At 43.9% G+C, this 470,106-nt stretch overlaps 7 protein-coding genes across 10 annotated transcripts; 2 read left to right on the top strand and 5 right to left on the bottom strand.

Annotated features, from left to right (window-relative positions):
* Positions 1–7,310: 7,310 nt before the first annotated feature.
* Positions 7,311–30,692, bottom strand: dhrs13b.2 (dehydrogenase/reductase (SDR family) member 13b.2). Its single transcript, XM_080210508.1, has 9 exons — positions 30,519–30,692; positions 25,380–25,559; positions 21,472–21,753; positions 20,003–20,341; positions 18,315–18,641; positions 14,259–14,351; positions 11,607–11,623; positions 9,575–9,630; positions 7,311–8,699 (listed from the first exon to the last, which is right to left on the bottom strand). The coding sequence occupies exons 1-8, from the start codon at positions 30,562–30,564 to the stop codon at positions 9,616–9,618; spliced, it is 1,299 nt and encodes a 432-aa protein (XP_080066634.1). The 5' UTR covers positions 30,565–30,692; the 3' UTR covers positions 7,311–8,699; positions 9,575–9,615.
* Positions 30,693–36,009: 5,317 nt separating this feature from the next.
* Positions 36,010–54,646, bottom strand: exo5 (exonuclease 5). 3 transcript variants are annotated; one of them, XM_080210409.1, is made up of 6 exons: positions 50,278–50,399; positions 47,764–47,872; positions 46,822–47,087; positions 44,755–44,859; positions 43,232–43,404; positions 36,010–37,797 (listed from the first exon to the last, which is right to left on the bottom strand). In XM_080210409.1, the coding sequence occupies exons 1-6, from the start codon at positions 50,366–50,368 to the stop codon at positions 37,330–37,332; spliced, it is 1,212 nt and encodes a 403-aa protein (XP_080066535.1). In that variant the 5' UTR covers positions 50,369–50,399; the 3' UTR covers positions 36,010–37,329. The 3 variants fall into 3 exon arrangements, with proteins under 3 accessions (XP_080066535.1, XP_080066536.1, XP_080066537.1); XM_080210410.1 differs by lacking the exons at positions 47,764–47,872; positions 50,278–50,399 and adding an exon at positions 54,439–54,646; XM_080210411.1 differs by lacking the exon at positions 44,755–44,859.
* Positions 50,947–60,614, top strand: LOC145357245 (uncharacterized). The gene is made up of 2 exons (XM_080210412.1): positions 50,947–51,674; positions 55,471–60,614. Exons 1-2 carry the CDS (start codon positions 51,497–51,499, stop codon positions 55,911–55,913), a joined length of 621 nt encoding a protein of 206 aa, XP_080066538.1. The 5' UTR covers positions 50,947–51,496; the 3' UTR covers positions 55,914–60,614.
* Positions 60,615–64,993: 4,379 nt separating this feature from the next.
* On the bottom strand, positions 64,994–90,464 carry rflnb (refilin B). The gene is made up of 3 exons (XM_080210526.1): positions 89,889–90,464; positions 67,964–68,073; positions 64,994–66,525 (listed from the first exon to the last, which is right to left on the bottom strand). The coding sequence occupies exons 1-3, from the start codon at positions 90,108–90,110 to the stop codon at positions 66,198–66,200; spliced, it is 660 nt and encodes a 219-aa protein (XP_080066652.1). The 5' UTR covers positions 90,111–90,464; the 3' UTR covers positions 64,994–66,197.
* A 20,234-nt stretch (positions 90,465–110,698) lies between these two features.
* On the bottom strand, positions 110,699–387,333 carry vps53 (VPS53 subunit of GARP complex). Its single transcript, XM_080210682.1, has 22 exons — positions 387,204–387,333; positions 382,033–382,113; positions 379,769–379,818; positions 357,936–358,002; positions 310,685–310,771; positions 309,115–309,230; positions 306,239–306,358; positions 288,410–288,488; positions 285,543–285,686; positions 283,703–283,845; positions 281,540–281,681; positions 267,756–267,851; positions 239,344–239,438; positions 220,738–220,980; positions 217,549–217,696; positions 202,232–202,314; positions 196,545–196,623; positions 195,358–195,506; positions 159,738–159,807; positions 135,150–135,287; positions 114,051–114,155; positions 110,699–111,444 (listed from the first exon to the last, which is right to left on the bottom strand). The coding sequence occupies exons 1-22, from the start codon at positions 387,297–387,299 to the stop codon at positions 111,274–111,276; spliced, it is 2,502 nt and encodes an 833-aa protein (XP_080066808.1). The 5' UTR covers positions 387,300–387,333; the 3' UTR covers positions 110,699–111,273.
* A 25,367-nt stretch (positions 387,334–412,700) lies between these two features.
* On the top strand, positions 412,701–428,773 carry LOC145357459 (ceramide synthase-like). The gene is made up of 5 exons (XM_080210812.1): positions 412,701–412,878; positions 420,261–420,344; positions 423,753–423,969; positions 427,872–427,967; positions 428,072–428,773. The coding sequence occupies exons 1-5, from the start codon at positions 412,757–412,759 to the stop codon at positions 428,321–428,323; spliced, it is 771 nt and encodes a 256-aa protein (XP_080066938.1). The 5' UTR covers positions 412,701–412,756; the 3' UTR covers positions 428,324–428,773.
* A 7,510-nt stretch (positions 428,774–436,283) lies between these two features.
* Positions 436,284–446,228, bottom strand: gemin4 (gem (nuclear organelle) associated protein 4). 2 transcript variants are annotated; one of them, XM_080210791.1, is made up of 3 exons: positions 446,193–446,228; positions 443,965–444,064; positions 436,284–440,293 (listed from the first exon to the last, which is right to left on the bottom strand). In XM_080210791.1, exons 2-3 carry the CDS (start codon positions 443,972–443,974, stop codon positions 437,025–437,027), a joined length of 3,279 nt encoding a protein of 1,092 aa, XP_080066917.1. In that variant the 5' UTR covers positions 443,975–444,064; positions 446,193–446,228; the 3' UTR covers positions 436,284–437,024. The 2 variants fall into 2 exon arrangements, with proteins under 2 accessions (XP_080066917.1, XP_080066916.1); XM_080210790.1 differs by lacking the exon at positions 446,193–446,228 and adding an exon at positions 446,110–446,184.
* Between the last annotated feature and the right edge of the window lie 23,878 nt (positions 446,229–470,106).

Here is a 470,106-nt window from a genome sequence, read left to right on the forward strand (position 1 = left end):
CACGCAGACATGGGAGAACATGCAAATTCCGCACAGTCACCCAAAGCTGGAACTGAACCTGTATCCTTGGCGCTGTGAGGCAGCAGTGCTAACCACTGTGCCACTAGGCCACCCAAGAGAAAGAGACCAAAACTGCACACAATATTGCAAGAACATTCAAGATATATTTCAAGGTTGGCATGTTAGTTCACTCAGTATAATCTCCCTTTTTAATCAGGACAGGGTCATTTTATCTGCTATATATGTGTAAAATGCTGCAAATCTGAAATAAAACCATGTACATACACAGGATGGGTGCCCAAATGTACTAAAGAGCTTGCATCCATACAATACCTGGTCGCCAACTCAGGCTTAATGTTCGGTAAATTGCTCTTGAGGTGTGACCAGTGTCATAGACTGATGAAACACAGCAGGATCCCATAAAGAGGAACTGGGACCCAGTTTCTGGGGCCCTAAGTTCTATATTTCCCTCCCTAAATCTAATTGTTTCTCTCATTCCCTTTGTCCCTTTAAGCTGCACCTTAATGACCATCTCTTTAACTAAGCTTCTGGCCAGCTCCCTGCTCCTATGCTTTTTCTACTTGGAGGGGGGGAGGTTGGTGAATGGGATCAAAGGTTATCTCAGCCTTTTAGCTAAGATCAAGTGTAGTATCGACATGCTGGCCTTGGTTGAAGTCATTAGGTTACATTTTAGCTTCACTTGAAGCAATTTTTAAAGGCAGCATCTCGGCCATTTGGCTAAGATGCAATTGAGATCAAGCCTTGGAGGAGGAGCTACACCTACTCCAATCAGCTTGGATCATGTAGATCAAGCCCAGGAGAGGAGGTGAGAGCCCTGTCTTGTCAGCTTGGATCAGGAATGTCCCAACTTGTTGGGACTCTGAATTGGACTTGAATTAGAATTTTAAAAAATCAAAGGTTATGGGGAGAAAACAGGCTTAGAGAATTGAATCGGCTGATCAGCCACGATTGTAATGAATAGCAGAGCAGGCTCGAAGGGCCAAATGGCCTTCTCCAGCTCCAATCTTGTATGTTTTCTAAATCTCATTATGATAAAAGCTCTGGTGATCACAGACCTGAAACATTAGCCAAAATCTTACCGTAACAGAAATTTCCGTTGGCCTCCAGCAGGATTTTACAATTTCGAGAGAGGCCATATACTCATAGAATCCTACAGTGCAGAAGGAGGCCATTTGGCCCATCAAGTCTGCACCGTCCACAATCCCACCCAGACCCTATCCCCACGCACTTACCCTAACTAATCCCCCTAACACTAAGGATTAATTTTAGCATGACCAATGCACCTAACCTGCACATCTTTGGACTGAGGGAGGAAACCAGAGCACCCAAAGGAAACCCACGCAGACATGGGGAGAACGTGCAAACTCCACACAGAGAGTGACCCAAGCCAGGAATCGAACCCAGGCCCCTGGCGCCTTGGCGTGGGTTCAATCCCCGTGCTGGCTAAAGGCAATTATTTGTATGGGGTGGCAGAGTGACACTGCGCTTAGCACTGCTGCCTCACAGTGCGAGGGACCTGGACTCGATTCCTGGCTTGGGTCACTGTCTGTGCAAAGTCTGCACATTCTCCCTGTGCCTATGTGGGTTTCCTCTGGGTCTTCCGGTTTCCTCCCACAGTGTAGACGATGTGCTGGTTAGGTGCATTGGCCGTTCCAAATTCTCCCTCAGTGTACCCAAACAGGCTTTGGAGTGTGGCGACTAGGGGATTTTCACAGTTACTTCATTGCAGTGTTAATGTAAGCCTACTTATGACGTTGGGCCGAAGGGCCTGTTTCCCGTGCTATGTTGTTCTTTGTTCTAATAAATGAACCTTAAACAAGGGAAATTGATGGCGCAACTAGCATTGTCATTCAGCTAATCCTCGAGAGACTGGGTTCAAATCCCACTGCTCCAACAATGAATAACTCTGGAACTGAAAACCCAGTCTCAGTAATGATGACCATGAAACTATCATATTTTGTCATTACTAGCATTCTTTAGGGAAGGAAATCTGCCATCCTCACCTGGAATGACCGACATGTGACTCCAGAGTCATAGCAATGACTCTTAACAGCCCACTAAAATAGAGTAATAAACCACACAGTTTTGGGCAACAAATGCTGGCCATGTTGCACTGTACATCCTGTGAAAAGAATGAAGGAAAAAAAACGTAACCTTTCCACTTCACGGTGCCAGTGTTATCACCGAGTACTCACAGTCTGGGTAAGGTGAAAGCTCCACTTCCTCAAATTGACTCCAATTTCAGCGCCTACCTCAGAAGCCCGCCCCCTAGTGCACCACTGTGGAAATTCCCCATTTCCTTCATCAGTCCATCCTGTGGATCCCCTGTTATGAAGAAGGAACTTGCATTTATATAGCATCTTTCAGAATACCCCTATGTATTTTGCAATTATTCGCTATTTTTGAGAAGTGTAGTCACTGTTAAAACTCAGGTGAATTCAGCAGCCAATTTTCACAAAGTTTTTTTTAATCATTTGTGGGATATGGGTTTCACTGGCTGGGCCAGTATTTATTGCCCATCCCTAGTTGCCCTTGAGAAGGTGGTGGTGCGCTGCCTTCTTGAATCGCTGCTGTGGGTTGACCCACAATGCCGTTCAACTGCGAAGGAAGGGCGATATATTTCCAAGTCAGGATGGTGAATGGCTTGGAGGGGAACTTGCAAATGGTGGAGTTCCTTGGTACCTGCAGATACAAAGTGAGGTCCCACAAACAACACTGAGGTAAGTAAAACCAATTCACCTGTTTCAATTATCTGTTTCAAAAATGTGGAACGGCATCCTGGGGCAAACTCCTCTATCCTTCTTTAAATACATGGGATGTATTAGACCCACCCAAAATATAAGGTCTCATCTCAAAAGCTGAAACCTCCAACAGTGCAGCACTCCGACAGCCCAACACTGAAGTGTCAACTGGCAAGAACAGCAATTTAAAAAATGATATTGATGACAAATAATTGTTCATTAAGAGTTAAACGATTAGAGACTTGATCATTCTAACATAGAATCCCTACAGTGTAGGAGGCCATTCAGCCCATCGAGTCTGCAACAACAACGATCTCACCTAAGCCATATACTTGTAACCCCATCCTACTAACCCTGCTGACCCTGGGGTCAGTTTAGCATGGTCAATGCACCTAACCCGGACATCTTTGGAGTGTGGAAGGAAACCGGAGGAAACCCGCGCAGAATGGGGGAAAACGTGCAAAACTTCACACAGATAATGACCAGAGGCCGGAATCGAACCCAGGTCCTTAGTGCTTTGCGGCAGCAGGGCGGCATGGTGGCACAGTGGTTAGCACGGCTGCCTCATAGAGGCAGGAACCCGAATTTGATTTCCAGCTTGGGTCACTGTTTGAATGGAGTTTGCACATTCTCCCCATATCTGCGTGGGTTTCCTCCGGGTGCTCCGGTTTCCTCCCGGAGGAACCAAAGATGTGTGGGTTAGGTGCATTGGCCATGCATTGATCCTTAATGTCCCAGGGTGCATAGGTTAGAGGGATTAGCAGGGTAAATATTTGTGGTTATGGGGATAGGATCTGATTGGGATTGTAAAGAGTGTGGGCTTGATGGACTGAATAGCCTCCTTCTGCGCTGTAGGGATTCTATGATTCTCAACCATTGTGCCAGCCTTTACTTTCATATCATTGCTAAATCTGGGGCATCACAGAACCAGTGCATTCAACCCGTGAAACCCAGGAAATAAGAATTAAAAGAGTGTGCATAGCCCATGACGCTTACGAAGTCAATAAAAAACAAGATATCATTTAACCCATTACATCAGAGAATGGCTAAAGCTCTCTTTACCACTGATACATTCCCTTTGGGACAAGTTGTAGTTGTGTCAGAATGAGCAGCATACACATGGAAGCAAATGGCTTTAACTAAGAATGTGAAAGATTTTCCATTGGAGGCAGCAGAATAGCGAGAAAGTGCAGAAAATCTTCCCTAAAAGTCATCACATCTGCACAAGAATGGGAAAAGCTGTGAGAGCTTGTAAAGCCCACCCCCTGCTGGTCCCCTGCTGTATTGCAGCTAGGTTCCCTGTCACAAAAGGTACCCATTCCAAGTCGAGTTTCCAGTCAAACAATTGTCACTAATTATTATGGACGTACTTATTGAGGTAAGACGCAGAAGAAGCACAAAGTAGGCTTCTTAACTTGAACATTGGGGAGTGCACATTGGCTAGCATAGCTGCCTCACAGTGCCAATAACTACAGTCCAACAATGTACACGGAGCTTTTTGCAATTCAGGGCGAATTTTAAGTTGATATTGTGGGAGTATTTTCATGGATTTTTATTAGGGCGGCACAAGTGGTCAGCACTGCTGCCTCACAGCTCCAGGGACCCAAGTTCAATTCTCGGCTTGGGTCACTGTCTGCGTGGAGTCTGTACATTGTCTGCGTGGGTTTCCTCCCACATTTTGAAAGACGTGCTGTTTTGATGCATTGACCGTGCTAACTTCTCCTTCAGTGTATCCAGACAGGTGCCAGAGTGTGGGGGCTGGGGGATTTTCACAGTTGCAGTGTTAATGCAAGCCTACTTGTGACACTAATAATAAACACTGTCCCACAATCAACACCTAGACTGCTTAATTAGGGTCCACTATGGGAGGGGCTAGCCACTACTCAGAGGTTATAGGAAGAAAGGAGCAGGGGGAGGCCATTCGGCCCATCGAGCCTGCTCTGCTATTCATTACGATCATGGCTGATCATCCAACTCAGCAGCCTAATCCTGCTTTCTTCCCATACCCCTTGATCCCAATAGCCCCAAGTTCTTGCAGCCCCTTAGAGGGCAGCACACACCTCAACATCCCCCCTCGCCTCACAACATATATATAGAATCTCTACAGTACAGAAAGAGGCCATTTGGCCCATCGAGTCTGCACCGACCACAATCCCACCCAGGCCCTACCCCCACACCCCTACATATTTACCCGCTAACCTACACATCCCAGGACACTAAGGGCAATTTTAGCATGGCCAATCAACCTATCCGGCACATCTTTGGACTGTGGGAGGAAACCGGAGCACCCAGAGGAAACCCACACAGACGTGAGGAGGATGTGCAGACTCCACACAGAGAGTAACCCAAGCCAGGAATCGAACCCAGGTCCCTGGAGCTGTGAAGCAGCAGTGCTAACCACTGTGCTACTGCGCCGCCCATAACATCAATGACCTGGGTTCAGGACTCTGGTGCAAAATGCTCGAGCTTTGCAGATGATGCCAAGCTGGAAGGAGTCAATTGCAGTCTAGGCAGGCAGCTCAGAAAAGACAACATGTGAGAATGGGCAGTGAGCTTTAATACTGAATAGTGCAAAGTACAACACAGAGTGAACCTCAGTCCATTAATGATGTCAAAGTGGCTAAAGATGAACGTTAACAGGAGCTGGGAGTCCCGGTAGATTTAAAACCCAGCAGAGCCAACCAGCAAAGCCAATAAAATGTTGGACTTTCACTGTCAGAGGAAGTGGTGACCGAGGGAGAATCACAGAATCCCTACAGAGCAGAAGGAGGCCATTCAGCCCATCCAGTCTGCACCGACTCTCTGACAGAGCATCTTACTAAGTCCCTCTCTCCCGTCCTATCCCCATTACCCCACACATTTACCATGAATAATTACTACTCGGAACACTAAAGGGGCAATTTAGCATGGCCAATCCACCTAACCTGCACACATCTCTGGAGTGTTAAAGTTTATTTACTAGTCACAAGTAAGGCTTACATTAACGCTGCAATGAAGTTACTATGAAATTCCCCTAGCCGCCACCTGATCAGGCCTGCGTGAGGAAAGCGGAGCGCCTGGAGGAAACCCGGGCAGACCATTCAAACAGTCACCCGAGGCCGGAATCGAACCCATGCCCCTGGAGCTGTGAGACAGCAGTGCCAGCCACTGTGCCACTGTAGACAGAAAAATGTTGTCGCATGGCCACAATTAATCCAGGTGGGCATCTGTCAAACACTCTCATTTTTCGGCAGGATGTGCAAGCAGTAACCAGGAGCATCGGGTTAATATACCAGCAGTGATGTGCAAAAACCCCTGTGTGAAAAAATCCGCTGCAAAAAAAATACAAAATATCCCAAATTCCAACAAAATTCCACCTGATCAACACCATGAAGGCTGGGAGGTAGGTCTGAGTACGAAAGCTCAGGCTGTAGCAGACTCCGATGGGGCCATGAAGCCAATCACCATCTTTATCTAAAATACCCGACTGAGTGAGAAATAGAACGGAGAGGATCACAGACTAGGAATGGATCCCACTGGATTATCCGTCTGTTGAAAGAATGGAAGGTGTGGCCAAACAGGCCACCTAAGATGGTGGTTTGCAAGGGAATGCTGGGATAATTGGACAAGCACTGAAACAGACAGACTGCAGCTGCAAAGGGAATTGGACAGAGATAGACAGGCTGCAGCTGCAGGAGCTGGAATACACAGGATATCTGTCATCTCCAGGACAAAGGCAACCTTCTGGTCAAACTGGGTTATTTATCAGACATAGGGGGCACCTAACCCCTTATCTGGAAGGAAGGTATGTGACCTACCTACGTGCCTCCAGCACCTGCAAGTATGGCCACTGGGGACGCACCCAGAGATTGGTGTGGCAGCACCCGATTGGACTTTATCGATCAGGGTGATCAAGTCCTGATCGATTGATTGGCAATGGCCAAATGGGGTGCGAAACCCAACACAGTGTAAACAGTGCAGCACAGCCAAGAATCTCTCTCTCTCTCTGACTCCACAAACAAGCTACAACAATGGTGAGCATTGCCAGCGACAACCAGCACAAGAGAGCCACCACACCCGAGAAGGAAGGAAGATCACAGAGTTCCAGACCAGGACAAAAGGACCAGACAGCTACGCAGAGGGCTATAGAGACCAGCGCACAGAAAAAGGCCAATATCTGCTTGGGTACTTGCTAGTCACGCAAAAGTTAAATCAAGGTCTGATATTGCACTTGAACTTTAGTATTCTGAAGGATAACTTATTGTTGATTGGGAGGTTGATGATTAATTGTGCGTAAATAAATATTGTTGTACTAACAAGAAGTCCACTGTATTAGGATTAAAACAAACTGTGCGGCAGGTACAACAAAGGAAACCCAACAGGGTTGGGTTCCAGTTTACCATCTAATCTTATGCCTTTCCAGCACACCCTTGCGGTAATAGACGACAATCCCACCCCCTCCTCCCCACACCACCCCCCCCAATCAAACTGGGTCTCACATGCACCCCTACAGTTTACACCTGGGGGCCAACTGAATCCAGAAACCATGGAACTGGAGGATAAAACTGGATGGAGACCTTTGAAAATGTGGAGAGTTTTTATTTTACAGAGACACACATTAGCAGCACGCGTCTCCTAACCCAACAGCCACAATTTCACTCCTATGCCATTCCAAGGAGCCCAAGCGAATCCCCGGTTCATACCCACCACCTGCATAAAATTATAGCACGCATTTAATATGTTCCTGATGTCCCCTTGTTCTGGAAGGGGGCATGACCTTAAGAGGATGTAAGGATTTAGTTTGTTTGGAAGGGAAAGAAATGAAGATGGACGATGTAACAAGTTTGTCAGGGTGTAAAATGCTGGTTTAACTCTGCCATTTGAAACAGTCCAGACACACTGAGCACAAAAAGGTACAGCAGGCAGTAAAGAAGGCAAATGGTATACTGACCTTCATAGTGAGAGGATTTGACTATAGGAATAGGGATGTTTTACTGCAATTGTATAGGGTGTTGGTGAGGCCACACATGGAGTATTGTGTGCAGTTTTGCTGTGCGCATCTGAGGAAGGGTGTCCTTGCTACAGAGGGAGCACAGCGAAGGTTTACCAGGCTGATTCCTGGGGTGGCAGGTCTGTCGTATGAGGAGAGACTAAACCGGTTAGGATTATATTCACTGGAGTTTAGAAGAGTGAGAGGGGATCTCATAGAAACTTATAAAATTCTAACAGGGTTGGACCGGGTAGATTCAGAAACAATGATCCTGGTGGTGGGGGAATCCAGAACTAGGAGTCATAGTTTGAGGATAAGCGGTAAACCTTTTAGAAATGAAGTGAGGAGAAATTTCTTCATCCAGACGGTGGTGAACGTGTGGAATTCGCTCCCACAGAATGTAGTTGAGGCCAAAAACATTTTGTGATTTCAAGAAGAAATTAGACATAGCTCTAGGGGCTAAAGAGATCAAGGGATATGAGGGGAAGGCGGGATGAGAGTCATGATTCTGATGATCAGCCATGACCACAACGAAGGGCGGAGCAGGCTCGAAGGGCCGAATGGCCTACTCCTGCTTCCAGTTTCTATGCCTTAACTCGACAGTCCCTGAGAAGGCAGCCAGCTCTGTGTCATACACAACCTCCAATCCCAAATACTCTCACTGGGTGACCGTCAACATAATCAGCCACCGGATGAAAAGCTAAGGGCCGGATTCGCCGACCTCGCCCACCCCCAGTTGGGATTGTCCAGTCCCGCTGCAGCCAACTGAGATTTGACGGACTGCCAAACTCTCCACTCTTGCTGGCAGCAGCGAGGAGGCATGAACGGCCGGAGAATTCCAACCGGTATCTTTCACGGTCTGATCTTGGTTTCTAATGACTGGAGTCAAAATATCTTCAAGGGAGGCCAATAAATAACGCAGTAAGTAATGTCCCTTCATCTGGTTCAGTCTCCTTCCATAGGAAATCCTGGCAGAAGGAAAAGGAGAATTAACTGCACTGGTCTTATTTACATCCAGTCAATGATTCAATAACCACTCACTTTAATTCACGTGACACAGTATGAGTAGGTCTTATTGTATTCTTTATACATCTAGTCAACCAATAGTGGCCAAAGCTGAAATATCTGTAAGTCTTTACTTTGTGTTATCATTCTTAATACTGAGTGAGAAAGACCCCCCCGCTGCAGAGAGAGAAATTATAGAAACCCTAAAATGCATAGGAAGGCCATTCAGCCCATCGAGTCTGCACCGATGACTTTCCCATCCCAGGCCCTATCCCCACAACCCCACACATTTACCCCGCTAATCCCTCTAACCCGGCAAACTAAGGACTAATTTATCATGGCCAATCAACCTAACCAGCACATCTTTCGGACAGTGGGTGAAAAGCGGAGTACCCGGAGGAAACTCACACAGCCACGGGGAGAATGTGCAAACTCCCCACAGACAGTGACCCAAGCCGGGAATCGAACCCAGCTCCCTGGCACTGTGAGGCAGCAGTGCTAACCACTGCGCCACCAGAGTGTCAACCTACATGGCCTAGGTTGACACTCAGTGCAGTGCTGAAGGAGTGCCGCCTTGTACGGATGGGGTGGGAGGGGGAATTCTCCAGCTGTTCATCCAGGCAGGATCCTCTGGTCCCACTGGCACGTGCATCTCTCCCACCATCAACATTACAAACAGATTAATTACTCATATGTCCTTTGTGGGATCTTGCTGTGCGTAATTTCCTGCTGTACTTGTCTACAGTCACTGCATTTCAAAGTAATTCATTGGTGGTGAAGCACCTTGGGATGCTCCAAAACATGTTAATAGCCTCTATAAATGCAAGTTCTTACTTACCTTCCTTATCAGTAACTACACTGAATCCTCTTTTCCAATCTTCAGTAGGGCTTCTTCTGTGGAAGAGATAAAGGGAAGGACATTAAATACTACATCAGAAGATAACAGTGTGTGTTCATTCTAATGGTTGTAGGGCTATTTCCAAAAACAAATTTAGAAAGATAAGAGTTTTAAAAAAAAGTTATGAAGTCATATTAATTTTGCCAGCTTACTTTAATTTGTTAATTCCTCCTGAGCTAAACATCAAATTCCACATATTAGCCGGGGTTCTCCGACTTCATTCATCCCAAGAATGGAGAATTTGGCACTCGGCCAAAATACCATTCATAGAATCATAGAATCCCTACAGTACAGAAGGAGGCCATTTGGCCCATCGAGTCTGTACCGACCACAATCCCACCCAGGCCCTATTCCCGTGAACCCACATATTTACCCTGCTAATCCCCCTGACACTAAGGGCCAATTTATCACGGCCAATCAACCTAACCCACGCACCTTTGAACTGTGGGAGGAAACCGGAGCACCCGGAGGAAAACCACGCACACGGGGAGAAAATGCAAACTCCACACAGACAGTGACCCAAGACTGGGATTGAACCTGGGTCCCTGGTGCTGTGAGGCAGCAGTGCTAACCACTGTGCCACCATTCACAGCAGCGGGACCGGAGAATCCCAGTCACCGGAGAACTCCGGCCATTATCTATCAATGAAACTCCTGTCTGCATGCCAACATCTCCTGTTTCTACCCCAGCCTCAACCCAACCATGCTGGAAACCTTAGCCACTCCAGACTCAAATTCTCAGGAGTGCTTCTCACTGGGTTGTCTCTATGTCACAAGTTCCACTATCTACGTTTTGGCTTGTATTAAGTCTCTTGCACCAATCATCTCCACCTTCACTAACTCTAATGGGTTTTGGACTCTCAGAGCTTTGATTTTGAAAACTCCGCAACCAATAGTAGACACCATGGAATCAGCAGGCTGCAATAAACTCCATTCCCACATCCTGTCACAGTCTATTTAGGCTACTGATTCTGGCCTCCTTCCTCTGTCCCATCAGCTGTGGCAGACCCATCAGCCATCTAGCTCCTACTTCCCAAACACCCTCTCCATTTTCAATCCATATTTTCTAGTCATTAAAAGCCTTCTCAAACCCCATGAGCAAGAACCAAGTATTTTTTTCTTGGCAAAGAGAAAGGGAATAATTTCAGGGAAAGTACGAAAATATCTTAAAGTGCAAAATGTACAATATCTTTGTTCTAATGGAAATAGGATAAAGGAAATAAAAATGAGGATCAAATATTCATTTGATACAGAACTTGAGTACTGCTGAAGAAAGATGTTTTGTCAAAGATTTCATCTGGCATTCCATAGAATTCCTACCGTGCAGAAGGAAACCATTCAGCCCATCAAGTCTACATCAACTCTCTGAAAGAGCATCTTACTCAGCCCTTCCCCACCCCCACTCTATCCTTGTGCATTTGGCATGACTAATCCACTAAACCCACCCATCCCTGGACACTAAGGGGCTATTTAGCATGGCCAATCCACCGAACCCACACACCCCTGGACACTAAGGGGCTATTTAGCATGGCCAATCCACCTAACCTGCACATCTCTGGACTGCAGGAATATGTGCAATGGCCCTGCCTCCATTGCCCTCTGAGGAAGAGAATTCCAAACATTAAATGACCCTCTGAGAGAAAAAATTCCTCCTCCCCTCCATCTTAAATGAGAGATCCCTTATTTCTAGGCTCCTCCATGAGGGGAAGCATCCTCTAACCAGTCATGTTCCCTCAGAATCTGATATGTTTTAACGCGATTGCTTGTCCTCCTTCTAAACTGCAACGAGTATAAGCCCAACCTGAACAACCTTTCCTTATAGTCTGACAGAGGGGAAGAAAATACAGTTACACTGCCAACATAGTCAGTGATCCATAGGCATTACATCTAACTAAAATCACCTTTATCACTTTCTTATAGATTCTCTGTGCAAGACTGTGATATTAATAAAATTCAAATTACACTGCTCTTACCTTGTTTCTTTCTGTAACTGTAAAGGAAAGGATAAAAAGTCATTAAAAACTCACAATCACATTGCGCGGTGAACAGATAGCAGATCAGAGCTGACTCACACAAAAAATGGTAAGCTGCTTTGAGGAGAGAAACTATAAAGTTCTGATGCTGTAGGTCTTTCATTTAACCGCTGCACTTAGGCTTGAGAATAAATTGAACATGATTGGGCAGCTGGTCGAGGCATCGAGGGGCGAGCATCAAATCGCAAATCAAATAAAATCCATCGACAAGGCTGCCCATTTCAATCAAACTACAAAGGGTCGTGAATGTAGCCCAATCCATCACGCAAACCAGCCTCCCATCCATTCCCGCTGCCTTGGAAAAGCAGCCAGCAAATTCAAGGACCCCGGACATTCTCTCTTTCACCTTCTTCCGTTGGGAAAAAGATACAAAAATCTGATGATATGTACCAACCGATTCAAGAGCAGCTTCTTCCCTGCTGCTGTCAGAGTTTTGAATGGACCTATATATATTAAGCTGATCTTTCCCTATATGCTAGCTGTAATTTAACACTACATCCTCCACCCTCTCCTTTCCTTCTCTCCTATGTACTCCATGAACAGTATGTTGTTTCTGTATAGCATGCAAGAAACAATACTTTATCCCAGTACATGTGACAATAATAAATCAAATCAAATGTAATAATATCTTCTTCAATCACTATCTCCAAGGATGTTCAAACTCTCACCCATGTCTTTGTCCTTTCCTTGCTTCACTTTTCAGTACTTTTGAGGTCCTGAGCCCCTTTGCCAACATCCCCTGATTTCCAAATCTTTGTTGACAAAACATTCCCCAATTCTGTCTCGTTCTGCATCTACAAATTCCTCCAGCCCATCTCACATCCTGCATCCTTCCCACACTGATCCATGATATTCCCCAATTCCCTCTATCCAGGAATTGGTGGCAGAGCCTTCAGCCATCACAGCTCAACCACTTCCTAAACTCTTAAGTCTTGCTGCATCACTCCACACCTTAAAAAGTCCCAGAAAACATATCCCTTCATCTTCACTTTCCCCGTTTCCCAAACTGCACTGTGTCCTTCCATCCTTAACTGTGAGGTGCCTTTTAGGTAGTTCATTGCAGTTGTTGATGATATTTAACTTTCTGGGTTTCTCACTCACCAGTCCACCATGTAGCAAGGCTAAAATGACCCTCTTGTCATACCATCCTGGAAACCTCCATTATCATTCTATCGGGAAAATCCCAGACAAAGTTACTCTAGCACAATCACATCGCCATTAGGCCCTTTTGCACTTCCTGTTGCAACCTCCTCTTAAGCAATCAACCCTTTAGCAACCACAAGTGGGTTCAGTAAAAGACAAACACTGATACAGCATTCCAATAAAACTGAGCATTGCTCTTTCAAACATACCGTTCAATGTTCTGACGGGTCTTATTTTACAAACAAACAGAACATCCTGTTTTAGTAAATCTACTATTTTTTGGTGTTTTTTTTAATAATTCATTTGTGGGACATGGGTGTCACTGGCTGCGCCAGCATTTATTGCCCATCCCTAATTGCCCTTGGATGGCAGTTGAGAGTCAACCACATTGCTGTGGCTCTGGACTCACATGTAGGCCAAGCCTTCCTAAAGGAACATTAGTGACCTAGATGGGTTTTTACGACAATGTTTTCATGGTCATCAATAGATTCTTAATTCATTTGTAAAGATAAACTGCATCATTACCAATTAAAGAACTAAAAATTCATTTGACCTTGACAAAACAGTTATTTAAATAGCGAGAAGCCTAATCGTGACCTGGCTGTCCAACTAGATCTATAAATCTTATGAAACTCTATTTCATAACATGCCTGCCAAAATCTTGTTCAAAGTTGTAAGCCGTTAATGTTTATAAATCAATATTGATTTCGCTCATGGCCACTTTCTCAATCCAGTTGGGAGCTGTATTATCCCTCAATATCCCTGACATAACAGAGCTTTAGATGCTTTTAAAAGGAAATTAAATGAAATCAGATGAGAGAAAAGGTCTGAGAGAAAGATAAAGAAAGACAAAGCAAGCGGAACATACAATCCCTACAGTGAAGGAGGCCATTTGGCCCATCGAGTCTGCACTAACTCTTATCCATGTCCTCTCCCCCACCCTTATCCTGTAACGCCACACATTTACCATGGTTAATACATCTAACCTACACATCTTTGGACACTTAGGGGCAATTTAGCATGGCCAATCAACCTAAGCCACCCATCTTTGGACTGTGGGAGAAAACCGGAGCACCCAGAGGTAACCCTCACAGACAAGGGGTGAACGCCACACAGATCACCACCCCAGGTCAGAATTGAACCTGGGTCCCTGGAGCTGTGAGGCAGCAGTGCTAACCACTGTGCCACCATGCTGCCCAGGAACAGGAGGAGTTGTGTAGAACGTAAACACCATCAGAAACATTTCCGGCCAACTGTCCTGTTTCTGTGCTGCATACACAGTGCGATTTGGTGAAAAAAATCCCCTCTGGTGTGAGCTTCCAGACAAAATTGTTCTTGCAAGTTGTTTATACAAAGATTGGCCAATTGCGACAGTGATTACTGTGGAAGTCTGGACACTGCATCAGAAAATGCTGACTAAGGGCAGAGAATTTGTAAACAAGAACTTACTATTTTTTATCCAAATCAGCAGCATGACCAGGAAAGTGCAGAAAACCAGAATCGTAACCAACGTTAAGATGAACAGAAATATCTGAGGCTGTGCTGTGGAAGTAAAACAAAAGATCTTCAATGTCAGCATTTTGAGAATTGTTGCTGTGTACATTGCAAAGAGGAGCTCCACTCAAAGGAGAATCAGGAGAGCCCTGGTTAACATTTATCCTTTCAACTAAAAGTTTATTTATTAGTCAAAAGTAAGGCTTACATTAACACTGCAATGAAGTTACTGTGAAATTCCCCTAGTAGCCACACTTTGGCACCTGTTCGGGTCAATGCACCTAACCAGCATGTCTTTCAGACTGGGGGGAGGAAACCGGAGCACCCGGAGGAAACCCACGCAGACATGGGGAGAACGTGCAAACTCCATTCAGATGGTGACCCAAGCCAGGAATTGAATCCAGGTCTCTAGTGCTGTGAGGCAGCAGTGTTAACCACTGTGCCACCCCAACATTTAACACCAAAAACCAAAAAGCATTTTTATTTTTTATTTATTAGTGTCACAAGTAGGCTTACATTAACACAGCAATGAAGTTATTGTGAAAATCCCCTAATCACCACGCTCCAGGTACACTGAGGGAGAATTTAGCATGGCCAATGCACCTAACCAACATATCTTTCGGATTGTGGGAGGAAACTGGAGCACCCGGAGGAACTTCACACAGACACGGGGAGACTCCGCACAGACAGTGACCCAAGCTGGGACTCAAACCCGGGTCCCTGGTGCACCGAGAGGCACTAAAGATTCGCATTCTAATCAGTAATCTGTAAACTGTCTGTGCTTTATATACTCTGTCTGAGGCCAGAACTCTCCATTCACCTGACGAAGGGGCTAACCCGAAAGCTAGTGAGTTTACTATCAAATAAATCGGTTGGACTAAAACCTGGTGTTGTCAGACTTTTTACTGTGTTTACCCCAGTCCAACGCCGGCACATCCACTTCAGCACTGAGAGGCAACAGTGTGAATCACTGCGTCGCCATGCCACCCCATTTCCCACTCCATATATTATATGTTACATTTGGCAGAGTTAAATATAAACTATTTGTCTGCCTAATTGCAAAGATGATTTAAATACTTCTTCAAAGAATTGACCGTATGTTTTGTCCTTTCTTCTCTGCTTTGGAATTATTTGATCAATGAAGAAGCTGACAGAGAATTTCTGCTTCTAAAGGTCATTTACGTTGACACAAAGCAAGGTTACAAGGACGGAACACTGAGATACTCCATTCATCATCCCCACCCCTGCTTACACTATACATTTTACATTCTTTATTCCCTACTATTCACTCATGCCCAGTCTCCAGGTGTTGCCCTCAATTCTCCTGCTTTTTGTTTTGTTATAAATCTTTCTTGTTGAAACAACTGTTTGAAAATCCAGTTAAATTATGTCACAAAGAATTCTACTGTTTTTGTTTTAGTGTCCCAGAAAAAATTAGACCTCATGGCAGCTCCTGATCCCATTAATTACTCTTGGGACAAAACAGCTGAACTCAGAGTGAGATGAAAGTGACTGCCTCTGAGTGGTAGAGCAAAGTGTGCACAGGATAGTGAAAATCTGCAGAGGGATATATAGATAGTCTAAGTGAGTGGGCGAGGGTCTGGCAGATGGAGTACAATGTCGGTCAATGTGAGGTCATCCATTTTGGTAAAATGGACAATGATTTAAATCGTAAAGAATTGCAGGACAGTGCTGTGCAGAGGGACCTGGGTGTCCTTGTGCATGAATCACAAAAAGTTGGTTTGCAGGTGCAGCAGGTAATTCAGAAGGCAAATGGAATTTTGCCCTTCATTGCTAGAGGGATGGAGTTTAAAAGCAGGAAGGTTATATTACAGCTGTACGAGGTGTTGGTGAGACCACACCTGGAGTACTGTGTACAGTTTTGGTCTCCTTACTTGAGAAAGGATATACTAGCATGGGGGGAGGTGGTGGGGGGGGGGGGGGGGGGGGGGGGGGGGGGGGGAGGTACACTAGGTTGATTCCAGAGTTGGGGGGATTAGCTTATGAGGAGAAATTGAGAGATTGGGGCTACACTCACTGTATTTTAGAAGAATGAGGGGGGATCTTATAGAAACATATGAAATTATGAAGGGATTCGATAAGATAGAAGCAGGGAGGTTGTTTCCACTGGCAGGTGAAACTAGAACTAGGGTGCATTGCTTCAAAATAAGGGGGGAGAAGATTTAGGACTGAATTGAGGAGGGACTTCTTCACCCAAAGGGTTGCGAATCTGTGGAATTCCCTGCCCAGTGAAGCAGTTGAATGTTTTTAAGGCAAGGATAGATAAATGTTTGAACAGTAAAGGAATTAAGGGTTATGGTAAGCGGGTGGGTAGGTGGAGCTGAATCCACGAAAAGATCAGCCATGATCTTATTGAATGGCGGGGCAGGCTCGAGGGACCAGGTGGCCTACTCCTGCTCCTAGTTCCTATGTTCTTCTCAAGGCAGCATTTGACCAGAGTGTGGCATCAAGGAAATCAATGAGCTTGAGGGGGAGAACTCGCTCCTGGTTAGAGCCATATCGAGCACAAAGGAAGACGGCTGTGGTCTTGGAGGACAATCATTTCAGTCTCAGTACATCGCTGCAGGAGTTCCTCAGGGTGGTGACCAGTCGCTAACAAGCCTATTCTCTTCCGGATGTGAGTACATCCTGTCCCTAAGAATCTTTCCCCACCACTGACGTAAGGCTCACACAGGCCTGAATGTTACTCGTCACGTGTCACCCCAACCTTCTTCAGCTGCTTCAGCAATGACCTTCTCTCACAACATCAGAAGTGGGCATGTTCACTGCACAACATTCAGCACCATTTGCAACTCTCAGATACTGAAGCAGTCCATGCCCAAATGCTGCGAATCTGGACAACATTCAGGCTTGGGGTGACACATAACATTCAGGTGGGGAAATTATTTGTGAAGATTCTTAGGGACTGGATGTACTCACATCTGGGAGAGAATAGGCTTATTAGTGATAGGCAGCATGGTTTTGTGAAGAGGAAGTTGCGTCTCACAAACTTGATTGAGTTCTTTGAGGAAGTGACAAGAAAAGTTGACCAGAGCGGGGCAGTGGATGTTGTTTACATGGACTTTGAGTAAAGCCTTCGATAAGGTTCCTCATGGCAGGCTGATATAGAAGGTGAAGTCATTTGGGGACCCGAGGTGAGCTGGTAAGATGGATACAAAATTGACTTGTGCATACAGACTGGCAGTGGAAGGGTATTTTTCTAACTGGAGGTCTGTGACGAGTGGTGCTCCCTAAGGATCAGCGCTGGGACCTCTGTTGTTTGTAATATATATATATAAATGATTTAGAGGAAAATTTAGGTGGTCTGATTAGTGAATTTGCAGATGATACAAAATTTGGGGGAGTAGCGGACAGTGAGGAGGATTGTCAGAGGATACAGCAGGATATAAATCAGCTGGAGATCTGGGCCAAAAGATGGCAGATGGAATATGACCTGGACAAATGTAAAGTGATGTGATTTGGAAGGTCTACTGCAGAAGGAAAGTATGCAGTAACAGATGTGGAAAATGTACCATCTACAGTAGCAAGTCATTGCACAGACCTTTCTCACTACCATTTTTACATTCCCCAGAGTATTTGCAAAGAACTTTGCAAATTCTCCAAATTGGAAACTATGGAAAGTAAGTGACAAGCCGTCTCTGTTCCACTGAGATTGGAGCGAAACGTGGCACATATGTACAGAATTTGAGTCAGTTCAGCTCCTTTCTCCTGGTTGAAGCAGGTGATGAGAAAATAAAAGCCTTGGCAGGCAGGAAATATATATGAAAGGTCAACCTTTGGGCCATTTTAATCTGAGGAACCAGGTTGGTTGCAAAATGGTTGCAACATTAGGTGAATTAATGGACATTCTCACCGAATTGGCATTGCTTCAATATCAAGACAGGGAGTTGCGACATGAACATCTATCATAGCATCGGATTCCCACGCATGTTGACTTCATGAAACACAATTTCAAGCAAACGGCATCACTGGACTCTCCTCATCGCTTACCCTCCACTTTTACTTGGATGTAGCGTTTGATCGGTTTCTCCAAGCTGACATGCTCAACTCGACAGGTGTAGGTGGCGCCATTGTCCCTGAGGGAGGCGACGAACCTTAAGAAACTGCTCATGTTGTAGGTGCCGTCTGTGTTCCGCCTGTGGGGCGAGAAGATGACGTTGGGCATGTAAACGGGCAGCATGTGCCCCCCGCCCTGCTCCCGCAGCCACTTCACCGTCACGTCCAGCGGATAGTAGCGGCCTGTCTCACACATCAGCTTCTGCTCATCCCCCTCCTTCACGGAGAGGGAATCAGGGCTCACTGAGACAATGGGCGACTCTGCAAAGGAAGCACCATATGCACAATAAATCACAACCAACCCGGACATACATTCACGTTTTATAGGCTCGCTAACACTCAAGGATTTCCCCACCCCCACGGCACGATTTCCAGCAGCGGAAACAGTTCATCATTGGCCAACAGGATGATGTGGTCCCACTAAAGTCCAGTCGCGATTTGCGTTGCTCTCCCACCGTGCCACCTGGGAATGCGCCACTGGAGTTCGCCTCCAGTGGGATCGGAAGATTCTGCCAGCGGGAAGGGCTGGAAAATCCCGCCCTAGGAAGCTTTCAATCTCTTCAAATGGAATGAAATTGGAAGAATAATCTTCCAATGCGAACATGACTCTGCAGTAACAAGTAAGGGGACCTACCAATTAAAAAAAAATTAAAACAGCTTTTGAAAATAAGCCTTTACGGTTTTCCTTAATTGCATGGTGATATTTTCACAATCATTATGTTACGCACACGCTTAAAAACGCTGGTGAAAAAAAGCATATGTTTAATGTATCTGCAAGGACCATGTTTGAGAGTGACCGGATTCAGACTGTAATACCTATCTATGGGCGACACGCTGGTTAGCACTGCTGACTCACAGTGCACGGGACCCAGGTTCCCCCCTCTGTCTGTGGGTTTCTTCCAGGTGCTCCAGTTTCCTTCCACAGTCCTGAAAGATGTGCTGGTTAGATGTACTGGCCACCATGCTAAGTTCTCCCTCAGTGTAGCCAAACAGGTTCCAGAGTGTGGTGACTAGGGGGTTTTCAGGGTAATTTCATTGCAAAAGTGAAACAAAAGAAAAAGTAAAACTTATTTATTAGTCACAAGTAGACTTACATTAACACTGCAATGAAGTTACTGTGAAAATCCCCTAGTTGCCACACTCCGGCACCTGTTCGGGTACACTGAGGGAGTATTTAGCGTGGCCAATGCACCTAACCAGCAGATCTTTCAGATGAAGCATAAGGGACAGCATTTGGAACTTATTATTAAATGTGCTATCTTTTCATTTTTATTTTATTATTATTGTCACAGGTAGGTTTACATTAACACTGCAATGAAGTTACTGTGAAAATCCCCCTGTCGCCACACTCCAGCACCTGTTTGGGTGCATTGAGGGAGAATTTAGCACAGCCAATGCACCTAACCAGCATGTCTTTGGACTGTGGGAGGAAACCGGAGCACCCAGAGGAAACCCACGCAGACATGGAGAGAACGTGCAGACTCCACACAGTGACAGTGCTAATGTAAGCCGCCAATGTTCTGTTCAACACTGTTCTGTCATCCCAAATGGATTCAAACTGTCATTTCTCCTGGCCCGTTCATTTACAAACGTTGACCAATTTATCAGATTCGGAATCTTACCCATGATTTCCACCTCGATGGTGTGTGTTCCAAAGAGTGGAGGGACATACACAGAACAGATGTAGGATCCCTCATTATTAATGCCGATATTTTTAATGCGGATGGAAGCATTTCCGTTCTTGATTTGATCCATAAATACTTCAACTCCTTTCTCAAAGTGTTCAACCCGCTCATGTCGTCCATTGTAGGAGAACAGTTTCCTCTTTGTCCCTTTGTGTTGGTATCTCCAGTCAATGTTAAAGTCAGTACTGTGATCAATCTTGTAGCCGCAGTCCAGAACCAGGTCTTGCCTGAGTTTGGTTCGAATCAGTGGGGTGCTGGTGTGCACAATGTAGCTCACTAGCATGCAAAAAGAAAAGGCTATTTATCTTGCATTTTGCAACAATTAATTCTTATTTGTACCCAAGATAAAACCACTTAAAATCCTACTTTCCTCATAGAACAGAATCATAGAATCCCTACAGTGCAGAAGGAGGCCATTTGGCCTATTGAGCCTGTACTGACAACAATCCCATCCTATCCCCGTGACTCCATATATTTACCCTACTAATCCCCCTGAGAGTAAGGGACAATTTAGCACGGCCAATCAATCTAACCAGCATGTCTTTCGGACTGTGGGAGGAAACCAGAGCACCCGGAGGAAACCCACACTGACACGGGGAGAAAGTGCGGTCTCCACACAGACAGTCACCCAACACTGACTGTGCCATCCATCATTTCATAAATCCAGTCACATGTGGCACAGTGGTTAGAACTGCTGCCTCATAGTGCCAAGGTCCCGGGTTCAATTCCGACCTCAGGTGACTGTCGGTGTGGAGTCTGCACATTCTCCCCATGTCTGTGTGGGTTTCCTCCAGGTGCTCCAGTTTCCTCCCACACTCCAAAGATGTGCTGGTTAGATGGATTGGCCATGCTAAATTCTCCCTTAATGTCCCAAGATGTGTAGATTAGATGGATTAATCATAGTAAATGTGTGGGGTTACAGGGAAAGGGTGTTGGAAAGGGCCTGGGTAAGATACGCAGTAAGAGAGAGTCAATGCTGATGCAATGGGCCAAAAGGCCTCCTTCTGCACTGTAGGGATTCTATGATTCATTATGTTACATGGTTACTTACTTTGTTCACCCACATGAATACTGATGCTTTTTAACGCTCCCATGGAAGGCAGACATTATCCATCACGCATGCACATATGCACGCACACGTGCATTCACATACATGCACACACACGTGCATGCACATATGCACATATGTGCACACATACACATATGCACGCACACATACATATACACACTCACACATGCATGCGCACACACACGCACACACCAACACATGCATATACACGCATGCACAAACACACGTGTGCGCACACACAATGCACACACATATACACATACACACACATGCGCACATTTTTTTTTGCAGCACTCTCTCTGAAATTATCCCGGGTTGGTTTGCATTTGAACATTACCTTGAACTAACAGAATGTCGGCATCACCAATGGGTGAATTTTCGTCAGCCACTTTTGCTTCACTGTGCTGGCTGTCAGGTGCTTCTATCTGCCTCACAAAGCTGGTCGCAGTGAACCTGCTGTTTAAATGCTTTATCGTCACCGTGAACCATATGTCCATAATGGCCTCCTTGCCCTGCTGTGGCCAGGGCACGTGGATTCCGTGAGTGGAGTACCTACGAATTTCACATTCCAATTTGTCAGGCTGCTCACCCACATATTGGATGATATCTAGTGAAGACTCTGTAAATAAGGAGAAAGGGTCACGTAATAATTAAACAGTAGGTTCATAGGAAATGATGCAAACCATTCATAGGTTCATAAGATATAGGAGCAGAATTAGGCCATTTGGCCCATCGAGTCTGCTCCACCATTTGATCATGGCTGATATGCTCCTCATCCCCATTTACCTCCCTTCTCGCCATAACCCTTCAACCCATTCCCAATTAAAAATCTGTCTAACTCCTCTTTAAATTTACTCGCTGCCCCAGCATTCACTGCACTTTGGCGTAACAAATTCCACAGGTTCACAACTCTTTGGGAGAAGTAGTTTCTCCTCAACTCTGTTTTAAATTTGCTACCCCTTATCCCAGGACTATGTATGACCTCTCGTCCGTGAATGCCCCACAAGAGGGTGCATCCGCTCCATGTCTACTTTATCCATACCTTTTTTCACAGAAAGATGAGTCCCAGCATTAAACACACACATTTCTCTAATCCTCTCAAGTTGTAAGATTCTGCAGATCTTTCCGCCGTCACTTGTGATCGGGAAACAACCAGACAGAGTGTTCATGTATTTAAATATTACTCTTAAATCCCAAGTTGTCTTTGTTTACACCGAAAATCTATCTCTCCAAATCAATACAATGAACACTACCAATTTCATTTGACCAGGTATTTTGAAATGACTGACTTGGGGAGTCAATGGCCTGGTCCTCGGCAACTCCCTCTGTGACTGGACCCTGAACTTCCTAACTTACAGACCACAATCAGTAAGGATAGGCAACAACACCTCCACATCATCCTTAATACCAGTACCCCACAAGGCTGTGTTCTCAGCCCCCTACTATACTCCTTGTACGGCTATGACTGTATGGCCAAATTCCCCTCCAATTCGATTTTCAAGTTTGCTGATGACACCACCGTAGTGATGCACCATAGAAAGCATTCTTTCTGATTGTATTACAGCTTAGTGTGACTCCTGTTATGCCCAAGATCACAAGGATCTACAAAACATCATAGATATAGCCCAATCCGCCACGCAAACCAGCTCCCCATCTGTTGACTCTGTCTACACTTCCTACTGCCTTGGCAAAGCAGCCAGCATAATTAAGGACCCCATGCACCCCAGACATTCTCTGTTCCCCTTCTTCTGTCAGAGAGAAGGTACAAAAGTCTGAGGACATAAACCAACCGACTCAAGAACAGCTTCTTCCCTGCTGCCATCAGATTTTTGAATGGAGTTGATTTTTGCGTTAATTTGATCTTCTTCACACCCTAGCTATGACTACAACACTACATTCTGCACTCTCTCCTTTCCTTCTCTATGAATGGTATGCTTTGTCTGTATAGCATGCAAGAAACAATACTTTTCACTGTATGTTAATACATGTGACAATAATAAATCAAATCAATTCAAATCAATGAATACCACTTCTCCCGAAAGATTTTTTCAGACTAATTATTGGCAATTGCATCCAATTTCTGTTTGAAACATGTCATTCTTACTGAGTAAGCTAAAGGTAAATTCACCGTAGTCCCAGACACTTGGCATTGACTGGTAGTGATTTTATTTGAGGGTCACCATACCTCAGGTAAGGGGCAAGGTTGAGAAGGCAGTGACCTTCATGAATAACTCAGCTGCGTATGGGAATTGAACCTGCCTTGCTGGCCTCACTAACCAGCTGTCCAGCCAAACTGAGCTAACATGCGCAGAGTCAGTGCACGCACAGCACATGCTTTCTCCAGAGGGACGGTGACAGTTCAACAGCTTAATCGCAGTTGAGTGAGTTTCGGGCCCGATGTTACAGGTACAAATGCATTTGGGCGGGTAAATGATTTCACGATAAAAAGGGTCGTGAATTATATCATAGAATCACACAATCCCTACAGTGCAGAAAGAGACCATTCGGCCCATCAAGTCTGCACTGACCACAATCTTATCCAGGCCCTCCTCCTGTAACCCGCACATTTTTACCCTGCTAATCCCCGCTAAGGGGCCAATCAACCTGACCTGCACATCTTTGGACTGTGGGAGGAAACCGGAGCATCTGGAGGAAGCCCATGCAGACACGAGGAGAACGTGCAAACTCCACACAGACAGTGACCCAAGGCAGGGATTGAACCCCGGTCCCTGGCGTTGTGAGGCAGCAGTGCTAACCACTGGCCCACCGTGCCGCCCCACGGGAGTTTACTGTAATGATAATCAGTTTCGTGTCACCCCATCTGGCACTCTTCGATAAAGTACTATGGCCTCTCTTCCATCCACCTGAAGGTAGGCTGAGCCTCACTTCATCATCGAGACAATATCAGGCACTGTATACTCCTTAGCAGTGAACAGAGGGGTCATGCTGTAGCGCGAATCTCCAACACGGGACTTAAAACCACAATCTTCTAACTCAGAGGTACGAGTGCTACTCACTGGCTCATAGCAGATATGCACAGCTAACAGAAGCTGTGATAGTCTGTACTTCACAGGATCATCACAGAATCCCTACAGTACAGAAGGAGGCCATTCAGCCCATTAAAGTTTATTTATTAGTGTCACGAGTAAGGCTTACATTAATACTGCAATGAAGTTACTGTGAAAATTCACTAGTTGCCACACTCTGGCACCTGTTTGGGTACACTGAGGAAGAATCAAGCATGGCCAGTGCACCTAACCACCACGTCTCTCAGACTATGGGAGGAAACCGGAGCACCCGGAGGGAACTCAGGCAGACATGAGGAGGATGTGCAGACTCCATACAGACATGACCCAAGCCAGGAATCGAACCCAGGTCCCTGGCCCTGGGAGGCAGCAGTGCTAACCACTGTGGTACCGTGCCACCGCAGGGTATCTAGAACTAGGGGTCACTGTTTAAAAATAAGGGGGAATGCCCATTTAAAACAGAGATGAGGCAAAATGTTTTCTTTCAGAGAGTCGTGAGTCTTTTGAACTCTCTGGAAGCAGACTCTTTGAATATTTTGAAGGCGGAGGTGGATAGAGTCTTGATAAGCAAGGGGGGTGAAAGGTTATTGGAGGTAGGCAGGATGCATACTTGAGATTGAGATCAGATCAACCCTAACCTTATTAAATGGCAGGGCAGGCTTGAGGGGCTGAATGGCCTACTCCTGCTCCTTGTTCGTCTGCTAGTATAATAAAATAAAGAAGATAGGACTTTCTATTATGAGTATGAAGAGGCAAAGGTCTAATGGTATTTTTGCGAGATTATTAATCCAAAAACTCAGCTAATGTTCTGGGACCCGGGTTCAAATCCTATCATGGCAGATGGTGGAATCTGAATTCAATAAAATATATCCGGAATTAAGAATCTAATGATAACCACGAACCCATTGTCGATTGTTGAAAAAACTCATCTGGTTCAGTAATATCCTTAAGGGAAGAATATCTGCCATCTTTACCTGGTCTGGCCTACGTGTCATTCCAGAGCCATAGCAATGTGGCTGATTCTCAACTGCCCTCCAAGAGCGACTCGGGATGGGCAATGAATGCTGGCCAGCCAGCAGGATGCCCATGTCCCACGTATGAGCACAAAAAAAATTAATTGTAGGGGAATAGAAAAGATTTCCCAAACTATTGCAAACAATTACCCTAAATGTAGGAGGTGCCCTCCAGAGAAAGTAAATTGCTGATCAAAGCACAATACCTTGAAGTTTGAAAATAATGGCCTTCTCATTTCCACTCAGATCACCGGACAGAAGCAGGGCCTTCCTCTTAATGGCTGTTGGCCCAAGTGCTTGTAGCTCTTCATTTTGCTTCTCCTCCACAAACATGCAGTCCAGCTTTCTGTTTGGGACCGTGTGTCTACTCTGTGCCTGCACAATAGCTTGAGAAATAAATAGAGGAGTTTAAAAGAAAAATTTCAACACCAACTGCATACTGTCACTCCGCACGTTGCACAGATACCGCACTGAATACCAAGAAGTTGGATTACTTGTCATCTCTACGTTGGGGATGATTGCTCTGCTTTCAAGTGCATCTTTTTCATTAACCTCTTAAGTGTGGCTCAGTCACAAGCTTTTGTGCCTTGGTGCCATTATGAGTTCAAGCCTTGCCCCAAGAACCCGAGCACGTAATCCAGGCAATACTACTGCGCTCACTCAGTATTGCACTGCAGTACCATGGTTTGGAACCAAAATGGGTGCACAGAGCTAAGGTACAGATCAATCAAAGTTTCACTGAAATGTGGAACTGGCTTGAAGGGCTGAATGGCCTACTCCTATCCTCATGTTTCCCAACCCGGTGCAATTGGTTTCTGTATTGGACTAAGCATCATTACAGAATTGCTTCACATTGCAGAGAGGTTATAAACACTGCAGACCATTCCCCACTTATTTTCATCTGCACCATTGCTACTACATTCAAGCAGTCTACATTCAACTATTCAAACCAACACCTCTATCCATGTCTCCCTCTACAAAGATTATAAAAAGGCTTAAATAAAAGCAGAACAATGCGGACGCTGGAAATCTGAAATAAAAGCAGATATTGCTGAATAAACTCAGCAGGTCTGGCAGCATCTATGGAGAGAGAACCAAGAGTTTTGCTTCTATTGAGCACTGACCTTCTACTAACACATTCTGCTGTCCTCCCTTTTTAATTTTTTGAACTCCATCCTTAAAGTTATAAAGTCAATGCTCAGAGTGGACCGGGCAAAATCCAAATCTAATCCTTCCTTGCCCCAGAAACCAAATTCAAAATCTAATTGAATCCAATTCATGGTCCCCACAAGAGAGACAAACAAGATCCAAGATGACAAGATGAGGCATTGCATCCCCATCTTGGGCTGGAATCTGACACTTGATCTTAGCCAAAAGGCTGACAAACCTTACCTTTATGCCACTATTAGCACTTCTTCAGTCCTCAAAGGCACCATTAACACTCCCTTTGTCTTGTGTCCATGACATCTTTGTCAATCTTTCCTGAGCTCCAACCTATCCCTCTCCTTCCACTCGCCTCCCCACCACTATATAATCAATGACATTTCTATCCCTCTTCAATTCTGCAGAATTGTCAGACAGATCCGAAACGTTAACTATGATTCTCTCTTCACAGATGCTGCCATTCCTGCTAAGTTTACCCAGCATTTTCTGGTTCTTTTTGTTATCAAAAGACTTTATTGGTCTACAACATTTTTGACGCACAGAACACTATTAAAACTCAAGTCTTTCAAGCAACGTATTCTCCGGTTCCTGCAATGGACCAGTGTTGTGATTGCGACACTGAAGGCCTTATCTGCTGGGCATTTCTTGTGAAATTGTAAATGCATTTCCTTAAAGTGTTTATAAATTGAATAAGCAAAAAACACTGCCTTTATATTACACAATATAGAATGACAAAGTAATCTACTTATGCCAAAATTGGTAAGGGGATTGATGGTATATTAGGGAGAACTCCCTCTTTAAAATTACCATGGAATTTTTAACAGCTTTAAATGGGGTAAGCTTTCATTTATCATGGAAAATGACTGTTGACAGACCAGCACTCCTGCAGTACTGCAATCTAGTGTCAGTGCCCTGTGAACTCACAGAGGGATAGTCCAACCTCACTGATGCAAGCTGATCTAAAGGTACCAGGGTGAATCTTCACAAAGACGTTTCCAAGGTCATAACACATAACTGGATCAAGGAATGCTTATCCCATTGGCCCATTACAGGTGTGATTTACAATGTTTGTGGGCTGCTAACCATTGTGGGGTCCTAAAAGCCATTATATTCTCCTGTCATTGACACAATGAGCCAATGGTTTTCTGATTTGTCTTAGAACCATTGAATCCCTGCAGTGCAGAAAGAGGCCATCCAAAGAGCATTCCACCCAGGCACCCCCTCCTCCACACTATCCGTGTAGCCCCTGCGCATTTACCATGACTAATTCACTCAACCTATACATCTTTGGACACTCAGGGGCAATTTAACATAGCTGATCTATATAAACTTCACATTTTGGACACCAAGGGGCAATTTACCATGGCCAATGCACCTAACCTAAATATCTTTGGACTGTATGGGGCAATTTAGCATGGCCAATCCACCAAACCTAAATATCTTTGGACTGTATGGGGCAATTTAGCATGGCCAATCCACCTAACCTACACATCTTTGGACAATAAATGGCAATTTAGCATGGCCAATCCACCTAACCTGCACACCTTTGGACTGAATGGGGCAATTTAACATGGCCAAACCACCTAATCTTCACATCTTTGGATGCTAAGGGGCAATTTAGCATGGCAAATTGACATAAGAAAATTAAAGCACACGGGATTGGGGGAAGTGTATTGAGATGGATACAAAACTGGTTGGCAGAGAGGAAACAAAGAGTAGGAATTCACTGGTACTTTTCAAAGTGGCAGGCAGTAACTAGTGGAGTGCCACAGGGATCAGTGCCCAGACCCCAGATATTCACAATGTACATTAATGATTTGGATGAGGGAACAAAATGTAACATCTCAAAGTTTGCAGCTGATACCAAGTTGGTTGGGAGGGTGAACTGTGACGAGGATGCAGAGATCCTTCAGAATGATCTGGACAGGTTGGATATGTGGGCTAATCAATGGCAGATGCAATATAATTTGGATAAGTGTGAGGTTATTCATTCTGGAAGGAGGCAGATTACTACCTGAATGGGTAAATCGGGAGAGGGGAATGTGCAGCAGGACCTGGATGTTCTTGTGCACCAGTCGCTGAAGGTAAGCATGCAGGTGCAGCAGGTGGTAAAGAAGGCAAATGGCATGTTGGCCTTCTTTGCGAGGGGTTTCGAGTACAGGAGCAGGAGTGTGTTGTTGCAATTATACAGGGCCTTGGTGAGGCCACATGTAGAATATTGTGCACAGTTTTCTGAGGAAGGATGTTCTTGCTCTCGAGAGAGTGCGGCTAAGGTTTACCAGGCTGATTCCGGGGATGGCTGAACTGATGTATGAGGAGATTGATTAGATTAGGAGTTCAGGCGAATAAGGGGGAATCTCTGTATGAGATTCTAACAGGACTATGCAGGATAGATGCAGGGAGGTTATTCCCACTGGTGGGGGAGTCCATGAACCAAGGGTCACAGTTTGAGGATTCAGTGTAGGCCATTTAGGACAGAGATGAGAAGCCATTTCCTCACCAAAGAGTGGTGAGCCTGTGGAATTCATTACCACAGGAAGTAGTTGATGTCAAAACATTGAATGTATTCAAAGGGCAGCTGGATATAGCACGTTCTATCAGAAAAAAGATACAAACGTCTAAGAACACATATCAACCGACTCAAGAATAGCTTCTTCCCTGCTGCCATCAGATTTTTGAATGGACTTACCTTGTATTAAGGTGCTATTTCTATACACCCTAGCTATGACTGTAACACTCTGCACTCTCTCCTTTTCTTCCCTATATACAGTATGCTTTGTCTGTATTGTGTGCAAGAGACAGTACTTTTCGCTTTATGTGACAATAATAAATCAAGTCAAATCACTTCAAGCTCGAGTACAAGAATGAATGATATTAGTTTCTCAAATATCGCTCAAACTTCTGTCACAATAATAATCAAAACAGTGTGTAGGTCAGCAGGAATACCTGGGTTCCTTTCTTTCATTTAATATGAACAAATACTTTTGAAATATTCTTGAAATTGTTTATGCATAGATAAATATATCGAAAGAGGTTCCCACCAAATATAATGTATACCACCAGCTCCATTATCTTGGTATGTATTTTGTCTAGCAAATGCATTCTAATGACCATAATTGCTGGGTTGATCATTTCTATTTAAGTTTCATCTTTCCCTTTGCAATGCTATGAATCTCATGTAAGCACCAGCTGTTGTATCAGTTCATTGCTTAGTATTCTTTGATTTATTCTGCTCTGCTGCACTTGAAAAGACCAAATTTAACCTCTGCAGAGCAAGACTGTCATCATTTGTATACAACAGTATAATGAAATTATCATCTACATACAACTTCAACCTCCATTTAATTAGCAAAGAAAATAGAGATAAGTGGTCAAGCAAATATGATGAAATTGGTCATGTTGGTTCAGATCAAAGGTTACAGGGAAAAAGCAGGATTAGGCTACTGAGGTGGACAATCAGCCATGGCCATGCTGAATAGCACAGCAGGCTTGAAGGGCCGAATGGCCTCCTCCAGCTCCTATCTCCTGTCTTTCTATAACCTACACATCTTTAGACACTAAAAGGGGAAATTAAGCACGGCCAATCCACCTAACCTGTACATCTTTGGGCTGTGGGAGGAAACCCACGCAGACACAAGGAGAACATGCAGACTCTACACAGTCACCCAAGGCTGGCGCTGTGAGGCACTGGATAAAAGCAAATTTTTTTTGCTGGAATCTAAAAGATTCCAAAAGAGAAAACGCTGGACAATCTCAGCAGGTCTGGCAGCATCTGTAAGGAGAGAAAAGAGCTGATGTTTTGAGTCCGGATGACCTTTTGTCAAAGCTTTTGACTCAAAACGTCAGCTCGTTTCCTCTCCTTACAGATGCTGCCGGACCCGCTGGGATTTTCCAGCATTTTCTCTTCTGTTGCTGTGAGGCAGCAGTTGGAACCACTGTGCCGCCCCCTTTCCTTGCGCGCTGACAGTGTTGTTATATTCAGTGTGGCTCTTTCGGCTGCTACTCCCAGTTACTTTAACCCTGCCATTTTCTCTTGTGCTTGCACTGTCAGGATCCCCCGAGCATTTGTTAGTTTCACATTAGAAACCTCGCTTTCCGCGGCCAGCTTCCAACACCGACACAATCATTACATTAGACTCGGCTGTCTGCGGACTCGGCTCGGCGCTGTCTGATGTTCTTACCGGCAGCAAGAATGGAAAAGTGTAGAAGGAATATTTTCCAATACATGGCGGGGCCTCTGTTCGCGCTGCTGCTGCTGTTGTCTATCAGGCGGCTGCCTCACACTTTCGCTTTCAATTCATACAAGGAAATCCCTAAAGGCAGTTCGAAGGGACATCAGTTTCGTTTCTGGGAGATTGGGAGATGGGGATCTGGTGGTGGGGGAGGGAGAGATTGGGGTGGGTGGGTGGGGTGGGTGGGGGAGGGAGAGATTGGGTGGGGTGGGGAGGGAGAGATTGGGTGGGTGGGTGGGTGGGTGGGGGAGGGAGAGATTGGGTGGGTGGGTGGGGGAGGGAGAGATGGGTGGGTGGGTGGGGGAGGAGAGATTGGGTGGGTGGGTGGGTGGGGGAGGGAGAGATTGGGTGGGGGGTGGGTGGGGGAGGGAGAGATTGGGTGGGTGGGTGGGGGAGGGAGAGATTGGTGGTAATTGGGTGGGTGGGTGGGGAGAGAGTGGGTGGGTGGGTGGGGGAGGGAGAGATTGGGTGGGTGGGTGGGTGGGGAGGGAGAGATTGGGTGGGTGGGTGATGGGGTGGGGGAGGGAGAGATTGGGTGGGTGGGGGGGGAAGAATGGGGGGATTGGGGTGGGTGGGGGAGGGAGAGATTGGGGGGTGGGGGGGTTGGGTGGGGGGGTGTGGGGGGAGAGTGGGTGGGTGGGTGGGGGAGGGGGGTGGGTGGGGGAGGGAGAGATTGGGTGGGTGGGGGAGGGAGAGATTGGGTGGGTGGGGGAGGGAGAGATTGGGTGGGTGGGTGGGGGAGGGAGAGATTGGGTGGGTGGGGGAGGGAGAGATTGGGTGGGGGAGGGAGAGATTGGGTGGGTGGGTGGGTGGGTGGGTGGGGGAGGGAGAGATTGGGTGGGTGGGTGGGTGGGGGAGGGAGAGATTGGGTGGGTGGGTGGGTGGGGGAGGGAGAGATTGGGTGGGTGGGTGGGTGGGGGAGGGAGAGATTGGGTGGGTGGGTGGGTGGGGGAGGGAGAGATTGGGTGGGTGGGTGGGTGGGGGAGGGAGAGATTGGGTGGGTGGGTGGGTGGGGGAGGGAGAGATTGGGTGGGTGGGTGGGTGGGGGAGGGAGAGATTGGGTGGGTGGGTGGGTGGGGGAGGGAGAGATTGGGTGGGTGGGTGGGTGGGGGAGGGAGAGATTGGGTGGGTGGGTGGGGGAGGGAGAGATTGGGTGGGTGGGTGGGTGGGGGAGGGAGAGATTGGGTGGGTGGGTGGGTGGGGGAGGGAGAGATTGGGTGGGTGGGTGGGTGGGGGAGGGAGAGATTGGGTGGGTGGGTGGGTGGGTGGGGGAGGGAGAGATTGGGTGGGTGGGGGAGGGAGAGATTGGGTGGGTGGGGGAGGGAGAGATTGGGTGGGTGGGTGGGTGGGGGAGGGAGAGATTGGGTGGGTGGGTGGGTGGGTGGGGGAGGGAGAGATTGGGTGGGTGGGTGGGGGAGGGAGAGATTGGGTGGGTGGGTGGGGGAGGGGAGAGATTGGGTGGGTGGGTGGGGGAGGGAGAGATTGGGTGGGTGGGTGGGGGAGGGAGAGATTGGGTGGGTGGGTGGGTGGGTGGGGGAGGGAGAGATTGGGTGGGTGGGTGGGTGGGGGAGGGAGAGATTGGGTGGGGGAGGGAGAGATATGGGGGGAGGGAGAGATTGGGTGGGTGGGTGGGTGGGGGAGGGAGAGATTGGGTGGGGGAGGGAGAGATATGGGGGGAGGGAGAGATTGGGGTGAAAGAAATTGGGCAGAGAGGGAGAGATCTGGGGGAGAGGGAGAGATTGGGGGAATGGAAGAGGGAGAGATTGGGGTAGGGGGAGATTTGAGGAGGGCAAGGAGGGGAGATTCGAGGGGAGAGATTTGGGGTTGGGACAGGAGGGAGCTAAAGAGGAGAAGTGGAGGGAAGGAAGATTAGGGATGGTTCTGAGGTTGCGCTGGACGATGGTGTGAAGCTTGGTGGGAATAATGGGGCGAATGGGGAGCAGAGGAGGGGGAGGTGCTGGAGACTGAAGGGAAGACGGGAGGGAAATCATGATCAAGGTAGATTGAGACAGACAGAAATAAAAATATAAAACTGGCAGCATCTGACGTGATTATTTCCAGCATTGTCTATTTTATTGAGTGATTTCAGATTCCCAGCACCCGAGTATTTTGATAGGGGAGGGGGTCAGAAACAAGAGGAGATTTGCATGGGGAAGTTTTTCACACAGAGTGGTGGGTGCCTGGAACACACTGCCAGAGGAGGTGGTGGAAGCAGGCACATTAGCAACATTTAAGAGCCATCTAGATGGGTACATGAATAGGGAGGGAATAGAGGGATACGAACTGAGTAAGGGCAGAAGGATTTTTTTAGTTAGTTCGGGCATCATAATTGGCACGGGCTTGGAGGGCCTGTTCCTCTGCTGTACTTTTCTTTGTTCTTTGGAGGGGTGAGGGGAGATGGAAGAGAAAACTTTGCAGGTTGAAGAAGTTGTCAGTAAACCAGACTAACAATTCCTGGGGGCCCCTCCACAGTTTCTCCATACATTAAAATACAAAATATAAAAGTATTTGTGCAGAGAGAGAGGGCTTATGAAAATGCTGTCTTTATATCCTAACCATCTGCCAACTCTGCCCCCAATCCTCTGACACTTATTTAATTACTACAATATTCTGATCCATTGATTGTATTTTTCTGCAGTATGCCACACTTGGCTGGGACTCCCAGACATAGACCTGTGAATTAATCCACCCCTTGTGATACGAATTATAAGATAGTAAAACTTCAGTCCAAATCAATTTCTAATTTGAAATAAAAGTTTCAAATACTGCATTATCATAGGAATTCATCTAATTCCTGGGCCAAGTTATATGATTGGAGGGTGGGTTCTTTTAGATTTGATTTTATTTGAGTTATTATCACGTATTAATATACAATAAAAAGTATTGTTTCTTGCGCGTTATACGGACATCAAGGAGACGACATTGCAGAATGTAGTGTTACAGTCATAGCTAGGGTGTACAGAAAGAACAACGTAGTGTGAGACAGGCAGCAGGGAAGCTGTTCTCGAGTCGGTTGGTACGTGACCTCTGACTTTTGTATCTTTCTCCCAACAGAAGAAGGTATGCCGGGGGCATATGGAATCCCTAATTATGCTGGCTGCTTTTCCAAGGCAGCAGGAAGCGTAGATAGTGTGAATGGTGGGAGGCTGGTTTGCGTGTTGGACTGGGCTTCATTCACAACCCTTTGTAGTTTCTTGCAGTCTTGGGCAGAGCAGGAGCCATACCAAGCTGTGATACAACCAGAAAGAATGCTTTCTATGGTGCATCTGTAAAAGTTGGTGTGAGTTGTAGCTGATATGCCAAATTTCCTTAGTCTTCTGAGAAAGTAGTCTGAGTGTTGCTGTTATCTGACCAGTTAGTGGCAATACAGTAGCTTTAAATCTGTCAAAGCAGCAGCTCAGCAATATTATATCCACTATTTATCACAAGTATACTTTTTATTTCCGTATATAGTAATACTCATCCACACGATTCTAGATGTTTTATTGAGTGGGATGGCGAGTTGGACACATCTCTCCAGCAGCTACCTGCATTGCAGAAAGGTTGCCTTTGCTGCCCTTTGTGTATTAATCTTGGAATTAAACAGGATGAGATTGTTCTGTGCAACATCTTGCATTACCGCAACTCTATAAAGTTCTACTGCCATCAATATGTGCATTTGAAAGGAGTTAATTCCTCAGTAAGATAGCCAACAATAGAAATCCACAAATGCTACAAGTTTCTCTATTTCAAACATTTATTCCAAAGAAAAAACATAAACTGCATACTTAGCTATGTCAGTCACATTAATGTACACAGACATAAAGAGAGACAAATAATGTCTGTAATAAGCATATCGTCCATGCTAATACTACTAAAAACCACAGTTATGTTAAGGAATAAAAATGTGACATACAAGGTCAGATACGTCATAAATACATGAATCTTCTGAATACATTGACACTTTAGATAGGAAAAAGGACATTTCATTTTTAAGTACAAGGGACACAAAGTGTTCATTATTTTTGATTACACAAAAACAAGTGAAGATTAAGCCATACAATATACCATTAAAATTCTCTGAACTAAAGAAACAAGAGAGGAATGGACACAAAACATTACAATATTAGCAGAGACTGCTTAGAGAATTAAACCGTGAAAAAAGTATCAGCGCAATTTGTGTAAGTAGTGCATTGAGCTGTACAGCAAGAACCATGGAGCTTATTTTCTTAAATATATTGTAAAATCTAGCTTATTAAGTATAGATCAATCCTTGAATTACATTATGGGATGCTACTTGAGGTTTTCCTATGAAATTCCTCTCCTGCCATTTAAAATAAATAGTTGTATTGGAATATTGGAGAAATGAATTTTGCACATGCTAATGTTGCATGGTGTAACTATAAAGCCTCAACCTTTCCTTCAAGATAGATCAACCATGTTGCTCTCAAAGAGCTTTCCCTTCATTCAGCCACCACCCCACCCCACCCCCTGCCAGTTTTACTTCTGTTCATAATTCTACAGTCTGCATTATCTTCCGGAGGTGGGCAGATGATCTCCTCCTAGAACTTTCTTTGCTGATCTCCTGCCACCCACTTAAAGATGTCCTCTAGCAGCCATGGGGCAACACTTTTTCCAATTCTTCCGACCCTTTTGAGATAGCCGTTGATGGAAACTCAATCACGAAAATTTGTATATCATAGAATCCTGCAGTACAGGAGGCGGCCATTGAGCCCATGGAATCACTCCCACCCAGGCCCTATCCCCATAACCCATGCACTTACCCTAGCTAGTCCCCCAACACTAAGGGGAAATTTAGCATGACCAATCCACCTAACCCACACATCTTTGCACCGTACGAGGAAACCAGAGCATCCAGAGGAAACCCATGCAGGCACAGGGACAACATACAGACTCCATTCATACATTCATCCACCCAAACCGGTAATTGAATTTGGTTCCCTGGTGCTGTGAGGCAGCAGTGCTAACCACTCTGCCACCATGCTGCCCTGTAAAATAACTCTGTGGAGATGCTGGGGATTGAACTCAGGGCCTTGTAGTATGGCATCACAGTCTGGTGCACAACACATGGTGGAACAGAGCACAACTTAAAAAGGATTGTCTGACCAGATACAATAGAAATCTGCTGAGTCGAGCTCCATATTGAACTAGCATTGACTGAGAGGTTAAATGAGACCAATGGGTATTCCTCAAGCATTTTGCCTTCAAGGTCATTTTCTAGAATGGCTCAAGGAGTTTAAACACGTTAGGAAAACCCCAAATTCAATTCTCCAGAGTGTGTGCAGTTCACTTACTGACTTTATCCAGAGGGAAGCTACAGCTGAATACAGATGAGACTGAAAGGGCTGAATTTATTAAGGTTTTGACCATCTGCTGACCCCAGTAAGTAGATATTGAGTGGCAAAAAGCAGAGATCACATGTGACACCCCCCCCCCCCCCCCCACCAACCCCACTCCAATGTCACAGCTCACATGTGAATCATGGCTACTTAGATGAGCTATCCAGAGCCAAGCCGTACCAAGTAGTCAATTCCTTCAAAAGAGGGAAGGGAAAGGGGGCAAGGGAGGATGAAGAGTGGGATGACAGGTTAAAAAAGCCCTCTCCTTGCAGCTTCTAATTATGGTTTTTTTAATATCAAAAGATAATCTGGATAATATTAAGAAGGCTTATGTGGTACATAATTCTGTTAAAGACAGTAAAGAGTTTCATAAAGAGGAATTTGGCAAGCTTTGTAGTGTATCATCGAGTATAATCAGTATATCACAAAATTATATCTCACTTTATAACAGTCACCATACATCAAAATACATCACTGCTGTAAAGCACATTCACCGCTGTAGGACAGCCAAAGGCATTGGAGACACACAAGTCCATTTTAAAATCATAGAATGCATACAGTGCAAAATGAGACCATTTGGCCCATTGAGTCTGCACCAACTCTCCCAAAGAGCTCCCACCCAGTCCCTCCTGATTTTCACAGTAACTTCATTGTAGTGTTAATATAAGCCTACTTGTGACACTAATAAATAAACTTTAAACTCTACCCTACACTTATAACCCCCACACGTTTACCATGGCTTATCTACCTAACCTACACATTTTAAGACACTTAGGGGAAAACTTAGCATGGCTAACCCACCTAACCTGCACATCTTTTTGGACTGTGGGAGGAAACATTTGCAGACATGGGGAGAATGTGCAGACTCCACACAGACAGTCACCCAAGGTTGGATTCGAACCCAGGTCCCTGGTGCTCAGGCAGCAGTGCTACCCACTGTGCCACCCACCATTCTCTTTTAATATCAACTAATTAAGGTCAGGGGATTTGGACAAAGTATGAATGGCAAGATTTTCATTCCAGAATAAATGGCCAAATTTCAACAGATACTGCAGGAGAGACTGGCTTGGTATAAACCTCATCTGCTAGCAATCACATCTGTCTGAATTGCCACAAAATTTACCAGTCAGTATCAGTAAAATTAGACATTTCATGTCCAAAAATACATTGATTCAATGCAACCAGAAACTGCTCTCCAGGACAGTGAGGCAATAGAACGCCATTAAAACAAATCCTCTCCGCAGCAAGATTTCTTGTACCGTATTTGTGAGTCACACTGCAGTTGGCACACTGCCAATATTCAGAGGCATTTGGGTATTACTGTGTTTACAATCTAGTGTGGGTCCCTGCCTGTACCATGCTTTCAGTCACCAGGAGTATTTGATGGTCCCTGTTTAAAATCCACCAGTTAATTACAGTCCTTATTTGCTTTGATTTGCTCGATTCTTCTGTGTGGCTTCTTCAGCTTTACTTTGTCTCCACTCACAAATGTCTGCAAAGTCACAGTACCGACATTTCCACGCCTCCTCGATATCCACGCCCCTGGCCTCCCTCTGGCCCTTCCAGAAGGAGCAATAATGCTGCAGCTCGCTTTTAACCCACTCCTCCTCAAAGGGCACCACTTCTGTTCCGATCACAGAGGCATCTGCTTGGTAACAGTATTCGATCTTCAGGGCGTCGACGGTGGGGATCTCCACGTACATCAGGTTTAGCACCACTAAATCCAGAAGATCGCCAAATGTGCTTACCGTATATCCCACACTCTGAGCGTGCACGAGCACCTCTGACCCAAACGGCTGCTCTGTCCGTAAGCAGAGGTGGTGAGTAATGGTGTCCTTCTTCAGCTGGCCTTTGATCATCGCCTCAAAGAGAAGTTTGTATATGCTAACCTGGTAATAAAAGGGATTTGATCTTATTAAACGAAACAGCGCAGAAACAAGTCACCCCGACATCTGTTTGCTATTCATTTCACATTCAAGGACATCACAAGTTCCCTGGTTTGTGGCATAGATTGTGCCTGGACTACAAAGCAAGAAAAGTTACAGCAGCAACTCATAACTTCTCCCCAAGTGGACTGCAGTAAGATCATTTGCCAAGACATTGTGTCATTTAATGTGCCTGAATTGATTTAAACAGAACACAGCAGCACCAAGAAATAAATACTACTGTTTAAATAACAAGTTCTGGCATTGAAACATCTCCAAGGACAACATTTTATAAAGTGCTAGGACTGTGAGGTAGAGAGGAACAGAGTCATTCTGCAGTTGCACTGTTCCAAACATTAATGGGGAAATTGTTTGAGGGAGGAATACTAATAAAGTGTATCAAAAATGAAGCAGTATTTCAATCAGATACATTCAGGAACACAACTGACATTCCTACAGGCTTAGAAAGAAACAAAGTCACCTATTTCAAATACATGTGCAATGCAAAATCATAGCATCATTATGGTACAGAAGGAGGCCATTCAGCCCACTGAGTCCACACCGACCAGAATCACAGCCAGACCCTATTCCCATAACCCCACATATTTACCCTGCTAATCCTCTGACACTAGGGTCAATTTAACATGACCAATCAACCAAATCTACACACCTTTGCACTGCAGACACAGGGAGAACATGCAGACTCCGCACAGACAGTCGCCCGAGACCAGAATTGAACCCAGGTCCCTAGTGCTGTGAGGCAGCAGTGTCAACCACTGTGCCATCATGCCACCCTGATTCAGTTATATGTGTAATAGATAATTATTTTCAAATTAACGTATCATTTAAATCCAACAAGTTCTAAGAAAACGCTTGATGAATAACAATCAATCCTGAGTGGTGTTTAATCGTAGAATCATAGAATCCCTACAGTGCAGAAGGAGGCCATTCAGTCCATCAAATTTGCACCAACAACAATCCCACCCAGGCCCTATCTCTGTGACCCTGCGTATTTACCCTGCTCGTCCCCCAACACTAAGGGGCAATTTAGCATGGCCAGTCCACCTAACACACACACACACACATTTGGAATCAAACCCAGATCCCTGGCGCTGAGAGGCAGCAATACAGACAACTGTGCCACTGTGCTGCCCAGAGACGGCTAGCTAACAGGAAATAGTTGGCAGAAGTGGGCGATTTTCTGGTTGGCAAGATGTAACAAGGGGTGCGCCAGAGGGATCAGTGCTGGGGTCTCAACATCTTACAATCTATAGAAGTGACTTGGATGATGGGACTGAAGGTATGGTGCAGATTGGTAGGAAAGCAAGATGTGATGAGGACATCAGGAGGTTACAGAAGGATATAGATAGGTTAAGTGAATGGGCTAAGATCTAGCAAATGGAGTATAGAATCATAGAATCCCTACAATGCACAAACAGGCCATTCGGCCCATGAAACCTGTATCAACAATCACAATGTGAATATGCCGGCGTTGGACTGGGATAAACACAGTAAAAAGTCTGACAACACCAGGTTTCAGTCCAACCGATTTATTTGATAGTAAATAATGGTAGTGAATTTACTATCAAATAAATCGGTTGGACTGAAACCTGGTGTTGTCCAACAATCACACCCAGGCCCTATCCCTGTAACCCTGCATATTTACCCTGTCTGTCCTCCTGACACTAAGGGGAAATGTTGTCATTTAATGTGACTGAATGTGATTTAAACAGAACACAACAGCACCAAGAAATAATTTATATTGTTTAAACAGCGAGTTCTGTCATTAAAACATCTGAGAGGACAACCTTTTGTAAAGTGCTAGAACGGCACGGTAGAGGGGTACACAGTCATTCTGCAGCTGCAGTGTCCCAATTCATCAACAGCACCAACCACGAAAATCCCCTCCAGCTCTCCAAACACCAGCAATTCTCACACATGCTTTGCTGTACAATGCACAACCACATCACTTCTCTAGACATACCATACAGCTGAATGGTCAGTCGCAACATCATACTAAAGCAGGTAGTTAGAGAGTTTAGCATGGCCAATCCACCTAACCCACACATTTTATCAAACTGAATGGAATTTATATACAAAGATAGAATACAGGTAGAGGTTAGAAAGAAAGAACTGTATATTTAAAGGTTATCTGTAAAAGAATACTTCATAACATAGATATTTTCATAATTTTCCTTTCAAGGGTTTAAATAATAATATTTTCTTAATATGTTATGCTAAAGAATGTTGTAGAATGGCCTGATCAGAGAATTTATCAAACAATTAAGAAATCTAAAATGGAGTCTGAGATGATGCCATTTTTGAAGAATGATCTAGTGGAAGCAATAGGATACTTTCTAGTCATTAAATTAATAAAGTTCTGAATTTATGGACACTTAAAACAACTTCTCAGCCTTTTGCATGCTCATTTACATTCCCTTGTCCTATTCCACCACCCCCCCTACCCTCAGTAGAAATCTCTGCTGACTCTTTCCTCTCAGCTCTGACGAAGGGTCATCCACCCTCAAAAGGTTGGCGCTATTCTCTCTCCACAGATGCTGTCAGACCAGCTGAGATTTTTCAGCAATTTTCTGTTTTTGTTCCAGATTCCAGCATCCACAGTATTTTGTCTTTATATTGTATAGAGTTCTTCTGTTTGTTATCTGGAGGACATTACTGAACATTTATTTAAATAAGTGAAGACACTTTCAAGGGTGCAGGAAGTTGGGAATCACCACACACTGATCTAACATGGTAGATATCAAGCTGGGGTCTAGTAGATTCCAGAGAATCTGCAAGAAAGCAAATAAGAGGCAGCCAGAGGGAAGCTTGGAGACTGGAGTGGAGCAGTGGCCACCTGTGCCATGCACGGAGGGCTGGTTGTCTCACCTAGGAACGAGCATGCATGGAGGAACACAGAGAGTAGCAACAAGTTCACAAGGTAGACATGTAGAAACCAAAGCTGCTGGGAGGCATCAGCCTTGTTCAAGAGAGGGGAACATATTAAAATATTTGAGTAGGAACAGCTAGCTCACTGACATCCACAAGCAAGATGTCCGAGGCCCCAACCATCTTTGGCTACTTTATCAAGTACTAGTTATCTTTAACAAGTGAGAATTTAACCAGCATCCCTAGACATTCAATTACATTACCATTGCTGAATCCACCACTATCAACATCGTAGGAATTATCATTGGCCAGAAATTAAACTGGATCGGCCATATAAATACTATGGCTACAAGAGCAGGCCAGAGGCAATGAATCCTGTGGTGAGTTACTCACCTCCTGACTCCCCAAAGCCTGCCCAATATCTACACGGTATCATCAGGAGTGTGACGGAATACTCTCCATTTACCTGGATGACTGCAGCTCCAAAAACACAAAAAACTCAACATCAACTTGGACAAGCCAACTCACTTGATTGACACCCTAGCCACAAACATTCACTTCCTCCACCACTGATGAACAGTGGCAAGTGTGCATCACCTACAAGATGCACTGCAGGAACTCATCAAGACTCCTTAAGTAACACCTTCCAAATCCATGACACCTACCATCTAAAAAGGACAAGGGCAGCAGATACAGGGGATCACCACCAGCTGAAAGTTTCCCTCCAAGTCACTCACCACTTTGACTTGGAAACATATCATTGTTATTTCACTGGTCAAAATCCTGGAACTCCCTGCTCAACAGCACAGCAGGTGTACCTATACCTCAGGGACTGTACTGGTTCATGAAGGCAGCTCACCACCACCTCCTCAAAGGCAACTGGGGATGGAAAATAAACACCAGCCTAGCCAGCGACAGCCACATCCCATAAATTAATTTTTTTTAAATCCTGCTTTCTTTAAAAGATTTTAAAATATTCTACATGCACAACTTGTATAATAATTTTATAATTTAGATGGTAGGCCATAACTATCTATACATTTGAAAAGGGGTCCTCCAACCAAAAGGTTTGAAAATTAGAGGTCATATCAACAGGCTTTGGGCAACACAGTGCTTAACATTGTTGCCTCACATTGCCAGGGATTCAGGTTCAATTCCAGCCTCAGGACACTGCCTGTGTGGAGTTTACACATTCTCCCCATGTCTGCATGCGTTTCCTCCCACAGTCCAAAGATGTGCAGGTTAAGTTGACTGGTCATGCTAAATTGACCCTAGTGTCAGGGGAACTATCGATGCAAATGTGTGGGGTTACAGGAATAGAGCCTGGGTGGGATTGTGGTTGGTGAAGACTCAATGGGCCGAATAGCCTCCTTCTGCACTGCAGGGTTTCTATGATTCAAAACCAGAAGGAGAATAGATTGGAACCAAAAGCAGCAATAAACGTAGAGACCTTTGTTTTGAAGGTAGCTCCAAGAGTTTCAATATCCAAATGAACTACTGGCCTTGGCAGATAGCACTTCTTTTGACATCTCATCTGATGCTACCTACAGTAACACAGAAAGCTGTGTGCTGGACCTATCTGTGGATTTGACTTGTGATGGGGAAGCACACTTTCTGACCCAGAGGTGAGAGAGCTGCCAAATAAGCCAGAGAGAAAAGTCTGTGAAAATACTCCCACAACATCAACTTAAAATCCACCCTGAAATGCAACCGATTCAAAAACAGCTTCTCCCCTGCTGCCATTAGAGTTTTAAATAGAACTATCTCATATTAAGTTGATCTTTCTCTACACCCTAGCTGTAACTATATCACTATGTTCTGCACTTTCTCCTTTCCTTCTTAATGAACAGTATGCTTTGTCTGTATGGCACGCAAGAAACAATACTTTTCACTGTATACTGGATAGGGTAATTGCAGGAAGTTTGTTCCTGATGGTGGGAAAGTCCAGAACCAGGGGTCATAGCCTGAGGATTTAGGACAGATATGAGGAGACATTTCTCATGGTGAGCCTGTGGAATTCATTACCACAGGAAGTAGTTGGTGCCAAAACACTGAATGTGTTCAACAGACAGCTAAATGTAGTACCTGGGGCAAATGAGATCAAAGGTTATGGGGAGGAAGCAGGATTAGGCTATTGAGTTGGTCGATCAGTCATGATGCTGATAAGTGGCGGAGCAGGCTCAAAGGGCCTCCTCCTGCTCCAATCTTCTATGTTTCTATATTAATACATGTGACAATAATAAACCAAATTAAATCAAAGGGCTCCATGAACACTGTTGGACTATTGAGTCAGTGTTGCGTCCGTATGATCGTACCGTGCAGAGGTACTAAATGTGGTATACACGTTACCAATGCAACAGACTATGTTCATCCATTGAGGTTTGAGAATGATCAGTCATTTTTCTTCCAAATGATAGGGAAATATTTTGCAACAGTTTAATGTCAATATTTTAAAAAGTCAGTCATTGAAAACTGATTCATTTCAAATGATTCTTTTCCAGGCACTTACTTGTAAGTGATGACTTTTTCTTTGGGCTGCACTGGGATATGTTCGATTGCCACGAGTTTTTAGTTCACGCAATTCCAGTTCTCCTTTGGAATTATAGCAGAGTTCATCAACAACACCAACCACGAAAATCCCCTCCAGCTCTCCAAACACTGGAAACTCCCGTACACGCTCTCCTGTACAACACACAACCATGTCACTTCTTCAGACACACCGTACAGCTGAATGGTCAATCACAATGTCATTCACTACTAAAGCAGGCATCTGCCCCCACTACTCAAATCCAAATGCCTTTCAGTTAAATTCAGACTGCTCTGACCTGGACCATGGCAAAGCTCACCACATTCTGAAAAAGCCAACACGACAACTTAAAAACAAAATCACTCTCCATCCAGTAAGTCAGGCAAATTGAAATGATACCAAACTTGGAAGCATTATAAACTGTGAGGAGAACTGTACAGAGCTTCAACAGGGCATAGACAGGTTAGTGGAGCGTACAGATAGGTGGCAGAGGTTTGATGCAGAAAAGTATGAGGTAATGCATTTTGGGAGGAAGAACATGGAGAGGCAATCTTGTTAGGAATGGGTTAACAGTTACTTTCCACTTAAGTTCTAGATTGGATGTTAATCATTTAATAGAAGTCACTAGGATATATAACGAGGTTAGAGGTGGCATTGGGAAGAATTGTATGTGGAGTTGACTCAGAAATAAAGGTAGTTTATGAAGAAGCGGAACTTGTGTCTCCTTTACTGAACTGCAACTGAGAGACTCTAACAATTACAAAATAAGTGGTACAATTCTTTGGGGGAGGTGTATTAATAGGGGCATTCAGTACAAGAGCAAGGAGGTTACGCTGGACTTATACAAGACACTAGTTAGAGCTCAGCTGGAGTATTGTGTACAGTTCTGAGTGCCAGCACTAGAGGAAGGATGTGAATGCATTGAAGAGAATGCTGAAAAAATTCACAAGGATGGTTCTAGGGATAAGAAACTTCAGTTATAGGGATAGAATGGACAGGTTCTCCTTGGAGAGCAGAAGGCTGAGAGGAGATTTGGTAGAGATGTTCAAAATTGTAAACGGAGGTTGCTGGACGGAGTAGATAGGGAGAAACTGTTCCAGCTCATAAAAGTATCAAGAATAAGGGGGTACAGATTTAAAATGATTTGCAAAAGAAGCAAATGCACTGAGGGAAAAAATATTTTCACGCTGTGAGTGGTCGAGGTCTGGAGTGCATTGCCTGGATGTGTGGTGGAGGCAGGTTCAATCAAGGTATTTAAGAGGGCATTAGAAACACGACGTGCAAGGTTACAGGGAAAAGGCAGGCAAATGGCAGTAAGTCATAATGCTCATTTAGAGAGCTGATGCAGATATGGTGGGCCAAACAGCCTTCTTCTGCACCATAACGATCCTGCTGTGCTACAAAGCAAATCTCCTAGCTGGAGGAGTCCAAGATGCTTTGTGGCAAAAAAAAAAGAAAATGCGGAACATGGAATATTTTATGACCTGCCCGTGCCTTTTACATACCTGCTTGCAGGAACTGGATCATTGAGAGAAGATTAAGCATCTTTACGGCCCAGTTATCTTCCCGGCTCTCTACATTTATTGGGACAATGTCTTGGACCTCCAACTCTAAAACAGTAGAGGCATAAATACATTTTAATCAAAATGCGCCCCCAACACTGTGTACACACTATGTAACAGAACAGCCAGTGCCATGTGAATTAAACTGGATAGATATGGGAGACTTTAAGCCGAGTGCTAGGAGTTGAAAAATAACTACTTTAAAGGCAGGGATTTTAATCCTAGCCCACTTCGTTCAGCAATGAAGCACTGCTGGTTCTTAAACTATTGTCAGGTTCAGGTAAGCCTCAGCAGCAGCTGTGTGCTTCCAAGCCATCAGTTAAAAGATAGTAAAATGAAAGTGAGTAAATGCATAGTTAGATTGCTGGCAAAACAAGCTGGAAAATAGGCACAAGTAGACAGCATTGGATTTAGCTGGGTTGTAACTCACAAGCCAATACTAACCATTAAGGCTTGGAAACAAACTGGCACTCTCAACATGCTAGTGCCTCCAAAAGCACAGAAAAAAGAGGAAACCCCATGTATGAGCTGTGTACCTAGGAAAACCACTGGGAGGACAAGGGAACATATGAGGAACACTCTTGACTTTAATTTAAATCTAATGGGGGTATTCAGTCAATGCTTCAGTAGCCTTTGAACTTGGTGTTAACACCAATTAGCACAAGCTCAAAGATTAAGAACCTCTGGTGATGGCCGAACACACTTTCTGAACTCAGAATTGGGAATTAAAAGTGACACTTGCAAATCTGGAGAGCATATTTGTGGAGCTTGATTTTTTTTTAAAACACAACATAATGGTGCTGGTAAAAGTTGGCAATTTATTGATGCTGGAGTCCAGGAACACATTTTCTCTCCTTCCCACTCTAATTTTTAAAGTGATTTTACTGCTTTACTGACTCTCTCAGTGACACCAGCTAGCTCTTGTCTAGATGGGAAATTACAGGCAATGGAGTGCTCTAGGACTGGCTTTTAGGAGCTGAGCATGAATTTCATAGCGTCCCAACAGTGCAAAAAAGGCCACTCCGGCCCATCAGGTCTGCACCAACCACAATCCCACCCAGGCCCTCTTCCCGCAAGCCCATATATTTACCCTGCTAATCCCTCTGACACTAGGGTCAATCTAACATAACCAATCAACCTAACCCGCACATTTTTGGACTGTGGGAGGAAACTGGAGCACCCGGAGAAAACCCATTTGCTCCAATTAGATTTTTATTTCCTTGTGGAACGCACTGGTTTCCCAAAGGAGCTGTGATCTAAAAAGCACAGAACAGCATTACAGCGAACGTACAGCACAACAGTCCATGTGGGTGTTTATATTCCACTCCAGCCTCCTCCCAAATTTCTTCATCAAAATCCTCTAATCATTTTTCCTTCATGTGCTTAGCCTCCCCTTAAATGCATCTATACTGTACAGGTCAACTATTCACTAAAATTTATTTATTCGTCACAAGTAAGACTTACATTAATATTGCAATGAAGTTACTGTGAAAATCCCTAGTCGCCACACTATGGCACCTGTTTGGACCAATCCATCCTAACCAGCACATCTTTCAGACTGTGGGAGGAAACCGGAGATTCCGAATGAAACACACAGACACAGGGAGAACGTGCAAACTCCACACAGACAGTGACCCAAGTCGGGAATCAAACCCGGGTTCCTGGCGCTGTGAGGCAGCAATGCTAATCACTGCGCTGCCCTATGATATTGAGTTCTACATGCCCATCGCACTTTGGGTAAAAGAAATTTTGTCTAAACTCCCCAGTGGATTTCTTGGTGACTCTCACATTCATGGCCTCTGGTTATACACATTCCCACAAGAAGAAACATTATGTCTGTATCCACTCGACAAAAACCATTCATAAATTTGAAGGTCATACTTTAACCTTCTTCCCGCTCAGAGTGTGAAACTGTTGATACAGATCTGTATCTTGGTGCCTTGTGGTGTCTGGCTATTTCACCATGTTGCTGGACCACAAGCAACGTTTCACTCTGGTGTAGTAAGTTACCTCTTGCCAGATGTAGACAGCTACCAGCTTTCACAACTGGAATGTCTTCTCGTAGTTCTTTAATATGTGGTAGTTCCGCCCCATAAACCACCTGCTGCTCGCACCAAGCCTGCCGACTCAGGTCAGTGACGGTCAGGTACTTCCATCCAAACCGCTCCAGTGGGATCCTTCCATCCTGCTTTCTCCTTTTGGTGCTGCTGCCCTCACAGAGTGGGTCATCTCCCTGCTCCGCGGTGTTCGGCTGATTTGGGGATTGCTCATTTCCACTGGGGGAGAAAAAACGTTGTTTACCCGATTTACTTTCCAATTAAGCAAAGAACAGCGCAGCACCAATTTCTCCTTTTAATGGTAAAACAGGAAATGCCTGTAATGAATTACCAACTGTCACGACCAGGGCAGCCTGTGGCTCTGAAGCATGCAATTACACTGAATGGATCTTATATAGTGCTTTTTTCCTCCAAAATAGTAATTTCACTCCAGAAACATAAAAGGATCTCACAAGACTTCTAATTCTCAGGTTATGTTTAACCTTCATCAATAATATTTTCAAAAAGTTGCTGCAACAGTCTGACGGATAGATGGATTGCATGGTGAAATATTCAGTAATAAAAACCACAGAATCCACATCTCCGAACCAATGCTTTGTTCTTTATTACTACCATTACCACTTTATTTGCATTTCGTTAAATGCATCAATTTACCCGACCCTCAACACATCCCTGACCTTTCTTTGTTCTTCAACTGAACCCTTTTCACTGTATTAAACCCATCGCCTCTTTTCAGTTCCAGAGTCGTACAGACTCGAAACGTTAACGCTGTTTCTCCTCCACACATGCTGCCTGACCTGCTGAGTATTTTCTGCACTTTGTTTTGAGGTTCAGACCTCCAGATTAAGGATTAGCCACAATGATATTATAAATAGTATTGAGTATTTAAAATTACCTACAAGTGGCTTCGGCTGTTTCTTGGTCTGTACAACAAGGTTCAGTGGTACTGCTTGAGGCATGGCCATCGCTTCCTTCACACGGTTTAGGCTTTTCTATGAATTCAACTATTAGGCAACAGATCATTAAATATAGTTCCGTGAACTTCCCTCGCTACATTCTCTTTGCAAATTAATTTAAAATTGTAGTTGTTCTAAAATTGACAACTGACAATCCCCAGCATCCAGCAGACTACAAAACAAATTACAACACGGCATCACATCTCTGACATTATAATCTCATCCATACATGCAAATAAAGACATTTGTTTCGTTGTGCTTCAAAGCCAACTGCACTGTCATTCAAGAGCACAACTGCCCGAAATCTCTACACTACAGGAGGCCATTCAACCCATCAAGTCTGCACTAATTCTATGACAGTAACTTACCCAGGGCTTATCCCCATCTATTTACCCCACTAATCCTCCTAACTGTGGGACACTTGGAGGCAATTTACCATGATCAATGCCCCCAACCTACATATTGCAGTGATTGCATGGGTTTCCTCCCACAGTCCGAAAGACATGCTTGTTGGGTGCACTGGCCATGCTAAATTCTCCCTCAGTGTATCCAGACAGGAGCCGGACTGTGGCAACTAAGGGATTTTCATGGTAACTTCATTGCAATGTTATTGTAAGTCTACTTGTGACAATAATAAAACAAACTAAACTTGACCTGTGACTTTTTGAATTGTAGTTATTGTTGTTTAGTAGATAAATGTTGTAACAAATTTGGGCACAACAAACCCCAATACGGCAATGGTTAGCACTTGGTGCCATTCCTGATTGAACGTGAAATGGTGGTGGTGAATTGCCTTCTCGAATTGCTAAAATTCGTGTGGTGCAGGTACACCCACTGCGCTGTCAGGGAGGGAGTTCCTGGAATTTGACCCAACATCAGTGAAGGAACAACAATATAATTCCATGTCAAGATTGCATAGTTTGGAGGGGAACTTGGAGGTGGCTTTTCCATGCCACTAAAAATTAGAAAAGGTCAGAAATCCGAAATAAGAGCAGAAAATGCTGAGAAATGTTTGGCATCATCTAAGGGCAGCACAGTGGCTAGCGCTGCAGCCTGACAGCATCAGGGACCCAGGTTCGATTCCCAGCTTGGGCCACTGTCTGTGCAGAATCTGTATGTCAGAATTGATGGGCTGAACAGCCTCCTTCTGCATTGTAGGGATTCTATGGTTCTAACATTTGGGATCTGTAACCTTTCATTAGAATTGAATCAGACTTGAAATTTTAATTAGCTCCTTTTTCTACAAATGCTGCCAGACCTGTTGAGTATTTCGCACATTTTCTTTAGGCCATTTTCTGTTCTGGTGATTAGTTGCAAAGAGAAAGTTGGTCAGGTTACTGAGAATTTGCCTATTCTTAAAATAAAAGACTGACATGTAGATGGCATCTTCAACAACCTCAGGACATGGTAAAGCACTTTACAGCCAATGAAACAGAGTAGCTACTATTGTAACACAGCAACAGCCAATTTGCTTTTTTTTGTGTTACAAGTAGGCTTCCATTAACATTGCAATGAAGTTACTGTGAAAATCCCCTAGTTGCCACACTCCAGCACCTGTTCGGGTACACTGAGGGAGAATTTAGCATGACCAATGCACCTAACCTGACAGCTCTCATGAGCAGCAATGTGACAACGGCTGGATAATCTACATGAGCTGGCTGATAGATGAACATTGGCTAGTGCATATGTGATAATTCCCCTGCTCTTCTTCAAAATAGTGCTGTACGATCTTTGACATCCACCTGAAAGGAGAAACAGGGCCTTGGTATAATATCTCATTCCACAACAGAGCACCGCCCCAACAGTACAACACCCCCACAGTGCCCAAACTGGGAGATCTGGGGTTCTGTAGAAGTCCTATCAGACTCAAAACATTAACTCATATCATAGAATCCCTATAGCGCAGGATTTGACCTGCACCAACATCAATCATACCCAGGCTCAATTCCACATATTTACCCTGCTAATCCCCCTGACGCTAAGGGGGCAATTTAGCACAGCCAACTAACTGAACCCGCACAACTTTGGGCCTTTAATATTATTCCTAAGGTTTTCCTAAAGCCCGCCTATCACACCATTCAAAAAAGGACACCGTGGGAATTAGGACAACCTCGTTATCTAAAGTAGCAGTAAAATCTGGTAGATGTAGGTAGCCATGGTCACCTCGGCTACTGGCTGTGCGCCCGGAGGGGGCCCACTTTTCTCCACGCTTTTGCTGCCAGACACGCTTCGCCTTTCCAGAAAGTTTTTATTTATTTATTTATTATTAGTGTCACGAGCAAGCTTACATTAACACTGCACAGAAGTTACTGTGACAACCCCCTATTTCACTGCACCGGGGGAGGGAGGGGGGGCTGACAGCCTGAATTCTTGTGCTCAAGTCTGAGGGCGGGACTCGAACCCAGCACCGAGACACTGCTGCCTAGGATGGTCCATGATGACTAGTCGTTTACCACAGTCGGTGGGAAACAAGTCCAGGTCCAGGGCCAGCAGCTCCTCATCGCTCAGCTCCCGCTGCACCACCCCAGTGAGATCCGTCCCCATCCTCGGCCCTCCTGTGACTTCCGGCCGAGCGTTGGGGGTCCGTCCCCATCAGCCGTCCCCCGGTGACTTCCGGCCGAGGGTTGGAGTCCATCTCCATTAACGGACCGCCCCGGCGACATAAGCGCTCACGCTCAGAAATCCGTTCCGGGTTAAAGTCCCGCCGCACAAAAAATGAATTGGTACATTCCAACGCCCATGGTCCTGCCTAACTCCTTCTCCCAACCCGCCCGCCGATATCATGAACCCAAAGACCTGGCATGGGAAGCAGAAATCCGCATTTTGAAGCCTCCGCCGCGGTGAGGGGATGAGTGGGCTCAGCCGCGGATTGATACATGAATCAAGCTGAAGTAGGGATTCGAAAGAGAAATGGAGTCAGGAGCGAAACCGTTTGGGGCTTGGTTAACTAACACAATCACCGAGAGTCCTTGACAATTTTTATTTTTCAATCGGCTGCTCGCTTTCGTGTATTTTGTAGCGGAACTATGTTCTGAGGCGGATGTGTCGCTGTCTGCGGAGGGGAGGGGAAGAGGCGTCTCCATGACAACGCGTCACTGGGAGGCCAAGGTGACTAAAAGGAGGGATGCATGAGGGAGCAGGAGAGACAGAGCTTGTGGGGGGCTGGAGACAGGGCTTAATAGCTTAAAACATATAGAGAGAGAAAGGAAAATATAATTCAGACTGGGAAAAGAATAAGAAAAAAGTAATCGACTAAAGAAGAGGCAATCTGGAATAACCATGGGGTACAAGATGGCCAGTCTGCTATAGGTGAGAGCAAATTGCTCCAAAGCACACAGAGAAAAAGACAAAACAAGGATATATTATGTATGAATAGTACTCCATAACCTTAAAGAAATTAGGAGGAAAGACCACAGATCCGTATCCAGGGCAGTTGGAGAAGAAAAAGCATTTAAATTTGTCAGTACTCCCTCCTTTGAAACCTGTTGTGGACTGCCCTGGAGAAGCAGCGACTCGCAGTGGGGTATTAGTGCATCCAAATATTCTTTACCTTTTGGAAAACGTTTAACATACTGTGAAAATGAAACCAAAGTATCAATTTTAAAGAAAAGGGGGGGATTTGTAAAAATCGGATGGAAAAATTACAGGTTAAGGAAGTTCAATAGTTGATTAATGATGGAGGACAAAACACCAACCAGCAAACATAAGACGGCCTCAGCCCCAAATCTAACTGTTGGCTCAGCAGAAAAGAAGAAAGTTAAGAAAACGAAAGGCAAGGAGAAGAAGAAATCTTCTAAGGTGGGAAGAAATTCTTCAAGTACACCATCGACTTCAGAAGAGACTGTTTCGGGTAGGGCAATTTTAAAATTTGTATCTGGATTATTAAAAACAAAACACATGAAATACACACTCTACAATTATACATAATCTTTAAAACAGCCAACTACAGAAAGCTGCAATGCAAACAGATTGGTCTGTCAGCACCTGTGATGAAGGAGACAACATTTTGGACTTGTGCACTTTAGGAATGTAGAAGTCTATTATTGGCATCAAAAGGGGGCGAAGGGAGAGAAACAATATTTTAAAAAATGGGTACCACCCAGGTGAAATTCTAATGGAGTGATTGGTTGGAAGTTATCTTTAAAGAAGCATTAAAAAAAATTAAAAACATAAAGTACAGGTAAATAGCTCAGTGGTGGGAAGCCTGAAGAGAAAGGTGAGAAAAATTTGGAAAAGGCTTGGAATGAAACTAGTGGGTCACCTACCCCGAAACTCATATAGAACAGGTCACCAGGGAAGTACAGCCTCCCTACTCATTAGCGCTCTGATCATGGAGCTGCATTCAGCCAAAATACCAACACATCTCCCATCCCATCAGGCACCAATCCACAAACACATTTGTTTAAGTTTTGTTTTCAATTTTGCTTTTATTTCACCAATGTCGATTTTTCCTCAACTTCCATTTTTCCTGGTAATGTATGAATAGCCTAAACAGAAACTCTAGAGGGCACAGCTGTACTCTTCAACTGGGGGAGGTCCTAGATCATAGAATCACGGAGTAGTACAGCACAGAAGGATATCTTCCTGCTCATTTAGCCTTTGCCAGCAAGGGCACTAGGGATGGGCAATAATTGCTGGCCAGCTGGCGATGTCCATGTCCCACGAATGAATTTAAAAAAAAAGCTATCTATTTAAACCCACTTTCCTGCTGTTTCTCCACGACAAGTTTTTTTTCTCCCAGTCTTTGTGCACATTAGAAGGGGTGACGTCCTCTCCCCCCCATACCATGCGTGCTGAGGCTGATGGGCCCTTCATTTCAAGTCGAGATCCCGAGGCATAGGCGCTGGTGTGCACAACGTGCTACTTTGGAATTATAAATGAGAGTTGCAGAGTTATGGCAGACTAGCCCTGTTTGTGAACACAAGTCCCACTCACCTGGTGAAGGGGCAATACTCCGAAAGCTTGTGCTACCAAATAAACCTGTTGGACTTTAGCCTGATATTGTGAGACTTCTTACTGTGCTTATCCCAGTCCAATGCTGGCATCTCCACGTCACATCCCTTTTGACATGGATGTGTAGCTTGGCAGGAGATCAAGAGCACTAGATCTCACAAACATTTCCTGTGTTCCCCACTTTTTGAACACTGTCGAATCCATTTCCACCACTCGATCAGGTAGTATGTTCCCAATCCTGACCAAGCATTGCATATAAAATCCTTTTCCCTGCGTTGCCTCTGGTTCAATCACTTGTGCTGCGGTTATCGTCCCTTCAGCCATATGAAACAGTTTCTCTTTGTTTACACTATCTGAATCTTTCATGAATCTTAACGCCTTTTTCAAATCTTTTCTTCACTTGTTCAACTCCAAGAAGGACAATCCCAGTTTCTCCAGTCTAACCACATAATTGCAATCCCTCATCTTCTGCAACTCGTTGGAAGCCTTCACACCTGGGGTAGCTGCAGTCAGCTTCCCAGTAAATCACATTTTCTGGCACTGCAGCAATAAGCCTATCTGAATTCTATATCACATTGCAAACACATGGATAACTGTAAATCCCATTACTTATTTGCATTAAGATGCTAGGCAAAAGAATAATTCAAACTAGTTTCCAAACAGCTCCACGTTTTTTTATTTAAAGGTAATATACCTCCCTGAGTACTGCACAGCTTTCCACAAAGAACTGGGGTAATGACAGTAAACCATTGAATCCCTACAGTACAGGAGGAAGCTATTTGGCCAAATGATTCTGCACCCACCACACTCCCACCCAGGCCCCATCCTCACAACCCCACATATTTACTCTACTAGTCCCCCTGATACTAAGTGGCAATTTATCATGGCCAATGCACCTAACCTGCACATCTTTGGACAGTGGGAGGAAACCAGAGCACCCAGAGGAAACCCACACAGACACAAGGAGAACATGTAAACTCCACACAGACAGTGACCCAAGTTGGGAATTGATCCCAGGTCCTTGGCACTGTGAGGCAGCAATGCTAACCATAGTGCCACCGTGCACCCTTAAATGTGATATCAACTTATTCGTATGTGAACAACTTTTCCCATTTTGGCCGAGAGCTGGAATTTTGATGTGGAAAGCCCCACAGAACTCGGATGCATTCTGTTCAGTGCAAACTCCTTAATCAAATTTTAATCTCTTGTTCCTGAATAATGAAAAGCTGCATCACTTAGATGGCAAATAGGAATGAATACAGCCAAATTCTCATGAAAGGGATTATTTTACTGCAGTTTGAATGGATTCCAGTAGATGGCATCCTGTGACTACAAACTAACAAGAGCAAGAACTAGCGTTCTGATGCCTGGGATAGAATTGCCCAATCCTGATGTAAATGCTGTGACATTCCCCTTACTATGTTACAGAACAAATGGGGGCGACAATGGCCTAGTCATATCATCACTAGCCTACTAATCTAGTAACTTAGCCAATGTTCAGGAGACCCAGGTTCAAATCCCGCCACGGCAGATGGTGGACTTTGAATTCAGTTTTAAAAATCTGGAATTAATCTACTGATGACCATGAAACCATTGTCGATTGTTGGAAAAACCCATCTGTTCACTGATGCCCTGTAGGAAGGAAAATCTGCCATCCTTACCTGATCTGACTGGCATGTGACTCCATAGCCACAGCAATGTGGGTGACTCTTAACTGCCCCCTCAAATGGCCTAGTAAGCCATATGGGCAATAAATGCTGGCCATCCAGTGATGCCCATGTCCCACGAATGATTAAAAAAAATTAAATACATACCTGGAAATAATTTACAGAACCACAGGGTTTGTGTGGCATCACGGGCCATGTTTGTAAATGGCAGCTGATCCACAAGACTGAATTTTAATTTAATTTACTCCCAATCTTATTTGAATATAATATACATAAGTTAGCTGCATTATGTACATTATGAATTCCAGCCTTGCACAGAAAATAATTACGATATCAGTCACCCCTGCAGTTTTCTCATTGTGGTAAATTGATGATTTAAGTAGGACAAACTGGGGACATGATCAGTTGCCGGTGAAGGAGGTGGAATTACCATTTTTCAGTACTTTATTTCAAACATTCTGGAGTGTCATTAGCAGATATCTCAGGAAGGTTGCTTGTGTACCTTCTCCCCTGGTTATGGAACAAATATTTTATAACCGGGAGAGAAATCGGGGGATGATGGCAGTAAAAGAGTTAAAAATGATAGTACAATAATGCAGCCTCAGAAAATACACTGTTAAGTAGTTGAACAATGTGGTTAGATGCAATTCATCAAGGTTTTCTCCACATGCCTGTTCCCTGATCTCAGTGAGATGAGAGCCATGTACAGATTCACTGAACAAAAGCTAACAAGTATAAAATGTTGAGCAGATACAACACTACATATAGTCATATAAATGGAACAGTCTCCCGCCTGCCTGATGCAGAGCAAATAAAGGGATAGTGACATTGCAATAAAATCCTCATTCTTTTAATGGTAATGAATTTTGACCCTAAAACCAACAGGGTTTCCTTAATCACAGTAATCTGAATTACTGGTACCTGCTTCTACTAATTCACCTAACAAAATGACCGAACTCTTCAAATCTGCTGTCTCTTTATCATCAGTCATTGCTGCCCAACTCCTAACATTTCCTGTCTCTCTAGCTCATAAACATGGGAAAAGCAGCAAATGCCTTTCACATTCTGCATCTCCAAACATTGAAATGCCGGCTAGCCAAGGGGATACCAAGAAAAGTCCCAAGCCTACAGATACCAGCAAGAAAGCCAACGAAAATCAGGATATGGACAGTGGTGCCTTTCATTCTGCAGATCTCCTTGCTACCTCAATAAACGAGACTCTGCGGTGGGATGGAGTTCTTGAAGATCCCGTGGCAGAAGAGGAAAGGATCAAGCTTTACAAACTAAAACGGCAGCTGAGGTACCTGGCTGCCCAGAAGAGTGCATGCAAGGATGCCCAATTTTGCAAACAGGAGCTTTCTAATATTCAGTCTCAAAAAGAGAATCCATATGTCATCAGCAGTAAAATATTACAGAAGCTAACCACAAAGGATCACTCCAACTCTTATCTTGTGGGCCAAAGATCCTAACTCCAAATTTCAAAGTTGCCTGAGCCAGAATCCCAGTCCATACTCTTCCAATCCCAAAATGTTCCTTGCAGTTATAAACTTACAAACATAAGCACGAATGTGGTTTGAATTCCCCTTTCTACGTGGTTCCTTAAACACTCGAAAAGAAAACCTTTAACCAACCAGGCCAATATGTTTCAAACCACATCTTTTTTATTGTTTCAGAATGTTGACCAGTGCACTTTTTAATAATTTGAGACAATCTAGTTAGGCACTGGCACTCCAACACTCTGTAAGCAAAATATATTCTGATCTGAGTGAAGAAAACTATAAGGGATTTGAATCTGAGTGTGTTTCCTTTTTTGGAGGAAAATAACCGAGATCTTTGCATCTGAAATGGCTATATATTCCGTTATCATCAACTGGTAAAATACAATTGGCATTAAAGCCTATAATTTCTCAGGGTAATGGGTTTTTTTTCGTGCAAGTTCAGACCAAACCATACTTGTTGAGCTGCTTGAACATGTTCTGTATGTATAATTTATAACCCTTTGGAGGCCGAAATAAACCTGAAAATCATTAGACATGGGAGCTGAATTAGGTCATTCGGCCCATCACGTCTGCTCTGCCATTCAATCATGGCTGATATTTTTCTCCTTTCCATTTTCCTGCCTTTTCCCCATAAACCCTGATCCCCTTATCAATCAAGAATCGCTCTATCTCTATCTTAAAGACACTCAGTGACCTGGCCTCCAAAGCCTTCTGTGGCAAAGAGTTCCACAGATTCACCACTCTGACTGAAGAAATTCTTCCTCATCTCTGTTTTCAAGGATTGTTCCTTTAGTCTGAGGTTGTGCCCTCTGGTTCTAGTTTTTCCTACTAGTGGAAACATGCTCTCCATGTCCACTCTATCCATGCCTCATATCCTGTAAATTTCAATAACATCCCCCCCCCCTCCATAGCCTTCTAAACTATAGTCTCAGAGTCCTTAACCATTCCTCATACAACAAGCTCTTCGTTCCAGGGATCATTCTTGTAAACCTCCTCTGGACCCTTTCCAAGGCTAGCACATATTTCCTTAGAAAGGGCCCAAAATTGCTCACAATACTCCAAATGGGTCTGACCAGAGCCTTATACAGCCTCAGAAGTACATCCCTGCTCTTGTATTCTAGCCCTCTTGACATGAACGCTGACATTGCATTTGCCTTCCTAACTGCCGACTGTCCACTTTCTGGCTTTGAAGTTTTGCTGTCTGGTGAGTGCAAGTGTAAAATGGTGAAATTTGATTTTATGGTGGAGTAAAGTGCGGTGACTCCTGCAATTTCTCTTAAATTGGGTGGGGATGAGGGCGAGGTTCAGCAATGGCTCCAGGACCACAGCAGTGAAAAATCATACAGTAAGCCATCTCTGGCCACACATATTTTTCTAGCCGTTCCAGGTATCGCACTGGCAATACGCTGAACTGGGTCACCCTTCACTGCTCTCTCAGATAGCCGGTGATTGATTGATTAAATGTGTGAAATTATGACCACTTTTATTAAGACACTTTAGCAACTGAAAAATCCACCAGCTAGCGAAGTGGCCCCAAAGATGCAAAGAACTTATTCTGTGATATTGCACTGACGCACAGAGCACGTTTAGCAGACCAAAATCACCATTTTGCACTCTAGTGAGTTAAAAAGGATTGGAAAACGTAACTTTTCTTTTTAAACATGGTTAAGAACTGACTGCAAATGATTGTATGATTTTGCTTAGGTGAGTGAAATAATGTTGTGCTCCCAGCAGAAATCGTTCAACTCATTGAAGATGCTGCCAGATTGCACATGCATTTCTTTTTTAGATTCAGTTTCACTCATCTTTGCCAAATATCCACATTCAAAATGCTTCCTATATCTCAATTGACTTGAGAACGGGCTACAGGGTTCTGAGAGAAGATAGACACTATTTTCAAATGTAAACATGTTTCATTAACAAAAAATCAGCATTGAAAAGATATTAAATTGTGTGCTAAAAATTTAAAAATTGTCAATATCAACATTGCTATGTGTGCATTTAAACTTACCGCAAATTTCAAATGATTGTACATTCATGTTTATTTATGCAGGTGTTTGTCTCTCTCAAGTTACTTTACTAGAAAATGCTGTCAGCTGCAGTTTTTTTTAAACCATTCTTTACATCACAATTCCTGATTTTACTTTTCTCAGATAATCAAAAACTCAATCTGTAGTTTCATTGCTCAGTTGGACTGGACTTCCCTCTGCAGACACAGCAGTGGCATTGATTCAGGAGGATGCTGTTAGATGATCCTTTAAAAACACATGTGAGCTATGCAACTAATTAAAGGATACTACAAGAAGATGGACCCCATTTCCCTGCCAACCCAATCAACTACAGCACACCCCTTTTAACAAAAGAAAGCAAAGAATTCTCAAAATTATCCTCACCATCAAAGGACAAATGAAAGGGCATTATTTGTCTTGGAAGGGCTTTTTATGTAGATATAGATAGTGTATTGAATCTCATCCTATTTGACCCTCAGCTGAGCTTTCTACCCCATTTCCTCGATTCCATTTCTATAAGATTGCCCATTTCTGCCTTTCCTGGCTAATCAGCTGCTGAAACTTTATTTTATTACTTTCAGTAATTACTTTGTGCCCCCCAGCTGGCCTTCCAACTTCCACAAATTCTAGGTCATCCAAAACTCTCATTAGAATTCTAATATGGGCCAATTCCCCCCATCACCCCTTATGCTCACTGACCTACATTACCTTGTTGGTTCAGTAACTCAACATTAACATTCTCATGCTCATGTTCAAATCCTCGATGGATTTTCCCCTCCCTTTCTCTGCAACCTCTTCCAGCCCTTCAATCATCCAAAAACTCTGCATTTGTCTAACGTTAGCTGCCCCGTGCACTTCTCTTTGCCACACAATTGATCACTGTCCCTTCAGTGTCTAGGCTCTAAACTCTGATCATTCTTACCACCTTTCCCCTTCTTTAAGAGTTACCTCTTTGACCTAATTTTTAGTCACCTGTCCGTAACATTTCCTGCTTTATCTCCGCGTCAGTCACCTTTGAACATTTTCCCCACATCAAGTGTGCGATATAGACAGATGTTGCTGTATTGTCATTGGATGATTGGACAGACCAGCAAGAGGTGGTTCAATCCAAGTTCATAGAGTAAGTCAAGCCAGATCAGAAATCACCTTGATTAAACTGAGACAGCAAGATCTGTAACTGCTCTTTATGTAGCTGGTATTTATTTAATTCTGTTTTCTTCTGATCAACTCCCTTAGGGTTCTCTTGCACAGCGACTAACAACTAGCCTCAAAGAGAATTGGTAGAAGCCTGACCAAGTTACTTACAATTGGCCATAGATTATGCAGAGTAGACATACACAGTTGGGAAAAATGGGGAAAGATTCCCCTAATGAATTGAGTATAACATGCATACATTTATATTTTATAACATTTTCATTCAAAAAAAAAGAGAAAACATGAATAATTGTGTTAGTGGCGAAGTAAATGATGGGGTACCTCAATTCTAAGTATGAAGTGCTTCAAAGTACTACCAAAGGTTATATATTTATGTAGATAGTTTCAACTACAATTTAACCAATTTTATTTGTTCTTTAGTGACACTGAAGCGTTAGAAAAAAGTGCCAGGGAGATCATTAGATGGCTTACATTGTAAATGAGGCTAGGTCATCAAGATAGACGAGGACTCTACACGTCACGAAAGTGTACTTTTAGGGGAATCAGGTTCAGGTTTCTGAAGGAAACATAGTGCTCCAATTGGCAGTTTTTCCAAATAAATAGGTTAGGGAGGATCAGGGTTGGATGAGGCCTGATCTAGATTAGATATCAGGGATTCTTTTCCCAGCGAATTCCAAACCCCTGGCATCTTATGCAGTAATGCCAATTAGCTGAATTACTTCAAGTGCGAGCAAGTCCTGTTTCTGATTGAAGCAGAGATCACTCACAAAGAGTAGGTATTTCAGGGCCAGCGTGATCTCCTGCACCAATTTTCCCTGGTTGCTCTGCCCCACCACAAAACAGCCTGGGTTTAACCTGGCTTTTTGCCTCTCCCAGGACGTTACGTGGTTTTTAAGTGCAGCAAGGGTTGTATAGTATTGCAAGGTATTGCAATTGTGAGGAATAGATCAGATGGACCCAGGGTTCTGTACTTCAGTCATTGTTCTTAGGTTTTTGTGGTCCATTTAATCATAAAACATAGCACATGCAAAATTCTGCATTTTCTGTGAATTTATAGTTAGTTAGTGAACATGAATTCTTGTGTCAAATATGGGCAGAGATCTGTAACAAGACGCCATAAATCAGAGGAAGATTATGTCCTGTTTTGAGTTACTGGCCAGTATCAGGGTTCCCCCTCCACAAAGAACTTTGCACAATGTGTGTGTGTGTGTGCCTTCAATTTCCATAGAAATCTGTAACAGATAATGAAAAGGCCATTGTTTACATAAGTACAAAGATGGCACACATTATCCCTCAGATTTCAAATTAAATTTAGCCTTTTATCTTTTTGCGACTTTGTCCACAAATACACATTGACTTGAACCTTGTTTACAATAGCAAACTACATATTGAACTCATTGCTTCATTGTAACAGTTTATGAAATGAGCCTCAGGAATTCTCTTTGCTGTTCCATTGTATACAGAACTTATTGGACTGAATGTTAAATCATTAAAGGAATTTTTTCCCTAAAAAGTTCTGTTTGGCTCTTTTCTCTGATGCTAAAGTCCTTGCAGTCAACTAGTTAGTCTGCCCAAATGGAAGGTTTTGCAGCGTGCTGCAATTTCACTGGATTTTAGTGAGGTAATACAAGACCAATCCTGTTTTACTACAAGCGCTCCCAAGTCGATGTGGCTCAATGAAATGGTTGAAGCAATGTCGTTGGACTAGCTCAAAAGCAGGGGGTTGAATGGCATTGCTAATGAAGATGGAACTGTAACCGACAGTCTAAACGCATGTTCAACTCAATTAGTATCCTTTTCTCACATTTTATTCACTCATTTCCTCAAGCCCCTTTGGATAGCAGCACTTTTTTGCTGACTTCTGGGATAGCAAGAGTGGTGTCAAGCTAGGTTTCTTGGCGTTACTCCCTTTGCAGTCATCAGATCTCTATTGGCACAACCAATATTTGGAATAGTCTGCACAGTGTTGCAGATCCCAGCCCACACTGTGGCACAGTTTATTATCAGTACACCACCCCAACAGACATCCATTTCAGTAAAAAGTACACCAAAGTCAATGGCAATTACTTGTTAATATAACATTCCAGCACATTAATACATCAAAATGCAAACATTCATAGTGTAAGCCATTTTGGGTTTTTTTATTCATAATTTACACCTTTTTCAAATCACAAAGTTCTCTTTGAAGAAATACAAAACTATTTTTTTAAAGCCTTTCATCCATCCATGTCAGGCCATACAATGTTCTGATATACAAGAGTAAAGCTGAGACAAATCACTGAACAAAGTATTATAGCAAATGAGTTTTGAGGGGTAAATATCAGGAACATCTCACCTCCCAATACAATCTAAGAACAGGGCTGTAGTGTTTTAGATATATAGTCAACTCTTTAACATTTAGGATTAAGTAAAAATGGAGTTAGAAAAATGCAGTAAGTCTTTACCAAGCCACTCAGCCTTTTTCTTAAATTCCTCTTGCTCTGGAATGCTATTCCTGGCACATGGCTCTCATGGTATTTGCACTTCAATCCAAACCATAATACAATGAAGCCATTCTATAATGTTTGTAGATGGGGTGTGTAGCACACTTTCAAATCTCCACCTATAAAGTGCATCGGATTGGGCGAAACTGGAGAAAAAGGACCGGCATGATTCTTAGCGATTCCAAAGAGACAAGTGTGGATTTTGCATTATCATATTTACTCACTTCACATTCCCCTGCCACTTTGACCAGCGCACTGCAGCAAGATTAGGCCCATTGTCAGCGAGATTTGGGTTACTGCAAATCATTTCACTGAGGCATGGTACTACATCTGAAGGAAGGAAAGTCTGATCATAGAATCCCTGTTGTACAGGAGGCCATTCGGCCCATTGAGCCTGCACCGACAACAATCCCAGCCAAACCCTATCCCCCACAAGCCCACATATTTCCCCTGCTAATCCCCCTCACAGTAGGGGGCAATTTAGCAAGGCCAATGTAACCTGCACATCTTTGGAGTGTGGGAGAAAACCAGAGCACCCAGTGGAAACCCACACGGACACAGGTAGAATGTGAAAACTCCACACAGTCACCCAAGGCCAGAGTTGAACCTGGGTCCCTAGCACTGAGAAGTAGCAGTGCCAACCACAGTGCCACCGTGTGGAAGTGTAGCTTTTAGGCAAGCGTATAACAACATGGAAGATAGCCAGCCAGTTTGTACAGCACCCCAATGCATCCCATTTCCCAGCAAAGAGGTCATAAAAGTCAACAGAACAGGAGGCTATGCAGTCCATTGAGTCCAGGTCAGCTCTCAAGAGCAATCCAGTCAGTCCAACTACCTCACCTCGTAGCTGTGCAAGGTTATTTCCCTCAAGTGCCCACTCAATTTCATTCGGAAATCGATTGTCTCCGGTTCCACCAGCCTCATCAGCAGCAAGTTCCAAGTCATTAGTACTCACTATTAAATTCTCCCTCGCATTCCTCCTGCATCTCATACTTAAAAGCCTAAATCTGTGACCTCTGTACCATCAGACAAAGGGGAAAGCCTCCCCCCTCCCCCATCTACCCAATCCAAACCAGTCAGTCAACAACATCCTATTCACCTCCAACTCTGCTCCAACACACAAATAATTCTGTAGAGAAGACAAAATGGACAGAACTAGACAATATCATACCATCTCCTGTGTGTTCTGAACTAGAATTCACTCATCTGATAGAAAGAAACGTGCACTTTGGACTCTCTGCAGCCTACGTAGCCTCTCTGATGAATTGGAGACATATTGGTCACTTTTCACTCTGAAACCACTCCAACTACACTGAATTGGAAAGTTTTTGACATAGTCATGAGGTACAGATTGTGAAATGGTATTTCCATTACCCAGAATATTAAAATCCACACATTTAGCACAGAATCCCAAATAATTACCTGTCTTTTAAAAAGCAGTAGATTCAGTAGTCAAGAAACATTTGAAGCATTCCATTATGCTAATACATATACCATTACATATGTAGTAGGAAATAAGTCCCAAAATAATTCACTTTCATCGATAAGACCGTGTCTCCAAAATGTATACTCCACGTACACTGGGGTTCGAGTATAAACCTTGGGGAACTTCCTTGTGTCATGCTGGTCTGGAATTGGTGTGGACTTCCACTGCTCCAAAATCCAATTAAAATCATTTTTTTTTTAAACTGGTTTTAATGCTAAAATAATGGTTTATCCAAATTTTTTTTGAATAAAATAATATCTGTTCCCAATTTTGAACGTGGAAGAGACACCGACTTCAACTCAAACAGCCATGCCCTTTTAAGACTGGAGCGGGCAATGTAGTCAGTCAATTTCAATTACCAAACATACATCAGCAAAGCTGATCTGTTTCACGGATTATCTGGACTATTTCAGGACAAGTGTCACATTTCCCAAAGATGCTCGTCTTCCTCCACCCACTTAAATCACTGCTGCAAAGCCTAGTCAGGTGTCAGGTATTCAGAATGCAACACCACATTTGTCAAGCGTGCGTGCAAACTTGAAGCACTCGCATTTGCAGCGCACATCTTAACACATGCCCTTCAACTGGGTTAAATTTCCCCTTTTCAGTGCCAGCTTGGAGCAATATCAAGTACAACTACAATTCTGAATAGTTGCCTTTTAAAGCAACAAAGGCCCAAAATCAATGACAATCTGCTAAAACAAAAGACTAACCTCAATAATCACACTAAAGATACAATATATTAAAATATTCCACATTTATTGAGCCAGTTATATATAAAAATGGATGCAAGACCATTGCAGTGTGTTTTTTCTTTCCAAAAACTGCTTGGGCTGAACTGGGGTATTTGTGCAAATATTTGTTGAACCACATCCTAAAAAGTGTGTAAGAGAAACCTTCCTCCTTTGGTCTTTTTAAACACTCAAAGCAAGAGGAAAAAAATTAGGAAGCAATCTCGTGAGTACCCTTCCAAATATTATAAGTGCTTGAGCAGTTTTAAAGTGAACCTTCCACATCAACCCTTCTTTCTCCTCCCCCCACCCCTGCCATCCCCCAAAGAAGCTGGCTGTGAAATGTAGCAAATATCGTACCTGCCAACAGGAGCTGGTACAACCTGATGTTGCTAACTTGCTTTGCCCTCAATGCCAATGCCCAATATGTCTAACAGGAGCAGTCCATCCTCAGGCTGAAAACTAGCCCTCCTTCGTGCACAGTCTGCCCCTCTCATTCCAGCAGCAATTGCTGGTGTCATTAGATTTGCTGACTCCATGTTAAAGATCAGCCATAATTGAACTACAGCCTCATTAAGAGCAACCTTTGACCAACCGCGCCAAATAATTAATGACATTACCTTTAAAGCTGCACAATTTCTGTTGTCGTAGATGGGTTACTCTGCAAAATGGAGCATAATTTGACTAATTTTTATACACCACGAGGACAAAATCACAACTCTAGGACAAGTGGACAGTGCTCGATTATAGAACCCCTACAGTATAGAAGGAGGCCATTTGTCCCATCGAGCCTCACCAACAACAATCCCACCCTATCCCTGTAACCCCACATATTTACCCTAATTTCCCCCCCTCCCCCAAAAACTAGGGTCAATTTAACATGGCCAATCAACTTAACCCGCACATCTTTGGAGCGTGGGAGGAAACTAGAGCACTGGGAGGAAACCCATGCAGACACAGGGAGAATGTGCAAACCCCACACACAGACAGTGACCCAAGCTGGGAATTGAACCAGGGCCCCGGCGCTGTAAGGCAGCAATGCTGACCACTATGCCGCCCAAATGATGCTGGAGAAATGTAAAGGCCAACAGGTCTTGTTGTTCACGATATAGTGAACGATGTGGGTCAAACAGTGCGGGCAAGACTCATCTGAGGGATAACTGGGTATCTTGATTTTGGCGGGGGGGGGGGGGGGGCGGCACAGTGGGGAGAGGAGAGATGATGACCTTTCTCGTCTGCATCAGTCCACTCAATTCTGTCAGGAGAATAGCTTCTCTAGTCACTACGGCATTGACGCTGTTTTCACAACTGCAAAGAGTTGGCTTTGGTGGAAATAACTGAGGTGGCTCTATGACCAGCCATCTCCAAAGAAAAAAAATCCCTCCCTCCCACTTATAATAAAAGGCAAAATTAAACTGACTTCAATGTAAGCAAACATGCGGTACTGTTAGCTTTAACCAGGCGAATGGCACATTTGGAAACCAAGTCTCACTGCACTTTAATTCAGTAGAGCTTTATGGAATTGTCCTTCATTAAGAGCCAAGACCCACAGTAATATTTCAACAAGTATGTGGTTATATATACACGTACATCTATCTGAGCTCTTAGGGAAAATGTTAAGAAATTCCACATTAAAATTCAACTGTGACTGCTTTATCATGATGGAGAAATCCACACCAACAAACTTCGGGTTTGCCGATTCCTGACTCTCCGCTGCTAATTGTACTTCAGATGAATTATTTTGTGTTTCAAACACAGCACTGTCACCATTATTCACCTATGGAAATATTTCCTGTGCATTTAGTAGCTGTAATAATTAGGGGGAAATGCAGTGAGATTTCCTCAGTCATGTTTTGAGCCTTTTTTTTGTCTTGCCGCCCCAGCCCTGTATCCAAACTGAACACAAAAAGCATTCAGCCAGACCCATCTCCAGTCTCAGGGTAGGATGTTCACAACCTAGATTGGCAATTTATTCCGAGTGTCCTTCCCGACACCATACTTGAGTTTCGGGTTCAATGCATCCATCCATTCCAACGGGGACTAAAACCCAAACTCCCGGCGACAAGACACCTCGCCACCCATTTCCATGTTAAAACAATTTTAAAAATCGCAACTGGTTCCGTGTTTTGCTTCCTTAATCTATTCCTGCCTTATACATGTTAACGGCAATAAAATCTCTAAGAAAATTCCTAAACTTTATTGTGAGATTAAAAAAAAGGGAAACACGATAAAGGCTACGTGGCAAGGAGCAAAAGAAATGCAGTATTGAAGAGGTTCAGAAGCCACCACGATTTAGAAGCAAGTATGGACAATCTAAAGAATGACTGGATTCAATAAAAAAAATCCTCGTTGAACAGAAAAAAAAAGCAGGCAGCATTGGTTATTTTAAGTCACTGGCCATCTAAGTGCGCCATTTCACTGTAATCTGTGGCTTCAAGTTCCACACTGGACAAAAATTTGCGTGCCGCTTTTCTGCAGTTGTAATCCACGGTGGTCGTATAGACTGTTTTTGCGTACTTCGGGTACACGATGACAGTGCTTCGGAATCGTCGCGGCTTGTGCTGCGGCTCAAATTTCAGCTCCGTCTTGTAATTCCGCCATGTGCAGTTGGGAACGCAGATCACCGTCTGGCTGCAGGACCCAACGCCCAGCGTGTGCTGCAGGAGCACTTTGTTGACGTAGTGCCGGTCCGAATCATACTTCACAGAGGAGGTGTACCTGGGAGAGCACAGACAAAGGAGGGAGGAGGAAAAGGAGAGAAGGTCAATTCGGAAATGCTCATTTATCCTTCACAAGGCAATGCGCCAAAAGGTCCAACTCTGGACTCTAGCCTAGAGGAAGTGGCTAGGCTGTTCATTCATGTCTGGAAACTCAATCACTGGCCCATCAAATCCACTCCCCGCCCATGTGGCACAAAGTTGTCCAAGGATCTCTCAATGGGGGAATATTTCAATGCATTGGCCCTCCAATAGTATGTCTATCTAAAATTTGGAGGATAAATCAGATAAAAATCCATTTGTGACAGTTTAGAACAAGTGGCTTGCCAAACCATTTCAGGGAGACCTGCTAAAAGTCAACTGCGTTTCACGTTTGGGGTTTCTCAGTATGACATATTAAAAATTTAACTCACTGGTCAACACTTGTTCCCTGAGCAACAGTGCTGAAAAACAGATTAGAGTTTGTAAAAAGCACCTATTCATTGCAAGACAATGGAAATAATTAGCATCGCGGCAAATAATCCCTTTGGATGTTGGAATGCTCCCTCCATGAGTTGAGCAGTGGTTAGTCTCCAGGGAGTTCACACTCCGCAAGGGTGCAGCAGCCATTTTGCCAGTCCTCTTCGGCCAACACCCCAGAGGAGGTAGAAGGTTAGAGGTCAAATTGTTGGCTGACTGACCAGCTAAGGAACAAAAAGAGGGACCACCTGGTCCAAGTCAGTTGCTAATAACTGGGGAACATAGCAAGAAAACTATTACTCCATTATGGTATGGTGTTACAGTTAGCACTTTTGCCTCACAGACCCAGGTTCAATTCCAGCCTCGGGTAACTGCGGAGTTTGCACATTCTCCCCGTGTCCGTGTGGGTTTCCTCCGGGTACTCTGGTTCATCCCACAGTCCAAAGATGTCCGGTTCATTTGACTGGCCATGCTAAATTAGTCCTAGTGTCAGGGGATTAGCAGAGTAAATACTTGGGGTTACAGGGAAAGGGCCTGGGTGGGATTGATGTCAGTGCAGGCACGATGGGATTAATGACCTCCTTTTGTACAGTTAGGATTCTATGATTTTTGAAATAAAGCAAACCAGAACCATTCTATCCGTAACAGTTACGCTTAGGCACTGTTAACAGGGATGGCATGACATGACATTCCATTACAGGGTCCAAGCAATAAAGTCCTAATTGTAAAGAACACAGAGTCCACTTTTGAGAGAAAATAGCCAGAATTTGGGATACACAATTTCATTGATTTAGCCTGCCAGACCCATGTGGGCTTTCATTGCAGCCCAATACATCCCAACACGAATTGTTTTATAAAGCAGAAAGTGGGCAAAATTTTATTCTTTAATCACAAAACCTCTTCCCATTTCAGTACTGTAGAAGACCCCCCCAGAAACATCTTGCAGCGTTCATCAATGCATCAGGTGCCGTATTATTTACCTAATCTCCTTTGGTGGCAAAGGGTCCACTTCAACTCCTTCTCCAAATGATAACGGATGCAGCCTTGGCCCAAAGCCCGTGACTGGAAAAGGGGAAATAATCAGCGTGTCCTGCAACAAAAAAACAATAGACGAAGATGTAATAGTTTAGTGTGGACAGTGTAAGCTCCCTACCACCCGCCCTCCGCACCGATCCACAGCTCCAGTGGCAACCCTGAACTGGTTTCAGTCAAGCCAATTACTTACTGCGTATTTGAAAAAGCAGCAAGTCCCAATTCAGGGGGAAAAACCCCTCAAAATTCAGTGAACCTTGATTCCTGATTTGGAGCACAAGGTAATGCAGTAGATTAGTTGGAGCAGCAGCTTTTTTTAAATCAGGCATCTCTCTTCCGAGGCAAACAGATCTTTTCTTTTTCCAGCCCGTTCACAGCATGAAAACACAATTTGCTGTTTCAGTGCTGAGAACGTATTTCGAGCTTGAGAGGGACGACTTGATTGAGGTGTTCAAGATTGAGGGGCCATGGACAGCGTGAATAGAGAGCAGCTGTTCCCCTTAGTTGAAGGGTCAGTTACGAGGGGACACAAGTGAAAAGTGAGGGGTGGGAGGGTGTGGAAATGAGAGGGAAAACATCTTTACCCAGAGGGTGGTGACAGTCTGGAATTCACTGCCTGGAAAGGTGGCGGAGGCGGGATGCCTCACATTCTTTAAAAAAGTACCTGGATGAGAACTTGGCATGTCACAACGGTCAAGGTTATGGGCCAAGTGCTGGCAAGTGGGATTGGGTGGGCAGGTCAGGGCCTTTCATACATTGGTGCAGACTTGATGGGCTGAAGGGCCTCTTCTGCACTGTAGGATTCTGTGATTGTGAATTTTGCCTTCTTCAAAGAACAGCAACAGTGCGGCCAGTCAGCATGACCAGCCTTCTAAAATGGACAATCCATTAACTATTAGTAGAGGAGAATGGTTCAATAAAGTGCAGCTCCGTAACTCGTCAGCTGAATATCTTATTCAGCAGTCAAATGCATTTTAAATGCTCAAAATATCCTAATTCTCCTGCAACAGTGTGATATTCCAACATGGAACAGAATCTCAATAAAAAAAAATCTAAAGCCTCAGGACAGAAGATGAGCTAGCCATTGGTCAGAGATAAACAAATGTTGCTGTGACCATGTAAAATGTTCATCAGCAAAAAAAAAAGCACACAAAATATGGGAAAACTGATATCCGAACACTCAGCAGGTCAGACAGCAGTGGCGGAGAAAGGAAGAAAAGTTAATGTTTTGGTTGATAACCTATCAGAAGTAGTTGGCCAAGTATTAACTGATGTGTTTTATTCAGCTATCCTGGGATGCAAATAAATTTTGCAGAGTCATTAGCCAGAGAGTGTCCAGCACTGCTAAGTCTAGCCACAGAGTTCCTTTCCTTTGCCTTCACATTCTTAGGATATTAAGCACACAAAACCTGCTCCAACTATGACTAGCTTCACTGGGAGTTATCATAAAGCAGAGAGGCCCTTTGAATCTGCACCAACACGAGAAACGTCAGACTGTGTTCTTAATCAGAGGCTCCAAGCACCATAGTGTCAGAGTCATAACAGGCCCTTCAATCCACCATCAAATACCAATCTGTACTAATCCTATTTACCAGGCCTTGGATCACAGCCTACTATGCCCTGGTGATTTAAGTGCTCACCCAGATGCTTTTTAAATGTTGCAAGAGTACCTGCCCCCACCACCCTCTCAAGCAGCACATTCCGTATTTCCACCACATTCTGGATGGAAAAAAATTTCCTCAGATCCTCTCTAAACCGGATGAACAGTACGACAGCACTAACGCCGGGGTCTCATTCACGATTGTCCAAGGCTTGTTACCTTTCACCTGGTTTAGATTGGGAACTAATAACAATTTATTCCAGAGAGCAGACAGATTTTCAATACCGAGACAGCTGATCACAGGACTGAAAATGTACCTGGCTGCACTCTGTTCTGCAGGAGGGGCAGGGGGGGAACCTGCGCTTAGCACAGGATTATAAACGTACCTAGCTGCATTCTGTTCTGCTGGATGAGATACACCCTTGCAGCAGCTTTAGGATTGGGCTCCACCCAAAGAGAGAGAAAAAAAAACTTACATGATGGCACCGTAACTGTGTGTTGAGTTTGCACGTTCTCCCCGTGCCTGCGTCAGTTTCCTCCGGGTGCTCTGATTTCCTCCCACAGTCCAAAGATATGCGGGTTAGGTGGACTGGCCTTGTTAAATGGCCCCATAGTGTCTGAACTTGTGTAGGTAAGGTAAATTAGGGGTTACAGGGATCGGGCAGGGGATGTGTGGGCCTGGGTAAGATGCTGAGTCAGTGCAGGCTCGATGAGCTGAATGGCCTCCTTCTGCACTGTAGGCATTCTATGATTCTATATTATAGCCCCTTTTACAATCTGAGGAAGCTCTAAAGCCCTTTACAGACAGTTTTGAAATGCAGTCACTGTTGTAATGTAGGAAACACGAAAGCCAATTTGCACACAGCTTCCTGTGACAATGACCAGATAATCTGCTTCTGTGAAGATAACGGGAGGGATAAACATTGGTCAGCAAACCAGAGAGAACAACACTGCTCGTCTTCGAAACAGTAACATGGGATCTTTCATCACCCAAGGGCAGGCTGTGCCTCAATTTCAACATCTGACCCAAAGGCGATGCTTCCAACAGTGTACTGCACTGGAGGGTCAGCCTTAATGTTTGTGTTCAGTCACTCTAGTGGGACTCAAACCCACACACAGGAGATGGAAGTGCAGCCAGCTGAGCCACGGCCGACAATGATTCAAAGCCACAAGTCAGCAAGCAGACTGTACCCCACCCCTACAGTTTTCCAGCCTAAAATTTTTACAGGCTGGAGACTGACATTTTCAAATGCCCAGGAGTACATTGAGGGCAGGAAACCTACAGGGCGATGTCTTGGATGCGTACAGGGCAGCAGACCTTTTCTGAGTATAGGTGGTCCTGCCTTTCGCGAGATACCCACAAAAGTAGGGATGTGCATTTATGGAGCTTTCGGTTTCCCCCGTTTACCGAAAGATCACCCCCTCCCTCCTGCTTCGAGTATCCAGACCCACATTTCCAACAGCATCACTGACAGGTAACTAAACAAGTGTGTCGAATCCACAATGGGCAGATTATATTGATCTATCAAACAAGGAAGTCTGATGTGCCAAACAGTCTCTCCTTGTTTCACTTCCTTTGCCTGCCATTCTGTTGTATTGTAGGAGATTGAGCAAATTAGTACCAAAAACTCATTTTTAGCCATTCTAATTCTCTCAGGCTGTAAAAACATTATGTGCACCCTCAACCGTAAATCGGTTGTACGCGGCAGGTTTACCATTTAAGGACTGTCTAGCTGTGAAAAGAATGAGTGCACCAGACAATTGCCGGTCTATGTCATTTTCCACCCTCCCTCTATATTCACTCCATCAACAATACAATTATCTTTAATTCGAAAGCTGACGCGCAAAAAAAAAAGGACAGCTATCCTCAAGTTCCCCTTAATTATTATGCCGTGGTATTTAGGTAGCTGCAGAGCTGTCAATCCAGCTCCGCAGGAACTCATGGAAGCCACTTCAGCGCTGACTTCTAGAGTCAGCCATTGGAGGTAGGAAAGTGCTTACCCCCATGCCAGCTCCCCCCTACCCTTCAAACAAGAAATGGGTTTTGATCTCACCATCTTTTGGGTCAAACAAGAAAGCCAGCCAAAGCTTCTGCTCTTAATCCCACTTCGTGAAACTCATTAAATGACCCAAGTTAGAGAGAAACAGAATATGCACACATATAAATATAAAATCAGGCTCATGTGATGCCTTCCCGTAGTCATTTGTACTTTATTAAAAGGTGCCAACCTGAAATAAGTGACTATAAAGAGAGAAACAGAATTAATATTTCCAATCTGTATGACTAAAGGAGATTCTCTCTGTTTCTCTCTCCACAGATACTACCAAAGCCCACAGCATTTTCTGTTTCTATTTCAGATTTCCAGCATCCACAGTATTTTGCTTTTACCGAAAAGGTGATTAACTGGGCAAAGAGCAGCCATTTAAGTACATCCCAACACGCGCTCAAACCTTGTTTTGGAGGGGTGATGCAGAGGAAAGAGAAGGGAACATAGCTGGAACAGGCCATTCAGCCCAATGGCCTGCTCAGCCATTCAAGATGATCATGGCTGTTCTAACCATGGTCTCAACTCCACCTTCCTGTCCATCCCCATCATCCTCGACTCTCTTAATCACACTTAGTCTTAAAAATATTCAACAATCCAGACCCCACTTCTTCCGAGGGAAGCAAATTCCATAGACTAATGACCCTCAGGAAAAAAAAAGGTCCTCGCCTCTATTAAACCTAGACCACTTATCTTTAAACCATGACCCCTGAGTTCTAGTCTCTCCCACAAGAGGAAACACATTCACTTGGGATTCACCCTAGCCACCAACTGAAATAAAATACTTTTGAACGTAAACAGGACGGAACCTCTTTGCTGGAAGGGCTTGCAGTTTTCGGTACATGTTTACTTCGGCAGGATAGTTAGAAAATCATGGAGATGTAAGTGGTTAAGAGGAGTTTTGATAGGTGTTCAAACTCACGAGGGGATGGGGATAGTAAACAGGGAGAAACTGTTCCCGCACATAAAAAGGATCGAGAACGAGGGGATCACAGATTTAAAATCATTTGCAAAAGAAGCAAATGTGATGCAGGAGAAAACTTTTTCACAAAGCATGAAGATGGGGTCTGGAATACACTGCCTGGAAGTGCGGTGGAGGCAGGCTCAATCGAGGCATTCAAGGCGGCAGTAAATGATTATATGAATAGCAACAGTATGCAAGGGGAAAAGACAGGAGAATGGCACTAAGTCATAATGGTCATTTGGAGAGTCTGTGCAGACGCCATGGGCCGAATGGCCCCCTTCTGCATTGTAACAATTCTGTGATTCTGATTGCAAGATCAAATGCATCATTGCCAATGGTGCAGTCCCCAATAAAGCATACTGCATATTTATAGACTTCTCATTTCGGCACTTGCGCGTCTACACAAAAGGAGAAATCGGAGATATTCAGACTCTTCAATTATGAAAGGAGGTGGTAGAGCGGGTGTATTGTTTATAGGAAAGCCAAAACGGAATAGTAAAAGATAAATCCAGAGGACTACTTCAAAGTAAGCCTTAAATAGTAGGAGAGAGGAAGGATGCAAGGAAATATTCAAGTCAGTGAATGGAAATTTTTAGGATTGATGTTGGAAAGTCCTTTATAGACTGTCTGTAGTTGGAAAGGAGACTGGGTTGGATGCTCGAGTCTAAATCCTTGTGACCATTCAATGCCGTGAACGGGGTGGAGAAGGCAGTACAGACAGGGAGGTATCGGCTTTCCAACAGGAAAGATATCAGAAAACTGTACATCATCTCTCCCATAACCACAATCGCACACAATAAATCTCTGTTCACATCACAATTAATGGCGTGTGGCCATTTTAGACACACACTGATTGAACCTCCCCATGATGCTACAGAATATATTGCTGTAGAAGGCTTGGTTTTAAAAACCATGTCCTGTTCCCAACTGATGTCTTCCTGAAACCAGTCATCCGATGCGCTACCCAGGACGACTGGCCGTCTGCCGTTGCTTCCCCGTAGAAGAAGCTACATCTAGTCTCTGCCGAAAGCCCTATGGGGCAATTATCGTAGTGAGAATCAGAGTCCAGAAGATGCTCCCATATTGTACAACTCCATGGCACAATACAGTAGGTGTCTATTCACTATACCATCTGTGTACAGCATTTCACAATTTATATTGTTGTCCTATAAATATGCTATTAGTATTCTTGAAGGAAGGTGAGAGGATTATCAGTTGGAAACGTCGTGGCTCAGGAGGTTGGATGAATAATACATGATGTGGAGATGCCAGCATTGGACTGGGTAGGCACAGTAAGAAGTCTCACAACACCAAGTTAAAATCCAACAAATTTATTTGGTAGTACGAGCTTTAGGAGCACTGCTGACCTGATGGTGTTGTGAGACTTCTTACTATGAATAATACAAGCATGAGAAAACAGTTTGCATTTCCCCAATACTCAAGTGACCTCCCACACACAGTCATTATAAAACACACCCTTATACAGTGCTTTATGAATGCCAAATGTCTTAGACAACTTAATATAATAAATTCCTTTTTGGAGTACAGTGACGTGCTCAGTACTGGCAGTGTCCCAGAAGCAAAGAGGAGAGGAACAGCTAATCCTGCTTTGTTAGTATTGTATGAGGATGGACTGTTTCAGAGATCTTAGTACATGATCGGAAGTAGGTCCCGCTTTCAAAAGTGAATAAAAAGTCAAAGAATATGATAGGTTGAGGGAGCTCGGTCTTTTCTCCCTGGAGAGACGAAGGATGAGAGGTGACCCGATAGAGGTTTATAAGATGTTGAGAGGTATAGATCGGGTGGATTCTCAGAGGCTATTTCCCAGGGCTGAAATGGTCGCTACGAGAGGACACAGGTTTAAAAGGTGCTGGGGAGTAGGTACAGAGGAGATGTCAGGGATAAGTTTTTCACTCAGAGGGTGATGGGTGAGTGGAATCGACTGCCATCAGTGGTGGTGGAGGTGAACTCATTGGGGTCTTTTAAGAGACTTCTGGATGAAGACATGGGATTTAATGGGATTGAAGGTTATAGGTAGGCCCAGTAGGTAGGGATATGATCAGTGCAACTTGTGGGCCGAAGGGTCTGTTTGTGCTGTATTTTTCTATGTTCTAATATTTAAACCAAATTACAAATTCTACATCACACCAACTGCATGTTTACAAAAGGACAACTTTGAAGACTAAGAGAAACCAACTGAAGAGACGGCAGTCAATGTTCTGGACCAAGAAGAAACTGCAGAATCGCCCTGCTCCCAATGAATACGTGAGTGACACAGGCCTGAACACACACTTCACCTCCTATCACTGTACCTTCCACACTGTGGTGACATTGTAGCTCCCCACTCTATATTGCAGCCTTGCCAGGAGTTACATCGTGATAAAAACACACATCGTCCCAAGAAATTCCAGACATGTTTAGTTTCTTTGGGTGGACGTTAAAAATCAAATTCCCAAAGATCGTTCAAGATTTTGATGGTGTATAAAAAAATAAATACCAAGTATGAAAATATATTGGCAGGAGTTACGTACAAAATTCTAGCATGTATGGGGAATGGGCAGCGCCAGATAACGGAATACAGCGCAACACCAGTAGCATAAACTAATATGCAAGTACGCAGAAAGAACTATACTCTTTTCACTTTTACTCTTCAAAGTACATTCAAACATAAATTAAAGTATAAAATAACACCATATACAAGTACTGATTCCAGATTATTTCCTAATTGCTTCTGGTTGATAAAATGATGCATCATGTTAAAGTTTTAAAGTTTATTTATTAGTGTCACAAATAGGCTTACATTAACACTGCAGTGCGGTTACTGTGAAAATCCCCACAGTCGCCACCCTCCGGCGCCTGTTCGGGGAGAATTTAGCATGACCAATGCACCTAATCAGCACGTCTTTCAGATCACTAAAGGATCACTCCAGTGCAGAAGGAGACCAACAATCCTACCCAGGCTCTAACCCTGTAATCCCACGTAGACAGACCAAGTAGACTGGGACTATACTCATTGGAATTCAGAACAATGAGGGGGGGACCTTATAAAAACATAAGATTATGAAGGGAATAGATAAGATAGAAGCAGGGAGGTTGTTTCCACTAGCAGGTGAAACTAGGACTAGGGGGTATAGCCTCAAAATAAAGAGCAGCAGATTTAGGACTGAGTTGAGGAGGGATTTCTTTATCCAAAGGGTTGTGAATCTATGGAATTCCCTGCCCCAGTGAAGCAGTTGGAGGCTACCTCACTGAATGTTTTTAAAGGCAAGGAAAGATACATTTTTGAACAGTGAAGGAATTAAGGGTTATGGTGGGTGGGAGGGTAAGTAGAGTTGAGTCCATGAAAAGATCAGCCATGATCTTATTGAATGGCAGAGCAGGCTCAAAGAGCCAGATGGCCTACTCCTGCTCCTAGTTCTTATGTTCTTATGTATTTACTCTGCTAATCCCCCTGACTCCAAGGGTCAATTTAGCATAGCCAATCAACCTACCCCGCACATTTTTGAACTGTGGGAGGAAACCCGAGCACCCAGAGGGAACCCACGCAGACAGGCGGAGAATGTGCAAACTCCGCACAGACAGTTCACCCAGTTGAACCTTGCCATTGAGAGGCAGCAGTGCTAACCACTGTGCTGCCATCTGTTAGAGAAAGAGACATCAGAAATGACAACTAGAAGAGAATTCTGGTTGGTGGGGTGCTGGATAACAAAGCTAACTGTGTATGTAAACATATCATTTGTAAAAAGCCAGCTATTGCCTGAACAACTGCACAAGAAAACCTAGCAGGAGATCCCTGTTCATATTTCCTGTGTTGGTTAAGGTTTTCGGTTACTGACACCACAGAATAACAGACCCTTAACCGTGACTTTTTATAAAAAGAGTTTTGTACTAATTTTAAATATAAACCGTTGAACAAAAACAAAATGAAAGATAATTCAGTGAACAAAATGTTATGTATGCATTCTTCTGCGAACAGTAAGAGTTATGACTTATCCTTTCCCATCAGCCATCCATCATCTCTCCCCTCTGTGAAATGCTTTGCCTGGATTAAATGGAATATTATCCAGGTTTTACGCTACTTTAAACAAGCCAAAATTCCCAACGTTTAAAGATAAACACTGACCCCCCAACATGACAAGTTAACAGATGTACATTGTGAGACCAGGCGCTTCAACCATCTCCCCTGCCTTCCCGCTGAAAGGTGTCAGCTGCTCTGCACTTTCTGACATCTTTTTATAAATATTACAAAACAAAAATGCACTCAAGGCTGAATACCATAGTTTCATTGCAACAACAAATCATTCCTTGTCAGGACCAAAGACCGTTTGATCAGATTCTCAGGCAAAGCCCCATAGTCCATGCATGTATGTGTAGCCTCTTGCGCCAATACCCTACACATGGTTGGCCAACCTCAAAGGGCAGGGGAGGGTCTCCTCAGGTGTTTCCATTACCCACTACAAACTATACTCCTCAACGTGATCAGAGAAAAAATTAAAAGAAGTTTTGCCTTAAATTTACCAACCCTTATTAATATTTAGAAGACTTTTTATTCGTTCATGGGATATGGACGCTGCTGGCAAGGCCAGTATTTATTGCCCATACCTGAGGGGGTGTAAAAGTCAACTACATTGCTGTGGCTCTGGAGTCACATGTAGGCTAGACCAGATAAGGACTGCAGATTTTCTTTCCCTAAAGAACATTACTGAACCAGATGGGTTTTTATGACAACGATTTCATGGTTATCAGTAAATTTTTAAATCCAGATATCTACTGAATTCAAATTCCACCATCTGCCATGGTGGGATTCGAACCCCAGTCCCCAGAGCATTACCCTGGGTCTCTGGATTACTAATCCAGTGACAATACCACTATGCCACTGCCTCCCCTTCAACTTCAACGCAACCCTACCCAACTGACCCATCCTGAAGGCAGTGTAAAGGGGTATTCGGGCTCAATGCGAAACATTCTCCAAAAACAAGCAAACTGAAGAAAAGGAGGGTTTAAACTGAGGAAAATGTCAAACTTAAAGTGAGTTTACAAAGTAGCTTAGCAAACAAGAATGCTCTCAAATTGGATTCACTGTCTGTACAGAGCTCATGAGCTTTTACCTGGGTAGTTGCTCGAGTAACAAATGGCCTCAGTGCCCCTAAGTTTAGGATGGGTGAAGAACAGTCAAGATTCCCACTTGGATTGCCATTCAATGATTCCTCCTGCCCCCTGTCGACCCTACACTTAGTGGAAATTCAGACACGGGAATGTTGGGTGAGCACTGGTCAGATTCAGCAGGGACACTCTTAACCCACCCCTCAGTGGACTGAAGTGGTTCAACAAGGGCAATTACTCATGTAACTGTACTTTGGATTGAGACAACATCTCAGGAGGAGGGTGTGGGGGGGGGGGGGAATCAGCAGCAAATATTGGCAACAGTAGCTGGTGGGGGGAGGGGAGCAGAAAGGGAAGAACCGCCACAGCAGCAAAAGCCATACGGCTCAGATTTGAACTGTTTCAAGAAGGCTGCTCCTTTCGACTAGGAAAACATGCTACGTAACTCGCAGTCTCCAACTTTAAATCACTGAGGCAACATTTTGTTTCTCCCCCCCCAACACTAAAAGAGTGATGTTGCAATAAGGAGTTCTCTGCGGAGAAATCTACAGCTTTATATACAAGTTTAAGAGTCCAATCTCCCCCAACCCCCTCATCATTTTGCATGTTTCCCCTTCTCATGTTTTACATTCCTCCTCTCTGGAAGGGGGGAGAGAGAGAGAGAGAGAGAGATTTTGCGATTGGGGGTGGGCCAAGGGAAAGAAAGTGTCCTGATTCTGTTGCCTCACCTTTCACGGGTTTACCCAGAGCGTTAGCAGCTTTTTAAAATAAAAAAAAAGTTTCTTTCTTTGAGGATTTTCAACTCTATATTCAGTACAATATGCAACCAATTCCCGGTATTCAGCACAGTACATAACAATCATCACTTCACATACCTACATGGAGTAGGCCAGCAAAGATCAATACAACTAATTCAAAGGATCAGACAGCATAATCCTTGGCTAGCAGCTTTTTAAACCTCATCCGAGGGCCACATGGACACGTTCAGCTTGAATAACTCAGTCCATAATATAAACACCCCATTGCCCTCCCCACATTTCCAATCTTAGTTGCAAAAGCCAATCTTAGCACCCATACATCTAATCTGATTGGAATCAGCACCTTAGTAAAGGCACTGGCTTTTTGAGGACTCTCTATTGACAAATGCTCTCCCTCAATGCAGCAGCAATAGTATCCAAATTGATCCATCTTGCTTCTATGAAGGAACTGTACAGCAAACCACTCGTGAATGGAAGTTCAGAGCAGAAAATGTTGCACAAGGGGAAGTGATCACAACTTAAGTTTATCACAAAAAGGAAATTAGCATTCAGGACACTTCCATAAATATACAGTATTTAATTGGATCACTTTAAAACAAATACAATGAAACATTGGCACAGTGGTTAGCACTGCTGCCTCACAGCGCCAGTGACCTGGGTTCAATTCTGGCCTTGGGTCACTACCTATGTGGAGTTTGCATGTTCTCCTCACGTCTGCGTGGGTTTCCTCCAGGTGCTCCAATTTTCTCCCAGAGTCCAAAGACGTGCAGGTTAGGTGAATTGAGCATGCTAAATTTAAATTGCCTGTGTCGGGGGACTAGCAGGTGTTACAGGGATAGGGCCTGTGTTGTCAGTGCAGGCTTGATGGACTGAATGGTCTCCTTCTGCACTGTAGGGATTCTATGATAATCTGAACATTTAAGAAAGGCGGCTAAAATGAATCCATAGTAGTAGGACCATTTAAGACAAAGTCCATCCCCCGTTTGGACTAAGATAGCTGATCTTAGCTACGGCTTCAATTCTCCAAACATCTCTTGCATATTGGAACAGAGAAAAACGTCAGCAACAGCCAGGTATCCTATTACTAATGGTTTTCCAGTCACCTCCGAAGATTCGCAAATCTATGTTTGTTGCGGACAGAATCAGAGGCAGTGGTCAGGCTCCCTAGCAGCCAGACAGCACATTATAAACATCCCACCCTCCACCCAACCTCTCTCAAGAGCTCTGCCATGCTTTTGACCCACTGCAGGAGGCAATCCACCTCAAGAACAATGCGGGGTCACAATTCTCACTCCAGGAGCCGGTCAGATAAGATCGCACATAAGGAACTTCTGAGTTAGAGCGAGACAGAGCAAGAATCAAAGGCAGACAGAAATCAGTTCCAGATCAGCTAACTCCACGACAGAACCAACACGCACATATCCTATAACCATTTATAAAATAAGCTTGGCATGTGGCCCTTTTTAAAAAACACACGCCCAACATGTAAATTCTCAGTTACTGGAGTAAAATCAAAGAGAAGAGTGTCTGTTGTGCAGCCAATCCCAGAGTACTATTTTGATAAGGTAACCACATAACAAATGAATCCAGTCACTGCCCATGCAAATTCATCAGAAAATAGAAGCTACATTTGAATTTGCCTTGTGAATCATTAAACACCACAGCAGCCTCCAAAACAAATAATCCCCTCTGCAAACTACTATTCCAAATATCATACATCAGAATTAGTAAAACACACAGAAACGGAGAGCTCCCATTAGCTGTACATTCAATCTTTTTACACAAAAACCCATTCCCACTCAGAACGACTGACTGAAGATCTGACGTGGCCCAAATTTAACACTCTGCTTCACAAATACAAGAGGCTTCAATTTATCAGCACAGTGTCAATATCCCTCTCTCCCATGGATCGTTCCCCCCAATCCTTCCGCTTCCAAGTTGCAGGATCCACATGCTATTGCTTTGCCAATTCCCAGTTCAGGGGAGGTCAAGGCGTGAGTTATCAGAACACGTCTACAAGGCCGCTTCAACATCTCTATGTTTTCCAAACCCAAGCACGGTTTGGGTGATCAAACAGCCACTATCTGGTTTTAACGTCAGTGTCAAAACTGTGAACAAGTTGCACATGGGAGCAACTCTCACCAGCCACACAAATATCGTCCAACAGCAAGTACAACTCACTTCTTGTGTGAGTGTATAAAATTCTACCTGTACCTGTTCCATTCAGTCTCAGCGATGTGTAGATATTTGCAGGACTGTCACCTGGCTGTAGGCAAATAGTTCAGCTGAAATTCTTTCCAATTCTCACTGCAACACCCACTGCATTTGTTTCCTTCTCTGGTTCCTCCCCTGAGGAGGCCATGTAAATTCAAGACGCTTTGGAAGGGCGCTTTTGAAAACATGCCGAGAGAAAATGAACACCAGTACAGGCCTCAAGATCAGGTCTAAATACAACTGGGACATTTAGGACCTTTCGTCATCTCGCTGTAGCCACAACTCAAAAAGAAACAACTGTTACCACAAAATCCTACAGTGCAGGAGGAGGCCATCTGGAACCTGCACTGACAATAATCCCACCCAGGCCCTATTCCCATAACCTGCCAATCCCCCTAACACCAAGGGGCAATTTAGCATGGCCTATCAGCCTAACTCGCACATCTTTGGACTGTGGGAGGAAACCAGAGCACCTGGAGGAAACCCATGCAGATACAGGTAGAATGTGCAAACTCCACACAGACAGTGACCCGAGTCTAGAATTGAACCCAGGTCTCTAGTGCTGAGAGGCAGCAGTGCTAATCATTGTGCCACCTGCAACTCCTGTTCGAAATTACCGTCAGTACTGACTTCCCCAAAGACCAGCTAGACTTCCCTCCATCTCACCAGGGTGACGGTGGGGAATTAACTCTGCACTTAATCCTTAATGCCTGGTCCAGCATCCAGCAGACAATCCCACCTTCTCCGGTTCCAGACAAATCAAATCATTAAGAAAAGCAAAATAAAATTTAAAAATTGCTACACTCACTTAAATTTGAAAACGTTCCAGGTGAGGTTTGGAATCGTTTAACAGCTTAGAACTCTCAGCAGCTGCTACCTAAGTGAACCAGTGTGCTGACCTCTGGGGGTTCAAAGGTAGCCATTGTTATTAGAGGAGTATTTCCCAACCAGAATTTGCACTCATCTATCCTTTTAATGTAGAAAAAGCATCCCAATGTGCTTGACTGAGTCAAGACTCATAAGGAGCAGCTACTTGGCGCCTCCTATTGGCTGATGGCAGCTTATTTTAACTATTGCACTTTTCTTGCAAGCTAAGGTGAGGCAAGAGCAGCTAGCTCCTGTTGACCAATTGGAACGCATCATCTCAGTGCATGTTCCAAAGAACAGGACTCTAACCAGATATCAGTGATTGCTCTTTGAAGAGTATTTCATTATTTGTGAAACACAGGTTATAGAAGCAAACACAGCATGCAACTGCACACAAGTTATCATTTTGCTGTTCGTGGGAGCAAGTCCAGAAGATATAGGAGCAGAGTTAGGCCATTTGGCCCATTGAATGGTGGAGCAGAATCAATGGCTGATAAGTTTCTCAACCCCATTCTTTACCCCCTTCGCCAATCAAGAACCTATCTCTGTCTTAAATACACTCAATGACCTGGCCTCCACAGTCTTCTGTGGCAATGAATTCCACAGATTCACCACCCTCTGGCTGAAGAAATTCCTCATCTCGGTTCTAAAGGGTCGTCCCTTTACTCTGAGGCTGCGCCCTCGGATCCTACTCTCGATTTCAAATAGAAACATCTTCCCCACGTACATTCTATCCAGACCTTTCAGTATTCTGTACATTTCAATGAGATCCACCCCTCCATTCTTTTAAACTCCATTGAATACAGACACAGAGTCCTCAAATGCTCCTCATGCATCAAGATGAATGACCAACTTAAATTGTGTTGGCCAGGAAATCGGGTGAGCTCCTCGATTTCCTTTGAGGAGTATTGCAGGATCTTTCACGTCTGTCCAAAGCCCCAGTTTAGCCCCTGATCCAAAAGACTTTGCTCTCAGCACAGGGCATGAGACTGAATCGTGGGCTGAAGTCAGGAGTGGAGCTTAACCTTTCAAGCTTAAATGACTCAGGCGAGTGTACTACCAAGCTGACTCAAGAGGAACTGAAAAGACAAAATAAATAGAGATAATGTTCCACAAACCTAGTCATTTTGTTTGAAAAGGATTTGGCAGCAGCTGGAAGGAGCATGGAGGCGCACCAGAAAAAAGAGAATTGGCCACTTGCTCACTCGAGTAAATAGGTTTATTTTACTGGTCAAGCGAGCTCCATAAAAATGGAATATTAAAAATTTTAGACACAAAGATTCTCTGTATTCCAATCTGCTTGAATGTTCCCAATAGGGTACTGTAGACTGGAATGATACCACTGCCCCTTCCAGCAAAACTGCTTGCAGCTAAGTGACATATTATAACACTAATACAATGACAGCAGTATGGTCAGCACAGAGCAAAGTTACCTCGGTCATTAAGTACTATACAAGCAACTTATTCTTTTCTTGTTTGGGTAACTATTAACTTATTAAATTTGATTAAATCTAATATTTCTAAGCATTCCCTATCCCTGTGTGTCAATGGCCAAAACTGGCGAGATACAACATTCAATTCTTTTCTCTCCCCTGTCTAAAAGAACTGATTCAGATCATATAAAATGACTGCAAAAATACATCGTTCAAATAGCTAACTGGGTGTCACTATGACTTAGCTGGTACCACACTCGCATTCAAGTCAGAAGCTGATGGGTTCAAGTCCCACTTCAGATGCTCGATCACAAAAATCAAGGCTAACGTTCCAGTGAAGAACTGAGGGAGTGCTACACTGTCTGAGGCGCCATCATACAGGTGAGATACAAAAAAATCCCAAGGCACAGAAGAGCAAGAGTGGTTCAATCAACATTGTTAAAAAAAAATTCTGATCATTTATTACTTTGCTGTTTATGGGACCACAAATTAGCTTTCATGTTTTCTATGAAGGGATGCAATGGCCTAGTGGTATTATCGCTAGACTATTAATCCAGAAACACAGCTAATGTTCTGGGGACCCGGGTTCGAATCCCACAATGGCAGATGGTGGAATTTGAAATCAATTAACAATGTCTGGAATTAAGAATCTATTGATGACCACGAAATCATTGTCGATTGTCAGAAAACCCCATCTGGTTCACTAATGTCCTTTAGGAAAGGAAATCTGCCATCCTTACCTGGTTTGGCCTACATGTGGCTCTGGAGCAATGTGGTTGACTCTCAACTGCCGTCAGGCAACTAGGGATGGGCAATAAAGGGTGGCCAACCAGTGACCCCATGTCCCATGTGAAAAAAAAACCACAATTTCAAATGTAATTCATTGTCTACAGACAGAGAGCAGCGTGGATATGGGCTGAATGGCCTCCTTCAATGATTCTACAACTCTACAAAGGACTTTAGCTCTGAGGTTATGGCAGGCATTATATAAATGCAAGTTTTTTTTAATAATTCCTTTCTTTAAACATTCATAGAAAATCTCAACTTCTTTCACCTCAACATGTTCAGAAATTACCCAGACAAGATTGAACGCTGAAATAAAATAGGGCCAAGCTGTTGAAGGTTAAATACAGTTAACCCCCACTGCCACGAATAGACTGGAGCTGTCAGGGAAATATCACTTTCGATCAAGCTGGAATTTCGAAACGGCAAAACATCCCGCCCTCCTTAAATACCTGGGGTGTTTGCATTCCATATCTCAGGGAGTGTTTCCCACATCTTCGAAAAGGTCTCTGCATCATAATCTTTAAAAGCAGTGTGTTTTGCAAGTTCAAGACCAACATTTTCAAGACTCTCGTGGGAGGATTTAAAAGAAAATTAAAAGATACGCAGCGGCACGGTTCCAATGGACAGAAAAGAGACTGTTCCTTAGAGACTGACTTTGAGAAGAACCAGAGGATCCACTGCAGCAAGATTCAAAAGGGCACTTGGTTTGCTGACTGGAGATGGGCCGGTGTGACTTCAGCAGAAACAGAACAAAGTGGGCTGAAACAAGACTGGACTGTACAAGACAGGGCTACTAAATTCTTGACAAAATTACCAGACAAAATATCATCAATGCAGTTTAAATTGCAGCAAGCAACAGCAGGTCAATGGGTTTGTACAAAAGAGGATTTCTCCTCCTCTTTGGTTATTGATCATTCTCGGGCCATTTAACTTGTCTTTATGATCTTATTCCAACCCCCCACTTACCCCGCCCCTGCCCACAATAGCTCATATTTTTATTTCCACATGAAATGAAACATGATTAAAGTCAGAGAGCCCAGGTTTATTTGGAAGGCAGGACAGGGAGGGGAAGATTTCGCCCTAAAAAGGTAAAACAACAAATTAAATTAAAAATAGACTGGGCTGCAACCCAGCGCCCTGCTGGTGACTTGTGGCGTCCAAGTGATACCCAACACTCAGATCACGATCACAAGGGACATCAGGTGCTGGCACAGCCAGCCAGTCCCCAGCTTTGTGGACACTGACTGAACTGATACTGAATCGGCTTCTCTGTCCAGGCCTCAATCACAGAGACCTGAAGCCAATTTGGATCAAATAGGCCAACCATCAGCAAACATCCAAACTCACACTTCCCAACAGCAAGACAAAGAGGACGTTGGTAGAGCTCTGGAAGGATATGACTAAAAGGGAGATTGAACCTTCCCGCTTAGTCATGAAGCTGTGTTTTTATAGCAATGTACTTACTGGCAGTAGTCACTGCCACTGTCAATATTCAACTTCAAATAAACACACCACTATGGATAGGAGTCACAGGTTTTGTTTGCAATTCAACAAACAGGGCTTTCTTCCCTTTGCTTTACCCTGGAGGTAACTCAATAATATACTGCCGACTCAATAAAATACCATAGGTCTCCAAGTTTACCTTCTGTCCAACAGCCTACATCAATTCTGAAAGATGGAATTTCAATTCCTTTTTATAAGTTCACAAGATATAGGAGCAGAATTAAGCCTTTCAGCCCATCGAGTCTGCTCCGCCATTCAATCATGGTTGATATGCTCCTCATCTCCATTTTCCTGCCTTCTCCCCATAACCCTTCAACCCATTACCAATTAAAAATCTGTCAAACTCCTCCTTAAATTTACTCACTGTCCCAGCATTCACTGCACTTTGGGGTTGCGAATTCCACAGATTCACAACCCTTTGGGAGAAGCAGTTTCCCCTCAACTCTGTTTTAAAATTTGCTGTCCCTTATCCTAAGACTATGACCTCTCGTCCTAGAATGTTCCACAAAAGGAAGCATCCGCTCCACGTCTACTTTATCCATACCTTTTATCATCTTGTACATCTCAATTTGATCTCCCCTCATTCCTCTAAATTCCAGACAGTAGAGGCCATAACTGTTCAATCTTTCTTCATATGACAAGCCCCTCATTTCTGGAATCAATCTAGTAAACTTCCTTTCATTTCTGGTCAAACCCAGAGGAAGCACGCTCTAAGCTTTAGGAAAAACCGGCAAATTATTTCACCGGAAGCTGGAGACTGCATTCACCCAATTAAACCTCCTGCCCCATTGAGGTCACTGTATGGGGACAATCCTGGTTTATTAGTAGCGTGCAAAGTGTTGTGCGCTGTTATTTTGAATACAAGAAAGGTGCACAAGTTTCATAGAAATGTATAAAATTTGAACGGGGTTAGACAGAGTAGATTCAGGAAAAATGTTCCCAATGGTGGGGAGAGTCCAGAACTAGGGGGTCATAGTTTGAGGATAAGGGGTAAACTTTTAGAACGGAGATGAGGAGAAATTTCTTCACCCAGAGAATGGCAAATGTGTGGAATTCACTACCACAGAATGTAGTTGAAGCCAAAACAGTGTGACTTCAAGAAGAAATTAAATGTAGCTCTTGGAGCTAAAGGGATCAGGGAATCTTGTGTGGTGGGGGGGGGGGGGGCGGCGCCAGAAATCAGGATATTGAGTTGAGTGATCAGCCATGATCAAAATGAATGGCAGAGCAGGCTCAAAGGGCCTAATGGCCTACTCCTGCTTCTAATTTTTAAGTGCTGCAGAAGTAGCCCAAATTGTGCTTTAATGTGGTATAACGTCCCAAGGTGCTTCACAGGAGTGTTATCAAACTAAGTTTAACACCAGGGCATAGAAGTAGACATTAGGACAGCTTGGTCAAGGGGTTAGATTTTTAAAATGGTGCATCTTAAGATGGAGGCACAGTGGGGACATTTGGGAAGCAAATTCCTCATTTCGAGCCTAAACAGCTGAGGGTCTGGCCACCGATGACAGGGCAACTGAAAAAAAAAATCAGCATTCTACAAGAAAAATCAATTGTATTGGAATAATCAATGGATAAAAGCAGCAAGTTTCGGAGTAGATGGGCTGAATTGCCCTCTTCCATGTTGTAATAACTCTAGGGCCATGACCAGTTAGATTGACCAGAAGCAACAGGTTCAACTTCCAGCAAGTTAGACACTCAGCAAGAACAGTTGTAATTTGCCCATACACCCAGAACTGAGGCAAAAGTGAGTAAGAGAAGAAATAAAAATGCCCAGATTTCTTATTTACTGTCTCTCTCCTGTTGGACAGTGGATTGGGCTCAAGTCATCATGCCCTTAAATGATTCAATTCCATTGATGCTCACTAACCAAAGGATCAACTGAACCAGGCACTCTGGAAGCGCTAACAACTATGGACCATAACACAGCAACAATTAAGGCTTTCAATATTGGGGGGTGGTCAGGTCAAAACTGAAGGGGAGAAATTACTGGTTTACCATTAAGCTCAAAAATTTCGTTTAAAAACTCTTAAATTTACTGATTCAGATTTCAAAAAACATTCGTACATATCATATCCTGACAGTCGCCTACTGGCACCTAAGTAGTAAGCAGGTGTGCTAAAAGGAGCCTTTGTAGACACCAACATCATGTGCCCACCATTTCACCAAAATAGCTCTTAAAACAGAGAGAGGAGGGAGGATCCCTCTGCAGAGAAACCCCAATACATTCCCGAGAGCGCAGCCAAGCTCTGCTCCTGGGTGGTCTTCAGTCAGCCTGAGTGTGAAATGTAAAACACAAGGAATGGAAAAAATGCTCAAGTTCAGTGCAAGATAGATGGACATTTTCTCAAAGTTCCCCCACGACTCCCATTCCCAGATGACGTCTCAGGGTGAAGTAACAGCACGTCAGACAGAAAGAAAAACACAAAAGCATTGACGGTGAAGGGTGTCACTGTCAGGAACTGGAACACTCCCAGGTCGGGTACAACAGCGTTGCCAGACACAGCAAGAAATCAAGTGTTCTATTCTGCGACTGTTGTTGCAGCTTCAGAGGATTACCCTCTAGCTGCTCATTATGAATTCCCCGAGTCTCCACAATCAGTAAGAAATCACGTTTCAAGGGCGCCTGTTTTCTGCAGGTCAGGATCCACCTGGAAATGGGCAAACACCTACACAGAGCGTCCTTGGAAGTGGCAGACAGAGAATTCTCAACCACCAGTCAGAGCTGAATTTACAGCTCCGGAGAACAAGTGGACAGTGCATTTGTTAGTCGCTGCTCTACCTAGATCCCCAAAAAACTGGGATGAACTCCTATACATGTTAGATGAAGGAATATCGATGTGGAGGGAGGGAGAGAGAGAAACACTATTTTGGGCACTCAGATCAGAGACAGCAAGTATTAGGACACAATAAAATTTCCCTCAACACTGATGTGGCATTGCCCACATAAGCCATTCTTATGTTCTCTGGGTAGGATTGTGAATTGAAAGCTGAATAACAGGTAGATTCATAATAATCCCAGTGGGGTGTGAAAGCTACAAGATTGACAGCAACCCTGTGGCAGTAGATGTAGAGAGGACATGAGGAATAACCTTTGTTATACAAAGGATAGTGGATGTCTGCCCAAGTTGGTGGTGAAGAGGGAGACCCTAAACACTTTTAAGAAGTACTTAGATCTGCACCTTAAGTGCTGTAAGCTACAGGGTCATGGGCTAAGTGCAGAAGGTGGAATTAGCAAGGTCATCTGGATGTCCTTTGGCTGGTATGGACAAGATAGGCTGAATGGCCTCTTTCTGTGCTGTAACTTTTGTGTCGTTTGGTTCAGATTATTGGGCAGAGTGGAATGAGAGAGCCTCAAACCATCAACCTCCAGACTTTAAACCCAGGTGTGAACAGACAGCCAGTGAGCCAACCAGTGAGCCAACCAATTGGTGGGGAACTGCAGGAAGAATGTTTTACAGCAATTAAAAGGATGGGGGGGGGGGGGGAAGATGAAGAAACAAAATGAAGCTGAGATTCACGGTGGATGCAGAGACAGCGGTGACATGGTACAACTAACAATTGCCCAAATGGGTCAGGAGCATGAGTGATCAACACAGTATTCAGAATGTGCAATTTAACAACCACCAACGCCTCTATTTCTAAATCACGCTGATTAAACCTGAAGCTCAAGTGCCTTGGCCAAGATCCAGTGGGTGGAGGTGGGGTGGCAGAAGTGACACGTGTGCTGCTGGCGAAGGGAAACGTACCGCGCCCAGCACCCCACCCCGGGCCGGGCCAGCCCAGCCCAGCCAGCAGCACACTCACTGCTTACCAGCAGGTCACTCACAGACACACTGAACTTCACACCACCACCACCACCACCACCTGACTCACACCCACCCCGGACCCGTCCACGGAGCAGCCTCGACAGCTTTTAACCATCTGCAGTCTGGAAGCTCTGCAAGTTTAAAACCATCAAAGCCCCACGGACGGGAATAAGAGAGAAGTTGCCGAGCCGGAGATGAACCGCAAGGAGAAACACTGAAGGCGCGGATCGAAACTGCTGCCCTCTTCCCAAAACACAAACCCACCCTCCATGTATAACTGAGTTACAATTAATCCCAATCATTCTCTACCCTCCACACCGAGTTATAAAAGATTGAAGGGGGGGGGGGTGATTCAAAGGCAAATTCCCAATCCGAAAATAACCCTTAACATTTTTTTGTGAAAATTAAGAGCCAACAATAAATTCATTTATTTAGTTAAGTTCTAATTTTTCATAAATATATACCTATTGATAGACTTAGTTTGGAGAGTTCAGATACATTTATTCATACATTTAGTTTGAGTTCAGAGATATTTACTGTTAACTTAGTTTGAGTTCAGATATATTTTTTTATTGATAGACTTAGTTTGAGAATTCAAAAATATATTTGTCAAAATTATTGGTCTAATCGTGGCAGAGTTGCATCAAAGTTTCTAAATGAGTTAAATCCATTTTAAATCAAAGCAAATTAGATATTTCATTTTACCTGTCCTTGTACAACTGAATCGCCCTCTCCTTCTCCCTTTATAGTTATTACACAAAAAAAAGGTCCAGCTCACTGCTTGTACCCACCGTGTGGGGAGTGTGTCCTCCTCCTCCTCTGGCTGTGAAGACCGGGTCCTCCTGATCCAGCAGCCGGTTCTCGCCTCCTCCCGGGGACGGCAGCCAGGCGCCGGGCGTGGGGCTGGGACTCGGGGGGAGTCCGGAGTCGGGACTGTCCAGGACCCGCTCGCCCAGCCGCTTGGGCTCCACCAGAGGACCAGTCACCTCCTGCAGGTTCAAACTGCCCACCATCGCAGCTTCCAGCGACAATCTAGCCCCGAACCACCTCTGGTGTATATGTGTAAAAATATATATGTGACTTTTTTTAAAAAAAAGACAAGATTGTAAAATAATTGAAAAAAATCCTGGGACTTGTAACTTACAAAAACTTTTTCGCCTTTTACAAAATAACCTCGCTCTGCTGAGGATATAAACCTTGTATTAATTGCTAATCTTATCTCTCACAAAACAGGCAGATCTGAACGCTGGTGTGCTAACACTTGAGGTGGTTTGTGTAACTTGCAGAGTCAAGGCTGCTTCTAGCTCAAGGATTTCATTGTTCCTGTCAAACTCTTGATTATGAAGAGGCTGGAAGTAACGCCTGCCAAAGCTGCAGATTGGCTGCACCAGGGATCATGTGTACGTGCGGGGCGGAAGGGGAGAAAGAGGGGAGGGAGAGGGGGTTGAACACAGCTTAAAGGGGGTAGGGTACACACACACACACATATATATATACATACGACAAACTTCCTCCCCTTCACCAAGTCGGGACTGTCCTATCAATAGACCCACTGTGCGGGCTGCAGGGAACATCCCCTCTCTCCCGCGCCCTCACGTATTTTATGCAGCAGATGCAAGACATTGTAACACTACTTTTAAAAGGCGGAATTTTTATAATTCAGGCGGGCTGTGTACGCGTGGGGATACAGCATATGCCAACGGCAGGAAGATATATGTACACAAACAGCATATTCTTCATTGTATTTTTTTGGGGAGGGTTGAATTTTGAGTTTAATAAGGGAGGGGTTTAGATGTCAGCTGTATTTACTCAAGGTTTTGCACCAAGCAACTTGCACAGAAACTTAAATGCATCTAATTGGTCGTGAACGAAGCCCAGTCCATCAGGCAAACCAGCCTCCCATCCATTGACTTCCCGCTGTTTCAGAAAAGCAGCTAGCATAATCAAGGACCCTACGCATCCCGGATGTTCTCTCTCCCACCTTCTTCCATCAGGAAAAAGATACAAAAGTCTGAGATCACGTACCGACCAATTCAAGAACAACTTCTTCCCCGCTGCCATCAGACTTCAAATGGACCTACCATACATGAAGTTGACCTTTCTCTACACCCTAGTTGTAACTGTAACACCACATTTTGCACCCTCTCCTTTCCTTCTCCCCTATGTAATTATGAACGGTATGTTTTGTATAGCGCATAAGAAACAATACTTCTCACTGTGCCAAAACATGTGACAATAATAACAAAGAAAATTACAGCACAGGAACGGACCCTTCGGCTGCCCGACTGAACTAAAACCCCTACTCTTACTGAGACCAGATCCCTCTGTTCCATCCCATTCATGTATTTGTCCAGATACCCTTTAAAAGTCACTGTCGTATCTGCTTCCACTACCTCCCCCAGCAGCGAGTTCCAGGCATCCACCACCCTCAGTGTAAAAAAACTTGCTCCTCACATCTTAAACCTATACCCCCCAGTAATTAACTCTTCCAACCTGGGAAAAAGCTTCTGACTATTCACTCCGTCCATGCCCCTCATAATCTTGTAGACTTTTATCAATCGCTCTTCAACATCTGTTGTTCCAGTGAGAAAATGTTGTAATGAGTAATGTGTCACTTGTGGATGTAAAGCCTCCCATGTCATCAGTATGACACTCTCATTCCTTGCACCTGCAGACCTTCCGACTGATACTGTTAATTCCATGCTGAGATACTCTTGAGGAAGGATGATCAACCCATCGAGTAATGTCGGATTGAATCCAGATTAAAACGTCAGTGTTTCAACCCACTGTACCTTTTAATTTCATCTAACGTGTCTATATTCACTGGGCTGTCAATACATTCTGAAGAATGTTTAACATTTTAAAGGGGCTAGTGTGGCTTCAGGGTGGAATATTTATAAATGAGGTGGACTATATGGGATGGAGAGAAGGGGACAACACCTCACACAAAACCTTCTTTGATTTCACTGTAGTACAGCATGCACTTGAAGATTAGGTTAAACATTGACAGCCTTTACAACAGTTTTCTTTCAGTTGAAATATAAGAATTAGACTATTTGGCCCCTTGAACCTGCTCATTATTTTAGAAAGATCTTCTACCACCTCAACTCCACATTCCCACCCTCCTCCTCCCCTTACTTCCATCCCTGATCCCCTGAGAGACCAGATGTCCATTTCCCTCAGCCTTAAATGTATCCAACGATGGAGCATCAACAACCCTCTGGGTGAAACTTTCCAGAGATTTACAATCAGTTGAGTGAAGAAATTTCTGCTCATCTCAGTTCTAAATAATCAGCCCTTTACTCTCAGACTGTACCCCTGTTTGTTAGACTACCCAGCCAGTGGAAACAACCTCTCACTGTCTATCCTGTCAGGTCCCTTCAGAAGATTGTATGTTTCAATTAGATCACCTTTCATTATTCAAAAAACATAGGCCCATCTTTCCATAGACATTATTGGTGTTCTTCATTAATGTTATCTCCAATCTATTTACTTTATGATTGTCTTATAATATCAGAGGGACAGTCTGCCAGGGCTCCCATTCTCAGGGCAGCCAAGCATAGATTCATAGAATCCCTACAGTGCAAAAGGAGGCCATTCAGCCCATCAAGCCTGCACCGACAACAATCCCACCCAGGCCTTATTCCCACGTATTTACCCCACTAATTCCTCTGACACTAAGGGGCAATTTAGCATGGCCAGTCCATCTAATCCACACATCTTTGGACTGTGGGAGGAAACCAGAACACCCAGAGGAAACCCGCGCAGACTTGGGGAGAATGTGCAGACTCTGCACAGACAGTGACACAAGCTGGGAATCGAACCCAGGATCTTGGGACTGTGAGGCAGCAGTGCGAACCACTGTGCCACCCACAAGTGGCATGGCAGCAAGCAAGCTGACAATTTTTCATTGCTGATTGTATTTACCTCAGCACTTAAATTTAAAACAATATATATCACAGTGATTTTTTTAGTCACCCTTAATACAGGTACTCACACATTGGGATGTCAAGACTCTTACTTCTAAAAACACAAAGTGTTCCCCCAACACCGGTGCACAATGTCTTTTACTGGCTATTGACATTTGATTGGTAGCCATTTTTAATGCATTTTATTTAATTTCAGAAGCTACTAGGATTGTGCTTGAATAAGTCAATGTATTCAAAACATCTTCAGAAGTGTCAATATTTGACCCTCCCTCCCTCCCTATATCTGTTTCCGTCACACTTCATTTCTTTCCTAAGAAAGGACTTGTGTTTAGACAGCATTTACTCATCCTCAAAGCATCCCACATAATAGATTACTTCTGATAATCACAAGTATTACATAAGCAACCACAGAAACCAATTTACGCACGGTGAGTTTTCACAAACAATGACTAAGAGAAATGACCAGGTAAACCATTTGGGGTAAATGTTAGCCAGAAGAGCACTGCCTTGTTCAACCCCTCTTACACACACACACAGCCTTTTGACTTGAACTAAGACCATTCCCACATTCTTCATGACAGGCAGACGGGGTCTTTGTTTAGTTCTTTTTTCCAAAACATAACATTCTCTGACATCGTGGCACTCTGCATGGTCACGTTCAAATTTCAGCCTACCGTGTGTGCCCAAATCCCGGACTGGAGCTCAGATTCATGTCTTTCAGGCTCAGAAAGAAAGAGTGCCACTACTGAACATTTGAGAGGAATAGGAAATTGACCCTTGTTGGGGCTTGTCCTTGTGTCAGTACCATTCAAGAGTCGGTGTATTGGAGATATTGAGAATGGTGATGAATTGAAATCTTGCCTCTGTTTTTCCAAAATTCACATTGTGTGCTGGAAGCATCTCAGCATTTATCTCCCCAGACCACAACTGGGAAATTAATTATGCAAATAAGAAATTGACAGACAGGAAAAAAGATCATCTGGTCCATCAAGGTTGCCCCACACACCAATAACTTCAGCACAGAATCAGAGGGCAGGATTTTATGGCTCACTCGAACAAGACTGGAAATTCCCATCCGAGGTCAATGTGGGACCCTCACCCTCTCTGATGCCGTGGTGGCCATAGAGTTTTACAGCATGGAAAAAGGCCCTTTGGCCCATAATGTCCACACCAGCCATCAAGCACCTATCTAGTCTAATCCCATTTTCCAGCACTCGGTCCATAGCTTTTGTATGCTATGGTATTTCAACTGCTCAACTAAGCACTTCTTAAACATTGTGACCATTCCTGCCTCTACCACCCTTTCAGGCAGTGAGTTCCAGATTCCTCTGGGTGAAAAGGTTTTGTCTAAACACTCCCTTCCTTCCCCAGCCCCTACCCACTCCAAACTCCAAAAACTCCCCCAAGCCATGCAATCTGGGAGAGACAAAGGAAATCTCAGGGTCAGTAAGAGGAAAAAGTTGGGAAAATTCTCTGACTTCCTCATGTGACCAATGCCAGTTTAGGAGGTGACATGAACCAAACCTTATCTACGAAGACACACAACTTCTACATGCTGTGATCTCAGTTCCAGTCAAGAATTGGTGCAGCTCTGTTTTGAACTCAGTGTGTGTGTGGAGTAGAAGGCATTAATCAGTGTTGCTCTCACTCACATTCCCACCACTGGCATCACTTGGCTGCTGATTCCCTCAGCAGCAGCTTCAAACTATTTAAACCAACACAAGTCTCAGGTTACACAGAGGGTCTTGCAAACAAGACTGTAAAATTTCCACAAATCTATGCCGGGCCACTGGAGACCTCCCACTTTTCCTTCCCCCACATAATCTGGCCACTATCCAGGATCAAACCTATAGGCAAACTTGGTACTCAATCCCAAGAGGTTTTATCTTAGAGGTTTCAGGTTCTTCTTTATTCCATCAGGAGACTATAACATCCTAAACATCAGATTTGTATGTTTACTGGGACTGATTTAAAATATTTTCACAAATGTTGTCAATATCCAAATTGTCATTTGGTGATAGAGGACTCCAGTTTTGCTAAAAAGAAAATCAGGATGGATTTTCAAAGGGAACAACAATTTATACTGCATGACAAGAGATTGCTGATTGTTTGGCAAGTGGACTCTGATCGGCACAGAAGCATTGTCATGGAGAATGCACCAGGGAACAATTAACTGCCAAGCTTTTGTTTAAATTCAGACTAGGCAGGTCAGTGCTGATTGGTGAAGGCATTGCCATGAGGATTGAACTAGGGAATGGCTGTTCCCCCAAGTTTTTGTTTGGTTAAAAAAGGCACAATGTGTGGACATGTTCCTTCTGTCTGCAGAGGACAGGGTCCTGCTTATGAATATATGTCGCTTCTAGCACACTCCGCACTGTAAGCCCAACAATCTTAAATTCAACGTCAGTTTAATTTTTGGCACAGTCAGAATTGTTTAGCAAGCGCTGCCCAATTGCAAAATCACATTTGATGTACGACACAATGGGTGGAATTCTGAGCTCACATCCACCGAAAGCACAAACAGCAATGCGGGTTCAAAACCTGGTGAGAGCCAGGGAACAAAATAAACAAGACTCTTGCTGCGAGATCCTGGTCCTCAATTTCCCTCGTCACTCGCTGGTAAAGTAATGACGGTAGGAAGTTTATTTGAATATATTTGAATACATTTAAATATATTAACATGTCTCCTCCACCATATGATATCCTCTCTCACTGAATATCAAAGTGTTGAGTTTTGCAAACATGGGTTGGTTGTGTATGGTCAATACTTTGTTTCTTGCGAACAGCTGAAGTGGGCCATTGTTTGATATGATCCATCAATCGTCTGGATGTGCGGTTACAAACTGGCATCACAATGGCACTGAAATTCACATAGCACCTTATTTATTTTTGTAATAAGCGGAATGTCTTTTTGGCTTCATGGTAGCTTCCTGTTAGTGCAAATACCACTCATCTTGTTACTGCATAGTAACAGAGTGAAACTGCTGACTTTACCTGTTGCTCAGGTTTTTGAGATAACTTTCAGGGTAATCTGAGGTAGACCGGGCACTTCACAGGGCCAAAAGTGGCAGCCTTGGGCCCATTTATGAGTTTGCGCGATATATAAGCAAGCAATGATCTGATTAGGGTAGCTAGTATTGCGCAAGATGTCTTTGACATGCACTATTTCAACATCAAGCTTACATGGTCAGCAAATGGCTCGGACCTTATGTATGAGGTTACTGATATGGCAAATCTTATAATGCGTAAAACTGTAGGAATATAATCTGTATATTGACCAGTGAGTGTAGCCTTGTAGTGGACAGTAATCAAGAGTCAGATCTCTCAGCTAGTAATGTCGGGGAAAGGGAGCTCGTTTGACTGCTCCATTTCAATGGTGAACTTGAGAGCAGGATGGAACTCATTAAGGAGTGTAAATAAATTCTGACATACAGTGGTGGGTTCAAATATAGCAAACATATCATCTACAAATCACATCTACATATCAAAAATATGAAAGTTGTCAGAAGTTGGATGTCATTCCATCGAAGATGTGTTTCTCATGGAAACCAACAAAGATGTTAGTGACAGCCGGGCCTATGGAGGACATACATGGGGTCATCATTAAAACTGAACTCAACTGCACAAGTCACTGAGTTCATAAGTTCAGTGAATACAGATTTAGCCAATGGCAGCACATCAACTTGCCAACCAATCAACACCCCCTTACAGCCACCCTCTGGAATGAGCTGTCTGGCAGGGTGGTAGAGGCATCCCTTAAAGAGTATCTGGATATGCATTTGCCACGTCATAACTTTCAGGGCCATGGGCCAAGTCTGGTAAATGGGATTAGGTGGATGTTCAGGTGTTTCTTGCATGCCGATGCTGACTCAATGGGCCAAAGGGCCTCTTCTGCACTGTATGATTCTTCTCATGAATATAAATTGTTGTTCCCTTTATAATTGGTGTTCTTACGAATCTGACCTTGTGCGTGCAAGACAAAAAGCTTTGACAGCACATGTTTTTTGCAGCAATACTCAAGTTGTAGATAAGCTTTATCTGGTTTGACAAAATTGTTGACAATTAGATTATAATTACAGTTAAGTACCTTCAGACATTTTGCTATGTCATGGGGAGACATATAAACGAAACTTTGATAGCGATGGGAAGGGAAGGATTCAGTTGTCTGAGAATGATAGTAACCTCCACCCCTTAACAAATGAATTTCATTTCACCTTGCACCTTTTGATTGTCTCACATCACATACAACTGCAAAGTCAAGACAGTTATAGGACTGGCTGTAAAGTGGCTGAAATGCCAACATTTCTCACAATTCCCCTGGGCTGGGAAATGGGAAAAAATATAACCAGCCAGGCTTCTCACTCCTGACTGCTTTCCAGTGGCTAGATGGTGCGGATACATGAATGGCTGGCACATTTGGTGAGAACAATATTAACCAAACTAACACTCACTTGTTGTTCAATAACCCATCAAGGGCATTGGGTGGACTGGAGGGTTGGTGAAGGTCTTCCCAAAAAGGAATCAACCAAGGTGTGAAGCCATTTTAAGATGAGGATTATTTAAATAGCTTATTGCTAGGGCACAGAGAACCATAGGAACTTGATCAAGATGGGGTTGAATTAGAGTGGTACCTTGTGTGAGCAGCCTCACTTTCCCCACAGTGCCCACCAACCCACCCCCTCCCCCTACGCCTCCAGAAGACTATGAAGTGTGGAGGCCAGAGAAACAATCATTCCCTGAGGTTGTATAAAAGCCTGGATTAGTTTTGCTGCTTGCAGTGTTGGAAATGAAGTAGGAATGCAGTCAAACGGAGGGAGAAGAGGGCAATTCTGACAAGAAACTGGAAACAAGATTAAAAACGCAGCTCGGGGGGATGCCACAGTCATTATGCCATCTGCATTCACCTCCAGTCAAGACAGTAGCAGGCACACAAAAAGCCACAAATCTTAATCATTGTTTTTTTAAAAAATTACCATGCCAGCACTTTATGAAATATTTCTGCGAGCGTTTTTGTTGATTTATAATTGCCCAGGGTTAGAAAGAGATTTTCTTCAGGGAAATATTTAAGGAAGAGATAGCAATTTGCTGTTACACAACCCCAAACCAAGCTACTCTTTAAATTAAAGGGGATGGGAGCAGGCACCAAAAAGCAACAACCATGTTTATCCATCTGAGAGTACAGAATGATAATTGGTTTTATCTGGGAAGGCAGGCAATTACAGCTGTGTTCGTCTGACAGGCCAGAACACCTCATTATTGTTCACGAACATTTATCTGCTGTTTTCACAGCCTACTCCTCACCGGGATTCATTTATTTTTCTCCAATGATTCTGTCAGCTGAGAAAATCGGGCACTGCAGACCACATGCTTTGTCAGTTTTGCCACCAGCGCTGCTGGAGGAATAACTAATACTATGTTTATTTTGACACATCGGAACTGGATTCTGGGTGGGGGGAGGGTGGAGGAGTAATAATTTGAGATTTGGCTCTGAAGACAGTGAAGTTAAAAGAATTCAGAATAAACCAAACCCGCAGTATGGATGCTGCCAACTCAACATTCAACTCAATGGCAGCAAACTAACATGAGTGCCTCATGCCCACTTCTGTCCCACAATCAGTTTCTTTCTCTTGAAAAGACTTTGACCTTCATGAGGTTCTGAAAGAAACTCAACCCCGCCCCATAAAGAAAGCAGTGTTTATACTCTCTGTTTAATTGACAGAAGGAAAATCATCAACCATAGGAAAGGGGCTTGCAGCACAGGTCAGATGCATGGCTGTGGGGGATGCGGGTGAGATTGGCTGAGCTCATCCCTCTCTCTCTCTCGCTTGATGGATGATTCCTCTATGTCAGAGAACAAAACTCCAGCTAGGTAGTTGTTAGGTTTTTGTTTAGCTGACCTCTGTATAGAGATGGAAGGGTATTTAATTTCCAGTGAATGACATTGGATAGATTTTGATTGAAATTGTCTATTTGGTTCTGTATTTTTTCTCTTTTACCTGCATCTTGGTATTAAGTCAAAACCTCAAGTATTTTATACCTTCTCATCCTTATTGACATAAATGCGAATGCAAAAAACAGCTATCTAAAAGTTTTCAAAATTTAAAAATTTATTTATTTGTATCACAAGTAGGCTTACGTTAACACTGCAATGAAGTTACTGTGAAAATCCCCTAGTCGCCATACTTTGGCGCCTGTTCGGATACACAGAGAGAATTTGGCATCTAACCAGCATGTCTTTCAGACTGAGGGAAGAAATCGGAGCACCCAGAGGAAACCCACGCAGACATGGGAGAACATGCAGGCTCTGCACACACACTGACCCAAGCTGGGAACTGAGTTCGGCCCTAGCGCTGTGAAGCAGTAGTGCTCACCATTTTGCCACCCTGTTACTGAGACAACAACTGGTGAATTGATGTTCCCATTCAGTTGTAACTCAAGTGATTTCCAACTTTGGCTTCTCCCTCCTTACACAATCAAGAACAGTCTAGAACATTAATTTGGCTGCACTTGGAATATAATGTTCAATTCTGGTCACCACCTACCAAAAGGATGTGGAGGCTTTGGAGAGGTTACAGAAAAGATTTACCAGGATATTGTCTGGTATGGAGGGGAGAGAAGAGGTTGGAGAAACTTGGTTTGTTCTCACTGGAATGGCAGAGGTTGAGAGGTGACCTGATAGAAGTCGACAAGGTTATGAGAGGCATGGACAGAGTGGATAGTCAGAAGCTTTCTCCCAGGGTGGAAAATTCAAATACTGGGGGGCATAGATTTAAGGTGCGAGGGGCAAGGTTTAAAGGAGATGTATGAGGCAGATTTTTTTTATTTAGAGGGTAATGACTCTCGCTGCCGGGGAAGATAGTGGAAGCAGATAACGATAGTGACTTTTAAAGGACGTCTTAACAAATGCATGGATAGGAATGGAATGGAAGGATATGGTCTCCAGAAGGGTAGAGGGTTCAGTCGGTCTGCTTGGTCAGTGCAGGTTTAGAGGGCTGAAGGGCTTGTTTCTGTGCTGTAATTTTCCTTGTTCTTTATAACATATCTCCCACTGCAGTTGAACCCACCGCAATCTTCAGCTTAAGATCTGGGTGTTGTCAGGGAAATTGTCAATAATATTAAACTGTGGCAAAGTTGGAGTAGTTTTAGTGCCATTGAGGCCCTGTTTACCAGAAAGTAGGTCGCCAGAAATATAACTCTGCACAGTTGTTTAACGGTGTGTATACCAGTGCCAGGCTTGCTCTAAGAGCAAGTCTGAAAGCTCCAGTAATGCCAGCACTTTTTTGAAAGGCCATAATGATCTTCTTTGTTGCTTGGAGACATGGCAGGAAAAGTACACTCTAGAGTCAGATAAAATTTCAGTTTTACTACCCCGATATAAGAATCACACTAGTATGATGGAATTTTCATACCATTTTGGAGGGAGTTGGTGGGGGGATGGGGGTAGAGAATGAAAGGTAAGGGAGCTGTGTTAGTTCTAAATCTTCCATAGAATATCTCAGTGATCCTAATGGCTCATTTGGGATGAAGTGCAGGCTAACAGCGGTGCCCAGCTGTTCTCTAACGTAATACATCCCATTATCCAAACTCCTCACATTAGTGTAAGTATTTTTGTGTTTTCTACAATGAGGGTGGGTAGGCCCTGGAAAATTCGACATTGGTACTGTCGCTGGGCGCAGTATAAAGATGAATAATGACCCGGGCAGCATTTTGCCAAACCAGGTGGCACTGGAAAACTGCATTCACCAGACAATGGAGAGCTTCAGGCAGCCCAGTTAGATTGTGGATGCAAACCCAGCCACAACCCCATGAAAACAAATATAGCCCAGCAGAACTCCATTTACATAGATCCTGTTGGGTGAGTCCATTCCAGATTCAACTCGGTGCACTCTGGCACAGTGGTTAGCATTACTGCCTCACAGCACCGGGGACCCAAGTTGATTTTGACTTATGTGACTGTGTGGAGCGTGCACATTCTCCCTTTGTCTGCGTGGGTTTCCTCCGGGTGCCCTGGTTTTCTCCCACAGTGCAAAGATATGCAAGTAGGTTGACTGGCCACATTAACTTGACCCTAGTGTCAAGAGGGGTTAGCAGGGTAAACATGTGGAATTACGGGGATAGGGTCTAATTGGGATTGTGGATAGGTAGATTTGATGGGCCAAATGACCTCTATCTATGCTATAGCACTTCAATGGATTCAACCCAGCATAAACAAAGCAGAAGAGATGAGATCTTTTATGCCCATCACTGGCCTGAATTCAACAACAACTTAAAGTTTATTTATTAGTCACAAGTAGGCTTACATTCACATTGCAATGAAGTTACTATGAAATTCCCCTAGTCACCACACTCCAGCACCTGTTCAGATACACTGAGGCAGAATTTAGCATGGCCAATCCACCTAACCTGCGCATCTTTGGGACTGAGGGACGAAACTGAAATACCCAGAGGGGACCCGTGCAGATACAGGGAGAATGTGCAAACTTCACATAGACAGTGACCCAAGCTGGGAATCGAACTCAGGCCCCTGGCACTGTCAGGCAGCAGTGCTAACTATTGTGCCACTGTGTCACCCCAGTTAGAATGTATTAACTTTAACCTAATTAAATGTCCTACTGTACTTCATAGGAAATTTACCAATGGGAAAACAAAACGGTACTCACGAAGTGTAAATGTTACTTTGCAACTCCACTTGGAGCATTTCATGTTAATCCATTTTAAAAATTAGACCATATTCTATTGCTCAACCTTAATCCAGAAATTGCCTTTGACTGCTGGGTTAAATGTAGCTCTAAGGTGACTGGTTTCTGCCAGATCCAAATTAAAAAGAGTAATTCCTTTCTCAGTTCACAAGCATTCATGTGGTTTCTGGCTGGATGCCTTTGGAAAACCATATTTTCCAGCACCTCTGAAAGTTGGATGGCTGCGTTAAAGTAAATGTTTGTGAAACACACACACACACACAGACACACACACACACACAACACTGTCTGAACTAGCTGCAAGATTAACAGGATTGGATTTTGAGATAATCAGGGGAAAAAAAAACTCTCCAGCACGTTTCTGTGATTCTCATGGCAAAATATAACAGTGCTAGGATCTTCCTTTTCACTTTACATCACACTGAATTATAATAAAAAGCATCTTCCAATTAGATAAGACCTGTGTGGCATCAAGGAAATACGTGCGAGGATTCTTCACTGGCTGGAATCTTATTCCAGCTACCACAATGGATGAATGAACATCGCTCGACAATCACCAGGCAAGACTGTTCCCTTCCTGTTGGCGAACACTTCAGTGGTCACGGGCATTCAGCCTCTGACCTTCGGGTAAGCATTCTCCAAGGCGGCCCTCACGACACACGACAGCGCAGAGTCGCTGAACAGAGACTGATAGCCAAGTTCCGCACACATGAGGACGGTCTCAACAGGGATCTTGGGTTCATGTCGCACTATCTGTAACCCCCGTGACTTGCCTGGGTTTGCAAAACCTCACTTACTGTACTGTCTGGAGACAATACACATCTCTTTAACCTGTGATCAGTGCTCCTTCCACACACATTGTCAGCCACTTCAGGACTTGAACAGCAGGTTAGGTGTAAAGATTCGCATTCTAATCAGTAATCTCTAAATTGTCTGTGCTTTATATGCTCTGTCCGAAGCCAGAACTCTCCATTCACCTGACGAAGGGGCTAACCCGAAAGCTTGTGAGTTTACTATCAAATAAATCGGTTGGACTAAAACCTGGTGCTGTCAGACTTTTCACTGGAATCTTATCTAGCAGAAATGAAGGTGGTGGTTGAAAGCTAATCATCTCTGCCCTAAGATAGTATTTTGGACAGATATATGGCAAGTAACACTCATGCCAAGCAAGTGCTAGGCAATGACCATCTCCAACAAGAATCGCTCTGGAATTCAGCTCCTTTGTCCATGGGTAGAGCCAGGTGGTTCTGCAAGTTCCAAACTAAGCAACTGTGAGCAGGTTAATGGTGAGTAAATGCCACTTTATAGCACTGTTGATGACACCTTTCATCACTTTTCTGACAATTGAGAGTATACTGATGGGTTAGGAACTGCTGGATTGAGCAGGACGTACCTGAGCAATTCGCCAATGTGTTGGGGAGATGCCAGTTGTGTAAATGTACTGGATTAGTTTGCCTTCAGAGGCACAGTTAGTTCTGGGTCTCAACACTTCAGCCAGATGTCATCAGGACCTGTAGCCTATGCTGTGTCCAGTGAGTTCAGCTGTTTCTTGGTAACAAATTATGTTAAGAGTATGAAAGCTAGGATGATGTGTAGTGCGGAGGGAAATTTGGAGCTGGCTATCTCAAGGATACAAATGTAGATGGTTGTTGCCACTTAATGTTTTCGTATGCATACCAACTGGAGAACCAGCCCATCTTTAGCCTATTTTCCAAGGCTCCAATTAAACTCCTATCGTACTGGCAAATGTTATTCAAACTAGCATCACCACCTGTCCAGTTGTGAAGTAGATGGTTTGATTTTCCAGAGGTTTCCAGAGGTTAATCAATAAATTTCTAGACTGAACACAAGACAAATCTGATCTTCAAACTGATAAGTACCTTGTGTGTCAGAGATTTTAATTGACAAAGTGATCTTCAAACATGTATCAGGGAATGTTGCAGACTGAAAATGACGGCACTTGCTGCACCCTGCCACCTCTCAAAATTTCTATCCAATCATTTTGACTGGTGCAGACTTGTGGAGAGCTAGAAACTGAATTCTAGTAGCTGCTTCCAACCAAAGAGGCTTCACTTGTATCAAAATTTTTACAAAAAGACTCACCAGATATCAGATCTCACGCCCTTGTGCCCTTTGCCTGTCTCCAATTTTAGATCTCACAATAAGCAGTAACGAGTGTTCTAACTCACTTGCAGCAGTGTTCAGTCGTCGTTCAGGCCAGAGCCGAGAATTTCACTTTAGAAAAAGGGAAAATTGGAGTGTGCCTCACTGTACAGCTTTGCACTACAGTTAAATATCCACTACAAATGCACTGTATATGAAACAGGAATTAAATTATAAAAAAATGGCTACAATAAAGCACAGAGGGAACGTCAAAATTCTGGTCATGTCTTTTTATTGAAAATGTATTTGACAAGCTTACCAAGACAAAGCCTATTTATAAGGCACACTATTACAGAAGCTTTAGTCTCAGACATTAATCCTTAAGAATGACAATGTAACACCACAGTCCAGATCATTAAATGAAAATAAATACATCATATATTTGTTACTTACACTGTTTGTGTACAAAGTTTAGCCCATTGTAAAAGATGCACCTGTTTTTCTAAAATCCCCTTTTCTTACAGAGGTGTGTAGACTACCACGCAGTAGGTGACAGCACCTCACCCAAGTGGCCATTCTAGGTAGGGAACACTGGAAGAATCCTTGACCAGATGGTATGCCGTTCTGGCTCAGACACCCACACACACAAACACACACTTCTTTCAACATGGCCCAGGATATAGCAAAGGGGAGTATGCACTCTGGTTGACTTTTCTATTCTTTCATACAGGGATGGGACACATGAAGCGGTTAAGTGCTACACACTGCTTGAGTTCAACGAGCACAACGAAGACTTGAAATCTAACGTGTGTCCTTTTTCTGGTGTGGAATGTATGTATGAATGCAGTATGTCCCCAGCAATCAGGAGTATTCATTTTATATTCAAAGTATAAGCTCTAACCCTCAAAAGATCAGGACCACTTTGCAAAGTCATCAAGCACTGTGCGGGGGATGGATGGGTGTAACATACTCTGTACGGCCTTTCTTCATGTTAGAATCACTCGAGTTAACCAATAAAGCACAGTTTGGGCTGCACTAAGGGTTGTTTGCAAACAATTAATAAATAATTCAATGTGGTTTTTAGTCACGTGGAATTGTTTGATTAGATTTTCCCCCAAAGTTCTCTAGCCAAAGAGCTCAGAACAATGAATTTAAAGACCCAGAATCAACAGCCTTGAAGTTATATTGTACTATGGTAGTATACATATGTTTAACCCATTCACAGGACATTCCTTTGCAAGCAATTTTAAGAGACTTTAACAATTAAAATGAACAGATAAGACTACCATTAAAGTAGCAAAGAAGAGAATATAATGCAGAGGGGTCAAGTATTTTACATGCCAAGTATCACATGGCATAATTTCAAGGCGATAGTGTTTTGTACTGTGACAGTATTCTCAATAATAGGTTCCACACACTGAAATCAACGTTTAATTACCTCTTTTCCACCCCCATTGGTTGCTACAATTAATTAAATCAATTATTTATATTTCTGATCAGTTGTTTAGCTTAGCATTAAAATTAGTTCTAATCCGCTAATTAGCACAAGCAGCAATATCACACCGAGACAAATGAGCAGTGACATATGTGATTAATAATATACTCACAGGCCTGCATGACGCAATAAACAGCTCCAACAGCGCATTTATCTACCAGCGGGCATACACAGCTGTATCACTGCAGCATCATACAAGGTTTAACCTGGCGGCATTTTGTAACTCTGACCTGTACATCCATATCCAGAATCGCGGTGAAACTGGACAGTAAAAAGAAGTAACTGAGAAAATTTACATCTTCAAAACAAACACATTGAATGTTCTGACCCAGATTTAAATAAACTTAAAACTATACACATCAGGAAAAATTTTAAAAAAAGGCAATTCCAAACTAAAGTGTGTTATCTTATCAAGTGTTTGTTTCACACTGGAACACAAAAGCAAGATAACGTACACAAATTCTCTTTCCAGTTACAGACAATATTGATGTAACCAAATACCTTTATTTATTATTAGTAGTGTCACAAGTAGGCTTATATTAACACTGCAATGACGTTACTCTGAAAATCCCCTAGTTGCCACACTCCAGCGCCTGTTTGGGTACATCGAAGAAGAATTTAGCATGGTCATTGTACCTAACCAGCACGTCTTTCAGAACTTGGGAGGAGACAAGAGCACCCGGAGGAACCCCATGCAGACACGGGGAGAACGTGCAGACTTCGCACAGTGACCCGAGCCGGGAATTGAACTCAGGTCCCTGGTGCTGTGAGACAGAATGCTAACAACTGTTCCGCCCCTGATGCATTTCACTCTACATTTATAAATTGGTTTAGACAGTTTTTTTTGCCATTTCTGCTCCCTTTCGGTTGTGATTGTAACTTTTAATGCCAACATGTTTTGCTTTAGTGAAAACAAGACTTTAAATCCAATAGCCACATTTTAGATTTTCTAGTTATTAGTCATAGATGTCCCTTCCCTTTGGCAATATGGGATGGTGACAGGTTTCTTCACAAATACTAAATGGTTACCTGTGCTTAACTTGATTGTCTCTTTACTTAAAGAAACACAATCTCTTTATTCTTACACAAAATAACAAAAACACACTACTTGAGCATCGAAGAGAATGTTTGAAAGCGACATTCAAGAAATAGGTGTTCATTGACAAATCAGTAAGGAAATATTTGTATTTATATTACATCTTTTATGATGTCCCAAAGATTCTATAACCATGAAGTAAAAATGCAGTCACTGAGTTTATTTAATTCCAGTTTCTAATGTTGGTAATGTTATTTATTAAAAACTGGAATGTAAACATACAGCTCTGAGGGTTTTCTCCAGAACCCTATGTGACGCTGAATTATGCTGTCCATTCTTGATCCAAATTCAATTCCTGGTGAATTAATTCAGTTCAATGGATCACAATTGGGCAATTAATGATTAGCCACCAGATCTGGGTTGTGACTGAGGAAAGGGGCAAGAGACAGAGACAGTCTCAGGTGGGGCTTCTGCTCCTGACTGCTATCCAAGTTGCCTGTGCTGTTGTAGGTATATATTTCTGGATTAAATCAGAAATGGCTGGGAAAACAGAGCACAGCTCTGAAGAAGAGCCACACGGACCCTAAACGTTAACTCTGTTTCTCTTTGTACACATGCTGCCATCATAAATCGGCCATGATCATCATGAATGATGGAAGAGGCTCAAAGGGCCACATAGCCTCCTCCTGCTCCTATTTTCTATGTTTCTACGCCAGACCTGTCGATGTTTTCCAGCACCCACTGTTCGTATTTTAGATTTCCAGTATCCTCGGTATTTTGCGTTGTTGCACAAACTTCTGGATGTTGTGTGAAGAGAGGATAAGGAGGGGAATAAGCTTGGCTGAACTGGTCCAGGTGGTAGGCCGACCTAGCAACATTTACTGTCACGGACGTGCACGTGAAAGGTTGCAAATGATGAAGACACTGATGGGATGGCTGCATGCGAGTATGAAACTACCTCAGCAAACCTTGGCAGGGAAATTAAAAATTTGTGTAAAAATGGAAGAATATTAACAGCCAATGGGTATATTTGCCTGTGTATGTGCATGAAGATACTGGTAATCATATTTAAGAGTTTAAAATGATGAGTATCGGCACTCTGTTTTTGGTTTGATAATATAGACCTGGATCTTTAAAGTCTGTTGTATGAATTGGCATTGATTGCACAACATGAAGCAGTTTAGCCTGTGTGACCACAAAGCAATTACAGGCTGCTCTATCTACGCACTAGATGATTCAAATTGGATAATTCAGGTTAAGTATGGAATGCAGTGCAAACACATTGAAACCAATTTGAAGAAGTGCAGCCTGAGTGTGTCAATGCCAGTAAAGCTGTTTTGACAATGGGAATGCATTTTTATGAACTCTGTAGGGGTTACCGGAGGATGTTTAACGTTAGTTAAACATGTTTAACTGGTTAGTTTAACGTCTGTGGTAGGTAAAATGTTAGAATCTGTCATTAAGGAGGAAATTGCGAGGCATCTTGAAGGGAATTGCTTGATAGAGCAGACGCAGCACGGTTTTATTAAAGGGAAGTCGTGTCTGACAAATTTACTGGAGTTCTATGAGGATGTGTCTAGGGCGGTGGATAGAGGACAGCCGGTGGATGTGGTCTTTCTAGATTTTCAGAAGGCGTTTGACAAAGTGCCTCACAAGAGGTTATTGCAGAAGGTCGAGGGACATGGAGTTGGGGGTAGGGTGTTAGCGTGGATAGAGGATTGGTTGTCAAATAGGAGGCAGAGAGTGGGGGTCAACGGGTGCTATTCGGATTGGCGGATGGTGACTAGTGGAGTGCCCCAGGGGTCGGTGCTGGGGCCTCAGCTTTTTACCATTTATATAGATGATCTGGAGGAGGGAACCGAGTGTAGAGTGTCGAAATTTGCTGATGACACCAAGATTGGGGGAACGGCAAATTGTGCGGAGGGTGTGGAGAGTCTGCAGAAGGATCTAGATAGGCTGGGCGAATGGGCCAGGAAATGGCAAATGGAATTTAATGTTGGCAAGTGTGAGGTGGTCCACTTTGGTAGGAAGAATGGTAGGAAGGACTATTACTTACGGGGCAAAAAACTGCAGCAGGCGACGGTGCAGAGGGACCTCGGGGTCCTTGTGCATGAGTCGCAAAAACCCAGCTTGCAGGTGCAGCTGGTGGTCAGGAAGGCGAATGGGATGCTGGCCTTCATAGCGAAGGGGATTGAATATAAAAGTAGGGAGGTCTTGCTGCAGCTGTATAGGGCATTGGTGAGGCCGCAGCTGGAGTACTGTGTGCATTTTTGGGCGCCGCACCTGCGCAAAGATATTTTGGCCTTGGAGGGAGTGCAGAGGAGGTTTACTAGGCTGATACTGGAGTTGAGGGGGTTGAGCTATGAGGAGAGGCTGAATAAACTGGGCTTGTACTCGTTAGAGTTTAGAAGAATGAGAGGAGATCTCATTGAGACGTATAAGATGATGAATGGGATGGATAGGATAGAGGTGAAAAGACTCTTCCCGCTCAAAAAAGACAATAGGACTAGGGGGCACAGCCTCAAGATAAAAGGGGGGCGGTTTAGAACGGAGTTGAGGAGGAACTTCTTCACTCAAAGGGTGGTGAATCTCTGGAATTCTCTGCCCGTTGAAGTGGTGGAGGCTGCCTCGCTAAATATTTTTAAGATGCGGGTTGATGGGTTTTTGATAGGAGAGGGGATTAAGGGTTATGGGGAGAGGGCGGGAAAGTGGAACTGAGCAGCGACAGATCAGCCATGATCTTATTGAATGGCGGGGCAGGCTCGAAGGGCTGGATGGCCTACTCCTGCTCCTATTTCTTATGTTCTTATGTTTGCATCCAAAGCCAGAAAATGCTTATATTATGGGGAGAAAAAGGCCACTTTTGAAATAGCTAAATTGCATTCGATTTTGATTTGATCTCAATAATAAATCAAATTCAAATGTAATCTTAGCTATTTCAAAAATGACCCTTTCCCTTCCCCGTAATAGAAAGTTTTGCTCATAAGAGTTTGCGCTGTGGAAGTAGGGAGTGCTCCAGCTCCCAAAGTGAGAAAAATGAATGGCTCATGGAGATTTAAAGTATCCCCACTATTTAAATCTAGTTTCAGCAACTAGGTTTCTCTGCAAGTTAGGTTTACACTATTTCCCTCCAATATGTCTTAACCCTACCTCAAAGCAGCATCCATTCTATACCAATGACAATTTAACTTTTCCTTTTTTTGTTGCCTTTTGATTCTGTTGTGGCCTCCTGCCGATGCAAAACTATTTTGAGATTGCCCAAGTTTATATCACTTTTCCAGCCACGAGGGGCTTTCATCCAAGTGTTACCCAAGATCAGACCCAAGATCCAGAGGCAAAATCAAAGTGCTCTCAATTTTCTTGTTCTTCAGTTCATAGAACATAGAACATAGGACCCTACAGTGCAGAAACAGGCCCTTCGGCCCATCGAGTCTGCACCAACCACAATCCCACCCAGGCCCTATCCCCATATCCCTTAACATTTACCCACTAATCCCGCTAACCTACACATCCCAGGACACTAAGGGGCAATTTTAGCATGGCCAATCAACCTAACCCGCACATCTTTGGACTGTGGGAGGAAACCGGAGCACCCGGAGGAAACACACGCAGACACAAGGAGAATGTGCAAACTCCACACAGACAGTGGCCCGAGCCAGGAATTGAACCTAGGTCCCTGGAGCTGTGAAGCAGTAGTGCTAACCACTGTGGTACCATGCCGCCCTGTTCCTTATGCAACAGCCAATGGTAATGCTGATAGGTGAACTAAATTAACGGAAATGCTTCTTAACTCTTCTCCCAAGAGATTTCACTTACTTTATTAACAAAGGCTCTTAACATTCAATCAAATCAGAGAGAGTTAGCACACAAACTCACGATACTCCACTTGTGAATCAAATTCTCAATTGCTTGAGTTACTGAGCTGCCCTATTTCATTTAAAGAGTAGTCGGATTTAATAAGAATTCAGCATATCTAATGCTTCTTTAATGTTACTTTGCCACACAGACAGTTACTAATAAACGTTAATTACTTCTGCAGATACACCAACACACCTCTGTTGTGAGATCTCTGGGCTCACAAAGTATGTGAGGGCATCGGAAACCATTTTGTGTTCTTCCCTTAGCAAATGGTGACTGGACTCAAAGTCCTGGTAATGCAGAAAATGCACTCCAGGATGTGGCAGAACTTCAGCATGTGAACTGTATAATCTTTCCTTCGCAAAAAGGAAATTGCACCATCGGTCAGCTGAAGAAATTGGGTTGTGTAACCTCAGTGATCAGCAACTAGTGTTTCTTTACAAGTGTGTTGCTATAATGGGATCTTTCCAATTCCAACAGAAGTGTGTTGGCTCCTGAAGAGTTGTGGGCACTGTCATTCCTGTTCCAGCCAGTTGCTAAGAAGGGTTCTCTTACGTGTTTGGAGAATCTGTTGCCTCAACCTCTTGGAAGGCTGTACCTCCATGACTGCATCAGACCTTTAATGTATTATCTTTTTGTGCAACATGCCAGTGACATTAAAACTCGCTAACAGTATTTTTAGATATAGCCAGGTCAATTTAGAGCCTCCCATGGAATGTAAGAATGCAAAATTGCTCAGGCAGCTTAAGACTTCCGACTCCAAACCAGAATAGTAGACCAAGAGTTAGACAATAAGCTCCGAAGGTATCTCTAGGTCTGATTTGCTGGAGGTTTCCTCAGCTGGAAGGATCACTCCGTTGCAATAGTGAATTCACATCTTCAGGAGCAGGAATGAAACAAAGAGGATAGCTGCTGCTCCTGTGACAGAGAAAATGGAAAAAAGGAAGGTGACTGGGAGGTAGGGAGGAGAGAGGAAAAGAAAGGACCTTTGCCAGTTGGCCATTGGATACAGCAGTTATCTCTCACAACCTCATCTATGCCACTTTTGCCCTTCATTTACAGTCTCTTTTTAATTAGTTTCTCCAGTTTACGGATCCTGGAAGATTCCTGTTCAGGGGACGGGGCAGACAGTGAAGTGGTTAAACTGTTCTCTCCGCCTGATGGAGGGGTGGGTAGTCGCTGTCGGAAAAGCTCCAGCATGCTGCTCTGTTCACTCCGCTTTAGACCCTGCAACACAGGAAAGGGACACTTTACCAAAATAATCATTTCTTATAATTCACAGGTACCATATTACTGCTGACATTGGGATTTACCCTGAAGAGAGACCGAGGGGAGCAGCGTGGATACATCAAAGGGGAAGCTAGATAAACATGGCAGAGAGGGTGAGACGAAGAGGGGAGAGAAACACATATGATTAAGAATAGTCAGCATAGCTTTGTCAAAGGCATATCATACCTTACTAGCCTGATTGAATTTTTTGAAGATGTGACTAAACACATTGATGAAGAAAGAGCAGTAGATGTACTCTATATGGTTTTCAGCAAGGCATTTGATAAGGTGCTCCATGCAAGGTTTATTGAGAAAGTGAGGGCGCATGGGATCCAAGGGTACATTGCTTTGTGGATCCAGAACTGGCAACAGTGGCTACAGATGGATCATATTCTGCATGGAGGTCAGTCACCAGTGGAGTGCCTCAGGGATCTGTTCTGGGACCCTTACTCTTTGTGATTTTTATAAATGACCTGGATGAGGAAGTGCAGGGATAAATTTGCTGATGACATAAAGGTTGGAGGTGTTGTGGATAGTGTGGAGTGATGTCAGAAGTTGCAGCGAGACTTTGATAGGATGCAAGACTGGGCAGAGAAGTGGCAGATGGAGTTCAACCCAGATAAGTGTGAAGTGGTTCATTTTGGCAGGTCAAATAGGATGGCAGAATATAATATTAATAGTAGGACTCTTGGCAGTGTGGAAGGAGGATCTTTGGGTCTGAGTTCATAGGATGCTCAAAGCAGCTGTGCAGGTTGAAGCTGTGTTTAAGAAGGCGTACGGTGTACTGGCCTTCATCAATCGAGGAATTGAGTTTAGGAGTCGAGAGATAATGTTGCAGCTATATAGTTCCTTGGTCAGACCCCACTTGGAGTACTGTGCTCAGTTCTGGTCGCCTCATTACAGGAAGGATGTGGAAGCTATAGAAAGGGTGCATAGGAGATTTACAAGGATGTTGCCTGGATTGGGGAGCATGCCTTATGAGGATAGGTTGAGGGAGCTTGGCCTTTTCTCCTTGGAGAGACGAAGGATGAGGGGTGACCTGATAGAGGTGTATAAGATGTTGAGAGGTACTGATTGAGTGGATAGTCAGAGGCTTTTTCCCAGGGCTGAAATGGTTGCCACAAGAGGACACAGGTTCAAGGTGCTGGGGAGTAGATACAGAGGAGATGTCAGGGGTAAGTTTTTCACTCAGAAAATGGTGGGTGCGTGGAATGGGCTTTCGGCAGTGATGTTGGAGGCTTTTAGGTAAGTACATGGAACTTAGTAAGATAGAGGGTTATAGGTAAGCCTAGTAATCTCTTAGGTAGGGACATGTTCGGCCAACTTTGTGGGCCGAAGGGCCTGTGTTGTGCTGTAGTTTTTCTATGTTTCTATGTACAGCGTTAGCACTGGTATAGACAGACCTGTTGGGTCGAATGGCCTGATTTTGTGCTGTATATTCTCTATCATTATTCCACACCTATTTAAGTTACTGGTTAGCTCTGTCTCAGTGACTAAACCTATAAAATCACAGTAACTAACTTAGAGCTACAATTTGGTGTACTAATTAAACGTCTAGATTAATTTGCAGTTGCTTCTGATTTCAGGGTGTCAAAAATTAAGTTCTTAAAATTCCACAAGAACTGATTTTGAGTATGATAGACCCAAAGAGGTGTAATTAAAGAGCAGTGCCCTAATAAACTGCTGCTGAATGACAGAACGGGTACTCTCATTGCTGATTACCCATTTAATGAGTCTGCAATCTTGGATATGGTGGTAGGGTGCTGTGCTGGGACACTGCAGCAGCAAGGTAAATAGCTGCAGAGAGTACGACAGCTTCTGAGAAGCTGTGCTGGGGTATGGCAAACATCCTCATCACCACTGGACAACTATCATCTGTGTTTCCTCAGAAGGGACTCTTCAAAAATGCAGATACGAAAATATAACAAAACTTACTCCAACTTATAAATCAAAGAAAGGGTTTAATAAAGAAACATCATCATTCCAAACCTGGGGCCTCGCCCTGGGCCAATCCCTACAGTTCTATATAGTTTCTTAGTTATAGTGAATCAGCTGACTATTACATCAGTCTGTAATTGGTTCCATGGTTTACTGAGTCAGCTGACCCTTACATCTTGTTCCCATTGGCCAAATTACATCCAATAAAGTTGTCACCAGTTACATTCTAACAATCTAAGCTCCTGTGAGTGTCTCTGCACCGCTTTATCCATCATGCAGGTTAGGCGGATTGGCCACAGTAAATTGTCCCTCAGTGTCCAAGGATTTGCAGGTTAGGTAGATCATGGTAAATGTGTGGAGTTACAGGGATAGGGCAAGAAGTGGGCATGGATAAGATGCTCTATCGGTGAGTCGGTGCAGACTCAGTGGGCTGAATGGCCTTCTTAGGGAAGTAGGGATCTGCAGGGATTTTATGATCTAGCTGAATAGTGGAGCAGGTTTGAAGAATTGAATGGCCTATTCCTGCTCCTATTTCCTATATTCCGACGCTGAAGGTTCAGCTGAACACAATACTGAGGTTTTAATTCGCACCGTCATTTTATCAGATACATCTCTGAAGACCTCACCTTCATGTCAAGAACTTTCTGGAATGTGTCCGTGCTACAATCAGCCAGGAGCTTGATGTAATTATCTACAAACACCACAGACGCTTCATGAGGTGCCATTACTACCTGTAGGATTGAGAAAAAGGAGAGTTAGAATGTACTTAGGGAGAGTTTGACAACTCAGCATTTTGCCAAAAAAAAACTCCTGTTGACATCAGACTTTACCACAACCCACAAAACAATCCATAAACAATATCTCATTCGTGTCATTATCCAGTCCAATATGATGATCATTTATACAGAGCAAGATCCCACAAACCAGAATGGGATTAATGCCCAGTTAATTTGTTGTTGTTGAATGAATAATGGTGGTCCTGATAACATCTGCTCATCTTTGTATAGTGCCAGCTGATCTTTACCAGCCACATGTACTCACGGGACAGATAGGCAGGGCCATGCTTGAATGCTTCACATGGAGCAGATGAAATGCCAATTCTGACTGTTCCTTTAATTCTTCAACTAACACCATGTTCCTCTGAGCCCCATCCCAACCACCTACCGATGCCATTTTCTCCCTTTCAGTATTATTGGCCTCTCTAATCTTGAGGACAACTTATTGATGTACTGGTCAACGGCCCCAGGGACATGCTGCTGATTTTGCCAGTAAAATAACAACTCAGAGGCTGCTGTCCCTTCACCAAATTTAGATTTTTTTTTACATAGTAAGCAACACTCAGACAGGTACTTCCTCATCCCAGTAACCCTGACACTCCACGTTATGTACACATGCGGGGCTCCCTGATTGGACAAGTGGGAGCTTGTATTCTAAGAGGTCCACATCATGGGACTTGTTAAAATCATTATAGTCAGTTGTCTCTTAAAATTATGCAAGTACAGATCATTTTCTTAGTGATTTACATAGAGGGCTGGTTAAGGCAAGCTACCCTTGAGTCTGATCTTTATCCTATTTTCATTTAGCATACATCTCTGCAGCGTAACAAAGGGCTAACCATCTGAAAAACCTTTCAAACCTTAAGTGAAGAAGTCACAATCTCACCCAGAGAGCCCCATGTATCACAGTGCTGTTGTAAAACACTGGCAGGGTTGGTAATTCCAAAAATAATATCTGGCGAAGGAATGAGTCTGAAGCCCGTCTTTTACTTCATGCGAGTTTATTCTCAGAACAGCAGAGTGACAATCTGTTTCTCCACACCCAACTGTTCCAGCTGTGTCCATTTATATTGAGCTAGTGATCATCACCTGTCTTCACAATGCAATTGGCCTAACAATGGAATTGCCAGAGGATACAATTGCTGAAACATTGACAGGGTCATTATCAATCTAGAATACTGGAAATATATCATGGATTCACCTGTACCCGAACAGGTGGAAAAAAACCCCATATTTTCTCTTTTCAGATAGACAGACCTGTTTGTATTTCCAGCATTTTCTATTTGACTCTAACAATTCTTAGCATTTTATTTCTTTGATTTATTATTGTCACATGTATTAGCATACAGTTAAAATTATTGTTTCTTGCGTGCTATACAGGCAAAGCATACCATACATAGAGAAGGAAAGGAGAGGGTGCAGAATGTAGTGTTACAGTCATAGATCGGGTGTAGAGAAAGATCAACTTAATTCAAGGTAGGAAGAGATCGAATTAGAGCATTGCTAGAGAGTTTAAAATGGTTAGGTTAGTTAATAATAAAGTTTTAGAAGCGTAGATCAAGAGTAAAAGATAGAATTAGAGGGTGTGCTGGGCACAGCTTGCAAGAAGTTGCCTCGCTTTGGCGCCATCTTGGTTACAAGTGCATTTCTTTTACGTAGTTACAAACATTTTTAAATGTTTGTCATGTTTATTTAACACAATTGTGCACCTAGAAGTAGTGTTTCACTTTCCTGTACAAAGGTGGCAGCCACAATTCATAAGAAAGTATTGAATGGATCCGTCATTCACTTCATTGTCAGCTGAAGTCTGATACTTTTTCCAGATTTATTTGGTATTCCTAAGGCCTTGCTCTAACTGCAGTGGACACTGTGGCAAACCTTCTTCCAGGCTTCGAGCACAGGATTTTGATTTGATTTGGTTTATTATTGTCACATGTATTGGTATAAAATGAAAAATATTGTTTCTTGTGCTATACAGACAAAGCATACCGTTCATAAAGTACATCCTGGTACAAGGCCAGAAAAGTCCACCTCCCACTGCGACCTATGGTTGCAGGTCGCGATGGGAGAATCCCGGCCATTGTTTCCTGCATGCTGTACAGATAAAGCATAACATTCATAAGGAAGTACATAAGGGAGAAGGAAAGAAGAGAGTGCAGAATATAGTGTTACAGTCATAGCTAAGGTGTAGCAAAAGATCAACTTAGTGCGAGGTAGGTCCAATCAAAAGTCTGACGGGAGCAGAGAAGAAGCTGCTCTTGAGTCGGGTGGTATGTGATCTCAGACTTTTGTACCTTTTCCTCAATGGAAGAGAGAATGACGGGGGTGCATGGGGTTCTTGATTATGCTGGCTGCTTTTCTGAGGCAGCAGGAAGTGTAGACAGTCAGTGGATGAGAGGCTGGTTTACGTGATGGATTGCCCTGGGACAAGTCTTCTTCCCTCCCTGTGCAGAGGGTTGATGTCCAGTACCTTCTCTCAGGAATCTAATGGACTGTAGCAGCAGCCAGTGTGGAATAATGGAAGTTATTTTATAGCTGGGGATTTTTCTAGCTCAACCCTCTTATCAATTGAATGTAAAATGCTCCATCTGAAGAGGCAATGGAGATCCTAAAAACAATTCATAGCTATTGTTTTCAGTTCATCCAGGCAAAACAAAAACCCAGCAGTGAAAAATGTTTCCACACATTCCATTTAAAAGAACAGCACACGTATTAGTGCAAAGAGAAATGCTTCAAAACATTTTTAACGTGAGAATGACAAGTGCACTTCTCTGAAAAAATCTTCAATTGATGCAAATTCATTCACAGGATATAGGTCAATATTTATGAGCCCAATTGCCTGTGAGAAGGAGGAGATGAGCCAGTTCCTTGAATTACAGCAGTACTTGTGTGTAGGTATAACCACAGTGCTGTCAGCGAGTTTCAGGCCAGGAACAATGAAGGAATAGCGATATGTTTTCAAGTCAGGATGGTCATGGCTCGGAGGAACACTTGCAGGTGGTGGCATTTCTGTTCACCTGGTGTCTGGGTGCTTCTAGCTGGTACAGTGCACGTCGCTGGCTTTCCCTTGTGGTTGGCCTGTAGTTGGAATTATAATTTGGCAATAAGAGACAGTTTGTTTAATTGGCTTTCTATTATTCAGAGTTATTGCTCCAGCACGGCAATGTAGGCAAAGCCAAGTAATTCTCAGAATCACAGCAGTATTATGGCACAGAAGGGGCTACTCAGTCCATCATGTCTACATCAGGGTATCCTGGGGGCAACTGGAAATGATGTGGATATGCAGGTGAATGACGAAGGAACTAACCCCGAAAGCTAGTGAGTGTACTATCAAATAAATCGGTTGGACTTAAACCTGGTGTTGTCAGACTTTTTACTGTGGCAACTGGAAAGCCAGAAGGAGCTGTGTCCAATTTCAGTCTTCAGGCCATAGGAACAGGAGTAGGCCATCCAATCCCGTTGAGCCATTGTACCTTAATGGCTGATCTGTGCCTTAACTAGATATACCCGGCTTGGTTCTGTAACCCTTAATACCCTTGTCCAGCAAGAATCTTGAAGAAACTAGCACTAGCTAACTTTATTTCTTTGCAAAAAAATATTTTTATATCTGCAACACAACAAAATATCAGACACAAGAGTTTTCGATTTGCTGGTATATTTCCCCTGACTTTGCTCACAGTATGTATATATGTGTGTATATATATGTATATATATATAGATATATATAGATATATATATGACAAGAATATTACACCATGAAACACACAAGACTTCCATTCTGCTACTCGTGTGGATCTTTAACATACTAACATCCAATTGCCATTGCCAGAGTGAATTACAGGTTGGTAAGTGTTTATTAATTTTGTATTAAATTAATAACAGGCCATCTTTTTCTTCTCTGTATTTATAATAGTCATATCTGGTGTGTTATAAGACCATAAGATAAAGGAGCAGAATTAGGCCATTTGGTCCATCGAGTCTGCTCTGCCATTCATTCATGGCTTATACGGTTCTCATCCCCATTCTTCTACCCGTAACCCTTGATTCCCAATTGATCAAGAGCCTATCTATCTCTGTCTTAAAGATAGATAGGCTATCTCTATCTTTAATGACTCAATGACCTGGCCTCCACAGCCTTCTGCGGCAATGAGTTCCATAGATTCACTACCTTCTGGCTGAAGAAATTTCTCCTCACCTCACTCTTAAAGCAGCTTCCCTTCACTTTAAGGTTTTGCCCTTGAGTTCTAGTCTCTCCCACGAGTGAAAGCATCCTCTCCACGTGCACTCTCTCTAGGCTCCTCAATATCGGAAGTTTCAATTAGATCCTTCCTCATCCTTCTAAACTCCATTGAATTATGTGGCAACATTACAATAGAAAAGTCTACAAACAGGAACAAAGGCCTCATATTTTGACAGCCCAATATTAAACCTTGTTCCACAGTCCTGCAGTGATAAAGTCAGTCTCTATCAGGGAAAATAATCTGATGGAGAGGTGGTGGTGACTGGGTGGGGGAAGACATAATGGGACAGGGATGTAGGGGAAGGCAGCAAATCACAGTGAAGATAAATAGTCAGCTGTACTAAACGATTAATGGTAAACTTGCAATGGATGATTATTTTATTTAGGCTATCATTTCCAAAAGAGGAATAAACTGACAAGCTGATGTTGTTCCTCTTTTCCTGGACTGTCTCACTGGGTAATATTTGGAATTGGCCTGTTCAGTCACATTAAGACGCATGGCAAAAACTCATGACCGAGTTGATGCCATTCTCGAATTGAGGGATAACTGATGATGGTCTTTACATCATCTGCCTCCCTCCTGCAGCACTTCACTTGGCAATCACATAATAGCACCACTTGAAAACTGTAGTAATGGATTTAGAATTTTAAACTCTAAAGACTGATTTTAGGAAAAATGTAAAAAGAATAATTTAAACAGTATGGCTAGCTTGCTGATTCACACAAAGCCTACACACCAGAGAGAGACATAGGTAATCACAGGAACATCTGGAACCCACAAAGGACCTTGTACCGTTCATCATACTCTTACCCTCCCTCATCCCCTACCCCTTCCCTCATCCCCCACCCCCCACCCCCTCTGAACTACTGATAAATTAACAGCAACAGCTATGGCCAATTGCCAGTACGGACAATAAAGGGCTCTTTTACCGTTACCTACTTTTCTGTTTTTTCAAACAGACACAAATATTATAAACACAAAATCCTGCGGATGTTGGAATCCGAAACAAAAGCAGAAAAATGCTGGAAAATCTCAGCAGGTCTGACAGCACCAGTGGAGAGAGAGTAGAACCAGCATTTTGCGTCTAGATGACCCTTCGTTAGACATAAATATTGTTTCCCTTACTTGCATCCCTTCACTTCCCCAGAGCAGGCACCATCATATTATCTGAATTGTCCATGATGCTGGTCAGTTCACCTACCTGAAGTAATGGGAAACTATCTTAAGTCATAAACAGGTTGTGTAGATGTTCTTGACTTAGCATTTAAAATGACATTTGCATGGATAATGTAATTTGGATTCATTACTAGTTAATATTTCTGATGGTTTTGATAAAACTCTGCACATTCACCAAAGCACAGCTTACCATTGTTTGGGTGTGATTTGATGTATAAACAGTATTTGACAGGCACAACTGGGCGAGCATGTGGCAATGAATGACAATGCAACATATTCCACTCCATGTCTGTGGCCTCCATAATGCCGTAAAAAGTCTGACAACACCAGGTTTTAGTCCAACCTATTTATTTGATAATATACTCACAAGCTTTCGAGGGGACTGCCTCTTCGTCAGGTGAATGGAGAGTTCTGGCCTCAGACAGAGCATATAAAGCACAGACAGTTTAGAGATTACTGATTAAAATGCAAATCCTTACACCTAACCTGCTGTTCAAGACCTGAAGTGGCTGATAATGTGAGTGGTAGGAGCACTGATCACAGTTTAAAGAGATGTGTATTGTCTCCAGACAGTACAGCAAGTGAGGTTTTGCAAACCCAGGCAAGTCACGGGGGTTACAGATAGTGCGACATGAACCCAAGATCCCTGTTGAGACCGTCCTCATGTGTGCGGAACTTGGCTATCAGTCTCTGTTCAGCGACTCTGCGCTGTCGTGTGTCGTGAAGGCCGCCTTGGAGAATGCTTACCCGAAGGTCAGAGGCTGAATGCCCGTGACCACTGAAGTGTTCGCCAACAGGAAGGGAACAGTCTTGCCTGGTGACTGTCGAGCGATGTTCATTCATCCGTTGTCGTAGCGTCTGCATGGTCTCCCCAATGTACCATGCTTCGGGACGTCCTCTCTTGCAACGTATCAGGTAGACAATGTTGGCCGAGTTGCAAGAGTATTTACCATGTGCCTGGTGGATGGTATTCTCACGTGTGATGATGGTATCCGTGTCGATGATCCGGCATGTCTTGCAGAGGTTGCTGTGACAGGGTTGTGTGGTATTGTGGTCACTGTTCTCCTGAAGGCTGGGTAGTTTGCTGCGAACAATGGTCTGTTTGAGGTTGTGTGGTTGTCTGAAAGCAAGAAGTGGGGGTGTGGGGATAGCCCTGGCGAGATGTTCGTCTTCATCAATGATATGTTGAAGACTCCGGAGAAGATGTCGTAGCTTCTCCATAATGCAACAGTTTGTATCAAGTCCTCTCCCATTCACTGCTGACTATGGGGGAGGAATCATAATGTGCTTGCATTGTGCTGAAGGAGCTTTGCTGTGCAATGACTGTGATTAATGAAATCTTTGTTTAACTGCTTTGTTGGCTTTTCTCTCAACTTCCAGAAGAACACAGCAGAAAACACAAAAAGAAAAGCACTACTCTGTAACAAAACAGTTAAAATGTTAGGAATTCTTCACCCAAAAAGACAAGTACATTAAATAGTCTACAGGAACCTGGGCAACTCTTAATGTTTATTTAATGGTGTCAGAAGTAGGCGCACATTAACACTGCAATGAAGTTACTGTGAAAATCCCCCAGTTGCCACACTCCAGAGCCAGTTTGGGTACACCAAGGAAGAATTTAGCACGGCCAATGCATCTAACCAACACGTCTTTTGAACTGTGGAAGGAAACCTGAGCACCTGGAGGAAACCCACGCGGACATGGGGAGAACATGCAGACTCCACACAGACAATGACCCAAGCCGGGAATCGAACCTGGGTCCCTGGCGCTGAGGGGCAGCAGTGCTAACCACTGTGCCACCCAAGATTGTAAATGTCTTCCACAAAATTGATACAATTTTATATAATTAATTTTATAATATAAGCTTTTCGGCAGATCAATAGATTTCTTTAAATTGGTTTCAAGGATCCTTATTCAACATTTTATCCTTTTTGAGTACCAGTTTGCTTGAGTTGGGTCAGATTTTGGGCATACATCCAAGGTAACGTGAAAAGGACTGCTGGACGAAGACTGAAGTCCTTTTGGTCTTTCACCCATTCCTCAACCATGAGCACAGGCAGAAAAGTGGTAGCGAGTAGAGACAGCATTTAACATAGGCTGGAGAGAGCCCCACATTGTTTCTTTTAGGGAAGGTCTTCTGTGTTCAGGCACTTAACTGGGCAGCTGCTGACTTCCCCCCCACTGCGGAGATCCTGCCTGCTGGGAGCTGCTGCCTACTGAATGGCAGTGACAACAGGGGGAGGTTGGTACTGCAGCCACCTGAGGCCTAGGATTGTTTCTGGATGCCAGGCCACAGTTAGGTGATTGTACTGAGAGGTTTGTGTGGGTGGGATCACAAGGAGGAGTGGTTCTTCACAGGCCACCCCACCCATCCCACCCCTCTGGCCCTGCTCTCCACCCTCCTCCCCTTACCCTCCGTCTGGCCACCCCTCCCTTCCCCTTCCTCATCCCCTCACACCCCTGCCCCCATGCCAGGTCCCTCAATCTGGCACTGTCTTTAAGAATTTAGAAAGTTATGGGGTGATCTGATGAAAAGTATTTAGGGGAACAGATGTGGTGGATAGAGGAATGATTTCTGCTCTGAAGAAGTCTAGGACTGGGAGACATAGTCTAAAAGGCCTTTCAGGAATGAAATTAGGAAACACTTCTATACAGAAGGAATTGTGGATGTTTGGAACCCCTTCTTGAAAACAAGAATTGACACTAGATCAATTGTTATTTTTAAATCGGAGACAGCAGGACTTTTTTTCAAAGGGAAATAGGAAAAAGGTGGATATCAGGAGTTAGGTCACTGATCAACCATGACCTGATTGAACAGTGGAAGAAGCTAAAAGGGGCTAAATAGCCAACTCCTGTGTTCCTAAGTTTTCAACTGTGGAGATTCACATGGCTTTGCCAGTTCCTCCTCACACACACCCTGTTACTACACAAGCACAATTTCCAACAGTGGGAATAATATTTTTCCTTCCCTAACCTAGATCATTTAAATTAAGCATCCATTCCAATTGCCTCCTGTGATCATCAAATGCAATGCACAGACCAGAGAATTGAGAGCTGGGTTTTTAGGTTTACTGAGGTACACACTCACAGGGGAATCGAGGGGCACTTTTCCCTCCACATCTTGTCATTCTCTTCGTGGAGATGGGGACGCAGAGAAGGAAGGACTGCTGATTACTGCAGTGACCTTCACTACAAACAATTAGTTGGTTTTCCTATGGCGGTCAGTAGATGCAGAGATCAAAGGCAAAGCAAAAGGCACAGACCTGGAATACTGTCAAGTGCAGTGTTGATTTATTTTATTGCATGTCCCTGTTGTGTACACAGTGTAAAAAAAGGTCAGGGTGAAAGTCTGCCAATGTAAACAACAGGGGAAATATCCACAGCCACCACTAGCCAAGCCAGCCCCTGGTCTTTCTCCTGACTGAATTTCTGCAGCCGCTTTGTGGTAAAAGAAAAACGCCAGTGGTTATTTATTTCTTCAACGTGAGGGCAATAACTGTTATTGCAATGGATTTGCAGCGAGCTGAGACAGCCTTTCGCTTTAGCGTGCAGTGGGGGTGCTGGGAGACTGGCAGCAACACTGTTAACATGGTAAACACAGCTGGCTGCAGCACAGCACATCAAAGGTCAGGTCATTCAATACTGAGATTCTCCAGTTCTCTTAACACTGAAGATATTATCATTTGCTTCGAACATCGTTTTGACCTTCGTACACACTGCAACCCAAATCCTTCTGCAGCTGAAACAGACTCAATGTACGGAAATCTTTCACTTCTGATGGCACATTTCGAAGTTCAGATTTCCAATGCTGGCTAACCATTTATGTTATGATGTGGATGTGCCGGCGTTGGACTGGGGTAAACACAGTAAAAAGTCTGACAACACCAGGTTTTAGTCCAACCGATTTATTTGATAGTAAACTCACAAGCTTTCGAGGGGACTCCCTCTTCGTCAGGTGAATGGAGAATTCTCATTTATGTTCCCAGGTCTTTTTCTGCTCCTTACACTGGCTCCTGAAAGCATTGGGATAGACGTTGATTTTTTGTGATCATGCAAATCATGCGTGGCAGTGCGTTTTATATCCTTCTTGATTTCTACAGCAGGATTGATAACTTGCTTTTATTTATATAGTTTTTTTTAAAATTGTGGAACATCCCAAGGCTCCTCACAGGGGCAATTATGAAAAACATTTTTTTAACCCAGAACCACGAAATGAGATGTTAAGATTGATGACAAAAAGCTAAGGACTGTTTTAAAAGGAAGATAGGGAGGTAGAGTCCGTTAGAAAGGGAACACCATACCTTAGGGTCCAGGCAGCTAATAGCATACTCACCAATGATAGAATAATTATCAGTGATGCCTAAAAGACCAGAATTGGAGGAGTCAGCAATCTCAGATGATGGAGATGTCATGAATTTGGGAAGAAAATGAACACCAAAGTAGAGGTTAAGGGGGGGGCAGGGGTGTAGAGAACACCATGGAAAGAGGACAAGGAAATGCTGGTTCAAATCACTGATGCTGCAGAGACTGAGGGAGGGACAGGGTGGAGGATACCTTAGTGAGAAACTTGGGGTAAACTTGGTAGGTGGTAGAAGACAATGATTTTAAAAGAAGTGTGAGAAAGTGGAACAAGCTGAGGTACTGTGTGATGTTAGTGTACCTTTAATTTATGCTCAGAGCTTTAGGTGATAACAGTGTTGAGAAGAAAAAAAAAATATGGGCAGGTCAGGTGACAGGGATTTCATTCTCAGTTTGGAGTTGCAGGTTTGAGTTTTTAGTTTTAGAAGGGACAGCAAACCAAAGGTGTTTTTCCTCTCTCCCTGTTGTTTTGAAAATTCTGTTGGTTAGCTGAAAACAAGATCTTGTTTTCCTGAAGGGAAAACTTGCCGTTGCGGGCTGAACCAGAGTGTCTCTTTTGCTTTGGGAAGCTGTCTTGTCTTTATACTGTTCTGAGTCTCAAGAACATTTGACTGCAGAATTCAACTAATGGCCTCCATCCCAGTACCATATGATCATTAGTCTGTGCTGTGTTAAGCCTATGAAAAGGGTCTTTGTCTATAGGATTGGTTTGATTGGAACATTGTAGAGATCTTTGTTAAGGATTATACATTATCATGATTGTTTATTTCTTGTTTGTAATTGATAAAAGTTCTTGCTAATCTTCTTACTATACATGTTAACTATAGTCTTAAATAAACTTTATGAGATAAAAGCTCCCTAGTAGGTCACTTGAAACATACGTGAAGTGAAACATCTCATGCTTATCTGAGCCAAATTCAGAACTTATGCTTTAGGTGGGTTCCATACAACTCTTTGGAGTTTCTAACCTGGAGTATAACAATTGAAAGGAGCGAATGGTGTCTGAGCAATAGAAGGACAGACCAAAGTGAGATTTTGCAATAAGGGCTAGACCACCATGGTGGTGATTTGGGCAGGAAAGCAGTGGAAGCCAACACGAGGCTTCAGGAAGGGGGTTAAGGCCCCCATGGTAAAAGAGCACCAAGAATTAATTCTATTTATACCTTTCTTAATGTAATCACAATCAACTGTTTCACTGTTTGTCAATGGCTTCTCAATTACTATGCATGAAGGATGAATGGCTTGGTTATTTTAATGTCTAATGCATCTTAGCATAAAATAAAAATGCCAATATATTAATCACAGTGATGTAAAGATTGTGCCTGCAACTGCTAATAAAGAAAGCACAGATAGAAAGTGTGATGACTCCAGCCAGGCTAATAAGGTTGGCTTGCTAGAGTATGAACTGTCTTAACTGACAGTTAAATCAGGGAGCTTCGTGCTCCCTATTTAAAGCAGGTGTGTCAGACTCCCAGCCTGCATTCAGCAGGGAGCAACTGGAGAGCTGGCTGTGTACAGATGTACGGTGTAAATGAAGTAACTTGATGATGGGACTTTTGCCTCCGTGGACTTATCACAGAAAGTCACATTTGTAGAAAGGCAAAGTATCAATGGGTAACTATCCTTAAGGTCTTATTAAAAATTGAAAAAATATGCAAAATATTTGCTGCAGAGACAACTGATTGTCAGCATGGTTTTGGCAAGTTGCATAAGAAAAGGTCATTCATTTTTCCGTAATGGATGTTGTTGCCATCATTATCAATGGCTGCATCTAATGAGCCACTCCTGTTACTAAAATATTAATCACCAGCATAACTATCCATTTGTATCAAAAAATCAATTAGAAGTTCCTTTCTCTCTCCACCCAGAAAATTCCGAACAAGCTAACTCCTTGCTGAGTCAGACTTCACGAGGTGTCAAGTTTCAAAGTGGTTATTCTTAAAGCATCCATTAACAATCAGCACCTGTTGCCTATTCCACCTTTGGTGGCATCGCAGTTATGCTCATTCCTGACCTCATTAAGAATTTCCCACAGGAATCGCAGGGCAATTCACAGGATGAGACACGCTGGCAACACCAGCATTTATTTATTGTCCACCTCTAAGGTGATGGTAAGATGAACCCACTATAGTCCAGGTAGTGAAGGTACTCCCACAGTCCTGTCACTATGTTCCCTTGTCCTTCTGGGTGATAAAGGTTGTGGATTTGGGAAGTGCTTTTGAAGAAACCTTGTTGAGCTGTGGTGCATCTTAAAGATAACAGTCACTGCAGCCACATCGTACTGGTGGTGAAAGGAGTGAATGTTTAAGGAGATGGGATGGGTTTCCAGTCAAAAGGACTGCTTTTTCCTGAATGTTATTGAGCTTCTTAAGTGTTGTCGGAGCTGCACTCAAGCAGGGAAGTGAAGAGTATTCCATCACATTCCTGACCTATGCTTTGTGAGGAGATTTGGGAGTCAACCTTTGACTTACTCTTGTAGCCACAGAATTGATGTGGCTGGTCCAATTAAATTTCTCATCAATGGTGACCCCCAGTCCCGCATGCTGATGGTTCAGCAGTGATAATACCACTGAATCCCAAGGAAAGTGGTTATACATTGTCTTGTTGCAGGTAATCATTGCCTGGCACTTTTGTGGCACAAATAATACCTGTCCCCAATGAGCCCAAGCCTGACTGCCATCCAGGTTTTGCTGCAAGTGGGCACAGACTGCTTCTGAAAAACTGCAAATTGTGTTCAACACTGTGCAATTGTCAGTGAACATCCCCCTATCTGACCTTATGATGAGTGGATGGTCATTGATGAAGCAGTTGAAGATGTTGGGCCTAGGACACCCCTCCCTTGAGGGACTCCTTAGTGATATCTAGCAGAAACCTGACCAATTTTCCCCTTCCTTGCTCAGGCCAATTGCAGTGCATTAATGCCATTCTAAGTGAGTTCAGCTAGCTCAGCCTAAAATAGGGGACCAACTCTAGATCCTTCCTGGATAAACTCACCGAGTTTGGAACACATGTTTAAAGGATAATGATCATTTCCTATACTCTTTAGCTTGGACTAAATTTTACAAATTAAACACTGCTTAAAACAACATGCAAAGTTATCCCTAAGGTCTGATTATCCCAATGACATTACATGAAGAGACTCCCAATCCTGTTTGTCTGTCAGCAGTTAAACTTTTTTACATCTCATTTTTTTCACATTTCTGGCACTAAATTAAAAGGTTATCAGGAGGATGACGGACTGATTGCCATAGGAAGTAATATTAAGTTAAGTTACCCCAAGAAAGAGAGAGTAATGATTATCTTCTCTGCTGCGTATTAACATCTGATGTTTCTTTTCGCTATAATAATGCTACTGTGTGCTTTGGGAAGGATCTACCAGCTGACAATTCCCAAATTAATACAGTAAAAATGGGAAAAGTCAGTGATAATTGGATTGCTCCGTCTATGCAATTCATATGGAAATAATTTCTTCAAAACAAACAAAATGTGAAGTTTCTCTTTACAGAATCATCAGATGTGGTACAGCTACACCAAACAGAATTTGGCCAAAGATCCAGCTGCAGCTGGAGTTTGCTATTTATTCCTTCAGAATTTCAACAAAGGTGAAGCCAGTAAGAAAAAAAAACTTGAATAACTAAATACCATTTCTTCTCCAGACCTCAACATCAACATTTTTGAAATTCTAAGAATTTCCACTTATTTTTCCTTGTGATTTTACAGCACATTTTGTACCTCTCCTCTTCCGGTCTCTCTCCAGTTGCCAACTCCTGAGCCAAAGGGTGGACAACATCCTGTCTTCCGGACACTGCCGAAGCAGCTCGGGAGCCGGTTGCTGGATGGCATTCAAGGAAGTTCTGGGGCAAGCTGTCTGCCAATTCTTTCCCTCCGTGTCCAACAGCGACTCAGTTTCTGCTCACAGCCTCCCCACCTCCTACTGCTTTAGCAATGGTCAGGGCATTGTGTTTTAATCTGTAGGTATAAACTGAGAGCCTGGTGTGACCTGCTCAGGTGGACATTGAAGATCCAATGGGACTATTGAGAGTGCTTCTGCTGACCTTTCTTTTTCCTTCTATTCACCTTACGGGACGTGGGCATCACTGGTTGGATCAGCATTTATCCTCCGCCCCTAACTGTCCCCCGTTCCAGAGGATATTTGAGAATCATTGCTGTGGGTCTGGAGTCACATGTAGGTCAGGCCAGGAAAGGATGACAGATTCCCTTCCCTAAAGGACATGAGTGAACCAGGTGGGTTTTTACAACAATCGTCAATGGTTTCATGGTCATCAGTAGATTCTTAACTCCAGGTTTGTTTTTATTGAACTCAAATTTCACCACTGTTGTGGTGAGATTCGAACCCAGATCCCTGGGTCTTGTCCTGGGTCTCTGAATTACCTGTCCAGTGACAATGCCACTACACCACTGCCTCCCCATCAACCTCTGAGTGTCCAGGCCAGAACTATATTCTTCCTTTAACCAACATCAGAACAACGCTGATTAACTAGTTACTCATCTAAGTAACTGCTAGCTGTGATATTGTGTGCTCAAAATGGTGCTTGCCTTTGATGTGAAACAGTTACACCAATCTAAGGATATTTTGTCAGAAATGTTTCAGTAACTTACTAAGCCATGATATGAATGCATATTTTGTGCCATTCACACAACAGCTTACGGGACACACAGATTGTTTATAACACACTAACTCAAGAAATGAACTGTACTCAAGGTATTAAAATATTGGTCTAATAGACCCTCATGGCCAGGTTAAAGAATTGTGATCAGTTCCTCATCACGCTGATGCTGAGCAGGGTGCTGGCTACCCTCCAAAAACAAAGAAAAGTCTTGACCTTTTCATTTTATTTATTCAGCCACTTCTTTGATGTACATCTGCACGTCAGAGCGTTTGCATTCCGGTTTATACTAATAGCATTCCAACTGCACTTCGAGCCAATGCCCACAAAAGTGCTACAACCTTGTTTAGAAATGGTTACTGCGGAGAATTCTGCTACAGTTTAGCTTAAAGCAGATATTACTACAAGGCTGACACTATTTGGCGTTGGGCCCTCCAGCGATTAGCAGTGATCATGTTGTGTCGAGAAAAAAACTTTCATTGATACAGCTTCAGTAAGTATTTTTTCAAACAAAGTCACTATTGTCAAGAGGACAAACTTGGCAGCCAACTGCCCACAGAAAAGTTCTGCCAACAGCAAGTGAATGGATTACCAGTCAATCTGCTAAACGGTGCTGATAGCTGAAGTGCAACCAGAGCAATCAACGCCTCCCCCCCCCACTCCAAGGTAATAATCCTCCCTGTGAAGCTCCACAAAGGTGCTATAGAAATGCAGACTTGCTCTTTGAGAGTATTGAGGACAAGTTTAAATAAATTCATGTCATAAGTTAATAGAATATGGCTACCTGACCCTTTCAAAGCCAAGTCAAGCAATTAAGAGGAAAAGCAGACAAACCCTTCAAAACGAAAAGTATGATGGCATGTGGGGAAAGACAGCAAGAAAATAGGGTTACGTTAGATACCACTAGCAGAGACATGACGGCCAAAAGGATCTCCTCCTCCATCAAAATTTGCACAAGTCTATGAAAAAGAATATTGTGACAAACGTTATATGTACCGATAGATAAAAAGGACAAAGAGACACATTTATACAACAACTTTCAGAATCTCCAGATGACCCAAAGCATTTTCAAGTTAATAAGGTATTTCTTGAAGCGCTGTCACTGTTGTAATGTCAGAAAAGCGACAGCCAATTTTCACACAGCAAACTTCTACCAAGAGCAAGATGATTATGACCAGATAATCTGTTTGAGTGACGTTTATTGAGGGATAAATATTGGGCAGGGCGTGAGGGATGGCTCCCTTGCTCTTCTTCGGAATTTTGTATTTTGGGATTTTTTAATATCCAGCTGTGCAGGCAGATGGAGCCTTGCTTTAATGTCTAGTCTGAAAGACAGCACCTTTAACGGTGCAGCACTCCATCAGTATACACTGTAGCGTCAGTGTTGATTTCTGTGTTCAAGCCTGAAGTGGGACTTGAACTTGATCCTTGTGACTCAAAGGTAAGAGTCCTACCAGATGAGCCACAGCTGACACTGGATAATACTGGTATTTAGTGACAAAGAATTAGGAGACTGGTCGCTCAGATTTGTAAAAAGCAAGTCATGTCTTACAAATTGAATCAAGTGTGTTGGGAAGAAAGCAGGGTACATTCGTAAAGGCAATAGAGTGGGTATAATGGATAAGGAGTTTTCCAAGATGCTGCATAGGGTGATGGGACTAAACGGATAGCATTCAACTGACTTCCGAGTGGAAAATGGTACCAGACAATTTAGTGGAATTTAAATGATGTGTTCACATTTAATGACTCTCTCGTCAGGAAGTGCAGCTGATCTGTGACAGGATATTCATGTCTTCATCTCTATACAGACTATAAAACTTCTCTATATATAAACACTTGCTACAAAGGATCTACGTGCTGAGGAAGTGGATGGTGAGCAGCCAAAAGGAACTATTCTAACCTCCACTGACCTCCAGGGATTCCGGACTTTACAGTGGTAAACATTACGTCCCTTTTGAACTTGTGCTGAAATGGAATTGTTTTCGTACCAAACACAAATAAAGTATTAAAAATAACGTTAAACTTGACGATTTTTTTCAGTCTTTTTTGAATATAGTCTGAACAATGAATGGCGTCCTCAGAACTGCCTGGGAGCACTTGAAGAGTCCTGAATTGCAAGGGCGCAGAACAGATAGAAGATAAATAGGATCCTCCAGAGCAGGAGGAGGCCATTTGGCTCACTGAGTCCGCACTGACCACAATCCCACCGAGCCCCGATCCTCATATCCCCATGCATTCACAGAGTCATAGAGGGTTACATCATGGAAACAGACCCTTCGGCCCAACTTGTCCATGCCGCCCCTTTTTTGAAATCCCTGAACTAGTCCCAATTGCCCTTGTTTGACCCATATCTCTCTATACCTATCTTACCCATGTAACTGTCTAAATGCTTTTTAAAAGATAACATTGTACCTGCTTCTACTACTACCTCTGGCAACTTGTTCCAGACACTCAGCACCCTCTGTGTGAAATAATTGCCCCTCTGGACCCTTTTGTATCTCTCCCCTCTCACCTTAAACCTATGCCCCCTAGTTTCAGACTCCCCTACCTTTGGGAAAAGATATTGACTATCTAGCTGATCTATGCCCCTCATTATTTTATAGACCTCTATAAGATCACCCCTACGCTCCAGAGAAAATTTACCCTAGCTCGTCCCCCTAACATTAAGGGGCAATTTAACATGGCAATCCACCTAACCTGCACATCTTTGGTCTGTGGGAGAAAACTGGAGCATCCAGAGGAAACCCACGCAGTCACGAGAACGTACGGACTCCTCACAGACAGCAAGCCGAACCAGGAACTGAACCTGGGTCCCTGGCACTGCGAGGCAGGAGTGTTAACCACTATGCCACCCGATCAAATCAAAGCAGACACTTCTGCTGCGTTGTCATGGAATTTGGTAGCTCCCTGTCGGGGAATTGAACCCCGGTCTCCCGCGTGACAGGCGGGGATGCTAACCTCTACACCAATGAGTAAATTGCACACTGAGGAGGGAGTTGCGAGAATGAGCACACAGTTCAAATCGGGTGATTGCTGAAATAACCTGGGCTTAATGGAATGTATCGCTATGAATATTAATTACGATTTATTTCACAGTTTAATGTTTTTATTTGGGAATACCCTCAAACAAATTTGGAAGCTGGTGGTACTGCATGAAGGCAAGTCAGTCAGGGGGAGGAGGGCGGTAGTGAGGGGGCAAAGTAAAAGTGGATAACTACATTAGTAGTAAATTATTACGACATTTAACATTGAAGTTGAGAGCATCAGAAATGTTCCACTTTTTGACACTGTCAGTAAAAGTTTGTAATTGACTTTATTTTTTTAAAAAAATCTGTTTGAACATTCAATGAATCTACTTTTAGCCTGAGCTGGATTTGAATACACTGTACATTCTTTTGCTTGCTAAAGAGGAAGTGTATGTAATACATTATGCATCCCAGCAAGGTGCAGTACAATGATAATGCTCTGTATTCAACCCCTCAGGCTTGTTGTATTTATGTAGATAACAGCAGCAGAGACAAACCCCAGTTCATAAAAGGATGCAAGATCTTCCTGTACAAGCAAACTGAGACACTGAGCCCATAGAAATATCTCACAGAAAAATCCAAAACATGCAACACTGGATGCTCTCATGGGCATGGGAACTGACATAGGTGAAGATAGATTGTCAGATCAGATGCCAAAATAGATGAATTCGTGTTGCTGATATCAGTGAATTAGAATGCACATTTTCCCATACCTTATTCAGTTATGTTTGCAAGCCACTGATTTTAAGTTCTTCAATGAATTTTTAATAGTCTGGCTGGTCTCCCTAAATAGGTCATCTGAAGGGCAGTGTTAAGGCACTTTAATAGAAGTTCAGATCATGAAATAGCAAGATCCATGTATGTTGCAGAAAGGCAAACCAACAGCAGAACTGCAGACCATCAGAAAGGTGGGTTTACAATGCTGCTCTGGAGCAAGGGCTCACTAGTTTAAATGTGGGGAGTCAACACATGGACATGTTTAGATTGAGTTGCAGGAGAGAGCAAGACAAGTGACAAGGAATCATGTTAGAGTGTGTGTGTTCGGTGGGCTGAATTACATCTGGAGCTAGATCATGGATATGGAAAGGGTATATGGAGAAAGTACCAAGACATGTTGGTGGCAGTAGGGGGAAAACATCCGGGCTAAGATCTAGATATTAGATAATATTATTAAAACAATCGAATGGAGGTTCTACCAAGGGGATATTTTGAGTTAGCTCGATTGAGAGATTTACTGCGAATCTGAGACGATACTTAGGGCCCAAGGAACAGCTGGAAAGAAACAATGGAATGCTTTATTGAACAGGTACAATGCAAGATTGAACAAACAGCTGCATTACCCAAAGCATCCTAGTGTCTGGGAGCAAGATTGCCTCACTGAAGCATAAATAAAACCAGACAAAGTTGCAGCATTTCATTATCCCATAAATTGCTGATCAACAGAAGAATATATTTATATCCTGAGGGACAAGTCAGTGTGCTACAAAGGAATTGGATAAAAGAGAAACACTGACCTACTTTTCCCCTTTATAGCTGCTGATAGACTGGCTATGCATTTCAAACGTGCTTTCTTTATTCCAGCATTTGCCTTCCTTTGCTCCTTTTATTTGTAATGGCATTAATGTTACTGGCAATATCCTATTAAAGGCCTAATGCTCTTTGGAAAGTTGATAGTTGCTAAAGTAGACCATTTGCTTTCAATTATAAAAGCTACTTAGTGACATTCTATGTCACAGAATAAATTCCTCCCAGCATGGCGTGAAACGCCTTTATTGTTTTACTCCATTTGGGTGTTTAGGTGATGAGAAATTTTTGCGTTCATCAAATCCCTATAGTGTAGAAGGAGGCCAATCGGCCCATCAAGCCTACACCAACAACAATCCCACCCAGGCCCTATCCTCTTAACCTTACATATTTACCTTGCTAGTCCCCCCAAGGGACACTGAGGGACAATTTAGCTAATCAACCTAACCCGCATATCTTTGGAGTATGGGAGAAAATTGGAGCACCCAGAGGAAACTCCACACAGACAATGACCCAAGCTGGGAATCGAGCTCTGAGTCCCTGGTACTGTGAGGCAGCAGTCCTAACTACTGTGGTGCCCTTCAATTTTGTACTGACTTATTAGAGAAATAATCAGGTGGTTAAAGACAGAAATTTCTTGTCTGTGAGTACCTTAAGTCGCAAACATTTTGGATTTTCTTGTGCCGTTCATCACCTACTAAACTCAATATTTCTGAAGCTTTAAAAGCCTCTTTGATCTTTAGTGAATTCTTTTAGCGTCAGTATTACAACACAGGACGCCGGTTTGCTACAAAATCGTGCCCGAGTTTTCCTTTGGCAAGTTATTTTAAATGGTTACATTTGGAGTAGGCTCTCAGGTATGCTCCACATACAAGGAGCTCTGTTGTGACCTCGAGGCTAATGAATAAAAATCCCCATATAAAGGGGAGGAAAGTAGGAAATTTAATCTGCTGCTGAGAAGGACTTGAGGACAACTGCTGAGGCAACAAGGGGAACAGAAGCTAGACTCCAACCTATCCATTGCCAAGGAAAGCGTGTACAGGCATGGAAAAAATATATATCTGGGTGGGAAAAAGGGGAGAAAAATATTCCTTAATTCAATTTGTCAGATGTTAAAACTTTATAGTCAGTATAAATGGTGCAGAATTGCATTAAACTTTATGTGTCTTCTTCCACCAATATTCTACGTCAGGGTTCAAAGAAAGATGACAAAAGTGCAAACGTTAAGTGATAAGCACATTCAGAACGTCAAGCTTGTTTTCTGTCCAACAACAACAGCTTTCCCCCAGAAAGATCAATTTGGGGTTCATCAGAATGCAAACGGTTGCTCTCCGTTGTTGCAGTGGTATGCCCAGCACTTGGGCTTTGCCATGGACTCGAGAAGTAGCAAAACATTAAAGCTCACAGCATAGATACCCTTGGCCAGCTAAAAACCTGAACAGAATTGTTACCTTAAAATCCATTTCTGAACCAACAGTGCAACATGGAGGAGGGTCTGGAATATTTCAGTTGGCATCATTAATCTATTATCGGAGCGAACTTAGTCGATGAACAGAACATTCCTATCTCCAGGAATGCTCTAAAATTGGGATATTGTCAGAGCAGTGTGCTTGTTAAAGGTAAAAACTGTTGCTGCATTGCTGCACTCTATGTAGCAGAAAACGAGTATTAATTCCTGATAAACAGTCGTAGAGTATTACTTGGCAAGTCTTGTACAAAATGTACCCCAACCGTTAAAAATTCACTAAGTACGTGCTACATTGCACACGTTGCAGAATCATTTTCCGCTGTAATCTCACTTTAGCTTTCAATTGACTGCTCTGATCACTGACCTGTTACCAGATAAAATTACTGCCTGAAAAATCACTGCCAGAGATCCAGCATTTTAAGCTGAGAGATATTAGCCAGCAAGTCTAACATTTGAGGTGCCCAGCTAATGAGAGGTGTGCTGCAGCCTGCTACATCACACTGCTTCACACAATAGAGTCTCCTTACCTTCAGAATCATCTCCGCGCGAGTCATGCCTTTGACGACAATCTTTGTGTAGCTCGCTGGAGCCTTGCGTACAACTTGCGAACCAATAGAAGGAAGGTCAAGCAGAACGGTTTTCAGAGAATGAGTGTCGAGCAGAAGCTGTGAAATAAATATCAACACCGTAAATTGTGTATTTACGTTTGTGGCTTATTCCATTCGAGTCATTTTCTACAATAATCTAAAAATCCTTCTTAATCTTATTTGATTTCTTATTGTCACATGTATCAATTTACAGTGAAAAGTATTGTTTCTTGCATGCTATACAGATAAAGCATACTGCACATGGAGAAAGAAATAAAGAGCAGAATGTGGTGTTACAGTCTCTAGGGTGTAGAGAAAGATCAACTTAATATGAGGTAGATCCATTCTAAAGTCTGATGGCAGCAGGGAAGAAGCTGTTCTCGAGTCGGGTGGTATGTGACCTCAGACTTTTGTACCTTTATCCCGACGGAAGAAGGTGGAAGAGAGAATGTCCGGGGTATGTAGGGTTCTTGATTACGCTGGGTGCTTGTGGTACCAATTTAAAATGGAACAATAAAAACAAGGATTTTTTTTTGGGAAGCAGGGGGTGGGGGGTGGTGTGTGGTGGGAACACCAGTGAATAAGTGTTCTATGATTCTGCACATCTCATTAATTCAATTTCTTTGTACAAAACTGTTGCAGAAAAGCATTGCTGCAAGTATTTTAAGATTAACAATGCACAATTTGAAAGTTCTCACCCCCATTAATACACTGAGATCGTAGCCTCATTCCTCAATAACCAAGAGCACCCTCTCGTTCTCTGCACAAGGCAACTATTCATTACTTACACCACTAACCTAGATTTCTCAAGAGAGTAGACTGGCAAAACAGAACCAGCTTGTGTTGTGAACTTGGATCAGCTTGGCTGGACTAAAGCCAATGGTATCAATCGTCAATGAGAGCTCCTTTGGTCTGTTAACATGAAAGGCAATGTTTGAGCTGTTTTTGCACAGCAATCAAAGCCAAAATAAGTCACAACAAGCTTACAATTCTTTAAAATTGCAGTTGTGTGTGTGGGGGAGAGTTGGTAACATTTTCATGTATATCACCACATTCAGTTATTTGCCTATATAATGCTTAAAGGAAAATCACTGCCTCATGTGGACTGCCTTTCCATTTGATTACACAGATTGTAGAGCACAGCAACTGATCATTTGGCCTGACTCCACACAAGCTTCCTCCCACATTATTTTCTCTAACACTATCAGCACATCCTTCTATTTGTTTCTCCCACACGTACTTATCTAGCTTTCCCTTCGAGGCATCCATGCTATTTTGCTTCAACCATTCCTTGTGATTGCAAATTCCACATCCTAACCACTCGCTGGGCGAATTCTTCAGATGATTTATAGGTGTCGACCGTATATTTATGGTCCTAGTTTCGAATTCTTCACTAAATGGAAACATCTTCTCTACCTGTATTTAATTCCTCCATAATTATAAAGACCTCCATTCAGAATGAATGGAAGGTATGTCAAGCAGGTTCTATTACCAGCTGTTGAAATCATCCTACCTGATTTTCCTCCCTACACTTTGCCCAGACAATGGCTAACATCCAACAATATAGACAAAACTCTATCTCCATTAAGTGTTCAGCCTGGGTTTCTTCTTTAACTTTTAACGTTTATTAGCGTCGCAAGTAGGCTTACATTAACACAGCAATGAAGTTACTGTGAAAGTCCCGTAGTCACCACACTCTGGCACCTGTTCGGATACACTGCAGGAGAATTTAGCATGGCCAATGCACCTAACCAACACGTCTTTCGGACTGTGGAAGGAAACCAGAGCACCCGGAAGAAACCCACGGAGACATGGGGAGAATGTGCAAACTCAGCACAGACAGTGACCAAGGCTGGAATTGAACCCAGTCCCTGGTGCTATAAAGCAGCAGTGTGAACCATTAATTGCAATGGCATCAAGTAATACTTATTGTAGATCCACTTAGTGGATTAACAAATTTATCTGACTTGTACAGGTAGAGTTGTTTAAGTAAATTGGGGAGGCCATGGCACAGAGGTGTGGTCACCACACTAGTAGTCCAGAGATCCAGGATAACGTTCTAGGGTCCTGGGTACAAATCCCACAAAAGCAGATGGTGAAATTTGAATACAATACAAAATATCTGGAATTAAGAATCTACTGATGGCCATGAAACCATTGTCAATTGTTGTAAAAATCCATTTGTTTCACTAGTGTCTGTAAGGGAAGGAAATCTGCCGTCCTTACCTGGTCTGGCCTACATATGATTCCAGAGCCACAGTAATGTGGTTGACTCTCAGCTGCCTCTGAAATGGCCTAGCTAGACACTCAAGGGCAATTAAGGATGGGTAACAAAAGCTGGACCAGCCAGCAATGCCCACATCCCCTGAATGAATAAAAAAAAAAAGTCCTGCTGGCTACTACTGCAACAACCCATTTTGGCCTGTTCAGGTTACACATTCATAACAGGTCTGCATGTCTGAAGGGTCAAAGCAATTTCTACACTAAGGGTGGAATCTTCTAGTCCCACCAGCAGTGGGAAGCTTGGCAGGTGGGGTAACTTAATTTGGTGCGAGGCCAAAAATCAGATTCCTAATGTTGGGATGAACTTTAAGAATTCTGTCCTTGGGAATTTAAAGGTGAATCCAGACTCCCAGTGAACAATGTTGGGAAGGCCTTTTGCGTGCATTAGCACGTGGTGCACGCTCAGTAAAAGGTCACCTGACTGGAGTGAGGTTTCTGCTCCAAAACAAGTTCCCCAGCCAGTCAGAAATTAGAAAGTTTCTTTTATGACTGTATGTAAGTGAGGTGCATCTAGCAAGTTTGATTTCTTCCACAACTTGTGCAAATAGACACAGCTTTGGCCTTCTGCGGGGCCACACAGCTTGACTTATATTGCGTGCCATGGAATATGCTGTGTGAAGGATGGACACAGGAGTCACTGAGCCCAAGGGATCTGCACAATTTCCAGCCACTTGGTGCACTATGATGGAAAGTTCTTAGGAGCGACCTTTCCCCATTGTGCCTCTGCAGAGGTTGTCCCAAGCTCTAGCAGCACATAGTCCTGGGCTTTGGAATGTGCCAGTCTGCAACATTCAATTGAGGACAACTCTTTGCACCGGAAGACCAACAAACTTTGAGTGGGCCAAAAAGCACCTTTCATTGAGTTGATGATCCTCCAGAAGTAATTGATTATAACTCAGATTGAATGTGTGCGGCCTTTATCACATGTATCACAGTTATATTGAAGCATCTCAGAGTGCAATTTGACCTACATAAAAAACTTAAAATACCATTGCAGTATCTGTACTGACCATCTTGAAATGTCTATAATGTTCCTTTTGTTGTATTGAAACACCTCAGAGTGTAACATAATCTGTGTAGAAAACGTGAATATTCTTGTACTCTCTGCAATGACCATTTTGAAATGTTTTGTAACATTCTTTCAGATACTTTAATGAATAAAGTATTTTTTGCAACCAAAAATTGGATGGACACAGAAGGCAGACTAAGGATAAAAGGGGGTAGGATGGAGCTGAGGCTGGTGGAAGGGGTTGGAGGGATGCTATCTGAGGCAGGGAGGGAGGCAACAAAGGAAGTTGAGGGTGCAGGGACATGGGATGGAGGGCAGGGCCTTGCCTATTGGGCCTAAGGGTCATGAGTGGATGGGGGGTGTTTCAGACAAGGATGCCAGTTCTCTAGGAATCAGTGCTGTGAACAGTGGGGCCCTGGGTTGAATTGAGGGTAATGGGCAGTGGACAAATAGTGACAGTGAGATGGGGTGTGGTAGGGTGGCAGGTTCAGGATGATAGTCAAGTAGCTGAAGGTCTCATGAGCACTGGGCATGGAAGCAGATGAGATAGGTAGCTCAGATAATGGGATGGGTCATGGTCAGGGTGGACATGGTGAAGGTTGTGGTGTCAGTTTGGGCCTTTCTGTGCTGGGTCCTGCTACCACCACTCTCTGATGCAACCTCCATTCAGGCTGTTGTGGACAGATGAGAGGGCCTCCTACAGCCATTCTGGGGAAACAAGACCTCCAGTCCTTTTCTGGGTGACATAAGAACATAACATAAGAACATAAGAAATAGGAGCAGGAGTAGGCCATCTGGCCCTTCGAGCCTGCCCCGCCATTCAATAAGATCATGGCTGATCTGTCGTGGCTCAGTTCCACTTTCCCGCCCTCTCCCCATAACCCTTAATCCCCTCTCTTATCAAAAACCCATCAACCCGCTTCTTAAAAATATTTAGCGAGGCAGCCTCCACCACTTCAACGGGCAGAGAATTCCAGAGATTCACCACCCTTTGAGTGAAGAAGTTCCTCCTCAACTCCGTTCTGAACCGCCCCCCCCTTTATCTTGAGGCTGTGCCCCCTAGTCCTACTGTCTTTTTTGAGCGGGAAGAGTCTTTCCACCTCTATCCTATCCATCCCATTCATCATCTTATACGTCTCAATGAGATCTCCCCTCATTCTTCTAAACTCTAACGAGTACAAGCCTAGTTTATTCAGCCTCTCCTCATAGCTCAACCCCCTCAACTCCGGTATCAGCCTAGTAAACCTCCTCTGCACTCCCTCCAAGGCCAAAATATCCTTGCGCAGGTGCGGCGCCCAAAACTGCACACAGTACTCCAGCTGCGGCCTCACCAGTGCCCTATACAGCTGCAGCAAGACCTCCCTACTTTTATATTCAATCCCCCTCGCTATGAAGGCCAGCATCCCATTCGCCTTCCTGACCACCTGCTGCACCTGCAGGCTGGGTTTTTGCGACTCATGCACAAGGACCCCGAGGTCCCTCTGCACCGTCGCCTGCTGCAGTTTTTCGCCACGTAAGTAATAGTCCTTCCTACCATTCTTCCTACCAAAGTGGACCACCTCACACTTGCCAACATTAAATTCCATTTGCCATTTCCTGGCCCATTCGCCCAGCCTATCTAGATCCTTCTGCAGACTCTCCACACCCTCCGCACAATTTGCCTTTCCCCCAATCTTGGTGTCATCAGCAAATTTCGACACCCTACACTCGGTTCCCTCCTCCAGATCATCTATATAAATGGTAAATAGCTGAGGCCCCTTGAGAAGTGTTTCCAGAGAGGCTTCACTGAACAGTGGGACCATGCATTGTTTACTTCTCTGGGGCATGAAAGACAGCCAGACTGAAGCAGTGAATTAATGGCTGTCTAGGTGCCTTTTAAATACGGCGCCCAGAACTTTGACCCCATTAGATAATGGCCAGGAGGGCAATTTCCTGCCTGTCCCCATCACAAGATTTGCCTTGCCCTGCACGGAGGCATGGGTAATAAGTTGTAAGTAGTAAGTTGCCCAGGGCAAGATCGCATGGAGTCAACTGCCACCCATTTATTTGGACTTACGTTTAAATGGAATTGAGACCACAATCAAATCAGCTATGATCTTAGTGAATGGTGCAGCAGGTTCAAAGGGCTGAATGGCCTATTCCTGTTATTAATATTTTGTGCAAATTTTTAAGTTTCAGTCTCATCTGAAGCTTGTCATTTTTCATTCCCAAATCCTTTAATTCTGCAGCTTTATTCCAGGAAAGGAACCTGATTTAAATATTGAGGGACCAGAGATTAGTCCAAAGGTGTGCAGGTTAGGTGGATTGGCTGTGCTAACTTGTCCCTTAATGTTCCACGATGTATAAGTTAGATGGGATTAGCCATTTAATTAGTTACAGGGATAGGGCCTGGGTAAGATACTCTGTCAGAGAGTCGGTAAAGACTTGATGGACCGAATGGCCTCCTTCTGCACTGCACGGATTCTATGATCTAATGACATGGATAATGCAAAAGGCTGGGTCATCCCACTTCACAATTCTCTCTTCTCTCCACAGTGCAGGTTTCTGGGTTTCCTGGCGCGGATGAAAGACAAGGTCCCAAAATCATCAAACTTTATTGAAATTGCATCGAGATCCTACGATTTATTTTGGCTGAAGATTGATCACCAAAAAGGCCACAGCACTTTAAACTTTGATGCACCAAAGAGTTGCACAGGGTTAAATGAATCTGATACATGACACACTTCAATTGTACAGAGACATTAAAGAATGCTCCCGATTAGATGACCCCTTTCCAGATGAGTTTTCATCTGCACCAGGCTGGCTCAGTCAATAGGGGGAGCTGCTGCGTCCACATGTCATCGCAAAATAAACATCTATTTTGTCCTTAAAGTGACATCACTTTGTTTGTGCCGACATTGTGATCCGCACTCCAATAACTTAACCTGGCAACACAGACCTGGTTTTATATTTATCTATGATTCAAGCTAGATTCCTGGCCCTGGCCATTTGACTGCATAACAATGAGTTCAAACGGCCAAATTTCTCCCAGACGAACCCGTGTTCAGTTATTAAAAAGACCCTGTAAAAGCAGCAAGCATGTCCACCCTTGATTCTATTATTTCACACTGCTGCGTCGCTCTTTCTAGAAACTGTACTGGGATGTCAATATTTTAAATATGTTGTAAACAGAAGCGTCTCGGACAGAGACAAAACATTAGACGCTAATCTCCCTTAAGCCTAAGGTGACCTTCACTGTCAGAACATGGTGTAGGTCAGTGGTAAACAACCTCCATGCAATGTTCAGGGACCAACAAACCCATTTCGGACGGGTGGCAGTCTGCTTTTTAACACGATTTTTTTTTAAAATACAAAGGTTTATCGGTGCAGATCCCGGTGTCCATCAGGGCAGTAAATTAAACATGGTGCAGGGGAGAAAGGGGGGAAAGCAAAATTCACAGACTTGTGTCAACAGCAAAAGGAATGCTGGTGAGCAGACTGTTCAATCTACTGGGACTGGTCATGAGGATGAAAAATTGTGGAGCTGGTGCATTCCTGTTCAGGTCAACTGGTATTAGCTGGCCAAGAAGTTGACACCAAATAAATGTGACACCGACAGATAGTTCGCCTGCCAGGCAGTATTTGCCTCAGGCTTGCTAAGTGTACTTGACATTTCACAGGTTCAGTATGCAAAAGCTTTTTTTTATTTATGTGGTTATGATGTTCTAAATCAAATTAAATGCATGAAGTATCATCCAACATACCTTTCCTGTGCTAATTGACAGTAAGCTTTTGTAAAAAGTTTGTTGAGGCATACCTGAAATTCCAGTGCTTCGTAGCACGGAGGTGCACATTCGAGTTATGTGTGGACTCTACCCAAGAACCAAACCTTTTTTTTGCCATTAAATGAATGTGAAATATGCTGGTTAAATGCACACCAGTTCAAAGCGCGTCCCATTTAAAGGCATTGATTTTCACAGCAGCAATTGAGACGCTGACTGTACGGTGTGAAGCTAGGAATTAATCGCCGCAGATGTGTCTGGCTTGTGGTATCAATATGTCCAAGTGACAGTATGTACTGAGAGCAGTTATGAGGCCTTTGGGACTAGTGCTCATGTGGATGCTGGAACACAGGTTGTTTTGAACACACAAGTGTATGGATCCAACAAAAATTAGGCTGGGAGAGGTGGGGAGGGGAAAGAAGAACTCAATAGAGTAACACCAAACCCAGAAAAGGAGGGACGCCCATGCAGCGTTAACCCACGTCAATTATTTCTGATACAGGCAGCACGTGAGCTTCATGCTGTCTGCGAATTAACACGATCGCAGCCAGGGATAACCATGCTGCTGGCTGCACGCTTCAGCAGAGGACCCACAATTGTGAGATAAGCAAACACTAATTAAAGCCAGCCTGTGCTGCTTAAAGCCAACCTGCACCTCTTAAAGGGGACATGCATTGTGGCTGGAACAGGTGCTGGAAGTCATTCCAAAACTGATTCCAACCTGGATAGGTAGATGTTGTGAATGTAGCCCAATCCATCACGCAAACCAGCCTCCCATCCATCGACTCTGTCTACACTTCCCGCTGCCTTGGCAAAGCAGCCAGCATAATTAGGGATCCCACGCACCCCAGATATTCTCTCTTCCACTTTCTTCCATTGGGGAAAAGATACAAAATCTGAGGTCATGTACCAATCGACTCAAGAACAGCTTCTTCTCTGCTGCTTTTGAATGCAGTAAAAAGTCTGACAACACCAGGTTTTGAATGGACATACTTTGCATTCAGTTGATCCTTCTCTACACCCTAACTATGACTATAACACTACATTCTGCACCCTCTCCTTTCCTTCTCTATGAATGGTATACTTTGTCTGCATAATCCACAAGAAACAATACTTTTCACTGTATACTAATACATGTAACAATAATAAATCAAATCAAGAATGGTACTTCCTGGACCAGATACCCAAATGTTTGGGAGGATCAATAATATTTTGTTTAAAGTGGATAAAGTTTGAGATTCAAGACATGCGTTAAGAAAATAATAGAACATAGAACACTACAGCACAAACAGGCCCTTCGGCCCACGAGTTGCGCCGATCACATCAACACCTATCTATAACCCCCAATCCCATAAAACCCCATATACTTATCCAGAAGTCTTTTAAAAGACCCCAGCGAGTTCGCCTCCACCACCACTGACGGTAGCCGATTCCATTCACTCACCACCCTCTGAGTGAAAAACTTACCCCTAACATCACTTCTGCCACAAGATTCTACGGGGTTCGAACAAACAAAAATAAATCTTACTATACAAGGTCAGCAATAAAACAATTTACAACATTCAGGGTTAATATGAGGTATGTGTGAATTAACAGACCCATTAAAGGTGAATAAAGCATACTCCATCCTTCCTTCTTCTTAGGCAGTCCCTTGAGGTTGAGGAGGACTTGCTTCCACACTTGGATGGTGTGTGACTTGGAGGGGAACTTAAAGATGTGCCCATGCATCTGTTGCCCATGTCCCTTCTAGGTGGTAGAAGTCGTGGGTTTGGGGCCTGAGCCCACTTTGATTGCCAGGGCTTCCCCTGAGCCCTCACCACTTAAAGTGTGCCAACCACTGCCCTTTTTCTGCTCCACTTTCTTCTAACTTAACAGGGAACTCTCCCTAGGAGGCACTTCCTTTGGGACCTCTCCTGTTCCCTCCCTGGGACTCTGCATAACTATGACGCTCCGCTCCTGGGTCACATGCCCCTGTTTTCACGCCATTTTCCTTTTGAGCTGGGCCTGTGTCCTTGGCTCGAAGAACCACAAAACACTGGATTGTGCACGCGCTCTGCCCCTGCACGTGTGAAACCCTCAAGGCATGCTGCAAGTTCCACTTCCCAGCCGCCCAATGATGAATTAAGTCTGAGTTTCTTGACATACAACATGGCAGAAAGAGGATTCCAAGATTTTCCGACACTTGTACTGGAGGGCTTTGTTGAGAATGTGCACAGGACGAAAAATGTACTTGATCCACAATGGGCAAGGAGACAAACTGGTGCCTCCAACAAATCCTCAGAAGACAAGGGCACCAGATAGCCATGGCAGCCTTTGCCAAGACTCGCCCAGTAAGTGCACTGCTGCCAAAAAGTTGATGCGGTCAAGATCAGCCAATGCATTTTCAAATGCCATATCCTACCAACTGCACCAATGCCACATCCAATGCTGAACACTTATCTCATCACTCATCTAGCAACAATCTTTATCAATCATGGTTCATGCCAAACATTCACAGCTCCATCTGCAGCTGGCTGGCATGGTGCCACAATGGCTAGCTCTGCTGCCTCATAGCGCCAGGGACCCGGGTTCAATTCTGGTCTCAGGTCACTGTCTGTGTGGAGTATGCACATTCTCCCCATGTTTGCGTGGGTTTCCTCTGGGTATTCCGGTTTCCTCTTAGAGTCCAAAGATGTGCGGGTTAAGTTGATACCCATGCTAAATTGCTCCTTAGTGTTCAGGGATAAACTAGCAGGGTTACAGGAACCTGGGTGAGATTGTTGATGCATGATCAATGGGCTGAATGGCCTTCTGCACTGTAAGGATTCTATGATCTCATATTCACACATGTTACACTGCTACATATCTCATACCAACATAGCACAGCTTGCACACCCAAAACAGCCTAATCACCCAAGCAGATTGTACCACACTCACTGACACCCTTCCCTCTCAGCAGAAATTAACCAAAGCAGGACAGGTATGGCTGCATTTTCTTATCCCCATGGTAGAGACGGTGCTTGCCATTATTGGAATGGCCACAGCCAGGATGGATACATTGAAATACTGCGCTGACTGACTCCAGGCTCTGATCTCTCAAATCACTTTTCAGACTCCAGTAACTTTATATCTGGCCTGATTTGTACTTTCGTTTTCCTTTCTCTTCATATTAAAGGGCTAATCTTGTTGAAGCGAGGAGATCCGTATGACAAACACTGCTTCCTTTAACTGTTGTCATTGATTATACTATTTTAAGGAGACACTTGCATTAGGGGCTAAGAGAGTATCCATCTGTTTGGTGGTAAAGGACAGTTCCAAATGAAAAGACTTGCCTTACATAGAAACATGGAAAATAGGTGCAGGAGTAAGCCATTTGGCCCTTTGAGTCTACAACACCATTCAGAGGGTCATGACTGATCATGCATTTTCAGTATCCCGCTTTCTTGCCATACCCCTTGATCCCTTTAGCCACAAGGGCCATGCTGGCTTTGCCTTGTTTTGTCTCCCATTTTCCTTCTCCAAAGGAGTCTGGTTTGATTGCTACTGCACTTCTCCTCTAGTATGGCCAGTTATAGAATCATAAAATACCTACAGTGCAGAGGAAGCCATTCAGCTCATCGAATCTGCACTGACAACAATCCCACCCAGGCCCTATTCCTGTAACCCCACATCACCTCGCTAATCCCTCTAACCTATGTTCCCCGGGATACGAAGGGGCAATTTAGCATGGCCAATGCACCAAATCCTGCACATCTCTGAACTGTGGTAGGAAACTGGAGCACCTGGAGAAAACCCACGCAGACACGGGGAGAATGTGCAAACTCCACATGACAGTGACTCAAGCTGGGAATTGAACCCAGATCCCTGGCGCTGAGAGGCAGCAGTGCCACCCACTGTGCCGTCCTACCACCTCGTTGTGCTCCTCTCCTGAGGAATCTCTCTGGTTGCATCCCCAGTCTCATACCCATCGTGAAGTCCCTTATCTGGGTTTTTTTCCCCCAAAAAGAGTAAGAAAACTTGACAAACTTCTTTCAAAATTGTTCATAACATTGTTTTCGCATCCCTCTCTATGTTATTATTAAAAAAAAACACACATCTACCGTTCTGCTGCCAAAAGAATACAAATGCCACAAACATTTAACTTCAAATTGTTGGCTTTAATGTTGTGCTATATTTTAGAAGAGATAAAGATTGAATATATTTTCCTTTCTTTGGACACTTCTCAGTCTGCAAGCTGTGCATTTATTAAGTTGATGTGTACTCCTGGAGCCCAAGCAACTAATATAAAGAGAATAAATCTTGCAAATATAGAGCACTTTGCACAATGTCAAAACTTCCTGAAGCACCTTACGACAAAGTATTTTTGAAGCGTTTGTTTGAACGTAGGAAGGCCAGCTGTGACAATGTGATAATAACCAGGTAATTTGCTCTGAGGTGTTGGTTGAGGGGTAAATGTGAATGACACCAGGAATGACGCCTGCTCTGCCCAAAATGGCAAGGAACTACAAAAGGTCATAAACGTGGCCCAATCTATCACGCAAAGCAGCCTCCCATCCATTGACTCTGTCTACACATCCCACCGCCTCGGCAAAGCAGCCAGCATAATTAAGGACCCCATGCACCCCGGACATTCTCTCTTCCATCTTCTTCCGTCGGGAAAAAGATGCAAGAGTCTGAGGTAACATACAAACCGACTTGAGAACAGCTGCTTCCCTGCTGCTGTCAGACTTTTGAACAGACTTACCTGCATTAAGTTGACCTTTTTCTACACCCTGGCAATGACTGTAACACTACATTCTGCACTCTCTCTTTTCCTTCTCTATGAACGATACGCTTTGTCTGTGTAGCACGCAAGAAACAATACTTTTCATTGTATGTTAATACATGTGACAATAATAAAGCAAATCAAATCGAAAGCTCTCTTGCTCTTTTACATCCACCTGAGGGCAGCACACAGACTCTCAGTTTAACCTCACAATGGAGTCTCCCAACGTAACTTTTACAGCACCTTCAACAGTGCAGCACTCCCTCAGAACGGCACTTGGGACGTCAGCCGAGATTCAGTGCTCAAGTCTCTAGATTGGGACTTGAACCCATAACCGTCTGACTCGGAAGCAAGAACAAAGCCAACTGAGCCAAAGTAATAAGATCCTGAGGGGGCTTGACAGGGTAGATGGTGAGATGTTTTCATTAGTGGGAGCATAGCTACAAGATAAAGGGCTGGTCATTTAAAACTGAGGTGTGTAGAAATGTCTTCTCGCAGAGGGTGGTGAATCTCTGGAATGCTCTACCCCCAAGGGTAGTGGAGGCTGGATCATTAAAAGTATTTAAAGTGGAGATAGATAATTATTTGGTAGATCAAGGGAAAGAGGGCTATGGGGAAATGGTACAGAAAAGGAGTGGAGGCCAGCATAGATCAGCCGTGATCTTATTGAATGGCAGGGCAGGCTTGAAGGGCTTGGTGGCCTAATCCTGCTTCTATTTATTTTTTGTGTGAGCCAATATTGATGGTGGTTAGACAAAGGGTAGCTTTTCACTTTCCGTGGATACTACTCTTACTAATAGTGGTGGAAATTGGGCACAGCTGACTGGCACACATTATACACCATGTGCTCCACCTTTCTTTGGAAGTCACCTTGTGAGGGGAACATAACAGTTAGCCACACCGCAAAGGTCCACATGCTTTTAATACCCTAGTGATCAGAGCTGGAAACTCCTTTGTTTCCAATTTGTATAAAATATTTGGACATGCGCACGAATGCAAATTTGCTGATTCCCCTGGTCTCTAATTTGATGGCAAATGTGAGGAAGAATGCAGGAGATTTCCAAAACAGATAGAGATGATAACAGAGCTTAGAAACAGCCACTGAAGTTCAGTATAGTTAAGTGTGAAGTAGCACTTTCTGAGAAAGATAGAAGTGGAAGGAAGCATTCTCTCAATACTAAATCCATGGGTGCATTTTTTACAGATTGTTAAAGATGGAAGTGCAGGTTGAAAAATGTAATTAAAACAATGCAAATATCATTCTGGATTTTATACATGTATTTATAAAAATTAAGTCATGTTGAATTCAAAGCATTGGGCTACAGTAAGAATATTGCATCTATTTCAGTACAGGAAGTACTTGCATTAAGGAATTTGCATTAAACTGATCTTTCTCCAATCCTAGCTATGACTACATTCTCTCAGTTCCTTCTCTATGAATGGTATGCTTTGTATAATGCACAAGAAACAAAATTTTTCACTGTATATTAATACATGTGATAATAATAAATCAAATCAAAAAATCAGAAGGAAGGATACTGGGGCCTTGGAAAACATACAACAAAGATTCACAGGAGTAATACACCATGAATGAGAGATTCCAGTTAAGGAACAGTGTTTTGAAAAATGTGGGTTTTCTCACTGAAACAAAGAAGACAAACAAACAGGTCTGCAAAGTTATGAAATGTTCTGAGGGGATAAGTAAGGGGACAGATTACTTCACGAGTTAGTAACAACCGGGAATCAGCTCAAGGTTAAGAACAGAATGAAATAGAATCATAGAACAGAATCCCTGCAGTACAGAAGACCATTCAGCCCATTGAGCCTGCACTGACATAATTCCACCCAGGCCCTATCCCCATGACCACACGCATTTACCCTGCTAATCCCCCTGAAACTAAGGGTCAATTTATCATGCTCAATCAACCCAACCTGCGTATCTTTGGACTGTGGGAGGAAACTGGAGCATGCGGAGAAAACCCACGCAGACACGGGGAGAACATGCAAACTCCACACCGACAGTGACTGGAATTGAATCTGGGAGCATGGCGCTGTGAGGCAGCAGTTCTAACTACTGTGTGACACCATGCTGCCACAAATGAATATTGATAACATCCTTTCCATGTAAAGTTGTTATTAGAATAGGGAGTGTGTGCAACATGTAAAGCAAGCTGCTGCAGATGCCACAAATCTGGAATAAGAACAGAAAATGCTGCAGACACTCAGCAGGTCTGGCAGCATGTGTAGACAGAGAAACAGCGTTTGAGTTTTGCAGCCTATTGCCAGAACACAGACTTGAAACGTTAACTCTGTTTCTCCCTGTACAGATGCTGCCAGACCTGCTGAGTATTCCCAGCATCTTCTGCTCTTAACTGAGTGCACTATGCATATTTTTTTGAAGCAGATAATCATCCAAAAAGAAAAGGGATAAGTGTTTGAAAAAGAAATGTACAAAAGTCAGTGGGGAAAACAGAATGAGATCCAGTTTGTGCAGATAACTCCTATTAGAGAATAGCATGATGAGAGGATATGTCTTTGATTTCATATTCATAAATTTTAATTACAATGCTGTTAGGGTCATGCTTCACAAAAACTTCCTCATAAACTCTCTGCCGAGTAATTGATCTATAGAATCTGGCAAATGTTAACTTGTTGCTATGTTTGCTTGCTTTGCAGTGTAGGTATTCACCTGGTAATTCTCCAAACGTCTGCTAAAAATTACCTAAAGGAAACAGGTTTGAGATCAAAGTTGGAGGATGGCTAGAAACAGGTTCTGGGAAACTAGCCTTATATCTTTGAACCCAACTGTGATTGATAGCTTTATTCAATTGTTAAAGATTTCTTTTGATGTCCGTTGTCTCAGGGGTTAGGGTGAAGGTTAGTTGGGGTGTGGGGCGGGATGGTTGATTACCCAGCACAGATATTTATTTGGCAGCTTTATGCCAATCCAGCCGTTCTTCCTTTACTCTTATGTTGCAGCCTTTGCAGCGAGATGATCATCCAAAGGTTCTGGAAAGCATTCAACTCAAGTATGAACTTTCTATCATGTTTCTATATGTTGGCCGAAGATCAGCATTTTTAGCAGTGCATTTGTGAAGAATTGCATTTTGTTGTTTTTTGGGCTGGAGAACTCTAGGCTAAGTAAATTTAAACTTCTAAAAACCTGATCTGTAGACTATAGCTCAGGTGGCATGGACTGATAGAATGACTCTTCTTCCTTGCTAATAGCTCTACTGGAAGGCCAAAGGCCAATAATTCACATGATGTTGCCCCATTTACTCCATATGGGCAGCTCAGTGGCACTGCTGTCTCACAGCACCATGGACCTGGGTTCAATTCCCGGTCTGGGTCAGTGTCTGTGCACATTCGCTTTGTGTCTGCAGGGTTTCCTCTGAGTGCTCGGGTTTCCTCTCACAGTCTGGTTAGGTGCATTGGCCATGCTAAGTTCTTCCTCAGTGTACCCGAACAGGTGCTGGAGTGTGGCGACTAGCAGATTTTCACAGTAACTTCATTGCAGTGTCAATGTAAGCTTACTTCTGACACTAATATATAAACTTCAAACATAAAACTATCAGGCCCAGGTTATATCGGTATTAAATAAACTTTAAAACTTATTCTCAGACTAGTTTGCTGCATAGAAAGGACATGTGTACACAACAGGTCCCGGCTGGAATTGAAGGCACAGTCAGACTAGAATTCTTTACTTTACATGGTATATTTTGCCAGTCAGTTTAGTAGAGGAGGAAAGCTCACTGTCGCTGATCACACTATAGATAAACTGCATCTCTCACAACTACAGCGAACCCAGAACTGTGATTCTGTCACTGCACATGGCCAACTGGAAGGTGATTCGCCGCTCCTGATCTAACCTTTCACTCAAACTTTCGCCTCGAACAAGAAAATCATCTTAATCAGAGCTCCCACTGTCCCTTTTAGAGGTAGGAATAATTTGAGCTATCATTGGCCAAAGATGATGAATCAGCAAACTTGCTGGCAGCTCCATCCCATCCACATTAAAATCCAGTCGGAATGAAAGTTGTCCCACTGCTTAATAAAACCTCAGCTTGACTGATATTCTGCAGGTAACTCCAATACATATTACGTGAAGAAAAGCCTCAGCAGAGCAGAAGTTGCAAGTTAATTCATTTAGACTTTTTTTTAAAGGCATTTATTTGACATCTCCATCATAAAATTGAAGCAGCTAATACATTTTTCTAAAGCTTATTGCAAACAGATGATTTGTTCTCTCCAATGTTTTTCCTCCTTGTTCCAACTTTTCCACCTTCTTCCGTCAGGGAAAAGATACAAGAGTCTGAGATTACGGACCAACACGTTCAAGAACAGCTTCTTCCCTGCTATAATCAGACTTTTGAATGGTCCAATTATCTAAAAGGCTGATCTTTCTCTTCATCTTACCTGTAACTGCAACATTATATACTGCACCTTCTCCTTTTCCTTCTTAAAGTTCATTTATTAGTGTCAAAAGGAGGCTTACATTAACACGGCATCCCCAAGTCGCCACATTCTAGCACCCGTTCGGGTACACTGAGGGAGAATTTAGCATGGTCACTGCACCTAAGCAATCCGTCTTTTGGATTGTGGGAGGCAACCGGAGCACCCAGGGGAAACGCATAGTTATGGGGAGAATGTGCAGACTCTGCACAGACAGTGATCCAAGCTGGGAATCGAACCCGGGTCCCTGGCACTGAGAGATAGGAATGCTAACCACTGTGCCACAGTGCTGCCCTCTCTTGTTATATGGTATGCTTTTGTCTGTATAGTTTGCAAGAAACAATACTTCTCACTGTATCACAGTACATGTGACAATAATAAATCAAATCCTTAGCTGAACACCACTAACACCTAATCCAAGTGGCCACTCCGAATGACTGACCCATACACAGGGCACGCCAATCAAGTCTTTTCTGACCCAGCATCATCATCCAGCAATTGGCCAATCAGGGATGGGACCCCAAATTTTCCTCTTCTTAGGCCACGGGTGGTGAGGGGAAACATAGCAGTTCATAGTTAGGGTAATTGAAATCGGTTAACGTGATATTGATCTGATGTGTGGCTGTCATAGATGAGCCTCAATGGCGTTTTTGACAAGGCTACTTTGAAAAACAAAATCCTGTCCTATTAAAAACCATCTACTATTGAGCTCAGCAGAAATAGGCTTTGAAAAGCCCAAGTTCTGAACACAGATACGTAATTCCATAGGCATTATAGCACGGCACGGCAGCACAGTGCCAGGGGCCCGGGTTCGATTCCCAGCTTGGGTCACTATCTCTGTGGAGTTTGCATGTCGTCCCTGTGTCTACGTGGGTTTCCTCTGGGTGCTCCGGTTTCCTCCCATATTTTGAAAGACGTGCTGGTTAGGTGCATTGACCCGTACAGGCACTGGACTGTAGCGACTGGGGCAATTTCACAGTAACTTCATTGCTGTGTTAATGTAAGCCTTACTTGTGACTAATAAATAAACTTTCTTTTTCTTATCTTTTTATTAAAACAAACAGGGAAAAATCAAACTTTCCATTTCTTTGGGGTCTACAAATTCTGAATTAAGACTTACACCTGCGTGAAATCATGCCTTAGGTATCAGTGGCTCATGAAATTAAATCGACAGGATTGTAACGATGTAGTCAGAATTCTCCACTATAAAAACACTAGGAACTGTCCATAAACAGCTGTAGCCATAGTCAACAGCTGAGCTGTTGAAAGCCAATCCCTCCACCACACAGTTCACACAAAGAATGTTGCTGTTACAAGCAAACAGAAAGACCTACAGATATGTAGCGTTATGATAGTCTAAACAGCTGCACCCATAGTCTGTAGGTAGATCTCAAAGCCATTTAGCTTTATTGGTTTATTGTTCTATTTAACTTTGAACGAAGGACTACACTAACATTACTGAGTAAGAACTTTGCACACACATATAATGGAAAAAAATTCAAGTAGATTAATAAAAAATATATAGTTGGGATGTGTATGTTGCCCAGAAAAAGCATTTCTGCTATACTGCAACCAGTATATGTGCAGCCTGATGCAGCAAAAATATTTCTAAAGAACTAATAGATGTCCTGCAGCTCAGGAATATGTTTTCCTATAAATAACAAATTCAGTGGACTTCACTGAGATGGCTTAAATTTATTTCATTTGTGCCTTTTGATTTCCATCCATGACCAAAGGCTTTTAACTCCTTCCGTCGGCTGAATCTGAACCTAAGTCTCACAACTAAGTACAAGAAAACAGGTGGCTCTGCCAGAGAATGGTTGCATTTATGGCAAAAATCAAACCAATATTTATTGTCTACGTGAGCTTAAATTTGGTGGAATATTACAAAGTGCAGCTGCAAGAAAGAAAAGCCGGCTCCAGTGAACTCCACTGAATACATAACAAAGGAAACAAGGGTATGATTGTTCCCATCTCTTATTCACAAATCCAGGAGAAGGAATGGCTACGTACTGTGCTTTGTACACCATGCTCTCCAGTAGCTGCATAATAAAAAACTATTCATGCTGATACAGTCATCTTTTCAAGTTTACACGCTTGGGCCTGAATTTTCCCAAAGCGGGAAGGGTTCCGCCCCCTCAGCCAAACTGGCGCCAGAGTCCAGGTTTCAGAAGTCCCACCCCACAACCTGGCACCCATATTTTACCTAGGGGTGGGGCAAGAAGAAGCGCAACATCCTTACTTTTATGTTCCTTTCCTCTCACAGAGAAGGACACAACTCAAGAAGCTGTATTGACTACATGTAGTACCTGAACACTAACCTTTTGTGACTCATGCATGAGAACACCAGGATCCCTCTGTACCTCAGAATTTTTCAGTCGTTCTCAATTTACGCAAGACTCTGCTTTTTTTTTACTGAAAGTCACTGAAAGTGGCAATGCAGGTAATTAAGAAGGCATATGGCACGCTTGCCTTCATCGGCCGGGGCACTGAGTTTAAAAATTGGCAAGTCATGTTGCGGCTTTATAGAACCTTAGTTAGGCTGCACTTGGAATATAGTGTTCAATTCTGGTTGCCGCACTACCAGAAGGATGTGGAGGTCTTGGAGACGGTACAGAAAAGATTTACCAGGATACTGTGTGATATGGAGGGCATTAGCTATGAGGAAAGATTGGAGAAACTTGAGGGACAACCTGATGGAAATCCCCACAAGATTACGAGGGCACAGACAGAGTGGATAGTCAGAAGCTTTTCCCCAGGGTGGAAGAGTCAATTACTAACAGGCACAGGTTTAAGGTGAGATGTACAAAGCAAGTTTTTGTTTTACACAGAGGGTGGTGGATGCCTGGAACTCACTGCCGGGGAGGTACCAGAAGCAGATATGATAGTGACTTTTAAGGGGCATCTTGACAAATACATGAATAGGATGGGTTAGAGGGATTTGGTCCCAGAAGGGTAGGGGGTTTTAGTTCAGATGGTGCAGGCTTGGAGGATTGAAGTTCCTGATCCTGTGCTGTGATTTTCTCTGTTCTACCTGCCAAAGTGAACAACTTCACATTTTCCCACATTATCTCCACCGACCAGGAGTTTGCCCACTCACACAACCTCTCTCTGTCTGTCTGCAAACTCCTTGTGGCCATGTCGTGCCCAGTGAAGATTGTGGTGGGACAACGCGGGGTGAGAGAATCGTGAGTGAGAGATCCATCATGTTTAATGCTAGTGCAAATCCCTGTTGACATTCCCTCAGCCACCGGGTTCCTGCAGAGTGTGGGCGGGAACCAGATTAGCATGTTTAAATGGTTATCCCTGCTCCTGGGATTCTCTGATTCTTCTTCAGGTGCAGCGGGAGCCCAGCGAGAACCAAATGGACACCAGGTATGATGGCCACGCCAGCAGGCTAGAGACCATTGAAGCCCCGATATGGTGGGGGACATAGCTGGGCAGTGCCCATCGGGCAGTGCCAACCTGGGTGTGCCCACCTGAAACCCTGGCAGTGCCAGGTTGACAGGGCAATGCCAAAGGGGTGGGGCCTAATGGTGATGGGGCATGAAGGAGTCATGAAAGGGGGTCATGTAAGAAGACCCATTGGGAGAACCCCAATGCCAGCGATCTATGTTGGGAGGGTGTTGGGGAAACATACCTCAATAAGGAAGGGTCCTAATGTCCCTGGGGTGAGGGAGGGCATCTTCAATTTGACTTTGAGATTGGGACACCCCTTAAAAATGGTGCTTGATTTCTGTGAAGTCGGGCTTGCCGGCTTGTTTAGGGCTCGTCCTTCTCAGAACTGATGCAAAACTTGTCCTCTCCCAAAAAATCACTGTGTGGGGAGATTACAATATGATTTGCACTGGACATACCAGCACGTCATTAGTGAGTCTCAGATGCTATCGTCCAGGCTCACTTACCTTCTTGCCAATCGAACTGCAGCCTGACAAGAATCACAATTGGTCTCCAGCAACAGCGACCTGACATGATGGCTTCGCCATGGGGATCAGGAGCCATTGATGCCCCTGAGGTTGTCAGGGGCAGGCCCAAGCAGTGCCCATGGGGAGCAAAGGGAGCAATTTTCCAGAAGGGGGACTGGAACAGTGAGCGATCCGTGGGAGTGGGGTGGTTGATGTCCTCGGGGTGGATGGGGGCTGGCAGGAGATCTCATCGGGAGAACGGGGCGTCCCAAATAGCTTGCAGCCAACTTCATCGGCAAATTTAGACCCCCGCCCACCCATTGGCAAGAATCACACCTGGGCCTTTTCTTTGCACTAAATGCCAGACGATTGCTTATCGCAGCTCGCCGAAATAACCAGCGCAATTCTCTCCTGTTTTCTTGTTCGTTCAATCATAAGATTGCGCCCTGTAATTTTTTTTGGTTAAATTCCACCCCTTACATCTTCTTCACATCTATCTTGGTGTTGTGTGCAGATTTAGTTCCCATGTCTTCAGTCCCTTGATCCAAATCATTCGTGAAATAGTAAAATGTTGAAGTGCCAGCACAGACCCTGTGGGACTCCACTGGTCTTATTCCTGCCAATCAGACAAAGACCCCTTTATGCAAACTCTGTTTTCTGCCAGCCAGCGAACCTTCTATCCATGCTAATATGTGACTCCATTCCCACCCTTCCCTCCCCAGGAGCTTTAATTCTTCACAATAATCTTTGTTGTGGCACCTCAACAGATGCCTTCTGGAAATCTAAGTCCAGTATGTCTACAGGCTCTCTTCTATTCACAACACATTAGTCCTTCAAGAAACTCTAATCAATTGGTTAAATATGATTTCCCTTGGACAAACTTTGCTGATTCTTCCTGATAAGTGCCCAGCTATAACCTCCTTAACGATCAATTCAAGCACATTCCCCATGGCTGATGTCAAACTAACTGGCCAATAGTGTCCTAGTTATATTCCTGCTTATATTTGCAACTTTCCAGAACCTCGCGAAATTTAAAAGATTAACACCAACTACTACCCCATTAGCCACCTCTTTTAAGACCCTAGGATGAAGTTCATCAGTACCAGGTGACTTGTCAGCCCACAATGTCATCAGTTTGCTCAGTACTGCTTCCCTTGTGATTGTAATTTCACCAAGTTCCTCTCTCCCTTCCACCTCCTGACTTACAGCTATTTGTGGAATTACTCTGTATCTTCTACAGTGAAGACAGAAGCAAAATATTTGTCCATTTAATCCATCATTTCCTTGTTATCTATTAACTCCCTGTTCTCACTCTCTAAGAGGACCAACACTCACTTTACTTACTCCCTTCCTTTAGAAACTCTTGCTATCCATTTTTACATGCCTAGCTAGCTTCCTCTCATACTCTAATTTCTTTCTTCTGAATAAAATCTGTCATTTTCTGCCATTCTTTATATTCTGATAAATTCTTGAGTGAGTCTAAGATTAATATTTTAAACTTAAATAAGGGCAACAATGTGGGCATGAAAGAAAAAACTATTCTTGATCCTTTCCCCAATTTCTTTAGTTAATCACGGATGGCGATTCTCCATTTAGAAACTTTCTTTATAGCAGAAATATACTTTTTCTGGATATTCTGGAACATACCCTTAAACATCTGCAACTACTTCTCTATTAATCTATCTCCTACCCTTGTATCCCAGTTCATTTCAGATAGCTCAGCTTTCATGCCCACATGAATGCCTTAATTTAAATTTAAAATATTAATCTTAGACCTGCTCTTTCCCTCTCAAATTCAATGTAATAGTAAATTATACTGTGGTTGCTGCTTCCTAGGGGTGCCTGTATTCTAAGGTCATTAATTAATCCTATCACAATACACAATGCTAAGTTTAACTTGTTCTTGGGTTTTTTCCAGGTCTGCTGCTCTAAGAAACTACCTCGAATGCATTCTAGGGACTCCTCATCCAGGCTACCACTGCCAATCTGATTTTTCAGATTAGTCATCTTTGATGCGGGTAGTGAATACACACGTTTATTTTATTACGAAGTAAGTACCTGAAGGAAATATTTGTTGCTATAAAGGATTAAGTACTTGAAATAATTTAATTGTATTAGAGGGTTTTTATCAATACTATAGTAAAGTCTGTAACGAGACTTAGAACTTTATTTTATTCCATTTCACCATGGCTTCTGAGATCTGCCCATGATGGATGCTGGGTGAGTGAATGTGGAGGATGCAAGGGAGAAGGGGGAATGGGTTGGCAATACGTTGGCATTGGTGGAAAAAAGGGCTTTATAAAGAGTAGGGCATAATTTGGCATGGAAGACATTAGTGACCACGTGGGGTGGGTAGGGACATGAGGTGGCATAAGCTGACAAGGACAGGAAATGGGAGTGTAGGGACAACTGAGGGGATGCGGGCTAGATGTCTGTTTTTTTGTTTTACTGTAAATATGTCACAGAGCATCCAGGCAGTCCTCTAAAACAGCTCGCCACACATTGTTTCTGGAGAATCTACCTGCCCAGGCATATTTCTGGAGTGGGGACTTTTCTGTACCTGCCTCAGAAGTGAAAATTTGGCCCTTTCTAGTCATTTCTGTACTATGAAAAAGAAGCAGTCTGCACTTGTCTGCTTTTGGTATGTAGTAGCATCATCAGTCACACAGCAGATCTAATGTGGGGGGAAATTCTCTGGCTGTTCATGCAGCAAGATCCCACTTGGCAGCGCACCTGCCCCTGAGGGTTTCACAGTGATCTGGGGGTGACACTAATGGAGAATCTGGGTGGGAGGTTGGAGTATAGTATTTTGCCCAACATAGCTTAAAAGAATTCTGTCCACTAACAATGCTATGAAGATTTGCATTTCACACATGGTCCATCATTCTGACACAGTTACGTTGTTCTACAACAAACAGGAATTAATTACTATGTAAATATCCATCCCAGAGCGCTTCTGTCACACTGCCAACATATGCCAAGTAACAACGTATCAGTCAATGAGCCACATGGAAAGGTGCAAGAAATGCACTCGATGATGCTCCAGCATTTTGAGTTTGAACTGTGATTATTTCTAACTTACAGGAACTAGAAGACACAACAGACACACTGTAATAACGTCATTTATGTTGAATGAGTTAGGAAAACATCCTTTTCCCTGGGAGAACTGGATTTGCATTGTGATGATACTGTGCCTTTAAGAATGTATTTGTGTCATGTTTCTTGTGCAGGACTTATTTTAGTAGTCAGTTCAATTGACCGGTGCTGCTTTGTTTATAATTGGCAGTGCACAAGTTGATACTGCGGAAGCATAACTGGTCCTAATTACTGGAATGTTTGTTTTAATCTTGGCTAATGCCAAGTCATTTTAGTGTTTTCCCCCGGGGTTTTTCAGAGTGGGACTTGATGAGGTTGATTGACAGGAAAAATCATGTGACTGGATGGGACTAGGCTTACTCAGAGAAACCGTGACAGATACTGTTGGGAATTGTTAAAGAGAAGTAGTTCTCGATGTCTCTGTCTCTCTCTGGATGTGGAGACTGGAATCTACCAGAAAATAAGTCTCTTAATGTTAATTCTTTTGTTATATTTTAACTGTGTTGTTAAATAAAGTTTGTGTTAATAAAAGCTTCCTGGCTGGTCATCAGAATCACACCTGGAGTGAAACATCTTATGCTCACACTCATGCCAAAACCAAAATAAGTTGGGGTCTAGATTAACTTCATAATGTACTTTGGAATTTCTATCTGGTTTCTAACAGCATTGACAACAAGATGGATGGGATACAAGCCTAATCTTCTTGCCAGATAGAATAATCTATTTGAAATATAACTATTCCAGTTTTAATGCCAACTGATATAACAAATTCCTGAACTCAGGCACCCAGTCCAGTTTAAAAGTTGAAGTTTAGTTATCAGTGTCACAAGTAGGCTTACATTAACACTGCAATGAAGTTACTACACTCTGGCATCTGTTCGGATACACTGAGGGAGAATTGAGCATGGCCAATGCCCCTAAACAGGTTGGACTGTGGGAGGAAACCGGAACATCGGGGAGAAATCCTCGCAGATATGGGGAAAACGTGCAGACTCCGCACAGACAGTGCCCCAAACCAGGAATCGAACTTGGCTCCCTGGCTCTGTGAGGCAGCAATGCTAACCACTGTGCCTCTGTGCCAGTGTATTTGATTAGCCAAGGACAGATTGAACCCATCCAACGGAAAGATCCAAATTCAGGATCCAGCTGGGGAGTCCAGCATTCTGATCAGGAGGCAAAATGAATGTTGAAGTCCGTTTGAACTAACCAATGACACAAATATTTACATAAGTTATTTTACTAGGAACATTAATTCTATGGAGACGCTAAAATTCCTACCTGCTCTGCGCCCACCATACTGATTGGCTTGCACCTGAAGAGATGGTTGATAAACTTTGGAATGAAGGAGCTGTGTAATTAAAAAGCGTCAGATGTCACATTCTGAAATAGAAAGTCTGAACAGAAATAAAATACCCACCTCGGCTTTGAAAAAGGGGAAATTTATTTACGGGACCACGTGGGAGCGGCTAAGATGTAATTTCATATCCATGTGTTTTTTTTGTTTGTTTATGGGACATGGACATCGCTGGCTGGACAGCATTTATTGCCCATCCCTAAGCGCCCTTGACCCAAGTGGCTTGCTAGCCCATATCAGAGGGCAGCTGAGAGTCAAGCACATTGCTGTGGCTCTGGAGTCACAAGTAGGCCAGACTGGGTAAGAACGGCAGATTTCCTTCCCCAAAGGGCATTAGTGAACCAGATGTCTTTTTTTCCAGCAATGGTTTCAGGGTCATCAGTAGATTCTGAATTCCAGATTTTTTTTATTGAATTCAAATGCCACCATCTGCCGTGGCAGGATTTGAACCCGGGTGCCCAGAACATTAGCTGAGTTTCTGGATTAATGGTCCAGGCTGTTACCCGAGTTCCTAATGTCAACTATACTGGCATTTAGTCAAGTGCTCCATCCACATCTGTCATTAACACTGCCCACGCCCTACTGCACAGTTGTATGATTAGACAATCACTAAAACAAGGATCAATATCTTTGATGTGCAGTAACAGACTGAAGTAATGGGACCAAGAACCACGACATCAGATTTACAGCAACAATGCATCAGTCCTTGAAACGTTTAAGCAGGTGGCTTGAAGTGACAAGAGTCGAAGGATTGGGAGCAGGATTGCCAGCTGTTTATCCTACAGGGCCAGCAAGTCACGAATGATACTGGGATCTGTAGAAAACTGGAAAGGGAGGAACTATAAAAGAACGTGCAAAAAGAAAGACATTTAAATAAATAAACTAAACTGCACAGTCGAAGCCTTTTAGTACCACACAGATTATAATTAAGAGGTTCAGAAACACTTGCAATTCAACATTAGGTAATCTGATACAGATTATAGGGCGGCACCGTGGTTAGCACTTCTGCCTCACAGTGCTAGGGATCCAGGTTTGATTCCCGGCTCGGGTTACTGTCTGTGCGGAGTCTGCACATTCTCCCCGTGTCTGCGTGGTTTTCCTCTAGGTGCTCCTGTTCCCTCCCACATTCCAAAGATGTGCGGGTTAGGTTGATTGGCCATGCTAAATTGCCCCTTAGTATCGGGGAGTTAGTAGGGTTATAGGGATAAGGGCATGAGCAGGATGTGGTTGATGCAGACTCGATGGGCCAAATGGCTTCCTTCTGCACTGAAGGGATTCTATGATGAACCAAGATATCGTAATTAAGCTAAAGCAAAAATATCAAAGCACATACATGAGAAAGGGCACAGACCTGAAAATTAACTCCGTTTTTCTCTCCACAAATGCTGCCAGACCCACTGAGTCTTTCCAGCATTTTCTGTTTTCATGGAAGCAGATGACTGTCAAAAACCTCTGGTTTCATCGTTGACTGGGATTCTCCTGTCCCTCTGCAGTAATGGAGTTTTGGCTGAGTGCAAATTCTCCATTTTCACTGGCAGCAGGGGTAGGGCGAACCAGACCAGATCATCCCGCCCACCATCCTTTTACCAGGAGGGTCATTTAATTTGGTTCTGATCCATAATTGCTTTCCTGGACCAGAGCGTTGACAGCTAGTAAATCATAAGTTTGTTTTTAAACAGGGATACCAATAAACCACAGCTTTAGACTCAGGATGTAATTGTTAACATCCAATATGAACAGCGCGGTGGGACCAGCCCTTCAGCCAAGCACGCTTAAATGCTGATACAGAGGAACGATTAATCAATATTAAAATTGGAGAAGAAAAGCAAGCCAATAAAGTCAGATTTCTCTACTGCAGAACATAACTTCAGGATAGGAAAAACATGAGGTGGGTTCATAAAATTTATGAGGCAATGAGGACCAGCATGGAGTAACTGCTCGAGGAGGAAGGAGACAGTAATCACTATTCCTTTGTACAAGATCCAGTAGAAAAAAAACCTATAATATTAAAATATTGAAGTAAAAAGGTTGATCATTCCTTCACACTGTTTTTAATTCACTTTTAACTACTGTAAATCATGGCGTATTGTGACAATTCCTTTCATCCAGGCCATGGTTTTGCTGGCATGTGCGTCGACAGACTTCAGCCTCGACATGTATTCTCGAATAAGTAGTTGGCCTTACTGTTTTCACCTCAGAAATGCATGATTTACTTATTAGTGCCTTTCAATTGGGTGCAAAGGCACAGATAGACAATGGGGGCTGTAGGGGCTGTGTTGTGAAGTTACGTGGGGAGCTTAAGACACGCTCATTCTGTGTGTGGATGGTGATGGCATCACCTGCACCCACGACCTGTGGTTCACTTTTATCCTTGGTGATTAAGTCAACCCCTGTTTTTAGGGGGTTTGCTGAGGCTTCAAATGTCCACTTATAAGCCGACACCTACGTCACGCTAGGTGGCTTAAGAGGAAACGGCAATAGCAATAAGAACCTGATTTAATTTGATTCTGACCAGTATGTACTCATCTGGCAGCTACCAAGTCAGGGGATACCAATAAGCCACAGCTTTAGACTCAACTGGCGGGATTTTCCAGTCACACTTGCCCCAAGGCTGGAAATTCCTACTCAAGGTCAACTGACCATTGTACAGTGCACCCCCTGCCCACTACGATTAGGGTGGCAGGTGGGACAGGAAAATTCCACCCAGGATATAATTGTTAACATCCAATGTGAACACCATGGTGGGACCACTCCTTTAAGTACGCTTAAATGGGGATCAGAATCATATCAGCCATGATTGAATGGCGGAACAGACTCGATGGGCTGACTGGCCTAATTCATTTCCTATATCTTATCATTTTGAATGTTGATATAGAGGAACAATGAAGCAAAATAATCAATATTAAAATTGGAGAAGAAAGGTAAGCCAAAAAAGGTCAGATTTCTCTATAGTAGAGCACATTTGAAAGTAAAGAAAGAGCTGGAAAAACTTTATGGGACACTAATGGCTTCAGACATATCTCGCTGTTTGGCACATAGTTTGATGGATCATCACTGTTAAGAACTATATTATTTCCTCATTTAACACATATTAGCCAGAGAAGATAAGTGCAAAAAATTATCAGTGTAGATGACATGGAGAAGCAATCAGTGAATTCCTCATGTCAAGAAGTTCTGTTTCTGGCTAAATGAGATATTGAGGAGAAGAACAATTAAAAGCTTGAAGAGGGCAGAGAATTCAGGGAATCAAATGTCTTCTGGTCTTAGTGCAGGATGAATCAAACTTTTTGATTTGATTTATTATTGTCGCATGTATTAGTATATAGTGAAAGGTATTGTTTCTTGAGCACTATATAAAGCATACCATCCATAGAGAAGGAAAGGAGTGAATGGAGAATGTAGTGTTTCAGTCATAGCTAGGGTGTAGAGAAAGATCAGCATAATGACTTAAAACTCTGCTGGTTTTCTAGAAAGATCCATTAAGTTCCACTGCCCAATGTTCTACAAAAATGTTCTGAAGTTTAAAGTAAGACAACATTAACATCCCAAAAACAACACTGTTTTGCTATTGTAATCCTCAAAACATTAATTAAATATAAAGCAAATGGGCTCAAGGCAAACTAACTGCTTGAGACAGGTGGTCATTGAATCAAATGTTCCCAGAGGGACAGGTTCCACTGTATCTTTCTTTTCAGTTATGGACCATAATATACTAGTGGCAGAGGACCTCAAGGTCAACAGGATTTGTAAATACTGTAAGTAGGAGATTACAGACATAAGACTGGTCTATTTCTGCCACACATTACTCAGTGGTAACACATCTTTAACCCCATTATCACTTTAGCAGCACACATGTATAAGATCACATGTCAAAACAAGTGATTAAAAACATAAGCTTCGTGCATATCATGATTCCATTGTGAACTCCTGTGGCATTGTTCCTCAGACAATTTGCTCCTTGTAACGTTATGAGGAGCATTATGAAGTTTTGGTCAGGTGTTAAGGCTGCGTGTTGCTTCTTAATGTGAAAGGGAATTAATTGGGCGCACTGGGGGCACTAACCTGAGTAAGTGTGGTTTAGGGTCTCTGAAGTTTCTACTTGGAATTTGGCTGATTGTTGTTATGCTTTTTTGGCAACAAAAAGTCTTTGTGAATGTGATTCTTCCTCACAGTGAATGGCCTCATTCAAGAGGCAGAGAGAATGCAAATAGAAAGGAAAAATTGTATTCCCCGTGGAATTTTTGAGTGGGCGGAGGTGGGGTTGTCAGGCTGCAGAGACTTACACGAAAAAAATGAACATTCCTTTACCTTCAACCCCGGCTCAGAAACAAAAAGTGATGGAGGAAACATGAGAGCAACAAATTAAATAGAGGCTGTAGTTATTTAGTCTTTGCACTGGGCTACGAGGGTCACTGTTAATGCAAACAGTGTTTCCAATTACTTCTGCAGTAGAGGGAGCTGCCCATCGCTGAGTCCTGGATCTTCAGTTCAATTAGAACAGGGGACAAGTCACCAGGCCGGTGAACAGCACAAAGCACCAACTCTGCTCATCGCCTTTGTGTGTGTATATTTTCAATTACATCGTTGCAAATGCTGCTCAACACACCTCAAAAGGTTAGACACACTGAAACAGCCAGAGACCAAAACGAGTAGCTTTGTGGACATACCCACATAAACTTATGACCTGGCACGGTGGTTAGTGCTGCTGCCTTCCGGAGCCAGGGATCTGGGTTCAATTCCGGCCTCTGGTGACTGTCTGTGCAGAGTTTGCACATTCTCCCTGTTTCCTCCGGGTGCTCCAGTCCAAAGATGTGCAGGTTAGGTAGATTGGCCATGCTACATTGCCCCTTAGCATGAGGGAGATTAGCAGGGTAAATATTACGGGTTATGAGAATAGGGCCTAGGGTGGGATTGTGGCCAGTGCAGACTCGATAGGCTGAATGGCCTCCTTCTGCATTGCAGGGATTAATAGAACATAGAACATAGAACACTACAGCACAAACAGGCCCTTCGGCCCACAAGTTGCGCCGATCACATCACCTACCAACCTACAGACCTATCTATAACCCTCAATCTCATTAAACCCCATATACTCATCCAGAAGTCTTTTAAAAGACCCCAGCGAGTTCGCCTCCACCATCACTGACGGCAGCCGATTCCATTCACTCACCACCCTCTGAGTGAAAAACTTACCCTAACATCACTTCTGAACCTCCCTCCCCGCACCTTAAATCTGTGTCCTCTCGTAGCGACCATTTCAACCCGGGGAAATAGCCTCTGAGAGTCCACCCTATCCATTCCTCTCAACATTTTGTAAACTTCTATCAGGTCGCCTCTCAACCTTCGTCTCTCCAGGGAAAAGAGTCCCAGCTCCCTCAACCTAACTTCATAAGGCATGCCTCCCAGTCCAGGCAACATCCTTGTAAATCTCCTCTGCACCCTTTCAATAGCTTCTACATCTTTCCTATAGTGAGGCGACCAGAACTGCGCACAATACTCCAAATGAGGCCTGACAAGGGTCTTATAAAGTTCCAGCATTACCTCCCGACTCCTAAACTCAATCCCTCGATTAATGAAGGCCAGTACACCATACGCCTTCTTGACCACCTCCTCCACCTGCGAGGCCGATTTAAGAGTCCTGTGGACCCGGACCCCAAGATCCTTCCGCTCCTCAACACTACTCAGACTTCTGCCCTTGATAGTGTACTCGTTCATCCCGTTGGTTCTGCCAAAATGGACGACTACACATTTATCCGCGTTGAAGTCCATCTGCCACTTCTCCGCCCAGTCCTGCATCCTATCTATGTCCTGCTGCAACTTTTGCCATCCTTCCAGATCATCCACAACACCACCGACCTTCGTGTCATCAGCGAACTTACTTACCCATCCCTCCACTTCCTCATCCAGGTCATTTATGAAAATGACAAACAACAAGGGTCCCAGAACAGATCCTTGAGGCACTCCGCTGGTGACTGACCTCCATTCAGAAAAAAGCCCCATCCACAACCACTCTCTGCCTTCTGCAGGCAAGCCAGTTCTGGATCCACAAGGCCAAAGGCCCTTGGATCCCATGCCCTCTCACCTTCTCAAGAAGTCTTGCATGGGGGACCTTATCAAACGCCTTGCTGAAGTCCATGTACACCATGTCCACGGCACTTCCTTCGTCAATGTGTTCAGTCACGTTATCAAAGAACTCAACTAGGCTTGTAAGGCACGACCTGCCCTTGACAAATCCATGCTGACTATTCCTGATCATGTCAAACCTCTCCAAATGTTCGTAAATCTTGATTCTGTGAACTCAAATGGTTTTCTTGTGTCCGTGCGCGAATTCATCCTTGCGGAGGTCAGGATTATGTCAGTGGGTTATATGGAATCTGAAGCTTATAGTTCAGCTCAAAGCAATGAAGCCAGAAAAGGAATGCAAACCACCTGCTCTGCCCTATTTTACAAGGCATTGTAAAGCATCTACAGCACAGAAAACAAGCAATTTGGCTTAAAAGTCCACAGTTGAACAAACAAAAATATAAAGCCAGTTTTTGAGACTTTCCACTGTCTTTTGATGGGAAAGCTGGTACGCACAGGCAGGGCACGCAGTCACAATGCTTGCCTGCAATTCCCTTTAAAACTGTACAGGAGAGAGGCCTCTGGCTTGGCTCAGGGAGGTGTTATAGTCACTCAGCAGCAGGTCCCTATGAAAAGTTAAAAAATAACAAGGGGTAACAGGGCAGTCAGGCCACTGGCCACAATTTTAGATTCTGTTCTCCCAGTCAATACCAATTTCCCGAAGTGAAAATTGGCCCCCAGGCTTCCAATTAGAAAACTGAGTATGGAACGTAGGGTGATCAAATATCAACTATTACTTAAAACAATTATATAACGGGAAGGCCTTGAATGCAAAAACGAGAGCTGCTAAATAATGGAGAAATCCCAGTTCCAACATTAAAAAAACTGTAGGCTTTGGAAAAAAAACTATACAGTTCTGCCAGTGCAACCACTGAAATGTTACAATTGGCCTTAGGAGTAGAAAGGAATTCCAGACAGAATTCCCACAGCTGCTCATTAACCAAAGGCTCTTGCCTCGGCATAATGTGAATGTCAGAAGCCAGAGTGTGATGCCCTTTTAGTCTAATTCTCTGTTGACATTCAGAGCCCCCCCGCCCCCAGGCCCAAGTGACAGACGAGAGTGTGGGAACCTAAGGTCCACTAATCCTGCACAGCCCAGGGTCACTGGACTTTCCTTGGCCTGTAGATGTTAGGCTGGCCATGCTGATCACGACCTTCTCGTTGTCAATGGAGGTAGACAGTGATTGGACTCCAGGATCTCGGCAAGAGGCGTAAAATTAAGAAGCAGGCCAACCCTCAAACCTCTGGACTATCCTTTGGATCTCTCTTGGGTCCTCTGGTCAGCCTTGGTTAGGAGCAAATCACAGGACCATTTTTTTTGGGAACCCCAGCCAACACGGATTCAGAAAATAAGCTAGAAAGATGATAATGTACTCTTCCACCTAATTCGACTGGCTTACCATTACAGACATAAACCAAGAGGGTCAACAACAACTTTACATTTGCATAGCACCTTTAACATAGTCAAATATCCCAAGGTGCTTTACAAGAGAAAAACCACGCAAAAAAACTGAGATGTACGCGACATTGTGACTGGTGAAGGAAGTAGAATCCATAGAATCCTTACATTGAAGGAGGCAGCCATTTGGCCTATCAAGTCTGCTCTGGCCACAATCCCACCCAGGCCCTATCCCCATAATCCTAGTAAGAAGTCTCACAACACCAGGTTCAAGTCCAACACGTTTATTTGGTAGCACGAGCTTTTGGAGAACTGCCCCTTCATCACCTGATGAAGGGGCAGTGCTCCGAAAGCTTGTGCTACCAAATAAACCTGTTGGACTTGAACCTGGTGTTAGGAGACTTCTTACTGTGCCTACCCAAGTCCAACACCGGCAACTTCAACATCATGCCCATAATCCTATTTATTTTACCCTACTAGCCCCCTGACACTAAGGGGCAATTTAGCATTGCCAATCAACCTAACCCACACATCTTTGTGGGAGAAAACCGGAGCACTGGGAGGAAATCCACACAGACAGGGGGAGAATGTGCAACTTCACACAGACAGTAACCCAAGGCCAGGAATCGAACTCGGGTCCCTGGCGCTGTGAGGCAGTAGTGCGAACCCATATGCCACAGTGCTGCCCATAGGATTTAAGGAAAGTCTTAAAAGAGAAGAAAATGGAGTTTGGGTTTAGGGAAGGAATTACAGAGCTTTGGGATGACTGAAGGCAACATTGCCAATGAAGGGTTGAGAAAAAGTTGTGGCTGCATGAAATGGCCAGAATTGATGGGCCACATGATTCTGAGGATAACAGGGCTGGAGGTGATTCAGAAATATGGAGGGACAAGGCAACGGAGAGATCTAAAATGAGGACAGGAGCCCCAAGATCAAGGTTTTTGTGGACTGGGAATCAGTAAAGATCAGTTAGTGATGGATGGATGATAGGAACTCCGAAAATCCCAGATAAGAGTTAAAGGGGGAGTAATTCCTCAGGGATAAAGAGAATGAAATCAACCAACTATGTTCCCATGTAAGGATAGCTGACATGGTACAGTGCCACCTCAAAAGCTTTGAAAAAGACCCCTTTGCTCAATCCTAAAAAACATCGGGATGAGGAAATACCTGCATTTCTGCATAAATGATTTAAAATAATCCAGATTTCATAAATTAACCGACAAGCCTCAAATGATATTCAGCTATGTGAAGATCAGCCATGATCTTATTGAATGGCGGAGCAGGCTCGAGGGGCCATATGGCCTACCCCTGCTCCTAGTTCTTATTATATTCTTATAAGCCACAAAGTCAAAAGCTCGGAGGCCCGTGATTCTAAGCATTGAGCCAACTCAAAGCCAAATCACAGGGTCAGCAAAGGAGGAAGGTTTCAAGTTACTGACTCTGTGGCCTTGCATCTTTTTTTTAAATTCTCCAATCTTAAACTTCTAAAGCAGTTATTCATACACTGACTTCAGAACACAAAGCCTAGAAACTACTCTTTTAGGAAAGGTAACGCTGATGTTAAGAACTGAGCGGAGAGACAAGAGTAGTGTCGGAAAATCGAAGACAAGAAGCCTGAACGACAGGAGGTAGAACCCGAAAAGCGGCACAAACTCAATGTTACAAACTGGCAAACTGCTTTGTTATTTCAGCTCACTAAAGTCAGTAGACAGCTCACCCCAGGCTAGTTAAGCAGTGGAATTTTCCAGTCCTAGTTCAAGTACATACAGCTTTCTCACATTACTGACATTCAATTTGCTGACTTCCTGCTGTCGCTCTCTGTAAACCCTGCCGAGGATGGGAGGGGGATAGATTACTGCTTTGAAATTTTCCTCAAGATTGTATTAGAAAGCAGCAAAGAAAAACAAGCGGGCCCTGTGGCTGCTCCGTACGACTGATGCGTGTAGTTTGGCTGTGCTTCGCCAACCAGATATACACCTGTATTTAATATGTGGCTAATGGCATATTAAGTGCTAATAAAGTCTGGGAATATCACAAGTCATTATGATTCTGGAGTGCAAATAGGCATCCCTGTGTGTGTTACTGGGGAAGCCTCAAGTATAGAAACAACACAAGTATTTTCTGAACTCTGAACCACGGTAGTTTAAAGCTCCCACATCATAGAATATAACATGTCAAAAAACTCAGTTCTGTGTCCACCACAGTGAAGAATGACATTGTTATCAACTTTTTCAAAATATTCCACTGTGAGCAACAATAGCCAGTATTAAAAGATTTCTACTCACTATAAACTCATGGTCATCCAAATCTCTGCTGCCAGTATCTTGACTCACAACAAGTCTTGTCTAAATTTGACGTTTATTTGTTAGTGTCACAAGCAGGCTTACATTAACACTGCAATGCAGTTACTGTGAAAATCCCCTAGTCGCCACACTCCGCCGCCTGATCAGGTACACAGAGAGAATTTAGCGTCCCCAATGCATTTAACCAACACATCTTTCGGACTGCGGGAGGAAACTGGAGCAACCTGAGGAAACCCATGCAGACACAAAGAGAACGTGCAGACTCTGTACAGACAGTGACCCAAGCTGGGAATTCAACCCAGGTCCCTGGTGCTGTGAGACAGCAGTGCTAACCACTATGCCACCGTGCCATCACATCTACCTATCTACCTGCCTATTACTCCCGGGCTCGCTGGCCTACACTGGGTCCTGGTCAAACAATGTCTTGATTATATAACTCTCATCCTGTTTTAAAATCCCTGCTTGGCCTCCATTCTCTGTAATCCCCTTCAATCCCCAAACCCTCCAAAATATTTGCGCTCATCTAATTCTGGCCTCTCACGTATCCCTAATTTTAATTGCTCCACCACTATTGGTCTTGTCTTTGGCTGCCTGGCCTTAAGCTTTGGAATATTCTCGCTACACCTCTCTCTCAGTTTTCTCCACTAAAACACTTAATATCTACCTCTTTGACTGAGTTTTGGCCATCTGACCTCATTTCTCCCTCTGTCTGACTTTGTTTCATTATGTGCAGCCACCGTGGGATATTTATTATATTGGAGGTGCTATATTCACTTAAACCGTATATGCTCTCGTTTTGCAACTTGCCTCATGCTGCTCCAAGAAAACATGCCAGGAGAGCTGTGCTAAACACTTGCTCATCTCAAGATAAACCACCTGTGGCACAGTGGTTAGCACTGCTACCTCACAGCACTAGGGACCCCGGGTTCGGTCAGTGTCTGTGTGAAATCTGCATGTTCTCCCCATGTCTGTGTGGGTTTCATCTAGGTGCTCCTGTTTCTTCCCACAGTCCAAAGATGGACGGGTTAGGTGGATTGGCCATGCTAAATTGATCCTCAGTGTCAGGGGGACTAGCAGGGTAAATGCATGGGGTTGTGAGTATAGGATTGTAGTTGGTGCAGATTCCAGAAGCTGAATGACCTCCTCCTGCAATGTAGGGATTCTATGAAGTGTGCATGGAAAAATTACGGACACCCCCAATTTTCTGACATGCACGCTAGACATCCAAGGACTTTGCAATTTGTCCATCTTGGCCAAAATCTCTGCCCAATCAGATACCATGGGTGGAACTGTCCTAAAAAATGATATGTCATAAAGGCAAGTAAACTGAAGCGATTGACGCCAGTCTATTTGGCGCTGTCTGGACCGCAATCCTCCCACACTTTGTCATTTTTTGGGAGAGTGGGTGAATTGGGCCCTGGATCTGGGAGGGACAGGGCCTAAAAGCACCAGTGAACCTGGCTGCAACGTGATTAGGCGCCATTTTGAAAAGGTGCCCCCGATCTTTCAGTGCATTGGAAGAACTCTATCCTCCCACACGGAATATCGTGACCACCCCCCGCCCCACCTCCTGCTCATCGGCTGCATGGTTCTCCACCACCCCCTACCTGACAAAGATTGGGGTATAGGAGCCCTCCCTAATGGGTCTCCTTTCATGACCCCAACGTGCGCCATCCCCCTCCACCAACACCCCCCTCCCCTCCCCCCTCCACAGCCACCCTTCATAGCCCCTCCTGCATCGCCGGAAAATCATGGCCCATGTCTTTTCTAACTGCAGTGCAATGCAATGGAAAGAAAAGACTTGCATTGATGTAGAGCCTTTCATTACCTCAGGCCGCACCAAACTGCATGAAAGCTGAGGTGCTTTTTGAAATGTTGCAACGTTGGGAATGTGGCTGCCAGATTATCCATGGCAAAGTTGCACAGACATCAATGTAATAATGACCATTCATTATGAATAATAATTGCTCTTCAGGTCTTTCCCCGAAGGTGTAAATTTAATTTTGCAGCAATCAGGCTACATGTGAAAGATAAGCACTTTCTGACGATCCGATCTGTCTGAGCACGCTGACTTGTGAACCAGAGTTACAATGAGCAAGAGATTGACAAGTCTGTCACTTTCCTTTTCGTTTCCTGCTTGTATCAACTCAGCCGTTTATCTGCAGACCACACGCATAGCGGCTGCATAGAACTGCGTGTGAACCACCTGTTGCTTCAGCTATGCCATTCACTCTGCTGTATGTGTCTCCACACACCCAGTGAGTGCATGGCGCACAATATTTGCACAACTAGAAACAAGGGAACTTAAAAGAAAATGCAGATGGAATTTAGCTCTTAACTCTTTAACAATACTCCTGGGTGTCAGACTGCTGAAACTTCAACTTCAAAGCTCCTGTGATGAACTGGCAGATAAAGTCCTCACCAGGGGGTACTTGTGTGAAACCATATGCGTTCTGCTTTGTTTGCAAACGTATCACTGTCAGCTGGACCAACAGTTCAAACTGCTACATTTTGATGCAGTGACACTGGGATAGAGAGGAGAAAAATCAACTCGACTTTCCACTCGCTTGCTACCCAATTAATCTCATTAGAGTTATAGAATCGTACAGAATGAAGGAGGCCATTGGCCCACAGAGCTTTCACTGACAACAATCCAACGCAGGCATTACCCCATGACCCCGTGCATTTACCCTAGCTAGTCCCCCTGACACTAAGCACAATTTAGTATGGCCAATCCACCCAACCCGCACATCTTTTGACTGTGGCAGGAAACAGGAACACCTGGAGGAAACCCACACAGACACAGGGAGAACGTGCAAACTCCACACAGACAGTGATCCAAGCCAGGAATCGAACCCTGGTCCCTGGAGCTGTGAGGCACCAGTGCTTACCACTTTGCTGCGCCTAATCTGTGAGTACCAGCTGAGAACAGAACTGTGCTCAGCTGAAATGTCCTCCTATGGCTGAACAGTGTGGCAGCATTGAAACAGTGGTTAGTGTGAGGCTAGAGAACTGTATGTATTATTACAGGAAAGATATGATTGCACTGGAGAGTGTAGAGAGGAGATTAATGAGCATGTTTCCAGGGCTGGAGAATTTTAAGAATGGATAGGCCTGGGTTGTTTTCTTTGGAACAGAAGAGGGCGAACGCAGATTTAATTTAAGTCTATAGAATGATGGATCAGATAAAGTGGATAGGAAGAAATTATTTTCCTTAGCAGAGAGGTCAGAAACCAGAAAACACAGATTTAAAGTAATTGGTGGAGGATTAGTTGGGAGTTTAGAAGGATATCTTTCATCCAAAAGGTGGTTATGGTCTGGAACACACCGTTTGAAAGGATGGTAGAGACTGAAACATTTATCACATTTAATAATCGGATATGTTGTTACTTTCAAGACAATTAACCAAGAGCTGGAAAATGGGGTTTTAGGGCTGGCTAGCCCTTTTTCAAACATGGTTGGTCAATTGGCCTCCTTCTGCTCTGTGAATGCTCTTCTTTGACTGTCCGAGCTCAAATTTGAAAAATGATCAGTTTGGTGAGATGTCAGAGAGTCACTAGAATCAGTGGCAGATCACCCCCAACACCCTCAGGATTGAATTAGCAGGCCAGATTAACCAGCCTCCCAGCCACCTGTTTCCCAGCAGTCGAAGGTAGCGCGATGTCCACTGACAGCGAGATTCCCTGGTCCTGCCGCGGTCAATGGGATTTCCCATCAATGTCACACCATGCTGCCATGAAACCCACGGGGGGCGGGGGGGCATTGCTGGTGGAACCGGAATATCCCACTGGTGTGAACAACCGGAGAATTTCAACTAACATCTTCAGCAGAAAAGCAGGGATTTTGCGCTTGGACATCATCTAAAATAGTCATGGAAAGAATATGATTGACACCACACCCAATCTTCATTTTGTGGAGCACGTTATCAGAGGCACCCTTCAAACTTACATCCCTTGACCAGCTCCTCTCCAATGCAGTCACATTCAATTCATTGACTGTAAGCCGTGGAACTGAGATAGCACAGTGATTAGCACTGCTGCCTCACAGTGCCAGGAAACCAGGTTCAATTTCTGGTTTGGGTCACTGTCAGTATGGAGTCAACACATCCACCCCGTGTCTGCGTGGGTTTCCTCCCACAGTCCGAAAGATGTGCATTGGCTATGCTAAATTCTCCCTCAGTGTACCTGAATATGCACAGGAGTGTGGTGACTAGGGAATTTTCACAGTAACTTCATTGCAGCATTAACGTAAACCTGCTTGTAACAATAATAAACTTTTATTCTTTGAAAGCTCAGAGTACCCTTTCAGGCAAGCCAAGGTCAAAAATAAGTGTGATTATTTATTGTGTCATAATGGTGTGATAATACTGTGCTATTGGTATATTCTATGTTTGAAAGTTCAGTGCTTTTTCTCTTCAGGCAGTCGGTGTGTCTGGGAAATGTACAGTTCTGAAGCTGGGAAAACAGGATAATTACTAATTTTAACCATGTAGAGTATATTTAGCAGAAGGCTTAATGCACTATTGTTTACAAAAAGGTCCTCTGGTTTTTTTTATTATGTGAGACTGGGTTAAGGGAAGGAGCCAGGTTTGCAACAGAGAAACAGTTTCTGTTTCAGCTATAATTAATTACTGACTGGAGCTGTTTAAAGAAGAAGTCTGCTCTCTCTCTCTCTGTGCAAAATCTCTGTAGCTTCAGGACTTTCTACATTAATTTAAAACACCAATGCCTGGGTTTGCTAACTTTGATTAAAGTGGTATTTAAGTCTATGTGAAGAGTGTTGCTTACCTGGAACTGAAATAGTGATAAGTTTAAAAATTAGAGCCGTTTCTTCTCAGGTTTGAAGATTATTCAACGGTTAAGAGTTAAATTGCTTTGTTTTGTTAGAATTATACTTAGAATGTGCTAAGGATAAAGCTCGTTTTGACAGAAAGATTCCTAATTTGTCAGTGGAATTACTCCTGGAGCAAAGCATCCTTTCCTCACATTAATGCCAAAATAAAAAAATTGTTATGATCTATCCTGGCTTCATAATATACCTTAAGGTTCTGGTTCAGGATCATAACAAGGGAACTGTAATGTTACGACAGCTCAGAGCTACAGAGCAGATAACTGTTTGGCTAAGGAGCAATAAGGAGTGTCACCCAAAGTTTAAAGTAGCATTTGCTGTATTTTTAAATTAAAGATGGAATAAAAATTATCTAGGTTATTGATCTGCCTTCTGAAGTGTTATAACACGGGATCATACAAATGAACACACTTGTCTTTGTTACAGTTTTAATAAAAACATTCCACCGGTTATCTAGGTTAGGCAATGGAAATTGTGTGTGGGTCGTACATTTGCGAGAGAAAAAGGAATTTTGTTTCAGGTAGTAGTTTCCAATGTCACTTGAGAAGCCAGATTGGATTTAAGAAATGAAAACACTGTCAATTAGAGTGACTGGGATAGGGTTGTTTGCTATTAAAACACTGAAGCTGCTTTTACATTTGTGTTTTCTGGGATCCTATTTTAGGAGAGTCACCTCCAAGCAGTGATCATTCTCCTCTTTGAACACATTCTGTGGACACAATGGCTGGTATTTTACAACCTCGCCCGCCTGAGGTTCGTAAGATTCTGCCCAAGGCCAATGGAGAATTCCGTTCTGCGAGCCTTGCCTGCCCTGATTCGGGGGGTAAAATTCCGGCAACTGGATACATTTGTATAATGCTGAAACTCAAAAGGGCAAATACAGGAGACTCAGTACCAGTTCGTTCACATTACTGAAACAAGCGGTCTTGCCCTAAAAGCACTTTTGTTTGTCATGCTGTCGATTCCCTGAATTTCAGCTAAACAACCCGTAGATTTAAGTTAGTTGACAAATGAGCTGGAGGTAAACTGGGAATTGTTTTGTAATGCAGCAAATTGTGTCCTGCCAGAAAGGGAGATGGAAGACCTCCAGTAGCAACGTCCAGAAGGGATTTGGGTAAATAATGTTATAAAGTTTATTTATTAATATCACAAGTAGGCTTACATTAATACTGCAATGCAACACTGCTATTGTGAAACTCCCCTAGTCGCCACACTCCAGCGCCTGTTCGGATACACTGAGGGAGAATTTAGCATGGCCAATGTGCCTAACCAGCGTGTCTTTAGGGTCTGTGGGAGGAAACCGGAGCACCCGGAGGAAAGCCATGCAGCTACTGGCAGAACGTGCAGACTCTGCACAGACAGTGACCCAAGCCAGAAATTGAACCCAGGTCCCTGGTGCCGTGAGGCAGCAGTGTTAACCCACTGTGCCACACTAATACTTGTTGGGAAGAACACTGCACAGGCACAGGGAAAGAGCCAGGCAATGGGACTAACTGGATAACATTTTCAGAGTTCCAGTACAGCATGATGGGTCAAGTGGCCTCCTTCTGAGCTGAATGATTAGGCAACACAGGTAAGAGAGGAAGAACTTGCACCTAGCCCGACCACACTCCTGTAGTGTAAGAGCATCGTGAGTGGATGTCTGATGTCCTGCAGTCATAAAGAAAAAAAAAATTGGCAGCTGTTCCATTGTGGATTAATACTAATCCCACTGAAAACCATAGAATAGGTTACAATTAATGCAGTCGAGATAATAGAAGCCGCCTCCCTTTCTGCTCAGCCAAAACCCAGTCTTCATAACTTGTGCGGCCATGAACAGGAAAGGAAAATTTAATTAAAAATAAGGCCACAAAAGAAGCTTTGTAATTCTTTCTTTCCCGAAAAGATCTATAGAGCTGGAGGCAACTCCATTTTTTTTTTGAAGTGGCACTTCTCTGTGGCTGGTTTGTATACACAGAGGGATTTCACCAAGACTACCACTGTAAAGAAACCCGCACAGCGTTAGCGTAGCTATATCCAAAATCCAATATAATCGACTAGATCCAGTGGTCAGACTACGATGTGGGCCCAGAACCTGACCCTGACCTCAAAGGCCTTACTCTGTGCGTTCATGCAATGAACCGGTCAGATTTCAGAACCGAGGTGTTACACACAGTCTGTCATTTGCTCAGTGGATTCCATAGCCAGAAGTGAATTCCACAGAGACCGAGAGAAAATATTTTGATGTCTGGACCTGTATTTTCTTTTCGGAAACTTTAGCCTTTTACATTGCTTAAATCTTCTAGCTTTAGACATAACCTAAAATAGTTTCATTGGTTTTTTTTTTAATGTCAGGATGTTTTTTTTTAAGAACTATGTTCGGGTGGGAGGGGAGTGGGGGAACGCTTTTTCTGAATGCAAGTCTTCCCAATCATTAGGCGGCACAGTGGTTAGCATTGCTACCTCGTAGCGTCGGGGACCTGGGTTCGATTCTCAACTTGGATCATTGTCTGTGCTGAGTCTGCACATTCTCCCCACGTCTGCATGGGTTTCCTTCATGTGCTCCATTTTCCTCCCACAGTCTCAAAGACGTGCTGGTTATGTGCACTGGCCGTACTAAATTCTCCCTCAGTGAACCCGAACAGGCACCGGAGCGTGGCGACTAGGGGATTTTCATAGTAACTTCATTGCACTGTTAATATAAGCCTACTTGTGAACTATTATTAAGTAAATAAAATAATCCCGTATTGATGCACACTAGATTTAGCCTATGGTAACTGACAATGATGTGGAGATGCCAGTGTTGGACTGGGGTAAACACAGTAGGAAGTCTCACAAACACTTGGAATCCTCAGCAAGTGTGGCAGACCGAGGGATACGCAGCCAAGATCAACGACCTGAAAGGCTAACTCTGTTTCTTCCTACGCAGGAATTGAACCCGGGTCCCAGGCACTGTGAGGCAGCAGTGCCAACCCCTGTGCTTCCGTGGCGCCTCTTACTGTTGTGTTGATAACAATACTAGAAGCAAAGGCCATTGATTGACCTGTAAAGCAGTCCACCTGCCTCACTGTCAGTTCAGTAAGAAGTCTTACAACACCAGGCGAAAGTCCAACCAGTTTATTTGATAGTAAACCCACAAGCTTTTGAAAATGCTGTTCCTTCGTCAGGTGTGCGGAAGGTTCTGATCAGAGAAGAGCCTTTATGTGGATTTAGTTTGAACACAGGGACCCTTTAAACCATGGAAATAAAAGTGATCACTCAGAAGAAATTCTTAAAAATGAAATTCTAGAGATGCTGGAAATTTGAAAAGAAAAGCAGAAACTGCTGGAAAGACTCAGGTGGTCAGGCTGCCCCTGCGTAGATAGAAACAGAGTTAGCCTTTCAGGCCATTGATCTTGGCTGCAAATCCCTCACTCTGCTGACGCTGCCACATTTGCTGAGGATTCCAGGTGTTTGCTGTGATCACTGAACACCTACATTTTATTTTGCCGCAGTCACTTCTAAACATTCTGGGACCTAACTTTCCCACTGCTGTGTGCCTTGCTTCAGCTGAAAAATAGGAGAGTTGACCATTGAAATTTGATAGAAGAACTATGCACAACTAGGGGATTTTCACAGCAACTTCAGTGCAATGTTAATTGAAGCCTACTTGTGTTAATAGTAAGTCCCACCCAATGTGATTAAGATGGGCCTTGAAATAGCAGCTAGCACTCCTGTGTAAAGCAGGTGGACATACTTAAATATTTCATTCAGCCTCCTAGGCCAACTTAGACCCAAAGTGCAATTTCCACATACAGATATGGAGATTTCTGTGGGGCCAAAAGAAGTACAAGAACTCCTCCACGTCTGTTGTCGGATACTCACTAACTAATCCCATCTCAACCTGGTTGGTTCCGTGAAGAAGCCACTGGCTATACCTTCCCCCAGCAGCAAGCTGGCGGTGTGCAGAACACATTGGACTGAAACATTGAAACATAGAAAATAGGAACTAGAGAATGCCATTTGGCCCTTCAAACCTGCTCCAGCATTCATCACAATCACAGCTGATCTTCCAACTCAATAATCTAATCCTGCTTTCTCCCCATGACCTTTGATCCTGTTCGCCCCAAGTGCTATATCCAGCCATCTCTCGAATACGTTCAATGCAGTGGACCAGACAATAGACCTGGCTATACCGCAGCCATTAGGTAAGTAAATGCCTGTTCACTACTCACTTTTCGGATCCCATCTTCCGATCCAATTACTACCTCCACGGACACACTAGCTGGAAATTCTCCAACCTCATCGGCAGCTGGGATTATCCGGTCCCGGTGCCGTAGCTGGAGATTTGGCTGAGTGCCAAATTCTCCATTTCGGCTGACAACAGTGGTGGGGCATACAACATTGGAGAATTCCAGCCCTATCTGAAGTTTGTGCTCTGTAAAAGCATCATACGGACTTAAAACATTTACTGCTTCCCTCTCCACAGATGCTGCCAGACCTGCTGAGCTTTTCCAGCATTTTTTGTTTCCATATCTGAATTTTGTGCTTTTTTTGTGACCTCTGCGATTCTTCATAAATTAACTAACAAACTATGTTTCATAAATTGACTGTTCTATTATTTATAAAGAATACTTATAACCATTGAATCCCTACGATGCAGAAGGAGGCCATTCAGCCCATTGAGCATGCTTCAATTCCGCCAGGTTCCCCAGCATAGGATGGGCAGGCCACAAGAAGTACCACTGATTTTGGCAGGACAGAAAGATCCCACTGGTGGCCAGGAGCGAGTTGCCTCTGCTGCAAGTTTTGGGGAACTGGAAAGTTCTGGGCACTGTTGCAGTCTCTTCCTGTTAATTCAAATCATCTGGTAATTCACATTACTTTTGTGCAAAAAAAACTGTTTTACTTAAATTGCTCGATTTATCAATTTCTTTAAAAAGAATGTAAAAATGACTTTGAATTACAGAAGGACTTTTTTTTATTCATTCGTGCGACATTGGAGTCTCTGGTTGGCCAGTATTTATTGCCCATCCCCAGGTGGAGGGCAGTTGAGAGTCAACCACATTGCTGTGGTTTTGGAGTCACATGAAGGCCAGAACAGGTAAGGATGGCAGATTTCCTTCCCTAAAGGACGTTAGTGAACCAGATGGGTTTTTCCGACAATGTTTTCATAGTTGTCGGTAAATTCTTAATTCCAGATTTTTTTAGTGAATTCAAATTCTACCATCTGCCATGGTGGGATTCGAACCCGGGTCTCCAGAACATTAGCTGAATTTGTAATTGGTAGTCTAGCAATAATACCACTAGGCCATCCCCTCCCCCATATGCTGCACACATAGGGGATCTCTGATCAGCATGAGCCAGCCTTCTGAAGAACTTGAGGAATAAAGCTTGCTCATTAGCCAGCTAACTGCGTTACCACTTTTGCATTAATGCTCATCCAAATCCATTCTGCACTGATGCAAAGTATCAGTGTATGTGCTTCCTTAGAGCTCAATTCAACACAAACCAGAGGATTAGAAAGGTGAGGGAAGTGCCATACGCTTAAACATGTGGGATGTAAGTATCCAACTTGGTGGATTATGTGAAGAAAATCATTGGCACAGATTTGATGGGCCTGTTTCTTTTCTATACTGCTCTACAAACATCAACTGCATTATTTTGAGAGGGTGAGGGTGGTGTGGTCATTTTATTATGGGATCAACTTGATCTCCTGCAATAATAATTGAATGAATGCAAATGTTTCCCCTCAACCCTTCCCACAAACTCTGCCCCCCCCACACCCAACCCAAAGTATAAAGTGTCTTTAAAGATAAACCTCAGTTATAAAATATACATTTTATGGACTAATTACTGATTAGTCCAAAGATGTAAAGGCTAGGCAGATTGGCCAGGATAAATTGTTTCTTAGTATCCAAAGATGTGTAGGTTAGGTGGATTATTCAGAGTGAATGAGCAGGGCTACCGGGAGGAGATGTACTTTCAGCCAATCAATGTGGACTCAATGGGCCAAATGGCCTCCTTCTGCACGATAGGGATTCTATGGTTCTAAGTACTCTTTATAAATAATAGAACAGTAAATTTATGAAGGACAGTTAATGAGGCAAATATAAGAGTTGCATGAGTCACAAAAACCACATAACTCAGATATAAAAACTGAAAACTCTGGAAAAACTCAGCAGGTCTGGCAGCATCCGTGGAGAGAGAAACGTTTCAAGTCCATATGATGCTTTGTCAGAGCACAAACGTCAGATATCTTCCACTAAATTAACCCACCACAGCCAAGTAAAATTAAAATTAATTTGTGCTCAAACTAACAGGGGGGGGGAGGGGTGTGTGAACAAAACAAAATGATGTATTCAAGTAAGCTGTTTGACCAAGTTAATATTAAACAGTGAAAAATCGCACTACTTTAACCATGCATTAAATAATTCCTGCCTTTTTTCCCCAAACTACTTTCATTTAAAATGTGAACTGAACTAAATGAAAATGTTTTTTCCTCCTGACATGAAGACCATTTCCTCTGAGTGTCGCACTATGAACACAAAGCTACGGTTCAGAAGCGTGAAGTCCAACTCTGACTCACAAACAAGTAAATGTGTAAAAAGCCTCTGAGTGACCCGTGAACATTTCATGTTTCTGGTTAATGTAAAACAACACAAGCACATTCAAAGACTCTCCACATGCTCTTGATCCTGAATGAACTCTATGAACGATTTGGAAACAAAATGGGATTCCAAAATCTCTTTATGAAAACAAGTACACGATGGGATTTTCCAACACACCACCCCCTCTCACCCCCACTGCAAGGCAGCCCGCCTCTGGCAGATCTTCTGGTCCCACTGCTGCCAATCGTTTGCACCCTCTACTGTTGGGGAACCTAGAGCAGGGGTGGTCACCATCGCAGGGCAGGCAGATGCTGCTGGTGGGAACGTCTGGAAAGTTTTGGCTACAGATTTGGCATATGTTGGTATTACCAATGGAACTACAGAATGATACAGCACAGAATGGGGCTATTTATTCCATTGTGCCAGCGTGCTCCAATTATTTCCATTCCCCTGCCCTTTCGCTGTAGCGTTGCAGATTTTTCCAATCCCCCTTTGAAAGTTATTATTAAATGTGACTTCATTTCACTTAATTTTTATTTATTATTAATTGTCACAAGTAGTACATTAACACTGCCATCAAGTTACTGTGAAAATGAAAACTCCATAGTTGACACATCTGTTTGGGTAGAATCATAGAATCCCGACAGTGCAGGTGGCCATTCGTCCCATCAAGTCTGCACCAACCACAATCCCAACCAGGCCTTAGCCCTGTAACCCCATGCATTTGCCCTAGCTGGTTCCCCTGATACCAAGGGGCAATTTAGCATGGCCAATCCACCTAACCCGCACATCTTTTGGGCTGTGGGGGGAAATTGAGCACCCAGAGGAAACCCACGCAGACACGGGGAGAACATGCAGGCTCCGCACAGACAGTGACCCATGAATATTCTGTAATTGCCCAGGTTATCTTCATTTAGGAACAATTATTGACAGCTCAAGTTTCTTTACGTTATTATTCCAGTTCACTTGGTTGGACTTGAAAAATATTCAGTTCTTAATGTGTTAATCTCCATACGATGAAATACATATTCCCCCAACTTTGTAGGGATATTTTTATTGTTGCAATTTTGCACTTCAGAATATATGACAGTGGAATGTGGTCACAGGCACAATAGGTTCTGCAATAAAAATTAATAGACTATCAGAATGCAAAAATTCAGCCCGTTAATCATTCCATAACAGCTGTCACAAGGGGCAATAAGCTTTTGGAATCAGGACTCTATACTGCACACAGCCTTTATCCAGCAAAACTGTTCCCAGAAGGAAAGCAGGCCTTGAAACCAGATTTTAAAAATTAATTGGACATGGCAGGGTATGGGTGGTGCGGAGGCAGTGGTCAGTGTGGGGGAGAAATGGGGGAAATAACGAATGGCTGGGAGTAGGAATCTATACAAATAATGAACCGAGAATTCCGAGTGATCAAACGAGACTGATTACAATCTACAAGTTACGGATACAGGAAAGTGTTTGTGGACAATCATTCTTATTTCCACTTTCCTGCAAGATGTAATCAAACGTAAACATAATCAAGGAAGGAAAGAAGCATCCATTCTTTTTCCAGCAAAGATACAGACTAAACAATAATAAATATTTCAACACAGCAAGATATTTTACAGTTAGTCTGTGGAGGCAGGCTACTAAGTGGTCTGTTAAAAAATTGAGTAATGTCTTGTTGGGGTATCATGGGGTGGCGCAGTGGCTAGCACTGCTGCCTCACAGTGCCAGGGATCAGGATTCAATCCCCGGCTTCGGTCACTGTCTGTGCAGAGTCTGCACATTCTCTCCGTGCCTGCATGGCTTTCCCCCAGGTGCTCTGGTTTCCTCCCACAGTCTGAAAGTTGTGCTGGTTAGGTGCACCAGCCGTGCTAAATTCTCCCTCAGCGCACCCGAAGAGGCGCCAGAGTGTGGTGACTTGGGGATTTTCACAGTAACTTAATTGCCATGTTAATGTAAGCCTGCTTGAGACACTAATGAATAAACATGATATGAACTTTTACTTCAGTTAAGGCAATGACACAAAGTAATCGGCTCCTACAATAAGCAGAGATCTCAAGTTGATCCATTTTCAATTCTGATCTGAACTGGCAAGTCCAGATCTTCATAGACTGATGACAAACATAAAGCCCTAAGAGATCCTAAACTCTTACAGTTTGCATATGGCCTGTTTAAAATCTGGTATTTTATTGCAGCAAGAACTCACAAGTCTGACTTTCCATCCAAATCTCTCAGCTTCCCTCTGGGGAACCCCATGAGACAGAAAGCATCTTGTAATTTCGGGTTTATTGTGCACGCAGAACATTTCTATGGGACAAAGTGGATTGAGTTTCACTCATTTTCCTCTTCCCTTCAACAATGGCTCGTTACAGTTCTGGCCTGCGTCTAGAAACATTTACAGAGAAATGAAACAAGTGCCTGGCCTCTATGCTATAAGGCCATCCAACTGTTCAGGTTTTCTGAAAGACAATTTGGTTTCAGCATAGCGGCTGAACAGGAATTAATTGAAACACTACCGAAGAGATCATAGCTCTCTGTGCTAGAGTGTGGCGATTAGGGGATTTTCACAGTAACTTTATCGCAGTGTTAATGTAAGCCATTCGTGACACTAATAAATGAAGTTTAAAAAAGAAACAGAGGGAGGAGTTTTGTCTTCATGCCCGCCATGGGAATGGTAGTGGGCAGGGGGTGAAACATGCAAAGGTCTGTTGACCTCGGGCAGCATTGTCTGGTTTAGGGGCAAGCGCGGCTGGAAAAACCTGCCCAGGATCTCTGACAACACACCATTCACTTAATACTGTGTGGATAAGTCAGCCTAAATGGAGCTCAAAGTCCTGGCATGGGGGTTCTCCTGTCACTGGAAGTGTTAAGATCTGGTCTACAAACTACCATGTCTTTATTGAAAAAAAAACATTTCAGTAACAGTGTCCACAATTTAAAAGATCCAACTGCTCAAATAGCCAACACATGTACAGATGTGGCACAATAACCCACTGCCATCTGTTAGTGACCAATCTGCACTCATTTCAAGCTGGAGAAAGCAGGCAGTTGCACATTATTCAGGTAGGGAAACTGAGGGGAAGAAAATCTAAAGCTACAATTTCAACTTATGTCAGCTGTGAGGCTGAAGTACAATAACTGACACATGCCTGAGCTGAACCACAAAGTGTCTGGGACAAGCCTGAACCACCTGCCCTTGGAACAAACATGCCAAGCCACATTCCAATATGTAAAACCCTTTGAAAAGAACATAATCCAGGCTATTATTTGGGAAACTTATCTTCAAGAACTTGGCAAGGCAACAACTAAGCTTGTTGAAGAACCATACCGTACGTACATGGTCTGACACCATATCAGTTCCATCTGGCGCATGCTATTTTTAAACAGCTCTGAACTGAAGACTATGCTAAAACTTGTACATAAATTGTCTGCTTTGTGGTACCAGCTGGCAAGCACAAAATGGAAAGAAGTGACTAATGAAGAGCAGTGTTCACAGTTAAATTTTAACTTTTCAGTAAAGATAGAAATTTATGACCTCTTGTGAGCTCGGAGATTAAGTTTCTATCTCACCAAAGGTCCCAGGTTTGATTCCCAAACCATGCAGGATTAAGTTTATCTCAGCTGGGACAGGATTAGGGGTATTAAAATTGGCCTCAATCACTTCAGGTGGAGCTCCTGCGCCTTGGGGACATGAAAGGTCATAAGATGGTCATTGATGAGGAAGGCTCAGCATCGCTCATCGCTCATAATCCTTCTAAACACCAACAACTCCCGACCCCGCTTCCTCCTCACTGTAGCATCCAATTTCTTTTTAAATGATTCCACGATTTGTGCTTCCAAAACTCTTATTGGGAAGTTTATTCTACCTACTGAAAATCAACTCTAACTGGATTAGGCATGGCAATGATTTTCTCTATGGCTGGACACCCTGTCCACTATAATGGAGGCCCAAATGGAAGTGTCTGCACTGTATCTTTTTTAATTTATTAGTGTCACAAGTAGACATACATTAACATTGCAATGAAGCCACTGTGAAAATCCCCTAGTTGCCACACTCCTGTTCAAGTACACTGAGCGAGAATTTAGCACAGCCAATGCACCTAACCAGCATGTCTTTCGGACTGTGGGAGGAAACCAGAGCACTCAGAGAAAACCCATGCAGACACAGGGAGAATGTACAGACTCCCCACAGTTAGTGACCTGAGCCGGGAATCGAACCCGTGTCCCTGGCGCTGTGAGGCAGCAGTGCTAACCACTGTGCCACCGTGCCGCACCATCAAGGAAAGAATGAGATAAATAACTAATAGCAAAAAAATGAGACACTATGGAAAACAAGGAAGTGACAGCGTGTCACTAGTCTGTGGAATTCTCTTCTCCAGAAAGTAGTGGGGACTGGGTCTTAAAATTTATTCGAGCCAGATAAATAAATTTAAACATAAGCTTAAACTATTCCTCGATCATATGCTGAGCTTCACTGGAACAATGCAAAAGAAGGGTCAAAGAAGGAGGAGAATCAAAAGCTTCCAGAAACTCAGTGTCAAACTTAAAATTTAAAGTTTAGTTATTTATTAGTTACAAGCAGGCAATTAACCAGCACATCTTTCATTCTTTTGGGAGGAAACTGGAGCAGTTGGACGAGACCCACGCAGACACGGGGAGCACGTGCAGACTCCTCATGGATAGTGACCCAAGCCAAGAATCAAAATCAGGTCCTTGGTGTGGTGAGGCAGGATGCTACAATTGTGCCACCAGGCTGCGCTTGTAGAATACATGGAGACATTCTGCAAAGCAATCAGCTTATCTGCATTTGATCTCTGTAGTGTAGAGGGGACTGCATCACGAGTTGTCAGCTTAGCATACGAAACTATAAATCACTGTTTGACCTGGAAGGAATATTTGGGGCCCTGGACAGTGGGAGATAAAAGAGTGGGTGTTGCATCTCTTGCATTTGCTCAGGAAAGTACCATGGGAAGGGCTGGGGAGTTGGGGCTGATTGAGGAGTGGACCAGAGTCTCACAAAGGGAACACCCACTTTGAAATGCCGAAAAGTAGCATGAGATGCCTCTATGAGGAGCCGTTGGGTAAACTCGGTTTGTTCTCACTGGAATGATGGAGGTTGAGGAGTGACCTGATAGAGGTTTACAAGATTATGAGTGGCATGAACAGAGTGGATAATCAGATGCTCTTTCCTAGAGATAAGAAGTCAAGTACTAGGGGACATAGGTTTAAGGTACGTGGAGAAATGTTTAGGGAGATGTGCAAGGCAAGTTTATTTTTACACAGAGGGTGGTGAATGTCTGGAACGCACTGCCCGGGGGATGGTGGGAGTGCCCCATCATTGATAGGTATGATAGCAGCATTTAAAGGGCAACTAGAGGATACATGAATAGGATGGCAATGGAACGATACGGACTCCGTAAGTGCGTACAGTTTTAGTTTAGACAGGCATCATGATTGGTGCAGGCTTGGAGGGCCGAAGGGCCTGTTCCTGTGCTGTACTTTCTTTTGTCCTTTGAGATGTTTTTGGCGGTTGCATTACAATGGCGATAGCAGAGGGTGATCCAGAGATAAGTTACAGCATAGAAAAAGACCATTCGGCCCATCTTGTCCATGCCAGCCTGAGGACAACCAAGTGCCCTTTCTACTCCCACCTTCTTGCACCCAGCGCATTGCTTTGTATTTTACAGTGCCGTTGAATTCGGGGGCTGGTAAGGTGGAAGGTGAGGACAAGAAAGGGGCCCAAAAGTGGAAACGTGAGACTGGATGCATGGATGAGCCATAGGTCAAGGGTTGGGGTAGAGGGGACAACCTCATGAGCTACAACACGCAGAGCCAGGCATGGTAAGCACGATTTGATTGGAGCTTGTGGATGCAAGTGTGAGCAAGAGAGGCCAAATGACAGAATTGCTCAAGGACGACACGGTGACACAGTAGTTAGCACTGCTGCCTCACAGCACCAGGGACCCAAGTTCAATTCTGGCCTGGGGTGACTGTTGGAAGTTTGCATATTCTCCCTGTGTCTGTGTGGGCTTCCTGCAGGTGCTCTGGCTTCCTCCAACCCTCCAAAGACGCGCAGGTTAGGTGGAATGGCCATGCTAAATTACCTGTTAGTGTCCCAAGATGTACAGGTTAGGGGGATTAACCATTGTAAAATGCAGGGTTACAGTGATAGGGCGGGGCAATGGACCATTCAGAGAGTTGGTGTAGACTCAATGGTCCGAATGGCCTCCTTCTGCACTGTAGGATTCTACAATTCTACGGAGTGACCCATTCTCTTAAAGGGGCATACCTCCAACCTATGTAACACTCCTGCCCTCTTACTTCAAAACCTCACATGTAACATACATATATAAACACAATTAACTAAATAAACAATTCAACTATATACAAAAACATGAACATCAACTGTGAATGGGAATGTCAATGTCCTTTAAAAAGTCTACTTAAACATAATCAATCTAACTGGAGGATGATGTTAGCTGGACGCCTGTCCCATTGCCACATGGCTTCTTTTGGGTGTCATGTGCAGTCCCTCACTAGCAATGAGGTGGCCCAGGTATTCAATCCAATCCTTAAAGAATCTGCATTTCCCTTTCTTCGTCTGCAGGCTTCTGAGGGTCTTGTCAAGGTTCTTCAGATGTTCTTCCTCGGTGGAGCCTATCGAAATGTCGCCCAGGTAACATTGGGTCTCACTAAGAATTTGGTCCATTGCTCTTTGGAAAAGGGCTGGTGCCGACGTAATGTCGAGGGAAGATGCTTATAACGGAAAAGCCCCCAAAGAGTTATGATTGTCAGAGGTGGTTGGGACAAATCTGCAAGTCCCATTTGAAAATGGGCTTAAGATAATCCATCTTTGAAAATGTATTCTCTCCTGCCAATCCACCAAACAAGTCCTCAATCAGAGGAACTGGGTATGCGTCTGCACACAGTGCTGGGTTTATGGTTACCTTAAAGTCCCCACAGATTATCACTGTGCCATCAGTCTTCAAAATTGGCACAACAGGGGTGGCTCAATCATTGGTTGAGACTGCTTCCAGTGCCTCTACGCTCAACAGATGTTCCAATTTGGCCTCTATCTTCGGCCTAATCACATATGGCACCAGAAGTGCCTGTAAGTTTCTTGAACGAGCCTCTGACTTAAGCTGAATCTTTATCTCAACCCCTTTCATCTCACCTAGGGGTCTCTTTGATTAGATCCTCACATCTCTGTCTGACATCCTGTAACTTCTGAATCCGCAAGTTTGTTGAGCATGCTCTACTTTAATTTTATTTTCTGCAGTCAAGGGTGTCCAAACAGGGCAGACTTGTTACCCACGGCTACGTACAATGGTAGCTCCACACATTGATCCCTTAGTTGCACCTTTACGAACACACATCCTCTCAGTGGCACCTATCCCATGTGTGTTCACACATTTACTATGGCTGATCAAACTAACCTACTCATCTTGGGAGACTAAGGGTTAATTTTGCGTGGTCAATCAACCTAACCTGCACATCTTTGAATTGAGAGTGGAAACCACAGCACCCAGAGGAAACCCATGCAGGCACGAGGCGAATGTGCAAACTCCACACTGTCACCCAAGACCAGAATTAAACCTGGATCCCTGGTGCTGCGAGACAGCAGTGCAAACCACTGTGTCACCGTGCTGCCCTCTCCTCTATGAATGGTATGTTTTGTCTGTGTGGCACGCAAGAAACAACGCTTCTCACTGTATCTCAGTATATATGACAATAACAAAGCAAATCAAATCCTCAGCTGAACACCAATTCCACCTCAAACATCCTATCCAAGTGGCCACTCTGAATGACTGACCCAGACACAGGGCAAGCCAATTAAGTCTTTCCTGACCCAGCATCATTATCCAGCAATTGGCCATCAATCAGGGACCCCAAATTTTCCCCTCCTCAGGCCAGAAGGAGCAAATGTAGCAGCCCATGGTTAATGTAATTGAGATCAGTTAAAGTGATATTGATCTGACATTGAAGTTTGGTAGATGACATGAAGACAGGTAAAATATAATACAAACAACAAAGGAACAGTATACGATTTCAGGGTTTTGTGCCAAGAAGATTCTGATTGATAATTGGGACAGCAGAAAATCAAGGTATAATACATTCCCAAACAGCATTAAAAAGATTTGAACCTCTAAATTTCAGGGGCACTTGCAAATAAAACCAAGAGAGACAATTAAAATAATACAATATCGACCATTAAATGAAAATTGAGTGGGCGGCATGGTGACACAATGGTTAGCACTATTGCCTCATAGCACCAGGGGCCCAGGTTTGATTCCCAGCTCGGGTGATTGTGTGTGTGGAGTTTGCACATTCTCCCCATGTCTGTGTGGATTTCCTCCGGTTTCCTCCCACAGTCTGAAAGGCATGCTGATTTAGGTGCATTGACCTGAACAGGTGCCAGAGCATGGCGGCTGGGGGAGTTTTACAGTAATTTCATTGCATTGTTAATGTAAGCCTTGCTTGTGACTAATAAATTAACTTTAGAGTGATTCAGTGCAGTAGATTAGCCAAGTAGGGTATGTAAACAGAAGGAATACACACATCCCCATGGTAAACACACAGAGCACACATGGGATTGGGGACATATTGGTCTCCAACGGGCTTGTTGCAATTGTCATTTGCTACCAAGTAAGATTATAGTCACAGAACCTTGAACATCACTGAATGTAGCCAAAACTGAGAAAACAGTGTGAATCGATCCAGTTGAATACCGGGTGATCTCTTAAGTATGAAAATATGAAAAATATTTCCGCATTTCCAACCACACATCTGGTATAAAATCAGTTTCACTCTGAACACAGCGCACTGTATACACAGGAGATGCTTAACGTAACAAGTACTTGCTGTTATAAAGCAAGCAGTTTAAACTGGACTGGTCGGCAGCCATAAAATGATTCAAACAGTAGCTACTGGGCAGTTGCTTCAATAGTTCTTTCTTGTTCTTAACAGTTCCCCAGGGAATCTAGTCTTGGCTGGGCCGATCAATTGCTGACAGCTTCAAAACTCGCAACCAGATCATTTCTTTTTGAATCCACTGTAATTCTTCAACAGAGCTTTCTACTTCTAATCTGAGATCCATCTGGTTTAAAAAAACTTTGCTAATTTATATCTTTCCAAAAGATTCCTTTAAATTTTGTCAATCGAAATCAAGATATACAATTCAAGGAATAGAGTCATAGAGTTTTACAGCATAGGAAGAGGCCATTCGGCCCATCGTGTCTACGCCAGTGATCAAGCACCTATCTATTCCAATCCCATTTCCAGCACTTGGTCTGTAGCCTCTTGTGCAATGGTATTTCAAATGCTCTTCTAAATACTTCTTAAATGTCACGAGGGTTCCTGCCTTTACTACCCTTTCAGATAGTGAATTCCACATTCCTACCAGCCTACCACAGCAATGCGATGATGATTAATCTGCTTTTAGTGGTGTTGGTAGAGGGAGAATCACACAATCCCAACACTGTGGAGGGAAGTCATTTAACCCATTGAGTCTGCACTGACTCTCCAAAAGAAACCAGCCCACTAGAACAAACACCCCAGCACTTCTCTAAGGGCAGCACAGTAGCTAGCACTGCTGCCTCACCCAAGGACCTGGGTTCAATTCCCAGCTTGGGTCACTGTCTGAATGGAGTTTGTACATTCTCCCCATGTCAGCATGGGTTTCCTCCCACAGTCTGAAAGATGTGGTGGTTAGGTGAATTAGCCATGCTAAGTTCTCCTTCAGGTGCCAGAGTGTGGCGACTAGAGGCATTTCACTGCAATGTTAATGTAAGCCTACTTGTGACACTAATAAACTTAAACCCTCTGGTGAAAATGCTTTTCGTCAAATCTCCTATAAATTTCCTGCCCCTGGTTACTGATCCCTCTGCTGAAGTAAAAGTTGGTTAAAAAGTTTATTTGTCACAAGTAAGGCTTACATTAACACTCCAATGAAGTTACTTCAGGTGTCACAGTCCGGCACCTGTTTCTATCAATGTACCTAACTTGCACGTCATTCAGAATGTGGGAGAAAACTGGAGCACCTGGGGGAAACCCATGCTGACACGGGGAGAACATGCAAACTCCACAGTCACCCAAACTGGGAATTGAACCCAGGTCTTTGGCGCTGTGAAGCAGCAGTGCTAACCACTGTGCTACCGTGCCGTCCTTTTTTTAGGGGAAAGGTTCCTTCCTATTCACCCTATCTACGTCTCCCTATTTTATACACCTCAATCAGGTCCCCCCTCAGCCTTCTCTGTTCCAAGGAAAACAACCACAGTTTATTCAGTCTCTCTTGATAGTTGAAATGCTCCAGTTCAGGCAACATCCTGGTGAATCTTCTCTGCACCCTCTCCAGTGTAATCACTTCCTTCCTGTAGTGTGGCGACCAGAACTGCACATGGTACTCCAGCTGTAGCCTAACCAGCATTTTATCCAGCTACATCATAACCTTCCTGCTCTTATATACAATGCTTCAGTTAATAAAGACAAGTATCCTTCCTAACCGCCTTATCTACCTGTCCTGCGGTCTTCAGAGATCTATGGACACGCACACCAAGGACTCGCTGATCCTCTGTACTTTGTGTACTGGGGCATGGTGGCACTGGTGCCTGGGACCTGGGTTTGATTCCTGACTTCGGTCACTGTCTGTGTGGAGACTGCACATTCTCCCCCTGTCTGTGTGGGTTTCCTCCGGGTGCTCCAGTTTCCTCCCGCACGCCAAATGATGTGTAGGTTCGGTGGATTAGCCATGGTAATTGTGCGGGGTCAAGGGGATTGAGTGAAGTGATGGGCCTGGGTAAAACACTGTCAGAGAGTCGGTGGAGATTCAGTGGCCTAAATGGCCTTTCTTCTGCACTGTGAGGATTCTATGATTCCCAGGGTCCGACCATTCATTGTATATTCCTTTGGCTTGTTAATCCTCCCAAAAGGTCTTACACTTTTCAAGATTAAATTCCATTTGCCACAATTCTGCCCACCTAACCAGTCTATGTTTGATTTGATTTTGATTTGGTTTGATTTATTATTGTCAGATGTATTAACATACAGTGAAAAGTATTGTTTCTTGTATGCTATACAGACAAAACATACTGTTCATGAAGGAGGAAACAAGAGAGTGCAGAATGTAGTGTTACAGTCAAAGCTAGGATGTAGAGAAAGATCAACTTAATGCAAGGTAAGTCCATTCAAATGTCTGACAATAGCAAAGAAGTTGTTCTTGAGTCAGTTGGTTCATGACCTCAGACTTTTGTATTTTTTTCCAGAAAGAAGGTGGTGGAAGAGAGAATGTTTGGGGTGCGTGGGGTCCTTAATTACGCTGGCTGCTTTGCTGAAGTAGCGGGAAGTGTAGACAGGGTCAATGGATGGGAGGCGTGATGGATTTGGGTTACATTCAAGTCCTTTTGTAGTTCCTTGTGATCTTCGGCAGAGCAGGACCATACCAAGCTGTGATACAACCAAGAAGAATGTTTCCTATGGTGCATCTGTAAAAGTTGATGAGAGTTGTAGCTGACATGCCAAATTTGGTGAGAGTTGTAGCTGATATGCCAAATTTCCTTAGTCTTCTGGGAAAGTAGAGGCATTGGTGGGCCTTCTTAACTATAGTGTCAGCATGGGGGACAACATAAGTTGTCCTGACCATCCTAGAAGAATTCAACACTCCTTGAATTACAACCCAGTTCTCTGCTCATTAGTAGAATTAAATGAAGATGGATTTATGTTGTGTTTCGAAACTCAAAGTGCTTTGTCTGAGTCACTATTATTGAGAAAATGCCGCACACAATGCATAGCAATGGGATGGGATGAATGCAGTAAGAAGTCTCACACCAACAGGTTAAAGTCCAATCAGTTTATTTGATAGTAAGGTTTACCATCAAATAAACTGGTTGGACTTTAACCTGGTGTTGTGGGAATTCTTACTGTGTTTACCCCTGTCTAACGCCGGCATCTCCACATCACAAGATGAATGGCCAGTTAACACATTTTCTGCTGGTAATAAAAACAAAATACCGAGGATGCTGGAGAAACTCAGCAAGTCTGGCAGAATCCATGGAGAGACAGAGTTGAGTCTGTATGATCCCTCTTCAGAGAATTTTCTGGTGGTTTTTAACCAAGAAAACACTGATCTCAAAAGGAAGAGAATTTGCTTTAACAATATAATGTGAACCCTTCCAAAAATACCGCTTCATGTGCTCACTTAGCTGAGTGAAATGTTAAGCTAAAAAAATCTATAAAATAATGAGGGGCGTAGATCAGCTAGACAGTCAACATCTTATCTCAAAGGTAGGAGAGTCTAAAACAGGAGGGCATAGATATAAGGCATGAGGGGAGAGATACAAAAGGGTCCAAAGAGTGGTGAGTGTCTGGAACAAGCTGTCAGAGGTAGTAGTAGAGGTGGGCACAAGTTTATCTTTTAAAAAGCATTTAGACAGTTACATGCACAGGATGGGTATAAAGGGATATGGTCAAACACGGGCAATTGAGACAAGCTTAATGGTTGAAAATAAAAAGGGCAGCATGGATAAGTTGGGCTGAAGGGCCCATTTCCATGCTGAAACCTCTATGACCATAAACACAAGTTATTGAGTTTGAACACCCAATCAGCCCCTCTGAGCAACACTTAAGCAAGCAGACGGGATTTCACAGTGAATGTAATTACCTCACCTTGCCATATATCAGTTTTTGCACTGAATTAACATAACTGTCCTTGATACAATGGTGAAATTAATCTGGGATTAGCTATTTGAATCACTTAAACAGACAGGTGTTTCCTGAACTGTTCAAGATTAATGATGCAGCTACAATTTACCAGCAACTACGACACAACCACCACAAAGTGCTTGCATTAAACACTGCAACTGTGAAGCAAGTGTTGAGTTTCATTACAATTAATAAATGCTGAAATCGCATTATTTTGGTAGAAGAATAAGATACTGAGCGTGAATTATTGTAAAACACACAGTAAGTAAATCTGTTGTTCCTCTTTTCATTTTCATCTCGTACAAATGTATTTCAATTAAATTTCCTTTCTCACACCAGTTATTCCAGAGACATTCTGTATCAAAGGCACTGATTTTCATGGGAATCACATAGCACAGGCTCCCAAAAGCCCTGTAAATTCCCCGAATCCCATGCAATGAAAAAAAGACTTTATTTATTCACTACATTGTAATAAGAAACATAAGAAATAGGAGCAGGAGTAGGCCATCTAGCTCTTCGAGCCTGCCCCGCCATTCAATAAGATCATGGCTGATCTGTCGCGGCTCAGTTCCACCTTCCCGCCCTCTCCCCATAACCCTTAATCCCCTCTCTTATCAAAAACCCATCAACCCGTGTCTTAAAAATATTTAGCGAGGCAGCCTCCACCACTTCAACGGGCAGAGAATTCCAGAGATTCACCACCTTTTGAGTGAAGAAGTTCCTCCTCAACTCCGTTCTAAACCGCACCCCCCCCTTTATCTTGAGGCTGTGCCCCCTAGTCCTACTGTTTTTTTTGAGCGGGAAGAGTCTCTCCACCTCTATCCTATCCATCCCATTCATCATCTTATACGTCTCAATGAGATCTCCCCTCATTCTTCTAAACTCTAACGAGTACAAGCCTAGTTTATTCAGCCTCTCCCCATAGCTCAACCCCCTCAACTCCGGTATCAGCCTAGTAAACCTCCTCTGCACTCCCTCCAAGGCCAAAATATCTTTGCGCAGGTGCGGCGCCCAAAACGGCACACAGTACTCCAGCTGCGGCCTCACCAATGCCCTATACAGCTGCAGCAAGACCTCCCTACTTTTATATTCAAGGGAGGTCTTGCTGCAGCTGTATAGGGCATTGGTGAGGCCGCAGCTGGAGTAGTGTGTGCAGTTTTGGGCGCCGCACCTGCGCAAAGATATTTTGGCCTTGGAGGGAGTGCAGAGGAGGTTTACTAGGCTGATACCGGAGTTGAGGGGGTTAATAGCTCTGCTTAACATAACCTCAAGATTGCCTCTGAGAAAAAACATCTTGCAGCAAAGACCACAAGACATAGGAGCAGAATTAGGCCATTTGGCCCATCGAGTCTGCTCCACCATTCAATCATAGCTGATATGATTCTTATTTCCATTCTCTCACCTTCTCTCCGTAACCCTTGATCCCCTTATTGATCCAAGAACCCGGTCTTAAACACACTCAATGACCTGGCCTCCACAGCCCCCCATGGCAATGAGTTCTACAGATTCACCACCTTTGGCTGAAGATGTGAATATTAACAGCACAATAAGAAAAAAAAGTTATAGCACAGGAATAGGCCCTTCAACCTTCCAAGTATGCAGTGATACTTACTTGACAAATTTGATGCAGAACTGTGTGAAGTACTTGCGAGTTGAAGCAAGGTTTTCTCGGATAATGGGCACATTCTGTTTGATATGGAGGATTATGGATGTGACATAAGGACTCTGATCACCAACATGTTCCACGTTTTGCCACGGCATCTAGGAAGAATGCACTGCATTAATTTCTACAACATTTTAAACAAAACCAAAAGCATAAACAGCTAGATTAACTACTGGAAATATTTGCCTTAATAATTTAGTTAGAATTGCTATTTCATCCATGAGACATTAAATAAAAATGACACTTGCATTTATATAACAGCGCGTTGCTTTGCAAAACAAATTAGTGTACTGGCAGCCAAATTGTGCCAGCAATTTTCAACAGATAAAATGGGATGAATCAATAAAGGATGGCCTAGTGGTTAGCACTGCTATCTCATAGCGCCAGGGACCTGGATTAAATTCTGGCCTTGGATCAGTGGCTGTGTGGAGTTTGTACATTCTTCTCGTGTCTGCGTGGGTTTCCTCTGGGTGCTCCAGTTTCCTCCCAGAGTCCAAAGATGTGCGGGTTAGGTAGATCGCCCATGCTAAATTGACTCTAGTGTCAAGGAATTAGTAGAGTAAATATGTTGGGGTTATCGGAATACGGCCTGGGTGGGATTGTGATTGGTGCTAACTTGATGGGCTGAATGGCCTCCTTTTGCACTGAAGGGATTCTACAACTCTATGAACATTGCCAAAAGAAAAAGAACGGGTTGATTCGCTCATCAGATGCTCCGTGAGGTCACATATCTCAGAAAATTTTAGACTGAACGTCCAAGCTCCACTCAGTTAGTGTAGCTCCTCACTGGAGGCACGGCGATTAGCACTGTTGCATTACAGCTCCAGGGACCCGGGCTTGATTCCCAGCTTGAGTTTCTTCCGGGTGCTCTGGTTTCCTCCCACAGTCTGAAAGACGTGCTGGTTAGGTCCGTTAGCCACGCTAAATTGTCCCTCAGTGTACTCAACCAGGTGCCAGAGTTTGCGACTTGGGGACTTTCACAGTAACTTCATTGCAAGTGTTAATGTAAGCTGACTTATGACACTAATAAATAAACTCTAAAACAGGCCACAGAATCACCGTACGTTGGCTCTTCAGATTTAACAGCATCCAATAAATGTGTGATGGGAACTACAGTGCCAAGATGTTACACTTACTTTACTCATGGCGGTCAGTGCAGGATCACAGGCTGCATCCAAGTCCTGAACTAACAACTGGATACTATTGGAAATCACACTGCGACACAAGATAGGAGAACATCATTAAATACGATGTAGTAACACATAAAACAAACGACTTTCCCTTAAATGGAACATTCTTTAGAAATTAAACCAATCCTGATTAATATAGGTTGTGTGCTTGTTAACATTAGGGCGAATTTTCTCATTCTGCCTGCCACAGGAATTGAAGGGGTGGACCACGGACCTCGGCTGAGATTTTCCGGTTTCAGGGCAGACATGGCCGGAAAATCCCGCTCATAAATTTTCTTTGAAGTTGCAAAAGAACAATTCAGTTATGCATTTATACATGGTTTTAGGGTTATAATTTTCAGCTTCAGATTTCTAAATATTGCGTAAGTAATTTCATTTTACAACTTCCAGCTGTTGGACTTGAAGGAAGCACAATTCCTGAGACCATGAAATTAACCTTACTGTGCTGCGCTCATTGCAATGGACAGCAAAGCTGGGTGAACAGCAGATGGGGAAGCTCCAGTATTGGAGGGGGAGAGGGGGTAATTAGGGCATTGGATAATAGGGTAGCAGTATTGTGGATTATTTGGGTGGAATTCTCCAGCTGTGCTGATCTAAAAGCTGAAAATTCCCCCTCAACTGTCAATGGGGTTTCACTTGTCTGCAACCCACCCGCTAAAATTCCAGTAGCACACAGGATGGGAGAACTCCTGCCTCTATCTTGAACTTGGGGACAAAAATGCCCATGGGATAATGGCGTTTTCAAAGACTAAGGTGTAGGGTGAGGTATTAGGAGGCAGTTAACAGCACAGAAAGAGTTGCTATCGCCCAATCTGCTCCTGTGCTGAAATAAGTAGAGGGTTGATGGAGAAATAACCTCAACAAAGAGTATAAACGCGTGCGCTTCCCTGTTGGCTGCTCTCTGTGATTTTGTCTTGAAATTGTGGGAACTTACTGATGCAAAAATTGTCATCAGATTATTCAAAAAATGCAGAATATCCTACTCAATGGATGGAAGAGAAGATGATTTGCTGTGGTGAGATCATTACGAAACCAAAAGTGTCACATCTGATCCAACGTGGGATTCTTACGATGATGCCATAGCCAAAATGACTCCAGATGAATTTGTTTAACTCATTGCGTCAGTTGCCAAAGATGATGAATGAGTTTTTAAAATGTCACAACTGCAGTTTAAACTATCCTCGTAGAATTATTTCATTAAATAAAACATGACACATTGATTTTATCTGAATTGCTGGTGATTTTCTTTTACATTAAATGGTGACCACCTGCACCAACACTCACAATTTACATTTTATACTTGACATTTACGTTTTGAAGCCATTTTTGGAAGGACTTTTTGAAGTTTCAAAGGTTGACTTATACAATGGCCTGGTGGCACAGTGGTTAGCACTTCTGCCTCACAGCGCCAGGGACCTGGTTTCAATTCCCTGCTTGGGTCACTGTCTGTGCAGAGTCTGCACGTTCTCCCTGTCTCAACATGGCTTTCCTCCATGTGCTCTGGTTCCCTCCTACAGTCCAAAAGACACTCTGGTTAGGTGTACTGGGTCATGCTAAATTCTCCCTCAGTGTACCGAACAGGGGCCGGAGTGTGGCGACTAGGGGATATTCACAGTAGCTTCATTGCGGTGTTAATGTAAGCCTACTTGTGACACTAATAAATAAACTTATACACCACGATGTAGGGTACCCAGATTGATAACTGAGAGAGGATCGCAACAATTTACATTTGACCGGCAGTACTGGAGCATAAACAACAACTCATCTTGATCTAGACAGGCAAGGATTTTACCAACACTTCATAAACAAGTTCGACAAATGAAGGGATGAAAATTAAATTGTTTATTATTTATAGCTAGTTACCAAGTTTGTGGTGCGACTCATTAATGGAATTTGATAAACAACCAACTACTGGTTTATTTTAAGGGTGTAACAGCTTAAGCGAGTTCTAAATGAGTCGTTTGTATTGCAGGAGTCTACGCACGCTACTGTATTTTGTCTGTGTATGTAATGATGTGCAGTCCATTCTTGCTAATCAAATCAAGTACAATATTTTTGTGTCTTTAAATGTAACAACTGTGTATCAGCCCTCTGTTAAAAGAAGACATTTGTGACCAAAACTATTTGGCAAAGCTCAAGGGTCCATTAGATCGGCGCCATATGATTTACTCCCTGAAGAGTAACAGTGAGCAAAATTAACCGTACCTCATAAACTCCAAATGATTGAAATATTTTGGCACATGGACATTCACAACAGACCAACTGATAGAGCTACGCAGGAAATACTTGTGGCTTTGCACCATCTTATTATAATCCGTGGACTTTCCATCCTGACTGAAATAGGCTATGGCTTCATCACAAAGAATGAGCTTGCTCCAGAAGGACAACCGCAAGTAGTCTACTGAAAAATCAGTTGTTTGCTTTAGGGGGCCTCTACCTTTCAGACTGGGGAACGGGGAGAGCCAAAAACAATCCATACATCCATTTCTGATGAGATGGTGTCACTAAGTGACAATGGCATTTCATCGTGCAGTAATATTTGATAATGTGAAGTGGGTCATGATATCAAGCTGCCTTGCCGACAAGCAAACAATTCTGACACTTTCAGAGTACGTCTAAGATGAACAGCTCAGTGAAGCAGAGCCTTATGGCTGTGTGGTCCATAGAGAAGTAAAAAGCCATAGACTGCAGGAAAATGGTCAGATGGGTGAATCCAGAGGCATGAGATAATGTAATTGTGGAGGGTTAAAAGTTTTTATTGTTTATTTATTAGTGTCACAAGTGGGGTTATGTTAACACTGCAAGAAGTTACTGTGCAAATCCCCTACTAGCCACACCTTCGGAGACGCCTGTTTGGGTAGGCAGAATTTAGCATGGCCATGCACCTAACCAGCATGTCTTTTGGACCGTGGGAGGAAACCGGAGCAGACACACGGAGGATGTGCAGAGACCACACAAACAGTGACCCAAGGTGGGAATTGAACCTGGGTCCCTAGCACTATGAGGTAGCAGTGCTAACTACTGAGGCAGCAGCGCTAACCGTGTGCTACCGTGCTGCTCACTGGGGAGAGGGGGGGAGAGGGGTTCCAAATAAGAGAAAAGAATACACGACAAACGGTGGAATATTGACAGTTGTGGTGGAGCAAAAGGATCTTGAAGCATGTGTCCACAGATCCCTGAAGGTAGATCAGCGGGCTGAGACGGCATATAGATACTTTCCTTTATTAGCCGAGGCATGGATTGTAAGAGTAGGAAGGTGGCACAAGAATTGCATTAAACAGTAGTTAGGCCATAGCCAGAATGCTGTATCCAGTTCTGGTCACATTACAGGAAGGATGTGATTGCATTACAAAGGGTGCAGAGGAGATTGATGAGGATGTTAATGGACTGGAAAATATTGCTATGAGGTAAGAGCGGATAGACTGAAGTCATTTACTTTGGAACAGAGGAGGCTGAGGGAGTTTTAACTGACGTATAAAATGATTAAGGGAGATAGAAAGGACCTAGTTCTCTTTGGAGAGAGATCAATAACATGGACATTGGTTTAAAGTAATCACTATAAAGAAGAGGGGAGAGTCATCATAAGACCACAAGAAACAGGAGGAGGAGTAGGCCATTCAACCCACTGAACCTGCTCCGCAATTCAATAGGATAATGGCTGATCTGATTGTGGTGCTGGGTCCATTTCCTGCCTGTCTCCCATAAACCTTGACTCTCATGTTGATCAAGAATCTGTCTAACTCAGTTTTGAATATGCTCAATGACCCTGCTTCCACTGCACTATATGGAAAAGAATTTCAAAGACTAAGTGTCCTCAGGGAATAAACTGCTCCTCACCTGCATCTTGAATAAGAAATCCCTTATTTTTAAACTATGTCCCCAAGATCTACATTCCCCCATGAAGGAAAACGTTCTCTCACCGTCCACTTTGTCAAGCCCCTTCAGAATCTTCTGTGTTTCAACTCATTCTCCTAAACACCAATGAGTGCAGGTCCAAGCTGTTCAACTTTCCCTCATAAGACAAAGACTTAATTCCAGGAATCAATCTTGTGAACATTCCCTGATCGGTTTCCAATATAAATATGTCCTTCCTTAAGTAAGGAGACTAAAACTGTCCACAGTCCTCTAGGTGTGGTCTCACCAATACCTTGTACAATTGTAGCAAACCTCCCCTTGCAATGAAGGTTAACATTCCATTTCCCTACTAATTAGTTGCTGTACCTGCACGCCGACTCTTTGGGCAGGATTTTCCGGCTGCGCTCGCCCTGAAACCGCAAAGACCCGCCCGAGGTCAACAGACCTTTCCATGGTCTGCTCCTCGCTCGCTACGATTCCAGTGGTGAGCAGAAGGGGAAAGTTTGCCCCTTTGTGATTTTTGTACAAAGGGTGCCAAGATCCGTGTAGAATTCTGCTGTCTCTCTCCTTTTAAATAAGATTCTGCTTTTCCTTTCCCCCTGTCAAAGTGGACAACCTCACATTTTCCCACATTAAACTTCATCTGCCAAACTTCTGCCCACTTACCCCATCTCTATCCCTTTGTGGACTTCTCACACCCATCTGATAACTTTCTCTTCTACCTATCCTTGTGTCATCATCCAATGAGCTGGTCACTTCATCTTAGTCATGGAGGATAAATAGTTGAGGCTTCAGCACCAATCCCTGTGGCAATACTAGCCACAGTTTGCCAACTTAAAAAAAGACCCATTGATCTTGATTCTATTTTCCTGTTATTTAGACAATCCTATATTGTTGCTAATATATCACCAACACGATGAGCTCTCACTTTGTGCAGTAATCTTTTATGTGGCATCTAACTAAATGCCTTTTAGAAATACACCACATCTAACAATATGGTTATCCGTCCTTCTTGTTACAGCATTAAATAACCCGAATAATCTGTCAAACACAATTTCCCTTTCACAAAACCATGTTGACTATGCCTGATTGTATTATTGCTTTCTAAACATCCTACAGCCAATGCATCCACTATCCCTGCAGCCACTTCTTTGAAGAGGCTATCAGGTCCAAAGGCGTTTTGTTTCCATTAGTTTTCCCAGCAGATTTTTTCTCATGACCATGATTATTTTAAGTTCCTCCCTCCTGTTTGCTTCCTCAGTTTCTACTGCTCTCGGGATGCTTTTTCTATCTCCTACAATGAAAGCAGATGCAAAATAATTGTTCATAGTCCCTGCCATTTCTTTGTTTCCCATTATTCATTCCCAAATCTCACCCTTTAAAGGAACTAACCATTACTTTAACTAGTCTTTTACTTTTTATATACCTTTAGAAATTTGTAGAGTTGAGGAAAGTTTTTTTTCACCCATCTGTGGTAGAGTCAGGAACTCACTACCTGAAAGACTGATAGAGGCACAGAGCCTCATTACATTTAAAGAAACACTTGGATACTGTGAAGTGCCATAATCTAAGCTGCTACAGTCCCAGGGATTAGGCTGAATAGCACTTTTTCGATCGGCAGTGACAATGATGGCCTCCTTGTATACCTTCAATTTCTATGATTCCAGAGTCAGCTGGCAGCTTATCCTCAGGGTACCTCTGCAATTGTGAAGTATTTATTTTTAAATGGGTGAAGTGGGAAGGGTAAATTCGTCAATCCTCTCATTGCTTGTACTCACGTGCTAAAGGTGTCCATTTCTGACATCAAGTTAATCCTTTCCACTAGACTTACATCCACCTTCTCTTTGAGTTTCTCTTCAAGCTTTCAGAGAAATTAGAAATGTCAATCACACACAGGCAACAATGCAACTTAGAGAATACTTAATGGAAAACAAAACCTCCAAGTTAAATGTAACAACACCACTGCGCGTCTTTGGGCTTTTATTCTACAGGTTTTATCTTCTCTCTTGCGGGTGGCACGGTGGCACAGTGGTCAGCACATTGCTTTGCAAAACAAATTAGTTTTCAAAGTGTACTGACAGTCAAATCGTGCCAGTAATTTGCAACAGGTAGGATGGTATGAATCAATAAAGTGCAGCACAGTGGCTAGCACAACTGCTTCACAGCACCGGGGACCCGGGTTCAATTTCAGCCTGTCTGTGTGGGGTTTTCACGTTCTTTCCCTGTCTACGTGGGTTTCCTCCCACAGTCCAAAGATGTGCAGGTTAGGTTGACCGGCCATGTTAAATTGACCCTTAGTGTCAGGGAGATTAGGAGGGTAAATACGTGGGGTTACGGTGATGGGACCTGGGTGGGGTTGTTGTTGGTACAGGTTGGATGGGCCAAATGGCCTCATTCTGCACTGCAGATTCTGTGATTCTTCAGTAGCTAAAGGCAGTCCTGTCACTGAGCTCTCGATTCCTATGATCCAACACACCGTTACCTGCACAACCTCTATATAACGTGTAGTGTGCCAAGGGATTGAAGACAGACCCCTGTTTTTCGGCCACCATTCATTTCATGCATTATCACAGAACCTACTCTGAATTTGGAATGTAATAACATGGCCACATCTGCCAGACAGATTATACAGTAAATAGGTAAGTCAACACACTGAAGTTTTACAGCAGCTCCACTTGCAATTGCTGCTGTATTATTCAATGATAAGCAGACAAAGCTTAAATCTGTGACACAGCATTTTTCTGCTAGTCTGTCACTGAATCCTCCATCCTATCCACAACATTATGAAAACTTTAGATAGACTGCTCAGCTGCACAAGACAAGTCAATGTCTGTGTTCCAAACTTGAATGGGACAAAGGAAATTTACGTGTTTTTCAACCTCAAATGCAGCTACCAATCTAGTGTGCAATGTAATGAAATAAAATCCACATGTTTGTATTTGAACACATCTATTTCAAATGGATACATCTTTGCAAAACAAAATCTGTTAACGTACACTGAAACAGTTAAGCACTTCATGCGGTTACATTGCTTTGCTTTTATCATGGAGCTTGTTATTGTAATGTGAAAGGATTCTTTTCACTGTAGATAGTTGATATGTGCGTTGTGGACTGCACTCAATTATTTCCCATTTGTGGAACAGATTCATTAAACAACTCTACTCCCACACACACAGCAAAATTTCTACTTATGTATAACAATTTACGGCTGAATTAAGATATAGCTTGTAATGCTTTAACAGAACACAGGCATTAAGTTGGAACAGGACATACTGACTAAATTACCCAGATTATATCTTATAACATAAGAAGGGTTATTTCCTGTAATGATTGAAAAATCCATATGGCAGATTAACCCAATCACCAAATCGTGATTTGAAATCTTGAGAATGTACTTCTATTTGTTTAAACATGATTATTATAGGGGGAAAAAACCTTCTACAGTTACAATAATTTTTAACCATTCTTCAGTCAATTTACTTCCTTGGAACACAGGAACAATAATAGTACACCATTCGGCCCCTTGAGACTGTTCACAGACATTCAATGAGATGGTGGCTGATCTCCAACTTAATTCAGTCCACCTGTCTTGGCTTTTTGTCCTTTTATACGCTTAGAACTAGAACATAGAAAAACCACAGCACAAACAGGCCCTTCGACCCACAACTTGCACCGAATATCTCTACCTACTTGGCTTACCTATAACCCTCAATCCTACTAAGTCCCAAGTACTCATCCAGAAGTCTCTTAAAAGACCTTATCAAATTCGCCTCCACCACCACTGCCGGTAGCTGGTTCCACGCACCAACCATTCTCTGAGTGAAAAACTTACCCTGACATCTTCTCTGTACCTACTCCCCAGCACCTTAAACCTGTGTCCTCTTGCGGCAACCATTTCAGCCCTGGGAAAAAGCCTCTGAGAATCCACCCGGTCAATACCTCTCAACATCTTATACACCTCTATCAGGTCACCTCTCACCCTTCTGTCCAAGGAGAAAAGACCGAGCTCTCTCAACCTCAGATTTTAAATTATTGATTGAGCTAACATTTGCTATTGGCAGGATGGAGCTGTATCTACTTGCAATATTTGATTTGGGAGCCAAATATTGATGCAAGCAAGGCTGGCACTACTGTGTATTACTGAAGGACAGCCATATTTTCAGTAATGCAATTCTATAGAGGAGACATTAAACTGAGGCCTGATCCACAAAAATAATCAAAGCACAGGGAGCTCTCCAAGGGCCCTTGGCAACACACTCTATCACCAATAACTTAACACTGTTGCGTATGGGACATTGCTGTCAATAAAATGGTCACCGTACTTCCTCATATAAAACAATTGTAATTGCAATTCAAAGTAATTCCAAAGTGAGGCGGCACGGTGGCACAGTGGTTAAGCACTGCTGCCTCACAGCGCCAGGGACCCAGGTACAATTCTGGCTTCGGGTCATTGTATGACATTTGCACATTCTCTCTATGTCTGCTCCCCTGGGTGCTCCGGTTTCCTCCTACAGTCCAAAGATGTGTGGGTGAGGTTGATTGGCCATACTAAGTTGACCCTAGTGTCAGGGGATTTAACAGGGTAAATATGTGGGGTTATGGGGATTGGGCCTGGATGGGATTGTTGTCAGTGCAGGCCTGATGGGCTGAATGCTCTCCTTCTGCACTGCAGGATTCCTATGATAATTCATTGAATGATCCTGCCATTCAGACCTCCTCTAGGCAAATCTGTTGTTTCTTCACTTGTCCTAATTTCAATCCTTGTAGCCTTGTACCACGAGTCCCTTTTGCCATTTAATCTCTCCTAGTCACCACTCCATTTCAGACCATCCCTTCTTTCTCCTATCCTCCTTTTTGTTTGCTCAAATTTCTCATTTTTCTAAGTTTGTTGAAAGGGCACAGACCTGCTTCTCTTTCCAAGATGCTGCCAGACCTGCTGAGTATTTCGAGCACTTTCTGCTCTTAATTTCAGATTTTCAGCATCCTTAACGTTTGTCTTTGCTTTCAATTCTTTGGTTTACTTTGGAATATTTCTGAGACATTAAAAATCTCTGATCTTCATCCACGGATCCGGTTCACTGAGTCAGGGGATTACCTGGTTTGGTCAACCTAACCCTTCAAAATGATCGTCCACGGGTAGAGTTTTGGTTGCTGGCGGGGGACTGAAACAAGAAATGGGGTGGACGACCTAAGAATGTATTTGTTGGCAGGGAATTAAATCAATAAAACAAAAAAACCCCTCCAGCCCTTGCCCCCTCCACACACTCCTCTTGAACTATCCATACCAACCTATGCCAACCCATGCCCCCCACATCCCATACCAACTTAGTACCTTCTATGTAGCCCCCATGGCCCCTCACATCTCTATGGTAACAGTGTCCCAACACCCCATGACCCAGTACAGCATGGACAAGTTGGGACAAAAAGCCTATTTCCATGCAGTTAACCTCTATGACCCCTCACATCCCTATGTCATCTTAATTTTCCTCTACTCATCCCAATTCCCTTATAACCCTATGCTAGCTAAGTGCCAACACATGCCCCCCCAACATCTTCACCCTAGTCCCTTCCATGCCAACTCACTTAGTATCTGTGGACAGTTCCTTGACAGCTTTGACACTCCCTGGATGTCTTTGATAGGTTTGACACTTCCTGGCTGAGACAAACGGATTAACATCTGAACCTAAAGATGATACTTCTGACAAAGCAACATATCCCCTGAGTAATGTACTGAAGTGTTAACCTGGACTACAGGCTCAAGTCCTGATCGTGAATTAGGGGGCCCAGAGACTTCAGTCCTGGGCCTGCTAATCATATTTAAAATATATTAAAACCCCCACTTCAGATCTAATGGAGTCCAAAACTGACGATGCCAGAAATCTGGCGCTGGGAGAGGTATTCGGGGCTGGACACCCAGGGTGGATCGCGGGAATCCAGCCCCGCTGAAACCTCCCAGCCCGAGGTTGCGCTAATAAATTAGTGCAGTGGGATAGGAGAGTCACCTCCGTTGTTTTTGACTTAGCCATTTTCAATAGTGCAGTCCAGATTGCATTTGCCCTTTGTGTATGGAAAAATAAAATTTAATCTTTAAGTAGTAATATTCTTTACGTTGTAGTCAGACAGGCTGGTTTATTTCACCGTCTGTTTTATACGCCTTCTTTACTGTATTATTTTTATTATAAAAAATTGCTGAATTCCTGCCCCAAAATGGTAATTATTTTTGATGGCGCAACTTTAAAACTAGTATTGATGATGAGGTTGCTTGTTTAAGGGACATTACCCAGCGGGAAATCAGAGCTTCCAAGAGAACAACCAATATCTTGCCACAGTCTAATGAACACGTTGAATCCAAACAAACAGTGGACGCAAGCACAAAAATCACACAGCCCATTATAATTGCTTGCAATTTCCGTTTTGTGTAGGAGTCATGGTACCGCATTGAAAATGGGCTTATTTTGAGACTGAGGTTCTTGGTATGTTTGTGTGTGTGTGTATATGTGTATGTATACACATACCATACTCCTCCCTTGTCGAGAATTAGGGAGCTACAAAAGCATACAAAACTGAAGCTGTGTTTGTTTTCGCTGCTTGAAGACGGCCAGCCCTGACAACTTCAAAGTTCATTGGAAATCAATACTGCTAATGCAACACATACAAAAACTGTAAGGGTGCACTGGGTTCAGGAAAAGGTTACCCTGTAATGCAAAGGAAAGGAAATGCAATCCCATAGGATCCCTACAATGCAGGAGGAGGCCATTCTGCCCTTCAAGTCTGCACAGACCACAATTCCACTCAGACCCTACTCCCACAACCTCACATATTTACTCTGCTAATCCCCCGACAGTAGGGTCAATTTAACATAGCCAATCGACCTAACCCGCACATCTTTGGACTGTGGGAGGAAACCAGGGCACCCAGAGAGAAACTATGCAGACACAGGAAGAATGTGCAAACTCCGCACAGACAGTGGCCCAAGGCCAGAATTGAATTCAGATCCCTGGCGCTATAAAGGCAGCAGTGCTAACCGCTATGTCACCGTGTTGATTCTTAAAAATTAAAAACCACTTTACGCTTTCAAATAAGTTATCAAATCAAATTTTTTCAGCAAGTTTGAACTAATGAAAAAGACACTAAAACATGTGAAAATCTCTAGCCTGAATAATTTCTGCACGAGGTGGGTTTTCATGGCATCAGCAAGGGCAGCAGACACATGGGAACACCACTATCTGGAAGTTCCCCTCCACATCACTCACCACCCTGGCTTGGAAATACATCGTCATTTCTTCACTGCTGCTGGGGCAAAATCCTGGAATTCCCTCACTAACAGCACTGCAGGTGTACCTACACCACAGAAACTGCTCACCACCACCTGCTCCAGGGGCAATTAGGAATGAGTTACAAATACTGGCCTAGTCTGCGAAGCCCACATCCTGTAAATTAATTTTTAAAGAATCTAGCACCGTACGACAAATTAATTAACAGCACGATACCACCTGTTGGGTAAGGAAGAAACTTGTAACAGCTTTCAAATCAGGCGTGATGCTCAACTTCAGTTAGAAAATCAGCACCAAGAACCGGTCATGACAATATGGAACACCAGGTAACACATCACATTTTCATTCGTTTTCATGTTTGCTGATGGCATACCCCACAACGCAACCATAAAACTACAGAAACAGTTATAAAATCTTGAATTTTACAGGAAATATCTAGGCACAGATGACTATAGCTGCAAGCATTTTGCCAGCACCTAGTGGTGAAACTCACATCAGAGAAACAAAATAGTTAGTGGGGGATATTTTCCCTTCCCGCCTGCCATGGGAATCGTAGCAAGCAGGGAGCCGACCATGCAAAGGTCTGTTGACCTCAGGCGGGATTTTCCAGTTTCGGGGCAAGCGCAGCGAGTAAAAATCCTGTCCATCCCCTGTGATGTCTAGGGATGGGCAATAAATGCTGGCCAGCTGGTGACAGCCATGTCATATACAGTAATAAATATCAGGAAGGTCCCCGACATTCCATTCCAGTTCAACTGACTAAGCTCAACCAGTTGTATGAAACCATGTGAGCTTTGGGGAAACAGCAACTTCCCTCAGTCTGCCAGGTGGAAAGCCAGTTAGAATTCCTGATTATTTAGTGAGTAAACTCCATGGACTGGGTCTAAAGGGACACATTGGTCCATGCCCTGGCTAAAAAGTTGGAGCTGGGGTGGGGGTGCGGGCACATTCCCACAGTGGATGATTGTCCCGAATGATTATTAATTTGTTTGAGGCAGGACTTCTGTGCATCAGCAATAGGACGTCCCACTTCAGAATGCCTGGACCTGAGGCCGACAGCTCTCCTGTGCAGGCAGTGCCACTATGAACTGTGACCGCTGCTGGTATTGCAGTGAGGCCTGCAGGAACATGCTCCACTGGAGCTGGGACCAGAAGTAAGCTTTGTGGTCTCACCAAGGCCAGAATGGAAGGCCCAAGGATCTGGGAGAGAAAAGGTGGGTGGTGAGGGTAAACTGGGGAAGGAGGGGAGGGAGGTTACACCTTGCGGGTGGCCCTCCAATGGCCCAGGGATCCATTAAGAAGGGGCCCGCCTCCGCTGTTCACCATAAGCCCAAACACTCACTGAGAGCTTCCAGGTCTGAAGCCACAGGACATGTCTGTACCAACAATATAGGCAAACTGAAGAATGATGTCTTGCATCAAGGATTCAGGAAGCTAAGCAGTAGTTTAAAATGCAGGTCCTCTAAGGTTGTAACCTCTGGATTACTACCGACGCCATGTGCTAATATAGAAACAGGAAAATAGAACAAATGGATGCATGGCTCAAGAGTTTGTGCAAGAGGAAGGATTCTGACTCAAATTTTTAATTCCTCTTTGGCCACAGGGGAAGTGCTAGAGAACTGGGAGGGCATCTAATATGATTCCACTTTTCAAGAAGGGCAGTAGAGATGAACCAGGGAATTACAGACCAGTGAATCTCACGTCAGCGGTAGGGAAACTATTGGAGAAAATTCTGAAGAAGAGAATTAATCTCCATTTGTAAAGGCATGGGCTGATTAGGGATAGTCAGCATGGCTTTGTCAGAGGGAGGTCATGCCTGAGGAATTTGGATGAGGGAAATGCAACTGGTGTAGTTTATATAGATTGCAGCAGAGCCTTTGTCAAGGTACCAAATGAGAGACTGATTGAAGCACATGGAATTCATGGAAACCTGGGGAGCTGGATTCGAAACTGGCTTAGTAATAGGATACAAAGGGTGGTGGTAGAAAGCTGTCTGAGTGACTGGAGGCCAGTGTCCAGTGACGTACCACAAGGTTCAGTGCTGGGTCACTTATTGTTTGTTATGTACTTAAATGATATAGATGGTAAAATGGGGGGAACGATAAGTAAGTTTGCAGATGACACCAAGATTGGGAGAGTGGTTAATAGTGAAGAAGGCCATAAGTTACAGGAAGATATAGATGGGTTGGTCAGATAAGCAGAGCAGTGGCAGGTGGTATTTAACCCTGATAGGTACAAGCTGATGCACTTTGGAAGAAGTAACAAGACAAGGGAGCATTTAATGAATGGCAGGACACGAGGAAGCTCAGAGTAACAGATGGATCTTGGGGTACCTATTTACAGTTTCCCTGAAGGTGGCAGAGCAGGTGAATAGGGTGGTTAAGAAGGCATATGGGACATTTGGTTTTATCAGTCATGGCACAGAGTATAAGAGCTTATGTTGGTGCTGCACAGAATTTTGGTTAGGCCCCAGCTGGAGTACTGTGAGCAGTTCTGGTCACCTCACTAAAGGAATGATGTGATTGTGCAAGAGGGGATACAGAGGCGATTCACCAGGATGTTGCCTGGGATAGAACATTTGAGCTGTAAGGAGAGACTGGATAGGCTTGAACTTCTTCAGAGCAGATGGGGCATGATTGAGGTGTATAAGATTATGAGGGGTACAGACAGGGTGAATAGGAACCAGTTTGGGCGGGGGGGGGGGGGGGGGGGGGGGAGTCAATCACATGGGGGCATAGTACTAGGGCAAAGGGCAGGAGATTCAAAGGGGATTTAAGAAAAATCTTTTGGGTAATAACGTGGAATGCAATATCTGGGACGGTAGTGGAGGCCAGAAACCTTACAACCTAAAGTACTTGGATGAGTATCTGAAATATCGTAACATTCAGGGATATGGGATAACTACTGAACAATGGGATTAGCATGACTTTAGTGGCAGTTATTGTTGGTGCAGGCTTGATGGGCTGAAGGGCCTTTTCTGCGCTGTACAACTCTATGACTATGACCCTATGGACGCCTGGCATGGGCTTCTCTTGATACTGTTAGATTCAAAATGGGTATTGATTGCCCACTTAAGACTCTCCTTTGACCCTCAGATGTCGGGTTGCCACATGCAACCCCATCCCCCAACTGACCACTCAAGACCACAAAAAACTACAAAAGCTTGTGAATGTAGCCCAATCCATCATGCAAACCAGTCTCCCATCCACTGACTCTGTCTACACTTCCTGTTGCCTCGGCAAAGCAGTCAGCATAATTAAGGACCACATACACCCTGGACATTCTCTCTTCTACCTTCTTCCATCGGGAAAAAGATTCTAAAGTCGGAGGTCACATACAACCAACTCAAGAACAGCTTCTTCCCTGCTGCCATCAGACTTTTGAATGGACCTACCTTGCACTAAGTTGATTTTTCTCTACAACCTAACTTTGACTGTAACACTACATTCGCTCTGTCTCGTTCCCTTCTCTATGAATGTTAAGCTTTTTCTGCATGGGGGACAAGAAACAATACTTTTCACCTGTATACTAAAACATGTGACAATAATAAATCAAATCAAATGGCCAAGTAGGGACAAGAAGGCGGCAAACATGGTGCCCAATGGATTTTATATGTCGTTCCCCCCCACCCTTCAACCTTTAAACCTGCTGGGGAGTTGGGGGGAGGGGGGGGGGAGACATGACATTGAATCCAGTGAAAAATTTGCTGAGCATAGGAGCTGATTTGATTGCCAGTCTCCCTCACAATCAAAACAGCTTGCCAGCATCATCAAGGCTTGTACATAAGAAAATGTCTCCTTGAGCAAAGCGCCAGGGAATCACCTACACTCCTGCCCCTAGCAAGGAATCAATGTCATTGCGGCTGGGATGTGCACACAGCAGAATAAAATAATGACTCAAGTTCCAGACTAAATGCACATTTCACTCCGACAAGCCACATCATGCCTAGTGTGCAAATATTGGAGTGGTCCTCTGATAATGGTGTAAGCTACATTGCTGGGGTAGAAAGGAGCTTTATCTTTCACATTGTTTTGTACAGACCTAGGACTGCTTGATGCCGGCACTGGGTGCATATTGAAAAGTGTTCCTGGTAACAACATCCTTCACTTTGATGAGCACAAAGTTTGTAGTGGAGATACAAGTTTTGTTAAAAAAAAGCACAAACTGCAGCTTGAGGATTATAGTTCAGACTTATCCAACCCATGCCAATTGGAGGCATGGCTAAAGTTTGAACCACCAAAGGTCAATAAGAGTCCTTGGGCCATTTTATTCTCCTCCGCTGACTCCTTTCCTCTCACACCACCTGCTGACAGTCTACAACAATGCACTGCAGCTGTACAAAACTAGATATACCTGAATGAACTGTCGATTTGAAATCAGAGTTCGTATACTTCTAATACTGGGGCATGCTCGTCTACTGGTAGTTAATACTCCCTTTGGCTCAATGTGTGACTGGTAAGTTAGAATTGGCAATGGTTTGATGCGTGTGTACAGCTCTACTCAGTGCTTTCCTTCTGTGTACTTTCCATTAGTTGCAGCATTTTAAGTGTACAATGATGTCCAGTTTCCCAATTGCATACCTTGAGACAATATAGCCTTTCTTAATGTTTTAGCACAGCAACAGAGCAGTCATAGACCATGTGCAACTGTTCCACCAAAACATTTTAGATGTATTCAAGCTGTGCCCTAGTCAAACCATAGAATCCCTCAATGTGCCATTCGGCACATTGAGTCTGCACTGACCACAATCACACTCAGACTCTATCCCCATAACCCCAAGTATTTACCCTACTAGTCCCTCTGAGACTAAGTAGCAATTTAGCACGGCCCATCAACCTTATCCAGTCATCTTGGGGCCTTGAGTCACTGTCTGCATGAAGTCTGCACACTCTCCCCATGTCTGTGTGGGTTTCCTCTGGGTGCTCTGGTTTCCTCCCACATGTGCAGGCTAGGTTAATTGGCCATGCTAAATTGTCCCTTACTGTCAGGGGGGATTAGCAGGGTGAATACATGGGAATAGGGCCGAGATGGGATTGTGGTCAGTGCAGACTCAATGGGCTGAATGGCCTCTTTCTGCACTGTAGGCATTCTATGAATCTATGATCTTTCGATGGTGGGACGAAACCGGAACTCCCAAAGGGAACCCACGCACACATGGGAAAAACATATAAACTCCACACAGTGACCCAAACTGGGAATCGAACCTGGGTCCTTGGCACTGTGAGCAGTGCTAATCACTGTGGCACTGTGCCACCCCAGGTCATCTCAGAGCTAACACCTAGCTCTGTGCAAAATAGAATCATTTGGCTACCGCATGGAACCAGTCTTACACCAAGAAACATAATACACAAACCACTCTCGAACACTATTAATGATCTTCTGTTATAGCAGGCATACCCAGGCTACATCTGCAGAGTTCCTTGCACTGGGAATAGTTACTGCTTCAGACCTCGTACACTAAAATCGCTGTAAAGAAACCCCTTGGGTAGACTTTAGAATAAGTACTCCCTGCTTATATGGAAGTCAGCATTCACAACACAGCAGTCTAATTTTCATAAAGCTATTTTCTCGTACTGAAAAAATGTGATATTATCTGGTATTTTAATTGTGTAGCTTTGAAAGAGCACTGGAAAGAATGTCGTTTCTGCCATTCAGGTTAATCATGGTGGTCACACCGCAAAGCTCCTGGGTGCAATCCTGTCATGTGAAACTCTATGCCAGCTGCACTACTTCATAAAACAACGGTCTGCCACATCACAATCGCTGCTACAAAATCATTTTCTTCTTAGACAGTCCCTCAGCCTTGAGGATGACTCGTTTCCACACTGAAGGCGAGTTCTCAGATGACTGTGGAGTCCAATGGGTGACCTAAAGTCTCTGTCACAGGTGGGGCAGACGGTGGTTGGGGGAGTGAGTGGGTGAGATGCCCATGTTGCCAACCATTCCTTTCACTGTCGCGCTTGGCTTCAGCTTGCTCCTGGTGGTGAAACTCGAGATGTTCAGCTCCTTCCCGGACGCTTTTCCTTCCCTTTGGGCAGCCTTGCTCTAGGGATCTCTAGGTGTCAGTGGGGATGCTGCACTTTTTCAAGGAGGCTTAGAAGTGTCCTTGACGTGTTTTCTTCTGTCCTCCTGAGGTTCGCTTGCCTGTCGAAGCTCCGAGTAGAGCATTTGTTTCAGAAGTCTTGTGTCCAGCATACAGATGATGCAGCCCCGCCCAGTGGAACTGATGGAACGTGGTCAATACTTTGAAGCTAGGGATATCTGCCTGAATGAGAACATTGATATTGGTGCGCCTAACCTGCCAATGGATTTACAGGATCTTGCAGGGGCAGCACTGGTGTTCCTTCTCCAGAGTTTTGAGATGCCTGTTGTACATAATCCACATGTCCGAGCCACAAAGCAGGATGAGTATCAGGACTGCTCTATAGACCAGGAGGTTGATGCCGGGTCTGAGGTGCTCGTCTTCAAACACTCTCTTCCTCGTGGGAGTGGAGGCTGTACTGCCACACTGAAGGCAATGTTGAATCTCATTGTCAATATCTACCCTTGTTGACTGTAGGCTCCCAAGGTATGGAAAGTAATTCACAGTCTTGGATTTTGATAACCAGTGCGAAGCGGCAAGGGCAGGTTGGCAGAGGATCTTTTCTTATGGACACTCTTTTCTCTCTCCTTACAGACGCTGCCAGACCTGCTAAGATTTTCCGACACTTTTGCTTTTGGTTTGTCTTACGGAGATTTAGTGTAAGGCACATGGTCTTGTACCCCTCAGTGAGGATGTTGATGATGGTTTGGAGCTCAGCCTCTGAGCGTGTGCGGACACCAGCTACATGTCAATGACAGAGGATGGGACGACCTTGGATCTGGCCCTGCAGATTCCCGTTTGTTGTGTAGTTTAGCCCCACTCCGGCAGGGAACTTGCTGAGGGTGAGATGGAGCATTTGCAGCAAGGAAGATTGAGAGAAGCGTCAGTGCTTGACCCCAGTCCAAACATGATTTGGGTCTGTGGTGAGTCCATTGGCCAGCATCATGGCTTGTACGTCATCATGGAGCAGGCAGAGGGAGTACGGTGACAAACTTTTGGAAGCAGCTAGAACAGAGAAGGATGCTCCACAATCCCTCACGATTAACAGTATCAACCTTTGCGAGGTCAAAGAAAGCCATGTACAAGGGTTGGCACTGTTCCCTGTATCTCTCTTGTAGTTACCACATGATACGGTGAAGATCGTGCCTGTTGTGCATCTTAGTGGGCAGAATCTGCACTGTGACTCTGGGAGAAGGCACTTCCCTGTGTCGAGAACAGGAAAATTCCTCTGCAGTTACTGCAGTCAGACTTGTCACCCTTCTGCTGATGGTCACGACTGGGGCGTCTCTGAGATCTTCCAGCGTGCTCTTCTCCTTCCAGATAAGGGAAATGAGGTCATGTATTTGCGGCAATCATGTTCCTTTGCCTTGTTTTGATGTTTTGGCAGGGATTCTATCAGTTCCTGTTACACTGTTGTTCTTTAGCTGTTCATTACTTCCTGCTGGGTTACGGTTGTGCTGTGATGGTGGTGGGTAGCATGCTGCAGGGTGGAGTCAAGGAATCATGTCAAGAATAGAGTCTAAGGAGGTCTTTGAAGTGCTCTGTTCAGTAGACACTAGCTGCCTCTATGTTCACGATGAGTCCCTCTCTGTTCTTGGCCAGCAGTTGAGTTGACTCCTGGATACTTGAACTGTGGGTGGTCTCATGTCTCCTGGCTGTTAGCTAAATGCTGGATTTCCTGTGGGTTTCTTCGTTCACCATCTGTTCTTTGGGCCATGGGTTTTTTTCTGGTCCTCAGCCATTTGTCGAGTTAGTTTGTTGTTTCAGGTTCAGGAAAGCCTCGTGCTTATCAACTCCTGGACCACCTGGTCATTCCCAGTTTTGGTGTTTTCTTGGCTGAGTGGCCATGCTTCTCTTCACAGGTGCTGATTATGATTGAGGGCAGACCAGGCTCTGTATGCATTCTGTGTCTCTGGGTCACGGGAGTGATCAGATTGGTAGCAATGGGCTGGCTGGTCAGGATATTTGAGTGTCTGAGCATTGATTTTCCTGTGGCATTGTTTCTGTTGCTATCACTGCTCTGGGGCAACATTGATGTTAATCACAGAGTGGATTAGACAGTGGGATGTCCAGTAGTCATTAGTTCCTATCATAGAGCGGGTGATTGGGATATCCTGATGGCTGGCTCCTCACTCAGATGATGATATAGTTCAGCAGGTGCCAGTGCTTGGAGCGGGGGTGTTGTCATGACTTGTCTCTCTGACAGAACAAGGTATTGGTTATAACGTGGCATTTTGCCAGGAGCAGGGTACCATTAGTGCTGAATTTCCCAGCCCCTTTGTCGATTGCACAGCCCCAGAGGTCTGTGTCAGGTCCACACCTTCATTTTAAGGGGTGGAAGATGCTTGTGCCTGACTCCTTTTAACATGGGGTGCCTGCGCACCACCAGCTTGATGGAGCAAGGCCTTTGCCCCGCTGTATGGGCCTATAACTTATAAACACGTATACTCCAATTTCTCCTTCCCACAGAACCGCTCTCCCTGGGATTCATAAAGTTCAGTGGGGGCTCCATGAGCTCATGAGGATGGCACTGACCCGTGGGTCCATTTTTAAAAATCTGACTCCATTTGGCTTGTGACGGCTCAGTGCTGCTTTATATGGGTCTGCCAATCTCTCCTGCACTGCTCCACACCGGGTTCCCCGCTCTCCTCCTGCGCTGCTCCATACTGGATTCACACACTCCTCCCGCTCTGCTCTCTCCAGCTTTAATACCCCACTGTTCTTGCCAACTCTTCGAGACTGTGCTGTTTTCAAACTCCTGAACTCTCACTACTTTTTAGTCCCCTGGGTTCTTGCCGCCTCCTTCCCTGACAGAATCTATTGTTTTCAGTCACTTATGGGACTTGAGCATCACTGACTGACCAGCATTTATTGCCTTCTCTAATTGCCCAAGGGCAGCTGCTATGGCTCTGGAGTCACATAGAGGTTTACAGCATGGAAACAGGCCCTTCGGGGCAACTTGTCCATGCCACTTTCTTTTTTAAAACCCCTAAGCTAATCCAATTGCCAGCATTTGGCCTATATCCCGCTATAGCCATCGTACCCATGTAACTATCTAAATGTTTTTTAAAAGATAAAATTGTACCCGCCTCCACTACTACCTCTGGCAGCTTATTCAGACACTCACCACTCTGTGTGAAAAAAATTGCCCCTCTGGACACTTCTGTATCTCTCCCCTCTCATCTTAAACCAATGCCCTCTAGTTTTAGTCTCCCCTACCTTTGGGAAAAGGTATTGACTATCTATCTTGTCTATGCCCCTCATTATTTCATAGACCTCTAAAAGGTCATCCCTCAGTCTCCTAAGCTCCAGAGAGAAAAGTCCCAGTCTATTTGGCCTCTCCTTATAACTCATGGAGGCCAGACTGGGAAGGGTGACAGATTTCCTTCCCTAAAGGACATCAATGAACCAAATGGGATTTTCCGACAATTGACAATGGTTTTGTGATTCTTAATTCTACATATTTTTTATTGAATTCAAATTGTACCATCTGCCATGGTAGGATTTGAACTCAAATCCCCAGAACAATAGCTGGATTAACTGTCTAGTGATAATACCACTAGACCATCACCTTCCCCATATTTACAAACATATCCTTTAACTACAGCATGCCTTTTATTTCATGTTTAAGATTACAGGCAGCACAGAGTTATTCTTCAAGCAAAGTAGCTTACCTATTTTCCACTAACAGGCATGCAGCACCTTCCTCTAAATCTGCTGTACGGCACAGGATGCTCACCTGTTGAGTTGTTGCTAAGCAGTACTCTGCTGTGCTGAGAATGCTACAAATGAGGCAGAGCTCCTCCACTGTGAACTTGGCAACCTCGGAGCCTTCCTTCTCCTTTAGTAGGCTGGAAATGGTCAGGCCACCACTGCTACTTGTAGTTCTGAAGAGAAAGAAAATGCTAAAATGACAAGAAAATCGGAGCAGGAGGCCATTCGACCCTTTGCGACAAGAAAACAAAGCAAACAAATATATCGCCGTTCCTGCACAGTCGCTGGGTCAAAATCCTGGAATTCCCTCCCTAACAGCATTGTGGGTCAACCCACAGCACATAGACTGCAGCGATTCAAGAAGGCAGCTCACCAACACCTTCTCAAGGGCAACTAGGGATGGGCAATAAATGCTGGCCCAGCCAGCCACACCCATGTCCCATGAATTAAAAAATCCCCACAACATGTCACATCTCTCCCTCATGTCAAAGGCCCCTGAAAACTTACCCCTTTGACCACAGCTTTGATTGCTTCCCCTAACGCTTGCCCCACCATCTGCACAGCGTCCAATTTTCTGAGCAAAGTTCCTTGGGTTTCCTTTATGTTTCAAGGTGCAATATAACGGTAAGGTGTTATTGCACCCAAACCATTTTTCTCTCATAGTTTGAGGGAACCTGCCCTTCAGCAATAAGTAAAATACATTTCCATCAGAAAATGTACGTTTATTGAAGAGATGATTAAATTCGGATACTCAAGGCTGTTATTGTTGTTTATATATTTGCATTCCTTTCCCCCCCACCTCATGATTGCGGTATACAAGATTACAAGGTGTATACATAGGGTTAATTGAAAGCAGCTGTTCCCCTTGGTTGAGGAGTCAATCACGAGGGGGGCACAGTTTTAGGATGAGGGGCAGGAGGTTCAGGGGGCATTTGAGAAAAAACATTTTCACTCAGAGGGTGGTGAGAATCTGGAAGGTATTACTTCAGAAGGCAGCAGAGGCTGGAAACCTTACAACTTTTAAAATTTCTCGGAGGTGCACTTGAAATATCACAACATTCAGGGATATGGGACGTAGGCTGGAAAATGGGATTAGCATGGCTTTAGTGGTAGTTATTGTCAATGCAGACTCATAAGAACACAAGAAATAGGAGCAGGAGTCGGCCATCTGGCCCCTCGAGCCTGCCCCGCCATTCAACAAGATCATGGCTGATCCGTCGTGGCTCAGTTCCACATTCCCGCCCTCTCCCCATAACCCTTAATCCCCTCTCTTATCAGAAACCCATCAACCCGCGTCTTAAAAATATTTAGCGAGGTAGCCTCCACCACTTCAACGGGCAGAGAATTCCAGAGATTCACCACCCTTTGACTGAAGAAGTTCTTCCTCAACTCTGTTCTAAACCGCCCCCCCTTTATCTTGAGGCTGAAGGCCTTTTCTGTGCTGTACAACTCTATGGCTCACCCAAATGAACATTGTCAAGTAATTTTGTGAGGCATCTGCTGATTCAGGCCTTACAGGAGTGAACACTGGTTTGAGATGCTGTGACCCCAAATACTCTTGCCCTTGCTTGACATTAACATGTATGGAGCCAGCAAGACAGGATTATAATGTTACCCCTTGTTTCAGACGACAGAAATATGACGGACCTGGCACAGATTCAGCATGCCCGTATGCCCCTCTTCAACAAAGCTACGTCTGTGGACATATCTCATTAGCAAGATATTCAGACAGAGCAGCTGAATCAGAAGGCCATTCTTGGCATCCGCATCGTCACTGCACAGTCCATTTGAGGTAGGTCTCCTCAAGCTGCAGAAGCCACGTTGACAACTGCATAAAGTCTTAACTGCAGCCATTATTGCAAAGACCATAACTGAGACATAGGGTGGGATTTTGCAGCTGGAAAACTCCCGCCTGAAGTCAACGGAGATTTCTGTTGTCAGACACTCACCCGTGCTGATTCCATGGCGGGCGAGGTGGTAGAGTTCCAGCCATAGGGTGTAGACATTTCAACTTTGTCATTTACATGTACAGTGTCAAAAATTAGAAAGGCCTCAACGATCCACATGGGAAATCGCAGCTGTGTTGTAATCTTTTTGTCAATTCAAGTGTTTCTATCTGAATTTTCCATATTTTCTTTCCTCTTCTCTGCTTCTGCAGCTTCCTTTCAGCACAAGCCGCAGAGAAGACAAGATGAAACCTGCCCCCACACGTTTCCCCCTCATGCTGCTACTCAGCCAGCTACTGGAAGTGTTTAAGCTGGCGTGGACCAACTGGTCCTCAGTGTTTGCTCCCTCCATGTGGGAGAAGTGTGCCGGCCTCGGTGTTCGCCAAAAGCTGCAGAGTTCAGCTTCAGTGCTCACCATGTGGGGAATTACAATCACATTCCCAACACCACCTGGTACATGCCCAACCCATCAGATTGATGTTCAAACAATTTCCAATTTCACCGTAAGCACAAAGGTGGGGGGCAGGATTTTCCATCTGTCGTACAGGAAGACGATGCATAACTTCAAAATAAAATGTACCCATTGACCATTATTCGGACTTTCGGGTTCACTAAAACTTCTGGTTCCAAGAACAATGTTGAACAGAAAGCTTGCCAAAAATCTGCACGCAACCTGGTGATCTGGATCTGTGCAGCACCATATATGGTGAAAATGATTGCAGTCCATTCCAATTAGGACCAGTTGTTCTTTCTGCTTGCATCCGATTTACTGAGTCTCCCCATGCTGAGCCTATACAAACACTTACGCCAATTGCAGCAAGGGGAAAGTCTGCCCCGTGGCGTTCCCTCAGCACAAAATAGATCAAAAGTTCAAGAATCTTCCCAGTGCACTTTACAAATCAAAATAAACTTCATTAAAGTAAACAAAATGTAAACGAGTGAACTTTAACTTGGAACCTAATCTTGAATAGAGATTAGTTAGGAGTTATTAAAATGGCCCACGTTGGTTTAATCTGAACCCTCTCATCCAAATGACATCTTTTGGCTCTCAAGTTTCCAGCATTCTCTTTTTAACTGGGCTCAGCTTGCCCTGGACATGAGAGACATATAAGCTACACATGGGGATCCTCATTTAGGAACATAGCTAATTGAAGGGGATTACACCGATTTGGGATGTTATTACTGCTGATTTGAAATCAAGTAATCATTTGCTGTTGATTGCAGAGGAAATACTCCGCCTGGTTATTTAAAGATCATTTTGTACTCACTTGGGTAGGTTTCCGGAGAGGATTTTCCACGCATATTCTCGCAGGTATTTCTGGAATATGGTAGTTAAAGCAATCATGGGCTCTCCAGTGCTGAGCTGTGAGCACTGCACCATGCATTTCTTGTAGTAGACAAATAGATCGGCACAGCTAGGGAGCACTGCTCCCCCTTCATCAGTGTTTGGCTTCGGAGGACCCTGGGCTTTGAAATCCGCCACAAACCTGTCAATCAGTTCACTGAGGTTCCTGGCAATGAGAAGGGGAAAAAAGAAAAAAGCAATTGAAATATGGACCAGAGATACAATTAGCACAAGAAAACTTTCCTGTTAAATATGTTTTTTAAGTTTACTTATTAGTGTAACAAGTAGGCTTATATTAACACGGCAATGAAGTTACTGTGAAAATCCCCTAGTTGCCACACTGTTCGGGTACACGGAGGGAGAAATTAGCACATCCAATGCACCTAATCAGCACGTCTTTCAGACTGTGGGAGGAAACCGGGGCGCGCAGAGGAAACCCACACAGACACGACGAGAACATGCAGACTCTGCACAGACAGTAACCCAAGCCAGGAATCGAACCCGGGTCCCTGGCGCTGTGAGGCCACTGCGCCGCCCCTATATATGATGTTGCAGTAGAGAAATTAGCACATGGGAAACGTACCAGTTAAGGCTATGCCTGGAAAACAAGCAGCTTTATAAATCTTATGCTATCAAAGCTCAAATCATCTGATTCAACTGCGGGGAGGTTCATTTTCTTTGCACTACAAGATTCACAGGAAAACATTTATGAAACAAAACCGTCTCTCCTCCCTCAAAAAAATCCAGCTTTGTTTTAGCTCACACGCATCTGTTATATGTGGTATATTGACTCAAGTCAGAGAGGCTATTTTCAATTGTCCAACACATTAGAATGCAAAATAAAGCCCCCTTTCTTCTCACTTTCACTACATCGACTCTCCAATGATTTAAAGGCCAAATGTTTTGAGACTTGCTCTTTTGAATTGTTTGCAGTACAGCTTGGAACTTGCCAAGCTCTTTCAAAAAGCAATGGTATTGGTATGTCCCTGTAACTCTATGTTGTCTACGTGCAGCTCTGCAGATGATAAACATGAGGACATTGGAAAGTGAAATAAATAAACCTAAATTTCACAAAAAAAAGTACACTTTTAACCAGTACAAGATCAACAACAACTTTTAAAAAATATTCTTATACCAAATTAGACTGGTCTCATCTTGTTGGCTAATTGGTGGTCATTACATCTACTTGACCAAAATGCCACACCAGTAATACAGACCGGTGGCTTCAATGTAAAAACACTGGTCACGCAAGAGCTGGAACACCTAGTTTGGTCGGTGTATGTAGCTGCCTTATGAAGTGAGGGGTGACCTTATTCAAACATATAAGATCCTGAGAGTGCTTGACAGGATAGATGGTGAGATGTTTTCATAAGTGGGAGAGTCTGGAACAAGGGAACATAGCTATTAGATAAAGAGTTGGTCATTTATAACTGAGGTGCTTAGGAATTTCTTCTCGCAGAGGGTGGTGAATATCTGGAATTCTCCGCCCCAAAGGGTAGAGGAGGCTGGATCATCAGAAGTATTTAAAGTGGATGCAGATAAATACTTGATAGACTGAGTGATAGAGAACTATGGGGAAATGGTGCAGAAAAGGAGCTGAGGCCAAAATAGATCAACCGTGATTGTATTGATTGGCACCGCATGCTTGAAGGGCCTGGCGGCCTAATCCTGCTTCTATTTCTTGTGTGCACGTGATACTTTTTGTTCCATTTCTGCCAGATGCCCAGAAGGAAAACAGACTGAGGAAGGTGGATACCTTCCTGCTCAAGTATATTTCTTTCAAATCAAGTGTGTTAGTGCCCTTCCTTTCACACAGATGAAAGCAAGGAAAAGTAGAGCGAGTGACATTCAAGATGCACAACACTAAAGTGGTGTTGATGCATATGGCAAAAACATTACAAGACTGATCTTCCAAATTTGATCAGGACTTCAAGGAACTTCAGGATATAGCTACGGGCACCAGAGCAGTCAACCTTTCCAGGCCCCAATGCAAGATACAAGTTTTAATATACAACTTATTCCTTTTTTAAGCGCACTACATGCTCTCAAGCAGCTCGCCAGCTTTCTGTCTCAGGCATTTTTTATCAATTAACCTTGGCTGTCAACAGCATTCTCCCTAGTGTCAGTGGCAGCTCCCTCTCCTGCCCCATTCAGAGACCTGAGCACAATGAACACTCCATTTATTAGAGGGAGGATTGTGCTGTCAGATGTGCTTTTTTTTGATGAGACATCAGTCCGAAGCCCTGTCTGCCCTCTTAAGTCGTGTAAAGGACATTGGAGCACTATTCCAAAAGGAGCAAGGGAGTTCGAGGGTCAACATTTATCTCTCAATTAACTGAAAAACAGACCGTCTGGTCATCATCACATTGCTGTTTGTGGCATCTTGCTATGCTCAAATTGGATTACATTACAACAATGGCTACACTTCAAACCACTTAATTGGCTGTAAAGTACTTTGGAAATCCTGCAGGTCATGAAAGGCAATTTATTACAACCAATCTTCCTCTGTTATTACTTCCTTGCTTTACTTACGCCAGGGATCAGAAGGGAGAACGAGGTGTTGACGAAAAGTTGAATGGCAGTATCTAGCCATAAGCACGACGGGCGATTGCATCTTTTTTAACCCCACTCCTTCCCCCAACCCCAGACACTTTGCAAGGTTATGCAACGTGACTAGCTGAAGCTGCAGAGCAGGTAGCTTCAGGATATTATTCCTGCTGAATGAATCGTTCTCAGTCAGGACAATGATAGAGACACGATCCAGGAGAGGAATACCAACCAGGATTTATGATGTTGATCGCTATTCAGGCACCCCCTGCCTGAAGCGCACTTTTTTTTTGACCATATACAAGAAGAGGATCAGTCCCAACTGTGCTGTCTCCAATGATTAAAAAGGCTGCTGATTCTAGCTCAGGCTCTGATGGATAATGGTTGCTTGAGCAAGATGCAGAAAGGCTCCTGGTGCCTGTGGGACCATACCAAGCAGTGAGCGAACACCTTCAGGAGGAATGAGAACACCAGGAAATTACTAAGAAAAAGCCTTTCTTTCATAAAGGGGTGTATTTTTTCTTTGAAGAAGACATGTCGATAAAATTTAACTCCTTGCTCTGCCTTCAAAATTCATCAGTGCTCCTTTGAAGAGCTCCTTTTAAGATTAAGTTTATTCATTATTGTCACCGGGTAGGATTACATTAACATTGCAATGAAGTTACTGTGAAAATCCCCTAGTCACCACACTCCACGGCCTGTTTGGGTACACTGAAAGAGAATTCAGCATGGCCAATGCATCTAGCCAGCACGTCTTTCGAACTGTGGGAGGAAACTGGAGCACCCGGAGGAAAAACACGCAGAGACGAGGAAAGTGTGTACTCCGCAGCGACAGTGACCCAAGCCAGGAATAGAACCCAAGTCTCTGGTACTGTGGGGCAGCAGTGCTAAACACGGTGCCATGCTACAAAGTACCAAATGGATAGGTTAGTGCAAAGGGAAGATGATCATGGGCAAGCCTAAAATGGTGTAAATAAAGACCCAAAGTTTATGACAAAAGAACAAGTGGGTAGAAAACATCAGAGAAAAGGCTGATCAGAACATTACAAAGGACTTGTGCAGAATCAAGTTTGGTCTAGTTTACTGTATGTATCTGCAGCACAGCTTTTAAGGGTAAGGTTACTACAATCGGAAACACTGGCATCATGCCAACAAGGAGGTTAATAGTGCCCATATGTTGTCCAACCACAGAAATGTTCGAACCCAAGTACCAGTTACTTCTGGGAAATATTCTTAAACGCACATTAGCAATTAGTGCTAAATTGGTCATACTCAGACTATCCCTCCAGGGGCCCATCAGTTACATTTGGGTTTAATCTTGGCAATGAGGATTATTTTACAGCACTGGAAAGGTGCAGCTTCTCAGGATGTTAGATAATGGATAAATATGTTGATTGATGCACAAAAAGTGGAAAGCCTCGAGTCACAAGGGAACGTATCAGATTCTGTAAAAACTGAAGAAACAAAGAAAAAGAAAATAGTGGGAGAAAGCAAAATAATATCCTTCATTTATATGATGCCCTATATTGCAATGTCTCGAAATTGTCCACGCAATTAATTATTCTGCACTGCAGTCAGTTTTGTAATTTGAGAAGAGCTCGCAGAATCATTGCAAATTTCTCCCAAGACACTAATGATTAAAAATGCTTGATTAGAAAAATTGCATCTATAAAATGAACAGAGAGCATGATTTGGGAGAGTTTGTACATTAATAATCGAGATATGGGAAACATAACAAAACTGATTTAAGACCCAATTTCCAAAACAATGGGAAAAGGATGAGGAAAATTTAAACATCCAGGAGCACCGTGGTGAGCACTGCTGCATCTCAGCGCCAGAGACCCAAGTTCAATTCCATCTTCGGGCCGCTGTCTGTGTGGTGTTTGGACATTTTCCCCACGTCTGCGTGAGTTTCCTCCGGGTGCTCCAGTTTCCTCCCACAGTCCAATGATGCGCGGGTTAGGTTGATCGGCCATGCTAAATTGACTCTTGTGTCAGGGGGATCAGCAGGGTAAGTCTGTGGAGTTATGGGAATAGGGCCTGAGCGGGATGCAGTAGGGACAGACTTGATGGGCTGAATAGCCTCCTTCCATACTGCAGGAATTCTACATCTGTCCTATTAGGTTTATGTTAAAAGTATCACATAAATCCTAGAGAACTGTAATAGAAATAATAAACGCTTTCTGGTTTACACAGGAATTCACATCAAATAGTTTGACATATTTCTCTATAGTTGTATCAATAACTTAAAGAAATACATTTTCATAAAGAGCTGAAAAGATGTTTTGGCAATGTGTTTAATCTACTTCTTCTTTTAACTCCTCCCACTTTACTTGGGGTTGTCATAATGCTGGTTGATTGCCTCCTCCCGCCAGTCCTCTTCCTATCCCACTGTGTTTTAAGTTTCTCACCACTGCATCTTTCCCTCTCATCTCAGGTTTTCCTCATCTCCTTCTTCCTGGGAATCCGATCTCCATTACTTGCCTCACCACATTTCCTCTCTTTCTTCACAACAGATGACCATCCCACGTCAATTTCTTCTTGACTATTTTCTTTGATGTTGCCACAATCTTCACTGGCCTTCCCCCACCATGATGTGTTGGTTCCAGATTTTGTCCTTTTGCGTTATTCTGCACATCCATCTCAACATCCGCACCTCATTAGTACCCAGTTGTGGTTCCTCTCTTCTTGATGTTGCTCAAGGTTCTGCACTGTATAACGAGGTCGGTCTCACAACTGTCTGGTCAATTCTCCCTTTCAGTTTCAGTGATACCTTTCTATCACATCACACGCCACTGAACTTCTTCCAACTTCCACAGTGGCATAGTGATTAGCACTGCTGCCTCACAGCACCAGGGACCCAGGTCTGATTAAGGCTTGGGTCACTGTCTATGTGGAGTTTGCACATTCTCCCTGTGTCTGCGTAGGTTTCCTCTGGGTGCTCCAGTTTACTCCCACAGTCTGAAAGACGTGCTGGTTAGGTGGATTGGCCATGCTAAATTTCCCCTCAGTGTACCCCCACAGGCGCCACAATGTGATGACTAGGGGGATTTTCACAGTAACTTCACTACAGCATTAATGTAAGCCATTGATAGCACTAATAAATAAACTTTAAAATTAAACCAACCAGAGCTAATCCTTTGCTTAATTTCAATTTCTATATTTCCATTTTTCTCCCATATTCCAACGATGTGCAGCTTAGGTTGATTGGCCACGTTAAATTGACCCTAGTGTCGGGGGATTGGCAGGGTAAATATATGGGGTTGGGGCCTGGGTGGGATTGTAGTCAGTGCAGACTCAATAGGCCAAATGGCCTCCTTCTGCACCATGGGGATTCTATGATTTTATGATCTTCTGACACCAGTGATCCCAGGTACAGGAAACGACTCACTTTCTCCAAGTCCCCACCCCAGAATCTTTACTTTTCCACTCTGAAATGTGAACAGTACTGAAACTTGTTCATTTTGCTATGCAAATTCAGAGATTAAATAATACATTATAAAAATACAAACTATGAAGGAGAGAAATAAACTACTTATCAAGGAATACTGGCAAAACAAACAAGTGTAGAAACTTAATGGCAAGGTTCATCTTTTCGGATGTTTGAGACAACTAAGCCTCCAGAAAATGCACAAACATAGAAACACAGAACATTACAGCACAGTGCAGGCCCTTTGGCCCTCAATGTTGTGTCGAGCTTTGTTCGAAACCAAGATCAAGCTATACCACTCCCCATCATTCTGGTGTGCTCCCTGTGCCTATCCAATAAAGTTCCTAAAGTGTCCGACTCCACTATCACAGCAGGAAGTGCATTCCACACACCAACCACTCCGAGTAAAGAACCTACCTCAGACATCCCTCCTATATCTCCCATCACAAACCTTATAGTTATGCCCCCTAGTAACAGCTACATCCACCCGAGGAAACACAGTCTCTGACATCCACCCAAGGAAATAGTCTCTGATTCTCACTCATTACGACAAAGTGTGCCCACGTTGTCACATTGATGTAGGCACAAGAGAGAGATCCAAGACCCACACAGGACAGACCAATGCCAATTGAGGCCACCTCCACAATTTGTTTTTATCCTGAGGCACTGACAAAAGAGCAGGTCTATATGGAGTCCTCACAGGCTGAGATTATTGCAAACCGCAGTGATGACTGAGAAACACTCCATGTGATATCAAGAAACAGCTGAAGGCATTGGATACTGCACAGCCTATAGGCCCGCATAACATTCCTGCATAATTGAAGACTTGTGTTCCAGAACTAGCCCTAAGCCAAACCGTTCCACTGCAACTGCAACACTGGCATCTACCCAACAATGTGGAAAGTAGCCCAAAGCAGGAGAAAACCAGGGCAAATCCAACCTGGCCAACTACCAGCCCAATCTACTCATGATCAACAACAAAGTGATCAAAGGTATCGCTGATAGTGCTACACGGCAGCACTGACACAGCAATATCCTGCTCACTGACACTCAGTTGCGAACCTCAAGGGCAACTTAGCTATTGACCTCACTACAGCTTTAATCAAAACATGGACAAAAATGATGAGAGAGAGGATTAAGGGTTATGGGGAGAGGGCGGGAATGTGGAACTGAGCCACGACAGATCAGCCATGATCTTATTGAATGGCAGGGCAGGCTCGAAGGGCTAGATGGCCTACTCCTGCTCCTATTTCTTATGTTCTTATGTAAAAGACCTAAATGAAGAGGCAAGTGTGACTATCCTTGACATCAAGGCAGCATTTGACCAAGTGTGGCATCAAGGTGCCCCACAGAAACTGAAATGAATGGGAATAGGGAGGGCAAATTTCCATTGATTGGAGTCATACCTAGCATAAAGATGGCTGTGCCTGCTGTAAGTGGATCATCTCAGCCCTATGATGCAGGAGTTCCTCAGGGTAGTGTCTGGGCCCTGACATCTTCGTGGGTGGCACAGTGGTTAGCACTGCTGCCTCACAGCTCCAGGATTCAATTCCGGCCTTGATGACTGCCTGTATGGCATTTGCACGTTCTCCCCATGTCTACAGGGGTTTCCTCCGGGTGCTTTGGTTTCCTCCCACACTCCAAAGATCTGCTGGTTAGGTTGTTCAGCCATATTAAATTGCCCCTTACTGTTTGGCGGGGGGGAGAAATTAGCATGGTAAATACATGGGATTACGGGAATAGGACCTGGGTGGGATTGTTGTTGATGCAGGCTCGATGGGCCGAATGGCCTCTTTCTGCACCATAGGAATTCTATGAACTACCTCATGAATGACCTTCCTTTCACTTTAAGGTCAGAAATGAGGATGTTCACTGCACAATGTTTGGCACCATCTTTGTACGACTCCTCTGACACTGAAGCAGTCTGTATCCATGTGCATTAAGATCTGGACAATATTTAGGTTTGGGCTGATAAGAAGCAAATAATATTCACGCCACACCAATACTATGTAATAACCAACAAGCAGAATCTAAACATTGCCTCATGACATTCCCATTACTAAATTCCCCATTATCAACATCCTGGAGATTACCATTGAAACGGACCAGCAGGTCAGAGGCTCAGAATCCTGTGATGAGTAACTCGCCTCTTGAATCTCTAAGGTTTGTCCACCATCTATAGGGTGCAAGACAGGAGTGTGATAGAATACTCTGCACTTGCCAGGATGAGTGCAGCTCCAACAGCACTCAAGAAGCTCAACACCAGCCAGGACAAAGAAATCTGCTTCATTGTTGCCCATTCACAATCTTCGGCATTCAGTCCCCCCACCACCAACACACCATGGCAGCAGTGTGTACCAGCTACGAGATACACTGCAGCAACGCACCAATACTCATTCATCAACACCTTCAAAACCCAAGATCTCTACCACAGAAGGACAAGGCCAGCAGATATGTGGCGACATGACCACTTTCAAGTTCTCCTCCAAGCCACGCAGCATCCTGACTTGGATCCTTCACTGTCACTCGGTCAAAATCCTGGAACTCCCTTCCTTAAAGCACTGTAATTTTCCTACAACTGCAGCAACCCAAGAAAGAGGCTCCCCACCTACTCAAGGGCAATTAGGGACAGGTAATAAATACTGGCCGAGCCAGGAACGCCCATATCCGATGATTGGATAAAAATGTTGTGTTTGAATCCAACAAATTTCTCTTGGAAATGATTCATGATGATCCACGCCATTCTGTCTCTTTTTAAAACGGCCGCTACGCCAGCAGTCCCAGTGATTGTACGTACATCACCAATCCGGAGGTACTCTAGCACACTTGCATTCAGCTGCCTTGATGAGATGGTAATGATACATAGACCATGTGATTCTTTTAAATTAAACCAGATCGTTACTTGCTTAAAACAAAAACAAATCTACAATTCAGGCTAAACCCGACAAAATTTTGATATGATTTATTATTGTCACATTTATCAGTATACAGTGAAAAGTATTGTTCCGTGCGCTATACAGACAAAGCATACCGTTCATAGAGAAGGAAAGGAGAGAGTGGAGAATGTATGTTACAGCGATAGCTAGGATGCAGAGAAAGATCAACTTAATGCAAGGTAGGTCCATTCAAAGCTCTGACAGCAACAGAGAAGAAGCTGTTCTTGAATTGGTTGGTATGTGTCCTCAGACTTTTGTATCTTTTTCCCAAGGTGGAAGAAGATGGAAGAGAGTACGCCTGAGGTGTGTGGGGTCCTTGATCATGCTGGCTGCTTTTCTGAGGCAGCAGGAATTGTAGACAGAAGCACTAGTGCTGGTGACGTGCAATCCTGCTGTGACCCATGCAATCTCTTCCCATTTTGCACAAAAAGGCTCCTCATGTGACACATGGCATCAACATGGTTGCAGCTCCCTGTATCACACCATTGAATGAAGGAGGGGAGGTGACACAGCCAGCTCATAAGGCACAAGTATATCATGAAGTCTTATTGTAAATGTTTATTAATTAAAGTGCGGTGCTACTGAAGTAACTTTGCTGATTAAACAATATCTACTGATTATAGACACTCCATCTTATCTCTGATCAGGAAAAGCATGGATTTTCTCCCAACCAATTTCACCAAGACAACTGACCCAATTTGAAAACTCAAACTGTAAATAAAGAGAAAGGATTGAAAGTGGCAGTAAGGTTGGCAATCAGAGAACACATACTTAAGGTACAGGCAGAACAACCAGAGGCAGCCTGGGGAGACTTCTTTTAAACACGGGGTTGTTGTGATATGGAATATTCTCCTGTAACGATGCAACTGTAACTTTGAGAAGGGAACTGGATAAATAATTGAAGCAAAAATAAATTTTGGGGCTATGGGGAAAGGGCAGGGAAGTGAGATTAATTGGGTGGCTCTGCCAAAGGGTTGGCATGGGTACAATGGCGTACCTCAACTGTATTGGTCTGTGATGTAATGACTACATGTTTTAATGATAACGGTACATTCTAATGGAGGAAAATGGAGAGAAAAAATGGACAATATAAAGAATGGACAAGAAAATAAATTGGACAGAACTCAGCAATTTTGTTCTAGGTCAATGTGATTCCTAAGTACTCATGAGAGAGATCATTTTGGCAACTGCATGCAACTTCTGTGGCTAAATCGTTGTTTAGGTTACAGCAAAAGATTGCATCTACAAGTAACATAAAACCACATGCTGTGCTGCAGATTGTGAGATGGTTGCAGCAATGTCATTAGCTGGTTTTTAACTGCCTTGAATGTACAGTATTTGAAATGTCAAAATGGAACTTCCCCACCCCACCCTCCACCCCACTCCCTCCCACCCTTCACCCTGCACTCCCCACTGCCCTTCAACCCTGCACCCTCCCCTGCCCTTCAACCAGCAAACCCTGCTCTTCGCCCCACACCCTTCACCCAGCAAACCCCGCCCTTCACCCCACACCCTCCCCCGCCCTTCACCCCACACCCCCCAATCCGATCATAGAAATTGACTGATAATTGAGAATCTGCAAAATTTGATCGGATGTGTATACTATAGGTATGGGAACAAGTACAACACTAACAAAGGAAACATTATGCAGTTCCAACAGCTGGGAAAATTCTGGCATATATCTGTGACAATCAGAGCATGGTTAATTTCACTCTGTGATAGGCCAGGGAGTGAAAAGTATTGCTTCTTGCATGTTATACAGAGCATAGTGGACATAGTGAAGGAAAGGAGACAGTGCAGAATGTAGTGTTACAGTCATAGCTAGGGTGTAGAGAAAGATTTTGATTTGATTTATTATTGTCTCATGTATTAGCATACAGTGAAAAGTATTGTTTCTTGCGCACTATACAGACAAAGCATACTGTTCATACAGAAGGAAACGAGAGGGTGCAGTCATAGCTAGGGTGTACAGAAAGATCAGCTTAATGCAAGATCGGTCCATTCAAAAGTCTGACTGCAGCAGGGAAGAAACTGTTCTTGAGTCAGTTGGTACGTGACCTCAGACTTTTGTATCATTTTCCCAACGGAAGAAGGTGGAAGAGAGTATGTCCAGGGTGTATGGGATCCTTAATTATGCTGGCTGCTTTGCCGAAGTAGTGGGAAGTGTGAATAGAATCAATGGATGGGAGGCTGGTTTGCGTGATGGATTGGGCTACATTCATGACTTTTTGTAGCTCCTTGCAGTCTTGGGCAGAGTAGGAGCCACACCAACCTATGATAGGATCAGAAAGAACGCTGAGGGGTGCGGAAATGTCCAGGTCATCTGTAAAAGTTGGTGACAGTCGTAGTTGACATGCCAAATTTCCTTAGTCTTCTGAGAAAGTAGACACGTTGGTGGGCTTTCTTAACTATAGCGTCAGTTAAGAATGGAAGGGCCAGGATAGGTTGTTGGTGATCTGGACACCTAAAAACGTGAAGCTCTCGACCATTTCTACCATTTTGACACTGAAATAAGCAGCAAATTGCATATCACCAACCAATGACCTTAATGAATTGCACACACTTTCAGATAGAATTATTCACTAAAAATAAATGATTTGTTCACCACAGAAACATGTATTCATTTGCCAGTACTATCCGTTTGATAAGAGTTGACCCTGAAATGAGCACCAAATGGACCCTACAGAAATCCAAGACTGCAATCAAAGGATGCTATTATGAGGCTGCACATAAACACGCTGGGTGGAGCTCCTGCCTTACTGTGATCATATATTGTCTGCGCAACTTGGGATATGTTTTAATACATCTGTACTTATTTTAAAACAGACTGTGTAAGGCAGTTGGGTGAGCCCATGTGTGAACGCATTCATTGCCCCCACCCCATGTCCGCGTGGGTTTCCTCCGGGTGCTCCGGTTTCATCCCAGTCCAAAGATGTGCAAGTTAGGTTGACTGGCCATGCTAAATTGCCCCTTAGTATCCCAAGATGTGTAGGTTAGATTAGTTAGCCATGATAAAGGTGTTACCAGGGATAAGGTGGAGAGGAGACTCCTGGCTGGTATGCTCTTTCAAAGTCTGTGCAGACTCAATGGGCTGAATGGCTTTTTTCTGCACTGTAGGGTTTCTATGATTCTTTCTCATGCATTCACTCCCCCTGGGGGTACAATAACACCTTTGCTCTTTCTGTTTCTCAGTGGTCATATATCAGTACACATTTTCATTCCTTTCTTACTTGTTCCTTGAGTGATGCTCAGTGGTCTATTTCAGACTAATTTTGAAGCTTACAGTTACAACATCAATAACTTGCATTTTTACAGCACCTTTAGTGCAAGCGGAAGGATATGAACGCATTGGAGGGGGTGCAGAGGAAATTCACCAGGATGCAGACTGGGATGAAGCATTTAAGTTATGGAGGGAGGTTGGATACGCTTGGGTTGTTTTCATTAGAGCAGAGAGGCATGACCTGTGTACAAGATTATGAGGGACATGGACAGAGTGGATAAGGAGCAGCTGTTCCCCTTAGTTGAAGGGTCAGTCATGAGGGGACATAGGTTCAAGGTGAGGAGCAGAAGTTTAGGGGGGATGTGAGGAAAAACATTTTTACCCAGAGGGTGGTGACAGTATGGAATGTGCTGCCTGGGAGGGTGCTGGAGGTGGGAAGCCTCACATCCTTTAAAAAGTACCTGGATGACCATTTGGTACACCATAACATTCAGGGCTACAGGTCAAGCACTAGCATTTGGGATTAGGTGGGAGCTCAGGTGCTTCTGATGTGTTTGGTGCAGACTCGATGGGCTGAAGGGCCTATTCTGCACTCTATGATTCTTTAATGTCACAAGATATTCCAAGATGTTTCACTGAGGCTTTAGCAAACAAAGGTTGACTCTGAGTCAATTACATTAGGATGCAAAAGGGTAGGTGACAAAAAACTGGGCCTAAGGGGTAGGCATTAAGCGGTGTGTTCAAGGAAGAGAGGGAGAGAGGTAGAGAGGCTGACAGATTTAAGGTGGGAATTCCAGATCCTCAGGTCTGGGCAGCATCGCTTCACGGATGGGACAACGGTGGAGCAATGAAAATTAGGAATTTTTTTAAAAAGTTTTTAAAGTTTATTTATTAGTATCCTAAGTAGGTTTTCATTAACACGGCAATGAAGTTACTGTGAAAATCCCTTAGTCGTCAGAGTCCGGCGCCTGCTCTGGTACACAGGTCAATGCAACCAACCAGCACGTCTTTTAGATTGTGGGAGGAAACCCATACAGACACGGGGAGAACATGCAGATTCCACACAGACAGTGACCCAAACCGGGAATCAAACCCGAGTCCCTGGTGATGTGAGCCATAAAGAGTAGATCATAGAATCATAGAAACCCTACAGTACAGGAAGAGGCCATTTGGCCCTTCGAGTCTGCACCAACCACAATCCCACCCGGGCCCTACCCCAATATTCCTACATATTTACCCACTAATCCCTCTAACCTTTGCATCTCAGGACTCTAACGGGCAATTTTTAGCACGGCCAATCAACCTAACCTGCACATCTTTGGACTGTGGGAGGAAACCGGAACACCCGGAGGAAACCCACGCAGGCACGAGGAGAAATGTGCAAACTCCACACAGACAGTGATCCAAGCCGGGAATCAAACCCAGGTCCCTGGAGTTGTGAAGTAACAGTGCTAATCGCTGTTCTACCGTGCCACCCATAAATTCTAAGGAGTGTCTTCAAGGAAGAGAGGGAGAGGTGGACAGGTTGAAGGTGGGAATTCCAGAATCTCAGGCCTGGCCAGCATTGTTTCATAGATGAGGCAACAGTAGAGCAATGAAAATGAGGGATGCGCAAGAGGCTAGAATTGGAGGAGCAAATAAATCTCAGGAGGGTTGTAAGACCGGGAGAAGTTGCAGAGAAAGGGTGGGATGCATCCATGGAGACTGGGAGAACAAAATGTAGAATTTTAAAATAGAGGTGCTGGACCTGAAGCCAACGCAGATCCGTTAGCAGAGGCAGTGGGGGAACTATACTTGGAGCAAGTTAGGATATGGGTATCAGAGTTATGGATAACATACTGAAGGAATTACCACTGTAGGTCTGTAAAATAGGACACTGAAAAAAATGTGTGCACAATCCTAAAACTACACACAATTACAAGCTACAGACCCAAGAACTGTAATAGAAACTAGGTCTGAAAATGAGCATGGATGCAACATCTTAATAACTGGTGGCAATCAATACACTAAAGATAAAATCAGAGTATTGATGCCAAATGGAGAATTAAAAATGCTACAACCTCACGCATAGGAAATATGATTTGTTTCTAATGGAAGGCATCACCCTACCTTGGGCAGCACAGTGGCTAGAACTGCTGCCTCATATCGCCAGGGACCCAGGTTCGATTCCTGGCTTGGGTCACTGTCTGTGTGGAGTTTGTATATTCTCCCCGTGTCTGCGTGAGTTTCCTCCAGGTGCGCTGATTTCCTCCCACAGTCCAAAGATGTGCGGGTTAGGTGGATTGGCCATGGTTAATTTCCCCTTAGTGTCAGGGAGACAAGCTTGGGGAAATACTTGGGTTTATGGGGTAGGGATTGAGGTTGCTGCAGGCTCGATGGGTTGAATGGCCTTGTTCTGCACTGCAAGATTCTATGATTCGAGCTATGATTCTTATACTGAACCAGCCATAAAGATTTCACTGCTCCAGTAGTTAATCAAAACAAGTTAAGAGGGACTCTTGGCTTCTGGAGCAACTTTTCTAGGTCTGCTGAGTTCCAGGAAAATCCATTTTATGCATTTCTGCCAGATCTGATTTTTACTAGAAGCCTTTTTCTAAAATAAAGCCAGCTTATATGATTAGTGATGGAACTCTGTGTTTCCAAACTCGCTTCACTGCCTCGTGTTTGATCCGCACAATTTAACTTTGGCCATTCTTTAAAAAAAAAAGTTTCACGGCTTTCTCTGGTCAGCACTTGCAGAAGTCACCTTTACAAGAACGTTTACGGGAAAATGAATTATAACATAATTGAGCATTTTTAAGTTCTTTGCCCCAGGCAACGGCAGTTAAACAGTAACTCCTGTTTTGTGATTTTTTTTAATGTTATTTCATATGGGGAGGAATGAAGCAATCAAAAATTAAACCTCATCATGACAACAATTTAGTGGAAACCCGACCGTACATAACATGAAAGAGCAAAACCACTCGTGCAAAGTAGAAAGTTCAGCATTTAGTGCAATGCCTCTTTGAACTCTGTGGAATTATAGTTTTATAGAAGATGAGATCAACATCATAAGGTAACACAGTGGCTAGCACTGCTACCTCATAGCGCCAGGGACCCAGGTTAGGTTCCCGGCTCGGGTCACCGTCAATGTGGAGTTTGCACGTTCTCTCCACGTCTGCGTGGGTTTCCTCCCACACTCCAAAGATCTGCGGGTTAGGTTGGTTGGCCATGTTAAATTGCTCCTTAATGTCAGGAAGATTAGCAGGGTAAGTATGTGGGGTTACGGGGATGGGAAATGGGTGGAATTGTTGTCGGTGCAGGCACAATGGGCTGAATGGCCTCCTTCTGCACCGCTCTATTCCACACTTCAGATTCCATATCTATCACAGGTGAATCCAATTTTCTTTTCCCTAAAAACAATATTCTGGATCTGGAAATTTGAGATGAAAATAGAAAGTGCTGGAAATACTCGACAGCTCTGTGAAAATAGGGTTTCAAGTCGAATGTGACCCTTCTTCCAATCTGAAGGATCATGTATTGAAGAAGTCATATTCAACTCAAAATGTTGATTCGACTTCTGAATACTTTGGGCACTTTCTGCTTTTATTTTGAATTTTTCTGCTATTTTTTGCACTGTGAAAGGTGGGAGTTAGAGACAATTGTTTTTCAACAACTGGATTTTTAACGGCCTTATCCTGTAAAAACATGTCCCTTTCAACCATTCTTTAATTGCACAAATGTATTTAATAATCACACCATCCCTAATTACCCTGGAACTGATGGCTTGCTCAGCCCTTTTTAGAAAGCAGTTAAAAGCAAACCACATTATCAGAGAATCTTACAGTGCAAAAGAGGCCCTTCAGCCCATCGAGTCCTCACTGTCACATTAGAAACAGCTGAACTCCCACCTAATCCCATCTACCAGCACCTGGCCCATAGCCTTGAATGCAATGACGTGCCAAGTGCTTATCCAGGCATTTTTTAAAGGTTGCAAGGCAACTTACCTCTACCACCCTCCCAGACAGCGTATTCCAGACCATCACCATTGTCTGGATAAAAGTTTTTCTTCACATCACCCCCCAAACCTCCCCCCCTCATCTTGAACCTATGTCCCCCTCGTGACTGACCTTTCAACTAAGGGAACCAGCTGTTCCTTAACCACCCTATCCATGCCCCGCATAATCTTGTACACCTCAATCAGGTCGCCCCTCAGTTTTCTCTGCTCCAGTGAAAATAACCCAAGCCTACCCAATCTCTCTTCATAACTTAAATGTTCAATCCCAGGCAGCATCCTGGTGAATCTCCTCTGCATCCCCTCCAGTGCAATCACACTCTTCCTACACTGTGGTGACCAGAACTGCACACACTACTCTAGCTGTGGCCTCACCAAAGTTCTATACGACTCCAAAATTACTTTCCTGCCGTTATAATCTATGCGGCAGGGTGGCACAGTGGTTAGCACAGCGTCAGGGACCTGGGTTCAATTCCAGCCTTGGGTCACCATCAGTGTGGAGTCTGCATGTTCTGCACATGGTCTGCATGGGTTTCCTCCAGGTGCTCCGGACCCCTCCTGCAGTCCAAAAATGTGCAGGTTAGACCATGCTAAATTGCCCCTGAGTATCAGGGGAATAGTAGGGTAAAATAAGTGAGGCTATGAGGATAGGGCCTAGGTGGGGTTGTGGTCGGTGCAGACTCAATGGACCGAATGGGTTTCTTCAGCACTGTAGGGATTCTATGCCCAGAATGACAAAGGCAAGTGTCTCATAAGCCTTTTTCACCACTCTACATGGGTTTCCTCCAGGTGCTCCAGTTTCCTACCACAATCCAAAGATGTGCAGGTTAGATTGACTGGCCATGATAAATTGCCCCTTAGTGTCAGGGGGATTAGGAGGGCAAATATGTGGGGCTACAGGAATAGAACGTGGGTGGGATTGTCGTCAGTGCAGGCTCGATGGGCCAAACAGCCCCCTTCTGCACTGTGATTTCTATGATTCTATCCCCTTCCATTTTCAGAGATCTGTGGACCTGGAGTCACATGCTGTTCAGGCCAGGGAAGGATAGCAGATTTCTTTCCCTTAGCAACATTAGATGGATTTTTAACAACAATCAGCAATGGTTTCACTAACTTTTAATTCCACTATCTGCCATGACAGGACTCGGACCCAGGTCCCCCAGAGAAACACAATGGCTCTCTGGATTACTAGTCCGGTGACAATACCACTACGCCACTACCTCCCTGCGACAATGAAATACTTCTGCTAAGCTGTTCTATTGCAGAACTTGAACATTTATCGTCCATGGCTAAATGAAACAAACGTTAAAGGTGGAACACCTGAGAGATTTATCTACTTGGAAGTGGAATTCTGCTATATACAGTCACACTTTCAATGAGATTATCTCCTTCCTGACTTCTAGCAATTTGAAACACCAACTTGCACTGACTGATATAGCATCTTTCATGTACAGACGAAGTGCTTCACAGGAGCATCAGCAAATAAAATCTAATGCTGAGTCACAAAGGATGTTACAAGAAAGATTGTGGGCAGTATCAAAGACCATCAATATGGATCATGCCATTGGAGTTAAAAGTGAGACAAGTTTAAATCAATGTAGGCAGAAGTAACGATTCAAGGTGTAGACTGCAATGTGGATATTTACTGAGAGATCAGGTTAAACAAAATGACTAATACCAAGTTGACAGAGGTTGAATCTAATTTCCTTCCTAGCTGATTTCCTAAAAACTTAAGAAAAAGGGAAATAAAGTTTCAGTGAAGCTGCAATTGCACATTTGATCCTTTTTAGAGTAATCAGTTCCTGAAGTATCTCTGAACTGACTTGGGAGCAATCAAGTGAGTCAAGGGAAGATGTTGCAGCCTTTGAAGAACTTGAAGTTAGCACCATTCCAATGGCAACTAAACAAAAAGTATGCCTGTGGTTCTCAAAGTTCTCCCATTAATAGAGCATCTTCTTAATATACAATAACTTTAGACCTCAATATATTCAAGTTAAAAGCTTATTTATTAATCACAAGTAGGTTTACATTCACACTGCAATGAAGCTACTGTGAAAGTCACACTGCAATGAAGCTACTGTGAAAGTCCCCTCGTTGCCACATTCCAGCACCTGTTCAAGTACACGGAGGGAAAATTTAGCATGACCAATGCACCTAACCAGCACATCTTTGGACAGTGGGAGGAAACCGGAGCACCCGGAGGAAACCCACACAGACATGGGAAGGATGTGCAAACTCCTCACAGACAGTGAACCCAGAAACTGAACCGGGTCTCTGGTGCTGAGAGGCAGCAGTGCTAACCACTGTACCACCATGCCGCCCCAGTGGTTCATACTGCATCGCGGGCTTATAATATCCATTTCTGAATTAGATAACCACTAATTGCCCAATCTTCAACTCACCTATCCTGCGACTCAATGTAAACGTAGAGATGTGGTTCGAAGCATTTGGAGATAATGCCGTGGAAAGGGTTGTCTGGGGCTTTGGGCTTCTTTGGCTGAAAAGATAAACGGTCCAGTCACATACAAGTCGACAAACAAGAAATAATTAGGGCTACGATCATGAAATGCAAATAAAAATTAAATAGCAGATAGGAGCTAGACACGCCACAGCTTGCAAACAGTAATTTACAGAGGTGGAACTTGCCAGAATTCAAGTGTTATTTTGGATTTATATATGCTTGAGGATAAATGCGAACAAGGAAACATTATAAAACTTTAAATTACTCAGAGCTTACATTTTAAAATAAACTAGTGCTTCTGATCACAACCACACATTAACCAGAACTAGAAGTATTGCAATGAAAAACGATGTTTCCATTAGTAGATACTTTCAGTAGCTGAGCAATACGGATTGGAAGATTCCACACATAATTTGTGGTCCTCAGCCTCAGTGATATGGAACACAACAACTGGCCTCTGTTCCCCTAGAGCCTGGGCCAGAGAGGCAAAAAAAAATCAGTCATAAAATTCCGACAGTGCAGGAGGAGGCCATTCAGCCCATCAAGTCTGCACCAACCACGATCCCAGCCAGGCCCTATTCCCTTAACCCCGCATATTTACCCTGCTAATCCCCTAACTCTAGGGTCAATTTAGCATGGCCAATCAACCTAACCTGCGCATCTTTGGACTGTGGGAGGAACCAAAGCACCCGGAGGCAACCCAAGCAGACATGGGGAGAATGTGCAAACTCCACGCAGACAGTGACCCGAGGCCAGAATTGAACCTGGGTCTCTGGTGCTGAGAGGCAACAGTGCTCACCACTGTGCTACCGTGATGGTACTGTGAATCCAGTCAGGGTTTCTGCTTATAATTAAAGTTATTACTCCATGCTGGAAAGTTCATGGGTGGGATTTTCCAGCTGTGCTCGTCTCGAAACTGAAAGATCCCGTCCAAGGTCAACAGACTGTTCCGTGGTCTGTCTCTTGTCCGCTATGATTCCCGTGGTGGGTGAAACAGGGAAATTCACTCCCATGCGTGGAGACAAAGAGATTAATAGAAAACTTCAGGTCCAGTTAGGGCTAGTTCAAATGTTATGCTTTTATGGAATCACAATATAACATACCACAAGAGGTGGCCTGCGCTAGCTTTTTGAATGAGCTACAGTCACACTATCCTGCTCTTCCGCCATAGACATATAATTTGTTCACCTTTAAACATTTATTCAATCCCCTTTTGTTAGTGGCTCCTGAATATGCTTCTTCCAGGGCAGCACGCTCTATCTAGATCATAACTCGCCGCATTAAAAGAATCTCAACATCATCTCTGATTCTTTTGCCTTCAATTTGAGTCCTTTAACTTTGTTCATTAGATGAATATAGACTATGGAGTGAAATGATAGTGATCGACGTGAAGTGTAGGGGTGGCGTGGTAGCATAGCGGTTAGAACTGCTGCTTCACAGCACCAGAGACCTGGGTTCGACTCCCAGCTTGGGTCACTATCTGTGTGGAGTCTGCACATTCTCTCATGTCTGCATGGGTTTCCTCCCGGTGCTCTGGTTTCCTCCCACATTCTGAAAGATGTGCTGGTTAGGTGCATCGACCCGAACAAACGCCAGACTGTGGCGGCTAGGGGAATTTCACAGTAACTTCATTGCAGTGATAATGTTAATGTTACTTGTGAATCATAAATAAACTTTTAACTTTAAAATTATGAAATAACAAGGCATGGTAGACAGAAGTAGGCCGCTTCCAGTAGTTGGGGAGTCAGAGTTGAGTGAGTTACTGGTTGAGGCAGTAACAGTGTCAAAATTCGTGATCAGATTGGACAGGTGGATGAAGGAAAATGAACCAAAAGGATATGAGAAACATGTGACGGTGTCTCTCTCCCACTTTGCTGCAGACAGACTGAGTTTCCACATTCAATTTACACCTTATTAAGTTCAGCCTGAAGACTCACAACACCAGTTCAAGTCCAACAGGTTTATTTGGAATCATGAGTTTTTAGAACACTGTTCCTTCATCAGGCAACTCACCTGAGGAAGGAGCAGCGCTCTAAAAACTCGTGATTCCAAATAAACATGTTGGACTTTAACCTGGTATTGAGAGACTTCTTACTGTGCCCACCACAGTCCAACATTGGCATCTTCATATCAAATTAAGTTCAGCATTTGTACGATACCAAATGCAGACACTAAACCTGTGATGGAAATGCACCATTAACCTCTACCCTTCAATATAAGCACGTTTATGCAATAATTCCAAGCACCACTTGCCCAGATAATAAGCATTTCTTTCCTAAAGAAAAACAACAAATTGGAGGTTGGAGAAACCTGACAGACTTTTAATGTCAGGCTTTACATTCAAAACAAAATCAACTCTGACTGCAACTGGTTAAAGTCACCATTATAGCAATGTTGTATCTGGCATGGCATCAGGCACCCCCACATCCTCTATTCTTGGAGAAATGGAACATGATCCTATTTTGATAATGAAGAAAGGATCCAACTGAATAATTCTATTTGCAAGTTTGGCAACAGAATTATTTTCAGGCCCTTTGACCTGATGCAAGATACTTCAGTGAAGACCGAACGGATAAGAGTCAAAAGAAATATTTTTTAATGCTGCGAGTTTCTAAGAAGCAGAAGGAGAATATCATAGTCTCCAAAAAGACACTGCAAGAAGTATGCTTTCTATGGTTCCATAGGTCAGTGGGACTAGGCAAAAAATGGCTTGGCACAGACAAGAAGGGCCAAAAGGCCTGTTTCTGAGCTGTAATTTTCTATGGTTCTAAATTTTCTATGGATGCAATTTCCAATGGCAGAAATGGGCAGCAAAGTATGTTCAACTTGGTGTTTTTCCTCTTGGCATTTACAGGAGATGGTAGCTCTGCGAGTTAACAGTGACGTTAGTGAAATTCCAACCGTCAGTTTCCCCTCTGATCTCTGCTAAATTCCCATCCTTATTTTCCGGGTATGACTATGAACTGTACAAAGCTCCAACCCAAAATAAATCCTTGATGATGTCAGCCCGAGCGACTGACCCGAGTTAAGACTCAGCATAGAGAAGCTCATTACTGTTCTCAGAGGCTCATTAATGGGTGAGGTGGTGGGGGGGGAAATCCCTACTGTGCAGGAGGCCATTCTGCCCTTCGAGTCGGCACCGTCCACAATCCCATCCAGGCCCTATCCCTGTAACCCCACATATTTACCCTGCTAATCCCTCGACATCGGGGTCAATTTGGCATGGTCAATCAACCTAACACGCACGTCTTTGGACTGTGAAAGGAAACCGGAGGAAACCCATGCAGACACGAGGAGAAAGTGCAAACTCCATGCAGACAGTGATTTGAGACCAGAATCAAACCCGGGTCCCTGGCACTGTGCCACCGTGCTGTCTGTCTTGTCAGCTTGGATCTGGTTTATGCCTCATGTGGGGACTCCGATTGGAGTTAATTGGCTTTTTGATTAGGAATAAAGTACCAAAAGGCTATCCAAAAAAAGGCATCCCATTTCTGGTGCACGAACAGAAAGGCAACCCCTTCTTCCACATATCTAACATCATACCACAACAAATTTTCCATCGCAGAATCCTTAAATGAAGGTTTACAGATTCCCAAGGAGCAACAATATCTTTCAACTATTCTGTGACAGCTAGTATAGCCACAGATAATGAATGCCCTCTTTAACAACGTACGTGCCCATATATTTTTTTCAAACGCTCTTTCAAGCCCACACTACCAAACTATGAGATAAGCCTTTGTTAAGTAGAATGGATTGTGATTCAATAACCATAAAATATTGTGTATTATTCTTGCCATAGGAAGTTACAAAAACTGCGCAATGACTGAAACCATTATTTGGTTACAGTAAAAGAACAAGCTACACTTTGCCCTATCAGCAAAGCACTTCAAAAAAATTATTTTCCATTCTGAAAACGGAGCCCCAGGGCACTGAGGTATAAAATTATCAGCAGCTCATCAGACTTTCAAGATACTGATCTTCAACTTCAAACAACTCATCTGAACTAGAATTCCATTCAGAGGTTCACAGGTTTATGTTCAAAATTGGTAACTGTCACCATGGGCACACTGCAACAGCTACAACTTTCATTTCTATAGCGCCTCTAACTCATGATGTGGGCACAGTAAGAAGTCTCACATCGCCAGGTTAAAGTCCAACAGGTTTATTTGGGATCATGAGCTTTCGGAGCGCTGCTCCTTCATCAGGTGAGTCTGAACTCAGGAAAATATCCCATTCAGGATAAGTATTAAGAGGTGAATGCAATGAAAGGTCAGACAGGGTGCCCAAAAGCCTGGTCAAATAGTTGAATTTCAAGGAGGATCTTAAAGGACGGGAAGCAGAGGGACTTAAGAAACGGATTCCAGAGGGTGGGAAGTAGGCAGCTGAAGGCAAATGTTGATGGTGGGGGGTAAGGCAAAGACACCAAGGCAGCTCTCCCCGGTAGTTTAATTATGTGCCTACTCAGTTATGCTGCAATGATGGTAATTTGATTCTCCCAGCCTGCCATTGAAGTCACTCAGTCAGTTGTAGCTATTTAGCTTTGACTGATGAGGTAAGAAAGTCAAAATGACTTCAAAAGGAATAATTTACACTAAATACTGCATGTCTTGACACAGCTGCAAAGCCCAGGTTTTATGGTAAATGTCCAAAAGTATTTTCAGTGCAGACTATTCTGCTGCCTTTCTCCCAAGCGCTGCATACTAGCTTACATTAATATTTCTTTTCTGCAAGGCTATTCTTTCTGGTGCATTTGACATCTTACAGAGCAAAAGGCAAATTGCCTCATGAGAGTCAAATGTGTACACTTGAGCGGGATGTTTACTGCATAACTACAAGAACACAGCTGCAAGTCAGCGTCTGCCTCAAATACCCCTATTTAATTATAAATTTGGATGAGACATCTGCTTTCTAACAAAAGCTGCAAATGACCAAATTCCAAAATGGCCCCAAATTCAGCCCAGCCTGAGTCCTGAAATTCAGCCCGACTCACAAATGCGAAGTTGAATCCATCATGTGCCAAAGAAGATGGCTGCTTTTAGTTCCCACGAAGCTCAGTGGGTAAAAGCACCATCTGGCACTCAGTTACTCAGGGAGATTATGAGAGGTATGGACAGGGTGAGTAGGAGATTATCAGGGGTATGTACAGGGCAGCACAGTGGTTAGCACTGCTCCCTCACAGCACCAGGGACCCGGGTTCAATTCCCAGCTTGGGTCACTGTCTGTGTGGCGTTTGCACGCTCTCCCCATGTCTGCGTGGGCATCCGGGTTTCCTCCCACATTCTGGAAAACGCGCTGATTAGGACGCATTGACCTGAACAGGCACAGATTGTGGCGACTAGAGGAATTTCACAGTAACTTCATTGCAGTGTTAATGTAAGCCTTATTTATGACTAATAAATAAAACTTAAAAAAAAGGAAGCAGCTGTTCCCCTTGACAGAGGGGTCAATCACGAGGGGGGCATGCTTTTAGGGTAAGGGGCAGGAGTCTCCATTGTTCAATCTGCAGTCTGGTCTAACCCCTGCGAGAAATTAGCTTGATTCAATGGATTCATTTAAAAACAAAACAGATCAGGAAACTGGGAAGCTCAGAGGAACAGATGGATCTTGGGGTACTTATTCACAGATTACTGAAAGCGGCAGGGCAGGTGAATAGGATAATTAAAAAGGCATATGAGACGCTTGGTTTTATCAGTCAAGGCATAGAGTATAAGAGCAATGAGGTTTTTTTTTACAGAGTGTTGGTTGGACCACAGCTGGAGTAGTGTGCACAGTTCAGGTCACCTCACTATAGGAAGGATGTGATTGCACTAGTGGGGGTACAGAGGAGGTTCACCAAGATATTGCCTGGGATGGAGCATTTGAGTTATAAGGAGAGGTTGGATAGGCTTGGATTATTTTCTGTAGAGCAGAGAAAGCTGAAGGGGGATATGATTGAGATAAGCTTATGAGGGGTATGGACAAAGCAAGCAGGGAGCAGCTGTTCCCCTTGGTTGAGGGTCAATCACGAGGGGACACAGTTTTAGGGTAAGGGGCAGGAGATTCAGAGGGGATTTGAGACACAGATTTTTCACTCAAAGGATGATAGGAATCTGGAATGCACTGCCTGGGGAGGTAGTGGAGGCCGGAAACTTTACAACCTTTAAAACATATTTGGGTGAGCACTTGAAACATTATAACATTCAAAGATATGGGACAAGTGCTGGAAAATGGGGTTAGTGTAACTTTAGTGGTAGTTATTATTGGTGCAGACTTGATGGGCTGAAGGGCCTTTTCTGTGCTGTACGACTCTGTGGGCAGAATTTTACCGGCATGTCCGCCCAAGTTTCATACGATCCCGCCTGAGGCAGACGGAGAATGCCGTTCTCCGAGTCTCACCCGCCTCCCGCCAGGGACCCGGGTTCTATTCCCGGCTTGGGTCACTGCCTGTGTGGAGTTTGTACATTCTCCCCATGTCAGCTGTGGCAGAGAGTACAAGAGCAAAGAGGTAATGTTGGAGTTGTACAGAAACTCCACACAATGATCAGGTTTCCCCAGGTGCACTGGTTTCCCCCCATGATCCAAACATGCGCAGGTTAGTTTGACTGGCCATGCTAAATTGCCCCTTAATGTCAGCAGGACTAGCAGGATGAATACATGGAGCTATGGAGATAGCAGCTGAAGAGGTGGTGGTCGGTGCAGACTCGATGGGCCAAATGGCCTCCTTCTGCACTGTAGGGATTCTCCGATTCTACGTCCCAAAGTCAAAACCTTAGGAAGGAAGGAAGGATAAACACTGCTGCCTACCCAAACATTCCCATTTCCTCACAGCGAAATGAACCCCACTCCCGATTCCATCTTGACAATGGCATGGGAACAATTAGGACATTTTACATCACCCTTGTGTACCCTCTCAAAATAACATTTCTGCTGATCGTTTCCTCATTCAGATTGATGCAGTGGACAAGGTTGTTAAGGGCACGCGTGGTGGCTTTCTTTTCTCTTACCTGCTAGTTTGTGAAGACACTTTAAAGCTGGTGTAATGAACTGAATTACTCTAAAGCTCAGAATGATGTCAACGGGAACAAGGTCAATAATGCAGCCCAGTGACAGAGAATCGACAATGGCACCAAGTCATCACACCATGAGTCTTTACTGCCTGCTGCCACAGGAGGAATTACAGGTTCACTCCTTTGCAGTTATTTACTAATATAATTGAACGGGATAGTGCCACTAGCATAGCATATTCCCTCAAAAGATTCCCTTTAGCACAAGCCCAGAACAAAAGATGCTATCAACCACATGATATCTGAATATTGTTCCAGCTGTAAATAGCATTTTGAAAGTGACGCCCTTGCAAATTCTGTATTTATGACTGTTGAACCATTACATTTTGTTTAGCCATTATTCACCTTATCACCTTCATCTTATTCTGCAAATGTCCATGTCCTACAGGATAGATAGTGGGCGGGATTCTCCGACCTCCCAGCTAATGGTTTCTTGTCGGCAAGAGGCAGTGCAACATTAACTGACAGCGCAATTCTCTGCTCTCGCTGCTATCAATGGGATTTCCTATTGAAGCTATTCCACGTCATCGGGAAAACCACGGGTGTTACCGGTGGGACCAGAGAACCCTACTGGCGTGAACAGCCAGAGAATTCCAGCCCATGTATCACCTGACTTAATATGTGCAACACCACAAAAACTATCTGTACAATATTGGGACGTCGACCTAGTGGTATTATCGCTAGTGGTATAATTGGAGGCGATGGCCTAGTGGTATTATCGCTAGACTATTAATCCAGAAACTCAGCTAACGTTCTGGGGACCTGGATTCGAATCCCGCCATGGCAGGATGGTGCAATTTGAATTCAATAATAAAAACAAAAAAAAAAATCGGGAATTAATAATCTACTGATGAGCATGAAACCAGTCTCAATTGTCGGAAAAATCCATCTGTTTCACTAACATTCTTTAGGGAAGGAAATCTGCCTTCCTTATCTGGGGTCTGGCCTACACGTGACTGGAGCCACAGCAATGTAGTTGATTCTCAACAATTCGGGATGGACAATAAATGCTGGCCTGCCAGCAATGCCCACGTCCCATGAATTAATATTTTAAAAATTAATAGTACAGAAGCCCTGATTTAGCATGTTCTGGCATCAGACTTTTCGTCAGCTGACATTTTAAAAAATTAGCTAAGATGAGGCATAGGATCGAGCATGAAATCAGGTGTGATGCCTGTTCTTGACAGCCTGGATCTAGCCTTTCCTAGGGACCATGACTCAGATTCACTTCAAATTGATTTTTGAAACAAGGAAATAGATTGGGAGCTTGTCCCATCTACTCTGCACACTGGCTTTGTAACTGAGAGGGGAATAACAATTTTTTAAAATTACATTTAAAGAATAAAACTCAAAACTCTAAGCAAACTTGTAAAAATCTACCAAATCTGAAATCTACCAAATCAGAACTACTCAAAAATTCAAAACTATATTCACAATAATTTTATCAATGATTTAAATGTCTAATGGCCCAAACAGGTTTCATAAAAGCAAAAAGTACATATTTTATTAATAAATTTACTCACTAAAGTATTTTGAGCCTTTGAATAATTTTTTTCATTGTTTTACTTGAAGATGCCAATCCTTCTGCAAAGCCTAGGCTTGAGGTTAACGTTTTAGCCTTGATATGATACTGTGTAGTTTCAGGGAAATGTGCAATTAAGTACGTACAGATTTTCACATTATACATCATTAAAATCTTGTTGGAGGGAATTACTGAGAAAGAAACAACTTAATGGCTAAATCTCTGGGTGTAAAAGGGTTTGCGTTTTTCTAATTTATCCAGTATGGTTAAGCAATTTGTAGATACAATTTTATAAGTTATAAACAGTTACAAATTAGCTTAGAGAGGCGGTTAACTAGAGAGATATAGATAATGGCTGGAATTTTACCGCCCTGCCAGCCACGGGAATTGGACAGACAAGGACCAGACAACGGTAAGATCCATTTGACCTCAGGTGGGATTTTACAGTTTTGGGACGAGCGAGGCAGTAAAATCCTGGTGGTGCTTTTTCTCATCCTAACTTGATTTTGTTTGTATTACCAAGCAAAAAGAAAATTAACTGAATATTTGAAAAGAAAAGACAAATGCTTTGAAATTCACATACAGCATTCAGTGAATAAAAAAAGTAACGCTACTTAATTGCTAAAATATAACCTAAATACTGTGGATGTTGGAAATCTGAAGTAGAAACAGAAAATGCTGGATAAACTCAGCAGGTCTGGCAGCATCTGTGGAGAAAGAAAAATGCAGTTCACATCTTGAGACCATGTGACGCTTCCACAGAACTGGAGAGAGATAGAAACGTGAATTTGATGGTAACTCACATCACCTAATTTGAGATTTCCAACCCAGAAATTGGTCCTCTTTGCCTGTTTTCTGCTCTGAAAATGCACACAATGATGACCAATTTCTACCCACATACTCTGATTTCCCTGTGTAATATTATTGGAAAACAAGTGATTAAAAAGCGTATTGCATCCCTAGTGGCTCAGCTTGTTAATGCAGAGTAATTTTGTCGTACAGACCAGGAAGTTAAAGGGCACGATCTTACCAGCCTTCATGCCACCTTCCTGCTGCAGCAAGGCCAGAGAATTTGGCGGCCACCAAATCTTCGTTCACCACAGCAGTTTGGGAAAATACCTAGCAGTGAACAACTATAACATTCTGGCCCTAAAGTTCAAGGGCTACTCTACAATGAGTTAATTTGTATCATGGGCTGCTGTAGATAAGCTATAATTGACTTCAATGCCCTGGGAAAAGGAGCAGAAAATTGGCTGCCATTTTTCATTGGCATGCACCAACCCCTTTGGAAATGAGCAAGTGCAAGTGAGGGCTGGTTGGGATTTGACCATATAGCTAACCACAGCTCAATCGCCTGACTGAAAACTCATTATCTAATGTGTTCACATGTGAAGAAGGGAGGAGGTATTGCAGCACATCCTTGGAACTGAGTAAAAGCCAGTACCAAAGAAGAAGGGAGAGAAAATTGCTAAGGAGACACAAAAATTTTCAACTATAAATTCCGCAAAATTTGATTGTGCCAACATCAATAACCAGTTGATCTTAGAATCAAAGCACAGTAAGAAGTCTCACAACATCAGGTCAAAGTTCAATAGGTTTATTTGGTATCACAAGCTTTTGGAGGGCTGCTCCTTCATCACTTGATTTGATTTATTATTGTCACATATATAGTGAAAAGTATTGTTTCTTGCACGCTATACAGACAAAGTATACCATTCACAGAGAAGGGAAGGAGAAAGTGCAGAATGTAGTGTTACAGTCATAGCTAGGGTGTAGAGAAAGATCAACTTAATGCAAGGTAAGTCCATTCAAAAGTCTGACAGCAGCAGGGAAGAAGTCGCTTCAGTCAGTTGGTAGATGACCTCAGACTTTTGCATCTTTTTCCCGAAGGGAGAAGATGGAAGAAAGAATGTCCGAGGTCCGTGGGGTCCTTAATTATGCTGGCTGCTTTGCTGAGGCAACATGAAGTGTAGACAGAGTCAATGGATGAGAGGCTGGTTTGCGTAATGGATTGGGCTACATTCACGACCTAAGGCAGAGCAGGAACCATACCGAGCTGTGACATAATCAGAAAAAATGCTTTCCATGATGCATCTGTAAAAGTTGGTGAGAGTTGTAGCTGACATGCCAAATTTCCTTAGCCTCCTGAGAACGTAGGCGATGGTGGGCCTTCTTAACTATAACGTCGGCATGGTGGGGGACCAGGACAGGTTGTTGGTGACCTGGACATCTAAAAACTTGAAGCTCTCGACGCTTTCTACTTCGTCCCCGTTGATGTAGACAGGGGCATGTTCTCTTTTAAGCTTCCTGATGACAATCTCTTTTGTTTTGTTGACACTGAGGGAGAGATTATTTTTCCTGCACCAGTTCACCAGATTCTCTATCTCATTCTTGTACCCTGTCTCATCATTGTTTGAGATTTGGCCCACTACAGTGGTGTCATCAGCAAACTTGAAAATCAAATTGGAGGGGAGGGACTCACCTGACTTTAACCTGGTGTTGAGAGACTTCTTACTGTGCCCACCCCAGTCCAATGCCGGCATCTCCACATCATAGAATCAAAGTTACCTGCCTGGCTTGAGTAATGGTTCAATTTGCCCACTTTAGTCAATGTCAACACCAAGTCAATAAAAAAAAACTTTCCCAAGCATCTCATTCTAAACAGCTGTATCAAAGTTTATTATTATACACTTTAAAACGAAAGAAAATAGAACCTATGTGTGGAAATAAGGGTATCTGCAACTGCTAAAGCCACCTGTTGCCACGTTGGGGAATTGTGGCACGGCCATTTCTGGCCTTGCTGTCGGAGATGGGGTTAACTCAAGAAATAACATTTCTTTAATAAGAAAAAGCAGGTGTTCCTTTAAAATTGGCAGCGGATAGAAATAGTCAACTGAAAGCATCTGTTTCTAACTAAATAAAAATAACAACAGTCCTGAAGGCAAAATAATTGATCCAATAAAAACTGTAGTCTTGGCCTGTATGCGACTGCATATGAGAATATGATTAAAGCCTTGGGGCAAACTATCTGGTCTTCAATCTAAAAGCAGCTGGACCCAAAGCCTGGCACAATTCCACAGCCAGAAACTATGCAGCCACTTGCAAAAAAAAACAGATGCTGCCATTTGTGCAAGAATTGGAATGCAAAATCTGTGCAAGGAAGCTATCATTAAGAACGGCTTAGACTTGATCAACATGCTGGATGCTTCATAAATATCACAATACAACGGAATATCTCATGGAGGGTATGGTGGGGTCAGGAGTGATGGGGGTGGGGGAGCGATGGTAGAAATAAATACTCTCAGTTCATTTCTGTGCCAGCAACAACATTAAGATAATAGGAAATTTCCTCTGCTGTTTCAAGCAAAATAGCAAATCCGGTGTTTTTGCAATACTGCACACAGGGAACTTTCCACTTTCTTTGGAATGTCACTAACGGGGACTGGAAGACAAATGACCTACTTTGCACATTATCCTGAACTTGCAGTCCACCATCCAATAAGGGTTTATCCAAACAATTCACTCTCAGGATGGCTTTGCAAACCACGTCAACTCTCCCAAACCTAGTCTGACAGAATATTAAATTCGACAGCACAGAGGAAGGCCATTTGGCCCACTGCATCTACATCAGTGCCATGATAATGGGTGGCACAATGGTTAGCGCTGCTGCCTCACAGTGCAGGGGACCTGGGTTTGATTCATGGCTTGGATCACTATCTGTGTTTGCGTGGGGTTTCCTCCCACAGTCCGAAAGATGTGCTGGTTAGGTGCATTGGCCATGTTAAATTCTCCCCCACTGTACCCGAACAGGTGCCGGAGTGTGGCGACTAGCTGATTTTCACAGTAGCTTCATTACTATGTGAACATAAGCCTACTTGTGACTAGTAAATAAACTTTACTTTAAATCCGTTCGCCCGTCCTTCCTTCATTTCTTTGCCTCCCAAAATTATCCATTTATCTTTTAAAAGTTATTATGCATGCTGCTTCCACTACTGTTTGACAGAGCATTCCATTCATATCGATCCTCAGAGTAAAAATCATTCTCCCAATCCATCTCTTTATCCTCCTGGTGGTCATTAATGTATGGCCTCCAGTTACTGACTGACCAACTCACAGGAACATTTTCTCATTTACCTCATCAAAACCCCTTACAATCTTGAACACCTTGATCAGACTCACTCTCATTGTTCAAATGATAAAAGCCTCTCGTTTTCCAGTGTCTTCCCCAAATTAAAGATTTGATTGATTTATTATTGTCGCATGTATTAACATACCGCGAAAAATATTGCTTCTTGCAAGCTATACAGACAAGGCATACCATTCATAGAGAAGGAAAAGAGAGCGTGCAGAATGTAGTGTTACAATCATAGCTGGCGTGTAGAGAAAGATCAACTTCGTGCGAGGTAGGTCCATTCAAAAGCCTGACAGCAGCAGGGACGAAGCTGTTCTTGAGTCGGTTGGTACGTAACCTCAGACTTTTGTATGTTTTTCCCGGCGAAAGGTGGTGGAAGGGAACATGTATCCCTGACATCATCTTTGTGAACTTCTTTTCCATGCTCTCCATGGGCCATGAAATCCTTCCGAAAGTAAGATGTTCAAAAACTGGCCACAATACTCTAACTGATTTGTATCAGTTCAGTGTTACCACATTTCTTTCCAAATACCGACACCAGCTACAAAAATAATAGGCAGAACTTTCCCATCTTGCCTGCCCGCCACAGGAATCACAGTGGGTGGGACATGGACCATACCAAGGTCCACTGACCTTGGATGGGATTTTCCTGTCTTGGGGCAAGTGAGGCTGGAAAACTCTGCCCAATTTGATTTTTAAAAGCATGTTCTCCCACTTGTAAAGGTTTGAGTATCTGAATCATAGAATCCCTACAGTGCAGAAAGAGGCCACTTGGGCCATTGAGTCTGCACTGACAACAATCCCAACTAGCCCCTATCCCTGTAACCCCACATATTAATCCTGCTAATGCCTCTAATCTACTCATCCCAGGACACGAAGGGGCAATTTAGTATGGCCAATGCACCAAACTCTAACCTGCACATCTTAGAACTCAAAGGCTCTTTGATCTTCTGCCATTCTAAAAGATTCACCATTTAATCAACATGTCCTTTCCTTGCTCTCTCCACCCTGCCCCCAAAATGCATCATTTCCAGAAATCTGTTAACTACTTGCACAATTAAACAAGGTATCGTCCTGTATAGCCCTTTAAATCTTTATAAGAAATCATGTGCCAGAAAATGGCAGTTTTATATCAGGAGGGCCCATCTCATCTGAAGTGCACTGGTTAGGGCAATCTGCCAAATTGCACTTCCTTCTCAAAAGGAAAATCAAAACTGCAGTGCTTAGGAAAGGTACATTGAGCATTCCACATTCTTGGTTTACAATACTTAATGAACAAAACACATTTATTTGTAAAATAAAGATTGCAACACCCTTTAATGTTATCTTTGGCTTTACGCCTGCGGATAGCGAGGAAGGAAAACACACCCCACCAATATACAAGTTGCTGCTTGTACGCTGGAGAATCAGTATCAGTGCTGGAGGGAAACCTCTTGTGCAACAATTATTTGCATTTTTCTTAAGGTGCCTCTTGCATAATGCAATGTTCTGAGAAAAGTTGAGTAGTAATTGGAGTTGGAAGAGTTGCATGAATGCATGGTCAGAAATATAGGTTGTGAGGGAGATTTTAGAAGGAAAATAACATGGCAAAGAGGTTTAAGGAAGCAGGTCCCAGACAGAGGAGGCAAGGTGACTGATGGTTTTGTGGAGAAGTGGCGGAAGAGAGAAGATACACAGGAGGAGTTATTGATCCACATGGCCATGTACTGGGACCATGGCTAGAGAATAGGTGTTGGTGAAGAGTAGTGCAGAACTGGACAGGGATTTTCAACAATAACAGAAGCTGGTGAGTGGAATTGGGATTAGTGCCACAGAGTTTTGAATGAGGATGGGGCTGAGGAGGCTACAGCAGAAGGCACTGTAGAAGTCTCTTTAGTGAGGAGAGCAACGTGTAAGCAGTGAGACTTGAGCAATGAGAGCTGGCGTCGCTGTAGTTTATGACTCCCAGGGAGAAAGGTCCTGTGGGAAGGAGAAAGGGGGACAGTAGGATTATGTGTACTTGTACGTCCAAGGCCCATATAGCAGAGCCTGGTTTGCAGTCATCTTAGAGTCCACTTTGACACTGACCAAAGCCTTGCGGCATTAGGCCTGCGTGCTTGCTCGTGTGCAATGGTGACTCCATGTTAAAAGAACTCACACGCTGGCAACTTTCACCTTTTAAAATGAAGTACCGGACCCCGAACATCAGGACCCTCACAGGCAACCCCAACTGCCACAGACCAGAATGGTGTCCTGCTATTGTTGCTTATGAGCTCAAGCACATTGACACGGAACACCCCAACTGCATCACCAGGAGCCATGGATTGACAGCAAAACGATTGCATGGCAACTCGAGCACCCCATCCACGTGCTCCTCCCTGCCCCATCTGTGACAGAGACTATAAGTCATGGAATCCCTAAAATGCAGAAGGGGGCCATTTAGCCCATTGAGGGTACACTGATCACAATCCCACCCAGGCCACACTCCCTCCACACAACCTATTTACCCTAGCTAGTCCCCTTGACACAAAGGGACAATTTAGCACAGCCAATGCGCCTAACCCGCACGTCTTTGGAGCGTGGGAGGAAACCGGAGCACCAGGAAGAAACCGATGCAGACATGGGGAGAATGTGCAGACTCAGAACAGACAGTGACTCAAGGCTGGAACTGAACCCGGGTCCCTGATGCCGTGAGGCAGCAGTGCTAAACTCTGTGCTGTCCCAACGAGGTCATTTATTGGACTCCTCAGTCACCTGAGAACTCATTTCAGCGTGGAAGCAAATCATCCTCGATTCTACAGGACTGCCTAAGAAGACAAGTCACATCCTACAGTAGTAGAATTATGGAACCAATTCAAGCAGTTTCAACTTATTTTTATATTAATTTTCTTTGTGAATATGCCAAGGAATCACAAAACAATAATTTCCCCAATTAAAAATTAAATGTTGCTTGTCTATGTACCAGAATATCTACCATCGCACATTAAAATGAAATGCAAGGCATGTGTGTGAAAGTTAAATTTTGCTTTCCAAACGCAACTCTGGGTGCTCCTTTGATTTATACCGTAAACACACTGCAAAGTAAGCTCCTTGAATTGTCAGAGGGGGAAATACTGGCAGGCTTGTGAGCATTTTTCCAGATTTTCTTAACATATATAATCCCATCCAAAGCAAACAGAATTCTTATAAGCCAAAACAAACCTGGAGCAAACGCTCTGCAGAGGTGGAAGGGACAATGCGACACAATAGATTAATCTGTCTCCACACTCATAATGCAGACGGGCGATGCCACTTGCACACAAAGAAGCTAGTGAAAGACAAGTCTGGTAACAATTACCAGCAGTTGATCTGGAAAAGTAACATGGTGTTTGCCTCCAAAATTGCTCAAGTATTTAGTGCATCAACTGCCGCAACTGAGTCAACATTTTGTTTTAATAACCCATTTCATCAATTCATTTTTATGTTAAACTGATTCTAGCTAAAAGTCCCAACGTCACTAGTTCCAACATTACCTCCCGACTTATTATTTCTTCACTCGGAGTACAGTAGTAAGTGAAATTTGCACCTTGGAAACTCCCATCTCTATTCTACAATGTAAGTAGTCTCACAACACCAGGTTAAAGTCCAGCAGGTTTATCTGGTAGCACGAGTTTTCGGGGCATTACCTCTTCATCAGGTGACTCAGGGACAATGCTCCAAAAGCTTGTGCTACCAAATAAACCTGTTGGACTTTAACCTGGTGTTGAGAGACTTCTTACTGTGCCTACCCCAGTCCAACTCCACATCATAGTCCACAATTTGAAATGCAATTTCTATATGCCAATTTGCCAAGTCCATAATCTAATCTGTGCCACCTAGCAGAGGTCAGCTATTTACCCACAGGGAAACATGTTACCAAGAAACTTGTGAATACAAATCCTGGCAATATGGCCATAGAATAGCACTGCCGATCCCTCAGGCACAGGTGATGCACAGGCCACAGTAGACAGAGGAGCAAAGAAGGAAGTAAATGTTATTTTTAATAAAGAAAAGCAGAAGATAAGCAGGCAACAAAAGAGAAAGTTTGCGTAGGCCGACTACCTCAAACATTTGAAAGGCTATCTTAGAGGAAGATCGTAAATATCTGAAAGCACAAATGCAGAAAACTAAATTTAATTGAGAGAACAGGGCAAGATTTTTCACAGACACAAGCAGTTTTACATCTTTCTTTTTTTATTAATTCATGGAAAGTGGGCGTTGCTGGCTCAGCCAGCATTTATTGCCGATCCCTGAGGGTATTTTAAGAGACAACGACATTCCTGTGGATGTGAAGTCATGTGTAGGCCAAACCAGGTAAGGACAGCAGATTTTCTTCCCTAAAGAACTATAGTGAACCAGATGGGTTTTTAAACAACAAGTGGTAATGGTTTCATGGTGTTCAGATTTTTATTTAATTCAAATTTCACCATCTGCCGTGGTGGGATTCAAACCTAGGTCTCCAGAGCATTACCCTGAATCTCTGGATTATAAGTCCAGTCACAATATCACTATGCCACAGCCTCCCCAGAGCTGGAACAGCTTGGAAACTGACAAAGAGCGAAAGCTGCCAGGAGCTATAGACCACCACAGATCACTAAACATGAAGCCCATGCCTGAGCATGGTTATCCATAATCATGAGGTACTTAGTTTGAGGGTCACCAGGCTGAATGCTAATGGAAGGGCCCCAAGAAATCTCATGCCTTGCAGAACATCAGTAAAACAGAGGAGAAACAGTGTGAATTCCTAAGAGTTGTGGCACACGGTGATTTAGTCGCAGGAGAAGTGAAGGAACCCTTAAGACCTTGGAAAGTACAGAGGAACTCTTGGGTATAAATAACAATACAGTTGAGGCTTTCAAGCTTAAACAGCAAGTGTTTATGAAATATAGTATTATGTTAGTTGTACTTGTTTTACTTCTTGCATTTGTTTAAAAGTAAAACCATAGACCACCCTTTGAGTGAAAGCATTTTTCCTCACATCCCTGCTAAATCTCCTGCCCCTTACCTTAAATCCACACCCCCAGTCACTGATCCCTCCATCAAGGGAAAAGTTGCTTCCTGTCTACTCTCTCGGTGCCCTTCTTATTGTATACAGTTCATGTGAAACCTTATGGCATACTTTTTTCAGTTAATAACTGGAACTAAGTTAATTATCACCCCTCGAAAACATGACAATCACTTACACTTCTGTCTTTCAGTTCACTCCTCATAAATTAGAATGCTAATTATGTTAAAAGGGAATGAGACACAATGTGGTGATGCAGCTTGTGAATGAAGATCAGGAAGCAAGACACCATAAATCATCGTCACACCAAGGAGAAGGATCAATTAATACATGGAATTATTTAAATGACTGTTTTCCTTTATGCAACTGCAGTGGGGTGGATCCTCATGATGTTCCAACTGTTATGGGTGTAGGAAGACCTCATGAATCAACTAGTCTTTCCATCCCCATCACTTTCAAATGTTCATGTCACTGCAACCTCTTTGAAAAGGTACATAATTTTATATACACCACTTTGGTATCACAAGTTAACCAATGACAGTCCATATATATAGTGTGGGATAGCATGAGTACTCTGCAAGTAACTTTTTTAAGTTGAGACCTCATTAACATAACCATTTGTTGGCAACACAAGAACCAGGGATGAAATAAAAATAAATTGAGGATCAGTTTTCTTTTTTTTGGGACCAATTCAGCTGTTGGCAAAAGCAGGCAGTTTTCTTTTACTTCCTATACCTTTTTGAGAAACTATGTTTTTTCTTAAAACTCAGTCAAGGCATGTGGGCTTTGCTGGCTATGCCAGCATTTTTGTTGTCCATTCCAACTGCCCCTTGAGGAGGTGGTGATGAGCCACCTTCTTCAACTGCTGCAGTCCATGTGGTGTTGATATACCCACAGTGCTGTTAGGGAGGGAATTCCAGGATTTTGACCTAGTGACAATAAAGAAACGACGATACATTTCCAAGGCAGAGTGGCTTGGAAGGAAACCTCTAGGTGGCTGTGTTCCCATGTAACTGCTTCATACATCCAGCGTTTCAGTCTATGGGAGCTATGCACGCAATCTGTGTACAACAGCTAATTTATTACATTTTTGGCTCATTTCAACCTGGGCAGTTAATCATTTCAGTTGTTCATCCGTTAAAGACTCCATGGGCAGAATTCTCCCCTCCCGCCTGCCATAGGAATCGTAGCAGTCAGGACACAACACTCCATTGACCTCAGGCGGGATTTTCCAGGTTTGGGGTGAGCATGGCTAGGAAACCCCACCCCATATTTTGCCGTGGACTGCTATTTTAAAGGCTTTAATTCAAATAGTTATCCAGAGAGGTACCACGCACTAAGTTAAAATGTCAAACAGGTTGACAAAAACCTGCACTAATTGTTAAAAGGAATTACTACCTTCGCTCCATAATTTTTTTCTATTTTTTTTCTATTCATTCATTGGATGTGAGAGTCACATGTAAGGTCAGCATTTATTGCTCATTCTTAACTGCCCCAGAGTCAATGATGGTGAGTCACCTTCCTGAACCACTGCAGTCCATGTGGAGTAAGTGCTTTCAGTGATGGAGTTGCAGGGGTTTGACTCAATGACAGTGAAGGCACAGCAAAATGATTCCAAGTCAGGGTGATGTGAGTCTTGAAGGTAGTGGAGGTGGTGTTTCCATGCGCCTGCTACACAAGTTTTATTAAATAGTAAAGATCACAGGTTTAGAAGGTGCCATCAAAGGAGCCTTGGCAATTGCTAAGGTGCATCTTTGTAGATGGCCTAAGCTGTTTTGGATGCATATGGAGCTTCTTGAGCTGCATTCATCCAAGTAACTGGTGAGTATTCCATTCCTGGTCTGTGTCTTGTAAATGGTGGACAGACTTTGAGGAATCTGGAGGCAAGTTGTTCGCTGAAGAATTCCTAGCCTTGGACCCATTCTTGTGGTCACGATATTGAACTGGCTGGCCCAGTTCAGTTTCTGTTGTACACACTAGTATTCTGATGCACTCCAATGTAAGTACAACACACTCAATCTCTTACTCAGCAGTATAAGGGCAAACAGGGAATAATTCACAGAACATCTTTTCACCTATCTTCTCAGCTAAAGGTGACAAACAGTTCCGCGTCAAATTTCCTTCGATGTGTGTTTCAGAGTTGTTTATTTAAAGACTGCTTGCTAAGTATCATAATTTTAAAATCTGACCTCGAAAATGCAATCTCTCTTTTTTGGGGCCCATATCAGACTTGATATTTTCCGTCCGCTCTCGCCCCAAAACAGGGAAATCTGGCCCAAGGACCACCCCAACCCCCCCACCCCCACCAGTTGCCATTCCCGTGATGGGCGGGACAGGAAAACTCCCCTCGATGGCTTTAGGATAACAGTCCTCCCTCCCCCCTCTCTCACAGCTCAAAGAGTTTCCAAGGAAACTCAATTTTGGCTGCCTCAGAGGACATTAGGCCAACACGACTAAACTCGATAATACAGCCAGAATATGACAAGCTCACCACAGTATTTTACAAGAATAACTGATGTACAAGACAGAAATGTTCCACTGTACAGTGCTGATGCGTAGGAGAGGCATGTTGGAGGTTGGTGTTGAAGAGACAATTTTCTAAGTTCATGCGGCTAGCAGGGAGACAAGAGAAAAAAATTCAGATAATACTCAATACCTCACTACTCTTGTTTCTAAGAGAGAAACTCCAATCCAACAAAGCCCAACCTAACTAAGACTTGTTGCGCCTACAGGTACGCTTATTCTTACGGCACTCTTCACTGAATGGAACTGGGACATGTAGTAGACATATTACCCAGCAAATGTCACACACAAAATGGTCAGAAGATCGTGAATGGCTAAAGAAAGAAATATAACTACAGGACGATATAGGGACCCATGGTGAGCTCTGGCGAAGGGTCATCCTGACTCGAAACACTGGCTCTATTCTCTCTCCACAGATGCTGTCAGACCCTCTGAGCTTGTCCAGCATTTTCTGTTTTTGTTTCAGATTCCAGTGTCTGCAGCATTCTGCCTTTTTGATAACTATATGTGCATAAACCTACTAACCACAAAGGCAGGCCCAAATGATGGAGGCTATCTGGTCCTTCACAATCATCTACTGGTTAAAACATCTGCTTCCCCTCAGCCCCTATTATTCATCTAATTGGCCCTTCAATAAGTGCTTCGGTAGCTTAGCCCACCAGAAGTCAAAAAGCAGAGTATTTGCTCCCAGCAATCTGTTTTGCATTTATGTTGGCAATGCTGTCAAAAGAATTCATTTATGTAGCAAGTTATCAGTGTGTGAAAATGTTCCGTTTGTTCAGGAGTGCCGTGATGATGGTGCTGTTGGCTGACAGAAGAATGCGAGCCAAAACATTGGCAGAGCTCCCTGCTCGACTCCAAATGGTGTCATGAGATTTTTAATGCCCATTTGAATAGATACATAGATTCATATCTCATCTGAAGAATTGTGCCTCTGACAAAGGAGCATACATATGACACTAAGATATCTGACCAGGTCAGAGATCATAGAATCACAACACTGCAGAAGGAAGTCATTCAGCCCATTGAGTCTGCAACGATCACAATTCTATCCAGGCCCTTTTCCCGTAACCCATGTATTTACCCTACTAATCCCTTGATACGAGGGTCAATTTAACATGGCCAATCCACCTAACCCACGCATCTTTGGACTGTGGGGGAAACCGGAGCACCCGGAGGAAACCCACACAGACACAGAGAGAATGTACAAACTCCACGCAGACAGCAACCCAAGGCCGGAATTGAATCCGGGCTCCTGGCGCTGTGAGGCAGCAGAACTAGCCACTGTGCCAGTAGTTATACATATCAGGTCCTGATGTGGGGCTCAAACCCACAACCTTCAGCCAGAGGTAAGAAAGTCAACAGCTGACCCAAGTTGCCATCAACTTTAAGTTTAATCTACTGCGGGACTGTAAACTGCAGACAGACGTTCACTTCGCTCCGCTGCTCCATAATCTGGGCTGATTTCATGGTTACATTAGATTATGGAAAACTGTTGCTCAATAGGCTATATGTTCACCTTCAAAGTATTAAATCCTTAAAAACAATACCTTAGGAGAAGTGCCCATAATCTGAAGGAGAAAGCGAATATGCAGACCATGCCTGTGTAAGATTTTCAACACAAAATAAAACTGAAGTGAAACCTTGATCAAATTTACTCATATTTTGAAAAGTGAGAACTCTCAAAGAGATGTTTATTCATTTTCGCATGATTCCACCCCCACCCCTACCCCCGGCCCCGTCCCCCTACTCCGGCATGTGATCTGAAACCACTGCGGCTAACAAGAAAACCTAGACTATAAATAAACAGCAGGAAGCTTTGAAGTTGTTCCTATGTTGAAATTCAGACACAAGAGGAAAATATTCAGCTGAGCAAAGTAAAGACTGCAGTTTCCTTCCAAGCATGAAGGACGACCAAGGTCACAAGAAAGGTCTGTTAGACCCTTTTCACTCGAGAAACCACATGGAAATATTCCATTGGTGGAACCTTGTACTTTGTTAACTAAATTCCGAGTGGCCTTGGGTACTTTGCTGACAAAAAAAGTAACTACTACAAAACCACACTTTGCCTGATTCTTGATGGTAACATAAAAATCATTATGCACTGCAATTTTGGAAATTGCTGTGTAATATTTCCGTACGGGGAGCAGAGCTGGATACTGTGGGGAGGTCCGGTGGCATGGAGCCACAGAACAGTAGGACAGAGGCTCTTCCCTGCTGTTAACTGCATGGCAAGTTCCGATGTTAGTTATGTCATCCAGGGAAGCCACTGAGCAGATGTGAAGTGCTTGCTTCCTCACCGAGGACAAGACAAAAACACACGGTGCAAGTAGCCAATCGTGAGGAGGCTGGGAACAAGCTGACTTTATGTTTTGGTCAGGAGGCTGGGGTTACTCAACATTCTTGGTTATAGAACTGAGGGAAGTTTATTCACTGCTATTTGTCATCACGTAAAACCTTCGTCCTTTACCAACTCCAGATCAGGTGAAGTTTAAAGCTTATTTATCAGCGTCACAAGTGCGCTTATATTAACACTGCAATGAAGTTACTGCGAAAACCCCCCAGCCACCACACTCTGGCACCTGTTCGGGTACACTGAGGGAGTATTTAGCATGGCCAATGCACCTAACCAGCAGGTCTTTTGCATGAAGCATAACTGGACAGCATTTGAAAGTTATTAACTGTACTATCTTTTCATTTTTATTTTATTTATTATTGTCACAAGGAGGCTTACATTAACACTGCAATGAAGTTACTGTGAAAATCTCTCTAGTCACCAGATTCCGTTCAGGTACACTGAGGGGGAATTTAGCATGGCCAATGCACCCAACCAGAACGTCTTTCGGACTGTTCAGTCGACTGCTCAGTGAGTTCAGTAGATTATCCCATTCCTCAGTAATGACAGCTTTTTTAAAAGCCCAAACAAGAAAAGATTGCCACAATCATCACCATTGCTATAAAGTAAAAAACCATGCTACACCTAACATTTCCCAAAGAATCCTTTTTATGTGCAGTTTTTGGATAGATGCTTAAACCTTTTCATCCAAGTGCAAACATTTATTGTATCCTTTGCTAAATGTTCCTGACTCCAAGATCCAAAAGCCAAGCAATAACTGACACACACTTTGGCATTTTCATTACTATGATTCCAGGTGCAACTGTTTTTTTTGTCAGAAATCCAACCCTAGTCCTGAATGGAAGAAGAAACAGGCTTTATAAATGTCCTCACACCTCTCCCATGTATGGCCTGATCTGTGTCTTGTAGATGGTTTCCAGTGTACAGCAGGTGCCTGGCAGAAATCCAGCGCTGGGAGACGCAAGCGGGGCACAAACGCTTGTGCAAACCCTACGAATCGGCCACCATGGGATTCTCCCAGCCCACTGTGCTAATTGTTTAGCACAGAGGGATGGGAGAATCATGGACAAGATTCCTGACATGTAATATTTACTTTCTGGTGACAGAAAGGTTGATTAGCAGTCTTCAAAAAGCACTTAACACTTCTAATTATACGACTTGATTTCTCAATGCAATTTTAATAGGAAATTATAGCAAATCAGGAGGTTGAGGCAAAATGCCATTTTCGCGAACCATTGAAGGAAGTGAAACTTTGGGATATTCATTTACCTGCACTCCTCACCTGAAGTTGCTATACCATTTACCTATAAATAACAGCATGCAACGACAATAATCTCTCCCTCAATGTCAACTAAACAAAGGAGATTGTCATCAACTTCAGAAAGCGAAGTGGAGAACATGTCCCTGCCTACATCAACTGGGACAAAATAAAAATGGTCAAAAGCTTCAAGTTTTTAGGCGTCCAGATCACCAACAACTGTCCTGGTTCCCCCATGTTTACACTATAGTTAAGAAAGTCCACCAACTTACTCAGAAGACTAAGGAAATCTGGCATGTCTGCTACGACTCTCACCAACTCTTACAGATAAAACACAGAAAGCGTTCTTTCTGGTTGTATCACAGCTTGCTATGGCTCCTGCTCTGCCCAAGACTGCAAGGAACTACAAAAGATCATGAATGTAGCCCAATCCTTCGCTCAAACTGGCCTCTCATCCATTGACTCTGTCTACACTTCCTTTGCCTTGGAAAAGCAGCTAGCATAATTAAGGGCCCCACGCACCAAGGACATTCTCGCTTTCACCTTCTTCCATCGGGAAAAACAAACAAAAGCCTGCGGTCACATAACAACTGGCTCAAGAGCAGCTTCTTCACGGCTGCCATCAGACTTTTGAATGGACCTACCTTGCACTAAGGTGATCTTTCTCTACACCCTAGCTATGACTGTAACACTACATTCTGCATCCTCTCCTTTCCTTCTCTATGGACAGTATGACACGAAGATGAATGGAAAAGAAAAATTGCGCGGAGGGTGTGGAAAGTCTGCAGTGGGATCTGGATAGGCTGAGCGAGTGGGCGAGGACCTGGCAGATGGAGTATAATGTTAGCAAGTGTGAGGTTATCCACTTTGGCAGAAATAATAGCAGGAGGGATTACTATTTAAAGGGCAAAAAGCTGCAGCATGCTACGGTGCAGAGGGACCTGGGGGTCCTTGTGCATGAGTCGCAAAAACCCAGTCTGCAGGTGCAGCAGGTGATCAAGAAGGCGAATGGGATGCTGACCTTCATAGCGAGGGGGATAGAATATAAAAGCAGGGAGGTCTTGCTGCAACTGTACAGGGTACTGGTGAGGCCGCAGCTGGAGTACTGTGTGCAGTTTTGGTCGCCGCACTTGCGCAAGGATATTTTGGCCTTGGAAGGAGTGCAGAGGAGGTTCACTAGGCTGATACCGGAGATGAGGGGGTTGGACTACGAAGAGAGACTAAATGGACTGGGTCTGTACTCGCTGGAGTTTAGAAGGATGAGGGGGGATCTTATAGAGACATATAAGATAATGACAGGGATGGATAGGGTAGAGGTAGAGAGATTCCTTCCGCTTAGAAAGGATAGCAGGACTAGAGGGCACAGCCTCAAGATAAGGGGGGGGTGCAGTTTAGATCGGAGTTGAGGGTGGTGAATCTCTGGAATTCTCTGCCCGTTGAAGTGGTGGAGGTTACCTCACTAAATATATTTAAATCACGGGTAGATAGGTTTTTGACAGACAAGGGAATTAAGGGTTATGGGGTGAAAGCAGGAAAGTGGAACTGATCCACTTCAGATCAGCCATGATATTACTGAATGGCGGGGCAGGCTTGAAGAGCTAGATGGCCTACTCCTGCTCCTATTTCTTATGTTCTTAGTATGCTTTGTCTGTATAGCATGCAAGAAACAATACTTTTCACTGTATACTAATATGTGTGACAATAATAAATCAAATCAAATAAAATCAAGTACCACTGACATTAGAATTATTTCAACAGCGAATTCTGGTGCATCTGCTTTGATTCTATCATCCCAACACAAGTTAGGCTGATTTTAGAAATGTACACCTCAGCCTGCTAGGCTTTGCTGATGAACGCATTACCTGAACATGCGGCAATAAGTACAAAGCAGAGAAGTTAAAAGTTCAATCTTTGATTGGCACCGAGTTAGCCTTAGCACCCCGGGGCTACAGAGAGGAAAACCAACCAGAGCTGGAGCTCCCGACCTCTTGTCAGGCAATCTCAGCTGGAAAATGTGTATGCAGATCTCAGGTAAGGGCAGTTTGGGACTTGCTACACTATCGTTATGTGGAGGGCATCACAGCCAACATTGGAATAACCACTTGGTTGGATTGGCAGAGCTAATCCCCAGCACGAGAGTAACATTGTCAGGAGGCACAGTGAGGGCACGATTTATTTCTGCAAATAGTAGATATGTCATGGTTTTGAACAGATGTTCAAAAATAACTCCAGTTGGCTGAGAATACTACTGAATAATAGTGAATTTTCACAAAATTATTTCTTTACAGTACAACTTTGTTAAACTGACATTAACAAAAGCCAGATTTGTTTCCACTCAAGAGGGAGAAAAATAAGTGCTAATTCTCGACAGCATTTTTGGTGGTTTTAAATCTAGCTTACTCAGCCTGGGAAAGCAATCCTGCTGCTCCAGTTCAATTAACTCAACAGAGTCAGCAGATAAATCAAGTTCCAAATTCCAGCACCTTCCTCTAGATAGATTTTATTTATCCACAGGACTTTGAGAAAATAGTAGCAGAGTGGCCAATGTTCAAATTCTACAAAGGCAGCCAAATCATTTTTAACCTCTATTAGAATCATGGAATTCTTACAGGGCAGAAGGAGGCCATTCAGCCCATTGAGTCTGCACCAACAGCAATCCCACCCAGGCCCAATCCCCATAACCCCACGTATTTATCCTGCTCATCCCCCTGAAACTAAAGGGCAATTTAGCATGGCCAACCAAGCTAGCCCGCACATCTTTGGAGAGTAGGGGGAAACTGAAGCACCCAGAGGAAATCCATGCATTCACAGGGAGAACTTTGATTTGATTTATTATTGTCACATGTATTAATATACAGTGAAAAGTATTGCTTCTTGCTTGCTATACAGACAAAGCATACTATTCATAGAGAAGGAAACGAGAGAGTGCAGAACGTAGTGTTACAATAGGTAGGGTGTAGAGAAAGATCAACTTAGTGTAAGGTAAGTCATTCAAAAGTCTGATGGCAGCAGGAAAGAAGCTGGTACATGACCTCAAACCTTTGTATCTTTTTCCCGATGGAAGAACGTGGAAGAGAGCGCATCTGGGGTGTGTGGGGTCCATAATTATGTTGGCTGCTTTGCCGAGGCAGCGAGAAATGTAGACAGAGTCAATGGATGGGAGGCTGGTTTGTGTGATGGATGGATGGGTGGAATGTGCAAACTCCAGAGTGAACGAAGGCTGGAGTTGAACACAGGTCCCTGGCACTGTGAGGCAGCAGTGCTAACCACTGTGCCACTGTGTCGCCCATTTATTCTTTGAATCACTGAATTTTATAAAGCAATTAATTGGCACTTTTCAGTTGACAAGTCACTCATAGCAATCGTGTGTTGCTTCTGTGGCTGCGCAATGGAATTATACTCTAAGCCTCTGATAGTGCCCAGGACTTGTGCACAGATCGAAAGGGTGGAAAATAAGGGCCTCTGCCAATTCTATTTCCAGGAGAGGCAGTAAAAAGGAGAGCATGTTATAATTAATAATTACTAAAATACCAGTTATTAATTCTTATTTGAAATACAGAGATTCTTATGAATCACAGCATATCCTTGGATCCACTGCACACATTATGAGGTTACTTGGAGACATAAATAATTTAAAGCTCTTTTTCTCCTCAAATGAAAAGATGGAACGTCAACGAAGTGATTTTTGTTTTCTATCCTAGCTCTTGCTCCCCCACAGCATCTTGCCAGTTCCACAGACACCCTCATCAAAGTGCTATTATTCATGTAAAAGCATGAATAGTGAGTGGTGCAGACCATTCAATCAAAAGGACTGTCACGAATGAATTAGACCCTGGCGTGCACACACACACACATTAGTCCAGCCCAATTACAACAATGCTAGTGCTGCCACAGCTAAATCAGCTCACTCAGCGCACACACAGTGGGCCAAGGTCTTTTACAATCTGTAAGTATCAGATACTCAATGAATAAATCTGCTGAGACAGCAGAGACATGAGAGTGCCCCTTTAAAAGGCACAAGAACAAGGAACTTTCATTCTGAAGAACAGCAACTGTATCCAGAAAAGCAACTCGGGATTGCCTTTTTAATAGGCGCAGAAATGGTACATAGGTCAGATGTCAGTTCCTGCAATTGGTCTCAGTATGAATGCAACTTGAAAATGTTAATTAAATGTGATTCAATGCCTTCAATGATGTTGCATTAGTGCACTAAGAAGGAACAGCTACACATATCCGACCTTGGGTTGAAGTGTCCATTTCCCTACCCCCATCCCAAGCAAATCAGGAAACAGGAATCTAAAAAAATGAAGAATGAATGATTCCCTTTTGGGACTCAACAGTGCACTTTTCTTGCAAAACATTCGGCAAACTTGAAAGTAGAAAACCTTGCAAATCCTCACTCTTTCTGTACCACAAAACTGAGCAATTCCCATCAGCAAAAACATCATCAGCAGCGGCAGATCATCCAAATTAAGTAGCATAAGTTTGCTTTTTTTCATTCTTGCCCCTCTCCTTACCTTCTCCAGGTCTCCTTCTTTCTCGGTGTCACATTCTACTCCACTTTCATCTTCCAGGAATGGATTGGTAGATGGTGGCGCTGCCTCAGGCTTTTTCTGTCAACAGGGGATGGAGAGTAATCGGTCATTATACAAAAACATACTCTAGCGGCAGGGCTGGGGGTGAGGTGGGGTGGGGTGGGTTGGGAGGGGGAATATTGCAACATTATATTATAGAATCATAATATATTTCAACCATAATGTACTTCAATCACATTATAGAATCATAGAATCGCTACAGTGCAGAAGATGCCACTCGGCCTAGCAAGTCTGCACCAACTCTCTTGCACAAGTATCTTAGCCATGCCTTCTCCCCGCCCTATTCCTGTAACCCCAGATATTTTCTATGGCAAAGCCACCTATATTTATATAAAGATATGCACAACTTAATACATATACATGACACTACTAATAAAAGGCTGCATTAATTTACAGCCACTGTATAGACTACCCCAACAAGTTAGAACGTAAACATAAAAAATTAAGTTCTACTTTTAGTTCTTGTTCTTTACTACTGTAGGAAGCCCCTGACAGCACTCTCAGATCCTTCTAATCCTTCATTTCTTTTAATTATTCAAACATATACCATAGCTGTGGGATGCCATGAGATTGTGAAAAGTGCTATATAGCGGACAGGGCCATGTCTATGGATATTGCTTATAGGGACTTTCAGAAGGCTCTCGATAAAGTCCCACATAAGAGGCTGTTAACTAAGGTAGAAGCCCACAGAATTGAGGGCAAATTACTGACATGGCTGTGAAACTGGTTGTGTGGCAGACTACAGAAAGTAGGGATAATGGATAGGTACTCAAATAAGTGGCATGTGACTAGTGTGTCCCACAAGGGTCAATGTTGGGGCCTCAATTGTTCACATTATTTACTAACGACTTGAATAATGGCATAGAAAGTCACATAACTAAATTTGCTGATGACACAAAGTTTGGTGACGGCATTGTGGACAATGTAGACGATATAAAATTAAAGAGATGTCGAACGGTTAGGTGAATGGACAACACTGTGGCAGATGGATTTCAATTTAAGCAAGTGTGAGGTTATTCATTTTGGACTGAAAAAGTATAGATTGATGAGTACTTCCTATGTGGCATAAAGTTAAATACACCAAATATCCAAAGGGACTTAAGGTGCATTGATCTTTAAAATGCCATGAACCGATACAGAAGAAAAATCAAGGCGGCTAATAGAATGCATGCCTTTATACGTTGAGGACTGGAAATAAAAGGACACAAAAGTTATGCTACAGTTATACAAAACCCTGGATGGACCACACTTGGAGTACTGAGAGCAGATCTGGAAGGATATATTGCCCATGGTAAGTTTACAAGCATGATACCTGAACTTTAGGGTTTAATTAAGAGGAGAGATTAGACAATTTAGACCTGTTTTCTCTAGAATTTAGAAGGCGAAGAGGGATCTGATCAAAGTCTTCAAAATACTAACAGGAAAAGATAAAGATAAAGATAAACTATTTCCACTGGTTGGAGATTCTAGAACTAGGGGGCACAGTCTAAAAATTAGAACCAGACTGCTTACTAGAGATGTTAGGAGCACTTCCATACACAAAGGATGGTGGGGATTTGGAACTCTCTTCCACAAATGGCAGCTGATGCTAGGTCAGTTGCCATCTTTAAATATGAGATAGATATATTTTTGTTAAGCAAAGGTATTAAGAGTTATGGGACAAAGGCAGCTCTATGGAGTTAGACCACAGATTAACCATGGTCTCATTGAATGGTGGAACAGGCTTGAAAGGCTGAATGGCCTATTCCTATTCCCATATAAATATAGGTTATTTTTCTTTTCACTTGAACTTTAAGCTCATTTAGTTTTGGGCAGTTTGCAGTTCCTTGACAAAGACAGACCATAAAGCTCAACATTAACATTTGCTTACTTGAATGGACAAAAGCCATCTTCTACGGTAACTGTAGAACACGTAGCTAAAATAGATTCACGATTACATTCTAATAACATTGCTCACTTGTAAAAACCAGGTCAACAGAACAGAGATTACTCTCCTGACATTTTACCTAAAATCCAGATCAACACTGAGTATAATGAAATGCTATAATTCTTTTGGTAATGGCATTAGTTACTGATAAGAATACCAGTCACTGCAATAACTAATGGCCCTGGGATATCACTCAGCAAAATTCTTTTAGCTGGGAGACCCTCAATGGAAATACCTGGTTTGAATGGTCACATATGAAACAAAGGATTTAGCTTTTAATTTGGAGACTAGTTTATTAAAACTATTATGGCACTGTTGAAGTCAAGGGTGTTTTAGGAATATTATTTCAACTGCCCATCTTCAACAGACCAAATTCTACGTAGTGCCCAAAAATAACCAACTTCCTTTACACTTGTTTCCGCAGGTTTTAACACTCAATTCTAAACTAAAACTTTTGCTACCCCAATTACATCGTGGAAAAATAAATATTTTGCATTATTAAGAAATCTAAACTGCAATATGCTTTCATAACAGTTAGGGGAATTTGTGCCCTCATTATTTGAAGTAAAATTAAGACAACATTTCCAAGTAAGAACATAGTCAAAATACTTTTAGTACCTTAATCTTTGCAGTCAAATCTGTAGTTATTTAGGTACTAAAATCAAACCAATCTCAGCATAAACAGGCAGGCAAAGTTATGGATATTTAATATTGAAAGTAACTGTTAATCATACATACAGCACTCCAGGGAGAAATGGTTGCACTAATTAAGCTGCATTCTATATATAAGGGTTTGGTCACAGTCCAGTACAAACACCTTTGAACCAAATGGTCAATGAATCTTTCTCACTAGCATTCATCTTTTATGCACGCAATATTGTAAAGTCTCATTGTGTTCAAAATTAAGTGATATTACACCTCCTATTATTCTAAATCACCCCATTCCCAGGAGCTTAAAGATGTGAAACTCATTACACAGTATTTACTGCATAGGAATAGCTCATTCAGTGCAATACTTCCATGTCGGTATTTATGCTTCGCAAGAGCCTCCTTACACTCTTCTTTACTGAACCACATCAACATATCCTTCCATTCCTTTCTTCCCCATGTGCTTTTCTAAGTTTCCCTTAGATGTGTCTCAGCGAGTCACCTCAGTTACTCCCTGTGGTGGCAAGATTCACATTATAATCACCCTCTGGGTTAAGGAATTTGTCTTGATTGGTGACTATTTTATATCTATGGTCTTTAATTACAGTCTTGCTTGCAAGTGGAAACATCCTCATTATACCCACTCCACCAAACTCTTTCATAATCTTAAACGCCTCTATCAAGTCACTCCCTCAATCTTCCTTTCTTCTGACAATAAATTGTTTTTAAAAACTGAAGTGTGCATTTCACGTCCCCTGACAAATGTTTTAGATGCAGTGACAACCTATACTATGCGCTGTGGTCCTTTTCCTGTAAGTTTCTCAATTAAAACCAACGGGTGGAATTTTCCCATCCCGCTCACCACGGGAATCGTAGCAGACGGAACATGGACCGTGCAAACGTCCATTGACCTTGGGCAGGGTTTTTCAGCCTCTGTATGGGATTTTCTGGCTGTGCCGCCCCACGTGTGCAATGGTGCATGGATAATCATATCCTTTACCCAATGCAATGAATTTAAGGAGACTGCAGGAACACTTCAAGCAAGGCTTTTAATGCAAAAAATGTGTATTGCATTAAACATGCATTGACATGGCAAAGCAATAATTCACTTGCTGCACACTTCCACTGCAGTAGCACACACATGACTCTTACCAATTTTTACAGATGAACCACAGAAAGCATTCTTTCTGGTTGTATCACAACTTGGTATGGCCCCTGCTCAGCTCAAAACCGCAAGAAACTACATAATGTCATGAAGGTAGCCCAATCCATCATGCAAACCACCCATCCATTGACTCTGTCTATACTTCCTGCTGCCTGGGAAATGCAGCCAGAATAATTAAGAATGCCACACACCACGGAGACTTTCTTCCGTCAGGAACATGATACAAAAGGCTGAGGTCATGTACCAAACGACTCAAGAACAGCTTCTTCCCTGCTGCCATTAGACTTTTGAATGGACCTACCTTGCATTAAGTTAATCTTTCGCTACACCCTAGCTACGACTTTAACACTACATTTCTGCATTCTCTCGTTTCCTTATCTATGAATGGTATGCTTTGGCTGTACAGCACGTTAAAAAAAAGTTCTTTTCAGCATATACTAATACATGCGACAATAAAAAATCAAATCAAATGAGCAAATTTGTGTACATCACACTGTTGTATTCAGTAATAAACATCTTTCCGAACTAAATAACGAACAAAATTGTTATAATGAAAGAACTATCAGCGACCATTTTAAAATCTCTACAAGTTGAAGCTGTACAGAGAAAGGCATTTACACAAATGCTGCATTTGGGCGGGTTACCCAATGGTACTACTTAACTGCAATTATGTAGGATAGCCTGGAATTCATATACTGGCCTGGAAACAAGTCATCGTAAGTTATGCAGCTTACAGCTGGCAATCCAAAGGATGCCTGCACCAGATAGAAACAACGAGTAATGGTTCATATACTTTTACGATCCTTTCTCACCTCCCTGCAGTACTTAAATGTGACAGTTTGGAAGTTAACTTGACAAAATTTCCAATTTTCAAAAGACTTTTTTCAGAAGTTGTTTTGGTAGTTAGTTAATCATTATTTTGTTAATATTGCAAATAGGTTGTATCTGTATTAAAAGCAATATTGTTGCCATGGATCGTCACACAGATGTTTTGTTAAACTAATAAAAATACACGGTCCTGGAAAACAGAACTATCACTCACTGGCAATGTACATTATGCTCAAACGTAAATTTAGACTTACAAGACCCAATACCACTGCCACACATTACTTGCTTAATCCATGACACAGTGAAACACAGTCACAGATATAGGTTTTACATTCCAAGCATGAAACAGCAGATGACTTTGTCCAAAAAAGTAATCCCTTTGGTTAAAAAAGACAGGTCAAATACTTGCCTGGAATCAAAAGTAAATAGATGCTAGACTACAAAATATTAATCAAAGGATTACCAATGAGCTTTTTTAAGTTTAAGTTCTAAATTTAAGTTTATTTATTAGTGTCACAAAGTAGGCTTATGTTAACACAGCAATGAAGTTACTGTGAAAATCCAATTCCTCGTATTTACTGCCATAGTTCCGTATTAGTCAAAAAAATGGAATGTGAAATTGGACATTAGAAGTTTAAAGTTTTAAAGTTTTTTTTTAGCGTCACAAGTAGGCTTACAATAACACTGCAATGAAGTTACTGTGAAAATCCCCTAGTTGTCACACTCCAGCACCTGTTCAGGTACTCGGAGGGAGAATTTAGCATAGCCAATGCACCTAACCAGCACATCTTTCAGACTTTGGAATCCAGAGCACCCTGAGGAAACCCACGCAGACATGGGGAAAATGTGCAGACTCCACACAGACTGACCCAAGCCAGGAATCGAACCTAGGACCCTTGCGCTGTGATGCAGCAGTCCTAACCACTGTGCCACCCCATGATGAATGAATGAAATATTGAAATAAAATCCAGTATGTAGATCATACATTTATGTATAATTGGGGAATGATTTAACTGTCTGTTCAGCACAAAAAAACTCATTAAAAATGCACCAGTTTTCATTATATTACGACATATATCTCGACATAAGCATTATTTCAGTTTTTAATTATGATGCAATGCATTCCCATTGTAAGCTGCTAGTAAACTGGATGGTCAACTAATATGTTTCTGCATAAACAAATTGTGATTTGTATTCTATCACTACAGGAAACTGTAGAATATTCACAGCTTATAGTTAAAGATGTAATTAATGTGGTTCCCAACCTTTTATATGTCATGGCACACCGCTGTAGTTTAAAAACATTTGAGACACGTCTCTTTTTTTTTCTGTCTGCTTTACTTATTGGGAACTCCATCTTTAAAGCCTCCCTCTCCTCTTGCCTGTTTTTTTTTAAACTCTCTGTCTCTCTTGCTTCCCCAAGGTTTTTGCATCCTTTCTGACGTTTGGCTTTTTGTACAGGTGCATGTCTTCAGCTCCAAGTCCTGTTGGTCATGCGTGTGGGCCTGGTCAAGATTAAAAAATCTAAATCTCGCATCTGAAGGCTCTATCTTAGCTAGTGCATGCACGGAAGGCCCAGGATTCACAGATCTTAGAGATGTCAACCACAGAACTGAAGACGAAGGTTAATTTTAGTTTAATTGCATGAATTTTGAATCATTTTCGCATTTGGAGGGTTTTCCTATTCCTCATTTTTACAAATTCAATAATTGATCCCGAAAAGCCATGGATCAGGAGGCTGAAGTTACAGCTGCTTTTACAGTTCCTGTTTTTGCATTGATACTAAAATGACAATAACCTAAGTCAAAGCGGCTGAGCATATCAAACCAGTCTTCCATCTCATAGTATTGTAGAATATTGTATCAACTTCCTTCCTGACCTTCATCCATCCTCCCTTTAGTTTGCAAGTTCTTTAACTGGTCTGTTTCCCCTGTGGTCAATCATAGAATCCATACAGTGCACAAGAGGCCATTCAGCCCATTAAGTCTGCATCGCCCCACCCTATCCCCTTAACCCCACATATTTCCCATGGCTAATCCCATCTAACCTACACATCTAGAGTAAGGAGCAATTTAGCATGGTCAATCCATGTAACCTGCACATCTTTTGACCTTGGGAGGAAATGGAACACCCGGATGAAACCCACGCAGACGTGTGTAGAATGTGTCACAGTCACCCAAGGCTGGAATCAAACCCGAGTTGTTGGTGCTGTGTGGCAGCAGTGCTAACCACTGTCCCATCACCCACCAGTAGACAGGCATAAATCCATTCCTTCACAGTACACAGCAAGACACTAAATAAAACCCAATGACAGAGCTCAATGTTTTTTGTGCCAATGCTCTATGAAGACAAAGGATCCATGCTATTTTCATAAATCCTTGCTTATGACATCACATGTGCATGCATACACTGTGTGGGCATTGAGTGAACCACCAATAAAACATATTAAACTTACAAGTTTATTTATTAGTCACATGTAAGTTTACATTAGCACTGCAATGAAGTTACTATGAAAATCCCATGTTGCCACACTCCGACACCTGTTCGGATACATGGAAGAAAAATTTAGCATGGGCAATGCACATAACCAGCAGGTCTTTTGGACTATGGGAAGAAACCGGAGGAAACCCACAGACATGGGGAGAATGTGCAGACTCTACACAGACAGTGACCCAAGCAGAAATCGAACTCAGGTCACTGGCGCTGTAAAGCAGCAGTGCGAACCACTGTGCCACTACGTTGCTTTTTTTGGGGTTAATAACTAGCTTTAGAATTGGTGAAAAATTCATGAAGTCTCTGTGACTCCATTAATCTCAACCAGCAATTAGCCAACACTGCAAATACAAACCAGGCTGAAGGTTGCTGCAACAATAAAACTGTAACCTTCCTCTCTTGAAATCCTTCATCGAATGAAGTGTCTGAACTTGAATCTCAAACTAAAAGAAGCTAGCTTCACCCACTTGTGTCCAGACCACCAAACATACCTCTCTACATTCCCATCTTGAACTATCCAATCCCTTTAGCAGTACACCTGATCTTGGAAAATAAACACTGGTGAAGTTTACTACATTGTTGACAGAGTCATGACCCCTGTTGGCAGTTTGACAAGGAGCAGGCTGTCTTAAAAAAAATCCACGCCTTAATTTTAGAGTGAAGGTAAACGGGGAAGAGGAGACGACTTTGAGCAATGTTTAACAAATAATTTTAATAAAAAAGAAAACCTTCTTCCTTTTCTCCCCCACATTACAACAATGACTGTACTTCACAGGCTGTAAAGCACTCAGGGGTGTAATCAAGATGTTATATAAATGCAAGTCTTGTTTTTTGCTTATACAAGAACTACAGGTGAATTTCTGTTGCATTCTGCGTACTGATTCCTCAGTGTGTACCAATGAGCGTTGATAATTGTCATCACTTATTGACAGCCAACATATGGAGATGCCAGCGTTGGACTGGGGTTTTCACAGTAAGAAATCTCACAACACCAGGTTAAAATCCAACAGATCTATTTGGAATCACCAGCTTTCAGAGCGCTGCTCCTTCCTCAGGTGAGTCCTCAGCACTCCAAAAGCTCCCGATTCCAAATAAACTTGCTGGACTTTAACCTGGGGTTGTGAGACTTCTCACAGTGACAGCCAACAGCATTGTACCAGAAGGGGTCAAGCTCTATGGGAAGAGTACAGCTTCGAGATTGAGGATTAGGCATGATCAAACTGAATGGGCCGAAAGGCCTACTCATGCTTCTATGAAATTAACATACAGCCAATAATTCAATTGTGTGCATCAGTTTAAGAATTAGTCTGGGGACAACCCCCCCTTCCTCCACAAGTCTGTAAAAACATTTAGCAGAGATGGAAAGGGGGAAGAGAAAACAAAGAAGCAGACAGCACCATTCTAGGCACAACACTACGGCGAAACATCAATTCCCTGATACTCTGAAGGAAAGGCTTGCATTTTAGTCGTGGCTTATCACAATTATCCAGAATACAGTGACTATTGCTGTGTGGGTAAACACAGCAGCCTTTTTGCAAACAGATAGATCCTGCACACAGCAAAGTGTTGAATGACCAATTAATGGTGAGGGGTTTTTCGGTGGTGTTGACTGAGGGAGGAATTTTGACTGCGGAACGGGAGAGTTTCCTGAGCTTTTTTGAACATTGTCTCTCTGAAGCATTGGAACAGGCACCTAAGATTGTGGTTTTCTATCTCATGAAAATAAAGGCATCTACTCAATGCTGAACCCAAGTGTCAGCCTGGATTATAACCTGCACCTCTATAGTGGAGCTTGAACCTATGACCTTCTGATATGCTGACAATTGTGCATTCCTGCATCATACATCCCCCAAAATGGTTCAGCACAGGCTTCACTCTAGAACCCTGTCATTACTAATAAGAAATAGAAGCACTGATATAATGGGCAATTCCTCATATTTACTGCCACAGTTCCTGATCAATCTAAAAAAAATGGGATGTGAAATTGGACACCAGAAATTTAAAGTTTTTAAAGTCTAGAAGTTTTAAAGGTTATTTATTAGTGTCAGAATTATGCTTACATTAACACTGCAATGAAGTTACTGTGAAAAATCCCCTAGTTGCCTGTTCTGGTGCCTGTTCAGGTACACTGAGGGAGAATTTAGCATGGCCAATGTATCTAACCAGCACATTTTTCAGACTGTGGGAGGAAACTGGAGCACCCAATGGAAACCCACACTGAACAAGGAGAATGTGTAGACCCTGCACAGACAGTGACTCAAACTGGGAATTGAACAAGGGTTCCTGCTGCTGTGAGGGGCAGCACAGTGGTTAACATTGCTGCCTCACAGAGCCAGGGACCTGGGTTCGATTCCCGGCTTGAGTAATTGTCCATGTGGAGTTTGCATGTTCTCCCCGTACTTGAGTGGGTTTCCTTCAGGTGCTCCGATTTCGCCCCACAGTCCAAAAATGTGCAGGTTAGATTGATTGGTCATGCTAAATTGCTCCTTAGGGTTAGGGAGATGTCAGGGTGATTAGTAGGGTAAAAATCTGGGGTTACAGGGATAGGGCCTGGGTGGGATTGTTGACGGTGCAGGCCTGTTGAGCCGAATGGCTCCTTCTGCACTGTAGGGATTCTACGAGGCAGCAGTGCTGACCACTGTGCCAAAACCTACATTAACCTGTTCAGGTACACGGAGGAGGACGTGAATAATTTGCCGGGTGTTAGCGATGGAAAGATGGTAGGAGTGGAGGGTCTCAATGACATTATTGTTACTAGAGAGGCGGTGCTCGACAGACTGGAGGGACTGATTGCGGACAAGTCCCCAGGACCGGATGGAATGCATCCAAGGGTTCTGAAGGAAATGGCGGAGGTGATAGTGGATGCCTTGGTGATTATTTTCCAAGCGTCGCTGGATTCCGGGGAAGTGCCGGAAGATTGGAAAACGGCTAATGTTACGCCGTTGTTTAAGAAGGGTGGCAGGCAAAAGGCGGGGAATTATAGGCCGGTTAGTTTAACGTCTGTTGTAGGAAAAATGTTAGAATCCGTGATCAAGGAGAAAATAGCGAGGCATCTTGAGCAGAATTGTTTGGTAGAGCAGACGCAGCACGGTTTCGTTAAGGGGAAGTCGTGTCTGACAAATTTATTGGAGTTCTATGAGGATGTGTCTAGGGTGGTGGATAGAGGAGAGCCGGTGGATGTGGAGTTTCTTGATTTTCAGAATGTGTTTGACAAGGTGCCTCACAAGAGGTTATTGCAGATGGTAAGGGGGCATGGAGTTGGGGGTAGGGTGTTAGCGTGGATAGAGGATTGGCTGTCAAATAGGAGGCAGAGAGTGGGGGTCAATGGGTGCTATTCGGATTGGCGGTTGGTGACTAGTGGAGTGCCCCAGGGACCGGTGCTGGGGCCTCAGCTATTCACCATTTATATAGATGATCTGGAGGAGGGAACCGAGTGCATGGTGTCGAAATTTGCTGATGACACCAAGATTGGTGGAACGGTAAATTGTGCGGAGGGTGTGGAGAGTCTGCAGAAGGATCTAGATAGGCTGGGCGAATGGGCCAGGAACTGGCAAATGGAATTTAATGTTGGCAACTGTGAGGTTGTCCACTTTGGTAGGAATAATGGTAGGAAGGACTATTACTTACGTGGCGAAAAACTGCAGCATGCGACAGTGCAGAGGAACTGCGGGGTCCTTGTGCATGAGTCGCAAAAACCCAGCCTGCAGGTGCAGCAGGTGGTCAGGAAGGCTAATGGGATGCTGGCCTTCATAGCGAGGGGGATTGAATATAAAAGTAGGGAGGTCTTGCTGCAGCTGTATAGGGCACTGGTGAGGCCGCAGCTGGAGTACTGTGTGCAGTTTTGGTCGCCGCATTTACGCAAGGATATTTTGGCCTTGGAGGGAGTGCAGAGGAGGTTTACTAGGCTGATTCCAGAGTTGAGGGGGTTGAACTATGAGGACAGGCTGAATAAACTAGGCTTGTACTTGTTAGAGTTTAGAAGAATGAGGGGAGATCTCATTGAGATAAGATGTTGAATGGGATGGATAGGATAGAGGTGGAGAGGCTCTTCCCGCTCAGAAAGGACAGTAGGACTAGAGGGCACAGCCTCAAGATAAAGGGGGGGGCGGTTTAGAACGGAGTTGAGGAGGAACTTATTCACTCAAAGGGTGGTGAATCTCTGGAATTCTCTGCCCGTTGAAGTGGTGGAGGCTGCCTCGCTCAATATTTTTAAGACGCGGGTTGATAGGTTTTTGATAGGCAAGGGGATTAAGGGTTATGGGGAGAGGGCGGGAATGTGGAACTGAGCCACGACAGATCAGCCATGATCTTATTGAATGGCGGGGCAGGCTTGAGGGGCTAGATGGCCTACTCCTGCTCCTATTTTTTATGTTCTTATTAACATCACCGCCTTACTTATTCTCTTTAACAAACACGTTCACTCCAATTAATTTGCATTCTTTCCAAACTGGTTTGCCCCAATCTCTTCTGCATCCCACCCCCACCCTCACCCTCCTCCCACAAAAAGAAACAAAGTACAATGATCTTCAATGAGGTGGAGGGTTCAAATGCTACCAACAGCAAGGTTAAACAGTAGTTACTTTGTCAAATAGTGGACCAGATGAAATATCAAGTCAGTAAAGTGGCTTTCGGCCTACCCCATGTGCAACTCACCCCAGCTGGAAGGTCTAATTCATTATCACACCTTTTGAATAACAGTGCAGTCTTTGTCCATTGGTGTTGGGACTCTTAAATCTACCCCATGACATAAATGGTCAGTTCTTGTTTAGCTCCCAGGTATAGCACCAGACATTTTTTTTCAATGGTTTGCTTCTTAGGGGCTAGCAAGAGAGATACACTCAAAGACAGAGCAGTATTAACTTGGATAAGGAGAATGATATGGGCCAGATTATGTAAGGTGACCATCAGGGGCGGCATGGTGGCACAGTGGTTAGCGCTGTTGTCTCACAGCGCTAGGGACCTCAGTTCGATTCCCAGCTGCGGTCACTGTCTGTGTGGAGATTTGCACGGTCTCCCCGAGTCTATGTGGTTTCCTCCCACGAAAGACGAGCTGGTTGGGTGCATTGGCCATGCGCAATTCTCCGTGTCCCCGACAGGCACCGGAGTGTGGTGACGAGGGGATTTTCACAGTAATTTCATTGCCGTGTTAATGTAAGCTTACTTGTGACTATTAAATGAACTTTAACTTACGTCAGTAGAAGAGCTGAAAAAAAAGTAAAGCTAAAAATAAATTCAACCATAAGTCAAAAAAAGGAAAACAAATACAGATAAAGAACAAAACAGAAAATTCGGAACATACCGAACAGGTCAGGCAGCGTCTGTGGAAAGGGCATGAGTTAACATTTCAGCTCATTGACGTTTCATCAGAACTGACTTAGAGCTTTTTTTTAAACATTGAAGAGACCAGAAAATGGCAGTTGTGTCCCACAGTAAAATCCCTTAACTTATAAAAGCAAAACATTGCAAACCAATGAAAAATATGAGTCTGGTAATCTGCCACTGGTTGTTACGTGCATGCTTGCTCTCCATATGACACAGGAGGGCCAAAACACCTACAGACACTAACTTGGAGAGGGCAGTGGCGTGCCGATTGAAGTGTCTTAACTCAACCTCCCCAGCAAACAGGTTAGACTTAACTAACTCTCAGCAAATTCCCAGACACCAGCCTGAGGGGCTACAAAAGGCCAGTCACTGCTGACAGGCATGTGGGCATGAGAAAAGTAATTAGTCACAAAGAATGCGGATAGAATTCAGAGGTCTGGCTGTCAAGGACCATTAGCATCTGACTAACACTGTCTGCCGAAAATGTAATGGAAGTTTCTTGTGCATAAATAAACTTAAACCAGACACTAACATTGAGATTTTGAAGAAGACCACAGACATTTTTCTTGGCAACTCAGCCAACAATTCAAAGATGCTGTACAGATTGAAAAAGAAACTATTTCAAGTTGGTCATTTTGGAAGGATCAAATGTTACAATGCAATTTGGGTGGCACTGTGGTTAGCGCTGCTACCTCACAGTGCTAGGGACCTGAATTCAAAGCAGGCTGGGTTGATTGTCTGTGCGGAGTCTGCATGTTCTCCCTGTGTCTGTGTGGGTTTCCTCTGGGTGCTCCGGCTTCCTCCCACAGTCCGAAGATATGCAGGTTAGCCATGGGAGATGTGTGGGGTTAAGGGGATAGGCGGGGGAGAAAGGCTAACTAGTGCCCCTGACATGAAGGGTCAATTTAGCATGGCCAATCAACCTAACCTGCCATCTTTGGACTGTGGAAGGAAACCGGAGCACCTGGAGGAAACCCACACAGACACGGGGAGAACATGCAAACTCCACACAGGCAAGCCGGGAATTGAACTTGGGTCTGTGGCGCTGTGAGGCGGCAGTGCCACTACGCTGGAAAACCGTAGCAGATCTCAAAGCATCTATGCGAAGACAGCATCAGAATTAATATATCAAGACCTGTTGAGTTTTTTCAGCATCTTCTGTTTTTATGTCAGGTTTCCACCATCCGCAGTATTTTGCTTTTATCTCAGGGGTGTTAGTTGTGTGTTGAGACTTGGTGATGGCACTAACCAGTGATTCAAGAATTAAGTAGGATAAAGGAGATTCCAACACGGACACTCGTTTCTTTACTGATCATATCTTACCACTACGCCATCCGTCAGTGTGCTGCCCGAGAACCGCTTGGCTAACAACCCCTCAAAGTTCGTTGTTCTTTGAATGGCAAACAGCAGCAGCTTCACTTCAATTTCCTTGGCTCTGGTTCGCATTATTTTAGCCAGCTCGATCCTAAAACAGAAGAAAAATGTTCTCCTTAGACAAGATCTACCCATTCTCACATTTTCAAAGTAAAGAACTTATCCAAGGAATGGAAAGAAAAAGCAACTTGACAAATTGAAGCAAAATTCAGAGCACCCTCTAAGTGCTAGTGAGCACCGCCCATGTAAAGAGCTCCTGAGGTTGGATCTTAGTCAACGTTGAGTTGGATGATCCTTCCTTCGTCAGAGCTCAGACGCAGAGTCACCCAGACTCAAAACGTTGGCTCTGATCTCTCTCCACGGATGCTGAGTTTTCTCAGCATTTTCTGTTTTTGTTTCAGATTCCAGCATCCGCAGCATTTTGTTTTTATCTGAACTATTGTGAGATATAATCTCAGCAGGTCTGATAGCATCCCCTAGTCACCACACTCCAGCGCCTCCAATGGCTCTTCATTGGAGCTCTTATGAACAGTCATCCAGACTTGAAACAATGGTTCTATTCTTTCTTCATAGATGCTATCAGACTTGTTGATTTCCCAGCATTTGCTGTTTTTGTGTCAGATTCCAGCGTCTCCAGTATTTTGCCTTCATCTTAGTTTCAGTCGCCTCTTGTGTGTGGTCACCCTCAATGACAACACTTTGAGTCCTCAGCCAGGTCACTTGAGAAAACACAACAATGGCATTTTGCTCCAGTTTGGGTCAGGTACAAGAGGAAAGTTTGAATTCACACTGTTCAAGCACTAGATCATGTGATCTAGTCATGGTGTGGTCTCATCAGTGTCTGCAAAACTTCTCAGACTATTTGACTAGACCAGCTGAAGACAGGAAGGTGATTAAAAATCCTATACCTGGGCAAAACTGTTAAATAATAATTTTTAAAAAGGGGATGAGGATCTGTTGAAACCTGTCAACCACAGAAACCACGACCCTTCATTGCTTTTGGAAAGGCAAGAGACATTCATGGTAATCTGGCAAAAGTAAAGGACAAAGATGAATATTAAACACACGAAGCAGGGACTGGAGTGGGTCATCCAGCCTCTCAAGCCTGCTCCGCCATCCATCCAGATCATGGCTGACCTAATGCCTCTACATCATTTTCCTGCATGATCCCAATATCCCCTGATATCTTTAATATCTAGAAAGCTATCAATCTCTGTCTTGAATATAGCCAATGATTGAACCTCTACAGCCCTCTGGGCTAGACAATTTCAAAGACTCACTAGCCCCCGAGTGCTTACTGCATCTACTACGTATAAAGTAAAAGTTTATTTATTGGTCACAAGTAGGTTTACATTAACACTGCAATGAAGTTACTGCGAAAATCCCCTAGTCGCCACACTCTGGCACCTGTTCGGGTACATTGAGGGATAATTTAGCATGACCAATGCACCTAACCAGCATACCTTTCAGACTGTAGGAGGAAACCGGAGTACCTGGTGGAAACACACGCAGACACAGGGAGAATGTGCAGATTCTGCACAGACAGTGACCCAAGCTAAGAATCAAACCCAGATCCCATGCGTTGTGATGCAGCAGTGCTAATCACTGTGCCAGCCTTCACATTTATCCACATTATATCTCACCTGCCACATTCTTGCCCACTCACTCTGCCTGTCTAAATCCCTTTGAAGTTTTTTTTACATCCTCCTCACAACTCATATTCAAATCTAGCTTTGTGTCTTCAGCAAACTTGGAAATATTACATTTGGTTCCCACTTCAAAGCGCTGATATAGATTGTGAATAGCTAGGGCCCAAGCACTGGTCCTTGCAGTACTCCATTAGCCACGGCCTGCCAATTTGAGAATGACCTGTTGATTCACACACACTGTTTTCTATCTGTTAACCAATTCTCCACTCATGCCAGTACATCACCCCCAATCCCGTGTGTTCCAATTCTGCTCAGTAGCTTCCTGTGCAGAACCTTATTGAAAGCCTTCTGAACATGCAGGTACACCACATCTACTGGATCCCTCATGTCTATTTGGCTAGTTGCATCCATTAAAAAAAACTGTGACAGGTGTGCCAAACATCATCATACATCTGCTTTATACCTGGTGACGTGGCAAAACTCCACAGTAATCCGTTCACTCATGCACCATTCCTGTGGGAACATCCGGCCATATTTCTCTTCGTAATCCACCAGTTGCCGTTTAATCCATGCATAGCGTCGATCTATCTTATCCAGCCATGCCACCTAGTCAAAGCATTAAAACGAAACGGTGAGAACACATTGCGGCTTTCCTGTTGTGAACTAAAATCATATCCATCACAACTGTTTGTCAGCTCTCAATTTGCAAATCCCTCACAGTCTCAAAGTAAACTTGTTAGAATCATTTATGTATTCATGCCAACCAGTCTGAGCAAATACGGCAGGTTTACCTTGCGACTGCTGATCATTACGTTCAGACACACATCTCGGGACCTGGGTGACTCTGGTGCAACACCCAAGCACAATATAAAAGAGGTATGCAATAGATGCGAGTGAATGGGTATCAGACCAATTCGCTCCACTTTAAAACTGACATCTCAACGTCAGAGCTGCAGCAACAGGTTAGCTACAATAAAAGGCACAAGTGGGCACCGCCATTAAAGTGGAGAGTAAATAGACTATCGGATTACTGTTTAGTCTATTTCATGATCTCTGACCCAACACACACATGAATTGATCGATCTGCATGAGTCCAGGGTGAGGAATGCAGCGTTGTCATGTGGTTCACAAATTTACAATAAGCTCCTTCCTGTTAAACTAACAAGGTCATGTAAGCTCTACCCTTAAATTTGCTTTTCCGTTACAAGCAGATATTGCCATAACAATTTATATACTCTCATATTTCTCGGATAACAACTTCATTTTCCACCATACTCTCTTGGTCTCAGGCCTCCTTTAGTCCCTCAACCTACTGGCTATTCTTCACACCAGATTCAAGCAGAGCATTCAGACCATGGGGACCACCACATATGAGCACAATTCTTCTGTTGCCCTACATGCACAGAAGGAAACTTCCAACAGGAATCACTGGATAACAACCAGTTAAGAAAACTCGCCAACGCCTCTGCTTTCTCAGGAGGCTAAGGAAATTTGGCATGTCAGCTGCGGGTCTCACTGATTTTTACAGACGTACCACAGAAAGCATCCTTTACAGGTGTATCACAGCTTGGTATGGCTCCTGCTCTGCTCAAGACCCCAAAGAGCTACGAAGGGTCATGAACGAAACCCAGTCAATCACGCAAACCAGCCTCCCATCCATTGACTCTGTCAACACTTCCCGCTGCCTCAGAAAAGCAGCCAGCATTACAAAGGACCCCACGCGCCCCAGACATACTCTCTTCCACCTTCTTCCATCAGGAAAGAGATACAAAAGTCTGAGGACATGTACCAACCGATTCAAGAACAGCTTCTTCCCTGCTGCCATCAGACTTTTGAATGGACCTACCTTGTGTTAAGTTGATCTTTCTCTAAACCCTAGATACGATTGTAACACTACATTTTGCACTCTCTCCTTTCCTTCTCTACGAACGGTATGCTTTGTGTATATGGTACACAAGAAACAATATTTTTCACTGTGTGCTAATACATGTGACAATAATAAATCAAATCAAAGGAGCAGGAGCCCTGGTCGATTTGTCTTCTTCCCTGGCCCAAGCACTGAAGCCACGGGCCATCTGTTTGAAATTGAGTAACTCCACAGGGGGCAGGAATTTTAAAACTAACTTTCCAAAGTGTCAATTGGCTGAAGTGAAAATTTGAGTTCATCCAGCAAGACCCCAGATTTCAGTGTTTGTGAAACGTTGCAGCAATTCCGAGCGCCAACTGCAGAACAAAGACTGCCTTCTGGGCCTCCCAGTAATTACTGTAAGCTGAAGTATTCATTCAGCTTCATGCTTACTTACATCTTGGTTTTCCTGGAACAAAACAAGGTATTCCGAAAGATGTTGCTTTGTAAACTTTTTAATGATTTCCTGTTTAATTTTGGGATCCAGCACATTGGCAACCAGGCAGGCATCGCGCAGGACGTTACTGGGACCCGCTGGTCTCTGCAAAGATGGAAAGGAAAATTCACCAACAATTAGATATCCAGCGAAAGCTATATGTATTTTTAAAGTTTAAATGTCAGCTATGTGTCTCGCACTTTTAAGAAAAGGGCTGTCATACCCTGATGCTTACAAGATATCGGGCAGAATTTTACCAGCACGCCCGTCCCAGACTCGGGACGGGCGAGGCTCACAGAATGGCATTCTCTGTTGCCCTCGGTTGGGCGAGGCAATAAAATTCCAGCAATCATTTCCATTTTAGAAGTGGAATCTCCTCTCTTTCGTGTATTGTTGAAAAGTAAAATTCAATGCTGTTTTTAATTTGTTTGAGGAATGGGGCTTCATTGACTGATCCAGCATTTATTGCTTACCTCCAATTGCCCTTGAACAGAGTGGCTTGCTAGGCCATTTAAGAATGACCCACATTGCTGTGGGTCTGGAGCCACATGTAGGCCAGACCAGGTAAGGACAGAAGATTTCCTTCCCTAAAGGGAATTAGTGAACCAGCGGGCTTTTTATGACAATTGATAGCGGCTTTACGGTCATCTGTCAATTCCAGATTTTACAGAGTTCAAATTTCATCATCGGCCATGTGGAATCTGAACGCAGGTTCCCCAAAGCAGAACCCTGGGTCTCTAGATTATTAGTGCTGTGATAATACCATTACGCCACCACCTCCCCTTGCACTTTTGAGAATATGATTTAACATGGCTGAAACTCAATGTGTCATGGAATCAGTTTGTATTTTGCTTTAGATGTGCTCAATGTTAGACAGATTCAAAAAAGTCGAACAGAAAAATCTGCTTTATGGTAACTTTCTTGGATAGGTTATGCTGAAAAGTTCAAGTTCAAAGGTCAAGCTCAATTAATTAATCATCAATTCAGGATAATACTGAAACATGTTAATTATTAAAAGCAAACTTGCAGTTGCAGGTTGGTTAACAATGACTGCTATACTACTTCAATGCAAAAATGAAAGAAAAAAAACACGTAATTCCTTTTCACTTTATGTGAAAGGTCTTTGTTCCAGCTCTTACTCCCAAAAGCACCATCCTGAATCTCAGAAAGGAAATAAGCCATCAGTTCCCTCTGCCAACAACATTTTACCACGTCCTGACTTGGTCTGGCCTACATGTGACTTGAGATCCACAGCAATGTGGTTCATTTCTAAATGCTCTCTGAAATGGCCCAGCAAGCCACTCTGTTCATGGGCAATTAGGGATGGGCCAGCCAATGATGCCCCATTCCCAGAACGAATAAATCAAAATATTGAATCTATAATAAACAACACATGAAAGGTGTTGTTGAAGGTGCTGATAAGTCTCCACAGATGACTTGCTTCTCATTCTTTCTTTTTATGTTTTTCTTTCAAGCACAACAAGCTGGCTTCCCACTTCATAGCTCCACGTCATGGCAGAGCTAAGAATGGGAAATATGTTTCAAAAACTGGATGAATGAAGTGCCAACATACGGCTTTGGCTTGGAACGTCCGAACACAGAATTGCATTTTTTAAATATTTGTTTTTTCCATTGTGCTGACCAGGACATATTTTTATTTTGAAACTCAATGCTATCTTCATGATTCAGTCCATAATAACTGGGATAGTATGAGAATGACGAGCACTGGAAATATATTGTTTAAGTTTGACGCGGCGATGCTAGCGTTGGACCGGGGGTGGGCAAAGTAAGAAGTCTCACAACACCAGATTAAAGTCCAACAGGTTTATTTGGAATCACGAGCTTTCGGAGCGCTGCTCCTTCATCAGGTGAGTGTGAGCAAGTTTAAGTTTGTTTATTAATGTCATAAGTAGGTTTTCATTGACCCTGCAATGGTGGCACAGTGGTTAGCACTATTGCCTCATGGCACCAGGGACCTGGGTTCAATTCCCAGCTTGGGTCACTGTCTTGCGCATTCTTCCTGTGTGCCAGATGCTCTGGTTCTCTCCCACAGTCCAAAGATTTGCAGGCTAGGTGGATTGGTTGTGCTAAATTCTCCTTCAGTGTACCCGAACACGTGCTGGAATGTGGCGATTCGGGGATTTTCGCAGTAATTTCATTGCAGTGTGAATGTAAGCCTACTTGTGACTAATAAATACATAAACAAAGTTTAAGTTACTGTGAAAATCCCCGAGTCGCCACACTCCGGTGCCTGTCTGGATGCACGGTGCGAAAATTTAGCATGGCCGATGCACCTAATCAGCATGTCTTTCTGACTGTGGGAGGAAACTGGAGCACACAGAGGAAACCTATGCAGACACGGGGAGAATGCGCAGACTCCGCACAGACAGTGACCCGAGCTGGGAATCGAACCCGGGTCCCTGGTGCTATGAAGCAGCAGTGCTAACCAGTGTGCCACCGTGCTGCATTTCAATGTAGGTTAGAGAGATTAGCATTTCGGGTACGGACTTTTCAAAACTGACTGAGGATCTTCATCGGAAGCAGAAGATCTCCTTTTGAGACGCCAACAGGCTGCATAAGTTCCCAGTCTCTTTGGTTTTGTTTTATGTGCAGTTTTTTTCCTTTGTCTATTTACATTGGATGAGGATCTGGGACCAGATCAACAATTCATTCCCTCCACTTGGGCAATCAATCAAATTATTTGGCAATACAAGTGCACAGAAAGTCACACCAAAATCAGAAGACAGAAAACGGGCAGAGGCATTCAAGAGGTTATAAAATGCACACAGGCAGGATGTGAAAACTAAACTTTAGCAGGACATTCTCACCTTTGTTCCCTGGGATGGGAAAGCCTCTTCAAAATCCGCCAGGATCTGTTGTCCCAGCTCAGTCTGAGCAGCTCGTACCCTGACAAAACAAAATCAGAACTTCCTGAAATTTCAGACTCTAGCTGTGAAAATAAATGGGACATTCAAGTCAGTTCTGCACTCACAAACTGCAAGTTGACTGGCAGAGATAACACCAACAACAAAAAACAAATTATAGCTGGCTATTAGTTATTTTGCATCTGGGTAGGACTTGGCCATGTACAAATCTGGCTGCTGCACTTACCCACAAGAGTAACTCTTTGGTGTAAAGCATTTTTGAGATGTCCTGAGGATGTGGAAGCTGGGTAACATAACTTTTTTATGAAGGTTTACTTTGCTTCTCCAGAGTGGCAGCGGTGCTGCATTTGACAGCACTCTTACCTGTGAATTTAGATTCATAGAATCCAACAGTGCAGAAGAGGGCCACTCGGCCCATTGGGTCTACACTGACCACAATCCCACCCAGATCCTATCCCCAAACGCCATGCATTTAACCTAGCTAGTCCCCCTGACACTAAGGGGCAATTTAGCATAGCCAATCCACCTGACCTGCACATCTCTCAGACTGTGGGAGGAAACTGGAGCACCCAGAGGAAACCCACACAGACACAGGAAGAACATGCAGACTCCGCAGACAGTGATCCAAGCCGGGATGTGAACCTAGGTCCCTGGCACTGTGAGACAGCAGTGCTAACCACAGTGCCACCTTACCTGTGAGTTTAAGTCTCAGTCTAGAGACTTGAGCAATAGGTCCAGGCTAACATTCCACTGCATTACTTGAGGGAATGCTACACTGTTTGAAGTGCCATTTCTTGGATGAGACATTAATCCAAAGTCTAGGTAGACGCAACAGATTGCTTTTCATTACTTGAAGAGCGAGGGAGCACGCGCCAGTGTCCTGACAATGTTTATCCCTCAACTGACATCACTAAGACATTGTGGGGGGAGATTTCTGTGGCCGTCCTCGCTGGTCGAATTCTCTGGTACCGTTGCAGTGAATAGAGGCTTGGCTGAGTGCCAAATTCTCCGTCCTCACTTGCAGCGGTGATGGGATGTGAATGGCTGGAAAATGCCAGCCTGTATCTGTTCATGACCAGATTATTACTGTTTGTGGAATCTTGCTTGCACAAATTGGCTGCTGGGTTCCCTACATTATGCTAGTGTTAGCATTCAAAAGGTACCTTACTAGCTGCAAGATGCTCTGGAACATTGAGGTCTTGCAAAGTTAAGGTAGGTTCTTTCTTTCATTTGTTCCTTTAGAAGCAAGTCTTGGGATATGACGGCAGCAAACAAGACTGAATTTTGACGTACAGGCTGAGAAAAAGGCCACATACATTTAGCCTTGCCGACAATTCATAAACAGATTTACAACAGGAGAGCTTGAGGTTACAGAGTGGGATGGCTGACTTTACAGATGCAGCTTGGAAGGCACTGGAAGTTCCTCTCAAACAGCACAGGATGGGTCAGACACCGCATGAAACCTCATTAACCATGGAATGTGACTAGGAGTCCAAACCTGAATAAGTACAGAATGTTCCACCTAACATAGGCTTAAGATTGTAACAACAACATAGCATGCCAGACAAGCACACAGCAACATACTTTTGATTTAGGAGTGTATAATGCCCCTCATAAAAAAAGAGAAAAACTTTGTTCTCTTCATAACAAGACATCTACCATCTTCACTTGTACATGAGAAACTGAGCTATGCACAATTTAGCTCTAGCACTTGATTTATTAGATCATTTTACATTGCCCCTGCCCATTGAAGTTTTTATGACTGGGTTTCAAAGTGGATTCAAGATACTTAAATAACATGTTAATTATTAGAATTAAAACACTGCCTGAATACAGCTTTTGAAACAACTAAATAATTTACCCACTTATAGGAGTTTGGAAATGATTTCGCACTGCTTTATTTGAGTTCTTCATTGTCTCTGAGTCAAAATCCTGGAACTCCCTCCCTTGTGGGCGTACCTACATCATTTGGGCTACAGCGGTTCAAGACAATGACTCACCACCATCTCCTTGAGGGCAATAATGATGCTCACAATAATATAAACGTAAGAGCCAGGAGCAGGAGTAGGCAACTCAAATCTCCTCTGCCATTTAACACGATCATGACTGATCACATCTCAGCCTCATCTCCACCTTCTTGGACACTATAACCCTTTATCCTGCTACTAATTAAAACCTATCTACCTCCTCCTTAAACATGTTCAGTGTCCCGGAGTCCACTGTATTCTGGGGTAGAGAATTCCACAGATTCACAACCCTATGAGTGAAGTAATTCCTCCTCAATTCTGTTTTAAATTTGTCTCTCCTTAGCCTATGGCCTCTCATTCTAGAGCGTCCAACAAGGAGAAACAAGTGCTCTACGTCTACCCTGTCAATGCCCTTTAGAATCTTATATACCTCAATTAGATCTCCTCTCATTCTTAGAATTTATAGATCATAGAATCCCTATAGCACTGACCACAATCCCACTCAGCCCCATCCCCATATCCCCATATATTAACCCCAACACTAATTTAGCACGGCTAATCAACCTAACCCGCACATCTCTAGACTATGGGAGGAAACTGGAGCACACGAAAGAAACTCACACAGACACGGGGAGAATGTGCAAACTCCACACAGATAGTGACCCAAGCAAGGAATCAAACCTGGGTCCTTGGCACTGTAAGGCAGCAATTCTAATTACTGCACCACTCTTCTATCCCACAAATGAATAAAACAAAAAATGAATCTTCACTTCCCATGAATGAATTGAAAAAAGCTTTTCAATTTTTTGCCTTTGACTTCTGAATGGACTTACCTTGCATTAAGTTGATCTTTTTCTACACCCCAGCTATGACCGTAACGCTACATTTTGCACTCTCCCATTTTCTTCTCTATGAACAGTATGCTTGGTGTGTATAGCGCACAAGAAAAAATACTTTTCACTAGATGTTAATACATGTGACAATAATAACTCAAATCCAATCAAATCCCTGGGGATTGTGTGTCATCAAGACTGTTGTGGTCCAAGTGAGAGAGGGTTCGTGTATCTTGTGGCTATTGACTGTACAAGAACATTAGATGGAATATGGCTGCTTATGAATGCAACTCAAGGGTCAAAACAATTGAGTGGGAAGTCTGAGACCCTATGTAGCTGTGTTGGTAAGACTGAGATTACACGGGGGTCCCACATTTGTGCGCGATGTAATGTGTGCTTGTAACTATGAGGTATATATCTTTGTGATAGGGCAATTGGTAATTAGCCATTGTCTACAAACTACCGCAGACATTTCTCTCCATTAGAGAGGCACAATTGGTTATATAGCAAGAGCAGCATCACTTCACATCAAGTGGAGGGTGGGGGCAAGATATGGAGAAACTACTACAGCTGGTACAGGGAATGAACCTACACCGCTGTCAACCAAGGCAATCAATCTTTGCTGTATCGATTACTTAAAGTGAAATTTACTTCTTTAATTTTTTAATCATTCACCTAAGTAACATTTGAAAGATGTTGATTTTATTCGGTTTGTTATGGTAAGTGGAGTGAAATCTTGTTCAGCAGTTTTCATCAGTGTCTACAGGGATGATAATAATCTTGGAAAAGATGGTTTCTATTCAGTTTCATTCCAATGCATTTTCAAATCCGCAGCATTGACGTCCACAGTATACACACAGGCCACACCAACAAACTTCACCACTTAAAACAGCCGATCTGGCTCAGCATTGATCTCAATGGGTAATACCAAGCAACACACATTTTAAATAATTGAAGAAAAGTAATAGGCAACAAAGAACTTCCCTGAGCAATGTCACCCATTGCTAAAGTGGAGCTGTGTGTTTTGATTTGACTTATTTATTACTGTCACATCTCGAGGCCTTGGTCATCATGGCCAGGGGCTTCAATCAGGCTAAACTCAAGAGCATAGTACCAAATTACCACCAACACGTCTCCTGATCCACCAGAGGCCCAAATAGAACATAGAACATAGAACATAGAACATTACAGCGCAGAACAGGCCCTTCGGCCCACGATGTTGCGCCGACCAGTTACAAAAACAATGACCCACTAGCCTATACCAATCCCTTTTCGTCCATAAACCTATCCAGAGATCTCTTAAACGCCCCCAAACTAGACGCATTTACAACTGCAGCAGGCAGGGCATTCCAATCCCTCACCACCCGCTGGGTAAAGAACCTACCCCTGACATCCGTCCTGTAGCTACCCCCCCTTAATTTAAAGCCATGCCCCCTCGTGCTAGCTTTCTCCATCCGAGGAAAAAGGCTATCACTATCCACCCTATCTAAACCTCTAATCATCTTATATGTTTCAATAAGATCCCCTCTTAGCCGCCTTCTTTCCAACGAAAACAACCCTAGATCCCTCAGTCTCTCCTCATAGGACCTCCCCACCATACCAGGCAACATCCTAGTAAACCTCCTCTGCACCCTCTCCAACGCCTCCACATCCTTCTTGTAATGCGGGGACCAGAACTGCACACAGTACTCCAAGTGCGGCCGCACCAGAGTAGTGTACAGTTGCAACATTACACTGCGACTCCTAAATTCAATCCCCCTACCAATAAACGCCAAGACACCGTACGCCTTCTTGACAACCTTATCTACTTGATTCCCAACTTTCAGGGATCTATGTACACACACACCTAGATCCCTCTGTTCATCCACACTATCCTAGACCGCTGCTACACAAATATCAAACATGTCGACTGCTCTAATGCCCATCCACACACTGATAAATCCGACTGCATGACAGTGCTCCTGCTCCCGGCTTGCAAGCAAAATCTGAAGCGGGAGAATTCATCAAAGAAAGTCGTGCAATGTTGGCCTGAGGAATGAGATGATCTCCGATGGGACTGCTTAGAGTCAGTAGACTCGGTCAATTTTAAAAACTCTGCAATCAGCCTGAACAAGTATGCCACTACAGTAACTGACCTCATTAGTAAGTGTGTAGAAGACTGTGTGCCAAGAAAGCAAATACATGTAATCGATTGGTTGGATCAAGAGCACAAAGTCTACAAATATATCATAGTTTAACGGACATTGTTGAGAAAAGATTCACAAAACAGTTGTAATGCATCATTTTCGTTTATCAATAGATTATACTTTTTAGTCCATCCCAAGTATTATACTTAGTAATAAATGCTGGCTAGCCAGTGACATCCATGTCCCACGACTGAATGAATGAATGATGTCATGTTTTTATAATATTCAGAATATGTTTCCTCTCCAACCAAAAAATAAGTTATTACAATAATGTCTGCTCAACAGTCTCTAATTTTAACTTGTGATGCTTTCATCACTTGTTGTGTCAGTAACTTAGTGGATATCTGAGTGGACAAAAGCCTGGACTAGTTTGTAATTTAGAGAGCGCTAATTCAATTCTGACCATTACAGTTTGAGAATTGGAATTCAGTTTTTAAAATCTGTAAAGAAAAACCTGGTAAAGAGGCCACAAAACTGTTGGATTATTGTCTAGAAAATACCATGAACTCATCTTCCACATTATCCTTGCCAACGTGATTCACCCAATCTATGCGTAGATCAGAGTCATTCACGATTATCACCATACTTTTTCTCACCTGTCCCCAGTATTTCTTCCTCTATACCCCATCCTACAGTGTGATAACTGTAACCTATAACCTACTCCCACAGGTGACTTCCTACTTTTATTATTTCAGTGCTACCTGAGCTGATAATATATCTTTATTTTGAGAACTATGGTCATCCCTCTGTTATATACAAATACCATCTTTCTCTCACTTCTGAAATGTCATATACCATTGAGTATTCAGGTCTCAGCCAATGTCATTTTGCAGCTATGTCTCCAGAATGGCTATCAGATCATATACATTTATTTCAATTTGTGTTCTCAATTCAAGTTTTGTAATGAATACTGCAGATATTTAGGTGCAAAGAAAAGTTCTGAACTTTTACTATTTCCAGAACCTCTAGCCTCTAGAAGGCAAATGGAATTTTGTCCTTCACTGCTAGAGAGATGGAGTTTACCATAGAACCCTACAGTGCAGAAAGAGGCCATTCAGCCCATCGAGTCTGCACTGACAAACATCCCACCCAGGCCGTACCCCCATATCCCTACATACTTTACCCAATAATCCCTCTAACCTATGCATCTCAGGACGCTAAGGGGCAATTTTAGCGTGGCCAATCAACCTAACCTGCACATCTTTGGACTGTGGGAGAAAACCAGAGCACCCGGAGGAAACCCACGCAGACACGAGGAGAATGTGCAAGCTCCACACAGACAGTGACCCAAGTCGGGAATCGAACCCAGGTCACTGGCACTGTGAAGCAGCAGTGCTAACCACTGTGCTACCGTGCCGCTGCCGCTGTTTAAAATCAGCAAGGTTATGTCGCAACTCTATAAGGTGCTGGTGAGGCCACACCTGGAGTACTGTGTACAGTTTTGGTCTCCTTACTTGAGAAAGGATATACTGGCAGTGGAGGGGCTGCCGTGGAGATTCGCTAGGATTGAGTAGATGGGGCTATACTCATTGAAATTCAGAAAAATGAAGAGAGATCTTATAGAAACATATAAGATTATGAAGGGAATAGACAAGATAGAAACAGGGAAGTTGTTTCCACTAGTGGGTGAAACTAAAACTAGGGGGCATAGCCTCAAAATAAGAGGGAGCAGGCTTTTTTAGGGCTGAGTTGAGGAGGAACGTCTCCACACAAAGAGTTGTGAATCTGAGGAATTCCCTGCCCAGTGAAGCAATTGAGGCTACCTCATTAAAAGTTTTTAAGGCAAGGATTGATAAATTTTTGAACAGTAAAGGAATTAAGGGTTATGGTGAGCGGGCAGGTAAGTGGAGCTGAGTCCACAAAAAGATCAGTCGTGATCTTATTGAATGGCGGAGCAGGCTCAAGGGGCCAGATGGCCTACTGCTACTCCTTGTTCTTATGTTCTTGCCTGCTGGCTTACTCTGAACTTTACACGTACTGTCTCTTCCTGCCACTCTCTGATTATTGCTTATTACTACCCTGCTCTCATCTTGTCTTCTCTCTGTAACTTATCACATTTTCCCAAATTTAATTCCTCATCTCCACTATTTACTTTGAAGCCCTCTGTACCACCCTAGTTATTATAGGATTTACCAGAACACTGGGTCCAACATACTTGAGGTGAGGACCATCCCAATGCTGATGCCATGAATCAAAACCCATTTCTCTTACAACAGTATTTGAGTCATGTAGGTAACTCTAACCAAATTTTGCCAATGTCAACTTGCTCATGGCTCAGTTAATAATCCAAAGATTAATTAAGCCCCTACTACCCAAGCAGAACGTCTTTTCTAATCCTGCCTTTGTCACTGGTACCAACGTGGACCTTGACCACGTTCCTCCCCTCCCACTGCAAGTTCTTCTCCATCCCTGATTAGATGTCCCAATTCCTGGGACCAGACAGGCAACACCACCTTTGAGAATGTCACTCCTGTTTACAGGGAACTGCCTCGATTTTCCTGACATTCCCATTGACTCATCTCTCTGAATGGCCTTCTGTACTACGGTGCCATGGTCAGTTTACTCATCCACCTGCAGACCCACTTTCATCCACACAAGGTGCAAGCCAAACTTGTCAGGCAATTGCAATGGCTGAGGCTCTTTCATTTCAACCTTCTTGATACTCGGGCCTGCTTCACTCACATTCACACCCTCCTGTCCCTGATTATCAGAAGTCCCTATCCTAAGAAATGTAACTGCCTCCTGGAATAAAATGTCCAAGTAACCTTCCCTCTACCTGATGCATCGTTATGTCTGCAGCTCAGCCTCCATCCAGTTCAATGACTCCAAGTCAAAGCTCCTCAAGCCAAAGGCACTTACGGCAGATGTGTCTGCCCTGGATCACACTGGAGTCCAGGAAATCCCACATTCTTCAGTCGCAACACATCATCTGGTCTGCTATCTTTAATTAATTATTTCTCTTTATTAACTTATATCAACATTTACCTATTTTCTTGTAATGTTGCAACAATTGTATTTTCAGTACATACTCGGTACACAGATTGACCTAACTGGGTCTCTCCTTACATGCCGCTTTTTGAACTTTTGCCGGATCTCTCTTCCTCTCACTCCACTTTTGAACTCTCACCACCAGCTTTGAACCATAAGCCATTCAGTTTGTATTAAACAACTTTCACAGTTTATCACCTTCTCAGAGTAACTACACAAGAAATGTTCACCTTGCTAACAATACCCACAGCATGAGAAATAATAAAAAGAATTGAATCCTCCACTTGCTATGATGCTCCCAATAAACTCCTTTACCAAGTCTGCCCTGGTCACCTGCCCAGGAATGGCACAGTGGCACAGTGGTCAGCACTGCTGCCTCATATTGCCAAGGAGCCAGGTTTGATTCCCGGCTCGGTTCACTGTCTGTGTGGAGTCTGCATGTTCTCCTTGTCTGCGTGCGTTTCCTCCGGGTGCTCCAGTTTCCTCCCACAGTCCGAACGATGTGCAGGTCAGGTGGATTGGCCATGTTAAATTGCCCCTTAGTGTCAGGGGAGCAGTGGTTAGCACTGCTGTCTCACATTGCCAGGGACCTGGGTTTGATTCCCAGCTTGGGCCACTGTCTGTGCAGAGTCTGCAAGTTCTCCCCATGTCTGTGCGGGTTTCCTCTGGGTGCTCCAGTTTCCTCCCACAGTCTGAAAGATGTGCCAGTTAGGTGCATTGGCCATGCTAAATTCTCCCTCAGTTTACCTGAACAGGTGCCAGAGTGTAACAACTAGGGTATTTTCACAGTAACTTCACTGCATTGTTAATGCAAGCCTACTTGCAACACTATTAAATAAACTTTAAAACTTTAAACTTGTTCCATGTTCTTCAACATATTGAATTTTAAATTCTTATTTTATCTTCAAGTTCCCTCCGCCATCCCACAACGCTCTCACTGCAACATCCTTTCATACAAATCCGTCCTCTATTTGTCCCATTGGAGATCCAGTTTTCAGCTCTCAGTCCTGTCATGTAGGATTGTTGCACTAAATCCCTTCACTTCTCTGTCTTCCTTTGAGTTTCCAAGTTATTGGGATATTTACCGCATTTACTGACTGTGGGATCTTGCTGTGTACCAGCTGGCTGCCACATTTTCCTCCATCCTTAGAATAACAGAACTCATGCATGAGCTGGGAAAAAAAACTGGGAACATCCTGAAGCTGTTGAACTGTGTGTGTAAACCCAAGCTGCTCTTGTGCTGCTTTAGTCTGGGATTTCTGTAGCATTCTTACCCAGGAAATGCCAGATTAAAATGCTGTAGTTTTCCCAAATACAAACTTCAAAAAAGAGTGCAACAAATCTATGACATTGTTTCTGAATCGTTTCTACAAGCTGTTAAATGGACAGTATGAACTAAATGGGCAGGATCACTTCCTTCTGTGCCCTAATTGCACGAGCGAGGACCTAACAGCACCCTAAGAGTTAAGATTTACAAACATCAACATTGTAGCACAGATGTTAGTTTTCCGCCCTCTCCAACACTCAAATCTGCCAGCCACATCTGAGATCTGTCTGCACTAAACCACATCAATGGACGTGGTACTTTGCAGTGGGAAAGGGACTGACAGGGGGTCAACTGAAATCCTTTCAACTTTTTTGTGCTGGGGTGGCAGGCAGAGAGAAATGCTTGAATTGCAAAATTACAGCCATAAAGCCCCACAGACTCCAGGCCTGTGGTAGACTCAGCAGCAGTGGCACTCTCTCCTCTCATGGGTTCCCAGAACAGAAGGTGGACAAGTATAGAAAAGGGGTGCTTGTCTTCTAAGTCCTTTAGCGGGAGACTAGCAACACACACACACACACACACACACACACACACACACACACACACACACACACACACAGAGGAAAAAGGGTCTTGAGGGCTGCATTGTGAAAAACAGATGATGAGATCCAGAATTAGTCAACTGATGAGAAATATTAGATAGGCTCTGACAACTTCAAGCACCATCTGGCTGTGTAGGAACAAAACAAATCAAACTGGGTTCCTCCTTGCACCTAGCTACCAAGTTACCCAATTTGAAATCGTTCTCCTGGGTTACTGATAAAGCTTCAGTTGCTGCAACAACGCAAAGCACTTTACAACAAACTGGAGAACAGCAGGGTGACCAATCAATATGGAAAGAAGGGAATAAGTGGAAAGATTAGGGTGGGGAACAGAAACTGAGACTTTTTTTCGACATAGGGCAGGCAAAAAGCAGGCAGAGAATTGCAGAAAGCAGGAATGTACTGGCTGAACAAGCTGTCATCAACAGTGAAGCAGCGGGAGTAAAAAGTCAAATGTCAGAGGAGTGAGAATGTGCAAGGAAATGTGAGGTACAACGCCAAACATTAGAGTGAGGCCAGGAGAAATTTGAAAACAAAAACCCAGAGGATTTACACCTTCTTCTTCCTGGCATTTTCAAACAACAGAATGCCACATCTTCATGCAGTCTGAATTTCAGTCAATAAAGACTGTGCCCACTTAGTCGTGCAGTGGGTTAGATCCGCAAACCACAGGAAGCCTGCAAAATCCACCAAGTGAGTCCAGAACAGTGTCAGAATCTTTCCAGGTTCTACATACATCAGAAAACAGTGCACAAAGTAATGTGGATCGGGTGGAGGAAGAGCAAGAGCATGAGGGAGCGGTGGAGTTTGAGAAAGTGGGGAGCAGGAATAAATGTGGAGTGACAAGCAGGTGGAGTATTTCCTCTGCTGAGAAGGAATCATGAAACCTAAAATACATTCCACAAAATGATTTACAACGTGAGTGTATTTATCACGCGGAGGCAATCTGCTTATTTGCACAGAGCTAAAAATTACTGTTGATGAAAGGTGGAACATTTGATCACCATAACTGCAGAAGCACCGAGAGATTTACTGATAAAGTCAGGTGAGCAGACAAAGATCTACATTCAAGAAGTTCAAAAGTACTTAACATGTCTGTGGCAAAATTGAAATCCCAGTGACTTTACTTTTAAAAGTGCAAAGACAAATGACACCCATCATTTTGCAATGGTTGCCAAAATAAACGTTTCTGTCCTTGATCTCTGTCAAGTACCATTGCCTCACTCTTGTTGTGATTTTTTTTACATGACTGTCACTGAGGATTCCTTTGAAGCTCAAACCTTGACAACATCCAGACCAATCGACAAATAAAATAATTAACCAACGTCGCCATGAACAGCAGATGAGACAACACACTTGGCGAAAGGCAATACTGGACTTGTTTCCAATTCATCGGAAGGAATAAGAAGCCAAGTCAAGTAGGAAGACATTTGGGATTACGTGGTAGCATTTTGATTTGATTTAATTCATTATTGCAACATGTATTAGCATACACTGAAAAGCATTGTTTTTTTGCACACTGTACAGACAAAGCATACTGTTCATACAGAGGGAAAGGAGAGAGTGCAGAATGTAGTGTTACTGTCATAGCTAAGGTGTAGAGAAAGATCAACTTAGTGCGAGGTAAGTTCATTCAAAAGTCTGATGGCAGCAAGGAAGAAGCTGTTCTTGAATCAGTTGGTACGTGGCCTCAGACTTCTATATCTTTTTCCCGATGGAAGAAGGTGGAAGAGAGGATGTCTGGGGTGCATGGAGTCCTTAATTATGCTGGCTGCTTTGCCGAGGCAGTGGGAAGTGTAAACAAGGCAAAGGAAGTGTAGACAGAGTCAATGGATGGGAGGCTGGTTTGTGTGATGGATTGGGCTACATTCATGATCTTTTGTAGTTTCTTGCAGTCTTGGGCAGAGCAGGAGCCATACCAAGCTGTTACTTCTAAAGGTGGAAAGAAGAATAGAACGTACAACATGCTCAATTAAACAGGGTTTTCAGGAAGCAGTTGGAGGGGATGAAATGTTACACGAGAGAGATGAAGTTAAAGGAGAGGATGTAGTTAAAGGAGGGGATCTAGCAGGGAAACAATAAAGCCTTGTCCAGAAAAATGTCGATGACAAAACAGGAGAGTACGGAAAAGAAAAGAAGTGCAAAACATTCAGGAGAAAGAAGGGTCAAAAGAAAATTCTGGAACTTAGAGGTACAGGAGAGGGAGAAGCACATTACCAAACAGGGAATTGCCAGGAATCTGGCATGGGGCAAGAGCTAAATTGAAGCTTTTACCAAAGGCAGTTTGATGCTGGCGTCTGGGATTAGTGAAGTGGTGAAGTTGTTCAAACATTTTCAAGTCACAAAGCAACAGAGAAATTACATTTATATAACACTTTATCACGTTTGAGAGAAACACATCATACTGTCATACATTTTGCAGTAACTGTTAATGTTGGCAAGTGTGGTAGCCTTACACAGTTAACACCAATGTGATGAAGGTTGGTGTCAATGGTTGAGGAAGAGATGTTGTCCAGCACATTCATACAACTCAACATTCTTCCTCAAACGTGTCATGCAACTTTTATATACCCACCTCAACAGGCAGATAGGGCCTTGATTTAGTGTCCCATCTGAAAAACGGCCATTTCAACAATCCAGCATTGCCTTAGTAGTGTGTTGGAACATCAAATGCTCATCCTTTTACCCACATGTAAATATGCTTAACTCCATGTTCTGAATATTTATTTTTTCTGTTACTTTTCCTCCCTCAGTTAGGTCTCCAAGTAACATGAGGGTTGATCATGATAGAAGTGTATAAAATTATGAGATACATTGGTAGAGTTGACAGTCAGAACCTTTTTGCCCAGAGTTGAAATGACTAATACTAGGAAGCATGCACTAAAAGAGAGAGGGAAAAAGTTCAAAGGATTTGTGAGGGACAAGTTTTTTTTAAAGCACAAAGTGGTAGGTGTCTGGAATGTACTGCCAGAGGTGGTGGTGGAGGCAGATATGATTGGGCCGTTTGAGTTGCTTTTAGATAAGCTCATGAATATGCAAAGAATAGAGGGATATGGACCAAGGGCAGGCAGAAGGGATTTGTTTAATTTGGCGTCATGTTCGGCACAGCATTGTGGGCTGAAGGGCCTGCTCCTGAACTGTACGGTTCTATGTTCTATCATGTATGTTTTACTCTCTTGCTCTTTAGTCAACGTAATAAAAAAAATCTTAATTTGAAAGTAGTGTGCCAACATTAAGTGCTTTCAGTTAATTAAAAATGTAGTCCCCATCTGAACATGCTCACATTCTTAACCTCTGTCAGTTTTGCTCAGTTAATAGCACCCTTAGCGTTACATCAATAGGTTAGAAGTGCCATCAGAATTTAAGCATATAATACAAAGAACAAAGAAGAATATAGCACAGGAACAGGCCCTTCAGCTCTCCAAGTCTACGTCAATCATAGTGCCTACCTAAACTAGAACCATATACACTTACAGAATCCGTATCTTTCCATTCCCATCCTATTCATGTATTTGTCTAGATGCCCCTTAAAATACTGCTATCGTACCTGCTCCCACCCCACCTCCCCAGGCAGCATGTTCCAGACATTCACCACCCTCTGCGTAAAAAAAAGATTGTCTTGCACATCTCCTCTAAACTTTTCCCCACATGCCTTAAATCTATGTCCTCTAGTACTTGACTTTTCTACCCTGGAAAGAACAGATTCACTCTGTCCATGCCACTCATAATTTTGTAAACCTCTATCAGGTCACCCCTCAACTGCCACCATTCCAGTGAGAACAAACTGAGTTTATCCAACCTCTCCTCATAGTTAATACCCTCCAGACCAGACAACATCCTGGTAAACCTCTTCTGTAACTTCTCCAAAGCATCCACATCCTTCTGGTAGTGTACACAATATTCCAAATGAGGCCAGATCTAAGGTTCTGTACAGCTGCAGCATGATCTGTCAATTCTTAAACTCAATGTCCCAACTGATGAAGGCAAGCACGCCGTATGCCTTCTTGACTACATTATCTACCTGCATTGCCACTTTCAGTGATCAGTGGAAGCTGATACTTCAGGGTCGGTGTGTGGAAGTGCTGCATCACTGGGTGGACTACTCTTTGAAACAGATGTAAAACCAAAGCCCCATCTGTCCACTCAGGAGAACATTAAAGATTCAATTTGAAGAATTGCAGAAAGTTCTAATGATTTTCTTGGCCTCCTCAAGTAAAAACATCATCGCTTTACCAATGTGGAGCATTGCTATAAACAAGATGACTGTCGTGCTTGTCTACAAAACAATCTGGACAGCAGTTTCCAATAATCCACTGAGAAATGAGATTAAAGTGCTAAATAAATTTACCTCTTGTCATTCTTCTTCCAATAAATGTTCAAAATGTACATCACACTATTCTGAGCCCAACACAAAGGGAATAAGAGTCCTTATCTTTGACAAGAGCCCTGGTGTTTAAGGTTTGCTGTTATCACAAGGCACATATTGCAGCATCTGAGCCCAATGAGGAAAACATTAGAATTTAAACAGCCATGTGGGAAGCCATGTATTGAAAGCACAAAAATACAACTGATTTTGAAAGGTTCACGATTCCTTTCTCAGATCCGTTTTTGTGACAACGAATATATGTAAAACCAAGTATTTCATATCATTTTATCTTGGAAACTAGATAAGTGAGTGGCTTTCAAACTCATCCTCAAGGGCCTTTTCTTCTCTGCTTTCAAATTCATTGCACCATTTCCTTGCCAAGAGAGTGGGAGGCAACCTGTTGCCAGGCCTCTCATTGCTGCTGTGCATCCAGCCACTGAACACGACAGTAGAGTATCTCACTCCCACCATTCACTCAAGGTTGAGCAGGCTGGGTCTATAGCCATTGGCTCTTGCAATCTTATTGAACCATATAAGATCCTGAGGGCACTCGACAGTGTGGATGTCAAGAGGATGTTCCCCCCGTGGGGGAGTCTACAACTAAGAAACAGATTAAAATTAGAGATCTCCTGCTTGCAAATGAGATGAGGAATGCAAGACTGCAAGAGAATATGCTTGCGTGCATGCATTGCAGGGGGCAGGTTGAGGCTAGAGTTGGATCAGCCATGATCTTATCACATGGTACAACAGGCTTAAGGGAGAGGCAAGGTGACGGTCTAGTGATATTACTGCTAGAGGATTAATCCATAAAACTCAGCTAATGTTCTGGGGATCCGGGTTCAAATCTCACTACAGCAGATGGTGGAATTTGAATTCTTTAAAAAATATGCGGAATTAAGAATTTACTGATGACCATGAAACATTTGATTTATTGGGGTAGCATAATGGCACAGTGGTCAGCACTGCTACCTCACAGCACCAGGAACTTAGGCTCAATTCCTGCCTCGGACCACTGTCTGTCTCCCCGTGTCTGCACTGGTTTCCTCCTGGAGCTCTGGTTTCTTCCCACAGTCCAAAGATGTGCAGGTTAGGTTGACTGAGCATTTTAAATTGACTCTAGTGTCAGGGGGATTAACAGGGTAAGTGCGTGAGATTACACTAATAAGGCCCAGGTGGGATTGTGGTCAGTACAGATTCAATGAGCCAAATGCCCTCTTTCTGTACTGTAGGGGCTCTATGATTCATATCTATGAATAGTCTGCTCCTGCTCCTAATTCTTGTTTGTCTCTGTTGCCCATTATGCCTGATGCTTTGAACTTGTTGGATTATGGGTTCAAAGGCATTCCTTCACAGGATCAATTTTAGAACTGCCCAACTGATGACTAGCTACTATATTAAACTGTACACATGCAACATTAGACTCAAATAATTCCATTCAGACCAAATTAATTCAAGAAAGAATATCATGGATAGCTCCTGGGCTGTGACCAGTAACATCTTGAAAACCAAAAGCAACAAGCAACAATTAAGTTTGATCATCGTGGGGAATACATGGGACAGTCATTTTTTTGTGTGGTGGTGCGGTTAACTCCGGAAGGCAACAGGCACTTTCCTCCCCCAATTGCATCAATCCTGTGTCACGCTTAGTGGCCTTGCGAAACTCATGCCTATTCATTCTGTGGTATTATCCCTCCAGCTGGTCTTCTGCCTATCCACACTAAATTATTCCCCCACTTTTCCTTCCAACTTCACCTTTTCCACATGAATAAGGCATTTCAGCTTCCGTCTGTCTGCCACTGCTAACAATCTGTCTGCGGTGTCAACTCGCATCTGTTCTAAAACCCTCTTCTTTATACATCTATCAGTCCATTCCACTGTGAGCATCCTTCAGAAGGACCAAAGTTCAAAAGAACTGATCTTTAAAGTCCATATTCTTCCTGGTCCAACATTCTACATCATAAATAGCAATAAAAATCATCAGTGCTTTAAGAAACTTTAGTCATATTTCTGACAGATTTATCTTTCTAAATATTAGCTAGTGCAGTCACAGCTTGTTTGACCATTCCAATTCAATAAGCAAGGGTGGAATTTTTCGGCTGTTCATGCCAGCAAGATTCTCGGTCCCGCTGCAGTGAATGGAGATTTGGCTGAGAGCCAGATTTTCCGTCCTCACTCGCAGCAACGGCAGGATGTGAACAGCAGGGAAACTCTGGCCCAATAGTCTTTACTATCACTCAACTGATCGCTCATATTACTGCCCAAGTAGGTGAGGTTTGTGACTACCTTTACACCCTCACTGTCAACTTTATTTTTTTCTTAATTCTATGCTTTGTTTCTACCCCTCAGCATTTTCCATGAATTTTACTCAAAGCTCAGTATCATTCAGGACCACACAGTCCAGTGATCCGCAACCCATCCATCAACTTAAACACACCAACACCGCCCTCAGGATGCACTGCAGCAATTTGCTCAAATTACTACGGCAGCATTTGCCAAACGCTGGCACAGCGGCTGACACTGCTGCCTCACAACGCCAGGGACCCAAGTTTGATTCCCGGCTTGGGTCTGTGCAGAGTCTGCACGTTTTCCCCACGTCTGCGTGGATTTCCTCCGGGTGCTCCGGTTTCCTCCCAAAGGTGTGCGGGTTAAATGGGTTGGTCATGATAAACTGCCACTTTGTGTCGGGGGACCGGAAGGCTAAATACATGGGGGCTAAGGGCTGGAAGGGATTGTGGTCGGTGTAGACTCGATGGTCGAATTGCCTCCTTCTGCACTGTAGGGATTCTATGATACCATGACTGCTACCACCTAGAAAGTCAATGGAAGCAGGTGAATAGGAACACCTTCCCTCAAGTTCTACACCATCTCATCTTACACATTATATCACAGTTCCTGCATCAGCAACGTGTCAAAATCCTGGAACCTTTTGCCTAACGGCACCGTTCCTTCACCACTTGGACTGTAGCAGTTCAAGAATACAGCTCACTACCACCAGCTGCTCAAAGGCAACTAGTGATGGACAACAAATGTTGGCCTTGCTAGTGGCACCCATATTCCAAGAATTGATATGTTAAAAAAGCATTCCACCCTACCTTTTGATTTTTGCAAAACTCACTGCACACGCTTTCTCACTCATCAGTCAAAAATAAGGGTAGCAAGAGCTAGGCCACTGACTTCTGTTATTGAGTTTGTACTACTCAATTATCTGAAAGAGTTCTCCAAATTCCACACAAAGCTACATAAGAAGGAAGGCTACATGACAGCTATCCCCAAACACCAACCCACAAACAGGCACGAGGTTCGGTGTTCAAGTCAGTTTGCTCACTGCCATTTGGAAGAGGGGTCAGGGGATGCAAGGATTTTTCCAATTTCAACAAATCATCTCAACAGAGATAAAGCAACAGGGATTGGGCAAATTGCACATGTGTAAAATCCAAAGAGACCGCATGCGAATTTGGACAAAAAAAAACTAATGTTTTTAAAGAAATCCAGATCTGTGCGGTTTCAACGTGGAAACCACTTTAGAAATGAACTCAAGTTGAACCGAAACTTTGATGCTTTACCTTTCAGAGAGTTGGCGGATCTGTGGAATACCCATATACTTATGAAAATGTTCCAACACATTCACCACTCCTTGCATGAGGTTAGCCACTTCTCCATACTGTCTGCGGCGAGTCATTGCCCTGCAAAAACAAAATATGCATTCAAAACTCTGCATGTAATATTTTCCCTAATTTCTAAATATCATAAATGTGACCTAAACATTGTAATAAACTGAGAATATGGTCTTAATGATTAGGATTTCACAATATTGCAATGCATTCATGCACCACAATTTATATACTGCTTTCTTTTTGGTCTGTTGTCAGGATAACAGTGCTTGAACAGAAATGAAAGTATCCTAGATGGTGGATGTATTGTTAATTTTAATATTGAGATGTTTGGATTTTTTTCTTAACCAAGGGATTATAGAACAGAGGCAGGTTTATGAACTTAAGTAGCTGATCAGCCAGGAACTCACTGAATAGCAGAACTGGCTTGAAAGTCTAAATGGCCTTCTCCTGTTCCTGACAAGATGTTTTCCTTAAACAAATTAGACTAGAATAACCATGCTGATTAATGGATTTACATGATGCAGTCACTTCAAAAGAATTCAATGTTGTTTCAAACCAATTTTACACCTCAGCCATGGTGCTGCTGGCTCAGCCCACTGTACTACAAGATACTGGGTTCCAGTCCCACTTCAAGACTCAAGCACAACAATCAAGGTCAACACTCTAATGCAGCACTGAGTGGGTACTGTACTGTCAGAGGTGCTATCTTTCAGATGAGCTGTTGAACCGAGGGCCCACTGGCCTGTTCGGGTAGATGTAAAAGATCCCGTGATACTATTCTGAAGAGCAGCAGAGTTAGCCTCAGTGTCCTGGTCAATATTCATCCTTCAATCAACATCACAAAAAGAGTTTATCTGGTTATTATTCCATTACTGTCAGTGCGAGTTTGCCATGTTATCTGCCACGTTTCCTATATAAACGATGACTAAACTTCAAAAAGTGCTTCACTGGCTGAGCGATAATTTGAGACAACCAGTGGCTGTGAAAACTGCGAGATGAATACAAGACTTTCATTTAATTCTCCATTCCCTATCTTGTGGCCCCATGATGAAGAAGCTTATTAACAAGCACATATGACGTTAGAACATACATCACTACAGTGCAGAAGGCAGCCATTCAGCCCATTGAGTCTGCACTGACCACAATTCCATCCATACCCTATTCCTGTAATCCCATCTATTTACCCTGCTAATCCCCCTGACACTAAGGGGCAATCCATCATGGCCAATCAACCTAACCCACACATCTTCAGACGGTGGGAAGAAACTGGAGCACCCGGAGGAAACCCACACAGACATGGGGAGAATGTGCAAACTCCACACAGACAGTCACCTGAGGCCAGGATTGAACCCAGGCTCCTGGCGCTGTGAGGCAGCAATGCTAACCACCGTGCTGCCCCATAATTAGCCAAAGATGGTTTTGATCCATCAACCTCTGGGTTATGGGCCCAGCGCGCTTCCGCTGCACCACTCTGTTATGTTGTTCAGTTAAGAATTTATATAGCTCCAAGTATTTGTGTTCTGATGATAAAGGGGGAAATTCTCCCATCCCAGTAGCCACGGAATCATAGTGGGCAAGGGGTGGACCATGCAGCAGTCTGCTGACCTTGTGCAGGATTTTCCAGTTTTGCAGCAAAAGCAACTGGAAAATCCCACCCAAAGTGTTCCTGTTTAAGGTGTGAAATGACAATATTCACATGGAGTACTGTCATCAAGGCAAAGCTATCCATTAAGGAGTTACATTCCACTCCACCTTGCTAAGTGGAGGCAGTGCCCGATGTAATACTAAACTTGCAAGGTTCCCTTTCAGTTTGTGCTGACCTAGCTGATTGTAACCAAGATGAGAATTAGGGAACTACAAATTAGCCTCAGTGCGCTTAGCAAGAAAGAGAGACGATAATCCAGAATTCTGGCTGAGAAAAAAAGTGCCATTGAGTTGAGCTTGACGATTGAGCCTTTAAGTCTGAATTACTGTACCAACCTTTAGCTCCCACTGAATCAAGTAGACGAGGACTGCAAAATGCAATGGAATCTTAACAGGAATCAACATCTTTGGGAAAGGGGAGGGAGCAAAAATTATATTCTGTACTCTTTATGATACATTCTCCAGTAATTCTTGAACAAATCGTGAATTTATTACGCAGGTATATATGTAAAAAACCCACACAATTTCCTCACACAGGCATGGCTTCATTTGCTTACTGAAGTAAAATGGAATACAGTCTCCATTAAGCTCAATTGTCTCTCTGTTCTTCAACTGCAGTTCCCCAAATCCCGGCCTGGCTACAATCAGCTAGTTCAGCACAAGCTAAAAGGGAACCTTGTAGTTTGTATAGTGAGTACTAAATCGGGCGCTGCCTTCACTTAGTAGAGTGCTATTAGTTAACAGTATTTAACTTGTTTCCAAGCTGACAACTTGGGTAAGATCTTTTAGGATCAATTAAGTTTACTAGTGTCACAAGTAGGCTTGCATTAACACTGCCATGAAGTTACCGTGAAAATCCCCTAACCGACACACCCTGGCACCTGTTCAGGTACACTGAGGGAGAATTTAACGTGGCCAATGCACCCAACCCACATGTCTTTCGGACTGTGGGAGGAAACCAGAGTACCCAGAGGAAACCCTCGCAGACACAGGGAGAACGTGCAGTCTCCACACAGCCAGTGACCCAAGCTGGGAGTCAAACCCAGATCTTTGGCCACTGACAGACAGCAGTGCTAACCACTGTGCCACATACTCATCCTGTAGCTGCTGACATGGTAACACACTTAAAACAACTCTACATCTCAAACCATAACACAGCTCTGTTTCTGATGGGTACTTACTCCAATGAGTCAACACCACCCGCGAGCATATGCAGGTGATTGAGCGTGGTGATGGAAGTAGTGAGGTGGCGTTTTGCATGATCAAGTTGTTTGATATCTCGTGTGATTTCCTTGACCTAAATAAGAAAGTTTCAAAAGGTCACCTACAGCCAAACTGTGTTCTCTAAAAGTGCACCATTCTCTTCCAGCCAACACGGGCCGAATCACATAAAAACTGTGCAACGTTATCCACTGCAATCAAAGTTCATAAAATCACAAAGTTCATGACAAAAATACAAACACAGGATTAGTGATACTGTATTCATTTACACTCTTACTTCTTTTCAAGGGCTATCAGGGCCACTCCAAAAGGCTCCAAGTTGATTATGCAAGCAATAACTATCCCTTAGCTCAAAGCTCAGCTTCTTCAATATCTTCTCATCAGCCTCCTGAACTTTTCAGTCTACCAAGTCTAATATATGTGTAAACCCTTCTGCCTAAATGCTGCCCTCGGCTATTTCCCATTACCCATCAGCTCTGCCAGGACGTGACTCCTGCCAGTTGGGGACAGGGCAGAGACTAATCTCACCAGTGAAGCCAGCTGCTGAGCTTTAGGTGTGCCACTGCAAAGGTTAAAGACAACCTGAGTAATACCTACTGGTTTGCTGGTATACTCTACATACAGATTTTCTGTCAACCACCCCCCATCCCGCCACCCCACACACCATGGACACTGGGACTCAGCAATTGCTCCCTGTGCAGGTCTCACTCCCTCACCATTCCCCCCCACCAGTTCCTTGGCACTGCCCAATGGTAACTGGTGGGCACCACCAAGGTGCCCAGCTAGCAGTGCCAGGATGTCAGGGCCAGGATGCCAGGCTGGTACTATCCAAGGGGCACTGCCTGGCCCTGCCCCAAACCACCCGAGAGGCTATCCTGTCTGGTCACTGTTGGTGGGACCATACTTGATCCTCACCAGTAGAACCTTGTCCGCCGAGCAGTTAAAGTCAAGTGACCTAAAGCATCTTGGACTCACTTGTGATATGTAAATGCCATTAATACTGATATCAGCTTCACACAAAGCCAATTTTACTAGTAAAATAGGGCCGGTAAGATCACAAGAGGCAAAAAATCTGGCGCGATCCTGATTTTTCGCCTCTCACCCTATTTTGTTGGCTCGCCATGCCAATCGACCGACAGGATGAGCCAGTAAGATCGTCCCTAAATCTTTACTCTCACATACAAGGCCTCCCGTGACTTTGACCCCACCTAAAACCACCTGATACTTTTGCAACTTCGTAACATATTGTGGTGCTCTGACTTTGGGCTTCTCCTTTTATGGCATTCCTCACATTCTGCCATCTTGACTCCCATCTTCTGAAACTCCCAACTCAAGCCTCTTTGCCTTGCGACTTCTTTCCTCACCTTAAAAAAAAACCTTCCGCAAAACCTATTTTTTTGAGGCCATGTCGAAAATATACCATGACTTTCCTTTCGAACTCTGCTATGTTTCTCACATTCAACTCAAGTTCTGCCAGTGGAGCATTTCAATCTTAAAATATCAAAGCAATGTCCTTAGCACCGGACGTACCATCTGCTCCGATTTCTCTGCTTTGTCCTTAATGTCTTTGATCTTGGCAAACAGTTGTTGAATGGCTTTCTGTGCTTCTTCCAAAGCCTGTACAAAAGGAATGGGAAAAGTTTAGGACACAGTCATTGAACAGACACGTGGGCAATCCAGGAGCAGACACTGCTGGAAAGAGCTGATGGCATTGCCCCCAACTCTGCTTCTTGCAATAATTTATTGCAAAATAATAAAATAATCACACATTTTCACAGACCTCGATCAGTAAAATCAAAATTTTATTAATGATCTGGATGAGGGTATAGTTGGGTGGATTAGTAAATTTGCTGATGACACCAAAGTCGGAGGTGTGGTAGATTGTGAGGAAGGGTGTCATAGTTTGCAGGAAGACTTGGACAGGTTGCAGAGCTGGGCCGAGAGGTGGCGGATGGAGTTTAATGCGGAGAAGTGTGAGGTAATTCACTTTGGTAGGAATAACAGATGTGTTGAGTATAGGGCTAACGGGAGGACTTTGAATAGTGTAGATGAACAGAGGGATCTAGGTGTACGTGTACATAGATCCCTGAAAATTGGGAATCAAGTAGATAGGGTTGTTAAGAAGGCATACGGTGTCTTGGCGTTTATTGGTAGGGGGATTGAATTTAGGAGTCGCAGTGTCATGTTGCAACTGTACACAACTCTGGTGCGGCTGCACTTGGAGTACTGTGCGCAGTTCTGGTCCCCACATTACAGGACGGATGTGGAGGCTTTGGAGAGGGTGCAGAGGAGGTTTACCAGGATGTTGCCTGGTATGGAGGGGAGGTCCTATGAGGAGAGACTGAGGGATTTGGGGTTGTTTTCGCTGGAAAGAAGGCGGCTAAGAGGGGATCTTATTGAAACATATAAGATGATTAGATAGGGTGGACAGTGATAGCCTTTTTCCTCGGATGGAGAAAGCTAGCACGAGGGGGCATGGCTTCAAATTAAGGGGGGGTAGTTATAGGACGGATGTCAGGGGTAGGTTCTTTACCCAGAGGGTGGTGAGGGATTGGAATGCCCTGCCTGCTGCGGTTGTAAATGCGCCTAGTTTGGGGGCGTTTAAGAGGTCCGTGGATAGGTTTATGGACGAAAAGGGATTGGTTTAGGTTAGAGGGTCACTGTTTTTTTTAACTGGTCGGCGCAACATCGTGGGCCGAAGGGCCTGTTCTGCGCTGTAATGTTCTATGTTCTAAAATAGCAAAATATCTAAATGTTTGAGATGTTGAGTCTGCATGAAGAATCCACTGCTGCTTTTGTTCCAAATTCATGATCAGTTAATGAAAGCTTCCTTTTTTAACGTGATTAGGATGACCTGTTCCTGGAAATTGCGTACCCAGTAGTACAATCAGCACCTTGCATTAATAAAAGCAAACTACTGCAGATGTGGAGGCTGAGGACCGAAGGGCCTGTTCCTGTGCTGTAATTTTCTTTGTTCTATCTTTGGATTGTGGGAGGAAATCTGAGCACCCAGAGGAAACCCATGCAGACATGGGGAGAATGTGCAAATTCCAAACAGACAGTGACCCAACTGGGAATCGAATCTAGGCCCCTGGGGCTGTGAGGCAGTAGTGCTAACCACTGTGCCATCTTGCCATCCCATATGTAAACATATGTTTACAAATAATACATGTAATATCATGTACTGTACAATAAAGCAGGTTCTCTACTGCATAAATGATGCTCCCAAAAAATCTGAGAACACTTTTCCCCTCTTATCCTGTGTAAAACTAGTCTAATAAGGGTGACTTTTTGATACAAATCAAACACGGAGTTTTGTCTCAGACTGGAAGATTGGTGAGATTATCGGAAAACTGGCAGTATTTCATGCTAAACAAATTCTCAGTTTTACTGAGTTACAAATAACCAACTCTTGCTTAGAAAAGGAAATGGTGCTTGCTTCTTAACATTGTTTGTGGTAGAAACGGATGTTCAAGCTTTCAAAGTTGCAGTAGTGGTTATGAAACTAGGGAGTCAATTTTGTAACCAAAACTATTTTTTTAAAAAGCAAAGCTCTGTGGCTTCAGGCTACTCAATCTAGGAACTGTAGCAGAAAGGACGAAGTGATAACATGTGGAAACATGCAATCGCAAGCTGATAATGGTGGCTACATGCCAAGCAAAGTAAGACAATTCCTTGCAGGAAAAAAATATAAGGAAAGCACGCAACTAGGGAGGACTTCAACTTTCCCTTCACAAAGTAATGTGCCTCCGCTTACTACCACTCCACCACAGCACCACCAATATTGGAAATTCTATGATTCATTTATTCGTGTCACAAGTAAGCTTACATTAACACTGCAATGAAGTGACTGTGAAAATCCACTAGTTGCCACACTCCGGCGCCTGTTCGGGTACACTGAGCATTTAGCAATGCCAATCCACCTAACCAGCACGTCTTTTGGGCGGTGGGAGGAAATCGGACCACCCGGAGGAAACCCACGCAGAGATGGGGAGAACTTAGACACTGCACAGACAGTCATCCAAAGATGGAGTCAAATCTGGGTCCCTGGTGCTGTGAGACAGCAGTGCTAATCATTGTGTCACTTGGAAAGAGACTTAGAGAAAATTCAAAAGGCACGGCCATCAAACAAATACTTGTTTTGCACTCACTGCTGGTGGCAGAAATTACAGCTGAAAATCCAGATCCTACTATCCAATGGCACAGTCTATCAGGGCAATTAAGACATGATATTTACCCTGTTCAATTCTGCGAAATGGAAACATACATGTAATGATAATTGGAATGACTGGCATGCTCACTTGAAACCTTTCTTTGTTGGGTTGTACAGCCAAATTCTATCACATGGTATGGGCCAGAAATCCCCACGAAATCTAAGGTAGGTTTTCCTGTAACCAAAAGAGAAAATATTGGAAAGTCTCAGCAGGTCTGGCAGCTTCTATAGGGAGAGAAAGGAGCTGATGTTTCGAATCAAAGCTTTGACAAAGCTTTATCTGGACTCGAAATGTCAGCTCTTTTCTTATCTTACAGATGCTGCCAGACCTGCTGAGATTTTTCAGCATTTTCTCTTTTGGTTTCAGATTCCAGCATCCGCAGTAATTTGCTCTTATCTGTCGGTTTTCCTGTGAAGGACATGGTTGCATTTACCGTTGGTGGTATCTTGCAGTCCCGCTGCAATCTATGGGTCAGGAAAACCCGCCACAAAGGATCAGCTTCTTTGGGACTGAAAGATCCTTACGACGGGATGGGCTAGAAAATTCCGCACTAGTCCCAGAATTTTACTGCCTTGCCTGCCCGAGGCTTGTAAGATCCAGCCAAGGCCAAGGGAGAATGCTGTTCTGTGAGCCTCGCCCGCCGCGATTCCAGGGGAGGCGTGCCGGTAAAATTCCGGCCCCAATCTCCAAGAACACCTTTCGAGTGGAGTTCCTGAGGTAAACTTAGCTGTCAGTCAACCTCTGACTCGGGCGAATACTCAACACAAGCCCAATAAATATGTGGGTAGGTTTCTGAATTGAAAAGTGAAATTTTTCCGTTCGGTTTGGTACAAACCAGAACAATTTCAAAATATGGCTCTGGTCACGAAATTCAGCATCTGAGGGGTTAAAGTAATTGCCTCAATTTCCAATATCCTCTTGCTTGGTTGAATCTACAGCAAATAAAAAGAAATCCCTTGGCTCGGTTTCAGATTTCTGTTATTAATTAGCTGCAATAATTTTTATTTATATTTGGCTGCAGTGGTCTAATTACTGACAGTCCGGCTTCCGATAGCGTCTGAATCCGAAAAGATCACTGAACAAAGCCCTTTTTAAAGTGACCAAAGCTGAAACGGTGATCGGTGAAAAACGGATGCTGTTCCTTTCCAGTCTAAACATTCTCAACTGCCACTTCAGAATTGAGTGTTCCACTGGTTTTGTGTGAGAGAGAGAGAGTGTGTGTGTGTGTGTGTGTGTGTGTGTGTGTGTGGGGCGGGGACTCCCTTCCTTTTACTGTTGCTTATTCATGGAACCCAAATGAATCAGAAATATCTCACAAAGCTACCCTTTACTGCAAAAAAAATGTCCGCCACCATAGTCAGTGGGGAGGAGCTTTAGAACTACTAAAACCCCCTCCAACCCAACAAAAAAAACACAGAAACTGTATGAGGGGGTCCAGTTATTATATATTACCAAGTATTTTAAGGGCACATCATTACATTTCACTGCTACTCTTTGTGGCTGAATGGACTTGCCCATGGAAACATGTTGACAAAATTAACTCCTTTCCTATGGAACAGAAAGCCAATTATTATTATAGGATCGCAAGTGTGCCCAAAGTGCACATTTTGAACAGTGACCAGGAATGTCAACAGCTAAGGCCAGCTGGCGGTGGAATTCAGCAAAATTCACAAGACCTCAAACCCAGATGGCTGTCACTCAAACAACAAGTAGCTCTGTTGTGTCTCGAATGTTAAATCAGCGCAGCATTAGACATGCGCTGCTTGCTGAAGGATTCCAGAGAAAATGGCAAGCTTGTGATCGGAATTCATATTCACAAAATGCAGGATTAAGCTGACTGGTTGATAAGAAACTAAACATAAACTGGAAACCAAGTCTCACTCTGTTGACAGTGATTACACATAAACAGGCATCCATTCAAAGTTTAGAGCTCTGTGAATAAAAGCAAGGTTTTATGCAAAAAAAATTATACCGTTGTATCTGCTGCTTTGCTTAATGATTTTTAAAAAAAACTTTTACAATGGGGGGAGGTTGCGTAATGTGAGAATGGGAGTGACTGCATTTTTGGAGCTCTGGCGCTACTCATCTTTTATTCCTTTTTAGTTTAGTTTATTTGTTAGTGTCATAAGTCAGCTTACATTAATACTACAATGAAGTTACTGTGAAAATCCCCTAGTGTCCACACTTCAGCACCTGTTCGGCTACACTGAGGGAGAATTTAGTATGGCCAACGCACCCAACCAGTATGTCTTTCGGACTGTGGGAGGAAACCAAAACATCCAGAGAACCCCACACAGACATGGGGAGAATGTGCAGACTGCACAAACATTGACCCAAGTCTGGAACTGAACCCAAGTCCCTGGTGCTGTGAGGCAGCAGTGCCACCACGCCATCTCTTTACTCTGATGTACAACCCATAATTATTTGATCCGGATATAACCTGTGGCATGTTCCTGGAAGATCCTGGCTAAACTTTGATGATGGGGGTATTTGATTGAGACGGTCAGATAAGGCCAGGGTGAGGTCCAGTTCGCACTGGTGGTTTCGCTGGTGAGCGGACCTATGCTTTGGCGACGCCATAGGCATTGAGATGAAGGCTGCCATTGTGAGTGGTGTTGTGGACGATGGTCTTGGCTCCCCGGCACAGATTTCTGATGCTCACACAGATGAACTGTAAGGTATCCTGAAGAGAATGGGTGAAGCAGAGAGGAAAATCTTATCAGTTGAGAGGGGGTTTCCTCAGTAGGAGGTCTCACCTTCAATCCTTGGAAATCCTGCTGCATGGGGTGTTTAATATCCTGGTTGCATCTCGGGGAGATGGGGATGGAGGAGGAGTATCCATGTGCCTAGTCTCCTGGGAGAGGCCAATGCTGAATTCCCAGCCAAATTTGAGGACTGGCTGCCACATTTTCACTATCCCGATTTGAAGGCTAGGTGTTTCGAGTCCCAGTGTATCTGGTCTTAAAGACTTGGAGTCAGTCGAAGACTGGCCATTGGTCTTATGTTGTCTTGTCCTCAGTGTTTGGGATGCAACGGATTTTCACCACCAGCTGAAGCCTAGATTTCTCTTTACTGGGGTTTCAGGACAATGACATGGCATTGGTGCAAAAGCTTTGGTGAAACTCTGGAGGGATCCTGGATGTTGTTCGATGATCCTGTCATGGCTTTGGCCTTTACGAGCTCCATACTATCCTGCAGCTCATCATTAATTCTGGACATCGTTCCCTTGTGATTCCACACCTGATTTGGTGATATTGTCTTTTATCCTGACATGGGCGTATGATATCTCAGCACAGAGACATTTGTCACCTGTTATCTTGAGAAAATCAGGATTGTCCATTTTTTCTCTCTGCTGGCATTGTCCACATGACAGTTGAATGTGGGAGGCCTTAGATTAATGTGCATTACCATTTGCATGCTATCTTGATTTTGGTATGTGGTACTGGGGGAGTGTATTGGGTAAGGGGCTCTGCCCATCCTGCTTCTGGCCTGTGCCAAATTCTAGTTCTTGTGGCCAATTCTGGTGTTCTCACTCTCTGGAGTTTCCTTTCTTTATCTGGGTAAGATACTGATCGAGGCTTTGATTTGTTATATTTAATTCCAGGGGATTTCACTTATCTTGTTGAACGGAGAATTGTATCTCTCCCCAAGGTATCCTGTTGATGGGTGTCTTAACGGTTTTTCTTCTCCTTATCAGTAGGGTTTCCTTAGTGAAATGGTTTTAGCTTTTTCCGATGATGGAAGGGCTGAACAGTGCCTTGAGAGGAGCGACGTCTGTTGTTTTGCGAGTCTTGGCGAGATGCAAGAATCCTCAGCTTACTGGCTCCTGTATTTGAGAGCGTACACTGCTACGTCACATCAGCACAGTGGATAGCACTGTTGCCTCAGAGCACCAGGGACCTGGGTTCAAATTCTAGCCTTGGATGACTGTCTATGTGGAGCTTGCACATTCTCCCTGTGTCTGAGTGGGTTTCCTCCAGGTGCTCTGGTTTCCTCCCACACTCCAAAGATGTGCGAGTTAGGTAGATTGGCCATGCTAAACTGCCCCTTAGTGTCCAAGATGTGTAGGTTAGGGGGATTAGTGGGGTGAATCCGCGTGGTTACCAGGACAGGGTGGGCCTAAGGTGCTCTGCTGGAGAGTTGGTGCAGACTTGATGGGCCGAATGCCTCCCTTCTGCACTGTTGGAATACTATACAATGTGCCGATGGCAGCATCCTCATGTTTCCCTTTTCCTGTGGTATCCTTTCAATGCTTGGAGATTTTGGGATGTCGAGTTACATGCCGATTAATTGTATTTTACCCCATAAGGAATCCCATGTATTGTGCAGCTCTGTCTTTGTCATCCTGTCCCATGTGCTCAGGGTTTTATCCATTTGTCCAGAGGTGTCTCACTCTTTTATGTATCCTCTCATTGCCTGTGTAAAAGGAGACACTGCCTACAGTGATTACAATGACTGATAATCTGACAAATATCTGTTGGTCTTTTTTGTTACGTTTATGTGGAATAATAATCACTCCGTACTGTACCAGATTTTGGGGATTTGTTACATCTTGTGGTAAATTCTAAGATGGAAAATCTTCAACAAATGCTTTCATTAAAAAAAACCCTCAAACGATCCCAAGTATTTCAAAAATAAATGTTCAAAATGGCGTACTTCTAACAGAGCAGTTCATCAAAAAGACTTCATTTGAACCATTGTCAGGAGTTTGTTGAAGACTGCCTGCTGAATTCCAGCCAGATAAAAGAAGCTGCATTAACTGCAATGCCACATGGCTTGATGATAAATAGACGTTAATTCAACGAATGGCAAAATCATTTCAACTTTGCAGATTCATCTATCGAGTTACAAAGAATGTACAGGGCAAAAACAGGCCACTTAGCTCAACTGGTCTACATTATCGAACTGCATCAATAGAATAGAATCATAGGATCCCTACAGTGCAGGAGGAGGCCTTTCGGCCCATCAAGTCTGCACTGACCACAATTCCACCCAGGCCCTATTCCCGTAACCTCACATACTTACCTAATTCCCTGACACTAGAATCATAGAAACCCTACAGTGCAGAAAGAGGCCATCTGACCCTTCGAGTCCGCACCAACCACAATCCCACCCAGGCCCTACCCCCATATCCCTACACATTTACCCACTAATCCCTCTAACCTACGCATAGAACGTAGAACATAGAACACTACAGCACAAACAGGCCCTTTGGCATCTCGGGACATTAAGTGGCAATTTTAGCATAGTCAATCCAAGGGTCAATTTAGCATGGCCAATCAACTGAATCTGCACAACTGTGGACTTTAATATTATTCCTAAGGTTTTCCTAAAGCTCACCTATCACATCACTCAAAAAGGGACACCGTGGGAGTTAGGACAACCTCATTATCCAAAGTGGCAGTAAGATCTGATAGATGTAGCCATGGTCACCTAAGCCTCTGGATGGGCTAAGTTATGAAATTTTATTTTAATTGAGCAATGTTAAATAGATGCTATGTTTCGCAAATCTAAACAGCTGGCAAATGCAAATACTCATCATCCTTTCACATGATTCAAGAATTATCATGTGATTACAGTGATCGAACTGAAGCACCTTTTTAGGGGTGGTTCAAATTAGGTCTATTTAGCAGCTTCTTTTTGCAGTTAACAGTGATTAAAAATCACTGCTTTTCTGCCATTTTCTAGAAGTATTTTGTGGGCTGATGCAGATCAAATTGGAGTTTGGCCACAGCCTTTGAAGTAAAATAGGTAGACCAGGTAACTTCTATACATTACATAAAAGTAACGGCAAAGTCACCATAGTCACAGAGGACCATAGGCTGCTCTCCCTTTTGAGGTGGACAGCTGACTGTCAGTGATTTAACCTGAGGATCACCACACCTCAGATGTGGGGCAAGGTTGAGAAAGCATGAATATCCCCAGCCAGTACAGGAATTGAACCTGCGCTGTTAGTGTTGCTCTACTAGTTCAATGCATTGGCCATGCTAAATTCTCCCTCAGCGTACCCGAACAGGTGCCCGAATGTGGCGGCTGGGGGATTTTCACAGTAACTTCATTGCAGTGTTAATGTGAACCTACTTGTTACACTAACAAATAAACTACGAACCAGCCATCCAGCCAACTGAGCTAAACTGACACCCATATTAACCGACCGTCCTTACATATTATGTAACTGCATCATATTTTAGCAAACTACCTAACAATTTTGCTAGACGACCAACCAGCAAAGTTTAAATGCTACTGTTCTCCTAGCCTTTAACTACACAAAAAAATGTATTCAGTAGCTAAAGCCAAAAGTCTATTGCTGTGCTATTGTAGATTCGTCTTAAGAGGTGGAAGAGAACCATATGATGTATGGGATAAAATCTGAAACCAAATTAGAGATGGTTTCCTGTTCATTTCTTGACCACACTCTGAATTTCTCTATATATCTGGGTCAGTGAAACCACAGACGAAGCAAGGACCAGCCACGAGAATAGTCTGAATCACAGAAGCCAAACTAGCAAGAGTAAACAAAGAACTCACCGGTTACTACTGAGCTATCAGAGCAGGCCATCACAGTCCAATAACGGGACACTGGCCCACAAGGGACAGTTAAATTTCTCAAAAAACACATGGGGGCAATTTATTTTTACGCCCAGTCCATCTTCACACAGGGAGTCAAAACCAAGTAGAAGCTTCAGGTCAAGCAGTGTTAAGAGGCTGTGGAACAACTGGACGGTTGGCGCACTGACTTGATCCATCGTAGGTTTTAAAATCAATCACAGGAACACGACAGTGCAGAAGGAGGCCATTCGGCCCACTGAGCCTGCACTAACAATCCCACCCAGGCCCTATCCCTGTAATCCTGTATATGTTGACCCTGTTAATCCCCCCGATACTGATGGACAATTAAAGCATGGCGAATCCATCTAACTCGCACACCTTTGGAGTGTGGGAGGAAACCGAAGCCCGGAGAAAATAAAAGCAGACACAGGGAGGACGTGCAAACTCCACACAGTTGGGAATTGAACCTAAGTCCCTGGCGCCGTGAGGTAGCAGTGGTAACCACTGTGTCACCATAAGAACATAAGAAATAGGAGCAGGAGTAGGCCATCTAGCCCTTTGAGCCTGCCCCGCCATTCAATAAGATCATGGCTGATCTCAAGTGGCTCAGTTCCACTTTCCCGCTTCCTCCCCATAACCCTTAATTCCCTTGTCTGTCAAAAATCTATCTACCCGTGTCTTAAATATACTTAGCGAGGTAGCCGTCACCACTTCAACGGGCAGAGAATTCTAGAGATTCACCACCCTTTGAGTGAAGAAGTTCCTCCTCAACTCTGTTCATCATCATCCATGCCACCATCATAGGAGTTGGCAAGAGTTGGTTGGAACATTGAATTTCCTCTACAGTGCAAGCTGGGGAGCTTGGAGATGCAAAACCCAGGCATGCGAACTCTAGTTTGGAGTTGGGGAAGGATTAGAGAATTTGGGAGGGGCGGGGAGGGCGTTGTCAGAGGAAATAAAGTTTTGTCAACAGCAAGTGGACGCAGCAGTAAGGAATACGATGTATTATAAATAGATAAATGCGGTATTCAACCATGAGTCTCTAATTCCCCCCACAACCATTTCCAGTTCATATTTGGACCACCATCATTGGTTGGAATCCAAAACGAATGCACACAATTTCACAGCCAAAGGATTCCTCACATTCTTAAGTGCCAAATGATTTTATGTCCAGCAGTCTTCATCATTCCCTCTATGTTACATTGCAAGCCGAATTACATTCACTGTACCACGGCCATGTAAGTGCCAACTTGTACCAGCAGGATTTTGTCTGATCCCAGTGGACAAGTCTCGATTTTGATCCCAGGCAGCAGTGGGGTTTGCATTTGGATTAGAAAAAAGTGAGGATATCTAATCAGTGACAAGACATGGGAAGAGTGATCCAAAATCCTGCAGAAAGGTCTGAAATCTAAAACAAAATGGCGTGGAATGATCCACAAGTAAATGACATAAGAGGTTTGCAAACGAAATCCAATTCTCACATGTCCAACCCACGGCAACAAGAATCGAGACACGCAGACTACAGAAAATAAAACTGCTCATTCCCCCGAAGCGAGTTAGCAGCCTCCACAGGTGCAGAAAGAATGCTGAGTAAGAATGATAGTGCGAAAAAATACTTATTAAGAACCCACATCAAAGCAACCAACAGAACAGAATACAAGATGCATAGTTACGATTGAAAATAGGTTGCATTATCTGCCTATAGATTATGGTCTTGTACAAATTCCCCTTACATTTGAAGAATTTAAAAGTTAACCACATTAAACACATGCTGTATTTGATGTGTGTGGCTTTTGCTTTGAACAGAAGCGACCTGCCAACTACAACGGCAGCCTTTGACTGTCAACAAATTACTCCTTACGCCCACCACCAATTACACACGAGGACAATGGTGGTCAAATGAGCTACTAACCACCTGTGGTTGACTGGGAACTTAGATGTAACTAGCTGCGTTCGTGATTTTTACATTATAAAATAAGTGATCGACACCATTGTTGGGCTTGTTATCTCAGTACTCACGTTCCCATGCTTTGTTTCAATGCAGGAACAATCGGGGATATTTTTGTACATTTGTCTGTTTCGTGGTTTGTTTATTAGCATCACAAGTAGGCTCACATTAACACTGCAATGAAGTTATGTGAAAAGAAAAAAAGCAGAGTACAAGTGGTTGTTACACGTGCTTTACTTCCTCAGTTTCTGCTTATCGGTCAGCCTATTTAAACAGTGTGACATGAGTGAAAACACCGTATTTCAGTATCATGGAAACCCACACCAGGACACAGAGAGAGAAACCATCATCCTGGTCAGCCAGACAATCAGAATACTCATTTTAGGCTATCAGAAGAAAGAAGTGCAACCAATAACGAGCAACTCCACTGGAGCAGGTTTCCCATTTCTGTTGAAACGATCGTGGTTACTTTCTTCAAGCTTCTCTCCCACAAGCTTTACTCCAAACCTGGAACAATTTGTGGTGATTTGTTTTTTATTTGCCAGCATTTATTGCCCATCCCTAATTACCCTTGGAGGACAGTTGAGAGTCAACAGCATTGCTGTGGCTCTGGAGTCACATGTAGGCCAGACCCCGGTAAGAATAGCAGATTTCCTTTCATAGAACGTAGAACACTACAAACAGGCCCTTCGGCCCACAAGTTGCGCCGACCACATCTATACCTACCAAGCCACAGAACTATCTGTAACTTCCAATGCCATTAGATCCCATATACTCATCCAGAAGTCTTTTAAAAGACCCCAGTGAGTTCGCCTCTACCACCACCAACGGCAGCCGATTCCACTCACTCACCACCCTCTGAGTGAAAAACTTACCCCTAACATCTCCTCTGTACTTGCTTCCCAGCACCTTAAACCTGTGTCCTCTCGTAGCGACCATTTCAGCCCTGGGAAATAGCCTCCGAGAATCCACCCTATCTATTCCTCTCAACATTTTATAAACCTCTATCAGGTCGCCTCTCAACCTTCGTCTCTCCAGGGAGAAGAGACCTAGCTCCCTCAACCTATCTTCATAAGGCATGCCTCCCAATCCAGGCAACATCCTTGTAAATCTCCTCTGCACCCTCTCAATAGCTTCCATATCCTTCCTGTAGTGAGGCGACCAGAACTGCGCATAGTACTCCAAGTGGGGTCTGACAAGGGTCCTATAAAGTTGCAGCATTAGGAAAGTGGGGAGGTAATGTCCTTTCCTAAAGGACATTAGTGAATCAGATGGGTTTTCCTGACAATCGACACTGGTTTCATGGTCATCAGTAGATTCTTAATTCCAGATTTTTATTGAATTCAAATTCCACCATCTGCTGTGGCAGGATTCCAACCCGTGTCCTCAGAACATTAGGCGAGTTTCTGGATTAATAGTTTAGCGATAATACCACTAGGCCATCGCCTCCCCTGATTTCTGTATTCAGATTGGCAGGAGTAGCATCCATGGCAGTGACTCTGTAGCAAGTACACAGATGATGATTAACCTTGGGTTCAAACCTGGGGCAGTGGTGGATTATCAGAACTGTGCCCATGACTGGATCTAGGAATAAATCATTCCATAATTACGTGGCTGAAATCTGAATCATTCCAAATTTTCATCAGAAGTTTTAATTTTACTGGTTTCACATAAGCTCTCAGTCTTGAATGTTGGAGGAAATAACCATGAGACTGCTATGACTCTATAGAGTCATATAGACAAGTATAGACAAGGCAGGCCACACTTGGAATACTGTGTGCAATTCTAGTCACCCTATTATAGAAAGAATATTATTAAACTAAAAACAGTGCAGAAAAGATTTACTAGGATGCTACTGGGACTTGATGGATTAAGTTATAAGGAGAGATTGGATAGACTGTGACTTTTTTCTCTGGAACGTAGGAGGCTGAGGAGTGGTCTTCTTGAGGTCTATAAAATAATGAAGGGCAGAGATCAGCTACATAGTCAATAGCTTTTCCCAAAGGTATGGGAGTCTAAAACTAGAGGTCATCGGTTTAAGATGAGAGAGGAGAGATACAAAAGGGATCCAGAAGGGCAATTTTTTCACACAGAGGATGGTGAGTGTCTGGAACAAGCTGCCAGAGGTAGTAGTAGAGGTGAGTACAATTTCGTCATTTAAAAAGCATTTAGATAGTTACATGGATAAGATGGGTATAGAGGGATATGGGTCAAATGCGGGCAATTGGGATTAGTTTGGGAGTTTAAAAAGAAGGGCGGCATGGACAAGTTGGGCTGAAAGATATGTTTCCATGCTGTAAAGCTCTACCTCTATGACTTTTCACTGTCCTGGGCTATCTTCATTCCTGCTCTAAAAGCTGCTGAATACTCTTTTATTTTATAGGATGTGGACATGCTGGCTAAACCAGCATGTATTGCCCATCCCTAGCTGCCCTTAAAGTTGGTGCTGAGCTGCCTTTCTGAAATGCTGCAGTCCAAGGTGTAGGTACAACCACAGTGCTGTCAGGGAGGGCATTCCAGGACTTTGACCCAGTGACAGTGAAGGCATGGCAATGTATTTTCCAGTCAGAAAGGTGCATGACTTGGAGGGGCAAACTTGCTTCTCATGGCTACTGCCTCTGCTCCCCTTGTCCTTCAGAATTCCTAAACTACCATTCACTGCATCGGGTAGGACTAGATCTTTAAGCTCCAGCTTTCAATCCTTTTTGCCTTACAGCTAAATCTTGGCAGGCTTATTATCAATGCTCCTCCTTTGCCCTCTGATTCTACTGGATAAATTCTCCTAACATCATCAGTGACAACTCAAGTTCCTGGATCCATACCCTCTCTAAATGACTTAAAAATGGACATTTTTGATTTGATTTGATTTATTATTGTCACATGTATTAACATACAGTGAAAAGTACTGTTTCTTGTGCACTATACAACCAAAACATACTGTCCCTAGAGAACAGTGCAGAAGGTAATATTACAGTCATTGCTGGGATGTAAGAAAGATCAACATAATGCAAGGTAAGTCCATTCAAAAGTGTGGACTGCTACAGTATGTTGATTTGTCTCTAATATAAAACATTGCTTTACATTGTTTATAAAACTTTTAAAAAGGTTAGAGTGTTGTAGATCCAAGGTACTGTTCACAATCTCCAGTGTTACCACTGCCCCCTCTCCTCCTTGACATAAAGCAGCTCTGTTACCTTAATAGTGTCTATCAAGAAGTATTGTACATGGTGCAAGTTACTCAGGCACCATATAGCTATTTAATCTCTCACACAAAGAAAGGGCTGTTTTGATCTTATCATTGTTTCTCATTTCCCTATCAATGAAGATCAGCTTATGTTTTAAGAATTATATGTGTTTCACTAAAATGGGACAACACAAGCTGCCAATATATCTGACTAGTTCCTGCTCATTCTATTTTCCCTCTCACTGATTTTATTCTCCCTTTCTAAAGGAGTATGTTGATAGCAAGAGGGTGGTTTGACTGGTGCAGGATATCTGTAATTCATCCGGGAACCCCAACAGACTCTTCATTCATGAGGAGACACAACGCGACCAAACCCATTCCTGCGCTGGTTTGATGAGCACCTACCCCAGAAGGGCCTGTCGACTAACCACAAGAAGGGAGGAGGAGGAAAAATATCAGCCAGTCTTTCCCTCCTTAACCCAGGGGCAGTGAGATCAAACTATCACTCCCGACGCCATTGTGCTACAGAGCCCATTACCCTGCATAGATTGTAAATCAAACCTAAAGACGTCTTGGTTTGCATGAACAAGCTTATTCATTTGAAAAGCTGTTTGAGCCATTGGGGAAGGCTTTTTATGGTGCACTATTTCAAATGCACTTCTGCGAACTGCATCCACTGTAGTCTCAGGAAGGGTCATTTTTATGGAACCCACCTGAAGGGAAAGTGACAGGATTGGTTAGCTTGTCCATCTTACACCTCACCCCCAATAATACCAATCATGCATTTGTTCTTTTTTCCCCTCAATAACGCAGGATTCTCTGTCGAGTAAGTTGCTTTACTTCCAAGTTATCTGTACGAATTTCACAAAGTTTAAATAAAACAACTGAGTTTCAAGGGGCCGGGGGGGACTTATTTGACACCAAGTTGGTCAAAAAATAACAAGCTTGATCTTTAATTGGAGCTGGGGAAGGAATGCTCCTTTCACTGTGTGGAAAACTACTTAGTGAGCACCACAGCACCAGTGACCTAGCCTGCTCAGTGTGCACAGGAAACGCATTCCACTGAGTGGGATTTTCCACATTCTCAAGGTAAAAGGAGCGAGACAGCCACAAGCCATAACCACCACCTAAGAATGTCTGACCACCACGCTCCCACTTCTGACTGCAGCACGAAAATAAAGCAATCCTTTCTGCTCTTAATGTGCAGCTGGGTATTAAGAAACATGCAGACAACCTTTTTTTTCTGGAACTATTCACAAGATGAGATATATTTGTTCTTACTCCCTGTAATATTAGATCCCTCGGTACAAACCTCTTGACCTTCTGGTTTTCAAAAGCATTCAATTTCTTGCATTCCTGCATGCCACATACTCTTCACTATGTTGTTTGGAATCTACTCCCAATTTTAAATGGCTGGGCACTACAAAGAGTCAGCCATTATAAACACCACATTTTCCAGGGAAAGAATGATACCTGGAGACAAAGAATCTTTTTTTGTTTGCAGGTCTGAATATGGAACATTCCTTCCAACCAAAATCCAATTTCAATTCCATTTCCCAACAGATGTCTCCAAGCTACCACTCTTACCATTTCCTATACTGTCACAGTAATGACTTAGATGGGCAACAAGTGTAAAGCATAGTTGGGCGTCAGGTCTTCGATAGAGTAGGTGTCAACCTTGAGAACGGACCGCTAGCCATGAAGCAACTGACCCAAACGCCACTCAGACCCACTTCTCTCTTTCCCCTCCCTTCCTCCATGGGTCCTCCTCCTTTCCAAGAAAGAAAGCAAGTGAAGTTGATATAATTGACTCCAACAGGCAGCCTCCTCACAAACTGCGTGAGATTTCAAAGAAATATAAATCAAAGGAAATTTCAGTAACCTTGTACTACAAAAACAGACCCACTCCCTGTTATCCCAATTTATGAATTGGAACCTGCACCGAAAATAAAAGCCAACATGCAGCCGTCAAGAGTATCAGATTCAGAAGACACATCGCAATTGCATTTGTTGAAACTAAAGTCGAATTTGTATATTGTTCTGTGAGTTGATAAGAAGAACTAAAAACCTACACTTAAAGAAACTATACAGATCAAATTATTTGAAATTCAGATATAAGTTACCAAAACACATTTGGTTTTAGTTAAATTGTGAAATTTAGAAAACTGAAGAAGAATAGACACAGCTTCTTGATAAGTAAAAACTTGTATACACTGTGGAGACTCAGCAAACTTTGATTCCAGAGTTACTTAGGTTTAGATGCAAATTGAGACGATTCTTCTGAAATTAAGCTGCACCTTTGAGTTGTGACTGTTGGAAGTCACCTCCACACCATGATGATCCAGTTTGACTAATCGCTGCTCTATACTGTTCAATATATTTAATAAAGCTCTTGAGTTTTTGTTTGTGCTCAAGGAGGACTTTGTGCACCACGTGTGTCTCACCTGCACTCAGGTTCAGGCTGGTCAGAAATCAAATGCAGGGTAAAACATCCCATAATTCCATCACATAACTGAAACTTAAATTCAGAAAACGATAGCCTCCTGCGCCAATGATACTTCTAGTCATCTGCGACTTCTTCGAATGACACTGACAATATGCTCCAAATTGCGCAGAATTGGGGCGGCATGGTGGCACAGTCGTTAGCACTGCTACCTCACAACACTAGGGAGCTGGGTTCGATTCTCAGCTTGGGTCGCTGTCTGTGTGGAGTTTACGTGGGTTTCCTCCAGGTTCCTCCCACAGTCTAAAGATATGCAGGTTAGATTCATTTCTATGCTAAATTACCACTTAGTGTCAGGGGACGGGCAGGGTAAATACGTGGAGTATTGGGGATAGACGCAGGGCAGGACTGTGTCATGGTGCAGGTGCAGACTCGGTGGGCCGAACGGTCTCCTTCTGTAGGAATTCTATCAGCAGTTTTGTGTTATGCACTTGTACCTATCAAAGCTCAGCTAAAGTCATATCACAAAGTATCTTGCAGAAAAAGGAGCCTTTCACCCCAGCAATTTAGTTGAATTGAATTCTAGACCCAGCAATGAAGCCAGTGTTTCAATTTGCTTTACTATTCCGTGCCTTGATTTTACGGGCAATCAGTTGGAATGATGCGACCGCAATGACATTTATTCTGCATGTGGATCTTGTAACTTCAAGGCCTGCTATAAACAGGACCTTTGTCTCAATTACACCAAGAAGGGCATTTCCTACAGTCATACCAGACTGCCCCCCCCCTCCAAAAATTAGAAAAATTCTCTTCTTGATGGGCAGGAGGATGTTGGAGAAAATTGGCTATCTTCATTCTATCTAAATCTTCATTTTGAAGAAAGTTCAAAGACTGGAAATCCAAATGATGTTTTCTGATTTTTAATATCACGGAATCTACATTCAGATCAAGATTCTGGTGTATTGTAAATAATTTAGATGGACCACATTTTTTGCACCTATCTCAAAATATTCACACCACCATATTTTAAATGTCTTATACAAAGAGTGCTTTTTCATCCCTCCTCTTCCTTTGTGATCTCTTTATATTGGAGACATACCACAATAACAGAAGAATGTGGAAGTTTTGGAGACAACACAAACGTGGTTCACCAGGATGTTGCCTGATCTCGAGGGTATTGACTATGAGGAGAGGTTGAATAAACTGGGATTGTTTTCACTGGAGGGACGGAGGCTGAGGGGAGACCTGATAGAGGTCCACAAAATTATGGGAGGTATAGACAGGGTGGTTAGTCAGATGCTTTTTCCTAGGGTGGCGTGACAATTACAAGTGGGCGCAGTTCAAAATGAGGGGAGGGGAAGTTTAAGGGAGATGTGTGTGGGGAAATTTTTCATGCAGAGTGTGGTGGATGCCTGGAACACGTTTTCAAAGGTAGTGGTGGAAGCAGGCACACGAGCAACATTTAAGAGGCATCTAAATGGGTACATGAATAGGGAGGGAATAGAGGGATATGGACTGAGTAAGAGCAGAAGGTTTTTCTTTTAAGTTTAGTTAGGGCATCATGATTGGCATGGGCTTAGAGGGCTGAAGGACCTGTTCCTGAGCTGTACTTTCCTTTGTTCCTGTTCTTCTTTAAACATCTATCAGTCAACAGGGACAACTAAAGGATTCTCCTGAGATTTTCTCTATGAGCAAAACACCAGGCACTGTGATAATGCATGAGCAGAGTAATACTTTTAAAAAGCAACTGCATTTTATAATGAAGCATTATGAAAATTAGAGAATACTTCAACAATGGTCAATTCAATTCCACTGCTTCTAAAAATACTCCATGTTAACCAGACACATCTGTGAGGCTCTGGTGTTTACAAGAATCATTAGCGAAAAGTAACAGGGTGCTAAAAGATGTGTTGAAAGAAATGCATCCACCTTGTCAGCATTGAATTTATTTAAGTAACTTGCCATTATTTTACTCCTGTTATACCATTGTGCAAATTGGTAATTTAATTCAACATTTTTTTCTATTTCCAAATGAAGCCAGATGCTTTGTTAAAAAATTGTTTTCCAGATTTGTGGCTCATCACAAACTTACAATTCATTAAGTTTTAATCCTTGTATACGGCTTTTAAAAGCAGCATCTGGTTTTCATGAGAAAGCACAAATTAAATGCTAGGGTTACATGCAGTAGGTGGTCTTTGGACAATACGCTACAGACATGCTCTTGTACATGTTTCAGGACACTGGATATTCCTCTTGTTGGATACATAATTCAATCATTTGGCCAAGATAAAAAATATATCAAACTTTTAATTATAATCTTACCTGACTGTTTGGTTTGCTGCCTAGTGTAACCATGCTATACAGTATAGGAAGTCTCAGGTTAAAATGTCAGTACATGTCCTGTAAGCTGATGTCAGTTGGCAATACAATACAATTATCCCTAGGAATTGGTCATGGGGAGGGGGTGGGGCGTCACTATCCACTGCGTACAACTATAAGCACAAATATACAGACATAAGATAGTGATAAGTATAACATGAATGGCAGGGCCCTGGAGAGTATTGAAGATTTGATTTTGATTTGATTTATTATGGTCACATGCATTAACATACAACAAAACATATTGTTTCTTGCCTGCTAATATAGACAAAACATACTGTTCATAGAGAGGGAAATGAGAGTGCAGAATATAGTGTTACAGTCATAGCTAGGGTGTAGAGAAAGATCAACTTAATGCAAGGTAAATCCATTCAAAAGTCTGACAGCAGCAGGGAAGAAGCTGTTCTTGAGTCCGTTGGTACGTGACCTCAGAGCTTTGTTATCTTTTTCACGGCAGGAAGAAGGTGGAAGAGAGAATGTCCGGGTGTGTGGAGTCCTTAATCACGCTGGCTGCTTTGCCGAGGCAGTGGGAAGTGTAGACAAAGTCAATGGATGGGAGGCTGGTTTGCATGATGGATTGGGCTACATTCATGACCTTTTGCAGTTCCTTGTGGTCTTGGGCAGAGGAGGAGCCATACCAAGCTGTGATTCAACCAGAAAGATCAGAGGGACCTTGGATTATACGAAAATAGATCCCTAAAGGTGGAAAGACAGGTTGATAATGTGGTTAAGGAGGCATATGTGATACTTGTCTTTATTGGCCGAGGTATAGAATAGAAGAGCAGGGAGGTCATGCTGGAACTATACAAAACGCTGGTTGCACCACAACTGGAGTACTGTGCGCGATCCTGGTCACCACATTAAAGGAAGGATGTAATTGCACTGGAGAGGGTGCAGAGGAGATTTACCAGCTTGCGGCCTCAGATGGAAGATCTGAGCTATGAGGAAAGATGGGATAGGCTGGGGCTGTTTTCCTTAGAGCAGTGAAGATTGAGAGGAGACCTGATGGAGGTGGATAAGATTAGGTGGACCATAGGTGGGTGGATAGGAAGGCACCTTCTCCATTAGTAGAGGGATCAATGATCATGGGGCAGAGATTTAAGGTAAAAGGCAGAAGCCTAAGGGAGGAGATGAGGAGAAACTTTTTCACCCAGGACGGTGCTCGGAGTGTGAAACCCACTGTCCATGGGGGTGGTTGAGTCAGAAACTTTTGTAACATTGAGAAGTATTTAAATATTCCTTGTGCTATCATAACCTTTAGGGCTAAGTGCTAAGCGCTAGAAAATGGGATGAGTGTTGTCAGAATTTTGTTGACCAGTGTGGCCATGATGGGCTGAAGGGCCTCAATCTGTGCTGTAAACATTTATTAATCTATGAATCTAAACCATAGCTACGAAGTGTCAGCTATGATTGAGTGGATTGCATTCTTGCCTTTGAGTCAGAACGGCTGAGAATTCAAGTGCCATTTTAGAGACTTGGGCACTACTTCTAAGGCTAACACTCCAATATCATACAGGCATTTTTGAATGAAATGCCAAAACGAGAGCCCATCTGCCCACCTGGGTGTACAGCCAAAATCCCACAGCACTATTTCAAAGAGATTCATCCCTGACCATTGTTTAATCTTCAACCAATGCCACTAAAACAGCTTACATAGCTATTAACGCCATGGTGTTTGTGGGAACTCGATTTGTGCAATTTGGCTGCTGTGTTTCCTACATTACCACAATAACTACACTTCAAAAGTACTCTGTTGATTGGAAAGCATTTTTAGACATCTTGAGTTAGAATCATAGAATCCCTACAGTGCAGAAGCCATTCAGCCCTTCGAGTCTGCACCGACCACAATCCTACCCTATTCCTGTAACCCCAAACATTTACCCTGCCAATCCCTCATGACACTAGGGTCAATTTAGCATGGCCAATCAACCTAACTTGTACATCTTTGGACTGTGGGAAGAAACCGGAGTACCTGGAGAAAACTCACACAGACACAGGGAGAATGTGCAAACTCCACACAGACAGTCACCCAAGGCCAGAATTGAACCCAGGTCCCGAGCGCTGTGAGGCAGCAGTGCCAATCACTGTGTTACCATTTGTGAAAGGCACTACACAAATGAAAACCGGTCTCCCTCGTACTGAAGTTTGTCAGTCATATTTGTGGATGTAATACAAAGGTCAAGCACATAAAAGTTTATGTGAAACTGAGCACAGTACTGCCCACACAATGATGTAAGAAAGCACATGACTTACACCCAGAATCTGTCTAGTGTTGGACAGAGTTGTGTGTACCAACATGCATGGAGACAGCTCTAATCTCTTTCCCACTCTTTAATCCCCTCTTTCCTTACCTTTTCTCCCCCTTTGCTTCCCCTTTGCCCCCTTTTCTCAATTTTACCTCTCTCTCACCACTTCTTCATCTGTCACAGTTTACCCCTCTGATTTCAGCTTCTCTGCCGTTTGGCCATTCACACCTATTCTCTCAACACCCAAATCCCATGAATGAATTAAAAAAACCTGGTAGCAGCTGTCTATTACCGACAACGAAACGCAGATGTGAGCGTACCACTAAACCTCAATCTAGTCATATGAATGCTCATCCTCCACACAGAGGATGTTGCCACGACCCACACAATGACCAAAGATGCAAAGGAAATGACAAGCAGGCAAGCACAATGTTCGTCCACCCTGCAAGAAACAAGTTAGGGTAGAAACCACTGACCAGCACCACAACCACACCAACCAAGTGCGGTACAACACAAAAGAATGGAAGAAGGGGATGAAAACATATCCAGATGCCAGAACAACCTCCAAACATACAGGAAGAACCAGTAGTGACAGAACCTACCACTCGTCTGACAGTAGTGGGAACATGATATGGAAGGGTTATAAGGCCTCCACACTACCTAAATCTTTCAATTCAAGGACTTGAGGGGGGATGGTGCGCAAGTGATAATGTAGTAATGACAATGTATATGTATGTTAGCAATAACAATGTAAGACAAAGTAAAATTATAATCACTTAAAATACATTGTCTAAAGACTTGGGAGATGGTGTAGTATAAGGGTCTGGCATGTTTGGAGCTAATGTGTGATTGAGTAAAGTACAGCCACACAGTAATATAAGAGTATATCATCCACACCCAGTGTATTTTAGTGTTGGACAGAGCTGTGTGAATAACATGGGGACGGTTCTCTTTACTATTTATAGAGTAATATAGGTTTACAGCATGGAAACAGGCCCTTCGACCCAACTTGTCCATGCTGCCCCTTTGTTTTAAGCCCCTAAGCTAGTCCCAATTGCCTGCATTCGGCCCATGTCCCTCTATACCCATCTTACTCATGTAACTGTCTAAACGCTTTTTAAAAGACAAAATTGTACCCGCCTCTACTATTACCTCTGGCACAAATTTGATGCTTTGAGTTATAAGGAAAGGCTGGATAGACTGCTCTTTTTCCTCTGGAACTTAGGGGTGATCTTATAGAGGTCGATGAAATAATGAGAGACATAGATCAGCTGGATAGTCAATATCTTTTCCCAAAGGTAGGGGAGTCTAAAACTAGAGGACATAGGTTTGAGGTGAGAGGGGAGAGATCAAAAGGGTCCAGAGGGGCAATTTTTTCACACAGATTGTTCTATCTGTATATAGTTCTAAGACTCAAAGTCTTCCAGTTAACCTACATACAACAATGAAGACTTCTTCAGACCTACGGAACTGTAATCAACACCCTACAACAGTTGACATCAAGAGGGCGAGTGTGCCATTCATTTCAAGATTTTTAGCTTGCAGTTTCACAGCTTCACCGAGTGAGGCATTGCACACACTTGCAGATCACTGGAGCACATGCTCATTGTGGCCCAGAAAGCTTGAGAGTGGAGATATCGACTTCAAGGGAGGATTATCCCTGCTCATTAGTCCATTGGGTTTTCCTGGGAAGATTGGCCCCACTGATCTCTGCAATGACTTGCATTTCCCACAGGGATTTGCCACAATGCTTTTCTGTATGCAGGGATTTGTAGCTGAAGTCTATTGCAGCAGCTCAGACTAATTTATCACAGATTGACTGGGACATGGTGACTAACACACCCTTCTCTTGACAGGAATAATACAAGGAGGATTTACCGGCCCCGGACACTAAAAGAGTTGGTTTTCTTTAAAGGATTTAGAAACCACATGAGCACAAGTTTCAAATGTCACATTTTAATTTCCTAATAATCACTCCAATGTTAATTTGTCCTCGCAAGAGGTGAAATGTCTGGTTCAAGAGTTGATGGGGCAACAGTTGAACTCCTCACCTTTAACCTATAATTTCCACATATCCATTCCAAAAGTAATGGTATTAGTGACAAACACTCGATATGTCAACCGCCGCCATCTGGTTCTTATTCACAGCAAAAACATAATCTACAATAGACCAAACTGAAAAGGTGGACGTTACTCTTGATGGTTTCCGAATCCAACTTCAAAGGACATGTCATTACCAGGTCACGGTTGCAATGGGCTCAGTTTAGAACTTTAGGTTCAAAACATACATTCCCAGAATATCTCTAGTGCACTTTCATTCAAAAAAAATATTGTTCCAATTAAATTAAATAAAAATATAACTTAATCTGGCCTCTTAAGGTATCTTTAATGAAAAACAAAGTAACACGGCTTTAGCAAATCATCTGAAAACAAAATATGCAGCAGCCACAACAGGTGAAAGAGCGTCTTTTAAAAAAAGCCATTCAGACCAAACCTCTTACCAGAAAGCCTCAACTTATTGTGACTAGAAATTTAGGTAGCAAAAAAAAAACCTGAACTCTGGTGATGTTGCATTCAAGGAAGGATGAATTTTGAAGCAACTTTAACATTTAGCATTTGCAAATCTACAGAATATACACATAATAGTTTTATTCTTGTCTTAATCACAATTTGACTCTCACGCCAACAATGAATGGTGTCATTTCTGCTGCCAATGGGCAACATTGCAATGAATATCTCAAAGCAGATCTGATCTACTTAAGTTAAGCACCGATCTGCAATCGCTGCCAGCTATGTGTTAAATTGCTCCAGTTTGTGATCCTTCCAATCTCCTGCTCATTATTAGTTGGAACGAAACTGAGATTGGTTCCACTTCAGTTCCACTCCCACTCTCCAGTCTGGCTTCCTTTGCATTGCCAATGAAGCTATTAGAATATTGCCTGATCAAGCCACTGGGTATGGCTCCTACTCTGCCCAAGACCACAAGGAACTACAAAGGGTCATTAATGAAGCCTAGCCCATCACGCAAATCAGCCTCCCATCCATTAACTCTGTCCACACTTACTGCTGCCTTGAAAAAGCAACCAGCATAATTAAGGATCCCATACATTCTCTCTTCCATTTTCTCCCGTCGGGAAAAAGATTCAAAAGTCTGAGGTCACATACCAAACAACTCAAGAACAACAACTTCCCTGCTGCCAACAGACTTTTGAATGGACCTACCTCGCACTAAGTTGATCTTTCTCTACACCTTAGCTATGATCGTAACACTAAATTCTGCACTCACTCTTTTCCTTCTCTATGAACAGTATGCCTTGTTTGTATAGCATGCAAGAAACAATATTTTTCACTGTATACTAATACATGCGACACTAATAAATCAAATCACATCAAAATCACTCCCTTATGAAACTATAATGGCTCCAGTTATTTCCTGTCAGCCTAGCACAGCAGAATCCCAGTGAAATGAAGTCTTCCTTGTAAGAACATTACTCCTCATTTTTAAACTCCATTCAACCATAGGGCATCAGAAAGCGAGATAACCCCCACGAGGTCCATGGGAAATCACTGACTGGTCACCCCGTAGGGCTCATTGAGTATGAGTTCCCCTGGTAACAGGCAGTAGTGGGCCCAGCTGGAACTCATTATCTGAGCCTTTTATAAGGCAGGCCCAAGACTGGGCCTGCTGAAGGTAGTTCCAGGCAGGGTCTAGTGTATATTCACCAAAGTCGTGGTTTAATTTGCATTCTTTAATAAATTATGTTCCTTTCCCATCAGGCTTCCTGCATCATTATATTGGCGCCGAGGAACAAGAAGTGTATTGGACAGACTTGCCTTTCAATAAACCTGGTATGACCGTGAAGGGGAGATATTGAAAATGCTGCTGTTTGGGAAACTGAAAACATATGACGCGGATGTGGAGGATTGCCCCAGGAGGACAAAATAATTAGGTAGTTCTTCTGGGCAAACAAGATAAAAGGGGACGACAGGCAAGAGTCATCCTCCTGACTGCTTATGGGGCCCCGACTTTCAGCATCATAAAAAGTTTAACCTTCCCAACATCCCCGCATTCAATCTTTTGACAAATTGGTAGATATGGTATCGGATCACTACAAGTCTAAACCATCTGTTATATTGCAAAAGTACAGGCTTAACACGGCAACTATACTCCCTTGGGAACCAGTCACTGAATTCTTAATGAGATTATGGAAATTGGCAGAACAATGAGCACAGAAATGTTGAGAGACTGTTCAGTATGTGGAATTAATAATATATTAATAAGACAGCTACTGACTGAACCAACTCTGGACCTCAAGAAAGCCATAGAATTGGCACTTTCCCAATAAAAAATGGAAAATCAGGCCCAGGGGCTTCAAGAGTCCATAGTCCCCAATGGATAATGCTCACATCTCCTATCTGCTGCCAAGAAAGAGCGATTGGAGTCGGAGGCTGCAATATTCCAGAACAAGATGAGACCTATCTCTACAATACAGTGAGGAGTGCGCACATTCGTGCAGCATTTGTACTCATTGGATCCAACCCAGACAAGTCTACTGAAAAAGGCAAAACGCGTACCACCCAGGCCAAAAGGCGAAGCCATCTCAGGACAAGCCTTACAAATAAATCAGCCCAAAAATGAGGGACTGATGCAGCCAAATTGCATCACTGCACCCAAAGTGGCTCCAATCAAGATTAAACTCCAGGTAAATGGCCACCCACTAGACATGGAGATAGACACAGGAGCTGCTGTATCTATTATTGGGGAGCAAACCTTTAGGAGAGTCCAATTGGGCATCTTGCCTTACAACCTGTAGGACTTACAAAGCTAAGTTGATCACAACTTAGCGGAGCCCTTACCTATTGTTGAGACCACTGTAACCACAGTTACGCACAGGCAATAGATTGTCTGACTTCCCCTAAGAGTGATGCAAGGTCCAGGGCCCAGTCTTTCGGGAAGGGACTGGCGACAGACAATCCACCTGGACTGACAACAGATCTTTAAAATGGGTACAGGCAATTTATACAAAGCCATTGGGAAGTATCTTGAAGTGTTCCAAGGAGGCCCTGGGAAGATTAGAGGCTCTAGGGCCAAGATTTACATGGATCCAGGGGCAAGCCACAATCAGTTCCCTATGCCCTACATGCCAAAGTAGAGATCACATTGGAACGTCTAGAAGAACTTGGCATGTACAATTACACCCAGTACAATTTGCTGAATGAACTGTGCCAGTAGTGACAGTTTTAAAATCTCACAATTTGGTCCATCTTACTGGGGATTATAAACTGACCATCAACAGAGCTGCCCGCTTAGACAGATAGCCTATACCACATATAGGAGACATGTATGCAAAGCTGGCTGGAGGTCACATACTTTCCAAATTACAGATGTGGAGATTGAGGTGTCGCCATAAATACTCACAAAGGACTGTACGAGTATGCTTGTTTGCCCTTTGGGGTGTCTTCGGCTTGTGCCATTTTTCAAAATAATGGAGAACATCCTTCAAGGGGTAATCCAAGTGTCAGTCTATCTGGATCACATTTTAACCTCAGAAACTACCGCAAAGCAACACGGAGAATTTCGAGGTGGTCTTGCAGCTTATTTCTGATGCTGGCATCTCATTAAAAAGAAAAAATGTGTATCTCAGGTCAACAAGGTAATGTACCTCAGGTACAGAGTTGACAAGAATGGATTACAACCTGTCAAAGAGAAGTTGAAGACTATAAGGGGCTCCAACTCCAAGGAACACAAAGGAGTTGAAATTTTTCCTAGATCTCATAAATTCCTATGGGAAATTCATATCAAACTTGGCGGCTTTGCTGGAACCTCTCCAGGTTCTGTTAAAAGACCAGAAATGGTCATGGTAAATGCCACAAATGAAAGCCTTTGCAAACATCAAACAATAATTGCTGTCAATAGACGTACTAACACGTTATGACCCCCAAGACTACTGACTGTAACCTGCAATGCCTACCCTATGGGATAGGAGCAGTATTATCACACCATTGGGATGATGTGACAGAATGTCCAGTAGCATACACATCATACACTTCAGAAAGAAGATTTGGTCATGGTATTTGCAGTGAAAAAGTTCCACCAGCATGTATACAGTCGGCATTTCACCATACTGACCAATCACAAACCTCTGTTGGGCCTCTTCAAGGAAGAGGAGGTGATTCCTCCCATCGCATCAGCCCAGATCCAATGCTGGACACGATTATTAAGTGCTTATGAATATAACAAATAACACTGTCCAGGGAGACATCTAGTCAACGCAGATGCCTTGAGCCACCTACCACTACCCACCTGCCAGCCTTTTCCGAAGATGGACGAAGTCATCATGACTCTGAACTTCATGGACACTCTGCCAATGTCTGCCAAGCAAATCTGGACATGGACCCATCACATCGTCCTAAGTGGTAGACCACAATGTCGTCCTACAGAGGATTTGAAACTTTCTTTCTCTAAATAGCAGGACTTGAGTGTAGAAGATGACGTTATCTTGGGGGGAACCTGGGTGGCTGTCCCAAGTCCAGGCTAGCACAGTGGCCACCCAGGAATTTCTAAGATGGAAATGCTCAGAAGGAGCTGTCTGGTGAACAGGCATCGATATTGAAAACCTGGTCAAGCAGCGCAAAACATGCCAGGAAAACCAGAGGGCCCCACCAGCAACCTTGTTGCATCCTTGGGAATAGCCAGGGAGGCCCTGGGTGCAAGTACATGCTGACTTCACAGGGCCATTTACGAGCTCCATGTTTTTAATTCTCAATGAAGCCTATTCAAAATGGATCGACGTGCACTGGATGGCCTCTACTACCTCTTACAACACCATAGGAGAACGCCATCAATCTTTTAGTACACATGGTATATCTGAGGTTCTCGTAACAGACAATGGGACCCCATTTACCAGTGGAGTTTCAGACCTTCATGAATATGAATGGAGTAAGGCATATCCACACTGCACCCTACAACCCGTCCTCAAACAGCCTAGCTGTGCAGGTGATCCAGACATCCAAAAGTCGCATGAAGAAACAACTGTGAGTTCACTGGAAATAAAGCTTGCACATTTCCTTTTTAAGTACAGGACTATGCCGCACGTGATGCTGGTAATAGTAGAGCTATTGATGGGCCAGTGCCTTCAGTCTAGGCTTAGCCGAACATTCCTAAATTTGATAAGAAGTCTCACAACACCAGCTTAAAGTCCAACCAGTTTATTTGATAGTAAACCCACAAGCTTTCGGAAATGGAAGGAACAGCGTTTCCGAAAGCTTGTGGGTTTACTATCAAATATACTGGTTGGACTTTAACCTGGTTTGTGAGACTTCTTACTGCGTTTACCCCAGTCCAACGCTGGCATCTCCACATCATTCCTAAATTTGGCCAGCAATGCCAAGTTAAAACAACAAGCCCAAAAAAGGGGCCACGATGATCAGAGACCAGATAGAGACTTCAAGCCTGGAGGTATGGTCCACACAACAAACTTAGACGAAGGCTCTCCATGGATTCCAGGAGTTATTCTCGAGAAAACAGGACCTGTAAAACGTAGGGAGAAGGTCTGAAAGAAGCATGTAGATCACCTTCATTATAAAGAACCCTTCATAGAGGCAATTGTTTCTACAGATGCTCCACTGTTAATGCTCTTCACATCAGAGAGCCGTGTTTCCTGTCCGCAGGCTAAGAACTCAAGAGCCAGTCATCCAGACAACACAGATTCTGGCTTGGACATGGAGACAGAGACAGTGGACACCCAGTCAGAGATTTTTTTTGCAAGCTATCTTTCAACTTTATACAGCCTTCTCCACAACAACTTTCAGGCAGGACGTTGGCACAATGGTTAGTACTATTGCCTGGGGCTCAGGTTCAATTCCAGCCTTGAGTGGAGTTTGCATATTCTCCGTGTCTGCGTGGGATTCCTCCAGGTGCTCCAGTTTCCTCCCACAGGCCAAAGTAGTGCAGGTTAGGTTGATTGGCCATGCTAAATTGCCCCTTAGTGTCCCAAGAGTTGCAGATTAGGGGGAATAACGAGGTAAATACTCGAGGTTACAGAGATAGGGCGGGGGATGGGCTGGCTAAGATGTTCTGTTGGAGAGTTGGCACGGGCTCGATGGGCTGAATTGCCTCCTTCTGCATTGTATGGATTCCATGGGGTAGAGGGAAAGGATGAGAAATTCCCTCTAATCTCATTATGCTGGATGTTGATTAGCTTTTGTATTTGAGTCATCAACGATGCTTTTATACAACAGTCCAGATGGTGGGCTTGTACTGGCCAATTAGCCAAATGTGACATATGCCCATATTTAGCTTAGTGCAGTACCACTGGTTATTTTATAAACTGGGCACACCATACATTATTGCACCGACACACTATGATACATGCTGGCCAGTGTCCATATGCGAATAGACAGGGACACAGACAGATTCTCACACACACACACACACACACACACACACAGGGTTTCCTTATTAAACATCAGTCCATTGCAACGTTCATATAAAACCTGTACCATAGGGACACTCGCTTTCAAAGACTGCTGCTGAAGTCAATGAGATAAATATCTTGAGAACAAATTACAACTCAGCAGGCAGCTTAGAATCTGATCTTCAGCTGACTGAGCAACCTCATTCCTTTTTTTAAAAGAGTGTTGGGGGGGGGTGGTGGGGGAGAGAAAAAAAACAATTCCTTCTTTGCTGTCTACAAGCCATGCACGGGAAGAAAACATAATGCTTTCCAGGTTACAATAACACTCCTTGACATTATAATCACAATGAAACTTCTGTGACCCTTAAACTACAATGAGCACCATTGAGACAGATTCAAAATGTTTTTTTATTTGCAGAAGTTAAGTTTAGAGTTGTTGCCCCTTTTTAATTTTCAAATTATTAGAACATCCCATAGATTATCATGGCCATCTTCACTTCCAGAAATGCAATGGATAACTGCAGCCCCCCCCCTTCCCCCCACCACAACACATCTATAGTTTTTACACAACTGTGCCTACACAAAGCTCACTTTCCACATAATTCTTCTATATTCAGCATTGTTTGATGTCATTACACAGCACAACTGACATTCCATTGGGTCACTTACTTTCTTAGCCATCACACTTGGTCACAATGTTGTATATCGATTGCAGGTTTCACATTCCACACTTTTGTTAACTCAGTGACAAGAATAGTGTTTTATAGCACTAAGGCAATTCTAATCCTGACATTATTCATTTAACAAGGATACAGTCCCCAGAATGGATGGAATTTAATTCATTCATAAGTACCGGAATTAGATATCTGCCTAAAAATAATCAACCACTTTCTGAAAAGCCAGGAATGAGCTGCATTTTATCCTTCCAGAGAATCTTGCCAGCGCTTAGACAAAGAACATCTTTGCATTAGTATATAGAATGTTACAGCATCTTCCCTGAATAGCAGATGAACGGATGTCAGCTGTCATCTAGTCACTTCCCAAGTGGTCACTCTTGATGGGCAAGCAGCTTCCACAAACTTCAGCGGAGCAGGAACATTTCAGCTGAGAGTGATCCTTTCCCACCCAAATTTGCACACAGATAAGAACATAAGAACATAAGAAATAGGAGCAGGAGTAGGCCATCCAGCCCTTCAAGCCTGCCCCCCCATTCAATAAGATCATGGCTGATCTGTCGCTGCTCAGTTCCACTTTCCTGCCCTCTCCCCATAACCCTTAATCCCCTCTCTTATCAAAAACCCATCAACCCGCGTCTTAAAAATATTTAGCGAGGCAGCCTCCACCACTTCAATGGGCAGAGAATTCCAGAGATTCACCACCCTTTGAGTGAAGAAGTTCCTCCTCAACTCCGTTCTAAACCGCCCCCCCTTTTATCTTGAGGCTGTGCCCCCTAGTCCTACTGTCTTTTTTGAGCGGGAAGAGTCTCTCCACCTCTATCCTATCCATCCCATTCATCATCTTATATGTCTCAATGAGATCTCCCCTCATTCTTCTAAACTCTAACGAGTACAAGCCCAGTTTATTCAGCCTCTCCTCATAGCTCAACCCCGTCAACTCCGGTATCAGCCTAGTAAACCTCCTCTGCACTCCCTCCAAGGCCAAAATATCCTTGCGCAGGTGCGGCGCCCAAAACTGCACACAGTACTCCAGCTGCGGCCTCACCAATGCCCTATACAGCCGCAGCAAGACCTCCCTACTTTTATATTCAATCCCCCTCGCTATGAAGGCCAGCATCCCATTCGCCTTCCTGACCACCTGCTGCACCTGCAAGCTGGGTTTTTGCGACTCATGCACAAGGACCCCGAGGTCCCTCTGCACCGTCGCCTGCTGCAGTTTTTCGCCCCGTAAGTAATAGTCCTTCCTACCATTATTCCTACCAAAGTGGACCACCTCACACTTGCCAACATTAAATTCCATTTGCCATTTCTTGGCCCATTCGCCCAGCCTATCTAGATCCTTCTGCAGACTCTCCACACCCTCCGCACAATTTGCCGTTCCCCCAATCTTGGTGTCATCAGCAAATTTCGACACCCTACACTCGGTTCCCTCCTCCAGATCATCTATATAAATGGTGAAAAGCTGAGGCCCCAGCACCGACCCCTGGGGCACTCCACTAGTCACCATCCGCCAATCCAAATAGCACCCGTTGACCCCCACTCTCTGCCTCCTATTTGACAACCAATCCTCTATCCACGCTAACACCCTACCCCCAACTCCATGTCCCTGGACCTTCTGCAATAACCTCTTGTGAGGTACTTTGTCAAACGCCTTCTGAAAATCTAGAAAGACCACATCCACCGGCTCTCCTCTATCCACCGCCCTAGACACATCCTCACAGAACTCCAGTAAATTTGTCAGACACGACTTCCCTTTAATGAAACCGTGCTGCGTCTGCTCTATCAAGCAATTCCCTTCAAGATGCCTCGCAATTTCCGCCTTAATGACAGATTCTAACATTTTACCTACCAGAGACGTTAAACTAACCGGCCTATAATTCCCCGCCTTTTGCCTGGCACCCTTCTTAAACAACGGCGTAACATTAGCCGTTTTCCAATCATCCGGCACTTCCCTGGAATCCAGCGACATCTGGAAAATAACCACCAAGGCATCCACTATCACCTCCGCCATTTCTTTCAGAACCCTCGGATGCATTCCATCCGGTCCTGGGGACTTGTCTACAATCAGCCCCAATCAGATATTCCAGCGAGGGTCATCACACCATTATCAGGAGTGGGAACTGATTCTCATTCTTACCTCCTCTCTGCCCCAGGCTTACCAAGTACTGCCTCTCAACTAACTCAGCAAAGACCAGTGATTGAACCCAGAGCTTTCATATCACATTATTCACCAGGTCATCAGTGGTGCCTCATAATACACATCTCTTTTTAATTTGGCAATCAATTCTATAATTGGTTATAGATTTTTTCCAGTGACTAGCTGGGAGAACAGGAACAACACTAAATACATTACTGTATCAAACAATGCATGGGGAAATATGGTCTGCCTATATAAGTAAATATCATTGAATCCCTATTGAGCCTGCATCAACAACAATCCCACCCAGGCCCTATCCCCATAACCCCTGCTAATCTCCCTTACTCTACAGGCAATTTAGCGTGGCCAATTAACCTAACCAGCACACTTTTGGACTACGGGAGGAAACTGGAGCACCTGGAGTAAACCCACGCAGACGTGGGGCAAATGTGCAAATTCCACACAGGCAGTTACCAGAATTGAGCCTGGATCCTTGGCACTGTGAAACAGCAGTGCTAACCACTGTGGATATACGTGCAAGAACTTAAACATATGAGCAGGAATAGATCAGTTGGTCCCTCACACGTGCTCTGCCATTCATAGAATCACTACAATGCAGAAGGAGGCCATTCAGCCCATCAAGTCTGCACCGACCACAATCCCACCCTGGCCCTATTCCCGTACCCTTAATATTTACCATGATAATCCCGTGACATTAGGGTCAATTTAGCATGGCCAATCAACCCAACCCACACATCTTTGGACTGTGGGAGGAAACCGGAGCACCTGGAGGAAATCCACGCAGACGCGGGGAAATGTGCAAACCCTGCACCAAAACTTCCAAGGCCGGATTTGAACCCGGGTCCCTAGCACCGTGAGGCAACAGTGCCAACCACTGTGCCCCTCTGGCTTAGAACATAGAACATAACAGCGCAGAACAGGCCCTTCGGCCCACGATGTTGCGCCGACCAATTAAAAAGCAATGACCCTCTAACCTAAACCAATCCCTTTCCATCCATAAACCTATCCACGGATCTCTTAAACGCCCCCAAACTAGGCGCATTTACAACTGCAGCAGGTAGGGCATTCCAATCCCTCACCACCCTCTGGGTAAAGAACCTACCTCTCAATATGATCACGGCTGATATTCTGCCTCAACTCCACTTTCCCGTCTACTCTCCATATCCCTTGATTCCCTGAGAGACTATAAACCCAGTTACCTCAGGCTTGCACATATTTAATAATAGAGAATACACAACCCTCTGGGGTAGATAATTCCAAAGATTAATAATCCACCAAGTGAAGATATTTTATCTCATCTCAGTCCTAAGGATCGCCCCCTTTGTGAAGGCTGTGCCCAGTGTTCTATTTTAATGAGATCACCTATCTTTCTAAACCCTCCAGAGGATCCTCCAGGTCCAATTTATTTAGCCTTTCATTATAGGGCAACCCTTTTTGACCCAAGAAGTGGCAGATGGGAGGCCAGCCAAGCAAGCATTGAAAAAGCCAAGTCTGAAGGAAACAAGGTCATGGATGAGGATTGATGGCAAGGTGGAAGTCAGTTCACATCTTAATGGGCCGGATGTATAACTGAAACATTAACCTGCTGTTGGAGCAGAAATTGTGTGCTGGCACATTTCATTGGAAGAGACCATGATTGTAGGAAGAAATTAGACCACATAGAGATCTAAAAGGGTTGATGAAAATCAATGTCAATTTTCTGAGGCATAGAGAGCTAGTGACAGTTAGCAACAACTGGTATGATAGGAATGTGGGTGACAGTGAGGCATAGCTTGTAGATTTCAATGTATCAAGCAAGAGTGTGTCCATCCTTGCAATTTGTGTTACATAACACAGTACAAATCATGTGCAAGAAGATTGTTCAAAGATAGCACTGCTGGAGGTTTGGGACCATACAACCTGCCTCCCTGTTCAATATTAATACATGGTACAGTTTAAGTTTTACATTTAAATTTACTTATTAGTGTCACAAATAGGCTTACATTAACACTGCAATGAAGCTACTATGAAAATCCCCGGTAGCCATATTCTGGCGACTGTTCAGGTACGCTGAAGGAGAATTTAGCATGGCCAATGCACCTAACCAGCACAACTTTTGGTCTGTGGGAGGAAACCGCAGCACCCAGAGGAAACCCACACAGACACGGGGAGAACATGCAGATTCCACACAGACACAGTGACCCAAGCCAGGTCCTTGGTGCTGTGAGGCAGCAATGCTAACCACTGTGCCGCACTGACAGCTGGTGTGAGAACATCGAACAGTGAAAATAGAAATATAAAACAACACATTTTTCTAAAGACAAACAACACAATCTTGGTCAGAATACAAACCAAGGGAAAACAGTATTCATATAAATAACTAGTACAGCAAGTGTATTGGTTATCAAATTCAGCTAGTGTCAATGGCCAGTTACCAAACTGAACTGTTAATTTGAGGACCAGGATCAGCAAGAAGATGACCAGGAAGAACTGAATTATCATAACAATCATTATATCCTTCAAGGAAGGGAATCTGTCTAAGTGATTGATTTCTAATGATTGCTTAAGGCAGCCAAGCAACACATTCAATTGTATTAAGAATCAAAGGCATCAAGGAATGGGTAATAAATACAAACTATAAATATAAGGAGTGGCACAGTGGTTAGCACTGCTGCTTCACAGTGCCAAGGACCCAGGTTTGATTCCCGGCTTGGTCACTGTCCGTATGAAGTTTGCACATTCTCCCTGTGTCTGCGTAGATTTCCTGCGGATGCTCCCGTTTCCTACCACAATCTGAAAGACGTGCTAGTTAGGTGTATTGACCTGAACAGGCGCTAGACTGTGGCGACTAGGGGAATTTCACAGTAACTTCACTGCAGTGTTAATGTAAGCCTCACTTGTGACTAATAAATAAACTTTAATTCTTAGCTAATCAGGGTCAATTATGATGTAATGGCATTTCTTTCAAAAAAAAAGCAACTAAAATACCAGTTTGCCATCAATGCGAATTGAACTTTAGGTATCATAATGTTAGAGTGACGTTTTTGTGAATTATTGTAGGACAGAAATGTGAAACTAGTGCAAATACCAGTGGGAACAAAAAAATTAACTGTCTGTTCCCGACATCAGGACTTGAAAAACCATTTATTCATCATTCCCAAACCAAACAGAATATTGTCACCTCACAATTAATTCAACAATGGAAGCCCTGTTCTGAATGAAAGCCACATCTGGAAGCAGTAACATGTGTGAAGACAGTCCAGTAAACTGATCCGCTCCTCGTTTGTTTTTCCTCGGTCCCATTTCCTGCGGGATTTACACTACTTCCAGAGATGGTACGGTTATCAGGCTCAGAAAGAAGTCCCAGGCAACTTTGTACTGACGACTGCAACCTCACTCATCCACAGACGCGCTGCAACCTCCGCCTGCCATTCTATTTAAATTTCACCAATGCCTTCTCAGGGAATTTTAGCGGAATTGTACAAGGACCCACTGCATCAGCCATTGGGAAAATTTGTTCTTTGACCGACGTCATAACTTCTGACATACGAATTGATGTGATAGAGCTCTGCGGGAGAGAATTTTTTTTAAGTTCCAGGTGACCATTTTGGTCACTGTGCATCTCTGGTTACAAACTGATGCTCTCCTACCGTGGTCCTTTAAATCATGGTAGTCCATGTCACAGAGCATGGTAGTCCATGACAACAATCAGTGCTACATCAACAAGCAATTAAAGGCCAGCTTGAAGTATGAAAAATGACTGTGGCAATCTTACTTCCTTTATCCCAAAGACTAAATCATACTTTCTTCTGTCTAGCATCTGATTAATAAACATTGTAAATGATCATAAGGGGAGGCAATGGCCTAGTGGTATTATCGCTAGATTATTAATCCAGAAACTCAGCCAATATTCTGGAGACCCGGGTTTGAATCCCGCCACGGCAGATGGTGGAATTTGAATTCAATAAAAAAAAAGGCCTGGAATTAAGAACTACTGATGACCACGAAACCATTGTAGATTGTCAGAAAAACACATCTGATTCACTAATGTCCTTCAGGGAAGGAAATCTGCCATCCTTACCTGGACTGGTCTACATGTAACTTCAAAGCCACAGCAATGCAATTGACTTTCACCTGCCCTCGGGCAACTCAGATGGGTAATAAATGCGTGTCCCATAAATGAATTTTTAAAAATCAGGACAGGGGGCTATTTATACTTTCCAACACGGTGCAAGCCCATTGACATTTATTTTGCAAAAGCTCTCTAAGCATAAATAATATTGTCATACTTAAATTTGACTGTTGAAGCCAATTCCAAATTGCACACACTTCCAATGTTGATCTGACAATGTACTCCTGCCTGTATCTACATGGATACTTCAAAGCAAACGTCATGTCACAGTGTGTTCAGCACACGATTTACCATTCACAGGAGTTCCTGCAAACAAGTTACACAGCCAGCCACAAATTCAAATTCTTCTCTCAGCTGCCAGAATTTATTTCTTACACCAAAGCATAAACAGTAGTAGGGTAAAGTCACCATAGTCCCAAATGACCATAAGCTGCTCACCCCTTTGAGGGGGAGAGACCTGGCTGGCGGCGATTTAACCCGAGGGGCAAGGTTTGGAAGGTTCACGAATAACCTCAACCGGTACAGGAGTTGAACCCGCGCTTGTTGGTGTTGCAAACCAGCTGTCCAGTCAACTGAGCTAAACCGACCCCTGAAAAGTAGCAGGACAGCACTGTGGGTGACAAGCACGAAGAAAATTTGCAGGCCTTTTAAATTAGGGTGGCACAGTGGTTTGCACTGCTGCCTCACAGCACCAGGGACCTGGGTTTGATTCCTGGCTTGAAACCTTCTCCCTGTGTCTGCGTGTGTTTCCTCTGGGTACACCAGTTTCCTCCCACAGTCCAAAAGATGCGCTGGTGAGGTGCAACGGCCATGTTAAATTCTCCCTCACTGCACCTGAGCAGGCGCCAGGGGATTTTCACAGTAACTTCATTGCACTGTTAATGTAAGCCTACTTGTGACACTAGATTTTAAAACCTTAAGTGGAATCCTCAGCAGTAAGGTTAGGATTGGACAAGTCTCTTTAAGAAGCAACTGTTACCTACAAGTTTCACCATTTTACAGTTATTATATACATCCACAGGCATCAGACAAAAAGGCAAGAGCGCAATAAAACCCACTACAAAGCCAAATACAGCACCGGAGCATTTTACTGAACATGCTTGTTGTATGACGACACAGCAACAATAATAGAGCATAAGCTTCTAAAGAACTATTTCTCACAATTCATAGACATAGAATCACTACAATGCAGAAGGAGGCCATTCAGCCCATCAAGTCTGCACCGACCACAATCCCACCCTGGCCCTATTCCCGTACCCTTAATATTTACCATGATAATCCCATGACATTAGGGTCAATTTAGCATGGCCAATCAACCCAACCCACACATCTTTGGACTGTGGGAGGAAACCGGAGCACCTGGAGGAAATCCACGCAGACGTGGGGAAATGTGCAAACCCTGCACCAAAACTTCCAAGGCCGGATTTGAACCTGGGTCCCTAGCACCATGAGGCAACAGTACTAACCACTGTGCCTCTCTGGCTTAGAACATACAACATTACAGCGCAGAACAGGCCCTTCGGCCCACGATGTTGCGCCGACCAATTAAAAAGCAATGACCCTCTAACCTAAACCAATCCCTTTCCATCCATAAACCTATCCACGGATCTCTTAAACGCCCCCAAACTAGGTGCATTTACAACTGCAGCAGGCAGGGCATTCCAATCCCTCACCACCCTCTGGGTAAAGAACCTACCCCTGACATCCGTCCTATAACTACCACCCCTTAATTTAAAGATATGCCCCCTCGTGCTAGCTTTCTCCATCCGAGGAAAAAGGCTATCACTGTCCACCCTATCTAAACCTCTAATCATCTTATATGTTTCAATAAGGTCCCCTCTTAGCCGCCTTCTTTCTAACGAAAACAACTTCAAATCCCTCAGTCTCTCCTCATAGGACCTCCCCTCCATACCAGGCAACATCCTGGTAAACCTCCTCTGCACCCTCTCCAATGCCTCCACATCCTTCCTATAATGTGGGGACCAGAACTGCACACAATACTCCAAGTGCGGCCGCACCAGAGTTTTGTACAGTTGCAACATGACGCTGCGGCTCCTAAATTCAATCCCCCTACCAATAAACGCCAAGACACCGTATGCCTTCCTAACAACCTTATCTACTTGATTCCCAACTTTCAGGGATCTATGTACACATACACCTAGATCCCTCTGTTCATCAACACTATTCAGAGTCCTCCCGTTAGCCCTATACTCTACACATCTGTTATTCCTGCCAAAGTGAATTACCTCACACTTTTCCGCATTAAACTCCATCCGCCACCTCTCGGCCCAGCTCTGCAACTTGTCCAAGTCTCTCTGTAAACTATGACACCCCTCCTCACTATCTACCACACCTCCGACTTTGGTGTCATCAGCAAATTTACTAATCCACCCAACTATACTCTCATCCAGATCATTTATAAAAATTACAAACAGCAGTGGCCCCAAAACAGATCCCTGAGGCACACCACTTGTAACCGAACTCCATGACGAATACTAACCATCAACCACCACCCTCTGTCTCCTATCTGCTAGCCAATTCCTGATCCAATTAACTAAATCACCCTCAATCCCATACATCTGCATTTTCTGCAGAAGCCTTCCACGGTGAACCTTATCAAACGCCTTACTAAAGTCCATATATACCACGTCAACTGTCTTACCCCCATCCACCTCTTTGGTCACTTTCTCAAAAAACTCAATGAGGTTAGTAAGGCACGACCTACCCTCCACAAAACCATGCTGACTATCTCCAATCAATTCATTACTCTCTAAATAACTATAAATCCTATCCCTAATAATTTTTTCTAAAACCTTGCCCACAACAGAAGTAAGACTCACCGGTCTATAATTCCCGGGGAAGTCTCTGTTCCCCTTCTTAAACAATGGGACAACATTCACTATCCTCCAATCTTCTGGCACTATACCTGTGACCAACGACGACCTGAAGATCAGAGCCAGAGGCTCTGCAATCGCCTCTCTTGCCTCCCAGAGAATCCTAGGGTAAATCCCGTCTGGCCCAGGGGACTTATCTATTTTCAAACCCTCAAGAATATCTAGCACATCCTCCTTATCAACTGCAATACTATCCAGTTTACAACCCTGTAACCCAGTGTTCTCCACAGCTACATTTATGTCTCCCTGCGTGAATACCGAAGAGAAATACTGGTTCAATGCCTCTCCAATCTCTTCCGGTTCCACACATAACTTCCCACTGCTGTCTCTAACTGGCCCTAATCTTGCCCTAACCAATCTTCTGTTCTTAACATATCTATAGAACGCCTTAGGATTCTCCTTAATCCTATCAGCCAAAGTCTTCTCATGTCCTCTTTTAGCCCTTCTTAACTCACTCTTTAACTCCCTCCTAGCCAATCTAAAGCTTTCCAGTGCACTACCTGAGCCCTCAAGTCTCATCCTGACATAAGCCTCCTTTTTCCTTTTAACCAGCGAATCAACTGTTTTAGTGCACCACAGTTCCCTAGCTCGACCATTTCCTCCTTGCCTGACAGGGACATACATATCAAGGACTCGCAGTAGCTGCTCCTTGAAATAACTCCACATTTCGGATGTTCCCAGACCCTGTAGTCTCCTAGTCCAACCTATGCTTCCTAATTCTCTCCTAATAGCCTCATAATTACCCTTCCCCCAGCTAAAACTACTGACCCGAGGTTCATGCCTATCCCTTTCCATCACTAAGGTGAACGTAACCAAATTGTGGTCACTATCACCAAAATGCACACCAACTTCCAAGTCTAACACCTGGTCTGGCTCATTTCCCAGCACCAAATCCAATAGAGCCTCACCTCTAGTTGGCCTATCTACATACTGAGTCAAAAAACCTTCCTGCACGCTTTGTGCAAAAACTGACCCGTCTAATGAGCTAGAGCTATAGCTATTCCAATCAATATTAGTAAAGTTAAAGTCCCCCATAACAATTACCCTATTACTTTCACTCCTATCCAGGATCGTCTCCGCAATCCTTTCCTCAACCTCTCTAGAACTTTTACATAAGAACATAAGAAATAGGAGCAGGAGTAGGCCATCTAGCCCTTCGAGCCTGCCCCGCCATTCAGTAAGATCATGGCTGATCTGTCGTGGCTCAGTTCCACTTTCCTGCCCTCTCCCCATGACCCTTAATCCCCTCTCTTATCAAAAACCCATCAACCCGCGTCTTAAAAATATTTAGCAAGGCAGCCTCCACCACTTCAATGGGCTATAAAAGATTCCCAACAGGGTGACCTCTCCTCTCCTGCACTCACATGCTGGGTTATTCAAGCACCACACTCTGAAGCAAATAGCATCCTACGGAAATTGCTGGCATATCTAGAAAAATCAGGAATGGAATCCTGGGTGAATTTTCCCCTTTTTAGTTTGGGGACATTAAGGTCTCACATTGCTGTCACTAACATCAGTTAATTCAGCACAGATCAGAGAATTTTTTTTATATTATGCACTCACACATATGTAATTGCTTCAAATTAATTCAGCTTTTTTGTTCAGCAGTGGTATAATATCACATGTTACAACATCTCACATTGTCCCTTGAAAGCACACAAAATATGGAAACAATTAAACGATTTCCACACTTTTCTTGGCATGTTGAAACTTGCATATATTAAAAAAAATTAGGCCATAAATATTTATAGCCTGCTCTCTATCACTTAATCTCTGTTTTCTTTCTCTTTAGACACTTTGAGGTTTTGGCTACTGGTGGGGTGAAGGCATGGTTCTCCCACAGCCAGCTCCGATCAGGGGAAATAAATAACCCAAACAATCCTCTTGGCAGTAGTTTGGAGGAGTCTCGAGGTGCTGCCAAATTCACCGGTTCCACCTCTAACTCGCCAAACACAAGGTTCCAGTTAAATGCACTCACGTTATGATATCTGCAGTGTCAAAGTTGGCAGACCAAAATACTTAGATTGAAAGGGTATAACTATGAGGTTACGTGCATGTGCAAAGGGTTCCCAAAAGGTGCTTTGCATCAGGTGGAGAAATAACAGAGAGCAGTGTTGAGAGACCATGCTCGTACCTCTGTTCTGGAACCAGACCAGCCAGGGGAAAAAAGGCCTGTAAGATTTCTGTATTTCACTCTCGCAAATGCAAGCTTGCATATTTGCACAAAAGAATTTCAAACTACCGGAAGCTCCCTGTTTTAATAACAGGTCCCCAAATGGGAAAACCTTTTCTGTATCTGTTTTTTTGCACTGGCATTCTCACGGAATATGAGCATCTCCATATGGATAAGGGAACAGCACTGGTCTCAAAGGTTTGGAAGAGATCAGAACACTTCGATTAAATTACAGCCTTAGAATCACTTATATGTTTCCAGCGAGAAAGAAGACAGATCGTTAACATTCTATGGATGAGCTACAGGGGTTCTTCAGCCACAGAAAGCAACTTATAGGAGGAGATAAAAGCAAAATACTGCAGATGCTGGAATCTGAAATAAAAACAGGAAACGCTGGAAAATCTCAGCAGGTCGAATAGCATCTATGGAGAGAGAACAGAGCCAACGTTTTGAGTCTGGATGACCCTTCGTCAGAGCCCTAACAAACAGTATTCCTAATTTGAAATGTTGGCTCTATTCTCTCTCCATAGATGCTGTCAGACCTGCTGAGATTTTCCAGCATTCCCTGCTTTTGTTATAGAAAGAGATTGCGCTGATCGATACAGCTAAAACCCTTGCATCTAGCACATGCTCAGGATGGCATTTTTTATAAATGTGCCTCGTGACTGTGGGCTACACTGACAATGACTGCCTAGCTGAAATAGAGATTTAGTTATTAGCCAACTGCCTACATGTTGACTCCAAGCTTACAGGCTTGGAGCATCTATTTAAAGAGCAGTCCAAGTCTGTTACTTTTGTCTGTATCTTATTATTTCTTGGTTTTTTAAAAACATAGTTCTATTCCATACTTAATTAGCATTCGTTCTCCCTCTCTGTGCTTATGGATGTGTGTCTGCAATATTTCCTAGCTCACTGTCAGTGCAATTTGCTAAGATGTGGGTTTTGGGGGATGACTAATCAGATCTCCCAGACCTTGGCAATAGCCAATTCAGTACAAGTGGTTGGGGTGATTGGCCATGCTGAATTGCCCCTTATTGTCAGGGAGATTAGCAGGGTAAATGTGTGGGATTACGGGAATAGGCCTTGGGTGGGATCGCAAAACCAAGAGAGAAAATGCTGGAAAATCTCAGCAGGTCTGGCAGCATCTGTAAGGAAAGGGAATAACTGATGTTTCGAGTCCAGACGACCCTTTGTCAAAGCAGGGTGGGACTGTGATTGGTACAGGCTCCACGGGCCAAATGACATCCTTTTGTATTGTAGGGATTCTATGATTCAATGAGGAGGATGATCTACTCGGTGTGTGTGCTGAATCATACTGGACAAAACGTCAACTCTGTGTTTCTCTCCTCAGGTGCTGCCTCAGGTGTTATCTGTTGAGTTTTGCCAGCACTTCCTGTTTTTATTATGCGCAATTCACCGCATTTGGTTTGATTACAAATAGGACATGATTAACCGTCTCAGCTCCAATGCCTTCAATTCGTACCAACAGGCTGGAGTTCACATTGGCTCATTCTGGTTCCCTTTGGCAATTCAGTCGAGTTCTTATGACTGAACTCTAGCCATGCATGCCATAGCAGTTTCATTTGACCCATTACCCTTGGGCCCTCAGTGGCCTGATACACCTGGAAGCATTCCCACTCCAACCCAGAGTTGTTCACAAATGCTTCTTAGTCCACCTGTCTACTTATTGAGTACAGTCCCACTACAGTGGAAGGGATGCAATGTGAAAACCACAGGTCAAGAGACCTTGGAGCAGAAACAAATTAGATCTGGTCAGGGTGAGTGGATTGCAAGCAGATGTGGGAAGCTGGAAGATGACTGGGAAATACCCTGGATTATCAAGATGTTTTGCAAAAGTCTTCCACTTGTTCACCTGCTGGACTACTTGTTTATTTCCTCAGTTCACTCACTGCAGTGTCACCCTGTAAGCTTACTCATAAGAACATAATAACTATGAGTAGGAGTAGGCCATTTGGCCCCTTAAGCTTGCTCTGCCATTCAGTAAGAATCATGGCTGATCTTTTCATGGACTCAGCTCACCACAGCCCTTCATCCCTTTACCAATTAAAAATCTTTGCCTTAAAAACATTCAATGAAGTAGCCTCAACTGCTTCACTGGGCAGGGAATTCCACAGATTCACAACCCTTTGGGTGAAGAAATTCCTCCTCAACTAAGTCCTAAACCTGCTCCCCCTTATTTTGAGGCTATGCCCCCTAGTTCTAGTTTCACCCGCCAGTGGAAACAACCTCCTGCTTCCATCTTATTTATTCTCTTCAAAATCTTACATGTTTCCATAAGATCTCCCCTCATTCTTCTGAATTCCAATGACTATAGTCCAGTCTATTCAGTCTCTCCTCATAAGCCAACACTCTCAACTCTAGAATCAACCTAGTTAATCTCCTCTGTATCCCTTCCAGTGCCAGTATATCCTTTCTCAAGTAAGGAGACCAAAACTGTACACAATACTCCAGGTGTGATCTAACCAGCACCTTATACAGCTGCACCATAACCTCGCTGTTTTTAAACTCCATCCCTCTAGCAATGAAGTACAAAGTTCCATTTGCTTTCTTAATTACCTACTGCACCTGCAAACCAACTTTTTGTGATTCTTGCACAAGGACGCCCATGTCCCTCTGCACAGCAGCATGCTGCAATTTTTTGCCATTTAAATAATGGTTCATCTGGCTATTCTTCCTATCAAAATGGATAATCTCACATTTACCAACATTGTACTCCAACATTGTACGCTTGCCCACTCACTTAGACCATCTAAACATCTGCAAAGGGATAAAGTGTCGTCTGCACACTTTCCTCTACCACTCAGCTTAGTGTTATCTGCAAATTTTGACATGCTGCACTTGGTCCCCAACTCCAAATCATTTATCTAAATTGTAAACAATTGTGGTCCCAACATTGATTCCTGAGGCATATATCTAGTCACTGACCACCAACGAGGAAAACACCCTTTTCTCCCACTCTTTGCTTTCTGTTAGTTGATCAGTCCTCTATCATGCTGATACGCAGTCACAATAATATCTTTTGATTGGCTTGTTCACTTGCCTGTCCTGCACAACATCTACCTGTCAGCTTGCCTGACGCAAGTGCTCCCTGGCCTGTGTGTTAACCTACCTGTCAGCAGTGTACAAATACAATTATAGAGGTTTACAGAATGGAAACAGGTCCTTCAGCCCAACTTGTCAACACTGCCCTCTTTTTTTTAAAACTCCTAAGCTAGTCCCAATTGCCTGTGTTTGGCCCATATCCCTCTATATCCATCTTACCCATGTAACTGTCTAAATGCTTCTTAAAAGACAAAATTGTACCCGCCTCTACTACTACCTTTGGCAGCTTGTTCCAAACACTCACCACCCTCCATGTGAAAACATTGCCCCTCTGGACATTTTTGTATCTCTCCCCTCTCACTTAAACCTATGCCCTCTAGTTTTAGACTCCCTACCTTTGGAAAAAGATATTGACTATCTAGCTGATCTATGCCTTTCGTTATTTCATAGATCTCTATAAGATCACCTCTCAGCCTTCTATACTCCAGAGAAAAAAGTCCCAGTCTACCCAGCCTCTCCTTATAACTCAAACCAAGTCCCAGTTGCATCCTATTAAATGTTTCCTGCATTCTTTTGAGTTTAATCATTTTCTTTCTACAATAGAGTGACCAGAACTATACACAGTATTCCAAGTGTGGCCTTACCAGTGTCTTGGACAATTTCAACAAGACGTCCCCACTCCTGTATTCAATGTTCTGACCAATGAAATCAAGCATGCCAAATGCCTTCTTCACCACTTTGTCCATCTATGACTCCATTTCAATGAGCTACAAACCTGTACCCCTAGATCTCTTTGTTCTATAACTTTCCCCAACACCCTACCATTAACTGAGTAGGTTCTGCCTTGGTTCAATCTACCAAAATGCATCACCTCGCAATTGTCTAAATCAAACTCCATCTGCCATTCGTCAGCCCACTGGCCCAATTGATCAAGATCCTGTTGCAATCCCAGATAATTTTCTTCACTGTCCACTATGCCACCAATCTTAGTGTCACCTGCAAACTTACTAACGATGCCTCCTAAGTTCTCATCCAAATCATTAATATAGATGACAAATAATAGTGGATCCAGCACTGATCCCTGAGGCACACCACTGGTCACAGGCCTCCAGTTTGAAAATCAACCATCCACAACTGTCCTCTGGCTTCTGTCATCCAGCCAATTTTGCATCCATTTAGCTACCTCACCCTGGGTCCTGTGAGATTTAACCTTATGCAACAACCTACCATGAGGTATCTTGTCAAAGGCCTTGCTAAAGTCCATGTAGACAATATCAACTGCACTGCCCTCATCTTCTTGATTACCCCTTCAAAAAACTCAATCAAATTTGTGAGACAAGATTTTCCACTCACAAAGCCATGCTGACTGTCCCTAATCAGTCCTTGGGTCTCTAAATGCCTGTAGATCCTGTCTTTCAAAATACCTTCGAACAACTTACCCCTCTACAGATGTGTGGCTCACTGGCCAATAGATCCCAGGCTTTTCCCTGAAGCCCTTTTTTAAACAAATGATTCCTTGTCTTGCCTGCACAGTTGCAAGTCCAGTTTAAGCATTTCCCGGGCCATCCTAACTGCTCGCCATCCCACCAAAATGTGAAAATGAAAGGAAGAGATAGACAAGGAGAGAAAGAAAGCCAAAGAATGGATGACAAGAAAATGAAAGAAGGCGACAATTGAAAGTGTGATAAAAGAGGAGAACAAAGACACAAGTGAAGGAGGATGAAGTGAAGAGACAGAAGAAATGGTGGAGAGATGGCAAGAAACTGAGAGGCTGACAAACAAATATAAATAGACCAATTCTGGTTCAAAACTCAAAATTTAATGCCAACTACATGAGGTGCACCCACTCGTGACCCTCTCAAGAGATGTTTTGGGTACAATTCAATCATGTTTGCACCCCTCTATTGCATTCATCCTCCTTCCTTCTAAACACTATCTTCATGGCCTCTTATGCTACACTTTCTCTGTTCACTCCTGAAATTTTGCCTCTCATCATCATCCTCACTGCTGTGTTCCCGTGCGTTACTGCTCACATTCTATTCCTATGTGTGACCTGAGGAACTATAGGTAAGGGGTAGCAAATACAAGCTCCCTCTTACTGTCAAGATGTTTTGTTTTGAAAAAAAACTCCAAAGGTTTGCTCATGTTGAATCCAGCATGGCACAAACAAGACAATCACACAAACAAACAATCCATTAACATCAACTGATTCTATGCTCCGTCAAGTCAGTTCACAGGACTATTTATTCAGGAATGACTAAATAGGGAATTTCAAGCATAACACAGAGTGTAAAAGAGCGCCAATTGAGAAACGTAGTTTCATACCTGTCGACCATCTTGTCCCACGTTGGTCTGTCCTCTCACTACGGTTCGAATGTCATCATCCAACCGCCTATTAAAACAAAATGCAACATTATAAAAACATCGACAAAATGTAGGCAAGTGATTTTGGAGAGTGCAGCACAACCATGAAATTCTAGACTTACTGTGTGAAATTGGCAACATGGTGGAGGCACGGTGGCACAGTGGTTAGCACTGCTGCCTCACAGTGCCAAGGAGCTGGGTTCAATTCCTGGCTTGGGTCACTGTCTGTGCGGAGTCTGCATGGGTTTCCTCCCACACTCCAAAGATGTGTGGGTTCGGTTGATTGGCCATGCTAAATTACCCCTCAGTGTCAAGGGGAATAGCAGGGTAAATGGGATTAAGGGAATAGGACCCGGGTGGGATTGTGGTTGGTGCAGACTCAATGGGCTAAATGGCCTCCTTCTGCACCTTAGAATTCTATGATAAGTGCAAACTGCCGGCAATGTAATGCCATCTTACACAAAAAAAAATCCTCAAAACACGCCAGTTTCAGAATGAAAAGAAAGCATTTGCCTGGTTGATATTAAACCTAGCCAACGCAAGTGGCTCAGCCTTCAGATGTCTACCATCGAGCTATATCATTTCTGTTAGTTGTAGTTCATTTTAATGGCATTTTGAAGTTTCTACTTTCTGTTCGGCCTGAGTTTTGGATTCTCAGATCATCGGCTTTCATATTACTAATAAAAAATAGTTTCCTTTATGGGGAGAAATTGATAACCAAGTACATGAGAAAATTGCAAATTATCAATAATGGATGATTCATGTAAAATCACTTCAGTTTTAAAGTTTATTTATTCGTGCCACAAATAGACTTACATTAAATGAAGTTACTGTGAGAATCCCACAGTCGCCACACTCTGGCACCTATTCGGTTGCACTGAGGGAGAATTTAGCATAGCCAAGAATTTAGCATAGTCTTTTGAACTGTGGGAGGAAACCAGAGCTCCCGGAGGAAACCCACACAGACATGGAGAGAGCGTGCAGACTTCACACGGGCAGTGACCTGTGCTGGGAATTGAACCCGGGTCCCTGGCACTGTGAGGCAGCAGAGCTACCACTGTGCCACTGACATAAAAGGGAGGCAAGAGGTTAGAAAAAAAAAGCTTTTAAAAACTAAACAGGACAGGAGAGAATGTCACTTCATTCACAAGTATAGATGAACCCTTAACTGATTGCAACCTACAAGAAAGCAGTTTATTAATAATTACATACAAAAAGTCAACTCCAACAGCTCCAAGAATACTTTGATGTTAAACTTAACTCATTGACTGGCTGTGAAGCACATACTGAGGTCACGAAGAGCACAATATAATGGTTGAGTTCTCTTACTTAAGGGTTGAGCCCAATCCAATGTCGTTCACACTAAAAGAACAGTAATTACTTCAGCAACAGTGGTTAAAACTCAACAGCAAGAACTTTTTAATAAGGTTGTTCATCATGAGGGAGGGTCTTAAATGAAGGCACTTTTCAAAACAGAATCAAAGTAATATAAACACACACACTTGAGGGAATTATGAGCATTGGCAGCGCTAGGGAATGGAATCCTTTCTTACTGTAGCACCCAGTGTTACCATCAGTCAGTCAGAGGTCAGATGTAGCTCCTTATTTAAGTTCCCCTTCCTGCTGCTTCAATAGGATTTCTAACCTTCAATTTCAGAACAGCTGCCCGATACTGCAGCATTTCTATTTCCCATTCCAGCCATCTTGCAGCCTCAGATGCACCATAGGAAGTATTCTTTCTGGTTGTATCGCAGCTTGGTATGGCTCCTGCTCTACCCAAGACTGCAAGGAACTACAAAGGGTTGTGAATAAAACCCAGTCCATCACGCAAAGCAGCCTCCTATCCACTGACTCTGTCTAAACTTCCTGCTGCCTCGGAAAAGCAGCCAACATAATTAAGGACGCCACTCACCCCGGGCATTCTCTCTTCCACCTTCTTTTATCTGGAAAAAGATACAAAAGTCTGAAGTCACGTACCAATCGACTCAAGAACAGCTTCTTCCTGCTGCTGTCAGACTTTTGAATGGACCTACTTCGCACCAAGTTGATCTTTCTCTACAGCCTAGCTATGACTGTAACACCACGTTCTGCACTCTCCCCTTTCCTTCTCTATGAATGATATGCTTTGTTTGTATGGCATGCAAGAAACAATACTTTTCACTGTAGACTAATACATGTGACCATAGTATAGCAAATTAAATCATTGAGGAAGGCTGGTGCTAAATTATGGGTGACGGAACACGGTGGCTTTTTGCCTGTTGTGATCTTGGCTGAAATGGGCCTCTCTTATTACAATGCAAGATCCATGCAACCAGCAAAAAGTAGACATGGATCCCAGTGGTGTGAGATGAGTTGGAGCAAGAGGTTAAAAAACTGGCCGAAAACGCACTTCCCCCAAACATAACATTTATATGTATACTTTGGTGCTATTTCTAAATGAAATATGTTGGAAGACTATTGAAATAAGGAAGCACTTGCATCCTAAAGATCTTTTCGCAGCGGTGGAATGCAACATTGTACAGTCATCTGAGAGCGTAGGTGGAAACAGGATACCAGTGAAAAGGCTACATCCTGCCTTGTGAAGCTAAAAGATAAAGCAGTAGAATTTATGGTGGCTTGATAGCAAAATGCAACATAATCCTATGGGACTTTGTTTTTAAGTCATGTGCCTTGTGCTTAAATTCCTCACAATTCAAACAAATTAGTTATGATTACAATTCAATACACTACTGTTTTCACACAGAATATATAGACAGCTGTAAGTACCTGGACCCTCAAAAACGCATTTTTTTAAGATCTTGATTGTAGATACAAGTTTAATCCGAGTTCATGAAATCAGGGTAAAATTCCAAGAGCAAAAAAAAATAAGGATTTGTCCAAAAAGTGGTTTCACAGCAAAAAGCAAAGCAACTGACAACTAGAATTAACTTTAAAAAATGTATTCTGGATGGAATGAAAATCAAAAACAGCTGGTTATTGGATGAGTCTTTGGCCTGGGAAAGCCTCAGCTGATAATGAAAGCACTGGTGCGGAAAGCAATTTCTGAAACTTTGGATCTTTTGTATCATTTGCACCAGAAACCAGTATCCACTTCCTTAGACCTGTACCCTTTCTGGCCCGGCTCTTCTGATTAGTGAAGTTTCTTGCTGTGCAGATATCTAAGCACCAGCTTGATTCGTAGGATATTTTGGATTTCTACATGTAGTGCACTGGGGGAGCACGGATGCGCAAGACTGATAAATTATCCATCTCGTAAATACTGTCACCAAAACTCTGATGTCATCCAACTCATCTCAGCTGTACAGAAACACCAACAGTAAAAGTGCCAATTCTGTCAGTTCAAATGACACAAGTGCATATTAGAGAAGATCATACTTGGAATCACAGAATCCCTATAGAAGAGGGGTTCCCTTATGTAAGGGGACCAAAGCTGTACATAGTACTCGAGATGTGCTCTCGCCCATGTCCTGTACAACTGTAGCAAAACTACCTACTTTTAATATTCCATTCCCAGTGCCACAAACGACAACATTCCATTTGACTTCAGAAGAAGCCATTCAGTCCATTGAGTCTGAACCAACTCTGTGACAGAGTATCTTACCAAGATCTCCCCTGCCCTATCCCTGTAATCCCACACATTGACCATGGCTAATCCCATCTAATTTACACATTTTGGGACAATTTAGCATCTCCAATCCACCTAACCTGGGCTGTGGGAGGAAACCAGAACACCCGGAAGGAAACCCACTCAGACATGGGGAGAACTTGTGGACTCCACACAGGCAGTGATCTGAGTCAAGAATCGAGCCTGGGTCCCCACCGTTGAGGATCCCTACAATGCAGGAGGGTGGCATTTGGCCCACCAAGTCTGCATTGACAACAGTCCTATCCCAGGCCCTATCCCTACAGCCCCACACACTGACCCTGCTAACCCCTCTAACCTATACATCTCCTGACACAATGGAAAATTTAGCATGGCCAATCAACCTAACCTGCACATCTCTGGACTGTGGAAGGAAACCAGAGCACCCAGAAGAAACCCACACAGGCACGGGAGAACGTGCAAATGCCACACAGACAGCGACCCAAGCCAGGAATCAAGCCTGGGTCCCTGGCACTGTGAGGCAGCAGTGCTAACCATTGTGCCACTGTGCCGCTCCCAAATTTGGTACCCCCCAGAAGTAGAAACATATACACTACAACATTAAGCACATGCATATATTATGGTGTGGATACTTGAAAACTCATGGATAGACACAATATCCTCATTCAGCTGCCTGCTGATCCCAGCTGCGCAGGAGAGAATTAAAATCTAGAAATTGCCACTCCTAAATACAAGGTGTGCAACATTGCCAGAAGGTCAAAGCAGTTCAGGCTATGTACGTGCAGCCTTGGGAGGAACGAGCGTTGCTTCATGCACAAAAATATCCTTTTGTCTGACCTTGCAGAATAGTAAAGTCAGAAAACGATGCAAGTTCCACAAAATATGACAAAAATTGTGACTGGACAAATTTTCCAAAACGTAATGGATAACCGACAGGTCACTAAGGGTCACCAGTGTAAATCATAGTTCAGATCTTTAACAGCTTCCAAAATGTATTAATACGTGCTCAGTTTCAACCACAGGTGTGCAGAAGCAAATGGTACTGACTGATGGTTTAGTTCATGTGAAGAGACAGGGGAGACACATATTTCATTCAAGGGAAGTTACAATAATAGAAAACTAACATAAGATAACAGCACATGCAAAACCCATCAACAATCCAGAGATCTGTATGCTCTAGCTGTGTTTTCCTTTTTCCTCAGATATACCAAGGATCAGCATTTTTGGTGAGGGATAACAGAAAAGTTTTGAGTGCAACAGCATTGCCAGAACATTACTAGAAACAGGGAGACAATTACAGGAATTGTTTTCAACACATTAGGCACTTCACTAGCTAAAAAGGGGCACCAAGGAAGCTCTGATTGCAATGTACAGTAAATGCAAAACAAATACATGAATTACAAGGATTTGGCCTTTAACTAGCTTCAGACTGCTTCACCATTTGATAAGATCATGACTGATCTGATTGTGGTCTCAATTCCACATTCCACCTTCCACCTACGTCTGATAACCTTTGACTCACTTGTTAGACAAGAATCGACTCATCTCTGCCTTAAAAATATTCACTGATCTGCCTCCTACCCTCTCTGGGAAAGAGAGCTCCAAGATTTACAATCCTCAGAGAAAAGATTTCTTCTCATCTCCATCTTAAATGGGAGCCCCTTATTTTTAAACTGTGTCCCCTAGTTCTTGTCTCTCCCACAAAGGGAGACAACCTGTTAGCATCCACTCTGTCAAGTTCACCGCAGGGTCTTATATGTCTCAATAATAAAAAAAAAATCACCTCTCAGCCTTCTAAACTCCAATGGATACAGTCCCAGCCTCTCCTCATTAGATAACCCCTATATCACAGGCAGCTGTCAAGTGAACCTTCTCTGAACTACATCTAATACATTTATATCCTTCCTTGGGGGCCTCGAGCAACCCTGGACCTCAGAACACCACAGCAGTGGGTAGGGGAAATATCTGCAGGTGGAGCTTCCTTATTCGGTGTCCTGGGGGGAGTCCATTTTCCAGCCTCAGAACATTCTTGGAGATCCATCTTCTTTCCAGCCATAGTGTGCTCCCAGAGATAGATAGAACATCACAGCACAGTACAGGTCCTTCGGCCCTCAATGTTGTGCCGAGCTATGTCCAATCCCAAGATCAAGCTATCCCCTTGCAGGATGGTGAATCATCATTTTCAAGAGATCCACCTTCTTTCTTCAATTGTGGGTCAGTAATGTTGGGCACCTTTTCAATATGGCGCCCGGATCAGACAATGAACTATGAGCCATCAGGCTACACTACAGAGTACGGCGCAAAACATCAAGTTACAAAATTAATGAAGTTGGGCCAGAAGATATAGCGTGTTTTCCTGCCGGCATTCACAATGGCAAACACCACCTTCGCTCCCCGCCATGGGACTTAGTCGTGGGATAGGAGAATTCCGCCCTTGTCACTAATCTGGATTTACTAGATACAGCACAGGCTGCAAAAAGATCTCCATAACTTTGGCATATACCAGAATTAACACAATCAAACTGTGACTTAGAATTTAAACTATTCAGGAACCACTGTTCCTTACTGCTTGCCTGGTTATGTGCTAAAACAAAGCCTGAATATCTTTGTATAAGACCATAAGACATAGGAGCAGAATTAGGCCACTTTTCCTCCTATCCCCTTATTAATCAAGAACCTATTTATCTATCATAGATAGCTCCAGAGAGTCTTGATGCCTTGCAACTAAAAGTACAATTGCAAATTCTTTTGAAAATACCTTGGAACAAAAATTGTATTTCTCATAACTACATTCAGAAAAACCAACCACTCATGGGCTTCCAAGCTCCAAGTTTATCTCTTGTGCACACAGCAATCACTTTGAACCTCAATTTGTACCATTTTAGAACATCTATATTCATCCAGTTATCACGGATGCTGCAGGACACAAATGAATTAAACTACATTCAACAGACATACTAAATCACCTTTACTGTTCCAAAGAAAGAATCTAATAGCGCATTAACCAAAGCCTATTATTTATTGGGCCATTACGTGCACTCACTGTAGTTCAATGAATTAGCTAGCAATATTTAATTCTAACCCTACGTACTGTGACCAGGACCAATAAACAATCTGTCATGGGCAAAAATCCTTCAGTTTCTTCAGAAGGATGAACGCTTCCTCAAAAACAATATCATAAACACGAGAACATAAGAAATAGGAGCAGGAGTAGGTCACCTAGCCCCTCGAGCCTGCCCCACCATTTAATAAGATCATGGCTGATCTGATAGTGGTTCAGTTCCACTTACCCACCTGTTCCCCATAACCCTCAATTCCCTTAAAACAGGCTTTGTATAGACTGAAGTGATAGAATGTTGCGCCTTTAAGAATCAAAAGTCAGTACTTCATCTGAAAAAGCACGGTGACACAGTGGTTAGCACTGCTGCTGCCTCACAGTGCCAGGGACCCAGCGTAGGTCAGTATGTGAAGTCTGCGTGGGTTTCCTCCAGGTCCACCGCAGTCCTAAAGACGTATTGATTATGTGCATTGGCCATACTAAATTCTCCCTCAGTGTACCCGAACAGACACTGGGTGTAGAGAAAGATCAATTTAATGCAAGGTTGGCCCATTCAAAAGTCTGATGGCAGCAGGGAAGAAGCTGTTCTTGAGTCAGTTGGTACATGACCTCAGACTTTTGTATCTTTTTCCCGACAGAAGGTGGTGAAAGAGAGAACGTCTGACATGCATGGAGTCCTTAATTATACTGGCTGCTTTGCCAAGGCAATGGGAAGTGTAGACAGAGTCAGTGGATGAGACGCTGGTTTGCATGATGGATTGGGCTACATTCACGATGCTTTGTCGGCATGTCAGTGCAACTGCGATGGGCCAAATGGCCTCCTTCTGCACCGCAGGGATTCTATGAGAGAGTGAGAGAGACACATAGGGGAAAGGGATTTTTGGTCATTTTAAGTTAAACAGGAAAACATTTCTGCAGTTTACAGTACAAGCTGTCCGCTGAAACAGAGTTGAGGCAATAAAAATGCTGGGAAATCTCAGCAGGTCTAACAGCATCTGTGGAGAGAGAATAGAGCCAACATTTCGAGTCTGGATAATCCTTCATCAGCAAGCTTAAGCAACGTTGCTTTCAGTTTAGTTTGCTAAGGTAAAAGTCTTAAAACTTGTGCAACCCTTCCAGCGAGTCACTGGAAATTCTTGTATCTTTTTAAAAGTCTCTATGGGGATCATAACCACAGAATTGACGTGCATCGTGACTTCCAAACGCGACTGATAAAATGCCACACAATAGGCTTGTCAGCAAAGTTGAAGCCTGTGGAGTAAAAGGGGCAGTGGCAGCATGGGTAGGCTGGTCATCGAGGGGAAGGGTGCTGGGAGTTACTGGTGAACGGTTGGCTTTTCGACTGGAGGAACGTACACAGTGGGGATTCCCCAAGGATTGTCTTAGGACCACTGCTTTTCTTGATTAATATTAATGACTTACACTTGAGGAGCATTATAAATCAGAATATGACACCAAGCCACATAAAGAGACATTAGTTCAATAAACCAAAAGCTTAATCAAAGAGGTAGGTTTAAAGGACTGCCTTATAAGAGGAAAATAAGGAAGAGAGATGGAGAGGTGTGGTTTTGGGTGTGGATGGGTGAGGGGAGGGGGGTATAGTGGTTATTCCAGAGTTTTGTACCCATGGAATTGAAGGTGCAGTCACCAATGGTGGAGCACAGGTTAGACAGGGTAGACTCAGAAAGAACATTCCCAACGGAGGGTGGGGTCCAGACCTAGGTTTGTGGATAAGGGGTAAACCTTTTAGAACCGAGGTAAGGAGAAATTTCTTCACCCAGAAGGTGGGGAATGTGTGAAATTCACTACCACACAATGTTGTCGAAACCAAAATGTTGTCGAGACCAACATGTTGTCTGATTTCAAGAAGAAATTAGATATAGCTCTTGGGACTAAATAAATCAGGGGATATGGGAGAAGGGGTGATCAGGATATAGAATTTGATGATCAGCCATGATCAAAATGAATGGTGGAGCAGGCTCAAAGGGCTGAATAGCCTACTCCTGCTTCTTGTTTCTAACTGGGGATGCTCAAGAGGTCAGAATTAGACAAGTACAGGTATCATGGAGGATGCTGGGGCTAGAGAGGATTTCAGGGATAAGGAGGGGCAAGGCCATGGAAGGATTTGAAAATAAGGATGAGAATTTTGAAATCAAGATGCCTAGGGGTAATAGGAGAACTGGACTTGGTGCGAGTTAAGATAGACAGCAGGATTCTGGATGATCTCCCCTTGTTTACAGAGACAAGAATGTGGGAGAGCAACCACCAGTGCACTAAAATAGTCAAGTCTAGAGGTATCTATCAAAGGCATGAATAATTGTTTCAAACAGCAGATGAAAGGAGATGGGGTACAAAGATGGAAATATGCAGTCTTAATAATGATGAAACTATGAGATAAGAAGCTCATCTCGGGGTCAAATCATAGATTTCCCAACAGTGCAGGAGGCCGTTTGTCCCATCAAGTCTGCACCAAAAACAATCCCACCCAGACCTATCCCCGTGACCCCATATATTTGCCCTGCTAATCCCCCTGACATTAAGGAGCAATTTAACATGGCTAATCAACCTAACCCACATATCTTTGGACTGTGGAAGGAAATCCACGCAGACACAAGAGAACATGCAATCTCTACACAGTCAACCAAGACTGTTAAAAGTTTAAAGTTAAGTTAAAGTTTATTTATTAATCACAAGTAAGGCTTACGTTAACACTGCAATGAAGTTACTGTGAAATTCCCCTCGTCGCCGCACTTCAGTGCATGTTCGGGTCAACGTTTCTAACCAGCACATCTTTCAGACTGAGGGAGGAAACCAAAGCACCCGGAGAAACCCACGCAGACATGAGAATGTGCAAACTTCACACAGACAGTGACCCAAGCCGGGAATCGAACCTGGGTCCCTCGCGCTGTGAGGCAGCAGTGCTAATAACTGTGCCGCCCCACAAACATGACATCAAGGTTGCAAACTGACTGGCCCAACCTTCAATTGTTGCCAGGGAGGGGGTTGGAGTCAGTAGCCAGGAAACGGAATTTTAGGTGCCTATAATGATTTATTTTGGAGAACTACAATCAGGAAAGTGTTCTTCAGGTAAGTGATCAACAATTGCAATTACCAAGAGAGTTGTATTTTGCCTAAAATTTTTTTATGTTAGGAGATGGTAATTGAGTATGTAAGATCAGGTGAATTGAAAGGGATGGTAAGTACCCTGATCCAAATGCTTCATTTGCAGCCAGGCATTTCTTTTTAAGCACAACGTGTTGTTTTGTTGCTGTAGACGCCCGCATTGTAAATATCAGAATTGCTGCATCTCTCTTGCACACACAAAAAGGCATTGTTTGGCTGTGGTTACTCTTTCTTATGCTTTTTGTCAAAAAATCTTCTGATGGAAAGTTGTCAAATTACTTCACTGCATTAGAACAGAGTAGGAGAGTGCCTTCGTTTAGAGCCTCCAAACACAAAAAATTATGTAGACACTGCTTTCAAAAGGCAGGCACAGATCCTTTGTAAATTGGAAAGTAAATCTGTCAGCACCTCTGAGTACTGAGGCAACGCCAACACAAGCAATGCTGACTGATAAACGTCTGCAAGACCTGAGCACGAACAGAATTCCAATGTGCACTAATTCGTTATCTGAGTTGTCTACGCCTTCTCTTGCAATCCCAAATAACCAAAACACTATATATTCCACAAACGACTTGTTATTCTTGAAAGGCTCACTTTGATCTGTTCGCAATGCCTAAATAAGGAGGCACAAATAGGTCCACCGTTTCTCCACCGAGTTAATATTCTTGTGACGGCTTCAAGTTGTGGCTGAATCAGGTTTCTTTTTCAGCTGTTTATCCAACTGCCAAAATGTTCACACGCAAGATGCGCTAACTGGGCTTGGAGATCATAACATTTATGATCTTACAAAGATAAATCCTGAGTTGATTTTCAGATATGGTAGGCACCATTTCACATAGAGAAAGGGTCAATTCTTTTTCAAAAAGGGTGTCACAGGCAAGTAAAATTTTATTCAGAAAATGCTTCAACAGATAAGGTTAAATCCACATCACATGCAAATGTGCAATTTAAGTGAAAAATTACAATCATGATTCCACAAATTCCTTGAATTTAATAATTTTTAAGCAACAAAACTGGATTTTTCCATATTCAACAGGAATTACACTAAAGCTCAAATTTGACAATCATTTCTTTGTTACTGAAAGTAAAATCCTTTTTTGTGCCTTAAGCTGGCAGCATCATACAACTGTTTGCAGTTCTAGAACAGACCACTAAACAAACACACTAAACAAACATTAAAGGGGATTGACACTGCAGAATGATCATAGAAAATGATGCTACCTAGTATAAAAGCAGAACCATGGAATGTAAACTGTCAAAAAAAATCTATTACACATTCTTAAATTATTCTGAAATTTGTCTTTAGAAGAGTCATATTAATTGCAGTTTAATAACAAGGCCTGGCTTTGAATGTGTAAAACAACTAATGAAGATAATAATGGCACTGGAGAGTGGAAACTTCTGAGGATCAGATGGTTTCCGTGCTAGAGTATTAAAGGAAGGTGAAAACATTGGAGATGCCCTGACTGTGATTTTCCAAATGTCCCTCAATTCACAAACTGGTCCTTTCGACTGGAAAATCACTCCACTATTTAAGTTTTAATTTTACTTCTTAGGGTCACATTGACACTGCAATGATGTTACTGTGAAAATCCACGAGTCACCACACTTTGGCGCCTGTTCAGGTATACCGAGGGATAATTTAGCACGGCCAATCCACTTAACCAGCACGTCTTTCAGATTGTGGGAGGAAACCAGAGCACCTGGAGGAAACCCATGCAGACACGGGGAGGATGTGCAAACTCTGCACAACGACCCAAGCCGGGAATCAAACCCTGGCACTGTGAAGCAGCAGTGATAACCACTGTACCATCACGCTGCCCTAAGAATTTAAGAATGGCAAGGAGGGAAGCCAGGAATTATAGATAACGTAGCTCAACTTTGCTGGAAGAATCTATATTTTAGGACAGTGTGTGTAAACCATGTAAATTCTTTCAAGCTCATTCAGAATGCCAGCATTGATCTGTAAAGATCTTGCCTGACAAATCAGGCTGTTTTTTCAAAGGGGATGGACAAAGGAATATTGGAGATATTGGACAGGGGAATATCAGAATATCTATGGATATTATTTATATGAACTGCTGGAAAACACTTGATAAAGTTCCACTTTTTTTATTCATTTACAGGTCATGGGTGTCACTGGCTGGCCAGCATTTATTGTCCATCCCTAATTGCCAAGGGCAGTTGCTGTGGCTCTGCAGTCACATGTAGGCCAAACCAGATAAAGACGGCAGATTTCCTTCCCTAAAGGACATTTGTTAACCAGATGGGTTTTTCCGACAATCGACAAAAGTCATCAGTAGATTTTTAATTCCAGACTTTTTTTTTATTGAATTCAAATTCCGTGGCAGGATTTGAATCCAGGTCCCCGAAATATTAGCTGAGTTTCTGGATTAATAGTCTAGACTAATAACACAGGGCCATCGCCTCCTCGAGCCGTCACCTCACCTCCACGTGGGAGGCTATTAGCAAAAGGACACTCATGGAATTAGCAGAAAATTATTGCCCTGGTTAGGAGACAGAAAGCAGAGGTCATGGGCAGGTCCTCTAATTGGTAGGGTGTGGCTAGTGATGTCGCACAAGGATCTGTGTTGAAAATGCTGACCTTGTATCTAGAATGGTCGAATACAAATATGCCAACAGCAATCCTGTTCTCTGTTTGATAGACTGGTATTTTAGTTCTTGCGTGTGCTATGAAAATCACAGCTGATGAATATCCTAAGCACCCCTGCAGGGCCAAATAGAATCTCTCCTTCTCTAAATGCCAACCCTAGATAACTATGAGCAATTCTGGGCACAAAATCTTAGGAAGAATAGGCCTTAAAAGTGCAGTGCAGATTCACCAGAAAAATACCTGGGTTAAATCTATTGCATTCTCCAGAATTTAGAAGGTTAATGGGTGATTTGAACAAAGTTTTCAAGAGAAAGGGGGTCTAATAGCTTTTCTCTATATTTCCACTGATTGGGGAGGCTATAAGGAAGCATAGTATAAAATGTACAGCCAGGCCTCACAAGTGAGGTTAGGAGTGGGGCAGCACGGTAGCACATTAGTTCAGAGCGGCACGGTAGCACAGTGGTTAGCACTGCTGCTGCACAGCTCCAGGGACCTGGGTTCAATTCCCAGCTTGGGTCACTGTCTGTGTGGAGTTTGCACATTCTCCTCGTGTCTGTGTGGGTTTCCTCCCTCAGTCCAAAGATGTGCAGGTTAGGTTGATTGGCCATGCTAAAAAAAAATTGCCCTCAGGGTCCTGAAATGCGTAGGTTAGAGGGATTTGTGGATAAATATGTAAGGATATGGGGGTAGGGCCTGGGCGGGATTGTGGTCGGTGCAGACTCGATGGGCCAAATGTCCTCTTTCCGTACTGTAGGGTTTCTATGATTTCTACGAGGAAACACCTCTTCATGCAAAGGGTGGTTAGAGTTTGGAGCTTCCCTTCTGCAAATGACAAGCAATACTCGATCAATTATTAATTTTAAATCCTAGATTGGCAAGATATTTGTTAGCAAAAGGTTCAGGGATACGGGCAAAGGTTATGGAGTTAGTTCACAGATCAGTCATTAGATGATAGAACAGGCTCTTGGAGTTAAATTGCTTCTCCTGTTGCTTTATTGCTGTGTGATCATAGTTTAATGCTTTGTCTGTAGATATTGCATGGCATCTTGGACTTTTTGTAAAATAAATGCCTGCATCAATTTAGTGCCTTTTGGAGACTCTCAAACATCTTGGGCAGTTCAATGTACAAAGTGCTTAAAAATAAATTTCACATGAGGAGATGATGGTGTAGTAGTAATGTCACTGACTCACCTGAAGGAGTAACACTCCAAAAGCTTCTGCTATCAAATAAACCTGTTGGACTTTAACCCGGTGTTTTGAGACTTCTTACTGGACTAGCAGTCCAGAGGCCCAAGTTAATGTCTTGGAGACAAGGGTTCAAATCCCACCACAGCAGCTTGTGGAATTTAAATCCAATTAATAATTTAAATTTTTAATTGAGTGGTGCTCTCTATAAAGGTGGCCTAAAAAAAAATTGATTGTCCATCTGAATCTCTACTGTCCTTCAGGGCCATTCTTACCATTTCTAGCCTACACGGCATCACAGTGGTACACTGCTGCCTTGGAGCACCAGGGATCCGGTTCAATTCCAGGTGACTGTGCGGAGTTTGCAGATTCTTCCCGTGTCTATGTGGGTTTCCTCCAGGTGCTCTGGTTTCCTCCCATGCTCCAAAGATGTGAGAGTTAGGTTGATTGGCTATGCTAAATTGTCCCTTGGTGTTGGGGGATTAACAGGGTAAATACATGGGGCTACGAGAAAATAGCCTGGATGGGATTGTTGTTGGCACAAGCTCCATGGGCAGCACAGTGGCACAGGGGTTAGCACTACTGCCGCACTGTGCCAGGGACCCAGGTTTGATTCCTGGCTTGGGTCACTGTCTGAGTGACATGTTCTCCCTATGTCTGCAATGGTTTCCTCCCACAGTGCTGGTAAGGCGCATTGACTGTGCTAAATTCTCCTTCAGTGTATCTGAACAGGTGCCAGAGTGTGGAGACTAGGGGGTTTTCACACTGACTTCATTGCAGTGTTAATGTAACCCTACTTGTGACACTAACAAATAAACTTTTATATTTCAGACTGGTCTCCTTCTGCACTGTTGGGATTCTATGTGACTCCAGACCCACAGTAATGTGGTTGACTCTTAATTTGAAAGCCAATCAGCTGAAGGCAGTTAGGGGTGGGAACAAACGCTGCCCTTGCTAACGATGCCCACATCCCAGGGAAGAATTTAAAAAGTAGGCTGCCATGTTCACAGCAAGATCCCATAAATAACTATTTGTACAGTTGCTACTTGCTGCAAAGTAATGGCTAAAACTGCAAGATTAATGTACCAGATACCCACGTATCATTAGCTTTTTGAACACATTTACAATTCCCTGCACAACATGCGCTGTAAACAGCTACGGTCCACGGACTATACTGCTGCCATCTGTGGTAACAAAAGCATACTTTACGATTAATGCGTAAGTGATGCACTCTACTGGGCTGTTCCTGCTCCTGCAACACTTCATTCAAGTGCTCATCATCTGCCATTCAAATTTCAACTTACTCGTGTAAATTAATGCCCTCAGTTAACAGAAAAACAGCTAGACTCAAAATCAGTAACCAGAAGAGTTTTGGTTACACTGAAGTTTAGAGATTGGCAGGGCAGCCAAGAGTATCGAAGGTGACAACAGAACGATTAGGTTTCAGCAGAAGGACTGGAATAGGGAGAAGGCACAGAATGTTATAGATGTGGAAGGAGTGGTCTCTAAAATGGAGATAGTAAGAACTCTCATAAGTGACTCACCTGATGAAAGTGCAGCACTCCGAAAGCTCGTGATACCAAATAAACCTGTTGGACTTTAACCTGATGTTGTGAGATTTCTTACTGTGCCCACCACAGTCCAAGGCCGGCATCTTCACATCATTTAAGATGGAGAGGATATAAGGTTGGAAACTCGGCATGAGTCAAGTAAGATGAAGTTGCCAACAATTTGGTCCAGGCTGAGACAGCTGCTGGGTAAGAACACGTAATTGGTGGAGAGGGAACGGAGCTTTTGACAAGGTTCGTTGATGCATGACTTCAGTTCTTCCAATGCGTAACCAAGAAATTGTAACTCTTCCAAGAATGGCTGTCTGATAATCAGTCTGACAAGATGGAAGCAGTGATGTGGTTGGGAGAAGTGGTATAGAGGCGGAGGAGGACAGATAGAAATGGGTGCCATCAGTGCACATGTTGGAAGCTGACCCCACTTCTTGCGTCACCAAGGTGCAACACAAAAATGAATGGGGAAGGCAGGAAGAGAAGCCATTGCTGCAGATGTTTAGGCTTCAAGTAGATAGTTAGCAGAGTGGAGCCAAACAAGGGCAATCTCTCAAAGCTGAACGAAAAAGAAATATTAGATGAGGATGTCGCTGTCCACTACATCAAGGTTTTTTAAACAGCTGTTTTAAATTCAATTTTTCAGCTTTGTTCAAAGAATTCAAGTCAGCCAAGATTATTTTTCTAAATTTATAAAATAGTTCTTCTCACCAACAAGACGGTTTCATTAGCATAGGAAGGGTCCCTTACAGAATAAAATACCCACAATGCAGAAGGAGGCTTTTCGGCCCTTCGAGTCTGCATCGACAACAATCCCATCCAGGTCCCATCCCCGTAACCCCTCATATTTATCCTAATAATCCCCCGATACTAAGGGACAATTTAGCATGGCCACGCCACCTAACCCACACATCTTTGGACTGTGGGAGAAAACTGGAGCACCGAACAAAAACCATGCAGACACAGGGAGAACGTGCAGACTCCACACAGTCATCCAAGCTGGGAATCAAACCCAGGTCTTTGGCGTTGTGAGGCAGCAGTGCTAACCACTGTGCCACTGTACCACTCTGGGAAATAAAAGCAAAGTGCGTCAATTGCTCATTACTCCAAGAGTAAATGCAGCCATGCCAATAAATCTAATAAACAATGTGCTCTTCGCAATCACTGTGTGATCACAGTGTGCAACATATGTGAAAAATTCTTACATCTACACAAACTTTATATACAAACCATGACTCACATTTTTGTCACACTTTCATGCCAGCTTTCCTCATTAAAAACGCCTTCGTTTGGATAATGGAAATTGCCCACAGAAACCGGTCACATTGTGATTACACCCTGGGCGACATGGTGGCACAGCGGTTAGCACTGCTGCCTCATATTGCTAGGGACCTGGGTTCGATTCGCGTCTTGGGTCACTGTCTTTGCAGAGTCTGCACGTTCTCTCCATGTCTGCATGGGTTTCCTCCGGGTGCTCCGGTTTCCTCCCACAATCCAAAAGACGTGCTAGTTAGGTGCAATGGCCATGCTAAATTCTCCCTCAGTGTACCCGAACAGATGCTGGAGTGTGGCAACTAGGGGATTTTCACAATAACTTCACTGCAGTGTTAATGTAGGCCTACTTGTGACATTAATAAATAAACCTGTAAGCTATACTGTCTTACCAATAATGGCACTCCAGCAAAACAGTTTTGCAGTACCCAGGTCGTCAACCTGTACAGCAGAGAAACACCTTGATTTCCTGCTCTATAAATGCTGCTCTTTAATTATAAAAAATATAACTGTAAAATATTATACAAAAATATAGACTGGCAAGTATAATTTTAAATTACAGAGATGAAGTTATGGAAAGATTTGAAAACAAATGTGAGGATTTTAAAATAGAGGGAGAAATAGTACATAGCAAAGGGGTATGGTATTATCAGAAAAACTGTACTGGATAAACTAATGGATTTGATTTGATGCAGTTTTTATGGTGTAAGGTAGGGTATTCCAGGATACTAACCTAGCAACAAAGGAATGGCAATATATGCCCACAGTAAGAAGTCTCACAACGCCAGATTAAAGATTTATTTGGAATCACGAGCTTTCAGAACGCTGCTCCTTCAGCTGATGAAGGAGCAGCACTCCGAAAGCTCATTATTCCAAATAAACCTGTTGGGACTCTTAACCTGGTGTTGTGAAACTTTTTACTGTGCCCACCCCAGTCCAACGCCAGCATCTCCACCTCTATTTATGTCCAAAGCAGGATGGTATGTGACTTGGAGGGGAGCTTATCAGTGATGGTATTCCCACAATATGCTTTGTTTGTCCTTCTCCTTTGTCAAGGTGGATGGGAAAACCAGTTACTGCAGTGCATCCTGCAAATCGTACAGACAGCAACAGGGCACCAAGTGCAAAAATTGCTTTACTCCATTCTTAAAAGTTACAAAGCCAAAATGGACAGGACAAGCCTTTAATCCATGCCCTTGCTTGCTCCAAAAAACAATTTAAACTGAATCCAATTCATGTTCCCTACAAGAGAGCCAAACGAGATATAAGCTGACAAGAAAAGGCACTGCACCTGATCTTGGGTTTGATCTGATGTCTGACCTTAGTCAAAAGGCCCAGAAGCGATTGAGTCCAGTGACTGAGCCACCAATTAATTACTTAGTGTCAAGCTTCTTGCATAATATTGTGCCTACAGTCATTAAGTCGTGAATACTTCAGCAAACTCCATTTAACCCTGTAAACAGTAGAGAGGTTTTAAGAGGTCAGCAAAGTGAATCACTTCACAGAGAACTCAGCCTCTGCCATTTTCTTTTAGCCGCAGTGCTGACATATTGACCCAGGTTTACATCTGGTCAACAACAATTTCCAAGGTGTTGAAGATAAGGAACTCAGGAATGGCTGTGCACTGAATGACAAGGAAAACTGGCAGGGATTTCTCCTTTTGGTATTTAATGCCACAATCACTTCCTGCCCTTATTCCCAAAACTGGTTGTTTTCCAGATTCTGCTGTACACGAGCATGGGCTACTTCGATCAATCCCATACTAAATCCCTGGTTCATCCACCTGCTCCCAACGCTCTGCATTGGTCCTTAAGTGCCCCAGGGCTTAGAAGTCTCATATTTATTCTCACACAGCCTCACACACACGTATTCCCAACCCAACATTTCCACCCTCGATGCCAGTTTTTAGGTATTTCCTCCCTCCCCTTTGTCTGCCACAGCTTTAGCAACTCAAATCCCACCACCTGGAATTTCTCCCCTAAACATCCCAATCTCACAACTTCCCTCTCCTTTCGATGTCGTCTTTAAAACTTAATTTAACCAAGCTTCACACACACTGTTTTAGTTCTCCACTGTTGAACCTTTCAGCTTTGTTTATTAACTGGACTTTGGTCCACTTATTTTTATTTCCTGTCTCTTATGGCTTCCTCTCTTTCTTTCCCCTTCCCCTTGTTTCTGCTCAACCCTCCTAAAGTCTCCTTTTTCTCTGTCACAATTTTTTTATGCCTTGGATATTTCACTGCGTGGAAGGTGCTATGTAAATGGACTTTTTGATGTTGAAAAGCAGAAAACAGCAAACTAACTACAGGTTGGTAAATATGATAACTTATTTGAGCAACATTTCCACTATTGTTATCACTGAAAGCATGTGAGCACTGGTAAAAGTACAGACTGATAAGAGCCAGCATAGTTTTGGTAACTCGGGACTGACAAAGCTAATAAAAGCTCTTTCACAGAATTGCAGAGATTTTCAACAAATGAATGTCACGTACACAGATTTCCAGAAGCCATTTCACGAAGACCTGCAAAAGAAACTGTTAATTAAAATTAAGACACAGAATTAGAAGGAATCTATTCACCTGGATAGGGAATTGATAGGGAAGTATGGGCAGAGAGTCAGGATAAATGGGAATACATGCGCTGGTGGGGAACTGCAAAGGGCAACTCCAAGAATCAGTGTTGGGACGGCACAGTAGCACAGTGGTTAGCATTGCTGCTTCACAGCCCCAGGGGCCCAGGTTAGATTCCCAGCTTGGGTCACCGTCTGTGTGGAGTTTGCACCTTCTCCCCATGTCTATGTGGGTTCCCTCCAGGCACTCCAGTTTTCTCCCACATTCTGAAAGATGTGCTGGGTTAAGTACATTGACCCAAAAAGGCACCGGAGTGTGGCAACTACGGGAATTTCACAGTAACTTCATTGTAGTGTTAATGTAAGCCTACTTGCGACTAATTAAAAAAAACAACTTTTCACCTCATCTATAAATAACCAGGAATTGGGAAAGGAGAGAACATTATCCAAGATATCAAATGATAATACAGAACTTAAGTGATAGTGTAAAAAAAATTGCCTGGAAATCTTTTTATTTTGCATTAACAGGGCTGATTCACAAGAATACCAACTATAAATAGAACAACACTTTATGCCGCTGTCCCTTGGCTTTTGGTTAGCTGCTACGGACACAATGCAGGGACATCTATCTGTGCAAGATGGAGAGATTGTGTGCATGTAAGTTAGCCACATTGTGAGCTAGACTGAGAATTCTAAACTGGTTTTCACTGTAATTCTTAGCACAATCAGGATTGTTCAGCAAACGCTGTCTAATCATGGAATTACATCTAATGTTGGACATCATGTTTTGAGTTTCACAAGCTTGGGCTGGTTGGGTACAGGCAGTACTTTGCCTGGTGCAAACAGTTGAAAGGACATGCTGTTTGATATGGTCTGCCTGCCAGTCATTGGGATGGCATCACACTAGCACTGAAATTCATATATCACATTATTCATATGTGAAACAGGCAGAATGCCTTTTTGGCTAGATGGCAGCATCCTGCTAATGAAGAATACCATTTGTGTTGCTACTGCCAGCACGGTTAGCCAATAGTTAGCACTGTTGCCTCACAGCGCCAAGCATCTGGTTTCAATTCCACCCTCAGGGTCACTGTCTGTGCAGGATCTGCACGTTCTCACCACGTCTGCGTGGGTTTCCTCTGGGGGCTCCGGTTTCCTCCCAGAGTCCAAAGATGTACCAGTTAAGCTGAATGTCAGGGGGATTAGCAGGGGCAAATGAAAGTTATGGGAATAGGACATGTGTGGGATTGTAGTCAGTACAGACTCAATGGGCCAAATGGCCTCCTTCTGTACTATAGGGATTCTATGTTTCTACTGCACTATAGAAACATGAAACTGCTGTTGCTCAAACAAAAAATTGGAAGACAGTCATTCTCTGGTTCATTTCCCACACCAAAACCGTGCCCAATCACAGTCGACCTGCTTGGTTTGAATTTAAATTGAAGCTTAGCAATTAACTGTTCCCTGATGCATTCTCCATGGCAAAAACACTACCAATCACAATTCACTTGCCAAACAACACCTTCTTTTCATACAGTATAAACTGTTATTCCCTTTACAACTGATATTTCTGCAATCTGTACTGATGAGTGCAAGACCAAAAGCTTTGACAGCATGTCTTTTTTCAGCAAATCAAAGGATATTAAGTTGGAAGGTATAGCATCATATAACACAGAAGGAGGTCATTTAGACTGTCAGCTCTTTGAAAGTACTATCTAATTAATCCCACTCTCTTTTTTATTTATTCTTTCATGAGATGTAGGTGCGGCTGGCAAGGCCAGCATTTATTGCCCATCCCTAATTGCACTTGAACTGAGTGGCTTGCTTGACCATTTCAGAGGGCAGTTAGAGCCAATCGCATTGGGTCAGTAGTCATATGTAGTTCAGACTGGGTAAGGAAAGCAGATTTCCTTCCGTAAAGGGCATTCTTGAACCAATAGGTTTTATGACAATCACATCATAGTACAATGACAGTTTTATGGCCTCATCATTCGGATGAGCTTTATAATTCTAGATTTATTCTTAGACTATCTACAGTGCAGGTGGTGGCCATTTGGCCCATCGAGTCTGCACCAACCACAATCCCACCCAGGTCCTATCCCATAACTCCTCTTATTTACCCTGCTAGTCCCCCTGACACTAAGGGGCAATTTACTATGGCCAATCAACCTAACCTTCACATCTTTAGACTGTGGGAAGAAACCGGAGTAACCAGAGGAAACCCACACAGACATGGGGAGAATGTACAAACTCCACACAGACAATGACCCAAGGCCGGAATTGAACCCAGGTCCGTGACACTGAGGCAGTAGTGCTAACCACTGTGCCACTGTGCTGTACTAAATTAATTCAAGTTCCTCTAGCTACTGTGGTGAGGTCTGAACCCATATCGCAAATAGCTTTAGCGTGGGCCTCTGGATTTTTAGTCCAGTGATATCACCACTACGCCACTGTCTATCCTGGTCACACCATTCCAAATTGCTGCCAAGGAAGTCAAAGGGATGGTTTTTAAGGGAAGGGATTGGTAGAGAGAAGAGAAGTTTGGCATGGAATTTCAGAATATGGGAACAAACCAAATATAGGCATAGCCACCAGTGGTAGGGTGCAAATGGAAGATGGTGGTTGCCATGAGGAGTCAGGGCTGTGTGATGCACAAGAGCATCAGGTAATGTAAATGAAAAACTGCTCGTCAAATACCTCACAAAAATAGAAGTGCTAGGAAGGACAATCTTCACTTATACATACATTTAAATGAGACATTGTGGAATCCAGGCCAACAGTAAAGAGAGTTAACAGTTTATTTCACTCACCTTATCTTTAGTCTAATCTTGTTTACAACTTCATCAATGTTGGCTAAAGACTTTGGGAGAAAGAAAAACAAGAATAAGAACATTCAGTTTGTGAAAAGATGAATTGAGTAAAGAGGAGCTTTAAACTCAGTAAAGCAGTGAAACACAAAATATGCACAGTCAATTCTTCAGGCAAACATCAATTCTTTGCACCCTTAACTTAGTATTCTATTACCCATAAACGTTCAGATCTAACAGTTAAAATATACTGAGCCATTTACTTAGAAGAATGACCAACAGAAGATGTGTGACTTCAAGGAGGAATTAGATACAGCTCTTGGGGTTAAAGGGAACAAGGGATATGGAAGGAAAGCGGGATCAGAGCACTGAATTTGATGATCAGCCGTGATCATAATGGATGGCAGAGCAGGCTCAAACAGCCCAATGCCCCACTCCTGCTTCTATTTTCTATGTATGCTTCGATGTAACTGCAAGGCAGTCTCACAGCAACACTGCAAATACAGCATGAGTCTAAAGTCAATGTCCAACCTGACAATCTGTATTAAAAGTGAGTGAGACTTCCTTCGCTTCAGAGTTAGATTAGGCACTGACACCTGTTTAATCCTGCACAAGTTTTTTTTTTAAATCATTCGCAAGACGTGGGCGCTGTTCGCAAGGCCAGGGTTTATTTGCCTATCACTAATTGTCCTCAAGAGAGTCTCCTGAATCACTGCAGTTCACCTTAGTCATTGTGGTACAACTGCTCGGCTTCCTAGGCCGTTCTGGAGAACAACTAAGAATCAACTACATTGTCGTGGGTCTGGAGACACATATCCGCCAGACTGAGTAAGGACAGCAGATTTCCTTCTCTAAAACGTCATCAATGAACCAACTGAGGTTTTACGACAATCTGGTGGTTTCATGATCACCATTAACGACACTGGCTTTTTATTCCACTGAATTCCAGCTTAACTGAAGACAAAATTCCCCACTATCAGTGAGATTTAAGCCCTGAATATTTTTAGTCCAGTAACATAATCATATGTTATTTTATCTTGTTGTATTGCCTAGAAAACACAGCTTCAATCAGAACAGCCAGTAAATCAGATACATTTGACTTATTTCCCTCAAGTGGAGCATTTGTATACATGCCAGCTCCATATTTAACAAATCAACCAAAGCGCTGGGAAATTATTACAAGAAGCTGGCACATTTTCCAGCTGTCATTTTAAGGATGATTAATCTGTGTGAAACTGAATTATCCTACTATCCTATCCATGTGAGAAAGCTTGGCTTTCGTTCCTTAATTTACAGCTTTCTGGTGACTTTTTGTTTCAAACTGATTATAAACTAATATACAGCGGCAGAAAGCTTTATGGCAACAGTTACAATGAACCCATAGCTCTGTAGTACAAATAAATGTCACTAAAGCGTTTACATCCCACTGGTCTATTTCTGGGTGCAGGTCAGCTGTAACTCAATTGGGGTAAATTTTCCACTCCCTCCCACAGTGGGAGTCACGGCAGGCAGGACAGAAAATTTGGCAGCCCACTTAAAGGTCCGCTGACCTCAGATGGGAATTTCTGGTCTTGGGCCAGGCTCGACTGGAAAATCCTACCCATATGTCTCTTCTCAGAAAGGTTGAAGAATGCTCACATAAAGTGCAGTCACTGTTAAACAGACAAATTCAACAGCAGTGTCCCGCAACCAGAAATGAGTGATTGACTAATTACATTTTTTTTGCACTCTGCAGGAGTCTCACTCAGGAACTCTCAGCACAGAATGAATGCCTCCACTGGTCACAAAGAATGAACATTTTCAAAAGAGATTCACCATGCAAATAAATACACCAGCTTTCTGGCCCTCTTCTGGCAACTATCTATTCATGAAGTTTAGTTTAATTTATTTATTTATTAGTGTCACAAGTAGGCTTACATTAAAACTGCAATGAAGTTACTGTGAGAATCCCATAGTTGCCATACTCTAGCATCTCTTCGGGTACAATGAGGGAGATTTCAGCATGGCTTTCAGACTGGGGCAGGAAACCGGAGGACCCAAAGGAAACCCACACAGACACAGGGAGAATGTGCAAACTCCACACAGACAGTGACTCAAGCCAGGAGTCGAACCCGGGTCCCTGGAGCTGTGAGGCAGCTGTTCGAACTACCATGCCGCCTGGGTGGAATAGACAGTCCTGAACCTTCAGCTGACCAGAACAAAAGATCGTATAAAGAAACCACACATCATAGAAAAAACACACCCAGCTATCCCTTCAGCTCCCCTACCTGCTCTGTTGGGAAGAGCGTGTTGATGTATTCCACTGCATTGAAGTCAGCCCTGTCCAAGGGGTCCTGGCTGGGGAACACCTGTGTGTGATTCAGTGAATATAATTAGTCAAGCCCTTCATTCAATATTTATCATTCAACAACATGAAAGCCCCCCACTCATCTACCCACACCCACCCCCACCTCCACTCCCCCCGACACCCACCCCCCCCAACCTCCCGCCCCCACCACCTCCCCGCACCTCCCCCCCCACCCCCCCCTCCCCTCCCCACACCTCCCCCCCCACCCCCCCCTCCCCTCCCCACACCTCCCCCCCCACCCCCCCCCTCCCCTCCCCACACCTCCCCCCCCACCCCCCCCTCCCCTCCCCACACCTCCCCCCCCACCCCCCCCTCCCCTCCCCACACCTCCCCCCCCCACCCCCCCCTCCCCTCCCCACACCTCCCCCCCCACCCCCCCCTCCCCTCCCCACACCTCCCCCCCCACCCCCCCCTCCCCTCCCCACACCTCCCCCCCACCCCCCCTCCCCTCCCCACACCTCCCCCCCCACCCCCCCCCTCCCCTCCCCACACCTCCCCCCCCACCCCCCCCCTCCCCTCCCCACACCTCCCCCCCCCACACCTCCCCCCCCACCCCCCCCTCCCCTCCCCACACCTCCCCCCCCACCCCCCCTCCCCTCCCCACACCTCCCCCCCCCCACCCCCCCCTCCCCTCCCCACACCTCCCCCCCCCACCCCCCCCTCCCCTCCCCACACCTCCCCCCCCACCCCCCCCTCCCCTCCCCACACCTCCCCCCCCACCCCCCCCTCCCCTCCCCACACCTCCCCCCCCACCCCCCCCTCCCCTCCCCACACCTCCCCCCCCACCCCCCCCCTCCCCTCCCCACACCTCCCCCCCCACCCCCCCCCTCCCCTCCCCACACCTCCCCCCCCACCCCCCCCTCCCCTCCCCACACCTCCCCCCCCACCCCCCCCCTCCCCTCCCCACACCTCCCCCCCCACCCCCCCCCTCCCCTCCCCACACCTCCCCCCCCACCCCCCCCTCCCCTCCCCACACCTCCCCCCCCACCCCCCCCTCCCCTCCCCACACCTCCCCCCCCACCCCCCCCTCCCCTCCCCACACCTCCCCCCCCACCCCCCCCTCCCCTCCCCACACCTCCCCCCCCACCCCCCCCTCTCCCCCCCCACCCCTCCCCCCCCACCCCTCCCCCCCCACCCCCCCCTCTCCCCCCCCACCCCCCCCTCTCCCCCCCCACCCCCCCCTCCCCTCCCCCCCCACCCCCCCACACCTCCCCCCCCACCCCCCCCGCACCTCACCCCCCCCACCCCCCACCTCCCCCCCCACACCTCACCCCCCCCCACCCCCCCGCACCTCACCCCCCCCACCCCCCCGCACCTCACCCCCCCACCTCCCCCCCACCCCCCCCCGCACCTCACCCCCCCACCTCCCCCCCACCCCCCCCCGCACCTCACCCCCCCACCCCCCCACCACCACCACCTCATTCCCCCAACCCCCCGCACCTCACCCCCCCAACCCCCACCACCACCACCTCAACCCCCCCAACCCCCACCACCACCACCTCACCCCCCCAACCCCCACCTCTCCCCCGCAAACGAGAATGCACCACCTTGAAGCAAGAATTCGTGCAGTTCGAATTTACTTCTAGTAATTTTTTGTCTGTGAAGTTGGGGAACATTAGTTTACACCCAAGTTCTTGGTTTTATTTTGCAATTCTCACTTCCTCTCCTGAAGGTCTCAACTCCTGCTGGGGTTTGGGGTGAAGTACCGTTCACATTGCCAGTTATCCCAGTTTGGGAAAAGCAGTTCTGACTCCATCAACTGAGGGTCGCCAATTCCCACACCAATTACCTGCAGCTTCTTTCTAAATAAAGGATGGACAGGTTTGAGCTTTTGATTCACACGTTGCAGGGAGAGGATGGATGTTGGCCAAATCCTTCATTCACAAAAAAGGACCCTTTACCCGGAAAGGAGAAGCCGTCATTGGGCATGATCCCAGATGACCAAAGATCGCTGTCCAATCCACAAAAATTACTTTGCTTTTAAAAATCATTGTTACTGGCAAGCAGATTCTCCTGAATCTACCCAATGAGTTCTTGATTTTAAAAACTCATTCTGTTTCTCTGCCCTTGCAAGTAAGTTTCTCCCAAAAGAAAATGGCTTCTGGAATAAAGTCATAGAGACAGAAAATAGCAGGAATAGGCCCATTCGGTGCTTCGAGCCTGCTCTGCCATTCAATCTGATCACAGCCGATCGCCAAATTCAACATCCCGGTCCCATTGCCCCCCCCTGTATCCTTTGATCCCTTTAGCCCAAAGAGTTGTATCTAATTTCTTCTGAAAATCACTGAATATTTTGGTCTCGATTATTCACTATGGTACTGAATTCCACAAATTCACCACTTTCTGGGTGAAGAAATTTCTCCTTACTTCAGTCCTAAAACGTTTACCCCTTATCCTCAAACCATGATACCTAATTCTGGACTCACCCACTGCCGGGAACAATTCTTTCTGAGAGATCTCTCACTCTTCTAAACTCCAGCAAATATAATCCTAACCAATTTAGCCTCTCCTCGCATGACAGACCTGCCATCTCAGGAATCAACCTGGTAAATCTTCGCTGCATTCACTCTATAGCAAAGACATCCTTCCTCAGATAAAGACACCAAAACAGAACACAATATTCCAAACATGGCCTCAGCAACGCCTCATACAATTGCAATAAAAGATCCCTATTCTTATACTCAATTTCTCTTGCTATGAAGGCTAACATACCATTTGCTTTCTTTTGTTGCCTGCTGTTTTTGCATGCTTACTTTCAGCGGCTGATGCACGAGAACAAGGTCTCGCTGAGGATCCACCTCTCTTAATTTAACCCATTCAAATAATAATCAGTCCTTAATAGAGCTCTATAATTCAAGATTCAGAATGTCCCCTGAGATCTTGTTTGGAATCTTTTCCAATAAATTGGGCGCATTGATCCCAATGTGGTCTCAACTGAGTGCTAAAGCTATTTCCTTTCATGGTGGGTCCACATACCCAACATAAAGCCATCTTTCGAATGTGAGGGCAAAGTCAGACAGCACAATTGAATTGGAACATAGGAACTGGAGTAGGCCAGTCAGCCCATCGAGCCTGCTCCTTACGCCATTTAACATGATCATGGCTGACTAGACACTTCAATGCCTTTTACACCCACCATCCCCATAAACTTTTTTACCGTTGATCAGAAATCTATCAGTCGTTACCTTAAACATACTCAATGACTAAGCTTCCACAGTCCTCTGGGGTAGAGAATTCAAAAGAGTCACAACCCTCTGTGTAAAGAAATTTCTCCTCATCTCTGTCCAAAATGGCATTGAAACTGTCCCCTGGTCCTAGATCCCCCCTAAACAAGGAAAATATCTTATTTGCTTCTACCCGATCTAATCCTTTAAGTATTTATAGTTTTTAATTAGATCAACTCTCATTCTTCAAAACCCTAGAGAATACAGGCCCAATTTCCCAATTTCTCTTCATAAGATGGTCCCACTATCACTGAAAAAAGTTTGATGAACCTTCGTTGCACTCCCGCTATGGCAATAATATCCTTTAAGGGGACCAATCTTCCTCTTGTTCAATTTTATTAAACCAACGAAAGCCAAATAATTTATTGGTCAGTTCTTTTCCCACCAACATCCAATACTTTCACATGCATCAATATTAAACACAATGTTATTCATCTGACTCTCCTTTTTAGTTGTACCCGGCTCCTCAGATTGCAGCATCCACACACAACTTGCCGTTATCCACAAGCAATTTACTGAACCTGTCTGTAATTGAGAGAATTCTGAAAATATTTAAAATTCTCCCTTTGAACAATTTTGACTGCAGTGAAGAAGCCAGTCAGCTATGGCAACCTTTTACACCAACTTTAGATGTTATTTATGAGCGATATTGTTCAAAGAACTCATTCTGATAGTTTTCATTTTTGGAATAATAATCTGCTTTTGTGTGTTAATATTACTCCAAGTAAGGAATTGCTTTAGGTAGATATTTGGCATTCGTTCAATGTTAATTTAGGCAGGCATCATGATTGGTGCAGACTTGGAGGACCAAAGGGCCTATTCCTGTGCTGTACTGTTCTTTGAACAGGAAAGGATATCAATTTGCACATAAGTTTGGTAAATGTCAGAATCAAATTAAATATAACAACTTTCCAGCATGTTGGAAAAATGTTGCATATAAAATATCAGATCAAGTGGTGCCACTTTGTTTATTCATTCATGGACTGTGGACATCACTGGTAAAGTCAGCATTTATTGCCCACCTAAACTGGTCGAGAAGGTGGCAGTGAGCCATCTTCTTGAACCACTGCAGTCCTAGTGGCGCAAGTAGATCGACATTCTGTTAGGTAGAAAGGTTCAGAGTTTTGACGCACCAACTATTTCCAAGTCAGGATGGTGCATGACTTGGGTGGAGTTGAGGGAGATTGCTGGTGTTTATGTTTGTCTGCTGCCCTTGTCCATCTAGGGAGTAAAGGTTGTAGATTTGAAAGGTACTGTCAAAGAAGCCTTGTTGAGTTGCTGTGGTGCACCTTACAGAGAGGGTTTACACTGTAGCTACTGCACACTGGTCATGAAAGGAGTGAACGTTTAAAGTAGCAGATGCCAATCTGGCAGGCTACTTTATCCTGGATGGTATCAAGCTTCTTGAGCATTGTTGAGCTGCAGTCACCCAGGCAAGTGGAGGGTACGTCATCACACTCCTCAAAAAGGAAACCTACACAGACATGGGGCTTACGTGCAGACTCCACACAGACAGTGACCCGAGCCGGGAATCAAACCTGGGTCCCTGGCGCTGTGAGGCAGCAGTGCTAAGCACTGTGCCACCGTGTAAAATAAAATCAGTCCAAGCGTTTGGACAAATGGCTGAAGAATGGAGTGGAGCGAGTGAGTGTAGTGAATGAGGGTTGGCACAGTAAGAAGTCTCAGAACATCAGGTTAAGGCACATGATGAGTGAGGGTTGCCAGGGATACAGCAGGGCGCTGGCTGACAGCTGTCCGCTGAGTTGTCAATAAACACAGGCAGGGACCTCTCCTTTCCAGACTGGATTCCCTTCCTTCCCCCTCCACCTTCCCATCGCCTCTCCTCTCCCCTCCCACCCCCCCGTACCTGCTCGATGGCCTGCTGCACCTCCGGGCTCAGGTACAGCACACCCTCCAACTCATCCACAAACTCCAGCTCTTCCTCCTCCATGGTGGCGGCCATCGCCGGCGAGCTGCACGCTGGGATGGGGGAGGACTCAGCCAGGCACCACGTGACTGCAGCCAAACCCCGCCGTCACGTGATCCCATCCCAGGCTCCAGCCTTTGGTTAAAAGTTTACTCCCAGTTCAGTGGAGTTTCCAAACTTGCCCTGAAAAAAAGTTTGTCAAATGCACAGGAATGTTTCCACTCAGAAGAAATTGTTATTATTAATAGAACTTATTTGAACCCCAATTTATGTTTAAACAAAGTAATAGTTATTTTTTAAAAGTTTATTTTATTGTAAGACTGAACCTTGTAAACTTGAGTGGTTGTATATGTGTGACTTTTATTTTGTGAGAAAGAGTTTGAAATGAGGATTTAAAAGGAGTGTACGTGTCTTTTATTTAGAAAAAAGTTTGCTTGTTTTACTACATTAACACCGCAATGAAGTTGCTGTGAAAATCCCCTAGTGGCCACGCTCCGGCACCTGTTTGGGTTACACTGAGGGAGAATTCAACATAGCCAATGCACCTAACCAGCACGTCTTTCAGATTGTGGGAGGAAACCCACGCAGAGAGTGGGAGAACTCCACATAGACAGTGACCCAAGCCAGGAAGCAAACCCAGGTCCCTGGCACTGTGAAACAGCAATGCTAACCACTGTGCCACCATGCCATCCTTTCTGTTAACTAATGACTGTTGCAACAAGTGGTTTATGTTCAATTTGGTCATTAGGGATATGTGGCTTTGCATTTTTACGCATTTATGATCATATTAAACAATTTATAATAAATACATTTTTACTCCACCATAACCTGATCTTTTAATATGGACAGAATGGATAGTCAGGGTCTTTTTCTCAGATAGAAATGTCAATTACTAGGGCACATAGATTTAAGGTAAAAGGGGGAAAGTTTAAAGTAAATGTGAGAGGCACATTTTTTACACAGAAGGTGGTAAGTGCCTGGAATGTGCTGCCAGAGGAAGTGGTAGAAGCAGATACAAAAGCAATATCTGAAAGGCATCTTAACAGATAGGTGAATAGGCAGCAATTAAAGAGATATGGATCGCATAGAGGCAAAAGGTCTTTAGAAAGGCCTCGTGTCAGTGCAGGATTGGTGGGCCAAAGGGACTGTTCCTGTTCTGTATAATTCTTTGTTCTTTCTTTTAATTTGATTTATTATTGTCACATATATTACATACAGTGGAAAGTATTGTATCTTGCTCATTATACAAAGCATACTGTTCATAGAGAAGGAAACGAGAGAGTGCAGAATGTAGTGTTACAGTCATAGCTAGGGTGCAGAGGAAGATCAACTTAATGTGAGGTAGGTCCATCAAAAGTCTGACGGCAGCAGGGAAGAAGCTGTTCTTGACTCGGTACATGACTTCAAATTTTTGTATATTTTTCCCAACGGAAGACGGTGGAAGAGAGAATGTCCGGGGTGCGTGGGGTCCTTAATTATGCTGGCTGCTTTGCTAAGGCAGCGGGAAGTGTAGACAGAGTCAATCACTGGCATGGTGGCACAATGGGTTAGCACTGCAGCCTCACAGCATCAGGGACCTGGTTTCGATTTCCAGCTTAGGTCGCGGTCTGTGCACTGTCTGCACCTTCTCCCCGTGTCTGTGCGGGTCCTCTCCGAGTGCTCCAGTTTCCTCCCACAATCCGAAAGGTATGCTGGTTGGGTATGTTGGCCATGCTAAGTTCCCTGTTGGTGTACCCGAACAGGCGCTGGAGTGTGGCGACTAGGGGATTTTCACAGTAACTTCACTGCAGTGTTAATGTAAGCCTACTTGTGACACTAATAAATAAACTTTAAACAAATCAACCTGAATCTGTAGCGAGAAAAGGTCAATTAACATTTCAAGTCTGCTACTATCATTATCAGTCATGATGTGGATGTGCCGGCGTTGGACTGGGGTAAACACAGTGAAAAGTCTGACAACACCAGGTTTTAGTCCGGCCGATTTATTTGATAGTAAACGCACAAGCTTTCGAGGTTTCCCTCTTCGTCAGGTGAATGGAGAGTTCTGGCCTCAGACAGAGCATATAAAGCACAGACAGTTTAATCTCTAAACTGTCTGTGCTTTATATGCTCTGTCTGAGGCCAGAACTCTCCATTCACCTGACGAAGAAGGAAACCTCGAAAGCTTGTGCGTTTACCAACAAATAAATTGGTTGGACTAAAACCTGGTGTTGTCAGACTTTTTACTATCATTATCATCATACTTACTCAAAACTACACAAGGAAACAGGCAACAGATTCAACACACCAGCAGATGGCGCAATTGTACAATAGGAGTCATCTTAATCCCTATCTCTTATTTGGTTCTTGGTGTTTCCTGTTCAGCACTTCAGGAGCTGCAATGTTACTGGAGCAATTTTATATACTAGATACCAGTTTGAGAATACCGAATGTGTGGAATGATACAGGAGCAGAAAGCCAATGTTACACTCCAGATGCACTATGAAAAGTGGCCTTTCTGGTTGTATCACAGCTTGAAACGGTTCCTGCCCAAGACTGCAAAGAACTACAAATGAATGTAGCCCAATCCATCAGGCAAACCAGCCTCACAGCCACTGACTCTGTCTACACTTCCTGCTGCCTTGGCAAAGCAGCCAGCAAAATTAAGGACCCCACACGTCCCCGACATTCTCCCTTCCACCTTCTTCCTCAGGAAAAAGATACAAAAGTCTGAAAACACATACCAACCGGCTCAAGAACAGGTTCTTCCCTGCAGCCTTCAAACTTCTGAATGGAACTACCTCTTATTGAGTTGATCTTTCTCTACACCCTAGCTATGACTGCAACACTGCATTCTGCACCCTCTCCTTTCCTTTTCTATGAACGGTATCCTGTATAGTGTGCAAGAAACAATACTTTTCACTGTATACCAAAACATGTGACAATAATAAATCAAATCAAATCATAGCTCCATCTGACTTTATTTGCTAGAATAATAAATTTCTACCTATGTGTGCGTACAGTTGCACACAGGGTGGACTTTTACACCAACGGGATTTTCCACTCCCATCAAAGTCAATGGACTTTTGAATGGATGGCTGCATTTTCCAGCCCCGCCCCTAACTGCAATGGGACTGGAAAATTACTCCCACAAAGACAGCTCTGTACTTTCCAGGTGTGAATCGAATGTTACCTTAGCAAAGAGCCGCTGCTCTGCACAAACAGGACCAAAGCGAAACTAATTCGCTTTAAAGATTTTAAATCCTGCCCCCTTTTTTTACCTGAATGCACTCTCCCCCAAAATCAAAAGATGGCTGGAAATCAGACTGAAAAAAGAAGTGAGACTTGGGACTGGGTGTCAAACCAGGCACGCAAACACCTTGGAGGGGAAGTGAGGGATAGAGGCTGGGTGGGGGCTCGAGAGAGATGAGTGGAATGGGAAGCGGGAATTTTGTGAGAAGGGGATGATCCAGGCAGGTGCTTGTCCGAAGGAAACCTTTGGAAAGGTCAGCTTGGAACAAGGAGGCCGAGGCACTCAAGTAGATATTCTCGATCTTGGTGGCAAAAAATAGCTCCGCGCACTCCTCAGACTTTGTGGATGGGAGGCTGGTGTGTGTGATGGACTTGGCCATGTTCACAACCCTTTTGTAGTTTCTTGTGGTCTTGATCAGAGCATGAGCCATGCCAAGGATGGCACGGTGGTACAGTGGTCAGCACTGCTGCCTCACAGCGCCAGGGAGCTGGGTTCGATTCCCAGCTTGGGTCACTGTCTGTGTGGAGTTTGCACATTCTCCCCGTGGATTTCCTCCGGGTGCTCCAGTTTTCTCCCACATTCTGAAAGACGTGCTGATTAGGGTGTGTTGACCCGAACAGGCGTCGGAGTGTGGCGACTAGGGGAATTTCACAGTGGTTTCATTGCAGTGTTAATGTAAGCCTTACTTGTGATGAATAAATAAATAAACTCAAACAAGCTGTGATACATCCGGGAAAGGATGCTTTCCACCATACATCTGCTGTATAACATTGGCTTTCTGGTCCTGTGTCATTCCCCGCTCATCCGATGAAGGAGCAGCGCTCCGAAAGCTCGTGATACCAAATAAACCCGTTGGATTTTAACCCAGTGTTGTGAGACTTCTTACTCTGTAGTACGAGTGAAGTGCGCCCAAGAGGGAAAAAACAGGAAAGTGCTGATCTGAATTGGTCTTATACACTTTAAAACGGAACACCAGTAAAACGGGGAGATAACAATACTGGTCTGAACTATCTTTAGATGGGAAAGGTCAGAGGATGTTGATTGCCGTTGTGAATAGGATGGTGAGACAGCAATTTCCCTCTACGATAAGGTCATTGAGAGACCACACTGCCATCCCGTCTTAACTCAAATCTGATCTAAGCTGTAAAGGAGAAAGGATTCCTCTTCCAAATTGATGAAGAACCAAAGTTAATATTTACACGACAATAATAAATAGAAAAAGACAACAGAGGGGCTACATTTCCCCATCTGTGTTACTTTTAATACAGCAGACAGTTTATTTATTAGTGTCACAAGTAGACTTACATTCGCACTACAATGAAGTTACTGTGAAAATCCCCTAGTCGCCACTTGTTCGGGTACACTGAGGGAGAATTTAGCATGGCTCAATGCACCCTAACCAGCACGTCTTTCAGACTGTGGGAGGAAACCAGAGCACCCAGAGGAAACCCACACAGACACGGGGAGAATATGCAGTCTCCACACAGACCCAAGGCCGGGATTCGAACCCGGGTCTCTGTCGCTGTGAGGCAGCAGTGCTAACCACTCTGCTATCGTGGCGCCCAAAGATGATGCCAGAAATGTGAGAGGATACACATCAGGCAAAGATTTGACAGGCCATGTCTCTTTTAACTTGAAAAAAATACAGCTGAGATCTTTTAAATTTAGGAAAGGTCCTGATAGAGCAGATATAGAAAGAATGTTTCCTCTTACGGGGAAGGGAGTAGCCAGAGGCCATCCATATAAGATAGTCACTGGGAAATCCAACCAGAAATTCATCCAGAGGGGTGAGAATATGGAACTCGTTACCACGGGAGTGGTTGAAGGGGAACGTAGACAAATGTTTGCGGGAAGAGGGATGGTTACCATGGTAGATTTAGACAAGGAGGAGGAGGATCAAGTGAAACATAAACATCAGCATGGGAGAAAATAGCAACGGATTTTTCATAGAATCGTAGCAATCCCTACAGAACAGAAGGAGGCCATTTGGCCCATCGAGCCTGCACCAACCACATTCCCACCCAGATCCTATTCGCGTAACCCTCATTTGCCCTAGCTAATCCCCCCCCGACACTCAGGCCAATTCAGCACGGCCAATCAACCTAACCCGCACATCTTTGGAGCGCGGGAGGAAGTTGGAGGAAACCCGTGCAGGCGCGGGGAGAGGCTGGAATCGAACCCGGGTCCCTGGCACTGGGGGGACGGCAGTGCTTGCTACTGTGCCACCGTGCCGCCATTTCCTTCCATATTATCTCCTACCCTGAACCCAGCCAAATTAAGAAGCCTTTATGGAAGAAACACGTAATGACTATCAAGTCTTTGTTAATGGGTCATCAGAGAAAACTAACTTCAAGAGAGTTGGGGAGAAAAAATATAGGAAGTAAGCTATCTGATATTAGAATGGTGAGGTAGAAAGGACACCAAAAGGTTAGTATTGCAACAGAATGTTTTGCGAATTGCTAAGTAAGATGCTGCCAGCGCTATTGGGTATATTGTAATAACCATATAACCATCTCAAGTGCTTCAAAAATCATTTCCGTGCCCATAATCAGTAGTGGAAGACAAAATGTAAATATTTATTTGAAGTTCTGTCTGGAACACCGTGAATCCCTTTTGATGGTTTGGTCTTCAGATGTATTTGGATCAAGTTCAGTGCTATTGCAGCGTTCACTGTTACAAAGTCAGCATTTATTGGGACAGTAGGAAGACAAAATGCAGGAGGAACGAGAGTAAATCAGAAACATGGTCACAGTCTCTTGTACCAGAGGGTGAGTTAGTGAGTGTGGAAATGACAGCGCGTTGGCACCACCTGCCCAGTAGGCCCATCGCACCAAGGGTCATTTGCCTTCTGCCACTTCACAAAACCACTACACCTTTGGACGTTGATCTCCGTCGAATGACATCAGAATCAACAATCTACGGAATTCATTCATTACCTTTTCATTGAGGGTCACCACAGGCTGTAACTGGGGGAACTGCAGGAGTGCATGGCCAGAAGTCTGCACAATAATTTGATTCTACCTCGATATTTCGCAGTCCCCGTTATGATTCAGTCCGCAGCACTCCAGGGCTTGAAGCAAAAGAAAATAAGGCTGAAAATAAGTCCGGTGGAGTACTGAGGGAGTGCCGCTCTGTTGAGACTGCTGGCTTTCAGACTGAGGCCCCATCAGGAAGATGTGAAAGGTCCCATGCCACCATTTTGAGGAAGAGCAGTGGGCCTATCCCTGGTGTCCCTCCCAATATATATCTCCCTCAATACGCGTTAGGAAGAAAAACAGTTGATCTGGTCATTGGTGGGGGGGTGGGGGAGGTTTGTCGGGGAGCAGCACACTGACGTAGTGGCTGGCGCTGCTGCCTCACAGTGTCAAGGACCTGGGTTCGATTCCTGGCTTGGATCACTGTCTGTGTGGAGTTTGCACGTTCTCCCCGTGTCTGCGTGGGTTTCCTCCAGGTGCTCCGGTTTCCTCCCACAGTCCGAAACTCATGTTGGCTAGGTGCACTGGCCAAATTCTCCCTCAGTGTAACTCGAACAGACGCCGGAGTGTGGCGACTAGGGGATTTTCACAGTAACTTCACTGCGGTGTTAATGTAAGCCTACCTGTGACACTAATAAATAAACTGAACTAAACTTGATGAATAGACAGTTGCCCTGGAAAAGGGCCAGAAAGCTGGTGTACTCATTTGCATGGTGTGTCTCTTTTGCATTAGTCTGATGAAACTGTTCATTCTTTGTGTCTAGTGAAGGCTTTCATTCTGTGCTGAGAATCCCTGAGTGAGAGTCCTGCAAAGTGCAAAAAGAAAGACCCGAACATTGTACCCGGACAGGTGCCGGAGTGTGACCATTAGGAGATTTTCACAGTAACTTCACTGCAGTGTTAATGTAAGCCTACTTGTGGCATTAATAAATAAACTTTCATGGCCAGAGGTAATTGGGGTTTAGTGCCCATTTTTTAAATATATATTCTTTCATGGTATGTAGCTAGCAGCGTCAGCATTTGTTGTCCATCCCCAGTTGCCCTTGAACTAAGTGGCTTGCTCAGCCATTTCAGTAGCCAATTATGAGTCAACCACATCGCTGTGTCTCTGGAGTCACATGTAGGCCAGACCAGATCAGCAAGGCAGATTTCCTTCCCTCAAGGACATTAGTGAGCCAGATGGGTTTTAATGACAATCAATGTAAGATTCATTGAGACTAGATTTCAGAGAGTTAAGACACCATCCAGGACAAAGCAGCCCTCCTTATCTGTACCCCATCCACAAACATTCTCCCCCTCCACGAACAGCAGCAGCAGTGAGTTTCATCTATAAGATGCATTGCAGGCTCCTCAGGCAGCACTTTCCAAAACCAAGGATGCTACTATCTGGAAGAAGAAGATCAGTAGATACATGGGGAACACCACCACCTGGAGTTTCCCCTCCAAGCCACTCACCATCCTGACCTGGAATTATACCCTTCACTGTTGCAGGATCAAAACCCTGGACAACACTGTGGGTGGTGTATCTACACCACATGGGCTACAGCAGTTCAAGAAGGCAGATTACTATCACCTTCTCGAGGGCAATGAGGAATGGGTACTAATTTCTGGCCTATCCAGCTATGTCCGCATCATATGAATGAATTTAGAAAAATAATTATTAATTGAATTGAAGCTCCACATCTCCACGTCCCCAGAGCATTGGATTATTACTCTAATGATATTACCACCATGTCACTAATGGTAGGGGCAGAAGCGACCTCCAGTTTGTCGTTGCACCCAGGCAAGCAGAGAGGGCCGGCCTCCAGGCAGTTAAGATGGCCACCGCTGCCTCCAAAAAGGTTCAAGTGGCCTTAACTGGCCACTGATTGATGGGTAACCCTGCCAGCCTCCCCATTCATCTCCGGGAAGTTGACCTGGGGGCAGGAAGGAGCTGAGGAACCGGTACGCAGGTCAGCAGAGGTATTCTCAGCTCTGACAAAGAGTCATCTGGACTCAGCTCTTTTCTCTCCTTACAGATGCTGCCAGGCCTGCTGAGATTTTCCGGCCTTTTGGTTTCAGATTCCGGCATCCGCAGTAATTTGCTTTTTCCTCAGTGCCTGTCCTCTTCCCACCCTGGCCTTGGCTGGATCGAGAAATGTTTTGCGAGTGGCTCTTTCAGAAGAAATGAATGAGGCTGGCTGTTAAATGACAGCGAGCAGCCATTATTCATGCGTAAGCCTGACCAACAGTGACTATCAAACATCTATCTGAAGGGCCAAATGGCCTACCCCTGCTGCTATGTTCCATTCTGTTATGGAAGGCCTTTGCATACAAGTTAGTCCCACTCTTAGTCAACATCCCCAAAAGCTTATTTGAGCAGAGGTCACTTGCCCAGGCTGTGGTCAGCTGACACATTTACAGATAGGGTCAAGAATGATTCCTAGCTGAAGGAACTCATTAGGCTCAAACATTTCAGTTTGTTTTAATGCAGCAAAAACGTAGAGGTGACCTGATAGAGATCTATGAAATATTTAGCAAACTTACTATTAGGTTATTCAGGTTTAACAGATGGGAGAGGGCCAGCAGATATGAGCAGGAATAGACTGGATGTGAGGCAGGTCTTTCTCACCTTGGGGGAGATGTGAACGCCCACACATAGATTTTTCAGACTGTCGCACAGGGTGCTGACTCTCTGGATGACTTTAAGAAGGGGGCAACACGGTGGCACAGTGGTTAGCCCTGCTGCCTCACAGCGCCAGGGACCCGGGTTCAATTCCGACCTCAGGTGACTGTGCAGAGTTTGCACGTTATCCCTGCGTCTGTGTGGCTTTCCTCCGGGTGCTCCGGTTTCCTCCCACACTCCAAAGATGCGCAGGTTAGGAGGATTAGTCACGGTAAATGCATGGGCCTGGATAAAAATGGTCTTTTGGCAAGTCAATGCAGACTCAATGTGCCGAGTAGCCTCCTTCTGCACCGACCATAACACCATAGGATATAGCAGCAGAATGAGGCTATTCGGCCCATCAAGTCTGCTCTGCCATTCAATCATGCTTGATAAGTTTCTCAAACCCATTCTCCTGCCTTTTCTCCATAACCTTTGATTCCCTTACAAATCAAGAACCTATCTCTCTCTGCCTTAAATACACTCAATGACCTGGCCTCCACAGCCTGTTGTGGCAATGAATTCCATAGTTCCGCCACCCTTTGGTTGAAGAAATTCCTCCTCATTTCGGTTCTATAAGGGTCGTCCCTTTACTCTGAGGCTGTGCCCTCGGATCCTAATCTCTCCGACAAATGGAGACATCTGCCCCACGTCCGCTCTATCTAGTCTGTTCAGTATGTGGTGCGCTAAACTAGTTTTGCCCCTTCTTGGGGGCGGGGGGGGGGGGGGGAGGGGTGACTTGGTGGCAAGGGAGGAGGGTAGGGGGGAGGGAGGGGGTTGCTGAGGGGAGCCGCACTGAGGCTGTGCTGCTTAATTAACCAGTGACTATTATTGCTGTGACCTTCTACCCACAGAGCAAGACAAATACGCCAAATAAAGCGCGCTGTACTTGTGCCAACAATTAAGCATGCTCAAGTGAAAATGTACACATTTTAATCTGCTTATCATCTACCCTGCACCGCGACACTTCATCAACACAAAGGAAGCCAACTTGCCGATTGTATTTGTCAATCCATTAGGGAATGGGATTGAACCGACTGTGGGGTGGCTCAGGGGAGCTGTGACCAATTGCCTCACAAAATGAAACTGTTCCCTTTGTCAATCTTCACAGCTGAAATCTCAAATAACATCACGGAAAACACGGAGTGACTTATCACCTTTGTTTGATCGAGCTGATATTTTTAGTGCCAGGCTTCCATCAGTCCCTGCCTCCCCCACCCCCACCCCCTCCAGCACCCCCCAAGCCCCATTATTCCTTGTCATCTTCCCGGGTTGGGAACGCAGGTTGTTGAAGTCTACGGCAATCACGCTTCCCAAATCTCCACGGCTGCCAATTCTCCCTCCTTCCCGTTGCCGTATTTTACAAGCTGTTTAAAGTGCATCATTTACATCCCTTCTGCCAACTTTCACCATTCATGTCCTCTTCGGTTTCTACCAATAGCTTCCACAAAATGACTCAGGCGGTTAAACAGATGTACTTTTCTTTGGCTGAACGCATTTTTTACGGAGGCACAGTGGTTAGTGCTGCTGCCTCAGAGTGCCAGAGACCCGGGTTCAATTCCCGGCTTTGGGTGACTGTGTGAAGTTTGCACGTTCTTCTTGTGTCTGCACAGGTTTCTTCTGGGTGCTCTGCATTCCTCCAAAAATGTGTAGGTTAGGAGGATTGACCATACAAAATTGCTCCTTACTGTCCAAAGATTTGTAGGTTAGGTGGATTGGCCATGGTAAATTGCTCCTTACTGTCCACAGATGTGCAAGTTTGGTGGATTGGCCATGGTTAATTGCTCCTTATTGTCCACAGACGTGTAGGTTAGGTGGATTGGCCATGCTAAATTTCCCCTGAATGTCCAAAGATGTGTAGATTAGGTGGATTGGCCATGCTAAATTTCTTCTTAGTGTCCAAAGATGTGTACATTAGGTGGATTACATAAGAACATAAGAAATAGGAGCAGGAGTAGGCCATCCAGCCCTTCGAGCCTGCCCCGCCATTCAATAAGATCATGGCTGATCTGTCGCTGCTCAGTTCCACTTTCCCGCCCTCTCCCCATAACCCTTAATCCCCTCTCCTATCAAAAACCCATCAACCCGCGTCTTAAAAATATTTAGCGAGGCAGCCTCCACCACTTCAACGGGCAGAGAATTCCAGAGATTCACCACCCTTTGAGTGAAGAAGTTCCTCCTCAACTCCGTTCTAAACCGCCCCCCTTTTATCTTGAGGCTGTGCCCCCTAGTCCTACTGTCTTTTTTGAGCGGGAAGAGTCTCTCCACCTCTATCCTATCCATCCCATTCATCATCTTATACGTCTCAATGAGATCTCCCCTCATTCTTCTAAACTCTAACGAGTACAAGCCCAGTTTATTCAGCCTCTCCTCATAGCTCAACCCCCTCAACTCCGGTATCAGCCTAGTAAACCTCCTCTGCACTCCCTCCAAGGCCAAAATATCTTTGCGCAGGTGCGGCGCCCAAAACTGCACACAGTACTCCAGCTGCGGCCTCACCAATGCCCTATACAGCTGCAGCAAGACCTCCTTACTTTTATATTCAATCCCCCTCGCTATGAAGGCCAGCATCCCATTCGCCTTCCTGACCACCTGCTGTACCTGCAAGCTGGGTTTTTGCGACTCATGCACAAGGACCCCGAGGTCCCTCTGCACCATGGGAAATTGACCTTTAGTGTCCAAAAGATGTATAAGTTAGGGGGAATTAGCCACGGTAAATGTGTGGGCTTATGGGGATAGAGCAGTAGAGAGGGTCTGGGTAAGGCACTCTATCAGACTGGGAAGGCCAAGTGGCCTCCTTCTGCACTGTAGAGGTTTTATGACTCTATATTTCTCCCTTTGCTGTGGTTGGTTTCTTTGATAGATAGCATTTCAATTGGACTCAGTGCTGCAAACAAGAGATCAAAAGTGATCAAACATCCAGTCTGGACTGGAAAGTTCTAATTATGAAGAAAGACTGGATCGGTGAGGGTTCTATTCTTTGGAACAGAGGAAGCTGAGTGCAGACCAACCCAAAATGTATATAATGATGAGGCGATAAGAAGCTCTATTCCCCTGAGCTGAAGGATTCATAACTAGAGGGCGTAGATTTAGGGGAATAGGTTGGGGGCTTAGGGGTGGATTTATTTCACTCAGAGGGTAGAGGGCATCTGGAACTCACTGTCTAAAAGATGGTAAGGGTAGAAATCCTCTTACATATTTAAAAAGTACTTGGATACATTTTTGAAGTCAATTTAGCCAATTTAATCCTTTTAACCTACACATCATGTCTCCAGTTTCCTCCCACAGTCCAAAGATGTATGGATTAGGCTGATTGGCCATGCTAAATTGACCCTTAGTGTCAGGGGAATTAACAGGGTAAATATGTGGGGTTACGGGAATAGAGCCCAGGTGGGATTGTGATTGGTGTAGACTTGATGGGCCAAATGGCCTCCTTCTGCACTGTGGAGATTCTATGAATACTTCTTTTCTATGAAAACTAATGGGCGATTTAGCATGGCCAATCCTCCTCTAACCTGCACACCTTTGGGAGGAAACTGGAGCAACCAGAGGAAACCCATGCAGGCACGGGGAGAATGTGCAAACTCCACACAGACAGTGACCCGAGGCCGGAACTGAACCTGTGTCATTTAATGCTTAACCATTGCTGAAAGATGCAAGTCACGGCCGGGTCAGGAGCCGTGGGTAAAGAAAATATAAAGAGCTGTTGATCGAATGCGCTCCAGTGAGGTGCCTCCCACAAAGCATAAAACCCAGCACAGATCTGTTGGGCCGAATGGCCTGTGCTGCGGCTGTTTGAAGTAATCCCGTAAACTGAAGTAACCTTTCGGAAGTACGCCTGCTTTAATTAACGAAAACAGTTTCCTGAGATTGGATTTTCCAAACGTGCGGATCCAATGACAAAATGAATTATTTGTTGGGATCAGCATTGTCTTTAACAAAAAGAAAAGAGGCATATCACAGGGTAGTGTTACAGCCGTCTATCAGGTAACGCAGGACGGGTTTTGTCGCTATTACTCACCAGCTGGCAAAGCGACTGTTTTTATCCTGAATTCTCCTCAGCACCAGGAAGGGGGCTGAAATTAAAAGGAAAATCTCAACCTTCATTCCAGCTCACCTCAACACAATTGTCATTTCCAGTTCACAATTATTCCTCATAGATGTTCCGTTACCGCAGCACATTTTGAGGCCTATAATGGCGCAGGGTGTTTCAATATGGTGTCACCTCACCCACTACTCCCCGAGTTACTTCCATCATCTTTCTTCTCTTCAGTTTCAACGATAACTCATACCCTAGGCTTGACACCTGAATCACTTTAATACTTCCAAAGGAAAGTCACTGAATTCCAGTGTCACTGAGTCGCTTCACACAGTTGGCTTTCACACAGAGGCTTTGCTGTCTGCCATTGACGTGCATTAGGCAATGCACCAATTCCCCAGTACGTACCACGGTATGGGCTTATTGTTTGTCTAAACAATTGTGCAAACGGTTCTCACCAAAACCAAGTTTGAACAGACTCAGAAACATTCTTCCTTGCGGGAACGGTAAGAGGCCGGTTCCGACCAGGCTTTTAGCACGAAGCTCTGTTTGCTGTAGTCACCTCTGGACACTGTGGGGGGGGGGGGGGGGTCAGAGAGCTTCCATCGGTGATGCTTACCTGCTTCCAGCACTAATGGAGGTGGTGAGGAAGGGAGGAGACACTGTCGTAAAGTCATGGAGTCATAAAGGTTTACAGCGTGGAAACTGGCCCTTCGGCTCAAGTTGTCCATGCCACCCTTTTTTTTAAACCCTGAAGCTAGTCCCAATTGCCTGCATTTGACCCATATCCCTCTATACCCATCATACCCATGTAACTATCTAAATGCTTTTTAAAAGACAAAATTGTACCCACCTCTACAAGTGTTCCAGACACTAATCACCCCCCGCGTGAAAAAATTGCCCCTCTGGACCCTTTTGTATCTCTCCCCGCTCACTTTAAACCTATGCCCTCTAGTTTTAGACTCCCCTACCTTTGGGAAAAGATATTTACTACCTAATTGATCTATGCCCCTCATTACTTTATAGACTTCTAAAGGATCACTGGCCGGAATTTTACTGTCTCGGAATCGGGGTAGGCGAGGCTTGTAGAACGGCATTTTCCGTCCGCCTCGGGCTAGATTTTACGAGCCTCGGGCGGGCGAACCGGTAAAATTCTGGACACTGAGTTTATTTTTTTTTAGTAGTTTGTGGAACTTGGGCGTTGCTAGCTGGGCCAGCATTTATTGCCCATCCCTTGAAACTGAAGAGCTTACTAGCCCATTTCAGAGGGCAGTTGTAGCTCTGGAGTTCCACGTAAGCCAGACCAGGTAAGGACAGCAGATTTCCTTCCCTAAAGGGACACTAGTGAACCAGATGGGTTTTTCCGACGATCAGCAATAGTCATCAGTAGATTCTTAATTCCAGATATTTTTTATTGAATTCAAATTCCACCATCTGCCATGGTGGGATTCAAACCCGGGTTCCCAGAACATTAGCTAAGTGTCTGGACTAATAGTTTAGCGATAATACCAGAAAGCCATTGCCTCCTCTATCAGGCAATGAAATGACATGTGAATAATAGAAAGTTAATGGTTGTTCAAAATGCTTTTGTAAATATGATTTATTCATTGACAGGAAGTGTGACTAGGCAAACGCTCACTGCCAGTTTCCAATTGCCCTTGAGAAGGTGGTTATGAAACGCCTCAGCAACTTGCGAGGCTACTTTTCAGGGAAGTCAGCTTTGGTATCTTGACCTAATAACGATGAAGGAAAGGCGACGTGGGGAAGTTACAGATAGGGAGGTGTTCCAATTCCTCTGTTGTCCTTGTGGAGGTTGTGAATTTGGAAGGTGCTGTCGCATTGCGCCATGCTGTCACCATGCACCAGCGGCGAGGGAATGAATGTTTATGGTGGTGGATGAGGTCAAATGGGAAACTTTGCTCTGGATGGTGTTGAGCTTCTTCAATTCTTCTATTCTTGGAGTTGTGCTCATCCTGGCGAGAGGAGAGTATTCCACCACGGAGGGGATTCTCTGTCCTCCCTGCAATGTGTGTCTCGCGGTGGGAGGTGGCATTCACTAGCCGCAGGATCTTCTGGCCCCTCTGCTGTCAATAGGAAACCTGCGGTGAGGGTGTCCCGTTGGCAGGACCAGAGGATCTCACCAGGGGTGGCACAGTAGTGGTTAGCATTGCTGCCTCACAGCATCGGGGACCCAGGTTCAATTCCGGCCTCGGGTCACTGTCTGTGGAGACTGCACATTCTCCCCATGTCTGCGTGGATTTTCTCCGGGTGCTCCGGTTTCCTCCCACCATTCAGAGATGTGCAGGTTAGGTGAATTGACCATGCTAAATTGCCCCTCAATGTATCCAAACAGGTGTTGGAGTGTGGTGACCTGGGGATTTTCACAGTAACTTCACTGCAGTGTGAACGTAAGCCTACTTGTGACTAAAAAATTAACTTTACTTTAAAAATATCTTGGGACACTAAGGGGCAAATTAGTATGGCCAATTCACCTAACTCACACATCTTTGGAGTGTGGGAGGAAACCAGAGCACCCGGGGGAAACCCATGCAGGCACGGGGAGAAGGTGCAAACTCCACACAGACAGTTGCCCGAGGCAGGAATCGAACCTGGGTCCCTGGCGCTGTGAGGCTGCAGTGCCATCGTGTTGCCCATATCACCAGCGCCCCAATTTTGTTGTCTTGGTAGGGAACTTCCAACAGGTGAATCAACATATGGGGTATGAATAAGTTCTGACTGGGGGCCACAGAAGAGGTTGGGCATCCCATACCTGCCTTAACAGAGTTAGCTGTCCTCGATACCAGACTGTTTTATTTTGCACAATTTGCACAATGCTGCCAAGCTGTGATGAATGGATGAGTAAGCCATTCCCCTTGACTGATGTGGGTTGGAGTAATGCACCAAAGGTATTGTACATCAGACTGAAAACCTGATTGGTGGTTATTGTGCCCAGGGATAACACAAAACAACCTGTGTAGCAGGACTGGCAGCATTGCTGAGTCACTCTGACTAACTAACCGCGTCGGCTGTTTTTCTTTCCACTCCCTGGTCGCTTCCAGCTTTAGTAACTCCTCCCAGTTTCCTCTCAATGATGACACCGAACGCCCAAAACAAAGGCATGTTTTGCTCCACATCCAGAGAATAAGCCAAAGGTTCATCCTTTGAAAAGAAATGGATAGCGACGGTGAGATTCCCTGCTTCTAATTTTCAATTAGTCAATTCACAGATTGCCTGTTTTCACTTTGTTAGCTTTTCTCCTAGTCTGTAAGAGGCAAATAGAGGACGACACACAGTGGCACAGTAGGTTAGCACTGCTCCCTCACAGCGGCAGGGACCCTGGGTTCATATCCTGCCGTAGTGAAATCTGAATTTAATAAAAAGCTGGAATTAAAAGTCTAATGACCCATCGGGTTCACAAATGTCTTTTAGGGAAGGAAATCTGGTCTACATGTGACTCCAGAGCCACAGGATTGTGGTTCACTTTTAACTGCTCTCTGAAATGGCCTAGCAAGCCACTCACTCAGTTGAAGGGTAATTAGGAATGGAGAATAAATACTTAAATGATTTTGCCCTTGGAGGGCAGCTGAGCGTCAACCACATTGCTGTGGCTCTTGGGTCACATGTAAGCCAGACCAGATAAGGACGGCAGATTTCCTTCTCGAAAGGGCATTAGTGGACCAGATGGGATTTTTCCGACAATCGACGATGGTTTCATGGTTATCAGTAGATTCTTAATTCCAGATTTTTTTATCGGATTCAAATTCCACCATCTGCAGTGGCGGGATTCGAACCCGGGACCCCAGAACGTTAGCTGAGTTTCTGGATTGACACTGCAGTGTCAGATTTGATTTCTGTGCTCAAGAGCTGGAGCAGGACTTGAACCCAGTGGCTCCGAGGCAGGAGTACTCCTAACTGAGACCACAGCTAACACGGGGGAGTCTGCGCTAGCATTGTGAATGTCAGCTATCTCCCCGTACCATGCATGCCTCAGTACGAAATACCATCCACTCGATTTATTGTGAGAGAGTAAACTTCAAGTTGAAATAGAGAACTGTAATTATGAAGTTGTGGCTGGTAAAACACTAGTCTGTTCCATAATCATTTACACATATCTCAAATAACTAGTATCCCACAACGGTTTCCAGTAAAATAGTTTGTATTTCCTAGGGAGAGTATTTTCCTTCATGTCATCCTTCCCCTTCCGTGGCTGATTACAAATCGTAATTCATTGAGATGACTTGCTGAAAGATTAACCCAGCCTCACTTGAGAATCTTTGTTAAAAAGTCAAAGAGTCCTTGTTGCACGGAAGGAGACCATTCAGCCCATCCTTCTCCATCCTAGGTGGTCCCTTGGAATGGGAGATGACTCACTTCCAGTCACTGACAGTGAGTTCTCAGGTGACTGAGGAGTCCAGTGGATGACTACAGTCTCTGTCACAGGGTGGGGTAGACGGTGGTTGGAGGGGCGGGTAGGGTGGGGGTTCCTGGGTTGCCGTCTGTTCCTTTCACTGTCACGTTTGGCTTCAGTTTGCCCCCAGCGATGAAACTCGAGATGTTCAGCTCCTTCCCGGATGCTTTTCCTCCAGGTTGGGCAATCTTGGGCTGGGTTTGCCCAGGTGTCGGTGGGGATGCTGTGCTTTTTCAGAGAGGCTTTGAGGATGTCCTTGAAGTATTTTCTTTGCCCTCCTAGGGCTCGCCTGCCGTGTCAAAGCTCTGAGTGGAGCCATTGCTTTGGGAATCTCGTGTCCCGCGTGCAGTCGATGTGGCCCTGCCCAGCAGAGCTGATCAAGCCCACTGAGTCTATACTAGCTGCCCGTACAGCAATCCACTCAGTCCCATTTCTAGATCATAGAATCCAATCAGTGCAGAAGGCGGCCATTCAGCCCAACGAGTCTGCACCAATTCTCTCTGAGATCCTTTCCTCCACTCCATCCCCGTTACCCCACACATTTACCATGGCTAACCCATCTAATGTTTTGGAACACTACAGGGTGATTTACCATGATCAGCCCACCTAACCTGCACATCTTTGGAGTGTGGGAGGAAACGGGAGCACCTGGAGGAAACCCATGCAGACACGGGGAGAACATACAAACTCAGCACAAATAGTGACCCAAGGCCGGAATTAAACCCGGCGCTGTGAGATGGCAGTGCTAACCAGCGTCCACCCATTTAGATAGCATTTCCCACAGACACCAGACACTTCAAAACACACTGTGGCCAATGAAATATTTTCAAAGTATAGTCACTGTTATAAATTGGACGCCAAGCAAGCTCACACAAACAGCAATGCGACAATGACATCTTTGTGACGTCAATTGAGGGATGAATGTTGACCAGACCATCAAGGACAACCCCTTCGTTGTAGGAATAGGGGCTCTTTTGCATTCACTTCAAGCAGGGCCGTGGTTTAACGCTGGCCCTGAAACACAGCACCTCTGGCAGTACAGTACTCCCTCAGCACGGGCACTGCACTTGATTTCTCTGCTCAAGAGCAGGAGCAGGACTTGAACCCAGTGACTCCCAACAGAGCCCACAGCTAACAGGGGGAGTCAGCGCTAGCATTGTGAATGTCAGGTATCTCCCCGTACCATGCATGCCTCTGCACAAAATATCATCCACTCGATTTATTGTGAGAGAGTAAACTTCAAGTTGAAATAGAGAACTGTAATTATGAAGTTGTGGCTGGTAAAACACTAGTCTGTTCCATATCATTTACATAAGAACATAAGAAATAGGAGCAGGAGTAGGCCATCCAGCCCTTCGAGCCTGCCCCGCCATTCAATAAGATCATGGCTGATCTGTCGTGGCTCAGTTCCACTTTCCCGCCCTCTCCCCATAACCCTTAATCCCCTCTCTTATCAAAAACCCATCAACCCGCGTCTTAAAAATATTTAGCGAGGCAGCCTCCACCACTTCAACGGGCAGAGAATTCCAGAGATTCACCACCCTTTGAGTGAAGAAGTTCCTCCTCAACTCCGTTCTAAACCGCCCCCCCTTTTATCTTGAGGCTGTGCCCCCTAGTCCTACTGTCTTTTTTGAGCGGGAAGAGTCTTTCCACCTCTATCCTATCCATCCCATTCATCATCTTATACGTCTCAATGAGATCTCCCCTCATTCTTCTAAACTCTAACGAGTACAAGCCTAGTTTATTCAGCCTCTCCTCATAGCTCAACCCCCTCAACTCCGGTATCAGCCTAGTAAACCTCCTCTGCACTCCCTCCAAGGCCAAAATATCTTTACACTTATCTCAAATAACTAGTATCCCACAACAGTTTCCAGTAAGATAGTGCTGGCTGTATTTCCTAGGAAGGTATTTTCCTTAATGTCATCCATTCTCTTCTGCGGCTGATTGCAAATTGTGATTCATTGAGATGACTTGCTAAAAGATTAACCCAGCCTCACTTGAGAATCTTTGTTAAAAAGTCAAAGAGTCGTTTTGGCATGGACGGAGACCATTCAGCCCATCCCCTTCTCCATCCTAGGTGGTCCCTTGGAGTGGGAGATGACTCGCTTCCAGTTACTAACAGTGAGTTTTTGGGTGACTGAGGAGTCCAGTGGGTGACTACAGTCTCTGTCACACGGTGGGGTAGACGGTGGTTGGACGGGCGGGTAGGGTGGGATTTCTGAGTCGCCATGCGTTTCTTTCACTGTCAACGCTTGGTTTCAGCTTGCTTTCAGTGATGAAACTCGAGATGTTCAGCTCATACCCAGATGCTTTTCCTCTAGTTCGGATGGTCTTGGTCCAGGGATGTAAGTGGGGATGCTGCATTTTTTCAAGGAAGCTTTGAGGATGTCCTTGAAGTATTTCCTCTTCCCTCCTGGGGTTCATCTGCCATGTCAAAGCTCCGATTGGAGCCATTGCTTTGGGAATCTTGTGTCCGGCATGCAGTCGATGTGGCCCTGCTTAGCTGAGCTGATCAAGCCCATTGGGTCTATTAGCTGCCTGTACAGTAACCCACTCAGTCCCATTTCTAGATCATAGAATCCGTACAGTGCAGAAGGAGGCCATTTAACCCATTGTATCTGCACCGACTCTCTCTGAGAGAGCACCTCACTCAGGCCCTTCCCCCGCCCTATTTATCATGGCTAACCTATCTAATCTTGGGACACTAAGGGGCAATTTAGCATGGCCAATTCACCTGATCTACACATCTTTGGACTGTGGGAGGAAACCGGAGTGTCTGGAAGAAACCCAAGCACACACAGGGAGAACATGCAAACTCCGCACTGACAGTGACCCGAGGCCGGGATTGAACCTGGGTCCCTGGCACTGTGAGACAGCAGTGCTAACCAGTGTACCACCCTGCCTACCCCCATTCAATCCCCGCGGCGCGGTAAGATCATTTCCTCCCGAGTGCCCCTCCAGTAAACTGCATCCATTGGATCACCATTCTTCACTCATCCAGTTACCTTCTAAACTAATTCCTGCAAGTTGTAAGATGTATGTCTAAAAGCTTGCAGACTCTGCCCTACATACGTGCATTCTTTCACTGTTCATCAATCACATGCTTCCAGCACATTTCCCAATATAGACATTAGGTTAATCAAATTGTCATTCCCAAGATTTACCCTTTTAAATTCAGGGACTGCATTTGCCTCAGGGCGTGCTCAAAAAAAACCTTCAAAATAACAGGCAAAGCAAGATGAATTTCCTCCTTAATTTCTTTGGCAAGTTTATGAATGAGTACCTCCCCAATTCACCACTTGATAGATTTCACAGATGCTGTGAAATGTAGGATTATTCCTGAAATTAATCATCGAATACCTGTAGTGGAGAAGATGACCAACCAGCCCGTGCTGACCACAATCCCACCCAGACCCTATCCCCATAACACCACATATTTACCCTGATAATCCCCCGGTACTTAGGGGCAATTTAGCACGGCCAATGCACCTAACCGGCACATCTTTGGACCGTGGGAGGAAACTGGTGCACCCGGAGGAAACCCACGCAGACACGGGGAGAACGTGCAACCTCCAAAACAGACAGTGAACCAAGGCTGGAATTGAACCCCAGGTCCCTGGCGCTGTGAGGCAGCAGTGCTAACCACTGTGCCACCGTGCTGCCTCCTATAACACTCTTCAGAGTGTTATTCAAAATAAAATGTGAATTGCTGATAAAATAATCCATTTTAAAAGTTCTAAATGAGCATTGCGACACAGAAGCTTCCTTCTTTATGTGGCCTCTGCAAAGGAAATTGTAAAAATACTTGCTGAGGAGTGAGAATGTTTCTGGTCAATGGATGCATTGTTAAAAGTGCCAACAATATTCTACCCTGCTGAATAGTTCCTTTTTTAAATTTTTCACTCCGTTATTGAAGTTACAAAGCCAATGCTCAGGCTGGACCAGTAAAACCCAAATCCATCTTGCTTGTTCCAAAAACCAGATTCAAATTCAATCCAGTTCACAGTCCCCACAAGGGAGACAAACAAGATCCAAACTGACAAGATGAAGCATTGCATCCCATCTTGGGCTTGATCTGGTGCTTGATCTTAGCCAAAAGGCTGAGAGGCGATGGGTGGCACGGTGGCACAGTGCTTAGCAGTGCTGCCTCACAACGCCAAGGACCTGGGTTCAATTCCGGCCATGGATCACTGTCTGGGTGGAGTTTGCACATTCTCCCTGTGACAGCGTGGGTTTCCTCTGGGCGTTCCGGTTTCCTCCCATACTAAAATGATGTATGGTTTAGGTTGATTGACCATAATAAATTACGCCTTAGTGTGAGGTGTGATTAGAACTTAAAAACATTAGGAGCAGGAGTAGGCCATCTGTCCCCTCGAGCCTGCTCTGCCATTCAATAAGATCGTGGCTGGTCTTTTTGTGAACTCAGCTCCACTTACCCACCCGCTCACCGTAACCCTTAATTCCTTTACTGTCCAAAAATTTACCTATCTTTGGCTTAACAACATTCAATGAGGTAGCCTCAACTGCTTCACTGGGCAGGGAGTCCCACAGTTTCACAACGCTTTGTGTGAAGAAGTTCTTCCTCAACTCAGTCCTAAATTTGCTCCCCCTTATTTTGAAGCAATGCCCACTAGTTCCAGTTTCACCTGCCAGTGCAAACAACTTTCCTGCTTCTAACTTATCTACTCCCTTCATAATCTTATATGTTTCTATAAGATCTCCCCTCATTTTTCTGAATTCCAGTGAGTGTAGCCCCAGTCTACTCAGTCTCTCCTCATAAGCCAACCCTCTCAACTCCGGAATCAGCCTAGTGAATCTCCTCTGCACCCCCTCCAGTGCCAGTTTATCCTTTCTCAAGTAAGGAGACCAAAACTGTACACAGTACTCCAGGTGTGGCCACACCAGCACCTTATACAGCAGCAACATAACTTCACTGATTTTAAACTCCATCTCTCTAGCAATGAAGGACAAAATTCCACTTGCCTTCTTAATTACCTGCTGCACCTGCAAACCAACTCTGTGTGATTCTTGCACAAGGACACCCAGGTCCCTCTGCACAGCAACATGCTGCAACAGCCCCACACAGACTGTCACCCAAGGCTGGAATCGAACCCGGGTCCCTGGCGCTGTGAGGCAGCATGTGTAAAGCAAAAGCTACACAAAACGTAATGGAGCAAACCAGTGTGAAGCAGCATTCTAACTCCCTTGCCAGCTCCAGAGGGGCCCCGCAGTATTCAGCAAAGCGAATGTCAGGTGGCACAGCGGTACAGTGGTTAGCATTGCTGCCTCGCAGCTCCAGGGGCCAGGGTTCAATTCCTGGCTTGAGGTTTGGTGGATTGGCCACGCTAAATTGCTCCTTAATGTTAGGGGGGACCAGTTAGGGTAAATGCATGGGGATTGTGACTGGTGCAGACTCGATGGGCCAAATGGCCTCCTTCTGCACTGTGGGATCCAACCACTATGCCGCCCCCAAACATATTTTCTATGTTCCTGTGAGTTAGTGAGATAAATGGGTTAGGGGAACGGGGTGGGACTTGGGTAAAATGTCAGAGAGTTGGTGCTGACCCGATGGACCAAATGGCCTCCTTCTGCACAGTGGGGATTCTATGATTCTATTTCCATTGTGATCATGGCATGTTTGAGTAGAACAAGCAAAGTGCTTACGAATGTATATATAGACAGAGAGAGAGAGAGAGAGAGAGCAATATTTCCATCTATCAGTATGTAATTGTATGGTGGTTAAAGGGAAAAGGCCAGGGAGAGAGGAACAGGACGGGGCACATGGGATTTGGTGCTAAGGGTGAGCACCACTGACAGAGAGTCAAGGAGATTCAGAAAAGGGGAAGTTTTGTTGAGTTTTTTTTTGCTGAGCCTTTGAGAGGCTGGCCTGGTTGAATATTTCAGAGTTTGGTGGCGTTGTTTATCCGTTGTGGTTCTGCACCTGTGGGATGACAGTTGGCCCAATAGATATTGTAACGTTTTACTGTAAGGACTGAGGTACTGTACGTACCTGAGCGTAACACTCACAGCATCTGACTGTGTATCACACATGGTCGTCTAGATTGTATGAATATTGTCCTGAGATTTTGATGCAGTTTGTTATTTATGCCCTGATAGTGAAGGAAAAGCATTTCATTTTTGCCAAGGAGCTTTCAATTAATGTAGAACTTTTCCTTAAAACAAATCTCTGTACATGATATGGATTAGCAAGCCACAGTCTGTTATAGTTGACATTTATCTATAGTCCTTGGCTTTAAAAAATGTAATTCAATTTGTCCTAATTATTTGTCATGTCCTAATCACTGCTGGTGGCTGACCTCTGAGTATTTCCAACTTTCTTTTGTTGTTATTCCTTATCATCTTTATTATTTATTCAATTGCTCCTTTAATGATGTGTGTCTTGGGAGGGGCAGTAGGGGTGGGGATTGGAGCATGCGCCCTGTGCCTACACTCAAGCAACATTTGGAATTTAAAATAGAAACACCTGGAAGAAAACATCAATGAACGCTGATTTTATATAAACACATTCACGAGCAAGGCAAATTTTACTACAACCCCATTTCATAGAATCCCTACACTGCAGATGGACGCCATTCAGCCCATCAAGTCTGCACTGACCACAATCCCACCCCGGTTCTATCCCCATAACCCCACACATTTCCCCTAGCGAGCCTCCCCTGACCGTACGGGGCAATTTAGCACAGCCAATCTACCTAACCAGCACATCTTTGGAGTGTGGGAGGAAATTACAGCACCCGGAGGAAACCCACGCAGACATGGGGAGAACATGCAAACTGCAGACAGACAGACACTCAAGGCCAGAATTGAACCCGGATCCCTGGCGCTGTGAGGCAGCACCACTAACCACCGTGCCGTTCATATTCTTAGAACATAACATAAGAGCATAAGAAATAGGAGCAGGAGTAGGCCATCTAGCCCTTCGAACCTGCCCCGCCATTCAATAAGATCATGGCTGATCTGTCGTGGCTCAGTTTCACATTCCCGCCCTCTCCCCATAACCCTTAATCCCCTCGCTTATCAAAAACCCATCAACCCGCGTCTTAAAAATATTTAGCGAGGCAGCCTCCACCACTTCAACGGGCAGAGAATTCCAGAGATTCACCACCCTTTGAGTGAAGAAGTTCCTCCTCAACTCCGTTCTAAACCGCCTCCCCTTTATCTTGAGGCTGTGCCCCCTAGTCCTACCGTCCTTTCTGAGCGGGAAGAGTCTCTCCACCTCTATCCTATCCATCCCATTCATCATCTTATACGTCTCAATGAGATCTCCCCTCATTCTTCTAAACTCTAACGAGTACAAGCCTAGTTTATTCAGCCTCTCCTCATAGTTCAACCCCCTCAACTCCGGCATCAGCCTAGTAAACCTCCTCTGCACTCCCTCCAAGGCCAAAATATCCTTTCTTCTCAGCTTTTGGATATGATCAAGCATCAGATCAAACCCGATTTGGGCTGCAATGCCTCATCTTGTCAGCTCGGATCTTGTTTGCCTCCCTTGTGGGAACCATGAATTGGATTCAATTTATAGAATCTTTACAGTGCAGCAGGAGGCCATTTGGCCCACCAAGACTGCACCGACTCTCTGAAAGAGCATCTTATCTGTGCCCAATTGGGGCCAAGTGAAGGACAAGTTAGGGATGGGGTGTCACCAAGGGGGAAGTTTCAGTTCCAAGAGCGAAGGAATGACCTCCCCCCCTCACTAATTCACTGACTCTTGTCCTATCTACTTAGTGAGGCAAGGATGGGGATTGTGTAGATCCCTCTATGATGGGTGGGGAGGGTTGACATGGAATATTAAATAGTTTAATATTATTAGTCTAATATTAGTCCGTGGTGTTAAACTAACCAGACCTCTCTCACATCTGAAAACTGAGTCAGAGACATTATTATTACAATTGCAGCTGAAAAAAAGTCATTGTGCCCTTAGGTGGCGCAGGCTTGATGTGTTCCTTGTGTTAATTTTAAACTCAGCTCTCCCTCTCTCTCTCTCTATTATCTCATGTTTCAGATCGGGAAAGGGTTTGGTGATAACCGCGAACAGGAGGTGTGGATCTCATTTCAATGTCATTTTGGGGAAGTGGAGGAGAGGAGAGTGTGGTTTATCTGGCAAGGCAGGGAGGAAACTGCAGAATTACAGCGCAGCCGAGACAAGACAAGGGACAGACAGACTGCAGTCAGGGATGTGGCACATTCTGCTGCTGGGTTGCCTCTTTTTCCCAGGTCTCTTCATCCTGGCCCGGAGATTCTTACAGGCAAACTTCCCAACTCTATCAGAAGCAGACACCGTCACCATTTGCGTCAGGTAAACCCGCATTTATTTATTTATTTATTAACTTACTTACTTATTCATTCATCACCTGCCACTTCTTGGCTGCTAACTCAGGTTGCAACTTTTCTGCAGTGGACTTTCACCACCCGCCCCCCAACTTATTGTGAGGCAGAAGCTGCAGAGTTTTAAACCTCATCTGCTGGACTTTTCTCACTAATTTGCTCATTCGGTGGGAGCTTGCCTCTCCTAAACAGCAGTGTCCGTCACCTCCTCCACTCACTCGCCTGTCAAGCTTAACACAGGATTGAAGAAAGCTTCCCAAAGTCTTCACCCCCACCTGGACTCTACATGACTTCTCACCCCAGGCCAGGAACTTCCTTTTGTTCCCCTCTTTCTCTCTGTTCTGTAGAAAACTCATTTAAACTCTTCTGAGACCTGTTGTGTTTGGTTCCCCCTTTCTCTCTTCTGGAGAAGGATCGTTTCAGACTCCACAGCTGCTGCTGAGTTTGTCCAGCATATTTTCTGTTTTATTTTCTAATATAACCCCCCTCTGTCTCCTGTTTTCTGTTTGTGGCACCTTGCTCTCCTGATACATGTTTTTGTCCACAAAATAATAGGCTGAATTTTGAAACAAAATCCACCCTCCCTTTTAGCCTGCAGAATATCATGCTCAGAATGTGTGGAACCTGTTCTGTAATTCTCTCTCCGAAGTTATGTGACCAAACCTGTCCAAAGTTAGATTAAATCTGTCCCCCAATGACCTCATCCCCTATCCTATAAGACAAAGGAGCAGAATTAGACCACTCGGCCCATTGATTCTGGTCCCTCATTCAATCATGGCTGATATTTTTCTCATCCCCATTCTTCTGTCTTTTCCCCATAACCCCTATTGATCAAGAACCTATTTATCTCTGTCTTAAAGACACTCAATGACCTGGCCTCCACAGCCTTCTGTAGCAAAGAGTTCCACAGATTCACTACTCTCATCCTGCAATGACTCTGGCCCTTGAGTAACCCGAGTAATAGAGTCCAAGAAGGTTCCTCATCTGATCCACCATCCAGGTTGGAGTCACACGGTTGAGAGGCTAATACATTGAGTATGAATGTGTGTGGAGTTTTTTTATTCATTCATGGGATGTGTTCGTCATTAGCTAGGCAGCATTTATTGCCCCATCCCTGACAGCACATCCCTCTGGCTACCACGTAAGGACGACAGTTTTTCTTCTGGAAAGGGAACCGGATGTTTTTACGACAATGGTGTCATGGTCATCATTAGACTTTAAATTTCAGATTTCACCATCTGCCTTGGTGGGATTCGAACCCGGGTCCCCAGAGCATCAGACTGGATCTCTGATTTACTAGTCCAGTGACAAGAGGTGGCTGAGTGGTATTATCGCTAGACTATTAATCCAGAAACTCAGCTAATGTTCTGGGGACCCAGGTTCAAATCCTGCTATGGCAGATGGTGGAATTTGAATTCAATAAAATATGTCTGGGATTAAGAATCTACGGATAACCATGAAACCATTGTCAGGGAAAAAAACCCCATCTGATTCATTTATGTCCTTTAGGGAAAGAAATCTGCCATCCTTACCTGGTCTGGCCTACATGTGACTCCAGAGCCACAGTGGTTGACTTTCAACTGCCCTCTGAACAAGGGCATCTAGGGGTGGGCGATAAATGCTGGCCAGCCAGCGATGCCAGTGTCCAGGAAATGAATAAAAAATACTGCTATGCCACTGCCTCTCCTAATGGCCATGGGATGACTTTTGCTGGTTTCATGTTCCTAGGAAGGGTGTGTCTGGCTGCTGGGACTTTTGCTGGCGTTCTGTTTCCTTTATAATTGCTTGGACTCAGTTCCTGTCTGATCCTCTGGGATCGGGCTGTGTGCCATGCGCTGTTGGTACAGCACTCCTTTCTGATCAGCCAACAGCTTTTTAGCTTAATCAGCAATTCCTGCCCTTAGTGTGGGGCACAAAGCTCAGCTCCCAGAACAAAACCAAGCAGCGGCAGGGTAGATGCTGCAGTTAGCGTTCCATCAAAAGCGACAGCGGGATGGAATGGATAGGAGGTTAGAGAAGGTCTTGGAGAGGCAGTAATGTGGTTGATTTGTGGGACAGGGAAAGAGCGGCTTGTTTTCCTAAGTAACGTTAAAGTTTATTTATCAGTGTCACAAGTAAGCTTATGTTAACACTGCAATGAAGTTACTGTGAAAATCCCCTAGTCGCCACACTCCGGCGGGTACTCTGAGGGAGAATTTAGCATGGCCAACGCACCTACCTAGCACGTCTTTCAGAGTGTGGAAGGAAACCAGAGCACCCGGAGGAAACCCACGCAGACATGGGGAGAACATGCAGAGTCCGCACAGACACTGACCCAAGCTGGGAATGGAACCCGGGCCCCTGGTGCTGTGAGGCCGCAGTGCTAACCACTGTGCCACCCTTCTAAGTGGTTGCAGTGTCAGTACTCTGTGTCAAAACAGGATGGATTCCAGCCCAACTCCATGACTTGAGCACCTGTTCAAGGCCGACCTTCGGGTTCACTGCACAGGAGCCGCTTTGTCTGAAAGGATTGTGGATGACATGTTACACTGCTTAGATGAGGATAAAAAATACATGGCACTATTTGAACAATTAAGAGGACTTAATATTGATCAGGGCATGGTGTCCTGGTCGATATTAAGTCCACCAGCCAACATCAGTAAAAGCAGAGCTGGTCAGCTATTTTTAATCATAGAATAGAATTCCTACAGTGCAGAAGGTGGTCATTCGGCCCAACAATTCCACCCAGACCCTATTCCCTGCTAGTTCCCCTGACGCAAATGGCTAATTTAGCAAGATATAGGAGCGGAGTTAGGCCATTTGGCCCATCAGGGCCGCTCGCCATTCAATCACGGCTAATATGCTCCTCATCCTGCCTTTTCCCCATAACCCTTCAATCCATTACCAATTAAAAATCTGTCTTAACTCCTCCTTAAATTTACTCACTGTCCCAGCGTCCACCGCACTTTGGGGTAGTGAATTCCACAGATTCACAACCCTTTGGGAGAAATAGTTTCTCCCCACTCTGTTTTAAATTTGAGGGAGAATTTCCAGTTTGGGCATGATTGACAACCTGGGCAAACAAAACTGCGCTGGTTATCTGGCGTGAAGCCATGGTGCTTTGACAGAATTAGATAGCACAACAGAAAGCATTTTCTTTCCCGCATGCACTAAACAAAAGGTAGCCCTTAATGGATTTTTCTGCACCGCTGACCAGGTGCAGTTTTATCAATAGCGACTGAAAATGGATTTATCACAAAGATTAAGCATTTGTAACAACAGCTTCGCAGTTTCGTCCCTGTGTGCTAGTTAGTCTCTTACTGCTTTTTTTTAAAATTACTGAATGAAAGAGAATATCAAAGTTTTTTGCCATGTACTCATCAGGTTAGCTCATAAGAAGTTACTAAACGTAACAGGGGAACCATAATGTGTTGAACTATGTTGTTGATATGCCAGATTTTGGTCATTAGAGCACCCTCTGTCCCAGGTAAACAGATAATCAGAATTTAAGAATAGCCGTGTCTTGCACCAAATTGAGGACGGCACAGTGGCAAGCACTGCTGCCTCACAGCGCCAGGGGCCGGGTTTAATGCCAGCCTTGGGTCACTGTCTGTGTGGAGTCTGCACATTCTCCCCAATGCCTGCGTGGGTTTTCTCTGGGCGCTCCAGTTTCCTCCTACAGTTCAAAAGACTGCTGGTTAAGTGGATTAGCCATGGTAAAATTGCCCCTTAGTGTCCTAAAATGTGCAGGTTGGGGGGATTAGCAGGGTAAATATGTGGGATTACAGTGATTGGCCCTGGGTGAGATGCTCTGTTGGAGAGTCGGTGCAGATTCAATGGGCTGAGTGGCCTCCTTCTGCACTGTGGGGATTCTATGATTCTATAGCTGTAGTTTTGAAAGCGCCTATTAATGCTAGTATGGAGAAAAGGTGCTTCATCAAAGAGCAGAAATCTTGGGGTGGCATGGTGGTCATGATGTGGAGATGCCGGCATTGGACTGGAGTGAACACAGTAAGGAGTCTCACAATACCAGGTTAAGGTTCAACAGGTTTATTTGGTAGCAAACGCCACTAGCTTTTGGAACGCTGCTCCTTCATCAGGTGAGTCACCTGACGAAGGAGCAGTGCTCCTAAAGTTAGTGGCGTTTGCTACCAAATAAACCTGTTGAACCTTAACCTGGTATTGTGAGACTTCTTACTGCAGCACAGTAGCACAGTGGTCAGCATTGCTGCCTCACAGCACCAGCGACCCAGGTTCGATTCCCAGCTTGGGTCACTGTGTGGAGTTTGCACGTTCTCCCTGTGTCTGCGTGGGCTTCCTCCGGACACTCCGGTTTGCTCCCACAGTCTGAAAGATGCGCTGGTTAGGTGCATTGGCCGTGCTAAATTCCCCCTCAGTCTACCCAACAGGCACCTAAGTGTAGCGACTAGGGGATTTTCACAGTAACATAATTGCGGTGTTAACGTAAGCCTACTTGTGGCTAGTAAATAAACTTTTAGCTGTATTTTGATACGGAGGCATGGACAGTGTTTTAGGCACCAACTTCCAGTGAGATGCTTTTTTTTAAACTAGCGTTGAGAACAGCTCAAACTCGATTTATACTCAACACAATCTGCGCTGAAAACTTCCTCTCCCCCCTTTTGTGTTAGTTCGGTGGATTCTGAGTAAACAGTTTTGGGGCCATTCCCTCGAAAGTGGAACCCAGTGCATTACACCCAGAGAAATGTCACTGTTAGTCAGCAGAAAAACTGCAACAAGTTTCACCTGAGCTTCAAGACTGTTAGTCACAGAAACAGTGATGTTATCATGAAACATTTTTGGAAGGCTATCAAAAAATGATTCATTGAATCCTGCTTAAGCTCGACATCGTCTAGCATCTCTTTCTAAAAAGGCAAGGGGGTACATTTCATTCGTAAGTTTCCTCACACCGAGGAAGGAACCAGTTAGAAATTGGACTACTCCTTGTCCTGAAATGTTCCGCAAATAGGGAAGGGCCAAAGCAATCAAGGGTCAGAATTGCAAAACTTTCGGACGATCGGTTAATAGGATAATTTGGGAGAAAGTGTTATAGAATCAGACAGTGCAGAAGAGGCCATTCGGCCCATCAAGTCAGCACCAATGCATGAGAAACACCTGAACTCCCACGCAATGGCACACTGGTTAGCACTGTTGCTTCACAGCACCAGGGACCCGGGTTTGATTCCCGGCTTAGGTCACTGTCTGTGTGGAGTCTGCGCCTTCTCCCTGTGTCTTCATGAGTTTCCTCCAAAAACTCCGGTTTTCTCTGTCAGTCCAAAAGATGTGCTGGTTGGGTGCATTGGCTGTGCTAAATTCTCCCTCAGTGTAACCCGAACAGGCGCTGGAGTATTTTCACAGTAATTTCATTGCAGTGTTAATGTCAGCCTACTTGATACACTAATTAACTTTAAACTTTACCAGCATTTGGCCCATAGCCCTGAATGTTATGATGTGCCAAGTGCCCATCCAGGTACTTTTTAAAGGATGTGAGGCAACCCGCCTCCACCACCCGCCCAGACCAGACCATCACCACTCTCTGAATAAAAAAGTTTTTCCTTACTCCCCTCTAAATCCCCTGCCCCTCACCTTGAACCTATGTCACCTCGTGACTGAACCTTCAACTAAGGGGAATAGTTGCTCCTTATCCATGTTCCTTATAACCTTGTACACCTCAATCGGGTTGCCCCTCAGTTGGCAACACATTATCCAAATTAACTTGCAAGAGGATAGATTTACTCTCAACCTAATGTTGGAAGTTATCTCATAGAATCCTACAGTGCAGTAGGAGGCCATTCAGCCCATTGAGCCTCTACCAATCACAGTCCCACCCAGGCTCTACCCTCATAACCCCATGCACTTACCCTAACTAGTCCCCCTGAGACTAAGGGGCAGTTGAGCATGGCCAATCTACTTAACCCACATGTGTTTGGACTGTGGGAGGAAACTGGAGCACCCGGAGGACACCCACTCAGACACGGGGAGAATGTGCAAACTCCACACAGACAGTGACCCAAGCTGGGAATCGAACCCAGTCCCTGGCGCTGTAAGGCAGCAGTGCTAACCACTGCGCCACCGTGCCGTCCCAAGTTTATCGGTCTTTGTTTGAAGGGAAAGGTTATCAATATTCTCCCTACAATTGATTTCCCTTCATCAAACACTACCGTTGACCAACGGGGCAGCACTAGCATTGCCAACCCTCCAGGCGTAGTCCGGGAGTCTCCCAGACACTGCTGTGTGCAATCCTGGAGAAGGACCAGGTGGACATTGAAGAAGATAATTTCCTTTTATTGTCACTTTCTTTGAACTTTTCTCTTCACCAGATGTAAAAAAATTAAAAATAAGGGAGGGAGCAGGCTAGTTGGCTGTCAGTCAAGTATCATCCTGTTGGGTAGTAAGTTTATTTGCTTTCCAGTTGTCATAGGAAGGCAGTGTGGACAGAAAGAGGACTGCGTTGGTTGGAGAACGGCTGGAGTGTGTGTGTGTGTGTGTGTGTGTGTGTGTGTGGTGAGGGGGTAATGTCATGTAAGACAACCTGCAGGCATACATTGGCAGCCCTGGGTAACTCCCATGTTCCTGGAATTCTTGCAGTGCTGTCTTTTAAGCTCTTAACATAGAGTCAGAGGCTGGAATGTTACCACTGTTCATATCAATGGGATTTTCCCATCCCACCACAGTGAATGGAGAATTAGCTGGGCGCCAAATTCTCCGACCTTGCTGCAGTGGTAGTGGGGACGCCTGGTAAGATCGCGCTCACAGAGTTTTACAGTACTGAAAGAAGCCCTTCGGCCCATTGTGTCCAGACTGGCCATCAAGCACCTATCTATTCTAATCCCGATTTCCACCACTTGATCTGTGGCCTCACCATTCCTTCGAAGTCGCTGGGCCAAAATCTTGGAATTCCCTCCCTCCACGAGGACTGCAGCGATTCAGGAAAGCAGATCACCACCTCAAGGGCAACTAGGAATGGGCAATAAATGGCCAGCCAGCGATGCCCATGTCCCACGAATAAATTTAAAAAAAGCTATGACATTTCAAGAACTCAACAAACGTCCAAATTACAAACGTAACTCCATTTACAGCTTTGACAGACCAGGCAATAATGCACCTTGGATATTTTTAATTCAATCTCACTCCAATCATCAGCTCTTTAGGTAACTGCTCCTTATGCTGGCTAAAACACGGAAAGATCTCATGCTTTGGGTGACAATCAGCGGTTTTGGTTCGGGTCTTGCCTCTGATGGAGTAGGCAATGTCTACAGCACAGTAAAGACTGTCGCTGGCCATAAGCAGAACTCACCTCAATTTCTCAGTGGGTGAAATAATGATTTCCATTTCTTCCTCTTTTTTAAATTGCAGATTTGTTTCCTGTGTGCAAGCTGTGATGGCAGTGTTTGCTGGTTACACCATCACTTCTTCCTGCAAGCACGTGATGAAAGACAGGTAGAAAAAGCTCTGGTTGCGCTTTGTACAGCTGTTATGTGAGTTCAAATGTTAGGTATGCTTACTACCATGACATTAAAAGCGGTTGATTGAATGAGATACACCAGCAGAGAAATAGAACCCAACCACTCTGTTCTGGTATGAATGTTCTGTTGAAGCTCCTCCATCAAACATAACCCTGTACTCCTCCCTTCCTTATAGCTTACCAAGCTTCTACCTTCTTTTATATTAATTTGTGGGACATGGGCGTCACTGGCTGGCCAGCATTTATTGCCCATCCCTAACTGCCCTTGTTCAGAGAGCACTTGAGAGCCAACCATATTGCTTTGGCTCTGGAGTCACATATTGGCCAGACCGGGTAAGACAGCAGATTTCCTTCCCTAAAGGACATTAGTGAACCAGATGGGTTTTTCCGGCAATCATTCCATGGTCAGTAGTAGATTCTTAATTCCAAATTTTTTTTATTGAATTCAAATTTCAAAGATGTGTTGGTTAGGTGGATTGGCTATGTTGAGTTGCCCCAGTGTGTTCCTAGATTAGCAGAGCTAATGGCTAGTCCGGGGATGGGCCCTTTCAGAGAGTAGGTGCAAACTTGATGAACTGAATGGCCTCCTTCTGTACTGTAGGGATTCTATGATTCACCTCCTTCCAAGTCTTTATCCTGTGGGTTATAGAGTTACCTTGGTTTACTTCAAGTCTTACGTTGTTAGAGATTACATTTATTTAGCTTGTTACAACTGTAATGCTATTCTAACATTATTGCTATTACAGTATTAACATTACCAACTTTCTCATCACCCCATCTCCCCCTTTCAAGTCCTTGAAGTTAGGGGTTCAGGAGGTCCGAAGGCCTAATAACCTCATTATTTGCAATAGAGAGTACAGGTATGGAGCTACCACCATCCTCAGTCTTTACACAGCTTTGTCTATCAGGAGACGGCCCCCAGCTCTGTGCCTCCTTACGTCATTGTGTGGGTGGTGTTAAATGTAGTCCCAAATTAACCCTTTATGAACCAGGCCTTTCTTCCATACTGATTATACCATAGGAACATTCCATGCATTGCAGCAGCCCTCATGCTGACTATCAAACGATGAGTGAAACCAGGACGATGATTGCAGATAAGGTTTTTAAAATCTCATAATACGGGAAGAGAACGTCGCTGGCTAGATAGGCATTTATTGCCCATCCCTCCTTGAGAAGGAGGTGGTGAGCTGCCTTCTTGAACAGCTGCAGTCCACGTAGGTAGGTACACCAACAGTACTGTTAGGGAAGGAATTCAAGGATCAGCGACAGTGATGGAACAGCAACATATTTACAAGTCAGGGGATGTTGCCAGCTCTCTGCTGCTCTTGTCCTTCGAGACACCAGGTTGTGGGTTTGGAAGGTGCTGCCTAAGGAACCTTCTCAAGGACATGCCTGTGCTGATCCCACCACACACACACACTCAACTCTCTTTAACCTAAGTATTCAAATAGCAAACTATCAATGCAGCAGCATTGTGTGTGCCTCTAAATATGGACTCATGTTCTCCCCATGGCTAAGAACAAAGCTCTGTATTCTTAACACTGACTAGTCGCCACCACCCTTTGTGCTAGCGCAATCGCTAATTAAACTAATTGGAATGGATTTAACAAGAAGTCACATGAGTTTTGACGAGCTTTCCACCCACACCTCAGAACGATGATTTTGGGCACCATGGAAATATTAGAGAGTCAGAAAATTCCTACAGTGCAGAAGGAGGCCATTTGGCTCATCAAGCCTGCACCGACAACAATCCCACCCAGGCCCTATCCCTGGAATCCCATGTATTTATCCTGCTAATCCTCCTGACAATGAGGGGCAATTTAACATGGCCAATCGACCTAACCCGCACATCTTTGGACTGTGGGAGGAAACCAGAGCACCCGGAGGAACCCACGCAGACATGGGGAGAATGTGCAGACTCCACAAAGACAATCACCCGACTCCAGAATTAAACCTGGGTCTCTGGTGTTGTGAGGCAGCAGTGCTAACCGCTGTGCTATACAGGCATGTGGGAACCTGGGCTTTATAAATAGAGTACAAAAACAGGGATGTTATCATGAGCCTTTACGAAGAACTGGTTTGCCCTCAATTGGAATATTGTCTAATTTTGGGGCATTGCGTTTTAGCAAGGGCATGAGGACTTTTTTGCCAGGGTGCAGAAAATATTCATGAAAATGGTTCCAGGGACAAGGGGGACTTCAGTAATATGGACAGATTGGTGAAGCTAAAACTGTTTTCCTTAGCGAGGAGATTAGATAGAGGTGTTCAAAATCAAGAGCAGAGTAGATGGGGGAAAACTCTTCCCATTGGCCACAAGGTGCGAGAGGGCACTGATTCAAGGCCAGCAAGAAAAGGAGCAAAGGTGAAGCAAGGAAAAACATTCCAGCGTGGTTAGGAAGTGGGGAATGGGGTGGGCGGGAGAGACAGAAACATTGGTGGCTTTCCAAAGAGAATTTGGAGAGAAACATTTCAGGGTTATGGGGAAAGGGCAGGAGTGGGAGAGAAATCGGGACTACCTGAATTGCTCTTGCAGAGAGCCAGCACTGACATGGCTGAATAGAAATTAGAAGCAGGAGTAGGCCACTCGGCCCTTCGATTCTGCTCCACCATTCAATCTAATCACAAGGGATCATCAAATTCAACATCCTGATTCCCCCTTTCCCCCCCATATCCCTTTAGCCCCAAGAGTTTTATTTAATTCTTCTTGAAATCACACAATGTTTTGGCCTCAACTGCTTTCTGTGGTAGTGAATTCCACACATTGAAGAAATTTCTCCTCACCTCAGTCCTGAACGGTTTACCCCTTATCTTCAAACTATGAGCCCCTAGTTCTGGACTTGCCCCACCACTGGGAACATTCTTTCTGAATCTGCCCTGTCTAAAACTGTTAGAATTTTGTAAATTTCTATGAGATCCCCTTTCACTCTTCTAAACTCCAGTGAATATAATCCTAATCCCCCCATGCTGTAACCACTCTAGTTGTTTCACAGGCACACACCCAGACTGCGACCTCTCTTAAATCTTAGAACAATGGAGGGTATATTCAGCCCATCTTGAGCTGTGAGATAATGAGGATACTTCAGTGGGGTGACACAGTGGTTAGCGCTGCTGCCTCACAACTGTCTGTGCAGAGTGTGTATAATGTTCTCCTTGTGTCTGTGTGGGGTTTCCTCCGGGTGCTCTGGTTTCCTCCCACAGTCCGAAAGACATGCTGGCGCGTTGGCCGTGCTAAATTCTCCCTCAGTGTACCCGAACTGGCGCCAGAGTGTGACGACTAGGGGATTTCCGCAGTAACTTCATTGCGGTGTTAATGTAAGTCTACTTGTGACACTCATAAATAAACTTTTTAATGCCATATATAAACTGTTGCTCCTTGTTCCTAGGCACTGGATTTCCACAGACTATGTACTGTTTGCCACACCTTACATGGCCTATGATATTTATGCCATGTACTTATCTTACTGGTACAAGCAGAAGACGAAATGGAAAACTGGGCAGAACAGTGCGGCTGTCAACGTTGTGACAGACTTCCTGAAGAAAAACTTCCTGATGGTGCTGCACCACCTCGTACTGCTATTGGTCTGCTTCCCCATCGTTGTGGTGAGGTTCCATTGTCCCATGATACACAGCAAAGTCAACTCTGTCACGTTTCAGGTGTTAGACTGCCAAAGCACACGAGGAATGGCAGGTCACACATTCACGTCCTTAACCTCTGGAGCTGGAAATTTACAACCCATCTGCAAATTCCTCCCCCTGCCCAAAACGGCAATGAAATTCGCACCTGTTTGCAAATCACTGAGCCTCTAAAAGCTGGAGCAGCTGAAACGTAGCCCTGCCGAGGTCGCAGAATTATACATTGTGTGCTCCAATGGTATAGTGTCCACTGCCCTGACATAACGCTGCAGTCCTGATTTGCAACACAGGGAGGTGTAATTGCGCCCTTTAAAATGTTTCTGACTGCACAGTCAAATGGGCCCATTTTAGAGGGTATGGGAGGGGGCTTTCCAGCTACACTCGCTCCAATACCGGAAAATCCTACCCAACGTCAACGGACCTTTGCATGGTCTGTGTCCCGCCCACTATGATTCCTATGGCGGATAGGTGCTTTCTGCCCAATATGATGGAAGCACCAATGGAATCCCTACAGTGCAGAAGGAGGCCATTCAGCCCATCGAGTCTGCACCAACTTAACCCAGGCCCACCCACTGCTCTATCCCCATAACTCTGCAAATTTACCATGGCTAATCTCCATAATCTACATGTCTTTGGACACTAAAGGACAATTTAGCATGGCTAATCCATCTATCCTGCATACCTTTGGACACCAAAGGCCAATTTAATGTGGCCAATTTAATCTAACCTGCATATCTTTGGACACTAAGGGCCAATTTAGCAAGGTCAATTCACCTAACCTGCACATCTTTGGATACTAAAGACCAATTTAGCATGGCCAATCCACCTAACCTGTACACCTTTGGAGTGTGGGAGGAAACAGGAGCACCCGGAGGAAACCCCACACAGACAGGTCAACAAGAATGTCTGTCTGTGCCCAATTTGCAATTCTAAAATAGAACACACAAAGGACTTGATCAAGAAATAACAATAAAGGTGCACACAGATCTCGCCGGTTAGAGTAGGGACAATTCAAAGGTTAACAGGATAGATAGAAAGCTATGCTTCAATGTGGGTACATAGGTAGGACCTGGCGGTGGGGAGAGGCTTCCAGGCTTGGACTGCACTGCTCCTCTCTCAAGTGGCCCTCGCGCCCCAGAGGGGGAATGTTGCCTACTCTCAGGGCCTGGAATCATCGCTATTACTATACAGTCAATCCCACCCCTCAACACAGGTGACAAACATCTGGCCCTGAAACCTGGCTGCTGTTCCTGATTCAACAGAGCTCCTGGATACAACAGCCATATTGGGGCCACCTGCATCCAACCAGCTCACCAACCCACCCCTCTGCCCCGAGCCTCATGGTTCTCTGACCTCTCATGACTGGACCCTGCATAGTTCCAACGCCCTGTACCAATGGTCAGATTGTGTCAATGGTGGAGGTAGGGCGGACTTAATATGCAGTTTAGCAAGAAACTTACATCACTGACCTTGCAGATTATTGAAGAGAAAGAACCCCCTGATTCCAGAATGGGTCATTCCATGGGTTGGGCAGCCCGGGCCATCAGTTCTAGGTCTTTGTTAGCTGCCACGGCAGAAAATGGTGCGCATCATAGAATGCCTACAGTGCAGGAGGCCACTTGGCCCATCAAATCTGCACCAACCACAATTCCACCCAGGCCTTATGTACGTAACCCCTCATATTTACCCTGCTAGTCCCCCGACATTAGGAGTAATTAAGCATAGCCAATCCAGCTAACCCGCACGTCTTTGGATTGTGGGAGGAAACCAGAGCACTCGGGTGGAAGCCCACTCAGACATGGGGAGAATGTACAGACTCCGCGTAGACAGTGATGGAGGCAGGAATTGAACCGGGTTCCTGGTGCTGTGAGGCAGCAGTGCTAACCACTGTGCCACCATTGGTGTGCTTTATATCTGTCTTCACAGATACAGAGTGTAGTCAATGGTCCCAACATGCGGGCTGGCCCAGTGAGAGATGGTTGCAAGGAGATGAAGGGAGAAAGCATGAAAGAGGGGGAGCATGCAAATGAGTGAGAGAGAGAGAGAGGGAGGGAGCATTTGATCGCCCTCAAATAGAAACGGTATCAAAGTAATAGGGAAGGAACATTATTGAGTATTTACCATGGCTTGAGACCACTGTACTTTACATTGTATTTTGGCAGTTCCTGGAATACCAGTACTTGAAAGGTTAATCAATTTACTTGTATAAATCTAGAGGTAGATACCTCAGGTTTGTTCAGACACCAAGACACTGACTCACCTAAAGATGTGTAACTGCGTTCCCTTCCTCCCCCGCCCCCACCCTGTGTATAGCTTTCAGTAAAAAGTCTCACAACACTAGGTGAAAGTCCAAGTTTATTTGATAGTAAACCCTCTAGCTTTCGGGGTCTGCCCCTTCGTCAGGAGAGTGGAGAGAACTCTAGCGTTGTGAGACTTCTTTCTGTGTTTACCCCAGTCCAACGCCAACATCTCCACATTGTAGCTTTCAGCACATGGAAAGCCATGACTAAATTATTCATGTACTGAAATTATGTGCAGTATGAGGCAATGATTAATAAAAAGACATTAGAAACAGAGCAGAAGATTTTATTTTTGATTTATTATTGTCACATGTATTAGCATATAGTGAAAAGTGTTGTTTCTTGGGCGCTATACAGTTCATACCATTCATAGAGAAGAAGAGTGCAGAATGTAATGTTACAGTTATAGCTAGGGTGTAGAGAAAGATCAACTTAATGAAAGGTAGATCCATTCAAAAGCTTGACGGAGGCAGGGAAGAAGCTGTTCTTGAGTCGGTTGGTAAGTGGCCTCAGAATTTTGTACCTTTTTCCCAATGGAAGAAGGTGCAAGAGAGAATGTCCAGTGTGTGTGGTTCTTAATTGTGCTGACTGCTTTTCCGAGGCAATGGGAAATGTAGACAGAGTCAATGGATGGGAGGTTGGTTTGCGTGATGGACTGGGCTACATTCAAGACCTTTTGTAGTTCTTTGCGGTCTTGAACAGAGCAGGAGCCACACCAAGCTATGATTCATCCAGAAAGAATGCTTTCTGGTTGAGAAATGAGAATAAGTTTCAGAAGAGAAATGGAAAGAGGAAGTAGTAGTTCACACCCACATGTCTTGTTGCTGAATGTAGCTATGGTAGAACAGGATGACTCTAGGTGGAAATATTTGGTCCCTTCGTGGTGGGGGCCTTAGCACTGTAAGGATGCTATGATTTGCACTTTTTATTTTGTTAGTTTCAATGCAATTTCTAGAGGGCATGGTCATAGAAGCCCTACAGTGCAGGAGATGGAAATTAGACCCATCGAATCTGCACCGACTACAATTCCACCCAGGCCCCATTTCCGTAACCCCACATATTTACCCTGCTAATCCCCCGATTCAAGAACAACTTCCCTGTTGCTGTCAGACTTTTGAATGGACTTCCCTTGCATTAAATTGGTCTTTCTCTACACTCTAGCTATGACTGTAACACAACATTTTGCACTCGTTTCCTTCTCTACGAATGGTATGCTTTGTCTGTGTGGCGCGCAAGAAACAATACTTTCCACTGTATATTAATTAATACGTGACAATAATAAATCAAATCAAATACACTAACGGAGAATTTAGCATGCCCAATCCACCTAACCTACACGTCTTTGGAGTGTGGGATGAAACTGGAGCATCCAAAGGAAACCCATATAGTCAGGGGGAGAACGTGCACACTCCGCACAGACAGTGACCCAAACCAGGAATTGAACTCGAGTTCCCTGGTGCTGTGAGGCAGCATTGCTAACCACTGTGCCACCCTTCTTTTTGTTCAATAGACTGTAATGCAAATGCACTTGCTATGTTTTAACACTGGAACTTTTGTTTTAATCTGCAGTATTACAGAAAAGGCCTCGGAGATTTCTTCCTGGGATGTCTCTTCCTTGCGGAGCTCAGCACACCATTTGTCTCATTGGCCAAAATACTTAGCCGGGTTTGTATCAAGAACAAAAAGAAAAGGGAATGGAAATGTTACAGTGCGTTATTTCAAAGCACAGAAATCCGTTATGACCTGTTTTACTTTTGTTTTGCAAACAGTTCAGGAAGCAGAACACCTTGCTGTACAAAATCAACGGTGCCCTCGTTTTGCTGACGTTTTTCTTCTGCCGGATCCTGGTATTCCCCTTCATGTACTGGGCCTACGGCAGGCAGTACGGCATCCCGGCCCACAAGGTCCCCTTCCACATCCCCTTCCACTGCACCTTGGGCAACGCCCTGCTGATGGCCCCTCAGGTTTACTGGCTCATCCTGATCGCTCGGAAGGCAGGGAGGAGCATCAAGATGGAGTGAGAGCGAGAGAGAGAGAGAGCTGCTGCTGTCTCTGCATGCACACCGCATTGGGGAACTGTGCTGAGCAATATTTTGTTTTGGAAGTACGGCATTTTTTTATATACTGGGGTGATTTCACCAGTCTAACTGGCTTTAACTATTGCAAGGTCAAATTGGGAAATATGTGTCGCATACTCCCTGCTGGCATTAGTGACTCATAAAACTCTCCCCCATTTATATTTTGATAAGGACAAAAGATTCTATTTTTTACATATTTTATAAAATATATAGGTTTATTAAATAATTTAAGGTTATAAACTCAGCTGTTTACAATGTTTAAACTAGTTTGAACTGCATTAGAAGGCAGTCAGTACCTGAGATAATGCAGAACCTGGTCTACAGTTTCAACCCTTTTTAAAAAAAGTTTCGGTATTCATAGGACTAAATACACACGCAACACACACATGCTGTGCACACGCCCACCACACATCACGCAACTCAATACACATCACACCATGCAACGCACCCACTCAACACCCGCGCACACACCACGCAACACATACCATGCAATACCCACACACACGAAACACTCACACACATGCCATGCAACACCCACACATACTAAACACCCAAACACACCACACATGACCCACACACACTTCCAAGCAGTCTTTGAGAAAGATCCAACTCAAGGCAAACCCCATTCTTCACTTTCACAAATACAAACCAAAAGATGGGAAGCTGAGAATTAGTCTCCCGATACTGAATTGATTCCAGTAAATGACTCCCACCAGTTAAAACAATAGCCCACTGGGATTAATTTAAGATGATTTCCATCACAGGTGTGAACACCACAATCACAGAAGCGTGCTATATCTGGACTGTATATCGTCTTACCTCAGCATGCAATTAGAACGTGATAGGAGTTTGGCAAGAAAGGCAATTCTTCACCCATTATGTCTTATCTTTCCAGAACACCAAACCTGACCTTGTGTTCATGTTTCAAAGTGCATCCAGTGTGGAGTTTGCACATTCTCCCTGTGTCCGCGTGGGTTTCCTCCAGGTCCTCCCACACTCCAAAAATGTGCGGGTTAGGTGGATTGACCATGCTAAAATTGCCCAAATGTCGGGGGGACTAGCTAGGGTAAAATGCACGGGGTCATGGCTATAGGGCCTGGGTGGGATTGTGGCTGATGCAGAGTCAATGGACCGAATGCCCTCCTCCTGCTCTGTAAGGATTCCAAGATTCTAAGAACATTTTTAACAACTCTTGTTTTTCGACTGTCGCTATGATGTTTCTCTGGGGTTGTGCACAGCAGTGTCTTGGAGACTGATCTTCAATTCCTACTGCCTTATCCTAGAAGGTTGGCAACCCTAGTTTGTATACCTAAAAGTATTATTCTGAATTTGTCGACCTGTCCCCATGGGGCCTTTAAAATAATAACTTAAATCTGTGGCTGTAACCCTGCGTTCTCAAAACAACTCATCAGTCTTCCCATCATGAAATTGCAGACTTGGCAAACCCATGCACTGTAAACCACACCGGTACAGATGCAATCCTTCAAGAATGGATTGTAATATTCCAGAAAAGTGCACAATATTGCACAGCGTAACAATTGCATATTTCAGAACATAAAATATCTACTTGCTAATTTAGCTTCCATGAGCTCATTAAGCATGGGAGTGCTTTCTTTCCTCAGTTTGCACTACCTGTAATTTGATAGAATTCTCTAAAGATCCCAATGGCAGTTTCGGGCACTGTCTCCTCTTCTTCTTAGTAATGGCACGTACCGTCCCACTGGTGATGTTCCTACTGCACTTCACTACCTGTGTCTAAATGGGGCGCACATTAAATTTAAAAAGCACTTGCGGGAAAACCTCAGTCATGCATTTCTACACTTTAAGTTCCAGACTCTGTACAATTTCCAGAATTCATTCCGTAGTGAAGTTAACTTGTCCAATGCACCTCTGATGTAGCAGTACTAAACATCTGTTGCTGGGATTCATTGGATTCACATTCTATACTAAAGTAACTGGATGTATCAATATATCCTGCAACTTAAAATACTTCTGCAAGCAATTTTGCAATGCAGCACTATTCCCGGCACAGGATATTAAGTACCTGTTCTGTTTGGATAAGAACGTTATGCATATGTTTGTGTGTTAACATGAGTAATTAAGATTCATATCATCCACAATGCCTGAAAATTATTCAAATATCAATATAAAATGTAACAGGGTCAAGGTAAATAGCAGCATTGTGTTAAAAAAATCAATGCTGGAAATAAGACAGGTTGGAGAGATTTGGAATTAATGTTTCAGATCAACGACCATTGGGGCAGCATGGTGCCACAGTGATTAGCACTGCTGCCAGGGACCAGTTCAATTCCTGGCTTGGGTCACTGCCTGTGCGGAGTCTGCATGTTCTCCCCGTGTCTATGTGGGTTTCCTGCAGGTGCTCTGGTTTCCTCCCGCAGTTCGAAATACATGCTGGTTAGGTGGATTGGCCGTGCTAAATTCTCTCTCTGTGTAACCCAAAGAGACGCTGGAGTGTGGCGACTAGGGGATTCTCACAGTAACTTCATTGCAGTGTTAATGTAAGCCTACTCGTGACACTAATAAATAAACCTTTGTTTCTCTCTCCACAGATGCTTTCTGACCTACTGGGGGTGGGGGGGGGGGGGGGCGGGTTTCCAGCATTTTGTGCTTTTGATTCAGATTTCCAGCAAACAGTATTTTTGCTTTAGTGCTTAGGTGGATGTGAACATTGCAGTTAATCAGTTGAGTTAGACTATAACGTAAAGTTGCATTGTTAGCAATCAAACAAAATACCACAGATGCAATTCCTAGAAAAGCTACTACATACGCAATTCCCACAGAAAAGAGCAGCAACCACCCTTTAGGTAGCAGCTTACTTTAAAATATATATGGTCTCCAACACCCATGTCATCCACTGTGTCCTGTTTTTAAACATTTAAGGGCAAAGATTTGTTTAAGTGTTGATGAAGTAACATGGAGACAGTGATTAACCTGTACTGTGAGCTTCAATGAATTGCTCATTACAAAGGTAAAATCATACTCTTACTAATTTAGTTTCCTTTGTGCTGGCAGTTTTAACTCTATAGTACTCCCATTTAATCATTTATCTTCAGTCCTTTGAGAACCGTTTAAGTCTACATGTGCAACTTCTGTCGGTGAAGCTGACATCGGTTTTATTTCTACAGAGCTGGAATCAACTTGTTTTTTTGGTTAAGTTTCCAGGGCCATTTTCTGCTCAAAAGCTGTCATTGTGGTTATTCACATGAAGTCACTGGGAACTTGTATTAAAATCAGTATTACACTCACAGGTTGTAGATTGCAAAGAACACACTGACTGGGTATGAACATTCTGCCCTTTCACCCGTCCAAAAAGTAGCCTTGTATTCAAAAGATATATCATTGTTTTGAAAGGAGAAAGTTTAAGTCCGTTCTAAGTGAAGAACCTGTAAAAGTTCAGCCCACTGTGTTTTTGTGTATTTTTATTGAATGTTTTGGTTTTAATTGCCTGCTTGTTGCCTCTGATGTTTTTGGCTCTGGAATTAGCTTTAACTAAATCAGACCTCCCTCTGTACCTGTATTCCTTTCTCCTGATCTCTTCCTCGACATTGCTGGCAATGCTAAAAGTCAATGTAATTGCAAGAAAATGTCGTTTGATTATCAACCTCCAACATGTCAAAGCTTCCTTGTCTCTGTTTTATCAAAACTACAATGTGAAAGAACTAAAACTTTCCCTTCTAATTCCCAATATGCAGCGATACACATTGGGTAAAATATTGACTGAACCTTCAATTAAACTTTCCAACATTCCCAGGAGTGAAACATCCTTAACTTAGTTTTAAAATCTACAGGTTTCTAATATTGCATTACCTGCACCCTATGTTTTGATTTACCTCACTGCCCTTTTGTCAACAGATGGGCAGTAAATGCTGACCTAGCCAGCAACATCCCATAAATGGATATTAAAACATGTTTTTTCAATTTTAGTGCTAACTTGGCAGTCTCACCCTTTTGTCTTGGTATCTCAGTTAACAAAATGTGTTGACTCAATGAAGAACATTCCCAGAGGCGATAAGTCTCCACAGGGGACTGATCCTTTATTATAGTGTCAGTGATGCTCGTTTTACACTCCAGTCTGATCTTTAGAACATTGTCACTTAATCGTTTGGCTTTTGAATTGCCTATGATATTATTTCTGTACAAAAGGTAGGTTGTACACCAATTAATATTACCAATCATTGAATCCCAACAATGCAGAAGGAGGCCATTTGGCCCATCAAGTCTGCACTGACTCTGAAAAGAGCGTCTTACTCAGGACAGCTCCCCGAACACCCACACATTCACCATCGCTAATCCATCTAACCTAGACATCTTGGTACAACTTAGCATGGTCAATCCACCTAACCTGCACATCTTTCGACTGTGGGAGGAAACACACATGGACACGGAGAGAACATGCAAATTGTTGCACACAGTCATCCCAAGTGGGAATTGAACCAGGGTCTCTGGCACTGAGAGAACATAAGAACATAATAAGAACATAAGAAATAGGAGCAGGAGTAGGCCATCTAGCCCTTCGAGCCTGCCCCGCCATTCAACAAGATCATGGCTGATCTGTCGTGGCTCAGTTCCAATTTCCCGCCCTCTCCCCATAACCCTTAATCCCCTTGCCTATCAAAAACCTATCTACCCGCGTCTTAAATATATTTAGTGAGGCAGCCTCCACCACTTCAACGGGCAGAGAATTCCAGAGATTCACCACCCTTTGAGCGAACCACCATGCTGCCCTTTAAGTAACCAACAGTTATTTAAAACCTTCAGTACTCTGTAATGGGCCTGTACACATTTGATATTTGTTGGTTTCTCTCCAACACAGATGATATTAACAAGTTGCTTTGCCTCAAGATTGACTGTTGCGTCACCTTTACATGGAGTAGGCATGTTACCTAGGACTGAATGAGTAAAGCGAACTACTATCTATTTTCCCCCTTTAACCAGTGAACATCACTGTAGTTAATGTATTGTTGGCAATGTCTACACAAGGGTAATTCTACAAAGCCTCTGGCACTGCAGCTGGACAGGAGTTATTGTCTAGTCTCTACTCAATGCTTTTGTTGTTCAGCACAATTACCTCTCAAATATGTGCTCTCGCAAGTGCAGATCTCAAATTGGGACAAGGCAGACATGTCAATGACTATGAGTGCCTGCTTGCAACATTCACAATGTAATAGCTCATTTCAACAGCTTTTCTTTTGAAAGAAAAAAATGAGTAATTTGACATCTGTAAGGAAGAAAATCTATTTAAAAGAAAATTCACAGGAAGTATTTTGTAACTAAGACGATGTAAGATACAAAACCACTGACTCAAACATGAGTACAACATTTCTTCACTCTGTCCCCAGCTTCATACCCAAAACTTGTTCAATAAACAAGGTCTGGATAAGAGGCTCTTTTGGAGGGTCAGTACAGATTGAATGGGTCGAATGGCCTCTGCACTGTAGGGGTTCTATGGATTCTATACTATTTTTCCAAACCAGCAGTGATGGTTGTTCATTCCAAATCCATTTAGTTCCAATCCTCTGTTCTTTCCCCATACCCAACTCACAGAATCCCCACAGTGCAGCAGGTGGCCATTCGGCCCATCATGCCTGCACGGACTCTTACCCAGGCTTACCCTGTAACACCATGTATTTACATATATATCTTGGGACACGAAGGAGCAATTCAGCATGGCCAATCCGCCCAACCCACGCATCTTTAGAGTGTGGGAGGAAACCAGAGCACCCGGAGGAAACCCATGCAGACATGGGGAGAACGTGCAAACTCTACACAGTCACCCAAGGCTGGAATTAAATCTAGTTCTGAGGCAGCAGTGCTAACCATTGTGCCACCCAATTATTTCTCTTTAAATAATAAGTCACCTGCTTTTATTATTTTAGTGAAAAGAACCATGTTTTCTCAATTCCCCCATGCAATTGAAGCCATGCACCAGGTATTAATTTAGTTAAGCTATCAACATAGTTCACATTGGTAGCATCCAAGTCAGAGGCTGAATGTTTAACGTTTACTCTGGAGACTGAACATTGAACACAGTACTGCATTGTGTGGAGATGCCATCCTTCCTCACATTTTCTCAGGCTGTTCTCCCATTCTTTTTCACATGCACCCATCTCAAATGCTTCAACAGCTGCCGGCAGCAAAAGACTCAATTTCAAAAATAAGTTCTACCTTCCTCTTTTTTCTGGCAAAATCTGAGTACGTATCCTGTTTTTATTCATTTCCCTAGAGTTAGAAGCAATCTGTCACAAGGGAATGTGACAGATTGCCTCTAATTATTGGGAAATCAAAACTACAGATTAAATAGCATAGTGGTAATGTTACTGGACTAGTGATCCAGAGGTCACTGTGGGCATGAGTTCAGATCCCAACAAGGCAGCTGGGGGGGACTTAAATTCCATTAATTCGTCGATCTGGAACTTGGAAAGACTAATATCAATAATGATGATTATAAAACTATGGGATTGTTGCAATAATACACCTGGAACACTATCACTCCACTAGTTGGGAGTCAAACCTAACACAAAGAGAGCTGGTTCCGTTTATTGGAAGCCAATCATCTCAGTAGCATGACATTGCTGCAGGAGTCCCTCATGTTACTGTGTTCAGCCCATCTTCCGCTGCTTCATCAATAGTTCCCCCCACCACCCCAGTGCAAATTCAAGACTGGGGAATGATTTCACAGATTCACAGCTCCTCTGTGCCCATGTGCAGCAAGATGTGGAGAACATTCAAGTTCGGGATGATAAGTGGCAAGTAACTTTTGTCCAGACAGTGACCATCTCTGACCAATGAACCTAACCATTCCTCCTTGACATTCCATAACATTACTATTGCCAAACCCCCACAATCACCGTCCATTGATCAGAAATGCAAGTCGTACCAGCCTTTCATTTTTCAATTCATTCACAGGATAGAGGCTTCGCTGGTAAGGCCAGCAATTGTCTTTGAGGAAGAGATGATGAGATAGTTTATTAAAGGCATCAGAGTGGTTTGTTAGGTCACTTCAAAGTGCTGCACTCTACCTTGCATATTGTACACACTGCTGTCAGTGTGCACTGAGTGCGGAGGGAGCGAATGTTGGAGGTGGTAGATGGGTATTTTATCAAGTGGACTGCTTTGCCCTAGGTGGGGTTGAGCTTCTTGCATGTGTTGGAGCTGCAGGCAAGTGGAGAGTATTCGATCACACTCTTGATTTGTAAAAGATGTACCGACTTTGGGGAGGCAGGACATGAGCTTTGCATGGTAGCATTGTGGTTATGTCACTGGACTAGTGAACCAGAAAACTGATTAATGATTTGCAGACTGTTCAAATCCCGCCATAGCAGTTGGGGAATTTAAACTCAGTTAAATAAAATCTTGTCTAAGCAGACACTGTCCGGATTGGTGACCATGAAATGAGCAGGTTTCTTATAAATGCGTCTTCACCTGAGGAAGGAGAAGCGCTCCGAAAACTCGTGATTCCAAATAAACCTGTTGGACTTTAACCTGGTATTTTGAGACTTCTTACTGTGCCCACTAACCCAGTCCAACGCCATTCCAGGTCATACCTAGAAGGACAAAGGCAGCAGATCTATTGGAACATCAGCCTGTTCCCAGCCACACATCATCCTGATTTGGAACAATATTGTCATGCCTTCACTGTTGCAGCTACTTTGTAAGTTGTCTAGTCCAAATACAGAAGAGGAACACGTCTTTCTATTAGATTTGTACTTGCGCTTTTACTTTTAAGTTAAATTTTCTGAATTCGCACAAGCAGCCCAGTCTTTGTTTGTAAAATAAAACGGGCCAGCAATGTACATGTCCCAAAAATCGCTTTCCTACCACAATCATAAAAAAAAGTGGAATAAACAGTGCCAAGAAAAAAACCCCATGTCAAAACACCTTTTGAAGATTTTTAATGTCTGTAAAAGCCTCTAATTACAGGTGGAGGAACAGAAATAAAGCCGAGGGAACACTGAGCTTTCAGACACACCTCCTGGGGTCTGTGTTTCCCTGCAACAGAAGTCTTGCAGCATACAGACCTCAAAAAGGCAACATAAAGAAATTAATCTAAAAAAGATTTAGTTACAGTCTCGAGAGATACAATACTTACTCATATTCCGTACACTCCATTCTAAAGGCTTTATCATTTTAATTTGAGATCCAGGCCATTATTGTAGACAACTCCACATTTTTAAAATTTTTTTACTCTACTGTCGAAGTTACAGAGCCAATGCTCAGAGCAGACCGGACAAAACCCAAATCCATTCCTTGCTGCATCCAAAAACCAAAACTCAACATCCAGTTGGACCCAGTTCATGGTCCCTACAAGAGAGACCAACAAGATCCAAGCTGATAAGGTGAGGCACTACACCCCATCTTGGGCTTGAGTTGACGTTTGATTTTAGCCAACAGGCCGAAAGGCTATTCAGTTTCAGTTTAAGCCCAGATACCAACTCATTACTGAGATAGTTATCTGGCAATAGCTCAGGTGACTGAGTCTTTACTGTCTCTGAAGGCCTGCATAGGTCAGAATAGAACAATTTCTCATAGCAGCACTAGGGTATTTCAAAATAATAATTGCCTTGTCCTTATGATATAAAAACTCCTGCAACATTAAACACCAGCATGTCGAGGAGACAACTACTCAACAGATTTTGCTGATTTTCTGCAGGAGTACAGAACGCTGCTCTTCATTAGTTAGATTCTCGGCGATGGAGTGGAGGAAGTGCTTTTCATCGACTTTGCTCAGTAACGCACAGGTGGAGGTGTTGGCTGCCGTCAGGGTCTCGTACTGGGAAAGCAGCTCCAAGGATACGTAATACAGGGACTCAGAGGTGCCACTGGGCATCATTACCATGATGTGAATGACGTGGCAGAAGAGCTGCATGATGACAAAAGTGGCCTCCTGACTGCAGTCTGGATTCTGAGCTCCTTTGAGTTTGCACTGGACAGACTCCAAAATGTCCGACATACTCGCGGCGCACTGCCTCGCTGCATACTTCCATCCTGCCGTCGAAAGCCAATCGGAGCAGCTGCAGCTGCAGATCAGCTGAAAAGCCCGCAGCAAAAGCTGAGAGAACTGCAGGTGGTGTGCAAAAGGTCGGAGGTTCAGCAGCGGCATGTAATGAACATACTCCAGAGTATATGGCACGTGAAGCAATTCGCGCTGCAGCAGGTTCTTGGCCACGTGGTTGAGACGTCTCCATTCGCTGGAGCTGCACCAGGGCAGGACCTGGATCAGTGCAATGAGAAAACCTTTACTGAACATGTTGACCTCCTCCACGCTTTTAGCATCAATCGTTAGATAGGACAGCATCTGCTCCGTCATGTGGGTCGAGATGCAACAACATTCCATCCACGCCAGCAGCCCGGTGCCTGGACCATACTGCGGAAGGTTAAGCGCTGACCAGCCATCGTCGGAGAGGTCACACACCTCAAACAACGTGGCGGGCACCTCGTACTTAAAATGGCCCCCAAAGATGCTCTTTAGCCACAGGCGCACAGTCCAGTCCAATCGTTCAGTCTTTCTGTACAACCAGGAAATAGACGTTGACCAGGTCTCTGGATTTACAGACATTATCTGCTCAACAACAGTACAAACCATGTCTAATGTCTCAATTAGAAGACCTTTTGTGTCTATAGAAATGTGGTTAGATGTTTTGTTGCTGTCTTCCCAACACAAGATGCAGCGGTCCAGGAGCTGAGAAAGGGCAAAAATGAGAGGAAATGGACAGCAGGCAAGTAGCCAGTGTTCCCTGGTGCCATCGTCAGTCACTGGCAACTTCAGGGCACTGTTTAGGACTTTGAGAGGAAACTCAATCCCAGGATTGCTTTCCATCAGATAGGGAAGGACAAATATCTTTACAGCATCGGCAGGCTGGAGGAGAGATCTCCGGGGTTCCTCATCAATTTTTTCCCCTGGTTCCATGAGAGAGGTCAGGAACTCGAGAAACTGATTTTCCTCCTTGGTGGTGGCAAACTTGTCCCAAGCAGCTTCCAGGAGACACCTGGCCAAGATGCTCAGCCCATCTGAAGACTGGTTGTCCACAAAAGACAGCGCTGGCAGGTTCTTCAGGATCTGAGCAAGAAGTTTATGGGCACCCAGATTCACTGCGGCCAAGTGGCATGTCTTCTGCAGGGTGGCTTCCGGGTTCAAGAAAGCAACTCTCACCACGGCAGTCACCACTTTCTCAATGTTGTTCGCTGCCTCACCTTGCGTGAGGGAATTGAACACCATGTTCACCTCCTCTTCAAAGCAAGCTTTGAAATCACCCCCATCGCGACAGAGGCCCTTGCTCCCATAGGAGGACAGGACTCCCAAAAGTGCCTTATTTTTGTCAGGGATTGAGAGGGCGGACAGGCAACCCAAAACCACTTTCATCAATCGTTTGACCTTCGGCGTTTTGTTGACTCGACAAGTTGACGCATCTTTAAGTGTTCCAGCTAGCCTCAATACTAAATCAGTGTCATGAAAAACATCTCTGTTCCTTTCAAGACAACTGAGCCAGCTATCCTCAGAAAAAGCCCAAGCAGGACTTGATGCAAATATTTTACAGATCTCTGCATATCGTTCCATTCTTCCATCAATTATGGTCATAGCAACATAAAACTTAACTTTATCTGTGGCAGCAGCATCAGCTAATGGCACATTGGTAGCAATCTTTTGCATAAAGGGGGTTGAATTCAGGAGGAAATCAGACAGACTTTTCTTTGCCTCCTGAGATACTAATGTGGAATTTTGAAGCACTGGACAGATTTCACTTAAGCATTTCAAACTCTGCGCCGTTCTGTAGATAGTGAGACTTCTCTTCTGAAGGTCGGTGCCACTCTCGGGCTCAGTTTGAAGGACAGGCGCCCAGGCTTGGAAAAGATCAGCAAGCGTCTCGATCCCTGAAGTCAGTGCTTCCGGTAGCAGCCTGAATGCAGACTTTCGACAATAGATTCTCAGCTCCCTCTCTGTCTCCTTCATGTGCCTGATTAAACTTTCTGCCACTGGAAACCCTTGCAGTAAGGGGTTGCCTAATGCAATCAGTTTGGAAAATTTCTCCAAATATTCCTCTACGGGCAATTCAACCTGATTGTCAGAAAGCACCGAATTGTAAATTGTGTCTGATAGCTTTGCTAGGGCAGAGCACTTATAAATGTAAGGGTTTATATGACTTCCTAATCTCTTAAGACCATCTAGTAGGAGAGAAGGAATGGACAGGTTGCTCGAAGATCCAGACAAGCTCTCTGAATGTAACGGAGGAGAGGCGTCAGGATCTAATTTGAGTCTCTTGGACATGTGATAGATCTCATCAGGCGCACGTGCCAGGTATTTTTTCACCTCCTCTCCAAATGTTTGAACAACTTCATCCCTTTGTCCTTCATTTTGTTTCATCAGTTCCCACCACACATCCAGGAAGATAGCCACGTCATCATCAGAGGTGCCGTCAAGAACATGGTCGACGAAACGAGTCATTTCCAGGTGGCATAGGTCTGACGGCAGTGTCAAAAGCAGCTCAACAAAGACTTCTGAAGCCCCCAACGACTTCACCAGCTCAAATAAAACCGTGCGATTTATCTCCGGGATCATGCTCTCCACTGAAAAGAAGAGGTCTTCCTTCCACCTTCTGTCACTTTCGGCATCTGAATCTCGCTCTTCCTTAATATTAGTCCCACTTCCGTTGGAGTTCAGTAGCTTTGCCCATACAAAAGCGAGCACTTTCCTCTGCCACTGCTTGGTCTGCGTGAGATCTTGTGCCGTGTCAGAATTTGCAGCACAGATCTCACGCACTGCGCCGACAATAGGCTTCCCTAAGGTCGCCCATTCCGATTTCTTCATTTCCAAAAGTGTTTTGTGCTGACTTTGCTCCTTGGCCAACAGAAAGCCACCATGCAGAACGGCCACCTTTTCGCAACAAATCCAGGATCCTGAAAAGACCAGAAATGTGAATAACTTCCAATTGTATAAAACCAAAATTCTTAAGAAATTTTCACCACAAAAACCAAATAATAATTAAAACACATTTTAATTACACCTTGCATTTACATAGCACCTTTAATACTGTAAGAAGTCCGTGGTGCTTTACAGGAACGTTCTCAGACACACTGAGCCATATCGAGAGATATCAAGGCCCAATTACTGAGGATGCTGGAAAACAGGTCCGACAGTACCTGTGGAGAGAGAACAGAGCTGACCTTTCGAGTTTTGAAACGTTGGCTCTATTCTCTCTCCGCAGATGCTGTCAGACCTGCCGAGTTTTTCCAGCATTTTCTGTTTCCGTTCAGGAGGTAATTTTTATCTCAGATTTCCAGCATCTGCAGCATTTTGCTTTGGCCAGAGCTTTCAGCTCTCAGTGGATGCTGACAAGTGGGGCACTTTTTGTGAGGAAGGAACTTACAATTTGAGCACAAAACGAAAGGCAAGCCTTCCGGTTAGTGGACATGATGTGAGAGAATGCCTGTGCACAGAGCAGAGGGGAGGGCTGCAAGGCCATAATACTGTTGCCACATTTTCCCATCCATCCATTTAAATGAACAGAAATTCAGACAACTGCCATTTTAGGTGGACAATCCTTCCCAAACAACTTCCCTCCACACTTTAAAACCAGGCAATCTTTAATGTCACACGGATGAACAAAAATAACTTGACTCCGGCCTCCTGCAAGTCCAGTGACTTTCACTCTAACAACACCTCATCTTTCAATGAGGCACTTAACAGGCTTGACAATTCCAGGCTGTAATCTCGACTCCCATTCTGTTTTCTTTTTTCTTTGCTGGTTTCAGTTTACATAGGATGTGAATGTCACTGGCTGGCCAGCATTTATAGCCCATACCTAATTACCCTTGGACTAAGTGGTTTGAGATATTCACATTGCTGTGGCTCTGGAGTCACATGCAGGCCAGGCCAGGAAAGAGTGGCAGATTTCCTTCCCTAAAGGACATTAGTGAACTCAGATGGGTTTTTACAACAATTTTAATTCCAGAACTTAATGATTTGTAACTCCATTTTCTTTTTATTGTATTCAAATTCCAGCATCTGCCATAGTGGAATTCAAACAGTGCACGACCTTGGGTTTCTGGATTGCTAGTTCAGTGACAATTCCGTAAATTTTATTATGTTAAAGACGCTACCCATGCGCTTGTCATTGAGGTGCTATCAGGACAAGAGCCAACGTAATTTCAGTGAGGGTTGAACAAAGACGTGGTGCAAGTTAGGATATGGGCAAGAGAGTTTTGGATAAACTCAAGCTTATGTGGAGTGAAGATGGGACAATGACCAAGAAAGCACTGGAGCAGTAAATTTTAAATGTGACAAAGGCACAGATGTGGGTTTCCACAGGTGAGCTGAAGAGCAAAGTCAGGCGATATTATGGAGCTGGCAACAGGCAGGTTTGGTGATGTATATAGAACATAGAATCCATACAGTGCAGAAGGAGACCATTTAGCCTATTGAGCCTGCACCAACATCAATCTTACCCAGGCCCTATCCCTGTGATCCCATGTATTTACCCTGCTATTCCCCCTGACACTAAGAGGCAATTTAGGGACAATGAAGGAATATATGGCTGAAGCACCAACAATTGATAGTGCAGCAGAGGGAGGGATATGCATGCCAGTGTTGTAGGAGCAGAATTTTTAAAGTTTATTTATTAGTGTCACAATTAAGGCTTACATTAATACTGCAATGAAGTCACTGTGAAAATCCCCTAATCAGCACACTCGGGCGCCTGTTTGGGTACAGTGGGGGAGAATTTAGCAAGGCCGATGCACCTAACCAGCATGTCTTTCGGACTGTGGGAAGAAACCGGAGGAAACCCATGCAGATATGGGGAGAACATGCAGACTCCACACAGACATTGACCCAAGCTGGGAATCGAACCTAGGTCCCTGGCACCATGAGGCAGACATGAGGGATAAATATTAGCAGAGATCACAAACACAGGAAGGAACATGCCATATGAAAGTGAAGCTCGATGTCAGATTTTGCTGATAACACCTGTATGAAACACCTTTGGGCATTTTATTACTTTAAAGGCAGCGCCATATAAATGCAAGTTGTTGTTGCAAGAGTCTTTAAGAGGGGGCATTGAAGGGGCATGAATATTCCTATAACTGCACCCAGGAAAAGAAAACAAAGGAAAAAGATGAACAAAATAACTTTGTCTGCAACAACATATATTCACATTACAGTCCTGAATGTCTCGATAATAACACCCAGCTCACATAATATCTAGTGATTCATCATTTCGTACTCGAATCTTAGTGGCACAACAACACATGACCTTCAATTTGATCCTTGGTCAAATTCCTGACACAGAGGGCAATATTACTATACATTTCTGTTCATTCTCCTCCATTTACTTCACCAGGCACAATAAGGGCGGCACAGCGGTTAGCACTGCTGCCTCACATCGCCAAGGGCTCGGTTCCATTCCAGCCTTCGGTCACTGTGTGCAGAGTTTGCGCATTCTCTCAGTGCACGGTTTCCACTGGTTTCCTCCCACACTCCAAAGATTTATAGGCCAGGTGGATTGGCCATGCTAAATTGCCTCTTAGTGTCAGGGAGATTTGCAGGGTAAATACATGGGGTTGCAGGGGTAGGGTCTGGCTTCAGGCTCAATGGGCCAAATGGCCTCCTTCTGCAGTATAGGGATTCTATGGATTCAATAATCCAGAAATACACTAACCAACATACTTTGAAGACAACTGTATCACCATTCCTTTGAAGTCGCTGGGTGAAAATCTTCCCTCCCTAATGTCGACCCACAGCACATGGACTGCAGCGGTTCAAGAAGGCAGCTCACCACCACTTTCTCAAGGTTGACTAGGGATGGGCAATAATGCAGGCCAGCCAGCAACGCTTATGACCCACGAATGAAGGAAAACATACTTTGTTTTAACATAAAGAACAAAATTCAGCTATTTTCCCCATGTTAATCAGCCAGAAGTATTTAAACAGCAAGTTTAGTAACTAACTACTTTTGATGGGTTCACTCAGTGGGGAAGGGTCATTTGGACTCGAAACATTAACTCTGTTCTCTCTCCATACATGCTGCCAGACCCGAGATTATCCTTCACCTTCTGATCTTATTTCACATTTCTAGCATCTACAGTATTTTTGCTTTTACTTACTAGAGAGTGTGGTTGTCTCCTGTAAATGGACATAACTTTAAAGTTTATTCATTAGTGTCACAGGTAGGTTTACATTAACGCTGCAATGAAGTTACTGTGAAAATCCTCTAGTTGCCACAATCTAGCACCTGTTCGGGTGCACTGAGGGAGAATTTAGCATGGCTAATGCACCCAACCAGCACGTTTTACAGACTGTGGGAGGAAACCAGAGCACCCAGAGGAAACTGGGGCAGACATGGGGAGAATATGCAGATTCTGCATAGACAGTGAACCAAGCCAGGAATTGAACCTGGGTCCCTGGCGTTGTGAGGCAGCAGTGTTAACCACTGTGCCACCATGCCATCCCAACTTAAATTGATTTCTGCAACAGGCAAACCTGGCCCTGCAGCAGAGGCGTCTCCTGCTCAATTTATGCTGCAGTGGAGTTCTGATACCAAATATGTCAATAAAAAAATAAATAAACTTACCCCAACTCATTTTTCAAGATTATTTTCCCACACTATGCAATTCTTGAGGGTTTGGTCTGACAATTGGAATTGGAAACCATATTGTCAGAGACTGCAAAACCTTTAAAAAGAAATAAAGATAAAGCTTTTTAATGATATTTTTACAAATCCATTTGTAAAGAATCTCAGTCCCCCAGAAAGGACAATTCTATTTTGTATAAAATTTGGCAGCAGTTAAGAGGGGCAGTTACAATGACTCTTACATCAAAACAAAGCTTTTTTCTTTAAGCATAACATGAATACTCAGGTGGCAGCATGACTGAAGTGTCTAGTTTCAACCGTTCTAAGCCAGCCAGGGCTAAATCTTCACTAAAGGAACATCTTGCACCAACCGCAGTTCCACTCCAGCCTAGCAAAAAACTGCAATTCAAAAATGCACAGACCCCTGGAAGTAATAACAGAATTCCCTTTGTCTTCACTTTCCACAACAGTCTCCGCATTCAATCCACCATCCCATGCCATCGCCAGAGTGATGCCAACACCAACACATCTCCCCCCCCCACCCTTTCAATATTCCAAAGGGACCATTCCTTCTGCAACCCTCCTGCTCCACTCCTCAATCATCCCCAGCACCTTCACCCCTTCCTATTGCATCCTCTCATGCAAGCCCAGAAGACACAACACCTGCCCATTTGCATCTTCCCTTTTCCCGTCCAAGATCCCAAATATTCCTTCCGGATGAAGCAGCGATCTTGCCTTTCAGTATTCACGGCTCATAATGCGGTCTACTTTGGGGAGAGCAAACGCGCCGTCTTTCTGCAACACCTCCGTTCAATGTGCAGGGCCTGAACCTCCAATTACCTGTCCACCCCACACTCTGTCTCGGGTCTGCTGCAGTGTTCCAATGAAGTTTCAGAAACAATATCACATCTTTCAAGTAAACAACTTGCAATTTTCCAGACTCAATATTAAGTTGAACGATTGCAAATCATTAACATTTTCCCCTTTTTCTTTCAGCCAGCAAATGATTTGGGGATGATTTTGCCATTCTGACTTAGACCTCCTCCAGGCACATCTTGTGTTTCTGTACTTGTTCCTTTACCATCTCCTTTTGTCTTGCACCATTATAACTTTGATCATTGAAACTACTCCTGCCTTCCATCCCATATTTTTCCCTTCATCTTGCTCTTCCTGTCTCGCACTCCCTGACATCTCCCAGTTATGGCAGTAGTTTGCCCGCCTGTAAAATTGAACTCTCATTTTTCTCTCTACAGAAGCTGAGCACCTGCTGAATGTTTCCAGCATTTTCTGAGTTTTTTTTTAAAGAAAATCTCTCATGCAGACAGCTCCACACTAACTACAACTTGCAGACAGTCAGACCCCAATTAACACGGACTCTACCAAGTGTCACTGGCTAGCCAACATTTATTGCCCATCTCTAGTTGCCCTTGGAAGGCAGTTGTGAGTCAACCACATTGCTGTGGCTCTGGAGGCACAGGTAGGGCAGACCAGGAAAGGACAGCTGATTTCCTTCCCTAAAGGACATTAGTGAACCAGATGGATTTTTCCGACAATCGACAATGATTCCACGGTGATCAGCAGATTCTTAATTCCTGATTTTTTTTATTGAATTCCACCATTTGCTGTGGCGGGATTCGAACCTGAGTCCCCAGAACATTAGCTGAGTTTCTGGATTAATTATATAGTGATAACACCACTAGGCCATAAGGGAAAATGCTGGAAAATCTCAGCAGGTCTGGCTACATCCATAAGGAGAAAAGAGCTGATGTTTCGAGTGCAGATGACCCTTTCTCAAAGCTAAAAGGCTTAGAAAGTTGCTTTTATGTCACTAGGCCATGCCTTGAGACACTACAGTCAGCACACCACAATATAACTGCAGCAAATAAATAACTTCCACTATTAATTGTACCTTGCTCTAAGAGATTTTTAAAAATTCCTATCATATTGAAAGCATGAATAAATCCACCATGCTGCATGCTAAAATTTCATGCTTTTTTAAACCATATTATAAATTAGCAAATAACTTAACTAAAGCCATGCTTACAGTATAAAGATATTAGGTAAATTTTAAGTTTTGAAATAAAATGTGCTCCTGGGGGTAACTTAACCAAAACGTAAACACATAATCTCAACCAAATATATAACCTGGAATCCTGCACAGCTTAATCAAGGCCTCTAAGCCCCGAGCTGGGTTTGTAGCCTCCCCCAGGTCCCTCTCCATCACTCACCTCCCTCCCACCAGCCTCACTCACTCACACTCCGACCACAGACAGTCAAGGAGATCTCAGCGCACAGGAAACCACCTCCCGCCTAACAACGCTGAACCAGCCCAGCACCGCCACCGCTGCTGCCCCCTAGGCAGGCTGACTAAACTCCCTGCCACTGCAACTGAGCCTGAGCCTTCCTCTACAAGCGTGCGAACGACTTGTAAAGCAACCCCCTCCTCAACACACTAATACAGACAAGAAGCAAGCCCTTGAGATTATTCCAGAATCTGACTGAAATTATCAATTTCCCCCCGCCCCTTTTTAAAATGTCCCAGCGTATCTGCGCTCCTCTAATGCTGCCCCATGTTTTAACCAGGGGTGGCACGGTGACACAGTGGTCAGCACTGCTGCCTCACAGCGCCAAGGAGCTGAGGTCGATTCCCAGCGTGGGTCACTTTCTGTGTGGAGTTTGCACGTTCTCCCCATGTCTGTGTGCTGTTTCCTCTGGGTGCTCCGGTTTCTTCCCACTGTCTGAAAGCCATGCTGCTTAGGTTGGATTGGCCATACTAAATTCTCTCTCAGTGTACTCGAACAGGCGCTGGAGTGTGGTGACTAGGGGATTTTCACAGTAACTTAATTGCAGTGTTAATGTAAGCCTGCTTTCTGACATCCCTCTATCTCACTTTCTTCTCTGGACCAAGTTAGATGAGCCCCACTTTGATGCTGTCCCGAAGACCTAACAGTGGTGCTATATCCTGGTCGAATATATGTAACTTGAAGATGCCCTGGTTGCCGTGGAGTATGGCCACACCTTCAGTGCAAATGGTTCATCTGCCATAGTCCACAAGGTCCACTTGGGTGCTGGGGTCCAGTGTTGTATATGGGTCTTGTTCCTATAGCATTTGGTTGGGTGATATGTTACATTTTGCTCCAGTATCAATCTTTATCTTCAGTCTTGCGTTACTGCAAATCATGTTGAGGGTAGTGAAGATCTCACCCTTTTACGGAGTCAACTCTCAATTTTTAAAAAATATTCTTTCATGTGGCAAGGCCAGCCTTTGTTCCCCATTCCTTATTGCCCTTGAACTTATCCACCACATTACTGTGAGTCTGGAGTCACATGTGGACCAGACGAGACAAGGAGAGCAGATTCCTTTCCCTAAAGGACATTAGGGAACCGGATGGGCTTTTAACAAAATTTGACACTTGTTTTATGGTCATAATTACTAAGACTAACTTTAAATAAATTCAGATAATTAATTGTATTTTTAAATTTCACCAGCTATCATTTGAAGTCTCACTCTCAGAACATTAGCCTGGGTCTTGGATTATTCGTCCAGTGACATTACCACTGCACCAGTCTCCTCCCCCAGGTAAAAGTACATGTAAAAATGTGTTGTTGTAAGTTGTAAATAAACTTTTTCTCCTATTGCATCTCTTGCCTTTTGTTATACAAGTTTTAGTGTATGACTTTCAAACTAGATAGTTGCCAATCCTAGAATTCCTGCAGTGCAGAAAGAGGCCATTCAGCCCATCAAGCCTGTGCCAACACCAAGCCTTCCAGCCCTATCCCTGTAATCCCATGTATTTACCTTGCTAATCCTCCTGACACTAAAGGGCAACTGAGCATGGCCAATCAACTTAACCCGCACATCTTTGGACTGTGAGAGGAAATTGGAGCGCCCAGAGGAAACCCAAGCAAACATGGGGAGAATGTGCAAACTCCACACATACAGTCATCCAGGGCCAAAATTGAACCTGGGTTCCTGGTTAGTCCACAACTAGAGCAGTGTGTCCAGTTCTAATCACTACATTTTAGGATGGATGAGAGTTGGGGAGGTGGGGGGCGACTATGGTGGTCGAGGGGGTTGTGCAGAGGAGATTAATCAGAATGGCTTTAGGAAGGTAATGAATTTTAATTATAGAATTGGTCACGAGGCGCAAAGGTGTTCTCCTTGGAATGGGCAAGTTTGGGGCAGGGAGGGTAGAGAGATCTGACAGAGGTGTACAAAATTGTGACAGGTTAAGACAGAGTAGATAAAGGAAAAGCCATACATGTTGGCTGATGGACACATGGACCAGAGTCACAGATTTGAGGTACAGATAGGAAAAGCTGGAGGACGTGGTTCTAATCCAGTGAGTGCTGATGAGCAAATGAGTATGTAGTGTAAGTGAAGACAATTAATGAAATTGGAAGGACCCTAAGGGTAAAGAAACTTGCAGAATTATAGGGTTAAAGTGAGAAAATGAGACTGTTTGGATCATTTTGCTCAGAGAGACAGCATGGATTCAATGGGCTGAATGGCCTCTTGTGTCATAATGACTGTGCTCGAAGTGCCATTATGAGCCACTGTTCCTTGGCCAACAATTTTTGGTTTTTATATTTCTTTTATTAGAGCACCACATAGTGATATAAACAGGTTAGTGCAGCTCCCCGAAAATCATAACATTTATGAAGTCCGAATATTTTGGCTCATTTGGAAGAGAATTCCATTTTATTAACTAAACTAGGGGATGGGATCAGAAAGATTTGCAAAATTGTAACAGCTTGTCTAACCAGTGATAATGAAAAGAAAAACTAATGGCCATGATGTTAAAATTTAAACCAAGGAATGGGATGGAATTCTGATGAGCTGTTGGAGAGGCATCTATAGAATTCCTACAGTGCAGAAGGAGACCATTTGACCCATCAACTGACACAAAAGTATCTTGCACAGGACACCCCCTGCCCTATCCCTGTAACCCCACGCATTTATCATAGTCAATCTAACTATCTTTGGACTGTGGGAGGAAACTGGGGCACCCGGAGGAAACCCATGCAGGCACGGGGAGAATGTGCAGACATAGGTCTGAGTGGAGGCGGAAGTTCTTCACCCAAAGTGTTGTGAATCTGTGGAATTCCCTGCCCAGTGAAGCCATTGAATGTTTTAAAGGCAGAAGATTTTTGAACAGTAAAGGAATTAAGGATTATGGTGAGTGGGCGGGTAAGTGGAGCTGAGTTCATAAAAAAGATCAGCCTTGATCTTACTGAATGGCAGAGCAGGCTCAAGGGGCCAGATGACCTACTCCTGCTCCTATTTCTTATGTTGTAAAGTGCAAACTCCGCACAGACAGTCACCCAAGGAATCAAAGGCCGCAATGCTAATCACTGTGCCACTGAACTCTCCATAATCAGAAGCAGAATCTGGACAGGATGTGGAACGGGAACATGAGGCTGACTAAACAGTCATTTTTGTTCATGGAATGTGGGCATTGCTGGCAAGACCTACATTTATTGTACGTCTCTAATTGCCCTTGAACTGAGTGACTTGCTGGGTCATTTCAGAGGGCAGTTAAGGGTCAAGCACATTACTGTGGAACTGGAGTCACATGTAGGCCAGACCGGGTATGGATGGCAGATTTCCTTCCCTAAAGGATCTCAGCGAACTAGTTGGGTTTTTATGACAATCAATGATAGTTTCAGGTCACCATCACTAATGACTAGCTTTCAATCTGAAATCTCATTCATCAAATTTAAATTCCATCGTCTGCCATGGTGGGGTTTGAACCAGTGACCCAGAGCATAAGACTGGGCCTCTAGGTTATGTGCAGTGACATTACCGCTTGGCCACAGCCATCTCCCTTGACCAAGATAGTTTTGCTTTGGATGACCAAGGATGTGGTTCAGATAAGGAAACCTGAGCTCGAATAATTCAACCTTCCCCCTTCAAACAGAGGATGAAATGTGGCTGATGGGCACAATTTCAACAGGTGAGCATTGCCCAAGGATCATGTACAAAATAAGGAAAATCTATTTTACAGATACGATTTGGCTTTCAAAATCCCTTGAAGGGAATAAAAGTTGCAGCACCACATGGAAAGTGTGGGAGAATGTTGCAGATAGCCAGCACAGGCTTAATGGGCCAAATGGTCTCCTTCTTTGCTGCGACCATGTTAAGATTCACATTAATAGTTGCTGAAGAGATATGGTACCGCACCTTAAAGGAATATTTTGAAGTGTGACGTTAGTGTACCTTTAAGAAATGTATTTTTTGAATCATGTTCTCTGCAGTTGTAAGCAGACCTTTTTAGTTTTTTTCCTCATGTTGCCAGGCCATCTGCTAGAAGTCCATCTATTGCTACTTCAATAGCTTAAAAAGAGTTTTATTTATTTTTACTCTGGGATCTTTTATGACCTTGCATTGTGAGGGAGAAGATTGATTGACTAGTCAAGGTCAGAAGGTTCCTGCCCAGGAAAAAAAATCTAAGGATTCATTTTCAGTTCCGAAGGGAGTGGACATCAGACTGAAGGCAGTGTTTTTCTCTCTCCCTGGTGTTTGGAAATTCTGCTGGTTTGCTGAAAGCAAAGCTTCTTGCTTCCTGGAATGGAAAATCTGCTGTTGATAATTTGCTTGCCTGGAGTGTCTCTCCCTGGAAGCTGTTCTGACTTCAAACTGGCTGTATCCAGAGGGCTGTTAGAAGTTACAAGGCAGAGATGACATGGTTTCAATTCTCCAACTAAAGGACTGATGCTGTACTGGCTTCAAGCTTGTCTGTGTGTTTGTGTGTGTGTGTGTGTGTGTGTGTGTGTGTGTGTGTGTCAAGAGAACTGTAGCATTCAACCAAAGGACTAAATTCCAGTAACACGTGAGCACTAGTCTTTGCTGTGTTAAACCTGTGACAAGGGTTTTGTTTACGGCATTTATCTCATTGGAAAGGTGTTTGGCTGATGTTGATTTGTTTTCTTGTTTGTAATTGGTAAAAGTTATTGCTAAGTTTCTTTCCATACATGTTAACTTTCTTAAATAAACTTTGTTTGTTAAAAGCTCCTTAATAGGTCACTTGAACCATGCCTGAAATGAAATATTTCTTGCTCAGCCTAGCCAAATTCAAAGTTCAAAACTTATGATCCAGGCGGATTTCATAAAACCTCCTGGAGCTTCTGACCTGAATTGTAACAGAAGTATGCACATGGTGCAATCAACCATGGGCTGCAGGATGGCATGGTGGTTAGCACTGCAGCTTCACAGCACCAGGGATCTGGGTTCAATTCCAGCCTCAGGTGGCTGGGTGGAGTTTGCACCTTCTTCCCGTGTCTACGTGGGTTTCCTCCAGGGTACTTTGGTTTCCCCCCACAGTGCAAAGAGGTGCAGCTTAGGTTGATTGGCTATGCTAAATTGCCCCTTACTGTCCGGGGAATTAGCAGGGTAAATATGTGGAGTTACATTGATAGGGCCTGAGTGGAATTGTTGTCGGTGCAGGCTTGATGGGCTGAATGGCCTCCTTCCGCACTGCAGGGATTCTACGATTCTATAGATTGATTTGCCTGCCCTGCAACTCATAGGATTGCTATTGCTGGTTGAACTGGGTGATTCACCGCTGAATAGCTCGAGCCGAAGAGGGTCGGTGGCACCTAGAATCATCTGCTTTCCCACTTCTCCTAATTTTCCCTTGAAGGTGATAACCTGAGCAAGTTTCCCTCAGCGTCTGCGATGCAGACGGAAGTCACCCCTCATCAAATGCAAGCCCAGATAGTTAGTGACAGTAGGCCGGACAGGTATTTCAACAGTTAACCCAGTCTTGTCCTCACCAGACATTGGCACAGCAAATTCCCTGGGGAGGAACGATCAGAGAGCAATCCGGGAATTTAATTTCCTCCATTTATTAGAGCTGTCAGTACATTACTTGTGTGTTAACAGGTAATAATTTTGGAAAGTGAAGTTAAACAAGTGGGTATTAAATCCCAAGCTCTTGAACTTGTGACTCAAGGTAAATTATTCGGACGCCTTAATGTTCAGAATTAAGATAGTTTCTCCCACTCACTTTGTTAACTGATCATTAAACGGCAATTACTGTAAAAAGTTACTCCATCCCACGGATTCATTAAGGTTGGAAAGGGCCAAGTTGAGTCTCTGTGATGAATGGATTGGGACGTACTGGCTGAATGAGAAGCCTTTCAGTTATCTCCAAGGTGTGGCCACCACATCAGTCGGAAACCTTGGAGTGGAAAAAGCATGAGGACATTTCCTCCTAATTCCATATGGAACATTCTGCATTCCTTCACTGCTAAAGCTCCCTCCAAGAACTTTGGTTTCCATTTTCTTTGGAACAATTGCATGGTGGCACAGTGGTTAGCACTACAGCTCCAGGGACCCGCCTTGGGTCACTGTCTGTGTGGAGTTTGAGCATTCTCACTGTGTCTGCATGGGTTTCCTCCCACAGTCCAAAGATGTGCGGGTTAGGTTGATTGGCCATGCTAAATTGCCCACAGTGTCCTGGGATGTGTAGGTTAGAGGGAGTATTGGGGTTCTGGGGACTGGGCCTGGGGTGGGATTGTTGTTGGTGCAGATTCGATAGGCTGAATGGCCTCCTTCTGCACTGTCAGGTTTCTATGGTTCTGTCACCTGCAGCTCAGTGGGTAGCACCCTCAATACTAAGGTCAAAGGTTTCAAGCCTCATCCATGAACTTGAGCACAATAATCTAGACTGACATTCCAGTGCAGTGCAGAGGGAGTGCTGCATGGTCATCTTTTGGGTGTGATGTTAAACTGAGGTCTTGTATACACTCCCTGATGGATGTCAAAAGATCCAAAGGTGCGATTATCAAAGAGGTAAAACTGTCATCCATTGTGTCCTGGCCAACATTCATCCCCCAGTCAACACCAGATTACCCTGACCTCTAACATAATGTTACTTGAGGAAATTTGCAGAATATGCAAATTGGCTTCCATGTTTCCTACAATGGTGACTACTCTTCAACTACTAGGACATCTGATGGTCCCCAAAGGCACCTTTTCTTCCTCAACAACTCCAAATCCTTGAGGTTGGCATGGTAGCACAGTGGTTAGCGCTGCTGTCTCACAGCTGCCAGAGACCTGGGTTCAATGCCAGCTTCGGGTCACTGTGTGGAGTTTGCACATTCTCCCCGTGTCTGCGTGGGTTTCCTCCAGGTGCTCTGGTTTCCTCTCACAGTCCAAAGATGTACAGGTTAGGTGGATTGGCCATGCTAAATTATCCCTTAGTGGGCATGGTACTAAGGGACAATTTAGCGGGGTTACGGGGATAGGGCAGGGAATGGACCTGTGTATGATGCTCTTTTGGAGAGTCCATGCAAACTCCATAAGCCAAACAGCCATTTTTTGCACTGGATTCCATGAGACAATTTACTGTGTTGGACAGAAAGCTCGTCGCCATTTCCCAACTCTGACTCAATTCTTTCAGAGCCCCTCAAAAAGTACCAAAATCCTCCAGCCTCTCCTACACTGGATCATACAACAGAGGAGTAGGCCATTCATGCCATTTGAGCTTAATATCGGTACTGGGGAAGTTGCTAGTCTCTATTATCAAGGATTTCATAAATTGGCATTTGGAAGGTAGCGGTCAGACAAAACCAGGTTGGATTTACAAAAGGGAAATCATGCTTGAAGAATTTATTGGAATTTTTTGAGGATATAACTAGTAAAGTTGACCGAGGAGAACCAGTGGATGTGGTTTATTTAGACTTTCAGAAGACTTTCGACAAGGTCTCATACAATAGACTACTATATAACGTTAAAGCACATGGGATTGTAGGTAATGTCTCGCAATGAAGAGAAAGCTGGTTAGCAGATAGGAAGCAAAAGAGTTGGCATAAATGGGTCTTTTTCTGATTGGCAGTCAGTGACTAGTGGGGTTCTGCAGGGATCTGTGCTAGGACCCTAATGTTCACATCATATCTTAATGATTTGGAAGAGGGAACTGAACTTATTATCTCCAAATTCGTAGATGATACAAAGTTGGATGGGAGGGTGAGCTGTGAGGAGGATGCAGAAATGCTTCAGCATGATTTGGACAGGCTGAGTGTGTGGGCATCTGCATGGCAGATGCAGTATAATTTGGATAAATGTGAGGTTATCCACTTTGGTAGCAATAATAGGAAGAAAGATTATTATTTGAATGGATGTAAATTGAGAGAGGCGGATACTCAACAAGACCTTGGAGTCTTCATGCTGGAAATAAGCACACAGGTAGACAGTAAAGAAGGCAAATGGTATGTTGGCCTTCATAGCGAGAGGATTTGAGTATAGGGATAGGGATGCTTTTCTGCAATTGTATAGGGCGTTGATGAGGCCACACCTGGAGTATTGTGTGCCGTCTTGGTGTCCTTATCTGAGGAAGGGTGTCCTTATTATCGAGACAGTACAGCGAAGGTTTACCAGGCTGATTCCTGGGATGGAAAGTCTGTCATATGAGTCGATTAGGATTATTTTCACTGAAGTTTAGAAGAGTGAGAGGGGATCTTATAGAAACTTATAAAATTCTAACAGGGTTAGACAGGGTAGATTCAAAAAGAATGTTTCTAATGGTGGGCTAGTCCAGAACTCAGGGTCATGGTTTGAGGATTCCTTTTAGGACTGAAGTGAGGAGAAATTTCTTCACCCAGCGGGTGGTGAATGTGTGGAATTCACCACCACAAAAAGTAGTTGAAGCCAAAATGTTGTGTGATTTTAAGAAGAAATTAGATATAGCTCTTGGGGCTAAAGGGGGGGGGGGAAGGGATATGGGGGATCAGGATATTGAATTTGATAATCAGCCATGATCAAAATGAATGGTGGAGCAGGCTCGAAGGGCCGAATGGCCTTCTCCTGCTATGCCTGGGTTGACTGTTGTTGGTATATTCAGTTAGTCTCAGTGGGTGGGGGAGGGGGGAGGATAAATTGGCAGAAAAACAGACTTGGAAAAATTACCCACCGCATAATTGGACTGATTGAAATTCAAATCACGGCTTCTGGCAGCATGTGTCTGTGTGTGTGGGGTGTGTGTGAGTATGTGTGTGTGTGGGGTGTGTGTGTGTGTGTGTGGGGTGTGTGTGTGAGAGTGAGTGAGTGTGTGTGGGGGGGGTGTGTGTGTGAGAGTGAGTGTGTGTGGGGGGGGTGTGTGTGTGTGAGAGTGAGTGTGTGTGTGAGTGAGTGTGTGTGTGTGGGGGGTGTGTGTGAGTGAGTGTGAGAGTGAGTGAATGAGTGTGTGTGTGTGAGAGTGAGTGTGAGAGTGAGTGAATGAGTGTGTGTGTGTGAGAGCGAGTGAATGAGTGTGTGTGTGTGTGTGAGTGTGGGGTGTGTGTGTGAGAGTGAGTGGATGAGTGTGTGTGTGTGTGTGAGTGTGGGGTGTGTGTGTGAGTGTGGGGTGTGTGTGTGAGAGTGAGTGTGTGTGTGTGTGAGAGTGAGTGTGTGTGTGTGTGTGAGTGTGGGGTGTGTGTGTGAGTGTGGGGTGTGTGTGTGAGAGTGAGTGTGTGTGTGTGTGTGTGTGTGTGTGTGTGTGAGTGTGGGGTGTGTGTGTGTGTGAGTGTGGGGTGTGTGTGTGAGTGTGGGGTGTGTGTGTGAGAGTGAGTGTGTGTGTGTGTGTGTGAGTGTGGGGTGTGTGTGTGAGAGTGAGTGTGTGTGTGTGGGGGGTGTGTGTGAGTGAGTGTGAGAGTGAGTGAATGAGTGTGTGTGTGTGAGTGTGAGAGTGAGTGAATGAGTGTGTGTGTGTGAGAGCGAGTGAATGAGTGTGTGTGTGTGTGTGAGTGTGGGGTGTGTGTGTGAGAGTGAGTGTGTGTGTGTGTGTGAGTGTGGGGTGTGTGTGTGTGTGAGTGTGTGTGTGTGGGGAGTGTGTGAGTGTGTGTGTGAGTGTGGGGTGTGTGTGTGAGTGTGGGGTGTGTGTGTGAGTGAGTGAGTGAATGAGTGTGAGTGTGAGTGTGAGTGTGTGTGTGTGTGTGTGTGTGAGTGTGGGGTGTGTGTGTGAGAGCGAGTGAATGAGTGTGTGTGTGTGTGTGAGTGTGGGGTGTGTGTGTGAGTGTGGGGTGTGTGTGTGAGAGTGAGTGTGTGTGTGTGTGTGTGGGGTGTGTGTGTGTGTGTGTGTGGGGTGTGTGTGTGAGAGTGAGTGTGTGTGTGTGTGTGTGTGAGTGTGGGGTGTGTGTGTGAGAGTGAGTGTGTGTGTGTGGGGAGTGTGTGTGTGTGAGAGTGAGTGTGGGGTGTGTGTGTGAGTGTGGGGTGTGTGTGTGAGAGTGAGTGTGTGTGTGTGGGGAGTGTGTGTGTGTGAGAGTGAGTGAGTGAGTGAATGAGTGTGTGTGGGGTGTGTGTGTGAGAGTGAGTGTGAGAGCGAGTGAATGAGTGTGTGTGTGGGGGGGCTGTGTGTGTGTGTGTGTGTGTGTGCAAAAGTAGGACTGAAAATACAAAACTGATGCTTGTGCATGTGTGGCCATGTGTGATTTTGAACATTCTCAGAGAAGTGGCGGATGTGATCCATATTTTTCGTAAATTTGTCTTCACATTAAGTCGGCTTCCAGCAGCCGGAGAGGAATTTGCGGTCTGACTTAAAACCAGGTGTGTGTGTGTGTGTGAGTGTGTGTGAGGTGAATTCTAATCGCGGCGCAGTCAGTTACTTCGAAAGCATCTAAGCAACAAATTAATCAGCCTCATTTGGATTCAGGCAAACAGGACAAAAGCAAGCCTGAACTGACTGCCCATTTTATTGTTGAAAGATGTGCAAAAGAATGCGGTTGGACTCCAAAGCAGTGGGAAGAGAATTAACTGTCTGGCGCCAATGCACATTCCAATCAAAAGAAAGCTTTCTTCCCATTGAAGTAATTTTCTTCTGTTTTATTCACTAATAGAAAATGCAGGACTCCTAAAGTAGGGCAGTCAATATGTGAATAGAGTTATCATATTCTGTTAGATAGTTTTCCTGCAGCTCTAATCACATGTACCAGGTATATTATGCCTCAAAAGAGAGACTTTCACAGTCAGGGGTATATGCTCAAGGGCACCTCACTCTAATAACACAATGTGGTGCAACTTCACCAGACCAATTCCCGGGCTGGCAGGCCTAAAAGTTTATTTATTCCTCACAAGTAGGCTTACGTTAACACTGCAATGAAGTTACTGTGAAAATCCCCTAGTCCCCACACTCTGGCACCTGTTTGGGTACACTGAGGGAGAATTTAGCATAGCCAATGCACCTAACCAGCACATCTTTCAGACTGTGGGAGGAAACCCACACAGACACAGGGAGAATGTGCAGACTCCACAGACAGTGACCCAAGCTGGGAATCAAACCCAGGCCCCTGGTGTTGTGAGACAGCAGTGCTAACCACTGTGCCACCCCTAGCATACGAGGAGAGACTAAGTCAATTAGGATTGTATTCATTGGAGTTTAGAAGAGTGAGAAGGGATTTCATAAAAGCTTATAAAATTCAAACAGGATTAGACAGGGTAGATCCAGAAGGAATGTTCCCGATGGTGAGAGAATCCAAAACTAGGGGTCATAGTTTGAGGATAAGGAGTAAACATTTTAGGACTGAGGTGAGAAGAAATTTCTTCAACCAGAGCGTGGTGAATGTGTGGAATTCATTTCAAGAAAAAAATTGGATATAGCTCTTGGAGCTAAAGGGATCAAGGGGTATGGAGAGGGTGGGGGTGGGTAAAATCAGGGTGTTGAATTTGATAATCAGCCATGATCATAATGAATGGCGGAGCAGGCTCGAAGGGCCGAATGGCCTGCTCCTGCTTCTAGTTTCTATGTTAATATATTTATTGCTACATGAAGAAGCTCCAACCTGGTCAGTTAGGCAAACCTTGTTAGTCAAAAATTGGTCTATCTCTGTCTTTAAAATATTCAATGACTCTCCAAAACTGGAGAGAGCTCCAAAGATTCATGATCCTCTGAGAGAAAAAAAATCTTCTCATCTCTTGTGTTAAATGGAAGACCCCTTATTTTATAAATTGGGACCCTCTGGTTCTAATCTCTCCCACAAGAGGAAACATCTTTTCGGCATCCACCCTGTCAAGCCCCCTCAGGATCTTATATTTTTCAATAAGATAGGACAGCACAGTGGTTAGCACTGCTGCCTCACAGCATCAGGGACCTGGGTTCAATTCCCACCTTGGGTCACCATCTGTGCGGAGTCTGCACATTCTCCCTATATCTTCCAGTTTCCTCCCACGTCTGAAAGACATGCTGGTTAGGTTCATTGGCCATGCTAAATTCTCCCTCGGTGTACCCGAACAGGTGCCAGAATGTGGCAACTAGGGGATTTTCAAGGTTGCTTCATTGCAGTGTTAATGTAAGCCTAGCTGTGACAGTAATAAACTAAAAGTTCACCTCTTACTCTTCTAAACTCCAGTGGTTCCAGGACAAACCTGTCTGACCTTTTCCTCATAACCCTCAATCCCAGCTATCAGTCGAGTAAACTCAACTTTTTCTTTTGTTTTTTTCATTCCTGGTCCCTTCCTGACTTAAACGCTCTGGTTCTTGACCTCAGTTTTTCAACCATAGTTAAAATAAAATTAAGGCTTGTCTATTTATGGGGTTACAACTGAACCATACTGACCAGAAGTCCCATGGTATCTTTCTCAGTGTTTGCACTGAATTTACAGATGGAGTATTACAATTAAGAGGGAGGCAATGGCCTTCTGATATTACTGCTAGACTATTAATCCAGAAATTCAGCTAATGTTCTGGGGACTTGGCATCAAATCTCACTGTGGCAGATGGTGGAATTTGAATTCAATAAAGTAAAAATGTCTGGCATTAAAAATCTGCTGATGACCATGAAACCATTGTTGGAAAAACCCATCTGGTTCACTCATGTCCTTTAGGGAAGGAAATCTACATCTTTACCTGGTCTGGCCTCCAGACCCACAGCAATGTGGTTGACTCTCAACTCCCCACTGAAATGGACTGGCAAGCCACTCAGTTGTATTCAAGAAGGAAGCTCACCACCACTAGGGGTAACTAGGGATGGGCAATAAATGCTGACCTCGCCAGCAACACCCATGTCCCACGAATGAATTTTTAAAAAATTGGCCCATTACCAAGTTGAAAGGTTCCTCAATCGCTAGCAGTTACCCCAGCGAGAAAGTAGAGTAGGCTTGGATACACTGGCTCCTATATTCAAGTATCCCACAAGCTCTCAGATTCGAGACTGCAGATGAAGACAATTGTGTGACAATTCAGACAGCATCTGGGGAATCACAGCAATGAGTCAGTGCCTTCAGAAGACAAGAGTAAATAGAATAGAATAGAATAGAATTCCTTCAGTGCAGAAAGAGGCCATTTGGCCCATCGGGTCTGCACTGACTCTACGACAGGCCCACCTCTTGCCTTGTACTGGTAACCCCACACATTTATCCAGTCAGGCCAATCCATCAAAAGAGAAAATGTTGGAAAATCTCAGCAAGTCTGGCAGCATCTGTAAGGAGAGAAAAGAACTGATGTTTCCAGGCCAGGTGACCCTTTGTCAAAGAGGCTTTGATAATTTACTGCAGATGTTGGAATCTAAAACCAAAAGATAAAATTTTGAGTCCAGATGACATTTTTGTCAAAGCATCATCTGGACTCGAAACATCAGCCCTTTTCTCTCCTTACAGATGCTGCCAGACCTGCTGAGATTTTCCAGTATTTTATCTTTGGGGTTTCAGATTCTAGCATCCGCAATAATTTGCTTTTAGGCCAATCCACCTAACCTGCACATATTTGGAATGTGGGAGGAAACCGGAGCACCTGGAGGAAACCCACGCAGACACAGGGGGGGACGTGCAAACTCCACACAGTCACCCAAGCCAGAAACTGAACCAGAATCCCTGGAGCTGTGAGGCAGCAGTGCTAACCACTGTGCCACCGTGCTGCCCACAGGAGGAGATGGAAGCTGTGTCTAGATGAAGGTGACTTATTTCCCTTTGCCGGGACCTCGAATGATGAAGAACAAACACAGTTTTCGAACAAAAGGCGTGGAGATTACAACACAAGTTTATTATAATTGAAGATCACTATTAACAAACAAATCATCATTAAGCTTAAGAAAAAAAAAATCAGATATGGAAATATATTCTAAGATACCAACATCACAAACTCAATCATTTTAAAACCTCTTTATACTTCACATACTTTTTTTGTACATTAATGTTGGAGCAACAGGCATATAGTATGGTCATACGTTCACATTTTCCATCTACATTTTAACATTCAAATACAAATTTAAGATGATTTTTGTTGTTCCGTTATTCAGAGATTTTCCTTTACCTCTTACCACTCTTGACAGAAGCAAAATTTCACATTCAATCATTTCTTTTCAAAAAAAAATCATTCATTCAAGAAATGCTCTTTATAACTGAGGGTAAATTTGACCAACATCAAACCATTTGACACAAATTTGAATTTCCTTTCTCTGGTGGGGCACCTGAAGGCAAATCGCAAAAAAAAACTTCAAACCCAAAATTTACATCAACAAAAGGGTTACTTCTACAGTGGTAACTAATTCAGAATATAACAGCCTCAGAGAGATGCGCATCTTAGAGCTGTGTTTATAAAAGGAAGGAGAATGCTACCAAGTATAGCCTGCGGATGGGAGGAGGAACACTGCTATGAAAGCAGCGTCTCTGAGGCTTTGGAAAGAGATGTTTCCGCAGAGAATTCAGAGATGGAGGGCTAGCTTTTGGTGAATGGAGGGAGCAGGCAACAAGGAGTAAACCACAGATGTAGGACATGCCATGGCAATCAAACAAGGCAACCCCGTTAATCCCAAGGCAATAACCATGGATTTATCACGGAATAAAAGTTCCCAATATATCTTTGCCTGGATGTTCCTCCGGCATGATATGTACATGTGCACATGTGTCTGTGCCTATGACTGAGCAAGCGCGTGTGCATGTGAGTGTGCACACAAATGCAATAGTATGTGTATGTGTACAAACGTGTGGACATACAAGTGTGGTGAGTGCATGTGTGCACATACAAATGTGCATGCACATGTATGCATATGTTTGAAAGTGCATGAATGTTTGCATATTTGATGGTGCATATATAAATGTATATGCATTGTGATTGCGTATATATGGTGCGCATATGCAAATATTTGTGTATGCATGTGTTATTGTGTGCATGTTTCAGTGTGCATGTTTGAATGTTTGTGTGTGCATGTGTTATGTGCACGTTTAAGTTACATATGTGAATGTGTTGGTATATATGACCAAATGCATGTTTGAGAGCACCTCATTGTACCACTATGGTTCTGTGATATTGTGGCGAAGTGGGAGGGCCTGGGTAGCCCATGTAGGAAACAGTGTGACTCAAATGGATTGTGCATGTGTGATTGTGCATATGCAAATATTTGTGTATATGTGGTGTGCATATGCAAATATTTGTGTATATGTGGTGTGCATATGCAAATATTTGTGTATATGTGGTGTATATATACAAATATTTGTGTATATGTGGTGTGCGTTTGCAAATATTTGTGTATGCATGTGTTAAACATACATTCACAAACTTATTTAAGAAAATAACATTAGCCAAGCCATCAGTCATGTCACATTGAAACCTCACGGTTGTTAGATTTGTGCAGACGGTTGTGGGTCAAATAACGGTTAAATTTCTCATTGCATGGATATTAGTTTATTGCTCCAGCAGTATATACAAACCAGTGGGTTTTATCCATTAGCCAAGTTCCCCTTTCTCATTCGGCACAGCCTTTAGGAGTTTGATTTGAATACATCTTCACCAGGAAAAACATATCCACAAAATTAGACAATTTCCATGAAATTCCTGAATGGATACAGCTTCACAAAACAAACATGATCGAACAGAGAGTCACCAGGATGTCACAGAGTGAAATGCAGCCCTGAATACATTATCCTCAAATTGGCATCAAATAGGTTTTAATATTGCGCTCCCCCCCCCCAAGGCTCAGTGAGTGAGCGTGTGCCAAGCTTTTGAGTATGACAAACTCCAGAATGGTAAGGAGTTGTGCACTAAATTAAATACAATTAATATTTAATCCAAGGCCAGATAGGATGCTTTGAGGATGTCACGATTCCTTTAACTGGGTTTGAATACAATCTCTCCAAAAGAACCAGCTTCCGGGTTTGAATACTCTGAAAAGTTTTAACCTATAATCTAATCCAAGGTTATTTTTCAGTGAAGGAACTAACAAAAATATTCCTTAATTCACAGCCACCCTAATCACGGAATCTGGCCGGTTACAATAAAAGCAAAATACTGTGGATGCTTGGGGATCTGAAGTAAAAACAGAAAGCGCTGGAAGACCACAGTGAGGTACATTTTCCACTCCTGTCTGCCATGGGATTCACTGGCCAGAGTTTCACCTGCCTCGAACTGGGGCAGGCGAGGCTCACAGAACGGAATTCTCCCTCGACCTCGGGTGGGAATTTACGAGCCTTGCCCGAGCGAGGTCGTAAAGTCCTGTCCATAGAATCCCCACAGTGCAGGAGAGGCCATTCAGCCCATCGTGTCCATGCCGACTCTCTGACAGAGTATCTTACCCAGTCCCTCTTTCTCTGTTCTCTCCCAAACAAAGGAGACTGAGGGATGGTTCACTTGAGAACTTTAAATTTATGAATAGTTTTAACAGGGTGGATACAGAGAGAGAGTGCTTCCTCTGCTCGGGAAGATGATACGTAGAGGTCATCAGTACGAGATAGTCTTCAAGAAATCCAACAGAGAATTCAGAAGAAAATCAATCTTCCAAAGAGTGATGAGAATGTGGAACTCACTACAACAGGGAGTGGTTGATGAGAATAGAATTTTTTTAAATTCAATCGTGGGACTTGGGTGTTGCTGGCTGGCCAGCATTTATTGCCCATCCCTAGTAGCCCTTCTTCAGAAGGGCTCTCAACCACATTGCTGTGACTCTGGATTCACACGTAGGCCAGACCGAGTGAGGACGGCAGATTTCCTTCCCTAAAGGACGTCAGTGAAGCAGATGGGTTTTTCTGACAATCGACAATGGATTCATGGTCAACAGCAGCTTCCTACTTCCAGAATTCCACCATCTGCCGTGTCGGGATTCGAACTGGGTCCCCAGAATACTAGCTGGGTTTCTGGATTAATAATCTAGCGATAATACCACTGGGCCATTGCCAGGGTATGGTAGGCTAGCATGTGAGGGGGGGGGGGGGGGGGGGGTGGGGTGGAGGGTTATGATGATAGAGTCAGATGAAAACAAATGCGGGGAAACTCAAGTGGAGCATAAAAACTAGCACAGACTGGATGGGCCAAATGGCCTGCTCCTGTGCCAGCTTTCCTACATAAAACACAATTATAGATGACAGGGAATTGTTGCAACAAGTTTAATTCTCAGAATCGTCAAACAGACCTTTGAATATTAATTTATTGGCACAGGAGCCTGGCACGTCAGTCTGTCGGATGTGAACTCTTTCCTGCATATTTGCGATTCTGGCACGGTGCAAAGCATGAGCTAGGCTGAGGGGAAGGAAGGAAATGTGGGGGCAAGTCAATGAATGACTCTCTAGTCTGGCAAAGCCTTAGTGAGTGGTAAGGGGTTGGCCAAAATGGGAGAAGAAAATGACCTCAAAAAGAGGGTTAGTCGCCAACTGATCGATTGGTGTGGCACTAGGAAAGCAAACTTCAAATATCATCTCTCGGAACCCAGGGCTGGACCAAAAGCTTCTTGAGAAATGGAGTGAAGGAGTCGGAGGACATTCTCTAATGCAGGGAACTGCTTTATCACACAATTATAGAATCCTACAGTGCAGAAGGAGGCCATTCATATTGAGTCTGCACCAACCACAATCCCATCGAGGCCCTATCTCCATAACCCCATGCATTTACCCTAGCTATCCCCCTGACACTAAGGGGCAATTTAGCATGGCCAATCCACCTAACCTGCATACCTTTGGACTGTGGGAAGAAACCGGAACACCCGGGCGAAACCCACACAGACATGGGGAGAACGTGCAAACTCCACACAGACAGTCAAGCCTCTAAGTCTTGTTGTTTTGGAAATGTGAGATACATCCCAAACAATGTAGTTCAAAGATTCTTTGATAGAATCACAGAATCCCCACAGTGCAGAAGGAGGCTATTCTGCCCATTGAGTCTGCACTGACCACAATCCCACCCAGCCCCTATCTCCGTAACGCCATGTATTTACCCTGTTAGTTCCCCTGACACTAAGTGGCAATTTAGCATGGCCAAGACAGTGGGAGGAAACTGGAGCAGCCCGAGGAAAAACACACACACACACACACACACACACACACACAGGAGAATGTGCAGACTCTGCACAGCCAGTGACCCAACCGGGGAATCAAACCCAGGTCCCTGACGCCGTGAGGCAGCAGTGCTAACCACTGTGCCACCATGCCACCCTTTTGAGAGTCTACAGATTCAAACATTTCAAGTGGAGGAAGCAGCAGTCTCTCTTACTAACCAGACAACAACTCAGCTGCAAAGATTCAACTCCTTGTCTTCTATATCCTTTCCCCCTGGGGTCCTTTCCCTACAGCCTGTCCCTTGTACTAGTTTTACCCAAAGATGCAAACTGCAAAACACTGCATGCAATTACATTTTGCTCATCCTAATAGCTTCATGCCAAGGTTCAGGCCTCATTCACACCTGCTCCCAGCTCCATTCTATTGACCCCCCCTCCTTTGCAGGAATTCTGCAGATTCCAACTATGAGAAGGGAGAAATTATGGTCACTCTTTAAAAAGATGTGGGCTAAACAAACCAATCGGCAATTCTTTTCCAACCATCAGCATCCTTTCCGGATGTATCACAGCTTGGTATGGCTCCTGCTTTGAGCAAGGCCACAAGAAACTGCAAAGGATCATGAATGAAGCCCAGTCCATCAAACCAGACTCCCATCCATTGACTCTGTCTACACTTCCCACTACCATAGAAAAGCAACCAGCATAATTAAGGACCCCATGCACCCTGGACATTCTCTCTTCCACCTTCTTCCATCGGGGAAAAAGATACAAAAGTCTGAGGTCACATACCAACCGACTCAAGAACAGTTTCTTCCCTGCTACCTTCAGACTTTTGAATGGACCTACCTTATGATAAGTTGATCTTTCTCTGCACCTTAGCTATGACTGTTACACTACATTCTGCTCTCTCCTTTCCTTCTCTGTGAAGCGTATGCTTTGTCTGTATAGTGTGCAAGAAACAATACTTCTCACAGTATGATACACATGACAATAATAAATCAAATCAAAATCATTCTGCTACTTGTGCTTCTTCTTGGCTCGATGGCAAAGATTGTGCCATTGTTCTGGCCCTTTTCCCTATCTATACAATCCTGTCTGAATACTTAAAAATCAATTTTTTGAGTCCTGAAGCTGGGTCCATTAGCTTTCAACACTAATTGAGGTCAATGACATGAATTTCCATTCATTAACCACTCTTCCTACTTGTTATATTTAGACTATTTGATCTAAGTGGCACACCCACTTCATATCCTTGCAAAGTGCCTGGTGACCATAGACATTTCCATGTTCTGCAGCAAGATGGCACTCACTAAAATGGTCTGAAGCATAAAACCCAAGGTGGAACCCTTGACACTTTCCTCTTTATCCCATTTGGTGGCAAAGACAAGCAACCTGTTACCTCACTATCATAGAATCCTACAATACAGAAGGAGGCCATTTGGCCCATTGAGTCTACACCACCCACAATCCCACCCAGGCCCTATCTCCATAACTCTATGCATTTACCCTAACTAGTCTCCCAACACCAAGGGGCAATTTAGCATGGCCAATTCAGCTAACCCGCACATCTTTGGACTGTGGGAAGAAACTGGAGCATTCGGAGGAAACCCATGCAGACACGGAGAGAATGTGCAAACTCCGCACAGACAGTGACCCAAGCTGGGAATAGAATCTGGGTCCCTGGCGCTGTGAGGCAGCAGTGCTGATCATTGCGCCACCATGCCACGCATGTTTGTTCTTATAAATGTGAGGATTCTTGTTAGTGGTTCAGCATCTGATAGTGTAGGACCATACAAAAGCTTACAATCTGGGGTTACATACTAGTTACAATTAATGTAATCAGTTACAAACTAATCAAGAGTAAGGATGACTAGATGCAGAGCTCTGTTAAAGCTTGGAGCAAAGCCTCAGACTGTGAGCTAATGTATGGTACTGTCCTTTAAGGTACTGAACAACTAGGTCAACAAGAACCCTTAACATTTACATGAACAAACACCTTGTACTTACCAGCAAAGGGAGTACAGTTCTTGCCTCGCACTGCAAGGCAGACTTAACCAGAAGGTAACTACAATATCTATTTTATCTGACAAAACATGATAGTTTGTGTTCTGCAATTCATCTGGAGGTTTTTGACTTGTGAAAGAGCCATTATTTTTTTACCTTGGTTCAGTCTGCTTCTGATAGCCGACTAAATATCCTGAATGGTTAGAAAGAACCTCCATGCCGTAACTTTACAAAACAGGTAAAATGTTTCAATGTCACGGTCATATAAAAATAAACCTTTAGCCCACAAAACGTTATTCCCTCTCCTAATATACTGATTGCACTGGAGTAGTAATAATGATATGTTCAAACCAGGCCACACTGGGACTGATGTACGTACTGCATTGTCACATTTTGTACATGGTGCCGTGGCAAAATAAAGTTTAAAGTTTTTATTTATCGGTCACAAGTAAGGCTTACATTAACACTGCAATGAAGTTACTGTGAAATTCCCCAACGAAAGCAAACTTCAAACATCACCTCACGGTTCAGTCTGATATAAAGTGGGTCATGTACTCAGAAGGAAACTCCAGGCTGTGGCTGCTTTTTTGTAGGTTCTTGAAGGCAGAACATTCTAAAACTCTCCAGCTCTTAACTAGTTCTTTCTCTCTGACCATCCCTCATAATGCTGGATGCATTTGAAATAAGCCTTACAGCATTACACCAGCACCGTGAAGGATGAAAACGGCCTTTAATGAAAGCAAAATACTGCGGATGCTGGAAATCTCAAATAAAAAACAGAAAGTGCTAGAAAGACTCAACAGGCCTGGCAGCATCTGTGGAGAGAGAAATAGAGCTAAAGTTTAATGTCCAACATGGTCCTTCTTCAGAGTTAGGAGGAAGGGTTGTGGCAAATATTAAACATTTAACTCCGTTCCTCTCTCACTCCACAGATGTTGCCAGTTATTTCAGCAGTTGAATGGCCCTTTGGTTGTTGCAGTGTCCCGTATCCCCTCCGTGACTCACTTCCATCCAGCCCCAGGTCAGGCATTGGGAATTATCCAGTGCCTCACTGTCTGAGGTTCCGTCAGGAAGTTTTGCCACTGTTAGGGCTTTCTCTGCAGTACAGGTAACGCCGGCTTAGCAAGAAAGTGGCCACATCGGCCAATAGCTGCCACTCCAACTCATAATTTCCAACGATGGAGTTATTTCTTTCCCCCAGTGTTGCTAACCTGTTACCATCAGTACAAGTTCAATTCATTTTATTAGTGTCACAAGTAGGCTTACATTAACACTGCAATGAAGTTAATGAAAATTCCCCAGTCGCCACACTCCAACGCCTGTTTGGATACACTAAAGGAGAATTTAGCACGGCCAATCCACCTAACCAGCACGTCTCTCAGACTGTAGGAGGAAACCCGAGCACCCAGAGGAAACCCACACAGACACGGGGGCAACCTGCAAACTCCGCACGGGTGACTCAAGCCAGGAATCCCTGTTGCTGAGAGGCAGCAGTGCTAACCACTGTGCCACCCAAACCCACTTACAAAAGACTTCATTCTATAATGGTGAGGGAGTCCAGAACTAGGGGTCACAGTTTGAGGATAAGGGGTACATCTTTTGGACTGAGGTGAGGAGAAATTTCTCCATCCAGGGGGTGGTGAATGTGTGGAGTTCACTTCTACAGAATGTATTTGAGGCCAAAACGTTGTCTGATTTCAAGAAGAAATTAGATATCGCTCTTGGGGCGAAAGGGATCAAGGGATGTGGGAAGAAGAAGGGATCAGGGTATTGAATTTGACGATCAGCTGTGAATAGATTGAATGGCGAAGCAAGCTCAAAGGGCTGAATGGCCTGTTCCTAGTTTCTATGTTTCAATGGAAAGGAGTAGCTGTTTTACTGATGCGTTATTTGCAATTAGACCCCCTCTCCCGAACAGGTTACAGCGAGGAACTCTACTCGCAAGAAGCAGTCCAGGCCAGGCACTGAGATCTGAACAGATCCCAAAAGAGGTGCCACTTAACTGTGTGTCTGTATGCTTGACCTGGATTCATATCACATTGTAATTCAGCCTTATTCAGTTTGACTCAAATTTTGCATATGCAACAGATGTAATTTGGTATAGAAGAGACTTCCCCCCCCCACTCCAACGTTTTATGGAAATCAGCAGAATTAACAGATAGTAGACCGGTGAACAGGGAGAATTATCGCTGTGAATTCCCTTAAGATTACATTGTTAAAAAGGAAAGAATAATTTTTCCTCCAGTCTCCCAAATTGATATCCGCAACTCTGAATTGCTTCTTTCAGCTGCAGGTGTTGAACGGAGAGTGGCCTTGATATTTAAGCTCTGTTCTGGTTAAGAATTGTCCAACAGACCCTTTCATGTACCTGTCAAAGAAATCCCATTAGTGCTTGGTTCCCTAGCCGTTATAACGCAAGCGATATTCTGTTAAGAGCAGTGACTTTCCGTAGCACTCTATCTCTGCAAAGGTTAGACAGGATGCCATAGAATTTAACAACTCGAGGGGATGTACAGATCTCTTTCACATGTTCTCTGTGGTTTCTGCAAAGCGTGCTGGAATATTCATACATACAACTTTTTTTCTTAAAAACCTACACTTTATACTACTGCAAAAAAATCAGATTTACCCCTCACCCTCTCACCCGTGGTAACTTGCATTTTAACGTCTTTCAGATTTTAAAGAAACATCTTTTTCAGTCACCGTGTGAAGTAACTTATTTGCAAGGTTTTCACAGGTGTCTACAAGCAAACACGCTCATAATGCCTTCACACAGCAACCACAAGGATTGCTGCCTTGGCATCCCAATTCTTTTCCCTCCTGATCCTCTTTTCCTGCAAGAAACTAGATAAATGATCTATTGTCAGATTCTTGCCAAACCTGCTTCGTCACCAGTGACCATGGCTCAGTGGCACAGTGGTTAGTGCTGCGGCCTCACAGTGCCAGGGACCCAGGTTCGATTCCAGCTTCGGATGACTCTCTGTGTGGAGTTTGCACGTTCTCCCTGTGTCTGCATGGGTTTCCTCCAGGTGCTCCGGTTTCCTCCCACACTCCAAAAGGTTAGGCTAACCGGCCATGCTCAATTGCCCCTTAGCGTCAGCGAGATTGGCAGGGTAAACATGTGGGGTTACCGGGGTAGGGCCTGGGTGGGATCACTGTTAATGTGGACTCGATGGGCTGAATGGCCTGTTTCTACACTATGGTTCTACGGCCAGGAGGGGTTGTGGGAATAGGGCCTGGGTGGGATTGTGGTCAGTGCAGACTCGATGGGCTGAATGGCCTCCTTCTGCACTGTGGAGATTCTATGATGATTCTAGGTAAATAAGGCTACATTTTACCAGCTGCAATAAGACTCCATTACTGCCAGGCTCAGATTTAATTCCTCCCAGAAGACTTAGCTGTGTCCAGGTTTGGCCATGGTAGTTTTGGTTCAGCTGATATGATTTCACATTCGTCTCCCCACTTATATAACTGAAGGAAGTGAACAGAAGGAGGATATTAACAAAAATGGTTTACCAATGAGCAACATATGAGTGGAATCCAGGACCAATTGAAATTGCTTCCTTCTTGTATTTATTCTTGTGACATGGGTGCCACTGACTGGCCAGCATTTATTGCCCATCCCTAGTTGGCCTGGAGGGCAGTTGAAAGTCAACCACATTGCTGTGGCTCTGGAGTCACATGTAGGCCAGACCAGGTAAGGATGGCAGATTTCCTTCCCTAAAGGGCATTAGTGACCCAGATGGATTTTTCTGACAACGGTTTCACGGTCACCCGTAGATTCTTAATTCCAGATATTTTTCATTGGATTCAAATTTCACCGTCTGCCACGGCAGGATTTGAACAGAGGTTCCCAGAACATTAGCTGAGTTTCTGGATTAATAGTCAAGTGATAGTACCACTAGGCTATTGCCACACTTGTTTGCTTTTCCATAGTCAGGGCTGGGTAGTGAAAAGGTTGAACAG

Source organism: Carcharhinus amblyrhynchos, chromosome 23 (genome assembly GCF_965287045.1).
Source record: "Carcharhinus amblyrhynchos chromosome 23, sCarAmb.v2.hapA, whole genome shotgun sequence".
In the NCBI taxonomy this organism is placed as follows: Eukaryota; Metazoa; Chordata; class Chondrichthyes; order Carcharhiniformes; family Carcharhinidae; genus Carcharhinus; species Carcharhinus amblyrhynchos.

Bases quoted from the DNA above. Each gene is read 5' to 3' on its own strand.
- LOC145357245 (XM_080210412.1), top strand. From the start codon at position 51,497: ATGATGGAGGACAAAACACCAACCAGCAAACATAAGACGGCCTCAGCC. The intron at 51,675-55,470 runs GTAGGGCAATTT...CTGTCTCTCTAG, and splicing joins TTCAGAAGAGACTGTTTCGG to CTCATAAACATGGGAAAAGC.
- dhrs13b.2 (XM_080210508.1), bottom strand. From the start codon at position 30,564: ATGTATTGGAAAATATTCCTTCTACACTTTTCCATTCTTGCTGCCG. The intron at 25,560-30,518 runs GTAAGAACATCA...TTATTTCTCAAG, and splicing joins CTTTTCCATTCTTGCTGCCG to CTATTGTGCAGGCACAGAGT. The intron at 14,352-18,314 runs GTAAGCGATGAG...TTACTTCCACAG, and splicing joins CATCCAAGTAAAAGTGGAGG to CACAGCCTCAGATATTTCTG.
- rflnb (XM_080210526.1), bottom strand. From the start codon at position 90,110: ATGGTGGGCAGTTTGAACCTGCAGGAGGTGACTGGTCCTCTGGTGGAG. The intron at 68,074-89,888 runs GTGGGTACAAGC...TTTTTGTTGCAG, and splicing joins GAGGACACACTCCCCACACG to GACACGCTGATTATTTCCCC. The intron at 66,526-67,963 runs GTAAATAATACG...GTGCTCTCCCAG, and splicing joins TTGCCACCAAAGGAGATTAG to GTACACCTCCTCTGTGAAGT.
- exo5 (XM_080210409.1), bottom strand. From the start codon at position 50,368: ATGGGGACGGATCTCACTGGGGTGGTGCAGCGGGAGCTGAGCGATGAG. The intron at 47,088-47,763 runs GTAATTTTAAAT...TTTCTCCCCCAG, and splicing joins ACAGCCGAAGCCACTTGTAG to TGGAAATGAGCAATCCCCAA. The intron at 44,860-46,821 runs GTAACTTACTAC...CTACTGTTTTAG, and splicing joins CTGTCTACATCTGGCAAGAG to AGTTGGAGGTCCAAGACATT.
- vps53 (XM_080210682.1), bottom strand. From the start codon at position 387,299: ATGGCCGCCACCATGGAGGAGGAAGAGCTGGAGTTTGTGGATGAGTTG. The intron at 382,114-387,203 runs GTACGGGGGGGT...AATCACACACAG, and splicing joins TGCAGCAGGCCATCGAGCAG to GTGTTCCCCAGCCAGGACCC. The intron at 239,439-267,755 runs GTAAGGAGAGGG...TTATCTTTTCAG, and splicing joins AAGAAGGAGACCTGGAGAAG to CCAAAGAAGCCCAAAGCCCC.
- LOC145357459 (XM_080210812.1), top strand. From the start codon at position 412,757: ATGTGGCACATTCTGCTGCTGGGTTGCCTCTTTTTCCCAGGTCTCTTC. The intron at 420,345-423,752 runs GTAGAAAAAGCT...CCTTGTTCCTAG, and splicing joins AAGCACGTGATGAAAGACAG to GCACTGGATTTCCACAGACT. The intron at 423,970-427,871 runs GTGAGGTTCCAT...TTTAATCTGCAG, and splicing joins TCTGCTTCCCCATCGTTGTG to TATTACAGAAAAGGCCTCGG.